Source organism: Monodelphis domestica, chromosome 5 (genome assembly GCF_027887165.1).
Source record: "Monodelphis domestica isolate mMonDom1 chromosome 5, mMonDom1.pri, whole genome shotgun sequence".
NCBI lineage: Eukaryota > Metazoa > Chordata > Mammalia > Didelphimorphia > Didelphidae > Monodelphis > Monodelphis domestica.
In genome coordinates, this window is record NC_077231.1 from 109,142,808 (window position 1) to 109,595,168 (window position 452,361).

Genomic DNA, 452,361 nt, shown 5'->3' on the forward strand with positions numbered 1-452,361 from the left:
AAACTCTAGGCCAGTGGCCTTGAAATGTATTTCTGGCAAAAAAAAAAAATTAGAACTTTAAAAGAATAATTTTTATTAATGCCTTCCATCTCCACAGCAGTCATTTCCAGACAACTTTTCCTCCAAAAAACTGACCCTTACTTGCAAAAAGAGAAAAAGTCAAGCAAAAACAAATAATATGAACATGTCAGAAAAAAAAATCTAAATAACATTTTGTCCCCAAAGTGCCCTGATCTTCCCCTGAGAAGACAGGGATAGTGCTTGACCTTCTGTCTAAAATAATAGGACAGTAGGGGCAACTAGGTGGCCCAAAGAACTAGACCTGGAGATGGAAGGTTGTAGGTTCAAATCCCACTCAGATGCTTCCTAGATATGTGATCCTTGGCAAATCATTTAACCCCAATTGTTTGGCCCTTACCCTAACTGATAATGTATCTAAGATAAAAAGTAAGGGTTAAAAATTTATCTTTTGCTTTCTGTCAAATCACTTGCTTTAAAAAAAAATACACTTTCTCTAAGTATGTAGCTATTCTTACTATATAGATACATTTGTGTCCTAGGGTGAGAAGATGGAGAAGAAAAAGAGAGGACTCTGTAACTGCGCTGGCCTCCTGGCTTCCTCACAAAACCAGATACTCCATCTCTGCTCCAGGCATTTTCTCTGGTTGTCCCAGGTGCTTGGAATAATGCTCCCTCTTCTGGTCTGACTAATGACCTCCCTGGCTTTCTTTAAGTCCCAGCTAAAATCTCACCTTCTACAGGAAGTCTTCCCCAACCCCTCTTTATTCCAGTGCCTTCCCTCCTAATAATTTCCTATTTATCCTGTTTATAGCTCACTTTGGGGTTTTTGTTTGCATTTTGCCTTCTCCTGTTAGAAAAGCTTCTTGAGGTCAGGGACTGTGACTCCCCCCCCCCCCCAATCCTTACTTTTTGTCTTAGAATCAATACTGTGTATTTTTGGTTCCAAGGAAGAGGAGGGGTAAGGGCTAGGCAATGGGGGTCAAGTGACTTACCCAGGGTCACACAGCTAGGAAGTGTCTGAGTCCAGATTTGAACCTGGCTCTCTACCACTGAGCTACCTAATTGCCCCCTCTTTTGCTTCTTTTGTATCCCCCTCACTTAGCATAGTACTAGGCACATAAGTGTTTATTGATTGAATGATTAAGCATTCCCAGTTTGGGGGCTCAGGGCTAGGCTAAAGGTATATTTTTTAAATTCCTATTTTGTACCTTTCCAAACTCATTGAAAGTTCAAGTAAATCTGGTCTAAAAGAAACTCAGATCCAACTGCAGATTATAGAAGCCCCAGTAAGAAAAGAGCTAGAATTAGGTTTGCTCAGGCTGCTGCCTTCAAATACCTCTAGTCTCTGTTCTCTCAGTCTTAAAGCGAGTGCCACAAAGGAGGAGAGGTTTGGGGTAAGAATAGTGCAACCCACACAAGTCTGAACACTAGTCTCATGGGAGTAAATAATTTGCATGCTTAGCAACCCCTCATCTTCTCTCTCACAGGCAGCTAAAAGCACAGATAGCCATTATTTTTAAAAATGTTAGATGCTGAGTTTATACCCCAGAGATAAAAAAAAAAATAAAGTGCAGAAAGTCCTGTTTGTCAAAAAAAAAAATATATATATATATATATATATATATATATATATATTTTTTTTTTTTTTGTGGTGGCAAAAAACTGGAAACTGTGATGTCCCCTCAACTGGGGAATGGCGGAACAAATTGTGGTATATGATAGTGATGGAATATTATTGTGCTATAAGGAATGATGAACTGGAGGAATTCAGAAAGAGCTGGAAGGACCTCCGTGAACTAATGCAGAGTGAACTAAGCAGAACCAGGAGAAGATTGTTCACAGCAACTGCCATATGGTGGGACAATCCAATGTAATGGACTTCTCTACTAGCAGCAATGCAGTGACCCAGGACAATCCAGAGGGACTTCGGAGAAAGAACACTCTCTACATCCAGAGAAAGAACGGTGGGAGCAGAAAAGCAGATGTTTTATGATTTATCATGTGTTTATATGGGTATGTGATTTGGGGTTTTGGTTTTAAAAGATGACTATTACAAAAATGAGTAATATGGAAATAGGATTTGAGTGATAATACATGTCTAACCCAGTGGAATTGCTTGTCAGTTCCAGGAGGGGTAAGAGGAGATGGAGAGAACATGAATCATGGAACCATGGAAAAAATACTTAAAAAAATTTTTTTAAGTTCTACTGTGAAAATCATAACAAAATTTAAAAGGAAAATAAGATAAACAGATATTTGGAATAATTAAAAAATAAAACCTGCAAAGGGAAATTAAAGCTAATTGGTTATCAAAATATACTATAAAGAAATGTGTGTTTTTTTTTTAATTCTTTGGTTCTTAGATCAAAGATTGGTGTTTGACAGGCACACACTAAAAAAACCACTGGAGATGGAACATTTCATAACAACTAAGATAGAGAAGTATGAGGAACCCAAACAAATCTGGAAAAATTTGTTTTGAAGTAATATAAAGAAAAACCAAGAGAATGTACACACTAATAGCATCATGAGGAAAAGTCAATGAATGTGAACAAAGAATCATGAGGGGAAGTTGTAAGGACTAAAAAAATGTAGGATATGTTATGTATTAGAATGAATTCACTTAAAAACAAATAGTTACTAAGCATATTTGATTGTTTCTACTGATGTTAAATGTTATGAAAAAAATCTACCAACACTGGGAATGGAAATTCCTGGGAAAACCATAGTTCTATGGCACAAAAACAAAATTAGTTTGGATCCATCCTCTACATTTAAATCTAACTAATTCAGTAATCTAAATATTTTAAAACATTTTTGAAAATGAAGAAAAAGCAATAAGGTAACAAATCCTCAACCTGAGGAGGAGGACTTTTTTTTTTTTATCATTTAAATAGAAGAAAACATTGGGGTCAAAACTGATGGATTTGATTATACAAAGATAAACGATCTTTGTACAAGATCAGTATCTCTAAAATTGAAAGAAAGAGATTCAGAAAATATTTACAATAAATGTATCAGCTAAATGTCTGACATTCAGAATCTATAAACCATTTACACATATCTTCAAGACTAAGAAGACATCCTTCCCTATGGAATACTGATTTTGTGAGCACCTACTATGTGCCAGGCACATCAGATGCTAAAGCTATGAAGACAAAAATGAAAAGGTCCTTGTCTTTAAGGAGCTTATGCTTTATTGGGGGAAAATTCTGTGTATGTATAAATGTATATGTGTGTGTATATAAAATACATATACAAGTTTAACAAGGGACTATCCAGTGAAATCCCAATCCCTTTGAGCTTGCACAGTACAATCTCCCAGGTGGAACATAAGTAGATTTTCTGTGGCTATTTCCTGCCCCTTAGTAAGTGGTGAAGAATTGGCCACTGATTTGGAACTGAATGTACATACAGAAAGCAGCTGTTCCACCGGGCAACTCCTTCCTTCTCCTGCTGATGGCCAAGAAAAAGTGTCACCAGCCTTCTGTTCTGCTATGTATGGGGAAAGAAGTAGCAATGTTGCTAGCAGCATCCTGCAGCCAGTTGCCTGGCTCCCTTCCTGGGTATTTAATAGATACATGTGAATATGTAGCCTCTGTCTCTTTACCTCTTTGCATTGGTTCTTTATTGCTGTGTGAGTAAAGTTATTACAAACCAGGCTATGACCTTGCACTACAGTGAAAGGACTAGAAAGTAGCGTCCATACCAGAGTTTGCTGGTAGATGAAGCTCAAACACAGCAACGCGAGAAAGCCAACCTAGCGATGACCTGGATCCATAGTCAAGATGCCATTTTTAAGGGAGTAACTTTGTCCACTGGCTGTGCCACATTAGACCTGAATTTGGTAGGGCGAATGAATGCTTTGAAGGAAAAATGCTTTAAGTCTAGGACCAAAATCCCTAGGTATTGGGGAAAGTTTGGCACAAACTGGAGGAGCTGAATTTGAACTCTTATTCTGAACAAATAAATTAGCCCAACTGCTCAGAAATCCCCTTAGAACCTTGTAACGGGGCTCCTTCCTCTGGGGACCTGACTTGTCAGTGGACTGGGACTCTATCCCTATTGGGATAAGGATTTCCACTGTTTATATAGGTTCCACAAGTGCATATAAATGTATAGTTAGAAATTCTTGAATCCCTAAAAACTACATTACCCAAAATTCCTTTCTGTATTACCTAGAATCCTTTTCCCATGCCCATGAGTTTACCTGATTGTGACTTTATGGTCTCTCTCTTCTCTTGCCACCCCAGCTGAGTTAGTTTTATTTTAGTTATTTATTATTAATAAAACTTTAAAAATATAATACTTAATTACTGGATATTAATTTTAATCTTTACATAAAATATATACAAGATCATTTGGGGGTGGGGCCATCAACTGGAGAGATCAAGAAGCCTTCATGTAGGAGGTGCCAGTTGGGCTGAGTTTTGACAAAACAAGACATTCTATAGTCAGAGGCGAGGAGAAAATGCACTCCAGGTATAGAGAAAGTCAATAGAAAGGTGACAAAATGGTTGATAAATGTCATACATGTGTGTGAACAACAGCAAGACCAAATTAAGCTGGATAGAGAGCAATAAACACATAACAAGGCTGTCTCTCACACATATACTCAGAATTAAGGGTCTGATGATTAAAAAAACATTTTTTTTTGCATGTGACAAATTGTTAAAGAAAAAAACCCCAGTACTTTTCAAACCAAATAACTCTAATTACACTGCAATCTGAAACAACCATTCAGCATTAGACCAAAGTAATCTTTTATAATGTTTATTGCCTGTCACCCAGATCTTATTAAAGCCAAGATGAAATTTAGCCAGCCTTTTTGCATTCACAGCGGGTCTTCAGCTTTGCCTTGGGTTTGATTTCCCTTTCCCCATTGCTCCTCCTCCTTTCCATATCCAAGGAGGTAGGGGAGAGATTGCAGCCTTTTTTATTTTCTCCCTTCTCAGATGCTATTCTGCCTACTCTAAATTGGCATTGCTTAGCTTCATCTCCACCCTTCGTCCTACATTACTCACACGGGCCCCCTGTTTGTCACCTGCTCATTGCACTTGGCAATACTCTCCATTTGGAAAGCTTGAATCTATAGAAATGAAATAACCCACAGAGATCCTCCGAATTCAAAATGGAGAGGACAGTTTATGAAGGATGGGATGAAAAGTTTTGATAACATGCTCAGATTTCCTAATAATTAGAGAAATACATTAAGGCTGTTAAGAATGAAATCAAACTTTTTTTGTCTATCAATCAGCAACTTTTAATCAATCAAGAACTTAAAGTACCCTTACCAGTCACTAAGAAGGAGACTTCACAAGTCACTTGCCAGAGTGGGTGACAACTCCAGGGGCCACTTATCACCCCTTGTGCAGTGCTAGGCAAATTGAAAGACTGTAATTGGTTCCTGTAAAGTGGAGAAAGGGACAGGAAGTGATGTGGAAAAAGGACTATTAAAAGTACTGAACTTCCTGTCCAGGGGGACCTTCGACTTGGGCTTGGATCTTCTCTTTGGGACTTCACCTTGGGAGACTCTGCGTCAGTGAGCTGGGTGAGTAGCTATCCTTCCTTTCCAGGCTTCTGGAGAGGTTGGTCCCAGAGAGGCCTTCCTTTCCTGGAGGAGACTGTATTGGTGGAACCCTTGTTTGATGACACTGCCTGGTCCTCTGGCTGAAGATTATCAAACCCTGCTGGGGCTGAGACCCACACAGGAGCAGCATAGGCTAGATAATTCTCTACCTTCTTCTTATATTTTCCCACTTTCACTCTTTCCATCTTTTTGTAAATAAAGCTACTAAAAGTCATTTTGACTTAAGTTATAATATCTTTAAATCAGAGACCACAATATTACTATAGAATTTTCATATTTAGTGTAAAACCTAAATTTTAAATTCTTACAAGGCAAACTTAAGAAGTGTTAAGAATGCTAACAGAAAGGCAAAAAATAGCAACAATAACAAAAAAAGATTAAAGTCACATGTTGGTGGAGTTTGAAGAAGGATGAATTTGTAACATACAAAGCAGACTGGTCAGACATTTTGGAGAGCAATATGACAAAGCAACAAAGCAAAAAAAAATGATCAGAACTGTTCCCAGTGAAAACCAAACAATTCTGCTCTTAGAACTTTATTCTTTATTTATTCTCATGCTCCCCTCCCCAGCCTACACTCACACGAAGTAAAAATGAACCTGTTCCAAAAAAGAAGGAAAGGTGTACCTACTTTAAGTACCTACTATTTACTATAGCTAAGCACTTTTCAGTTCTCTCATTTGATCTTCAAAACAATCCTTAGAGGTAGGATAAAGAGAGCTATTTGTATCAAATTATTGGCATTACCCCAAAAAAGAGAAACAGCCTTTATGTCCAACAATTATCATCATTATGTTGATGCTAGATATAAACTCAGGTTTTCATGATTCCAGGCCCAGCATTCTATCCAATCTACCATCTAGCAATGAAGAATGATGGAATAAATCTGAGCATATTAATTTAATAGAATATTATGGTACCATAAAAATGATGAGTATGAAACATGGGAAAAACCCTATACAGAGGTTATACTGAGTATAATAATTCACTAAATCAGATCATTGTACACCCTGACTACAATTACATATATTTTTTAAGTAAGAAAGAGAAAATTTTCCATATATTTTAGATATGAGACCTCTGAGAAACTGTCACGAATCTCTTTCCCTCTCTGAACAGGGTTACTGTGTGACAGTTAAAATTTAGGGAAGACTGAGGCAGGTAGAAATTAGTTTCTCTCTGCAAGGAGTATTATATTTTTTAGAGGTTTATTAAGGATTAAGGATTAAAGAAAATACAGGATAAGGAAAACGTGCCTAGGCCAGAGGCCTAGACAAGACCTCACCTACATTATGGAAAGAGCCACATCTAATCCAAAACGGAAGTCCAAAAAAAGACCCAAAAACCTTTGCCACCAGCTTAAATCCTTCCTCGATCTCGGCCCACCTCAGAATTCCCGTGAGATTACAAAGCATCTTGGGGAAATGGAGCAAGGGCTTGTGGGGATTGTAGTCCTGTATTCGAGTCTATTTTTTACATTCCGCCATTTGATCCTCTGGGAAGAAGTCCTTCCCCAAAGGATCATAAAAACATAATCAATTTAAAGATTAAAATAATTTGAGGATAAGAAAAAAAACCAAAACCAATAATTGCTTAACGCATTGACAAAAAGCCAGTTAGGGGGCAGTCCCCTTTGGCATGAAAGTATACATACAAATAAATGTTCAATCAACCACACCCAAGGTTCAATTTTGTGCAACTTGTGGTTTGGAGGCTTCTTCATTATGTCTTCTCCAACAGTTAAATTTCTGGGTTCAGAGAGGTAGCATCTTCTTTACCTAAAATACTTCTCAAAAGGAATTTAAACTTTGCAATTTAAATAATGATATTTTTACATTCCCCCCATTAAGAGGGTGATTGACAAATACAGAATCACTTAAGGATGCATGGCTGAGGTATGAGTTATATGAATCAATTGGTAAGAGATATTAAAAGATATCAGGAAAATCAAAAAGAAAAGAAAAAAATGTGTAAAAATTCCAAGTAAAAGAAAAATAAATCTACAACAACCTTCTATCAGGGCCCAATCAAAATGATCTAAGCAATGATGCATTTACCCAGTCAATAGCCAGAACTACAGAAAGGTACCACACTATGAGAGGCAGAAAAGAAAGGGACTAGATTATAGAAGTCAAGTAGGAGCCAAGTTTGGGGATACTCGTCTGTGAGTATCTTCAGAGTGAGTGTGGACACAAGGAAAGCCTATGTCTAGCAATGATAAACACAGTAACCTGGAGTCTTCACACTAGGTTCAAGACCTTTGTATTGGCCTAGAAGTGCATCAATCCATCCTGGATTGGCTTTTCTTTGGCTCTGTGCAATGGCTCTTGTGTGTATATCTTGTCCTGGAATCAGACAGATTATTAAGCAAAGTCCCATAATTTATTTAAATAATTAGTGGCATCATTTTTATAGTCACAAGCTTTTTGGGCATGCATTAGCAAATGTATTTCAAACTTATATTACTGAAAAGTCAAAAAGTTAAAGAAAATCTTAATGCTGGTGACATGTGCTTCAAATATAAAAAAGAGAAAAAAAATAGTATATTGCACATGCAAGAAAAATATAATAATAAAAGAGCTTTAAAATTCAAGAATGTAGCTTATAATCATTGACACTGTCAGCTAAGAAAATATAAAATGCAAGGCTTTCTCACCAAAAATGAGATCCATTTCCTCTTCATGTCTGGCCATGATCTACTGTGAGTGAAGGCATATGAATTGAACAAGGTTAACAATTTTTTCATTTTTAAAAATACAGTAGTACAAATATGTAGGTATCAAAATCCCCAAAATTCTCAATAGCCCAATTAATTACAATAGCAAACACACTTTCACATTTCACATAAGTTGTTGTATGACATTTAAAAGCCTATGAATTGATGGATATTTGTCACAATTTTTACAAACGTAGCAATCTTTCAACCTTGGTATTCAAACATATTTTTAAAAACAAAGTAAAACTCATCAAGAACATAATCAAGAAATCTATATATCATTCTGGTGCAAGTAAAGTAGTCAGCTGAAGAGTATAAATAAAGGGGTGCTCCTTTTTCTTGGAGGCTTTTTAGGGGTACAAATGCCCTGAGATTAACTGCCCAACTTCCATTCACATGTGAGAAGGTTGGGGTTTATAAAATGTATTTCACTTCAGCTACTAGAATGGGCCTTACCTTGTGGTAGGGGCAGGCAAAAATAACCAGATTGTTAAAAAAAAAATTCCCAAAATCATATTTTAAAAACTCTTAAAATCATTTGAGATATTTAGCATATTAAATTTTCCCAAAGGTGGTTATACAATTATAATCAGTCCTGAAGTCCATCTATGTGATAATTTACAAAGTCAAAATAGAAAGGCTGTTTTTTTTTCATATGGGCTTAATTACAATAATATTTATTCAATAGTTATAGGGGAAAAGCAACAGAATTTTAAAACTCAGTACATTCAAAATAAATTCAATCAACCTTCAGTGTAAGAGAATATTGAATCCAGTAATATATGAACTTAAAATCACAAAGTTATATCTTAAACAGAACAATCAGGAAATGCAATAGAAATATAGAGATTTTTTATAAACCATTGGAGTCTGAAATGCCTTAGAATATAGCCTTTAGTCTCTTCAAAGTTCCTTGGGTGTGGTTTTTAAAAAATTATTAATTATCCATTTAAATGCCTATTGTCCGAAGGCAGAGTGGTAAGGGCTAGGCAATGGGGGTTAAGGGATCTGCTCAGGGCCACACAGCTGGGAAGTATCTGAGGCCAGATTTTAACCCAGGACAGCATGTCTGTAGGCCTGGCTATCAGTTCACTGAGCCACCCATTTGCCTCCCCAAAGTTAAAGTTGAATCTTTGGGATGAATCTTTCTTCTGGCACGCAGGTGAAATCAATGAAATTACCAGAACAGCCAAAAGGTATCCTTTTAAACAGCCCATTGCTTAAAAGTCTGTTTGAAAAGTCTGTTTCTTCTCTCTCCCCTGCTATGAAACCCTGTGGTCAATATCCCCATCCACGTAGAGGCTTAGCCTAAGGGAAAATGACCCATTCTCCTTTCCCTCTCGTCTCTCCCCTCTGCCCACGTGGCCAATACTGTTACCAGCTGGTCGCAATGAGTCCTGAGCGATCTGCTCCAAGGATCTGGGTGATGAGCCGGCTGGGGTCATGCTCGTGGGTCTGGGGCTGGGGTGATGAGCTGTCTGGGTTGGAGGCCAGATGGGTGAGAGACAGACTGCCGGGGTGGGTAGGGCCGGAGCTGGAGCACAGACAAGCAGGGCTGGGAGCTCAGGCACCAGGTGAGAGGCCAGGAGCAGAAGCAGGAGCCAGAGAGGGCCGCAGGCAGTAGCTGATCAAGATGGTTTTCTAAAGAGCATCTTGGAGAAATGTGGCTTTAAAAAAATCATTATCTAGGCTAAAAAATTTGAGAAGTTCTCATCCAATCTAGTGGTCACCATCTATAACAGTTAAAATTTAGGGTATACAGGGAGACTGAGGCAGGTAGAAGTTAGTTTCTCCCTGCAAGGAGTATTATATTTTTTAGAGGTTTATTAAGGATTAAGGATTAAAGAAAATACAGGATAAGGAAAACGTGCCTAGGCCAGAGGCCTAGACAAGACCTCACCTACATTATGGAAAGAGCCACATCTAATCCAAAACAGAAGTCCAAAAAAGACCCAAAAACCTTTGCCACCAGCTTAAATCCTTCCTCGATCTCAGCCCACCTCAGAATTCCTGTGAGATTACAAGGCATCTTGGGGAAGTAGAGCTTCCCCAAGTAGAGCAAGGGCTTGTGGGGATTGTAGTCCTGTATTCAAGTCTATTTTTTATAACTGGACTAGATGAGAGAAATAGTTTTGTAGGATTTCAATGGAAAATCTAGAGATAAGGTCCTTTATGCCAAACTGGTTGACAAAATGGAGAGATGTGGGCTAGTTAGGTGGTTTGGGAACTGACTGAATGACCAATATAAGTCAGTAAAAACAAGTCCTAGATCTGGAGCTAGAGACCCCAAGATCAAATCTGGAAAGGCTTGGTAAAGTAGAGTCATCCAAAGACCAGCCTAGCTAAGTCCATAGAGACCCATAACCAAAAGGCTGTCCACAAAGTAATTCATTTTGGCTGGGATTGGCCACAAGGTAACTCTCTCCCAAGGAAGAGCTACATCGACTCATGAAACCATGTTCCAAGGTTGCTCTTCCACTTGTTTAATCTTGGTCAATTCATTTTCTTCAATTGCCTCATTTATAGAATAAGGAGATTTGCAAGATGACCTTTTAGATAGCTCTGAGTATATATTCTGTGACTCAAGTAATAGTCATTCATAGATGGATGTTAAAATAGAGGAAGGTCTCTAATGGGCCTCTGTGTAACTAGTCTCTACACCTTAGGTACTTATGTGCATACATACTGTGTGAAGGAAATTATTGAGGGGATTTTGATCATGAGGCTAGAATGGAAGCTCCGGTGCCCCCTGTAGTCATCAGGAAAAGCCAGCAATAGAGGTAAGGGATCATGAGGCCAGAGGTACACTGGATGTCCCTTGGACTGCCCCTTGAGTGGCCTGGGCAAAGGAGAAAGGGGACAGTGGGCATGAGGTGTGAGAGTCAGTGGGCAGAGTTTGATAAACTGAGGCAAGACCAGATTTTTCCCTTTGGACTTATTAGGGCATAGTGGGAGGACCACATGGCTGCTGCAGAACAGAAAGCAAAATGTCACAAGCTAGATTAGGGTAAAGACTTCTCTAAGTAATCTATCTTCTCTCTCTCTCTCCCTTCCCTTCTGCTGTCTATCAATAATTCATAATAAAATCTTAGAGGTTTTTTTTTTAGAAAAATCCTAATAAAATCATTAAATTTGCAGCCATTCTCACAATTTTAGTCTAAAAGTACTTATGGGTACATATATAACATATTTAGTACGTATATAACAGTATAAATGTACATACATATATGTGTAATGATATTTATACTTAGTGTTACATTTCTATCAGTGATGTGGCTAAAGGTACAAATAGCATGATTATCAAATTTTCCAATGATATGAGGCTTGGAGGGATAGTTAACATATTAATTGTTAGGATCCAAAATGGTCTGGGCAATATGGAACATTAGGCCAAATAAAAGGGAGAAATATAAAATAAAATTGTGTAAAATAAATCTTTACTTTGGTCATATTGCTTAATATATTTTATATTGAAGATACTAGTTCTCTGCCAAAAAGGTCAAAGACAAATATGCTTTACTACCAACTTTCTGAAACCATGATTGGTCACTGAGCAATAGAAATCTTTCAATATTGTTTTATTTCCCATTATTGGATGATGCTATCTTAATAACCATAATAATGGCTCTCATTGGCTAGTTCCCTGTTATAACTCATGTATATATATAAAGTGTTTCCTTCCCAACAACTATTTGTGGGTATTATTATGGGTTAGAGAGGGGAAGTGATTTATAAGATCATAGATTCAAAACTAAGAGTTCATCTAGTCCAATATTCCCATTTGCCCATGATCATAATGAATGTATAACATGATATGTTTAACTGGAAAGATATCTATACCTTGATCCCTTTACCACATGTGAGCATTCCCTGACAAAATTCTCACTGTATGAGTAGACAAGAAGACAAGATCTTTATAGAGCTCTCAAAAACTCTGATTCAAGAGACTCAGGAACACTTGGTGGAAGAGATTCATTGGGTCAATGAAGAGTTTCTCTCTCCCCCTTTATTCTGTCATGGCATTTAGCAATGACTTGCCCAGAAAAAGACACACCATCCAGTAGTTTGAAAGTTCAGTAGTTGGAGGCGTAGTCAAGAGAATAGAGGTACACTCCAGACAGATAAAGAAAAAGTCAGAGAGAGAAGGAGAAGTGGGACCCCTATCAGCAGCGAGGAGAGCTGACAACCAGCTACATAGCCTGTTGGAATTCCCCAATTGTTAATAGTCCTCTCACCAAATCACTATCTATAGACTATCTTTACTAATCTGTAAACTCCTTGAGGGCAGAGTTCATCTTGATTTTTTCCTTTGTATCTCTAGCCCCTAGCACAGTGCTTGTCCCAGGGTAAACACTGAAAAAGGCTTTTTGGTTGACCCAATAGGGGTTCCTTTCAGTCAAGATTCTATAATGATAGCCTATGTAAAGAATTTTGTAAAAGTTCTACTTAATTGTCAGTCAAATGAGATTCAGATCCTTTTCTGAGAGACTGAAGAAGGGAGTATGTTTATGACCATCAAAAGAAAAAAGGTGGGAAATGAGGGGGAAAGTCCACAAAAGGAGAGGCTAATGTCCTTGACTATCTTATTAACTTGGCTACTTCCTGATTTTACCTGGAATTGGTTTCTGGCTTCTTTTCTCAGCCTTGGTTTAAAAGCCTTCACCTTTCCTTTCATTCCCAACCAGGGGCCTCATATGAGAAAGAGTAGTATTGATTTGGGGTCCTGGCAGAAACCATTTCAGGATAATGCTAGAGAAACAATATCATCAGAAATGTTTCTAGGAAGTAATTGTTTCCTCACAGTTTTTTTTTCCTTCCAGCTCTTATTCTGTCTTAGTATCAATTCTTTTTTTAAATTTAATTTAAATTTATTTATTTTTGAATATTTTTCCATTTTTACACAATTCGTTTTCTTTCCCTCCCCTTTTCCCTCCTCCCTCCCAGAGTGGACAAGCAATTCCACTGGATTGTACAAATGTTATCACTGATACCTATTTCCATATTATTCATTTTTGCTGGAGAGTTATTTCTTTAAAGCCAAAACCCCAAATCACATACCCATATATACATGTGATAAGTGATATCATATGTTTTGCTTTTACATTTCTACTCCCATAGTTCTTTCTCTTAGTATCAATTCTAAGTCAGAAGAGCCACAAAATCTAGACAATCAGGGTTAAGTGACTTGCCCAGGGTCACATAGCTAGGAAGTATCTGAAACCAGATTTGAACTTAGCCCTTCCAACTCTATCTACTGTGCTACCTAACTGCCCCTTCCTCACCTTCCATACTGTATCACAGGGCCACAAGAATACCCAGGTTCATATTCACTTCCAAAGATCTGTGATTTCATTTTAAGAAGTTTCTTGAGGCATATATTAGTGAAATGACTTGGGGTGTGTCACAAACTCCAGCAGCTACAGTGCCTCTGCTATTTTTGTTAATAATTACTATTTATTATACTCTATTATTTATTCCGAGTAATGGATTATTTAATAAAATAAATATTGATACATTTATTTTTTAGACTTGTCTATAAACTTGTAAAGCTAAAAGAGATCTGGTTAAACCCCTTCATTTTACAAATGATGAAACTCAGGCTCATGGAGAAGAAATGGATCAGTGCCAAGCTGAGTCCAGGACTCTCAGTTCTCCTGATTCCAGGTCCAAAGCTTTCCCCATTATACTCTACCAGGTAGCAAATGGCACATCTCAAATGATGAAGGATGGAGGCCAAAGGAATCCTGGAGCTGTCCACTGTTAGTAATACCAAGAAGATTGAAGCATGAAGCAGAACAAGGTTTCCTTTCACTCCAGATATGAACAAAACACAAATAAGTTGTTGTTTTTTTATTGCGAGCGACTTTTCTCTCACTCTCCACAGAATATTTCGTTATTACCATCACTAAAAAGAAAGAAAAAATCAGAATCCTTGAATTTATCCTATGCTTTTCTTCTGAGGGGCTCAAAGGCACCTCACAGGCATGCCTGCCAGAGGAGAGTAGGGAAGTGGGTAGAAGAGTACCCTTGGTTTTACAGATGGAGAAAAAGAAACAAAGAAAAGTTAGGGGACTTGAAGAAAAAAGACCTGGGACTGGAAGGAAGGTCTTTCAATTTCCAGGCTCATAATTCTCTCTCCCATATCATGTGACTCCACCTGCCTCGAACCTCATTCACCTGGAGACCCTCAGGGTTCCTAGTCAGCAGGGTCCTCTGGCTGAGGGGGTTGGAGGTTTTGGAGGAAAGTTTTCTCTCAAAACCCAGCAATGGAGGAGAAAAGGGATATGGCCAGACTTTGGGGGAATGACAAAGTTACAAGAACCCACAAGGTGAGTAGATGACAGGGAGTCTTCTCCAGGCAAAATCATAAAATGTGCTGGCTCAGGGGATGGAGAGTCAGGCTTAGAAATGGGAGGTCTGGGGTTTAAATCTGGCCTCAGACAATTCCTAGCTGTGTGACTCTGGGCAAATCACTTAACCCTTATTGCCTAGCTCTTACAGCTCTTCTGACTTGGAATCAAAATATAGTATTGATTCTGAGATGGAAAGGTTTAAAAGAAAAAGTGCTGCTGCCCCAAAATACCTCCTGCCAGGATCTTGGTCCTTTCCCTCTCACAGTCTGAATCTGTATCTCCTTTTGTAGATTCTTGCTCCTATTTCCCATCAGCACTGATTCTTTTTCCTAGATCTTCTCTAGGCTAGGAAGTAGCTAGTTTTCTCAAAAAACTCACCTAATCAAAGGTGTTTGTGGTTAAATAAAATTACTGTGACAAGCTTCTATTCAGCTAATAATTATATTTTAAACTCCAATGGAGGGAAATTCAGACACCGGGAAAGGCCAATCAGTCGTCCCTGTCTGCATGTATTTGGAGATAAGGCGGGAGTTGCCAGGGCTTCTTAAGCCATGCCCTCTGTACAGCATCAGGGTCTTGTAAAGCGGTGTTCTCTAAGATTCCTCTCTTCAGCGTCAGCCATTCTCTCCAGATTTTGCCCTTGCTCCGCGGTGATGTGGGAGGTTAGAGGGTGGGAAAGGGGGCTCCTATCAAGGGGAATCCCTTGTCCTCTGGCTCCCATTCTTAGCTCTAGGACCTCTAGTCTAGATGGATGACCAGAATTTTCTAAATGGCTGCCCGCCCTCCTGCCCTCCAGTCCTTTGTCTAGCTAATACACCCACAACATCAGATTCCTCTTCCTTAAAAGACAGCCTGGATCAAAACTCCTGAGGCAAGATGACTTCCTGGCTGCTTACAGTCAAAATCCTTATCTTTTTCTGAGCTCCAAGGAAAGCGTTTCCTTCTTGTCGCAGGTGCGGCTTATTTCCCAAGGCCCAGAGAAGTCTCCCAGCAAAATAGTCCATTACCCAATCACTGCCCCCCCTTTTCTTTTCGCCAAAAGGGGTTTTCCTTATCACCTGTGAGCAAGCAGGGCTCGACTCCTTTTATTCTGCTGGCAGCCTGGAGCTTCTTCTAGTGCCCAGCGTGTTGCCAAGCTCTCTTTGCCACGCGGCTGAGAAGGCTAGCTCAGAAACCTGCTCCTAGTCCCAAGGGGCCAAGGTTTCCCCCTCCTCTCTCACCCCTGGGGGGCAGCTCATTCACTTCAGGCCATCCAGGTTGAGTAAGGGCGCTCCTAGAGCCTCCTCCTCTTAATTTGCCACTGCCATCAAAAGAGGCTACCCACTTCCAGGTTAAATCCCACGTGCCCAGGCTGAGAGCAGACAGACGCTCCACTGGTGGCCAGGGTTTGGGACAAAGGCTCAGTGGGGGAGAAGTGTCCCCCGAATCACAGGCCCGGGGGCCAGAGAGACCTGAAGGGAGACCAGGAGGAGCTAAGAATCCAGAAATTGAGACCATTCACTTCTTGGAGAGAAGCTGCTACTGAAGCTGGGCTCCACTTCCAAACGTGATACACTTGGAAGTTGGAGGTGGTTTGTTTTCCTACATATTTAATGGTTCTACCTTTTTTACTTTTTATGTGGGAAGGCAGGATGCCGATTTCCTACGGGTAGATTTGTGGTTTGGTTCAACAGTGCCAGAAAACATTTTGGACTTGTGAAAGAAAAGTTCGTTATGGTTCATGACTGTTGATAGTACTAAGACTGTCCCCAAAAGGAGGTTGTTGGGTGGCAGCTGGGTGGCAGCTAAGTGGCTCAGTGGATTGAGAGCCAGGCCCAAAGATGGGAGGTCCTGGGTTCAAATCTTGCCTCAAGACACTTCCTAGCTATGTGACCCTGGGTCAGTCACTTAACCCCCATTGCCTAACCCTTATCACTCTTCTGCCTTAGAACGAATACCCAGTATTGATTCTAAGATGGAAGGTGAGGGTTTTTTGTTTTTGTTTTTTTTTTAAAGGAGGTTGTTGACATCAAGAAACCTCTAAGGACCCTTATATATGAAAATGTTCATAGTAGCATTATTTGTGATCCCCCAAACCTGGAAAAAAGTCCATGCCCAATGATTGGCAAAATGAATGGAAGATCACTGTGCTGGAATGATGAAAATGAAAAATCCAGAGAACCCTGGGAAAGTGAAGCCAGGGGAAGAATGTGGAGACAATAGAATAATTAACATGATAACTGACAAGGTCAACAGAAACCTCACTTTGGGCTTAAGTACAATGGATAATGTTGAAGTGAAGTTCAAGTATAAGTCCTCCCTTTAGGTTAATAACTGGTAAACAATAAAAGGAAAGGGAAATTACATGGACTATTGATTGCAATCTTGCTGGGTAGTTTTGTTTCACTGTTTCCAGAGAAACTTATTTTATATGGAGGAAGGAATAAAAATATATGTGAACTTTTCAAAGAAACAGGTTCTACAATGGGACTAGCTCTGTGACCTTGGGCAAATCATAAACATCTTGGCATCTCCTGTACTTGCAGGGGATCAGGAACCAAAGTTTGACAGGTAACTGAGAGGGAGGGAATAGATAAAGAGAAACACCACTTCCCTTCCAGGGAGCTGTCCCAGAGAAGTTGAAGTTAATCAAGTCCAGAGATGAAAGGTAAGAGGAAATCCCCTTCAATCTATGGTTTCTGTTCTCTTCTTTGTATGATTGTTATCTGTGATCCCCTTGGTACATTGAAGAAAAGATGTCTAATTCTTCTATAAATTATAAGATCTATTTGTTAGTTGATAGATCTGGAATGGTAGATCTATTTCCACCTAAAGTTTCTTCAGGGGTTGAGGCTCAGGTCTAGGGACTAAGTCCCAGAAGACCTTAGGATCTTTGTGGAGTCAAGTTGATGTAATTTCCTGAGACAGAGATACAGCTTTTGAAGGGAAATCTTTGAGGTGGATAGTCTCTTGCCTTCCCCAAAGGGAATAATGAAAGATGGTTAATTTGGGTCTCTTCAGATTAATGAGGGACTTGTAGCTGGATAAGATCAGTGAGATTGGCTCCTTTCCTCAGTTCAGGACAAGAAGAAGTATATTTCCAACTGTTCACCTGCTTTTCTTAGCTGGAGATTCCAGTCCCATCCCCTGCTGGCAGCCAAAGTTCTATTTCCTTCTTGCATGAGATTTCATTGTACAATCCAGTCTTTGCAATATATTGTATCTCTCTCTGGTCCACACTCCCATTCCTCATCTGTAAAATGAGAGGTGTGGACTGCATGATTTCTTTTTTTTTAAACCCTTACCTTCCAACTTGGAGTCAATACTGTGTATTGGCTCCAAGGCAGAAGAGTGGTAAGGGCTAGGCAATGGGGGTCAAGTGACTTGCCCAGGGTCACACAGCTGGGAAGTGTCTGAGGCCAGATTTAAACCTAGGACCTCCCATCTCTAGGCCTAGCTCTCAATCCACTGAGCTACCCAGCTGCCTACTGCATGATTTCTAATAGTCCTGATGCCATATTATTCTATTTTAATGACTAAAAGAAATCCCCTGGGGATTCATTTGGCTCAATTACTGCATCTTCTAAGACAGAAATATCCTTTAGTCATTCACACCTCATTGAAATAATAAGATTTCTCTTTTCTGAATATTTAGGGAATAAGATCAGGGAATGAGAATTTAAGTGTGAAAAGAAGAGAAGCCAGCATTGAACGTTTGGGGAGGTCAGGTAATGATGGGAGAATCTGAGAAAGAAGGCAACATAAAGGTACTGGGAAATTTAGGAAGAGGGACTATAAAGCCCTAAGTGGGGTCAGGGTCAGGTAGCCCCTTATGATGGCCAGTGTATCTCATCATCCACAAGTGTTTTCTGAAATTTCTTTATATGAACATAATCTTTTATCATTCCATATATCGCGTGGCCTTATGAGCCTAAATAAATCTGTTCTTCACCCTTGTCTTGGCTTCCAATCCCTCTAGCTCTTATTTTCCACCCGTAGGCTAACTCTATACTCTACATTCAAGTCCCTTGCCCTCTTGTCCTAGCACCATCATACCTGGCCAAACCCCAATCCTAGATTTTCCCCACCACTCGCCAAATGAAGCTGGAGAAAATAACCAAATTGTACCAACTTGGTCAGTCACAAATTTATGTTACATAATTTCAACTGAGCCATCACTGCAGCAATCCTTTTACAACATATCAATTTGCTATCACACTCATCCCAGTGGCTATTCCAAATCCTTCCTTAAGGATCCCATGGCAGCTATTAGCACAAAGGATAGAATGCTGGAATCAGGAAGACCTGAGTTCAAATTCAGATTCAGACACTAGATCCTGGGCAAGTCACTTAATCTGTTTGCTTCAGTTCCCTCAACTGTAAAATGGGAATAATAAAAGCACCTACTTTGCCAGGATCGGATGAGATAATATTTGTGACAAGCACTTGGCACAGTGCCTGACATGTATTAGATGCTATATAAATGCTTATTCCCTTCCTTTCTCTTCTCCCTCCTCCACCTTCTCAGCTGAGAAATTGAGGCCGTTCACCTAGAGCTGTTTCTCATTCTTTTTCCCTTATCACCTATCATTCAGGCATCTTCTCCCATGACCTTCTTCTTCATCCTTTTCACACAGGAAGAAAAAGGTTCTTCACAGTCACCCTATCTTTATTTATTAAAAAAAAAAATTTTTTTTTGGTTACAATACTCACTTTATTTCCCTCTGTCCCCTCCACCCACCCTTCCCACAGCCAACATGCAATTTCATTGGATATTACTTGTGTTCGTGATCAGAACCTATTTCCATGTTGTTGTTTGCACTAGGATGTTCATTTAGAGCAGCAGTTCTCAACCTCTCAATTTGTAGCAATGAGAATACATAATGCACATCAGGTATTTACATTCCAAATCATAACTGTAGCAAAATTACAGTTTTGAAGTAGCCACCAAAATAATTTTTTATTTTGGGGTCACTGCAACATGAGGAACTGTATCGCGGGGTCACGGCATTAGAAAGGTTGAAAACCACTGATTTAGAGTCTACATCCCCAACCATATCTCCATTGACTCATGTATTCAAGCAGTTGTTTTTCTTTGGTATTTTTACTCCCACAGTGTTTCCTCTGGATGTGGATAGTGTTCTTTCTTGTAGATCCCTCCAAGTTGTTCAGATCACTGCATTGCCACTAATGGAGAAGTCCATTACATTCGATTGTACCACAGTGCATCAGTCTCTGTGTACAACGTTTTCCTGGTTCTGCTCCTCTTACTCTGCATCACTTCCTGGAGGTTGTTCCAGTTCCCATGGAATTCCTCCACTTTATTATTCCTTTGAGCACAATAGTATTCCATCACCAACATATACCACAATTTGTTCAGCCATTCCCCAATTGAAGGGCATCCCCTCATTTTCCAATTTTTTGTCACCACAAAGAGCACAACTATGAATATTTTTGTACATCATATCTTTTTCCTTATTATCTCTTTGGGGTGCAAACCCAGCAGTGCTATCGCTGGATCAAAGGGCAGACAATCTTTTAGCGCCCTTTGGGCATAGTTCCAAATTGCCCTTCAGAATGGTTGGATCAATTCACAACTCCACCAGCAATTCATTAATGTCCCAACTTTGCAACACCCCCTCCAGCATTCATTACTTTCCTTTGCTGTCATGTTAACCAATCTGCTAAGTGTGAGGTGATACCTCAGAGTTGTTTTGATTTGCATTTCTCCGATTATTAGAGATTTAGAGCACTTTTTCATGTGCTTATTAAGTTTTGATTTCTTTAACTGAGAATTGCCTATTCATGTCCCTTGTCCATTTATCAATTGGAGAATGGCTTGATTTTTTGTACAATTAGTTGTTCTTTATAAATTTGAGTAATTAGACCTTTGTCAGAGGTTTTTGTAATGAAGATTGTTTCCCAATTTGTTACTTCCCTTCTAATTTTGGATGCATTAGTTTTGTTTGTACAAAACCTTTTTAATTTGATGTAATCAAAATTATTGATTTTACATTTTGTGTTTTTTCTAGCTCTTGTTTGGTTTTAAAGTCTTTCCTTTCCCAAAGATCTATACTAGTATATTTCTAGTATACAAGTATACTATTCTGTGTTCACCGAATTTGCTTATAGTTTCCTTCTTTATATTCAGGTCATTCACCCAATCCGAGTTTATCTTCGTATAGGGTGTGAGATGTCGATACAAACCTAATCTCTCCCATACTGCCTTCCAATTTTCACAGAAGCTTTTGTTAAATAGTGAATTTTGGTCCCCAAAACTGGTATCTTTGGGTTTATCAGACTGTTCTCCTGAAATCATTTACCCCAAGTCTATTCCACTGGTCCTCCTTTATGTCTCTTAGCCAGTACCAAATTGTTTTGATAACCACTGCTTTATAGTATAGTTTGAGATCTGGGACTGCAAGTCCTCCTTTCTTTGCATTTTTTTTTCCATTATTTCCCTGGATATCCTTGATCCTTTGTTCTTCCAAATGAACTTTGTTATGTTTTTTTTCTAATTCAGTAAAAAAGTTTTTTGGAAGTTTGATGGGTATGGCACTAAATAAGTAAATTAATTTAGGCAGGATTGTCATTTTTATTATGTTAGTTTGTCCTACCCATGAGCAATCAATATTTCTCCAATTGTTTAGATCTAGTTTTAATTGTGTGGAGAGTGTTTTGTAGTTGTGTTGATATAGTTTCTATGTTTGTCTTGGCAGATAGATTCCTAAGTATTTTATATTGTCTCGGGTGACTTAAAATGGAATTTCTCTAATTCTTGCTGCTGAAATATGTTGGAAATATATAGAAATGCTGATGACTTATACAGGTTTATTTTGTATCCTGTGACTTTGCTAAAGTTGTTGATTATTTCAACTAGCTTTTTGGGCATATCCTCCTCACCCTTCTCTCCCTTCCTGACAGCCCCAATCATTCTGACTCTCTTCCATAATGCTTCCTTCAAACATATGTCAAAAATTAGGAACAAAATAAAACCCCCCCCAAAACCCTTGCTTATTACTTCTACTTCCTCTCACTCTCTTCAGAACTCTCAGCAATCTGGCTTTCAACATCATCATTCAAGTGAAAATCTGCTCTCCTCAAAGTTATCTCTTAATTGCCAGATCTAATGGCCTTTGTTTCTCATCCTTCTTGGCTCTTGTAATGTTAGATAACCTTCTTCTGGAAACTTTCTGCTCAAGTTTTTGTGACACTGCTCTCTCCTATCTACCTGAGCAGCCCTTCTAAGACTCCCTCCTTTGCAGGATCTTTGTCCAGGTCACACCCACCAATCATTAATGGCCACCAAGGGTCTGTTCTAGACCCTATTTTCTTCTCCCTTCATATTTTTCATCAACTCCTACAGATTTAATAATTTTTCCTATGCCATGTCATTAGTTGTTCCTTAAGCCTGGAATGTTCTCCCTCCTCAGCTCTTTTCCCTACTTGAAATAATTCCCTACCAGATAGTGAGAACTCTACTTGAATGTGAAAACTCCTTGCTATGGGAGGACCTCTATTCCACCCCCACTTAAGAATGCTTTAGGGCAGAAAATTCCTTGCTAAACAATGAAAGTACTTGAAAACCATACTTATAAAGGAAAGGAGTTCTTTGAGCCATGCCTATTTTTGGAATTGATACAATGGGATGCTAAGTGCCTATAAAGGTGGGGCAACTTGTAAACTACTTAAAAAAGGTGAAAACTTACTCAGAGGTTTTCTCTTAATGAAATTAGTTGACACAGCAGCATTTTTTTCTGACTTACTAAAGAGATTAATCTACTCAGCTGTGAATTAAAAAAGGGCTGTCTTTTGGAAAACATCTACAGTGATTGGTAGATGGAAGAACTTAGGGGAGGTGACATAGGAGATTTTGCCCTTAAAAATAACAGCTCAGAGAAGAGCTGGAGATCATTCTGAAACATTCAGATTGAGGAGGGTGCTGGTGAAAGCAGCTGAGATGATGCTGGCCTGGTGTCACTAGAATCCTTGTTTAGGCAGATCTTGTGGTGAGTGTTAAAAGACTGACTGATTTCTCCCTCTTAAGACTCAGGTCTAGGCCATGTTGGCTTAAGGCCCTTCATACTTATTTCCTTTTTCTCTCTTTTCTTTAATTCCACATTTGTATTAATTAAAATCTCTATAAAACCCAGTTGACTTGGGTATTTGAATAATTGGGAATATTTTCCCTGGCGACCACCTTATATTTGATTTAAAAACCAAGATACTGTAGTGAAACATATTTTCTGCAGTCAAATTTACTCACCCTCTCTTATATCTATCACAATTTTTATCTTCCACCATTTTAACTCACTACAATTTAAGACCTCAACCATTTTAAATCTAACAAGAGCCTTCCCTCAAGATTAACTTCCATTTGCACCGTATACATCTGGAATATGACAAGTATTTGCATTTTGGCTCCCCACCTAGTATGTGAATGCCTTGAAGGAAGAGAATAAGCATTCCAGTTTTTTGAATTCCCAGCATATACCATGGTCCCCAGCATATATTAAATGGACATCAATGCTATTAAAGCACTGTTGTTTAATGTTTGTAGACAATTTTAAGGAGCAGAATATTTGTAGATCACCAAGAATAATCAATTGAGTTTTATTTTGTATCATATTTACTAGTAGGAATGTTGCTTTGCTACATGTAAAGTGTCGGTGAAAAGGTACTGAGACTAGATGCACTAGTGCCCAAGGACCAAACACCAGAAAACATACCGGAGGTAAGAGATAGAAGTAGAACCGTGCATCTCTGCTGACATCTTGGGGTATAGGATAGTAGGGAAGAAGCACAAATTCACCTTCCCAGAAAAGTGGCTTAGATTAAGCTGGGACAGTGCAGGCTTCTGGAAGATCCCTGTCTTCAGGAAGTGTTCCATCAGGCTTTGCTGGGATAAAGACAACTCTTTTTCTGACATTTGGTGATGGGAGACAAATGACAGAACAATGAAGACACCTGAGCCCCAGAAGACACTAGGGAATGATAGCCTAAAAGTTAATGAGACAAAAAGTCCCAAAGGTTAGGGATTTATTTATGGTGCATTTTTACATTTCCCCAAATATGATTTGGCACAAATAAAGCAAGTTTGGCACTTGCCTACTTTTGCTTATCAGTAAGATAAAACTACCTTTATATGGAAGGTAACCACTGAGAGGGCACTCTCAGTATGTTGCCTACTTATGATGCCATCTCTAAATCCATCAGAGGTTGCCATGAAAAACCCATGGACATTGAGGAAGATAATGAATGCTTAGGCCAAGTTACTTCTGAGCTATTGGTAGACAAGGATGCAAGGACAGCAAGAAAATTCTGTGTCTTGAGCCCTGGAGAGAATGGATAGATATGGTTATAAGGGATCCTGCTTTCACAAAATCATTGCTGGGTTGATGTGCTAGGGCAGTGATGGTAGAATCTTTGGGGTGTGAGGGTGTGAGAAATGTCCTCAAGCACCTGTCGAGATGGGGAGGGGAGCAGCCCAGCCCTGCATCCCTCTGACTTTCTAGTAACTCTGGTGAACTCGGTGCTGGTGTATGTGCCCAGAGGACTCTTAAGTGCCCTACCTGGCACATATACCATAGATTTGCCACCACAGCGGTAGGGCAACTGCAAATACCATAGTGGCACTGGTGGTTCATCCATTTCTTGGAAGGAACTGTCATCTTGTTCATGGAGAATACTGGGTCATAAATGAATGGCTCCTACTTTATCATTTGTACTGACAACAATGACAAGTTGGATGGCAAGACTTGTTTGGTGAAAGAAGGCACAACCTCATGAAAGCCAGAGCACTCTGGCTCCAGGAATTGCAAGATTGCCATTACTGAGGAAAAATTTTTATAGACTTATACTACCCCATTGTGTTTGTTACTGGGGAGATGCTTTTAAATCATAAAATCACTGAAGAGATGTGAGGTTACTTGTTTTTCAATGGTATTAACTTAGCATTTATAATCTATCCTTCACACTTTCCCTCACTCCAAATTGAGCCAAACCTGAAAAATAAATCCTCATCACCAACATGCATAGAGCAGCCAAATAAATTCCCACATTGGTCACCCCTAAGTGTATGTCTCTCACTCATCACCTCTAGCAGGAGAATGGCATGTTTCATCTTTGACTCTCTGGATTCAGAGATGTCATTGATTAGAATTCTAGAGTCTTTCAAAGTTGTTTTTTTCTAGAATGTCACTATGTAATTTTGGTCATAATTCTGTTTACCTCAACCCTATTTGCAGTTCACAGAAGTCTTCTGAGTTTTCTCTGAAACTCCTGTCGTTATCTTGCACAATTTTTTCCTATAAGGTGGCATCATTAGGCAGACTTGAGAGTCCTGGATACTTAACTGTCATTTTTGCAAAGCATTGAGAAGGAACTAAAAGTACTTCTCTTGAAATTTAACAGTAATGGCAAAAGTCTCTGATTTAGTGGGTACTGTCATTGACAGATCCTAGACTAGTGAATTCTGAGAGAATGTGAAAAGATAGTCTAAGAGAATTGAACTTCACCCCAGCTGTGGGAACTCCTACAAGCAAATGGTGTTGGCATGTGGTTTCAGTGTTTTGCAGGAATTAAGAGTTCCAGCCACTGGTAAAAGGGTGAGCTCCTACTCAGAGGCTGAAATAGTTGTAGATGCTAATAAATGATATTGCCTGTAACTCTTTCAGTTCATGACAACAGGGGTTTGAGACAGAGAGGAGGGCAAGCTTATGGGAAAAGAGGTCTCTCCTATTTTTATAATCTGGTATGGGGGCTATGAGCCAATTGAGAGACTGCTTATTTTATGAGGAAATGTCAAAATATATACCTTGGTTGCTATTGAATCTTATGAGTTACTAAGGCACAGAGACAGTGGTAGCAAGCTGAAAGGTAAAGATTTAGTGTTGTCCCCAAGAATACCAGAGAAGTATCATTGCCTTCTCTCCAAGACTCATACCTGCACAAGTTTTCACATGGATGGGTTAGCAAGTCAAGTGGGGTACCATGAGAGACTTGATTACACTTGTAAAAGCAGTGGTAGTTGAGATGTTATACAAACCACTTTGGAATCAGAAACACAGGGTTTCAGTCCTGTGATCACGTATGTATCACTGTCTTTCAAGCACTTCTCTATGAAAGGAAGCATGTGCTTTATGTAGGCTGAGGTGATTTTCCATAAAGGGAATGAGGCAGCCATTCTCAGAATCATCCCGGGATTGGATTCCTTGACACCAGAGGTATAAAAGGTCTATCCTATGGGGAATTGGTAGTAGTTTTAATAAAATTCCTATTGCCCTCTGGGAATACTTTTCTCATCCACTGTGGCCAACTACCATGGTAAATGCAAGCTTAAGAACTGTATCTATGCCCTGATATTCAATTGCATTTTTGGTTCAGAAGTATCTCAATACCTTCTAAACATGAGTCTAACTAGACTAGCCCGGATTAGGGGTGGCCCAAAATATTCCCCTTCTACAAAGTGAGCTGGCTTTAGAAATGGCTTCCCCATTCTTCACTGGCTCTCAATAATCTGCCAGATGATGCAGGGAAGATTTGTCATAGTATGAATGGCTAAACCCATTGTCCAAGATGGAAGTAGAGAAAGATATACGGTTATTTCCCAGTAACACTCAAGTGCACACAAACCCAACTCTATTGACTTGTGAAAATTTTTCTGATGACACACGAACCCCATACCGAAACATATACACACCAGAGCCTTGGTATTTTAAGAATGTACTTTATACAAAATAACCAATTCATATGGAAATAAATCTACAGACCTCCAAGGATCAAAAAGCTTTTAAAAAGTTCTTTAAAAAAATTATTCAACACAGTATCGAACTAACTATTGAGGTAAGTGTCGCTCTCAGGGAAAAAGGGAATCAGCAGACCAAGACAAAATATACACAAATATAAAAATAAATAGCATTCCCCTTTTCAGTACTGGCCAGGAAAGTTCACACAGCTTTTGCAGAAGGAGCAAAGAATCCCTGACACTGTGTGCCAAAGGCTGGTTGGTGGATCCTGAACCAGGCTACCAGGAACAGTGTAGAAGGCAGCAGAGTGAGGTAACTGAGCCCAAGCTGGGGGGAAAGAAGAGGTCACTACATGGAGAGAAAGGAGTTCAGCATTTCAATAATTTACTTGATACCCACACCTGTGTTCCCACCCCAATACCTTTCAAAAAACATGCAGGACAATCAGCTTGTTCCCAGTCTTTTTATACACGAGTCAAGAGTCAGTCCATCAGAGCACAACTGTAAAAAGAGATTGGTTAAGTTTCAAACCAAAGAAGGGGAGGAGATGAATAGCCCTTAAATTACAACTTGTTAAATAACATGCAGTGAAAAGGAAAAGCATCATCACGTAGCCTGGTGGCCCGGGACGCTTCGCAACTTAAGTCTGACATGGCTGGAAAACAGCAACAAAGGATTTAAGGACTATTTCCACCCAAGTTACAATGGTGAGTTTTCTAGAGACTGGGGTCAATATTTCCTTTAGGCTGTGAGGCACAGAGAGAGAAACCCAACCTCAATCAGAAAGACTCTGTTCTTTCTTTCCTGGCAGCAAGTCTAAAATCACATTCCTCTTTTTACTGGACAATAATGCCTTGACTAGACCAGTAAAAGTTTAGGTAATAATGAGTTTGAAGAAACTGAAAACGTGAAAGTTGACTTTTAGTCAGTCATAGGACAAACATGGTTCAAAACATATACGTGCTGAGTCTCCTGGTGACTGGAGAACAAGGAAGGCACTGTATCCCAGGATCACATCACAGTGCCGTGGAGCACACGACTCGCTCATATGCTACTGTGGAAGGTAGCTCTCCCACAAGTCTCTGTTGGGAATCTGTGCAAGGAGGGAGAGGCACTGAGCTGAACGCTGGGACAAAAGCCCAAGCTCCACCCCCAGGCTAGAAGGCATTTTTGCAGAGATGGTCAAGCACATTCTCGAATTCTGCTCGCCTCAGAACTGGCAGGGTATTGAAAAGCTGATCTCAGGTGAACTTTCAAACCAGTGTTGCCCCAAGGAGGGAAGCTAGAGTAGTGAATCATTCTTGGATGTCAAGTTCCATATAGGCATCAACACAATTAGGTCTGATCAAGTGTGCCAGATGAGTGCTTACTCCTGGCTTCTGACAGGGATGTATTTTATGTGCTTGGGTAGCACTAGACATACCGAGGGGGGCCCTAGGTAGGCAGGGATTACCATGAGTAATAAATATATACCAGAGGCAAGGTCCACAAAATGGTGGCACCTACTGGTAAGTCATAAAAAGTATCATTAGGTGTTTAAGGCAGCACAAGTACAACCTTCTTTTAATAAAGGAAGCTATTCTCAAACTTAAAACCTTATAGATAAGTCCAGGTATGGACACCACGGCCACAAAACATGGGCTTTAGTACGCTTCACAAAAGTGCAGAGTGAACACAAAAGTCTTCTTCATCTGTGTACTTGGTTTGCTCCGGAAGATGACAATTATCACCAAGAAGCTAGAAGGGTTACTTTACATTTGAAGGGATAGGCGGGAAAAGGTGATATAAAAAGTGCCCATATCTGGCTACTTTTTCTTGAAAAACAAAATGAAAAAAGCACAAAAAGAATCTATGAGATTACCTCCCTGGGTATCAAACTTCATATCTTGAGAAAATTTGTTTTGGTAATTATCTCCAACTCCGACAGGCAAAGAAGGTTTCCAATTCCTTGTGATTTCCAATAATTCACTAGGGTAGGAGGTTGGCTTTATCAAACTATTGAAGGCAGCTGCAAAAGCTTTGAGTTATTTAAGACATTGCATCTGCTTAAGAAACTAAGAGAGAAGTGCTAGAGAAAGCGGAGTTAAGCAAAACAAAGCCTTAATTTTATCTGCAACGAATTCATCATTCAGGGTGGCTTGAATAACATAGATGCTCAGGTTTGAGTGTTTCTGCATTTCAAAGATGGCATTCAGTGATCTCCTAACAGCTCAGGGACTACAGAACGCGATACAAACACCCACCAAACACAACTAAAATATCACAGAGGACACAATTGGGTTATTCACAGACATTTAAGATGAGCCAACAGTGGGGCAGTTTTAACAAATCCTCATGTACTACTGCCCAAGTGTTCACAGTGTAACAATTTTAATACAGTAGTTCAGTTTTCTATTGCTTGTTTCAGATTAGTATGTTTTTCACATTGCAAGAAGAGATTAGGGTATCTCTTTCTTGTATTATTCACAGAATCTGCTGAAAGAGATGAGGGGGAAGGAGAGGACAAGATGCTCATCATGACATTTGAAGAGAGGAACTGCTCAGACGGGAATGAGGAGGGACAGGAAAGATACAGAAATTCCACTTATTATTGCTCAGGATTCTTTTGGCAGAACCAGAGACAAAGAACCCTTAAACAAGCTTTAATAAAACTTTTGCTACATTTCTACACAAATAGGACTCAAAGTGATCTTTGTGTTAAAAGAAACTTGAACATATTTCAAGCTTGATTTATGGAAAAGTCTAACTGTGAGTGCTCCTTGAGATGGCTAAGAACTTGGGATTCTGACTGGCTTATCCAAAGTCAGCCCTTTTCACTTCCTAGATTAAGGTAGTACCACTTAAGCCACTTGACACTAACCCAAGAGCCTTCCAATGTTTTCTGGCTATCAAGTGCATGCTGACTTACTTTTGCTAATATTAGGAATAATGCTGTCTGCTTGCTTACTCTTCCAGTTCAAAATATTGTATCAGTGATGGAGGGCTAAATGAGGACAAAGCTTCCATTTCATTCCAAATGTGTCTAAAACCAAAGATACACACAATCTGGTTGGCAAAAGAAGCATCACCATCAGTAGCTTCAGAGCTTACAACCTTGACTATTCCCCAAGTGTCACTGTCTTTCACCAGCTTTTGTCACAAGAGCTGGTTCCAGATATAAAAAGAACAAAGGAGGCTGCCATAATGAACTGCCACTATTAGTATTTTCATTAGGAGCTGGGAACATTTAGATTTGTGGAAGAGGGTATTGTTTCAAATGTTCTATGGTAGAAGTTATTCTTCTGTTAAAAACAAAAACCACTCCTTCCCCACTGTGATTTCAGTATTTTTTAACTTTATGGAAAGATAGGTTTTAAACATATATTAATTTGGGAGGCAGTGCAGCTATAACAGGCTTCACAACACAAATCCAAAAAATCTAATGCAGTGCACATTCTAGGTTGAAATGATAAAAGTAATTTAATACTGTAATATTGTATCCTACCACTGATATGCTGATAGGCAAAGGATCCCAACACCTTGCTCTTGGTAACTTGGAAATTATGATGTGACCAAGTTTTACAATGATTTGCTTTAGATGATGAATTAAACTAAATATGGAATCACTCCTAAATTCAAACTGTAAGTCTACATCTTCCCTATTCAAAACACACACATTCCTTTCCTTATTGATACTACCATGTACAAACCTGAGTAGTCACTTCCCACAAAATGTGATTAAATGCTCAGCTTTTAATGAAGCTTTCTACATAAATCTTGGGAGGTCCATCACTAAAAGACAATCCAGTTTCCTCTTCTAACGAGTGAAACATTCCAGTGATCCCCATTCCTGATATCTGTTTCCAGCCAACTGAAAGGCCTATCACATAGTGTTTCTTAAAACCTGGATTTGGGCCACCAGAATGAAAAACAGCAGCTAATATGGTGCAAACATGGCTTCCTAGTTGAAGCTTGTCTGCTTTTGGAAAGCATGTGGCCTCTAGTGAATCTAGTAAAGAAAAGAGCTTGGGGATGCTCTCTAGGGCAAATTAGAGGGAAGGCTCTGAAAGCATGGAGGGCTACCCAGAGAATGCCATAACGACAAGTGACATGATGATGTATCTCCCAACCCTTGCAGCTCCTGAAAGTTTTCAGTGTGACATGATTGTAAACAGTAGAGGATCACCCCAGTGCTATGTGCCCACTACGGCTGGGATTCCCACATCCACTTCCCTCCCTTTCCCACTTTATATACAATACATTCACCACCAACAAAAAAATTATTTTAAAAGGCAACAGGTAAATTCTGTAAACTGGACCCAGATCCAAACACATTAATACTACGAGTAAATTACATCTCCCTTCCCCAATATATACCTGAGTTTAGCTGCTCATGAAAATTACAAATCATCCCATTTCACCAGCTCTTCCCCCCTCCCACCCCTGATTTAAAAAATTTCCCTGAATGAGACACAGTCTCAAGTCTTGAAAAACCACTAGTTTCAGGTGTACATGGTTCATCTTTTCCTGTTCAGATCAGCCATGTAGAAGGTCCCTGACCCAAGACCACTGCAAGTTGTGTTCATCATCTAAGAGTTGTGCTCTAGGGATCTTGGGAATGGCAACAGTTGTCCAGTGATAAGAAGCTTCCACTGTGGAAGGGTCAGGGGTAGGAAGGGGAAGAAAAGTGAACAAGGATTGCCAAGCCTCCTTGATTTTCTAAGCCCAAGTCTTCATGTGCAGCTTCCATTTCCTTGGAGGCTCTTTCTTTCTTGAACTAGCTCTGAGGAAAAGAAGAGACAAAATAAGAGGATGCATCTCCCTTCCTTGAGATTATTAGGAAGCTACATTCATACAAGTATGTCAACAACAGGTGTACAAAGACACACAAAAACATCTGGCCATAGCTTTGAGACACTGGAGAGAGTTCCTTCATAAAAGGAAAAACATGCTTGCGACTGAGTATTCAACATCTCAGAGTGAGTTCATATGATAGAGATTTAAATAAACTGATTGTGGAAAACAGAAGTGTATGGATGGTTGTCAGTCATCTCAATATCTCTGATGTCTCAGATATATGCAATGAGGAGACATTGAAAATGGTGGGGTAAGGAAATGGCATGCCAAAATGAACCTCTAAGGAGGAGGTCACTACAAGTCCAAGAGGAAAAGACAATTATTTGAAAGGAAGACAAACAAATTTTTAAACCCCACTATAATTGCTAAGGTAATCAATTATTCATTGATGGAGGCTTTGTTTCGATATGAATTCTCCAATCATGGTAATTCTCATTTATAGAGCACTTTAAGGTTTATAAAAGAACTTCTTTCATGATAATCTTGTGCGATAGGTATTTTTCATCATTGTTACTAACATTTATAGAAATGTTCTGTATATACATTATCTCATTTGATTCTCATGGCCATTCAGGGAGGTAGGTATCACTATTACCTTCATTTTATAGATGAGAAAACTGACTAGGGTCAGGTGACTTAATTATGGTGACAAAACTAGTAAGTTAAACCTAAAAGAAGAGTGCAAACCATTTCACAAGACTTGATGTGAGCTCCTCTTTTCCTTTTAGAAATAATTGCTACTTCTGAAATCTCCCTCTTTTTTTTTTCCCCTCTCCTTTTTTTACAACCAGAAATGGTGAGCTTTCCATCAAGATTCCTATAGGAAATCACTCACTTAAATTTTCCTGTGTTTACCTAAGTTCTGCCAACTAGAAGGGACATTTAAGCATAGAAGAATTGTGAGAAAACAGGTTTTTAAAATATTGTTTTTCCTCCTCATAAGAAGGAATGGGGCTGGGGTGTAGAGAATCTCCCAAATCCTTTCACTTCCTCTAACTCCAAGTTCTCACCTGATCCAGAGGCAGGACTGAGGGCTTTTGTGGGGGAAGTTCTTTTCTTGTCGACGTTGGAGCGGACACCTTTGGAAAGGGGGACTGTGACTGAGCCTGGGTCTGATGCATTTGCATTCTAAAGCCATAACAGGAAAGACCAATAAATACATTAGTAAAATATTGTTTCTTAGAATCAACTACCACATTGAATTTTGGGGATAATTATCTGCATTTCTCATATTACTATATCTTGTTCCAATAGCATGACCTCAAATTCCTACATGGAAATTTCTAAACTGGATTAGCAGTGGAAAGATCTTTGAGAACAGGAATTTTTTTTCCTTTATATTTCTAGAACTTAGCAATACCCAGTACACAAAAAGCATTTCGTGAATGCTTGTCTAATAAATGAAAGAGGAACACTCCCAGTTGTCTCAGTTTTTTAAAATATGCCTAAAAATCTCCGAGGAACTCAATCTGGATGGGGAAGGCTATTCCTATAGAAAACCTTAATATAAACAAAAATTGATATAGTTTCCCTTTTTAAAACATCTTGGCTAATAGTTTTTAAGTTTTCCAGTTAAAATTAAACTGGTGGGGGGTAAAAGATGCTATGGACCTCTGATTCTCTACAGGGAACTCTTGTAAATTTGCCCTGACAGAAGAGAAAAGATAAGGGTTTAAGAGTTAATAAAAGCAAATCTACATCAAGATTCTACTGCTATGGCTGGTCAATCCCCCAATACCAGAACCTTAGGAAATCTTACACCCCATCCCACTGAACTGTCCCATGGTAATGGCTACACTCAATTCAATATGCTCCAACTATGATCTGTTAAGTTCCTTTTAGTAAAATCATCCAGATTTAAAGATCCTTAATGAAGATAATCAGATCCATGTTAAAAACTCAAATCATTCCAACCAGAGAGAAAACAGTAAAGTCAAGACTGAGTTCTAAAGTCAATTCAGCTTAAGTTAAAAAAAAAATCTATTTTGAAGCTTAGCCAAAAAACTCCCAATGCACCTGACCCCTACCTTCCCCAAACAAATAGAGCCCTGTCTTATAATGAATAATTAGTCATTTCCCTCTGCAAAACAAATACATTTGCCATGTCAGATAAACTTTGTGATAAGGTCTATCCATAAGTTCAGTGATTATTACACAATTATTTTCCAAAGGACTAACATGTATGTTTTGATACGAGTTCTTCATTTTTCAAGAAATCAATCCTTACCCTGAAGATCTGTATAAGTCCTGGAAAGGTCCTCCCATTCCACTAATGTTGCCCCTCTGTTCCATCATTATGGCCTGAAAGTGGCCCATGTTCTCTTCCTGGCAGCGGTAGAGGGGGCCCTCTTGGGGGAGGCCATTAGGCTGGGCAGCAGCCGGATGAGATGGGTGAGCAGAAACGGGCGAATAGGCTCTAGGCTGAAAATGACTGGCCGTATGTTGAGACGTGTAAGGAGGCCCTGACTGTAGCATCATGCTGTGGGGTGGAAAAGTAGATGAACTAAAATTCATCCCTGAACTCAGGGCTGGGGAAGGAGATCCATAGAGGAACTCATTAGCGGGCACACAGTTTTGTCGTTTAGTAGCTGCATTGTGGTTGTCCAAGTCGAGAAATTCTTTGGGACTCTCTGGCCTCTCGATGGATTCGTCTGATTTTTCTTCCTTGGGCCCTAGATTCTGCCCATCCGTTGACACCACTTTGGCACCCACTACAGCAATTCGGGTTGGGGAAGCTAGAGTGGCATTGAGGGCCTCACAACCCTGCAGACTGCTTACAGTCCCTTTATCTGAGAAAGGAGGCCTTGGTGGGGGAGCCTGGTGAGCTGGGTGCCCGGGCTGGTTTCCCTGGGGATGGAGAGGCCTTTGCCAGTCAGAATAGCCCTGAGGACACGTGTAATAAGGAGTTCGCTGGTAGTGGTGGAAGGAAGGCTGAGGTGGTGGCTGATAAGAGTATTGGATGCCCTGGTGTGGACGATATCGAGGAAACACAGCGGAGTGGGAGTTGCTAGGCTGAAAATTGCGTGGGGGAAAATGCTGTGGGTGTGATACTGGGGGCTGTTTCCCTCCCATCATAGGACCAAAACCCTGTAGACCTGGATTGATGTGGTAATGTGCAGCTGAATTGGAATATTCTAAGCCAGGCATATACAGCGGGGGAAACTGGTTGACAGCATTGCCCATCAGATTTGCATCGATGTTCCGAGAAGTATTGGAGTTCTGCCCCGTACAAGGTATAGCTGCTTCCTGAAATGTCTTGTTTCGAGGGCACAGTTGCTTTTCTGAGGAACCACCACCCACCAGCCCCTTTTCTTCTGAGCCACAAGGGGATGCTTCTCCAATGATTCCATTTTCCGGGAGGACCCCTCTCTCTGCCATGGTTGTCAGGTCCCTCATACAGCCTTGGGCCGTAGGGCTGGGGTAGCTGCCTTCTGTGGGCCAGGGATTTTTGCCTTTTGTGGCTTTACAGTTTTCCCCAGACTGGGAGGAGTCACTTTTGACAATTGGGACCTCTGTTTCTGGATGCTGTGGTGAACCTTGCCTGATGCAGTCAGCCTGCAGGGGTGGTTTGGAATGAGGTAGCTGGGTGAGGTAAGTCCCCTCTGGAGCACCAAGGCTAGGTGGTTTCTCTTCAAGTCTAGGCTCTGCAACATAAGGGAAAAGAAGATAACAATCATTTGGTAGATGGGCTCCCAGATAGCTTATATTGTCTATAGTTATTTTAAAAGGCATTTCTCTATCTTTTCCTGCTGGACTCTGGCAGTGGGGAACAGAAATGCTGATAATTCATGTGATTCATTGTTTTGATGAGCTTTATTTGGTGATTCTCTGGAGTTCCCTCTATATATCATAACATCTGCAAAGAATGATAACTTTGTTATTCTCATTAGAACAGGCAACAAGGAACAATTGGCACAGACAAAATGGTTTTAAGGTGGACACTATAAAGCCAGGCTAATTTTTATTTAAAGGACATACACATCCCTCTTTCCATGACAGATTATTTTGAGAGATCTCAAAGGAGACCGTGGTGGCAATCCTAGGTTATCTACAATTGCTCTTGACCCTATAGGAATCTGGAAGTAAAATCCAACACTAAGTTTTCAACAAATATTTTAAGACAGGTCTCCCCAAGTTCCTTGGAGGGACTTTACTAGAGACATATCAGGTAGTAGGGAAATTCCTCTGCCAGCAGGAGCCTCAGAAAATGTTAAGAGAATAACACTGAAAGGGGTGGGGGTGGGGTGGGGAGAGGGACCAGGGGACGGGATGGGATGGTGGGGTGGCCAAAAGATCCAGACATAGGGAAGAGAAGAGACAGTGGATTAGCACCACTGGGAAGGATCTCCTGCTTTCTACAGCAAAAAGCATTCTAAGTTGTTTCAGAAGGTAGGGGTTGGATGGGGTGGGTCCAATACGAATTTTCAAATGGTCAGAAAGGACACATCCATAGTTTAATCCCACCTACCATGTGTGCTAAAATGTGCCCAACAGCACATAAGCCTCCTTCTATAAGGAAAACTGCACAGACAAAAAAGAAACTACAGTAGACAGCAAGAGTAATCTAAGAAATAATTTCTTAGGGACATGAGTAATGATCTGTTACATATCTTAGCTACTATAGCTCTCTGAGAAAGAGGAGCAAAAATCCAATCAGCCTTTTATGCTAATCAGAACCTTGGGATTCTAGAGTGGCCTACTGTAACAGCCCTCAGAGAATGCCTAACATCCAGGGAAATTGGTGCCTCCCCCCCATGATTCAGTCTAAAGTTGTTTAAGAGATCTCTAAGTAAGCCATCAAAAACACTTTTCCCTCTCTCCAATTTTATCTCAAATTCCCTTCATATTCTGTTAAGGCTCTGAAAATGTTTAAGTTACTGAAGTAGCTTCAGTCATCACTATTCACTCAAAACAAAAATTGTCACGTAGGGGAAAAAAAAAACCTGTTTGCAAGGTTTTTTTTTTTTTCTTAATTGGCTAATACCAAGTATATCTAAACAGTTTTAATTGCTTCTTGGTAGGTTTCCCTAATTAGAGCTTCATAGAGAATCATCCATCTGGGTCCAAATGGCCCTATAATCATTGGGATATTAGACAAAATTGTCCACATCTTGTTTGCCAACCTAGAATAAATGAAGAAACATGTCAACCCTCTTTCCTCAAACTTCTCAAGTCATGTACCTCCAAATCCCAAAATATAGATCTGGAAGTAAAGAAAATAAATATCGTGCTTCCAATAAATCTGGACCTATCTATTTCTACCCCCAAACCCCATTGCAACCCTCCAAAGGAGGAAGCATCTTTAACACACATCAAAGATGACACATTTCCCATACAAAAGGAAAAACTGTGACATCTTATAAGAGCACCATACTATCATTCAGTATGAACACAGAATTGGATGACCAATAGCATCTACTACCAGTCTCTAGATAACTGGAAAGAATATCCTCTAAGGAATTCCATGGAGACTGGAACAACCTCCAGGAAGTGATGCAGAGCGAAAGGAGCAGAACCAGGAAAACATTATACACAGAGACTGATACATTGTGGTACAATCGAAGGTGATGGACTTCTCCATTAGTATCAATGCAATTTCCCTGAACAATCTGCAGGGATCTAAAAAAAAATACTACCCACAAGCAGAGGATAAACTGTGGGAGTAAAAACACCGATGAAAAACAACTGCTTGACTACAGGGTTGGAGGAGATAAGACTGAGGAGAGACTCTAAATGAACACTATAATGCAAATTCCAACAACAGGGAAATGGGTTCGAGTCAAGAACACATGTGATAACCAATGGAATCATGCGTCAGCTATGGGAGAGGGAAAGGGGGGGGAGGGGAGGAAAAGAAAACGATCTTTGTTTCCAATGAATAATGTATGAAAAAGACCAAATAAAATAATGTTTAAATAAAAAAAAAAGAATATCCTCTAATAAGGCACATTTGGATGCATAAGTCTTTCTAATGGGCTTTCTCCTTCCTCCTTTTTGGAAAGGCTATTAGATTACTAAAAAATAACTCCTTTGGAGAGGGATTTGTTGTAAATGTAGGAATTGAAAGGGCTAGGTAAAATGACTAAGTCTTGTATTTTAAAACTCATCAAAATCATATTGATTCATATACATTCAAAATGCTGCAATACATAGCTCTAACTTAGCAATTCACTCTAAATAGTCATATTAGGTTTAGTATTTTAATTTTTATCATTTCTGTTTCTTTTTGGCTGAAATAGTGCAATAACAATGCAAAAGATTGTACTGGAAGAACAAATAATATCAATAATTTTTTAAATGAAAATTAATCTAATGGCAGTATACAGAGAGAATTAAAAGAGGAAAAAGAAACCTAAAGAATGGAACCAGCTATAGGCTACTGTAATAACCTATACATGAGGTTATTTGATAAGGGTATAGACTGTAGTAGTACTAATATGAAAGGAAAGGGACAAGTTTAAGAAATCTGAAAAGGAAAACTAAAATGGAATATTATCACTAGAAATGGGGAGTCAAGGTTAATGGATTACCATATACTTTTCATATAGCTAAATACAGGTGAATATTAAATTATCAGCATTATTAAAATCTCATAAATTTGAGTATTCCAAAAATCAACAAATTATAAATAATTCTTATAGATTATTTGTGAAGTCTTCTCTCATGATTCTAGAAACTCCAGAGGATTTCAATAGCATTTTCTGTTACCTTCCTTCAAAGGTACTTTGGGAGAAAAGTTTTCTTTACTCTCATGCTGAAAAGCTTTAGAAGGATCAAACCGCTTGAAACCTTTTGCTTCATTAATTTGTTCCTGAAGTTTTTTCCCTACTTGTTTTTCCTTGGTCAGTTTTAAAACTGGAACAGATTCAAGTTACAACCAACATTTAAAACCAAAACGGGAGAACTGTTTAAAGTACTTTTTAAGTACCTTAATGAGCTAACCCCAAGCTACCACAACATGACCCTGACAGTATCTAGTATCCAAGCGGCTCAGCTCCCCTATCTGGGCATTAACAGTACAAATTCATGACTGTTCTACCCATTTTATGCAGTTTGTTACTGCAAACGGCTTTTAAAAAAACTTATTTATATTCCCTTTTGCTAAGTCAGGTAAAGGTTTCATGAATAGCAAGCTGGGAAATAATTAGACAGCACAGAAGAACAATAGCTGGTGGGGAACTACTTCAGTAATAACCATTAATAACCATTAGCAAGACAATTATCTTCAAGGCAAAGGAAATTATTGGGAGTTCATTTGGGGGCAGGCTAGTTGGCTCAGTGAATAGAGTCCCAGCCCTGGAATCAGAAAGACAAATCTGGCCTCAGTTACTTAACCATGTTTGTCTCAGTTTTCTCATCTGTGAAATGAGCTGGAGAAGGAAATGATGAGCCCCTCTAGTATCATTGGCAAGAAAACCCCAAATAATCTAGTGAATGGTCAGATGCAACTGAACAACAGTCCATCTGATTTTAAAGGCAGACCTGAAGATAAGACAACCCAGAAATTAGCTGTCATTCTGATTTTGGAAGATGTTCCTGCAATTCATTCATTCATTCATTCATTCATTCATTCATTCATTCATTCATTCATTCATTCATTCATTCATAAATTAAAGTAAAAATCCTAACTTTTAAGTTCACACTATAATTACCTTGTTTACTGTCAGGTTCCTTTGTTTCATTGATGTTCTGTGAACTCCCATTGTTTTCCAGGGCTGGCTTCGAAGTGGATGCAGTTACTGCTGCTGAATGAGCTACCTGGGGAAAAGGACCAGGTAAGTTCGGTGAAGGAGGCTGTCGAGGGTGGTAAGGCACACCTGGTGGGCAAACACGTGATGAGAGCTGCTGCATGGCAATCATCTCTGGGCTGTCCATCATGGACTCCCCTCCTTGGACTCCCCGGAGAGCTGGGGAGGGTCCCCCAAACAGAGAGCTCTGTGCTGGTGGCTGCTGTAATCTCTGTCCAGTAGATTTACAGGGTGGCCTGATATATCCTGAAGGAGGAACCCCATGAGGTAGGAAGCTTGACTGTTCAGTCCACTGGTTTGGGGGCAGAGATGATCTTATCCCTCGGGGATCCATGATGTGACCAAGAATTCGAGGCTGGAGAGAAGTTCCAGGTCCCCCAGGGGCCTTCTCCTCTGGCCCCAAGGGACCCTGGTTTGCTGTCCCATGGTTCCCATTCCAGACTGAAGAGTGTACTCGATTCAGGTACTTGTATGGTCTATACATGTGACCAGGAGGGGGCACATCGGAATTTTCAGAAAATTCTTGTCTTATTGGAGGCCCATTATGCCTGGGAGGAATAAATCCTGTCTGGAACTGGGCTGGAGGATATATGTTACCATCCTGGCTAGGGCCACTCATCTGGCCAAGTTGTAAAGATCCAGGATGTGGTCCCATGGTAGAGAAATGAGTCAGCCCTCCACACACCTGATTTTCTTCTGGTACACCAAGCCTAGGCCCTCTGTGTTCATTTAGTCCAACTGGAGGCTGTAAGAAGGAAAAGGGTAAGGGAGGAAGTTCAACAGGTTTCCCAGCTCAGCCCAACTTATTCTGCCCATCACAGATCTGATAGGACAAACTTTCCACATAAGAGGGGGAAATTAAACTAAAAGGAAGAATGAGGTTTCATAGCTAATGGGCCCCGGGGGGTGTGGGTGTGGGGAAGGGGGTGGTAAGGATTTGCCATTTAAGTTTTTGAGGTCTTTTACCTGCATAGCAAAGTGCTGGTGCTGCTGAACAGGTTCTCCAGGGTGTGGTTCAGGGACTCTAGGTGACCCGTATAGGTTAACTGGATCTGATCCATGAAGAGGGCCAAATGTTCCTGGCACTGCTGGCCTCTGGAGACCATGGGGGAAGGGGAGTCAGAAATATCAGGTATTAGAAATAAGATGATAGATTTCCTTAGAGATGAAAATACTTTGGAACTGGGGTTTTGAGAGAATATCAAGCATGAGACATCAACAAACAGATGGATGACAAAATGGAGAAAATATAGTATGAAAACTTGCTCAAGACTCTTCCACTTCTTCCATAAATATACTATCTAGAGGAAAACCACAATAATATTTAGGTTACTACTTACCATCTGGCCCAAAAGAGGTGCCTGGTTAGGCATCCCACCAAAATGCAAAGGATGAGAGAAGCCTCGGCCATTGGAAGGACCCACCTCCCTGGGTGGCTGCAGGGTCCTGCTGCTCTGTTCATCAGTAGAGGAGGATGCTCGATGTGGCGGCGGCAGGGGCTTTCCCCCATTTTCCAAAGGCTGCTGTCTCCTGTTGGATCCCTCAGTGTCTCTAGACCGGGTCCAAATGCTGCCTGAACCCCCTCGCCCAGCACGACTCTTCCTCTTTTCCCGCTTCTCATCTTCTCGAATCCAGAACTCATCATCTGTGTCTCCATCTTCACCAGGAAAATGCTTTAGCATTGCCCGATGAAAACACCTCTCTAAGTTGTCAGACATCTTGGTGTACTCTGTAGTTTGGGTAAAACATAGAAAAATTAGGCATGTACCTCAAGGACAGAGCAAAAAGACCTTTGAGTACTTTTTGCCAGAGCAAAGAATTGGAAATAAAAAGACATATCCTTAAATTGGAAAATGCCAATTAACTATGGTGTGTGACTATGCTATAAGACATGGTGAATCCAATGGTTTCAGAAAAATATGGAAAGTCTTATATGAACTTATGCAGAATGAACTGAATAGAAGCAAGAGAAAAAAATTGTATCCTGACCATAATAATAATGGGAGAGGGGAAGCTCTGAATGACCTCAGAATTCTGACCAAGGCAGTGATAAGTCATGACTTCAAAAAAGGATGATGGACTGGATACACAGAATGAGCTGATGTACTTCCCTACATATTTATTACAAGGGATTCCTGCCACACTAGCAGCAGGGGAAGGGAGGTGGGCTAGTTAGTGGGTACTAATACATGTTTAAAAAAAAAACCAAAAACCCACAATAATACATTAAAAAAATGCATGAGACACAAAAGTAATGCAAAGGTGCGCAAATAAGCAACTTTGTTACTATTTGGTTAAACAATGTTATTTACTGAAAAATACACTATGTAACAAATGCATGTCATAATCCCCTTTCCTGTTGATTACTAAATTCAAGACAGAAGGAAAACAGAGTAAGAGGATATTTAAGTAACCACCTGAAAATTCCTGGTAAATTCTGGGATTGCCCCAAGAGTAAGAGATAAGAATTCTCAACTACAATCCAGACAACAGCACCACCAAGTGGTTGATATGCAAACATCCGAGAGTCACCTGTAATTAAATCGACAATGGCAAAGAATGGGAGCTCCAAAGCACAAATTATTTAATGTGGAGATGCCAATGCCAACCTCATTACCTAGAGCTTCTCTGTAGAATATTCCTAAACTTTTTTTGAGGGGACAAAGAGGAAGCTAGAAATGAATGGTTACAGTGTAGACATATCCAAATGGTTGTGTTTGATAATCATTAATCCCATCTACAAACAAAATTATGTGGTATCAAATTCAAATTATAAGCCTGAAGGAAAGGGGCCAAGAAGACCTAAAAGCCCCACCGTTATTTCTTTCTTCTCGCCCCTTCACCATCCATGGTCCCCATGCCTAAGAGGAAGCAGTGTGGGCTGTGGAGACGGAAATGAGGTTATATACAAAATGATCCAACTGGGTTGGATTAGAGGGAAGGCAGAGTTAAGAATGGATCTGGCCAAATGTCCCCATCATTACTTTGGAACTGGGTCTGCCACCTTCCAGCCCAGTGGCTATAGTAATTATTGCTGAAATGAGGTTCTCCTCCAAGGTGGTATTTTAAAATGACATTAGGTATAAATGTTTGGGGGCTAGAATCTCTCATGGCTTCCTAAAGTAATTCTTTAGGAATGAAGTCTCAAACTCAATAACTTCTATGAAGGTAGGAACTATACTGCATGGTGGCATGTTTTACATAACTTTGAAGCACTCAAGAAACCTTGTGTACCCAAGAGAGAAAAACCCTACCCTTCTTACCACTATTTTCCCCATTGTACTTTAGGCAATTTTTGAACATAGTCTTCATGTCATTGACGAACTCTTCCTTGGTACAGTAGAGGCCTCCATTCAGTTTCTTCTCCATGCTTGAGATATCCATGGGGACCTGAAACAAGATACACATCTCATTAATGACAACATATTTTAAAATCTATTTTATTTTTTAATAACAAATTTCCACATACATTTTCTGAAATTATATGATGCAAATTGTCTCCTTCCCCCCATTATCACACAAAAACATATTTCCATATTATCCATTTTTGTAAGTGAATAATCTTATAACACCAAAACAAATAAGCAAGTGAGAAACCATATATTTATTCTAATTCCTACTCCAATGGTTCTTTTTCTTGAGATAGATAGTATTCTGTTTCATAAATCCCTCAGATTTGGCCTGGATCATTGTATTGCTGAAAGTAGCTAAAATCATTCCACAATGTTTCAGTTACTGTGTACAATGTTCTCCTGGTTCTGCTTAGTTCACACTGCATCAGTTCATGTAGGTCTTTCCAGCTCTTTCTGAAATCATCCAGTTTATCATCCCTTTCTTTAATTATAATACATTAAAAAAATCTCTTTTCAGTACCCAAGAAGAATGTAAGCCATATAGTGATTATTTTTGAAGCTTCCTGGAGGGGCAGCTAGGTAGTTTTGTGGAGAGAGAGCCAGACCTGGATTCAAATCTGGATTCTGACATTTCCTAGCTATGTGGCTCTGGATAAGTTAGTTAACCCCTACTGCCTAGCACTAATGACTCTTTTGCTTTAGAACTGATCAATTCTAAGACAGAAGACAAGGGCATAAAAAATAAAGACTACTAGACCAATTAACAATCGAGTAACATTTAAGTATTAACAACAACAGAAGATTGCCTACCTTAATGATCTGATAATAGTTTGGGGCATAAGATTCATCTACAGGTTCCAAGAAGGGCCAAGAATCTTTGTGAGCTTTCACCACATCTAGAACTGATAGCCAGAGAAATTTTTTTAGACTCAGATTTTATCCTCGATAAGACACTTTTCTTTCAAGAATATAAATATTGAGAATAGGTACTGACCTTTGTACATAGCAGTGAAATCATCATCCAGCTCAAAGCTACAAATAATAAAAATTTAAAATTACTAGCAATGCTTTATCTTACTTTTAAGTCCCTCCTACCAGTCATAATTGTGTAGGTGATTACAACAGTAGTTATAAAAATTATAGCAATCCTGAATAATTTATACCAAGTAGATATTCTTTACTCAAACTTAATGTGTATTAATATTTCTAGGTATAGAAATGTAAATACAGCACAATCCCAAAAGTTAATGAAAATGGAATGTTTCTTAATTCATTCATAAGGGGGAAGGGGAGGGAAGATAGAAGATAATTTTTAAGAACCCTCTTTTTGATGGAGGAGTTTTAATTTTTTTAAAATGAAAAGAAAAAAACAAACTTAAGTAGGAAGCAGCATTTAACATCATTGATCTTCGAATCCCAAAACTTGATCAACTTTTTTTTAATTTGAAAAATTTTATTCATTTAGAATATTTTCCCACGGTTACATGATTCATGTTCTCTTTCCCCTCTTTCCACCCCCCTCTCATAGCCAATGAGCAATTCCATGTGTCATTGATCAAGACCTATTTCCATATTATTAATATTTGCACTAGAGTGCCTTAATCAACTTTTATCTCATTGTCTGAAGCAGTATGTAGTTCCCCCTCCTTTGCATTCTGACCGTGTCTCTATCTATAAGTGTGCCATCTTAAGAAGACTGTCCAAAGAGCCAAAAATCTAGAAGAAGCTCTGTGTACACATAGGGCTTTCTCTTGTGTAGAAGGAACGCCAGAGTGTCTTTAGCAAGTGCCCATACATTCTAGCACATCCCGTAACTTGGGTGATTTTATCCCTGTATCGTCATCACTGAGATGCTACAGATAATTCGAAGTTCTACTTGAACATACATGTATAGTATGTACACAACAGGCAAAAGGATATGATGTATATGAAAGGAGATTTGTTGTTATTCTCAATGATACTCACAGATCCTTAGCTTTTCTTTCTTCTCTTGCAGGAGAACTCGGGTCCAAATGGGTGAGTTCTGGGGGAAGCTCTTTCCCTTGGGCCAAAAGCCATGCCCGCTCTTCCCTGAGCTTCCTCCTCTTAGCTCGATCTGAGGGAATAAAGAGCATTATTAATTGCAAGCAATAAAATATAACAGCACATAAGTCTGAGGTCTTTATTAAGTACCTAGCAGTTTTTCTCTTCAGTCATTTTTAATAAAAACACAGGGAGGTAAAAGAAAATCACCAGTTTTGCCAACACTAGTCATTCAGGGTAGATTTGGGATACATTAAATTCTTAACAATTCCATTTCAGTGCCAAAGTGTATGCTTTAAAGAAAGTCACTGGACTATACTCTCTTTGTGGGCAGTGGTGAAGGCAAAACCTTTTGATTATGTTAATATAATTAAAAAGTATGATTTGTATGTGTAACAATTACCTTTATAGTAAAAAAATATCCTGGTACAGATTTTACCTTTAGGTAATCAAACACAATCCAATTTTCCTTTAAGAGGAAGTATGATATAGTGGAAAGACTACTGAACTAGAAATAAAGAAATACAGTTTCCAGATGGTATCTGCCACCAAATAGCTATATGAACTGGAATCCAAGTGAATTTTCTATAAGGTCTTTCCATAATATTCTATAACTATATAGACTTGTTACTTCCCTTAATACAACAACACTATTAAAAAAATACCATTTTTTTATAAAACACAGCTGTTTTTAATAAATGTGAACAAATAAAATCAATGTAATATGCAAATTAAAAAAAGAACGTTTCCTTTGATTTACTCAAAAGTTTTTTGCTTTTTTGGGGGGTTTACCTTGTACCATTTCTATGTTATTTTTCTTCTCTTCTTACTTTCTTCTTTCCTCTTACAATAAATGTTTTAACAGATACACTAAATTTGCTTAGCCACTTTGGAAGTTGGAAACAAATCCAAAGGCTATCCCTACCTTAAAAATAAAGCTATTAATAACTTAGATTGTCATAGGTCTTAGTAGTTGGGTCCCTGGTTAAAAGGACACAATGTTGTAAATTTTATTGCATATTGCTATCGTTGCTCTCCAATATATATTCCCCCCACCCTGATGTTTGATGTGCTTGCTAACTTCCTCTCTCAGAATGTAAGCTTCTCAAGGACAAGGAACACATCAGTTGCTTATATTAGTTCCATAGAATGTTCTTAATAAAATGCTTTCCATCTGGCCATAAGTATATACAGTTCACCTAATTCTAACATGACCCACAAACATTAAGTTTATCTTTTACAGCTATATTTGTATTTGTAATTAAACTGAGTCAAGCAAGATAATGAGTTTTGAGGTAAATATGTACTAAGTGTGACCTACTCCTCTCATTCCTACTAATCTGAAAGTAAATTTGGGAAGATGGAACATAGAAAAGAAAGAAGCAAAGGAAAATGAGAAGTAAATGGCCTCTTTTCCTTCGTGGCAATAATTTTTTCCACCTTTTCTCACTGACAAAACCAGTTACAACTTCACATATTCACAGATGCTTATAATTTCTACACTTGTACCTGAAAATAGGTATTTAGATGCTATAATGCAGTAGACACTTGAACATTTAAGTGAATACCGAACTGAATTCATGAGACCCTAAAAATTTACTGTGTTAGAAGAATATTTCTCAGGGAAGAAAAAAAAAATAGTTTAGAACTGATTCCCATGCTTTATATTAGGTCTTATATACTAGAATGGTGTATAAGCTTCCATACCCAGATATTCATAATATACAAGTGAGGTGGGGAAGTGGTGGTAGCATCAAGCTTGAACATCTATCAACTGCCTGAATCCTCTCCTTTATCTTCTACTCTCCACTGAACTCCATGTCCGGCTGTTGGCATGTCCTTTTTGGAGTACTTGGCATAAAGGCTGATCATGGACCTAGCTAGTACTGAGAACAGAGTGACCACTATAATTGGCATAGGGCGAGGAGGTAAAACCAGTCTCTCTTCATTCATTATCAGGTAGTTACTCTTATATTGACTTGTCTAGACACAATCTGTATTAAGGTGGAGGATATACTGGAGTTATAATGGCCAGACAAGGATTAGACAAGGTCAAGTCCAAGTATCTCTCTTTCCCTAACCTCCCCTAGACCTAAGGCTACTCGTCTAGGTAGGCTTAGTTCCCACAAAGCTGTTTTCCTAATCTCTCAAATGGCAATCCAATTCTGCTTTCAGGAACAAAACCCTTGACCTGGCTTTACATGAACCAAATTCAGCCTTGGGAGAAATGACTCTCTCTCTCTTTTTTTACTTTCTTTGGTTTATGTCTCCATGGAAAATGAGAAGGATACTCAGTCTCCATAAAAGCATATGGACCAACAAAATAATGAATAGGACATGTTTTACTTAATCAGACAAAACACACAAATGAATTGCATGAGCCCCTAAGCCAGTCCAGACAACTTTCCTCTAGTAAACTGAGATCCACCCCCAAATACCTATATGTTGTATATAGTGCCTATAAATTATTATCTGTATTAAAGTTATAAAGAAGCAATGCTCGGGAAGTGATACAATACAAAACATTTTTTTAAAGCCTGAAAGGCAATGTTGTTGGCAACAGAGCATCTGTATTAATAATAATATATACCTGCTAAGTACTGCCTTTATTTTATGATCTCTGTACACAAAGAGTTTATATGGATTTAAAATATAGGTTTATTAGAGTATGAGTATATTAACCATTGTAATAATGTGTGTATATCATAATTTATTGCTAATTTAATAAATCTAATGTATATGCCTCAACTTTTTTTCTTTCTTTCTTGATCACCCAGGTATTTCTCTAAGACGACAACAGTCAAAGGACAGCTAGTTAACTGGTGAAATGGGGACTGAAGCCATAACCAAAGTCGATTAGTATCATTTTTCAAACAAAACTGGCAAAATAGGCAGTCACTATAGGCATAAAAAATTATGTTTGAATTTAAAACAATTTTCTAGTCCAAGTGGTCTCCAAATAAGGAAACTAATGAAGAACCAAACCATAAACATGTGTGTGCATATGCAGGCACATACGGACTGACACTGGCATCCTCATTTAGGTCCAACGGGTCATATATAACAAACAGGATGTGAGAGATCCTGAGGGACTAATGCGAGTTCCAAAACATGGAAGGAAGGGTTGATAGTAACTACTTGTTCATTTTGGGGCAATAAATGTTCGTAAAAGTTGAAATAAGCATTACTTTAATTTTACTGATTTAAAAAATCTTTTTTTTCTCTCATTTAAAAGATCTATTTCATTGTGACTGAATATGCCTCTCTTTTGGAAATAAAAATCTTGGTTTAACTCAACATGTGGAATTGAAGGCCCAGTTTTAAAATTAGATTAAGGAAACAAGTTGTAGATTACATGAGCCAGGTTAGGGATGTTATCTAATTTTAAGTAAATTAAATGTCACAAAATGGACACGTGACTTAGTCACCTGTGAAGAAAGTATAGACTGAAGATAATAGTTGTAACCTCAGCAAAGTTGAGTAAGCAAATGGAATTATCATTTCTGTTCCTAGTATAATCTTTTGTCAGTCATATTATGAAGTATAAACAATGATAACTTAATCAGATCTGACAAGCTGGGCCAAATGGCAATTATCAAGAAGATTATATGAAGTGTGAATTTACATCCACTATTGATGATGAACCTAACCCTTAGGGCATATTGTGCCTTGGGATACTGACTAATGATAAATGAAGCCATTATAAGAAGACAGAAACTAAGCTTTTGTTTGCCACTTATAAGCTTTTATAAAGCCCTCATATGTGCACACTAAAAACTGAAGAGAAATTTCTACTCTATTCAAAAATATTCTAAAGGCATTTTATTGCTTTAAATTCTTTTGTTGAAAATGAAAAAATGCAATACCATTTAATTAATTTTCAAGAACAGATGACTAACAATCTGGATTCAAATCAAACATTTCCTAGCTGTGTGATCCTGGGCAACTTAACACCTATTGCCTAGCCCTTAACTCTCTTCTGTTTTGGAACCAATAAACAGTATTGATTCTAAGATGGGAAGAAAAGGATATTTAAAAAAAAAAAGAATTGGATCTTCAAAGCCACATATAAAAAAGTTAAAACAAGGTTGTTTTTTTACCACCACCCCCAAAAGCATATTCAATCACAAGGAATTTTTAATAAGAGTGAAAGGATTTTTGCTAACATTAAAATAATAGTTAAATGTTTATTTTACTCACATCTCATCCTTGTTTGATTACTATATAATTTTTAAAAACAGATGTTAGGGTAAATGCGCAATAAAAAAACTAACAAGAAATGCATAACTAAAAAAAGTTTAGTTCTATTCAACTGAAACAAGTGGTCAATATGTACGTCCTTCTCTGATGGGCTGCACTAAAAAAGAATGATAAAGAATATCTTGAAACATTTCAGAACTTTTATGCAAAGTAACAGTGCAAGAACTGTCTGCATGGGAAGGGACTTGTATGGGGAGCACACTAGCCAAATGCAAGAAGCAGCAGGAGGGAACACAAATGGACAATGATGAAAGAGCCCTGGAAAGCCCAGAGAGGTGAAGTTCTACAAATCCAAGAGAAGTCTGGTATGGCCCTGGATCAGATAGTAGCCATGCCTGACACTGAATTTACTTGTAGTAATGCAGGAACAACATCTACCTTCTACCGCTTTGACCTTTTCTTCCATTTCCCGCTTCCTTTCCTCTTTGAGCATCTGTTCTTGCTCTTTCTTCTGCACAGCTAAAAGGATCTGGCGCTCCTCCTCCTCCTCCTTGCGTCTCTGCTTCTCTATTCTGCTGAGCACAGGAGTCTCCTGGGAGAAACCAGACAAAGGTAAAATCTTATCATGCTAGAATAACACAGTAGGAGTGTATATATTTAGGAGATGGCACTGCAAAGAGATTAGTTGCAAAATTAAGTGTAAATAAGTTAAATCATTATTTATGCACACATTTCAAGACACATGTAAGCTAAAATGAAATTATGTATAAAAGATAAGTTAGGACATTATCCCAGGTAAAGAAATTAAAGAATCATGGAATTTACGAGCTGGGATATATTAAGATAAAATAAAAACAAAGCAAATGGAAAGACCAGAAGCTATACTTTTACTTTTGGAATATTTTGAGGAACATATGTAGCTCTGTGAAAGATGATTGGATAGATGACTCAGTCACTAGAGAGCATGACTTACTATTTTAGGGTTCCTAGGTTCATAAGATGGAGGAAAAGGAATAAAAAAGGAGTATAAGAGTACACTGGGATTTTCCAAAGTAGCTGCTATTATGTTATAGCCCCTCTGCTTAATTACAGGGAAAAAATGGATAATGATCAAGTCTGAGGCCTACGGAGGAGAAAATCTCTCTCCCCCTTTCTTAAAGATTTGAGGCACTTGGGGTAAAAAACTTGGAATACATTGTCAGGCTTCAGTTGAAGCACTGGCCAAGTTTTATTCCCCTTCTTTTTATTTTTCCTTCTTTGTTGAATGGGATGTCTGTTGGAAAGGTAGGAGAAAAGGATATACTTAGAAATGAAGGTGATATAAAAACAAGAGAAAGCCAAAGAAAAAAGAAAAAAAGAAAAGGAAAACACTAAACACAAAGATGATATGATTTAAACACAGCATTAATCTGGGATGCAGTATATGTTAGACAATCTGAAAAACTGCTTCTGTGGGAACTAAGGGTCTATTTGTTATTTTCAACTCTTTTAATCAAATTTTCTTATAACAGAATTTCTAGGCCATTTATTTCAACTGGGCATGTCCTAGGCTAACTCTACACCACTTGGGCATTTTACATTATAAACTAAGTTATGGACCAACCTCTTTCCTCCCCCAGATCTCAAAGGACTTCTTCAGGGCAGAGAAGACACCAACAGTATTTCTAGATCTGGTTCTCATACCTCCAGCTACTACCTGCTGTAGGCCACAAGGTTGAGAGGAGCACTAATCCTATCACTCTCAATAGGTAAGCATACTTTTACCTTTTATACTTCCACTATCACAGTGATTCTAAAACCATAGTTTGATGTATCTCCACTCAAATGACTTCTCTTATTCCAATCCACTTCAACCAAATCTTCCATCCCAGGCAAACAGTTCCAGATCAAGAAGTGCTGGTAGATTACTTAATAATTGTCTAATCACTGAAGCCTCATGAAATTATTTGTTTACTAAGAAAGAAGACTCCTTGGTCGTTTGAAAGACAGAAGATACTTTTGATTATTCATCCCAGGTGAAATCAAACCTGAAAGTATTGTTCCCTTTTATTATAGATTATTATAATAATATAAATATAAAATAATTATTATAATGAAAAAATTATAATTTTATAATATATAATGATTTTTATCAAAGAAGTTTTAAATTCTCAATCCTGTGGCACTTGATTTTTAAAAAAAGTGTAGACATTTATAATATCTTTGATAAGTGGCCACTATCTTCATGAAGATGTCAAGTGATAGAATAAATTATTAATCCTAAACTAACCTATTTTACTTTTGGAGAGCTCTGACTATTAAGGGAGATTGCCACAGCAAATATTCTTTGAGTATTACTATTTCAAATTAATTTTAATTTATTCTGAATATTTTGGAAAATAACTCAACTATGGGGAAAAAATAATTTGCCACTGTTAAACTGCAAGTGCCATAACTAGACATAATCTAATGTCAAAATTGTTTTCCTTCAAAATGCCACCTTACATGAAATACTGGTGATATGGAGTGAATACAGTGGGAACAATGACAAATAATCAATAGGCCAAAAGCTATATCAATGAAGTTTCCAATTATAATGAAGGAGAAATCTTCTACAAAAGGTGTTCAAACCACCAAGTATTAAGTAAAAACCTGTTAAATACAACTGAAGGTTTGTGGGATACAAGGATGAAAGAGAATCTTTGTCCTATAGAAATGCAAAAGTTTCACAGGTGACAGTAAGGTATAGGAGAAAGTGTTCTGAGGTCAGGGAGATAGTTGTAGGGATGGAACCTGTGATTTCACTGAGATAGCTTGTCCTTGAGATGACAGTCTACCAGGGCACGTAGGTATCTTCTCTGTAATTTATAGCCTCAGAGAACTGCCAAGATGATGAAGGGTAAATACCTAGCCCTCAGATCTTCCAAGTTCTAAGGTCACACTGCTATCCATTGCTCTCTCTCTATGTGGTCAAAAGAAGCAAATTCACTTCCAGTATCAGTTATTATTTCTATGTTGTTTGATGAGTCATTTCATCTAATATAATGAAATTGGGATGATCAAAGGTCCTTAAACTGTAGTGTGAACATGTTAAAAAAAATCATAATTTGATATAATTTTCTTTGTAATCCTTTGCAATGTATTAAAAAACACTATCTGGAGTATGGGTTCATAACATAAAAAATGTTAAGAGCCTATGGAATAAATGAATTTCAAGGTAGCTTCCTCTGTCTCTAACTCCTACAACATAATTAAGGGACACAGAAGAATGTAGTCAGGCAAAGAAAAAATCAAGAAGGTAAAAATTTGAGGAGATAAAGATCACTTTTAGTTGGAAGTCATAGGATCACAGATCTGGAGCTAGAAAGGACGTCAGAGACCATCAAGTCCAACCCCATACTTCCTACATGAGGAAGAAGCCCAGAGAAGGTGACCCAACATTAACGTGTCTGAAGCAGTACTTTAGTCTAGGGCTTCTCAAGTCTATATTCAGTGCTCTAGCCACTACTCCACAATGCTTCATCCCAAAAGCCTTTCTATAGCACCTAAGGTGATCCTAAAATAAACAGATTTTGCTTTCTTTACACCCAAATCCATCTCTACTACTGCAAAAATAATTTTCTTAAAGCAGAGGTCAGACATTATCCTCTAATCAATAATACTAACTGGCTACTTTATGGACAATGGGACAAAATACAAATTCCCTAATTGGCATTTGCAAGTGGGTTCTCACCCTCCTCAAGATTTCTCATTATTACTCTCCTTGTACCCTGGGCCCACAAGTCAAAGCTTACATGTTACTTCCTAAAACTGATTTCCTCATTTCCTTCTTTTCCTCCTTTCAGACTCAAGATTCTACAAGAATCCTTGGGGGTGGTGATGTGGGGGAGAGAGACAAGGGGGCATCTGGGTGGCTCAATGGATTGAGAGCCAGACCTAGAGATGGGAGGTCCTAGGTTCAAATCTGGCCTCAGACACTTCCCAGCTGTGTGACCCAGGGCCAGTCATTTGACCCCCATTGTTACCCTTACCACTCTTCTGCCTTGGAACCAATACATAGTATTGATTCCAAGATGAAAGGTTAAAAAAAAATCCTTTCCTAGAATTCCTTCTTACTTGTTGGTACTAATTTTCTCTTTAAATTAATTTGCATTTGCTATTATCTATAAATATTGCATCTTTCACTAGAATGTAACTACTTGAGAGCAAGGAGTGCTCAACACATCTTGAACATCCAATACATTATAGAAAATTAATTATATTTATTTAGTTTAGCTGTGCTTGGCTTAGGACACCATTTTTGTATGTGTCTCTCATCAGCCTAATTTTCTCTCTATGTAATCTTTTTCTGTTCCTTTTTCTAACAAGAGTGCTGCTACCAAGGAGGACTTTAATAAGGATCTAATCTGAACCACCTGTCTGAAATCCCCTGAAGGACTGGAAGTAGAACCTTCGAATTAATCAGAACCTCCTTTCTTCCACCTCCTGCTATCAGATGCTTTGGCCCCTTCTACTTTTTTTTTTTGCCAACCCACCAGAGACCAAGCTGCCACGACTAACTCCTTGGCAACAGCAATATCCAGCATCTACTGAACTAACAGCCTTCACTGAGAATCCCAGAATCCTATGAGGACTCACATCATAGCTATCTTCCCCATAAGTAGCAATTAAAGAGAGGCCTTGTAGCAGGAGGACTGAGCCTCCTGGGTGACCAGTGCAGGATAGAAAACCTGAACCCAGACTTCTAATCTCTACATGAGGGATTTTATATAGAAAGAGCCTTTCACCTCATTTCTCTTCACTCTAAGAAATGTTCTGAGTAATTTTTGGCATTTCAAATTTTCAACAAATTAGCTCTAATTGAAAACTACAGAGATTCTCACAAGTGTTCCTGGGAAGATCAAATGAGAGTACATTTTGTAAACCTCAACATCTATGTAAATGTGAACTATAGATGAGAAAAGGAAACATTACAGAAAAAATGATTTAAAGGAAATAAGCAAAATTAAATAAGGAAATGGAATTTATGTGTGTGTATACACACAGACACATATAAAACACACACATGCCAATTGTATAAAAAGAAAAAAACTAAGTCAAAAGTTAGTAGAAAAGATTTGGAAAGGAATAGGAGCAAAAGCATTTTTTTGCTTATGAGTTTTACATAAGATTTTATGTTAATCCTAAAATGTTAAAGTTTTGTGTTAGGTTATAGTTTAATATATGCATATAGTAAAAATTGTAGTTTTGCCCATTGTTAGGTTTATAAAACTTATAAAAAATCAACGGCTCATTGCTTTGACACCACAAAGAGCTCCTAAACACTCTCTATAAAGTACATTCCCTGAAGTTTACTGATTAACAAAGAGCAGAGTTGTAGCCTTTTAAGGCAATGTTACTAACGCTGATCATTGTATTTGACCACAGTTTTGATGTTTCTCAGTGTTGACTTTACTTAAATATCATTTTGGGGAATGTATCTATTATTCTGTTTATTCTTTCTTCACTCTAAATCATCTGTACAGATCTTTTCATGCAAAAAAAAATTCTTGAAAAATAATTAATGAATTTATTGCAACAACAAATCCAACTTTAACTCAGTGGGCTAGAGTATGAGAGACTGACTATGCAATGTAAAGAATAAATTGTTACCCTGAGGACTTCACCAAGGGCTGAGTAGAGTGAAAAGAAAGGGACTTGGTTTAAGTGGATGTTCAATCCAGAAGCTGTAGATAAAGACAGAGGATACTATACTAAGGAGGCAAGATTAGCAGGAAAATTTAGTAAGAAGAAAATCTCAATCCCAATGAGTAAAGGTCATTCTATAATTAAAATCTACCAGTGGGAATAAGAGTCTAGCAACATGGATATGAAGTAATTCCTTACAGAATTGCCAATTTTGACATAAAAATAATTGCTTCTCAATTACCTACTTGAGAATAGTAAAAAAAAAAATAAAAGCTCTATTATTTTCACAAATACTTTAAAAAACTGCACATCTCTGTTGAGGTAAAAAACAAGGTTCACAGAATTAGAGAGCTAAAAGGAATTTCGTTAATCTGGTGCAGATCTCTAATTCTAAAGATGAGAAAAATTAAGGTCCAGGGAAATTATAAGTAATCAAGGTGCTTTAGTTAACATGACTTCTCTGTGATCATCTTTCTAATTTTGGACTCTGAAACCAAAGTGAAAATGCAGTAATAAAATTATTTAGTTTAGCTAGCTTATTAGGGGTAGAGACTGGATTAAACTCCTCTCCTGGGCCAGTTTTTTTTTTTTTTTAATGTACTAGGTGACTTCCATTTAGCAAATATTTAGTGAAAGCACTTAAAAAGATGGAAATGATGGAAAAATGTAGGGAATATACACATTCAGTTGGCCTATAACAACTCAACTTGAAAACACCTGAGAAATACTTAGGGAAAATCAACTATTGGCAAACGTAGAAGAGAATGGGAATGAACTCCAAGGACTGAGGTGGGCAAGTCAAAAGAAATAAAGAATATTAGGGAAAGGAAGAATGTACATAGAATACTTGAACACAGTGTTAAATATAGCTTTAAAAAAAAAAAGGAGGCTCATAAGAAATAGTGGAGAAATTAAGTTGAAAAAACTTGGCTGTTAAGATTGAAATTAGAGCACAGATACAGAGAAAACAGGGTGTGGACTAGATAACAAATTAAGAGACTGCATGTAGCCTGAGAGGGCAAAAATAGAATTCAGATTTAGAGTTATCATATGAACACTAAATTTTAATCTGAAGGGCTCCATTATATCTCTTACTTTCACACACTCACCTCATGCTTAAGGGACTTGATAGGTAGGTGATCAGACATACATCTAGGATGTAATTCTGTCTCTGTCCGATGTAAACGCTTTTCCTAAAATTCAGAGTAGAGGAGAAAAGTAAAAAAAAAAGATCAGAAAGCTTTTTTTTTAAATTACTACTACTGGGTAGAGAATTGGTTTGAAACTTTTAAGGCACCAAACCTTCACAACCACTTCGGTCTTCCCCCAGGAAAGAATCCAAAAGTCACAATGACAAGATGATTTAGCACAACTTAAGACTAATGTCCCAAAAGGCAGTTAGGCAGCACTTAACAGGCATCACCTTTGAAGAAACTTGTTTCACCATTTAATCCCATGCTTTGCTTTGTTTTAAATTGGCCGGAAGAAAAAAAGCCAGGTTGTATCAAGATGAAGGGAGTGGCTCTGAAATTGGGGAATTAGGAACAGTTGGGAAACACAGAATTAGGAGACTTCTTCATGGAACCATTAGCAAAACGAGAGAGTAGATACCTAAAGCCTAGAAGAAGATGGAAGAAATGGGGAAAAGGAGAAAGCACTCATATAGTTTTGAGTGCTAATTTAATTTTGATCTAAATCTATTCTGTGGTTTATTAGCTGAAAATGAAACTAATTTATACAACTGGTATATAATTAGAATTAGTTCCCCAGAAACTCTCTCCCAGAATTCCATATTCCTTTTCATGTTACATGCTAATATAGGGAGGATATAAGTTTTGTGGAGCTCTATCCTCACCTCGTTTGTGAAGATGGGGTGAGTCCTAGGCAGGAGAATTTTTCTCATGTGAGTTTACTTTTTGTTAGATAATTAGGTTTGAACTTTTATTTCTTTAGTTTATTTTTTTCTAATTCAAGTGATTACTAATAATTATTATAAAATAGAATACTTGGAGTTACTGGATATTAATTTTAATATTAATCTTATACTGGTTAAGTAAATTTTAAGTAATCCTGACTTACATTTCACACATAGAAATTAGTCTGCTTCTGAATGTACTCTAGATATACTCATTTTGTTTAAGGGCTCCTACCTTTAATTTGGCTCCCAAATAAGTTTCTATTCAAGACCTGGTTAACACAATCTCTATGTTGATCTCTTGAGACTTTACTGGTTCAAGAAAATATGAAGCATCAGAGAGGGCAAGTTAAGAAGGGAGAGAAAGAAGAGTAGGGCCAAGACTTAGTCTAGTGATTACAAACAAGTTATACTAATTTAGTTAATTGGCTAGAACTAAAGGGAAGTTAGTTATTTGGCTAGAGCTTTTCTTTTGAAATGTCAAATATATTCATCTTGCTCAAAACATTTGCATTACTTTATTATTCACTATTTTTTTCTTTAAGATGGTCAATTAAAAGTAGACACACCTTAAAATCACTGGGCTAGAAGAAGATATTGCTAAACAGCCCTTTTCCTAAAGCCTTAAAATTGCATTCTTGCAAAGTGTATGTCCACAAAAGCTATACAAAACTGATTGCAACAGATAGCACCCATCACTTTTCTGATCTATTGCCTTTAAAGAGATGTTAGCCTTCCTTCCAATCATCTATGTACTAAGAAACTCAGAAACAGACATTGACAGATCCATTTCTCATAAATTATTCATCTAAGGACACCTTTGAAAATCCTCCCCAAAGAAACTCTTCTGCACAGCTCTAATGGGAATTCCATTACCTTCTGAATTGTTGAAGGAATTATGAAGAGAATTTTTGCTCATGAGTCATCTTCTACAGAAAAGGTAAGAGCTTCTCTAGAAGAAGCTCTATTACTAGATATAAGCAAAGAGTGGCATTAAAGATATGGGCTAACAGGTAGACAGAGGCTAAGGGCAGCATCGGTGCCCATGCAACATTTAGAGACTAGAGGATCTAACTAAAAGGGCAAGTGGCTCTGGGGGGGAGGATTGATGAGGGGGACAACATAAACACACACAGACCACAATTTCCTATTATAGAAGACATAGTTGGGTTCTCCACCTGGGTTATTGAATGGAATCCCCAAATTGACAAGATCATATAGATTGAATAAATTATTTGGGATATATTGAGATATTCTGCAAAGGTTTCACTTTAGTGTTTTACATTAAATAAACACTGATACTACATGGAAAGGTAGCTCACTGGTATCTGAACAGGGATATCATCTCCTATCTCTTTTCCACTGTTGAAGATCTGTGATTCAATTGGTACTGGAAATAGCTGGTGAGAAAACTCCTTTTATCATGCACATCATCAATTATCATGAAGTCTACCACTTCAGGGTTGCCCTGGATACTGAGAGGTAAGTGACATGGCTATGGTCACACAACTAGTACTGCAAGAGGCAGAACTCAAACCCAGACCTTCTGACGCTGAAGCCAAGTCTCTATCCATAATGCCAGACTGCTTTTCTCTGAGTCTCTGTTATAAACCCTCTGCTAAACACACCATTTATTCTACAGAAAAAGAACTAAACCACAGCAGTGATGGCATTATGCTTTTGGGAAAAGAATTTTGTTTTTAAATGTTAAATTGGATTTTTAGTTTTATTTTAAAAGTATGAGCACATTTGATGGAGATAGCTTTGGTTTCCCATTTATTACTGACTCATGTAGCCTAATATGCACCATAATAAGGAATACCTGGAGATATCTACCAAAGGTGAAGGAATCTTAGAAATGATAATCACAGAATAAAAATGGTCTCCAAGAATCTAATCCTCTAATTCTCATTCCCAGTCCAACAAATCAATCCTTTCCACAGAACTAGAATTAATCTATAGGATAAATCCTATGCTAGGCAGGATATCTGACCTCCAATAAAGGCAAACTCTGTATCTTTATTTTCACACAACTCCAAATATTTTCTACATTAAGCAGAAACTTGCCTTTCTGAATCTTCTACCTATTGCTCCTAGGGTTTCTCATTCTGGGCAAGGTCCTCTTCACTATGAGTCCATATAATTTTACAGATCTCTTATATCATATCCAAAGTCTTTGTCTACAGAGTATATATCTATATCTCCTACTCACTTAAACAAACATCTATCCATAATTTAGAATTTTTTGGGGACCCATTATTCAAGTTAAAAAATTATAAGTTATTGCCTGATGGTTTCGTTTTCCATCTTGTCCATAAAAATATTATGAATGACTTTATCTGATATTTTATACCCTTCAGATAACACTTCATTTATCCTAATAAAATTAAATTGTTATTCTAAATTTTCTGAATTCATTGAAAAGTCATCTGATAGTTGATCTACTCTAGGATTTCCCTAGGACTGGGAATAGATATCAAAAGCTCATTGGTCTTTAATTTCTGCATATCCTTTTGAAATATGACCTGACTGGGCAATGGCCAAGTAAGTACATTAAGATGCAAAAGCTCCACCCACCCCCAGCCTCAAGTTTATGACTTTTAAATTTGTTCTAGACATCCTGCTAGAATAGAAATGTATAGATTGGAAGCATCTATCAGGAGAGGTTCCTTCTCATTTTAACCTTAATTCAGAGCTCCTTGTGGGTTACATCAATTTCATTAGATGGCTCCTTTCCTTTTTCATTGGAACTATTCAAAATTGTCAGAATTTTGTTCTTGAGACCTCCCAATTCTTTAACACATTTCCTTTTTGACTCTCAGGTCATGGAATTATAGCTTTCCTTTTCAAAAACATGTGAAACAATACATATTAATGCATGAGTGTGTTAGATTATGACCAACATTCCTTCCTTCCTTGGGTCACTAATTTTAAGATAATAGTAATTTTCTTCCAGAGTTGTTTCTACTTCATCTGGAAGTACCTTCTTACTAGAACAGAATGGCAACTTACTTTGAAAGATGAAATGCATCACACACTTTAGCAAGTAGGAACTCCAATGGCTGGACACTCCCCCATTCTGTTTAGGAGGAACTGATCCTGTTTTTCTTTCTTGTGGGGCTGCCTCCAGGATACTCAGAAGCAGTTATCACTTTTTCTCCAGTTCTATTATTCTTATCAAAATACTTGCCACCATACTCCTCCTTAATGGTTCCAGATTGCCATACAGATTTACAGCTTCTTGACAGAGTGCTGTTTTGCTGCCATTTCTATAGGATCTATTTTTTTTGATAACATGAATATTTTTTTCAATTCCAATTCAATTTTTTCATTTCAATCTTTCACATTGCACAACTGTAATTCTTTCTAGATCCAAACTTTACTTTTTGTCTCTAGGTAGTTTTCTCCTCCCCATTTCATTTTGAAAGGCTCTGGGATGTAAGCAGAACTCCCTTCAAACAGCACTATCCCCAAACCAAAATAATATGTATTCTGATAAATCCACATTTTATATTCCTTATGATTAATAGAACACTTCTGTTCCCAGACTCATTCTGCTATTATTCATTTTTTCTTCTTTCTATAAGGTATTTTGAATAAAATATTCAGATCAGTTTGGTCCTATGGCAATAGGACATAGCCTTTATAGTTGTCTTTATCACATCAGAGAATTAGTACCTACCACAAATGTACTGACCTTCTGAGCTATCATGTTACAGATCTCCGGCAGGAAGTCTTCACTCAAAAGCTTATAGAGCTGTCGCTCTCTTAGTGATGTCCTCTCTCTGAAGCTTTCTGTTACCTGCTTCCATTCTTCTTCTGTTTGACATAGAAGCCACCAAGTCCCATGCCCTGGGCCCTGGACCCCTAAAACCAAAAAGTTAATTTTACTAATAATGTATCAAATACCTTTTTCCTACTAATAGTTTTACTATTACCATCTATCATGAGGAAAATATATGATGTATGGGGCTCTCCTTCATATATGGGAAGAATTCAAATTCCTAAACTATTCCTCTTTGGTATCTACTCTCCCAAGGTAGAGTGGAAAAAAAAATACTGATGTTCAAAATGAAACAAAAGATTGATGGTGTTCAATCACTACAGCTTACCTTTGAAACACTCAGGAATTCTAGGTTGTGTAACCTACCTGAACATTGTGACACAGAACTATTTTTGTAACATATGGGACTCTTTACAATGCAAGCAGTTTTTACATTAGATGCAATTTTACTACAAGTCTTTTTTTCTTCTACCCAAAGATAAGATAGTCTCAATGTATGTATATGTATATATGTATAAAAATCCAGTATCAATCAACTAATAGTTATTAAATATCCCCTTTGGGGACTAGGGAAACAACAAACCAAACTCACAGGTCCTGCCCTCAGAAACTTCTATTCTACCAAGAAAGATGACATTTAGGTATGTGTATGTATATAGTTTATAATAAAGAATACAAGATAATTTGTTAGGGGAGATACACAGGGAATTAGGAAAAAGTTTGCCTGAGCTGAGATTTGAAGGAAGAGGTGGCAAGGATGAGGAAAAGCACTGCAGGTATTACACAGAGCCATGTGCAAAGACAAGGAGATGGGGAATGTTGTGTGCCATGTTGGAAACACTAAGAAAGCTGGTTTGGCTTAGCCATGGATTACATGAAGGAAGTAGTATATGTTAAGGCTGGAAAAGTGGTAGAGAAAAAAAACTAAAATGAAAAATTCTATGCCTTTCTCTTTCCAAACCCCAGCAAAATTTACCATTTCTTGTCAGTGGTGCTAAAGTTGAGTTTTCTTCTTGTTTTTCACTGAAATACAGGGAAACAAAGAATATTCATTAATTGATTATTCATAAAGCACAGACTTATTCAACTTTCCTACATTAGAAACATAATGACTTTAATCAAAGGACTGGTGTGTGTGTGTGTGTGTGTGTGTGTGTGTGTGTGTGTGTGTGTGTGTGTGTGTGTGTAAAATGTCCCAAATACCATATTAGGGATGCAGTTATAAATATGTTTTTTCCTGTCACATAAGAAAGTTGAAATCTAGGAATGCATACATAATGATGGAAAAGAGGTGTCAATTCAAAAACAAGTTAACAATAGTTTTTCTCTTGGAGGAAGTCATTAACAGGGACCTATTGAGGGTAGGCTGATTTAAGAGAACTATGGATGTCTCCATTATTTGGGATGAGGGTTTCTTCTTCCATTCTTCAAAGCTATGGTTTAACCATGACACTACAACCAAGAAGCCTTTGGTATTTAAACTTTCTGAAGGATCAAAACTACCAGTAGAGGGTGGCATAAACCCGATAAGTATTGGGTGCATTTAGACTCCTTGCCTAACCCTAACTTAGTAAAAGAAAATTTGACTTAACAAGTCTTATCCTTTAAAGATGAAGGATGAGAATTATTGTAATATCATGCATCAAAAAGACCACAGTGTTTGCCACTTCAAAGGGTATACTAGTCTTGGTCTTGAAAAATGAAAAGTTATAAGGGAATATTAATATGGGGATTTTGATTTTGTTTCCTCTAAGGGTAGTTAAAAAAACAATAGTTTCATAAGTCCAAAGAGGTTTTGGGAAGATATGCCTTAATTAATGCAACATACAAGGAAGATGAGAACTGTAAAAATGACCCAAGGAAGGTTCACATACCCAGAGCTTTTTTAACTACTAGCAGTGGGCTACATATATATAAGTAATGACATGAAGTATTATGACATGCTTCTCACTATGGGGAACATCAATTGTTTAATCTTAAGATTCAGGAGTACTGAAACAAAATTCTGACTCTTCTTATTACCAGATATAGATTCTGAAAACATAACTCTCCAATTCCTCAGTAAGGAAATTCACCTAGGTACTTGATCAAAAGAATGTTGGATATCTTTGCTATGCTTACTAGATGACTTATGTAAATGAAGATTTTGAGAAGTGATAAATGCATCTGCAAAAAGAAAAGGAACTCAGAACTTTGTGAAATGCCAATCAACTGAGATGGGGAGACAGCTGGCTGAAAGGGATTCCCTCTCTGGCAGTTGGACCAGAAGGTAGAAGATAGACTCTCTCTCTAGTCATTGCCAGTAGAAACCTGTCAGCATTGCTGTCAATATCTCCCCTTAGGGAAAGATAACGTTGTTTCCTGAATTTGAATATATCTTGAAATCTTCAATCAACAGGATAACAGGAAAATTTAGGGAGACCTATTTTCCTCTCACCCCTCCCCTCTCCCTACCTCCTCTACCCAAAAGAATAAAAGACCTCTTAGTTAAAGGATTTGATTGTGGGATTTGGTCATTAGGGGAAATCTTCAAGCTTACCATCTCTGAGAAGAACATTTCTAAGACAGTTGAAAGGGAACAGGAAGTAGGGGGGGGGGGCGCACCCTCAAGACCCAGTCTTTTCCCTGGCTTGCTTCTTGGTGTTATTGCTCTAACATCTCCCCATTACCATATTTCCCCTAGTATCCATATCTACTACACTTAGGCCAGATATAAAGAAGTGGGTATTGGTATGCATATTACCACTAGGGTTTATGTACTTTAGATACTTCTCCCTGTTGGTCACTAATATTTTCAGAACATGGATAAATCTCTATTTTATATAGAACCAGCCATGCCCTAGAACCTTAAAATATTTCACAAATTAAAATCAAAACCAGCAGGAGTGGGTCACGTGTGACCTACCTTCAATAAACCCTTTCTTGAGAATCAATAAAACTTCATTTGATTTAAAAAAAAAAAAAGGCAAAATTTCAAAATTGGCCAGAATCCTTGATATAATTGTTCTTGTTTTTCCCACAAAAACAAATGCACATATCTGTGGGAAAACATGATAATCAAGGTTTCAGTCTTACCTGATGGATGAAAAAGTACAACCTAGTGTGTGAGAGAACAGTAGGCGGAGGATTTTTCCAGGGTACAGTTTAAAGTCAATATCTGGAACGGGCAGGGAGGGTATTCCTGTTCTGAGGACTGTTTTTAGGTCTAGATGTGTTGCCCATATTACATCATAAACATGGAGACGGCTTTCATCAAGAGAGGGACAAATCTATATGGAGGTTCCTTGATCTTGGACAACACAACTGTTCCCAAATTGCTTTGAATTTACTTTTCTGTGCATAGGCTATTTCCCTCTAGTAGAATGTAAGCCTCTTGAGGGAAAGAATCTTTCAGAAACCACAGACTTGTGGAGCTTGCAAGGACCTAAAAGAATATTTAATCAGGCTCCCTCAATTTTACAGATGAGGGAACTGGCAGGCAGGGAAGTTAGGTCAGAGGAAGAATGAGAATTTAGGTCCTCTGACTGCAAAGTCAATGTTCTTACTAATAATGTTCCATGGCTTTTAATGTTTTGTCTTTGATTCCCACTCAGTGTCTGGTACAAAGTATGAACTTAAGAAATATTTGTTGAATTAAATTGATTGAACATAAATGAAATTGCATTCTCAAAAGATATTGTAGGCAGAAAAAAAAGAGATTAATTTACAATTTCCTCACCAAAGTATGATTATTAGTTGGCCTTCTCTTTCCCCTAGCTGCCTCCAGAGTGGGGAATCCATAGCATTGCTGTGAGTACAATTATGTGATAAGGAATCTACCGGAAAGGAGAAGCTGATACCATGAATTTGTCCACTTCAATATGGACTGGGAAGAATTATACAATATGAAAGGACTAGGCAAAGAAGCAAGAGCCCAAGCTGATTATTTTGACTCAGCCATTAGACTCTGTGGGCTCCTCTAATTCTAAGAACTTGCGATTTTACTACTATAGAAAGTATATTATTATTATTATTATTTTAAATTGCAAATTTTAAATTCCTTTTTTAGAGTAATTTTAGCTTAAGAAACAGGCTACCTCTCCAAATCCAGAAAATGAACTCTTCTTAGAAGGCACCATGAAGATGCCCCCACAAACTACAAGCTACATCAAGAAGACCCAGAATGAACTTTGGGTGTAGTTGATTGAACATTTAATTTGAATGTATATTCATATGCCAAAAGGGGACTGCTCCCTAGCTGGCTTTTTGTCAATGCGCCTAGCAATTATTGGTTTTGTTCTCTTTTTATCATCCTCAAATTATAGCAATTTCAAAGTTGGTATGTTTACAGGACCCACTGGAGAGACTAATCTTCCGTGGGGGGAATGTATGATTGAAAATCTGTTACCCTAAAAAAGAACTACATGTCCCTAAACAATTTGCAGGGATCTAGGAGAAAAAACACTACCTACAAGCAGAGGACAAACGATGGGAGTAAAAACAACTGCTTGACTACAGGGGTTGAGGGGAAATGACTGAGGATAGACTTTAAATGAATACCCCAATGCAAATACCAACAACATGGAAATGGGTTTAGATCAAGAACACATGTGATACCCAGAAGAATCACGCGCTGGCTATGGGGTGGTGGGAGGGGGAAATGATCTTTGTTTCCCATGAATAATGTTTGAAAATGACCTAATAAAATAATATTAAAAAAAAAGAAAGAACTACATATCCCAAGAGCCCACTGACTTCTTTTCATTACATACTTCCTGCAGACAGAGGATAAAGGGCATGGGCTTTGGAGGCTCCCTCTCTCTGATGTAGAATCAACAATGATGGTGGTGAGTGGGCTAAACAGCCATGGGCACAAGGTCTTTATTTTGTATCTTCTTTATTTCTTAATTTCTAATGATCATTAATAAATCTCTTAAAATATAATATTATGATTGAGATTTAATTTTAACTTTTACAAAGACAAACTGTTCTTACTTCAGGGCAATCTCCTCCTGTAATTTCTTCCGTTTTGGGGGTCGTCCTCTTCTTTTTCCTGTTTTTCCAGGCATATTTGGGACACTTTTCTGACCTCCATTTTCCCTGATAAAAGAAATATTTTATAAGCAATAGTATGAGGATTCTTGTCATAAGACTGTAAAAAAAAATGAAACGAATGTGAGAAGGGAAAGAAAGAAATTGTTATCTTTATGGTGGAAAAACAGAATAGAAGAAATTGCCAAGTGGCAAGCTGAGGATTTATGTTACTTGGGCCTTTTAATTGGGCTTAAACAATCTTTATCCTTAGAAGTCTAAAATCAAGAGGCTTCAATGAGCTGCAACAGGGTTGAAGCTTCAGAGTATCTGAATCAAGTCTGATACTGTAAGCCCTTCAGATTAGAGGCAAGAAAAGCTGGCTCAAACTCTCTTGCTGGGTTGGTTCTGGAATCAGATCTATGAGTGGTCACTGGACTTTCAGCTTAGGCAAGAGATCTCCCCTTACCCCAGAAGTCTGAGAACAGAAGAGACAAGACAGGATTCTTAGGATGCTCTAGCGATTTATTTATTTATTTATTTTTGGGAGGCGGCAGCAGGACAGAGTAGACTGCCTCCATCTTCAATGTTCTATTATTAACAAAAAGATCTAATAGTGGGATTCACAAAAGAGACCTTAAATTACATTTAATAAAAAAAAAAAATTCGAATTCCCACAAAAATTAAACTTATCTAAGCACAGGGAACGTGCAGGCAGACAAGAAGGTAATAACTTAAGACTTAAAAGAAACCTCATTTGGATGATGTTATCTTTTAATATCTCAAATTAGAGACAATTAGCTCCAATTATTACTATTTTGATAAATTATTTCAAGCCAGCCCTTTGGTTTTCAGAACTAGTCAAATCACTCATTAGAAGAGAACAAAAGCAACAATAAATAATAGGCATCTATATATTTGTAAAACATTTAAGATACAATATATATCATGAAAGCCTCACAACAAGCTAAGAGATAGATGTTCTTTAGGGGAGCCAGATGATACAGTAGATGAAGCACTGGCCCTGGAGTCAGGAAGACCTGATTTCAAATCTGGTCTTGGATACTTACTAACTTTGAAGCCCTGGGCTAGTCATCTGCCTTGATTTTCTCATCTATAAAAATGGGGATAATAGCCCCATACCTCCCAGGGTTGTTTTGAGAATTGAATGAGATTTTGTATTCATTGTAAAGCTCTTAGCATAGTGCCTGGCAAAGCCATATGTAAATATTAGCTATCATTACCGTTATTTTAAAGATGAGAACACTGAGGTTTAGAGTCGCTGATCACACAGTTATTAAGTTTCAGGGACAGTACTTTAAACCCAGATTTTCCAGGCCCTAGTACAATACCTTTATCTATCATTATGTACTTCTCTTAAGATTATTCTGTGGCTTTATAAAAATATGATTTCAAATTATTAATATAATCAATTTTTATTGGTCAGTCATCAAAATCATAAATTTTTATATGATCACTAATCTCAATCCTGATTTGGGCATCTGTTACATTAGAGCTGTACCCTCATTTTCAGAGACAGAGAAATAAAAGGCAGTCTTTGTCCTTGATGTGCTTACTTGATTGAGGCCAGTTCTCCATTGGATTTTCCCTGGACTGGGTCTTCTTTGTACATCCGAGTTCCATAGAAATACCAATATAATGCACCAGTGCTGTCTTCTCCCAAAGGTTCCACTCGGAGGCTATCTGCATCCAAACCCTTATGGCAAGAAGCACAGGGGGGAAGAGAGAGAGAAAACTAAAGTTACATGCTGTCCAACCAAATTATAAAATACTCAATGGTGAGGAGATAAAAATACTAGGATGTAGCAAAGTAGTATTGCTAATCTAATAACCTGGCTTAGGTTAATTATTTCTCTTTATTTCTTATACCTATGAAAATATTTGCTACCACAGTACAGAATCAGACATTGGGAAAGCTTTGTTTCATACTGCTAATACATCTCCAAGCTTTACCTCAAGTGATGACTTCTATTCCAGCTCTGACCCAGTACAAAAAATAACTTTTCACGGCAGGGTCCAGAACCTGCCTACCACCATTTGAGTCCTCATGGTTCTCAGCAAAGATGGTGATAAATGGCATAATAATTTCTATAAGGTACCACAGAGCAAAGCTAAATGAAATTATACAACATGTAATCATTTCAGAGTAAAGAACATTACCCTTTCCTTTTGTCTTAGTATTAATTCTAAGGGCTAGGCAATTGGGATTAAGTGACTTACCCAGGGTCACACAGTTAGAAAGTATCTGAAGCCAGGTTTGAACCCAGGTCCTTTTGACTTCAGGTCTGACTACTACTCTGCTACCTAGTTGTCCTGATACTGCTTTTAATACAATTTAGTTGCTCTCGTTAAAAATACTGTCGTATATGCATCTCTCAGATGATTGACTCCATTAAAGCAAAACAAATTAACTTCTAAACCCTCATTCCTTTACTCTCTCCTTATTTTATATTCTAACCACAATTTATCTTTATTCCTCCAGGGGCCAGGACTGCCATTTAAACACCTTAAGAAGATCGAAGACATCATCTGCATCAAGTCGGTAGTCACAGAGGCGATGGAGAATCTCCACACGAGTGCGAAGAGGTAGGTCTTGAAAACTGGCTTCTCTCAGGGGGTTGGGCTTCCCTTCCTCAAGTTCCCAGCGGTAGTTGATAATGTCTTCCAGATAGCTGTGGAATGTCTGAGGCCTAATCAGAAAGTCCCAATCACAAAAACATTTTAGTACATGATGAAAATAGAGAAGGGCATTTAGATCAATGGGGAAAGTAGTGGTGGTACAGGGAGTTGGCACTGAAGAAGAAGACACCTCAATTAGGAAGAAAAATGGGATAATAAAAATGTTCTCAATATTGTAATATATAATCACCTGTGTATTTATTTTGTCTGCCTTTAGGGAGGTCAAAGAGCTTTGGATGGACTGCATTGCTTTTCTTTTGGATAAAAGGAAAACTTCCTACATTCCTATGGAATATACAGAAAGGGAATAATATTCTACTCTGTAAGTTGTAAAGCTAAAAAGTGATTTCCCCTAATTCTTGTGGTTAGTGATCAGACATGTTCATATTTTAAGCATCAGAAACCCCTGTAAAGTAATTTGAGTACTGGCTCTTTTTCTTGGAGAATCTAAATCTGGCTAGTCTAAATAAATGAATTTTATTCTATGCTTTACATTAGACTGCTGGCCTAAAGAACAGGGAAAAGTTTCCTTGATTTTCAGTTATATTCAAGAAGCTATAACTTAAGGGGAATTCTCTAGCATAACCTATTTAGTAATTTTTTTCATGAAAAATCATATCCACTGAATACAATTCCAGGAGAGAGGGAGATTCTATTATTATCTCAATTTTGCAGGTGAGTTAACAGAAGCAGAGAGAAGTTACATGACCTGCCCAGGGTCATATCACTTAGTTAAGTGACTAAGCCAGAGTTGAACTCAGCTCTTCTTAAATCCAGTTCTAATGTCAGTCCAGTTAAATGTCAGTAGGTTTATCTAGGATGACATTAATTAACATATGCAAAGTACTTTGCACTCTTATAAATGCTAGCTGCTATTATAAAATCATCACCATCATTCTTCATTATGTCACTCAGATGCTTAACAAAGGTACGATGTGCCAAAAATCATAAAATGGGGATATACAGTATCTACTATCTTATAAACAAAAATTAAAAGTAAAGAAATCATACAAAATAACTAGGAGATGGCAGTGATTTAAGTTTTTATTCCCCCTTTAAACAAAAAAGGAAGAAGTCTTCCAAAAGGTACTTGTGACATTAGGTTATCAATACTAAGTATCATCTAAAAATTACATTATGGCTCCTAAACTGATTTCCGTTGTCCAAGTTATATTGAAGTTCTAATTTATTTCCATCAAAAACTCTATAGATTAGGGGGCAGCTGGGTATCTCAGTGGATTGAGAGCCAGGCCTAGAGATGGGAGGTCATAGGTTCAAATCTGGCCTCAGACACTTCCCAGCTGTGTGACCCTGGGAAAGTCACTTGACCCCCATTGCCTAGCCCTTACCAGTCTTCTGCCTTGGAGCCAATACACAGTATTGACTCCAGGACAGAAGGTAAGGGTTTTATAAAAAAAAAAAACTCTATAGATTAAAAAAAAAACAAAAAACAACTAAGCACAGAAACCCCAGATGTTAAACAAGAGAAGATGTTTTTCTGAGATTCTTGGCATTGGAAAGGAGCTGTGGAGGAAGACAAGAGGAAGATACTATTATTTTATTACAAAGCCTTTTCTTCTCCTGGTCCCCAAATCTTTTTCAAATGAAAGACAATGCTGACTCTGAGATACTGAATCATTCTGGGAGCCCCAGAATGATGTCATGAGGAGAGAGGATGACAGCTTCATTACAGCCAGAAGACTGGCTGATCCGGGAGAGAGAGAAGTCTTATTCAAACATCGAAATGGGAGCGTGCTAAAACACTAGCCAAGAAACATCTGTGTGTATAAACAGTGTTCTTTGTGCTTACAATCTGTCTGAAAGCCTCCTTTTCTCTCCTAGAAGGGTTGGGATTCCTTTTTTCTCTGATATGGTTATTTCAATTAACCCAGTTATGCTCAAAATTTTCTTAAGACCCTCTCATGCCACCTTACTTACAGACATGCCCCTCCCTCTCTTTGAGCTACAAAATGTTTCTGGAGGATCCAGATAAGAGGGAGGCTTGTAAGGTATTTTTTTTTCTGAGAACTCACTATCCTAATCTCCTAATTTAAAGAATTTATATGCTGCAGTATAACAATATAAAGAGGGGGAAAGTCACATCAAGAGATGGAGTGTAAAGAAAAACTTAAATTTCCTTACTTTATCTGAGAGAAGTAAAAGTTAAATGATGGAAATGCTAAATATAGGGAAAGGGTAGGTATTGGAGAAGAGAAAGTAGCTTTATATTCTGGTTGCTTGGAACAGATCAATCAAACCAACAAACCAAAAAAAAGTCTGGCCAACTCTTGCTTAATCCACTTTTGATGGCAGCTGATTACTTTCAAAAATAGTAATGGTGACATTTAAGTGGCAAGCACATTGATATTAGTCCAATTAGTTCTCTGCACAAACTCAGTCCACTTCCCTCTCCTTTCTGGCAAAAGCTCCAGGGCTCCAAAGTTGGCCATTGTTCTAGTCATCTCCCCTCCCCCAGAAGTAGTGGGAAAAGCCTCAGACTATTATCATTCAGTAGTCAAGTAAGTAAGGTAGTTTTGGAAAGACATGGGGAGGTAAATTTGTGGAGCTCCCCTCTCCCTTCCCCCATCCCCTCACTATTCACCTCCTTTCTTCTGCTAATTAAGCATGCTGGATTTAAAAGGGTTAAAAGGGTGATTTAGCTTTGGGAGGTAGCTAGTTCTGGAGTGGTAGTAATATTCCACTTGGTTCTTTTCTTACCAGTTTTCCTCCAATTCTCTGGATTCTTAAGCCCTGGAAGGAAGGTGAGTTGGACAAGCCTAGAGTATGGGTTTTGTACTAAGGATTAAGTTTCTTAGTTCACTGGGAACTCAACATTAAGCTGGTCTCAGGATGATGAATTTTTGACCACAGCAATTCAGAAAGATTCTCCAATCTATTGAGCTGTAGAGTACCCACACAGGCATTATTATGAGACAATTAAAATTATTTTACTCCATAGCTCTTTCTAATAATGGCCATTCATATTTAAAGGTAATAAGGTACTTTATTTATATGTGTACACACACACACACATTTATATATCTATATTCTTATTTGACCCTAACCACAACACTGTGATGTAAGTATAATGGATATTTTCTGTCTTGGAATCGATACTGTGTATTGGTTCTAAGGCAGAAGAGTAGTAAGGGCTAGGCAATGGGGGTTAAGGGACTTGCCCAGGGTCACACAGCTGGGAAGTGTCTGAGGTCAGATTTGAACCTAAGACCTCCCATCTCAAGTATAATGGATATTATCTCTATTTTAAAGATGAAGAAACTGAGGCAAGTTAAGTGACTTGACTAATGCACTCAATTTGTAAGGGTCCAAGGCAGAATTCTAATCCAGTTCTTTCCTGACTCAAAAAGCAATTGTTTCCCCCTATACTTTTTTGCCTTTCAAAGGTCAGGAAACCAGCTTAGAGAATGCAGGAATTCCATTGTAAGGAGATTGGGCTCTGAGGGTCTTCTCAGAAAGGGATAATTGCCTCCCCTCCACAGGCAACAAACCAGGCTGACTGCTATCAGTTCAGCCAAAGCCTTCAGACCACCAAGATATTAAATGACAATGATGGGTGTTCTAGTAAGTCTTCTAAGAGAAAAGGCTTGGATTGAATCCTGTGTTTGGCTTTTAGAGCACTACATAAACCCAGACCCTTACAGTGCTTCCAGTTCTCTTCCATCCTTACTTCCCCAAAGCTACTCTTAAGATCCAGTGACACATATCGCTGCTTTTCCTTGCAGACTGATTTTCTGTCAAAAAACCTACTTCCAGTCTATTCCCCCATTCACCTATCAAAGAGCTCTTCCTAAAGTTGCAGGTCTGATCATGCCACCCTGGGCTCTTCTTTCCCCTATTTAAGAAACTTGAGTGTCTCCTTATAACTAAGATCAAAACATAAAATCCCCTCAATATTAACTATGCAAATCTATTTGATTGATAGGAGCCTCCTTGCTGGTGCTGGGGGCATTTTCATAAGCTAGCTTCAAAATCTGGAATTCTCTCCCCTATATTTCCCTATCTGTTCTATCTTACATCCTTCACATCCCAGCTAAATCTCTGTCTTCAAGAAGCATTTCCTGGTTTCCCTAAATGTGGAATCCTTTCTTTCAGTGATTATATTGCAGTGATCCCCTATATATCTTGTTTATAAATGGTTGTTTACATGTTGTCCGCTCTTTCAGGCTGTGAGCCCCTTGAGGGCAGTACTGTTCCCCCCCCTTTTTTCTTGGTCCTTAGGAAGATAAAAGTAACAAATGGACAAGTACAACTACTTATTGAAAGTGAGATTCAGATAGGCTTTTCACTTTTTGTGGCCATTTGAAAAAAATTATAATATAAAGAGGGTAGAGGTAATTTACAATAGGGAACCTTTTAGATGAAATTTCTGATGCTGGTATCAGTGACTTCAACTGAATGGGTATTTTTGAATGTCTTCTTGGAAAGGTTAAAGAAGAGCAAGAAAACCAATAGATGTATATTTAAGTATACTTAAGGTGGGATGGGAGTGAAACTAACTGGACAAAAAGCAGGCATTTGAATTTTTTTTAAAAGCAATATACATTTCTAATATATATATTTTCTATGGTCTTTTGAATAATCAGATTATATAAAGATGTTAACACCAGCAAATATGAAGACAAGAAATACAAGGCCACGTGAAATATTAAATTTATATTTTCAAATTTAAAGGACCATCTGTGTAAAATATAAAAACACAAAGCACTGATAAGAGGAAACCAAATGAATTATTTTTGAGGGTGAGGGAAGCTAACCAGAAATAAAACTATACCTACATCCTATAAAATAGGAATCTAGGGCTACTAAGGGGAAAATTTCAATATATTTAGGAAGTATTCTGAGGTTCAATCTTACTGGATTCAAATTTGATTCAGTTTTCAGATTAGGTAAACTGATAACCAGGAATTAGGTATGTCCACCAAATACTTATGGCAAACTTGTTGACAATTCAGCCTGAGGGTAGGACCACCCTGATTTCCATCACTGCAATTTATTAACCTGGGCACATCTTAAGAATAAAATGCATTGCTACAGAACAATTTGTTAATGATTTCTGAATTCTTAAGATCACTATATTTTGGATTGAAATGGGCATATAAGTGCTCAAAAGCCTTATCTTTCCAAGAAATAATCCCATAACTGGCTACAAGTAAAACGGCAAGAAGGAAATGTGCAGAACATACTAAGCAGTTTTTCCAGACTAAAAAAAAAAAAATATGGCACAGCAATCCACAGAATCATAGAGGGAAAATCTGGAAGTGGGCACTGGCAGGCAAGGACTATTCCAACTCTCCCACCCCAATTTGGAGTATGAATGAAAGTTCGGTCTTATAAAAGGTAGGTCAGTGAAGCTTGGTCACTGGGAGGGAGACATGTGAGTTCAAGAAGATAGAGGGGGCTACAAGGACAAGTTTAAGATGTAATCTAGGGGCAGCTAGGTGCTTTAGTGGATAAGAGAACCAGGCCTAGAGATAGGAGAACCCATGTTTGAATCTGACTTTAGGCACTTTAAGGGTTAAAAGAAGTTAAAAAGATGAAATCTAGTTGGTTACCTGAGGAGGAATCATTCCTGAGAGCACATGTCATAGGGATGGACAGCTATAGAATTGGGACATGAGGACAGATGGGTTGAAGACAGTGGTTTGTAGGGGGACTAAGAATAGGTTTTGAGCAACAGTAGCAAGGGGTTTAGAATCACTGGGATGTGGAGATGAATGATGGGACAGAAGTATATTAACCATAGAGAAATAAACATAGGAAAGTTATTGTCCACAGGGGTTCTGCCTCAGAGTATACTTATGCATCTATAAGAGGGGGAAAAGCAAAAGGCTTAGATTTTGAGCATCTTGCATCAAGCAGCTCATATGGTGATGATGATGAAGATACATCCCTGTTCAGCTCTTTTCTTTCACCCCTCGCCCTTGGTTAATAATGTCTAAGCCCACAGATGGAATAAAACCTTCCCCTGCCCCAAGTCTGCTAATTGTGGCTGTATCTCAAGTGCTTCATCACAATGCCACTTTAGAACAGTGATTTCTACCGCCCAGATTTCTACTTGCTGTAACAAAAAAAAAAAAGTACTTTCACTGGAAATAATTGCACCCCACCCTAATAACATCAGGTTCACATTAAATAACTTAAATAATTTCATTCTAGAAGCAAAAGTTTAGGTATTTGTAACACTGCTCACTCTTCATTCTCTTACTTGTCTGCTCATTTTCCTTTAGGTCCCTCAAGGCTCTAAACATTTTCCTAATCATTTCCTAAATCATTTTATTTCACATGTATAAGTATTTGTGGAAGCCAGAATTAGTTAGCTGCAAGATAATCTAAGGGCATAAGGTCTGGACCTCTCAATATAAAATTCATAGCTTTATTCTTATAAAGGCTGTTCTAAAAGTTTTAGTCTTAGACTGAATCTTTAGTCTAGTTTTTTCTTAGGCAAAGTCTTAGAATAACTTAAGAATAACCTAACCATGGTTAAGACTAAGACTTTTGGGACACTGGGTATAAAGCTGCAGATGTTTCTGAAAATGGTCATATGAAGTTCCCTCCTTCTATCCAGTCTTTTAAATTAGGAGAATATCATATTGCCACTCACATTTCTACTCATAATTTCTCAAGTTAATTCTCCAGAATCATGTGGAAAGGGACAAAACTTAGGACAATGAGAAAAACAAACCAGCTCTTAAGGTTTAGGATCTAAGTACCAAATGTGTGATTTTTCTTAAATTATCCCTCTGAGGGAGGCTCAGTTGCCCTATATATAAAATATAGATCTGTGATAAATGATCTTTCTAAGTTCTAAAATACTGTGAAATAGAATAGATGAGTATTTGATAGAATTCATTTTTATATTATCATTGTGACTTAATTTCTCCAAAATTTCTACAAAAATAAAGCCTTTTTGGGAAATGTATTGGGTTTTATATGAAAAGTACCATCAAAGAGACTCATTAATAAGAACTGAGGGTTCCACATGTATGAAACTCACAATCCCCCCCCCCCCCCCCCCATAAATGAGGATTATGTAAAGTTCTGTTACACTAAAAGATCAGGCAAGTAAGACATTTTTGAAAGAAAATTCTATTAGGATTGTAGTTAATAAGTACATTGCTTTCTGGGACTGCTGACTTCAACTCAGTTCACATGGCTTCTTGTGCTTTCCTATAGTCATCATTTCTTATAGAGCAGGGACATTCCATTACATTTATGTACAACCATTTCCAATCAATGTTCATTGGATTCTAGTCCTCTGTGCGAAAATGTATTTATTTATTATACCTTTACAAATACTCTTGGCTCATTTGACTCCCATGAGGCATGTGATCGGCTGTTGGCAAGAGCTATTATACATTATTTCAAATTCATATTAGCTGCCAACAATGGATACTATGCCACCTGGGAGTCAATAAAGGTATAAATAAATACAAGTGTGAAGGCTTTTTCTTTTGGGCTACTGACTTTCTGATTTGTTTGGGCAATTATGCAATCTCCTTGTAAAAGTGTAAATTATTCTCCTTCCCCAGAAACACTTAAGTCAAAACAAGATTACTCACGTGATATCCCTCCTCTGATAGCAGCCCTGAAGCAGGCAGGCGATCAAGTCACTGATAAACTCCACATCATCCCTATGAAGGGCAGCTTCTAATTCCTAATGAGAGGGAGAGAGAGAGTGTGTGCAAGATCAAACACAGATGGGGATTTCACAAAATTCCTCCTGGCCTGTCACCAGCAGGAAGCTCCAAGCAGCTTAAAGGTTAGTATAGCAGCAGGAGCTCCTTCTCAGTACCAGTCTGGCCTGGCCCGGCCTGGCCCTACCCTGCCCCCACCCTGCCCCCATAGACACCTCGGCAATCCGAGGGCCAGGAAGCTGTGCTTCCTGGGGGCACATGGTGGGCTCAGGGATCCCAGGACTCATTCCTATTCAATCATAAGGAAAACAGGAAAGAAATGTATCTTTTCCCTTTCAATTTTATCACTTCGAAGAGCTAGAGGAGCTAATGACTGCAGGACTATTTTCGTGACAATCAAGCAAACAAAGAAAAGTAAACATCTGATTAATTACCAAGTGTTCTTTAGTTACTTAGCTGGTCCTCCGCAAAGACCATTGTCTCAAATTTAGAGACTATAGAGAGCTAAGCTCAGTGTGGGGGGGGGGCTATTACAATTATGTAATTAATGAAAAATTACCAGACTGAACAGCAAAGCGATTAACCTTACATCACCTAGAGAAATGACGTAATGTCTGCACTATCAGAAAACGAACTCGAGGTTGTGTCTTCCTAGGTGGTGATCCTCTCAAAGCTCCAAATGCCTACCATGATTAGCGGGGAAGTGCCATTTGGGAAGGAAAATGGCAGCAGACTATTTTATTGGAGAATTCCAGCCCTCCCACCAAAAGAGTGCTACTACTATTCCAGCAGCATGCTCTGAAAGCAGCACCAATTTCTAAACAAATGTGGGTGACTTCGATTTCAGAGGCGAGAAGTGCACTCGTTATGCTGAATACTAACAAGTTCTTCATGAGCCCTTTTAGCCCACAGTTTAATTAAGTCATAACACGAAGCCACAACCCACAGAAGACTCAAACTCTCTATGAATCCGGGTAGCAACTCTCAGTTTCTGAACCCTAAGCACTGGCCGACCTCAATGCCAATTACATAGTCCCTCTCTGTCCTGGTAATTTTGTAAAAGCAGCTGACATTATAGAACATTAAGCTTTTTAATACATGATCCCATTTGAACCTCACAACAATAACGAGGTGGTTACTATCCAAGTCCTCATCCTCATTTTAAATTAAATTGAAATTTCGTTTTGTGGGTGCTTCCCATGGTCACATGAAGTGGAGAAGCAGGGCATTATTATATGCAGGATTTAGAAATGGTCAGGAAATGGAGGGGTGTTCTGGCAAAAGCTCATCTATGGGAGCCCTAAATCTCAGGGGCAAAGTATGAATTCCAGATGGGAGTTCAGGCAACAAATGCGTTTGAAAATGGGACCTTCTTAACACTTGGGATGCAGAGTCAGAGACTGGCCCTTAGGTACCTCCCCTCCTTAGCTTGTCCCCAGGGAAGGCACCAGGAGCCTGCTGGGCTGCTTGGGGAGGGAGAGCTCAGCTGCACTGGCCACTCTAGGGCTCTTTCCTGGACCCTGGGGAAGGAAGAGGCTTAAAAGGTTTCCTACCTTGGCCCTTCTGACTATGGGCTGCAGAGCCTAGCAGCTGGGTCCTTGCTAGGCTTTCTGGCTCTTTCTACACTATGTGGCCTTGCCATTAAGAAAGGCAGTCATGACAGCAGTAGCAGCCCCAGCCACCTGGCAGTTCTATACTTCCTTCAGCTCTCTCCCTTCCAGACCCTTGATCTGTCTGTCTCTGACCCCTTCTTGATCATCTCTTTTGGCCCCTAGATTTATCCCATCTCTTCCTCAGAACAGGACAGATTTTGGAAGCAACGATGTTCTTGGGTTTATCAAACACTAGAGTTTTGGGTTGTATCTCTTTCTTGCTTACCCAATCTGCTCTTTCCATCCACCCATACATCCATGTATGTTTATTTTTAAAGGCTAGTATCAAAGAGTTTTGAAGATAACTGCTTTATCCTATATCTTGAGGTCTGTCGATATTGCACTCTTATTTTTTTCTCAGTATTTTCATTAGTAATCTAGACCTCTTGCACCTTTAGGTTGTTACAATGTTGTCTAGTTATAGCAAGTGTCTCCTGAGTGTGTTTTTAAATAAAATAACACTTACTTTCTGTCTTAGAATTTATACTAAATATTAGTCCCAAGGCAGAGCAAAAAGAGCTAGGAAATTGGGGTTAAATGACTTGTCTAGGATCATTACAGCAACAAGTGTCTTGTGGCCAAATTTGAACCTAGGTCCTCCAGTCTTCAGGGAGGGCTCTCTATCTATCCACTCAGCCACCTAGCTGTCCTGTGGATGAGTTTTTATGTAACCCCGCACCCTCTCCCCAGGATAGGGGTAGTATGAGGAATGGTCAAAATCCCTGGAATTCTTTTTTTCCACCCTGCATATCACAAAAAACCATTTTTTTTCCCTTCAGGGAAAACAACATTCAAATACAAATAAATGAAAGTGAGAATAAAAGCAATTCAACTAAAGGGTGACTTGACTATAACCAACAGTGAATGCAGCTCCAGTTCATTTGATACAATATGTCCAAATGACCAAAGCAGGTGTATAGGCTCAAAATAGGTGTGAGCTGAATGCATCCACAGCTCCTCACATTTGAATGCGAGTTTCTAAACTCAAAGCTAACCAGTTTTTTAAATAGAACTTAAAGCATCTAAGTTATATTTCTCAAAATCACTTAGCCAAGTTCAAGCTGGCCAAAACCAAACAAAAACCCGAATTCTACAAACTTTAAAAGATTGAATTATAAACGAATGTATGAACGGTTATAGATAACTCTTTGTGACAAAAAACACAAAGCGAAAGGTCCAACTCCACAAGATATCATCTATTACACCCCCCCCCACACACACCCCTCATTAGGATTTGACAAGCACTGTTACTAATAGAAAGAAAGGCAAAGGCAGGATGGCTGTGTTTGCTTTTGCAGCTCAATTAGGACAAAACACAAACTATAAGTGTTCATTTTAAAAAGGTCATGATGGGATGCAATCATTGAAAATTGCTTTAATTTGAGAACTATGAATGAAGAACTATATAGTTTAAAATTATAAACAGCTCTGTAAACAACTTTATAAAGAAAGCAATCTATTAAAAGGAAATATCTTTAAACAATATGGGGAAAGACAATAAAAATTCTGTATTACTGCAATGCACTCAGGCTTCCTCACACCAAAGGATGCTTGACCTAAAAGAAGAAATTGCCATTGTAATAAAGATGATGCAGACGTTTTATGCTGAAAATTTCCTCTTGACCCTTATATATTCACTGGCTGCTTTGAAAAAATGGAATATTCTAAGTCAAGTTTCTGTAAGGTCTTCATAGTCACACTCTGGTCCCAAAAGACAAAGTAACATGCATTTATAAAAAATTGGATAACAAATTTTCCCAATTTTTTTGTTTCTTTGGTTTTGCAAATGTCTGCTAGACAAATGAAATAGAAGAATGAATAAGGAAGCCATGTGCTATGGCTAAATATGATATACGTGGACTTACTCCATTTGAAAAAGAATTGTAAGTCTGTAGGTTGAAATAAGCATTTGAACCTGAAAATCTTATGTTTGGCAATACATTTTGAAAAACCATGTGGGGATTGTTTATCTTTGAAAAAGAGAGAAAGAAGGAAATAAACATTTGTTAAGGGCCAGTAGTGTGCCAGGGAATGAGCTAAGTGCTTTACAAATATCTCATTTGATATTCACAACAACCAGGAGAGGCAGATGCTATTATTATCCCCATTTTAGTGTTGGGAGAACCTAGTGTGAGAACAGGTTGGGGTGAGTGAGCCAAACCCTTAGGCTGTAGGTATCTAGGTATGACCTATTTGAAGGGTAGAGGGGATGGTAGGTCCAGAGAAGGTTTTAGGGATGGGGGTGGGGTGTGGATTGGACAAAAGAGGACAGGCAAGAAACTTGGGTTCAAATCCTAATTACTCTGAATAACCGTGTATCCATGGGGGCAATCTCGGAGATTTTCAGTTTCCTCATTTCTAAAATGCTTGCAACTACCTACCTACTTTATATAGTTACTGTGAGATAAATTCTTCATAAACTATGTAATTGTAGTCACAGCATTATAGATTCAAAGCTATCCAACCCACTGGTAAACCAGGAGGGCAATAGGGGGAACAGAGGATCTAGAAATAAGTAAATATTGCAGGCAAGCAACATATCAAAATGGTAACTCCCCAGGGGTTCCCCACACTTCCCTAAGGTTGGCCAGTATCCTGAGACTCTCATCTCAGCCAATAGGCTCAAGCCCAGTCCAATTGTGTTCTCCCAACTTTAGGTCAGATTAGCTTTCCAAAGGAATATTTACTTCAAAACGAAAACAAAAGAAAACATGTAAACACTTCTCCCCAGTACCTGGGAATGGGAGGGACATAATCTCCAAACCCTACATCTCAGTCTAGGGGTTGGGGGATTATATTCACAGTTTAGCTTGGCTCCTAGGTAGCATTATTCCCACCAAGTTCCAAAGTCCCCCGGGGTTTTTGTCTCAGAGTCACTGATTTCTCAGGACTTCTATCTGGGTTGGAGGTAACATACGGCCTGGAATTCAGGGCTCCTAGGTCACCATGACTCAGCCCAGAGCTCTTTCTCCTGGGTTTAAAACTCCTCTCCCTGCACTGTGTTGAAAAAGACAAAGGAAACAAGACCCCCACCCCCAGTCCTTTTCTCCATGCCACAGGGTCAAGGAGCAGGGATAAGGTGGCCCTCAAGGGCTTCAGGGTAAATGAACACTCTAACTAGAGGATAGTCTAGAAAAGAAAGTAAGCTTGTGCCTCTTTCTGGTAACTTTTTAAAAGCAAGCATTTCTGGCTAGGCAGCCAATATAGGTTCCTCCTGAACACAAGCAGAATGTAGGCACCAGGGGCCTTCCAATGGGCACCTCCATCATAGGTGATGTGGGGATGGGCCAACACCCCACTATCATATGAATAACTATTTAGAAATGGCATTGCCAAATTATAATGAAAAGGCATGCATGGGGAGAGAAGTGAGAAAATGTACCTTTTCCCTTCCTTTTGTGGAAGACAGGGTTTTGAAAACTAAGAGTATGCAATAATGCATGTGTTGGTTTCATTGTGGTGAGCAACCCTTTTTTGTAAAAAAAAAAAAAAGTCTGTTATAAGGGATGACTCAATGAATTGGGGGAAGGAGGCAATTTAGAAATGAAATGACAAACTTAAAAAAAAAGAGAATGAAAATTATCTTAAGTGTTTTAATCCTATTCCAGATTAAATTCTCAATCTCTCAAATCTGAAGCCTTCCTTTTAGTTCCTACTTTCTTAATGATGCTGAATGACTCAGTATCATTGAGCACTAAGTTCTCCAAAGAATCAAGATTTCACATAACCACAAGAGAAATGGAAAGACATACAGAGAGTGTAAGCAGGTTGCTGCATATAACTAGAGAGGACTTGTGTGAAATGGTGTAATGAATGAGGGAGCTCTCCAAAGGATAAATAACTCAGGCATAGCTCCAGGGCAGACTGGTAGCACAAAAGGTCAAAGCATCAGAGGGAGTTCTGTAGCATATTGAATAGATCACATGTGGAGGATTTACCCAGAGCTCATCAACCATCACCTGCCCATCAATAAAAGACTTCTTGAAAATGTATTCCTGGACAGCCTTTTCCTAAATTTCCATCCCATGTAGAGAAGACATTAGACTTTATTTCAATGTTGATTTTACTGGTTATACATTCCTTCTTTCACTGATATAACTCCCCTCTCTCATTTCTATAAGTTGGTATTGAACACCCCCCCCCATTCCCCCATGTGGCAGATAAGCTAACCTGGCTGGTCCCTGGAACGTACAATCTATATAGGCTTTCCAAACCCTAAGATCCTTCAGGGTAAGAACCCTGTCTTATAAAACTTTCTATCTCCTCTAATACCTAAAACATACTTGGGAGATTAAAAAAGTTCTTACACTTTATTCTCTATGGGCAACATCAGAGATATTGGGTTACTATGAAGCAAAAACAAGATGCTAAAATAAAGGCCTGGATCATTACTTGAAATTCCTGTAAATTGTAGTAAAAGGGGCAAAATCTAAAGAGGAACTCTTTTTTTTTCCCCAGGACTTTTGAACAACAGGTAATTAATTTGTTAAAGGTTAATTAATTAATTTGTTAAGGTTTTAATTAGTTAATTTGTTAAAGGTTTTAATTAGTGCTAACTTACCCCCAAACTATTGTCTTTGAAAGAACTCAAAGGCTTATTTATCCCAGAGCTCCAAGAATTAGACTGAAGCCATTTCCTTTTCCACATTCACCTCCTTTTGCCTTTCCCTTCTGTTTAAATAAATACTAAACGTGGAGCCTAGAATCTAAAACTTTTTTTCCAAGACAGTCTGAGACAAGGACCTGACAGAAAACAGACCCACCTCAGAAGCCAATCAGCAGAAAAATGGGAAGCCCTGCCAATCCTCTTCTCATGCTATAGATTCATATGGAAGCTGCAGAACAAGGTTTTTTCTCTTTGCTGTTTAGTGTAATAGCTCATTATGGAAGTCTTTAAAAATTATTTTACCTCCACATGACCAAGCACTTCAGTAGTGGCAGGCAATATTATTAAAGCAGGATATCCATTGCACTATGAATAAATGAATGTTAAAATATTTATTAAAGTATGTATATTCTAATGTATAATGTATATTCTAGAAACTGCTAAGAACTGGGGAGATAAATATACAAGCAAGCAATATAGTCCTACCCTCAAGGAGTTTACATTGTACTCCATAAGAAACCAGGGGGCTGCAAAATCTTAAAGTAAAAGGTAGTAAAAATAAAGTAGCTCAATGTTAATTCCTATAATGTGTCACAACTACAAAAAACTTTTTCCTGAACACAAAGAACTTTGTTGGGCACAACCATAAGGTCATCCATTTCCTGTTCCTCCAATTCAGAAGGCAGACATGAAACAAGGTACAATGTCAGAAAGAACATTAAAATCCTATTTTCTTTCCTTATAAAAATAAAAGCTGATAATGAACTAGATTTTCACTGCCGGTATTTCTAAAAAAAGACTTGATGTTTCCTTAAGGAGAGGTAATACAATACACACACACAAAGAACATCACTTAAGTGCACTTTGTTGTTGTTTTTAGGTAGATATAGATGCCCTTTTGCTCAATGTTTGGTCATCCGTTCCACAGAGGCACAGGTACTCAAATGCCAGCTGCTAACCAAGTTAGAATGACCAGAGAATAATGGTTAGGTCTTCAAAAAACACCTCTAGCTTTGAGATCTATAGTAACTTTTAACCTGGTATAAATTAATTTTATCCCAAAGGTAACTAATGCCAGGTTAAGTAGCAGAGTATAAATCAGTGTTAGTGGGTTTAATGGTAGAAGTGAGCAAAACTAGTTATACAATACTCTGAATTGGTTAATACAGTAGGGCTCAGTCTGTCTTTCTGGTTTCACCACTACTCATACCCCATAATTCCCTCTAAGGGATTCATTTCAATGCTTTGAAAAGAAGTATATACTGATGAGGCAATAATTTAAATGCAGTACATTGACTCCTCTCTCAAACACCACTGCTGCTTACTTGTTAGTACTGATCACCCAAAGATTTTAAATCACAGCAAACTGAAAAACTTTGAGGATTTAGTTATTTAAAATGAAAGATCTCCATTTCAGAATAAACATATTTTTAAAAATTTGTAATCAACACATTTTTTCCTATGCCTATAGATAGCTTCAATTTCTTCCGAAAACTGCTTGTTTATATTCTTTGACCATTTATCAATTGGGGAATGGCTCCTTTTAAAAATAAACAATAACATCTGACTCAGTCTTATACTCAGTATATATTTAAGAAATGAAGAATTTGTCAGAGAAATTTGCTATAAAAATGTTTTATTTTACTTCTTTTTCTATGATACCTTTCAGCATAATGTGGTTTCCATGATCATCTTCTTTAATTAGATATATTTTTGCTTTTACTTTGTCTGAGATCATAATCGCTATCCCTGCCTTTTTAACAATTAAGTTGAAATATATTTGATTCTATTCCAGTCCTTTATTTTAACTCAATGTCTTTGTTTCAAATGTATCTATAGTAAACAACATACTGTAGGATTCTAATTTCTAATCTATTCTAACTGCAACTATTTTATAGGTAAGCTAATCCCATTCACATTCAGTTAAAATTATTATGATTCCCTACATCCTATTTTCTTCTGTTCACTCCCCATTTCTCTTTCTCTATACCGTCCATCAAATCTATTTTGCTTGAGACCACTCTGCCTCTCTTACTCCTCATTCTCTTATTTTTCTGGCTCCTTTTAAAGTTTAAGTTTTAAAAAATTCTAATTATACATAAAAATAATTTTTGATAATTGTTATCTGATATTTTGCAATTCAGATTATCTTCCTCCTTCCCTCCCTCCCCTACTTGAGGTAGTAGCCTGACCTAGGTCAGTGATAGCAAACCTTTTAGAAACTGCAGAATGTGCTGGTTGAGTCCAGCTTCTTTCTTACCCAACACAGGGGAGGGAGAAAGTGCTCCCAATGGGCTGCTGGATGGATAGGTGGGTGAATTGAGAAATGTCCTCAGTGAGTGTAGGGGAGTGGCCCAACTGCTCCACTCCCTTCCAGCTCTGTGCCTGTGAGCTGCTCACCTTAACTCCAGTGTGCTCCCATTGGGATGCTGGGCAGAGGGGCGGGAGATGTGAAAAAATGTCATCAGGAACAGTGGAGAGGGGGAAGGAAGCAGCTTCGCCCAGTTCCTCTGCTTTTCTAGTAAAGAACTTGGGGGTAGGAGGAGGTGGAGACTGGACATCACAAGTGTCAAAGATTTACCATCACTAATATAAGTTATAACAGATATTTCATGTAATACACATTTCCATATTCCTTGTGCTATGAAAGAAGATATACCACATATACAAATAAAAAAAATCAAGTGGAAAGTGATCTGCAATTGAACTCCAACAATTCCTTCTTTGGCTATGGATACCATTTTTTCATCGTGGCCCTTGGAGCTATCTTGGAACCTTGTTTTGCTGATAATAGTTTAGTGCTTCACAGTTGATTATCATACAGTATTTCTGTTACTGGTATAAACTGTTTTCAGGGTGTATTTACTTCATTTTGCATCAGTTTATATTATATGCCTTTCCAGGACTTTTTGAACTCATCCTATTTATCAATTCTTATGGTACAATAGTATTCCATTACAACCATATATTATAACTTGTTTATTAAACATTTCTCAATTTTAATCTGGTTCTAGGGCAGTGATGGCAAACATTTAGAGTCAGAGTACCCTGACTGCAATCCGCACACTGCATGAGAGCCACCTCTTTACCCCAGACAAGAGAGGAAGTGTTCATACTGGGATGCTGGGCAGAGGGGTGGGTAATATAAAAAATGTCCGCAGGTGTGGTGGAGAGAGGGAGGGGAGCAGCCCGCTCTGACTTGTGTGGCATAGGTTTGCCAACATGGGTCTATGGGAAATTAGGTGCCAAAGAAAAAAGAACCCCAGCCCCAGAGTCAGGATGATCTGAATTAAAACCAGCCTTATTTAACTAGCTGTATGATCCCAGGCAAGTAACTTAATCTTGGTTTACCCTCAATTTCTTCGATTGTAAAATAAAGATAATAATAGCACCTACCTTCTCCCAAATTGTTGGGAAGATCAAATGAGATAATATTTATAAACAGATTAATAATATAATAGTCCCATTAACAAGAAATTTGCATTGTTGTAGAGGGAATGAGTCAGTTCTCAACTGATCTAAGTAAAGTTGAATGCTTTAGAATTAGGAATTGGCCATGAAACATTGACAAAAACGAGCTTACTTTGTCATGGCATGAAAAAGGTACTTTAGTCAAGTACCCTTGGTTCAGGTAGTTTTGGTTATATGCACTCAAGATGGACACAAACACACTCCCCACCCCCACTCCCACCCCCACCCCCAGAAATCCTTTACTCATCTGAAGACATTGTCACAACTCTAAAAACAAGATGGATTTAAAAAAACAAACAAACTTGTTTTATGGAAATGTTTCATATGGATTTTGTAGTTTTAAGTCTTCTGTGTTTATTTGTTGATTAATTCCTAGATATATAAAATAGGGAATAGACAAACCATAAGACAGAGTACAAAAAGGTTGAAAACATTGTTTTCAAAACAGATATAAACTATCAATAATGATCTGTTTTGGAAAAGTTTTGAAAAATGAGAAAAGGATGGGAACCCATGCCACTTACTCCACACTTTTGGATGGGTTATGGGAATCTAGGATTCCTGATCTAAATTTTCTTTAAAATTATCACAATTTGGGTCCCCCGGTCCCTTTACTCTTTGAACCAGCAATACCATTGGTAGGTGCACATTTTTTGAAAAGTGATTTTAAAATAATTTTTAAAAACATTTTTTTTCGATGGCTACATGATTCATTTTTTCTCCCTTCCCTCTTCTCTCACCTCTCCGAGAGCTGACAAGCAATTGCACTGAGTTATACATATATTATCACTTGATACCTATTTCCAATATTCTTTTTTGTAATAAAGTAATTGTTTAAAACCAAAACCCCAATCATACACCCATATAAACAAATGATAAATTTATATGCTTTTCTCCCGCGTTTCTACTCCCACAATTCTTTCTCTCCGTGTGGACAGTGTTCTTTCTCATAAGTCCCTCAGGGATGTACTGGATCATTGCATTACTATTAGCAGCAAAGTCAATTACATCCACAATGTTTCAGTTTTTGTGTAGGAACGATGTTCTCTTGGTTCTGCTCATTTCACTCTGCATCAGTTCATGGAGGTCTATCCAGTTCATATACAAATCAAGCAGTTCATCATTACTTACAGCACAATAGTATTCTATCATCATCATATACTACAATTTGTTCAGTCATTCCAATTGAGGGACACCCCCTCATTTTTCAATTTTTTTGCCACCACAAAGAGTGCAATTATGAATACTTTTGTACAACCCTTTTTAAATTATCTCTTTGGGGTAAAAACCTAGTAGTGGTATTTCTAGATGAAAGGGCATGTGTTCTTTTAAAGCCCTTTGGGCATAACTCTGAATCCCACATCTTTATAAAGAGGCCCCAAACAGAAAGGTCCCATAAATCTATGAAAATATTCACAGTAATGCTCTTTGTGCTAGAAAAGAATTGGGAAAAGAGTAAGTTTCCACTGTTTGGGGAAATGGCAAAATAAATGATCCTATGTGAATTAATATAATATATTATAATAGTTATTATAAACATTATCATGTCACAAGAATGAACAACTATGAAGAATTCATCAGTAACATAAATCCATAAAAGCAAAAGAAAAACAAACACAGAAACGGGATGACAGTTATGACCAAAGTTTGGCCCAGGACAAGACCTGAGAAAATGCATCTCACCTCTTCTCTATTATTTGAAAAAATAAGAGTAAGATACATTGACTATATTTCAGACACAGTTATTGGTTGAAAAATTTTGCTAAATTTAATTTTTCCTCCTTTTCTATTCCTTATAGCAAAATCTATTTCTGGCTTCTGTGAGAGGAGGTCATGTGAAAAGATAGGACTTGAGTCAAAGAAGGAGATGGAAACTGTGTACATCATTTGGAGGGTTTAAATGAATGTAATCAGAGAGAGAATTTGGAGGAGACATTTGGCAAATTTTAGGAGGCAATGAAGAAAAACTTTTAAAAAATTAGTTTCTCTATCTGGTCTAGATTCTACACTTTCTCATCAAAAATGAAGTAGAATCTGGGGCAATTAGGGAGGATATAAAATGATTAAGAAGACTAAGGGGTAGAATCTTAAGAGGAAAACTGAAAAGCAGGCAACAAGGCATGATAAACAAAAAAGGTAAGTGGAACAATTAGAAGGTTAAGCAAGTTGATAAGAATGAATTGTGGATGGGGCAAAATGGTGAAACAGGAGTTTGGAGAAAGGTTGAAAGAGAGTCAGGTGTGGCTAAGGTTTTGTTGAAACAAAAGAAAGGAATCTGAGTGGAGCTGTCATGTTATTATGGTCAAATTGACTATTATTATTTTTAAACCAGGTACTTAGGATAGAGATCTAAACCCTCAAAGCTGTTCAAATAAACAAGGCTCACAATCTCAACCATTAAGGAAGGTAGAGAAAACTGCATCTGTGTTTTGGTGTTTGTATTTCTTAAACAAGTCAACAAAGATTTATTAAACACCTACCATGTGCTTAAAAGCACTTTGCTAAGTCCTGAAGATGCAACAACAATAAAAAGTTCTTTTTCTCAAGGTACTCAGAGAGAAAACTGTCAAATCACTTATCATTGCTCCAAGTATAGGCTGATCTCCCTAAACAAAAAGGGAAAATGAATAGAAGAGGGAAGAACCAAAGAATAACAGTTAACATTCAAGATTGTAAGGGAGAATGGAAACAGAAACTAGGCGTCCACAGGGGAAAAAGGAGACAGAGAGATCTGACCCTTGTTAGAAGGCTCAAGAATGGAAGAATACCATGCAAAATAAGGAAAGGGATAGGACAGCTGAATGCCTCAAAGAAGTTCTTCTTTGGAGAAAAGAGTTACAGAAACTATCAGATGACAGAGATGACTCAGGAGAAAAGTAGGCACCAGTTGGTGATTCTTTGATGAGTTGGGGCATACTATTGTGAACTTTAGATTACTCTACCCTACCTAGTCTAACAAAATCAGGAATGTCTACACCCATACTTAAGGATTAAGTATTTAGGAGGATGGCCTATGACAAATATGTGCTAGCAAATGACAAATCAGAAACAGCGGACAGACCTCTGTTACAGTTAAAAGAGTGGTTTGTCTTAAACTGTGACTGCGAATATATGGTTTCAACACAGTGTCTTGAGTTAAATCAAAAATAAAGTGGTCGCCATGGGAAAATTCCCAAATATGAAATACCCAAGTCAGATGGGTTTTTATGGAGATTTTAATTAATACAAATTAAGGAATTAATGAAAGGGAGGGAGAGTAAGAGGAAATAATGAGAAAAGGGCTAGACCAGCCTAGGCTTAAGCCTTAAGAGAGAGATCAGTCAGTCTTTAATCCACTAACCACAAGATTTGTCCCAAGCAAGATTCTAGTGTTCAGAGAGACCCACCAGTTCAGCTCCTGAGCTCCACTTCATCTTCCAAGGTTGAATTCTCCCCCTTCAGAGGCCTTCTGGCCTCCTTTTAAAGGGAATTTTCTCCTATGTCACTTCCCCTAAGTTTTCACATCTACCAATCACAGCAGACATTTTCACAGGACTGACCATTCTTAATTCACACCTTCTTTAGTTCTCAACTTCTCTGGGTAGACTAAAACTTCTGAGTAAGTTCACACCTCTTTGCCCCTTGCAAGTTTGCAAGTTGCCTGACCTTTTAGTGATTAATTTGACCTTCATAGGTACTTAGTACCTTTTTGTATTAGATCTAAAAATAGACTTAGCTGAAGGGCTTGGCCTCACCGAGGAAAAGCAATTGCTTGACTACAGGGGTGGAGGGGATATGACTGAGGAGAGACTCTAAATGAACACTCTAATGCAAATATAAACAACACGGAAATGGGTTTGAGTCAAGAACACATGTGATACCCAGTGGAATCATGCGTCGGCTATGGGAGAGGTGGGGAGAAGGGGGAGGGAGGGAAGAAAATGATCTTTGTTTCCAATGAATAATGTTTGGAAATGACCAAATAAAATAATGTTTAAAAAATGACTATGCTTATTTCATTATTAGATACTACAATAATTGCTAACATTTATATTGCACTCAACTGATAGCTAAGTACTGTGCTAAATACTTTACAATTACTATCGCATTTGATGCTCACAATACCCCTGGAAGGTGGGTGCTATCTTCATTTTGTTGTTCCGACTGTTTTCGGTTGTGACTGATTCTTTGTGACCCTATTGAAGCTTTCTTTGCAAAGATACTGAAGTGGTTTGCCCTTTCCTTCTCTAACTTATTTTATAGCTGAGAAAACTTAGGCAAACAGGGTTACATGACTTACCCAATGTCACATAGCTAGTAACAGTTTGAGGCCACATTTGAACTCAGGAAGAGGATTCTTCTTGCCTTCAGGTCTAGCATTTCATCTACTGTGCTACCTCCGTGGCCAAAGAAAGGAAAATAGGTCTGGGTATATATCTCTCATTTAAAAAAAACACGATAGCTCAAAGGGGTAGGAGTTAACACTATTTCAATAAAGTATATTCACATTAGGAAATCTAAGAACCAAATGATAAAAAAAAAATGGGATAAGGCTCAGAGTACTCCAGGAATCTGTGTTGGGCCCTATACCATTAGCAAAGTGATTTGGATAGAAAGTATAAATGGCATCCTCATCAAACTCTCTAAATGACAAAACTGAAAAGAATAACTCATAGAACTGGTGACATGATAAAGAACAGAAAGTCCTTGGAAGGTTAGAGTACTGGACTGAATCTAATAGGATCATATAACAAAGAGGGTGAAGATCAAAGTCTTGTACTTGGGTACCAAATAAGTCAACGTCACAAATGTAAGATGGGGAGGCCTTATTTGATATCAGTTTGTCTGAAAACAAACAACTGAGGATTTCAGGGGAATGCAAGCCTGATGTGAATCAACAGAGTGAAATGGCAAACCAAAAAGCTAATGTGATTTCGGGCTGAATTAAGAGGAGCAAAGCTTCTGGGAATAGGAAGGTTAGTAGTTGTCCAACTGGATACTGTCATCATTAGAGCTCATCTGGAATTTTGTATTCAATCTAGGGGACCACAGTTTAAGAAGGACATTTATGAAGTGGAGAAGAAAACAGAATGGTGAAAGGCTCTATGAGAATCAATTGAAGGAATGAGGGATGGTTAGCCAGGACAAAGCAAGATTGGGGGACCCAACGAAAGGAATTTGTTGTTTCAGTCCAGAGGATAGAACAAGAAACAATATATGAAGATGACAAAGAGATCAATTTAGGAGTGATATCAGGAAAAACTTCTTAACAAATTCAAGTCCAAAAGCAGGATGAGTTGCCTAAAGAGGGTTCCTTTTCTTTCAAAGGTGATAGAAATAATATCAATGAGAATTTTAAAACAAGAAGCTACCCCCCCCCTCATAATTTGGAATAATTTAAGGAAATTTACTAAGTTGCTTAGGCACACGGACTTTGACCACAATTCATTATAGCCCTGGGAATCATGACAAACCAAGATATTATTTTATTGACAGGTTATTGACCCATATATTAAAAGAAAGCTATTCACAGCAGTATTATTAATAGTAAGTTTAAATATTAAATGCTGAACAACAGAAGAATGACAGAATCAATAGTAATAAAGATTACTCTTCCCTAAAAATGATGAAGAAGAGTTAAAAGTCTTCAATGGAATGATCCACTGCAGAATGAAGAAAATTAAAAGAAAAATGTATGCTTAGGATGAGAATCATTATCATTTATACATATAGTGCCTCTACTATGCCAGGCCCTGGACTAAGCAGTTTATAGATATTATCTCATTTGATTTGCTACTCACATTAACACTACAAGACAGTTATTATTATGCCTAGTTTACAGTTGAGGGAACTGAGGCAGAGGATTAAGTGAGTAGTCACACTACTAGTAACTGTCTAAGGCTGGAATTGAACTCAGGTCTTTCTGACTCCAGGCCCAGTGTTGCATCCACTGCAACATCTGGCTCCGCTACCTAAGAATATCAAAAGAGATAACAAGGAAGAGATCCACAGAGCTGCACTTTCTCATTCACTTAGTGTATCAGAACTGCCAGAGTACTGAGAGACTAAATGACTGCTCAGGGGCACAGCCTCAGTCCATATGTGTCAGTGAGAACTGAACCCATGTACAATGGAGAGGTTTAGGTTTAATGACTGAAGAAAATGAAACTAGTAAATCATTCAAAGTCTTGCTTAGCTACAATATAGAAAAACTGAATGTGGCAGCAACAGTGATATCATAGCACTTATCTCAGGTATCAGTACTAGCCTCTAATCCCAAGAGTTTTTATTCCTGTAGAACAGGAAGCTAGGGTCACAAGGTCCCTGAAAGCTTAATTAATAGAGAGGAGGGTGGCTTGAACTTAGCTCTTCCTCCCCCTCCTCTCAAGCCCCAACCCTAGTTCTGAACCAACCCCACCCCTTCTGGACTATCCCAATAGCCTAAACTGGTCTCCAGGACTCAAAAGCTTCTCTTTAGTAGTCAGCACATTCTGACAAATTTCCTAAAGTTAGTATGTTTGGTCCTATCACCTCCCGTAGTCAATAAATTATAATGGTTCTTTCTTACTTCCATGATCAAATATAAAATCTTCTGCTGGGTATAAATGCCCTAACCTGGCTTCTTCCAACCCTGGAAATCTCTTTACACTTTTGCTTCCCGATACAAATCCTACAATCCAGTTTCACTGGCTGTTCCCCCTAACCCCTTGATAGTTATATACTCTTCCTTCCTCACCTCACCCCCACGTTTCCTGGGCTTTCTTCAAGACTCAGTTCAATTCCTACTCTTTGCAAAAGGCTCTCTGGACTGGCCCAATCCCCTCCTCAGTTCTTCCAGCAACTCTCTCTATAGGAATTCGTTGACACTAAATTTTGCCATTCTTTGGAACCCATAGCAGAGTAACTAGCATGTAAATTATTTTAAAATGTGTATTTTTTTACTTATTTCATCTCCATTGGCTGGGGAAGAGGATAGGAGAGAGGGAAAAGGGTTGAAAACAGCCTTTTCCTGTTACCACTCCTTGGATTCTGATTCCCAGATGTTTTTCCCTCCTCTGCTCTTCTCTCAAAAGAAAGTATGTCATTAAATTTTCCCTTCTTCCTATGTCTTTTCTACTCTTTAACATTCCTTCTCTAGAGGACAGGACATCTCAATCTTAACCATGAACACCCTCTAGAGTGCTAGTTGGGCAACACTGAGCTACAAGTTAGGTATTTAGATTAGTGGTCTTCAAACTTTTTTTAATTACAGCATCTTTATCAGTTAAAAATGCTCACCAGCTACAAGGATATTGAATTAATTACATATACTACAGTACAAATAATCACATATGTTATAAAACTTACACAAAACCAAATTTTGAAAGGATGAGATAAAGATTGTTTCTTAAAAAGAAACAAAAAGATCTTACTCTCTTGTAGCAATCTAGGCATATACAGAATGTTTCTTCCTGTGGCTGCAGGCAGCTACACTCTCACTAGAAAGTATTAGTAAGTAAGGTGACAGGATAAACTTCCTTATATTTGAAAATCTCGACTTGGTGATAGTGACTCAAACATCTTGTTCAATGATAAGTTTATAACAAAAACAAAACAAAAAACCACTCGATATTTTTAAAAGATACTTTGCAAAGAAAGGTACAGTATATCCAAATTAAAGTACATTAGAAAAAAACGAAATCAAGATACCAAAATTTCAATCGAATCTGCCTACTTTTCCAAATTCTCTGGTATCAATTATTCTTGAAAATCAGTCAGAAAGTATTGTATTTTAATGTTTACTAAACAAATAATTCTAAAAAACTGACTCTCTTTACTTGGAAGATTTTAAAATGGGCTATAAAATTTTGTTTTCAAGTTTAAGTGTATGTATTTGACAGTTTCCAGAGGTGACATTTAAATCATTTTCAGATATTGAAAAATATCTATTACTCAGTAGCCTCTCCTCTTCTTCTGTAAGTCAGTTTACCTTGTTACTCTTACATGACTAAACTTGTATGACATGTCCTGTAGTGATTATTCACAATTTTAAACTCTCCTCAAATAACAAAGACCATTATCAGTAAGAACACTTAAGAAAACTTGTTCCATGCAGTTGAAATCTGGCAGGCAGCAGCAAAATGGAGTGAGCTTAGTCAATCCCACCTCCTCCAATCAAAGGGGAAAGGAGACTGAGAGACGTGGTATCAATTAAGGCTTGAGTTAGCAGAATAGTGGCTTTAGAATTGATGGGCTTGTCCTAAGATGGACATCTTATTCCCTGGAGTTGAAGCCAGGCAGGCCTGTCTCCCATATGTTTCAAAACACTCTACTAGTGTGACCTCAATGCAATCCCCTTCTGTATCCTTCAAATCGAATTTTCCCAACTGCCTGATAAGCTATCTATATTGCTTCTCATTTATCATTGTTAGATTTATTAAACTCTTGAGTGAGGAATGTTCCAGGGTCACCTATGATCACTGAATTTTTGCAATTCAGTTGATTTTTCCTCTAAGAATCTAAGATGAGGCACCACATATTTAATGATAATCCATATACACTTAATGATAATCACAATTCGGTTCCTCTATAATGAAGAGTCAAAAAGATTGGGATTCAAGTCCACTTCAGACACAAACCTGTCTGTGTGATAGACAATTACCTGACTGTAAGTTCAACATAACGGTAAAAAGTCCCATAAAATAAAAAAATGTTAATGTCATGTCGTTTCCCAAGTCTCAGCAGTTCACCCAAACACACTCATTCTTACTCTGAGAAGCATTAGTGTGAGTCATTACATTATTTTGTTCCAATCATCAGTTCCATCTTAGACTCTCTCCAGAATTTGCCCAGGGTTTGTGCTTGAAACAATACATCATGTCCATATCTGAGAAGTGCTTCTTTTTGTTTCATTAATGCTATTTTAGTTATTAATAATGGTCCCAAAGTACAACAGCAGTGATGCTGGTAGCTCTTATAAACCTAAGAAAAGTCATAAAGTGTCTATGTTCGTATTAGAAATATTTATTAAATAATGGAGTTGCTATTATGTGTGATTTTCAATTTAGGCAAGGATCTTGGAACATATGGGTCAAGTAAAAGGAGGTCCTGCAGTATTGACCATCTTCATTTAGTAGAGGGAATTACTGAATAAGGAATTGCCTACATTCTTAAATTACAAATGCCTCACCACTCACCAAAATATTCCTTTTCCTACTTTACAAGGCTGTTGTGCAGAAATCACTCTAATCTTAAAGCATTATATAAATTTGAAGTCATCACATAAATTTAAAGACTTACTAAACTATAGAAAGACCAATTCTGGGTGTAAAGTTGTAAATTTGTTTTTTAACTAAATATGAGAATTCCAAAGTAATATTGTGGTCACTGATTTTAAAATATTATAGCTTAAGTTAAAATAACTTTTAAATGAATAATGTTTGGAAATGACCAAATAAAAATTAAAAAAAAAAAGAATGCAAGACTGAAACTTAGCTTAAAATTAATTAAAGAGAGAGATTTATTAGTAAAAAAAATAACTTTTAGCAGCTTTATTTACAAAGAGGTGAAAAGAATCAAAGTGGAAAAATTCTACCAATGCAATCTCCTCCAAAGCCAAGGCAGGAATCTCAGCCACTGGTTCCAAATGCCAGGAAGGAATGAATCTAGACTGTGCTAGTCTCTTCTTTTTATGCTCCTTTCCCCCATGTCATTCCCCCTTTCTCACAGAAACCAATGGCAGTCTTTCAATTTGCCTAGCACTGTCCAAGGGGTAAGGGTGGGGGACAGTAGCCTTTGGAGGTAGGAGCTTACTCTAGTAAGTGACTGATGCACTCTCTTACTTAGTGTTAAGTATGGGTACTTTTAAGTTCTTGATTTGATTAGCTAAAAATAGACAAGGGTAGAATTAATCCTATCTTCACAATCCCCATTAGCACTTTATACCCACTGGATAAATGATTATCAAAATCACAGAATTTAGGAGGCAAACATGCAGGACACCTAGTCCAACTAAACCTGAAGCACCCTTCATGATATCCTAGGTAGGTCTAGTACAACTTCCTTCAATTTACAGCTAAGGAAACAGGCCCAGAAAGGTTAAATGACTTGTCCTAGAGGTAGTCAGTGGCAAGGCCAGAACCCCAAACTCAAGTCCAATGACACCAATTTCACGGCTTTTTCCACTGTACCAAGCTGCCTTTTCCTACCCCCACAATATCTCTGGAAAGGAGAGACCCTGTTTTGTTGGTCAAGCCAATCACACCTCTTGGATGAGCAACAAGTCATGTAAAATTCTTCCTATAAATTGTTAAGATCCATTGGCTCTTACAATCTGCATTGCCACTAAGCACTCTGAAAATCAATCTAATGTTTGGGCTTTTCCATCCTACCTGCAGCAACACTCTTGGGATTACTGGTCACTTTCCTTTATCCTTGAGTTGAATTCTCTTACATATGTTGCTTAATGAAAATTTGAATTCCATGATAGCATAGATAGTCATGAGTGTACAGTATTTCTATTCCCAGGATTTAGCACATAATAAACATTTGGTCATTCATTCATTCATTCATTCATTCAGGTCTTCTAGGAAGCTTCAAGTTCTAAATGGGAATAAAGAGTGGGTTCTGAGAACCCAAGGAGGTATTTTATCAAAGCATATCTATTCTGGCTAAAGATTCATGTACCCAAAATTGATCAGTCATTCTCTAATTGTACATAATTTGTTTCTGGCCTTTTTGTATTACAAAAACAGTTTTGGGTAATGGAGAAACTTCTTTCTCTCAAAAGCCTGCTATGATATAAATCCAAATATACAGGGATCAAAAGGTATGCAATATTCTTACATAAATTCCAAACTTTTGGTGGAATAATTCATGCCAATTCAGAGTTCCATTTGAAATATGTTTGCTAGTTTGGAGATGAACATATATCTCATTATTTATCAGCATTTCTTTTGTTAGTAATCTGAAGTGATATTTCATCTCGATGGTCTAATTGAGAATGGATCATAGCATCATAGATTCACAACTGGAAGACATACTAGTACATCTACTCCAAAACTCCATTATTTCATAAGGTCCTAAAGGGTTAAGTGATTTGCCAGGGCCTTACAGGTAAGATGTTTTAGAACCCCTGGAATGTTTTGGGAAAAGCCTTTGATTAAATATATAAATGACATAAAAACATTGGCATGGTCCTTTATTATACAAAGAAGCATTTCTCTAAATATTAGCAATGGAGCAATACTCAAGTTTTCTCAAAAAATTCAAGAGAAAAAGAAGGAATGTCTCTACCAGAAATACTAGCTATAATGTAATAGGAAAAAGAAAACCCTATGGAAATAAAGATGGGTCAAGAGAAGGAAAACGTTAGTTTGCTAATTATACATACTAGGATAGCTTACAAAGAAAATGGAAATGATAGCTTCAACAAAGCAGCAAGATGCAAAATAAATCCAAAAATTCATTAGCATTTTGGTATAGTATTAATAAATGTCAGGCAGGAATCACAGACAACCACTGATGAAATCTACTAAGAACTTAAAATGCAATTTAAACTAAACAATGTTTATAGATATAACCAGAGGTAAATTTAGTGTTTATGAATAGGACAAGTGAATAAACATGAACTACAGATTTCATGTAATAATATGTAACTACATGATAGGCTCATATATGTAGAGATGGAAGAGACTTCATTAGATATCTATTCCAAACTCCTTATTTTACACACCTGAGCAAACAATACAAAGAGATGAGGCTGCTCAGCCTTCTTGAAACTTTTTGGTCCCAAGACCCCTTTAATGCTAAAAAATTATTGAGTGTTCCCTCAAGAGCTTTTATATTATAAATTATCTAACTATACTTGCCTAATTCTTATCTTAAAGAATCCTTGAAATGATCTCAAGAAACAGTTAGAGGTCCTAACTTTGAGACTTGCTGATTCAGTCAAAGGCATTTTGTTTATCTACTGAAAAAAATAATTAGAGAGGTCCTGGGTTTCTATTCCCTGCCCAAAAATACAAGTTGCTGTATGAGCCTGGGCAAATCATTTAACTTTTCAAGTTCTCAGTTTCCTCATCTATAAAATGAAGAGTTTGGAGTGGATGATCTCTTAAGTTCCCCATAATGGTGTTATTATTATATAAATTACAATCTTAGTTCTCCTTATTTCACTCTGGTGTTTCATACAAGTCTTTCAAGGACTCTCTGAAATCATCTTTTTGTTATTCTTTTAGGTGTAAAATTACTACATTATAGGAACATTGTAAAATGGGTTGAAAATGGTCACAGAGCCAGAGATATTAGGATCCAAGTCCCACCTCAAGACACTCATAGGTAACTAGACAAGTGCTGCATTTGATAGAGAACTCTCCCTACATTAATATTCCACAAATTGTTCCACCAGTCATTCCTCAATTGGTAGGTACCCAATTAATTCTTCTCTTTTTTTCCCTCTATTTTAATTCCCCCTTCTTGGACCTTCCCTGGCAAGTGTGTGGAATTATATTTTTCTTTTGTGGTGGGAAGGGGAAAGAGGGGTCAGTGAATATTACTAGACAAAGATAAAGAAATGGTCACTCAATTTTTTTTAAGACAACAGAAGGAATTTCAAAAGGAAACAAGCCAACTTTTAAATACCTTGCTGAACTTCAAAATTAAAAAAGATAATTTTTAAAAAAGATTCAGCTTGAGGGCCTTCTGTTATCTTAAGTCTTTCCTGATCTTCCCAACTCCATATACTAAATGCTTTTCCCTCCAAGGTGACTTTGTACCTTTTCTGTTTTTAATGACTATACACATAGACATTGTCTCCCTATTAAAATATAAATCCTTCACAGGAAGGGAGTGTTTTGCTTTTCTACCACCAGCACCTAGAGCACAATGCTTGGCCACATAGAAGGTACTCAATAAATTTTTGAATGACCACCTTTGAAAATGCAGTTGTGTGGTTTCAAAGTTTTATGAAAGCAGAGATTATTACCTGTTCAGTTACATATTAATAATGGATTTTCACAGATTTTTATTTTGTATTTAGTCCCCAAACTTCCTATTTCACTAAAAATATAAGATGTTGGTACAGCTTCAGGGATTAAGAAATATTTACATGTAAGTATACAATGAAGAGAAACAGGTTATGGGTCCTAGCCTTTATCCCTATCTAACCTAGCAATAAATTATGTGTTCTATCTCTATTCTCCTTCCCTAATAAAAAGGAAAACACACACAGCCCAATGGGCTTTAAAAAAAAAGCTGTATGCAATTGTTCCTAGAAATAGAGAAAAGAGAATCTTAGTACTTAAAAACTGAAGATATAGTAAACATTCAAGACTGGGCTTTCAATTTTTGTTAAGTATTATATTGGTAAATGCATTTTCCTTTCCATTTAAAACGAGAGAGTTCTGATTATGCTGGGGACAAATAGTTTCTCTCTGGTTCTGTGGACAGTCTTTTAAATATCTGTCCTTCATTTTTTTTGACTAGAGTATGGGAATAAGAAAGAGAATAAGTTTATACAATGACTACTACATGTCAGGATCTGTGATAAGTGCTTTACAAAAGTATTATCTCATTTGATCCTCATAATAATCCTGAGAGATAGGTGCTATTATTGTCCTCATTTTACAACTAAGGAAATTGAGACAGAAGTTAAATGACTAGGATCACACATTTAGTAAGTGTCTGAGGTTATATCTGAACTGGGGTCTTTATACTTTAGTATAAAGCTGTTAAAATTACAGAAGGAATAACTATCAGAGCCTTGTAGATAACAGTAAAACTTGTTGTCATTTGAAAACCTAAGTTTATTTCAAAGAAGCTCAATGTTTCTGTTCCCAAAAATATAGGATTAAGTCCAAATAACATTATGTAGTAAAACATATGTACATGGTCTATTGTAATGTAATCAACTTTAAAAACTTTAAAAGTTTCTAATTTATTGTCTCATTTTTATTTTAACCAATGGTATTTGAACATTAAAATCTTGAAACTGTGTGTGTGTGTGTGTGTGTGTGTGTGTGTGTGTGTGTGTGTGTGTGTGTGTGTGTGTGTGTGTGTAGGTAGTTGGGTGGCTCAGTAAATTGAGAGCCAGGCCTGGAGACAGGAGGTCCTAGGTTCAAATCTGACTTCAGACACTTCTTAGATGTGTGACCCTGGATACGTCACTTAATTCCCATTGCCTAGTCCATAAAGCTCTTCTGCCTTGGAACCCATACATAGCATTGATTCTAAGATGGAAGGTAAAAAAAAAATTTTTTTTAAGTGTATCAGAATTTGGCATAAAAGATTTTTTTTAATCAAATCATAAAGTTCTAAAAGTTAAATTCTAATGTAAAGTAAGGATCCTTCTAGCCCTAAATTTCTAGTTCAATAACCTTACTTTGAAGCAAAATTTTCCAAAAGACCCAATTAGGCTACCAAGTATGAGAAAGTAATAGTTTCTCAATAGTGTCTCGAGGGCTGGAAGGAAAATGAATGTAATGAAAGATAAAAAGGCATCAAAACAAATAAAAGGAAAAAAATAGAGTCATTCTCAGAAAATGGGTCTCCCTTCCCTAGGGAAACTTGTTAAATACTAAAGAAGAAAGGGAAGTAACATATGAACTGATGCAGAGGGAAGAAAGCAAAACCAAGAAAGCAAAAATTAACAATGTCTCCAACAGTGTGAATAGAAAGTATATACATGTGCATGCATATGCTCGTGTGCACACACACACACACAAAAATACGAGCAAGCCCAGTCTCGGAGATGAAGCTTATAGAACACTGTCTATACTGCCAGGAATAGTTATTATGCTAGTTAGCTTTGCTGAGCTATTTTTCCCCACCCCCTACTACTTTGTTTTGTTTGTTTGTTTGTTCTGAGACCACTGACCTGGGTAAGGAAGGTGGGGGAGAGGAAGGAATAATATAATTAGAAATAATAATCAGGCAAAGCCACAAATATCATCAAAAAATTTTAGAAGCTAAAAAAAAATACTGACAAGGCCATTTTATATACAAAATTTTCACAACATTTTGTATCACAAGTACAATTATGATTTTTTTAAGTGAAAAAAGCTGAGCTTGCTTAAAAAGACCATAATTTTAGAACAAATATGCCTCCTTTAATCTAAATCCCTAAGATCAGATGAATATTAACTTGACAAAACTGCTATAAAACTTGATATTATAATTTAGATGCCATACTCATTTTGTCAAGTCCTACTTTATTATCAGCTACAATGCCATCCTACTATATTGCCCCCCCAAAATCCTCCTTCCTTTGGAATATATATATATAATTTTCTGTGCTATTATTTCTTAATAGTGTGTCCCTGGTAATCACTTGAATAAACAATCACAAAGATATTAATAGAATAATCTTTTGGACTATAAGATTTTGCTGGTTTTCCAAAGCAGATCTGTCATAATCAAATTTATGATAGGACCTTTCAATTACTTTATACTTTGTAACAGATATTGGCACATACATCGAGATGGTATTTAAAGTGAGTTTCAGCTTATATTCCTTAAAACAACTAAAATTTAAGTTGCCCAAGTGGCTAGAAATTATGTTTTCCATTGTTTTCTGCAACTATTTTATTGAACAACTTAAGATTTGTCCTTTCATGCAAGGGCAACTTCTATGGGTTATTTGGTTTTATTTATAAGAACATCAATACTGATGTAGTTCTAATTCCTTTGGTTAAGATCTCAGATTTAAAGTATCAAAAGTTAAATCAGTGTTTACAGATGGTCTAAATATTGTGGGATTCTGGGAATACCCTGCCCTGCCCTTTTTGGGGGATGGGGGGTTTACTCCACTCCTGTCACTGTGGAAGCAGAAGAAATCCATGCAGAACTGAAGGCCATTTTTTATTTGTGTTTCCTGGGTTGCCATGGCCAAAGAATTCATCACCTAGTGGCCATCCAACTAGTGATGAGCCTCTCCCTCCCTTTAAGTAGTTAGGCTGGTTCACAGATAACAGTCAGTGTCTGTTGCTAGGACTATACTTATAAGCCTTTACAGCTTGGTAGAAACTGCCAGAGCCTTCCCATGGCTGGCATAGTATTCAAGAACCCAGGGTTACTTCCATAACACAATTAAACACGGAAGTAGGTCTTTTATGGAGATAAGCAATCATGCAAATACAATACACTGTAAAGGGTTACTTTAAATGTAAAGTGGGGAAAAATACACATAGTGATTCCTTACTAAAGTTTTAGCAATCAGATTTTATCTACAAGAGAAGCAAGATTTTTAAAAAAGTAGAATGTTCCTCATGGTTTAAGATGGAAATCAATTGGAAATAAGATTCATTTAACAAATTCTCTTTACAGCCTCCATTCCTGAAACATTTTATCAAGTGGAGATGCCTGTATAGGGATATGTAGGGTAATAAATTACATTTGGCCAGTCTAATATTATATTTGAATGGATATGTGTGTGGAACAAAATGCTTCTATCCACCAAGTTCTACCGTATCCCAGACCTGATCACAATCACAATCATTAGAGGACTTAAACATTGGTTGATTACCTGCACTAGAATTGGGGGGGGGGGGGCAGAGAGAGGAAAAAAAGGAGAGAGTAAGGGTGGGGTGGGGGAATGAGTGGGATAGAATTTGTACAAAAGCCTAGGAGACAAGGGATAAAGTATAGAATTTAAGGAAAATGTATTATTTGAGATTACCTGGAATGTACAGGAAATGAAAGGGAATAATATGAATAAGATTGGAAAGATAATTCAGAGATAAGATTCTGGAGGGCTTTAACTGCCAGATATAGGAGTTGGTACTTTATTTCAGTAGAAATAGACCCATTGAGGGTTCTTCAGCAAGAGTGGTATAGACAGATCACTGCTTTAGGAAGATTATTCTGGCATCTATGTGAAGGGTATGGGGGGAGGGGGGAGATTAGAGGTTGTATGACCAAATAGGAAGAGAAATAGTGAGTACCTGCACCTGGATAGTGCCTGAGCATATTGGAGTTTGGGGGTGAGAGATGGGGAACAAGATGGGACGCAATATTATGTTCCACAAGATTGAGAGACTGGTTGTAGGTATCATGGAGTTTTCAAAACTATGTCACGAGGCAATCGGAGCTGTGAGATACCAACTGGACAGGTAAGAAGACATGTTAAGCAGACCACTGCTGATATAAGACTGGAAGTTTAGGATCTGCGTGGAGATAACTAAACCCATAAGAGAAGGAGAAAGGGGGGAGAGAGAGGGGTGGGGGATTTGTTTTAGCACAGAGGAAGGATATAGATGATTAACTATTATCAAAAGAACAATCAGCCAGGATCAAATACTGTTCCCTGTTTTGGCTTTTAAAAGTCTTTCAAAACTGGTCTCTTCCTACTTTTCAGTCTCCTTATGCTTCCTTCCTTCCCTCTTAGTCTGCCATTTCTTTCTCTTAGGACACACTTTACTTCTCATCACAACTTTGTGCCCCAAACTTGGAATACTCTTTCCTCACATCCTCTTCAGTTTCCCAAGTCCACCCCTACTGCTAGTGCCTTTATCTCTACTTGTATGTGCCACTTATTTATAATAATTTATAATTATTTATACACTGTTTCCCCCCCCCATCAGAATATGAATTCCATATGGGCCAGGTCTAGTTTTTAATCTTTCATTGGATTCAAAGCATTCAACACAAGGCTTGACCAATAGAAAGGTCAAACAAATGTTTTTTGACTAGACAGAAGAATCCAGTGACAATGTCATAGATGATGAAAAGGAATGGAAGTATATCTTGAAAGCCTTAGAAGATAAACTCAGCAACAAGCCATTGCCAAATACAGAGCTCATTGTAAAGTTGGCCAACAGATGATATTATAGGTTAGTGACAACATGTGAAATTGCTCTAGTAGGTTGTAGAAGGGTCTTGATGGGCACTGAAGGAGCACATCAGGGAAATCACAGGAATTGATCACCATCAAAGTTCAGCAGGTGTGAAAGTTGACTTAGACAGTCATAAAATCACATGTAACAAACAATATCAAAAATAGACCCCCAGCACAAACTATATCCACAGTTTGGGAAATCCCAAATATTTTCAAGAAAACCTTATGTTTAAATTCTTCAAGGCAAACAGAGACTCCACTTAAATCTAAGGAAGACTGTTTAAGCCCAAAGCACAGCCTCTAGGGCTCATTACCACCCACTCCCTTCCTATGCTCAGTCCCAAACTTACAGTAAAACAAACACAAACAATATTTTAATTTCCAATTCCTTATAAACGAACATTGGGAAATACACATGAAATTTCTTAGTTTTCCCTTTATTATCCAGATAGTTTAGTACATTTTCAGAATTCTTTAAGTATGACAATGCTCATGCTGTATAAGAGTACCATACCAAATGCCCTAAAAACTTTTTCTAACAAAGACCAGATATTATGTCAATTTAGAAAAATGTACTCTCTCTGCATGTATACACATAAATATATTTTCTGCTCCAATTGGAGGGTCAGCATATTGATACACATTCATACAGATAAACAATATGGCTTTGAAAAAGCATCATGAGCTGCAGTCAAGAGTAGTCATCCTAAGAGTTTCTCCTATAGGCTTTCTGCCCTGACTGGTGTTATAACCTTCAGGCTACAATCTCTGCATTTGTTTTCTCCTCTGTAAATGTAAGTGGGGTAAGACTATGCTTTATGGACCCTTCTAGGTCTAATCTGAAATGTTAAAAAACATTAAATTGAAGGAAAAGAAAAAACTCTTGAATTTTATTATTGCAAAATTCAAACTCACTTCTGCAGATGGCAAATACAGTAATAATGGGATGAAGTACAATTCAGCATATGCTAAAATAGATACCACAAAATGAGTCAGAAAAGGGACCTTCATTCTCATTAACCTGATCTGATCTGTGATGATCTGCCACTAGGATGAAGGACAGAATGGAGGGAAGGTAGACAGGGAAGTGGTTAAGAACAGGAAGACATCAGGCAATGAATCAGAATATATCTATTTTCAAAAGCTTCAATTGGTGGATACAAGGAAGTTATTCAGGAAAAAATAATCCCTATACAATTACAAACATGTACGTCTGGGCATATGCTCTTCCAACAAACTGGCAACTAAAATAAAAGGTAGCAGTTGTAGTAGCAACCTTTGGTAGATGAAAGGCGGCCCCTTTAACATTTGCTCCTGGAGTCCAGCAACTCCCAGCAGTTGGCTGGAGACTAAGCTGGACAATCCTGTGGAGCTCCAACAAAGGGACGAAACAAACTCCAGCCCCTGGGGCCCCCCTCCCCGACAACGCGTGAAACAACTTGATAAATGATTGCTCTGTCAGGGGACAAGGAGATGGAGACGTCTGGGAGCACAGGGGGAATGTATCTAATTTAGGAGGCAATTGGGGGAAGGGGAAGATGAGGGAGATTGGGAGAAAACAGTAGTAGACAGACCACCTTAGAAAACATACTACTAGGGAACACTAGGAATAAGCAAAAATTTGACCTCTTTCCAATCCGAGGCCATTAGAATTAAGTGATGAGGGATGCCAACTTTTATCTGAAGCAGTTTCCTCAAGTGATACTTTACTACCAAGTTACTAGACATAATGAGGGGAAAACATTTTAGCTTCCTTCATCAACCCATTCTCTTGCCTCAAGTCCAAGCTTAAAACAACAGTGGTCTCACATTACCTTATTCAATTGGGAAGGCAGGAAATACAAACTCCATTCCCCACCCCCAGCTCAGCCCAATAAGACTTGAATTGAAAGTCACAAAAACAGGAGCCCATATCCTAGCTTAATTCAGGGGAACATTAATTACCCTAAAACAAAAACAAGAGGAGTTCACAGCTGGGGCCCAACACTCCCTCCCCTTCTCCAGTGTGTGAGCCAGCTATTTATACAGCCTCTCTCCTTGCACAGAATTGATATTGGACCCAGAGGACTTCCCCAGTTGGGACTTACAAGACAGCACACTGCTGACAAACTCAGGCCAACATTGCACAGGCATTTTAAGAACTGTTTCCAAATCTGAGAAGTGTCTGAGGGCGGTGGGCTTTTTTTTTTTTAAAGAAAAAAGTCATTCTACAGTCATAATAGAAATTTTGGTCATCATAATAATTAGACCAGTTTAATGAAAGCCAATACCGAATAAACATCTAACCTACAATGTTAGTTTAAGGAACTGATTTGACATTTTTTTCTTGGGGGAGAGGAGGTAGCAGGGGTGCTGAGGAAACATAAAAAGAGGCAGTCCCATTTGATCCCTTCTCTTCATTCCCAGGGCAATCATCCTATGGAAAAGCCCTTATCACCTCTCACCCAGACCACAGCAACAGCTTCGTGATTAGTGCCCCAGCATCCCAGCCTCTCATCTTTCCAATCCAGTCTTCACATGGCTGCCAAGTTGAGAATACTAAAACGAAGGTATAACTATATCAAGCAAAAAGCTTCAGTGGTCTCGCTACTGCTTCTACATACAAGAAAATGCAAACTCCTGTTTTTCACTAAATGACCTTCACATCCTGGTACCAAGTGATCTGTCCAAACTTATTCCACAACCACCACCCCCTTACATTCAGAAGAAACTAGCCTACATAGGTCCCCAAACACAACAAAAAGGTCCCTTCTCTCACCTCCAGGCTGACTCCCTTGTCTTAAATGCCTCTTAGAATCCCTGGCTCCATTCAAACCAAGGATTACAGATCATGAGATCATAGATTTGGAGGTGGAAGAACCCTTATTAGGTCACCTAGCCCAATTCCCTCATTTTACAGATGAAGAAACTGAGACCCAGTGAGGTTAATTATCTTGGCCAAAGTCTCACAGGTATTAAGGAGGTGGAGCACTCCAAATCTAGCGCTCATTCCAAGTAAACAGTATTGCATGATATTGCATGTAAATATTACATCTCTGAGGAAAATGACCCTAGTTTTCCCTCACCTGCCTGCCAGCTAAGTTATTGTTCCCTTTGAGGAACACCTCTAGCTCTTACACAGGTGACTGACAAATCTATTCAAGCTCCTTACAGCTCTGGTTACCAGCACTGACCCACTTTCCCTTCTTTCTTCCTGATTCATATTTGAGGTGTTTCCAGAGAAGAGTTCTTCAGAATACCCTAACTTTTATGTTTACAGTTTCAAAACATACTAAATACATATTAAAAATATAATTCCCCAAAACAAGTTCCCTTCACTTACCCCTATTTGTTAGTGTCCCCTAGAGAAATTAAAATAACTGTATACATTGTGTGTACTTACTTACTTGTGTGCATGCAGTTTTCTTCCAGTAGAATGGAAGGTCCTTGAGAAAATTAATGATATTCATTTATATTTGAATCCCCAGTGCCTACCAGAGTCCAAAACACACAGTAGGTTTTAACAACTACGTATGAATGGAATGATTCATTCATGAAGCATGAGTTTGAATCAAGTATTCCCAAAGTCAAGCTAGAAGTACAATTCATGAGAAGAGCTAAGATGGTGGAAAGAGCTAACAGGAGGAAATTTAACCAGCTCCTCAAACCCATCCCTACCCACCCCATATGCGAGACCAAGTCCTGATGGGGAAAAAAAATCAGTGAGGCATTCCCCAGCCCACGTTGGCATAGGGAAACAGATCTTTAGATGTTCACAAGCACGGGAAAGATGCATACAAAGTAAAACAAAAAACCCTAACAAGCACATTAACTTCATGCAGAGTATGGTAAGAGGTGTCAACTGGAGCCTTGTCCCTTCATTAACCCAGCACTCCAGATTACAAATCCAGGACAAAATGAGGATAGCCCCTGGGCCCAGAGAGAGCTGGGGAGAGAAGAGATCCCAGGTATTGTAACCATAGAGAAGAAAGTTCAGAACCAAGCAGCAGTCAAGTGGTTTAGATCCTAGGAGCAAAGCAGGGTTCCAGCTTCCATGACAGGAACCCCAGACCAAAGGGAGCCTGCAATTCTGCCACGAAATCAGTACAACTTCCCATTTGGTGGACAGTCCTTAGAGTTGGGAATAACAAAATGTTTAATGCTCTTTAAGAAACCAACAGTAAGAGGACTAGCCCAGCCCTTCTTCCAGAACTGTGCAGTCTACTTCTCCATTAAAATAAAATCTGACGTCCTAAATATCCTGAAAGAATAAGTTAAAAAAAAAAAAGAATCCTGAAATAAAAGGGAATTAGGTGAAAGGATACTAAAGGCACAAACCCAGAAGAGATTGGCTCCAACACATTTTAAAGCAAAACCTCAAAGAAAAATGTAACCCAGGGCAAGATTCAACTAAAATTCTAGGAAAAGAAAGTCATCAGAAGAGTTAAAACTATTTTTTATAAATTAAATGAATACTAGAGATAAAAATTGGAAAAGAAATGAGAGCTATAGTAGAATTTAAAAGGGAATTAACAAATTGACATGAGGCACAAATCCTTACCGAAGCAACAAACTCTCTGAAAGTAAATAAGGATCAAATAGAAGCCAATGACTCCACAAGACAATAAGAAATATTTTTTTAAAAGCCAAAAGATTGAAAAAATGAAAGAAAATATAAGGTATTCTACTGCAAAAATAAATGACCTAAAGCACAGATGAAGGAGAATAAAGTTTATCATTGAAAGACCTTTCAAAACCAAAAAGGGCTTAGAGAGTATATTTCAAGAAATCTCAAAACACTGCCTAGTCAGTAAACACTTATTAAGACTAAATGCCAGTCACTGTGTTAAGTGTGGAGGATACCCCCCCCCAAAAAAAGATAGTCCTTCCCCTCAAGAAGCTTACAAACGAGAAGAAAACCCAACAAAGAAGCTAAAAGGGTGAGGGGAATATAGGAAGAATACTATACAGAGAGGCCATGAGGGGCTATGACAGAGAATCCAAAGGAAGGCTGCTGGGAGGGAAATTGGTTGGCTTGAGTGCATTCCAAAAAGGGAATTATAGGGAGGAGCTCTCTACTGAACCCTCCAATCAAAGGGACCACAGGAACAGATGATTCTGATTGTGAATTCCAGAGTTCAAGTGATCTTGCAGGATGAAGAGGTTACTGGATGATGAAGTCTAAATGAATGTAATAGGATGAGACACAAAGAAAGGCTCTCTCAAAGAATGAGAGGGGAAGGTAGCCAAAGCCCAAAATGTAAACATCTAAGAATGTTATAATGAAAATCCAGAACATCCAGGTCAAAGTAATAATTCTGAAAACAGCTAGGAAGAAAGAACTCAAGTAGTGAAGAGCTAATTAGGATGACACATGATTTAGAAGCTACCACTATAAAAGAGAAAAAAAGGTGGGAATATGAAAGTAAAGAAGGCTTAGAGGCAAGAATAATGTATTAAGCAAAATAAGTTTAATTCTACAAGGTAAAATGTAGATTGTTAATTAAATAGAGGATTTCTAATCATTCCTGAAGAAAAAAACTTAAGTGTGCAGAGCTTTTTAAGTTCAAACACAGGCATTCAGAGTTACATAAAAAAAGTAAATACAAACATAGAGCAGTAAGGAACTAAACAAAAATAAGTTGCTTATATTCTAAGGTGGAGAGATAATCCATGTTTCCTCTGAATCCTATCAACACCATAAGTTTTAGAAAGATTCTAATTAAACAAAAGGCCTGGGGGGGGGGGGATAATCACTTCTCTCCTCATAGTTTCAAAATAATTTCATAAATTTAAAAGTCATTACTTCCCCATTGTTGGAAAGTTTGAGTATCATACATTTATACTTACTCACCTCTAATAATTATGCATTTCTCTAATGAATCTATGCCCTTGGTGTCATCATATTTTTTTTCCAACTCCAAAAGTTTTCCCTTCCCTTCTATCCTCCTCTCTATTAGGATTAAAATCCATATAGCTAGGAAATGTCTGAGGTCAAATTTGAACACAGGTCTTTCTGACTCCAGGCCAAGGACTCTATCAACTATACCAACTACTTGGCCTAATAAATTATAAAAATGCCAATTAAAACAGCACTGAAATACCAACTCACACCCTTCAGATTGGTTAAGATGATGAAAAAGGAAAATGACATGCTAGATGGCATGTGGCCAACAGGTACACTAATCCATTGTTAGTGCAGCTGTGAACTAGCCCAAACATTTCTGTAAATCAACTGAGAAGTATGCTACAAAAGCTATTAAACAGTATGTACCCTTTTAAGTTAAAGAGAACTGCCATTAGGGCTATACCCCAAAGAGATCAAAGAAAGAGAAAAAGAAATCATGTACCAAAATAGAGTGACTTTTTTTCTTGTGGTCATCAAGAATTGGAAGTAGAAAAGGATACTTATCAATTGAGTAATGGTTGAACAACTTATGGTATATGAATGGAATGGAATGCTACTGTGCTATAAGAAATGAAAAAGGAACTATTTTCAGAAAAATGTGGGGAAAACTGAACTGATGCAGAAGTGAAGTGAGCCAACACAGGAGAACAATCTGTGTAGTCATAGCAATATTATAAAGATAATCAGCTTCAGTATTTATTAACCCTGATCAACTCAGTGGCCCATTGCACTTCCAAAGAACATGATGAAAAATGCTATCCAGAAAAAGAACTTATGGGCTCAGTGCAAATTAAGGTATATATTTTTTATTTTCTTAAGTGTATGGGATGCATGTTTGTGTGTGCACATGTGCACAATGAATGTGAAGGTTTTGTTTTCCTTGATTATAGATATATATGACTATCTTCTTCACCTTCTCATTGGGTAGGAGATGTGACAGTTTATTTTTCAGATACTGTATTAATTCTTATATCAGAGTCCCTGAGTAGAAGAGTCCCAATTCCAGTATATTAGGGAGAATTGTTGTGTATTCCTGTGTCTGGGATTTGAGTCAAAGATCCAATCCAGTCTGATGCTTTTTGCATTTTCTTTGTTCTTAGGAATCCCAAAGAATGTCTTTCTTTTTAACAGAATTTGGTTAATAAATGAAGGGGACAAAGGTTCTTTTCCAGGGTAGATGAAAACCTTCACCTGGTCACCAGTAGGTGTGGCAAAGGACAGAGGGTTAATTAGTTAGTCACAAACAGTTGGATATAACTAAAACAACTGAACAAAATTACTAATGATTTTGAATATTTTTAATGTGGTTGATAGGTTAGTTTTATCTAAAAACTGACTATCCCTATCATTGGATTATTTATCAGTTGAGGAATGGCTCTTATTTTCACCAATTTGACTCAGTTTCCTACATATTATATATGAGACATTAGAAAAACTTGCTGCAAAGATTTTTTTAAAGATTCTTTTTTCCTTATTTTAGCTGCATTGATTTTGTTTGTGTAAGAAAATCTTTTAATTTATACATACTATTTTATATAATTATAATTTAAGTTATATAATCAAATTTATCCATATTGCTCTTTTTCCCCCATAAACTATCTTTTGTTTGGTCATTAAACTCTTCCTCTGTCAGTAGATTTGACAAATGTTATCTGTCAAGCTCCTCTAATTTGCTTATATTACCCTTTATGTCTAAGTTGTATACCCATTTAAAGCTAATCTTGGTATACAATTTGAGATGTTGATCTCAGTCCAGCTTCTTGCAGACTATTTCCCAGTTTCCCCAGAAGTTTTTGTCATATAGATAGTTCTTTATCCCAAAATGTGGGATCTATGAATTTATCAATCGATGTTTACTGTATTAATTTGTTTATTGTATATCTAATCTGTTTTACTCACCAACCTGTACCAATTACTAAACAGTTCAGATGATTACACATTTATAGTATAGTTTAAGATCTGATATTCCTAAGTGACTTTCTTTCCCATTTATCTTCATTTCTTCCAGATGAATTATTTTTTCTAGCACTATTTTGTGGATTGGTATGACACTGATTAAATAAACATATTTAGGTAGTATCATTTGATTTTATTGGCTCAGCTTACTCATGAGCAATTGGTATTTCTCGAATTATTTAGGTCTATCTTTATTTATGTAAAGTATTTTGTAATTGTAGTCTGGTCCTATCACCCCCCCCCCATTATTTATGGCTTGTTCAATTTCTTTTGTTATCATAGGGGTTATTTAAGTAATCTAATTTCTTTTTCTGTTAATCTGGGTATTTTATATTTTTGCTACTATCCATCCATTTTATTTCGATCATCAATTTTATCTTAATAGAATTTGGCAAAATAGTTCGACAAGAACAACACTGCTATTGAAGACCTACTGAGCAAAAAGAACAAGGCCTTTATGGAGTGGCAAAATAACCCAAAACTCTGCTCCTAAAAAGGACAGATTCAAGTCTCTCCAAGCCATGGCACAGCGTGAGATCAGGAAGATGCAAGACTGATGGTGGGAAAAAAAGGCAGAAGAAATCCAGCGTTTTGCTGATACGAAAAACTACTAACAATTTTTCAGTGCCCTCAAGACTGTCTATGGACCATCAAAACCCACCACCACTCCCTTACTATCCTCTGACAGTGACACTCTCATAAAAGATAAAAAAGGCATCAGCAACAGGTGGAAAGAACACTTCAGTCAGCTTCTCAACCAACCCTCTTCAGTCGACCAAAGCGCCCTTGACCAGATCCCCCAAAACCGCACCATTGAACAACTTGACGTCCCTCCTTCAATAGAGGAAGTCCAAAAAGCCATCAAACAAATGAGTGCAGGCAAGGCACCCGATAAAGACGGGATCCCAACCGAGGTGTACAAGGCCTTAAATGGAAAGGCGTTCCAGGCATTCCACATAGTGCTGACCAGCATATGGGAAGAGGAAGACATGCCCCCAGAACTCAGAGATACCTCCATTGTAGCCCTATACAAGAACAAAGGCTCACGAGCAGCCTGTGACAACTACAGAGGCATCTCACTACTCTCCACTGCTGGAAAGATCCTCGCCCGTGTTATACTCAACAGACTCCTGTCATCTGTTTCAGAGCAGAACCTGCCTGAATCGCAATGTGGCTTCCGACCAGATCGCAGCACCATCAACATGGTCTTCACGGTGAGGCAAATGCAGGAAAAATGCCTTGAGCAGAACCTGAGTCTCTACATTGTCTTCATAGACCTGACAAAGGCGTTCGACACAGTGAACAGGGACGCATTGTGGGTGATCCTCAGCAAGCTCAGTTGCCCAGCAAAATTTGTCAAACTGATCCAGCTCTTTCATGTCGACATGACAGGGGAAGTCCTATCTGGTGGAGAGACTTCTGATTGCTTCAACATCTCCAATGGTGTGAAACAAGGCTTCGTCCTCGCTCCGGTACTATTTAACCTATCCTTCACCCAAGTATTACGACATGCTGTGATGGATCTAGACCTGGACGTCTACATCAAATACTGGCTGGATGGCTCACTATTTGACCTTCGCCGCCTGACTGCAAAAACAAAGACAACAGAGAGACTCATCCTGGAAGCTCTCTTTGCAGATGACTGTGCTCTCATGGCCCACCAAGAAAATCATCTTCAAATCATTGTGGACAGGTTCTCCACCGCAACAAAATTGTTTGGCCTGACTATCAGCCTCAGCAAAACAGAGGTGCTGCTCCAACCTGCACCAGGGAGGCCAACTAACCAGCCGTGCATTATAATCGACGGCACGCAGCTTTCTAATGTCAACACTTTCAAGTACCTGGGCAGCACCATTGCCAACGACGGGTCCCTAGACCAAGAGATTAATGCCAGGATCCAAAAGGCCAGCCAGGCACTCGGGCGGCTGCACTCCCAAGTCCTCCAACACAGAGGTGTAAGCACTGCGACGAAGCTCAAAGTGTATAACACAGTGGTCCTCAGCTCGCTCCTGTACGGTTGTGAGACATGGACTCTGTACCGGAAGCACATGAAGCAGTTGGAGCAATTCCACCAATGCTCTCTCCGGTCAATCATGAGGATCCGATGGCAGGACCGAATCACCAATCAGGAAGTCCTCGACAGAGCCAACTCCACCAGCATCGAAGTCCTGGTCCTCAAAACCCAGCTACGATGGTCTGGACACGTCATCCACATGGACCCACAGCGAATACCAAGACAGGTATTCTATGGTGAACTGTCAGCTGGACTCGGGAAACAAGGCCGGCCAAAGAAAAGATTCAAGGATCAGCTAAAGTCAAACTTGAAGTGGGCTGGCATGACACCAAAGCAACTAGAACTCGCTGCCTCTGACTGAACCCACATTAACCATGCCGCCGCCACCTTTGAAGATGAACGACGTCGACGTCTTGCCGCTGCGCGTGAACGCCGACACCAGGCCACAACCGCACCTCCCTAACAACTGGCTTCCCATGCCCCATGTGCCACAAACTCTATGTCTCAGTCTTTGGACTCCAAAGCCACAGGAGGGTACATCAATAGATGATAATGCACAAAGACAATTGTCATTCTCAGTCACTGAGAGACTACCACTACCTACCATTTGTTTATGTTTAAATTTATCTAGGTCTGAAAGGGGGAAATTGAATTCTCAATATAGTTTTACTATTTCCTTCTTTTAAAAAATTTAAAAAATTGTTTAACCTTACTTCCATCTTAAAAAGCTCTTTTCAGAATTGGGATGTTATACCATTTGGCATCTATATGTTTGGTACTAACATTGATACACTGTCTATAATACCCTTTAGTAAAATGTAGTTTTGCCTGATTATCTCTTTAATTTGGTCTATTTTTGCTTTGTCTAAGACCTTGATTTCTACCTGCTCCTTTTTTAAATTCTGCTGAAGAATAACAGATTCTTCTCCAGCCTTTATTTGAACTGTATGTATATTTTCTTTTTTAAGTGTTTCTTATAAACAACATATTGTTGGAATCTGGTTTTAATCCATTCTGCTATCCTTTCCTGATTTATAAAGGAGTACATCTCATTCACATTCATGATTATTAATTGTGTACTTCCATCCTATTCTTTTATACTTATCCTCTTTTTTGCCCATTTCTCTTATGAGTTGTTTTACTTTTGACCACTGGCTCACCTTACTCTATTCTCTCTCTCTTATTTACCCCCTCTCTTCTTTTAACCCCTTTCTGTTCTATTTCCCCATTGGGTAAGATGAATTTCTGTACCCAAATGTGTATGTTTAATTCTTCCCTTTCTTGAATCATTTCATATAAGAGTGAGGTTCAAGTGTTGATTATTCTCCCTTCCCAATGCCCTCTTCATTATAAAAATTCTCTCTTGCATTCCACATTTATGTGAAGTAATTTTCTTCATTCTTTCTTTCCTTTCCCTTTTCTCCCAGTGCAAGTCTTCCCTTACCCATTCATTCTTCTTTTGAAATCTCCCAACACAAGAGAATCATATCTAATCCTTTTAATTAGACTCCCTTCTTAGAACCCAAGTGATGATAAATTTCTGAGGGATTACATGTATTCTTTCCCCATATGAGAATGTAAACAGTTTAACCTTGTTTTGTCCCTTATGATTTCACCCTCATGTTTATCTCATTGACGTTTCTCTTCAATACTGTGTTTGAAAAACTCATTGAAAAATTCAGTTCTGGTCCTTTTGATGCTTGAAAGACTTCTATTTCATTAAAATCAGTTTTTCCCCATGTAGAATTATACTCAGTTTTACTGGGCATATTATCCTTAGTTATAGTACTAGATAGAACCGTTGCTTTCTCAACTACCACATTCTAAGCCTATTGTTTTTTAATAGAAGACTGCTAAATCAAACAGATATTCTGTCTGGTTTCATGGTATCTGAATTCTTTCTTCATACATGGAATATTTTTCTCCTTGACTGGGGAGGACTGTATTTTGGTTATAATATTCCTGGTATTTTAAGTTTTGGATTTCTCTTAAGAGGCAGTGGATAGAATAATGTTTGGAAATGACCAAATAACAATTAAAAAATTTTAAAATTAAAAAAAAAAAAAGAGGTAGTGGATACTTTCAATTTCTATTCAAATATCTGATTCTAAGATATTTGGGTAGTTTTCCTTTATAATTTCTTGAAATATGTTGTCTAGGATCTTATTTCTTGTGTATGGCTTTCAAATAGACTGGTCATTCTTAAATCATCACGGCTCAATTGATTTTCCAGGTCAGTTGTTCATGGTATAAGTATGAATGGTAAAAGAGGTATAAACCTTTACTGAAGGAAAAATAACTCAATAAAAATTTAAAGTGGCAAATGGAAGCTAATGACTTTAGGAGGCATCAGCTTCCATTTGCCAATGTTGATTTTTAATAAGTTACTTTCTTCATAAACTTTTGAACCTTTCTTTGGCAAAGGTGTTAATTCTCTTTCATAGCTATGCTGCATAGCTCTCATTTCCACATTTTTCATCTAACATTTTTATTTAGTTTTTAAAAATCTTTTTTAAAATACTTATTGGGCTTGAGTCATGATTTGCATTTTTTGTTTGTAGATGTTTTCAAGTCATTCTTCTCTTTTTGTGTCTTGAGTTTCCTTGTCACCATTGTAGCTCTTTATGGGCGAGTTCTTTTTGCTCTTTTTTCCTATCCTACTTCTTGATTATGTTAAGTGTTGGCCTTTGCTCCCATGGGGGGGGGGGGGGGGAATGTGACCTAAGCTTCTGTCTTTGTATATTCTTCTGCTGTTTTTCAGACCTAAAAGTTTTTGGTGCTTTGAAGGTGGTATATAATATAGGGAGAAGTTTGTTCATGTTTCTCTTAGAATGAGCTCTGCAAGTTCCTGACCCAAGTTTGCATCTGTTGGATTATATGTAGTTGGATTTCCATAGAGTTCTGCAGGACTTGATTGATGGTAGTCTACTGGGAAGTTCTGCAGGTTCAGCATGACTAAAGTGCTGGCTCCCCTTTGGTCTTGGTTTCCTGCCCTGGTTATTCCATCTCAGAATTAAGTGCTGCCGCCTTAAAGGTGAGACCTGATTTCCATGTCTATTTTTTGGCTGAGATCCATGCAGTTAAATCTTGGAAATTTGTTCCTTGTTCAGTAGCCAAGCTGCACCTGCCTGCCTGCCCCTTCCTCCTCCCCTCCCAATTTCAAATGGAACCCTGGAACTATGATTTGGAGTTGGGTTATGGGTGACAAAGCTGCCAGTTGGCACCTTTCTGTTCCCAGTGCTGTTTCACGGATTCCTTGGTCCCTTCTAGTCCTGATGTTCAACCCAACATTAGCCTCCTTATTGTTCCTGGGCACTATAATGCTCCTTTCTGGTGTTGCTGATATTACCCAGATGAACCCACATTGCACTTCTAACCAGCTCTTGCCACAATGATCACAGACCTTTCTATCTAGATTCTGAAGCTACTCTGGGCTGGAAAAATAATTGACTTTTCCTTGGCCTTCCTAACCAGAATTTGGTTCTGCATGTTTTCTAGGGTTTCGAAGAGGAGGTGGTGTGTTGGTTGATCCAGGCAGAAATCTAGTTTTTACTCTACTGTCCTAACCTTACCTCCATTTATATATTATTTTAGTGATCTTGAAAGAAGAATGGCAAGAGAGGAAAAGGTATTGTACTAAGGGGGGAGGGGAATAGATTGAAAAGTGAACAAAAATTATTTCACACAATCGGGTTACACAAGATTCTATAAAATCTATTATATATAAATAAGAAAGGGCTAGAGTAGAGGGGCCGACACTTGAACCTCACCCTCATCTGAACTGGTCAAAGGAGGGAAAGGGACACACACACACACACACACACACACACACACATTTCAGTCATCAGGGAGACAGGAAAGGAGAAGAAAGGAGAAATTAGAGAAGAAAGTATGCTAAGGAAAGAATTAGTTCCAATTAAAACAAACTAAAGAAAGTTGCACAAAAATATTTGTAGCTCTTTCTGAGGTTATAATGAGAATGACATGGTGTCCAACAACAAGGGAATAGTTGGACAAGTTAAAGTATATAAATGTGAGGGAATACTACTATGCTGTAGGAAATGGTGAAAGAGATGGGTCTCAGAGAAGCAAGAATATTTTATACAATTGACATTACGATCAAGAAATATTTTTGGAATAATTAGAAACTACGAATCATTCTAACAACCAATCATGACTCCAGAGGACCAACAATGAAACATGAAAGTCACTTATAGATCAGCAAAAGATTCAGAATACTGTATAAAACATGTGGGTATATACACATATATAAATACATGCAGGTGTATATATTTCCTTTTGGTCATAGATAATTTGGAAATGTTTTGCTAAATATTTTTTTTAAATGAATTTTATTTTTCTTTGATTTCTCAGTTGGGGGAAAGACATGATAGAGGTGAATTTTTGCTGATAGAAATAAAATAAAATTTAATTAAATATGATTCATATCTTTTCAAGATCTAACCTTCTGACTGGCTTGTAACTTTGAATTGATTTCTCCTAATCAATATCCTTCCCAAAACATCTAGTCCTTTAGTTGTAAAAGTGTGGTTCTGGACCACTGTGGATCCTTCAGACCCCTTCATAAGATCCTTGAGATCAAAACTGTTTTTATGTTAAGAGATTTTAAATTTCAAAACTATTTCTGAACAAAAGCTCTTTCAGATCTTCACACTCTACCTCCAAACCCTCAGTAACTAATATTCTGATAGATTGAAATTAGAATCTCCCTAGGCTTTTGTTTTTTCATCTGTGAAATGGGAGAGGAGGTATTTGGCATCTAAGGAAAATACCTTCCAGCTAACTATAAATCTATAATTCCATGATCCCATATTGTTATGATCCCATAACAATAGAATATCTCCAATGCATGTATCCAAGGCATCTTTAGGGGTCCCTGGAATCACCACAGGGAGTTAAAAAGTTTAGTTGGATAGTCTGCAAGACTGACTGGCTATACTGTGGGGAATTCCATAACAGGCAAAATGTATTTAGATAAACATTAGGGACTTTGATTGAATTGGAATATGCAGACTTATGTAGAATTGTTAAGCAATGTCAGCCCCACTTTCTCCCCACCAAAAAATTTTTAAAAGGGGTTATAATTCCAGGGGAAACTCAGTAACATCCTCTTTTCCCATTCCTATCTCCTCAATTATACAGTAATTTGAATTAAAAAAAAACAAAACCTTACTTTCTGTCCTAGTAACAACTCTTAAGACAGAAGGGCAAGGGCTAGGCAAATGGGGTTACATGATTTGCCCACAGTCACACAGCTAGGATGTGTCTGAAGCCAAATTTTAACCTGGGTATTCCTGACTCTAGGTGCCACATAGTTGCCCCTGAAACCTGAATAATTTTAATGTACAACTCAACTGCTCTAAGTTTCCTAGAACTGTCCAAGAATTCAAGATTGTGATCTAGGGTATTGTGTCATGGGTATTTATAAAATCAACCAGGTAAAACTTATAAGTCATTCTACAATATTTTCTATGCCAGGCAATGCTCTTTCCAACCCTGACTTTCTATTGTCTTAGTTAATTGTCTTCCAAATCAAACAAAACATTTTCCAAATGGGTATCTTTTCTGCCTGCCATCACTCAGTCTCCATCTTCTACAGTTCTAAATAAACTATCAACAAACTTCCAAATAGTTCATTCTGACCTGCTTATGCCCATTGTACCAAAATCTCCAGGTTAAACTCAAACAGACCACATAAGAAGTTAGTTCTGCGAAATACAAAGCCTCTTGGCTTCTTGGAGAAATCTATTAATGACACATACCTGAAGTCGCCTTTGATTGTGTGTTGTGTGGTGATTCCAACATATAAAACAAAACAAAGAAGGAACTCACAATTTTGATAATTTGGCTTTGAAAAGTTACAAAGATGGAGAAAGAGATCTACTTTCCATTGGAAGAAAGAGTATTCTTTGAAGGTATGTCGAAGACAACAATTGTGAAAGGTTATGAATGGTCCCTTCATCTGGGCAGTCAATCTGCAAATAAGACAGTTCTTGTAAGGAACCTACAAGAAAGCAAACAAGCTGACCTATGTATGAGATTAAGCCTAGAGTAGCAACTTTCAAACTCTTTGGCCTTAGACCTCTTTAAATTTTTAACAAAATTAAAGAGAAAAACAAAAAAAATCAGAACTTTTGTTAATGTGGGCATGTCAATTGATATTTACCATATAAAAATCTTATGATTCATTATGAGAATAATTTTGCCATCACAGGAACTCACAGAGATCATTACTCCCAGAGTGAATTAAGTTATAATTCACTTGAAAACAGGCACTACCTTAACTAATTGTTGTATGATTAATGTTTATTATTCATTACATTATACATATACATTAGTGCAGAGTTTAATGTGTTGGATTTTTCATGCATCTTCATATTCTCTACTTGGTATTCCCTTTGACAACTTAAAATTGATTGTACTTAGTTCTTATTTTGCCTTCTCCCATCTCTGAGACTACAAAAAATACCCCAGAGTACAATGAATGTACTCCCCAAATTTCTATGTTTTGTTAAAAATGTTCCCCTTCCTTCAGGGGATGCCTTCATTAATAATGGAAGTTCTCACTTAAGATGGAAAAGATCAACCCTCCACCTCAAGCATTTTGCTTGGTTCTAGATTTGTACAAGAGGGTTTTTCACCCCTTCTCCTCCAGCCAGATACCAGGAACTGTGTCTTATTTTATCTTTGTACTTTCAGGGCTTTTTATATTTGGTGGGGAATAGGTGGTGACCATCTAGATTTATATTTTTCAGTATGAAGAGGCTCTTTGTGGTAAAAATTCCTTTGACAATTGGAAAAGTCAGCCTGGTAGCTCCTCTGTATGTATAATACTGCCTGAGTAACTGAGGAGTTAATTAATTTGCTCCAAGGTCACAAAGATAATATGTATTGGTGTTAGTACCTGAACCCAAGCAACTGGTGGTGAAGACAAGGGTCGGGAAGCCTTGGATATTTCCTAGTTGTGACCGTGAGCAACGCTTTTTTACTTGTCTTTCACATCATATGTCCTTTGGTCACTGGACTCATCAGAATTCTTTTAATATTTCAAAGTTGAGTTTTTTTCATAATACTGTTCTATACTGTTCTCTCTCTATATATATGTATATATATATATATGTATGTACAAATAATTACAATATGGTGATCTCATAGTTCTGACTCAATTCATTATTCCTCAGTTAATGCTACCTTGAACTCTCTACCTTTCTCTGACTCAGTTTCCTCATCTTTAAAATAATTGGATTAGATTTGGTAGCTTCTAAGATTCCTCCCAGTTCTAAATTTATGATCTTATGATACAGAAGACTAGTCCTCTAAACATTATAATGGGACTTTTTTTTAAGTCCCATTTTTTTAAAGTTTATAAGAACAATACTTAATATCAATTAAACTGATCAAAAGGTTTGCTACCTTCCACTACCAATAATGATATAAGTTGCTGGAGAAACTAGGTCTAATGTCCAAAATACCCAAAATAAACCTAGAAAGAAAAAAATGCTATTTCTTATACATCAATATTTTTTAACTGAGTAAAAGGAATACTAATGAGCTAATGTTGATGATATAATAACAAGAATGATAGCTAGCATTTACATAGTGCTTTAAGGTTTTATAAATATTATATCACTTGATCATCTCACCAAAACCTTGGGAAATAAATACTCTTATTAGCCCTGTTTAATAAATGAGGAAAATGAGGTTGAGTGACTTGCCCAGGATTACACAAAACAGCTAATTAAATGTCTGCAGCTGGAATTGAACTTAAGATTTCATGACTCCAGGTCCACTGGGTAACCTGTGTAACTTCCTAGTTGAATTCAGGTTCAGATTCAGAATGAATCCTTGAAAATCAAGTGGGTATACAATGAACAAATGATGGTCTATAAACAGAATGGACCATTATGCCCTCAGAAGAAAAATAAATTAAAAGGTCTTAAACATTCTCACCAAATGATGAATACAAGAGAACTGATGATGAAGTTACTGACTACCTGACAAAGGGGAGGAGGTATTCTATTTCTGTAATTTATATACTTAAACAAGTATCATAAAATTACTTTTACTTAAGATTGCTTACTACAATTATGATTAGTTTTAAAATTCTCAAAATAATACCCTTCTTCAAGCCTATCCTACTTAAGTTTGGAAAAGTTTACCAGAGAGTCAGAAAAGTAATGAATATTTGTTTCTGGAACACTGATCTTCTGTTCTCTAACACTAAAAGTTTTACTGTAGTTTTGGTCTACACTAAATTGTAGAGTTTGTAATATGAATTATGAATTGAGATTCATAAGGGACAGGCAATTCAAGTTTTATGGAGCTGTATAGAGAACCCAAGATTCTGTCATTAATCAGGGACTAGATTTGAACCAAGATGTTTCAAAATTCTTTAAACTCCATGCCCTCTGAAATATTAATGTTTTAAAACCACATTTCATTTGCACTAGAATTTTCAAAGTATTTCCTTATTATCAGATCATAAACAGAGAGCTATAAGAAACCTTAAGTGGTCTGGTTCAATCTCCTTATTTTATAGAAAAGGAAACCAAATCACGGAAACTTTGCCAGGGCTATCCAGGAAGACAGTGGTAAAAATGGGATTCAAACTGAGGTCATTAGATTCATTCTTTTCACTTAGTTTCTTTCATTCTTCCAGATATACACCTACCACATCAGCCTTGATAACTAACTTGGTACCTAAAATATCTTCACCACTTAAATCCACTACTTGAAGATAAGCTATTTAACTTCAAAAATCCTTTAACAATAGGAGCAAAGAAAGAGGGCAGAGACTATAGCTGGAAGTTCCCTATCCTGAATCTGCAAGGTAACTAGGGTGATAAGCATTTCCTCATCAAGTTAAAGAGAGAAGTAAATGATTTAATGGACAAAAGGGTCCTTTTTTAAAAGAGTTCCCTGCTATCTAACCATTTTAAAAGCAAGTGTTTTTGTTTAGGAAGTAATACTTGGCTGAATAGCCAAATCTGTGGCTCAACATCAAGAAGAAAAGCCAACATTACAGATTCAAATATACCTTTCTTCAAAATTCTGCTTAATAGCATACAGAAATCTGAACAAGGAACAATTACTCTGCTCACTTATTTGGTTTGGGAAACACAAATTAGTCTCAAAAATGACTTTCGATTTCTATCCCAAATGAACTGCTGATATGTAAATTCAATGACATTTTTATAATTTTGCCATTTGAAAAGTAAGTAGTAAGACCCAAGTATGAATATTAACACACTAGCCTCTGGTTTTTCAAGTATGGCTTTAAAAGAGGTCAAAACATACTAATTAACATGTTTTATCTTCCCCTGAAAAAAGGCACAAGAAAACCAGAGAAACTGAGGCTAAGAGTTCTTAGGCATTTCAGCATGAGAACTAATACACTTATGATGCTCTGGTCTCAGTCAACTGCCTTTTGATATTTCACCAGTGTGGTTCCTCACTCCATTGGGACATATCATAGTCCTTCAATACCATCTCAGGAAACTCTTGTCTATGCCCTTATATCAGTCTCTTACAAAGATTACCTTGTGATCTCCTCTAACTATCTTTCTACTGATTGAATTAGCACCAAAGGAACACAGGGAGGTGGAGGCACTTCCATAACATGATACGGCAGAACAGGATAAGACTCATAAAAATTGACCCAAATCCCTGGGAAAACTGGAGGCAGTAAGGCTTAATTAATGTACTTTGGAAAAAATGGATACTTTCACCCCAAACCCCCCCAAAATGAAAGAGAAACTTGGGATTCTGATAGGTATGCTATAAGATAGAGCTAGAGAGAACCATGTGGCATGGTATTTATGATGATGAGTTGAAAATGGGAGGATATTCTGAAATATGACAAAATTTCTTACCATTACTAAGGATAAACCATGTAATAAATTATATGATTTAAGACAAATACACAAGGAAAATTTCAAACTAAAGCTTGATTATAATATAAATGAACTTCAAATAATTGTAGGCTTATAAAGGAGTTTTCTTGCTAATTTAGAAATGATTTAAGTGTTATACAATTATAGATTCAATATTTGAAGGAATGTGAAGAAAATGTATTTAACTCAATTAAATTTCTCTATAATTTCTCAAAGTTTAATAGTTCCCACATTATTTGATATATTTTTAAGCAAACAGGTGGCTCAATGGATTGAGAATCAGACCTAGAAGCAGGAAGTCCTAGTTTCAAATCTGGCCTCAGACACTTCCCAGCTATGTGACCCTGAGTAAGTTAAAACCTTCATTGTTCAGCCTTTACCACTCTTCTAGCTTAGAAACATTACAAAGAATTGTTTCTAAAATGTAAGATATGAATTAAAAAAAAAAAAAAGAAACATTTTAAGGAACATTTTTTTCTTTTTGCTAACTCTTGTAGTTTGATAGCATTTTCTTTTTTTCTTTCTTTTTTTTAAATAAATCATTACCTTCCATCTTAGAATCAATACTGTGTATTCGTTCTAAGGCAGAAGAGTAGTAAGGGCTGGGCAATGGGGGTCAAGTAACTTGCCCAGGGTCACACAGCTGGGAAGTGTCTGAGGACACATTTGAACCCAGAACCTCCCATCTCTAGGCCTGGTTCTCAGTCCAGTCCACTCTGCTACCCAGCTGCCCCCAGCTTGATGGCATTTTCAAGAGAAGCGATAAATGTTTATGTGGAAAATAAGAATTTGACCATTCGGTTCTGAACTGGTTTGGTATCCTCTGGAAAAAGATATGGAATTGTGTAATAAAAGTTCCTAAATTGTTCCTCACTGCTACCCCAGGGATCCCACTAGTGAGACTACATCAAGCAGGTTACTAATGACAAAAACAAAAACACTTAAAACTCTGCTGAGGACCAAAATATTCGTAAGTATCCCAAAATATAGACTCGACTATTGGCTAATGGGTGAATAAAATCTGGTACATGAATGAAATGGAATATTACTGTGCTTTAAGGAATAATGATGAAGAATTTGGAAAAAACACAAAACATATTATAGAAGGGTTAGTCAAGAAAAGAGGTAAAAGAATAATATACTATATACTGCAACTTTAATGTAAAGTCAACTGTGAAAGGCACCAAAATTCTGATCAAGCAATATAAATTAATGGATGTATCTTTCTGTTAACAATCAGGAACAGCAAAAGAATAAAGTAGCATGTGTTGTCAGTCATAATGAACTATGTTAGTTAGGGGATGTATTTTGTTGGGATATTGAGAGCTTCACCTGGAAATAAGTGTTGTGTGAAAATAAAATTATCAGCCATGTTTAAAAAAAAATCAGCTACTTCATGTTCGTGGCACAATGCCAATGGAGATGTGTGACTCTAAAAATAGTGGCATTTTTCATTCTCAAAAGAAGAGCCGAACATGACAATACTGTGTGTGTGTTTCTTTTATGCACAAGTCAGTCAGTTTGACTTTTGTGCCAGTCCTCAAACGGGGAACATAATGTTCTCATGTCAACAGCCAAAGGGATTAGTGGCAGCAACAACCTTTATGTTTTGGATGTTATACTGACTTAGACTTCACTAAAGCATTTGGTTTTGTCAGGCACATTGGTAGATTGGAAATACTTCTCAAGATCAGACATAAAGTGCTTTGCTTAACAGCACCATGTTCTCTTGGAGCCACTAGTAACTATTTTTCAAAACTGTATAACAATTACTACTACTTGATTTTGAAGCAAGATTAGAGTTTAATAACAAAAATCAAAGTAGAGATGGCAATTAATCAAGATCTTCTCTGTGCCAATAATTGTGATCGAAAATGAGAATGAAACACAAAAAACGTTAATACTGATATGACAAGTCAGCATCCCTAAAGGTCTGATATTATGGTGCTATCCAACTAACAGGCACTAAATATTTTTCAGCCTAATGGCTCACTGTCACATCATTATCAATCTGTCATATAATTGGGCAAAAGAGCTCCCAATAATTGCCTTAATTTCGTCTTTGTTAGAGGTGAAATCATCCTTTTCATTTTTGATATTGGTAATTTGATTCTCTTTTTAAAATTAAATTAACCAGTACTTTATCTATTTTATTAGTTTTTTTCATAGAATCACTATAAATGTGAATGTTACCCTTGAAAAGGAAATGAATTAGGTAGCAAAAATCAGAGCTACTATTGGACTAATGACAGTGTTTACACAGTGAAACAGAAATAACTTCAATACATAATCTCCCTGATTCTATTCTCTTTTATCCAATTCACCCTACTTATAGTTGCCAAAAGAATTTCCCCAAGGACTGAGTCTGACCAAGTCATTTCTTATTCAAAAATCTTTTGGCTTCCCATAGTCTCCAGGAAAATAAACAGACTCATCAGCCTGGGATTTAAGGCCTTCCACAATCTGGTTCGCACCTACCTTTTAAACCTTACTTTCAAGTTTATCCTCCAGAGAAATTGGATTAGCAGTTTCCCCTTATTTTCTACCACTCTTCCTAGAATGCCTACATTGAAGTTTCTCATCTCTATCACCTAGAATTTAATATCTTCCTTCACAGCTTAATTCAAATACCTTCCTCTATCTGAAGTCAAGAAAACCTTAATTCAACTCTGATTTCAGACACTAGGCAAGTCATTTAACTTCTGCCTTCTTTTTCTTTATTTGTAAATGTAGATAACAGTAGCAACTACCTCCTAGGGGTGTTGGAAGGTTAAAATGAGATAATATTTGTAAAGTGCTCTGCAAACCTTACAGAGCTATGTAAATGCTAGTTATTATAGTATCATACCAGGAGAACATAAATTGCCTGAGGGCCAAGACTTTTTGGTTTTAACTTTGTATTCCTACCTAGCACAATGCTGTTACTGTCTATGTTTTGAAATAGTCTTTCCCTCTCCAGACAAGGGGGAAATCACTTAACCCTAATGCCCCAGGACTGAGTGAAGAAGTATCCTGTGCATTTAATAAATGTTTGGTTTCAATTTTACTTAAAAGTTAACATAACATGGTGCTTGCCAGGATTCTTTTTTAAAGCTGTGAATGACTAAGGATGGACTGTTGAAGACAGAATAAAGTATTCTGTGTAACAAAATTCACAATGAAATTAACTTGGTGAAAAATGACATATAAAGTTTAATGTTGGTTAGGAATTAGAAATTTTAAACTTTAAAATGTACAAATCAAATTGTCAGGAAAAAGTAGAAAAAGAAAAGAGGAGGAAATGGTTCTGAGGCTCCCATGCACATCTCACTTCTCCCAGGCTATATATCCATGTTTTAGAACTCAGGTGTTCAAAGATGAAAAAATACACCAACTTCAGCTATTAGGCGACTGACTGGGGCAGTGGTTGGGGCAACTGTCAACCATCTGGGATTCAATACCTTGTAATAAGAGACCCAAACCTGCAGCAGCAGAGAAGATTGGACAGAAGAAAGCAGAGCAATGAATGGAGAGGGAACACCTTTCACCTCCTTTAGTACTATGTTGTATGTTTTAAAGGAAGGCTACTGGCTCCAATTATTTCCTTCTACATAGCCAGAAATCTGATCAATGCAAAATTCATTTGAGGTTAATAACCAAGTAACATACATATGAGTAGGCTAGTATTTGTACATTATCAGGAATTATTTTAATCCAATCATATTCTACCTAGTTGAGAGAGTTTTGAATGAAAAGTATGAGGCTAACGTGGTAGATATGAACCCAACTAGGGACATTGAGTGCCTAGGAAGAAGAAAATTAAGGATGAATGGAGAAAAGAGAATGGGGAAAAAAAGATACAGAAAAAGAACCTAAGTGACCAATCAGGTATCTTAAACAAATCATTCATCTAAAATAGCTATCAAAACTAGTCTATAGGGGGCAGCTGGGTGGCTCAGTGGATTGAGAGCCAGGCCCAGTAACAGGAGGTCCTGGGTTCAAATTTGATCTCAGACATTTCCCAGCTGTGTGGACAAGTCACTTAACTCCTATTGCTTAACCCTTACCACTCTTCTGCCTTAGAACCAATACCCAGCATTGATTCTAAGACAGAAAGTAAGGTGAAAGAAACAAACAAGACTAGTCTATACTTGAATTATCATTATTAAGGAGTATGATCAAGTTAGTATCCTTTCTATGTGTAAGAAAACATACAAGCAGTAACCGAAAATGTACAGAAATGAATCTTTCCTGGATCACAGAAATCAGAAACATAACACAATATGGTTAGCTAAAGATCATTAACAGAAAATAATAGTGATCACAGCAGGTTCTGTGTTAATGGCCAACTTTTGACAAATCACAGTTACATAGCTTTGTGGTTCTGGATTTAAAAAATGTTGTTTACACACAGATATACATACATATACATATAAAAATGTTTATAAATACACATATTGTTGCTGACTGAGAACTTACAGAAAAAAAAACTGATTAGTTTATTTAAGCTCCAAGTTACTGGTGAGTCCATCTCTCTCTGAGTTGTGGAAAGGCAGTAGGGAGCCTTTCTAAATTTTAAAACCTTTCTGTGGGAATTTTTTTATAGCCTCTAATCCACAAAGCATGTAGAAGGATAGAAAAATCATGAAATTCCTTTTAATAAGAATACATGAAAAGTGAGACCCATGTCAGGTGAAAGATGAAATGACTAAGGAAACAATGGTTTGATTTTCTGATCATACCTTACAAAAATGTCCAACAAATTGGGACGGATCCCTTTCCTCAGTTGAAGAGGGGTTGACTTTTATACGTTAAAAGCAATTAATCAAATGAGGTCATTTAATTAAAAGGAAAGAATATTAGTAACATTAAATAATCTGATTTCATATTGGAGGAAAGATTAGGAACTTTTCCCCAGGGGCAGGGAGAAAGCAAAGAGGTGAAAATCACTGAATTCAGGGAAAAAAGGTGTTCCTTCCAAATATCTGCAAATAATCAAAGGAACATGAAAACAATAACTGATCAGTATAGAAACAGTTTTCAAATAAGACATATAAGTTGTTTGAGATGTACAATTATGAGAAAACTCACTGCATCAATCTTAGGGTCTGACTGAATTTCTGGTCAGCAGAACCTAAGTCCTTGGATAAGGGTTTCTAAAAGGGAGGTAGAGGGGTGGGTTCAAACACTGCAATATGGTTTTCTCTCAATTCCCACAATTATATAGTTTTTTCATTAGACAGAATTTGGATTAGATTTATAACTGAATAGATAGGGAACTAAGAATTGAGTCACAAAAGATGGAGCCAGGGAAGTTAATTCAATTCACACAATTAACCATCTATTTTCCTAATCTCGATTTGTTCAATTTTCCTCATCATTAAAAAAAGACAATTCTGATTATACAGCATTAAGAAATTTTGAAAAAGCAACCTAAGGTAATAAAAATTGGAAAGGAAGCAGGTAGTAGAAAAAAAAACAATACCACCTTTGCAACAAATTTCTTTGATTAAAGTCCTATCCAAAACATAAATGGATATAAATTGATTAGCATAAGGCCCACACCAATATTGGTCAAATGGTTTTAAACAGGTAATTTTCAGGAAAATATATTAACAAAATCAATAACCTTATAAAAAGCTCCAAATTAATAATAATTAGAGAATTGACAATGCAGTGCTGACAGTGTCGACAAAAAAGGAAAATGACAAATGTTGGCAAGGATACAGAAAAACAGGCACATAGATTTGAAAGAGTTCAAAGCAAAAGGAAAAAATTAAATGCACAAAAATATTTATTAGCAGCACGTTTTGTGGTAGCAAGGAATTGGAAATTGAGAGAATGCCCATCAATTGAGGAATAGCTGAACAAATTGTGGTATATAATTGTAATGGAATACTAAGAGATGAGGTTTCAGAAAAGCCAGTAAAGATATATATGAATTGATGCAAAGTGAAACGAACATAACTAGGAGAACATTGTTTACAGTAATAGAAATATTCTTTGATGATCAACTATGAACAACAGCCATTTCTCTACAATCCAATATCTAAGACAATATTTTAAAGGATTTATGATGAAAAATATCATCACCAGACTGATAGTCTGAATGCAGGCTGAAATATATTATTTGTACTTATTGTTGATGGTTTTTGCAACATGGCTAATATAGAAATATTCTGCATGCTTTAATAATGGATATCACATTTCTTGCCTTCACAATGAGTGGGTAGGAGAAAATTTGGAACCCCCAAATTTTAATGAACATTAAAACTAAATGTTAAAATTTTAAAAGTACACAGTGAAAAGAATATTCAGTAAACAAATAAAAAGATGACATAATGTGCCAGAAAATAGGCATCTAATCCTAAGTAAATTGAGAAAGAAAGAAATAAAAAACAGGAAATGGGAAAATAAGAGAAATCTAAAGCACTGAATTAATAAATGAAATGAAAGTCTGCCCTCCCCCTCCCCCAAAGTGAACCACTAACAGGTTAGAGGAAGTATCCCATATTATGCAGGATTTAGAAAAGGCAGAACACTATCATGAGCTCACTCAGAACTAATTTGTTAAGTAGACATAATAGTAATAATACCTCTAGTATTTATATATGAATTGTTATGAAGCTCTAATGGCATTTGAAGCTTGAAAGCAATATTGCAGTATTATAACTTCAAATTATTTATGGCAGTTTATTGTTTTTTAAGAATTCTGGGCAGCCAGCAAGAATATGGGTTAAAGTGGTGGTGGGCATGGTGCAGCTAGGTGGCTCAGTGGATTGAGACCCAGGTCCAGAGATGGGAGGTTTAGGGTTCAAATCTGACTTCAGACACTTCCTAGCTGTATGACCCTGGACAAGTCACTTAACCCCCATTGCCTAGCCCTTGCCACTCTTCTACCTTGGAACCAAAAGAAAGTATTGATTCTAAGACAGAAAGTAAAGGGTTAAAAAAATAAAAAAGAATATGGGCTAAGGTAACATTTTCTTTTATATATGAAGCAAAAAAGACCATTAAGTTGAGTCAATGTAATAGAAATGGCAATTACCTAAATTAATTTTTTCAATACCTTATCAAACTTTCCAATGTTTTATAGATGCAGAAGGAGAAATATCATTCAAAGAGGAACAAAAGCTCAAACGATTTGGTTTAGAGAAAAAAAGAAGCAAACAAACACACTGTATAGTAGTTGATAAACCCAACGATTCCAGTTATTGGAGAAAGGTTTCATGTAGTCTCAGAAATTAGGTTTAGACTAATACTTCACACCATAAACTATAATAAGGTCCAAATAACTGAGATATAAAGTCACAGAATATACAAATTAGAAGAACATATTTTGTATTCTTAGCTAAGGGAGGAGCTCATGAGTAAATGAGTGATAAGTGATCAAACAGGAAAAAAGGACAATTTTAATTACACAAAATTTAAATATTGGAAGTTTCTCTGATAAAAGCCTCACATAAACACATGGAACTGATTCAGTGATAGAACTGTTAAAGTTGAGAAGAATCAGGTAATACACATATTAATTATTAATTATTCTTATGGGTAGAGGGGGTATAAGAAAAATGCAAAGGTAAAAGAGGCTTGCCAGATAGAGGATTTGTATTTTATCTTGGAGGTGAAAGGGAGCCACAGAAGTTTATTGAGTAAGAGTGATGGTGGAGAGAGCCTCACCTTTAGGAAAATCATGTAGCTAGTAGAATAGGGAGTGAACTGGAGTGGGAAGATTTGTGGCAGGCTGACCAACCAGCAGACTAATCCATAGCCTAGGTATGAAGAAATTAGGGCCTGAACCAGAGTGGAAGCAGTGTTAGGAGACAAGAAAGTATATTTGAGGGGTACTGAAAAGGCAGGCATTGGCAATAGTTTAAGTATGGATGGAGGAGAGATGAGAGATAGAGAGGAATTTAGGATGTGACTTAGAAGCTCTATTCGTGATAGTCCCAAACTGAAAACCAAGGGGGATATTCTTTTATTGGGGAATAGCTAAAGCAAATTATGTATATGAATATAATGGAATATTATTGCTTCACAAGAAATGATGAAATGGATGATTTTAGAAAAAAATAGTAAGGCCACTATGGAGAATGAATTAAACAGAAATAGAACAATTTATATAATTAAAGAAACAATATAGAGAAAAACAATGTTGAAGACTTTGAAAGCTGATCGATACAGACACACCACAAGTTTAAAAAAATAAAGATTGCACAAGTCACTCACATCTAAAAAAATGCAGAAAGGGACATACATTTTCAAATATGGCCTGTATATTAAGGGATTTGTTTTTTGTATTTAATAATTTTGGGAGGGGGATAGAGGAAAGGCTACATTAATAAACAAGAGTTATATAAAAATAAAAATAATTAAGTATTTAAAAGGGAAAATAAGGGCAACAATTTATAAACTATATGATCAGGAAGATTGCCATACTAGAAGAGGAGTTAAACTATAAGTAATATAATACAAGAAAAAGAACAGTGAGAAATGTCAATTTCCAAACTGAGAAGTAATTTAAATTAGTTCTGGGTGGAAGTGAGCAAAAAAGGTTTGTGAAAAGAGGTGGCCCTAAAAATAAGCCCCAAAGAAAAGTTCCAAACTGAACAGAGAAATCTGGAGGAAAGGGGGGCAATAGCATGTGCACAATGACAGCAAATGAAAAGTTGGCACAAAGTAACCAGTTGGGCAGTACCAGAGGATACACTGAAGGAATTTCAGAAGATGAGGCTAAAACTGGAGTACAGTGATTTCCTGGAGAATCTTGCATGTCGGACAAATATTATTATATCACATGTTGTTGTGGTACAGCACCTCTCACAGCATTACCAAGTGGATAATAGAAATGTATAGATATACTTACAGACTGTTGAACTTAGAGGACTTAGAAGGTAGTTGGTTTGCTCATGGTCACATGACAACTGAATAGTGGAACCAAGACTTGAGCCCAATTTTTCTCATTTCATTTCAATATGCCAGAAAGCTAGTCTTGAAAACAAGTCCAAGAGAGCCCAAACAAGATGGTAGGACAGGTATCCCCCACAAAGATGTATTCTACAATAGCACTGCAGATCCTGATCTGGAAATGCTAGACAAAAAGCAAAGCAAATTACTTTTATAGCTCTGTCTTGTGGTTGCTGGAAAAATGGCTTTCCATAGAGCATTCCAGTTTAGGGACTAACAAGGCCTGCCCCATGATTGTATACTGGGAAAGAAGAGATCCCCGATCCACCACAGAAGAACCTGATCTTGTTTCATGAATAACTTAGGTATACTCAAGATTCTTACGCGGAAGAAGCAGGAAACAATTATTTAGAGCCTACTATATACCAGGTGCTATGCTAAGTGTCATGCAAATAATATCTGATTTGATCCTCAGAATGACCCTGAAAAAGGCTTATTATGATCCCACTTTATAGTTGAAGAAATGAAGGAAGACAGAGATTAAGTGAGTTGCCCAGTCACATAGTTAGAAAGCATCTGAGGCAAAAAGGGAAACTGAAAGAGAGTGGAGAGGGAGAAGGTATCCACACTTGGGATTATATTGAAAAAAGCCCAGAGACTGAGGAGAATAATAAAGATATGGTTGGCTACTTTCCGTAAAGTGGCCATTCTGGGAGGAACTGATCAATCAGAACGATAGAGAAAAGCTGAGAGCTGGGAGTAGAGCCTGGAGATAAAATAAAGATATAGCTGGCCTGGATACTTATCATAAAATGGAAAAATCTGATTACAAAGATGCCTGGATATAGGATTGGAGCTAGATTTGGGCTAAGGGCTCCAGCAGGAGGCTTCCTATTGCCTCTAGGATAAATAGAAACCTGTGTTTAGTTTTATAGCCTTAGTCTAGGGAGCCAGCTTTATCAAAATGAACACTGCTCTTGCATTCCCACCATCTCTAATGATCCAAACAAGTGGCCTCCTCTAATTCTTACACATGACACCCCCTCTCTCCCACTCCTGTCTTTGTCCTGGTTATTCCACAGGCCTGGAATGGTCTACACCCTCCTTGTATTCTCCTCATAAAGACCTCTTCTTTAAGTCACCCCTCAAGTATCATCTTCTGCAAGAAGCCTTTCTTGATTTCCAATTACAGAAAAGATCTCCCTCCCAAAATAACCTGTAGATAAACCTACTCTAAATATTCATGTTTATCCACTTTATATTTATGCAGTATATATTGTTTCCCCCTCTAGAATACAAATTCACAAATATAGATTGTTAGACTTTCAGTTCTGGGAGCTAGGATAGTGGAGAGTAAGGAACTATTTGAGCTCACCCAAATCCACCTCCAAACAACCATAAATAATGATTGCTTCATTCTTTGTATTTGTGTCCCTGGCACAGGACAGGGATTAATAAATACATGTTGACTAAAGGTGATTTTCCTTTGGCCCAGATTTGACTATACACGTAATTTCCCTAACAATAAAATTCCACTACCTGCTTTCCCCTAGGATAAAATATAAATTTCTCTGCTTAGCTTTTAAAGCACTTCATCAACCTGGTCCCGACCTATTTTTCTAACCTGTAGTACATTTCTCTGCTTTTGGCATACTTCAGTGCAGCCAAATTAGCCTTCTATCCCTTCCTTATATCTTCTCCTCTATTTTCCTCCTCCATGCCTTTGCCCTTTCTGATAACTAAAGCCTAAAATTGACTGCCCTCTCTCACCTCCTATACCATAGCTCTAGAGTTCCAGCTAAAACAGCTATCTGAATGTAGATCAGACTACCTGGCTCTTACATATCAAATAATAACCAAGAAATACAACAAGAAACAATAATTTCTTCCCCTTCAAAAACTACATAAAAAGTCAGCCAGCAATTACGGGCAACAGAAAAGGAGACTGCCAATAAAACTATCCATCATTGTAAGTAAACCAGCTGGTAGCTCCTACACATGACCAGAGATTGCCCAGAGACTCAAGTAGAGTCTGCAAAGCTCTATATCCAGAGGCAGAAAAACTAAGATATTTGGTATTAAAAACAACTGAACTAGAAAACAGGTCATGGGTAAGTAATTTATGAATTACTGTACTCTGAAAATTGTGATTAAAAAAATCTAGCCACTGTATTTCATAAATGATCACTGGCCAAATCTCTTAGAATCAAAGGGTTGTAAAGGATAATTTTAGTGTTGTGACTTAAAATCTAAATTAATTTGGTCGCCAGGGAAAATCCCAAATAATAAAATACCCAAGTCAGCTGGAAATTATGGTGATTTTAATTAATATATAGAAAAGGAAGGATGAGATGAGGATCATAAGGATGAGAGAGAGAGAGAGAGAGAGAGAGAGAGAGAGAGAGAGAGAGAGAGAGAGAGAGAGAGAGAGAGAGAGAGAGAGAGGGAGAGAGAGAGAGAGAGAGAGAAAAGTTAATTTAAACTGCCCCAGCTCAGGCTGAGCCAGGCAGGAGTTAAAGGCCTTGGCCAAAGGCCTCCCTTGAGAGTCAAAGGAAAGGGAAGTCAGTCTTTATCATTCACCATGAGATCATCTCAAGGAAGCTGTCTGAGGGAGCTCCTCTAGGCTGAGTTCCTGGATCAAACTGCCTGTATGTCTGAATGTCCCCCTTCTGGCCTTTACATCCTCTTTTTAAAGATCGTTTCTCTTGTGTCACCTCTCCTAAATTTTCATGTCTACCAATCACAGCAGATGCTTTTCTCCAGGACTGCCCATTCTTTAGTTCTCACCTTCTCTGGTTAGATCATATATTTTGAGCTACTTCACACTTCTTTGTTAAGTTAACCTTTTGTTAGTTACTTGACCTTTTTGTGATTAATTTAACCTTCATAGTTACTTAACACCTTTTTGTATTAAGGTCTAAAAATAGTCTTAGCTTAAGGTTCTAGCTTCATTATAAGGTGAGAATGAAGTACCTTCATTGTTCAATCAGGAGATTACAACTTTATCTTCCCCTAAAGAATGTCGAAGTAGGGTGGAGTAAAGTACTACAAGACATTCCTGATTCTGTTAAAGAGAGTGTCTTCATTGTTACAATCAGGAGATAGCTAAATCAAATCTTCTAAAGTACAGTCTGAGTTGGGGGAGTAGTTTTAAAATTCACAGGGTAAAGAGAAGACAAAAAGATTCCACCAATCAATCCCATCCAGAAAGGAACCCCAAAAAGAAACATCCTAGGAAATGTCAAAATCCAAAGCTCCTACATTAAGGAAAGGATAATGTGAGCATTCAGAAGTAGTTATGACAAAAATAATTAATTCTCAGTTAGTATCACACAAAAATCTGGCAATTTCTACTCAATATGAGGCATCTTGAAATATAACATTCCAAAAGGTAAACAAGATAGGCTTACAAGCAAAAATAACTTAATGGAATTGAAAACTTTCAAGCATTTCTAATAATAATTTTAAAAAGGGCCCAGAGCTGAGTAGGACTGAAATGTATAAACAAGGGACAAAAGAAACCTAGCAGGGAAAACTTATTTCAGAAATTTGAAGGTTTTTGGGGTTTTTTTTTTGATGATGTGGTATTAACCTAAAGAAGAAGCACAAATGTCTTTTCAGAATCTCAATGTTTTGTTTTTTTTTTTTAAACCCTTACCTTCGTCTTGGAGTCAATACTGTGTATTGGCTCCAAGGCAGAAGAGTGGTAAGGGCTAGGCAATGGGGGTCAAGTGACTTGCACAGGGTCACACAGCTGGGAAGTGTCTGAGGCCAGATTTGAACCTAGGACCTCCCATCTCTAGGCCTGGCTCTCAATCCACTGAGCTACCCAGCTGCCCCCAAGAATCTCAATGTTTTTAAAGGGTATTTAAGGGAGTGGGACCTAAGGATAAATTAATTCTGTTGAGATTCTGAAGGAAAAAAATAAGCAAAAGGAATACATCTATATGGAGGGAAAGGGTGCATCTCTCTCTCTCTCTCTCTCTCTCTCTCTCTCTCTCTCTCTCTCTCTCTCTCTCTCTCTCTCTCTCTCACACACACACACACACACACACACACACACACACTCACACACACTCCACACCATTGATATAGAAATATATCAAATTCAACAGAGAAGCAGTGAGAAGGGAGATTAAGAGGAAGAAACAAGGTAATATTGAAGAAAGGACAACTGCAAGCAGACCAAACTTTCTGGTCCTGAAAAAATAGATGAAAAAAGTTAAGAAAAAGAAAAGAACCAAAATATAGTGCCCTAAGAAATAAAGAAAGAGAATCCTGGGAAGCATGAACAGATGCAGAGTGAAAGGAGCAGAACCAGGAGAACAATTTATATCACTACAAGGAAAAGATAAACAACTTGGAAAGACTATGCTCTTTGAGAGAGAGAGAGAGCAAGAGAGAGAGAGAGAGAAAGTTCAAGCCTTCAAGCCTTCCTCCTTTTTGTAGTTTAGCAAATGACCATTTCAAGATGCAGATATAGACTACATTTTTGGCCCCAGCCACTACATGGACTTCTTTTGATTGACTATGCTCATTTGTTACAAGGTTTGTTATTCATCTCTTGTTTATAGTTGGGGGATTGAAGGAGAGAAGCAAGAATGATGTTTAAAAAGAAAAGCAAGGTACTGAAACATTTTTTAAGATGTGTAGAAGGAAGCGCACAGGTAAGGAGTTTTGAAAATGTATGGAATGTATTTACAACTTTTTTTAAAAGTGCAGTACATGAAACGTGTACTTTCATTTATTCTCTTCTGGTCTATGCATATGGACATACTCCTTTCTGGTGTTCAGACTTAAAAAAAGATGAAGGGATGGTATTTAAAAGAACTTTTTTCTCCTTCATTAAGACTTTCCTAGTGCCCTAACTGCTAGTGCCTTTCATAACTATCATATCTTTAAAAATCCATATCTGTATCAGTTCCAAAGCAGAAGAGTAGTAAGAGCTAGGCAATCAGGGTTAAATGAGGTCAAGACCAGACAGCTAGGAAGAATGTAAGGTCAAATTTGAACCCAGGCCCTCCCATCTCCAGGTCTGGCTCTCTTATCCACTGAGCCTTTCCTCTCTATCTTATACTTATTGTCTTTATATATGTACTTCCTCCCAACCCCACTCTTTGAAAGAGAATTTTTTTTTGTATTTCTATCCTTAGTGCTTGGCACAGTGGTTAAGAAATACTGTATAACAGGTGCTCAGTAAATGAGTCATTAAATATTTATTAGGCACCTACTATGCGCCAGGCTCTGCCCTCAGGAACTCACTATCTAATGGAGGGGACAACAAGCAAACAAAAATGTACAGACAAACTATATAAAAGTCAAATGGGAAATAATTTCCAGAGGGAAGGCACTCAAAGAGGAAAGGCTTCCTGTTGAAGATGGGATTTCAGTGGAGGCTAAATAGAAGCTAGGAAAACCAGTTGGTAGATATGAAGGGGGAGCAAGGTGGAATGCCCCAGCCAGGACTTGTCTGAGGAACAGCAAGGAGGCCAGTGTCCCTGGATGGAAGAGAACATGGGGGGGGGGGAGCATAAGAAGGATGGAAAGGTGGGAGGGGGCTAGGTTATGAAGGACTTGGAACACAAAACAAAGGAGTTTATAAATGATTCTGGAGGTGACAGGGAATTAATTACTAGAGGAGAGGAAGAGAGGGAGGGAGAGAGAGAGAGAGAGGGAGGGAGGGAGGGAGAGAGAGAGGGGGAGAGAGAGAGAGAGAGAGAGAGAGAGAGAGAGAGAGAGAGGGGAGGGTGGAGTAGGTAATGTGGTCAGACTTGTGCATCAGGAAAAGCACCCGATGGCTAAATGAACAAAGGACAGGAGTAGAAGAGAGACTTAAGGTAGGCAGACTCCACCTGTAGGCGGTTGCAATCTTCTAGGTCTGCAGGGATGTGAACTAGCATCAGGAAATTGGCAATATCTGAGGAGGGAAGGAAGCATATTCAAGATATGTTGACAAAGGTGAAAGCTACAGGCTTGGGCAATAGATGAAATATGGGGGTGGGAGATAGTGGAGTTCAGGATGATGCCCAGGTGGCCAGCCTGAAGGACTGGAAGACCGTATTCACCCTTGGCAGGAGGAGGGAAGATTGGCAGGGAGGCAGGGGGAAAAGATAATGAATTCACCTATATAATTTAGGAAATTGATTTTTGACTTTTATTCTGTAAATATGAACAAATGAACTACATATATGTTCTCACTTGCACCAAGAAAACTCTTAAACCATGTTTACAAGTAATATATATATAGCACAAAATGGGTGTCTCTCAGGAGCACATTAAATGAGACCAACATAGAATGTTTAATCAAGAAATATAGTATCCCAGCAAGAAACCAACATTTTGGAATGTTTCTAAGGAACAGCTCAAACTAAAGCTAGGTACATTACTAAACTACAACAACAAAAATGCTGATGTGTTAATAACGATGCATAAGTGAATTAAAAATACTCCAGAAAGTATGAGTAAACAGGCATGGACACTGTCCAGGCACATATAGCAACCTCTCTGGACTGTATCTATTTTTTCTGTCTAGAACAGAAGGGGCAAGGGCTCTTCAATCAAGGTTAACTGACTTGCCCAGAGACACAAAGCTAAGAAGTCAGGAGGCAAACCAGATTTGAACCCAGGTGCTTTCAACTAGAAGCCTGGCACTTTATCCCCCATATACTGAGTTGTTCAGTTGTGTCTGACTGTTCCCTTCAAGGGCTACATAAATGCTAGTTACTGTTATTATTCCACATTTGCCCTGGAGCCCCTGGGCTTTGACTGGTGACTGTCTCACCTATTCAGGCAGGTTTTAGTCATGCTTCACTCTAGTCCCTACTCCTCAGCTATCTTTTCCCCAGCAGCCATGCTTCCTCTTGAATACTTAAAGAGTTCCTGAATGAAAACATCATTTGTAAGTTACAAGAATTTAACATCAATAATCTCTTGAAAGGAAGGCAGTCTTCCAATACTCAAGATTTTTTCTTTGCCAGTTACGTGATAGGGAGTAGGTCTAATCTCCTTATCTTTCTGTGGTCAGGACTAAAAAATCTCCCTTGGCACCAGGAAAAAACTGACTTCATTCATTTCTTCCCCCTTCTAAAAGGCAAAATGGATGAGAAAGTATAGATATAGACAAAGAAAAAGGCTGAGATTCTGACCTCTAATGCTAAGCAGTGTGGTGATGAATAAACTGATGAACCTTTTGAGTTTGTTTATCTGTAAAATGAGGATATCATTATCATCATCATCATCATCATCATCATCATCATCATCATCATCATCATCATCATCATCATCTCTATAGTGTTGCTGTGAGGCTCATATCTGTTAAATAAATGTCAAATATTTTCACTTTCATTGACCTACTTGTTCAACTCTAAGCAGCTGCAATGGTAGAGAGAATAAATGGATCAAAAAGAAGATGGCCTGGGTCTTGGATAAATGTTGATTTCCAGGGTGACATGAGAGCCAAGTAGAGAAAGGAAGTAAATGCATACGCCCTTTTGCAAAAGGAAAAAGCTGATTGACTGTGCTGACCATAGAGACCACAGGAACAAAGATATTCCAGACCCTAGATCACAGCCTTTGTAGAAGTCAATTTATGCAAGGTTCTAACACCTTTTCCTACCTGATTTATAACTCATCTCTATCATCTGACACAAGGCTTTTACTACTATTTGAATTCTATTTGAATACTATTTGAATACATAGAACCTCCTATGTTTTAAGATCTGAAATTCATATATTTGACAGTATAGACTACTTTGGTGGCTTAGTGTTGCACTTGTATCATTTCCCCCCCCCTTTTTTTTTACATTCATTCCTATTAAAAACACTAGAAAGCATAGGAAAAAAAGTAGCTTTCCTTAAAATGATGTGTAATATCTATCTAAAATTATTAACAAGCATTATTTGTAATGGTAATAAGCCAGAAGACTTCCCAATAGCATTAGGGATGAAATAAAGATGCTTCTTATCACTTTTATTCAATATTATATTAGAAATGCTAACTATAATGAGAGGAGAAAAAGAAACTGAAGGAATTAGAATAGGCAATAAGGAATCAAACTCACTCTTTGCAGAGGATGACATACTTAGAATATTCTAGAGAATCAACTAAAAAACTAATCAAAAGTTGCAGAATATTAAAAAACCCACATAAATCATCAGCATTTTAATTTATTACCAACAAAGTCTAGCAGCAAGAGAAAGAAAAGAGAAATTCCATTTAAAATAATTATAGACAATATAAAATACCTGGGGGTGTTCCTGCCAAGACAAACCCAGGTACTATTTGAATACAAAACATTTTTCACACAATCAAATTTAAACAATTAGAAAAACATCAATTGTTTGTGGACAATCTGAGATCACCTTTTGAAAATAAAAATCCTACCTAAATTAATCTACCTATTCTATGCCATACCAATCAAACCACCAAAAAAATTACTTCAGAGCTAGAAAAAATAACAAAATTCATCTGGAAGAATTATGAGGTCAAGATATTAAGATATCAAGAGAACTAATTTAAAAAATGAGGGACTGTATTCTAATCATACCAGATCTCAAACTGTATCATATGAAGGTAATCATCAAAACAAGCTGTTTTAATGAAGAAATAGAGTGGTGGAACAATGGAAAAGAATAGGTATGTAATACAGTAGAAAATGGCCATAGTAATTTAGTGTTTGATAAACTCAAAGATTCAAGTTTATGGGATAAGAACTCACTATTTGACAAAAACTCCTGGGAAAACTGACACATGTGGCAGAAACTAAGGAAAGACCAACATCTTATACCATATACCAAGAAAAGGTACATTACTAGGTACATGATGTAACATAAGGGGTGCTTCCATAAGCAAATTAGAGGAACATGGAATAGTTTACCTTTCAGATCTATGAATAAAGGAAGAATTTATGACCAAAAAAAGAGGTAGAGAACATTGAGATATAAAATGGATAATTTCAATTACATTAAATTTAAGTAGTTTTGCACAAATAAAACCAAAGCAACCAAGATTAGAAGGAAAACACAAAACTGGGGGAAAATTTTTTTACAGTATCTGACAAAGGCCTCATTATTCAAATATAGAGAACTGAGTCAAATTTATAAGAATGAGTCACTTCCCAACTGATAAATGATCAAAGGATACGAACAAGCACCTTTCATAATAAAGAAACCAAAGGTATCTATTACCATATTAAAAAATGTTCCAAATCACTATTAAATTTAAAAAAAGTAAATTAAAACAACTCTGAGTTACCACCTCCACAACTAGCTGATTGACTAATATAACAGAAAAGGAAAATGATAAACATTGGAAGTGATGTGGGAAAAATTGGGACATGAATGCACTGCTGGTGGAGTTCAGAACGGGTCCAACCATTCTTGGAGCTATGCCCAAAAGGCTATCAAACTGTTCATACCCTTTGATCTAGCAATATGACACCACATCTCTATCCCAAAGAGAAAAAAATAAAAAGGAAAAAGGATCTATTTGTAAAAAAATACTTATAGCAACTCTTATCTATGGTGGCAAAGAATTGGAAACTAAGGTGATGCCCACCAATTAGGGAATAGCTGAGCAAGTGTGTGCACTGTTGTGCATAGGAAATGAGAATTTCAGAAAAACCTGGAAAGACCTACATGAACTGATGCAAAGTAGAGTAAGCAGAACCAAGAGGACATTACAAACAGCAACAGTAATAATATTCAATGAACAACTGTGAATGACTTAGCCATTTTCAGCAATACAATCCCAAAGAGTTTATAATAAAAAATGCTATCCACCCTAGAGAAAGAAGTGATGGAATCTGAATGCAGATTGAAGTAGATCATTCTTCACTTTATTTTCTTCATGGTGGCAAAACACTGGAAAATGAGGGAATGCCCTTTGATTGGAGAAACAAATTGTGGTTATCTGTTGGTGATGGAATACTATTGTGCTAAAAGGAATAACAAAGTGGAGGAATTTCATGTGAAACGGAAAGACCTCCAGGAAGTGATGCAGAGTGAAAGGAGTAGAAACCAGGAGAGCATTGTACACAGAGATGGATACACTGTGGGACAATCGAATATAATGGACTTTTCTACAAGCAGCAATGCAATGATCTGGGACAATTCTGAGGGACTTATGAGAAAGAACTGTGGGAATAGAAACACAGAAGAAAAACAACTGCTTGATCACATGGGATGGGGATATGATTGGGGATGAAGATTCTAAATGATCATTCTATTGCAAATATTAATAACATGGAAATAGGTCTTGATCAAAGACACATGTAAAACCCAGTGGAGTTGCTCATTGGCTACAGGAGGAAGGAGGGATGAGGGGAGGGAAAGAATATGAATTATGGAACCATGGGCAAATATTCTTAATTTTTAAAAAGATAATACCTCTCTTTCTGTTCTTCTGTCTCCCCTGGTCATGCCTTCTAATTCTGGGTATCTGCCTTGGACATCTTTCCTCCTTCAATACTGATTCACTGTGTCCCCATTAGCTCTCATCAATTTAATTATCATCTCACTGGTAACAATTTTCAAATCTACATGTCTGGCCTTAACTTCCCTTGCTGACCTCCAGTCTCACATCTCAAATTGGATGTCTTTTTAAATTGTTTTTAAACTCATTATGTCCAAAACGGAATTCATTACCTTTCCTCCTATTCCCCCTCCTACTCCTAGCTTTCCTTCTTTTAAGGAAGTCCCATCTTCCCACTTCCTAGGCTTGTAGCCTAGGTGTTATCCTGACTTCTCTTTCTCATGCCTCTTATTTTTTTTCCTCATATTTCTTTTCTTTTGCTGCTATGGTACTTTTACAACATCTCTTGATGCCTAAAGCACAGCTCATTGAGTCACCTCACCTACTCAAACTCCAGGGGCTCCCTATGCCTGTAGGATTCAATTGAAAATCTTCTGTATGGTGTTCAAAGCCCTTCTTTTACCTTCTAGGATGGACCAAATGAGCTCTTAAGATCACTTACAGACCTAAATCCTATGCTTTTAGGATAGGCAAAGAAAAGCACTCTTTATTTTCTTTGTATTTCTTCTCTTTACTTTCTGTATATACTTACATATTTCCGTCTGTCTCCTTTAGAATGAGTCGCTTACTACTACAGCACTTTCTGGCCATCTGTCACACCATGCAACTTGTGTTATTATCATCTTCATCTCTTCCATCCCCTCCATTTTTCCTCCCCCTATTGAAACCTCGGGTTCTACCTGGGAACAGAAAGCTCAGGTCTCCATTCTACTTCCTGATTGATTATTTCCACTTGTATCTGGAGTTACTATCTTTCCCCACTAGAATTTAAGAGCCTTGATGGCAGGGACTATCTTGTTGGTATTTCTATTCCCAGTACTCAGCAGAGTACCTGGCAACTAATAAGTACATGATAAATTGCATGTCAAAAGGGGAAAATATGAAAGAATCAAATATTTAAGCCAAGTTGCACACAAATTAGTATTACCATTTTTCAAGGTAGTATAGAGACATACAATGTTTAACAACTCAAAAGTAGCCTGGTTCCAGAGAGAATCATACAAATTTAACTGCTCAGAATCTACATTGCAAAATGGAGTTCTACAAAGTTGATCCATCCAGCTTCTTATGACTTACAACAAGGGAATCTGTACTAGTCCAAAGGATACCAATTCATGTCTATACCTGCTACTGACTAGACTATGGTATGGGTAAGAGAAAAAAAACAAACAGGAAAATTAATAAGTTAAGAATAGTAGTCTTTTTGTAATCAGAAGACTTGGGTTCAAATCCTAATTCGAATGCTATGGATCCCTGAGCAAATTACTTTACTTTTCTAAACCTTAATTTCACCATTAAAAAATAAAAAAACTGGGGATGGTGGAACAGATAGGTAGCACAGTGGATAATGTGCCAGGGCTGGAATTGGAAGAACCTGGGTTCAAATCTGTTCTCTTCCTAGCTGTTGTCCCCCTATGCAAGTCAGTTAACCTCAGCTGCCTAACTCCATGTTGTTCTTCTGTTGTAGAAATGAAACTAAGACAGAGGGTAAGAGGTTTTATTATTTTTTTTAATGGGACTAGCCTACACTACCTACTTCACAGGGATGTGAACAAAGTATTTTATCTGCTTTAAAATTCACACATGAACGTGAACTCTATAAAAGAGAAAAAAAAGGTGAGTAGAAAAAGAACTGATGAGCAGGAAAGGAGTAAGAAGGAAAAGGACAGGCAGCGGTAGAGTGTTTTTACTGGTTAACCTAGTAAAATTTAGGGTCCTATGGTGGAATTCTCCCAGGTTAGAAAGGCTGTTTTCACCAGCCAGTTGTTGGACCTAGAAAGGCTTTCCATTTAAGAGCTGCTGATAAAAGAGTGAAATATTACCATCAAATCACAAAACCATCACTTTAAAAGGCAAATGACTAAAAGGGTGTAAGACCTGGATTTTTATTACTATATGGAAACAGATAATTATGTATTTCAGACATAGTACAGGGCAAAGAGGTCTTAGGTTTTCTAGAATCTTTCCTTTTCACCTCATGATTCTAAGTATACTTTTTGACCCAGTAGGGCAACCATTATCAGTAGCATCCACTTCCAAATGAAGCCCACTTTTCATATAGATCGCTACATCACATTCTTGTACTTGGAGGAAGCCCAGATGGATCTCTCATACTGGATTGGACAGCAGGAACTGATGGAGCTGTTCCAAGAAACTGAGCCACCATCTGCAGCCTTCTGTTAATCCTCTCCTTTTCATCTCTCTCCTCCTCCACCCCCATCTTTTTTATTTACCCATTGTACAAGTCACCAAAATCTGCACCACCAAGATGCTACTGTCTCTTCCTTTCCCTAAGATGTCTTGTACTCAGTCTATACACAGGAATACAAAGAGGCTAAAGTGATTAAGAATATGAACTGCTGTCCTCATTCTATCATTCAATCAATCTGCATGTAATACATATGCTTAATCATTGTCTATATTTAGCATTTTGCTATGGGTTACAAAGGTTCTAAGATATAGTCCTTGCCCTCAAGAAGTTTATCATTTACCCAAGCAATCAGAATCTATCACCATAAAATAGGACCAAAAGAAGAATGCCAAAGTCAATATTGTCCCTTTAAGGGAACAGAGATACACATAATATACCTCTGAGGCATGATAAACTATCCATTAGAGAGTGATGGATCCTATTTCTTCTCCTTGATTTAGACTTTCTGATATCTTAGACTTCTCCTACCTTTGATCTTAGGAAGACTTCTGCTTACTGACTCTACTGTAGTAGATCTGGTCAAGAAACCTAAAATACTACTTTTATGTAGTCTCTTAACCAGAGACTAGGGAAGCAGCCCTTGTGGATGTGTGACTTGTCACTTTCTCCTACAGGTGCTACTAAAAATCAGAAAAAGAGCCTTTGCCATCATAGTCCTTAACACTATCAAATGGTTCCACATTAGTAGCCAATATGGTTTTATTACAGGAAATGACATTAAACAAGATGCCTCACCATCCCTTTTGCTACTGTACCCTAAGGAGCATAGAACCTGTGCCTATGACTTGCAGCTGAAACCTCCTCTACATGTTGTCTTCTCCCATTAAGAGTGAGTTTCTTGAGAGCAAGGGCAGTTTTTTCCTCTATCTCCAACGTGGCACATCAAAAGATATGCTTCTTGATCCTGGGCAAGTCACTTAACCCCCACTGCCTAGCCCTTACTTGCTTTGGAACCAATACTTGTATTGATCCTAAGAAATAAGGTAAGGACTTAAAAAAAAAATCTGAAATTACATACCCCAAAAGTCAATAAACTGTTCATATTGTCTGACTCAGCAAATTGGAAATCTGTATTACATAACAGAATTGGTATAACCTTTACCAGATTTTACAGTCTCAGGGAGGTGGATGGGAGGGACAGAATCTGGACATGTATCTGGCATTTTGTCAGATAACAACTGTTAAAAAATTGCTTCTACATGTAATTGAAAAAAGAAGGAATTAGTCAAATTGTTCATAGAAAAATAATAAATGTTGCTTTACCCTAAGAAATGACAAATATGGTCAATTCAGAGAAAGATAATAAGAACTGCATGAAAGGATAGAGAATAAAATGAGCAGAACCAGGAGAACAATTCACACACAGGATGACCACAATAATTATGTAAGTCAACAATTTTAAAAGACTTTAGGATAAAGTCTTGGCAAAGAGATGGTAACCAGAGATGAGTAGTATGTTAGTAGAACATCATGGGTGGAGGGGAAAAAAAATTACTCAAATATTTTTTTTAATTCACAAAAGAAAAGGAATGGTTATATATCATGATTCCAGGGGGCAGATGATGACACACACTAACTACCTTCTGAAAGAGAGGTAATAAACAGTAGAGAAAGAGACACGTTTTTTTTTGGACATAGCTAATGTGTGATTTTGTTGTGTGTGCTTATGTTAGTATTGTTTTATTTTATTTTTTTGCTATTTTTCAATTTTGTGGATAAAGAAAATACCAATTTTTAATTAAAAAAATAAAATAGTATAGAAGGGCACATATGGAGCAATTTTATAGTAACAGATATGCAGATGATTTATATCTAACTATACTAGCTGACTGAAGGGCTAGATAACAATTGAATATTACACTGGAAGTCAGAGATCTGGTCTACAATCTCAGCTAAGTGAGTTATTTTATATTCATTTTATTTTCAGTTTCCTTATGTACAAAATTAAGATACTACCTGCTTTTATCTTGTAAAGGGTATTTACAAAGACAAAATGAACTAAACCGAGAGATTGAGAGTATGTATGTATGTTTGTATGTATGTACATGTCCTGATATGTATGTGTGTATATGTCCTGAAACTTTATTAAAAATTTATTTGAGGGACAACTAGGTAACTCAATGGACACATTGTCAGGTCTGAAGACAAATGAGCCCAGGTCTGGGCTCAAATCTAATATCAGTCATTTCTTAGCTGTCTGACCCTCTGCAAGTCACTTAACCCCAAATACCTAGCCCTGGATGCTCTTCTGCCTAGGAACTGATATTTAGTATCAATTCTGAGACAGAAGATATGGGCTTTTTAAAAAAGGAAACTTATCTGATAAAACTGATACATTTTAAAAAGTAATCAGTTATAAAGATAGGTAACATAATGGCTAGTGTTGGGTCTGCACATTGCTCAATGTGTTAGCTATGTGACATGGCTTAATTTATGTTTGCGTCAACTAAAAAATGGGGTTGGTTTTTGAGAAGTTCAAATGAGACAGCATTTGTAAAGTACTTAGCATAATGCCAGACACACAGTAAATGCTAGTTTACAAATAATAATAATAATAATAATAAATTATTTAAATATTTGGGTATATTCACAAAGGTTTTAATTATTGGGTAGTCAAAAGAAATGTGTTATAATGTGCATTCACCTACAGGTAGACAGCATGAATTCCAAAGGCATTTTCATAGATATTTGAGTATATTAGATCCTGTCAAAGGGTTTAAGTTCAGAAAATTATACTCTCTTCTCTTGGCGTCAATAATGCCTTTACAAAAAGATATCTCAATAGCTCAAGAACTATTTCTAAGGCCACATTCTTTTCCAATGCCATCCAAATCCCAAATTCTGAGTTTTTATAGCCCTCTCCATTTCAAATAAATGCACCTTGGGTACACAGGGCAGTAAAGGGTTAATTCAATTAGTTCTGTGTATGCTCAAAGAATTACAAGCAACTTCATTTAATTATTAAGTAGCCAATTGGGTAATCTCTGTAGCTGATTAGTGCACTAATGAAATAATGTCTTCCAGTTCAAAGCTGTCATTCCAATCAGGAGACAGCCCTTCAATTGGAAGAAAAAGCTGGCAGGATTTCCTGGGGCCCACTCAGAATTCTGAGGGAGGGAAATGAATCTCTTTCATATTTCACCCCTTTTCCATTAAAAAGCAAAAAGTCCTTACTCCCTGATAGACAGGAAACTCTAGTTACATGCATGCCCATCACAGATGCCCTCTTTGACACGATTTGCTCAGCTGCCAAATCTTCCCCGATAGGATTTAGAAGGTCATGGAGGAAATGCCTCCTAAACCAATAGTCTGTGGTCTTGACCAAGACCCCAACTACAATGACCTTGAAAGCAAGATGCTCCTTGGGTAATAGCACTAGGGTTCTGCAAAGACAGGCTACTATAGCTGTCTCTAACAGAAGAAACAAAAAGCAAAGCCATTTGACCAGATTAAGCATTTTATTAGTCCAAGTCCCATTTTGGGGGGGGGGGTTGCCCCTACCCTTTACTTCCCCCTTCTTTTCTTTCACTCCCATGTCACATACGGCTGTTTCCAGCCTGGGAGAAAATAAGTAGGTGGCATCTGTCACAGACAGACAGTGTGGCTCCCTTTTAAACAAGGATTTCAAAATGAAATGACCCATTACAATGAGCACAGCTGCAAGAACTGGGACATTTCCACACACAGCATCATGGAAAGGCAAGATAGGAAGGGAGGGGGGAAAAAAAAGAAAAAGGTGAGAATCTTATACTATCAAAAACCAGTGGCAGGGCTCTGATTTCCTTTATTTGATATTTGTTAATTTACTCTTCATTTCCTATTCTTTCCATGAATGCTTAGTTACCCACTATAAGTACTTTAGATAACACTTTTTAGGCTCTCTTCCTTTAAACATATGTTTACTTTTATAAAGATCAATACAGACTTTCATCCATTGTTCTCCCTTTAAGATAGGCACTAAAAATGAGGGGAGAAGCTCCTATTAACACAAATATTCCTAGGTAGGAGGAACTGGGTTTCCCATCTATAGGAAAGATAGTGTTTGGAGTGGATTTGTGAAGAGTATTTTTTTTAAGTTGAAAATAAAGAGTTGCAGGTATCTATATATATATATGTAAATACAATTAAAATAGGCTTTTTAGAACAGTTGAGCTATGCAATGAATTGTGCCTGAAACTGAAAAAGAATCCATATCCTCAGTTAATCAATTATTATGGAAAACAGGATATGTACACAAAATAACTAAAATACCAAATAAAACATTAAGAGAATTTAGGGGAAGGAGAACTCACTGCCAGTTTAAGAAGGAAGCAAAGGATAACTGGTATTTCTCAAATGATTTGGTTCAGGAACAATAACTTGCCAACATTTCTTGATCACCTATATGGAAATGACTGTGATCCTGTGTAATTGGAATAATCAAGCCTGGCTTTGGAGAAAAGATAAGGAAATGTATCTCTTTCCTAGGAGAGGTAGTGGGCTATGGTTACAGAATAATTATGTTGTAGACTCATTCTGATGGGTCAGCTGCCTTTGCCAAACTTTTTCTTTGTTATAAGGGAAGATGGCTCACTGGGTGGAGTGGATTATCTAGAAATTACTATAATGAAAAAAAAAAGCATCAACAAAGCTTTTTCTTTTTTTAATGCTACATTAAGTACAAGCTTAGTCTGTGCCAAAGTTCACCAGTAACTTTACTAATTCAGAATAAGTGATGAAGGTCAACCTGAAGGTGATTGATTTGGTTTAAATATAGTATAAATCAAAAATGATATAATTGGGGGCAGCTGGGTAGCTCAGTGGATTGAGAGCCAGGCCTAGAGACCAGAGGTCCTAGGTTCAAATCTGACCTCAGACACTTCCCAGCTGTGTGACCCTGGGCAAGTTAATTAACCCCCATTGCTTGGCCCTTACCACTCTTCTGCCTTATTTTATTGTTGGAATCAACATAGTATTGATTTCAAGACAGAAGGTAAGGGTTTAAAAAAATAAAAATAATAATAATAAAATAAAATTTTAAGTGTCATATGTCACAAATAAATGAAAATATAAAAATAGGATGTTAAAAATATAATATTTTAGATTAAGAGATACTAGTATAGTGTAGATTACATTGGGTTGATTTTCAAATCCTAGATTACTACCTATCTATGAATGGCCTTGAGGATCTTTGGGAATCATCTTTCCTCATCTATAAAATCAAGGGATTAAACTAAATTACTTCTATGGTTCCTTCCAACTCTGAAATTTGATCCTAATATGCCCTCATTACAAAGGGGACAGGGAGCAGGAAGGAAAGGAATAATCATTTATGAAGTGCTTACTATGTGCCAGGCACTATGTTAAGTGCTTTGTAAATATTGCCTCATTTGATTGAAGTTATTATATATATGTAGCAGCTAGGTGGCACAATGTATGGAGTGCTAGACTTGGCGAGAGGCTCATCTTCCCGTGTTCGAGTTTGAATCAAGAGTCAGACACAGTGTGACCTTGGGTAAGTCACTTAAGCTTGTTTACTCCAGTTACCTCATTAGTAAAATGAGTTGGAGAGAAAGAAATGGCAAACCACTGCAGTATGCTTGCCCAGAAAACCTAATTGGAGTCATGAAGAGTCAGACACAACTGAAATTGAACAAATTATACATCTAGTTATAGTTACATAAAAATAATGTAGCCTTCCAATGCAATGTCCCTAAACAATCCGCAGGGATCAATGAGAAAAAAACACTACCCACAAACAGAGGACAAACAGTGGGAGTAAAAACAGTGGGAGTTAAAACACTGAGGAAAGGCAACAGCTTGACTATGGGGTGAAGGGGATATGACTGAGTAGAGACTCTAAATGAACACCTTAATGAAAATACCAACAACATGGAAAAGAGTTCAGACTGAGTACACATGTGATACCCAGAGGAATCATGCATTGCCATTGGGAGGGGTGGGGGGAGGGGGGAGAAACAGAAAATGATCTTTGTTTCTAATGAATAATGTTTGAAAATGACCAAATAAAATAATGTTTAAAAGGGAAAAAAAATAACGTAGCCTTCAACATAAATATTCTTAGTACAAATTCTACACAGTACTCTTGTTACAATACTACCGTAGCCTATTCAAGTTCTGTTCCAGTCTGGTTTACATGATCACTTCTCTGATCCCCTAACAAACAATGTAACATTTATTACCACCTCCTCTCTCTTTAGCTAGAATGTTTACAGACAAAACAGATTTAGAGCTAGAAAAATAAAAAATTAATGATCGTTCCTGTATATGGATGCTAGATATTTAATGACAATACTCTTATATGAAATAAATAAGAAATTAAAAATAATCAATTAGGATTTGTTTGCCTTTTTAGTTCTTTTGACAGGTTGGTTTACATTCTTCTTTTCAAGATAATCAGGCCCTACATCCTTTTTACTTTCAACACTTTTGCCTCTTCCCCAAAGCAATACAGTTTATAGTCAGACAAACACATTAATGTACACAATTTTTAAAAATCCTATTTGGTAAAGTCAGTAGAGGTTTCAACCTTGATAAATACTACCTTGAACCAAGGTCTTCCTTGTTTTAAACAGTTTTATTATAATGCTCCAAATTTACTACACATAAATTCTTCCCTCCATTATATTCCTCCCACTCCCACCCCAAACCCTTCCACCAAAACTTTTACCAATTGAAAATCACTATCAATGGCAAGTGAGATGTCCTGAATACCAGAGCATTATCAATTGCCCACAGTAACAAAAGATAAATATACAGATAGTCTCAATTACCAGAAGGAAAATGAGGAATGCACTAGTAGCTGGTCCCAAGGGCAATCTCCAGAGAAGTCATCAATACCTGTACACAAATGGGCCATCAGCTGAGAAGAGTATCAGCCACCAAAAAGGACACAGTGCTCAACTCTAACAACTATATTTCCAAATTTATTATCTTCCAAATTTATTCTCCAAATCTCCAAATCCAACCAGAGCATTGCAAATTCCTGTGAACAAGTCATTGCATTTGGTAAATTTTTCGTTTCACTGAGTTATCAAAATATTTTAAGAATTCAAAGAGAAAAATACCCTGAACCACAGAATTGTGGTGTTGGAATTGTTCGTCTAACCAACACCAATGAACATAGCAATTGTGGTCACCATTCATTCAATTGGTTAACATTTTAATAATTTATTAAACAATTAATTTATTTTATATTGAACAATTATTTTATGGGGCCTGGTATTTTCTTCCCATATTAGAGAAGGCCATTTTCAGATATGCAATTTCACCAGATAAAAGAGAACATGTGCAATAAATAATCTATTATTATTCAAGCTTGAACCTAAAGAATCTCACTTAGAAGACCACTTAGCCAAGGAATAGTCATTTCACAACCTACTCTCTTCCTTGCCTCTTTGAATCTTATTGGGATCCCCCCCTGCCTAACAGAAATTTAATCCAGGCCACTCTTGCAGCTGCCCCAGGAAATATCCTTTCAATAACCCCTCCCAAAAAAAAGTAGAGAAAGCAACTTCAAGCTTTTTAATCCTTTCCAAAGCAGAATGAAGCAAAAACTCCCCCATTAGCTTTAGCCTATTCAACTCCACCAGATAACCCAAAGGAAGCTCCATTAAGCACTGTATCAGCAAGTAGCTTTATAGGTGTTGAAATGTCAGCTATTCCAAAGATGTTTTACCATCTTAACAACAATCTTTTCTTATGGAAGTCCCATAAACATTTAAAAATGCATTTAGCAATCATATGCATCAAGATAAGTATTCAAAATGCAAACACTTCCCTATCATTTACCTTCAATTTCTGAAAGTTAATCACAATAAACTTCTTTGATTAAATTCCTTCTCCCCAAAATGAATCTTTACCATCAAAATTCAAAAATCAAAGAAAAACTTTAAAAAGGGCCTGTCTCATTTACCAACAAAAGGGCATCTTGAAAACTACTTCTCCCTCCTCTTGCTTATCACTTAGGTTAATCACATTAGGTTAATCTAACAGTTCAAACAGCTTATTCATTTTTAAGACATTCCCATTCTAGATTCTGTCATTTTGAGGAAATTACATCCTTTCTATTAATAACAGATATAAGAACAAAGTTTGGAATCTCACTACCCTTAGATCACAAAGCCAGACACTAAGGGAAAGGCTAAAAGTTAGGGCAAAAAAACCCTTCAAGGGGACTGGAATACTATGCAGAAGAGTTCTAAAGGCAAAAAGATGCCATATCATTTCCCAAAATACTGTCCTCATGATAGCTCAGAGTTGGCTAGCCTGCAAAGAGATGATAATTACATGGCTATTCTTGCAGTTTAAGAATAGGAAACTAATCCTCCAAGTGTGCTGAAGCTCCCCTAGAGAGGAACTTCAGTAAGAACAGTTCTAATAAGGGAAGAAACAAAGACAAAGATTTTCAGGATCTTTTGTTATTATGAATCCTGGTGTCCAAAGAATAGCCACATCTAGCTTCCCACAGGCTCCTAAATAACAGTGCAAGATAGCATTCATTCTTCTGGTAATTCTGGTATCTCTTTCACAGCCATTTTCATTAACTTCAGTAGGTGGAGAGATAGAAGCACCAAATTATCTTGTTCTCCCCCCCCCCCCCCCCACATACTCAGCTAAAGGCTCAAGAATCTGAAATAGCTTTCCATTCCCTCCAAAAACACAACCTGTCTATCTTTCCAGACCTTCTGATACTTTACTTCCCCATACATAGTCTACATTACTGCCATGCTCCCTCTACCCAAAAGTCCATATCCCACCTCCATGCATTTGCACAGGCTGACCCCACCTCCCACTCCCATGCCTGAAATGCTCTTTTCCTTTTACAAACTGTTCTTTTGATGCAGTGAAAGGAGCAGAACCAGGAGAACATTATACACAGAAATGGATATACTGTGGCACAATCTTATGTAATGGTCTTCTCTACTGGCAGCAATGCAATGATCCAGGACAATTCTGAGGGACTTATGAGAAAGATGCTATCCACACATCCAGAGAAAGAACTGTGGGAGCAGAAACACAGAAGGAAAACAACTGCTTGATCACATAGGGTGATAGAGATATGATTGGGGATGTAGACTTTAATTGATCACCCTAGTGTGATTATTAATAATATGGATATAGGTTGATCAATGACACAAGTAAAACCTAGTGGAACTGCACATGGGGGGGGGCATTAATCAGGTAACCATGGAAAAATATTCCAAATTAATATAATAAAATCTTTCAATTAAAAACTGTTCTTGCTGTTCAGTCATTCAGTCATGTCTGACTCTCTGGGACAACATGGACTAACTAACTATCCATGGGTTTTCTTGACAAAGATCCTGAAATGTTTGCCATTTCCTTTCTGAGTGTAACTAAGGCAAACAGAAGTTAAGTGACTTGCCCAAGGTCATAGAGCTAGTAAGAGTGATGAAGAACTCAAGTCTTCCTAATCCAAGGCCCACCACATTATCTGCTCTATCTTCCTTCAAGGCTTGCTAAAGAGTCATAGGAAGAGGCCTTTCTTGATGCTCAAGTCAGTGTTACCTTCTCACTCCAATTGCTTAATGGGTGTATACCATCTATTTACTTATCTAGGAACTACTGTATCCGTACAGTATTGTTACTTTATTATATTGTATTATTATAGCATTATGTATCCTTACAGTATACCCTTATAAGGCAGCACTTACTCTTTTATTTCATTTCTCATGGACCCTTTGACAGTGTGGTAAAGCCTATAAAACTCTTCTTGTCATGTTTTTAAATGCACAAAACAAAATACACAAGATTACGAGGAAAGCCAATTATAATGAAATATAGGTATCTATATAATCTTTAAAATACAAAACCCCTGCAACATAGACACAACTGCTCTGGTGACAAAGTTATGCCATATTTGCTAACTATTATGAAAACAAAGTGACTTTATAACACTAAAGATGGAATAAATCAAGATTCTTGGGGATAAAGAACTTAAAATATATTAAATATTGGATATAGTTGGTAATGATACTTATTTTCAGGCAGAGAATAGGAATCTTACCTGAAAACAAACAAAAATTTTTCCCCCGAGATGCCTCTCCTTCACCAGCATATTTTCTTCAAGAATACATGGGGCAAACTGAGTTATCACCTCATACCTATGACATAGGCTATTATGACAGAAAAGATAAATGAGAAATGTTGGAGGGGATGTAGGAAAATTGGGACCATTCTGAGAGCAATTTGAAACTATGCCCAAAAGGTCTATAAAATTGTACATATCCTTTGATTCAGCAATAAAACTACTAGGTCTGTACCCCAAAGAGATTTTTTAAAAAAGGAAAAGGACTTATTTATTCAAAAATATTAATAGTGGCTCTTTTTGTAGTGGCAAAGAATTGGAAATTGAAGGAGTACCGTCAATTGGGAAATAGCTAAATAAGCTGTGCTATATAATTGTAATGAAATACTATTGTGTTATAACAGCATTGGTGAAGGTTTTCAAATTCTCATGTTGAAACTGCAGCTTCAAGCTGCCTGTGAGTACCCCCTACCTTTTACCCCAGAGAGCAGAGGGAGGAAGTGCTGGTTTGGGGTAGCTAGACAGAGGCAAGATATGCAAAAACATCCTCAGGCTCTGGGAAGAGGGAGAAAGGAGCAGCTCCTGGAAGTGCCAGGAATTCGAATACTTCACCAACTTTATGCTATTAAGAATAAGGATAGAAGGGCCTTTCCTAAGAATAATAAACAGCACATATATATAAAACCACCAGCAAGTATCATCTGCAATGGGGATAAACTAGAAACCTTCCCAATAAGATCAGGAGTGAAAAAAGGATGCCCATTATCACCTCTATTATTTAACATTGTACTAGAAACACTAGCAGTAATTATTACAGAATAAAAAGAAATTGAACTTATTAAAATAGGTAATGAGGAGACCAAGCTATCACTCTTTGAAGATGAGGTCTACTTAAAGAATCCTAGAGAATCAACCAAAAAGCTAGTTGAAATAATCAACAACTTTAGCAAAGTAACAGGATACAAAATAAACCCACATAAGTCATCAGCATTTCTATATATTTCCAACACATCTCAGCAGCAAGAGTTAGAAAGAGAAATTCCATTTAAAACCCCCCTAGACAATATAAAATATTTAGGAATCTATCTGCCAAGACAAACACAGGAACTATTTGAACACCAACTATATCTAAATAATTGGAAAACCATTAATTGCTCATGGGTAGGATGAGCTAACATAATAAAAATGACAATCCCACCCAAACTAATTTACTTATTTAGTGCCATACCCATGAAACTATCAAGAAACTTTTTTTACTGAATTAGAAAAAACTATAACAAAGTTCATTTGGAAGAACAAAAAATAAAAAAATCAAGAATATCATGGGAAATATTGAAAAAAAATGTGAAGGAAGGTGGCCTAGCAGTACCAGACCTCAAACTATACTATAAAGCAGTGGTCATCAAAACAATATGGCACTGGTTAAGAGACAGAAGGGAGGATCAGAAGAATAGACTTGGGGTAAGTGACCTCAGCAAGACAGTCTATGATAAACCCAAAGATCCTAGCTTTTGGGACAAAAATCCATTATTTAACAAAAACTGCTAGGAAAATTGGAAGACAGTATGGAAGAGATTAGGTTTAGATCAACATCTAACACCCTACACCAAGATAAACTCAGAATGGGTGAATGACTTGAATATAAAGAATAAACTATAAGTAAATTAGGTGAATACAAAATAGTATACTTGTCAGATCTTTGGGAAAGGAAAGATTTTAAGATCAAGCAAGAGTTAGAAAAATTTAAAAATGTAAAAAATTATTTGATTACATTAAATTGAAGTTTTTGTACAAACAAAACCAATGCAACTAAAATTAGAAGGAAAGCAACAAATTGGGGGGAAAAATCTTCATTACGAAAACCTCTGACAAAGGTCTAATTACTCAAATTTATAGAGCTAAATCAATTGTACAAAAAAATCAAGCCATTCCCCAATTGATAAATGGGCAAGGGGCATGAATAGGCAATTTTCAGTTAAAGAAATCAAAACTATTAATAAGCACATGAAAAATTGTTCTAAATCTCTTATAATCAGAGAAATGCAAATCAAAACAACTCTGAGGTATCACCTCACACCTAGCAGATTGGCTAACATGACAGCAATGGAAAGTAATAAACATTGGAGGAGATGTGGCAAAATTGGGACATTAATTCACTGCTGGTGGAGTTGTGAATTGACCCAACCATTCTGGAGGGCACCCAAAGGGTGCTAAAAGACTGTCTGCCCTTTGATCCAGCCATAGCACTCCTGGGTTTATACCCCAGATAAAAAAAAAAAAAGCAGATAAAAGACTTGTACAAGAATATTCATAGTTGCACTCTTTGTAGTGGCAAAAAATTGGAAAATGAGGAAATGCCCTTTGATTGGGGAAACAAATTGTGGTATCTGTTGGTTATTGAATACAATTGTGCTGAAAGGAATGATGAATTGGAGGAATTCAATGTGAACTGGAATGACCTCCAGGAATTGATGCAGAGTGAAAGGAGCAGAAGCAGGAGAACATTGTACACAGAGACTGATACACTGTGGTACACTTGAATGTAATGTACTTCTCTACTAGCAGCAATGCAATGAGCCAGGACATTTCTGAAGGACTTATGAGAACGAAAGCTAACCACATTTAGAGGGAAATGTGTGGGAACAGAAACACAGAAGAAAAACAACTACTTCATCACAAGTTTCAATGGGGATATGATTGGGGTTATAAACCCTAAAGGATCACCCTAGTGCAAATATCAATAATATGGAAATAAGTATTGACCAAAGACATGTAAAACCCAGTGGAATTGTGCTTTGGATATGGGAGGGTAGATGAGGGAATGGAAGGAACATGATTTTTGTAATCCTAGAAAAATGCTCTAAATTAATCAATAAAATAAAATACCCCCCCAAGAATGATAAGGATTTCAAAACAAACCTGTAAAGACTTACATGAACTGATGTAGAGTGAAGTGAACAAAATCAGGAGAACATTATGCACAGTAATAGCAATACTATAGGATGAACAATTATGAATCACCTAGCTATTTACAGTAATACAACAATCTAAGACAATCCCAAAGGACTCATAATGAAAAATGCTATAGAGAAAGAATTGATGAAGTCTAAATACAAATAGAAGCATATCATTTTCCACTTTATTTTCTTAATTTTTTAAATGTCTTCTACTGCAACATGATGAATATCACAAGTATAAACAATATCAAATTGTTTACCATTTCAGGGAGTGGGGAGGGGAAGGAGAAAGTATAGAACTCAAAATGTTAGAAAATGAATGACAAAAATTATTTTTACAGGTAAGGAAAAAAAAATAAAACATTACTGAAGTTAAAAAAAAAAGGAATACATAGAGCAGCTAGATGGTACCAAAACTGTAGTTAGAAAACCTGAATTCAAATATGGCCTCCAACTCTTACTAGCTGTGTGATCTGATCCTGGAAAAGTTACTTATATCTCTGCTTGCCTCAGATTCCTGTAAAATAGGGATAATAATAGGGGCTAGGTAGGTGGCTCGGTGGATAGAAAGCCAGGCCTGGAGATGAGAGATTCTGGATTTTAAATCTGGCCGCAGACACTTCTTAGATGTGTGACCCTGGGCAAGTAAGTCACCCTTAACTGTCTAGTCCTTACCTCTCTTCTGCCTGGGAACACATCCTTAGTATTGATTCTAAGACAGATGGCAAGGGTTAAATAAGAGAGAGAGAGAATAATTGTATAAATGTTAGTAATTATTATGAGTAGTCTGTAGAGATATTTCAAATTTTACCTAACCGAACCATTCTACCAAAACTTTCTGCAATCCAAAGACATGGCTCCTTGATGTTCCTTGAACAATACACTCAATCTTCAGAGTCTGGAATCTAGATATTTTCCCTGGCTGTTCTCCATGCCTAGAATATTGTCTCTACTTCCTGGTTTTCTCAAGTCTCAGCTAGAATCTCATCTTATATAAGTGTTTCCTAAACCTCCAATAATGCTAGTGCCTTCTCTCTATTGAGTATCTCCAGTTTCTTGTCTGTACAGAGTCAAGTGTGCATGTTGTCTCCCTCATTAGACTGTGATCCTGTGAGGGCAGGGTCTGCCTTTTAACTTTCTATGTATCTATAGTGCCCTTAGCACAGTGTCTGGAACATTGAAGACCTTTAATAAATGTTTACTGATGGACGCCAAGGATACGAATGTCCTTCCTAATCACCAAATCTAAGAGACTTGTCTCAGTGCTCATTCGCGCCTGGTCATATTGCTGAACTTGTCCTTGGACATATTATTGAATTTTAGAGATGGAAGCTTTGGAGATTATATATACAGAGATCCTGAGAAGTTTCTGCCCACTTATATTCAGCTAGTGGTAAGAGCTGAATCCAATTGTCCTGACTTCCATTATGCTGTTCTTTTCATTGGTGCCCTCAAGAGGCTCACCCAGGTCTTTAGTCTCAACCATCGGTCACCTCCACTTTGATGACTCTAAAATACCTATCTTAAAAAACTTTCTGGATGGTAGCCATCTTTACTTCAGTTTAACTTTTTTTAGGGGGCAGCTGTGTGGCTCAGTGGATTGAGATTCTCAGGTCTAGAGATGGGAGGTCCTGGGTTCAAATGTGACCTCAGACACTTCCTAGCTATGTGACCCTGTGCAAGTCACATAACCCCAACTGCCTAACCCTCACCACTCTTCTGCCTTGGAACCAATACACAGTATTCTAGAAGGTATGGGTTTAAAAAATAAAATTAAATTTTAAATACATAAAAAATAAAATATATTTAAGTTTTTAAACCAATTATTCTGAAGTTATCAAAATTAAAAACAAAACAAAACAAATAAGTTCACTGCTGCAAGGTTAAAAACCCCTGCTTTACACTTTCATGTCACTTCTCATCATCTATATGAAGACTCACATCTAGCTTTGTTCTAATCTCTGCCCTAAATTCTTTGTTGTTGTTGAGTCATGTCCAACTCTCTGTGACTCCACTTGGGGTTTTCTTGGTAAAGATCCTAAGGTAGTTTGTCATTTCTTTCAGCTCATTTTACAACTGAGGAAACTGAGATAAACGAGCTTAAGGCTCAGGGTCACACAGCTAGTGAAAGTATCTGTGACCAGACTTGAACTCAGGAAAGTGAATCTTCTGGAATTCAAGGTCCAGTATTCTATCCACTGTGCCACCTAGCTGCCCTAGGCCCAAGAATCCTAAACTCTAGTTGTGCCCTTACCACCTGGCTCCAGCATATCTATGCATATGTGTGGATATATGCAAAGGCTTCCCTTTCCACAAACTATTGTCCAGAAAAACTAGTAACCTTATACCTTGTACACAATATTCTATCTATCTAAAATCCCCATTTGTCTGAATTCCATACCTGGATTAAAAAAAAATTTAAACCCTTATCTTCTGTCTTAGAATCCATACTGGGTATTGGTTCCAAGGCAAAAGAGTGATAAGGGCTAGGTAATGGGGTTAAGTGACTTGCCCAGGGTCACACAGCTAGCAAGTATTTGAGGTTAGATTTGAACCCAGGAATTCCCTTGGCTCTGGGCCTAGCTCTCATTCTACTGAAATACCTAGCTGACCCCGCTCCATTCCTGGATTGACACCGACCCTCATCTCCCACCCCTTCACGTTTTGGAAATTCTGGCTTCTTTCAGGACTTGGATGAAATGCCAACTTCTGCAAGAAGCATCTGTTGATCCCAAGTTGTTCCTCTCCCCCATAATTACCTTGATTAATTTCGGATATGCTTAACTATGTAGATGTAGTCTCCCTTGTAGAAATGCAAAAGAAAAACATATTTATGAGTGATTTGGGAGTCTAGACTTTAAAAATTGCTCTATAGCAAAAATAAATAACATAGAAATAGGTATCAACTGATAACATTTGTACAACCCAGTGGAATTGCTCATAGGCTCTGGGAGGAGGGGAAGGAAAGAAAATGAATCATGGAAACATGGGAAAATATTTTAAAATAAAAGTAAATTAATTTAAAAAAAGATGTAGTCTCCCTTGATAGTATGTAAGAATTTTGAGAGCAGGAACTGTTCATTTTTATTAGAACATTGTAATTATTTAATAAATATAAGTCACAGAAACCCAAAATAAATAGCTAGTATGGAAAATGGGAGAAATGTCAACCAAAGGAATCAGGAAACAATGGTCCCTAAATTGAATCCCTAATATGGTCCCTAAATTAAACCTTAAACGAAGCTGGGGAGCAGGTTCAAGGTGTAGAGAACTCAATGAATGGGGGTCACTTTGTGCAGAGGGGTTGGGACTAAAGTATACAAAGAAGAGTAAGTCTACAAGTGTGATGGGAGTACAGAAGAGAATGTGAGAATGATGTAAGATCTGCCTGGAGACACTGAAGACAGGTTAAGAAGAGCTCCAAATGCCAAACAGTCTTTTATTTTTTTTTTGAAAAGAAATAAGTATTAACTAAAACTTGTCGAATAGAGTAATTGTAACCTGTGCTTTGGAAACATGTTTCACAACTGTCCAAAGAATGGCCTGGAAAAGGAAAGGAATGAAGGCAAAAGAGAATGAATTTGGAGAATACTGCAATAGTAGTGATGTGCTATTGTGTAAAAAAAAAGAAAAGAACCTGATTTGAGAGAGGAAGAGAATAGGTGGGACTTAGAACTGATAGGAGTATGGGAATAATTGAATGAATGAAAATTAAATGAGTTAAGAGTTGACAAGGGATGAGAAGTACCCCCAATAGAAAGGTTAGGCCTTTCTATCGTAGGGAAATACTTAGTTCTGTTTGGGGTTTGAAATGCCTAGGAGACAAGAAAGAAGTGATGTTTAACAGGCAGCTTGAGGTCAGAAGAGATATTGGTGTGATATGTAGATATGAAGGTCATCTGAACAGATGATAGTTGAAACTCTGGGAGCTAATGAGATAACTGAAAAAGAGGAGATGGCTTAGGGCTCAGGGGCTAGGAGTGGCTCAAAGATAATGAACTTGCAAACCAGACAAGTAGGAAGCTAACACTGATAAGTAAACAAGAAGAAAATCCAGACAGCAGTGTCACATGCTACAGAGAAATCAAGAACTAAGAAAGGGTTATTTGGCTTTAACAATTAAGAGATTCCTGGCAACCTCAGAATTTTGGCCAATTAGCAGGGCAGAAATCAGATTGCTATGGAATGATAAGTGAGAGGGTAAGAAAGTGCAGCAATGTAAACAGAGACACATTTTTTTTCTCTAGGAGTCTGACTATAATGGGGAAGAGTTAGAGGATGATATCCTGAAGGTATGATAGGTTGTGGATGGGAGAGACCTGTTTGCTGGTGACAAAGAGCTAGCAGAAAAGGAAAGATCAAAAGGTAAAGTGAAATGAGGAAGCTATAGGAAGAGCCAGAAAAGGTCCATATGGAAGGCACATAAAAAAGAGGAGTGAGTGTGTTGGCAGAAAGAAAAATCACTTCATCCTATTAGACTAAATAATCAATGGGAAAGCAAGAGGGTGGAAGGATAATGCTAAGATTATCTGAAGTATAGAACTGGAAAGGAAAAGCATCTCTGATGGTCTCAATATAAAGAGAATGTAACATGGCCCAGTAAACTCAGAAACCCATACCTAGATTCAAATCTCAAATCCAGCCTCAGACCCTTATCAAGCTATAACCTGAGCTAAGTTCCTTGTCTCTAAAATGAGAGAGGTAAGATTGGATGGCCTTCCAGTCTTAAATCTAGGATGCTATGAGAAATTCTCTAATAAGAGGAGGTGGTGGCATAGGTGGTTTACTTATGAAAAGAAAAGGCTGGACAGCCACAGTGAAAAGTAATATAGAGTAGCAATGTGCCAATGTAAGATAAATTATTGGCATCTGGAAATAATGTATTAGAGAACTTCTATTGAGAGATATTTTATCTTAAAAAAGAAAGAAATTAAGCTTGGTAAATATTTAATATATGGGCTGACAGTAGTAACTTGGGATAATTTCATGAACCCTGGCTTCCATTTTGCACTTGTGAAGCTGATTTTTTTAAGCAGAAAGAATGAATGAAAAAGTATTTAGTTGAGTTATATATGTCAGGTGCAGTGCTAATAAGGTCTTGGGGATGCAAATACAAATATTAATACATTCTCTGCTGTTAAGCAGCATTCTAATAGAACCATTCAAATACATTCTAATTAAGGGAACAGGACATACCAAGGACTAGGAAGTTAGCAAGAAAGTGAGTAAGCTATAGGGCAATAAATCGACTCATTTATAGGTAGAAGGTAAAAGGGGGTGGAATTATTGGCGGTAGTATTGGTATGAGTCTGGGCTAGATATGAAGAATCCTGGCCAGTCAAGAACATATGGACCCTGAGGCAGGGTTCCTTCTTAGAAAGTAAAAGCTGGAGTCTGGATAATGGCTGCAGAGCATTTTTTGTCTCTTAAATTCAACATAAGCCTATCCAGAAACTTGGGGATTCTGATCTTCAACCAATGTGTTATTACCCCATCATCATCCTCTTTCCCTCCATATATATATATACATTCTCATGTTTTGTGTCAACTCAAAGTTTACTAAACATGCCGTCTATCCTTTTAGACAAGCCACTAATAAAAATGTTCAACAGCACAATGCCAACTATAGGTCCTTGTGGCACATTACTGTATACCTCCTTCCAAGTTAATAGTGTTACTTTCTAATTCTACTCTTCCACTAGAGAATTCATATAGGAATCTATTAAAACTATATTATCTAGTCACATCTCCACCTTATTTGTAAAAGGTTTTGCTTTGCTGAAATCTAAGTAAATTATATTGATATAATTCTTTTGCTTTACTTCTCTGGAAACCCATCAAAAAAGAAAAATGAAATTAGCCTGTCAAGACTGGGTCTTGGAAAAGACCAAGCTGACTCTGGGATGACCTCTTCCTTCTCTAATGCTCGCTAACCATTTCTTTATTAAGCTTTTCTAGAATTTTGCCAAAAATTAAAGTAGTTTCCTGACCTAGTTTGTGGACCCTTGTTTTTGAAAATCAGATCAAAATTTGCCCTTCTATAGTACTAGGAGACTTTCCCCCACAATCTTTCAAAAGATCACAGCATGGCAGGAGATAAATTTTTCTAAGCTTGATGACTTGCATTTATTAAGGACATTTGGGTAATGTCTTAGTATTCCTCTACTTATCTTGGCTTTAAATTTATTATTCAGCTTTGTTCTTTCTTTTTTGGTTTTTGTATGTATAAAGAAGTTGAATGGCTGTGTCATTTTCCCATTTTTTTTATCATCATTGCATACACCCAAACCCTAAGAAATAGACCTCTTATTACAATCTCAGGTTTCCATTAATTTTTTGGCTGTCTTGGCACTGTTGATTCATCCACATTAGGATTTACATTGTGAGGTGGCAGGTTGGCTATTGATAAAATATTGAACATTGTCCAGATTCAGGAAGAATTCGAATCCTATCATTAAAAACTTAACTGGAAGCCCAGTAAATCATCTAGAAACTTCTTGACCTTCCATTTCCTCAAATGTAAAATCAGAATTATAAAAGGGCCCACCCACACAGGGTCATTGTGAGAATTAAATTGGATAATGTATATAAAACACTTTGTATACATTAAGATGGCATATAAATGTGAGTTATTATTGCTTTTCCCCATACGATGTTATCTGTTAAAATTTGGCCCATGTTCTTGTTTTTACAGTAGTAGCTAGCTCTCATTTCATTGGGCCGCAGCTTCTACACAGGAAAAAAAGGGCTAATGCATATACTACTACCTCACAGGGTTTCAAAGATAAAATGAGATCAATATATGTAATTAAGTTTATTTTTGACTGAGATGTATATAAATGTAAACTATTGTTACTCTTCCTATTAGGTAGTGTAGTGGATAGAATGTTGTCCTGGAGTCAGGAAGACTTAAGTTAAAACCTGGACTCAGACACTTAACTAGCTGTGTGATCCTGAGGAAGTCACTCAACCTCTGCCTTAGTTTTCTCATTTGTGAAATGGAGATAATAATAGCACCTATCTCCTAGGTTATTGTGAGGATCAAATGAGCTCTTAGCACAGCCCCTGGCATATAGTAAGTGCTATATAACTTTCAGCTATTATTATATTATTCTGTAATTAAATTTAAAACCTCTTGAAAACTAAATACATCAACCTGACTTTGTAATAATAATAATTACTGACACTGATATATACAAACTATTATACAAAGTCCTTGTAAATAGCTGGCATTATCCCCACTTTCCGGAGGAAACTGAGGTTAAGGGACAACAGTAACATCAGTTAAGTGTCAGGGGTCAAAGGTGGTAGTAAAATCCAGGAAAAAAAATAACAATAACAGGTAGCACAGTGTTTTTATATAGTATTTTAATGTTCATAAAACACTGTTGACACATTATATATGTGCTTCTAAGGCAACAGCTAGGTAGTATAATAGGAGTGCAGGGCTTAGAGTCAGCTGGATCTGAATTCAAATCTCACCCTCAATCACTTACTAGTGTGAATTTTAAAACTACTCGACCCTACTCAGACCATACTTTAGAAGATCTGATTTAGCTATTTCCTGATTAGTAACAATGGAGATACTTGATCTAATAGAATCAAGTCTTGGTAACTCTATATTGCTCCCCACTACTTAGTTTAACAAGGTCAGCAATGTCTGTACCATACTCAAGGATTAAGTATCTGATAAAATGGCCTTCAACAGACATGTGCTGAAACAAGTGGACAGACCCCTGGGCTGTCCTAAGTCAAGCTAAGCTATCATTGGTACAGATGAGAAGCAGGAAAGTGACTTAAAACCGTCTATATAGGGCACATCAGTTCCTCTCTTCGGGAACAGAGAGGCGTCTCTGCCTGACATCTTGGCGTGGTGGCAGCTATTTGTCTGGGTTTTGGCGGTGAGTTTGCCCTTGAGCTAATTCAGGTTCAGGCATCTTGGCTGAGACCTCTTGGAGTTCAGGTTGATTCCTTCCTCCTTCACACTCCAAACCCTTACTTTCTAGATCCCCTAATCTTTCCGCCCAGCACAAGCCAGGCAGGAGAAATCCTACACCCTTTTCCTTCTCCCTTATTCTTAAATTTCTTTCCACTATATTAATTAAATCACCATAAATTTCCAGCTGACTTGGGTATTTTTTTATTTGGGATATCCATGGCGACCAAATAATTAATATAGTTTAGGTCACAATGCTAATATTCTTTACACTAGCTGTGGGACCCTGGGAAAGTCACTTAACTTCTGTCTGCTTGTTTGCAAAAATATAAAATGAAGACAAAACGAGCACTTGCCTAACTGGATTGCTATAAGAAACAAATGAGATAATATTTGTAAAGTGCTTAGCACATCCAGGAGGAGCTATTTAAATGCTTATTCCCTTCTACCCCAAATCACTTCAGTCATTTGGTCTTCTCTTTATCCCCAAAGCCATTCTCTATCACAAGACCAAAAATGTTTAGGATCAGAATGGGATAGTAGGGAGAGGATGACTGATTACATTTTGTGATAAGTTTCTTTTATTTTTTCCTCCCTATTTCATTCTTGAAATTTCATATCAAGATCAGTTATTCCAACTATTGATCAACACTGAAAATGATTAAAAAGTACATAGCTGTCTGACCAAGTGCTCTTTAGGATCTGGGAATTAGGAATTTTGTTGATGCTTAGAGGTTTTTGCACAGGAGGGAGTATCTCAATGACTGGCTTCAATGCATAAAGAAAGGAAGGAAGAGAAAAGCATTAAGAGAGGCAAAAATGAAAAGGGATTGAAAAATCAATTCTGCAGCAGACCAAATGTTGTAGGATAGACCAAATTGAAATTCCTTTAACTACAGCAACAGGTGGAATTTTTTTAAAACTACCTTTTCTCATTACAAAAACTGTATGCCTTCAAACAAAGAACTCCAGAACACAAATTACAGAATTGTCCCCCTATCTAAAAGAATCACTACAACAATCTTTCAGGGAGAAAGGATACAATAAGGGGGAGGGGGGAATTTGCCAAGGGAATAGATCTGTTAATTTAACACGATTTCTGTCAGGCAAACCAATTGTCCTCTAGAGCCATTGTTACTGAAACAATGAAGACCCAGGAAAGGGGCACCCATTAAAAGGAACGAACCTAGTGAAAGAATATACTTTGCAGTCAATGAGATTGTTTAACAGGATTCTCTACTGTAAGGAAGAGTTTCTAGGCAGTATTGTTCTCATTCACAGCAGCCATCACTGGGGGGGAGGGACTCAAAGGTTCAACAAAATTCTTGCCAATTTAAGCCTAGGATACAGTTACAGCATTGATTTTTAAATTCTGCTCCTCCATCTCTTCTCCAGCTTTTATTTTTTTAAAAATAAGTCACAGAAGGTTCCAGGGCAGCCCCTTCATCTTATATGAGGATACTGAGTCCCAAAGTCAGGAAACTGTTTGCCTGTGGTTATCCTCTGACTGAAAAACTACTAGAGGGGGTAGGAAAGCTATGCAAAAGATGACCCAGAAAGCAAAAGAGCCATGCAACAGTCATTCATACATTTGATTCTAGGGGAAAGGCATGATAACAATATAGGGATATTAGTCAATCCTCCCACCATGCATCCTGAGTCAGTCGTAATTTCAAAAAAATAAAGAATAATTTTAACAAGACTTTGTGAGTATCTTTTGTCAAACCAAGTGTCTCAATTTTAGAATTAGAAAACATAGTCACCATTCGGTGACCTTACTTGTGAAACACAGTCCTTTAAAGTCTGATTATATAGTTCCAAATATATTCTCTGATGTTCTTAGAACTAGAAAATTACAAAAGGACACAGAATAGCAAGCATTAGGTTGTTTTTTTTGGGGGGGGGGGCAGGTTTAAAGGGAGATGGTCAATCCAATTCAAACCATCTCCAAGGATTTTCATCTCACCTTCAAGAGATTTTAACCACTAAAAACTAGGAAAGGGTAATAAGCTTTAAACAAATAGTTCAAATGGTTATCTCAAGAAACACAAATGAGCAACAGTAGGTGTGACCAGAGATATACACCGCACTCCCTGCACTCAAATATCAGCTCCCAAAATAATTGGTCTCATATAGATTTTTTTTATATTGACAGTCACTTGGTGACTTAACAAATAGGGTGAGGTATTTTCTACCTTTACTCATTCCAGGTTCTGTGCACAGGTCAGCCAATGTCTTTTTCCTTCTATCTCTTCTCACTCCACAAGATAAGCCCAACAATACAATATAGAGAAAGAAGGCTGGAGCCAGGAAGACAAGAGACCCCAAATGTAGTAAATATCATTCATTTTAGGTTCTAGGAAAAAGGAGATAAGGAACATAAGGCACTGTCACTGTAGAAATAAAAACTAAAAGATTAAAAAATGAATCTTGAACCTGACACTTTTGGTGAATCTAGATGGTAAGCACTTCACAAAGCTTTATTATTAAGTTAAAGATTGACATTCCAGCCTAACTTTTTCCTTCTGAATCAACATGAAAATAAAAACCTTTGAACCCCCCCAAAGGATTTTGCCAACTTTCCCTTAAGTACAGATTAAAGAGAAATTTATTACACTGAAGCATCAACAGTATAAAGGGTTAGTGGGAAAAGTAGTATATTTTAAATCCTAACACTTGGAAATATGTAAATTGCTTCAATTATGGAAATGTATGTGTGAATTTGACATCTCTGAAACCCTAAATCCCCCTTGTTACTATGTAGTCCTTGCCAAAAATGTTCCCCAATACACATGAGCCCTCACACTTATGTTCCTCTGAACTTTTGACCTGGTCATAACTAAACCACTCCACAGTCCACTGCTATGCAATGCTTAAGACATTTGTAAAAAGGAGCCCAGATCTTGTCAGGCAATGGCAACTGCTAAAGCCAGCATGGGAGCTGCTGTTCCACCCCTCTTTTCCCATAACAATACACCAAGCCTAGCCTGATGGATGCACTTTTTAATCTGAGTCAGTCAGCCAGCCAGCTTTGCATCTCCTTCACCATCACCCCGACCTTCTACCATTACTGCTCCTCTTAAGGCTTTTCCTGATTTAACTTTGGGGGAAAGGGGGAACAGATTTCTGACATGTACAACTAAAGATAAGACATCTGGAAGAGGCTTCATCATCTTCCTTCAATCCCAGGTAAAGTGTGTCTTTAGGAGGAAAAAACAAACCCACCCTCCACTGTATCACTGGGGGGGGGCACCTAAACCCCCCTTCCTCTACCATACAGGCAGACTTAAAGACATCCCCAAACAATTTACTTCCTAACTATTACTTGGTCCATCTTCTATGTCAAAGTCATCTAGTGCCAAGTCCATTTTGGGGGGCCAAACTCTACCTTAAGTGGGAAAGCAAAAGGTTTCTTTCCTACTTCCTGAAAAAAGAATCCAGGTATTTGAGTAAGAGGTGCATCTCCATAAAGGCAAGGTAGAAAGGAGAACTAGGCTATTCAAAATTCTAGCATCCCAGGAAAGAACAAACTACAGGTCAAAAGACCTAAACTTTACCTGAGTCTATTAACATACCTATAGTAAAAGCAAGAATGAAAGGAACACAAATACTAGGAAATAAAAAAAGCACAGAAAAATTGAGAATATCTCACACCATCAGAACAAAACCCAAAATACTTTTACAAGTGTTGGGAAACAAGGAATATTTTTCCCTTCTGGAGACAAAATCCTGCTTGCTTCAAACTGGCTTTCTTCAGATTACACAAAAAAACTAACCTGTATGCACTAGAGGGAGAAAAGCTAATTTGTACTTGGCAAAAGTTAGTAATTCCTAAAGCAAAAGACTTGCCCTTGAAAATACACACTAAGGAGCCTTGTCAGAATCTAAGTAGTCCTCCAACTCTTTCATTTTGCAGCTAGGGAAAATGAGATCCAAAGAGGAGCTATATCACCTGATAGTGAAGACTAAGTCATGAAATAATGAATAGAATGTAGCACTGGGTCTGAAGTCAGGAAAACTTGAGTTCAAATCCAGATTCAGTTGCTTCCTTGGCATGTGTCTCAGTTCCTCAGCAGTAATAATGAGTAACTAACCTAGAAGAGTGCCTGCCGGTAAGGATCAAATGAAATAATCATTGTAAAGCCCTTGGTATTAGTAAATGCTATATAAGGTTTATTTCCCCTTCATTAAACCAAACTACTTCAGAGGTGAATTTAATTACACTATCAAGATCTGCAAACAAATGAGATTATGCATTCTTGTCCTTCACACCCCCCTTTTTTTTTTAACGAAAAACACCCAACTTCATACTCCAAATACTTTTACAATACTTTCCACTTTAAGAATAATAATATACCCAGGAGGTCCAACTCAGAGCCCCATAAATAGAAGGAGAGTTGTTTTAAAATGCAAGCAAGTTGTATTTTCAGCTCTCACAGACTGCTTTCCAGAAAATTAAGTAAAACCAAATTTAACCTCAGCTGTGAAGTAAGCCAGATGCAAATGTGGGCCTCCAGAGGTGAAAGGGTAGGGCATCACCCCTTTTATCATTGTAAATATGGGCCCCTTGGAAGCTTCACACTGGTTGGTTAAAGACTCTCCTCTTTAAAGATTTTACTATCAAAAGGAAGGGGGAGGGGAATTCCCTTTTGGAGGGAGTTACATCACTGGAGAACATTCTCCCCTTTCAAGATTTCACACTGCATAAGGGATTCCCCCTCCTCAGTAATTCACATCCTGTTCAAGGGCTTTTCCTTTACAGAGAATTATCACATCCTGTTGGATAGTCTTTTGGACTACCTTAGTCCCAATCTTAACTGACATTACATGAATTCAGAGAAACGGACTAATCTTTAAAATAATCAATCCTAATGTTACCAAGTGGAGTTCAATAAAGCTAGCCTGTAGCACATCTCACCGTAACCATACAAACTGAGCTATATAACTTTGCGGAGAAGGCAACTTAAAGCCAGAGAGAAGAAATAAATGGTCAGAAACTCAAACCCTGGTAAATCTCCTGGCTCCCACAGTGCTGGGTTTTAAATGGAAGCCAAGCTATTCAGTATTCAATGGCTAAGTCATAAACCTATAGAAAAGAGGTAGGTGGGACCTTCACATCATCTAGTACCTAGCATGCAGCAACTGAGCAGGGACAAAGTATCTGGAGACCAGAGTCCTGGCCTGGGGTTCCCTATCTTTAGCTGTGAGCACATTTTACTTGAGTTTTTGAGCTTTATTCCACTCCTTCCTCATGTATCCACTTCCACACACACCCCCAAAACCCTTTCATATTTAAACTAAACCACAGTATTAGAAACATTACTTTTTCTTCTTACTTAGTACTTTGGTGAACAATGTGGCCACATGGTAGGGTTTAGGAAACTTATATCCCAAGCCCAATTCCACTAATAACTAGTTATGTATCCTGAGGGCAAATCATTTAACCTCTTTACTTTAGTTTCTAATCTTCAAACTAGAATAATAATGTATGACTATTTTGCTTTGTAGGAGCATTCAAATAATTTCAAGAGCTCTGAATGAATAAACAATTATACAAATACTAAGAACTAAATATTAGTAGGTCCTTGAGGGCATGGAACTCATCATAATGCTTCTCTTATATCTTCTAGAGTGCCTGGCACCCCACTGGGCAAATAATGGGTACTCAATAAATTCTTACTGAATAAAATTCATCACTTATTTTGCTACTTCTACCCTACTATACCTGTTTTCCCCAATAAAAAGCTGACCCCAAAGAATATATAATGGACTACAGTGACTTAAAGAAAATAAAGGCAAACAATAAATTCACCAAATCTGGATTATATGTATCACAATAACAGCATTAATACACATCATTTGCAGTTGGAGTTAATTTGTGAAAGTAGAGATCTATGCACAATAATTTACTACACCATGGTGTGTAAGTTTATTTAATTTGCACACTCATTTTTCTTTTTTTTCTTTATAATCTTGTGTATATATTTGAATAGTCATTCTGGTCAACAGAAGGGTATGTGTATAGAATTAAAGGGAATATAACAGACTTTAAGGCATGCTGTGAGTCAGCAAGAAGCTAAAAAAAGATTTTCTCATCATATATGGGCATATATTATATGTCTTAAATTTTATTAGCCTGGCCATTTACCAGATTAATGGGATTATCTATCGGCTCTTAAATGTGAAATATTGCAAAATGTGTTTAATATAAGAAGGAAAGGATCTTTGACCTTGAGTAGCACCACATACACCAGGGTTTTGAGGTCTTCCTTCACCAAAGCACCCTCCCACCCCCCTGCTAGCCCCCAGTCTCAGAGAATATCACTTCCTGGTGTTGAATGCCATGGTGTCCAACCCTCTGGTCAAAGAACAAGGTCTTTCCCCAAAACAAAAAATGTTTCATAATATTATCTTGTCTCCAGAGCTTCCTCAAAGAGCATCATGTTTAACTTTAGCTCAAATATATATGTATATAAACAGGTGTACTGGAGCTTATTTTGTCCACCTTTCTCTCCCCCCACCAAAAGAAGGAAATCAAGCATCTCCCAAAAGGAAGGAAGAAGTTCCCTGGATTCAAATGCCAACTCTTCTTCCCATAAGCATAAGAATATAGTTAAATGAGGCAATATGCTAAGTACAAGAAACTAAGGCTGCTTTCCTCTATTATGGCACTCTAAGTGTTATAAAGAAATTTGGCTAAAACTTTTAAAGTTTTAGAAACTTTTAAATGATTTGTTTCTAACCAACTCTGACAAAAAGCACAGAAAACACGAAAAATACAAGTACAGTGAATAAGCAATTAAAAGGCATCATGTTTCAGTGAAGACAAACATGGATAATTCTTGAAAATGTTTACTTACTAAGCCTTAAGGATCATGTGCAGCAATTATAGTGTTATAATATATTACTTCCAGTCTAGGATGTATTTCAGATGGCTATATTGTACTCCAGGACACGTAAGAATACAATAACAATCTCAATTAGCCACACTTCGCAGTATCACATTAATTTATTTAACTATAGACATTTTTCTTCATTTACATTGTGTCAACTTGGCTCTCCACCCCTTAAAATCTGACGTCAGCTAATATAAGAAAACCACAGGTCTAGCTAGACAACTGATACATGCTCTATATTTTCCTTGGATATACTTTCAAGCAAAAATCACTGTTTTACTTACTTATTATGAACAAGGTTACAAGTATTCATCTAACATTTCCTCAGTAGAATGAAGTGTTACACATGTAACCTAGATATTACTCCAACCTGATGGGCATTAATCAGAGAGCGGATTCCCGAACATAATCTATTATCTAATCGTAGCAAAGATGGCATTATCACTTAACCTGTGCAACAAAAGCACCTCCCACCACAGCCACCATTTTGAGGAGCAGGATAATTCCCACTACTCATTCCACACTAGAAACCAGGGCAGAGATCATTTTGAAAATTTCTTCACTCAAAAAAAAAAAAATCCCAAACATTATGATCCCATTTTTGTTTTTTCTCAAACATATTTGAAAACTAAACCAATCTAGAATTAGTACAGCAGGAATCTTTCCAAAGTTCCCCTGATAGATTTTCCTTGGGAACTTCACTTTCAAAGTTTGCAAATAAATAGTGTATTAAGTGAGAGAAATGATTATTATTACACCACCTTAGAAATGGATGAGAAACCTCCGGTATACATGTTTTAAATAGCTTAAGCGCTGCAAAACCTAAAAGCCTGTGGCACTGAGCAGTTTGTCTGGACACATGCCTACTCTTTCCTCTCTCCCCACCACTATTTTTTCTCATTTCATTAACTCTGGGAGAAATACAAATTCCCAGAGTAAAAGCTCTGGCATTCAAAATGCTATTGGTGGAATACTAAAAATAAAGTGAATGAAAACACTAAAGCGTGCACAGACACACATTAAAAGACAAGCTGTAAACAGCGAGAAGTCATCTCTGCACCAGCAACAGATTCGAAAACCAAAAATACACACATACACACAGGACAACGTGCTTACAAGAGACGGTAATTATGATTTCTTCTTTAGATTCCAAAGCCGTGGCAAATTATTTGTAATTCACCGTAAAGTAGTCAACAGAGAAACTGACCGGCAAATATCGTTTCCATGAGCTTTGTTCAGGGACAAAAAAGGGAGGGGGGAGGCTGGAGGACGAGAGGAGGGTAATTCAACCTGGCACCCTATCAAACATTTTACATCCCCTTCCAAAGAAGAAGAGTCGGGGGGGTTGCAGAGTAGGGGAGCTTACTCTTTTCTTCTCATCTTGCAGAGTATCTCTCCCACTCCCCCCTCCCATCCCGAAACTAGAACTCTGGATTTGTGTTCTTCCGCACAAAGCTTGGGGCCACAAGCACCTCCAGCCCAGTCTTGCAAGGTCTGTAAACCCCTGGGTGATTAATGGTGGCTCTCCCGGGAAGGAGGAGAGGAACAACCGAGCAGAGCAGAAATAACGGAGGAGCAAACTTTCCCCTCCAAACCCCCCACAGACCCCGAGCAACACCGGCCCCAAGTTAACCCAGCGCCACCCACCACCAAGAGTTACGCGCCTCCGAGAGGGTCTGAAAGCTGCGGCCCCCCCAACACAGATTCTAGGAAAAGGAAACCCTTTGCAACACAACAGACCCCTCCCCCCAAGGAGAAGCCTCAACAGCCCGGGGTCCGAGTTTAATCCCCCCTCCCTCCACCTCGCCCCCTCCCCTGCATCCCCCTCGAGCCAAGCCGAGGCAGCTGGCAGGCTGTTTCAATGGCATTGGGGACAGATCGCGCGCGCGCACACGCGCGTGTGTAGACACACACTCTTAGACATTCACAGGGTCCCAGATTCCCTTTCTAAGGGGAGAACTCCCGGGAAAGCCCTCCCCCACAGAAGTGGAGACCCTCCCTCTTTCTGTGTCCCTTCTCCCAGAAGATTCAGGAGATGAGCCGCCCGAGGGTCAGGGGCCATCCTCCACTCCCCCAACCCCCCACCAAGTCGAGGCGGGCACTCCCGCTCAAGTCCCAGGGCCAGACCCCGCTCCGCTCGCCGTGCGCCCTCCACCCCCGGCCCCGGGTCCCAGGCTCCGCCACCAGGCAGAGTCCCCGCGCGGCACGGCACGACGCTCCCCTCCCCCAAGAGGTTCCCGGGACTCCTACAGTGGGGCGGAGAGGAGGGGGAGCGAATTGCAGCGTCGCGCCCACCCCCACGCCCCCGGCTTCACAGGGACTCACCTCGATCTCGAAGTCGGGCAAGCGGAAGGCGGTGCGAAAGAGGGAGCAGAAGTGCGCTATGGCCGGGACTTCCCACCAGGAGCGCAGCTCGCCCAGCCCCGCCGCGTCCTCGCCCGCGCCCTCCTCCGGGCACATCTCCCGGCCGCCGCGGCGGCGGCTCCTCGCTCCGCGCGTCCCTCGGCGACCCCCACACCGCCTGCTTTCGGGCTTCGGCGGCGGCTTCTCCCAAGGTGGTGGTGGTGGCGGCGGCGTCTGCGGCTGCTGCTGGTGCTGTTGCTGGGGTTGCTCCTCGACTTGGGCATCGGCCGGGGGCGGGCGGCAGGGGCTGGGGGCGGCGGCTCTAAGGTCGGCGCGGCTCGGGCTGCGGCGGCGGCGGCGGCTGCTGCTGTGGCTGGCGGCAGTGGCCCTGGCGTGTACCCATCCCGCGGCTTGGGCTGCTTCTACTGCCGCAGCAGCCGCTGCTGCCCCCAGTTCCATACAATATAATCATTACACCGCTGGGGAAAACAGATGGGGCTGGGGGGAGGAGAGGAGACGGGAGGAGGAGGAGGAGGGAGCCCGAGGGGGAGGACTGAGAGCCTGGGGGAGGGGCCGCACACGAGGAGGGGGCGGGGCTGCCCCTCACCACAACAACAACCTCCGCCCCCCACCCCACCCCCGGCACCAGCCGGGACAGCAGCATTGCGAGAGAAGGGGGAGAAGAGGGGCACTCGGGACCCCAGCGACAGAAAAGAGGCAACTGGGAGGAAAAAATAAAGCCAGGCGATCCACAAACACATACTGTCGTATTCCTCCCAGTATTGGGGGTCAAAGATATAGAGTTTTTAGGAAGGAAAAGCAAGTAGAGTTGTTAGCCCCCCCACTCGACGTTAGTGGTCGCGCCCTTTTAAAGGGCCCTGGGGTGGTACTTTTTGGAGAAGTTATATCCGGAGGCATGCACATGTGGGCACTCAGTTATTATTCATGAAGATGATATTAGGGAGAACAAGTAGGATACCCACCACTCCCTCAATCCCAGAACTATGAATCCTAGAGACAGTAAAGCGGTTACCCAGCACCAGAATTCTGACTATCCTTTCTAGCATTTGTAGGTTCCACCAGTTGCTGCGCTCCAGAAGGCATGCCCCTGAGAGGGTCTGACTAATTTGGAGCTATGTTAGAATGGAGGCCAGCGTGCACTGGCGGGGGGGGGGGGGGGGGGGAAAGAGGCACCAATCAGCGGGCTTTCGGAAAGAGGGAACCCCCCCCTCCACCTCTACCCAGGGAACGGACACATGTGACTGCCCTAGAGAAGCACTGTAATGGAGCACTGCTCCCCCAGAACACCCCTTACTGTGAGAAAGGAGCCTGACGGAGTGTGCACAATAAGGTTTGAGAAAAACTGGGGGAGGGGAAAATTGTAATTTAGGGAGTATCCTTTGGTGCCCGTGTAGATCTCCAAGGCGCTTAAGAGCGCAGATGTATATGTAGCAAAAGGTTTTGAGTTGAGTATTTTACAGATATTAGGTAATTAACTTTTGTTATATACGTATAAAATGGACAAAAGCAGTAATGTGAAAAGGCTGTTAAAATTCTGCAACCATCATTGAAGCGAAATTATTCTTATAAATACCAGAAGTTTTTAAAGATGTGTGTGTTGAGAGATTTGCTCACTGCAAATTATGTTTACAGCTAAGTTTTCCTTTAATTATGGCAGGATGGGACGGAAGGAGATCATAGTGTCAAAGATTCTAGATTTTCGAGCTCCATTCCAAAAAGGGAATCGTTTTCCATTACATGTCCAAAAAGGAGGCTCGTTAAACTTAAAGTCAAATTCTTGAGCAATCCCTGTCCTTATCAAGGAGGTACATACTATGTTTAACTTCGACAATCCCTGATTTGAGAAGCTTATGGTCTAATCAGGTTGATAGGAATGAAAAAAAAATGTCATTATAGTTGAAGGGCAAATTATGGCTTGAGCTCGACAGCTACTTGAATTAAGCACTGACTAAATATTAAGTGTAAAATGTTTAAGCAGTACACCTGATTCCTTCTTTAAAAATACAGTTGAATTTTGTTCTAAAGATTTCTCCCTCATACATGATAATCATGATGTCTTCAAACCTTTTTCCTCTCTTGCAGAAAACCAGACCTAGAGTTTTGAGCCTGCAAATATTTCAAAAGATATATAATTTCAGAAGAAATAAACCCTTTGAGGACAGGAATTCAGGATTTTGGTTTGGTTTGGGAGGCAGGAGGAGGGAGGATTTATTGGGGAAGATTGTATTTCTATTCCCAGGAATCACTAAAGTGGCTTGCACATAATATGTAAAACATTTAAGATAAATATTTGTCCAATTCAACTGAAATACTCCCTTTAAATTCTGTACTTTATTTCCCACTTATAAGTTTCATTTTTTCTTTCAGAACCATCTCTAGGGTTTTTTCCCCCACCAGGATTCTATTTGTTTTCATCAAACCATCACATTTCTGATGATTATGATGATAGTGATAGTGATAATGATGAAATAATGATAATATGAATTTTAATGCCAGGAATCAGGAGACATGGATTATTGTTTTAGACAAGCTTGCTTCTTGGTTTTCTCTAGACCTGTTTCTTTACCTGTAATATGAAGGTTTTTTTTCCTAAGATCTTTTTTAAAAAAACATATCTTAATTGATGTCTTTTTTTTAATATATCACCAAAATTTCCCCCAATGACCCTCCTTTCCCACCTCAGACAGCTATTCCATATAATCATCTCTTTGCAGCCCTGCTTATTTGTAATTTCTATCATTCAATTTTGGGGGGGGTTCTTTCTGTTTACATTGCTATAGTCATTATGTATATGCAGATCTTGCTTTGTTTCTCTGTATCTGTCATCTCTGTTCATTTTAGCCTCCTTCCCAAAATAATTTATAACTGTTTGCTGTAAGGGTTCCAAATCCACTATGATTCCTCAAAAAGTAGATATCTTATAAAGCAATTGTTGTTCTTAATTGACAGGTTGTTTAAGACAGGTTTCTGTTTCTATACAAGTGGCAGCTTTAGCCACTTTGATTCAAGGTGCCTGCAGTGCCCATGGTTGTCATTCAGTCTTGTCCAACTCTTCCTGACTTTGTGGACCAACTGTATGTGGTTTTTCTTGGCAAAGAAACTAGAATGGTTTGCCATTGAATTAAGACAGACAGAGGTTGTGACCTGCCCAGGACCATACAATTAGCATCTCAGGTAAAATTTGAACTCTGGTCTAACTTCAGCCCCAGCACTCTATCTACAGCACCATTTAGCTGTCCCCAGGTGCTATTTATTATCCTTTCATAGGTACAAAAATTCTTCTCTTAGTCATAGTTCTTACACTCATTAGTATTGGCTCTTCCAATGAATCTTGAGATAGATAAGAGAGAATACAACTGTGTGGTGTAATGACTTCTCCACATGTCTTGGGTCTACGACACTTAGAGACATTGGATCTAAAGCAATGTTTATTTTCACACATATATACTGTCATTAAATCTCTTCTTTTCTTCTTCTAATTCTTTCCCAGTTATTGTAACGTCCTACCTGCTTCCCTGTTGAGAATATCTGCCCTAAATATTTTTCACCAGATCATAGATTTAGATCTGGGAAGGACCTTAGGAAGTAGCTAGTCCAGCCTCCTAATTTTACAGATGAAGACACTGAGGCACAGGGTAACAAAATGACTTGCCTAAAATCACACAATTAGTAAGTGGCAGAACCAAGATTCAAATTAAAAGTTCTTTGACTTCAAATCCAGAGTTTACCAAGATGCCTCATCAATCCTCTATTCTTGTTTGAATTAAATTCTTAAAATATTATACTAGGTACAAGGCACTACAAGGACAAGAACAATATAATGCTTGTCCCCAAGGAGCTTAAATTCCTTTGGAGTAGAGGAATGAGCTCCCAGCTTAGATGACTGAGTTTTATGATGGTGGCCTTATCCAAGGTACTCATTGCCTACATCTGGTAATAGTTCCAAAGCTCCAAGAAAATGATATAGTCATTATATAGATTTTGTCTGTGGTCCCCAAATGAGGTAAAAGTGCCCACTGAGGTTGCCTATCCTTATAACCTGCACAAGTAAAACTTGTACAATATTACCAAATTCATATATGGTAAGTGTTTGTTTTATCCCACAAAAAACACCTTAGAAAAAAAATGACTGAAGCCCCTAACTAGGTGACCACATCAAACCTTCAGTTCCTTCCCCCAGCACCCCAATCTAAAGGGAGACAATCTCTGGGTAGTCCTTTGACTTTATAGTAAATCTCTCCCACAGATTAATACTGAGGCCCTCAAAACTAGTAGTTACCATCCTGTGCTTTTAGGCTCTGCCCTCTGGCCCCTGCTCCCCTTCACAAAAATAATATACTTTGAGAAGTATTTTTTATAAAAGTAGCACCCTTTCCCATCCGTTTTATCATAACAAATTAAACATAACATCATTATTGTCTATAACAAATAACAATTGTTTTCTTTTTTTCTCCTAAAAATAAACCATCTTCTTTTTCTAAGGAGCATACTCTTATCAGGAAATTCCCTTCTCTTTTTGATAGGGTACCTGAACTCTTGAACTTGGGGCTACCCATGAGACAACTTCAAAAGTGGCACTCCCTTCCCAAACCAAATGGGCACACACAAGAGTTTCTGTGATAGGCTTCAATAGGAAATTTCTCAGCTTCTCTCTCAGCATCTCTGCCTTCTAAATTCCCTGACTGCCCTCAGGTACTCCAATGGCCCACCTTTAGCAAGAATCCTTCTCAGTCCTCCTTCATCATAGTTACTCTCCCACCCCCCCACCCCCAACCACTTTGTTTGTATGTTTGTATATATTTTATTTTGTTTGTTGCATAGTCTTTCCTGTTATATTGTGAGCTCCTTCAGGGCAGAAATTGTTTTCTGCCTTTCTAATTCTAGTACCTCACACAGAGTCTGGTACATAGTAGGCACATAATAAATACTAATTGACTGCTACCATCTGCAGGGGAAATCTATTCTCCCGACTTTGTCTTTGATGTGTTCAGGAAGAGAAGTAAAAAGGCAAATTTCCCTTTCAGACCACTTGGCCAAGCACTTACAACTTGCCATGTGCTTCTGCAGAGAGACATTTCTTGCTTTTGGAAAGGAGAAATTATCCATGGACACAGGTTCTCTTTGCTCTAAAATGCAAGTCTGCTCAGCTGTACATGGGTCTGTCTTCTCAAACTCCAAAAGAGAGAGGAAGGGAATGAGAGGGTGCCGGGTGATGATGCAATTTAGGCTATTAGTTCACTTAGCAATTCACAAGGCTCAGTCAGCCACACATCTTGAGCTTTCTGTGTCCTGTCATTCAGGTCTAATATTTATAATGCAAAGTCAGAAGGACCCAAAGCCTGGTTCTGCCACTAATTTAGTGGGGGACTGGAACAAATCACAGCTTCTCTGGGACTCAGTTGCTTTTTATGTAAAGTAGAGAGTTTGGATAAGATGATTGTTAAGGCCATTTCCAGCTTTAAAATGATACAGCATCAAATTTTTATTTCTAAAATATTATTTTGATCATTGTTTCAGTAGCCTCTCATTGCCTACAGGATGAAAAGTCTTGACTTTGTGGCCTAGTATTCAAGGACCTCTAAAAAATTTCCCCTAGCCTATTTTTCTAGCCTCATTTCCCACTGCTAATCTACCCAAACCCTTTGTTTCAGCCAGTCTCCTTCCAGGTTTTTTTTTTTTATTTGCAGCTGCCTGGAATGTCTAACTTTCCCCCTTTTCTCCTATTATCTAGGCCCTTAATTCACATCCTAGGTAGCTCCTACAGAAAGCATTTTCAGACTAAGCAGCCTGAAGTGATCTTTCCATTTTCTGAGCTTCTGAATCTATTATTATTATTATTATTATTATTATTATTATTATTATTGAATACTTACCTTATGTCTTGGAATCAATACTAAGTATTGATCCCTAGGTAGAAGAGCAGTTAAGAGGTTAAATGACTTTCCTAACGTCACACAGTTAGAAAGTAGTTAAAGACCATCTTTGAACCCATGACTTCCCATTTCTAGGTCTGGCTCTTTGTCCACTGAGCCACGTAGCTACCCTTAAAACAATTATAATTTGAGAATCCTTTGAAAAATTAATCAGATATTGCTTTGGGGCACTTTTGTTTGTTCTCTTCAACTGGATTTTTGTTTTATCACCTTAACTAGCTTATAAATTCTTGAAGAATAGAGACCAGGCCTTTTTTCTTTTTTTAGACCCTTACTGTTTGTCTTAACCATATTGATTTCCAGGCCCTCTAGGCAAATTGGGAGGCTATGATTGGTTTCCATGAAGTGGAAAAGAGACAGGAAGCGATGTGGAAAAAGGACTATAAAAGGCTAGACCAAGAAGATTCATTCATTCCTTCCTTGGCTCTTCCAAGAGGACTCTTGGTCAGCGTGAGCTCTAGTGAAGACTCTTGGTGGTCTTGGCCTCTTGTGTGCTGAAGGTTCTCTGTAGTTTTTTAGCATCTCCTGGCTCTTCAGATTTCAGCTTCCTGATTAGGACCTTGGATTCTGATGAGTTTCACTTTCAGATTCACATTCATGGTCTGGAGGCACTAGGATTAGGATTTAGGGTATTTATAGCTAAGTGATTTTTTCCTACCTCTTTTCTATATTTCCCAATTTAATATCTCCATTGTGCTATAAATAAAAGCTGCCAACAGTCATTTTGACTTAAGAAGTTAATTTTTAAAAAACCCTTACCTTCCATCTTGGAGTCAATACTGTGTATTGGCTCCAAGGCAGAAGAGTGGTAAGGGCTAGGCAATGGGGGTCAAGTGGCTTGCCCACAGTCACACAGCTGGGAAGTGTCTGAGGCCAGATTTGAACCTATGACCTCACACAGAGCATTCAGTTAGTCACTTTTGTTTATTTGGGTTTTTATTTTAGGATTTGGGCTATAAATATTCTTTTACAAAAATGAACAATATGGAAATATGATTTACATGATAATACATATATAACTCAGATTCCAGTCTCTAGGCCTGACTCTCAATCCACTGAGCCACCCAGCTGTCCCCTAATTATTTTTTTTATAAATGATGACCACAACAATAATTTTTTAATTCTTACCCATTTCAATTATTACACAATGGAGCTTTTGAAAACACTGCCTTTATTACATCATTCTCTTGCTTGGATATTTTCAATAGGTCTCTAGTATATACCAGGTAAACTCAGTAATTAAATTAAATTAAACAAACATTATTGAGAGTTAGCTATGTGTAAGATGCAGCTATGGTTGAAGGAGATTGCAAGAGAAGTAAGATTCTATCACTTTTCTCAAGGAATGGATGATTTAGTTTTTGTCAGGGAGGTTAGATCTGTACTGATATGATATCATATTTGTTGAGTTGAATAGAACTAACTCTAGAGATATAAAATGCTAGGGAATTAACCAAGAAAAAGCCAATTTTGTTTTGAGGGATATAGGCAGGTTCATGGAAGAAGTGATACTCATGATGGGTCTTGGAAGAATTTCAATAGGCAGAGAAGGGAAAGAGTAATGATAGTTCAGTTAAAAATAATAGCATAATAGGATTGGGCAAGATGATTTTTGGGAAACAATGAGTATTCTAATTTGGCTAACTAGCTTCATTACTTAAGGGCTAGGCTACAAAAAGAAAAGACAATCCAAACTCCATAGCCCAGACATGGGCCTGACCCCACTTTTACCCAAGTACTTTCTTTCCCTGGTTTGCTTATCATAATTATATGGACTTCAACAGGGAAAAATGGTTTCTCAGAGGGGCTACTAATAAACTCTCTAATAGTAGTAGGTATATAATATATACATATATATAGTGGGATATACTACAGATATAGATCCTGAGCTATGACCTATCTTATTTATACAGAATCAATCACGATAATACATTTGACTTAAACATAAACATTTATAAATAAATAGTAAGGTAAAAACAGGTATAAATTATAATATTTAATTACTTCTAATAGAAGGCAAGATCAGAAATAACCAAAATATAATAATCCCTTCATAAATTTGGGTTGTATTCTCCTACCAATACATACAGTGTCCATGGGAAACGGTGGGCACACATGGACAGAAACCAAATAAGGAGGCAGATGATTAGTGAAATTCATATGCCTGAGACAACTTGGGATTTTAGATGGCAGGCCTTTATGTCCTTGGTCTCTTTAGAGAACAGCGTGTATCATGTATCACCTGCTGGGCAAAATTGCTTCTCAACTATCTACTCATTTCTGATCCTCACAGCTCTCCTACTAGAAAGAGCTACTTTTTCTGCTTCTGTTGGGTCACTGACAGTGTCAGCCTGTCTTGGCAATCAGCCACTTTTGGAAAGGATGCTGAGAAAGTCTTACACTCCTTTAGGGAAATATTTACGTTATATATATCCCCAAACTTCTTATACTGTGCATAGCTCTTGATCCAGTGAAACTAGTAGGTCTGCACCCATAAAGATCAAAGAAAGAGGAAAAGGATCCATATGTACAAAACTATCTATACTTCTTTATGGTGGCAAAGAATTGGAAGCTGGAGGGGTCCTTATGGATTAAGAAATATTATAGTATATACATGTATATGTGATGAAATACTATTTTTCTATAAAAATGATGAAGATGGTTTCAGAAAAACAGAAAATTTATATAAACTTTCTTCATTTCTCATCTGGCTGTACTAATCTGAGATTTTTCAGACTGACTTCACCATGCCCTCCTCATTGGATACCTTTCCCCCACACACACTTTTCAGCTTCCTTTTATGTGTTGTCTTCCTCTACTAGATTGTAAGCTCAAGGGTAGAATCTGCCTTTTTTCATATTTGTATGCCCAATGCTTCAACACAATGCCTGGCACATAGTTGTTGCTTAATACATGTTTATTGATTAATTACTAATGCAGAGTGAAATGAGCATAAGCAGAACAATTTATACACTAACAGTAAGAAAGGAAGTACAGAAAATCTTTAAAAGGTCTGGGAACTAATCAACACAATAACCAAATAAAAATCCAGAGGATTCAAGATGAAACATGGCACCCACCTCCTGACAGAGGTGATGGATTCAGAGTATAGACTGAGACACATTTTTTTTTTGACATAGCCAATGTGAGAATTTGTTTTGTTTGACTATGTGTGTTTTTAATGGGAGTTTTGTTTTTCTTGTTTTCTCAGATTGGGGATAGGAGTGGGGAAAAGAGAATGGAAGGGAGAAAATGTGGATCTGAAAATAAAATTTAATTTCAAGATATATCACATAATATTTATGTGTGCACACACACATATAAAATCAGCATAACTCAAAACATTTACATAACAACTTTTTCCTTTCCTTTCTCTTAAGGTATAGAAAACAATAAAGGGCAACACAAATATCCCTAAGAGGTTTGTACCACTCTTAGACTCTAGATGGTTCTAGAAGGTAATAAGCCTAAATAGCTCTTCAAATATTAGGGGATAGGGGCTAAGTGGTTCAGCATATAGAGAACCAAGTCTGGAGATAGGAATTCCTGGGTTCAAATCTAGCTTTAGATATTTCTTAACCATGTGACCCTGAACAAATCACTTAACCTCTATTGCCTAGCCCTCTGCCTTAGAACCAATATGGAAGTCTTGATTCCAAGACAGAAGATAAGGGTTTTAAAAAAGAGCCAAGGATCCTGCTTTCCTCAATCAGATTATGGTGGTTTATTTGGATTGGATTATAAAGTTTATTTGACTTCATTCAGCTCTCTCAGCTTCTTTACTTTTCTGTAAACAATCAGCTCCTAGCCCAGTAATGCCTCTGTTTCAATCAGTATAACTCACCAGAGCCTTCCTGAGACTCAGTTCCTATAAATGTCTGTGTCCTGTCCTCTCCAAGCAGCTTTCCCTATTGTTTTCTGTATCTTCTATCCCTGACTCCCTTTGTGCTCCTAATTCTATCTTCTGATCTGATCATCTTGTCATCTCTTTTTTTTTTTAAACCCTTACCTTCTGTCTAGGAACCAATGGAATCAATACTATGTATTGGTTCCAAGATGGTAAGGGCTAGGCAATGGAGGTTAAGTGATTTGTGGAGAGTCACACAGCAGCTGGGAAGTCTCTGAGGCCAGATTTGAACCTAGGAACTCCTGACTCTAGGCCTGGCTCTCAATCCACTGAACCACTCAGCTGCCTCTCCTTTCTTTAAAAAACAAAACAAAACCCCTTACCTTCTGTCTTAGGATGGATTCTAAGTGTCAGTTTCAAGGCAGATCATTAAGGACTCAGCAGTTGGGGTCAAGTGACTTACTCAGGGTAAAACAGCTAAGAAGTTTCTTTCTTAGCTTTCTTAACATATATGCCTCAAATTAGGACTTCCTCATAATATACAGTGACTCATCTCTAACATCATGGAAACAGCTAAGAAGTTTCTTTCTTAGCTTTCTTAACATATATGCCTTCAAATTAGGGCTTCCTCATAATAAACAGTGACTCATCTCTAACATCATGTGAAACTAAAATAAATCCAATTTAGTTAAGTATGAACCCAATAGTTCTTACATAATCATCCAGTAATCTTCAGACAGTTATTTGATTTTATAATTTAGTATTCAAAACTCAGAAAACAACTGCAGTGCATCTCTTTAACCACTCTCTGAACCCAGTTCTCAAGCTACATTCTTAGTGCACAACTTGCTCTATCTCCTCCAGGATAGTTTCATCCATGTGCTTCCTCCCCCACACAATGATTATTAGTGAAATCAAAATCAATGAATCATCCAGATTTAATTACCTTTTAGAAACAAGTATTTACTGTGGTTGTATAGTTGGTACAAAACATTCCCTCCAAAAATCCATGGCATGTTCTTTTGTTGTTGTCATTGAGTCTTTTTAGTTGCAGCCGACTCTGACCCCATTTGGGATTTTCTTGGCAAAGATACTGGAATAGTTTGCAGTTTCCTTCTCCAGTTAATTTTACAGATGAGGAAATGTAGGTAAACAGGGGTAAGTGACTTGTTCAGAACCTCCTGACTCCAAGCTGTGAACTCTGTCCACTGTGCTCCCTAACTGCCTATGACACATTGTACTGCCACAGAGAATTCCAGGGAAAGTAGGCTCAAATTCAGAAAACACATATGGTAAAGTAGGTAATGTAAAGCTTCTGAAAGTTCTTTTGCAGGAATCCTTAAGATGTTCTCCTTAGGTATGGGACAGTTTTTCTGACTGGCTACTTATTGAGTCTTAAATCTGCCTTCCCTCATTGCTTCCAGTCTTTCTTTAGATCCTGATATAAAAACACTGCTATGTTATTAGGACAATCATGAAAAGTCCAAATCATCTGATCTCAACATTCATAAAAATCTTCCTTTGGTCAAGCAGCTGTGGGAAAGAGACCAAGACTCTCAACTCAACTCTCTTTCCTCTCCCCAATAATTCTTTGGCTACAGTATTTTCCTACTAAGCTTCTAGATGATCAAATTCTCCAATTCAAAACTTTGTTGTTATTATTCAGTCATTTTCAGTCACATTTGACTCTTCATTGCCCCATTTGTTTTTGTTTGTTTGTTTGTTTGTTTTGGTGGGGAGCAGGGCAAAGAGGATTAAGTGACTTGCCCTGGTCATAAAGCTGCTAAGTGTCTGAAGCCAGATTTGAATGCAAGAAGATAAATTGTCCTAATTCTAAGTCCATTGCTCTATACCTTGTACCACCTGTCTGCCTATGAATTCCAAACTAGTCCACTGATATATATCCTTAGGATATGGCTTTCCACCAACTGGGAATCAACTTCCTGTCAGAGATGTCTAGGCCTTGTTCACATTTAGTCTATATCTCTGTTAAATTCAATTGGATGTGTTCTTACTTGATAAAACTATCAGGCTCAGGTAGGGTAGGGATTGATTGACTGATTGCATCCATTTAAGTATTGGACCACAGTGCAATTCATCTCTTCTGGCTTCACCCTAGTTAATCTTCTTTTTTCAAAAAGATCCTTTCAGTATATGTATGTGAGGGACAGTTTTCTTTCAGATCCTCAAAACAGTTTATGTCTTGCCTCAATTATTTTATCTGAGAGACTGTTTCTTCTCAAATAAATTTTATACATGTTCCACCCAAAATATTTTTTATTCTCCTTTTAACAACAAAAGTGCCCACATTCCATAATGTGACCCTAACATATTTTTCCAGCTTTCTCCCCTCTACTCTGGTCTAGCCAGAATTGACATGTCTATTCATTCATGACTACTCATCCAGGTGCCATTGTTTGCCCTCTCCTTTTCTTCCTGCCTATCCAGGTCTAACACACACCTCCTTTATGGTCTAGCTCAGATCATACTCACTCATAGTTTTCCCTTACCACTTTATCCTACAGTGATTTCTCACTCTTCTAAACTCTTATAGCCCTCATTTGATTCTTAATCATTGTATCGATTTAGCTTTCCGTGCATATGTTTAATTCTCCCAAATGAATTATATTCTCTTGGTAGGTAGAATCCATGGTGTCTTGTTCTTTTTAATATCCCCCATACAATTTAATAGAGTACTTTATAAGAGAGAGACTAGATCAAATTAGATAATTCATACAAAGACCTTATCTATGTCCATGGATTTTTTTTCCTTCCCAGAAAGAATGTAAGCTCCATGGGGTCAGGGACTCATTTATTATTATTTTTTGTCTTTATATCCCTACCAGCAAACACAGAGGTTGGAACATAGGTGTTTAACAAATATTTATTTAATAAATGCCCTATAAAAGTATTTATTTAAAGCACTATATTAATGTAAGGCACTTTTAGAGGGTAGAGGATTCAAAGAACAAAATGACATAGTCTCTGTCCTCAAGAAACTTATGTTCTATCAGCAGAGTCAACATTGTACACATGTAAGTATATACCTACTGATAATAAGGAGAAAATAGAGTTTCTTGAGTAGGAAAATGACAAAGTCAGACCTGTGCTTTAGGAAAATCACTTTGCTCAGTTGAATAGATAATGGATTGACAGAGGGAAAGAACCATGACAGAAAGAGCAATTAGCATGTTTTTCAAATAGTCTAAAGGGGAAAAATAGTCTAGGGGAGTGGTGATTAATCCCTAGACTTAAAATGATAGTTGTATGAGTAGAAAAGGAATATGCAAAAGATGTAAATGTAAAGTTGACAAACTTGGTAACTAACTGGAAATAAAGGAGAGTGAAGAATCAAGGGTAACTTGGAGGTTGTGAACTTGGGTAACTGAAAAGTTGGTGATGTCCTCATTAGAAATAAGGAAGTTCATAAGGGGATTGTATTTGAGAAGACAGATGAATTCTATTTCAGACCTGTTAAGTTTGAGTTGCCTATGAGATTATCCATTGCAAAATGTTCAACAAGCAGGGCAGGAGCTTAGGAGCAAGACGAGAACTGGATATATTTAGGGGTCATCTAGATACACATAATAATTAAACCAATTAAATTTATGAGATTACTGAAAGAAAAGAAAAGGAGAAGACAGTGGATTTAGCAAAGTAGTCTAAAATGAAGTGGATAAGTGGTAAGAAGAGAGCCAAGAGAGAGCAATGTCAAGAAAATCTAGAGAAGACAGTATCAAGCCATTATTATTACAAAGATAATAAATAGGTGCTTAATAAATGTTTGTTTAGTTGAATGAATGAAACTGTCATCCTTGGATATTCTCATAAAACAGATCTATCCCATTTACATTTCATATTGTAGTTACCAGTTGTACATTTCTATCCACTCCATTCCTCTCACTCTTTGTCCCCCTTTTCCATTTTTTCTCTATCATATCCCTCCTCAGATGTCCAATTTCTTCTGATTAATACCTTTCCAATTCACACCCTTTCCCAAAAACCTTCCCTTATCCTTTCTCCTTGCCCTCTTAATTCCAAATTGGTCCACCTTTCCAAAGGTCCCTTCCTTGTCCCTTACAAATTACTTTTTAATTATTTTTCTATCCACCTTTCCAAAATCTCTTCCTTATCTCCCCATTGTGTTCTCCTACTTCTTTTTTTTTTAACCCTTTCCATTTGATCTTAGAGTCACTTACTGTGTATTGGTTCTCCTCCTTCTTGAAATGAGTTTGATTCTAAAAATTCCTCCCCTATGTTGTTCTTAGAGTTCCTCCCTTACCCCCTCACCTTACCCATTGATATGTACTCCCTTCTAGGTATCCCTCCTTTCCCTCTCTTTACTTATCCCCTTGTCCTCCTTTCTATTAACCCACCCTTCCTTCTCTTATTCCCTCAGGCCCCCAAGAGGACTCCTGGTCCCTTCTTTATCCCACCAACTCCTTTCCCTCCTGTTTCTCTGTACATTAAGAAGATTTTTACCCTTCTAATTGTATATGTTGTGCTCTCTTTGTCCCAGAACTGATGAGAGTAGGGTTCTAATGCTATGAGCCCTGCATCTCCTCTTCACTTTTCCATGGCAGTTTCTCTACTCAGACCTCCTCCATATGAGATAGCCTGTCTACCCTACTACCTCCTGGTCTATTCCACTGCTATTTCAGCTCATTGCATTACATTTACCTTGAGTCTTCCATCCATACCCACCCCTTCAAAATACCCAGGCAATGATGTCATTCTCAGGAGCCATAGCTGATATTTTCCCATTCAGGAATCAAGTGCCTTGACCTTTTGGATTGCTTCTGATTACTCTTTTGTTACCTTTGTGTGTTTCTTAGAGATCAAATTTTCTGTTGAGTTCTGCTTTTTCTCCAGGAATGATTGAAACTCCTTCAGTTCATTAAATGTTCATTTTCCACCTATTATAATTATGTTTAGCTTTGCCTGATTTGTTATTCTTGGTTGTAAGCCCACATTTTTTGTTCTACAAAATGTTGTATTCCATGACCTGCATTCTTTTAAAGTTGCAGCTTCTAGGTCTTGTGTTATTCTGACTAGCTCCTTGTATTTTTTTTTTAAAGCTTACCTTCTGTTTTAGACTCTCCTGGGTCCTGTGAATCTTAAAAATTCTCAGACCCTACTTCATAAGATTTGGTTAAGACCATTCCCCATTTAAACAATGAAGGAACTTAGATCAGGAATGTGAGAACACTAACATTATTCCACCCCTACTTAAGCCTGCTTTAGGGGAAGAAACTCCTTGCTGAACAATGAAAAATACTTAAACCCATACTTATAGTAAGGCAAAAGTTCTTAAGCTGTGCCTATTTTTAGATCTAATACAGAAGGGTGCTACGTACCTATAAAGGTCAGGCAACTTGTGAATTTACAAGGAGCAAAGAGGTGAGAAACTTACTCAAAGGTTTTTCAGGTGTGAACTTAATCAAAAGTTCAAGCCTTCTTAGGTGTGAATTAAGAATGGTCTATCCTTTGGAAAACGTCTACTGTGACTGGTAGATGTGAGAACTTAGGGGAGGTGACATAGGAGAAAATTCCCTTTAAAAGGAGAGGAGAAACTGAGAGCAGGGGACTCTCGATGGAACTCCCTTTGAGGTGGCTCTGTCTCTCTCCGGTCTCTCTCAGGAGAGTCAGCTAGGAAAACTGAATTGGAGGAGGCAGCTGGTGTCTCTCTGAACAGTAGAATCTTTGCTTGGACAAATGTTGTGGTGAGTGGATAAAAGACTGACTGATCTTTCTATAGGGTTTGGGCCTGGGTTGGCCAGGGCCGGCCTGGGCCGGCCTATCTTTTTCTCATTATTTCCTTTCTCTCTCTCTCTCCCTTTCTTTAATTCCTCATTTGTATTAATTAAAATCTCTATAAAACCCAGCTGACTTGGATATATTTAATAATTGGGAATTTTTCCCTGGCGACCACCTTATATTTGATTTAAAACAAGACACTGTCTTGAAACCATATTTTCTGTGGTCACAATTTAAGCCATCCACTCTTTTATCTGCCACAGTTTATGTCTTCCACTATTTTAATTATTACAGTTTATGGCCTCAACTATTAATCATTACAGTCCTCAGACCTCAAAAGTCCCTTCTTTGTTAGCAGCAGGTTTGAGTTCCTGCCCTCAGGGCCTGGTGCCCATAGACTGTAAAAATTAAAATTGAATCTCAATAATAAAAATATTATATTTTAAGGGATTTATTAATGATCATTAGAAATAAAGGAATAAAAGGATACAAATAAAAACCACATGCCCATGGCTGATCAACCAATTCAAAACCCCCACTCTTATTACCACCATGCTGGAGAAATCCAAGTTCAAGAGAGGGAGAGCCAGAATGCCCACTGACTTTATCCTCTATATGTAATGACAGGAAGTCAGTGGGCTCCTGGGAAATGTAGTTCTTTTTTTAGGGTAACAGATTTTCAATTATACCCTCATGAACCCTCAGCTGTTGATGTGGGCCTAATCCTCTGTGGTCCTAGCTCTTGTGGGGAGCCTAGGCCTCAGCAGATATAGTTTCTTCCAGGACCCTCTACCACTGGATTCCAGTGATCACCCAGGATGCAAGCTGCTGTGTGGAGACTGCCTTATTGATTTCACTGCTTTGTTCCTGCCCCTAGGGTCTGCAGCAGTGGGACTAAGGTCAGGGAAATCAGAAACCTTCCTCCCTAGTTATCCCTGGCTTTTCAGTTTCATTCCCTACTCCTGTCTGTTTTTGCCACTTTTAGCATAGGTACTGTGGGGGTTTTCTGGTTGTTTATTGGGGGGGGATGGGTGTAATATTAGGAGGGCAAGGAAGTTTCATACCTTAATTCCACCATCTTCCCATAATGCATCTCCTTCTCCTTTTATCTTAAAAAGCAAAACTGAAATAGAATTTGTCATGTAGAGCAGTAGTTAATAATCCTTTATTTTAAAAAGTTATTCATTTCCTTACCTGTCTCCCTGTGATCAGTAAGTTAACTGTTTCTATTTTAATATAGCTTGTAAGCCTTTCTTATAGGTTTGATATTCCTTATTATTCATTCTTTTCTTTCTTTTTTCTTTCTTTGTTTCTAAATTTCCTTCTTTCTTAATTTCCTAGTGATTTCATTTAATATCCTTTTAAGTAATAGTACAATACCTACACTGCTAGGTGTCATAGGGGATAAAATGGTAACATACATATTTTATTGCTTTCTCATTCACTCACTTTCCTTACCTGACTCTTTCCTCACTTTATATCAGAATCCTTGTTGGTTTCTTCTCATTAAATTTATAATGTGTCAGAAATTAACTGCCCCAATGCTTTCAGAAAAACCCAGAAAGTCTTTCATGAATTGATGAAAAGTGAAATGAACAGAACTAGGATATCATTGTATATAGCAATAACAATATTGCACAATGATCAACTCTGATCAACTTAGTTATTCTTAGATACAATGATCCAAGACAATTCTGAAGGACTCATAATAAAAATGCTATCCACCTCCAGAGAAAGAACTGATGGTGTATGAATGCAGATCATTCTTTTTCTTGTTTGTTCGGTCTGGGTATTCTTTTATAGCATGACTAATATGGAAATATATTTTGCACATGTATAACCTATACCAAATTGCTTGCCTTCACAATGAGCCAGGGGCAGAAGGGAGAGAATTTGGAACTCAGAAATTTAAAAATACCAATGGTAAAAACATTTACATGTAGTTGGAAAAAAATTTTTTTAAAGAAATTAACTGCTACTCTTCACTTAGTACTATTCGAATAGTATTATACAGATGTGTGAGCCCTGTTTGCTAAGTATTTATAGAAGAAACTATGTACTACTCACTGACTTAGGATATGAGGAACTCAAGACATTGAATAAAGAATTATAAGCAATAAACAGATCAGGTAAACTCTTTCTTTTGGAGGTTCCTATTATTGCCATTAGCCAAGGGATTCTTAGCTTTTCTTGTGAGTTATGGGCCACTTTAGCAGTCTGTGAAAGTCTGTCAATAATTTCTCAGAAGGTTTTTCAATGTAGGAAACCAATTATACTAAAATACAGTTATTAGAATTAGGAAAAAAGTTCATAGAGCCCTGGTTAAGAACCCCTGAATTAATCTGTCTTCAGACCCCTGTTTTGAAACATCTCCCATTCAATTGCTACTTGCCATAGAACCTATGGTTTCAACACTCTATTTCCTTTACCTGTCACAGAGAACCAGTTAATCTCTTCTACTACTGTAAAAACAGCTTACATAGTTTACATCTATAAGGAATACTCAGAAGGTTGGGACACTCCCTCCTTGCCCCCATCACATCTACCCATAAGACCAAACCTGATATGATATAAAAGAAGAAAAAAGTGGCAAAAAATGCTCTTAATTTTTCCCCTGTTAAAGCATGGTATGAGGGAGGTAAGTAAAACAACCACAGGAATATTGAGAAGAAATTAGGGTTAGAAACTCCTTAGCTGGCTGTGTCCTGCTCCATGTAACTTTCATTGCCTATACAGAGAGCATTTCCTCAGCTAAATGACCCTCCTAAAGTGCAGACTCGAAAAAGAAACATGATGAAAGCGATATGGCTTTCAACATTTGTGTCCAGGTGTCTGTAGTTTTCCTGTGAGCTCTTTCCTGCCCAATGAAATATAATTCAAAATCATCACATGCATTCATTGTGTGTCAGATTTGAAATCCTTCTGACCCTAACTAAGAAATGCTTCTGGCATTTTGCAAGATCTATCCCTGTGGAGAGAGGCTGCTGCTTGCTCTCTTGCTTCTGTCTGCACTGGCTTAAACCAGCTTCAACAAGGAAAAGGCCTGGGCTTGAGGGAATCTTCAGCCTAACAAATCATTTTTTTTAAATACCAGAGGCTGATACAAAGGAGATGATTACAAATTTCAGCCAACCCAGCATTCAGAACCTAAGGGTGAAAAGGAGGGGTGGGTGAAGGGAGCCCTTTCTACCCTCACCACCTTTTGTTGCCTTCTAAAGAAAACTTGTTCAATTCCTTTCTAAAAACTATATCCAAGAGTCAGTTCTCTTGCTGCCCTGGGTCGTTGAGTCCACATTTATGTTACTCTGTTCCAAAATTCCTTTCTGAATTCCTGCAGTGTCCAGCTCTGGCTAATCTTATTGTCACATTTCTCCTTGTTCTTGACTCTAGGTCAAATAGCTTTGTAGCATCCCAACCCTCAGTGCTATTCAGAATCTGGTGAATCTTAATGAGTTCTTTTCCTAATCTCTTTTTCAAAGGAGCTACACTCTTTAATTTCTCTAACTTGCTTTTAAAATTAATTTAGCTTCCCCGTGTCATTCTTTTCTCTAGCTGTCTCTAATTCTGTTGAGAGGTCAGGTTATTTTCACCAGGAGATGCCCCAAACTACACACAGTGGCTTCTTCCTGCAACTGAATTCAAGTTGTTTCCTTAAATTTATTTCATGCAACACAAATGCTTTTTGATTAGGAAGACATTTCCAACTGCTAGATAATCAGTTTTGACTAACATTCAGACCCAGTAGTCCATGCCTAAAGATCCTGGTGTTAGCTCAGTCATCTTCCACTTCAAAATCTTAGGGTCATAGTGTCATTCCTGGTAGGCCAAACCCCTTTGTTTTACAGATAAGGAAACTGAGGCCCAGTAAAGTTGTGACCAGTAAGGTCACAGTTAACAAGTGTCTAAAGCAGGATTTGATCAGAGGGTTTATTGACTCCAACTTCAGTATGCCTTATATGCTTAGAACATTGAAAGATAGAGTAGAAAAAGGGGGCAGGTAGATTGCACAGTGGATAGAGAGCACCAGGTCTGGGAACTGGGAGGACCTGAGTTCAGATCTGGCCTGAGACACTTCTTAACTGTATAACCTTGGGCAATTCACAAACCCCAACTGTTAAGGCTTTAAAAAAAAAATCCAATAGAAACAGATACTCTCTGACCTTAAACAACTTAGGGAATAAGCTAAGATAAATAATTAGTCATAAAAGACATAAGTAGCACACGAATTAAAATAAGTTAATAATGAACTAGAATAGCCAGAGAAGTCTTCATGGAGGAAGAGCCTGAATGTTGGAAAATAAATTTGGCTAGCTTGATTCAGAGTTTTTACAAATGAAACCATTTTATTAAGTTAAAAACAAGTTTTTGTTTGTTTTTTTAGCCCTTATGAAATTTCTGTCCTAGAATTAACTCTGAGCCAAGGGGCCAAGGGCCAAGGCTGGGCAAGTGGAGTTAAGTGTCTTGCCTGGGGTCACACAGCTAGGAAGTGTCTGAGGTCAAATATGAACCCAGATCTTCCCAACTTCAGTTCTGGTGCTCTGTCTATGCTACCAAGCTTCCCCTAAAAACACTTTGATAAAAAAAAAATTTTGAAACCTTAATGAAACTGATTTTTACTTGGTTTCAATTTTTAAAAATCCTGGATCAGTTAAGAAAAAAACCTTTCATATTTGTAAATAAATTGCCATATAAATGTACAATATTATTATTATGAAATACCCCATATACAGCCCCTGTCTCCCTTACAGATCCTCCTCCCCACCCATGGGAGCATTCATTAGTGGATGTCTTTCTAACCACCAAAGTAATGCCTCCTTCCTTTCCCTGCCCTTTCCAATCGTTCTTCCTTTGTCTTCATTTGCTCTCCTATGGGCTCTTCTCTTTCTGAGACCACAGAAATCACCTTTCCTTATTTGCTAGCCCCTGATGTGACCCTGGCATATCACACACTCCTCTCTATCTTCCTATTACCCTGATCCTTTCATGTACTCTCCTATGTTGTCATGTGGACCCACCAAAAAACAAATGAAATGAAAATACTCATTCAACCATAGGCAGTGTTGCTAGGCTCTTACTGCTTTCTCTGCTGTTATTTTCTTGCTATTGCTGTCCTTGTACCCTCATTTATTCTCTCCTTCTACATTTCTGTTATTTGGTGGTGTTCATGAAACAAATAATCTTTTAAAATATTTCAGATGCCTTTTTATTATTGAACATGGATCTTTTTTTTCTCCTTTTTGTATGATTAAGCCCAGAAGCATAGGTCACTCTGAGCTGCATTTTGATCTCCATTGCTCTTTGACACATTATTTATTCTCTTCTACATTTTCTGATGGGTTCAGAATAGTATTGTGTTATTCAAATTTCCTTGCCTTTGTATTTGAAGGTCATTCTTCTGATCCCTTACAGAAATCATGACTTCTGAAATGATAGCTAAATTTAACCACCATCTTGGAGTTTGAAGTCTTAGGGTTTGTTTGTTTTGTTTCTGGGAACAATCTATGAATTTTTGAACTAGTATTTCATTTTTGATATTCAGAAGTTCCAGGCAATCCTTTTGTATAATTTCTTGCATCATACAGTTCTGGTTTCTGGTGGCATGTGCCCAACATCTAAACAGAATTAAGATGGCACATGTTTGAATGGCATATGATGAAATTCTAGCAAAATAAGGTGACATGTGAATTATATATGAAAAACACACAATGGCATATGAATTACATTATAAGCTTAAAATATATTACACAAGAGTGACACTCTGACAAACCTAGGGTGGCAAGTGAATGGCATATGAATGGCATATGAGTAGAACAGACATGACATTTGACTAGCATGCTATGACATATAAATAATCCAATATTGCATATATAAGGACAAGCTAAAATGACAAGCAAATGAAACACTAATAACATGTAACCAGACTGTAGATGGACCATAACCAGACCTAGAATAATGTGATAATAATAATTTGATCATAGTGAATGTTATGCAAGGACATGTGAGTAAAACCAAAATGTCAGGGGACATTTTGTATATTTGAAATGTATAATTGAAAATCTGTTACCCTAAAAAGGAATTACATTTCCCAGGAGCCCACTGACTTCCTGTCATTCTATACTTCCTATAGATAGGGAATAAATTGAGTGGGTGGTCCTGCTAGGCCTTTTTTTGGCTTAATGTCTACAAGCATGATGGTGGTAAGTGTGGAGGTTTTGAACATGCTAATTAGCCATTGTGAGATTTAAAATGTTTGAGGTCTTAAACTGTAGTGAGTTAAAATGGTGGAAGATATAAATTGTGATAGATATAAGGGAGGGTGAGTAAATTTGACTGCAGAAAATATGTTTCACTATAGTGTCTTGGGTTTTAAATCAAATATAAGGTGGTCACCAGGGAAATATTCCCAATTATTCAAATACCCAAGTCAATTGGGTTTTATAGAGATTTTAATTAACAATACAATGAGTAATCAAAGAAAGAGAGAAAGAAAGGAATAAGTATGAAGGGCCTCAAGCCAGTATGGCCTAGACCTGAGTCTTAAGAGAGAAATCAGTCAGTTTTTTTAACACTCACCACAAGGTCTGACTAAACAAGGATTTCTAGTAACACCAGGCCAGCTCCATCTCAGCTGACTTCACCAGAGAGCCTTCCAGCCAGATACTGTTCCAAAGGGCCTCTCTCCAGAGCCTCCAGAGGAACAGAGTCCCCTTAGAGGAGCTCCAGAGAGACCTCCTTAGAGATTGTCCTCCAAGAGCTTCCCTTCTCCAGAGCCTCTCTCAAGAGATTCTTCCCAAGCGGTCCTCATCAGAGATCCTCCAAAAGGAATTCTCCAAAAGGAATATATATCCTCAAGAGATTCTGCTTTTTCTTATATAGGGGTTTTTCTCCCATGTCATCTCCCCTAAGTCCCTACATCTACCCAATCACTGTAGACGCTTCCAAAGGACTGCCCATCTAAATTCCTGCTAAGTCGACCAATCTCCTCAGTAAGTCTGAATGAGAGAAAACACAGCTGAGTCAACTAATCTCATCAAGATCATTGCCCGACCCTTTTAGGTACCTAGCATCCCATTGTATCAATTCTAAAAACAGGCCTGGCTCAAAGAACTCCTTGCCCCACCATAAGCATGGATCCAAGTACTTTCTTTGTTTAGCAAGGATTTTTTCCCCCTAAAGCAGTCTTAAGTACAGTTGGCGTAGAGGTCCTCCCATTTCTGATCCTGGCGAGTTCTCACATCAAAATGGGGAATGTTTCTCAGTAGGGAATTTGTTCCAATTAAGAATTCCCTGATGGGGAAATTTTTAACATTCACAAGTCTGAGAGATTTCAAGATTTACACCATGGGCATGTGGTTTTTATTTTGTATCCCTTTTATTCCTTTATTTCTAATGATCTTTCATAAATCTCCTAAAATAGAACATTTTTACTATTTGAGATTTAATTTTCACTTTTACAGGACAGACATCAAGGTGACAAGGTGGAAAAAAAATCAAGGTGGCATGAAATAACCCATGCAACTAAAACCAAAATGATAGGTGATTATGTGAATAAAACAGACATGTTAATGGCATGCAGTAACATGTAAACCTGCCAAGGATCACATGCTGGTTACATGGAATGATACGCATGAATTATATGCTAACTGCATTGAATTGCACACAAATGACATGTGACAAAGGCCAAAGATGGCATATGAATGAATGCCATAGAAGCCAAAGGTGCTATGCAAATCAACAGATGAATGACATAGGAACAAAACAAAGCTGCCATGTGGATGTCTTGGTAATGTGAATGACATGTTAATGGCACTAAATGACATGTGAATAATGTGATTAAGACCAGAGGTTATATTGGTTATATGTAAGGAACATATCAATGACATATGAACAACACTCCATAGAAGCCAAAGATGCTATGTGATGGCATGTGAATGATGCATGAACAAAACCAAGATGGCATTGTGATATGCACTGACATGTAAGTGACAAACAATAGGGATCAGCTTATATAAGCAGGTAGCCTCTATCAGTTCTATGAATTTCTATAAGTAATATGCTTGTGCCCATTTTCCATAAGAGATAATAATTCAAGAGCCTGGGCAGGTGCTTAAGCTGCTGATTGGAGTGGATTGACCCAAACTCCTAAACTAGCTAACCACAAATCTTTGGTAAAGGAGCTTGTGGGTGAAAGATACAGGAAATCATACAAGAAGAGACAAGAATTCAGAGCCTTAGCCAGAAAAAAACAATGTTGCTTAGTTATCAATGGGTGGTTTATGACTTAAGTGTTGCTATTGACACATTATCGCTAATTTGCAGCTTATCTGATCAGAATTACTTGTTTAGAGACTTACTTTATTGTATCTCTATGATGTAACTTAAAATGTTTGGTATCAAACTTTTTTTTTATTTAATTTTTTTTTATTAAAACCCTTACCTTCCATCTTGGAGTCAATACTGTGTATTGGCTCCAAGGCAGAAGAGTGGTAAGGGCTAGGCAATGGGGGTCAAGTGACTTGCCCAGGGTCACACAGCTGGGAAGTGTCTGAGTCCAGATTTGAACCTAGGACCTCCCATCTCTAGGCCTGGCTCTCAATCCACTCAGCTCCCCAGCTCCCCAGCTGCCCCTGGTATTTAAACTTTAAAAAAAAATTAATACATGGTTAAATCTATTTCAGGGTATAGCTTGCTTGAAAAATATTGTGTTGTTTCTGGGATGAAATTTATAAGGGGTTCTTGGTCTTAAGAGGTGTAATAATTAAAATGAGTGGGATCCATAAACTGTGGTGATTAAAATAGTGGAAGACTTAAATTGTGATAGATATGAGTGGGTGAGTAAATTGTGACCACAGACAATATGTTTTCACTACAGTTTCTTGTATCAAATCAAATATAAGGTGGTCGTCAGGGAAATATTCCCAATTATGAAATATATCCCAGTTAACTGGGTTTTATAGAAAATTTAATTAATAATATAATGAGGAATCAAAGAAAGAGAGAAAGAATAAGAAAGGTATAAGTATGAAGGGCTTTAAACCAACATGGCCTAGACCTGAGTCTTAAGAGAGAGATCAGTCAGTCCTTAATCACTCACCACAAGATCTGTCCAAGCAAGAATATAGACACCAGTTCAGCCAGCCATCCTTCTCCAGAGAGGGATTCTTCTGACTCTCTTCAAGAGACTTTTTCTTTTCCTTATATAGGGAATTTTTTCCTTTGTCACCTCTCCTAAATTCTTAATTCACATTTTGTTATCACCTTCTTAATTCACATCTTGCTCTCACCTTTTCTGGGTAGACTAAAACTTCTGAGTAATTTACATCAGGAAAGCTCTGAGTAAGTTTTCACCTCTTTGCTCCTTGTAAGTTCACAAGTTGCCTGACCTTTATAGGTACTTAGCATCCCTTTCTGAAAATAGGCATGGCTTAAGTATGGGTTTAAGTACTTTTCATTGTTCTGCAAGGAGTTTTTCTTCCCTAAAGCAGTCCTAAGTGCTGGTGGAGTAGAGGTCCTCCCATTTCTGATCCAAGTAGAGTTCTCACATTTAAATGGGGAATATTCCCAGTAGAGAATTGTTCCAATGGAGAATTCCCCAATGGGTAAATTTTTAACATTCACAAGTCTGAGAAATTTCAAGATTTACAGAGGGAAGACTGAATAAAAATAAGAGCAATTTCTTTTAAATGGTGAAAAATACCACCATCGCAAAAAGAAAATCCTTATTGTTATCAAAGTATTTAAAGAAGCATTTCTTATATTGGAGATAAAGTAGATGATAGCATTTAAAGTTAACAAAATAATTTTACAAATATTGTCTTATTTTATCCTCCCAACAATCATGGGAAGTGCGTGTTATTATTATCCCCATTTTACAGCTGAGGTAGCCAGAAGTTAAATGACTTGCCCATTATCACATAGTCAGTCAAATTCTGAGGCCAGTTGTGAACTCAGGGTTTCCTGACTCCAGGTCCAGTGCTCTACCACTGCTCCACCTAAACAGGGAAGTAGCTAAATAATTCTGGCACATAAATACAATGCAATATTTTTGTGCTGTAAGAAATAATGAATATAGGGTAGCATGGGAAGACATATATGAATTGATACAAAGGGAAGAAAGTAAAATCAGGAAAAATGATATTAATATCAACAACAGTAATTTAAAATAAATGAATAGAATACTATCCACAGCTAGAGAAAAAAAAACTGTTGGAGCAGAAATGCAGAAGAAAACATGATATTTTTATTTGTTTTTATGAGTATATAATGTGGGGTTTTGGTTTTAAAAGATTCTTACAAAAATGAATAATATGGAAATAGGTTGTGAGTGATAATACATGTCTAATGCAGTGGAATTGCTTGTCAACTTTGGGAGGGGGGAAAGAAGAGGGGAGGGAGGTGACATGAATCATGTAAGCATGGAAAAATATTTAAAAAATAAAATAAATGAACAACAAAATAATTGAAATTAAATGTAGCAAAATTATAATGACCAAACTTGACCCCGAGTCAAGAGAGAAATATGAGAGGATATCGCCCTCTACTTTTTTACACTTACATCATATAAATATGTGTGTGTGTGTATATATATAAATATATATACATATATATTTATATATATACATATATGTATATAATTTAATCTCATTAGTTTTTTTTTCTTTTAAATTTCTTTATTATAAGAGATGGTTCTTCTGAGGAGGAATTGGTCAGAATAGTAAAGAACATAATGAGCAAAGAAGGCTTAATAGTATAGATTGAGATGAGTACCAAAGCCAGAAAGAGAAAAATCACATCTGGATTGGACTGAAACTAGGTTTCCTACTGCAGAAAAAGAAATCTCACTTGTGGGCTGACCTGAAGACAGATCCTCTGTGGCAGCAAGAGAAAATCCCTCCCAGGGAGGTGACAGAAGGTGGATCCATTATTACAAGAAAAAAACCCTTATTACAGGTCTAAATTAGGAATCTTTTGTAGAAAAGAAACATGTTCCCTTGTAGAACAAACAGAAGTTTGTGTTAACCAGGTATCAGAATTACTATAGAACTGGTTTGTATTTGATTAGTAGAATGCCCGCTGGATTCTTCCCCCAACTACCACTGAGGGCCAAATGCAGATCTCAGCTTCTTTTTGTATAGCTCCTTTTACATGGTTAAATACAATACAACTTTATTTACAAATGGAAAAACCAATCTTAGCTCACATGCTGTACAAAAAAGGGGGCAGCTGGATTTGACTGGGGACAGCACTTTGCCAACCCTTGCCTTAGAAGATTAGCTTTTGGACTTCTGCAAAGTCTGGAGACTGCCCAGTCTGAAATCACATAACAGGATTGTAAAGAGATACAATTTAGTATTATGGAACAAGGTAGCAATAATATGGTGTGTTAATCCAGCAAAGACAAATTTCAAGGGTTGAATGAGATAGATTGGAACTAGTCTGCAGCCATAAAATAGCATCTAGTCTGCATTGACTTCTGGCAACCTCTACCACATTTCAACAAGCTGATAGAAACAGGATAGAAAATGGAGCACAAGGGTAAAGTGGGGCAAGGAGAACTTGCCTCAGAAAGATATCCTCAAATATGGCTCAGGAAGATGTTCACATGTGTATGGCTCACAGAAGCAAGGGAGCCACATTGCAGATGCTATTCAATAGCAAGAACTCCCAGAAAATCTGGTGAGAGGTGGAACTTACAAGAAAAACTCTTCTCTTTGGAAGAGACCAAGGAATTATGCAAGGATGTTGCTTTTAAGAGATAACTAAAACAGGCAGAGTAACTTTCTGTTATAATTGCTGAGAAGATGTACTATGAAGAGGCTAGATTTACTTCTGAGAATGCAATGTTGGTGCTGCAGAATCTGAGGCTTACAGAACCAGTATTAGGAAGAGACTTGGGAAAGAGTTTGCCCAGGTCATCCCAACTTGGCTCTTAAGAACTGAGCGCTGAGATGATGGTTAAGATTAAGAAAATGAAAACACTGCTTTCTTAAACAGTAGATCTCAAGTTACCATCATATTTTGATCATTCTGTTAGAAACATTCTAGGAAAAATACCTTTATAGCTTATATAATAGGAGACTAGACTATGCCCAGAGTTCCTGGGGCAGCAAGTCTCCCTGTTGAAGAGGCTAGAAGCATGCTTCCAAGAGAATTATGATGATATTTAAAGAAAGTGACTTGGTGAGACTATGGAGCATGTGTAGACATTCTTTACTGGTTCCAGTCATGTAATTATGTGTTAAAGAGTAATCTCTTTGATTGGCTGCAGAGGTATTAAAAAAGGACTGTCAGCTTGGGCCACATTCTGTTTGCCTCATTCAGCAACTCCCAAATTCACAGATTCTAGTGATGGAAGATGCTGTAAGGAGAGGGACCATTGGGTCCTCTTCTCTCTAAAGTCACATATATATGACTCTGGGAAAGGGAACTTATTGCCTTGGGAGTTTGAAAGGTCAAGAGGTTGTCCTGGTATTCCAGCATTTCAGTCCAAGTTCCAAAGCCAGTGCAGTATCATTGGCCTAGAGAATAAGGAGTCACCTTCAGGAGTGACCTGTGGTGTGCCAGCCCAACAATAGTTGGGACAAGGACTCAATTGGCAGAGATGCTGACTTTGGAGATGAACTTGGTGAGACCTATACAAATGCAGGAACCAAGCTACATTTTAGCCTTCTACCTCCAAAAACTCAGGTGGTATAGGTGAGATAATACCCCTGAAGTCTTGAGGGAAAATACATTTTTTGTTATATTGTTGAAGTAAATATACCTTTGTAAAGGCTACTTAGTATACAATGGTTAAATGGAAGTGTAGAGTAAGTAAACTTTAGCCCCTAACAATGAAAAACCCAGCTGATGGGGGCTCAAATTGATGGCAATAGAGAAGAGAAACCACAAAGACTTTATGGTATTGCTACAGGTATATCAGACCTGGCTTTTAGAATGATGGACCCTACAATCCATTGCATGTGGCCCTAAAACAAAAGGGTGAAAGAATGGAGTAGATTCAGTATTAGTTATCAATTTCTCAGAGAAGCCAGAATGCAGACACTTTATGTTGTATTTTTAAAATATGCTAAGCCAGAGAGGGGAAAGGCTTGAGCTATACACTACAAGGCTTAGTTAGTCTCTAGGAAAACCTTCTCTCCTGTACTTGTTGTGCTCTCTCTCTCTCTCTCTCTCTCCCCCTCCCCCTTCTTTCTTTTGTCTCTCTCTTTACTTGCTCTTTCTTTCTCTTCTTTGTCTGTTTCTCTGCCTCTGTCTCTAACTTTCTCTTGTGTCTTTCTACAAAGAGATTTTAAAACTGCTTCAGTTGAAAAAGACTTCACCTTCCAATCCTTATCCCTTGCAGATTCCTTCCTCTCTTCTCATAAAGAAATCCAACTCCCAGAGTCTTTAGTGACTTGGGCCCCTTTGCTATTCAGTCTATCCAATCCTTACCAGAAGGCCCATTGCATTAGTCTTTAAAACAAAACCAAACATAACATAACTCTTCTTGTGGGGTTCAACTGTATTTGTTTTTTATTTTTTCTATTTTCAAGATTTTTCCTTTTAATTTTGTTTTAGGGTCTCTAGTCTTTTTTTTTTATCATGTGCTCTGTTCATTGTCCTTTTCTTTTCCCATTTTGTTAATGAAGCTCTTCTTTGTGTGTCCAGAGAGGGGAACTTCAGGATAAGCTCACAATGAAGTCTAGAGCTATTGGTCCACCAATCCCCTTTCTGTCCTTACCCATTGTGGTCTACACAATAGCATGCTTTGGATCAGAATGCAATCAAAATAAGCTTATCTTTTTTCTAGAGACAATCCTAATAAAAGTACATACAGTAAATAAAGTTTCAAGAGACTAGACAATTCTAGAGGGTACAGAGAGGCCACTTTTCCAAGCAGTTAGGAAACGGAGAAGGGGAGTAGCAAGGGGATGAATTAGATAAATCCTAATAGCAGCAATAGGGAAACAAGCAAAATTCTGTCTAGGCAGATCACTCCTCAAGCAGGTCAATGAACCAGACAGGGCTCCAACTGACCATGCTTATATTCAGTTTCGGGTAATTGTGCCCTTTAATTTCAACTGGCTGCCACTGCCACTGGCACACATTTGTAAACCCTGGGCCCCTCTTCTCCTTGAACAGTTCTAAAGTTCCCCAGCCTTCCCCCACCCCATATTGCTTTTCCCTTCTATGAACTTAGAATTTCTCCTATCTAAGAAAAACTATGATCAGTTACTTTGCCAAAAAGGTGCAACAGTTTTCAGAGATCCTTTGAGCATTGCTTTAGCTTTATTCCCAAATGCCTGGATATATTATTTTCTTATTATAATTGGAGATAACCTGATTGTATTTTATTGTTCTGGGTCCAAGCAAATCCTTTTTGGTAGCCTACAAAAAAAGATTCATGTAGTTGGGCTCTGTTATTCCTTTTTAGAAGAAAGATTGGCAGAGCTAAAAATAGTCCTGGGCCCCAACACATGTTTCCCCCATTAGAGCCACTAATGTCTATCTTGGTGTAGAGGTACATGGCAGCTGCATGTGTTCTCACCCATGTGACCTGAAAGAAGAATCCGTAGACTCCAAGTTTCTAGCACCAGCAATGGAAGGGCAGGGGCAGAGGATTACAGCCTGAAAGGTGTGGTATGTGTGGAGAGGGGTGCAATGTGTAATACTTCTGGGAACCCAGCTTCCTAAATAGAGATGGGGTGATGTCCTAGGCATCCATTGTCAGTCTCAGCCATTGCTGATTAGCAATTCCCTATTGTTGTGAAGCTCATTTATTAAGCACTTGCTATGTCCTCTATTAGATGGTGAGTTAAAAAGTCAAAATGAAAAATATCCTTGCTCCCAAGAGTTCTACAGGTGGAATCAATATGTTCATGTTTGTGGAAGGATATATACTCTGTCAGGTTTAGTCAATTCCCACCTTCAGTGATATGCTAGACTCAGCTTCTCCAGAAGTACAGACTAGATATATACAGAATTTAAAAAAATTAATATTTGCTAGTTTCTTCTAAAAATTAATATTCTTGTATGCACCATTCAATGAACTTTCCCTTGTAACAAAGTAAAAGAATTAAAGCAAATCAATGTTTGACAGCATCCTATACACAAAATCTCCCTCCTCTCCAAGGAAAGAAAATATATATATTTCCTCAACTCTTTTCTCCAATCCTTTTTACTCCTCAAAATGGATCATTATAATTACATAATAAATTTATTTGGTTTTTGTCTTCTTTTCATTTATCTTTTTGTAGTCATTGTATCTAAAATTTTCTTGATTCTGTTTATTTCACTTTGTATCAGTTCATATATATATCTTCTCATGTTTCTCTGAGTTCCTTACATTCATAATTTCTTAATATTCTATTTTCTATTAATATTCTATTATTTTAATATACTGCAATTTATTCAGTCATTTCCTCATCAGTGAGATTCCACTTTGCTTGTAGTGTTTTTGTTACAACCAAAAATGCTGTTGTGAATATTGTGTTTTCTATGTAATCTTTCTTTCTGTTGACCATCTTGAGGTATGTATTTAACAGTGGGATACCTGGGTTTAATCATTACTTTATCCACATTAGTCTTTCTGATGAAATTCAGCATTCAGAGAAGATGTCAACTATCTGACGTGAGTAGCATTTATTTTTTTTAGAGAAAAAGCAATCAATCATTCTACTTAAAGGATCTACATTTACTTAAAACCATGAGTGACTAATTAAAAGTCTATACATTTGCTCCTAAAATAGAAGCATTATGTTACCTCATCACTGCATATGCATCCACCATAACAAAAATGGTACAATTCCCCCTCCTGATATGTCCTTGTGATTTAATAGAGTAGATCTTCAGTGTCCCAATGATAATTAAAGATTTTGTGAGGATTCAGAGAAATTAATTAAAATATTGTAATATTTGATAAACTGAATAATATGGGGATTTTAGGGTCAAGATTTTTTCTTTACAAAATGAAATCCCAGGTCCATCCTGGAGATTGAAATACACCTAATGTGTTTTTGATGGAAATGCCTTCATGACTGAGTTCTATAACTGCTAAGGTCCCATTGACTCTCAGTTTTGAAACACTAATAGATAAAAAAAATCTTCCCATTTTTATAGTCAATGCTATAATTAAAAACTGGAAGACTAGTAAAATCCATTACATTGATGGTGTGCATCTTCTGATATTTACAAGCAGAAAAGAGAAGGGTTGGTTCTCCATGGTAGGAGAACCAGGAAAAAAACCAATGTTATGAAAATCCAGAGAGGAGGAAGAATTTAGGACAGGGTTATCAGTAGTGTCAAATGCATCAGAGAAGTCCAGAAGAATGAGGGCTAAGAAATAATTATCAGATTTGAGAGTTGAGCCATCACTATTAACTTTGGAGAAAACAGTTTCAGGTAAATTAATAAGGTTAGAAGCTAGATTGGAAAGGCTGGAGGACTAAAGGAGAGGAAAGCAAACAGAAACAGCAAAGATGAATAGTTCTTTCAAGAAGTTTGCCTATGAAAGGGAGGAAAGATATAGAATGATAGTTTGAGAGTATGGAAGAACACAGTGAAAGTTTTTTAAGGATGGGGAAAACTTGAATATGTTTGAAATCAATAGGGAATGAAGCAGGAGAGAGAGAGAGAGATCAGTAAAAAGGTATACATGTAGACTACCCATGTGGCCAAAGCAAATAACACTTCCAGCTTTGCAAGCCCCTATGTCTTTTCTCTTAATGGCCTCACATAGTTTCCTGCTGTCTGAAGCATCTGCGCTAAGTGGATCACTCTGATACTAAGCTGTAGTCTTCATTATCTCTTGCCTATGCCTTAGCTAAGATCTTGAAAAAAAGGACAATTTTGCACTTTTGAACTACACAAACAATTATGATATAAATTGTAGGTATCATAACAATGAGAAAAAAGATGATTTCAGAGGGAAAAAAAAGAAGAACCAGGACAATTTATACCAGAACAACACTACTGTAAAGAAAAATAACTCTGAAAGACTTAAGAGCTCTGGTCAAAGCATTTCTCCTGAGGATCTTTGTGAAGCAGGTTACCCATCTATTGATATAAGTGATGGGCATATGTTTCTGGACATGTAAACTATGCCTTTATTTTTCTTCTCTATACTTATTTGTTACATTTGATTTTTAAATGCACAGAAAAAAATAAAAATAAAATGCACAGAAAAGAATAGGAGGACGTTATAAGGGAAGTAATGACAAGGAGTATAGTTTGGAAAGTAATGTGTAGGATTTAACATTCTTTTAAAAAAGCATGAGTTAAGAAATGAATAGTTTCTTATAGAATATTCTGTGTTCTGTTCTATATATGGAAGTACACTCTTTTTGGTGTTCAAAATAAGAATTAAAAAAAAATACACAGGAAAGGACATAGAAGCAGAACTGTAAAAAAAAAAAAGTATAATTGGACTTAAGATTTTTCTCATTAATCAAAATATTTACTTTTGTCACCTCTAAATCAACATTTCCAACAAATATGGCCACAAAGGCCAATCTTTGACTCATCTCTTTGCCTTATCAATTGCTTTTAATCAATTGTCAAGTTCTGATAGCATTTTCTTCAAAAAGTCTCTCATTTTCTCCTTTCCTTTCTATCTCCATTGATAACTGCTATAATTTATATGCTTTTAAGAATATTTATATATTTATTTTTAAATATTTTTCCATGGTTACAGGCTAAGGCTTGGCTTTATTTTATGCCCTCATGATCACACATCTGCTTGGCACACAATTTCATTCTCAACATACATGTTTCCATAGAATATAACAATAGACATGAAGCCTTAGGAGATAGTCAACAAAACATTGTTGCCAAGTGCAGGGTCAGAGTGTAGAATCAACATGACCCAGATATAGGTTGGGGAATTCAGAGCATAGATATGCTGAAGTTTTTATGCCTAGAAAAGAGGGTCCTATCTAAGTGGGTACATAAGAATCCTTAGGTGTTAGTGTAAGTGGGATCTCCTGGTAATATTCTGGGGGGACAGAATGGGACATCTGAATTAACTCTGCAAGCATGTTCTCATCTATTTTTCTTGGGGCTAAGTAAGAATAATAATCTTAGCAATTCTAATAATAAGGAGATGTTAATAAGGAAAGTCACTTAGCGGGGTTTCAGTGGGTGTTTCCATCTTTCCTGGGGGTTTCTTTGCAGTCTCCGATTTCCATGTGTGACTGTGTCAAACAGCATGGTCTTTGATGGCTCCTGGCAGTTGCATGATTCATATTGTCTCCCTCTCCTCTTTTCTCCCCACTCCTAGAGTTGACAAGCAATTTCACTGGATTATATATATATATCACTCACAACTTATTTCCATATTATTCATTTTTGTAATAAAGTAATCTTTCAAAACCCAAACCCCACATCCTATATATCAATATAAATAGGTGATAAATCATGTTTTTCTTTTGCATTTCTACTCCCACAGTCCTTTCTCTGGAGGTGGATGGCATTCTTTCTCATGAGTCCCTCAGGATTGTCCTGGATCATTGCATTACTATTAGTAGCAAAGTCTATTACATTTGACTATCCTACAGTGTTTCAGTTACTATGTACAATGTTCCTCTGGTTCTGCTCATTTCACTCCGCATCAGTTCATGGAGATCTTTCCAGTTCATGTAGAAAGCAAGCAGTTTATCATTCCTTATAGCACAATAGTATTCCATCACCATCATATATCACAATTTGTTCATCCATTACTCAATCAAGGGATATCCCCTCATTTTCCAGTCTTTTGTCACCACCAAGGCTATGAATATTTTTATACAATCATTTTTTATTATCCCTTGGGAGTACAAACCTAGTAGTGTGGTATTGCTGGATCAAAGGGCATGCATTCTTTTAAAACCCTTTGGACATAATTACAAATTTCCTTTGTTACAGACAAAAGAGTGGTTGCCATAAACTGTGACCACGAAAATACATAAATGGCCAAACTGTAAGGTTTTGTTCACACTGGTAAAAATAATTTTTAGTGTCTTGATTTTATGTCAAAAATAAAGTGGTCGCCATGGAAAAATCCCCAAATATTAAATCTACCCAAATCAGCTGGGTTTTATGGAGATTTTAATTAATACAAATTAAGGAAAGAGAGAGAGAAAAAGGAAATAGGGCCTAGGCCAATGGTCTAGGCTCTTTCTCCTTAAGAGAGAAAACTAAGTCAGTCTTTAATCACTCACCACAAGATCCTTCCAAGCAAAACTCTAGTGTTCAGAGAGACCCTCCGGTTTAGCTCAGGAAGCTGAACTAAGTTCAGCCACCAAGAGAGAGCCCAGCCTCCAATTCAGCTTTGGCAAGCTGAACTAACTCAGAGGCCTAAACCCCTTCCTTTTAAAGAAAATTTTCTCCTATGTCACCTCCCCTAAATTTCTACATCTACCAATCGTAGACATTTTCCAAAGGACTGACCATTCTTAATTCACACCTGAGTAGACTAATCTTGTCCTTTGCAAGTTGCCTGATTAATTTGATCTTCATAAGTATTTAGCACCTCTTTGTATTAGATCTAAAAATATACCTAGATTAAGGGTTCTTGCTTCATTTTAAGTATGGGTTGGGGACTTTTCATTATTCAGTCAGGAGTTTACAACTTTATCTTCCCCTAAAGTATGCCTAAGTATGGGTGGGGTAATGCTAGAGTTCCCACATTCCTGACCAAAGTCCCTTCATTATTTTAAAATGGAGAATGGTCCTCACCAAATGTTCTAAGGTAGAGTCTGAGAATTTTTAAGATTCACAAGTCTGAGAAATTTTGAGATTCACACCTTCCAGAATGGTTGGATCAATTCACAACTCTACCAGCAATGAATTAGTGTCCCAATTTTGCCACATCCCCATCAACATCTATTATTTTTCTTTACTGTCATACTGGCCAATCTGCTAGATGTGAGGTGGTACTTCAGAGTTGTTTTGATTTGCATTTCTCTAATCAGGAGTGATTTAGAACACTTTTTCATGTGATTATTGATAGTTTTGATTTCTTCATCTGAAAACTACCTATTCATCTCCCTTGACCATTTGTCAATTGGGGAATGGCTTCATTTCTTGTACATTTGAATTAGTTCCTTATATATTTGGGAAATTATACCTTTGCAGAGAATTTTGTTATAAATTTTCCCTAGTTTGTTGCTTCCCTTTTAATTTTGGTTGCACTGGTTTTGTTTGTACAAAACTTTTAGATATAATATAATAAAAATTATTCATTTTCCATCTTGTAATGTCCTCTATCTCTTAATAGTTCTTAAATTCCTTTCTTTCCCTTATATCTGATAGGTATACTATTCTGTGTTCACCTTATTTATTCATAATTTTACTCAATATTTAAGTCATTTACCCATTTTGAATTTATCTTGGTATAGAGGTATATGCTTTTTAACATTATATCTTGGCTATAGTAATAGCTACCTAACTCTTCCAATCCTAGCTCTCACTATTAGATTAATCTTCCTTAAGTCCTACTTTCATCATGCCATTCTCTTGATCAAATGTCAACCATTTTTCAAACGGTACAACATTTTCTGTATGAAGTCCACAGGGTTTTTTAAGTCCTCTTGAATATGACCCCAGACTATCTTTTTAGATTTATTACCCATCTCTTCCATTTATCTACCCTACAGTCTAGCCAAACTAGACTGGAGTGTTATCCGAATATGCCTTAGTCTTGCCAATCTGCCTAGGTCATTTATTTACTCCTCATGAAATTCCATTCATCTCCTCATATTTATTTATTGGAATTTCCATTTCTCTGAATCTCAGCTCAAATACCATTTCTTTCATGGAGCCTTACTTGATCACCTCAGCCAGAAGAACTTTCTCCCTCCTCTAAAGTCCTATAGATTTTATCCTGTCCATGCCATATCTCTCCTGGTATATTATAAATTCTTTGGGAACAAGGACTGAGTCTTTTTTTATCTTTGCATACCCCAATGTGCTTAGCACATGTAAAGTAAATTGATGAATGAATGGATGAAAATTAATAAGGTAGATTTACATTATTATTTTTCTTAATTTGGCATAGATGCAAAGTGTCATGATAATTTCTATTTGGTAAAGCAAAAGAAAATCCAAGTTTTGAAGGAGAAATTTAGTTTGGACACTATATTGCCTTATATATGAGTGGATGTTAGCAGTTTACTTCATCATCTAAACCAGGAATAACTCTTGAGGGAATAATTCCATTTTCTTGGTCCATTGAATCTGGTAATTAAGGAAGTGGTTGTTTTTTTTTGATGTGGTAATTTTTATGTTAGACACTAAACCCAGATCATCAATTCATTTCATCAAGAGTCAACATATGGAAATGATTATTACCACTCTCAGCTGACCTAGACTTAAATGATTTTTTTCTGTTGCCCACTGCCTTGTGCCTCACACCTATTGGGCATACAAAGAATATTCCAATTAGACAAATGTTTATCATCCACTATCTGCAAAGCACTCTACCAGGCACTGGTGATACAAAGATAAAAAACAATACAGTATTTATCCTCAAGGAGCTAATAGGGAGAAGATGACATGAACAAAAATAAGTATGATATAGGATAGAACAAAATAATGGTAATGGTAAGATTCCCAATTGCCTTCTCTATGTTGTTTGTCATTGTAGATCCTACTCTTTTTTTTCTTTCAGATAATAACTTCAGGAAAGGGACAAGGATTATGAGGCAGCTAGATTCCAATAGGTAAATTAGGACACCTGAAGAAGGTGGATGTGTATCTAGGAACTAGCCCAGATGATAAAACAATTGCCCTTCCCTTTCTTCTTCTTCTCTTTCCTCTTCTTCTTCCCTTTCTCTTTCACTTTCTTTGATGTTTTAAGGTATTGAATGCCTTGCCTGTGAAAATAAATTCACTCTGTAATGGTATGGAACCTCATATTTTATATAGCTTAAGCTCTCAGAATTGACCTTCTGGTTCATTATAGGTAATAATAAGGACACAATAGGTTTAAAAAAATTGTTTAATACCTTGGCCTAGCTCTGATACATATATAAGATGAACATATTGAATAGTAATTACTGAATATTCTTGCCCTGTACTGTCTCTTTTTCTTAGCCATTTTATTGATTTTTGCTACATAGGGAAAGCAGTTAGGAAAATAATTTCTACTATTGGGATCTCAGCTTTTTCTTCTTCTCTAGGTGAGCAATTGAAGGATTCTTTCAGGTCTAGGAGTCTATATGACTCAAGACCAAAGAAAAACGTCTCTTTTATTTAAGTTGAAGTCAGATCGAATTGATAGGATTCATAAACATGAAACTAATGTAATGTTTTAAGGGTTGTGAAAATTATTTTGTGAGTGTCTGCCAGTGCATCTTGAGCCTAAATGATAGTTTTTGGTATTTCAGACCTAGTTGCAACCTTTCCTTCCATTATCTTCATCCTGCCAGAGAGTTATATTTGTATTAGGTAAATTTTTCTCTAGTAATTGTGTCATCTTCATATCACACTATTTTTTTCTGTACTCAGTGGCTAATGAAGGTTCAAACTTAGAGCTAGGGTATTAAATTGACTGAGTTTTCCAGAATTAAATTCAGCTAACATAATGCATTGGCACTACCCACCCAACACATATCGAGTTTTCAATAATAAAGACACAACATAGGAAAGTAAGAGGTTACATTTAGATCTGAAGTACCAGAAACTATTATTTAGGTGGGAGTTTATTGGCAGAGACTCACAAGAGAGTTTTCATAAACCTAAAAATATTAACTTCTTGCCTACAAATCTCATTAATTCAGTTCCATTTCTTTAGCCTAAATAGATATTTCCCTTCAAACTAGAACCACTGGTAGCTAGAAATGAAAGAACAATCTCTGTTCACCAACAGACGAGGAAACAGAGGCCTAGAAAGGTAAGTACTAAAACTGAAACTATCTTAAAAACACAAGAACTACGGGACAGAAGCTTCTATCCACTTTCTCTTTTTCTACATGAACAGCAAGGCTACCAGGAAAAGTAGGCGATGCTACTAAACTCTAATAATAAAATTATCCCATCCTTTCTGATGTAAATGAGCTTCCTAACAAGAAGTCCATTGATTAAAATGTCCAGATTATATTACATTCCTTTCCTAATAGAAGTGGGTAGGATGTGTGTGTATATATATATATATATATATACATACACATATATATGCATTGTTTCCTTTTGGACAGTTACTGTCCCATTTTTGTCTTTGTATTCCTTGTGCCTACCAGTGCTTGGTGTACCATTGTCCCTCACTATATCACAGTTCACTTATCCTGACTTCACTGTATCATGGTTTAGGAAAAAAAATCCAATTCTCTTTCACAGAGGTTTCGCTATATTGCAGGATTTTGTGGATGAATACTGTACTGTACACAATGCAAATTCAGTACATCCCTACCACTTGTGCCAGCTTGCCAACGTGATTGTACATGCACACTATTGGCTGATGGAATAAAAGGCAACCAACCATAGCACTGTGCTCTATTTCCTGGGAGCTCATTGACTCGATGACTGTAGCATCAGTCTATTTGCTCTCCCTCACTGTGCCCATATGCTTAGCATCTCTCCTTGTCCACTTTGCATCAACATCTGATTGCTGTGCATAGTGTTGCTCTGCGGTGTTGTGTTTTTTGTGAAGTTTTTGTAAAAGTTTGAATTTATTTCAAGCCCTATGTCACTCAAACATTCTGTACCTTCAAAGGCTTCTGGCAGTGAACCCAAGAGCCAGAGGAAGATGCTTACCATCAAACAATAATAAATATAATGACACTACTTCACAGATTTTCACCAATCACAGGGGTCTCTGGAACATAACTCCCACAATAGGTGAGGGATCACTGTATATAAGAAACATTTAATGAATAAAAAAAAAGAAGTAGGTAAAATAGTAGATTATCAGATATCTCATTTGTTTTACTTTTCGATTTTGGATCTTTGAAACTGATGCCAATCTGTTATCTAAACATGAAAGAAAAAGAAATAAAGGTAATCAATCATATTCTAAAAATATAATCAATCAGCTATTCTGGAAGGCAACTATGCCCAAAGGGTGCTAAAAGACCGCCTGCCCTTTGATTCAGCCATAGCACTGCTGGGTTTGTACCCTAAAGAGATCATAAGGAAAAAGACTTGTACCAAAATATTCATAGCTGTGCTCTTTGTGGTGGCAAAAAATTGGAAAATGAGGGAATGCCCTCTGATTGGAGAATGGCTGAACAAATTGTGGTATATGTTGGTGATGGAATACTACTGTGCTCAAAGGAATAATGAACTGGAGAAATTCCATGGAGACTGGAACAACCTCCAGAAAGTGATGCAGAGTGAGAGGAGCAGAACCAGAACAATGTACACAGAGACTGATACGCTGTGGTACAATTGAATGTAATGGACTCCTAGCAGCAATGCAATGATCAAGGACAATTTGTAGGGACTTATGAGAAAGAATGATATCTCCAATCAGAGGAAGAACTGTGGGAATAGAAACACAGGAAAAAAAAAAACAACTGCTTGATCACATGGTTTGATGGGGATATGATTGGGGATATGGACTCTAAATGATTACTCTAGTGCAAATATTAATGGTAGAAATGGGTCTTGATCAATGACATGTAAGAACCAGAGGAATTGTGTGTTGGCTACAGGAGGGGGTTTGGAGGAAGGCAGGGAAAGAACATGAATCTCGTAGCCATAGAAAAATATTCTAAATTAAATAAAATTCTCCAAAAAAAAAAAAAGAAAATAAGAATATGATCATGTGGTAAGAATAGAAGAGAGATCAACCTTACAGGTTGAAAGGAATTTAAATTAAGTTGTTGTGTTTCAGAAAGAAAAGGAAAAACCTATCTTCCCCCTCATTCTTCATCTCTCCTATCCTCTAAAAGCAGAATTTAAAGTTTTTCAACCTTTCTGCTATGCATCCATGAGTGAATTTAGGAGAGTGGGCAAGCTGTGCAGATTTGAGCTGAGAGTCAGTCTGAGGATAAGGAACTCTCATTAAACCACACAGATGTAATGAGAAGATTGGATGAGATATAGGTCTACTTCTAATACCCCCTCTCTAAAGAGAGCAATATAGCCAACCTCATGATTACTTCTGCTCCCTTCCAAACTGGAATCCAAGTCTTCCTTGTAAAGGAATAGACAACTTCTGTCTTAAAGTTTTATTAAGACAGAAAATAAGGGTTTAAGGGGAAAAAAAGTGGGAAATATTCCAGAGATATCAATTTATTCTGACAGTTCATGGGGACGAACATTGATAATCCACACATCCTATATATGTGTGCATACATATTCGTGTTATATATGCATATGATGTGTACATGTAATTATACATATATGTGGTTTGGGGTTGAGAGAAGAAGAATCAGTTAGTAACCATTTTTAAAGTGCTTGCTGTGTGGCAGTTATTGAGTTAAGATACAAGGAAAATAATGAAACCAGTCCCTATCCTCAAGAAATTTACATTCTAATGAAGAAGTCAACATTTAAATATCTGTAGTTAGATCACAGAGTGTGGAGGGGAGTAAAGTATAAACCTAGAAAGGTAGGAAGAGGCTAGGCCAGTGATGGCAAACTTATGGCATGGGTAGGAAAGATGGCACACAGAGCATTCTCTGTGAGCATACAGTCACTCTTCCTGCCTCCCCCTAAAGTTCATTACTAGAAAGGCAGAGCTGCTCCCTGCCTCTCTCTACCTTGCCTGACAACATTTTTTTATATCCACTGGCCCCTCTGCCCAGCAGCCCAATGGGAGTGCACAGGGGCTAAGGTGGGCAGCTCACAAGCAGCAGCGCAAGAGAGAGCAGAGAGCTCAGGCCACTCCTCTCCCCTTCTCTATACTTGCTGAGGACATTCTTCACTTCACCCTCCCTCTCCACCCATCAGCTTAGTGGGAGAGCTTTTTTCCTCCCCTGTGTGGGGCAAAGGGTGGGGGCATGGCACTTGGTCTGGGGGTGCAGGTGGGGAAGGGGCCTGACACTTCATCACTAAAAGGTTCACCATCACTAGGCTATGAAGAATTTTAAATGCCAAATGTGATAATTTATATTTGATCCAGGAGGGAATAGAGAGACACTGAAACTCATTTAAAGGCAGGGATGGGAGTAGGATGGAATTACATAATCTTATCTCTGTGTAAAAAATATCATTTTAGCAGCAGAGAAGAGGATTAGAATTGAGGCGAGACCTGAGTTAGGAGACTAGTTTGAAGTCTATCACAATAATCTCTAGGCAAAAAGTGATGAGGGCCTGAATTAGAATAGTGGCTGTGTGGATGGAGAGAAGGGGGCACATATGGGCCATATGAAATACTGTGAAGGTAGAAGCAGCAAGATTTGTCAGTGATTGGACATGTGGAGAAGGTGTGAATGAGGAGTTGAGAATGACACTCAGATTACCCACTTGGATGACTAGGAAGATGGTGAGATTCTGGACAGTAATAGGAAAGATTAGAAGAAGAAAAAGTTTGGGAGGTTAGATGATTAATTCCATTTGGATATATTGAGTTTGAGATGCTAACAGGATATCTAGTTGGAGATATTTTTAAGACAGCTAATGATGTGTGGCTATTTCAGGAAAAAAAAACTAGGGCTGGATAGATGTGGCAAACATCTCTACAAAGATGATAATTGGAAGCCTTGAGAGTTGATTAGGTCACCAAATGAACAGGACAAGGCTTTTGGAGACATCTGTGGTTTAAAAAAAAGGAAAAAATATCATCTGTACAAAAATATAGCTGCTTTTTGTGGTGGCAAAGAATTAGAAATTGAGAGATGCCCATCAAATAGGGAAGGACTGAAAAAATTGTGGTGTATCATGTTGATGGAATACTATTCTGCTATAAGAAATGATGAGAAGGATGGGTATGACATGAATGAAGAAGCAGCAAAGGAGACTGAGGAGAGGTTGGACAGATAGGAGGAGAAGAAGGAGAGCAACATCACAAAAATCTAGAAGAGAAAACCTTCAGGAAGATAAAGTGACCAACAGTGTTAAGTGAATGGAGAAAAAAACAATTAGGATTAATAACTGAGAGCAATTTAAGTTGAATGGTGTGGCCAGAAGTAAGAAAAGAAAGGTGACATCTTTGGACACCGAAGGAATGAGGAGTGAAAGGTCAGGGAGAGAAAAAGAGAAGTCAGGACAGTGGCTGCACTGTTTCATTATAAGGATGGTAGCCAAGTTCACTCACTCTGCACTGAGGCTCTGAGATCAGATATAGTCACTGGTCCCCACCCACTAGTGACCCTGTGATTTAAGACTGAGGAGGAAGCATCAACCCTTTTGAATTTCAGTTTGCTTTGGATCCTAAATTCTAAAACCTAATTAAGAAAAAACCCTGACTCAAGAGTATCTGACTATCTACTGTGCCAAACATCCCATGGAAACTATATGTAGTTACTCTCTTTTCCTGTCAAGGGAAAATACCATGGGAAACTATACAAATGCAAATTGCATATTCTAGAACTCTTGGGTCTAGATCAAACTTATATCTGAGAAGACTTTTAGATTTGTGGGAAAATGTAAGGCTAATAGTTTCTGGGTAGATGGTTTTTAATGCATCATTGTTTACTTTTCTTTAAAAAAAATTTTAAGTTTCCCCAATTACATTCAATGACAATTTCTAACATAAATTGTCTCTCTACACTTCCCCCTCCTTGAGTTGAAAAACTTGATATAGGTTATACATGTGTGATCATGCAAAACACAATTCCAAATTAGTCATGCTGTGAAAGAGAACAGACTAAAAACAAACCAAAAAAAACCCCACCAAACTACTCAAAAAATAAGTTAAAAATAGCATTTTCATCTGCATTCAGATTCCATCAATTCTTTCTCTGGAAGTGGATAACATTTTTTATCACAAATCCTTTGGAATTATCTTAGTTCATTGTATTTCTGAGTTTAGGTAAGTTATTCACAGTTGATCATCCTTATAATATTGTTGTTACTATGTCTAATGATCTCCTGATTCAGCTCTTTGCAGTTCATCACTTTGCATCAGTTCATGTAAACTTTTTCAGGCTCTTCTGAAATTATCCTGCTTATCATTTCTTATAGTATAATAGTATCCCATCACAATCACATGCCACAACTTATTCAGCCACTCCCCAGGTGATGGGCATCCCCTTAATTTCCAATTTTTTGTCACCACATAAAGAGTTGCCTTAAATATCTTTGTACAAATAGAATATTTTTTCCTTTAAAAAATATGATTAGGATACATACTTATATTGCTGGGTCAAAGAGTACACATGGTTTTATAGTTGTTATTTATTTTTCATATGCTTATCAATAATGCTGTGAAATCTATTATGTGTAAGATTTTAGGATATATCCCTGCTGGCATCATTATGTCAAGGTCATATGACTAACTCTTGATCAACTAGACCCAGTTCAAAAGATGGTGAAGTTAGATAATGAGGTAAAACTTTAGATCTAGTTTTGACTCAGTAAATCCATAAATCCATACACTCTTTAACAATAAATTGGTGCCACTCTTAGGAGTGAGGTAGAGCTGAGAGTTTTAGAAGAAAGCTAATTCTATGGGAACTATAGAGAGTATGGCACTCAACAGGAGACATGTGCAAACTATTGGGGTGAGTGTGGAACTTTCCAGTATTAGTTATATACATGCATACATAACACACACAAAATACATGCATGCCTCCATATAAACACATATACACATGAATATATATTTTATATATAGTTATACATATTTATGTGTCATTTAAGTATTGTGTTTTATTAAAGGGCTTTTCTGCCTCTATTGATATAATCATATGGTTGATTATTTTTATCATCAATATCACATATTGTAATAGTTATTACTCTCACAGTGAACTATCCTTGTATTCCTGACATAAATTCTACTTGAACAGAATGAATAAGTGTTGGAACTAGACCCTTGATTTCACTGGTATATAGGAAACTCTTAGATGAAAAAACTCCCTCTCTCAAACCATGCTGGCACCTTCTCTGAAACTGAGAAAAATTTAGTTTCCAAGTACTGAGAATTTAAGTGAGCTGTACATTTTCACACAGGCAGTATACATCAGAGGCAGGTCTTATTTAAATACAGCATTTTCTGGCTCCAAGGTCAGCTTTCCATTTCCATTTCCATTTACTGCCTTTGATCATCATTTTAAAAGTATGTTTTATTTGCCAGTGTTTTATTTAACATTTTCATTTCAATATTCATTGATGATAGGGGTCTACAGTTCTCTTTCTCTATCTCATTTTTCCTTAGTGGGGATCATAACTATATTTATTTCAAAGAAAAAAATTGGATGGACTTCCATGTTTCTCAAATCCTGAGTTGTTCAGGAGGTTCTTAGTCTAGGGATTCCTTGACATTATCAAAGAAGTTCCTCCTCTAGTCTCTGGAGCCTTAGTCCATGAATTTCTCTATTACTCTATTCCATTATTTCCTGATCATTTTTCTGGCCCTAGAATTTTTCACTATTCCATATCATATTAGCTTACCCTCCACAAAAATGAATCCAAAATTACTTTAGCACTTCTTTTTTTTCAGCTCTGGTTAACTTTAGCCCTTCAGAGCTCTCTAGCCCTCCTCAATTATTCTTTTATAGTCCAAATCAAAGGGCATATTACATATATGTATATATAGAAAAATACATATATGCAGATTTATAAATATACATTATATAAAATGTATGTATGCATGTATATGTGTGTTTGTATGTGTGTATGATTAATCAAGATTTGTCTAGATTAAATTCATACTTTTCCAAAGAGCCAATTTAGCCAAGGGATTAAAAACTATTAAAAAGATAATGTATGAATCCTGGACATTGTATAATTATGATTATGTAAAAGAATCCAATATTAAACAAAGAATAATACTGAGGGTCAAAATAATGAACAAAGTCAAACTAACTTATTAAAATTAAATCTCACATCCTTTCTTTTGTGCAGAAGGAGTGGGATGGATGAGGGGAGTTCCTAATCAGATTAAAGAATTCTCCCAGATAACCTAATGAGACTATAGTTCTAGTCAAATTGAAGAGTTTAACAAAGGGATGAAATTATAGGACTGGGCCATCCATTGAAGAAAACTAATGGGACCAGGGGAATTCCTAGTGATTAAATGATTTAAGGACCAGCTATTCTTCTCCCAGGGGCTTATAAAAGAAAACTGGTTGAACTCTCCAGGATCCTCAGCTCTTAAAAACTTGCTTTCCACTATTTCCCTTTCATATTCCAAAGGAAAACAAATAGGGTAGAGATTTTTAAAAAATTATCCCCACCAAGGAGCATTAGTATCTATTTATAGCAGACACAATGCTGAGGTCCTGGTTTCAAATCTGGTCTCAGACACTTCCTAGCTATGTGTCCCTGGGCAAGTCTTTTAATCCCCATTGCCTAGCCTTTACTGATCTTCTGCCTTGGAACTAATATTTAGTGTTGATTCTAAGACAGAAGGTAAGGTTTAAAAAAAATAGAAAAGAAATACATTGCTGTAGGAGATATATGTTTGCCTGCAGCCTGAGAAAACGATTCAAGGATGTTGTTCCAGGATCTCAACCTCTTCTGAATAGGATTTTGAATTCCCTAGGCAGAATGACCCCAGAATCTAGTCTTCCAACAGAAAAGGATTAGTTCCTGGACAGGTGAATACTTTTGAGGGTTGTTTTGTGGGTAATTCCAATCTCAAAGAGTTCCTGAGTTCAAGAATTTCAGTCTTCCAGGGAGAATTCTTTTTGGGGGTTAAGTAACTTGCCCAGGGTCACATAGGTGGGAAGTACCTGAGATCAGACTATAGTAGTAGTCTCTCCGTAACCAAGGATGATGATTGTCTTTGTGCGCTTTCATCTGTGATGTAGATGAGTGTGCACAAAGACACTTGTGCATGAAGATTTAAGTGGAAAAGTCGATGCACAGAGACAGTCCCACTCTCTTGGTGTTGGAAGCCTGGGTCCAGTGGCATGAAAAGTCCTTACACCTGGAGACTTCCTCAGCTGCATTGGATGGCTGTGCTGTCCTTTGTGCTCCAACACGCCCTAAGCACTCCACAGTGCCTTGCTGCATCGCCATCTCAGCCGTTGAACCTTCTTGTTGGTTTCTTCCACCTGTTCCGCCGAAACAGTCTTCACATGCTGGGTGAGCAAAGCCCTGGTTCACCAGGGGTCGATGACCCGATGGCTACCCTCACAAGGTTTAGCTGGCCTGTTGAAGCTGTTGCCCGGGGTGTGGCCCCTGCCGCATGCTAGCAGCTACTGGGAGCCACAAGTGAGAGCTGGGTGTCAGGTGAGGGTCAGAGGCTGGAGAGCTGCCCTAGGAGGGCACAACAAGCCCTCCATACCAAAGATATTACTCCTCCCTGAGCACCCCATACACCCTGGTCAGACTATAAAGAGGTTATACTTGAACTCAGGATCTCCCAACTCTGACTCTGAATCCAATGAGCCATCTAGCTGCCCTCCAGGGAGAATTTTTGATGCATTATTCTCCTTGGAGAAATGAGAGAGCAGTCCACATGATTATTATTCAGTGCCCTCCTTGGAGGGCAGAGCCAGTGAGTTACACAGATGGCATAGGAGTTTGCTTGTTCAGCAAATTCAAAAGCATATTCAAGGTTGTGTGTTTTTAAACCACAGGGTGGTACTACAAGTCTTTTCCAAGAATCAAAGCCAAACTCAATGGTCTAGAGTTGCAGACTCTTTTTACTTCCTTTTTTGAAAATTGGGACAATTGTTATGCAATAGTGGTAAATCCATCTATCTTTGAAAGATCCTTGATAGTGGTTTAGCTCTCTCAATTCTCTCAATTGAGAGTGAGAATCTCTCAATTCCTTCAATATTCTAGGCTATAGTTCTTTTACTCTTCCCTAATTGTTTCTCTATCCCATTCAGAGAAAAAAGGGTTTGAAGGACAAATCTTCATAAATGTCAAGATTATGAGTCACAAACTTTATTTGTAAGTTACTTCCCAGCTTGTCATTTGACAACCCACCACATGATTTATATTTTTCATATCAATTTCCCATACTTAAACTTATTATCTTAATCTTCATGGCAATCCAGAAGTATATTTTTATATTTTCTCATTAATAAACAGACATTTAGCCTATCTCTCAATTAATCAACTAAGCTTAGAGCACCCACCAGTTCATGAAATATTAGTTATCAAACAAATTGTAGAAATATCCTTTTGGAATCATACTACTAATCATAATAGCTAGAATTTATGTAGTACTTTCAAGTTTGCAAAGCACTTTATAAATATTATCTGGTTTTATCCTTACAAGGATCCTGGGATGTAAATAGTATTATTTTCTCTATTTTACAGATGAGGAAACTAAAACTGAGAATAGTTGAATGAACTACCCAGTGTAATACAGCTAGTGTCTAAAGACAAATTTGAACTCAGGTCTTTAGACTCCATATCTAACACTCCATCTACCACAACATCTAAATGCCATAATTACTATCTGTATTGTTGTCTGCCATAGTTACTACTGAGTACAAAGCATACAAAATTGGCATTCCTGAGCAATTTAACATTAAAAGATTTCCTGATCCCTAGGGCTAACCGAGTAGCCTTGAAAATATGCAATAACCTTTATCTAGGGTCTGGGCTCTAGACTTTTCAGTGCAAGTGGAAGTTGGGATAAGGAGCCCCAGAGGCTAGATCTCTAAACCCCTTGTCAGCCTCCACTTTATCTCCTTCCCTCCTTCCGTACTCCAGTACTAGATCTATGTCCAGATCTATGGAGATCATCCTTCCCTTTTCCCAGGCCTTCTTCTTTGTGTAAGTACTTTTGTTCTTATGTTCTTATACTCTGGCATCTTCTTTTGTGGATTATCCAATCATAGCTCCCTTCTCCCCCATCTTAAATCTGAATCTACCTACTATTTCCTTCCCTATGCCTACAAACCTACCCAAGGATCCCTCATCCTTTAAAAGAAATTCTTCAATAGGTTCTGCCATTCCCTCTAACATACTCTATCTCTCTTCCCATTCTTAGGCAAATTGCTAGAAAAAGCTGCCTAAATTTATTGACTTCGTTCCTTCTTTATTTACTCTTTTCCCACTCATTTCTTAGTCCTTCCAATTGGCTTCAGATTTGCAGTAAACTTAAAACTGTTCTCTTCAATATTACCTATGATCTCTTAGTTGCCAAGACTGATGGCCTTTTCTCATTCCTCTTCTTAACTGACCTCTCCAGAGTATCCGATACCATTGATCATCCTCTTCTCAGATGCTTCCTTTTCTCTAGACCCTGTTTTGTCTCTCATTTGTTTCTCTCCCTGTATGACTTCTTTTTCTCAATCTTCTCTGCTGGTTTATCATCCATATCATGCTCTCAAACTATAGATGTCCCCCTAAACTGTCTTCTGGACCTTCTCCTCTTTTCTTTACACTCAAAGAATCATAGAGTTGGAAGGGAGGATTGCTCAGGTGAACAGGTCAGAGGTTGGCAACAGCACCTTGATTATGGAAGCACCAGGAAGGAGGGAAGTCTAGAGCAGTATCCATCTGGAGAAATGTTGGGATAATGGGATGGAAGCCCACTGAAGCACCTTGATTAGGGAAATTATAGGGGTTTAGAACCCTACCATAGCCCTTTCATCTAAGAAGTTCCTGGGGAGATGGAAGCAGCACCCTAACCTGGGAAGCACTAAGGAAAGAAGGGTAAAATACCAAAACACCATGGAAACTCAGGGAGTTGGAAGACTGTGGCAACACTCTGACTACTCATAGTCAACAGCAAAGCTCTGAGAGACACTGAAGCATGAGCCCAGAAGGTCAGAACTAAAAAGGATCTCTCTGCTCCATCAAGGCTAAATTTCTCTCTTTGCAACTTTTATCTATTGCTTCTGGAACCAAACAGGACAGGTCTGATCTCTCTTCCACATGACACTCTTTCATAGATATGGACACCACTATCTTGCTCCCCTTTGAGTCTTCTTATCTTCAGGTAAATATTCCCAGGATCTTCCATTGTTTCTTCTAGGATTTGAACTCAAGGCTCTTGAGTTGCTCTTCACTGGATGCTATCTAGATTGCCAATGTTCTTCTTAACTTGTGATGCCCAGAACTGAACATAATATTCCAGATGAGGCCTTATGAGGGCAGAGTATAGTGGGACCATTACCTTATTTCTGGCAGCTAACCCTGCCTAGTACAGCACAAGATATCATTAACTATTTTGGCTGCTACATCACACTGCTGACTCATATTGATGTTGCAGTCCATGAAAGCTCCTCAATCTTTTTCAGACAAACTTCTTTAACTGTCTTGTGTTTACAAAATACCAAAGTATAAGAATTTAGTAAGTACCTAAGTGTAAGACTATATTTATACCCATTCAGTTCCAATTACGTTTAGTACTCTATACTACCAAGATCCTTTTCTATCCTGTCTATTATCTGGTATGCTTTAGATCTTTCCTGTCTTTGTGTCATCTTCCAGTTTGATGAGCCTACCAGCTAAGTCTTTATTCTAATTTATTGATAAGATGTTAATCAGCACAGAACCAAGCAGAAATCACTTATTCTACTGGATTCCTCTTGCTAAGTTGACATTTAAGAAAACTCTTACCTTCTGTCATAGAATCAATACTGTGTATTGGTTTCAAGGCAAAAGAGTAGTAAGGGCTAGACAATGGCGGTTAAGTGACTTGTCCAGGGCCACACAGCTAGGAAGTATTTGAAGTCAGATTTGAACCCCAAACCCCCCATTTCTTAAGACCTGGCTCTTAAACCACTGTCCCCACCAAGCTGATATTTAAAAAAAAATTTTTTTTAACACTTACCTTCTGACTTAGAATTGATTATTGGTACAGAAGACTGGTAAGGACTAGGCAACTAGGGTTAAGTTACTTGTCCAGGGCCACATAGCTACGAAGTATCAGGCTAGATTTGAACCCAGTTCTATCTCCTTTGCTCTCTATCCACTGAGCTACCTAGTTGTCCCTAAAAGCTCTTTGTCCTTTAGTAGTGCTTTTGAAATTACAAAATGGCATTTTGTACTCTGGATCCTTTTTTTGTTATAATCTAGTATAATGTGCTATTTACAATTTGTGATCTGAAAAATACACAAATAGGATATAGCCAATTTAGTGATATTTGAAAGACTTTTAAAAATTATTTGGGAATATCAACTATTTTCTCAACATAGCCATTTTAAACTATAAAAAGAGCATACATTCATATAAAATCACAACAGATTTAATAGGCATCAATTAAGGGGGGAAAAGCAGATATGAACTCAATTTATCTTTTTCTCCCCAAATATGACCATAAAATTAAATTATAAAAAGTAATGTCTATACTTGAAAAACAATTAACTGTATGCCAACCTTTGTAAATATAGCTAGACAATATTATTGTACTTCATCAATGTATAGTATTCTAAAACATGTCAAGCCTAAAAGCCTGGCTTGATGAGGCTACATATAAATCACATGGTTGGTACCAATAGCTTGCTGTCTTCAATATAGATCTTGTCAACCAGTTGTTCTTGCAAAAATTCTCTTAATGCAAAAGAATTTTCAGAATTGAGGGATAGGGCTATGATCAAAGATGTGGAACTGAGTCCAAATACATATTAAGTGTCATTTCAGTGTCAAGAATTTTAACAAGTTCCTGGATGGAGAAAGTGACCAGATTTCAGCTTTGATCATACAAGTACATCATCAGTTAAAATGATCTCAAAAACACTTGTTATTGATGGTTATTGATCATGTTACTTAGGAAGAAAATCATCATACATGAAAAAAAAAACGTATTTTCTTGATCCCACTGCCAGATGCTTAGAGTCTGCATACCAGAAAAAGAACAAGGATTCTTGACAATTATTAATCCTATTAATGATATGGGTTTGCTGGAAAGATTTATATGAAGTGATGCAAAGTGAATAGAACCTGTAGAACTTAACCGTTCTCAGCAATACAAAGATACAGGACAATTCTGAAGGACTTATGATGAAGAATGCTATCTATTTCCAGAGAAAGAACTGATGGAGTCTGAATGCATATCAAAGCATATTGGTTTTTTTCCCCTATGTTTTTAACATGTATGTTCTTTTAAAATATGACTAATATGGAAATATGCTTTCAATAACTATACATATAATTGCATAAAAGTTCTTACCTTTTTGATGAAGGGGTAGGGAAAGGAGAGAGAGAATTTGGAACTCAAAACTTTAAAAAAGAAATGTTAAAATATATGTGCAATTGAAAAAATATTTTAAAATACATGTTTGAAGACTGTTCTGAAAGATCCTATATGTCAACCAGTATTGAAGAAGGGTAATTCTCTTTTTTATATGGGGATAGCTAGGATAAATATCTAATCTTTGTGTATTATTCAAACACCTACTTGTAACCTCAGAAAGGACAAATCAAGAACTTAATTGGTTTTTAGTGGACCAACTGCTTCTTGAGCCTGAAATCTCATCCCACCCCAATCTCTTCTAAAACACAGGTCTGCTTATCTCACACTTCCACTCAATAAACTCTACTGCTTCTCTCTAGGATAGAATATAAACTTCTCTGGCACACAAAGCACTTTACAACCTGGCTCTTTCCTGTCTTTTCAATCTTCCTGCATATTCCCTTTTGGTCACTCTGATCCAGCTATGCTGGCTTACTTACTGTTTCTCAAACATATCCTTACATCTGTTGTTTCCAAGCCTTTGAACAGGTTGGCTGTTCCTAATGTGTGGAATACACTCTCATATCTCTTATATCTTGTGGAATCATTTTTTCATTTCAACTCTATTCCCTCTATGAAGTCTTTTTGTTTTTGTCTCTACAAAATGACTAAAGTCTTCTCTCCCTAATCATCTGTTATCTCTCTCATTTATTTATCCATCTGTCTATAAACATGTTGTTGTCCCTATTAGAATATAAGATCCTTGAGGGCAGGGATTATTTCACTTTTGTCTTTGCACTTTCCCAGGGCTTACTGGCACAATGCCAATGCTCAATACATTTCCTGGCATTATAAGATACAAATTGTCTCCCTCCTCCCCCCTGGAGATGGTAAGCAATTTGATCTAGGTTATATATGTGTTATCATGCAAAACATACTTTCATAATGGTCATTGTTATAAGTGAATACTCATATAAAACCAAAACCTCAAAACGAAACCATAAATAAACTAAAATGAAAAATTGTATGTTTTGATTCACACCCAAATCCAACAGTTCTTTCTTGGGAGATAGATAGGTAGATAGCATTCTTTGTCATAAATCCTTCAGAATTGTTCCGGATCATTGCATTCTTGCATTATTTCTTACATGATGGTGTTCAGGTCTTTTGATTTCTATTCCTCCATAATTCTTAAAACTATAATATAATTTTGGATATAGAAAATCTTTCAAGGATCTATAATCCTTAAGTTGTCTCTATGAATGTCTGTCTTTGAGATCATTAGGTTTTGTTTGTATGGAGATCATGTTTTCTGTTAGCATTATTGTTTTTTGCTTTTCTTCTTCCAGACTGTCCTTCCCTGTTAAATTTAATTTACAATCAGTTACTGTCTCATTTTTTTCTTTGACGAGATTTGTCACTGTAGATTCAAGTTTTCCTATCCTGTCAATTATTTCTGCTATGCAGGCCATACATTCTGCTTTTATAATTTTTTTTTTCTCTTTTAAACTCTGCTGGATGACTGACTGATCAGTGTTGCCAACCAGTTCATTTGAAAATACCTCCAGACAAAAGAATAGTAACATGAGGGGCGGGATAAATTTAAATTGGAAAATAGCCTTAATACTGAAATGAGAGGCAATGTACTTTTTTCTGCATCATGTTTGTGATGGTCTACAGTGGGTTTAAGATGAAGTCTAAGATGTATATCTAGCAATCATGATTCTCAGACAATACAGACATCTGTATTACAAAAATGCAAAAGTTAGTAGCATTTTGATCACATGATTACATAGCCAATGAAGTGCAATTACAGGATAACCAAGAAGAAGAGTGGGGCTACTTAGGTGCTTTGTAGAGAACACAAATGGTGGTGTGTGCATGTCTCTGATTATCTGTTGGGAATCTGTGCTTAGCAAGAATCTTAAGAGGTCAGAGTTTGACAATCATTGCAAGAGCACCAAAATCATTATATGCCTGATGGCGATAATTTTGAATTGCTATAGAAACACACCTATAATCTTCAAGGATGAACATTCTTGTTGTCACAGAGGAAAATTATATTTGTAAATTATTGTAACATTGGTGATAATCCCCAAGGGGACCACTAGCCAAGTTCTCACAAAATCTGTCTCCTGGCTACTTGTGCTTTCTCACAGGTTGTCTTCCATGTCTGGAAGGTATTTTTTCCTCAATTCTCCCTTTTTTTCTTCAAAAAAGATCAAATACTATCTTTTAGGAAAACTCTTAGTTTCTAATTTCTCCTTCCTCCTTTCCCCATGTCTCGACATATTGTCATGTTTTTATTTTGTTTATATTTTTCCTTGCCCAGTCTTGGGTCCATCATTTCCGTTGCTATCTCCATTGCTGCCTGTACACAGGCCTCTTCCTATTCTCTCTTCCTGAATTTGGACTTCTGCCTCAGAGTTCCAAGGCTTTAATGGGTGAACTTTCACCTATTCTTTATTTTCCTCTTTAAAACCCTCACTTTTAGTCTGAGTAACAACTCTAAGACAGAAGGGCAAGGACTAGGCAAATGGAATTAAATGACTTGCCCAGGATCACTCAGCTAAGAAATATCTGAAGTCAAATTTGAACCTGGGTTCTCTTGACTCCAGACCTGGCTCTCTATCTACTGCCACCTAGATACAACTACTTTCACCTTTTCTTGACCAGTCCCAGGCTTATTTCAAACTACAACTTTCTGGTCATCTCCAAATCATTTCACTACCATTATATCTTTAGACCATTTATCCCCTTCCTACTAGGTCCTCAATGAATATTGACTTCTATTAAGATGAGTGCCTGGCACAAAGGAAGAACTTCAACAATGTTTTTTCATTCATTCATTTTGTATTTACTTATAGCCATTTTAGATTGATATATACATAATTTGTCCCAACTGAAATAAGGTAAGCTCCTTGAAAGCAGGGTCTGTTTTATTTTTGTCTCTGTATCCTTGGCACCTATAAAAAGTACCTGATTTTTTAATATGTAATAAATGTTGATTAGTTGATATAGCAGAATAATAACACATCATGTTTGCTTTGTTTGGGTGATGTGGCATTATATCGTTTAGAAAGTCCTTTCCTTTGTTTCTTTCCTTTCTTCCTTCCCTTCTTTCCTTCCTTCCTTCTTTCCTTCCTTCCTACTTAATAAATGAGGTATTTGGATTGGATGGCTTCTAAAGTCCCTTTAAATTCTAAATCTATAATCCTAAATGCTTTATTCTTTTCTCTAGGGATTTGGGAGACTGAAAAAGATAGTACTGAATCTCCCACTTGGAAATAGTCAGTGTTGTGGGAATTACTTGTTTTATTTAACAGATTTCATATTGGGCTGATCCACTCTGAGTCTAACTTTGCACAAAACAAAGTGTTATTTTTGATGTAAAATAGGATCTCAATTGTCTGCTCCTCCTCAGATAATTACCAGTCTTCTTCACCTTATTGACTAATAGAAGGGATAAAAAGGTATGCTAAGGAAGACCCTGGGGAGATAGCTTTGGAAGTCAGTAGCTGAATGAAGAAAATTGTGAAGGTAGGAGAGGAAGAAAGAAACAAAAGAAACTCTCAAAATGCAGGCTGTGAGAGAGGCCAAAAAAAAAAAATAGAGGACAATAGAAAGAAAAAGAGAGCAGATAGAATGAGCAATAGAATGAAAATAAAGGTTAAGGCTGAAAATTTGCTTTAAATGTGAAAGTCTGGAGAGAACCAGTGTAAAAATACACAAATAAGATCTGAAAAGAGGAATATAATCTTTACTAGAACATTTAGAATGAACTATCAGGCAGAAAAATTTAGAGACTAGCATACCAGAGGGTGAAGAATTTGAGGTGGAGAGGTTTCTCATCTATTAGGCAAATCCTGTAAGGCTCTGCCCATTTTAAATTTACCACAAAATGGGTCTACCAGAATGCATGCTAAAGGTTATGTAGAGGGAGAGACAAAAGGAAGTAGAATCACAATCTTAAATAAATGAGAGAGAGAGAAGGAAGGCTTCATAGAAATTTCTACAAAAATAAAAATGGAGACCAAGGATACTACCAAAGTAGCTCTTTAGAAGGAATGTAGGAACTAGGGGGGGAAAAACCATGATGAAAATGAATGGATGAATGAATGAATAAAAAAAAGTCAAGTCAAGAAACATTTACTATGTGCTGTGCCTGCTGAGTTCTAAGAATACAATCACATAGAAAGGCAATTTTTGTCTTTGTCAACGTGGAATTTAGAAGTCCCCAAACTTGTTGCTTGGAGGAATTTGGTGACCCCCAGTTTATTTAGTTTGGAGGTGGAAACCCTAGCTTTTGACCTTGGGGGGGGGGAGTTTCTCCCTGAGGGAAAGCCATACTTCACCTATCTCAGGCTAACAATAGATCTTGAGTTATAGCTCAGTAGGTAGCCTGTCAGGTTCATGAGCAGAAGGTCCTGAGTTCAATCCTCAAAAGGGGAATGTGATACAGTGGGAGAAGCTTCTAAGGCAAAAAGAGGCATCTGATGGTATTGGAAGTCCCCACTCAGAACTAACTCAAGGTCTATTGTTAGCCTGAGATCAGTGAAGTAGGAACTTTCCCTCAGGGAGAAACTCTCCTGTGACAAGGTCAAAACCTGGGGTTTCTATCTCCCAACTAAATAAACTGGGGATCACCAAATTCCTCCAAGCTCCAAGTTTGGGGACTTCTAGATTCCATGTTGATATCTTCAAGGAGTTTAAAATCTAGAAGAGGGATACTACATATAAAAGATAGCTGTATGAGAGGGAGGGAGAAGACCTGGGAATAGAGAGGTGTTAAAGTCTCACAGAAAAGGTGGCTAGCCTAAGGATTTCCACAAAATCAAAATTTGGGGACAAACTCACCATTGGAAAGAAGAGACCACTGGAGCAGAGGAATTTTCGTGGATGAAAAGGTAGCTGAGGCATGGGGATGAAGTCAGCAGGAAAATAATTAAATTAAATTAATTGATAACTAAAGCATTTACTATATGTGAAGCACTATGCTGAGATACACTGAGCACTGGAGGATACAAAAGAGAAATGAGATAATCTTTGCTCTTAAAGAGCTCAATGTGCTTAATGGAGAAGGCACATATAGAAAATTTCAGCTTCCAGTCATATGGATAGATAAGTCCCATGGTTCTTAGGGTGCATAGACAAAGCAGATGAAAATGCATCTTCTTTAATGTTATTTCCATTGATAAAATTGTATCAATTTCTCATGTTGAACTATTTAACAGTGTCGAGGAATTTTGGGGTGAGAACTTTCTTTTATAAGTTTTTGGTGGTTAGAGCTATAGCATCTCATCTCAATAGAGGTTGCTACTGTTAGGTCTGCCCTTGGAAGCAAGACCAGTGGTCTGTTGAGAAGGAGGTAGGGTAACCACTTGGGCTTACCATGTAGAAGTTAAATTAATGTGTAATACTTCAAGTATTATATTTATAAAGTTTATTATCTGACAAAATAGAACCAGGTGACTAAGTTTTCTACCTGCTCAAAAAAGCCCGCTCCACCAAAGCCACCACAGGAAAGAAAGAGCCTGAGAGATGGAGCTCCACCAAATTTATCTCCTGTCTATGTGAGCATGTAATGACAGGAAGAGAGAAGGGTGCTGGGAATTGTTGGGGATCATAGTTTTTAGGGTAACATTCAAATTACACAGCCATAATGCCCAGTGGTGGCAGCTGTTTAAAGTTGGTGTGAGAAAGATAGATTCCATCTCTCTATTGATTTCTCTCTTCTGTGTTGGTAGCAGGGTTTGAGCAGAGGAAATATTGATGATCTGGGGAGTGGGAGGAAGTGTGCTGCCATTCTTGGGTTCCTGGGCTTGTCCAACTGTGTTGGCCAGCAGTTCATGGTGGTAGTGGTATTCCTTACCACTGCCAAGTGGGCTCTTTTCCCACAGGGATGGCAATATGACAAAATGACAGTGACAACATATCTTTTCTGTGGATCTCAAAGTACTTTTTAAAACACACATTCTGACAGAATCCTCAGAAGATAGGTAATATCAAGGGAGAAATTAAGGGCCATTAATTCAGGTCAGCCACCAAGACAACAGAAGGAGTAGAAATAGATCTCAGAGCTCATACTGTAGAAGTCTCTATTGTTCCCTAGCAATTATGTTCACTTTTGTCCTAAAATGGACATTTAAAAATTGCTGGTAAATGAGGAAAAAAGTAGCTATTAGAATATATCAGGGAAATAAAGCTGTTTCTTAAGAAAGTCTAACAGGTGATACCTTAAGGCTTAAGCTATCACCTATGGCCTTGCCCCTTTCCTCTGTGTGATTCATTCTCCTAGGTTTCTCTGAGCTGCCAAATTATTGCATATGTATGTTCAACAGTTCCCCCACACCCAAAGAAACCCAGATATTTCTTGCTGCCAAATAGAAAAGGAGAGAGAAATAGCATGTGGGTAGACCATAGGAGGGATGGACATAGGAGACTGCATGCAACTTTTAGCCATGTTCTTTTTAAAAAAAAACCCCTTATCTTTTACCTTAGAATCAATACTGTGCATTGGTTCCAAGGCAGAAGAATGGTAAAGGCTAGGCAATGAGAGTCAAGTGACTTGTCCAGGGTCACACAGGTAGGAAGTGTCTGAGGTTAGATTTGAACCCAAGACCTCCTGCCTCTACACCTGACTCTCAATCCATTGAACCACCCAGCTGCCCAGCTGCCCAGCTGCCCCCCTAGGGCAATGTTGAAGAGTTCCTTCTTCTTCTTCCTATCCTCTAAGGAAAGTCCTCCTAGCATAGAGAACCCTACTTTTTTTTTTTTAAACCCTTACCTTCCATCTTGGAGTCAATACTGTGTATTGACTCCAAGGCAGAAGAGTGGTAAGGGCTAGGCAATGGGGGCCAAGTGACTTGCCCAGGGTCACACAGCTGGGAAGTGTCTGAGGCCAGATTTGAACCCAGGACCTCCTGTCTCTAGGGCTGGCTCTCAATCCATTGAGCTACCCAGCTGCCCCCTGAGAACCCTACTTGTGAGACCATGGGAAGAATTTTCAGTCTCTAGATATCCAAGAGGACTACAGTCTAAGTGATTTGGCTGAACCCTTGGGAGTTAGAAAGTGGTAGAGTGGAAAGAGTACTGGGTTTGAAGATAGTGTTTATAAATTCAAATCCTGGCGTTACCATTTATTCTTTATGTAACCTTGAGCAAGTCTCTGAACTTGACAATTCCTTTTTCATCTGCAAAAAAGGGATTTAGACTAGATGACCTCTAAGGCCCATCCAATTGTAAATCTGTGAATCTGTACATCTGATAATTGTGGTTGTTTAGTCATTCAATCATGTCTGACTCTTCATGGGGGGATTCTTCATGACCCCAAGGATTCCAGGTCCTTCTATATTCCACTATCTCTCAAAGTCGGTCCAAGTTCATGTTAATTGTTTCCATCACTGTCTCTCCATCTCAGTCTCTGCTATCTCCTCCTTTTCCCTTCAATCTTTCCCTGCATAAGGGTCTTTTCCAATGAATCCTGTCTTCTCATTATTGAAATAATACAGTATACTGAGGTATATGGGAACCCTCAGTGAAGTAAGGCTGATGGCCTCACCTACTGGGACCAGTGTGCGATCGGGCCTCCAAGCAGTGTTGATAAAAAGGTAAAGGATTTATTAATAATAAAACAAAAGGATTAGGAAGGGAGGATTACACGGTTTCCCTAACTCTAAGAAGTCTCACTCACCTCTCCTACATTTCTCACATGGGACTTTCTTTGTTTTTCTTGAAGCTCTTGAAGCCCTTTCCTGTCTCTGGCTAGTTTCCCCAAGCCCTCACTGTCTATACCTGACTCTAATTAATCCTCCTTTTTGGTTTAACAAGATGAAATAGTTCTCTAAAATGACCAAGAAATGAACTCTTGATGACTGAATTCAACCCAGTTGGGCCAGACCCAGAACTTGGCCTCAGCCCTCACACCAACACTGATTCTTTTTTATTGTTTTTTCTGGTTATACTAGTCCTTTTATTTTTTAAATTTATTGAAAAAATTTATTTAAATAATTAATTTATAATATTTTTCCATGTTTACATGAATCACATTCTTTCCCTCCCCTCCTCCCTCCACCCCTGTAGCCTAAGCCCTATTCCACTGGGTTTTACTGGTGTCATTGATCAAGATCTATTTCCATATTGTTAGTATTTGCACTAGGGTGATTGTTTAGAGTCTACACTCCCAATCATGTCCCCATTGAACCATGTGATCAAGTAGCTGTTTTTCTTTTGTTTCTACTCCCACAGTTCTTCCTCTGGCTGTGGATAGTGTTATTTCTCATAAGTCTCTCAGAATTGTCCTGGATCATTGCATTGCTGCTAGTAGAGAAGTCCATTACATTTGACTGTACCTCAGTGTATCAACCTCTGTGTACAATGTTCTCCTGGTTCTGCTCCTCTTGCTCTGCATCACTTCCTGGAGGTTGTTCCAGTCTCCATGGAATTCCTCCACTTTATTATTCCTTTGAGCACAATAGTATTCTATCACCAACATATACCATAATTTGTTCAGCCATTCCCCAATTGAAGGGCATCCCCTCATTTTCCAATTTTTTGTCACCACAAAGAGTGTGACTATAAATATTTTTGTATAAGTCTTTTCCCTTATTATCTCTTTGGGGTATAAACCCAATAGCCAACACTGATGCTTGATTAGATCAGGACTTGATATTATAAAGATCTTCTTTGATATATATCTTCTAGTGAGGAATGATACTTCCCAGAAGGTCCAAAAGTTTCCCTTCACCCTCACTGTATATTTGATAACAGCAGGATCAACAGAGATTAGCTACCTCCTCTCCTCTTGGCTCTAGGATCAGAAAGCAAAAGTCCCTTCAGTTGGTTGGTGTCCCTTCAAAATCTCTCCAGAATCTAGAATCCTCTGGTCATCAGGTTCCTAGCATGCAGACAAATCAACCTCTGCAAAACCATTTTCCTCTCAGTCATTTTCATCCTAACATTATGTGGCCAAAGTATTTAAGCTTCAGCTTCAGTATTTGACCTTCCAGTGAAGAGTCTGAATTAATCTCTTTAATCATTGACTGATTTGATCTTCTTACTATCCAAGGGACTTTCAGTAGTCTTCTCTAGCACCAACTAGAAGGTATCATAAGGGCTACCTGAATGAAATCCCTCTTTACCACATATTGTGACCCATACATGATTATCCAGACTTTGCTTAAAAATTTCTAGTGGAAGGAAACCACTACCTTTTGGTGAAGTCCATTCTATTTTTGGCCCACTTTAATTATTAGGAAACTTCTCTTTACATAGAGTATAAATTGTCCTCTGGGCAACAACTACTTATTGTTCCTAATTCTGCCAACCGAGTCTAAGCAAGAACAAATCATTTATGTGATATATCTTCAACTTGAAAATAGCTATCATGCATGCCCTAAGTCTTCTCTTCTTGAGGTTAAATATTCCCACTTCCTTCAACCATCTCTCAAACTTCTTTCAACTGGGGCCCTTCAACTTCCTGTTTCTACTCCTCTGGAGCTCTCTAGTTTATCAATACCCTTCCTTGTTTTAGCCTGGGCAAACAACAGAGAGCAGATGTTTGCCCCCAAGCTCCAAAGGGTGGAGGCTGCTATCTCCTATCCTCAAGGAAGCAAAGAGTCTTGTGTAGGTGGCATGGTATCAGCCAGATTCCTCTTAGTGGGTGGAAGAGATGGAAGGCTAGGAAGTTGAACAGGGGAGGGAATATATCTTAAAATGGTACCCCTAGATACTTAAAAGCAAATTTAATAAATTGGAATTGTGACTCATTTTCTTTTTCTCTATCATACATCAGCAATTTTGAAAATCACAACTCCTAAAAGTTGGGAAGGATTTTAGAGGCCATCTATTCCAATCTCCTACCCAAGGCTAGAATCACCTGTGTAATGTTCCTTACAGGTGATCCTTATTCAGCCTCTGAATACTTCCATAAGAAAGGAACTTAGTTACTTTTCAAGATAGTTCATTCCATTATTGAATAACTGAATTGGGAGAAAACTCTTTCTTCAACTGAGTCAAATTCTGTCTCCCTTTTACCCCCACTCATTGGTTCAAGATCTTTTCTCTAGAGCAATAGGAAACAAGCCTAATTTTTTTGAAGTAAGAAATGAGAGACTTGAGAATCAGTGTGATTTATTCTCTTTATCAGCTAGAAAGCTGAGACATAGAGAAGGGAATCTGGAGGAAGTGACAGAACTAGGAAGAGGGAATTTATCAGGGTTACTTGTTCATGAAAATAGATTTGTGATCTGACCAGCCAGAGGAGTGGATGAGGAGCTGGGCATGTACAGGATGCTATTATACCAATCACCTCAAAGGTAATCAACCTTGCTGAAGAGAAGGGTTACTTTATTGGATCATTAAAGGGGGGAAGTGAAATCTTAGCTCCCTAGGGAACCCAAAATTGTAAATGTCCTCGAAGAAAAGACCTTGGTTTGGGCACTGCTGCCCTCTTCTGGATGGAATTGGCCCTTTCCTGCATCAACGATTTAATTTTCTTTTAAGGAGAGGGGAAATTTTTTGACAAAGAAAAAAGAGAAAATACCCGTTTCAAAAAGTTTCGAACAAATCCTGGTGAGGAGGGTTTTTAAAACTTTAATGATCAGAAAAAAATGCCCATTCTTAGGATACCTTGAAACACTGGAAAAAACTCAAGGAGTGGCAACATAAGCCAAAGAGCTAAATGATCACCAGATCTTGAAAGGCATCAAACTTAACATCATATTTTAGAGCCTGAAGGGACCTTAGAGATCATCTTGTCCAATCTCTTCATTTTATAATTGACCTTTATAATAAACTGAGGCATGAGGACATTGATTTCCCTGTTTGTGAGGTTGTATAGACAAAGAATAGATGATCTCACCCCAGCAGACTGGTCCAGTGCCCTTTTTTGTCAGGTCAGAGAATAGTTTCAAGAGTCAGTGTCAAAAAGGTCTTCCTACCACAAACTAGAAGGACATCTCACAGTCCACCTAGCTAATATTTTTTTTCTGGCATAGTATGGCCTTAAACTGAAACAACATGGGCATAAAATAAGTGAGAGCATTCCAGAGTAATACCCTAATGTGTTCTACAAAAGGAAAACAAATTGAGAGTCTGCTGATATGGGATCAAATTGGTGAAGTGTCCACAGATGAACATTTCATTTATTCTCAGTACCAATTAGAAACTCAAAGTACTTTTCAGCAAAGTCTTGACACGGAGCAAATATAACCAAGGAGTTTTAATTCAGTGTGAAGGTCAGGAGCTGGAGGATAAAAGTAGAGCTGATTATCTCTAAGCCATTATCATGTCATGGTAAGAAATAAAATATTCTGAATGGTTACATAGGGTTCAAACTCTTTTCCTTGGTAAAGAGGATGGGTGGTTTGGATTGGGAAACTTGGCTAATTGAGAGGTGCTAGAAGAAAGGATATATACAATCTGTATAAAATTATGCATGCTATTCTAGTAAAAAAGAAATAGAAAAGTTTGATTTGGTTTGTATCAAAGGTGAATGAGCTTAGAGAAGCCATCTCAGGGAGCATTCATCCAAAATATACCTAGACACTTCTGGGGATTCTAAGGACGGAGGTGATTAGTTTCTTGGATCTTGGAGATAATAAACTTCCTTAGCTATTCCCAGCCAAATAGTAACCCTTTGCCAAAAAGTCCTCTTGGTACTTTATTTTATTTATTTATTTATTTTTCCTGACATTAAGCACTTTATTTTTTATTTTTTGAAAAATTTATTTAATTAGTCAATTTAGAACATTATTCCTTGGTTACAAGAATCAGCCAAAGAGGGCCTTAAGGCCTTGGAAAGACAAGGCAGAGAAAGGGGTCAGTCCTTATCACTCACAAGACAGATCTGAAGGAAAGTTGTCTGCGGGGCTCCTCCACACTCAAGTCCAGGATCGAACTGAACTGAACTCTAGCCCTCTCCACAGGAAGTCCCGAGAACTCCCAAGGCTATTCTCTACCTCACTTCCTGCATCTCACATGTGCCAATGATGGCTCATGCTTGATTTAGGACCACCCAGAGGTCTGTCCTTTTTTTTTGTACATCTCTGTTGAAGGCCATTTTCTCAAATAATTAAATCTTGAGTTTGATGCAGCCCTTCCTAATCTTGTTACACTGAGTAGGGTGGAGAATGTGGGTTACTAAGACCTGATTCTGTTATTCCAAGTATCTCTATTGTTATTGATCAGGAAATAGCTAAATCAGATCTTCTAAAGAATGGTCTGATTAGGGTGGAATAGTTTTGAAATTCACAACATGTGTCCTTGATCAGAACCTATTTCCATGTTGTTGATGTTTGCATTAGGATGATCATTTAGAGTCTATATCCCCAATCATATCCCCTCTACCCATGTAGTCAAACAGTTGTTTTTCTTCTGTGTTTCTACTCCCACAGTTTTCCCTCTGAATGTGGATAGTGTTCTTTCTCATAAATCAGGATCACTGCATTGCCACTAATGGAGAAGTCCATTACATTTGATTGTACCACAGTGTATCAGTCTCTATGTACAATGTTCTGGTTTGGTTCTGCTCCTTTCACTCTGCATCAATTCCTGGAGGTCGTTCCAGTTCACATTGAATTCCTCCAATTCATCATTCCTTTCAGCACAATAGTATTCCATCACCAACAGATACTACAGTTTGTTCAGCCATTCCCCAATTGAAGGGCATCCCCTCATTTTCCAATTTTTTGCCACCACAAAGAGCGCAGCTATGAATATTCTTGTACAAGTCTTTTTCCTTATTATCTCTTTGGGGGGCAAACTCAGCAGTGCTATGGATGAATCAAAGGGCAGACAGTCTTTTAGTGCCCTTTGGGCATAGTTCCAAATTGTTCTCCAGAATGGTTGGATCAATTCACAACTCCACCAGCAATGCATTAATGTCCCGACTTTGCCACATCCCCCCCAGCATTCATTACTTTCCTTTGATGTCATGTTAGCCAATCTCCTAGGTGTGAGGTGATACCTCAGAGTTGTTTTGATTTGCTTCTCTCTGATTATAAGAGATTTAGAACACTCTTTCATATACTTATTAATAGTTTTGATTTCTTTAACTGAAAATTGCCTATTCATGTCCCTTGCCATTTATCAATTGGAGAATGGCTTGATTTTTTTGCACAATTGATTTAGCTCTTTATAAATTTGAGTAATTAGACCTTTGTCAGAGGTTTTTGTTATGAAGATTGTTTCCCAATTTGTTGCTTCCCTTCTAATTTTAGTTGCATTGGTTTTGTTTGTAAAAATTTTTTTTTAATTTGATGTAATCAAAATTATTTCTTTTACATTTTGCCAGTACCATATTGTTTTGATGACCACTGCCTTATAGTATAGTTTGAGATCTGGGACTATTCTTGATGCTTTAAAATGACATGATAAACCCCATGTGATCTCTTGGTTGACCCCATCCCCACTCCCTGATAGCTGAAAGTGAGGAGGGGACACCGTATTGCATGATGATCTTGTTTGGCTGCTGCTTTTCAGGTGATAAGATTAGATTTCACTGAGGGGACGAAGAAGACCATTTTCTCTACCTTGACATAATGATGGTATTGAGACCTCCACATGGAACATGGATTGACCTAGCCTAGCCAGAATCTCTGGCTTTCCTTTTCTTCTCTTGTGTATTTCCTTTATCTAGCATTGATCTTGTTAGTATTAGAAGGTCCTAAAAAGGCCTTTGAGATCAGCTGCATTTACCTGAGTGATTTCGGTTACCACAATAGCAACAGGAGTGGGTTAGTGCCAAGGGAACAGTTGGCATTAGAGAGAGACCACGGGAAAAGAGATCCCACTTGGCATTTGATCGGACTGTGCTCAGTGGAGGTGAAATATAAAATAGCTAATTAGCAGTCTTGCAAAAACTGTTTATATCCCAATGAGGTTTGAACATTAGCCTTCCAACTGATTGTTCTAATAGTGATAACTTAGTCATTCTGTAATATACATTATAATTCTTTGATGATTAGCAGTCATAAAATCATAATCATGTGGGAATAAAGCAGTTCCATATTTTACAGTTGAATATCTCTTTACTTTTCCTATCACCTCCACGTTTTGAGGAAACCCTAGACTAGAGCTAAAGGTATTGTTCTGATAGAGGCAACTTTTTTCAAGGAGCTGAGATAGGGTAATAAGTCAACGAATGGGAGAATTGGGTTGCCTCTTTCCTATAAAGACAAATCAAGCTTTTCTAGAGCTGAATTGGGAAAAGTCAGAAGGAAGAAAAGTTGAGAATATGCAGGCTGGTTGCCAGCTCCAGCTTCGGTGACCTCAGCTGGTCAGGTGCTAGCTAGCCACTAGTGTTAGAGGCTTAGAGGAGCTAAGCTAGAGAGTGTGCCCTCAGAGCTCCCTTGCAAACTTCTGGGGACTCCAGGGACATGGTGACTCAGCACTTGGGACTTTTGGCATTGGCAAACTTTCTTGCTGTTTCTGACCATATGGTGTCCTAGTATTGAAAGCACTTGTCATATTAGTATGACACAGAGAACATTGAGTGGTCCCTTGGCCTTACACCATCCTGTAGCAGCAGCAGGGGGATGGGGTGTTATTCCAGTTAAGAGAAAGGCAGCTTCCAGCTGGCTTTCTCTTCCACCCTCCTGGGTGGCATCATGTAACCCTGAGACTTCTAATGAGGATTGTGGGATGGGCTGGCCCTTCTCTATCCTTGCATTATGGCAATTATTTTCATTTGGCCCCTAAAGTAGGAAGGTTTCACTAGGTGAGCTCCTGCCTGAGTGCCTGGCTGTTTCCATTTAGTCCTTTCCTGAATAGATGACAAAGCATTGGTCTCAAGATGTCTATATTCTGGTTGAAGGTGACCTTATGAATCTGAGAGGTCTAGAGATCTTGAAACTATTAGAAAATCGACTGGCAGCAAGAAGAGTTTCTTCATAGTAGATAACCACTGACAGAGGAAGAGACCTAGGCTGGTTTACTAGAAGATCCAAACTTTGAGGAAGACAGTGCAGAACTAAGACTAAATATAAACTGCTTAATCAGCAATCTTACAAATTGCTTACGTTCTGATGTCATTTAAGGATTAGCCTCCTAGCAGATAACAGTAGTTATTAATTAAGATGCTGATCCTGTTTTAAGTCATTTTGTCAATGCCACGAGCATTATAATAATAATAATAATAGTTTAGTATCTATTTTATGTGTGGGAATAAAATATCATACTGCATTTAATTCATATTGTACATTGAATCCTTTTTTTTATTCTCTCTTTTGAGAGAAATAGATATGAATCAGAAAGCTGTTTGAAATAACTGGTTCCCTGGTATCCCAGAGTAGGGGCTTAAATAAACCAAAGAGAAATGTAAGCCTAATCCTCTATTTCACTGGAGTTGAGACTCTTTGTAACTACAGAATAGTCAAAGTGCCTTCCTAGTAAAGAAGGGCCTGCGAGTCCAACTCCTTGGATCCAGCAGCTGATTTTTAAAATATATATTTTTTCCAGATTATACGTTGATATGACTTTTAATAATTTTTTTCTAACATTTTGTGATCCATGTTCTCCCTCCCTCTTTCCTACACTTTTCCCCTCCCCAAGACAGCAAGTAATATGATATAGGTTGTACATGTGTTATTACACAATATATTTCCAGATTTGTCATATTGTGAAAGGAGATGACTTTTATTTACACTAGAGAAAAATACATGGAGGAAATAAAATGATCAGTGATACACTTCAATCTTCATTCAGACTCTAGCCATTCCTTCTATGGTGGTCGATAGCCTTTTTCCTCATGAGTCTCTTGGAGCTATGCTGGATCCTTGCATTTTTCAGAGTAGTTAAGTTATTCATAGTCGATTTTGGTAATTTATTGCTGTTACTGTGTACAGTGGTCCTTTGGTTCTGCTCACTTCACTCTGCAACACTTCACAGAAATCTTTCCAGGTTTTTTTGTGATCATTTTGTTGGCTATTGCTTATGGCACAGTAATATTCCATTATGATCATGTACTACAACTTGTTCAGCCATTCTATTGAAGGACATCCCTTCATTTTCCAGTTCTTCATCACCAAAAAAATTAGGAAAAAAACCTCTTAACTCATGTAAGGGCTCATAGAGCAAATATGCTTGCCTTTGCCTCCTTCTCAGAAGCCATTAGCTGAGGAAGGCCCCTCTTCCTGGTCTGTTGTCTTTCCTTTGGTCTTCTCCCTACCCCCAACCCAAAGCTCCAGGAATTAGAATTGCTGAGAATTCTCCTCTCCAGTCTTCCCCAAAGGATTGTCAAAAGCTAGAGCCTCTCTCAGACAGCCTAATTAAGCTGGTTAATGAGTAGCTAAATAGGAAGAGATAAAAGAATCATGTGGCTTTAATGCTAGGACAGTTTGGTTTGTGTGTGTGTGTGTGTGTGTGTGTGTGTGTGTGTGTGTGTGTGTGTGTGAGGGTGGAATTCTTGCTTGCTGATGGTGCAATATACTACTGGTGATCTCATTAAAGAAATGTTATTCTTCATAAACTCGGGTAGCCAACACTATTTTCTGAAAGTAACTGGTTCTAGGGCAGTAAAGTAAGCTAGCAAGAATAATTTCTTCTAAAGGGCAGGTTGGCTTGAGCACTCGAGAGAGACGACAGGTGGGTTGGTACAGCTTTGGGAATGTAATCAGCTGAACTGGATGCTAGCCCAGAAACTGGGGCTAAAGCCCTCAACTTACAGGGCCAGGATGTCCTTGGTGACCACATGGAATTCCCAAGTGCTGGGTTTTAGATTTCATTTGAATGATATGACTGTTTCCTGCTTAGACTTCTAAGACTAGCTAGATTCTTCCCAATCCTCCTCTTCCAAAGATGCTAAAACCATATTATGGAAAATATTACATTACAGAAGAAAAGTTTGTGGGAAGAGGAGTTCACAGTCCAAAGCTGGGACTCCATATCATTTTGCACTAGATATCAGAGTCAGTATTTTAGAGAATTTTAGTAGTGGATTAAGGCAAATTTTCTAAAATATGAAGCCTCATTCTCAACCTAGCAACTCAAAACTTATCTGTAAAATCACAAGCACAAATTATCTTTCTCTTTCACATTTATCTCTGTGGTTTTCTGATCCAGTTATATTTATTAGCAAATTGGTTGGGGGCATTATGGTATAGTGGAAAGAGCATTGGAATGGTGATAAGTTTACCTGGTTTCTAGTTCTGGTTCTATAGCTTCCTTGGGCTATAACCTCAAGTATGTTATGATGTATGATTTAGACATTTGGAACTTGGTCAGAAGAGCTAAATCTTTCACAGTTCATCATCATTACAATATTCTCTGTGTATAGTTTATAATTTTCTACTGGATCTGCTCACTTCACTTTGCATCAGTTCATTAATTCTTTTCCAGGTTTTTTTGAAACCATCCTCCTCATTTCTTATAGCACAATAGTATTCCATCACAATAATATACTGCAAGTCATTCCTCAACTGTTGTGTATCCCCTTAATTTCCAATTCTTTGCTACCATGAAAGAATCTCCAAAGAGGAAAAGTTGCTGACTAATAGAGATAGAAATGGAGATAGAGGCTGGGAGTCATAGTGGAGAACAAGGAGTATTTCAGTTTCATCTTTTAGTAGATAATAAGGGAGGAACAATTGTATGAAAATGCAGGTGCTGGAAAGGGTTGCCAGAGAAACTGTCATCCATCCAGAATGAGCCAGGTGCCAAGGAGTACAAGGAGTTGGCTAAGCATAAAAGGAAAAATTTTGATATAAAATCAAGTTTGCTAACTATGGAGCAGACATTCCCAAAAGTACAGTGGGGGAACCTAATATATAGATTTACAGTAAGAAGATGGGGATAGAGGTGTAGTGAAGGGGAGAGGAATAAGGGAGTGGGGTGTGAATAATGACTGGCATTTCAGAATCCCTGGAATGGGGTGGGAGTCAATTATTGAGCAATGAGTTTAGTTTGGTTATCAGTATCCCTAGAGGGTCAGCCTCCGGGCAGAGACAGAGACATCACAGGATATTAGGCAACAGTGTGTAGTTGGGAAACTGGAAAGGGTAAAGGAATATCTTCTTCTTCCTCCCCTGAGGCTCAGGAAGGAGACTGGTAGAGGTAGGTGACAGAATGTGATGTCTCTCTTACCCCATGGCCCCTTAGAAGTGATCTAGTTCTTATCAACTGTGAAAACTGGACTACTGTCAACATTGCAATGATGTGGGACGATCCTGAAAGACTTATGATGGGGAATATTATCCATCTCCAGAGAAAGAACTGCTGGAGTCAGATGGATGTGGATCAAAGCATAAGATCTTTCACATCAGACTATTCATGGTTTTATTTTGGAGTTCAGGTTTTGTATGAGTGTGCTCTCACAATGATGACCAATATGGTAGTATATTTTGCATGATAATAAAATAAAATTTAAAAAAGTGATCTAGTTCCAATCATCTTATTTTACAGATGAACCAAGAGAGACCAAGAGAGATGACAGTTACTTATCCAATATTACATGGGAAATGTGGTGACAGAGAAAGAATTTGAACTTGGATTCTGACTCCAAGTTAGGGACTCGACCATTTTACCACAATGCCTCATTATATTTGGAATAATTTCTTTTGGACAGAGCCGTATCCTACACATATCTTCTATACAGCAGGAATTCAATGTTTCTTGATGATGATGATACTGCTCAGTTCTTACCTAACTTTGTAATCGATATTTTTCAGATTTTTTTCCACTTTTCCAAACAGGTCCTGCTTTCATGTTGTATGCTTGTTATCTTAGCTCTCTGGCTAACAGAGGTAATAGGAGAGAGCAGCAACTGAGTTTTGTCTTTTTCTCCTACCTTTCAAATCATTCTCCATTCCCCCTCTCTCCTTTTTCCTCTTAGGTTCTCATAGTTCCATCTAGTCTTCTTGCCTCCAGTTTCTATGAAAAAGAATGGAATCACATAAAAAAAAAAAGCCCTCTTTTCTTAGGGGCAGCTAGGTGGTTCAGTGAATTGAGAGCCAGGTCTAGAGACAGGAGGTCTTGGGTTCAAATTTGACCTCAGACACTTCGTAGCTGGGTGACTCTGGACAAGTCACTTAGCCCCATTGCCTAGCCCTTACCATTCTTCTGCCTTGAAACCAATACACAATATTGATTCTAAGATGGAAGGTCAGGGTCCCCCCCCCCCCCACCTTGTTCTTAATGGGTAGGCAAGCTTGGAATGCAAAGCCCAGGCTACATGTTTTCTCTGCAAAAAAACCCAGCCCATCACACTCAAAATTTCTGGTTCCTGCAGCCAATGGCCAGCCCCCTAGACTTGGAGGGATTGTACCAAGAGGAAGGGGAGATCTGGCAAGAAAATCTCCACTCCAGATCCAGTTTAGCCCCCTGACAAACAGCTGCTAAGTGGCCTCCTCCAAAAGGCTCTTGTCACTTGGTTCCTCTAGCTCCTGAACCAGATGGGTGGGGCCAGGAAGTTCCTTGGAAAGTGTAATCTGTGTTAAAAAAAAAAAAAGAGAAAGAGAAAAGAGAGAAAAAGAAAAGAAAGAAAGAACTCATAATTCCTGAGGACACAATCTGAAACCTGAGACTCTCGACTAGGGAGTCCTTTCACAGAGGGAGGGAGAGAGAGGAAGAAAGAAAGAGACAGAGAAAAAGGGTTAAAGAGAGTCTAAACTCCGTGGTCAGCACAAAGAGCTGAGCACAGCTTGAACCGTGAGTATTCTAGTGTCTCCATGATTATTTACTTGCTTTGTGAGAGCCAAGAGGAAACGGCTGGCTGCCTATTGGGGAGAGCAAATTCAGCTTGAAGGAGGTCTGGCCCCGCCTGGGAATTTGCCTGCTGCAAGCCCCACTTCTTCCAAGTATATCAGTTCACCCCCACCCGCACCCCACCCCACCCCCCAAAGTGAAAAGATTCCCCATCCTGCCTTGCAGCCTTCCGTTTTAGGGCCATTGTGAAGTAGGGGGAAACTTTGTGTTTCATAGGTAAACATATTAAGTGAAAAAAGCAGTCATTCTCTAGAGTTCATCCGTATGATTAGAGAGAAGGAATTGATCAGGGAGACTTGAAAGGGACACTTTTCAGCAGTGAATGCAGACCTTGTTTTGCACAATGGGTTTTTAGTGGTAGTAGTCATAACATTTCTAAAATAATTTACCAAATACTTGTAGAGCGTGCCTTATGGCTAAAACTGTGCAGGGTACTGCAGTGAGAAGTACGATAGAACCAGATGACTCACGCCCCACTCAGGAAGCGTGCAGGTGGGTTGGAAGAGCAAGAATTACATACATGAAACAGTATGACTGTAGAATAAAGCAGTAGCCCTGAGAGGTAGCTTGGATCAATGGATTGAGATGTGGCCTTGGAGTCGGGAGAATGGGTCTGCATTCAAGTCCTTTTTCTGACACAATAGATTTCACGGACTTGGCTGCTTCTTCTATCTCTAATTCTCCAGGCAACCAACATACTCTCTCTCCTCTACCCTACTCGCCCCCTTCTCGCTGTCTCAGTCTAGGTCTCTGTTTCTGTCTCTCTCCCTCCCCCCCTCCCCACTTTGTCTGAAAATACCTTCTGTCTTAGAATCAATATAAGTTCAGAATCAATATAAGGCAGAAGAGTGATAAAGGGTAGGCAATTGAGGTTAAGGGACTTGCCCAGGGTCACACAGCTAGGAAGTGTGAAATCAGATTTAAACCCAAGTCCTCCTGTGGGTAGGTCTGGCTCTCTACTGAGCCACCCAGGAGTTCCTCTTCTTCCCTCACTCTCTAAGGTATTAACATATTGATTTACTGGTGGAAGGAGTTTTCATACTAAGGAATTCCCTATGCTCATGTAGGGAATGCTCAATTGAAAATTATCTAGGACCAAAATGTAGGGTAGGATGCATGAGTGATGAGAAAAATTCAGTTATGGCTAGATGTAGAGGGAAGATTATTGACACATCCCTACTCAGGCCATCTTGTAGGCATCACTCTCCCTTTTCCTGAGGGGGGAACCCCTAAAGGCATCAGACTTTCCCCTGATATACAGTTATCATCTGTTGCTTAATGCTATTCTCTCCAGTAGACTGTAGACCAGTGGTTAGGGGTTACAAGGAATCTGTTAAATAAGCTCATAGGAACAGGGACTATTTAAGCACATTTTTTTTTCTGTGTCTCTGTTGTACAGCACAATGCTTGACATACAGAAGGCAGTTATAAATATTTTTTGATTGATTAAATCCATATGCAAAATTTATACGCAAATCTATTTGAATACATCAGTGGATCTAAGAAATTAGAAAAGCCTGAAGTTAAACAATATTTTAATAATAATAATAGCTAACAATTATGTTGGGCTCACTATATGCCAGGCACTCTGCTAAGCACTTTACAATTATTATCTCATTTGAGCTTCACAGCCATCCTAGGAGGTAGGTGCTATTGCTACATTTTACAGTTGAGGAAACTGAGGCAAACAGAAGTTAAGTTTCTTGCTCAGGATCATACTGTTAGTAAGTGTCTGAGGTCAGACTTGAATGAAAATCTTTCTGACTCCAGGCTCAGTGCTCTATCCAATGAACCACCTAGATACCTAAATTTTTATTTATTTTATTAATATTACAAAACCCTTTTTGTGCTCACTAAAATATTATTAAGCAATTAATCTACAAGCACTTATGAAATGCTTCATAGGTGCTAGGCACTGTGCTAAGTGCTGAGGATGCAATGAAAAATCAATGCTTTCCCTCAAATAGCTTAAATGTTTCAGCAATGTAATTGAATGAGCTAACATTAAAAAAATTCATTTACTAAGCATTTAAAGAGCTAATCTTCCCATCTCTTTATACTCCTGTTGAGTAAATAAAAAAATAAAGCCCTCAATTCATAGCTGTATGGTTGAACAAAACACATTCTCACATTTAGCCATGTCATACATTTTTGTGTTATTGCCATTGTATCAGGAGATAAATAGTATGTTTCATTTTCATTCTTTTGGATTTTTAGCATATCATTAAGTGGATCAGAGTTCAAAAAAAATTTTTTTAAATTATTTTAAAGCTTACCTTTTGTTTTAGTATCCATTTTAAGACAGAAGAGTAGCAAGAACTAGGCAATTGGGGGTAAGTGATTTGATCACATTCCTATAGCTAGGAAGTATCTGAGGACAGATTTGAATCCAAGTCTGATGCTCTATCCACCATGCCACTTACCTGCCTCTTTGAAAGTTGTTTTTCTCTATGATATTATTGTCATCATATAAATTGTTCTCCTAGTTATGCTCAAATTTCCCCTACATAAGTTCATAGAAATTATCCTAGTTTCCTTTGAAATTGTTCACTTCATCATTTATTATGACACAACAATATTCTACTACCTTTGGAATACTATAGTATAGTTAATCACTTCCTAATAGGCATTCGGCCAGTTTCCAATTTTTGGCTACCATGAAAGAGCTGCTGTAATTATTTTTGTACATACAGATTAGCTCTGATATTTTCCTTCTTTTCTACCTCAGAAACTGGTTCTTTCTTATTGGTGATTTTCAGAACAGTAAACAGAATAGATTCAGAATTAAATAGTATTTTCCCACTATTGTTAATCATAATGATTATAATTAGAATGATCATGCTCAGGCTCAGAGAAGAGATGAAAAATATGTTTTTTTCCTCATCAGAGAAGAGATGGGGGACCTGTTGGCAAGAAATATTGTGTATGCTCTTAAGCACAGTGGATATAAATTAATTTTTTAAAAACTTTGGCATAAGAAAAAGCTCATAGATGTAGGAAGGGGAAATATGGATTTAGAAATGAATAGGATGTAGAAACAAAAGAAAAACTATAAGGATGATATTAGAAATTGGGTCTTGTTATATTAGTTTAGACATAAAAAGTAGAGAAGCTGGCTTGAGAAAGAATTGGAGTTTGAAACTGATCTAAGACAGAGTGTCAGTTTCAAATGTTGACAATGTGTGGGGGAGGTTTTAATGGTTTTTCTGTGGCAGTTGGTCTCTGGGAGTGGCAGTTACTCAGAGGAAGTAGTAATTACTCTCTCTAAAGTGCTGGGAAGAGGTGACATCTTTTCTCCCTCTCCTCACTGTCTGAGGTAGAAGGAAAGGAGGGAAAAACCTGAAGGAGCTAAGTGATTTTCCTTTTCCCATTTGGGAAACACTAGTGACTATCTATTGCTGTTACATAAATGGTTTTTATACATGAGAATACCAAAGAAAGACCTGGTCTTTGGTTTGGACTCTGATTCTGCTTAGGCTCAGAGTTCTAACTTGGTTCTTACTGAGGCTCAGTCAGCTAGCCTTTGTTATTTTATAATTTAGAGACAAAGTTAAGAATTATAAGGATAATAGTGTTAGTTTATTGTAGAATAGTGAAAATTTGGGTTGGTCAGATCAGGAAGGATCAGTAGCTTGTGGAAACAAGAGAAGCTGGTCCTTATGGAACCAGGGAGTTTTATTGGGGTAGAGTTAGAATCCCTTAGAGTTAGACTTTTTAAAATCTTTATATTTTCATATAATAGTCTATTTTATATAAATAGTCTATTTTCATATAACAAGGGTCTCCTTAGTGTCCTTGTGCCTGGCCCTGAAGAGAAGTTCACTTATGAGCTTCACTTCACTGATATAAACTGAAGATACTTTGTAATCACAGCAAACATCAAGTCAGTTTATAAATCAATAATCAATTCATTGCCTATTATTTTTATAATTTTCACCTATTATTTTTACAGAAGAAACTTTTAAAAAATTACAAAACAACAGCAAAATCATAGCACCATTGATTTAGAACTAGAATGGGCCTTAGAGGTTTCTCACATCATTTCCTATAACATGCAGCACGCTATTACTGTACGTTCATATGCCTTGGTCTATTTAGCTATTCCTCAATTAATTGTTTGGCATCTATTTTGTTCCCAATACTTAATTTTTACAAAAAAGTGTTGCTGTAATTATTTTGGAGTTTACATGCACCTTTTTCCCATTAATGGTTTCCTTGGGCTATAAGCCTAATAATGTAGTCTGGTTCAAAGGATATGGACATTTTGATAACTTTATTTACCCAATTCCAAATTGCTTTCAAAATGGTTATATCATTTCACAGTTCTAACTAATATGTGCTTATCTTCCCATATCCCCTCCAACATTGCCTCTTACCATTTTTTTGTCATTTTTCCAACTGGCAGGGTATGAAGTGAAACCTGAGTTTTTTATGTTTACATTTCCTTAGCATTAGTGATTTGGAGTATTTTTTAAAGTGGTCATGAATACTTTATAGTTTTTTTATTATTTATTCATATCCTTTGGTCATTTATCTGTTGGGGAATGGATATTAGTTATATACACACATTCATACAGTATATACATATATATATATTTTTAATTAGAAAACAGAACTTATCAGAAAAATTTGATACAAAGATTGTTTCCCCCATTCAACCACTTTCTTTTTTCTTATTCTAGAGACATTGTCAGTGTAGAAGCTTTTCAGTTTTGAGTTATCAAGATTAGCTATTTTTTGGTAATTATTTATCTATTAACTGTACAAGAATACATCTCTTACCTTTGGTAAGATATATGGTCTATTTATCTTCTAATTTTATAAAAGTATGATCTTATGTTAAGGCTGTATGTAATAGGCTAAGCCTGATTTCTACCAGATTGTTCTCCAAATTTTCCAGATTTGATCAAATAGGGAGTTTTTCCCTAAGTAATTTATGTTTTCCACTATCAAACACTGGGTTGAGTTTTGTTTTTGAATCTCCCTTTTCTAGTCTGTCCTATTGATCTGTTGTTCTATTCTTTAACCAGTACCAGATGGTTTTGATGACTGCTGCTTTATAAAATAATTTCAGAACTGGGAATACTTTCCCCCTTCATTCTTCTTTTCATTATTTCCCTTGATATTCTGGATCTTTTGTTTTCAAATTGATTTTGCTAATATTATGTTATCAAGTTCTATAAAACATTCTTTTGGTAATTTGATTGGCCTAACATCAAAAATATAAATATGTGCTGTTCTTTTTGTGGTGCCAAATAATTGGAAATTGAGGGGATATCCCTCCATTAGGGAATGGTTGAACAAATTGTGGTATATGATGACAGTGATGGAATATTATTTTGTTATAAAGAATAATCAACAGAATGATTTCAGAAAGAGCTGGAAAGACCTACAGGAACTGATGCAGAATGAAATAAGTAGAACCAGGAAAACATTGTATACACAGTAACAGCAATACTGTGGAATGATGACATGTGATAGACTTTGCTACTAATAGCAATGCAATGATCCAGAACAATTTTGAGGGACTTATGAAAAAGAATGCTATCCACCTTGAGAGAAAGAACTGTTGGAGTAAGAATGTATATGGAAGCATATGATTTATCACTTTTTTATTTGAGTATATGTTTAGGGTTTTGGTTTATAAGATTATTCACTTACAAAAATGGATAATGTGGAAACATGTTTTGTGTGAAATTAAATGTATAACTCATATTGAATTTCTTGCCAGCTTTAGGAGCAGGGAGGGAAGAAGGGAAGGAGACAATTTGGATTATGTAACTTAGGAAAACTGATATGGAAATTTGTTATAAAAATTAATTAAAAAATTTAAAAAGTATAAATTAGTTTTGGGAGCATTGTAATTCTTATTTTATTGGTATAGTCTAGCCATGAACACTGAATATTCTTCAAGCTATTTAGGTTGGTTTTTAATTCTTCAAGAAATATTTTGTAACTGATACTATATAAGACTTTTGTGTTCTTTGGGAGATCCCAATATATTTTATGTATTTTGTCATTATTACAAATGAGATTTCCTTTTTATTATTGCTTCTTGTGCTTTGTTATTGTCATATAGAAATGCTGTTGACATTTGAGGATTTATTTATTAGCCTTCAACGTTGTTGAAGCTATTTTCTCAATATCTTTGCTGATTTCTTGGGGTTTTCCAAGTAACTGTTATGTCATCAGCAAAGATACTTTTATATCCTCTTTACCTGTCTTTATTTCTTTAATTATTTTCTTTTGCTTATTGTTTTTGCTAGGATTTCCAGGACTATTTAAAATAATGAAAGAGTAAATATACTTTCTTCACTCTTGAATTGATTGGAAAAAATTCAGTGCATCCCTCTTATACATGATGTTCACTTTTGCTTTTATGCTTTTTATGATATATATTTTTTAAAAGGTCCTTTTAATGCTATATTTTATAGGGCTTCTTGTCGTACTTTGTCAAAGGCTATTTTTGGTTTTATTAAGATGCTCAAATGGTTTTGGATATTTGGTTTTTAATATAATTAATTATATTGATTATTTTTGTAATGTTGAACCAGCTTTCCATTCCTGGTATAACTCCCATCTGACCATAATGAATGATTCCTTGGATAAAGCATTGTAATTTGTTTGATAGGATTTTGTTTACAATTTTTGAGTCAATGTTCATGGTCTTTAGCAGTGATGATGAACCTATGGCATGGGTGTTAAAGATGGCATGCAGAATGCTCTCTGTGGGCACTTGACCATCCTCCACCCCACAGAGTTCATTACTGAAAGGAAGAAGGATTTGGGTAGAGTTGCTACCCTCCCCCTCCCCACCATACCTGAAGACATTATTTCACATCACCCTCCCCTCCACACAGCAGCCCAGTGGGAGCACTTCCTCCCTTCCCTGTGTGGGGTAATGTGGGGAGGCAGTATGGCACTCTATCTCTAAAAGGTTCACCATCATTGGCCTATAACTTTCTTTCGCTGTTTTATCATTCCCTGGTTTAGGAATTAGAACTATGTTTGTCTCATAAAAGGATTCTGGTAGAATTCTTTCTTTCTTAGTTCTTGAGAGTATTTTGTGAAATGTGTGTGTTAAGTGTATTCATTCTTTTTTTTTTTTTTGGAAAATTTTATTTAGTCAATTTAGAACATTATTCCTCGGTTACAAGAATCATATTCTTTCTCTCCCTCCCCTTCCCCCGCCCCTTCCTGTAGCCAACATGCAATTCCATTGGGTTTTACATGTGCCCTTGATCAGAACCTATTTCCATGTTTGCACTAGGATGATCATTTAGAGTCTACATCCCCAGTTATATCCCTTCAACCCATGTAATCAAGCAGTTGTTTTTCCTCTGTGTTTCTGCTCCCATGGTTTTTCCTCTGAATGTGGATAGTGTTCTTTCTCATAGATCCCTCGGAGTTGTTCTGGATCACTGCATTGCCACTAATGGAGAAGTCCATTACATTAGATTGTACCACAGTGTATCAGTCTCTATGTACAATGTTCTCCTGGTTCTGCTCCTTTCACTCTGCATCACTTCCTGGAGGTCATTCCAGTCTCCACAGAATTCCTCCACTTTATTATTCCTTTTAGCTCAATAGTATTCCATCACCAACATATACCACAATTTGTTCAGCCATTCCCCAATTGAAGGGCATCCCCTCATTTTCCAAATTTTTGCCACCACAAAGAGCACAGCTATGATGTATTCATTATTCTTGAAAGGTTTACTAGAATTTCCCCATAAATCATTAGGTTCAGGAATTTTTATTTTGTTAGCTCCTTAATAGCTAGATCTATTTCTTTTTCTGAGATAAGGTTATTTAAAATATCTATCCAGTCTTTTGATAGCTTAAGTATTTTAATTTTTTAAAGGTATTACTCTATTCCTTTTGTGTCCTTAGTTTTAGTTGGCATATAACTATATATTATGTATTTATCTCCACATGGAAACATGTCTGGTCATTAGGGATAGGTATGGCAACTTAAGTGATCTTCAGACTCCTACCATGTGGGAGGGACCTTGACTTAATGTAGGTGGAATTTTTATACCTGTAGGTAACCAGGAAGCTTTGTTAAGGAAGGCAGGTAACCACTGAAGTCCTTTGTCATCTTTTAGGGAAAACTAAACCCTGTTGTGGGGCAGGGAAAGGAGGAACCCTGGTGGATATTGGTTCTATCATACCTTGCTTATTCCTACTTTGTCCATTTATGTATGTATAATAGCCAGGTGTATGGGTGGTTGCTTCCCATTGTAATCTCTCACATCTTTTACTCATTCCTGTAGATACCTACCTACTTTCTGGGTTGACTTGCTTACTCTAACCTCCTTTCACACTTACTTGTAAGCTTAGGTTCCAGAAGAGGACCTCCTAATCAAGTTGTCAAACTCTTTCAGGTTCTAGGTGTAACCCTGTTGTGGGAGAATATACTCTTCCTATTTACCAATTTAAATCTTGAGCTCCCATAGATGTTTCTATTTACATAAACCAGTCACTAACATTAGTTGATGCTTTTATATTTTAAAAGGATCTATTTGCTTAGCAAAAGTAAAAGAAATAACATCACAGACATTTGCATACCTTAAAAATGCATCAATAATAAAGATAATACAATCCAAATATAAACTTGAATTATATTATTGTTGTGTTTATTGTTTTCTTGCCTTTTGGCTCTGCATTATTCTTTATCCATTCCTGCTAAGTAGATAGAGCAGCCTGAATGAAGGAAGACCTGAGCTTAAATTTGACCTCAGATACTTAAAAGCCATGTGACTGGAGGAAAGTTACTTAAATAGTTTGCCTCTGTTTCCTTAAAGGTAAAATAGAAATAATAATAGCACCCAACTGGCAGGGTTTTGTGAGGATTATGGAAAAAATTTTGATACCTCTAATTCAATTTAATCAGTATTGCTCAGTTCATGGTGATTTCATGGGGATCAGTGATTGATGTTGGATTAAATCAAGTTAAATTCATAGACATGTTGTTAGATTAAGAGTTATGTAATTGGGAATACAACTAATACAACCTTCTTTGTATTAGTGATATTATTGTAGATGTTTGTTATAGAGAATTACATTACATTAATCCTGGAGCTTGTTATTGTAGCAATAATATCCCTCATCTATGAATCACTAATGCCCAATTTCTATGTGACCTTTCCTTTTGCCCACAAATTCCTTCTCTCCTAGGATAATGCTGACCAAACCCCTGATGTCTGACTTCTCCTGAAAGCCTCAGCTGAGGTAGTAATGATTGATGTACATGTCCCTTAGCCAATTATCAGATCTTCCTCACTTCTGAAGATATCCAATCATGGAACTGTCATCACATTCTATTTTTGATAACTTTCCAAATAGTATAAAGCTCCCCATCCTACTGAGGAGAGGGATCTTTGGCCTGAAGAAGGTCTTACACCCAATTGATTAGGGACCACTACAATCCCTAATAAATTAATTGATCAGTTTTGGAGCTCAATCTCAGTGACTTTTGTTACCGATTGTATATTTTTGGCCCAACTTTTTGTCAGTGCACAGGTAGGAGGTCAAACTATGGTCTTCAAATCCCTTTGCAACCTTCCCTGATGGACCAAATAGGAAGTGCATTCAGGATGATGTTTTTATCACTGGGTCCTGCAAGGAGGATGACCCTGGGAGACTGGATTCCTTTTGACCTTTGAATACAAATTATATGAACATCAGGAAGTCTCTCTAAACTGTGGATGGTGAGTTTCCTTTTATTTATGAAAATTTTTATGGCCTTTTAACTTTTCTTTTGAAAAGAGTCCCTAATCTGGCTGGAAAATGGGACCAGTAATTATTTCCAAGTTAAAATTTGTATTTCTCCATTAGACACTTTTAGGTAGTGTGAAGGGTTAAATTTTGGGGTAGGAATTTGACAAATGCTAGGAGAGCAGTTTGGTAAAACACAAAACATCTGGGAGAAGTTCAGATAGGAAATAAGAAGAACAGTGAGAATATTACTATAATATAGCTATACCTAAAATCCAAATCCTAACTAAAAATTCCAAGAAACCCTAAATCTAACTGCCTTCTTCTGCCTTCCAGAACAGGCCTATCTCAACTACACTACTCCTATCTGAAAATATATTCCCTAACTACCTACCCAAACTAATCAATGAACATTAATCTCCTAAACCCTTCTTAAATCAGTATCTGAATCCAAACTCTCAGAAGTCAATTGTCAGTTCCTCTTGACTGAGAGAGACTGACACAGAACCCTGTTCTCCAGGAAGCCAGAGAAAAGGAGCCCCTAAACTCTCAATGGTGCTCCTTATATATGATCCTTGTCTCCTAGGTAACAGAAACTTTTGCTTTCTGCTAACTCTTACTTAGAAATATTTCTGTTTCTGCCTCTTAAAGAGACAGGGGAGAGATTAAGAAACTCCTTTTAAAAGCATGAAGGCTCTAGAGCAGTCAGGTAAATTTCAGAATTGGAATAATTGATAAACTGATAAAAGTAGCTGCAAGATTTTAAATGTACATAAATGGAATTATTTTCAATTTTTCTTTTCTTCAAGAGTAGGGGGGTGGTGGGAACAATTGGGCTGGTTTTAGTATCACTTCCCATTATTCTTCAGATAAAGCATCTGCTGGCCAACTTGATTTTTAAGAGAACTTCCTTTTTTTTTCTTTGTTAGTTTTACTTTTTCCTTCGGATTTTAAAGCATAAAATAAGGCTTGTAAGTTTTAAGTTTATTTTAAATCATCTAAACTCTATTTTTGAGGGGCTGCTAGGTGGCTCAACAGAGAGCTAGAGCAAGAGATGGGAGGTCCTGGGTTCAAAGTTGGCCTTCCTAGCTGAGTGACTCTAAGGAAGTCATTTGACCCCCATTTTTTAGCCCTTGTGACTCTCTTCTTTCTTAGAACCAATACTTAATATTGATTTTAAGATGGAAGGTAAGAGATTTTTTAAAATACCTATTTTAAAAAAATCTAAACCTATTTTTCAATTGGAAATTAGTTTTTGGATCTCTCTATGTACTATACTTTATCATGTCTCTTAGTCATAGATAGTATTTGAGAAAAGCTGTATGTTTTCACTGAGAGTTCCTATATACTAAAAATTAAGTTCATAAAGCAAAGCAACTCTAACATCTTTCTGAATAGGAGTACAAAAAAAAAAGACAAAAGAGAAACATTTTCATTTCACTAAGAGCAATCCATTAGATAGCCAAGAAAAACTAGTGCCAGTAAAATTGCTCCTTTTAGACAAAGAAGGAGGGCTATTTCTTCTGAAGATGAGAGACCCTATGAAAGATGGAGCAGTATCTTCTCTACCTAGGAAGTACTTGGGAAACCTGAACAGATACTACTATGCCACTAAGATTGAACCCCAGAACAAAAAAGAGTTGAGGGGAAGACTTTAAGATTGAAATCCCAAAATTGAACATTAGACTCAGTGGCTAAATTGGAGGATAACATCAGAAATAAATCCCTGAATGATTGAGTATGAAGAATCATCAGATGTGATAGGGATGTCTTTATTAAAACTTCTCAGTCAATTCAAGTGTGGGGAAATTTCTAGGGACATAGTATACTAAGAGAAATTCTTTTTCAAGAGAGTTTCTGAGGGGAAGCTTGGTGGTTCAGTGGGTAGAGGTCCAGAGATGAGAGATCCTGGGTTCAAATTTGGCCTCAGACATTTCCTAGCTGTGTGACCCTGGACAAGGTACTTAACCACCATTGCCTAGCCTTACCCCTCATCTGCCTTGGAACTGATATTTAGTACTGATTCTAAGACAAGGTAAAGGTTTTAAAAAAGAAAGGAAGGGAAAAAAAAGAGTTCCTGGGAGGAATCCTCCTTGTTGGGGACACCCAGGAGGAGATAATTGGGTGAAGCACAAGTATTCCTCCAGAATCTCTCTCTCAGACAATTTCTTATTGGTAAAAGGGTAAATTTCTTTTTGATCTAGACTTCTTGGGAATGGGGTAAACTTCTCATCCAGTGAGGTTTGGCTAAGAAAAGACACATTGGGTTATGCAGGCTATGGTATGAAACTACTGGGGATTCAGGTGATTTGTTTTAGCCAATATTTGGAACTTTTTAGTTTTAGTCTTGGTTTTTCTGTATGCGTCATCAAATTGATTGTGCATGCTAGGTTTTTAGCCAAAAATTTCAAAAAGAAAGCCCATTCATAAAGAAGAAGGTGAAGATTGAAGGAAAATGTTAACACCAGCAATTTCCTCTTTGGTAAAAAAAGCAGATCAGCTTAACCATTCTGAGTTCTCCTTTTTTTTTTCCACATTAGAGAAACCAAGAATAGCTATATAGAACTCTGGGACATATCTGCTCTTCCTTAAAGGGCCACTTGTTTAAATGTCTGTCTTATCTGTGCCTTGTTATTTGTGTACCCACCTACATCTGGCCTTTTCTTGTGGCCTGATCAAAAGGTCAGGTTGTAAAAAGTAAACTTAAAAAAAGAAATCTGTAAAAAAAATACAGCTCCCCTTTCCCTCACTTTCTGCCTTACTAACAACTCTTAAGACAGAAAGGGCAAGGGCTAGGCAAATGGGGTTAAATGATTTGCCCAGGTTGCACAGCTGGGAAGTTTCTGAGGTTGGATTTGAACTCAGTTCCTCCTGACTCCAGATCTGGCACTCTATCCCTTGTGGCACCTACCTGCCCCTTCAACACTGGCTATGTTGGAGGTTGCCAAAAGGAAAGGCAGATACAAAAATTAGAGGCTAACTTTGTTGGGGCATCTGGGTAGCTCAGTGGATTGGGAGCCAGGCCTAGAGACATATAGATTTTACATATGTAACCATGCAAAACACTTTCCTTTTTTATTAGTCCTTTTGTGGAAGGAAACTCAAATAGAAAAAAAAATTAAGAAAAAGTAAAAAAAATTGCTTTGGTTTGGATTCAGACACGCAGTTCTTTTTCTCTGGAAGCAGATGGCATTTTTTATCATGAGTAGGAGAGTTTTGGATCCTTATATTACTGAGAATAACTGTTATTCATAATTGTCCAGTGTATAGTATTCATGACACTGGATAAAATGTTTTGGTGCTGCTTATTTCACTCTTCAGTTTTTGTAAGTTTTTCCAGGTTTTTAAAGTTTCTCCTACTTCTTGTTTCTTATAGCATAATAGTATTCCATTACGATAATAAAATAATTTACTCAGCCATTCCCCAAGTGATGAGTATCCCCTCACTTTCTAAATCTTTGCCCTCCCCCAAAAGAGCTGGTTTAAATATTTTTGTGCATATAGGTCCTTCCTCTTTTTTTTTTTTTAATCTCTTTGGGATATAAACCTAATAATGGTATTGTTGGGCCAAATGGTATATTCCCTTTGGGCATAGGTCTAACTTGCTCTGTAGAATGATCACATCAGTTCACAATTCCCTCAACAATGCATTCAAGTCTCAACTTTCCCAAATCCCCTTCAAGTTTTGTAATTTTCATTTTCTGTCTTAATAGCCAAACTGATAGATGTGGGCTGGAACTTCAGGATTATTTTAATTTGCATTTCTCTAAATAATAGCGATTTAGAGTTTTTTTTTTTTGCATGACTATAAAGAGCTTTAATTACTTTGCTGAGAACTAACTTCCTTTATCTTTGACCATTTATCATTTGAGGAATGACTTGTGTTCTTATATATTCAACTCATTTCTCTATGTATTTGAGAAATGAGGCCTTTATTAGAGAGACATAAAATTTTTTGTAACATTATAATTACTGTATCTTATTCTGCATCTTATTTCCTCCTGTTTAGTCTCTGCCCTTCACCTCTTCCTCCAATTTGCCCTCTTTTCTATCAGCCCAACCTCCTCTTATCTCCTTTCCCTTCTATTTTCCTCTAAGGTAAGATAGATTTCTATAGCCAATTGATTGTGTATGTTCTTCCCCCATTGAGCCAATTCTGATGGAGAGTAAGAGTAAGGTTCTCTCCAACTCCCCTGTGTTTGCCCCCTCTGTGAATATTCTTTCATGCCTCTTTTAATGTGTGATAATTTCCCTCACTCAATTCCCCCCCCTCAAACCAATATATTCCTCTTTCTCATGCCTTAATTTTATTATATTTTTTATATCATCCTGTCATAGTCAATTTTGTCCTTTCCCTCTATCTATGTTTACTCTTTTTCACTTCCCTAATAATGACAAAGTTCTTTAGTGTTAAAAGAATTATGTAGGGATGTACATAGTTTAATCTTACCGAATGCTTTTTTATTCCTCTTTCCTATTTCTCTTTTCATGATTCTTTTGAGTTATATTTGAGAGTTAAATTTTCTATTTAACTCTGGTCTTTTTATCAGGTGTGCTTTCAAGTCTTCTATTTCATTGAATACCCATTTCCCCCTGAAGGATTATGCTCAGTTTTACTGGGTGATTCTTAGTTGAAGTCCTAGCTCCTTTTCCCTCTGGAGTATCATATTTAAGGCATTCCAATCCTTTAATATAGAAGCTGCTAAATCTTGTGTTATCTTAACTGTGGCTCCACAATATTTGAATTGTTTCTTTTTGACTGCTTGTAATACTTTCTCCTTGACCTGGGAGTTTTGCAATTTGGCTATAATATTCCTGGAAGTTATCCTCTTGGGATCTCTTTCAGGAGGTGATTGATGGAGTCTTTCAATTTCTATTTTGTCCTCTGGTTTAAGGATATTGGGGCAGTTTTCTTTGATGATTTTTTTTTTCAACCCTTACCTTCCATCTTGGAATCAATATTGTGTATTGGTTCCAAGGCAGAAGAGTGGTAAGGGCTAGGCAATGGGGGTTAAGTGATTTGCCCAGGATCACACAGCTGGGAAGTGGCTGAATTCAGATTTGAACCTAGGACCTCCTATCTCTAGGCCTGGCTCTCAATCCAGTGAGCTACCCAGCGACCTGTAAAGGATAATTTTATTGTTGTGACCTAAACTATATTAATTATTTGGTCGCCATGGATATCCCAAATATAAAAAAAAAATACCCAAGTCAGCTGGAAGTTTATGGTGATTTAATTAATATAGTGGAAAGAAATTAAGAAGAAGGAAAGGGTGTAGGATTTCTCTCTCCTGGCTTGTGCCAGGAGGAAGACCAGAGGCTCTAGGAAGGTAAGATTTTGGAGAGTAAAGGAGGAAGGAATCAGCCTGAACTCCAAGAGGACTCAGCCAAGATACCTGAACCTGAATCAGCTCAAGGGCAAACTCACTGCCAAAACCCAGACAAATAGCTGCCACCATGCCAAGATATCAGAACACTTAGCACGCTGCCAGCCAGAGCCGCCTCTCCAGGGAAAGAGGGTGAAGAGAGGAAGTGACATGCCCTATATAGACGGTTTTATGTCACTTTCCTGCATCTCATCTGTACCAATGATAGCTTAGCTTGACTTAGGACAGCCCAGGGGTCTCTCAGCTGTTTCTGCACATGTCTGTTGAAGGCCATCTCCTTAGATACTTAATCCTTGAGTATGGGTGCAGACATTCCTGACCTTGTTAAACCAAGTAGGGTAGAGCAATGTAGAGTTCCCAAGACCTGATTCTGTTAGACCAAGTATCTCCATTGTTAAAAAATCAGGAAATAGCTAAATCAAATCTTCTAAAGTATGGTTTGAGTAGAGTAGAGTAGTTTTATAATTCACAGATCCCCTCTTTGATGATTTCTTGAAAAATGTCTAAGCTCTTTTTTTGATCATGGCTTTCAGATAATCCAGTAATTCTTAGAGTATCTCTCCTGGATTTATTTTCCAGGTCAGTTGCTTTTCCCATAAGATATCTCACATTTTCCTCTATTTTTTTCATTCTTTTGACTTTGATTGTTTCTTGTTGTCCCATGGAGTCATTAGCTTCCACTTGCCTAATTCTAATTTTTAAAGCATAATTTTTTATGAGTAAACTTTTGTACTACTTTTCCATTTGGCCAATTCTATTTTGTAATGAGTGCTTTTCTTCAGTGAATTTGTATACCTCGTTTCCCTATAGGACCAGTTGTATCTTTCAAGAAGTTTTTCTCTTCAGTGTACTTTTGTATATAGCTTTTTCTATTTGACCACTTCTACTTTTTAAGTTCTTTTCTTCATTGGATTCTTTTGCCAATTGGCCTCTTCTGTTTTTTTTTTTAAGTATTACTTTCTTCAATATTTTGTTTGTGCTTCTTTTACCAAGCTATTGACTCTTTCTTCATGATTTTCCTATTTCACTCTCATTTCTTTTCCTAATTTTTTCCTACTTCTCTTTTGATTTTTTAAAATCCTTTTGGAGCTTCTCTATTAATTCTTTTTGGGTTGGAGAGCAATGAATATTTTCTTGGAGGCTTTGGATATAGCAGTATAGAACTTCATTGTCTTCTTAATTTGAGTCTACTCTGTTACCAAAATAACTTTCTATATCTTGTATATATTCCATCTAAAAATTAATATTAAGTATTGGTTCTAAGAAAGAAGAGAGTCATAAGGGCTAAACAATGGGGGTCAAGTGATTTCCTTAGAGTAACTCAGCTAGGAAGGCTAGCTTTGAACCCAGGATCTCCCATCTCTATCTCTAGCTCTCTATTGAGCCACCTAGAAGCCCCTCAAAAATAGAGTTTAGATGATTTAAAAATCAGCTTAAAACTTAAAAGCCTTATTTTATGCTTTAAAATCCTAAGGAAAAAGTAAAGCTAAAAAAGGGGGAAAAAAAGGAAGTTCTCTTAAAAATCATAGAGCATCATAGATTCAGGTTTTTCCTATTATGCCAATAATTTCTTCTGCCTAGGCCATAAATTCTACTTTCATGATTTTTATTTCTCTTGAACCATTTAGAAACACCTTATTGTGGTTCCATGATCTCTTTGGAATCCATAGCGTTCTCTGCTTCATCAGGTATTGCTTAATTTCCTTTATTTTATAATATTTATTCAGAGACATTTGGACATATTTATATGTTCTAAAGGCCTTCATTCCCTTTTATTTTCAATATCCTAAAAGCCTATTTAGCTGCTTGTGCTCAAAGTTTTTAATAGAATTTTCTTTCTCTGGAGATTTTTGATAATTTCAGTCTGTCCCCCCTTATGTTCATCTATTGTTTACCAAAGATTGGACATCAAAGCTTTCTGAACCTCATCCTAAGTTGGAGAATTCATTTTTCACAGGCCTCTGTTCCTACTTTAAGTGACTTCTGGAGGGATCGAACCAGCCTTGGCTAGATCCCAGTCCACTTTCTTTCTGGTCTTGAGAAATCTCCCTTACATGATGGCAGCTTGCACCATTTCCCTCTGTTTGGTACTTCTCCAGCTCAACATTCCTGCAAAAGGGAGAGTCTTCTTGCACTTTCTTAAACCTTCATATCCTCTAAAGGGATGGGGGCAGGTGGATGCAGAGTTGAGTTCTCTTGCTTAATGCCATAGAGTGGAAGGGTAAGGGCAGGGGTTAGGGTGAGGTGCTGGTAGAGACTTTGGCAATTATTGAGACAATCCCCAAACACAAACCTGTGGGTACCATGTGCAGCCCTGCCAGAATGTGGAAACTGGTGAGGAAGGATGTGCTAAGTGAGCTCATTAGGAATTCAAGGCTGCTTCTCTACTATTAAGTCATCAATGGTCATTGCCTTGTTTGAGTTCTATAATATCTTATCTTAATCTGTTGCTCAGTTGTGTCTGACTCTTCTTGACTGACCCTATTTTGCATTTTCTTGGCAGAGATACTGGAGTGATTTGTCATTTCCTTTTCCAGCTCATTTTACAGACAAGGAAATTGAGGCAAACAGGGTTAAATGACTTGCCCAGGGCTACATAGCTAGTGAATGTCTGAAGTAAAATTTGAACTTGGGTCTTTCTGACTCCAGGTCCAGCGCTCTGCCCACTGTGCCACCTAGATGTCTATCTAGACAGCTATAATTGCCTTACTTATTGTGCCTAATTCTTATAGCAGAGAATTTTAAGAGGTTGTGAGGACCAAATATAGTGGCTAGTTCTCTGTCTAGCAAAATAGATCCCTATTGTCTTAAGCCATTTTAAAGACACTGACAGTTCAGGCTATGTGACTATGATAGGCAAAAAAGGAATGCTCATGTGGGCTCTAGTCCTCCAGGCTCCTAAAGCAGCTCCCCAGAGACTTCAACATGGATGTTGCCATCCTTAGGTGGGCTGGAGGGAAAGAACATGATTCATGTAGCCATGGAAAAATATTCTAAATTAATTAATTAAATAAATAAACTTAAATAAAAAATAAATTATTTTTTCCTTTTAAAAATTTATTTATTTTAAAAATATTTTTCTATGTTTCCATGATTCATTTTCTCTCCCTCCCCTCTTCCCTCCCTACCTCCCAGAGCCGATAAGCAATTCCACTGGGTTGTATAAATGTTACTACTTGATACCTATTTCCATATTATTCATTTTTGCTATAGGCCAATCTTTTAAAGCCAAAACCCCAAGTCATATACCCATATATACAAGTGATAAGTCATATGTCTTTCTTTATTGTTTCTTTCTTTCTCTCAATGTGAATAGCATTGTCTCATAAGTCCTTTAGGAGTGTCCTGGCTTGTTGCATTGCTACTAGTAGTAAAGTCCATTACATTGGATAGTTCCACAGTGTTTTACTTTCTGTGTGCAGTGTTCTCTTGGTTCTGCTTATTTCACTATGCATCAGTTCATGGAGGTCTTTCTAGTTCTTATAGAAATCAAGCAGTTCATCATTCTTTATAGCACAATAGTATTCCATCACCATCAGATACCACAATTTGTTCAGCCATTCCCCAATTGAAGGGCATCCCCTCATTTTCCAATTTTTTGCCACCACAAAGAGTGCAGCTATGAAATTTACAAAGATAAATTCTTTTTTTTTTTTGAGTCCAGCACCTTTATTTTACAAACGCAGCAGTAGAGTTAATAAATCACATTCTTTCCACCTCAGTGGAGTCTTTATTAATTTCTCATTTAAAAAATTTTTTAAAATAATATTTTATTTGATCATTTCCAAGCATTATTCATTAAAGACAAAGATCATCTTCTTTTCCTCTCCCCCACCCCCCATAGCCGATGGGTGATTCCACTGGGTATCACATGTGTTCTTGTTTCGAACCCTTTGCCATGTTGTTAGTATTTGCATTAGAGTATTCATTTACAGTCTCTCCTCTGTCATGTCCCCTCAACCGCTGTAGTCAGGCAGTTGCTTTTCCTTGGTGTTTCTACTCCCACAGTTTGTCCTCTGCTTATGGATAGTGTTTTTTCTCCTAGATCCCTGCAGATTGTTCAGGGACATTGCACCGCCACTAATGGAGAAGTCCATTACGTTCGATTATACCACAGTGTATTAGTCTCTGTGTACAATGTTCTCCTGCTTCTGCTCCTCTCACTCTGCATCACTTCCTGGAGGTCGTTCCAGTCTCCACGGAATTCTTCCACTTTATTATTCCTTTTTGCACAATAGTATTCCATCACCAACATATACCACAATTTGTTCATCCATTCCCCAATTGATGGGCATCCCCTCGTTTTCCAATTTTTGGCTACCACAAAGAGTGCAGCTATAAAATTTACAAAGATAAATTCTTAAGTGAGATAGAGTACCAAGTTTTACATTGCAGAACCTGCTATGAAGTCCATGATGCTATTAAAATATTTTTGTTAAAATCTAATTGCTACTGAAGCAAAATAGAAAAAAGTTGAAATTAATAAAAACTCTCTTAACAATAGCAACTATATAGATGCCATTGAAATAATTCCAAACCTGCTAGCTTATTTCCTCCTTGGCCCCCAGATCCCATTTGGTAGCGCTCCTGGGGGAAATTTTTTCCTGCCAGGGCAAAGTCCCATGAGAAACAACTGTGCTTCCTTCTCTTTTCATTTTGGGTGGGACCCAGTGAGTTCCAAGAGGAACTCAGCATGAATAAATTGTCACAGATCCCATATCTTATTACATTATCTTTCCCCAAACCCATCCATTTTCTGAATTTCTAAATTATTGTAGAGGGTACCACCATCTTTCCAGTCTTCTACTAGGTTTACAACCTTCTCATTCTCCTCAATCTACATTTCCAAGCATTTGCCACATTTTGTCTTTTCTACCTCCATGTCACTTGAATTTAATCTGTTTCACTCATGCCCCTATGGCCCTAGTTCATGCCTCATCAGCTATCTCACCTGGACTATTGTAATAGGCTTCTAACTGACCTTCATGAATCAAGTCTCTTTCTTCTCCAATCCATCCCTCTTCCATTCAGCTGCCAAAGCGATTTTCCTAAATGGCAGAACTGATTATTTCACGAATCTACCTCTACAAATTTCCATCTCCCCAATGATCCTAAGATCAAATATTATTTCAGTTTTATCTCATCCTATTGAAATGTTCATTTGTAGGGGGCAGCTACGTGGCTCAATGGAGAGAGCCAGGCAGACACTTCTAGCTATGTAACTCTGGACAAGTCACTTAATCCTCATTGCCCAGCCCTCACTGCTCTTTTGCCTTAGAACCAATACACAGTACTGACTCTAAAACAGAAGGTAAGGGTTTTTAAGAAATATCAGTTTTATCCACATTTTATAAAGTACACATTATTAGTATATTATACATTCATAGCTTATAAGTAAATACATACATATTGGGAGTGCATGCTCAATTTTTTTTTTTAACCGAAATAGGCACATGATCTGAAAACTTTAAATACCACCATAGTAGGCATTTTAGTATAGTGGTTACCAACTGGGGGTACTTGTATCTCAGGGGATATGAGAAGCTTATCAGGGAGTTTGGGGATTTTGGAAAAGAACTATTTTATTCTACTAAAATTAATTATTTTACTTTTGTTTTTATGAACATTTACCTAGTAAATCCTGGAGTTTATTTCTTTTTTCTTATTGAATAGGCAATATGGGAAGATTTACTAAAAGCCAAGGGGTATAAGGCCTGAAGGAATTTGGGAACCTCTGCTTTAGTTACATCTATAAGGCCTACTACTGACTGACACTAGGGACCCATTAAATAACAACAATTGAGAGCTTCTGAATCCCAAACCCAGAGTCTGTTGTGACAACCTTATTTTGAAAAAAAAAAAGACTTAATTATAGGGTGTGTGTGAGAGAGATAAGGAGTGATAGACAAACAGAGAGGCAGAGAGGGAGGGAGAGACAGTCAGAGAGGAAGAGAGAGAGAGAGATTGAGAGACAGAGACATATAGAAAAACAGACAAAGAGACAGACAAGGAGAAGGGGAGAGACAGAGATACAGAGAGAGACAGAGACAGATATGGAGAAACAGAGAAAGAAAGAGACAGACAAGGAGAGAGACAGAGACATGGAGAGACAGACAAGGAGAGGGAAATAGAGACACACACACAGAGAGAGAGAGAGAGAGAGAGAGAGAGAGAGAGAGAGAGAGAGAGAAAGTGAGAGACAAAGAGAAGGAGAGAGAGACAGAGACATGGAGAGACAGACAAAGAGAGGGAAGGAGACAGACACAGAGAGAAACAGACATAGAACGGCAGAGAGAGGCAAAGAGAGAAACAGAAACAGAGACATAGAGAGGCAAAGAGAGAGGCAAAGAGAGAGAGAGAGTCAGAGACAGAAACAGAGAGTGAGAGACAAAGAGAGGGAAAGAGACAGAGACACAGAGAGACAGAGAGCACTCCCCACATGTGCTACTCCCAGGATGCACTTCAGGTGCTGTCACTGTTCAAACTAGTCCCTAGACTCTTGGACTCTTTGACCTCCATTCTAGGACTCTATGTACTCTTTCCATTCAGGGATTACTTCCCTCCCCATTACTGTGTCTGGCACTGGCTCTGTAGCTAGGAACCCTGCTGGGCTACGGCTGGTCTCCTGCACTGTTATACATTAACCCCTTCCAGCCTTCCTGTGCCTGGAGGAGGAAGCTTGGGTCAGTGGAGCTGCCTTAGACTGGGCAGGCTGAAGGCTGAAGTCTATTTTCCTGCGGACCCCAGAGATCACTTTGGGGAGGGCAGCCCGACTGTTTAGTCTGACGTGGATTCAGTGTGAGGGGCATGGAGACCAGACAGCCCCGTAAGCACATTCCTCGTTGCCCACTGGGGGAGGAGCATGGAAGAGCGGAGGAACATTGCGAGAGAGGAGAGAGCTTTCAGCTGCTGCGGCTCCTGGCAAATTTGGCTTGAGGGAGGAATAGAGGGAGAGAGGGAGCCGAAGAAGGGGTGGGACTTGGGGACAGGGGCGGTATCATGGGTGAGGAGGGAGCAGGTGGCTAGTTGTTTTTCTGCTCAGCTGTTTTGTGTCCAGGAGCCCGAGAGAGACAGAAGCAGCTGGGAGGAGAAAAAACAGCCCAGCCAGGGGGCCTTTTGGTCTTTCTGCTTTTGCCACAGGTTCGTAAACCAAAGCAAAACTAGCAGAGAATGATTAATGTAGGTAAAGCCCCGCACTCTACCCAGCAGTGTTCCTTTCTGATGCATATGCTGGTTTGTGCCTATGCAAATACCCTGGCAGTGTTGCCTTCCCACATGCTCGGGTCTGTGCCTAAGCAGATACCCTGTTTGGGCACCCCCTCTGAGTGCATGCTGGCATATGCCTATATAAATACCCTAGAGCATAGCCCGGTACCCTTCCACATATAAAGTGGCAAATCTTTGGGAGGCAAATGAACCACGTCCCTTGCATTAACCTTTTTATCTGCCCAGAGCCGGCCAATAGAAATGAAGGAGGGATCTTGGGAGCTTTCCCTTCGGTGCCCTGGTCCCCAGAGTTCTTCCTTTCATTCCAGCCTAACTTGGATTTATTTTGCTAATAGGCAAAGCCCTGTGTGGCTTCTATCAATCTTCTTCATGCCTCAGTGCTCGTCTTTCAGTTAGTGTCTTTTGTAACTCAAGTTGAGATGCAGCTTAGTGGGCCTTGATGTTTTTTAAATCAGGTTCAGAAAACATCCCGACCGGGCTGCATACATTTATCATCACACAAATATCTGAGAAGCAGTTATATTTAATTACAGCGTAATTTCATTTTGCCCCTTGGCTGTTACTGAATCTTATTTATTCTTGTTTGTTTAAACTAGAACATTTGCTGGAGCTTCTCCAGGCTCTAGAAGTCTATTCTTTTCACCCTCTTTCCCCTGGAAGAGAGTCAGAATTTACAGAGGCTTTCCTCTTTGCTCAGGCATGTGTGTGTGTTCTCTTCTCCCTTTCTGTTTCTCTCTTTTTGTCTGTCTCTGTCTTTGTCCCTATCTCTCTGTTTCCCTGTCTCTCCTACTTCAGTCCAAGAAACACAAAGCCAGGGCTCTCTGTTGACAAAGACTTTCTTTCGCTGGCACTGGGCCTGCTGGTCAGGGACAGTGCAAGTAATGAAAACTCTCTTCCCAGAAATCTAAAGTGCGGGCTTTTGCAGCCTTCCTTCTTCCTGAAGCCAATCCCAGCTTGCTGCTCTCCCATACACTAGTTTTGGAGCAAGTGAAGGTGTGGATCTCAATGAGCCTGGCCCAGTGGAGGAGTAGGACACAGTGGGCTTGAGCCAGCAGAAGTGTAGGAAATAATTATAGGTCCTAATGAACATGGGCCAGTGTAGGTATAGGCCATAATGAGCCTGAGCCAGAGATAAAAGAGAGTTGGGAGATTGCCTTAGTATGTGTGAGATCTTTGGGACGTTGGAAGAAACTGCAATGTGGAATGGAAAAAGCAGATTAGACAGAAGCTTTACTTTTCTTATCTGCAAAAGGAAGTGGTTGAAGTATGTGGTATTTAAGGTCTTTTCCAGGTCTAACATTCTAGAAGATTAGCATTGGCTTTCCAAATTTTAATTTCTTCATTTAAATTGCTCTGGATGGAGGTTTTTATTTTCTTAGAGCTGTAGTGATCCAGTAAAATTGCCACAGCTGAGTTTGGAAACCTAGATGGTTAGTAGGTCCCCTTATGCTATAGTGATGCTGGAGTGAGTATTTGAAACCAACTGTTTAAAAGTCAGTTCTCTTTTGCAAGTTCAGTTGCATTTTCTATATAATAAAGTTAAGGAGGTTTCTTCCAGACTACTACATTTGCCCAGAGACAGGAGCATTGTGAACCACCGTTCAGTAAGTCTTCCCTCTACCTCCTTCCCATGACTTTTCTACCAATTCTTCTATTCATCACTGAACCTTTAGAAGCAGTGTGTTCTGGAAGAAAGAGAGCCAACTTGGAAATCAGAGGACCTGTTTCTGCTATTTACCCCCTATTGTGGTCTTTTTTTTTTAAACCCTTACCTTCTGTCTTGGAGTCAATACTATATATTGGCTCCAAGGCAGAAGCGTGGTAAGGGCTAGGCAATGGGGGTCAAGTGACTTGCCCAGGGTCACACAGCTGGGAAGTGTATGAGGCCAGATTTGAACCTAGGACCTCCCTTCTCTAGGCCTGATTCTCAATCCATTGAGCCACCCAGCTGCCCCCCCTATTGTGGTCTTAAGCCATGTATCTTTACCTATAAAATGAAGGGCTGATTAAAATCCCAAATTTGCTATTGATTGTCTGACTTTGGACAAGTAGTCTAACTTTCTTGAGCCTCAGTTTCCTTAACTGTAAATAAGGGACATGGACTAGGTGATCTCTGATATCTTTTCTAGATCTAAATCTCTAATCCAAAAATAGAAAGGGGCCCTTCTCCCTTTTGATTCTTAATCTCTCTATCTGTCCCAGAGCATTGATATGACCTGAGAGATACAGGAGTAGATGACTATGATTCTTGGTCTTAGATGCTATTACAGTCTTGTTGTGGAGAAAACCACATACAAGGTGAATAGAATATATTGCAAGATATCATCTCTTTCTTAGCATCCAGAGCAAACTTGACCTGAAAGCTGCGATTGGTTTTTAAATAAAAGAAAACTATCTCATAGTCCTGTGGGATTTAGAGCAAGCTGCTGTCAGCCAACCTTGGTCTAGAGCAAACTATATTGTAAGGCATTTTGTATGAATGGCATGTTTTATTATACAGTGGGATTATTGCTAATGCATTCTCTTTTACTGAGATTTTGATGTGCAGACACAGAATTATGCATATGTTATTACAAATGCTTATTAAAATGATAGTATTGTTGCATTTTCTTCCTGTATGTAATATAGTAATGAGGTATATACATATGTATTTAGTTCTGAATATCCCAAAAGCCTTGGTGCATTTAAAAACTTTAGTATCTTCAGACATACAAAGGCTACAAAATTACAAAGATATCATTTGAAAGTTTAGTTGTTTTCATTTCTTTTACACTCAATCTAAATTTTAATAAGATGGAGCACCCTGTCATTAGGCATTATGTGGGTGTGAGAGTTTCTGGACGACACTTTCTCAAACGGGTGGATTAGCAGAGGAGACCCTCTTGCTTGGCCACCTCTGTCATCTGATCTTTTTCCATTAGACTTTTTTTAGTGGGGTCATGTCAAAACTGTCATCTATGTATCAAAACCTCTTTCTTTGGATGATCATTAGGCTAGGATTACAAATGCAATCCTTTCAGTCACCGAACAGCAGCTGACTAGAGTGATGTGTAGTGCGAGATGGTAGATATGTTGAATTTTAATCAGGAGCATCAATATTTTAAAATTGTAGATAACTAATCTTTTAGATGATTTTGTAATTTTGTAGCTTTTATACTTCTGAAGTCATAAAAAACTTAAAACTACACTAAGCCATTTGGGACATCTTAAATTTTGAACCTTAATTTGTCAAATAGAGCTTTGCATTATAATGCAGTTATTATATATAATATTAATGTGTGTTTTATGTTCTATTAATAATTTTCCAGAAATTGAAAAATATTTTGCTGATAGAAATATAGCATCAGTGTCACAAATTCTTCCTACAGAGACTATCTTTATTTTATTTTTTAAATACTTACCTTATATCTTAATATCAGTGCTAAAACAGAAGAGTAGCAAGGGCTAGGCAATAGGGGTAAGTGACTTGCCCAGGATCACATGGCTAAGAAGTGTCTGCAGCCATATTTGAACCTAGGATCTCTCCTCTCTAGGCCTGGCTGAGCCACCTAACTGTACCCTCCCTCCCCCCCAGACTATCTTTAAAAAGTAGTAGAATCTTGAGGGGAGTTACAGTTTAGCTGTTATCTGGAGACCATTAACTATCTTGGCTGGAGAGATTATGTGAGATTCAAAGAGAAGTATAGACTGATGGAGTAAACTTTTCTTTGAGAAATGCTTAAGAGACATTTCCTGAGAAGACTGAGTTGAACTCTTATGCTGTGAAGAAGGTATTCTAAAGAGAATTCTTGAGAATCTTTGACTGCCATCTTGAGAGAGCTGAATGATAGGGCTGCTTTTCCAGAGCTGAGGGGAAATTAGCAATGATAATATATATTTAAATAGGTCTGTTTTACTTATTACTCTTAAACACGGATGTCTGTATAAGCCTATGAGACTGGAGTGGAGAGTTGATATTGAAAGAGATAATGTTTGTCTCAATAAGAATTTTTTATTTTAGGAAAAATTTTCTTCAGTTTAGATAATAAGGTAGGATGAGAATTTATAACTATTTAATGAGAGAAATTCCTATTAATTTCTAAAGAAATATCATAAAATGCTCTTTAATTGCCTTACAGCTCAGGATCAGAATTAGCAAGGAAATGAGCCAGGAGCAAATAGAGAGGGGAGAGGAATTGATTTTATTGTCAACTAGTCTAGTGCACTAACCTCACAGTAGGCTACATGTGAGGTAATGGATAAAACCCTGTTAATCTCAGACAAAAGAGGTTACTGAGTGATGGTGGTATGGGGGGAGGCTAGAAGTGACAACAGAGATCAAAGGGTATTGCAGTTCCCCTCCTTTAAGAGGGTAAATTGGAGTGAGTGGTGTGGTGGTAGTGATATTGAAGTGAAAGAACAACTTTTTTTTTTTTTTAAGGAGACCAGAGAAACTATCGTTAGGAGGAAATTAGGTTTCAATGAGTATGAGATAGAAGGAATGAGAAAAGAACATTTTTGAGACAAAAGCTAGTTTGTTACCTTTGAGACAGACATTCTAGAGAGCACTTTAGAAAAGGTGGGATCCGGAGTGGAACATTGGGGAGAGGGGAGCAGACTAGAGGGGACTGAGAACAGAGATTAGTGGGAGGGGATGGGGAATGGAGTTTCTACAGTGACAGGTGAGAGTTCAGAACCCCTAGGAGGTGGAGAATGATAAGGTGCAAAAATGCTTATTTGGAAATGAATTCAGGCAGATTATCATCCTCAAAGGACCAGGCAATTGGTTTGGAGGGTGAGGCAGACCAGAAAGCAGACTAGCAGTGGAGAGAGAATAGTAAGACTGGGCCATCTTGGGATATAGAAATTCCCTGGTAGAGAGACTCACCAGGTTCTAAGGCAGAAGTACAGTAAGGGCTAGGCAATGGGGGTTAAGTGACTTGCCCAGGATCACACAACTAGGAAGTGTCTGAGGCCAGATTTGAACCCGGGACCTCCCATCTCTAGGCCTGACTCGCTATCCACTTAGCCACCCAGCTGCCCCTTATAAAAACAATTTTAAACATTAACATTTTTTTAAAATTACTAATTCCCTTCTTCCTTCCTATCTTCCCTTCCTCAATCCCTCCCTCATCTTCCTTCTTCCTGAGATGGTAAGTAATATGATATAGACTTTACTTTTTTTATTTATTGTTTCTCATTGTGTACCATTGCATTCATATTATACAATTTGTTATTCTAATCTTTTTGAACAGGATATACTGTATCATAATGAGAAATGGGGGAATTTGGAAGAGAATGGGTTTAGTTCTAGATAGTTTGATTTTGAGCTGTTAGCAGGACATATAGATGGACTGGTTCATCTGGGATTTGGAGATGTAGGACTGGAATTTAGGAAAGAAATTAGGGCTGGATACATAACTTTGAGAATCATTTGTATAGAGGAGATAAATAAATTCAGAGAGGCAGATGAAATCACTGAGAAAGTGTAGAAAGAGAAGAGGGATGCCCAGGCCTAAGAGGATGGGAGATGGATGATGAATCAGTAAATAGGAGGCCAGACAAATGGGAGGGGAAGTAGGAGAAAACAGTGTCCAAGGGATGAGAGAGGACATAGCAAGAGGGGTGTGGTCCACAGTGTCAAAAGGAAGGATCGAGAGAATGGAAACTGAGAAAAGAGCATTTAATTTAGTAATTCAATTGACCAAACATTTATTAAGTATCTGTTTTGTGCAAGGCCTTGAGCTAGAACGAGAGCTACAATGAAAAGCCAAACAGCTCTTTCTCTTAAGGAGCTTCCATTCTATTGTAGGATATACATATATGTAATGTTGAAGTCAACCTGGTGAATCACCAAGCCTCCAGCTGGAATGTCACAGAAATCTAAGCATTTTAAGATGGCATCCTAGGGAAATGGAAGAAGCTGAGTAACCCCCAAGCAGGCAAAGCCCTTGTAGGGTTCTTAGTAAGGGTGAGAACTTGCTGAAGGAACAAGCTTTGATTTTATAGAGCATTTTTCTTATAAAGGGTATCTACAGACATAGTTTGGGACTTCTCAGGATGGCTAGCTGAAGATTGCTTCATTTGCTTATCAGGAGTCTGGTCTGGACACCTTTGGGTTTGGGTTGAGCATATTTAGTTGGGTGTTGTTTGGAACAGGTTCAACTGGTCATATGAGGGCTGCCAAGAGTCTCTGGAATGGAGTCATGGGCCTCTGCTGCTAGACTTAGTAGGGGTGTGGTGCATTCCTACCTTATGTTTTAAGCATCTGTAATTATGTCCATGTTAACAATAGAAATGTAAATATAAGATAATTTGAGGAGGGAGCAGGCATTAACATTTACGTGGAAAGAGTTCAAGAAGATGGTAGCACCTAAACTGATCCTTGAAGGAATCTAGGGATTCTAATAAGTGGAGGTAAAACAAGAACATTTCAGGCAAGAAGGACAGTAATATGTGTAGACAATGACACAGGAGATAGAACATCAAATTTGGGGAATGCACAAGCATATGTGAAACAGAGTATACAAAATAATCTGTTCTTTGTGACCCTGTTGTTTAGGGTTTTCTTGGCAAAGATACTATAGTGATTTGTCCTTTCCTTCTCTGGCTCATTTTATAGATGAGGGACTGAAGCAATGGCTGAGTGACTTGCCCTGGGTTACCCAGCCAGTAAGTGTCTGGGGCTAGATTTGAACTCATAAAATGAGTTTTCCTCATTCCTAGTCCAGTCTTCTATCCACTGTGCCACCCAACTGTCCCCAAATAAGCCTAGAAAAGCAGTTTTGGAAAAATGTGGAAAGTTTCAGATGCTAGGTTGATGAATCTGAGTTTTATCATAGAAGAAATGGGCAGTGACTTGAATATTTTTGAGTAGGAGAGCGACATGGTCTAACCTTTTCCTTAGGGGGATTATTTTAGTAGCTGTGCTGAGGATATATTAGAGAAAAGGGAGGCTGAAGTTGGGAAAACTGACTAGGAGACTGATGCTGTAGTACAAGCTAGAGGGGATGAGAGTTGTAAATAGAATCTTGTGAGATTAGATAGAAGGAAAAAGATAATGTGGAGTGAGAATGAGATATGGAGGGAGAGGGAAGAGTCAAGGATGACTTTAAGGTTTTGAACCTGGGTGACTTGAAGGATGGTGGAGGTCCTCAACAGAATCGAGTTCTGTTGAGAGTGAGAGGTTGATGGGACATCTCAGTGTCATTGCCACCTAGGCAGTTGGTGATACATAATTGGAATCCAAAAGAAAGATCAAACCTAGCTATTACAGATTTGAGAGTCATATTCTTAGACGTGCTTACTAAATCTGTGGAAGTAGGTTAGGTTCGCAAGAGAGAAATTAAATATAGAGAAAGGCAAAGACTCAGAAAAGAGCCTTTTGAGAGACCCATATTTCATGGGAGGGAGACGAATTCAACAAAGACAAAGAATAAATAGCTAGACAAGGAGAAAAGGCTGGAAATAAAAATACATCACAGAAGCTAGGGGAAGAGAAAGTATCCAGGAGGAAAAAGGTTTTGATAGTGCCAGAAGCTGCAGAGGGGTGCAGAGAGAGAGAGAGTATGCCTTAGAGTCAGGAAACTTGGGGTCAGGTTCTGCCACTGACCTATATCAACTGTGTGATGTTGGGCATATTACTTAACCTTTCAGGGGCCTGGACAGCTCTAAATCTGTAAGTTGCAGAATTAGATGCTGCTCTGTAGAGTAAGAAGGGAATTGCGGAGAACCCCTGGGGTGATGGTATGTAGGTTAGTTTATGTGAGCTGATGAACTCATCCCCAGAGAAATTCCTTCCCTATCTGGGCAGAGAGCTGATGGCTGTCCTCCATCCCAGCCTAGATCACTAATGATGAGCTTGAAGGGGTAGCAGATTGTCACAGAGCAGAGATCACTTCAGGAATTAGGATGTAACAGTTGACTAGGAATTTTGATGTTACCTAACTCTTCCCTAGATGATCTCTTCCTCTGAACAGATCTGCAGAGGGAAACCAGTAGCAGTTGCCCCAAGATTTGACGTTACTTGGGGCTAAAGAAAGGCTTCACTCCTAAAGAGCTCCTTCTCCCCAAACCTTCTTCACCTTCTAAGTATTATCTGACTGCGTTTGATTATTAATTCAAAGATGGTTTAATAAACAATTAGCAAGGGATTAATTGGAAAAAGAGGGAAGCAGGAGATCCCTAAGCTAAATGTCCAAACTGGACTTGAGAACCCTGGCTTTGGCTAATATCCAGGAGCAGTCTAGAAGCCAATTCTTCCTTCTCTCTTATGCTATACTATCTTGAATTAATGTCTAAGTAGTAGCTTAAGCCTTTAAGATATGTTGTCACACAGGCAGATGCTTTATCTTCAGTACTGATAAGACAGATTCAGTCCCTACTGTAGCAAGGGAAGGTGCAAAGTAGAGTGCAAAGATTGATTGACAGCCCTATACACTATCGCGTAGCTTTCTCTTCTCTCTTATTTTTTTTTTTGGCCTGGCACACAGTAAATACTTAATGAATGCATGTTGTCTGCCTCCAATTTAGAGGCAATAGAAACTAAGGCCCAAAGAGATTAAGTGATTTGTGCAATTTTATACAGTGAAAAGTGGCAAAACCAAGATTTGAATCCCTGATCTCTAATTCCAAAAAAAGGACCTTTTTCTTTCTTTTTTTTTATAAAACCATCTTAGAATCAAGATCACATATGAGTTCCAGGGCAGAAGAGCAATAAGAGCTAGGCAATGGAGGTTAAATGACTGAAGTGCCCAGGGTCACACAGCTAGGAAGTATCTAAAATCAGATTTGAACCTAGGATCTATCTCTCAATCTTTAGACCTGGCTCTGTATTCACTGAGCCACCTAGTTGCTACCTCTCAGGGACCTTTTTCACAGCGCTGTCCTTAGCATAAGCACAGAAAACAATTTTGCTATTTTCTGATTCTTTGTGACCTCTTTTAGGGCGTCAGAAAGGGCTAAATGAAAATCAAATGCTTACATTCTAATGGAGGCAGCTAGGTGGGTAGAATGCTGGGCATGTAGTCAAAAGAACCTGAATTCAAATCTGGCTTCAGACCACTTACTAGCTGTATGGATCTGGGCAAACTTCTGTTTACTTCAATTTCAGCTCTAAGGTGGGAATAATAACAGCTTGTTTTTAATAAATTTTCAATGTTCTCTTTTAATTTTTTTTTTGGTGTCCTTTCTATTTACATTGTTGTAATCACTGTTTTGTTATTTTCTTAGGTCTTCTCTCTATCCATTCATCAAGTACTTCCATAATTCTCTGATATTTATATTAGTAGTTTCTTATTGCAGAGTAATATTCCACTACATCTAATTTACTTAGTCATTCCCCAAACTGATGAACATAGGATGTATTTTCTACACAAAAAAGGTTTTCCCATAAGTATCTTGGAACTCTCTTTTTGTCAGTGGCTTCCTGGGGTATAGGCCTAGTAGAGGAATCTATGGGCAAAAGGGTTTGGACATTTTAGGTATTTTATTTTCATAACTCCAAATTACATTGCTTCACCAACAATACACTAATATGTCTATCTTTCCAAAGTCCTTCCAACCCAGACAATTCTCAATTTCTATAATCTTTTCTAGTTTTCTGGGTATGAGATAAAATTTTAGGGTTTTAAAATTTGAATTTCTCTTATTATTAGTTATAGAGAGCAATATTTTGTATAATTGTCAATAGTTTGCAATTGTTATTTTGAAAACTTAAGAGAACTTCTTTTGTTTATATGCTTTGATGACTTATTTTTGGGGGAATGACTTTTGAATAAATATATATCTGCTAATTGTAAATATATTGTGGGTACCAAAATCTTCTATGAGAAATCTGATACTAATGTTTTTAATATAATAAGTACCTTTTCCCTTCTAATCCTAGATGCATTAATTTTATCTGTAAAGCAGCCTTTTAGTTTCACATAATCAAAATTATTCAGTTTATCTTTTTGTATTTGCCTCTATCCTTTGACTAACAAAATTATAATAGTTTTATAATATAATATAGTATAATATAATATAGTATCACATAATATTATATTATATAATAGTTGGAGAGCCCTTTCATAACTAGACATTTCTCACAAAAATAGAAACAAAAACAAGTTAAGGGCACAAGTTCAAATTTAGAAAAGGATAGATTTTTGACAATGAGAAAAGAAAGAATTATACCTGGTTCTCAGCTCTGCATTGCAGAAATTGACAATGCAGTAAGATATGTAAAATGGAGCTTTGAACCCCAGACTTCAATTCCCAGAAGTCCTTGGTAATTCCCAGAATTCCCTATAATATCACCCTAAGTCCTCACCTGAGTTCAGAGAACTCAATTTGTATTTAAACTGACTCTCTGCCTACTTTGCCCCTCTCCCTGCTTCCCCTTCTAAGCACACTCATCTCTCAAGATGTAATAAGTGAAATTGAATGGGCTTTTCAGCCCTCCTACACACGTGGTTTTATTATTTTGTATTTTCTTTATTTCTTAATCTTTAATAAACCTCATAAAAATAGAATACTTTTGGCAGAGAAACTAAATTTTAATTGTTACAGATCAGATATAAAACATATAAACTAATGCAAAAAAAATTAAGCACATTCTTTACTCTTAAAAAGACAAAATAAATTATAATCAATTTAAATCAATAAGCAATATTTTATTTTTCTTTTAAATATTTAAAATATTTTATTTTCTCCTATTATAAGTAAAAATTTTTTTTAATTCATAAAAATTTTCTTAGTTCTAAATTCTTTCCCTCCTTCCCACCCTCCCTCTCTCCTCGGAGACTGTAAACAATCATCTAAAACATTTTTCCTTGTTAGTCATTTTGTGGAAGAGATCTCAATTAAAAAAAGAAGGAAAGTGAAGTTTAGTATGTTTTGGCTTCTAGTCAGGCTCCATCAATTCTTTCTTTTAAGGCAGATGATTTTTTTTTATCACGTCTTTGGGATTGTCTTGCATCACTGTATTGTCAAGAACAACTAGGTCATTCACAATTGTTCATAAAAAAATATTGCTGCTACTGTGTATTGTGTTCTTTCTGGTTCTGTTCACTTCACTTTGTATTAGTTCATGTAAGAGGTTTTTCTGAAATCATCCTGCTCATTATTTCTTTTTTTTTTTTTAAACCCTTACCTTCTGTCTTGGAGTCAATACTGTGTATTGGCTCCAAGGCAGAAGAGTAGTAAGGGCTAGGCAATGGGGGTCAAGTGACTTGCCCAGGGTCACACAGCTAGGAAGTGGCCGAGGCCGGATTTGAACCTAGGATCTCCCGTCTCTAGGCCTGGTTCTCAATCCACTGAGCTACCCAGCTGCCCCCCTGCTCATTATTTCTTATACCACAATAGCATTCCTTATAATCATACAGCACAACTTTTTTAGACATTCTCCATTTGATGGACAACCTTTCAATTTCCAATTCTTTGCTACCACAAAAAGAACCACAATCAATATTTTTGGTCAAATAGTTTCTTTTCCCTTTTTTGGATCTCTTTGGGATACAGACCTAGTAGTGGTATTGCTAGATAAAAGGGTATACACAGTTTTAGAGCCCTTTGGGCACAGTTTCAAATTGCTTTCTGGAATGGTTGGATCAGACCACAACTTCACCAGCAGTGCATTAGTGTCCCAATTTTTCTCATACCCCTTCCAACATTTATCATTTTCAATAAGGAACATTTTAAAAAGCATTAAAATTTCATGGAAACTAAATAATATAATCCTAAAGAATTGGTGGGTCAATGAACAAATCACAGAAACAATTTTATGACAGAAAATGACAACTATGAAATAATAGGTCAAAACTTTTGGAATGCAGTCCTTCTAGGACAATTTCTTTTTCCAAGAAATGAGAGAAAGAATAGATCAGTGATTTGGGCATGCAACTGAAAAACTAGAAAAGCAATAAATAACTAAATAACTAAAAATATAAATCCTTAAGATTTAAAAAAGATAAAAAAATTAAAAAACCATTATACTGGAACTTCTAGGTCACATGGCCAACAAGATAGAAGACTAAACATTTTCTCTGACCCATGTAACCTTATATCTTTCTCAAACAGAAGTTATATATCAAAGATAAAATAAATTCAATTCTTTCTATGACCTAAGACAGAATCCAAAATAAAGTTAAAAAAAAATCTGTCCTAGCTTCAAATATGACCTCTGATATTTTCTAGCTCTGTGATCCTGGGCAAGTCTCTTAACTCCAACTGATTTAAAAAAAGAAAATACCCATGAACTGAACTCATTCACCACTCTCACCTCCACTGCCTGTTACAACACCAGCAGCAAGTACAGTAATCACCTAAGGACTAGATAAATAGATTTGCACATAATCTTAATCTGGGCTTGAAATAGATCTAGTGTGGTAGCTCCCCAAACTGCTAGTACCAGTCCAGACAATGGAGGGAGTATTAGAGGACACTGGGGCAAACACTCTGTGTGTGTGTGTGTGTGTGTGTGTGTGTGTGTGTGTGTACATGCTATCGTACTTGTGGCATTTTGCTAAGCTTAAAGGAAAGAGCTCAGGATCCAGCTGGGGCCAATTATATCCCTCTAAAAGTTTCTTGAGATAAAGACCAAGACTGGTGGACCATGAATTATCCATCATGGGAGACTGAGAAGCTTTGAGAACAGCCACAATGGAAATTACCAACAAAAAGGAGGAAGTCAGAAAGTGAGCAATAAGTGTATATGTGGGAAATTCCTGAAATGATCAAGAATCTCAGGCTGAAGAAAACTCAAAGAACCTAGAATATAGATAACACAAACCAAAAGGGACAACATTCACAGCAGAAGGAAACAAAGCTTCCAGATCTAGTAAATGATTTCAGGCATCTATGAATAAAGAGTGCAAACTTAAGAGAACAACCCAACAACTTTATGAGACTGAGGACTCTGTGTAATTTATGGAGAACATGGAATCACAACACATTTTTCTTGCTTGATTAAAAGTGAATTGAGAGTTACAAGAACAAAATTTATGGAGCAAAAATAATCGATGGAATACAAAAACTTGATTTTATGATGTCATCTCATCAAAGAAACAAAAGAGAGAACAATAGTTCAGAATGTAAATACACAGAAATGAAGGACAATCTAAAAGTACTATTATTTTCATAAAACCAACTCAGTTTTATTTATTAATTCAATGGTTTTCTTACATTTAATCTACAAAAATGAGAAGAAACATAACTTATTCTTTTTTAAAAGATTACTGGTATTCTTCTAAACTCTTATCCTCTCTTCTTATGTTATCTTTCTCTTTGATATTTTGTTTTTTAATTCCCTTTTCTTTCCTATTTTTTATCTATTTGTATAATTCTTCCCTTCCACCCATTGATAATCAGTTAGCTTCCCCCTTCCTCTCCTCTGCTTCAACTAGTCTTGTTCATTAAGTTTTCAAAATTTCGTTTTGTTCCCCCTTCCAAAAAGTATTTCTCTCATTCTTTTCATTATCCATCCTCTTTAAAAACAAAACAAAACAAAACAAGCAAACAAAAAACCCTTACCTTCTGTCTTAGTCTCAGACAGAAGAGCAGTAAAGGGTAGATAGTTGGGGTTAAGTGACTTGCCCAGGATCACATAGCTAGGAAGAGTCCAAGGCTAAATTTGAATCCAGGTCCTCCTGACACCAGGCTACTTAGCTGCTCCTATCTTCTCTGTCTACTCTACACCCTCATTCTCTGATTAATGATGCCTATAATTTTCTGATTTCTCTCTTTTCTCTATATTCCTTATGCAATTAAAGCTTGAAAGTTATCCATTCAAGGCATTCCCCTCCAGATATTTTCTGTCACTGTCATGTAGAGCTTGCCCCATATATTCACCTTTTTCATTGCAATGTCAATTATTACAAGTGTTGGAGGATACTGCTCAATGTTAGAGCCTCCCCCAAACATCTTGCTTATGTAGCCAATTCCTGATCTATACCTTCCCCTTATTACCTTTATTTTCTCCATTTGCCTCAAAATCCCCTCCCCAAGTCTATGCTCTCCCACACCTCCAAGTAGTAATTGCCCCAAGAAGTTCGATTTCCTTTCCTGATTTAGGATGAATAGACTTTTTCAGCTCCAAATCCCCCAGATACATTCAGCACAAAGTCCTTATGTCCTCTCACAGAAAATCTTTTTCTCTCCAAAGGAGTATTCATCAGTGGAACTTTCTTTCACCACCAAAGCAATGCCTTGCTCCTTTCCTCAACCTTTATCAGTTCTTACCCCCTCCTCCTCACCCATGCCTTCATAGGCTTTTTTCTCTTCAGACAACTCTGGTCAACTTCATTTCATTGCTAGCCCTCAAATTAACCTAAGCACATCACACTGTCCTCTCCTCTCCTCTCCCTGCTTCCATTTTGTAATATATTCTTCCCCTGCAAAATTGAGTCACCAGTAGGTAGGGTGCCACCAGGTTGTATTCATAATGTTCTAGGCCCAGCTCTTCACTGTTACCTCATTTGACTTCCATCTTCAACCTTGTCTCCTTATGTATGTTAAAAAAGCAGTTTCTTTCTGTTCTCTCTGCCATCTCTCTTTGGCTGTTATGGTCCTTAGCAGTTGCATTTGTTCACCCCTGCTGCATTTCTGTTGCCTGGGGTGTTCAAGAAGCAAGCAACCTCTTCAAGTCTGTTTTTCTTTCTAAGAATGTTTCAAGCTTCACTTAATTATTAAACATTCACCAATTTTTCATATGTGGTACAAAGTAGTTTCGTGTTATTTGATTTTATACCTTTGGTACTTAAATGTGTTTCTCCTGATCACTTACAGAATTTATTTCTAAATTGACTTTTAAAATGTATCCACTATATATCTTGATATTTGAAGCTGTGGGCTTTATTTTTCTGGAGGAAATCTATAAATTATTCCAACTGATATTTCACTATCTTTGTTCAGAAGTTCTGGGCAGTTATATTATTTTTTGCATTATAGTATTCAGTTTTTTATCTTCGCAGGTACTTTTAAGAGACCTATGATTCCTAGATTGTTTCTATATATCCTGTCTCCAAGATCAGTATGATTTTCTTGGACAGTGAGCATATTTTCTGTTAATGTTATTGTTTTTAATTGTTCATGTGTGGGCAGAGCCAATATAAGTAAAATGAAAATTCTACCTAAATTGATCTACTTATTAAATGTTATCCCAATTAAAAAACAAAAAAATATTATTCATTAACAAATTTCATTTAGAAAAACAAAAAGTCATGAATATTAAAGAAATTAATGAATAAAGTGTAAAGGAAGGAAGTCTAGCAGTATTGATTTTAAGACAGAAGGTAAGGGTTAAAAAAAAAAGAAACAAACAATTTGAGTAGAGGAATATTCAATGTCCATGACTAGACTATGCCAATATAATAAAAATGACAATACTACTAAAGTTAATTTATACTTTTAATGCTATGTCATTAACAAAAGACTACTTCATATAACAAAATAATAGCAGAAAAACGAATGATCTAGAATATCAAGGGAAATGATAAAAAAAGTCAGAATGAAGAGAGAATAGTACTTCCAGACCTCAAACTACTTTATAAAGCATTCATCAAAATATTTGGTATTGGTTGAAAAATAGATCAATAGAAGTAACATAAAACATAAAGTATATAATACAATATAACATTATATTATGTAAATGTTATGTTTCTTTATTGATTTCCAACTACACATTGTCAATTAAATGACCTTGCATTTGTTTGTGGAACAAAGCTTTTATTTTACCTGAAATTGCCCAGGATCCTGAAGATTTACTAACATTTCTGTCGTTCTGATATCTTCTCTGGAGTCCATCCTCCAAACTCCCAAACTCCCTGAACACAATTGCAAATATTTTCAGTCTGTTGTCATTTTGCTGGTCCTGTGCAATATTAAAAAGGAATTTACCTATTGATGTCAACTTCCTTTCCTTTGAGACTGTCTATCATGTCAATTGTTAGTGCCCTCCTCAAACTCTGTTGGTTGACTTAACTACTTTATCTTTATTTATATTTATCCTCTCTCTGTTTCTATTATGTTCTTGTTGACTCTTCATTAGGACATATAAACTCTTTGTGAAAAGTGACTCATTCATAATTTTTGTATTCCTAACACCTTGCTCAATGAACAGAACAGAATTGAATAAACATTTATTAATTTCTACTATGTGGCACTGTGCTAAGAACTTTGCAAATATTCTCTCATTTGATCTTTTTTTTTAATTTTAATTTTAATTTTTTTATTTGGCCAATTTCAAACATTATTCGTTGGTTACAAAAATCATTTTCTATTCCTCCCTCCCCTCCCCCTGCCCTTCCTGTGGCCAACACGCAATTCCACTGGGTTTTACGTGTGTCCTTGATCAGAATTTATTTCTATGCTGTTGATGTTTGCACTAGGATGTTCATTTAGGGTCTACATCCCCAATCATGTCCCCTCGACCCATGTGATCAAGCTCATTTGATCTTTTGACTGACACACAGTAGGCCCTTAAGGTTGATCAATTGAGACTATAACAGATCATAGTAACTTTTCTGGATTTTAGCTTACCTTGAGAAACATTTATAATAAATCCCCAATCCAGTTTTGTTCCCCATCTGTCCTTCTACCTTAATCCTTGGAAACAATTTCAGGTCATAAAATTTCCACTGTTGTTTTAATAAGCCAATCTAACACTTACATGGAAACTTCTGGTTTTTTAGTGATTCTGAGTTTTAAAGCTAGTCCTACCTGATATTCACAGTGGATTTACATTTCAATGTCTTCCTGAAAGAAGTTTCCTCTGGATTTTCCTTTGGGTTTGTTAATGCATATCAAAAGCTTTAGCCATCATTATTTCTTTTTCCTTGTAGAAATGCTTGAAAGGGGAAAATACATTTTATAATCTTCAACTATTATTTCTAGTTCAGCTGCTTAGAAGATTTTAGGGTCAATATCTAATTTTCCTTGATTTGTCATAAATTATGCCTGAATTTTTTTTGAAAAAAAAAAGTTAGATTGATGTCTTTTGTTTTTATGCCATGTTAATTTCAGGATATATTCTTCTTCCTTCTTTATGAGTTGAGCCTTCACTTGTACTAAATTTTTTTAAAGAATGCAGCAAAACTTTCAATTCTGGCCTCAGGTATTTCCTAGCTATGGGACCCTGAGTAAGTCACTTAACCCCAATTGCTTAGAACTGATAGTATAAATGCTGAGACAAAAGGTAATGGTTTTACAATAAAGTGTAACAAAACTAACTTAAATTGATCTATTTGACTGCATTTGCAACATTTTGTAACCATAGCTCACCTTCCACTGAAAGGAAGGCTTTTGCTGTTTTCTCTCTTGTTCAGTTGTTTTTCAGTTAAAACTGACTCTTGCTGACTTTATTGAGATTTTACCTGGCATTTCTTTCTTTCTTTTAAACCTTTATTTTCTCTCTTAGAATCAATACTAAGTATCAGTTCCAAGGCAGAAGAATTAGAGTAAGGGCTAGGCAATTGGGTTTAAGTGACTTGGCCAGGCTGTCTAGCTATTAAGTATCTGAGATTACATTTGAACACAAGATCTTTTGCTTCCAGGTCTGACTATCCACTGACCCACCTAGTTGCCTCTTTCTTGGCATTTCTTGTCATTTCCTTCTCCACCTCATTTTACAGATGAGGAAACTAAGGCAAACAGTTAAATGACTTGCCTAGGTCACACAGCTAAGAAGTATCTGAGGTAATATTTGAATTCATGACTATGAATCTTAGCTAATTCTAGGCTCTAACTCAAGTTAGAACCAAAGAATACTTGACAGTCTGACTTTAACCTGGGTTTCCAGGTATATTTCACTTTATTCCCTTGTTTTCTAGCCCAACTGGCTCCTCTGCTGTACCCTCAAATTACCATCCTATCTTTCACATCTACTCTTCTGCATAGGTTGCTCTCACATGCCTAGAATTCACTTCCTTTCTCACCCTGGCCTCAGAATCATTCTTTTTTTTTTTTTAAATAATATTTTATTTGATCATTTCCAAGCATTATTCATTAAAGACAAAGATCATTTTCTTCCCCCCTCCACCCCCCATAGCTGATGCGTGATTCCACTGGGTATCACATGTGTTCTTGATTCGAACCCATTGTCATGTTGTTAGTATTTGCATTAGAGTGTTCCTTTAGAGTCTCTCCTCTGTCATGTCCCCTCAACCGCTGTAGTTGGGCAGTTGCTTTTACTCCGTGTTTCTACTCCCACAGTTTGTCCTCTGCTTATGAATAGTGTTTTTTCTCCTAGATCCCTGCAGATTGTTCAGGGACATCACACCGCCACTAATGGAGAAGTCCATTACGTTCGATTATACCACAGTGTATTAGTCTCTGTGTACAATGTTCTCCTGGTTCTGCTCCTCGCTCTGCATCACTTCCTGGAGGTCGTTCCAGTCTCCATGGAATTCCTCCACTTTATTATTCCTTTTTGCACAATAGTATTCCATCACCAACATATACCACAATTTGCTCAGCCACTCCCCAATTGAAGGGCATCCCCTCGTTTTCCAATTTTTGGCCACCACAAGGAGCGCAGCTATGAATATTCTTGTACAAGTCTTTTTGTCCATTATCTCTTTGGGGTGCAAACCCAGCAGTGCTATGGCTGGATCAAAGGGTAGACATTCTTTTATCGTCCTTTGGGCATAGTTCCAAATTGCCCTCCAGAATGGTTGGATCAGTTCACAACTCCACCAGCAATGAATTAATGTCCCTACTTTGCCACATCCCCTCCAGCATTCATTACTTTCCTTTGCTATCATGTTAGCCAATCGCCTCAGAATCATTCAAGACTCAATTCTTTGGAAGAATTCCATGTGAACTGGAAAGATCTCCAGGAATTGATGCAGAGTGAGAGGAGCAGAACCAGGAGAACAATGTGATACTGATACACTGTGGTTTAATCGAATGTAATGGACTTCTCTACTAGCAGCAATGCCATGACCCAGGACAATTCTGAGGGATTTATGAGAAAGAACACTATCCACATCCAGAGAAAGAACTGTGGGAGCAGAAATGTAGAAGAAAAACATTTGCTTGATCACATGGTTCGATGGGGATATGTTTGGGGATGTTGACTTTAAATGCTCAGTCTATTGCAAATATTAATAATATAGAAATAAGTCTTGATCAGTGATACGTGTAAAACCCAGTGGAATTGCCTGTTGGCTATGGGAGGGAGTGACTCTTTGGCTCTATAGGCAGCTCATCAGTCTTGCAAGCTGAAGGTCCTGAGTTTGATCTTCCTTGGAAGGAGGGTGTGATATACTGGGAAAGGCTTCTGGAGTCAAAGAGTCGCTGGACTTCAGATTGGGTTTAGCTCCCACCTGAACTGGATTGTCTGTTGTTAGCTTGAGACTGGTGAAGTGTAGGACCTTTCCTTGGGGGGGAAACTCTCCTGTGACAAGGTCAAAACCTGGGGTTTCTCCCTCCCAACTAAATAAACTGCAGATTTCTAGACTTCCACGTTGACAATGCCTAAATGAGAAAAAAATTAAATGTAAGTACAGGAGAAATTAAGTTTAGCACAGCTGATCATACTATATACCAAATGGATAGATGACTTAAGTTTAAATGGTAATAACATAAGTAGAGAAGAAAGGAAGGAGATAACTTTGATAACTATGGGTAGAAAAAGTGTGATCAAACAAGGCTTAGAGCAGATCATAAAAGATAAAATGAATAATTCTGATTACATAAAATAGAAAAGCTTTTGCACAAACAAAAACAATGCAGTTAGAATTAGAAGGAAATGAATGAACTGGGAAACAATCTTTTGCACAAAATTTATCTGATAAAGGTCTGATTGTGGAGTAGTACATTTGTCCCCCCATTCTGATAAGCCATTTGTAATTATATAAAAAAAAAGGGACACTAAATTGTATATATCCCTTGACTCAGCAATAATAGAATGAATGAACAACACATTTAAAAAATACACAGGGGGCAATTTGATGGCTCAGTGGAATGAGAGCTAGGATTAGAAATGGACAATCATGGATTCAAAACTGGCCTCAGTCACTTCTTAGCTCTGTGAACTTGGGCAAGTCACTTAATCCCAATTGTCTAGCCTTTACCACTCCTCTGCCTTTGAAGTGATATCAATTCTAAAATAGAAGGTAAATGTTTAAAGAAAAATTCACAGAAGAGACTAAAAGGAAGTTCAGAAGAGGACATAGAGAAATATGACAATTTTTTTAACCATTGTGTTAAATTTAATATATACTTTTAAAAACCCTCTGTAATAATTTAGAATTTCATATGCAAACTTTTTTCTTCTTTGTGTATTGAAATAGTCATGTATGTTTATTTTCATGGGTTCATAACAATTATTTCTTTTATGTCATGTTATTTTATAAACTTAAGTTCGTAAGGAATTTTTAAAAATAGTGGTTAGAGACTCTTTGATTTTTTGGGGGGGAAATTCAGAAATTCAGTGCTTTTTAGATTGTTACTCTAAAGTCTATCTTGTAGTTCTACTAGTCTTTGTTTTAACATCTTACAAGTATTTTGCCAGCTGAGTTATCCTTAGATCTTGTTTTGCTGAATATTCAACCACTCCAGCCATTTTCTCTTCTGGTCTGAGTATTTTATATTCATTTGATTCTGCTTCTTTATTCAAATCCCCTCTCTGGCAATACTATTCACTTTTTATTATTATTTAGATTTGTTCATTTTGCTGATGATAGCTCTTACTAGAGACAGTCATCTCTCTTGTTCTGGAGCCACAAACCCTGATTAAATAAACTCTGCCATTGTCCCTGAATGAAGTGTGTCAGTCTGCTCCATTTGACTCTATTCCCCATTCCCCATAACTGAACTAAAATGCCTCTTTCTGGCCACCCCTCCCCTTTGTGTGTTACTTCTTCCATTAGAATATAATCTTTAGAACTTTGGTATTAAAGAACTTTGTTTTTGTGTTTGTATCCCTAGGGCTACACAGTGTTTGGCACATAGCAAGAGATTACTTTTTCTTATATATTTTCTTGTTTATTCTTATTTATTCATGTCTTATCAAATAGTCATGCTTTAATCCTTATTCCATTGATCTTTCATCATGAGGCAGCTGTTGGCTCAGTGGATAGAATGGTGAACCCAGAATCAAGTAGGTCTTCCTTCAAATTCAGTTTCAGGCAGAAGTTATATGATCCTGAGAAAGTTATGTAACTTCTGTTTGACTCAATTTTCTCAACTTTAAAATGGGGATAAAATGAGAGCAGGGGAGGGGGAGGTTTATGAATTATGTAACCATGGAAAAAATACTCTAAATAAAAGTTAAAAGAGAAAAAGAGAAAAAAGAGAATATCCTGTAACACCAAAACCCTAATCATATCCCCATCACATTATGTGATTGATCACATATTTTTCTAATACATTTCCTTTCCCACAGTTCTTTCTCTGGATGTGGATAGTGTTCTTTCTCTTAAGTTCCTCTGGATTGTCCTGGGTCATTGCATTGCTGCTAGTAGAGAAGTCCATTACATTCGATTGTGCCACAGTGTATCCATCTCTGTGTATGAGGTTCTCCTGGTTCTGTTCCTTTTGCTCTGCATCAGTTCCTAGAGATCATTCCAGATAGTTACAATCTTATTCCCAAAGCTAGCTAATCAGAACATGCAATTTATAAAACCAATTATCCTAATTATTCAAGTGGGACTTAACCAATCAAAACAAGAACTATTTTAGTCCTAGGTATCTATCTGAAATGGGCTTCAGTAGGGAACTTGAAACAACTTTTTTTTTTTTAACAAAAGGCTCCCTGTCTCCATTTTAGTGATTCATTGGGAGGAGACGACCATCTTACTGAACATCATCTCTCACACTATTAAAAGCCCAGATAGTTTAGTTGACAGTCCAGGTAAGGAGCAGCAACCCTTGGGGCTACTGTGCAGAAAAGGACAGCCCTTTTCTATCCCTGATGGAATCATATGGTCATTTGGAGGGCTGCCTCCAAAAGGTCCATTAGCTAGAAAATTTTTTCTGCCACCAGGTGTGAATTTTAAAAAGTCTCCATCTTGGTCTAGCACCCAAAATTGTGCACACCCACCTACACGGGCATGCGCTAGTCAATGACAAATCAGAAATAACTAACTGCCCACCTGGGCTGTCCTAAGCCAAGCTAGAGCCAACCATTGGATTTTGTGAGACACAGGAAGTGAGGTAGGGAACAGCCTCTGGAATTCGCGCACTTCCTGTGGGGAGAGGGAGACGCCAGTTGGTGTTAGGAAGAGTTGGTGTTAGGAGCTTGGAGAGGGAGGACGCCCGCAGACAGCTTTCCTTCAGATTGGTCACGTGAGTTAAGGACTGACTCTTTCCACCTGGGCCTTTGGGCCTAAAACTCCCTCTGCCTTGGTCAGAGGTTGAGTAGCCCCTTTCCCTTTTTCTCTTCTCTCCTTCTCTCCCTATCCTTTTCCCTACTCCCAGTGTGATTAAACCTCCATAAACTTCATTCTGACTTGAGTGTTTCATTTTTAGGAATTTCATAAGTAAATTCCTTGGCGGCCATTGTTTAATATTACATAAATCCTGTAGCCACATTCTTAACCATTACAATATTATAACCTCTCCCATCTCCCCTAAATTTCCTCCATTACACAGGTATGGTATTGCATGTTATTGGTTCTGCTGCTTCAGCAGCCATTTAGGAGACTCTTGGTCAAAGAGTCACACATATTCAGAAACCAGCCCTAAGGTTCCCCTACAATGGTTGACTAGAAGGGTAGCTGAACATGGTATAAAAAGGATGGAAAAGAGTCCTATTAATGTTAATAAATTTTCATTGATATTTTGTTTTTATATCACCTACAATTTCCATTGATAGCCTTTCTTTTTATGACAGTTCTCCAGATTCATAACCTAGAAGTTACCTTCTACTCCCCACCATTTCTCACCCCATCCCCAGCTCCAATCTGTATTCATTCTAAGTCTGCCAAATTCAGCTTTGGGACACCTCTTGAATGTGCCCCTTCTTTCCTCTGATTCTGCTACCACCTGGCATAAGCCTTCTTCACCTCCTTATCACTATCTGATCTATTGCAATAACCTTCTGACAGGTCTGCCAGCTTCCCATCTCTCCCCACCCTAATCCATCCTCTATTCAACCACCAGAATGATTTTCCTAAAGCACAAATTTAACCATGTCACTCCTGCTACTGAATAAACTCTAGTGGCTCCCTATTGCTTTCAAGATCAAATTAACTTACTCCCCTCCAACCCTGCATCCAACCTTTCCATTCTTCTTACACCTTACTCCCACTGTGTAAGTCTTTGATCCAATGATACTGGTCTCTTTGTATTCCACAAACATTTTTTTTTGACTGTCCCCCATGCCTAGAATTATCTCTTCTCATCTCCACTTATTGACTTCCCTGCATTCATTCAAGTCTCAAATCAAATTTTATTTTGCAGGAAGTCCTTCCCAATCCCTCTTAATTCTAGTCCCTTCTCTCTCTTATTTCCCATTTATTCTGTATATAACTTTATTTGTACACATTTTTTTTTGCTTTGTCTCCCCCATTAGATTGTGAACTCCTTGACTAACTGACTAATTACAGAGAATACTTGGAAGAGATTATTTTATACTCTAAAATGTATCAATTTTGGAAATAAATTGATTGAAACTAGATGCCCATAAAGTGAGGGAGAGTTAAAAATATGGTTTATGTACATAATTTAAGAATCAATAATATGGCTACAGAGAAGTATGGGAAGGCTGTTATGAACTGTTACAGAATAAATAGAAGCAAGGAAAAATAATATGAACAGTAACCACATTGATGTAAGATGGACATCCCTGCCACTCACTAATAATAAGCTTGAAGCCTGTCAGTTACCCTCAACCTGCTTTAGCCCATCTACCAAGACAGTTTTACTAGGGGGTGGCCACTGTCTATGCTTTAGCTTCTTAGAGCTACAGGTGAGAGTAGGGTGACAGGTAGCCACCAAATGTAGATGAACAGTAATAAAAAAGGACAAGAAAAATACATTTTTAAAAAAGTATGCTTCAATCTTTCATGCAGACTCTATCAGTTCTGTCTCTGGAGGTGGATAGCATTTTTAATCCTAAGTCCTTTGAAGCGATGCTAGATCATTGTAATGAAGAAAAAAAGCTAATTCATTCACATTATTAAGAGCTATTTTGTCCAATTCACAGCTGATTATCCTTACAATATTTCTTTTACTTTGTTTTTTAAGAACCCTTACCTTCCGTCTTGGAGTCAATACTGTGTATTGGCTCCAAGGCAGAAGAGTGGTAAGGGCTAGGCAATGGGGGTCAAGTGACTTGCCCAGGGTCACACAGCTAGGAAGTGGCTGAGGCCGGATTTGAACCCAGGACCTCCCGTCTCTAGGCCTGGCTCTCAATCCACTGAGCTACCCACCTGCCCCCTTGCTATTACTTTGTAGTGTTGTGATTCTGCACTTTTCATCAGTTCATGTAAATCTTTCCAGAATTTTCTAAAACCATTCTGCTTAGTATTTCTTATACCACAGTAGTATTACATCACAATTGTATACCACAACTTGTTTAGCCATTCCCCAGTTGATGGGCATGCCCTAAAATTTCAAATTCTTTGCTACTTTGAAAAGAGTTGTTAACATTATTTTTGTACATATGTATCCTGTTCCCTTTTTAAAAAAAAAAATCTTTGTGATATAGTAGTATTGCTGGGTCAAAGGTTATTTTTTATGGAATGGTCAATTATACTGATAGATTTCCTAATATTGAAGCAGCTATCTTCCTGGTATGAATCCACCTAGTCATAATATTGATCTTTGTAACATATTATTTTACTCTCCTTGCTAGAATTTAAATATAAACTTTTACATCAATATTCATTAAGGAAATTGATCTATAATTTTCTGGGTTATTTTTTGCTCTTCCTTGTTTAGCACCATATTTGTATTGCAAAAGGAATTTTGCAGGACTCATTCTTTGCCTGTTTTCCCAAATAGTTTATATAGCATTGAAATTAATTGTTCTTTAAATGTTTGGTAGACTCACTTGTGAATCTGTCTGGTTCTGGTGATTTCTTTTTTTTTTAGGGAGTTCATTTATGGCTTGTTCAATTTATTTTCTAACAGAGTTATTTAAATATTTTATTTCTCTTTCTATTAATCTGAGCAATTTATATTTTTGTAAATATTCATCCATTTCCCTTAGATTGTTAGATTTGTTGCCATATAATTGGACAGTGCCAGTAGAGTCCCCGGTAATATTGTTATGGGGTTTAGATGTGTACCCCTGGGGTTCAGGAAGGATACCTTTTGAATGCAAGACTCCAAAACTTGGCTTAAAAACAAAAAGAGAAATTTATTAATTTAGAAAGTAATTTTGAGAATGGCCAGGAGGATAGCAAGGTGGGACAGCAAGATGGGGAGCAGTTCCTGGGAGGACAGCATGAATGGAAAGGCTGTTCCTCCATGGGGACAGCATGGATGGAAAGGCTATTCCCCAGATGACCTCAGTTCTGGGGGTTTTATACTCTTTAGATGCTATATCCTGGTGTGGACTTGACCTAGAGTATTAGTCCCTCAGGCATTTGGTGGGGTGAGGTGGTCATCTGACTGGGGTCTGCCTGGAGGCATAAAGATTCATCTCTTTGTCCATCTTAAATCTAGAGGACTATCAAAGAGGATAAACATCTCAGGACCCTAGGGGAGTCATTGGGTGTTTCTAGGTTAAGAGTCAGAGGATGCAAAGGCAAGGGAGTTTCCCTATAATAGTTCCCTTGGGTTTCTGGGGGTACAGTGCCCATGTCATCTCCACCCTCTCCTAATATGTAAGGGAAAAGGGATGATGGTCTCAGAGTCTTCTATAACTTCTTCAGAGCTGAGAATGGGTGTAAAGTTGTCCCTGCCTAACATTAGGAGAGAGAGGAATTGACTGTAGGCCATGTCCAGAGCTGTCAGGTTGGGATGTTTGCCAATGTTATGGTGGCATCTGGCATCTGGGTTACTCCCATGAGTGCTTTTACCCTAGAAGCAACTAGAGAGATGAACCAGAGAATTATATGTCCAGCTGGCTGGGTGTGCATGGTTTAAAACATAGGAGAAGACCCAAAATTTAAGGAAAGAAATAGTTATGGTCAGGTAGTTAAGAGCTAAAGTAAAAGGGGTTGAAGATAACAGGGAAGGAAAGGCTGTGGGTACAGGGTCTTAGGGACATGCCTTCAGTGAATGCCTGGGTCCTAGGTAGCTGGGAATCTGCTTGGAGATGTGAAGGATGTCCAGCGACTGCTTCCCCTGATCGGCAGACAGGTCACAGGGGGAGAGTCAGCCCCTAAAATAGAAGTGTAGAAACCAGGACTAGGGCAAACACTAGAACACCAGATAGAAACAGAGAATAATACAATACAGTACAATAGCAATTGGCATTACACATTTGCATTTCGGTATCTTAGCCAACAGACTTCTTCAGAAATCATCTTCTGACAGGAATAGATCCCTTTAGGAAATCAGATTCCTGAGTTATTTGCAGAGTTGGTATGTGATGTTTCTGTTAAAGAATATCCTTTTGCAAAGTACACATTAAATATAACCATCTATAAACACTCGAGTAACAATATTTTACAGATGAATTTTTTTACCCCAGATTCTGGTGGAAATTCAGGAGAGGTTTGAGCTATTCCAAGCTCAAGATCCAAACTTCAATTAAAGTTGCAAATACAAGCCATCAATTAATAAACTTCACCTGCTTCTCAAAGTATGTTCCCTAAGAGTTTGAGACTGTTCAATTATTAACCTAATAGGTTGTTTGGGGAAATGGAAACTTTAATTTTCCAATTTGTATTATGTGCTGATTATGGGAATGTCATGAAGGAAGAAGGCCCAGAAGGGAAAATATCTCCACATGTCACAAAGGACATAGTGAGTGGCTTTGTGTACCAAGCAAGGCTGTCATTAGCAGCCTACATGGTCAGGAAAGTCCAGTCCAAGGTGAGCCTTGAGTTGCCTTCTCTAACCATCCTAGGACTTTCTCCTTAGAGCACTTTGTCGCCATTGGATCTCAGAAGCCTTCTTTTTCCTTAAAGGACAAGTCTCACCCCATTACAGCTCAGAGAAATTCTGCTTATCAGCAGACCAGAAACAAATTTCCATACCCTCAAACAAGCTTTTCTGACCATTTGCCCTCTCTAAGGATTCCTTAAAGCCTATGAGTCTACATTATAGCAATTATTCTTACATATTTTGGCAATAATTAATTTATCACAATTTAGTCATAAGACCTGAACAGGAATGTTGAATTCATTAGCTCTATAGTAATATTCAAATCTGGGCTAGATCAAATCCTGACCTTAGGCCTTCTGAAGGAACTAAGTAAGACAAGACCAGTCAGGAATCTCTCTAAGGAATTTTGAGAGAAATTCCAGAATTATTTGTGATTTTCCAAAACTACATGCATCAATTCTAGAAATTATCCCTAAGTTAAAGATCTAATTATGAGAACAGAACATTTATCTGTTCTCTTTCACCTTCTCTCTCTTTATCTCTCTCTCTCTCTTTTCCTTCAAAACCCTCTGCTTAAAAAGCAGAACACAACTTCCATTCTTCCAAACCCAACATTCCTTCTCCACCTTCTCTGACTTGCTTTTACCATCATAAGTCAAACAACCATTCCCTTGATATCACTTCAATTGCTCATCAGTAACCAAAAGAATTCTGATTTAAAGGATCATTGAAATACTGTATCTTTAGCATAGTACTCATCCATTATAAATTTCAGTTCATAGAACAAATTGGTAAACTGAGGTAACTACTGAGTATTGAACAAAATTTATGGTAGAGTCGGGTTTACAATGAGCTTTTGTTTATATCTAAATAATACTTGAAATATATAGTTTAGCAGCAACTCACATAACATTTCAAAATTTTTCATAAAGCATTTAGAAATACAGGATCTATTTTAAATTTAGAGATTTGAAACCTTTTAAGGACTGTAAACCTTAAAGCAAGCCTCTTGACAAGCAGGCTGATTATCTATTTTCAAGACCAAGAAGTTAAATGTAATAATAAAGTTATTCCAACTTTAATACACTGGGATGAAAACCATTGAGAAGAAAACCATTTGATAATTTTAAACAAAACCCCATTTTTTCCCCTTTAAACCTTTTAGGGTAGAAAGGTAGATAAGGATGGAACACAGTCTTCTTGAGGCTATTCTGCTAAAAAACCTATTTTACAAAACCAATCTGTGGCTTTTCTATACAAACTGAAATTTCACCATCTGACAAAATTAAAATTAGGATGTTATTTTCTAAATCCACATATATACATGATCACAATTTTGAAATAAAATACCAATAAATACCTCTAATAGACAGATTTAAGTATTTCTTCCTTCTGGCTAGCAGACAGGGAAAGGAGATTTATCATTCTTATCTCTCCCTGTTTACCTCAAAACAGAAGATAATTAATAGATTGTTCTACAAGTTGAAAAAAAACCTTTAGTTTTAAGAGTGTAAGACATTTAAAGATCCCCAAAATAGGGTTTTCTCATCAGTTGTCTCTTTGTTCAGAATCAACCCTCTACCTCCCTGAAGCAGAGGAGGCAGCAGAGGTCTGATCAGTGAAATGATAACTTCCTGGTTTCCTTTTCCCCATCTCCGCCTGGATTTCTCAGAGGGCCCTTGCCTTAAAATCCAAGTAAAGAGTAGAGTTTGGGGAACTGAGAGCCTAGTGAGGGAATAAATCTAAAAGGTAAGGAGCTTCCATCCATAAAATATGTCCAATTGCCACCTGGTGTTAGAATTTAGGGTGACAAAAAGCCAATTTCCTCATTTTTTTCTCCTTGATGTTGCTCAGCTATTTAACGTGAGAGAAAACAAACAAACAAACAAAAAATGCAACTGGATTTTCTCTCAGGCTCCTTAGGTGGCCATTCAACATTATAAAAAGAAATTAGTTGCTTTTTTCTTTAAGCTGTTTAGTGCCATTTTTTCCAATTTTTAAGTATACACCCCAAAGGGGAATCTTGGGGTTCTGTCTTTCTCTGTCCCATTTAGATGCAGAATGGCCAATTCCACACCGAAGGGTAAAAAACTGTGTGTCCACAGAAGTTGCCTGACCAAAAGCACTCAGTTTTAACACTGAGGCGAATGAGACTCCCCACACACCAGAACGTCTTCCAATATAAGGGGGAGCTGACAGATATACCCCAAACTCCAGGGGGCAGACTGATCTGGGGCCGATGGGAGAGAGATTATGAAAGAGTTCCCACAAAGATATCACCTAAAATATGGGGGATTCAGGAGTCAAAGAAAAGGCTCCTTCCTACCTGAGAAGCTGTGTCCTCATGGATGATCCAGAGTACAGGAATAGCTTTCAGGAGAGCCAAAAATGTTGGGCATCAAAATGTTATGGGGTTTAGATGTGTACCCCTGGGGTTCAGGAAGGATACCTTTTGCAAGAATGCAAGACTCCAAAACTTGGCTTAAAAAAAAAGAGAAATTTATTAATTTAGAAAGTAATTTTGAGAATGGCCAGGAGGATAGCAAGGTGGGACAGCAAGATGGGGAGCAGTTCCTGGGAGGACAGCATGAATGGAAAGGCTGTTCCTCCATGGGGACAGCATGGATGGAAAGGCTGTTCCCCAGATGACCTCAGTTCTGGGGGTTTTATACTCTTTAGATGCTATGTCCTGGTGTGGACTTGACCTAGAGTATTAGTCCCTCAGGCATTTGGTGGAGTGAGGTGGTCATCTGACTGGGGTCTGCCTGGAGGCATAAAGATTCATCTCTTTGTCCATCTTAAATCTAGAGGACTATCAAAGAGGATAAACATCTCAGGACCCTAGGGGAGTCATTGGGTGTTTCTAGGATGCAAAGGCAAGGGAGTTTCCCTGATAATAGTTCACCTGGGTTTCTGGGGGTACAGTGCTCATGTCATTATTACTATCCATAGTCTGAGAACTCAGGACATTGTTACTTCTGTTGCAGCCTCTAAAGCCTACATCTTGCAGCCTATACTACACCAGGATTCACTCTCATTCCAGTGAGACATATTTCTAGGCGATCTTTTTTTTTAAATTCTTACATTTTATCTTAGAATTGATACTAAGTATTGGTTTCAAGGCAGAATGGTGGTAAGAGCTAGGCAGTTGGAGTTAAGTGACTTGCCTAGGGTCACATAGCTGGGAAGTATCTGAGGTCATATTTGAACCCAGGACTTCGTATTTCCAGGCCTGACTCTCTATCCTGGTGACCTTCTAAATTGTCTCAGGCTAGAAAGTTGTTTTACCCCTCTCCAACCTTTTGTTGGTTCTGTCCCTCCAGAATTCACTTTGGGTGTTATTTTTAAGTTGTTTGGAGGGGAATCTGGAAAAGCTTTTGTGAATCCCTCCCTTTCCTCCTACATCTTGGCTCTGCCCTCTCCATAGTTCTTTTAAATTGTTAATCTACTTTTACATTTCTAGGTCTTGGTTGAGAAAATTCAATTCAATTACAAACTCTTTAGCATTTATTGCATATAGAACATTGCCATAGGTAGTAGGAAAATAACCAAGTTTAAATACAGTAGCATGTGAAAGAGACAGCCTTCATCTCCTAGTTTCACTTCATCTTTCTTTTGAAAAAACATTAAATGATATTAAAGTTCCCCCTCCTCCGTTCCATTTGTTCATGCCCCCTTTTTAATCTACGGTCATTTTGTGCCTTAGCAGAGTGTCTGATGAAAGGATTGTGGACTTAGTAGTAACCCCCGTGTCCCTCTTTTAGGGACCTCCTAAGTTTGAAGCCCTGCCATTCAGTTCTCACTTTCTTAGAACAAAAATGCAGCCATTGTGGATTTCCAGAGGACCTTCCCCTCCACTCTTCCCCCCCTCACCCCAAAGATACCTTTGAGGCATCCGTACTTGAAGTGAAACTGGCTGCGTGGGCTGAAGTGAAACTTCCTCAAAGGAAGTGAAATGAGATGGTGGGGTCAGTTGGAGTCTGTCGAGGCAGTCGTCTTGGGGATCAAGCTTGCAGTGTGCATTTTCTGGAGCGTCTTGAGGTAACGGAGGCTCTGTGGCACAGGGTTCTGAGGAGCAGTGGTTTAAGAAGGGCTGGTTAGAGCATGTGAGAGAGTCCTTTTCAGTGGGGCAGTCAGAGACTGTAGCACAACCCCTGCTTCCAGGGATAAGGACTTGCCTAGTCTATGGAGGATAGTCACAGCGGTGCAGACAAGGACTGCTGTTTGCTAGTGTTGGTTTGGGAAGTGTTTCATACTTAAAGTCATTTCCCTCTCCCCCAGCACAGATTATTCTGGAAGTGTAGAGCCGGGTGAAGGCAGGCTGTTTCCCATGGTGTCCTCACATAGCAGCCAGAAAACACTAAGATGCTAGTATCCTGGGCAGAAAGAACTGTGTGGGGACGCCCCTGCATTTCCAGGCTGGGGCTTCAGGGATTGTGGGCATCCCGTGTAATATGGCCACAAGGGGCAGGCATGAGGCATCCAACAGCTAAGGATGCTAAATATTTATTAACGTCATATTTCTGCTCCATGTATCTGTCCCGGTGTTTCCCATTAAAATGTTAGCTCATTGGGAGCAGAAATTATTCCAGCCTTTGTAGTTGCAGCTCCAATGCCTCACCTGTTTTCTGGGATATAGTAAATGCTTAATAAATCTTTGTTGATTTATTGATTGGATAATCCTCTGAGGTAGGCTCTCTTATTAATGGCCTTTCTATAGCTTAGGAAATGGAGGCTGATAGATATTGTGACTTGCTTAGGGCAAGTAAGTGGGCCTAGAACAAGGAGGAATGAAATTAAAATCAGAAAAGCAGATCTGGAACCTGGGGACTCCTGTCTCCTCCCAGCTCTCCTGAAGCCCCTTTGGCAGATACCCAAATGGCTTCTGGAATGATAATCACAAGGGTGAGATTCTGAGCCTGAACCCCTCCTTTCCTCTTTTTATTGTGTCTTTAAAACTTCCATTTCATAAAGGGTTTATTGTTATTTCCATTCATTTTGATTCATCACTGCCCTGAGTGGAAGGCTTATCTACCTGTAGGCTTATTTCATTGTTATTTTAGCCTTGTTCCCTCTCTTTCCCCCACACCCCAGCCAATTACATGCAGGCCTAGGGCTAATATTTCAATACTTCATCATCAACAAACATTTATTTGGTGCTCTAGGGGACTACCACTTAATTAGGCAAAACTAAGAATTTTATTATGACTAACATGCTAATTTAGTATTTAAGGTTTATGATGTGTTTTCTTCACAGCAACTCTGAGTAAGGGGGCAGCTGGGTGGCTAAGTGGATAGAGAGCCAGGCCCAGAGATGGGAGGTCCTGGGTTCAAATATGGCTTCAGACATCTTCATAGCTGTGTGACCCTGGGCAAGTCACTTGACCCCCACTGCCTAGCTCTTACTGTTCCTTTGCCTTGGAACCAATATACAGTATTGATTCTAAGACAGAAGATAAGGATTTTAGGGGGGGGGGGAAGGAAGGAACTAGTATTGTTACCCTAATTTAATGAGTGAGTTGGCTGAATCTCAGAGTTTAAATAACTTGTCTAAGGCTATATAGCTACTAGATAAGACATGGACATGAAAATAAAAATAATATATTGAATAAGTGCTGAAGATCGAGTGTGTTGATATCATTCCTCCTCCATGGTTATATGGAATCTTAAGAATCTTGGGAATATCTAAGATATCTGCAAATGGATTAATGATCTATCAAGCCCAGGAGGGTCCTCCATATGCCAGTACTATTTAGCCACTAATCCTTAGATTTACTTTTGTAAAGGAATATTTGCTTTAAAAGGAAGACATCATTACAAATATAAAGACTTCTGAACATGTTAGGACTTAATCTTTCCTCTCCCACACACCACTTTAGTTTCTGGGGAGCAGAAGAGGATTAGTTTCACAATTTAACACAGAAGTCCAAAACCAGCCTTGGGTTCAAGTCCCAGGTACTTTGGCTTCTCATGGTTTCCATGCTGGGATAGATGCAATCCTGGGAAGAATCCTTGCTGCCAGATCACCATAGCTTGAATGCTTGGGTCTGATGGGGATTATCTCATGTACCTGAAACTGAGACAACACACTCCAGATCTATTTCTTAGAGCTGATTTAGAAGAGAGAGGAAGAGGAAGATATCCCTCCTGCTCCTGGTTCAGTTTATGGCATCCTGCTTTGGGTGAACTGTGATTTTTACTCTCTGGATATAGTAGAAAAGAGTACGTAGGAAAGAGAGAGAGAGACTGCCTCAGTCAAGCAATTTTGAAAGATATAGCCCATTCTGGCTATGTAGCAAATAGAAGGAGACTGCTTTCACCCATGTAGTAGGAGAATGCAAGATGTAGGGTCCCTCCTTGTTAGACAATCTGGGCCTACTCCAAGCCCCACTGTATATAGTATTGATGGATGATTAGGCAGCCTGAACCTCAGAGGGGTAAAATGGTTCACCTAAGATGGGAGCTTTAGAAAAGTAAATGTCTGGGTTTTAGCAAATAAAAGATATAATTGGAAAAACTCTGGTATAGAAGTCAGAAATCCTGAGTTCTGGCTTTGATTTTACCACTTACTATCGTTACAAGGGAATCACTTTAAAAGACTGATATATATTAATTTAAGGTCGCCAAGGAATCAGCTATGTAATTCCTAAATGAAAAACTCAAGTCAGCCGTCAGCCTTTTTTGGAGTTTAATTCAATAGGAGCAAGAAAGGAATTAGAGATATATATATAGAGAGAAAGGGGAGAGAAGGGAATAGGGCTTAAATACCCCTTCTGTTTAGGCTGGGCCAAAAGGCCCAAGCCCTTAGATAGCTGGGGCAAAGAAAAGAGATCAGTCCCTATTACTCACGTGTCCAAAATGGAGAAACAGTCTCAGAGGCCCCCACCTTCAGCTTCCTTCAGAGCAAGCTTCCTTAGAGCCCAGGAACCACACCGACCAAAAACTCCACCCTCTTCTGTCTCCAGACCCTCCTATCTTTAAGGACACCATCCAAGTTGCCTCCCCTCAGTCCTCACATCTACCAATCACTCTTCATCAATTTCCCTGTCAATGGAGGCTCTCGCTTAACCCAGGACCGCCCAGAGGTTTCTGGCTTTTGCACATGTCTGTTGAAGGTCATATTTTTCAAATGATTAAATCTTTACTCCTTTGTTACAGCCCTTTCTAAATCCTGTTAACTTGAGTATGGTAGAGATTGGAATAATTAAATTTTTATCTAGGCTGCAGCCCTTACTCAATCCTATTAGGACTGAATAGGGTGGAGATTTATTCCAAGTATCTCCATTGTATCAATTCTAAAATCAATCAAGACTCAAAGAAATTCCTGTTCTATGCTTAAGCATAGGTCAAAGTCCTTTCCATTGTTCAGCAAAGGGTTTCTGTCCTAAAGTAATCTTAAGAAGGGAAGAGAAAGAACCTCCCATGCCAATGGAGTTCCCATTCCAATAGACTATCAGTAAGAAATTTTCCAAGTATGAAATATCCCAATGGTGAAATTTTCAACAATTATAAGTCTAAGGAATTTTGAGGTTTACACTATTCCACCTTGGGGAAGTCACTTCACTTTTTTGATCCTGTTTCTTTACCTGTAAAATGGGGATTAATTTTATTTGTCTTTCTTCACAAAGTTATCCTAAGTATCAAATGAAATGATTAACAAAACATTTCAAAAAGCTATAAAGTGCTAGGCATTTGTAGCATTATGATTGTAGAGTCCAGTGAATTGGATGACTGTTTTCAAATATCCTCTCTATCTCCTCAGCTGTTCTTTTTTCTTCTTCAATCTAATTTAACTACATTTTTTCCTTTGCTATTTCATTTTTAGTTTATCTAATTTTTTACCTCGAATCACCAGAGTGGTTTCAAATAATTTTGATTTATACATAATGAATATTCATCTGAATCCTTTTTTTTTTAGGTGTCCCCATGTTGCTAACTGGCCAGATTAAGTGGTCAGCCCTGATGCTGGCCATGGTGATCTCTTCTCTCTGCTTAGCCCTTCCCTTAGACAAAGATCGGAAAGCACTCATAAGGAAAGAAGAGATGTTGCAAATTGGGGGGAAGTTGCTGTTAACAAAGCAAGAAGAGCTGGCCAATGAGAAATTAATGGCCCTCAAAAATGCAGAGATTGCACAAGCAATGAAGACAAGTCAATTTCCACCTAGTATGCACTTCTTCCGGGCCAAGAAGCTCATTGAAGAAAGTAAAGTGTTCCATGTCTTAAAGAAGATGCCAAAAGGTAGGGATCTTTATTTAGGGATAGGGTGAACTTATCTAAGCTCCTGAAGAGGTGGGAAGCCCAGTTGTTTAGAGAATCTGAAATCAAAACTATTGTTTTGGAATTCTTTTCTTCTTTACCATTTCTTCTAAATGGAAAAGAATAGGGAGAATGGATGAACTCAGACCATATTTGCAGATTGAAGCATGCCTTCTTTATTTTTCTTGGGTGTGTGTATTTTCTTTTGTAACATGGCTAATATGGAAATGTTTTCCATGACTTTATGTGTATAATTGATATATTGCTTGCCTTCTCAATGGATGGAATGGAGGGAGAGAAATGGAACTCAAAATATTAAAAAACAAATGTTAAAAATTTTTACATGTAATTGGGAAATATTTCATGAAATAAAAAACAAGAAAAAAGAAAAGAATAAGACGCAAGGGGTAGCTATGTCACTAAATTACTCTGTTCCCCATATTCTTATCCATAGATGACATGAAAAAGTCAAAAGATCAGTAATGAATGACACAATGGAAATCCCTGCCTTTGAGTAGACTCCACCAAACAAAGTTGTTGGAACCTCAGAAATATAAAGCTGCAGCTAGGATCTTTCATCCCAGATCAACTTCTAGGACAAAATAGGCTGGGAAAATGTCTGGCCAAACAGGTTTCCAGGAACAGATTAACGCTATTATTCCCTTTTTTACCTCAGGAAAATATCTCCCAAAGGCAAGTGGCTATGTGGAACCATTCTCCAACTGAAGCCCTAAACAAGGACTTCCTTCCCTCCCCCCACCCCCAGTGCCAGTGGACTGCTCCCCACAATCCAAATGTTTATTAAATATATATCATGTGGCTTTACAGAGACACCTCTGTGTGTATATGCTTCTGTTTATGGGTATATAGTTGTTTGTGGGTATTTGATAGGTGCAATTTTAACAATAGACCATCTTCACACCAAGCCTAACACTTTTCCCATTGATAGTAATGTTGATAGAAAAGAAATGTCAAAAGTTGGAGGGAAAGAAGGAAAAGCAAGTTTTTACAGATCACTTCTTAAAGCAGGTCATACCATCACAGACATAGTTAAGAAGCTTAGACAATGAAAGATGCTATCATTTCTCAGCAAAAACAAAATACACTTAAGATGTGCCTAGAGAGAGAAGACAGAACCCAGCTTCCAAAGCTTGACTTCAGCTAGGCTCCTCTCTCATGCACATGGTAAGATCATATCACTCCAAGATCATCTTGAAACATCTCAGTTCAGTGTGCCCAGGCATTTTTGAAGCTAATACCATTCTCCAGGGGCTCAGGGGAGAGATCAACAAGAAAGCTGTTCCTTTCACTAGGCCAATGGTAATGGCCAAAGATGGTGGTGCTTGTTTCTCTCCAGAAAAGCTACCCATTACAGGACAGCTAGGTAGCTCAGTGGATTGAGAGCCAGGCAAGTCACTTAATCCCCATTGCCTGGATCTTACTGCTCTGCTACCTTAGAACCAATAAACAGTATTGATTCTAAGATGGAAGGTGAGGGTTAAAAAAAAAAGAAGAAAAGCTATCCATGTCTAATGATGTAATAGATAATTCTCTGCCACTCTTGTAGTGGAGACTTCCAGAAAGTATAAACAACATCATGTATGTCCTGAGGAGACCACAGCAAATGTGAAAGTCTTCTTTTTATCATTAGATAATTTATCTGGATAGTCAGGCACCTGCCATCCGTTTAGATCTTTGAAATTTCCTGTGAATTTTGCTTAAATTCATGCAATGAGAATTGCTCAATTCTGAGGTTTTGGCCTTTGTAGCAGCAATAACTCATTCCTGCTCCATATGTTTCTTTTGTTCTACAGCAGGTCCCCATCCAATATCTGAGACTTCCTCCAATGTTATGACCATCTCCCTTTGGTCTTAGCTATATTGAGACAATTGGAACTTGTTTTTCTGGATATTTTAGATTTTTTCCTGGGCCTCATGCTCTTTCAATTCCTGGAACATCTCTTTTTCTTTCTTTTTTAGATTTTAAAATTTAAAAATCCTTACCTTTTGTCCTAGAATCAATACTATGTATTGGCTCTAAGACAGAAGAGCATTAAGCTTTAGATAATGGGGGTTAAGTGACTTGCCCAAAGTCACAAAGCTAGAAAATAGTCTGAGGCCAGATTTGAGCCCAGGACCTCCCTTCTCTAAGTCTGGCTCTCTATTTACCTAGCTGCCCCCAATATTTTATTTCCTTTTATTATCCAGTTCCACAAGACCCTGTACATTCTCTTCTTCATCATCTTATTTCCTGAAAAATTTCTTCAAGTACTTCTCTTGTCATAATCCATTTATTCTGTCCATATCACAACTCATTTCCAAGGTACTTCCTTCTCCTCAAGTATTAATTTCTCAACATCTTTTAAGTTTCCATCCAAAAATATCATATTTTCTTCTAGTTTCTTCCTGTAGTCCTCAGCAGCTTCTTTGAAGGGATGGACTTTAGGGATCCATGCTCCTGGGATTGTGAACAAGACATCCTGAGGAAGATCTGGTCATTTCTACAGAAGAGCCTTCTAGGTCTTCTGGTGTATTTCACACTCTCTGGGCAGGAATCTTAAGGAATATTGCTGGAGCAAAGGAAGTAGTGGTCATGGTTCAGTAATCTGGGTTTTCCCAAAACAGGGGAGATGCTCCAAAACTCAACTTGGCCAGTTGTTTGGAAAGAAGTGTGGTCACTGTCATTCCTTTCTGGACTAGATAAAGTAGGCAGAAAAAACAACCAGGACTTTGAGAGATTAGCTAAGTATTAACTAAGTAAAGACCTAGAGTTAAAGTGAGAAATTCCCATTAAGATTTGGATCCAAGGAAACTTGGAGAGATGAGAATGCCTCATTGCATGAGCAACATGATCATCTACTCTCCACTCATGTGAGATATTTCCTATGACCTCTAATTTCTGGTTTCTCCCCATTTGCCTCCCCTCTCAGGAGCTGCTTTACATCTCCATGATTTTGGCATACTAAGCGTTGACTGGTTGGTGAGGAATGTCACCTACAGACCACACTGCTATCTCTGTTTCACTCCACGTGGTAACCTGCAATTCAAATTTGCCGATCCTGCCCCTCCAACCCCAAAGCCAGAGGATTGCTCTGAATGGATTTTGCTAAAAAAGTATCGGGGGCAGCTGCAGAATGTCACTGAGTTTGACAACAGGTGAGTTGTCTAGCATTTAAGGTTTCCAAAGGAAAGTAAACACAAGAGGCATTATAATACTCACTTATAGACATGGAAAGAGGCTCAGACTGTGATCTGAGTTATAGTCCAAAGCTGGTCAGGTGGGAGGTGCCTCAACTTTAGAGCTCTGTGCCTAGTGTTTAGAGAACATGGTAGAGTTGGTATATCTCATTTCAAGTAATTTCCTATGTGGAAATCTGTAACATCAGGCTCTTCTAGTGCATTTAAAACACGATTTGAGAATCAAAATTGAATACTAGTCAGTGGGCTGCAGGTTAAATCCAGTTTGATTTAGGAATAAGATAATTTTCCAGAACATGTTTATAGCATGAAGTGAGTAATCTCTATTTGTTTTGTGGGAGGATTAAAAAGAAATTATCTTTCTTAGGGTACTGATGTTATGGGACAACACATTTTCACAAACCTTCTATGGAACATTATAATGCAACTTTCTTTTAGAGTCAAAATAACTGGAGTAAAATGCCTAAGTTCTAAGAAGGCGTGGAATGAGAAAAAAATAAAGTATAAGACACCAAATTTTCTGGGTGAGAGGGAAACCTCTGCTTCTTTTGAGTCATTCTGAGTCTTTTGGACATTTCTGGGAAATAAGTCCCTAAGAAGGGAAACCCTGAATACCTTCTGGCTCAGCTCTGCCTTTCCCTCACTGGAAAGATAGATTCCTCTGGCCCCATGTGGAAGAGACATAGGTATGGATCTGAAGTCAGACAATGTCATAAGGAAATTCACAAGCCTTCTTACTCAAAGCTTCTCCCTGGGGTGACTCCCTTTTGCTTCATGACAGCTTGCTGAAAAACTTGACACTGGTGGTGGACAACCCTGAGCTAGCATACTCAGATCAAGCCATCATTTGGGCAAGGTTTGAAAACATCTTTATCACTGTTGCTGGGCTTGTCCATTATGCACCAGTGTTTAGAGAGTACTTCGCTAGAGGTCTGCAGGAGTTCTATGAGGACAATGTCCAGTACTTGGAGCTGAGAGCCACACTGTTCCCGGTAAGTCAGCCACCTTCTTAGTTCTTGTTCATCCTTTGTCTGCTCTTTGTACACACTTGGTTCTCAAGTCTTGCTTTAGAGAATCTTCACTGTGCCTTGTTCTGTTTCCTAAACATAAGAACTGGGTGAAGGACTCTTGAATCCAACTTCTAGGTCTTGGGAAACCCCACATCAGGCAAAATTATGAAACAAACGAAACTTTTCTTCATTGTCACTTTCTTCCTTAATGACTTCTTTTCTTCCCTGTTCTTCCAGAGACCCAGTGCCCTGTTCCTTGCTGCCATGAGCCTTTCACTGGGAGGCTGGGCAAGCCTCTTGCTCTAAGAGAACTTTCCTTGTTATTCAAGGGTAGATTTCCACTGTTCTACTCCTCTGGGTCATGGAATGTATTAGGTAACAGCTAGATATTTTGATGAACTAATTTGTATCAACATGTTATGGGGCCCTGATGAGTTAATATGTTATACCTCCCAGGAAACACATTTATATTTTTACATGGGTCTTCAGGAGGATTAGTGTCATAATCCTATTTGTAATCCGATATAGAAGGGTGTGTGTGTGTGTGTGTGTGTGTGTGTGTGTGTGTGTGTGTGTGTGTGTGTGGAGGGAGACATGGAGGTGGGGAAAAGATGGGCATTAAAAAACTAGGCTTCAAGCAGATCCTTCTGAGTGTGGGGAGAGAGAATGTGCATTGATAGAAGATGGTTGCTTTCCCAAGGAGTTTACCAAGGTCTAGGTCAGTCATACTGGGCAGGCTATTGAGCCTAAGGTGCTAAGAGTCTGGAGCTAAAGCTTTGATGACGAGCTGCTGATAATACTACTACCAATAATAAAAATGATTGTTATTATTCTCATTCTTTTCTGTGGAGTTCAGATAGAAACAGTGCTGGGACAAGTTGCTGTCCTGTTTATGTCTGTGTGGACTATTTAACAGGAAGATAAAATAATTGATTTGGGGGGTAATTAAATACAAGTATTAGGATGGAATAGTCCCAGTAGCAAACAAAATGTTAGGGGTGGCCTTGAAGCTGTACTCTGTTCATTCAGGTTTGATACTGGGATGAAATGGGGCACATGTAAGCCATGCCCAGGAAGTTCATCATTGGGGAAACCTCAATAATCCGATCAGTCTTAGTATTCACACCTTATCACTGCCCTCTGCCCCTCCGTTGGGAGAGTGGAGTCATGAATTCTCTAATCTTTGTTTAAGGAGGGAGCTCTGTACAGACTTCTCACTTCCCACTCAGCTACACAATTTTGGGATTTCTCTGACTTCTCTGCCATTCTTTCTCCTCTTTTCTTATCCTTTTCAGCTCCCTTTTGTGTTTTGTCTTCTCCCGGGTGATGGTAAGCTCCTTGGGGTCCCTGACTATCTTTTTCACTTGTTTCCCCAAAGCTTAGCACAATTCCTGACACCTGGTTGGTGCTTAACAAATGTTATTGACTATCGAACAGTTAACAAAAGAAGGTTTCCTTAGCCCTAACATATCAAGGATGCACCACAAGGAAACAATGGCATTTTGGTTCTATAGCTGTCCCTCTCCCCTTTGTATCCATATGGAAATGTGTGTCTGTTCAGTTGGGCCCAGTGTGGTGACTCAGTAGTATTCAGACCTGCACCAAATCAGAAGGGCCCTGACCCCTTGTGGAAGAAGCCTTTTATGCCCCTAGTGACCAGGAAGCCAAATCAGCAAAGCCCAAGGGCATCAGAAGCTGGTGTCAGTGGAGGCAAAATTTGAGCCTTAACTCCTACCTCAATCAAGTCTGGGCTTTGTTACCTCTTCCTAGCTCATTTGGGGAGTGGGATTCATGGAAGACTCAGGTATATAAAGAAATATACCTCATCCTATTCCCACATGATTTTATTTCTTCTGTTTATTTCCATACTTTGAAATTTTCTTGTTTATGAAATAGAGGCAGTTAGGTTCTGCATTTAGGAAGAGTGCTGACTTATATTATGGAATGAAATAAGTTCAAATCTCACTTGGAAACTGTGTTGCCTTGGACAAGTCACTTTATCTCTTTCACCAATGGTTTCTTAAAATGGGGGGAATGACAGCACCTACTTCATAAGGTTGTTGTGAGAATAGATGAGATAATATATGTATATAAAAATGCTTTGCAGTTTAAAACATATACAAATGTTAACTATTATTATTGAGTATTTGATTTGATAATACCTATCAATCAATCAATCAACAAGCATTTTTATGCTGTGCTAGGCACTGTCCTGAGTGCAAAAATCCAAAACAGTCCTTGCCCTCAAGGAACTTACAGTCTAGTGAGAAAGGCTACAGGTATATCATATTGTATATCTCAAGATATGTAGAAAAGATACATACAAAATAGATTCAAGGAAACTTTAGAGGGAAATGCATTTATTCCTGGATAGACTGGAAAAAGCCTTTGGAATCTGGCACGTAGGCTAAATCCTGAAGGAATCCAGAGATCCTAAAAGACAAAGATGAGAAGGGAGAGCATCAGCCAGTGCAAAGGCTGAGTCAGGAATGTGGAAGAGCAGCAAGTGGGCCATTATGGCTAGAGCACATAGAAGGCAGTGATATGTGAGGAAACTGAAAAGTGGGGCAGAGCCAGCTTGGGAAGAGTTTTAAACACTAAAAGGAGAGTGTTAGAGGTCATTGAGAACCACTGGAATTTATTGAATATGAGGGTGGAGACATGGTCAGGCATGTTTTGGGAAAAATCACTTCTGCAACTAAGTGGGAGCAGCTAGATGATTCAGTGGCTACAGTGAGGCCTAGAGATGGGAGGTTTTGAGTGAAAACCTGACCTCAGACATTTCCTAGCTCTATGACCTTGGGCAAGTCACTTAACCCCCATTATCTAGTCCTGACTGCTCTTCTGCCTTAGAACCAATACATAGTATTAATTCTAAGACAGAAGGTAAGAGTTTTGTTTTTTTTTTGTTTTTTTAAAGAAATGAAGTTGGGAAGAGACTTGAAGTCGGGAGGTCAATTAGTAATAAAGCTATTACTAACTTTTGGATTGTGTGGTCTGGTAAAAGGTGGAAAGGAGCCCATTTCACATACTTTTTACCCTGTCAATGATTTAAATGGTGCATCAGATTGAATAGTGACCTCCAAATCCAAAGAGAAACTTCAGTGAACTCCTTCAACCTAGGACTGTACAAAAAATCTATAGATGCTTGAAGAAGAATCTAACCTAAGAAACAGAATGGAACCCTACAGCACTGTCCCCTCCCTCTCCATCTCCCATCTTGGTATTCTGACTGGGCAAGCCTCAAGGAGGGTGGTGGACCCCAGCAATGCCATGATGAAGGGGAATAGAAAAGGCAGCACATATATATCTAGGTAGATATAAAACATACAAACAAAGTAGATGGACCAGGCCATCCCTGCTCAGGGGACCAGAGAAGGCAACATCCTTACTGGAAAATCTAGAGGTGGGATTCAGAAGCCCTAGGAGCAGAGGAGGCAGGATATAGGTACTAGGAAACTGTAGGAGAATAGAAGATTCTTGACTGGAAAGCCAACCACAGAGTGTTGTTGCCCAGAAATACTGAAGTCTACAACTGAACACTGAAGACAGTCACACCAAGGGATGGGGAAGTCAGTAGAAGAATCTCAGAAAGTAATTTCAAGACCAAAAAGGGCTTGAATACTCAATCTAGGAATGTGGGAGAGGGCCAGAGACCTGGCACCAATTCACAGTCTAAAAGAAACCACTGAACACTGTGAAGAAATATTTTGGGTCAAGAATCACCCAAGTTGAAAACCCAGGAGAAGAGAATAACACACCAGCAGTTACAAGCAGAGCCTCAGAAAAGAAAAGAAAATTATTTGACTGCAAAGACCTCAAGAGTACCTAGAAAGTATGAAGGCAAGAGATTATAAACAAAAACTACAGAGGAAAGGGTTAGAAGGAGAATTATTGATTAGAATGGAAGTGGCAAACTTTACTCAAGAACCATAGTCCATGAAAAATTGAATGGACTAAAAGAAATCAATAATTCCATGAGAAAAAAAAAGAAATATTTTTAAAAGATTAAAAAGGAAACTGAGGAAAATAAATGGTATGTAGTAGCAGAAGCAACAGATCTAGAATACAGGTGAAGGAGAAATAATGTAAGCATCACTGGGCTACCTAAAAGTCTAGGCATCATGTTTCAAGAAATTATAAATGAAAACTGTGCTGATATGTTAGTACCAGAAGTCAAAGTGAAAATGGAAAGAATCTACTTATAAGCCTTTTGTAAGATTCCAAAATGAAAACATCCAGGAATGTCATGGCCAATATACAGAGCTTTAAGGTCAAAGAAAAATAAAATGCTGCAAGAATCCAGACAGAGAATGTTCAAGTACTAAGGAGACATAATGAAAATCACACAAGACTTTGAAGGTACCACAATAAAGAAGACATCTTAGAATACAGCATCCCAAAAGGCAAAAGTTAGGCTTATAACCTTGAGTAATTTATCCTACATAGTCCTACAGATGGAAAAATGGAACTTAAATGGAGTAAAAGCCTTCCAAGCATTCTTGATTAAAACATCAGTACTGAGTAGAAGCTCTGGCATGTGAACATAGGAATAAAGAGAAAACTTGGAAGTTTAGTTCATTTGATCACTTGGAATGGGTTTTAGGATAATGAAGTACTTACATTTTAACAGAGGTAGAAGAAATAACTGTCCCTTTAGAACCCTCATCTTTTCAAGGGTCACAAAAGGTCATAAATAAGACAAAGAGTTGGCTTGAGGGAATTTGAATTAAGTGAGGTTTTCATTTCTTACAAGTTCTTTAACTTTTTTCCCTTCAAGTTCTGGTAGATTCTCATTTTTAGCTCTTATTTCATTCAAGCTGGGTTTAGGAATGAAGTTATTTCTTATAATTACCCTGTATTGGTCTACATTAATGTGTTAATCTACATGCTTGGAGCTGACAGTACCATTTACATAGCATAATATCAAGCTCTAGCTGGCCTCTACCTGTTAAGATGTTTCCCGTTTAGTTTTGACATAATAACACATAATGAGAAAATATCTTCAATCCATTTAATGTAAACTAATGATTTGCCCACTTTAGTGATCAGTGTCCTCACTAAAACATTTCTAGCTCCTGGAATATTGGTATTTCTAATTTGTTTTTGTATCTTATGTTTTTGTGATATCAGAACATGAAAGAGCTATGCTTATCTGTGTCAATCTAATCATCACAAGTTTCAAGAAGAGGCAGCTTTTCAACCCTATGGCATTGACATCTCTTATTTTGAGCTGTGTCACACCCATGAAGGCAGCTAACTCAATCAGACATATAGCCATAAGAAGTTCCTGCTCTGTATTATCCTTGCTTGTTGCATCCCCCAACTTTGTCATTGCTCTCCTCTCCTCACATGGATATGGTCTGGGCTTTGACGGAGTTATTATTATTATTATTAGGAGAGGCCAGCCTTGTTGATAGGGAGTCTACCATAGTGTTAGAAATGTCTAAGGTCAAGCCTCAGCCCTTCTGGGAAAATCTTCAAAGTTCTTAGTGCTTTAGCTAAAGCTCTCTAAGATTGTAAGATGCTGAGAAGGTGTCAGTCTACTTTGTTGGAGAGAATCTCATTGAATTTTCTCTATACCAATGAGCTACCCAGCTGCCCCCCATAACAATATTTTTAAAGAAAAAGGAGAGAAAAAATCAGTAAACTGGTCAGTATATCAAAAAAGTATGAGGGGGGAGCTGGGTGGCTCAGTGTATTGAGAGCCAATCCTAGAGATGGGAGGTCCTAAGTTAAAATCTGGCCTTCCTAGCTGTGTGACCCTAGGCAAGTCACTTGACCCTCATTGCCTAGCCTTTACTGCTCTTCTGCCTTAGAACCAATAAGTAGTATTGATTCTAAAACGAAAAAAAGTATGAGAATAATGCAATGGACCAAACCTATGTTGGTGGTATTGAAAAGGGATGGTGTCAGGGTGTCTTTTCATAGTTTATCTTAGGAACTCTGCTTGTTCTTTGAAATTAAAAAAAAAAAACAACCTTGTCCTCTGTCTTAGTATAAGTTCTAAGACAGAAGGCAAAAGGGGTTAAGAGCATTGTCCAAGGTCACATAGTTAGGAAGTGCCTGAAGTCAGATTTGAACCTAAGTCCTCCAGGCCTAGCACTCTAGCCATAGCACTATCTAGCTGCCCCTTATTCCTTGAAATTTTATAGCATTCATATTTGATTTGTGTGTGTGTGTTTCTCTTTATATTGTTGCAGTCATTGTGCATATTTTTCTGGACTCAGCTCATTTCATTCTGCATTAGTGTATGTAGTTCTTTTCATGCATCTCTATATTCATCTTGTAAGGGTTAAATTAGGAATTTTGACAAAATAAGAGAGCAGCTTTTAATAATTTAAGTTTTAATGAGAATAATGTAGAGTTGTAAATTAATATCATCCCTTTAAGCCAGAGAAAAGAAAACTTTTAGCAGCTTTTAATAATTAACAATTTAGTTTAATTAAAAATAGAGATAGTAAAAGAATATAGTAAAGGAGGGAAATATAGGAAAGTGGTAGAGAAAGAAAATTTACTAATGTCTATACTACTTATCCTATAACTACCTATAATTACTACCTAAAACTGCTTATATCTACCTATAACTGCCTATAATTGCTTATAACTGCCACTAATAAATACCATCCCACAAAGTTCCAGCCCAGTCAAAACCAGCCCAATCAGTGTTTAATCCAACCCCAATTAGATCTGTCAACAAAGACCAGCCACTTCCCAAAAAATTCAAGGAAGAAAAAAAAAACCTAATAGTCCAAACCAAAAGCCAAAAATCCAAAAGGCAAAAGACCCTCTAAAGACAAAATCCTACTCAGTAAGCTCAGGCCCGCCTTTATATTCCAGCAGCTAAACACCAACCACCAACTAATCACCAACCCACACCATCAGCAACCAACCCCCAATGACCAACTCATGCCCAGCCCCCAACTTCCCCACAGCTGACAGCCCTAACTGTCAGCAACTGACACCGCCCCCCCCAACTGTCAGCAACTGACAGCCTGACCAACTCAAGCTCAGCCTAGCAGGGAGCTCCCAGCTTCCTACTTCTTGTCACTGTGGGCTGGTTAATCCCTACATATCTCTATGGTAAGAGAACCTCCATGTCCCCCATTAAATTAAAAAGGAATAAAGAATTCCTTTTTATAATCTCATTCATAATTTCTTATAGCACAGTATTATTCCATTACATTCATGTATCCAAATTTGTTTAGCCATTTCTCAATCACAACGGTTATTGCCTTTGCTATCATAAAAAGTGTTGCTATAAATATTTCAAGGTACAATTAGGCCTCAATTAGTGCAAATAACAAATCCCATGAAGTGATCCCATTATCCAAATTTGCACTGTTAGAAGTTATAATCACATGTAAAATATGGAAATTGTTCCAGCCCAATGGGAATGTCCTGAAAAAATTTAAATTTAAGTTTTAAAAATCTTTATTAACACAATAACAAAGGATGAGAAAAATATATTTCTGATTCAGGTTTATGAAATAATAAAGTACTAATAAAAAGCAAAAATTTTAAAATATAAAAATTATTGAATTTTATACCTAAAAAAGCTATACCAATTATGTGATTAAGATATGATTATTGTCATTTTAAAGGATTTTAGGAGGATAGAAGGAACCATCTTTCTCTTGAAATCCTCATACATATCTTGGTAGGTGAAGAGATCTTTATCTACATCTCAAGGAATTTGCATTTTTATATTCTTATATAATGAACCAAGCATTTCCTAAAAATCAGTAATGTTTTAAAAAGTGTCATTGTCATTGCAATATTTTTCAATAGCTGGGCTAAAATAACTTGAAACACAATCTTTGAAAACGCCTTTTAATCACCTATGCTTTCTTATCTGACCACCAAAACCCAGAAGCTACCAATTTGATGCCTTGTAAAAGGTATGAGGATTTTTAAACTGATAAACAATCACCAGTTTGAATTTAGAATTCCCTTCTTCATAACCTCCCCCCCAAAAATGTTAGGCTATGCTTAAAACACTTTAAATTCTGGTTGAGTTTTTTTTATGCCTTAGATTTATTAGCAGCAGTTATAGGCAGTTATAGGTAGATATAAATATAGATGGAAGCTCTGAAAGTTATCTTTTCTCAGAATAAGCCTATTTCATCCACATTAAAAATGTGTTTACCAGGAACAACTAGGTGGTACAATGGATTGAGAGCCAGGCATAGTGGTGAAAGGTCCTGGATTCAAATTTGACCTCAGAAACTTCCTAGCAGTATGACCCTGGGCAAATCACTTGCCCTCCACTGCCTAGCCCTCACTACTCTTCTGACTTGGAAACAATGTACAGTATCAATTCTAAGACAGGGAAGGTAAGGGTTTTAAAAAAAATTGATTAGTGTGTCAACTTTCTTGGAATTTTCCTTCCAGTATATCAGGCTGTTTAGCTGCTACACCCTCATCTGCATTGACTTCTGATGCAATTGAACTCAATTTTTAAAGCAATCTAACCAATCAAGGCTGATAATAATAGTCTTTCTTATCCACTTCATTTTCTCTTTCTTTCCTTGCCTTAAACTTGAAGCTTTTCTCTGAACAGTTGTTCCACTAAGAGGAATACATTTTTTATTGCAAAATTCATATAGATAAGACACTGTTTCTATCACTGTAACATGGTATTTTCTTGTAGTTGTTTGTAATCCATAAAAAACTGATGTGACTTTTCCCCTTTTATTTTACTTGTGTGTTTTATAATATTCCATATTGTAGATTTACCTTTCCCCCCATTTTAGAATTATTATGTCCTTGAGTTTGTGGTTTAATCACAATAAATTTTTGCTGTGATATAATAACAAGCCTTTTCTTTTTGTATTGGCAGTGTTTCCATCTGTAGTATTCTTGTTTTTGTCCATTCTGCTCACTTAATTTTTCACCAGATCATCTAAATCTTCACAAAATTTTTTTTTCTGAAACCACCCCCTTTATCATTTCTCTTAAGCACAATAGTGTTCCATCACAATCACATAATACAACCTGTTCAGCCCATTCTCCACTTGATGGACATCCCCTCAATTTCTGTTTCTTTGCCACCACAAAAAGGGCTACTATAAATATTTTTGTATAGATAGGTCCTTTTCTTTGATCTCTTTTTAATAAAAACCCAGAAACAATATTGCTGGGTCAAAAAGCAGTTTGATATGCCCTTTGGACATTTTTCCAGATTGGTTAGATTTTGCTCTAGACTGGTTGTATCAATTCACAACTCCACCAACAGTGCATTAGTGTCCCAGTTTTTCCATGTCCCTCCAATATTTGTTAATTTTCCTTTTCTATTCTATTAGCTAATCTGATAGATGTGAAGTGGTTCCTCAGAGTTGTTTTAATTTGCTTTACTGCAATCAATAGTGATTTAGAACATTTTTTACATGACTGAAGATAGCTTTGATTTCTTCTGTAAACTGCCTTTTCACATCCTTTTCAAATGTGGCTTATAAATAACATTGTTCAATTTTTCTTTCTAATTCATTTTTCTGGCTCTTTCACTTTATGAATGAGTTTATCCCAATGATATTTACAGTAATTATTGTTAATTGTTTCCTTTCATCCCTTTCTCATACTTCTTCCTTCTGTTTTGTTTTTTGCTCCCCTCCTCCACTACCTTTTATAAAGAAGAAAGTAGTGAAAGAATAGTGGTGTTTAGCACCAGGAATTTAGATTTGGTGCTGTCTGATTCAGCTCCTTTGTCCCCACTCCCTTTTCCTGGTCCTTTCCTTGTCCCCAATACAGGTTGTTATTCTTTCTTTTCTTTTACCACCTTCCCCCACACTTTGAAATTCACCTTCCTTAGACTTTGTTTTGCTTATGCTTCATCCCTTCCCCTAAAGGGCCTTCTTTTTTATTTCTTCCAAATTTTGATGGCTTAGAATGACAAAGCTTTGCATTCCCCTTTGCCTTAGTTGTTCCCCTTGCAAGCTTTAGCCTGCAATAAGGACTGAAATTCAGTCCTTGCTCCAATCCTGGTATCATACCATATAGCTACTGCTCATATCTGAATTTGTTCTTTGCATGATATTCAGACTAGGGCTTGTAACCACTCTTCACCCTCCTCACTCCTCCTCAGTCTGCCCAAAATCTGTGACCCCACATTTTTTTCTGCAATGCAGGTAGTGTAAGGATTATTATAACCTAATTAACTGATAGGGAGCCCGAGGCTTAGAGAACTTAAGTGATTTGTCCAAAAGACCCACATAGCCAGTAAGTGTCAAAGCAAAAGATTTGAACTCAGCTCTCTGAATTCATGTTCTTGGCTCTTTGTACCATAACCCACTCCCATCTATTTTTATCATCATTCTGCTATAATTCATGCTCCTGCATTGCTGGTTGAGGGCTGCTTTTTAGCTCTTAGAATCTTGGTGGGTTTTATGGGGTTCAAGATGCAATTCCTTTATAGCAATAGTTAGCTAAAGTAATTAGCATTTATATAGCTTTGTAAGGTTTGAAAAAAACCACTTTGCATCTATGTTAATGTACTTGATCCTTAAAACAACCTCTGGAGTAGGTACTTTTCTTAAATCTCTTTTACTGAGGGAATTTAGGTCAAGAAAAGTTAAGAGATGTGTGTGTGTGTGTGTGTGTGTATGTGTGTGTGTGTGTGTGTGTGTGTGTGTGTTTCTGATTAGGATTTGAACTTGGGCCTTTCTGACTCCAAGTCCCCTCTATCACCTGTATCACATAGTTATCTGTTTATAAGAAGACCCTGTGAAAGGCAGCCAAAGCACTGAGAGCACCAGTAGACAAGGAAACAGTCTTAAATGCATTCTTTTCTAACTCCCATAATCCTATGATCAGTTTAGGGAAGACTTCTTGGAGAAGATGCCCTTGGAACAGATTGAACACAAAGCTCTATCTTGGAGAGTAACCAGGAGAAGTTTCTTTGAGACTCATTGTAAATAGGGATCTTGATTCCTTTAAATTCCTTCTATCAGGTAATGGGTCAGCAGTAGATAAAGGTTGATAAAAAGGAGATAAAATAGATAAAGCATGAGATTAAGACCTGGAAAGCTCTAGTATATTTTATCTCCCACTCATAGATCAAGCCATAGGTTACTCTTTTAATAGGAGGACTAAGTGCTGTGGTGCTTTTCCCATAGGCATAGAAATTAATGTGAAATGCCAACCTTTGTACTGCAACGGAGAAAACAATGGGACTGAAGAGAAAGGACTGTCCCTCCCCTGGGCTTCTACTGCTCTGGAAGAGAGAGGAAAGCTCAGGCTCTCTCTCATCCTGAGAACAAAAGTCTCCTTGGCTGAAAGAGGTATTAGTGGCAACTGCCAATAATGCCTAGCTTGTTGAAAAACTGAATGGTATCCTGGATTTGTAATTATAATAATGTTACTTATCATCATCATCATTTTAACAAATTGTACTTTAAGGTTAACACTATTTCCCCCCCACAATAAAAAGTAAGAAAAATGATGGAGGGGCAACTGGGTAGCATAATGGATAGTATATCAGACCTGGAGTTGGGAGGACCTAGATTCAAATGTGACCTCAGTCACTTCCTAGCTGTGTGACCCCAGGTAAGTTATTTAACCCAGATTACCTAGATCTTGCAGCTCTTCTCTCTTAGAAATGATACTAAGATGAAAGCAAGGGTTTTGTTTTTTTTAAAGAAAGTAATGGAAAAATCAAAATCTGGATAAATAAAATTATTAAGATTTTAAAGACTAGGAACTTAAGAGAGAGACAAGATGATTTTTATGGTCACGTAGAAAAGAAAGAATGTGTATCCACATTTGAACCTGGACCTCCTGATTCTTGGTCTAATGTTCTTTCACTGCTGTGAGTCAATTTACTGAAATAGAGGGGAGCCCGTAGGCATTCTGGTGAAGTAGAAATCAATCCACAAGCTTTATTGCACTTACTAGGTATCAGGTGATACAAAGAAAATCAGGGATCCAAAGAAAAAGCTTTAAGGAAAATCTCTTTGGCAATTGCATGGAGGGTAGATTAGAAAGGTTGTCAGTTACTTACTTTTCACAAAGGCTCCACAGTGTTTCCTTTGTCCACCAGAGGGTGCTCAGCGAATAACCACCTAGTCAGCTCTCCATAACTGTTTGATATAGGCACTAAAGATGAAAATGGAATCAAACTCAGAGCTAGTGGATTGGTTCCTCTTTCCCAGTTTACTTCCCATTGCCTTCATAAGCTATGATCACAGAGTTTATTGTAAATTAGATAAAGTGAAAGGACACTAGCTCAAACACAATTCCAACTGTTTCTGGGCTCTATTCTCTTGCCCTTCCAGATCTTTGGATGTGACCAGGGACATCCAAGACATACACACACCTAAGACTTAAATTATGGGAAAGGTATAAGTGGAAGGACTTCCATTTCCTAGATCAAACTCTTAGACTAAAAAAGAAATTAACTTTCTCAGCCAAATAGTTCAACAAGATTCATACTTTCTGATAGTCTTAATAACTCTCAGTCTTTTCTCATCATGACTGAGATAATTTCATTGCTTCAGGCTTGGAAGCTATCTTCATGTTGTGCTTTCTGGCTGGCACTGGTCATGGTATCTGTGCTCTCTCTGTGAGGTTCCCAGTTATTCAAGGTTCTCCTGCCTCCCTCTTAGAAGTTAAGATCACCAGGGCAGAAGAAAGAAGGGGAAGCTCAGTGCCACAATGTACAGATAATTTCCCTTTATCTTATATGATTTCTGCCTCTTGCAAATAAGAAGTCATTGATGCTCTTGGATGAAAGGAGGAAGAATAGCTACCTTCTCTACCAGTAATATTCAGAAACTACTTTGCCAATCTGTTTTTTTTTTTTTAATCTAAACTAACTCCCTGAGGCTGGGGGAAACCATTAATTCAAAGAGACAAAAGCACAAAGCAAATTCGCTTAGATTCAAGGGAAAAAAACAACTAAACCTTTTGTTGCCTGGGAGAGGCCCAGACTCAGTTGTTCCTACACACACCAGGGACATATATGTGTGGTGAACAATGATTCTGCCCCACTTGCATCAAATACATTGCTGGCAACATCTTGGGGTCCATTTCCATAAACATGAACTGCACTATGCTGACAACAACCAGAGTTCTGGTAGTGAATTTGAGTCAAGAATGGAACCAATTCTCCAGATATAGGAAAAAGAGCTGGTTTTAGTTTTTCTATTAGTATGTCTCTTTCTTTAGGGTATCATTTCTTATCCATCCCTCTTTATTGCTCTACTCTCTCCCTCGCTTAAAAAAATTATTTTGGACTTAAGAAATATCAAATAAAAAAAGCATTTCCATATACATAGTAGAACAAAGAAAGAGAAGAGTACATGAAACTGAAAATATCTATTATGTAAAGCTAGTTTTTCTTTTTAGGTATGTAATAAATTTAACTTATAACTTTCAGAATGTCTTCTTTGTGATTCCTTTGAGCTTTCCGTCTGTTTTCTTTTCTATACTTTAAAAATGTCTCAGTAAACATCTTTTCTCCCCCTGCCCTTTTTTTTGGCAGCCCTATCCTGCCTGCTACTCCATGAAAAAGTACACATGAGATCTTTATACCCTTATGACAAATGTGCATAGTCAAGCAAAAATCCTCACAATTACCATATTCAAAACTATTTGTCTTATTCTGCATCTTGAGTCCATCACCTTCTTTGTAAGAAGGTGGATAGAAAGTTTTATCATTGGTCCTCTGGCATAATGGTTGGTCATTGTGTTTATTATAGCTCTTAGATCTTTCAAAGTTGTTTGTCCTTACAGTGTTATTGCATCACTTGTTTTCCTGCTTATGCTCTTAGTCTGCATCAGTTGATACATCTTTCTATGATTATCTGAAACTCTCTCTTTCAACATGGATTATAACTTAATGTTCCATTACACTGATGCCCAATATTTTGCTAAGTAATCCCTAATTGATGGGAACCTTTGTAGTTTTTCAGTTCTTTGCTATTACAAAAAGGATTACTATATATGCTTTTCACTTTGTGGTCCTTTTTCTTTTATCTTTTTGTGACATAATCCTAATAGCTAGGTAAAAAATTTAGTTAATAATTTTTTGACATCATTCCAAATTGCTTTCCAGGATGGTGGTACCAATTCACAACTCCATTGATAGTGTATATTACCTTTTGTGCCAGAATCAATACAAAGTATTGGTTCTAAGACAGAAGAGCAGTAAGGGTTAGGCAATTACGGTTAAGTGACTTGCCCAGGGTCCCATAGCTAGGAAGGGTATGAGGTAAAATTTGAACTCAAGACCTCATCTCCAGGTCCAGTATTATATCTACTGAGTCATCTAGCTATTACCACTAATAATATATTAAGGTGCCTGTTTTATTTTAGTCCTTCTAAGAGCTGTCATTTTCCACTTTTTTCTTTGTCATTTTTGCCAATTTGATGGGTGTGAGAAGTAACTTCAGAAGTGCTTTAATTCATATTTCTCTAATTTTTATTGATTTGGGGCATTTTTAAAAATTTGGTTATTGATAGATTGAACTTTTTCCTTTGAAAATTACCTATTCATATCCTTTGACCACTATCTATTATCTTTTCCACAGCTGTGGAGGAAGTTCTATAATTTATCCTAACATTGATCTGAACACTGAAAACTAGGCATTGGGCATTTCAAATGGGAGAACAGAGACCTGCTTTGGAAAGGGAGATGGGTTCATAGCAGGCATAAGAAGCCATAGAGAAAGAATTTGCTCCATTCTGCTCCTGTTCCTTTCCCTGAAGGTTTGGTTGGGATAATCTTTTGTTGCAACCAAGATTATCTCCTTCACTGAGATCCTTTTGGGGTCATGCTTTCCTCTTTTCTCTCCACTACTCTGAGGTTTATGAACTGAATGGGAAAACACATGACAAAGAGTGGTCATTGAAGACTTATCAAGAAGTAGCCCAGAAGTTTGCCAAAGACCATCCTGACTTCATTGGAGCCAGAATCATTTATAGCTATCACAGGTAAGGGAAGATTGGTTTCTGGGCTTTGATGTGGGTGGGGAGTCAAGACCTCAGTGAGAAAGAAGACTAAGGTTAGAAAATGAATGGACACAAGATAGTAATGTGGTTTGAAAAGGTGACTATGTGTGCAATAAGTGACTTCTGGCTGAACATTTTGTTCCCAGTTTTATAATCAAAGTGAAATTAATTGAGGTGTTTTCCTGGATAATTTTGGGCACAACTCTACTTTTACCTGCATGACTCAGATCACAAGAAAGCTGCTTTTAACCTTATCTGGAAAATCTGCTTCATTTTTCATTCAAATATATTACAGAAACTTTGAATGTGCGATTATGAAATTGAGTCCTGAACAAAGCACTTAATGCCATGTGCCTGGTAGGGATGGTGTGCACCATGGGCATAATCTTATGTGAAGAAGAGAGACTTTGTCTATACCTCCTTCAAGAAAACACAGAAAGCATGTTTTCTTTTTTTCATCTTGTCTTCTCCAAATGTTGGGTTCTCTCTTTTGTGTTGAAGAGAAGCCAGTTGAAGATCTGGTGACCCTGAGATACTCCTTTCCTGCCCTCCACCCCTAGCCATAATAGAGAAGAACCTATCTATCAATGAAAACCAAGTATTATTACTTATTGTTGTTGCTAACAGCAGAAGTGGTGGTGTTGTTACTAGAATAACATCATCACATTTAATTGGGCTTTCAGGAGTAAGTGGTATTCTCTGTAGCCTTCTTAATCTCTCTTCTTGTCACAGATGATAGAATATATTTCTTTTCACTTTGATAGGTTGATTGATCTTAAATGTACTGATACCTGGAAAGCCAGCCTGCTAATGAGCCCAAAATGGTGATTTTCTGGTGGGACTTCTCTGACTTTTTACCAGTTGAATGCTTCCTCTCGGAAGTCCAATCTCAGCAACATCTAGAGATTGTGCTAGGCAAACATTCACAGACCCCTTTAGGGTTCTGGCAGGCAAGATTAAGGGTAGGAGATAGGTAAAAAGAGAGAGACTTAATCTGGTGAACTGTGAAAGAAGAGGCTTCATGGGGAGCCAGTAGTCTGAACTAGGACCTACACTCCCACTAGAAAGACCCATTCTCATCTTGGTGCCTTAATTATGTTCTTACTGACCATAATTTGGGCAGCCTATACCATTTTTTTCTGGTGAGCACAGTATGAAATAGAGCTTTTAGAATTTTCTACCTTGTACATAGTAGCTACTTTCCAAATGACTGAGTCAGAGATTTAAACTCTTAGTTGATTGCAATAATGTAGTCTGAGTCTTTTGTGGAATTCTCCTTTTGCCCTGTGAGTAGTTAGTTGTACATGGAAGCTTGGAACTCCCATCCCTGGGAACCAGAATCTACAAGCTGTCCACAAATATTTTCTTTCATATCCTAGTTCTCTTCCCATGATTTCTCCACCCTTGCCATTTTGTAGAATGCTGGAAAATTGTTGGAAGAGGACAGTGTACTTCATCCAAACAATTGGATGGAACTGTGGTCTGAACAAATTTGAATGTGATCAGTTAAAAATCAGTGCCTACTCTAGACAATGTACTGTCCTGGATACTACGGCTACAAAACACATTAAAAAAAGGAAAATCTGTATCTACCCTCAAGTAACTTACAGTCAAATAGGGCAATGCCATGTACAAAAATAAGTACAGTACAAGGTAAGCAAAGGAGAGATTCAGACAAAAATTCAGGAAAATGTGAAAATACTTTCAGCTGGAAATATCAGAGAAGACTTCCTGCAGGAGATAGTATCTGAGCTGAGCATTTAAGGAAGACAATTTCAACCAGTAGAGGTGAGAAGGGAAAAAATTTCAGGTGTGGGAAATAGTCTGAGTGAATCAAAGATATAAGAGAGATCAGGACAAGATTAGAGAACAGCTAATAGTCCAGCTTAATTGGAACAGAATATGTATGAAGGGGAATATTGTGAAATAAGGTTGAAATCATATCTCAATTGTTTCAGTCCCATCTGACTCTTCATGGGTCCATTAGGGGGACATTAAATTAAAAAAGAAATTTCCCACAGATACAGAGCCTAAAGATACGTGAAAGAAGTTTGCCTCACCATAGTTCCAAAGATGGTGGATCCCTTTGGAACCAATTGGTGATGAATTTTGAAGAAACTATTCTATTACTTATGGGTTGGAAAAATAGTAGTGCTTCTGGGCATGGGAGGCAGAGAGTGATAAGAATATGTTGGAAATAGGAAGCTAGCCCCAGAAACAAGAGGTAATCACTTAGAGAAATACTCAACCCATTAACACAATAACCAGTGATTTTCCCCCCTTTTTTTCCTAAGGAGGAAAAATGTGACTTACATTGCTGAATCAGTACAGGCTGCTATGAAGCTCAGAGTCAAATTCCCAGAGACCATGGCAGGATTTGATCTGGTATTTGATCTTTTACTACCTACAACATATGGGGTGGCCATGTGGAGGCTGGAACAGGTGTTAGCATAGGAATGAAACATAGACTGAATAATCTATTCTTCATGAAGGGAATATCTTGGAAATGGTGAAAAATCATTTGAGAAAAAAAGGATAGAAAGGGACTGGATGGGCACAGAGGAAGCTTAAAAAGAAAGTTCCCAGAATAGGAAGGAATAGGATGGCTTGGCCATATCTTCCTTTATTTCTCTTTTCCCTTCATCTTCCCCCTGGAAATGGTCTTCAGTCCTCTGGCACCTAAGATAATCATTAACCCCATAAAGAAAGAGAGCAGGAATTATTCTAAAAAAAATTGTGAAATGGATGAATTTTTTCCTTCAGTGCCTAGTTTCCCCTCCTAACTCCCATTCTCTAGGAGTTTGCCTTATCCAAATTATTGTTCTCTCCTTCCTCTGCCCACCCCTGCCATCTTTCTGAGATCTCAGTACCAGGATTTCAGTGTAAAAGCTAGATAATCTGACAAAAGATTCTAACCTGCTAATCTGCTAAAGACAGACCTGATTTCCTCCTTGATAAGAAGCACATTTTAGGTGTAAGCTGGCTGGGAAGCCAGAAAGATCTAGGTTCACATCTCACCTCTGACAAATAGTATTTGAGACCCTGAGCAATTGAATGTTCTAGGCAACTTTCTAAGATTATAAATTACAGAGAGAGAAGGTGCTAACTGGCATTGGTGAAAGGTGTTCCTTAGGAAATCAGTATTTCCTTATGCCAGTGAAATCACCAGTACAGTCTTTATCCCTCTGTTTTCTGGTAATAAAGCTCCATTCAGTCTTCATCACCTAGACTAGATAGAATGGGAGTACAGGGGAGCTATTTTTATTCTGCTTTTCATCCAGACTTTGGGATTTCACTCAAATCACATCTCTTAGCCCTTTATCCGTAGAACTAGCCCTGGGGAGAGGAATGGATAGAAAAGAATAAGCCTTGAATATTTTTTTGGGGGGGATTGTTAAAAAGTTTTGGGATAGCATTGGGATGGTATCTTAGCATAGCATAAAGGAAAGAGTGTTGGAAGTCAACAAGACTTGGGTTCAAGTCCCAGCTTTGACATTTAGTAGTTGTGTTACCATAGGCCTCAAAACATCAATTTTTTCTTCTATAAAAAGGAATAATGATACTTATAAACATTTTGCTTCTGTATGCTTTCGAGCTGTTATTATTTCCCTCTTCACACCTCATACCCTGGGTCTTATAGATCCATCCAATGTCAGAAATAGAAAAGACATTTTGATTTATTTATTTAGTTTAATTCCTTCATTTTATAGTGGATGGATATGAATTCCAGGGAGATGATGTCATACCTAAGATTTACACAGCTGGTTACTGACAGAGCTGAGACTAGACTTCGGTCTCTTGACTCACAGCCTAGTGCTCTCTTCCCAGACCTATTGGTGACTCTCTCCAGGATCTAACAGTAGTGGTGGCTGAGTATATGGAAGAGTGGTAATGAAAAGGCACAGGACTCCTCAGCAAAATTAAGATGTATGGGAGGCAAATGCCTTAGTGTCGCTTCTTTTCTCTTCCATAGGTGGGTCAAGAGGACAAGGGGCATTCTTTGTGGGAGCTGAAGGAGGCCTTGATCCTCCCAACCACTCAAGGTTTTGACTTGCCTTACTTCTTCCATGCTGGGGAGACAGGTGAGCTGCAGTATCCTTGGGAGCCATAAGACACATGACCTACTCGGTGTCAACTCCCCTCCCCTTCCCTTCCCTTCCCTTCCCTTCCCTTCCCTTCCCTTCCCTTCCCTTCCCTTCCCTTCCCTTCCCCTCCCCTCCCCTCCCCTCCATTCCCCTCCCCTCCCCTCCCCTCCCCTCCCCTCCCCTTCCCTTCCCTTCCCTTCCCTTCCCATGTTAGAATCAATATTGTGTATTGGTTCCAAGGAAAAAGAGTGGTAAGGGCTAGGCAATGGGGGTTAATGACACACACAGCTAGGAAATGTCTGAGGCCAAATTTGAACCCAGTTCCTCTTGACTCCTAACTTTCTATCTACTGAGCCACTTAGCTGCCTCTGAATTTAATGCTTTTTTTTCATCAAGCCATACATTTCCTATGCTTTATTGTATACTCACTGGAATTACCTCCACCTCTACTGTGATGTGGCTTTCAATAGCCTCCATGTATTCAATCTGATTAGATTCAATTGAATTCGGTTCACATGCATCGAGCTCTTCTTTTTGGGGAGATTCAGAACAAACTAATCATAGTCTTTTTTTTCTCAAGAAGCATATAATATAGCTAGGTAAAGAAGATTTAAATACATGCAACAAAGAATAATACAACATGTTACTAAATAAGTAGTCAAATTCTGTAGTGGCAGTGTGATATAGAATGTGTGGGAGGATATTCCTGAGTACCCTTCTGGGCAGGGTGCTTTTTTAAAAAAATAATGATAATAATAATAACAAAAGACCACGTGGTGTGGTGGGCAGAGGATTGGGCTTGGAGTTAGAAAGACCTAGGTTCAGATCTTGAAATCAACACAAATTGTGTAAGCATGTGCAGTTCATTTAGCTCTCAGAGGCTCCAAATAATTCTGTAAGACTGTACAATATAGATTAAGTTACTGATCTAGACCGGTGAAGGGAATAGTTCCCACTCACAGAATTCCCTAGAGCAATGAAATCATAGGTCCAGACCAATAATATAATCATCTTATATTTACATAGCACTATTGTACTTTCTTCATCACAACCTGTCAAGTAAGTTGTGTTCCATGAAATTGATTCCATCTATTTGTAAGATCTTTATTCTTAATTTCCAGATTGGCAAGGCACTTCCATAGATGAGAACGTTTTGGATGCTCTAATACTGAATACCACCAGGATTGGCCATGGATTTGCTCTGAGCAGACACCCAGTAGCCAAAAATATCTCTTTGAATAGGGATATCCCTATAGAAGTGTGTCCCATCTCTAACCAGGTATGATTTCCAGGGTCTGTATATGGGTTTAACTGTAGGCTAGATCCCATCAGGAAATTCATGTAAGGTTCCTTCTAGTCTTGTATGAGTGAGTGCTCAATGCAGGAGAGCTCTGTTTATTACCAGGGCCCCTGTTTCTGCTCTGACTTACTTAAATGCCCATTTCTACCTATCCTCTCTTGTTAGCAGAGATGTGTAGAAATTATCTGGGCTTATTGCATAAAGACTCTGGTAGTGAAAACTGACCTCAGAACCATGGTCAGCAACTGTGAGGCTGAGCAAAAGGATCGAGGTTAAGGCTCAAACAGTGGGAGACCCAGAATTAAGAAAGTTAGCTGGGAAAAGGAGAGTTCAACATAATAATAAAATCAAATGTTGGATACACTCAAAAGGGATTCATCTATCATCCTTCATTTTACATGGGAGGACATGGAGATCTAGAAATATTAAACTCATGGTGAAATAGCTAGTAAGTGTCAGAGAGAAGCCTCAAATCCAGGTCTCTTGTCCAGTGCTCTTTTTATTATGTAACATTCGGTTTATTAAAAGAATTTTAAAATTCAGAACCTAACAAGCAGCAAATAAAGGGAGTAGTTCCATATACACTATAGAACAGAAGAGGATTACAAATGAAATTGTGAATCTCTAATATGTAAAGCTTACTTTTCTCGTAAAGCATATAATAAATTCATAATCTAACTTTTAAAGTTGTCTTGCTTATCTGAGATTCTTTCTGTCCTTCCATTCTCTTCTAAAATTTCCATTTATTTATTTAGACCATTTTTCTTCTGAACCTCCCTTTCTGTAACCTCATTATCTCTTGTGAATTTAATTACCATCTCTATGCAGATTAGCTCTCTGTATGTGTGTTTACATATATTCTAATAATTAAAATGGTTGAGGTATATAAACTGTAGTGAGTTAAAATAGTGGAAGAATTAAATTGTTGTAGATATAAGAGTGGATGAGTAAGTTGTGACCACAAAGATATGTTTTCACTACAGTGTCTTGTTTTAAATCAAATATAAGGTGGTTGCCAGGGAAATATTCCCAATTATTCAAATATAGCCAAGTCAGCTGGGTTTTATAGAGATTTTAATTAATACAAATGAGGAATTAAAGTAAAGGAGAGAAAGAGAGAAAAAGGGGAATAATGAGAAAAGGGATAAGCTGGCCCTGGCCAGTCCTGGCCAACCCAGGCCTAAGCCCTAAGAGAAAAGATCAGTCAGTCCTTAATCTTAATCACTCACCACAAGATCTTCCCCTAGGGCAGACTTAAGTAGGTGAAATAGAGTTCTCACATTTCTGATCTAAGTAGAGTTCTCTGCCCAAATGGGGAATGGTCTTAATCCAATTTTATGAAGTAGGGTCTGGGAATTTTTAAGGTTCACAATCCCCCCTGATGATCATTGGGAGACTAGTCTCCCCATTGATCATTTAACATAATCATCTTGTAGTTCTAAATGCACTTCTAACTATAGATATACACAATATTCAATTTTCTAAGAGGAAATTGGAGTAGTAAGGGAGAAAATAGAAAGAAAGAAAGAAAAACCAATGTTTTGCTAGACACATTGACAGAAAGCCAAATTAGGGGCAGTCCCTTTTGGCATAAATGTATACATTTACAATAAATGTTCAATTAAAGTTCAGTTCAATCAACCATATCCAAAGTTCATTCTTGATCTTCTTGATGTAGTATAGGTTTTTTTGGCATCTTTCTGCAACGATTCATTCTCTGGATTTAGGAGTTATCAAGCTTTTTTCTTAAAGATCTTTTCTCGAACAAAATCAAAATCTTGGATTTTTATGTAAAAATACAATCTCAAACAAAAAAATTCAAAAATTCTTGAATTTTAAATTAAAATACAATCCGCCCCCTCAATCTGAATGTTTCAGAATGTCCCTTGAGCTCCTATTTGAGCTCCTATTTAAAGGGCATTTTCTCCTATGTCACCTCCCCTAAGTTCTTCCATCTACCAATCACAGTAGACGTTTTCCAAAGGACAGACCATTCTTAATCCACACCTAAGAAGGTGTAAATTTTTGAGTAATTCACACCAGGAAAGTTCTGAGTAAGTTTCTCAGCTCTTTGTTCCTTGTAAATTCACAAGTTGTTTGACCTTTATAGGTACTTATCTTAAGAACTTTTTGCCTTATTATAAGTATGGGTTTAAGTACTTTTCATTGTTCAGAAAAGAGTTTACAACTTTATCTTCCCCTAGGGCAGACTTAAGTAGGTGAAGTAGAGTTCTCACATTTCTGATCTAAGTAGAGTTCTCTTCCCAAATGGGGAATGGTCTTAATCTAATCTTATGAAGTAGGGTCTGGGAATTTTTAAGGTTCACAATATGCATACACACATCCATACATATGTGTAAACATACATATATATGTACATTTGTATGTACTATATAAGTATATATACTGAACAGAATATCCAATACAGGTGTGTATATATCTATATCTAGGCTTAGTCTCTCCCTAATGTCAATCCTGCATCACCAACTACCTATTATACATTTCCAAATGGAAGTCCCACTGATATCTAAATCTGAAACTTTTCCCTCCAAGTGTTCCCAGATTTGCATCTTTAGCTTCTTATACTCCCTCATACTAATAACTAATCAGTTTTCAAATCTTGCCATTTCTACCTCCACAACATTTCTTGAATGGGACATCTTACTTCACATTGTCACTGCCCTAGTGCTAGCCTAGAGTGCTAGCCCTTATCCCCTCTCACCTAGGTTATTACAACAGCCTCATGTTTGATCTCTTTGCCTTGTTTCTCATTACTTTAGCCTATCATCCTCACTGATTCCAAAATCATTTTCCTTGGACTCAGATTTGACTGTTTGACCCAGTCACCTCCAAAGGCTTCCTAGTATCATTAGAGTAAAATATGAACTGCTATGTTTAGCTATTGAAGCCTTTCCCATTACGTCTCCAACTCATTTGTATAGCCTCACTGGACATTATTCCTCCTCCCATGCTCCCTGATTTAGATAAACTGGCTTTTCCCTGCTCCTCACACATGCCAACTGTGTCTACCATTTTTTTGCCTTTGTGACTCCAGTGACTTCCTTTTACTTCCAGGAGCAAATGTAAAATGATTTGTTTGACATTTAAAGACTTTTTCTCAAGCTGGACTTTTCCAGTCTTAGTATTTTTCCCCCAACATCCTATGATCTAGTGACACTGACTATCTCACTGTTCTTCGGACAATACATTCCATCCTCCATCTTCCCATGCCTTTTAAAAAATTTTATTTATTTGTTTGTTACATTGAAATACACAGTTAACTCTCTTCCTTCTCCTCTCCTCCCACTAAAGAAAGCATCATTTGACAAAAAGATCTCTCTCTCTCTCTCTCTCTCTCTCTCTCTCTCTCTATATATATATATATATATATATATATATATATATATATATATATATATGGTATATATATATAGTATATAGTATATATACATATATATGTATATGTTCTACATATTTAAAACTATGTCTTACTTATTTCAATTTTGTAAATGTACCTCAGAGGGGCAGTACTGTTCCCCAGCAGAACAGAGTTCCCCAGGTAAGGTTGGGGAAAAATAATAAGAGGAAATACAAAAGTTGAAGTTAGAGGGACCTTGCCTCTAGGTAAGGATGAAGGGAAAGATAAGAATCAAAGACAGAGATGCAGTGTGAGGTCAGAAGGGTCTCACTGCTGGTGGTGAATGAGTATAATTTAATGTATAGTGGCTACATCTTTTAAAGGTACAAACCGCAGAAAGTAAAAACAATCATCTGTGAGAAAAATCCATGGGAAAATGTAACAAAAATGTTAAAAAGGGCACCTGGGGTAAGATAATGGTTCCAGGAATTGTGGTAAGATAATGGTTCTAAGAATTGGGGATAAGGCACCTGGGATAAGATAATGATTCCAAGCACCATCCAGGTTCATGGAACAGTCAGCAACAACATGTCTTGTTATGAGAAACCAAAAGAAGGTGAAGGAGAGGGTACTTGGACTTGTTCTCAGACAGACCCTGAGTTATCTACATCTTGATGAGGGCATTCAGATCTTTATCTAAGATGGACTCTGAGTTTATTAACCTCTGATACAGTTTATCAGTTTTTTCTCTGGAGGTGGACATACACAAATCATTCTTCAAACAATATTTCTGTAGTGAAACAATGTTCTCTTGGTTCTGCTCATTTTGCTCTTCATAATTTCATGTGGGTCTTTCCATATATTTCCAAAATTAACCTGCTTGTCATTTCTCATGGTATGATAGTATTCCATCCTAATCATATGCCACAACTTGTTTAGCCATTTCCTCAGATTCTGGTTCTTTGCCACCACAAAAAGAGCTGCCATAAATATTTTAGAATATTTTAGGTTCTTTTCTTTTTTCCCTGAATTAAGTCCAATAGTGGTATTGTTGGGTCAAAAGGCATATACAGACTTTTCATGGATTACCTTTCATACTTGGGATTCTTTCTCTCTTAACCTCCACTGCCTGGATTCAGTTGCTTCTTTTAAGAGTTAATTTAAATCCCACCTTCCACAGAAAGTCTTTCTTCCTCTCCTTTCCACTGCTAGTGCCTTCCCTCTGAGATTACTTTCCATTTGCACTCTTGTATTACCAGTATTTGCAATATCTTCCATATTAAAATGTGTTGTCCCTGCAAGCAGGAACAGTGTTTCTTATTATTTCCATGGCTTAGCACAATTCTGGTATGCAGTAAACAATTAATGCCTGTTGACTGACTGGCCTGACAAGCCTTTAATGGACTAACTTCTTACATCTTGCCTTGTAGAGTACTTTTCTTTTTTTAAGATGTAATTCAAATACCACTTTTTGCATTAATCTTTCCTGTTTCCTTCAAAGCTAGTGCTTTCCCTCCCAAACTACCTTATATTTAATTTCTTTCTATTTGTTTATATTATACACACATGCATATATATGTGTCATTTCCTCTATTAGAATGTAAGCTCTTATGAATATTGTTTCCTTCTTTGTACTTGGATCTCTAGAGTCTAGTTTAGTACACAGTTATTGTTTAATAAATATTTATTGATTGATTTTCCTATTCCTCAGTCAAATCTGTCCCTAAATACTAGCCTGGCATCAAGAATAATGATCAAAGTTGGAAAGGAATTGTGTATGATTTCCAGGGTCTTATCTCCCTTATATTTCTTTTTTGTGAATTGTAGTATACTTTTTTGCCTTCCTCTTTTTCCCCTGGCAGGTCCTGCAGTTGGTGTCTGACCTAAGGAACCACCCAGCAGCTTCTCTAATGTCCAGTGGGCACCCGATGGTGATTAGTTCTGATGACCCCTCCATCTTTGGAGCCAAGGGCTTGTCTTATGATTTTTATGAAGTTTTCATGGGCATAGCAGGAGTGAAGGCTGACCTGAGGATTCTCAAACAGCTGACATTGAATTCAATCAAGTGAGTGATCCTGGCTCTATGCTATCTCTTCCTCTCTGAAAAGTGCCATTGAGCACAGTCCTGGGGCTTAATCTAAGAACATTCTCACCTCTTTTCCCTCTTTTGAACCGAACACAGCCCACCCCCAGTTTGGTCGCTACAGTATAGTAGAGCCTTTTCTCAAGGCTAATACAGTCTTTATTCCTGCAGGTATAGTTCTTTGTCAGCGGACAAAAAGCAAACCACTAAGGAAATCTGGCAAAAGAAATGGGATAAGTTTGTGCATGATCTGGCAGAGGGGAAGAAGCTATGAAGTAATTTACATCTATCGAAAATTTTCCTGATGCCAAAGCTGCCGGAACTGAGCCTTCTTGGACAAATACCTCACATAGCTATATCCTGCCTCATGTCCTGATCTTTGGAAGAGAAAAGCAATAAGCTGGCCCTGTTACCTCTCGGCAAATCAACAAATCTGCACAATTCTTCCGAGCCCTGGGGCATGTGACCCATCTAGTCAAACAGTGAGAACTTCCTTAGAACTCTCTGGCAAACTCTTGTTTGTGTGCCCATTACCTTGAATCCTGGCTGGCAGTCAGCCTTTTCTCCTTTTGTTAATGCCCATTTGGTGGGTTTTGCCAGATTAGCACCCAAACTACTAGAAGCAACAGATAGTGTAGTAAAACTGGCATTGGACTGGAAAGTAGGAAACTTACTTTTGAATCTTGCCCCTGACAGTTAGTTGGGCAGCCATGAAAAATTCACTTCACCTTGCTTAATGTTTGTTTTTTTCAGATATAAGATGGAGATAATAGAATTTAAGCTACCTACCTCACAGGGCTATGTAAATGGGAGCTATTATTATACTTAGTAGAAGTGTTCAAGCAGAGCCTAGGCACCATCAGGTATCAGGGAAGTTATTCCTGCTCTGAGTGGAAGGTTTGATTAGATGATGTAGCTCCAATTCAGGGATCTGATCACTCTTTGATTGATAGCTCCCACCAATGTCCAAAGCAGTGCCTTTTGTCCCAAATTAATTAATAATAATTCTAGGGGGCAGCTAGATGGCTCAGTGGATTGACAGCCAGTCCTACAAACAAGTCCTGGGCTCAAATCTGGACTAGCTGTGTGACCTTGGGCAAGCCACTTAACCCCCAAAGCCTAGCCTATTACTATTACTATTACCATTCTGCCTTGCAACTAAAACATAGTTTTGATTCTAAGACAGATGGTAAGGGTTTTAAAAAATGGTGAAAAGTGGGATTGTTTTAGTGGGACACAGAGAATTGTCAATAGCAGGAAATGGGGACCAGCACTATAGTCTGGACCTAAGTAGGATTGCTAATCTGGTAAAATGAGATAGCTGATCTTGGCAGAGTTGTAAACTAGGCCAACAATTCTGAGAAATGATTTAGAACTATGCCCAAAGGTCTTATATAAATGCCAAGTATACTCTTTGACTTGGCAATACTACTGTTTTTATACCCTGAAGAGGTAAAATAAAAAGGACTCATCTATACACAAAAATATTGTAGCTCTTTTTGTGGTGGCACTGAATAGGAAATTGAGGGGATACTCATCAATTAGGGAATGGCTGAACAAGTTGTGCCATATGATTGTGCCATTTTGATGAAGAGAGTAGTTTCAGAAAAGAACATGGCAAGACCTATACTAACTGATGCAAAGTGAAGTGAGAGGAATGAGGAGATCATTGCATTCGGTAACAACAACCTTGTAATGATGATCAACTATGAAAGAATTGGCTACTTTGATCAATGATGATGACAATTCCAACTGTCATCAATACTCTGATCCAAGACAATTCCAAAGAACTCATGATGAAAAAATGCTGTCCACTGCCACAAAGAAAGAACTTGGAGTGCAAATTTAAGTATAATTTTCTAGCTTTCTTTATTATTTTATTATTTCTATTTTTTGTGATGTGGCTAATGTGGAAAATATTTTGCATGAAAAAAAAGAAGATAGTTTTTTTGACTCAGAGGCTACTACTTCCTGGTTCTCAGGAGGTTTCATTGGTAATTAGTTTAAGTGGAAAAATCCTAGGCATAAAGTTGGGCACGGTCAGTGCCACAAAAGGAAACTTTCTGGGGTTTCCTTCATGTGGTAATCAGCTGGAGAGGAACAAAAAGAGCACTAGACATAGCTATTTGCTCTTTCACTTCTGACTAAAATTTTTTGCTAGGGTTACAGTAGATAATACTAATTTCATTTGTTTTACTCACAGTCAATAAAACATTTATCAAGTGTCTTCTATGTGCTAGGTTCCAGGAAGATAATGAAAGGTAAGAGACAGATCTTCAGGAGCTCACAGTTTAAATGGGGGAATGGTGGTTCTGTCATTTCAGTCATGTCTGACTTTTTGTAACCCCATCAGGAGTTTTCTTGGCAGAGTTCCTAGAGTGGTTTGTCACTTCCTTCTCCAGCTCATTTTACAGAAGAGGAAACTGAAGCAATTAGGGTTACATGACTTGCCCAGGATCATGTAGCTAGTAAGTGTCTGATTCCAGATCTGAACTCAGGAAGATGAGTCTTTCTGACTCCAGGTCTCGTACTCTAGCCAGTCACTGCCGGTGACAGACTAGAACAGATGAAGGAAAGTTGAAAAGAGAGGAAAGGCCATAGGGGTAGGGAAGGTATGATGAAGTTCAGAGGAGGGCAGCCAAGGAGGAAATCATGAGATGATTGCCCTGTGTACATCCCTAAATAAAGGCTCTGCTCCAGGGGCAAGAAGTCTCCAGGAAGCACTCCCTCTGTACCTTTGGGGAGGCAAGTTAACAGATGTATTAATTTAAAAAAGAGAATATTTTAATCCAATCTATAAAGAAACACTTTATAATGGGAATCAGGTGAATATTTTCTAAATATTTTCATGAATTGACATTTACTCATATTTACCTAGTCAGATGTGGGTGGGAGACAATTGGAATCCATTCTAATGAACCTATGGCACAGTTCCTGGCATATAGTAAGTGCTTAATAATTTTTTTATTCACATTATCTTCATATTGTACATATATATGCAGGCTAGCACCACCTCTTTCTAAATGTGGATCCCTGAAGACAATTAGCCAAATTCAAGATAATGTCTGGGTCAGCATGGATTCAAATCAAATCAAAGCATATGAATTTCTACTGAGTTTTTATCAGACTAAATCAGATTACATATTAACATATTAAATGCAAAAGACAATAATTAAATCAGTATAGAAATATTCAAACTGATCTATGATCTCATCAACTTGACAGTTCCTTCCAGTGAAATCCATCCATGCCAGCCCATCCTACAGAGCTCTCACACATAGCATCCTGTGAGTTCATCACATGAGTCCACCCAATCCTTGATTTCTCCTGACATCTTGAGAGTACTACTGGCAAACTCTGGCCCATCCACCTGTCATTTTCATTCTCATCACACAACCAATCCATCATCACTTGATGTTGTACAATTTTGTTGACATCCTTTAACAATAATAATTGCTAGCACTTACATACAGAGCTTTAATGTTTATAAAGAAGTTTACAAATATTATTTCAGTTTATTCTCTTGACAACCCTGGGAGGTAGGTGCTATTTTCATCCCCATTTTACAGAGGAGGAAACTGAGGTCAAGTGACTTGTCCAGGGGCACATGGCTAGTGTCTGAGATGCGATCTGATCCCTCCCAGCATTGTCTGCTAGACCACTTTTACACCTGCTCTTCAGAGTGCATTTGTTTAGTTGTATGTTTGGTTATGTTGCAACCTGCTCACACCTGCCAGGCACCTTTCCTTTGGCCATGATGACATTCATCTGGTTATACTGTGGTGTTCCAAATCTTGCTGCCATTTAGCAACCTCAACAAAGTCTTTGCATGGAAAAGACGGGCTTTGCTTGAGGCATTAGAAGCGCTTTGTAATTTCCCCAAAGCCATCCGGCCCACTTTTGTCCTCCTTTCCACTTCCTTTGTCCATCCTATCAGCTGTCCCAGATCCACAAACTGCTGGACCAGCTCTCTACGGCTCTATTCAGATGCAGGTTGAAATCCGGGCAATCGAAATGGTAAATAAGGAGGCCACTCCCTGGGCATCCATCACAGAGAATGCCCCAGGACATGCCTCACAGTTGGAGAGGAACACTGAGCTGGGACAGGCCCCCCTCCCCGTGAAATATACTGCTCGGGCTCTAAAAGCAGCTGCTCCCTGCCTCCCCCGACCCGACGCGGCTGAAGGGACGTGCCGGGCTTCTCCCTCTGCTACACTGCCACCTGCCGTTTCTCTGATGAACTGCTGCTGCCATCCGGCAGCCCTTCCCCTGGTTCGCGAGTTCTCTTCCCCAGCTGGTCTGTGAGATCCTCCACAGCCCCAGGGATACTTCGGCTGTTTGCTGAGCCTCGGCACAACCCCGCAACCAGCAAAGCCAGACTGGTCAGATCGGCTCTTCCGCCGGCGCTTGCTTTAACCTCTGCGTCTCCATGGCCACTCGCTATACAGCCGTTGAATGGATTGAGAATGGGGAAGCAAAAGCAGTTGATGGGGGTAAATAAATGTTTTCTGACTTCCTTGTATGACTCAGCCTTCTATCCAGACAGCAGGGATATCTGGGTGTGATCCACGGGATCAGAGTGAAATGAGAAGAACTAGGGGGACAATTCATACAGTAAGAACATTAAAAAGAATTACTTTGGGGCTAACTAGGTGATTCAGTGGATGGAGAGCCAGGCTTAGAGATGGGAGGTCATGAGTTCAAATATGGCCTCAGACATTTCCCAGCTGTGTGACCCTGGGCAAGTCACTTAACCCCCATTGCCTAGCCCTTACCACTCTTCTGCCTTGGAGTCAATACTGTGTATTGGCTCCAAGACGGAAGAAAAGGGTTTTTCTTTTCTTTTCTTTTCTTTTCTTTTCTTTTCTTTTCTTTTCTTTTCTTTTCTTTTCCTTTCCTTTCCTTTCCTTTCCTTTCCTTTCTTTTCTTTTCTTTTCTTTTCTTTTCTTTTCTTTTCTTTTCTTTTCTTTTCTTTTCTTTTCTTTTCTTTTCTTTTCTTTTCTTTTCTTTTCTTTTCTTTCCTTTCCTTTTCTTTTCTTTCTTTCATTTTTTTTTACTTTGAAAGATTTTAAGAACCTTGTTCAATGCAATATTATGATAAACCACGAGTCCAAAGAACTGATGATGAAACATGTTGTCTACTTCCTGATATTGCAGAAATAGCCTGAAAATGCAAAATGAAATCCAAGTTTTTGGTACATATCTCTTTTAAAAGACTTTATTTTTTTATTCCCCAAGGTAGGCCTTTCTTTCTGAATGAGTTTTCTTTTCCTTCCTTTCATATGATTACCTAGGTCAAAGCTTCTTTTCTTGGCTGCCACTACATAATAGGTGTTAAATCTCCCAAGTAGACTGTAAACTCCTAAAGGACAGGGACTGATTATTTACTAAAAGTATATTGACTAGAGACGTGCAGATTATCTTGGAACTTCACTTAGTAAGGCAGGAGGGGACAGGGTGAGGCTAAGACCTATGTCTTGTATTCCTACTACTATTCCCAAATAACCATTATTCCTACATCTATTTATTTTAATGATGGATATCTCCAAAATAATGTATCTCTCCCATGTGTCCTCTCACAGAGGAAGCAAGTACTTAGGAAGCAAGGCTAGAATCTAGATGTTCCTTATTCTGAGTCTAACACCCTTAGAGAAATGCATGATGGATGGGGATAAACAGGTGAAAAATTGTGTGAGCAGATTTATTCTAGGAACAGTAGAATGGAAATCTGCCAGACAAGCCGATGGTCAGTACGAATTCTTGGAGTTTGAATTCCACCAATTAAAAGACCAACAAAATTTTCAAGACGCTAAGGAAAAACTTCTTACTGTTATGGTGGTAAGGATATCATAGTTTGGCCATAACAGATAAATATTTTTAGATTTAAAGGAACCTTCAGATTAAAACTTAGATTAAAAGGTCTTCTAATCCAACTCCTTCATTTTAAAAAGGAAGAAATTGAGTAATAGAGTGATTTAAGAGTTTTGGCCACATTCACATCGGTAGGAAGTAGCACAGCTATCATTTACATTTCCAAATTGAGAACCAGACAAGGAGAAATATCAGTTACTATCACTACTCTCCCTTTGGAAAAGTATAGACACTCTGGACAATAGCCATTTCTATCACCACCATATAGATGGTCTTAGGATGGGATACTGCCACACAGAGCACCTTCGCAGAACAACCCTCCAAAGATCAGTCTAGACCAGCTGAGCCTGACTCCCTTCAGACCTGCCCCCAAAGACTTCTCTCCTTTTGAATATCAGGAAACTGGACCCAAGAGAGATTGTAACTTGCTCAACACAGTGGCAGAGAGAGCCAAGAGAGTACCTACATTACCTTTTGGTTTAGTGAATTCTGCTTTACACTATACTGTGTTCCTATGTGTCTAAGGCAAAATTTGTAGGTGGCTGCATAGCAGGTCGGTGTGGGCAGAGTTATTCCACTCACTGGCCATAGAATTCAACTCAGGACACCCAGAATAACTCTGAGGTCTCTCCTGCACATCTTTGACTGAAAACCCCTGATTCTTCTGGGAACAACAATTTTCCTCCAGTTCCAGAATTTCTGGCTCAGGTTGATCCTGGGGCTTTCTTTCATGACTCACATTTATTTAAAATTGACCTCATCCTTGGAAACAGCATCAACTTTCCACCTTTATCAAAGTTAGATTGAACAGTAGGACTTGAACACAGAACTCCTGTTGGACTTTGAGTGGTTATGGGTATGCCCACAGATTGTATTATGGCCAGGCAAAGCCATTCAGATAGACAGACCTCTTCCTTCTCTCTCTTACCTCTCTCCTCTCTATACCCTTAATTCTGGCCTTCAGAATTTTGCTAGAGAGTTTAAGAGTCTTGTGTTAGTGGACCCCCGCTAGCCCATCTCTCCCTCCTCATTCCCCATGCTCTCCTTTTAGAATAAAAGAAAGAAAAGAAAAATATGGAAAAGAAATGGTGATTAGTAAGCAGAGGGAGACAGTGGATAAAGCCAGAAGCCTGAGCTTGTCTCTAATGTACTGATAGGTGGCTGTATGGGATGTGCTGCTGCCACCTGGTGCTACAAAGGGGATGTAAACCCTCAGGTCCCACAGGGTGAGAGAAAGTTGATTTTTTAGTCAATTCCTTGATCCTAAGGCTTGTAGAAGCTGACGCTTCTCTCTCATGTTCAGAGATGTGAAGAAATATGGGGAATGGAAAGAATGACTTAAACTATGTCACAGGGAAAAAAAAACCTCACTAACTGATAAGAGAAGGTCCATGAAAGTCCATCTTCCCCTCAGGTTCAGAGGAGGTCTGTACAATGAGACACTGATGGCATGATATCATGGAAAGGGAACCGAGAGGAAGTCAGAAGACCTTGGCTCTTAAGCTCTTAAAGTCTCTTTGGCTTTGTCGTGGAATGAGACCCAACACATTCAGAGATTTCAAGGGCCAACATAAGGAATAAAAGTTCTAACAATTATAGTTGTCCAAAAATGCTCTGGCCACTTTGAGAGCTGATAATCAACTTATTTGTACATGATGCTTTGTAGTTGATGAAATGTTTTCCTCATAATCCTATGGGATAGGTAATGCCAGTATTATTTCCTCATTTGGCAGACAAGGAAACTGAGATCTGGAAAACTAAACAAGGTCATATGTTTAGTAACTTGTAGAACAAAGACTAAAACCTTAGTCTTCTAACTCAAAGTCTATTGCATTTTTCACCAGGTAATCATTGCAGGTCTTTGATGAAAGGTTTGGTAATCAACCCCAAAAGAAAAGCATTTCTTTTTCTTTATTAAAATAAATTAAAATTAAATTTATTCCCCCCTGCAGAGCATTTCTCAAGCACTTAACTACATACCAAGCATTGTGCTAAGTATTAAACATACCAAGACAAAAATACGTTAGTCTCTGCCCTTAAGAACCTTCTAGTCTAATGGTGGAGGCAGTATGTATATACAGAACATATATAAAATGGAGATTCTGGCAGCTAATAGAGGGAATCAGAAAAAGTACAATTGCTAAATTGACTAAATAAATTAATTCAAATTGGAAAAAAAAATAAAAAGTATAATTGCCTCCCATGGATTTATAAGAGAGAATTCCTACTTTGGTGGGAGCTAGACTAAGTGACTTCTGACTTCCTTTCCAATTTGTATGGTAGATAGAATACCAGAGAGAAGTATTTGGAAGACCTGGCTCTGCCATTTATTCCCTGCCTGACTTGGGATAAATCCTTTGGCTACTCTGGATCCCAGCTCCTCATGGATTAAAAAAGGGGGGGTTGGCCAAATTATCTTCTGAGATCTATTCTATCTCTAAATCTAGGATTCTATGAACTCTAAAATTCACCTTCTACACATCAAAGCAGATGGTTGTCCATCTCATTCATTAAGAGCTTCAAGAATAGATGTTTGTGATAGGCTATTCTGGTGTTTTCTCGTCTTGTGCACACTTGCCCAAAAGACGACTTTACTGAGAACTTGCATGAGGTAAGAATTCACATGGAGGTCAGAGGAAGCCATATAAGGACACTTTTAAGATATTTCTGAAGAATTTTAGTATTGATCGTGAGCCATGGGAAATGGACTGGCCAGCATGGCATGCCTGAATCAAAGAAGGTAGTGTACTCCATGAAGACAACAGAATCACAGAAGCACAGAGGAAGCTGCCCAAATCCAGAACCACATCTGCCCTAAATAGTCTTTTTGTTTTTACATATTATATAGTTATATTCATAGAATGAATCCTCCTCCAAGTCATGGCCAAACGATGGGAACAGATTTTTTTTTAATTTGGTCAATTTCGAACATTATTCCCTGGTTACAAAAATTATTTTCTATTCCTCCCTCCCCTTCCCTCCCCTCCCGTAGCCAACGCACAATTCCGCTGGGAATTACATGTGTCTTTGATCAGAATCCATTTGGCCCTAAGTATTCTAACAGATCATGTGTGCCCATCCTGGGTAGTGCCTTCCAAACTTGGATTGGACTGATCACTGTACTCTGACCGCAACATTGTGATGTCACAGGTCTTCTTTGTCAATGAAGGATGAATAACAACCCATTCTATTGACAGAATAGTCCTTCCTTAAGTTTAACTTCAGTTTCTCTTGCTGCAACTTAATATGACTTTATCTAGTTCTACAATCTGTCTAGGGAGTTACTTTGTGTCCTTTTAAGTATTACTTCCTTTTTGTACTTAAAAAATATGACCTTGTCAGGAAAAAAACCATATGATTTATCACTGGTATATATAGGTTTGGGGTTTAGGTTTTAAAAGGTTACTCTATTACAAAAATGAATAATGTGTGAAGGAAATTTATCCTTCCCCCTTTCTAGGGTCACACAGGTGACACCATCTCCTGTCAACTTACCTGAATACCTGGCGTGAGCCTAAACTTGACTGGAACATGAGGATTCTGTGAAGGAAATCACTGAGTGGATTTTATTTTCCAGCAGAAATTAATTTTATTGACTATGTTAGGGGGGAAGTTGCTACATCTACTCTTACGCGATTTTAGTTTTGACCAGTAGAACCAAAACCTCCCGATCCACGTTCAGTGTCATCTAAGCCTTGGACTTCTTCAAGTTCTGGATAAAAAACCCATTCACAAATCAGCTGTGCAATCCGGTCACCCTTTTTTACTTCAAAGGTTTCTTTGCCAAAATTAAATAGCACTACACCAACATTTCCTCCGTAATCTTCATCTATGACACCAGCTCCTACATCTATGAAGTGTTTTGTAGCCAAGGCAGAATGTGGAGCAACTCGACCATAACAGCCAGGAGGAAGAGGAATCTGAATATCAGTTTTCACAAGGGCTTTCTCCATGGCTGGTATTGTATAATCATAGGCACTGTACAAGACATAGCCAGCAGCCCAGGGCCGACTCCTTAGAAGGGACAGTGGCATGCTCAGAGAGGCAGGTGAAGCAAAGGCACATGTAAGTCTCCTTCTCTTGCTGTGCAGTAAGAAAGGAAGGAAGGAAGGAAAGATAGAAAGAAGGAAGGAAGAATAGAAGGACAGAAGGAAAGAAGGAAGAATAGAAGGAAAGAAGGAAGAATAGAAGGAAAGAAGGAAGGAAGGAAAGAAGAAAAGAGAGAAAGAAAGAGAATGAGAGAAAGAAACAAAGGAAGGAAGGAAGGAAGGAAGGAAGGAAGGAAGGAAGAAGAAAGAAAGAAAGAAAGAAAGAAAGAAAGAAAGAAAGAAAGAAAGAAAGAAAGAAAGAAAGAAAGAAAGAAAGAAAGAAAGAAAGAAAGAAAGAAAGAAAGAAAGGAAGGAAGGAAGGAAGAAAGAAAATTACCTTGTAACATAGACCATTACAGTAGCTTTAGAGAAGTATAGGATTCTAGAGCTGGAAGGAGGCTCAGAAATCATTGAATCCAACCTGTTAACTTTATAAATGAGAAAACTGAAACACAGAGACATGAAATGCACTGGATCCTACTGATAGCAATATCAAAACTGAACTGAGACCCATGTCTCTTGACTCTCAGTTCTTGTCATAATACCAAATCAACTTTTTTTTTTTTTAAATCCTTACCTTCAGTCTTAGAGTCAATACTGTGTGTTGGCTTCAAGGCAGAAGAGCAGTAAAGACTGGGGAATGAGGGGTAAGTGACTTGCCCAAGGTCACATAGCTGGGAAGTGCCTGAGGCCAGATTTGGGACCTCCCATCTCTAGGCCTGGCTCTCAATCCACTGAGCTACCCAGCCATCCTCCAAATAAACTTTAACTAATCTTTCTGCCTCCAGTTTCTCCTCTTTCCCAACCATCTTGTGCTTATCAGATGAAAACAACTCCAATAGTCTTTCCCTTCTCCTAAAGAGTCAGTAAGAGAGGCGATATGGTGTAATGGCTAGCATGACACCTGGACCCACAAAAAGCTAGGTTCAAATTCTGCCTCTGATACTTTCTAGTTGTGTAACTCAGTTATTTAATTTCTCCGAGACTTTTTTCTTAAATGGACAATGGGGACAATAACACCTACAAGTAGATCCCCATGGTATTGTTGGGAGGTTCAAATGGAATAATGTACATAAAGTGCTTTGCTATTTTTAATGTGCTACAATAATGTCAATGATGATTATTTTAGCATTCTTCTGTGATATTATAGCCGTAGATTTGTAGGTCTAGAATTGGGGGAGACCTTAGTGGGGACTAATCGAACCCCTTCATTTTATATATGAGGAAAATAAGGCATGGAGAAATTAAGTCATTTGCCCACAATTCTAAAGATGGTGGGAGTGTGGAGCCAAGGTGGCTGAATAGAGGAAGCTTTACAGCCATGTGCCCCCCAAATTCCCCTCCAAATAACTTTAAAACAAGACCTGAATTCTAGAGCTGCACGGCCAAAAGAAAGTTGAGGCGCAACATTTTTACTGTCTCAGACAATTTAAGAGGTTGGAAGGTGGGATCTATGAGAATGGGATGGGGACTGGCCCAGAGCACCCACTGGCCAACACCAGCTTTGGGCCCTGGAAGAAGCTATGGCAGCACCTGCAGCTTCAGAAACTGTAAGGGACTTGGACGACTGGTCAGAGAGAGTTAGAGGGGGTCACATATTAGCCCTGTGCTAGCACCATTCTGGGCGTTGTTTGGTGGCTCCATTGCCCATTACCCAGTTCCAGGCACATTTGGGGCAGAGGACAGTGCTCGTTCTTGTAGCTATAAGGGAGCAGGAACCTTTCTCGGGTAAGGACCTAAGCTCTCACTAGAATAGTGTGGAAAGTTAATATTAATCCATACCCTTTTTTGGCACCTCAGAACAACTTTTTTGTTGTTAAAGGATAAGAAAAGGTTGGATTTTAAGACCAAAGCTACAAAATTGTTTCTTCCTCCTTGCTGAAGTAGGAATATAGATAAGTTATTGGTTTATTTATAAATTAATTATTGGTTGTTATTTGTATATTTATAATATATCAATATACTATCAACATACAATAATTAATATAATAATTGATACATATTTTATGTAAATATTTATAAATAGTATTATTTATACATTTGGGGGGCAGTGAAGCAACTAAATAAGATAAACAGAATGAGGGAGAGAAAAGTGGACAGCCACTACTGGCATCCAGAAGACTCCCTTCTTGCTGGATTGAGGTTGGAGTCCTCCAAACAAAGAGGTTTGGGAAAGGGATGTCAAGAAGAAACTAACTTGGAGTAGGGGGAGGAAGTGGAGCTCTTTCCTTGGAATCTCAGACTGAGGTAGTGTGTGGGCTGGTTTATGATGGGGAGGCAACTAAGGAAGAGACCAGACACATATTTCTTTCTCTGGCCCACTTTTTTATTATTTAACAAATATAAATTAAGGTACATTCAACAGAGACTTTTCATCCTAACAGCAGTGACTGAACTTCTCCCATTACCTTGGAAGCACCAAAAACTTACCAACCCCTAGAACTAGCTGTGAAAATAGCAGTGCAAAAAAGCCTGGAACTTAGAACAGTGCCCAACCTCTAACCTCTGGGTAAAAGCTGGGAAAATGGGCCAACAACAAAAATATCAAAAATGAAAATAGCTACAAGGAAATCAAAGAAAAATGTAGATTGGATCTACGTCTGAAAAGAAGTCCTAGAAAAGCTAAAGAAAGAACCCTCAAATATTTTAAAACTCAAGAGTGGTAGAGGAAAAATTGGTGAAAGAATGAAAGCAATGTAAGAAATTTATGAAATTATGAAAATTATGAATTAACATCTTGGTAAAAGAAATGCAAAACATCAAAGCCAGTACTTAAACACTTCCTCTCACTCTCAATTCCATGTTTTTTCTACTGCTTAGTTTCAAGTTCTTTTGCCAGGCATTCAAGACATTCTATTTTTTCCTGGGTTATATATATATATATATATATATATATATATATATATATATATATATATATATATATATATATATATATATATATATATAAAATCATGCAAAACATATTTCCATATTGTTCATTTTTGTAAGTAAATAATCTTACAAAACCAAAGCCCCCAAATATATACCCAAATAAACAAGTGATAAATTATATGTTTTCATCTGCATTCCTACTATGATGGTTCTTTCTCTGGAGGTAGACAGTATTCTTTTTCATAAGTCCCTCAGAATTGTCCTGGATCATTGTTTGCTGTTAGTAACCATGTCTATCACATTCAAGACTTTCTAGAATTCAGCAGATATCATTCTCTTGGTTCTACTCTTTTTTAAAACTCTGCATCCTTTCAAACAGATTTTCCCATTTCTACGAATTCATAGTAGTCTTTGCTTAGACATTGCTTACTACAAAATAATATTCCATAGTTTTTGCAGGCATTGTCTAGACAATGGTCACTCACTTAATTTCCAGTTCTTTTCTATTATAAATATTAATGCTGTAATTATTTCGGTAAATACTGGACTAGATCTCAAATTCATAACTGTGTAACACAAAAGGGAGGCCTCATCATTTAATTAGAAGCTAGGAAACAATCCTCCAGGTTTTAGGTGTTTGCCTGGGGAAATAAGTGATTCAGCTTATCCCTGCACACAAAGGCTATTTATACCTATTCCATACAATCTCTGCCACACTCAGAGCCCAGACTTCACTATTGACAATAACCTAAATTTCACTGCCAAAGACTGAAGCAATTTTCCAGAGAATTCAGCCAAATGCACAGTTGGACTCTGAATAATCCCTGGTCAGTTCATTCATTCATTCATTCATTCATTCATTCACTCAATAAATATCTATTGATTGTCTACTATGTGGGAGGCACTGTTACTAGTCACAAATAAAACATGGACCTTGATCTCAAAGAACATTAATACTGTTGATTCTTGAAGAAGGACTACCACCAGCTAATTACTCAATTTTCTTCTGGGTCCTGAGGTAACCTTAGTGGGGAATACTCTCACCCTTAGCTCTTGAGCCCTTACTAGTATGCTTCCATTTACACAAACCATGCCGTTCATGATCATGACACACTTAAATCTCAAACATTACTTAGCCATAAGGCAAATGAAATAATAATAACATTACAGATACTCATAAATTAAAGTAAGTGTATGGATAATAAAATGAATTATAATCAGGGATATGCGGGGGCCAGCCTGCACCTCTTCTCAAGAGCCAATTGTTAAATTTTCAGTGTAAACATTTACACTTCAGAAATTGGCAAACACTATAGTTTGTGTTATGAGTTATTGTTTTAATTGTCTAGATTTAAGATAGTGATGAAGTAAATGTTAATAATGAAGATCAAATTTGTCCTGGGCACAGTCTCTTATCTCCTTTACCGTTCAGTGGCTTAAATCAGAGCCTGCTGGCACTCAGTGATTTACTGTTTACTTAAAAGGTCACTCACAAAATTGTTTCTATGACTTAAAAAATAATAATACTTTAATAGTGTAAAATTGAGATTTGAACTCTGGACTTCAATCCCCACAAGTCCTTGCTCCACTTCCCCAAAATGCTTTGTAACCTCATGGAATTCTGAGGTGGGCAAGATCGAGAAGGTATTTAAGCTGATTACAAAGGCTTTTGAGTCTCTTTTGGACTTCTGTTTTGGAGCAGATGTGGCTCTTTCCATAATGTAGGTGAGGTCTTGTCTAGGCCTCTGGCCTAGGCATGTTTTCCTTATCCTGTATTTTCTTTAATCCTTAATCCTTAATAAATCTCTAAAAAAATATAATACTCCTTGCAGAGAGAAACTAATTTCTACCTGCCTCAGTCTCCCCTAAATTTTAACTTCTTTCCAAAGAATTATAGGAAAGATTTAAAGTTATATTGTGAGGGATCTCAACTACAGAGGAAGAATAAATGTGATATAAGAACAAATGAAAAGCTGTCCAAAATAGAATGGTCTCTCCTAAATGCCTTCATGGGATGAAACCAATATGGTAGGTAATGGTAGGTACCCTAGCCAGAATTCTGAGGACTCAGCATCCTGTGTGATCTTGTGCTAGGAACTCAACCAGTCTTGGTCCAAATTTCCTTTTCTGTAACATGATAGCATTGGTTGAGATGCCTTCTAACTTTTTTTTTCATCTCCAGATCTGTGATCCTATGTACTGCACATCAGTAAAAGATAGGTGATCACTTGTCAAGGCATTGTTGGACTTTCAAAGTCACTTTAAATGTAGAGATTCTGAGAGGAGACTATTATATAAAAGGCACAGTGGATAGATTGCTAGCCTTAGAGTCAGAAGACCTGAGCTCAAATCCAGACTCAGAGAACTTACTATGTGACCATGGGTAAGTCACTTTAACTTCTGTCTGCCTCAGTTTCCTCCTCTGTAAAATGGATCAAGTAAGGCAATATTTTCAAAGCACTTAACATGGCATTTGGAATGTAGTATATGCTTAATAAATGCTCATTCCCTTCCATCTCTCCTCTTATAAAAAAAGAAACTTTAAGCTTCTTGTACTCATTCTCTCTTTAACTAGGGTTAGTTCTAGTAGGGAGAAAGCCTGATATATGGGATAGAGGACTCAACTAGTTGAATTTCTTGGTGGATTTACCTAACTTCTCGGTGCCCTAAGGCCACACTGAAGGTCTAGAAGTTATGAGTTGTAATTTACATTTATTAATTTACTAAAAGGTTTATTAATAAAGGTATTTTCCCCCTTTACCAAATAGTCAAACTAATTTGGCATTAATTTGCCAAAAGGTTTAATAAAGATGTACTAGGGTTGCTACTATGTAGTTTCAAGAAAAGTTCTCCATAATGATAAAATCACTGGACTGGATAAAATGAACCTCCATAGGATCCCCCTCTTACCCCTCACACACCATGTGATCTGTGACACTTGCCTCATTGGCTTTTACCCGACTCAAGGCATTTTCATTGGTTCTCTTCCAAGCCTGGAATGTTCTTTCTTCTCATCTTATCTTCTACATTAAGTCTTTCTCTATTTTCCCTTACTTCAGCTGTCTTCCAGTTTGCTGATTATTTCCAATTTATCTTGTATACACAGCTTGTCCATTCATAGCTGTTTGCATGTTGTTTCCCATTAGAATGTGAGCCCTGAGAGATCAGAAACTCTTTTGCCTTTGTCATCCTAGTGCTTTGCACAAAGCTTGGCACAGAGTAGACACTTAATAAAAGTGTATGTTTGTTTTCATTGTATGTTTTTCAACAGGGGGAACAAAACTTTGAAAAGATGAACAAGTAGTAGTGAAGAGATAGGGAAATAACTCTTTATTAGGGAAAAAAAAAACCCAAACCAAAAAAAGAAAAAACTGGATTCAAATCCCATCATTGCCATTTTCTAGGTATATGATTTTTTGGGGGGCAAGGCAGCTAGGTGGAACTGGAATTGGAGTTAGGAAGGCTTGAGAAATTTATTGTTGGTGTGACCCAACCTGACATATATTCTAGAATAGCAATGATAAACTTGTATTGATTGATAGGACAATAGTATTTAGCTTCCAGAGTCATTATGTGTCTCAAATAAGATAGCATACAGAAAGCACTGTGCAAACCTTAAGGTGCTATATAAATACTTCTAGTTATTTATTTCCCCTTTGAATTCGTTTTCTCTTCCCCAAAATGAGAGGATTGGGAGTTGGATTTGACCCCTAAAATCTCTACCAGCTTTAAGGGGAATGCAGTCTAGCAAGCCGGGTCATTGAATTTCCTTTCATTCATTGGCGAGCTCAGGCAGGGACCACGTGCTTACGTGGTCCAATCGGGCCCACAATTAAGCCTCATCCGGTAAATGACCTCTATGCCTTTCCAGCTTTGCTGGGAAGACAGAGGACAAAAAGAAAAGGGTTAGATGAAAGAACTACTACTCCCGAGAAGCTTTGCGGCATTTGCTCCGCCCCAGTGGAGGGAATAGGCCCCTGATTGGCTAAGAGGAGGGACCGAGAAGGGCCCGGGCAGGGCGAGCGCGGGCCTGTTGGCTGCACGTGCTGGCAGCGGCAGGATCAGATGGGTTTGCACAACTGTTTCACGGCGGTCCGAGCCGCTCCGGGTCGCTGGCTTCGGCATCGTGCCCTCTGCAGGGGATGGGAGCTTCAGGGCAGCCCCGGAAGGAGCTACGCAGCCGGCCTCGCGCAGGTGAGAGCACGCAGGGATACGGAAGGCCAGGATGGGGAAGAAGCCGCGTAGATCGAGGGGGCGGGGAGGGAGGAGCTGATCTCTGCAGTTCCCGTGGCCTTAGATCTGGCCCCCAAGCTTGTAAGCCGTGACTGGCTCCACCTCCGATTCCAGGCACTGCCACGCCTTCCTTCGTTCCTCCCGCCTCCTGGCGAAACCTCTGAAGCTCTCTGTAAGATCCTCACTTTCCCTGCGGGGTTTATAGAACCCCTTCCTTACCTACTTCCCCGCTTCTCCACCGAGCTTTCCAAATCCAAACCGTTTCCTTTTCCTTCCACCTGCTTTTCCTCCCTTTCCTCACAGTTTGCACTTTTTGCTTCGAATTTTGACTCTTTTTTTTTTTGAAACTCAAGTGACTTAGGAAATGAGTTTCAAGTGATTGACCCTTTAAGCTCCTTTAGAGGAAAAATTCTCCTTTCCTTCACCACCCCCAAGCCCCCGAAAAAAAAAAGTGCCATGGAAGTATTCCGCTGCTTAGTTTAGAGATTGAGCAGCAGCATAAGCAGCAACAGGAAAGGATGGGAAGGTGGGTTGGCATGAGAGATTGGAGATATTTAAGCCAGGGTCAAAGGAGGTAAGTTGGAGATAGAAAAGGTAAGGCTTGAATTTGTACTTGCTTATGTCTCAACATTGTATACCTTATGTGTTTCTGGCCCTCTCAAACTTCGAGCCCCTCTTTGTGATTAGACCCCCTAGTAGAATGGCAGCTGGAAAGTCCAGTTGCCTCATTTAACAGGAAACTGAGCTACACCAAGGTGGAATTGACCCAAGGTCTGTCAGAGAGTCGTGGGGGAAGGCAGAATTTCGGGTTTGACGTCAGGTCTTTTAAACTCTATTGCCTTAAAAATAAACAAATAAAAAAATAACTTGATATTTTTTGTTTTGACATCACCCCACAGAGTGCTTAATCCAAAACAATCTATTCGTAGTTAACTGTAGGTTCACTTTGATAGTGTGCTGCTAACATTGCCTGCTGTGTTTGGTTTGTGTTGCTTCTCAATGTTGACTTTATACTGTTGTAATTCATATGTAGAATGCTTTTATTTTTCGTTGTGCTTTCTTCACAATTCATTTCATAACAAGTCTTATGATTCTCTGAATTATTAATATTTGTCACTTCTTACAGCATAGTAATTTATGTAAATATGCCACAGTAAATTTAGCTTTTTTCTGGTTGACAGGGAATATAATATTTTGGGTATTTGTATACATGGGAATTTTGTCAATTATATTTTCAGGCAAAAATCCCAGGTAGTAGAAATCCCTGTATCAGATTGTTTTAATTTAGTGCTTAAATTGTGTTTAAATTTAGAGGAGCAGCTAGGTAGCACAATGAGTGCCAGACCTGGAGGACCTTGCCTCAAATCTGGCCTTAGATACTTACTAGCTGTGTGACCCTAAGTAAATCACTTAACCCCAATTACCTAGCTCTTACTGCTCTTTTCTCTTGGAATTGATACACTTAGTATTGACTTTAAGACAGAAGTAAGAGTTTTAAAAAATGAGTAACTTTTTCCCACAATTTCCAAATATTTTCTAAATTAGTTGAATCAATCCAAAATTTCACCACCAGTTTCAGTACATTTTTTTCTACAGCTCTTTCAACAGTGACTTTTCATGCCCTTTATTATTTTTGCTAACTTGATAGGTGTGAGGAGATAACTCAAGGTTGTTTAATTTGCATTTCTCATCATTAGTGATCTTGAACTTTATAATGTGGTTATTTGTAGTTAAATATTTATAGTTAAGTAATTCTATTAAGTTAACTATTCATATAGCTTGACTATCTTTTGAGGAATGACTTAAATTTTTTTTTTTTTATTAAACCTTACCTTCTGTCATAGAATCAACACTATGTATTAATTCTAAGGCAGAAGAATGGTAAGGGCTAGGCAAAGGGGGTTAAGTGACTTGCCCAAGGTTACAGAGCTAGGAAGTGTCTGAGGCTAGATTTGAATCCAGGACCACCCCTCTTTGGGCCTGGTGCCCCCCCTACCACACCCCAGTGACTTTTATTATTATAATTGTTTCAGTTTTTTATATATTTTGGGTTATCAAATATTAAGGGATGCTTAATGCAAAGATTATCCTTGAAAAGATTTTCTTAACAATTTGTTTTTTCCTGTGATTCTACACTTATGTTATTTATGCAAAAGCTTTTAGACTGTTAAATTTTCTCTCCCACTCAGTTCACTTTATTCTTATTTTTGCATATATTTTCTACATGCTTATTTATATATACAGGCTTTTCTCTATGGTTTTTTTTTATCTGTCCCCATATGCAGATAACCTCCTTGCTGCATACAACACAATATTTGTTCTCTTTTCTGAAGGAAACCCCCCTCCCCCATTCTATCAGTTATTGTGTTATCTCTCTCCTCCCTTTCATAGTCTATCTCTTTCAAAACAAATCTCTATATATTGCTTTCACTTTCTCTCTTTCCAGGCTTCTTAATCCTTTGCACTGTGGCTTCAGCCCTCATATCTTAAATGAAACTGCTCTTTTCAGTGCTACAAGTAATCTCTTAAGGGCCCAAACTGGTGGCCTTTCTCAATTCTCATTCTTATTGACTTTGCTGTAAGAACTTTTAACCATCCTATTCTTCTGATACTCTTCCTTCTCTGCTTTTTTGGGACATTGTGCTTTATTTTTCTACTTTTCTGGCCTTTTCAGCTTCCTCTTTTATCATTATTATAAAGTTTTTAAAAAATCAATTACATGCTTGTCACCCTCCTTTGCTCTCTTTCTTCATTCATATCACAATCTGTAACTATGGATGTTACTGTTTCAAAACCTTTTATACTCTTTATGAACTTTTATTAGCTTCTGTAGTTTTAATTGTCATCTGTTTGCAAATTACTCTTAACTCCACATACCTAGACCTAGTCTTTCTCCAACTGCCTGCTGGATAGTTCAGACTACATGTCCTGAGGGCATACCAACTTCAGCTTGTCCAAAACTGAACTATTTCCCTCCCTAAAACCTACTTTCTTCCAGACTTTCTTATTTTATGGAACATACTGCCATCTAGTCACCTGGGCTCTCCACTTCACCTTTATCCTTGAATCTTTACTTTCACTTACCCAGCATATCTGATCAGTTGCCATGCTTTCTTTCTACCTTCACAATATCTCTCACATCTTTCCCCTTCTTGGTTCACATGATCATTAACCTACAGTGGACCCTGATCCCATCTTGCTTGGATTAACAACCTTGTAATTAGTCTTTGTCTCAAGTTGGTCTTCTTTCCATTTCACCAAAAGATGGTGTTCTTAGAAAACTCTAGAGAAAAGTGTTTGAAATAACTATTAATTTCAGTGAATTTGTAGAATATTAGATATGTCAATATAAATTACCAGTATTTGTACATGTGACCAACAAAGCCCATCATGAATAGCTAGAAAGAGAAATTCTATTCAAAATAACTACAGAAGCTTAAAAATATTTAGAAGTGTATTTACCAAGAATCACCCAGGTAGGAATCTAACTATAAAATATTCTTTGCAGAAATAGAAATAAAGTTTATAAAAAAGAAAAAAAATAACCAATCAGTGGAATAGTCTGTGTGCACAACATACAAACACATTAACATAGTATTTGATAAACCCAAAGACCCCACTTAATAAGGAAAGGATTAACTTTTTGGGGAAAAAATATGATGGGAAAACTGGATAGTGGTCTGGCAGAATTAAGTTTAGACCAATATCTCACACTAGACATAAACTCCAAACAGATAAATGGCAGCTATAAAAGGTCATATTATAAACAAATTAGAGCAACAAGGAAGGAATTACCTGTTACATCTATGGATATGGCAAAGGCCAGTGACTAAATAAGTGATAAGAAAAATACATAGCAAAAAATGGACAATTTTGATTATGTAAAATTAAAAATTTTTTTGCCAAAAAAAAAATCTAAGAGTAAAAAATGAGAAGGGAAACAACTGAGGGGGGAAAAAACTTTGCAAGAAGTTTCTCTGATAAATTTATATTTGATCATCTTATTTATTATTGAGAATATAATATAACAGTATATCAAAGATATACTGTTAATCCTCTTTATTTGTGGGGGTTACATTCCTAGAAAAAGCATGAAAATGAAAATAGGGGTTTAAGTTTTTCCTGTGATGATCAAAAACTAATTTTCCCCTAGTGTTTGCTGAAAGTATACTTTTCTGCATATAACAATAACATTAATTGTGATACTATGCATTTTTCTTACAAAATAACCATGAAATAACTCATAACTTACGCAAAATAAAATTGATTACATTTAAAATATTTTTTTCTTGATAGCACTATTCCTCAGAATTGTGACCTTTTGTGCTAGTATCTCAATAAAAAAGAATTGGTTTCAGACAATATTTACTTTTTATAAGATATGAAATCTACATTATCATATTGTACAACAAATACAAATTTTAAAACTAAAATCTTTTTAAAGCTGAATCTTACCTTTCACTCTCATAAGGTGGAATGATATTTTGCCAATGTGTCATAAGGTGGAATGATATATATTTTGCCAATGTAAGCTCTCTACCTTGACAGTCCTCTGAAATCCAAGGGAGAGATTGCTGAGGCTTTAGTTGCTGTTCTCAGAAAATATCACCGTGGAGCCCAAAGTACTTGCACTATGCTTTTGAGGGGCATGATTGTAACACAATATTTTATTTTAAAGGCAAACAATGAAAATTGCAATGAATTCACAAAGAACTCTTTATAATAATAGGATGAACCAGACCAACCTGCATTGCACCTCATTTTGTTCTCAACTGCACATAGCTTCAAATATGGGTGGTTCCACTGTGAAAGTGAATATAAAATTGCTAATAAAATCATTTCAGTGCTTGACATTATAGTTAAATGTGCAATGTTGGGTTTTGACTGTATATGTGAGGAACAGATAGAAACTTGTAAGACTTAAGAGCAATTCCTCAAACTGCATATTTTTTGAGAGCCAGGCCTAGAGGCTGGAGGTCCTGGGTTGGAATCTGCCCTCAGGCACTTGCTGGCCGTATGGCCCTGAGAGGGTTGCTTAAACCCTGTTGCTTAACCAATACCAATCTGCCTTCCAACAATAGGTATCTAAATGGATAAAAACCCAAGGAACTTTAAAGCGACTGGAGGTTATAGTTTTAAGGCATTTCAGACTCCAATGAAAATCTCTGTATTCTTTGCATTTTACTGTTTGCTTTGTTTATGGTTTAACTTTGTGATTTTAAGTTCATATATTATTGCATTCAATACTATCCTGTTATACTGTTCATTTTAATGTACTGCGTTTTAACTACTGTTATATTCTGTTGCTTTTCCCCTATAACTATACTGAACAAACAAACATTGAGTAAGCCCATATTAAAAACAGATTTTCTATTTTTGACTTTGTAAATTGTCACATAGAGGATAGATGGACTTCATCAGAACTGGTTACAATTGTATAACAACCTTTGGAAAATTTAATTTGCTAAATATCTCAATTGATTTTAAGGGTTTTCTAAACATGATTTTTAGAATTTTTTTTAACAATCTCTGATCATTTTTGCCTGCCCCTAACATGAAGTGTAAGGCCCATTCTAGTAGCTGAAGTGAAATACAATTATAACCCCCAACCTTTCCCGCATTTCTAAAAATGTGAATGGAAGTTGGGCAGTTAATCCCAGGGCATTTGTACCCCTAGAAGTCTCCAAAAAAGGAGCACCCCTCATTTATAACTTTTCAGCTCACTACTTAACTTCCACCAGAATGATATCTAGATTTCTTTTTTTTTTTTTAAACCCTTACCTTCCGTCTTGGAGTCAATACTGTGTATTGGCTCCAAGGCAGAAGAGTGGTAAGGGCTAGGCAATGGGGGCCAAGTGACTTGCCCAGGGTCACACAGCTGGGAAGTGTCTGAGGCCAGATTTGAACCTAGGACCTCCCGTCTCTAGGCCTGGCTCTCAATCCACTGAGCTACCCAGCTGCTCCCGATATCTAGATTTCTTGATGATGTTCTAAACCCAAAATAAGTTTTACTTTGTTTAAAAATATGTTTACCAAGATCGAAAGATTTGCTGTGTCTGTAAAAACTTGTGACAAGTATCCATTTTCTTTAAATGCCATACAGCAATTTGTGTAAAAATTATAGTCTGTTTTTTTTTTTTGGTAATTAACTGGGCTATTGAGAATTTTGGGGATATTGATACCACATATTTGTACTACTGTTCTTTAAAAATGGAAAATGTTACCTTGTAAAATTCATTTGCTTGTACTCACAGTGGATCATGGCCAGATATGAAGAGGAAATGGATCTCATTTTTGGTGAGAAAGCTTTGTATTCTATATTTTCTTAGCTGACACAGTGTGTCAATGATTATAAGCTATATTTTTGAATTTTTAAAAACTTTTATTATATTTTTCTTGCACGTGCAATATACTATTTCAGGTTTTTAAAATTTTTTCTCTCCTTTTTTATATTTGAAGCACATGCCACCAGCATTAAGATTTTCTTCAACTTTTTGATTTAGCAGTAATATAAGTTTAAAATACATTTGCTATAATGTCAGTGCATGCCCCAAAAGCTAGAGACTATAAAAATGATGCCACTAATTGTTTAAAAACATTATGGGACTCTGCTTAATAATTCTGTCTGATTCCAGCAGGACAAGATATACACAACAGCCATAGCATAGGGCCAAAGATAAACCAGTCCAGGATGGATTGATGTACTTCCAAGCCAATGTAAAGGTCTTGAACCTAGTGTGAAGACTTGAGGTTGCTATGTTTAACATTTGATACGACATAGGCCTTCCTTATGTATCCACACTCTTTGTGAAAATACTTATAGACAAGTATCCTAAACCTTGGCTCCTACCTGGCTCCTATAATCTAGTCCCTTTTCTGTCTTTCATAGAGGGGTAAATTTCTGTAGTCCTGGCTACTGACTGGGTAAATGCATCATTGCTTTTAGATCATTTTAATTGAGCCCTGATTCAAGGACCTGTTATAGATTTATTTTTCCTTTACTTGGAATTTTTACACATAAGACTTTGATAGTCTATATTTTCATCCAGAAATTTTCTTTTTATTTGGATTTTCTAATGTCTTTTTAATTTCTCTTGCCAATTGATTCATATACCTCATAACTCAGCCATGCATCCCTAAGTGATCCCTTTGTTTTTCAATCACCCTCAAGATGGGGAAATGTAAAAAATATTATTTTAAATTGCAAAGTTTAAATTCCTTTTAAGAAAAATTTTAGGTAAAGAAAGATGCTACCTCTCTGAATCCAGAAACTGAACTGTTGGAGAAGACACCATGAAGATGCCTCTAGACCATAAGCTGTACAAGATCAAGAATGAACTTTGGGTGTGGTTGATTGAACATTTATTTGTATGTATACTTTCATGCCAAAGGGGACTTCCCCCTAACTGGCTTTTTGTCAATGCGTCCAGCAATTATTGGTTTTCTTTTGTTTCCTCTTATCCTCAAATTATTGTAATCTTTAAATTGATTGTTTTCATGATCTTTTGGGGAAGTTCTTTCCAAACGATCATACGGAGAAATGTAAAAATGGGGATTTGAACCCCAGACTTCAATCCCCAGAAGTCCTTGCTAGCTCCTAGAATTCTCTCTAATCTCCCTGAGTGTGAGATCACAAATTATTATTTAAAGGAGCTCTCTGCCTACTGGGCGCTCTTCCTACTTCCACTTCTGAACACACGCAGCTCTCGACCTAGCAGGCAAGATGTGAGTGATTGTGAATGGGCTCTCTGGGCCTAGACTCGTGCTTTCTTATTTTGTGTTTTCTTTATTTCTTAATCTTAAATAAACCTCTAAAAATATAATACTTCTAGCAGAGCAAAACTAATTTTTATATGCCACAGTTTGGCAATTTTATTCTTAACACTATACCACTATTAGATCTATATCCAAAGTGAATCAAGGAAAAAAAGGGTCTCTAGATCTATTTTTTACATAAATATCAATGAAGTTGGAAGAATATTGAGGACAGATTGATTTTTAAAATTGTTTAATAGTTGAAAAAATTAAAGAGAAAATTAAAAAAAGGAGAAAGGAAAGAAGGGAATTAAAGCTTCTGAAGATGATTTCTTTTCCTCCAAAAAATGATGATATGAATTTGTAAGTATTATAAGTCTTAAATATTCTGGTGGTAGGAGTCATTGACTCTGCTGAGAGGTATTGAGGCAGTCATTGTTTGACATGACATTAAAAATAGAGAAATCTGCTATCTTCCCTGGGAATATTTTGAGAATGTGATGGAGAACCTCTTAAGACTTGTCAAATTTGATAACTACACCTCCCTCTTGATGGAGTCAACTTATAGAGCCAGAAACAATTCTGATAGTCTTTATAAGAAGACTGCACAACAAACTGAAGACTTTAGGACCATAGGTGGTGTTTTTAGTGTTACCACTAGGCAAGCACTTCTGAAGAAAAAGGAGGATTTAAAAAGTGAGAAGTGAAGGTAGTATCTGAAAGTAAGAATTTCTGGACCATGGCTTAGAACAGTGGTGTCACACTCATGTAAATGGATCCCTGTGTGGCATATTGATTTAGAAAACTGCAAATTAACATTATCTCTGTTGTGTTGTCAATTTTTATTTCCCAATTACATTTTGATCTCTTCAGGCTGCAGCCCATGTGAGTTTGACACCCACATCCCTGGCTTACAATACTGGAAGAATCAATTCTTGTAAAAGGGTAGAATGCAAATGAAAAAAGCAGTTAACTGTCTTGGGAGTGTTCAAGTAATCTGGTCCTGATGAAGTACATCCTAGAGTATTGAAAGAATTGGTAGATGTAATTTATTAGCTACTGCTAATGATTTTTTAAAGATTGTAGAGGCTGAGAGATGTGGCATAGGACTGCAGAGTAGATATTCTGTAGATTTTTGAAAAAGAAAAGAGAATATAGTATGTGTAGACCAGTGAGCTTGCCTTTGATTTTTGGCAAAATTTTAGAATGTTAACAAAGGAATGGTTAGTGGATTTCTAGAAGAGGAAGTGATTATAACATAGAATAAGCGTTGGCTTGGGTCATAACCAAGAACAGATCACAGTGGATTCACCTAATATCTTTTTTCTTTTTTTTAAACAGGATTCTGTATATGTAATTTGCCCCACATTTTAGCAAAGCATTTGATTCATATAGTGCATAAAATGGAAAGATGTGGACTGAAACACAATTTGGATTTGAAACTTGATGGATAATGAGATGCCAAAAAGTTATTTAAAGATTCAAAGTCATTTTGGAAAGAGATTTCTAGTAGAATGTTTGTTGGCTTTTGGCCCTGTGCTGAAATTTTTATCAGTGACCTGGTTTATAAAGGAAGAGATGCTGTGCTCAAAAATTTGAAGAGAACTGAGAATAGGTAACATATGGGAGAAAAAAAGTCAGAATCTCTGCAAAATCCAACAGTAAAGAACTTTGGCTGGAATCCAAGAAGATGAAATTTATTAGAGAAAAGTATGATAAATTTCACTTTGTAAATATTAGTTCCTGTCTGAAATGTGAGTCAGTTGATGATCAAATACTCTAGTTTAGAAATAGTGGTTCTAAAGTAAAGAGAGGGACAATGAGATAACCTAGTACCCTTCCTTTATTTATTCATTATTATTTATTATTCCTCATACCTTCTTGTTTCTTGGGTAGCTACAGGGCTTTCCTTTTAGGGCTTACATTTAATAAGCCAAATATGAGGATTTATTGCTTTCAGCACTAACATTGACTGGATCATTTCTTTTTCTTTCAAAGCCTTAGAAATGGACTCTCACACTCCCCTGAACTGTATATCCATTCTTTTTCTTGAACTTCCGTCCTGCATTGCCAACTATATGCTTCATAATCTTGGCCTAGATTTTCCATCAGTGTTGTATTTCAAACAGGATATGTGCAAAATGGAACTTATCATCTTAGTCTAACTTAGTAACAGTATGACAAGTTACTTCATCTTCCTAAAAGAGCGTGTTATATTTCTTAAGCTTCTGAAATTGCTTTTGGCTCTAATTCTAAATCCTGTGAAACTCAGAAAAATAAAATTTCAAATATATTATTGCCACAAATTCAAACTTCAGTCAGAAAGACAAACTAGAACAGTGGATCTCTTCAAAATGAAAATATGTCCTAAGAGCTGGTGAAGACATAGTACCACAAAGAAATTAACCCACAGCAGGGACAATAAATAGGTATTTTTTGAAAAATACAAATGAATATTGTTAGAATCTGTTTTGCTAACTGCAAAAACCTCTTGCCTTAAGGTTGCAAATTGCAGTTTTTAGCCCTCACTAGTTTGTGACTATTTCATTATATAGTAGGAAGTCCATCACAAAAAATTAAGCAGGGGAATAAACAGAATTTTCTTTTCACATGGGAGAGTAGAGAGAGTGGGTAGATTTAGGAGAAAGAATTTAGAATTGAGGCAGGGTAGAGAATAAGTAAATTATGTGAAGCAACAGCATGTAGTGAAAGGGGCTTTGGACTGGGAGTCAGGAGACCTGGGTTCCAGTTGTCCTTTTGCCACTAATTTGCTGTATGGCCTTAGGTGCTCTTATCTCACAACAGCTCTGTAAGATAAGTACTCTAAGTAGGATTGTTTTGGTTTTACAGGAGAAGAGACTAAGGCCAAGAGAGGTTAAGGGACTATTGTAGCCACACAGATGTGTTGAAACTGGGATTCAAAGCCCAGCCTCTTGACTCACAATTTGAGAATCCAGAGGACCAGTGGTCATTTAGTCCAACCTATACCTGAAAGGAATCTTCAGTCTATCATATCTCACAAGTGGCCATTCACATGGCCTAGTCCTATCTGCTGAAGGTTTCCAAGAACAGGGAACCATCACTTCTCTTGGTAGCCTATTCTGCTTCTGGACTGCTTTAATCATTAGAAAGTCTTCCCTGATATTGAGCTTTAATTTGTCTCTTTGAAATGTCCACCCTTTGTACCTGGTTCTATCCTTTGAGGCCAAAGAGAATGTCTTATTCCTTTTCCAGTGTGACAGTTCTTCAAATATCCCCAATGTTTATGCTAAATGTTCCCAGTACTTTCAACCATTCATCATATTCTGTGGACTCAAAGCTCCTTAGCATCCTGGTTGCCCTCCGTATGGAGTCTGACCAGGGCACAGATTACCTCTTTATTCTTGGAAGCCATGCCTCTCTCTTGCAACCCAAGGTCACATTGCCTCTTAAATTTCTATATTACACTGCTAATTTCTGTTGGGTATATAGTCCACTGGCCTTCCTCCCAAACTCTCATCTCTTTCAGACACACTGCTGAATAACCATGGCTCCTCTATCTTGTACTGGCGAAATTAAATTTTTTGTACTTAAGTGTAAGACTTTCTATTTATTTCGATTGATTTTCAGCTTATTACAATACTCTACTCTGTTGAGATATTTTTGGATTCTGTTATCCAGGGTGTTAATTGCTTTGTGTCATCTGTATATTTTTGATGAGCTTATTGATACCATTGTGCAAGTCTTTAATGGAAGCCTTCAATAGCATTGGATTAAGCACACAACTTGGGATACTTCACTTTGAAGATATCCTGCCATGTTGACATTGAACCATTAACTACTATTCTTTGAATCTGGTCCAACTAGCTCTGAATCCACCCAGGTTTTTATTATCTAATCTGCACTTCTCCACAAGAACAGTATTAGATACTGTCTCAGAATCTTTGCTAATATCTAGGTATCTATTCTCATCATTTCCTTCATCTACTAGTTTAGTAATAACTCTGTAAAAAAAATTAAATATCTAACATTAAGATTTGCTGCTGTACCCAAGGGGGTAGGGACACTTACCCACAAATGCCTTTATACTAGGAGACTCCTCTGCTTTTGACTTGTACATGTCCTGGACTGACTGAGTTCAGACCTGAGGGAGCTTAAGACAGTTTTTTTCCCTTTAATCTTTTTTTGTGTCATAGATCTCTTTGGCAATTGAGTAAAAACCTATAGGCCTTTCTCAGGATAAAAAAAAATACGTAAAAATGCAAAGGAAACCATTTATAGTGATACACAGTTATTAAAATGTTTAAAAAGAAGTTCATGGACTTCAGGTTAAATTACCATGTCCTAGAAGACAAGTCAGACTCCTTTTGTCTTGCTACATTTCCTACCATGGTGCCCCAGGATTAATTGACAATTAAGTTGTTGGGACATGGGTCTTCCTGTGGGGAAGGGAGAGAAGAAGTAAAAAAGTAAGCAGTACACATGTAAATCAGATATGGGATAGATAATTATTTTCTTGACACAGAAGAAATACTAAAGAGCACATAATATTCCTGGCTTTCATTGACAGAAACAGACTTGAACCAAGTCATAGTATTCTTTGCCAGAAGGTTGACACTTAGAACCATCTAAATGTATATAAAATGTTAGACTGCTGTGATTAGGCCTTTTACATTTTATCTTAGTTCTTCATATGTCTCCCTTAAAGCTCATGTTTTCTGACAAATCAGGCCAGTAGCTGAGCTCCTGTTAGTGGAATTCTTTCTGGGGTTCCCTCAGGTCTGAACTCAATCCAGGTCACATGTACAAGTCAAAAGTAGAGACGTCTCTTGCTTCTAATAGCAATGCAATGATCCAGGACAATTTTGAGGGATTTAGGAAGAAGAATGCTATCCACATCTAAAGAAAGAAAGTGGAAGTAGAAACACAGGAGAAAACGTGATTTATCACTTGCTTATATGGGTACGTGATTTGGATTTTGGTTTTAAAAGATTATTACAAAAATGAAGAATATGAAAATAGGTTGTGGGTGATAATACATGTATAACCCAGTGAAATTGCTTGTCAGCTCCAGGAGGGGGAGAGGAAAAGAAGGGAGGGAGAGAACATGAATTATTAAAAAAAAATAAAATTATATTTAAAAAAGTAGAGGTGTCCTCATGAAAAGGCATTTGTGTGTAGTGTCCCAGTCCCCTTGGGCATAGCAGCAATTCTTAATGTTGGATATTTAATTTTTTTGCAGGGTTACTAAACTATGAGATGAGGGGAATGGTGAGGTTACAGTCTCCCTAGATGTTGAACTCATAAAGTAACCTCAAAGCCTAGAAACATTCATCTTGAGAATGATGATAGATCGCTTGCTTAGGGAGGGAAATACAAAATGAAAAGGTAGTCAGAGACCCACGAGCGAACTTGTTTAGTGAAAATCCCCTACCCTACCTGTCATGCAGGAGCAGACAACTTGTTGTCCTTCATTCTTGACATCAGTATGTTGAGGTCACTATACTACGTGCCCAACTGTGACTGATCAGACTGGAATGAGCTTAGAAGGCTCTACCAGAGGTCAGGCACAAATAGCTGGAATGGGGATATCTCTAAGTTTGCTTATCTTATGTTTCTTTTGAACTATTGCAACTCTGCTTTGTACCTTTGATGAAAGCATGCCATGCAGGACAGTTCTGTGCTCATGTCCCACAAAGGATACCAGAGTTTTTCCATTGACCTTGAGTGCCCTTGTATTACTTTTTCTGATCATTGTCTGAGCTCTTGCCTTGCGGGAGTTCATAAAATAGTCTTTTAGGCAAATGTACATTTGTCATTTGAACAATGTGACCAGACCATCAGCATTGCACAGTTCAGCTTGAGAAAGGACCTCAGTGTCCTTTACCTTACCTTGCTAGGGGATCTTCAGAATTTTCCCAAGACAATTTAAATGGAAATGATTCATTTCCTATTATGGCACTGATGTCACAAGCACATATCAGTGAGGTCAGCACAATGGCACTGGACCTTTGGCTTGGCAGGCAGCCTGATACCTCCTTTCACTCTTCCCTTTGGAACCTCCCAAACCCTGAGTAGCTCTGGCAGTGCATGCATCAACCTTTTCATCTATGTGGACATTCCTGGAAAGTATACCCTGGTCAGAGAAAAGAGCATCACTCCTTGTCCTCCCTCTTTGTGGGAAGTATAGTAAAAGAAAGAGCTTCATGTAAGTTAGTTTTCATGGGAGAGTCAAAAGAAGAATTAACTTGAAGCTGTCTCTTTTTAATTGATGCATCATCCCGCTCTTCTGCCACTGTCATAAGACAGAGATGAAACCAAGAGACCCCATCCAGGGTTTGGTGACAGAAATAAGTACAGAAATAAATGAGAAAGCTAGGATGGGAAGGTGGAAGAGATTATTAAAGGCTTTGAACACTAGGCAAAGTTTGTTGAGTGAGCTGACCATATCTGTGTATAATGATTAATCTGGGAGTAATATACAGGAAGAAATGAGCATATAGTCTTTTAGCTGTTTCTCACCAGAGTCCCAGAAAGAAGGATTGGGGAGCCACCATTCAAAGACTGGACTTACTTAACAGACTGGCACACAAGAAAAATCTTCTGACTTCCGACACTACCAAACTGGGAGTCTATTTGGCCATTTTTGGAGTTTGAGGTCTCTTTGCCAGTGCTCTCCAGGCAAAAGGATTTCTAAGTGACAAAGGCAGGGAGGGAGAGAATTCCAGATAGGAGGGACAAATTGTGGAAAAGCATGTAGAAAAGGAATAGAATCCTGCTTTCAGAGACTGGCTAGTAAGACAGTTTGGTTTGAACACATGAAGGAGTTAAATAAAATGTGTCTGGAAAGGTAGAGATTGTACAAGGCTTTAAAAATAGAAGGTGGAATAGTTTTAATCTTTTATTTTTAAATTTTATTTATTTTTAAAAATTTTCCCATGGTTACATGATTCATACTCTTCCCCTCTCCTTTTCCTTCCCCCCTTCCAGAGCCAACAAGCCATTCCACTGGGTTATACATATATTATGACTCAATACCGATTTCCATAACATTTATTTTTATAATAGAGTAATCTTTAAAAAACCCCACATCCTATATCTATATAAACAAGTGATAAATTGTATGTTTTCCTTCTGTATTTCTACTCCCACAGTTCTTTCTCATAAGTCCCTCAGAATTATCCTGGATTATTGCATTGCTGCTAGTAGCAAAGTCAATTACATTTGATCATTCCATAGTGTTTTACTTTCTGTGTACAATGTTCTCCTGGTTCTGCTCATTTTACTCCACACCAATTCATGGAGGTCTTTTCAGTTCATATAGAAATCAAGCAGTTTTGTAAGTAAGTATTCCTTACAACATAATATTCCATCACCATCATATACCATTTTGTTCAGCCATTCCCGAATTGAGGGACAATCCTTCATTTTCCAATTTTTTGCCCCCACAAAGAGCATGGCTATGAATATTTTTGTACAGACATTTTCCATTATTATCTCTTTGGGATACAAACCCATTAGTGGTATTGCTGGATCAAAGGACATGCATTCTTTTAAAGCCCTTAGTTCCAAATTGCCTTCCAGAATGGTTGAATCAGCTCACAACTCTACCAGCAATGCATTAGTGTCCTCTCAATTTTGCCATATTCCCTCCAACATTTATTTTCCTTTACTGTCATATTGACCAGTCTGCTAGGTATGAGGTAGTACCTCAGCATTGTTTTAATTTGCATTTCTCCAATCAAGAGGGATTTAGAACACTTCTTCATGATTATTGATAGCTTTGATTTCTTCATCTGAAAACTGCCTATTCATATCCCTTGACCACTTGTCAATTAGGGAATGGCTTGATTTCTTATAAATATGACTTCCTTATATATTTGAGAAATTAGACCTTTGTCAGAGATTTCTGTTATAAATATTTTCCCCAGTTTGTTGCTTCCCTTCTAATTTTGGTTGCATTGGTTTTGTTGGTACAAAAATTCTTTAATATAATAAAAATTATTCATTTTACATCTTGTAATGTTCTCTTTCTCTTGCTTGGCCTTAAATTCTTTTCTTACCCATAGATCTGACAGGTATACTGTTCTATGTTCAAGAAGTTTTCATCTTTAAGGTAATAGTCATTGAAGGCTTTAGAATAGGAGAATGGCAAGATCAGACCTAAGCATAAGGAAGATTATTTTGACAATCTTGTGGAGATTGGATTGGAGCAAGGGGGGACTTGAAGCAGGAAGACCAGTGAAGAAACTGTTATAACAGTCTAACCAAGAAATGAGAGCCTGAATTAGAGTTTTGACAGTGTGAGTAGTGAGGAGGAAAAGAATATTGGACTTAATAGAACTTCGCATTTAATTGTATTTGGGGTTGGGGAGTGAGAGAAAAGGAAGGGTTTAGATTGACTGAAGAATTTATAAACCTAGTGACTTGGAAGATGGTGATATTCTTAAAAGGATAGGAAAATTTGGGGGCAGCTGGGTAGCTCAGTGGATTGAGTGTCAGGCCTAGAGACGGGAGGTCCTAGGTTCAAGTCTGGCCTCAGACACTTCCCAGCTGTGTGACCCTGGGCAAGTCACTTGACCCCATTGCCTAGCCCTTACCACTCTTTCTGCCTTGGAGCCAATACACAGTATTGACTCCAAGACAGAAGGTAAGGGTTTTAAAAAAAAAAAAGAGTAGGAAAGATTGAAGAAGTAGGTTTAGTTAGGAAAATGAGAAATTATTGTCTGGAAGTGTTGAATTTGCTCTTGGTTATTCCAAGCAGAGATGTTTGCCTTGTACTCCTGTGTATTTTTTGTGCATTTTAAATCATTATTCTGGTAAGGGCTCTTTGAGACTGCCAAAGACTGCCATGATGGAGAAAAGATTTAAGAACTGCTCTAAGGAGTAGCTTGGTAGCGTAATATGGATAGAGAGCCAGGCCTGGAGCCAGGAGGTCCTGGGTTCAAATATGGCCTCAGAAACCTCCTAGCTGTTTACCCTGGACAAGTCCCTTAACCCTAATTGTCCAGCCATTCTGCCTTAGAATTGATACTTAGTGTAAAGGTTTAAAAAAAAAAAGTTGCTCTAAAGAGAGTTGTTCTAGAACTAGTCACATCTTGGAGTTTGTTAATGGACCTTTTATATGATTAGATCCGTGATCAAGGTGAATCACTTTGGCAGATATATGATGAGTTGGAAGAGATGTAATAGTAGACACAGTACTTGAAATAGGCAGATCAATTAGGTTATTGCAGTAGTCAGTATTTGTTATGCAATATTAATATCTACACACATACATATATATGTTGATTTCATATATAATAATGAACTTATTTCCCTTGATAGACTAAACTCTTTGAAAATGGGGATTGTTTAATTTTTTATCCTAATATCTCCGTCACCCAGCACATGGCAGGCATTTTAATAAGTACTTTTTGATTGACTGCAAGGGGATGGAAGTGAGAAGAGAATATCAGACATAGTTTTTTGATAAAAAATCATACACAAGTAAAAGGTTTGCTGCACGGTGAAGGTCTGATTGTGGCTGGGCAAGGTGAATTTATAGTAGAATGATTTGGTGAGTTTGTATGATTTTTGTATTCAGCTGGTTTGGAGTGGGAGCAGAAAAAGCTGAGGGGAGGGCTTGATCCAGGGCTGTAAATTGGTAAGGTATGAATAGCAGTAGAACAAGGGGGAAGAAGCGCATTCATAGGTGGAGAACAATTGAACTGGGTATCCCTGAGAAGAAATAAGGGCCAGCTCCAAGAAGGGTTTGGGGCAGGAGTGTGCTGCAGCAGCCAGCTCAGACTCTCCAGAGCCAGTTGTTAAGTTTTCAGGATGAATACCTCCACCTCAGAAATCAACAAATGCTACAAGTCAAGGCTTGATTATCATTTTGTTGATTGGCTAGCCTTAAAGTGATAGAGAAAATGTTAATAATGCAGATTAAATTTACATACTTTTTTTTCCTAACCTTTTGAATGGAGGTCATGGTGAGGTTGTAATGGTGAGAATGATTTAGGAATGAGGGAAGGGGAGAGATGGAAGGATGAGAGTTCTGTTTAGACTAAGGAATTTCATAGTTCAAGGTCTTGGAGATGGAATAGTTTCAGGTGATATCGAGGTTTCAGGTGTAACTCTTCTTCTGAGAACCCGAGATAAAGAAAAGATAGTCATAAGGAGATTGTGGAGTTGAACTGAAAGACCAGGATATTTGAGGGCTTAGATATGTATATTAAAGTCTCCAAATATGAGAACAGGAGCAAGGGATAAGACCAAGAAAAGAAGGTGTTTGGTACAATTGCTTCAGGGCTTTGGACTGGGTGATATAGATGAAATAAAATGAAATTCAGAAAAGGAGATGTTGCTAGAAGAATGCTAGATAAATTGCAATTTAGATTTCAGATATTTATAATCTAGTAGAGTAGAACCATGTTATTATACCTTCATTTTCATGAACTCTTTAAAGATCTACCCTGATTTGGAACTATGCCCAAAGGATGCTAAAAAACTGTCTACCCTTTGATCCAGCCATAGCACTGCTGGGTTTATAACCCAAAGAGATCAAAAGGAAAAAGACCTATACAAGAATATTCATAGCTGAGCTCTTTGTGGTGGCAAAGAATTGGAAAATGAGGGGATACCCTTCAATTGGGGAATGGCTGAACAAATTGTGGCATATGTTGGTGATGGAATACTATTGAGCTCAAAGAAACAATGAACTGGAGGGATTCCATGTGAACTGGAATGACCTCCAGGAATTGATGAAGAGTGAGAGGAGCAGAACCAGGAGAACATTGTACACAGAGACTGATACACTGAGGTACAATCAAATGTAATGGACTTCTATTACTAGCAGCAATGAAATGACCCAGGACAATTCTGAGGGACTTATGAGAAAGATGCTCTCCACATCCAGAGAAAGAACTGTGGGAGCAGAAACACAGAAGAAAAACAACTGCTTGATTACATGGGTCGATGGGGATATGACTGGGGATGTAGACTAAATGATCATCTCAGTGCAAACATCAACAACATGGAAATAGGTTCTGATCAAGGACACATGTAAAACCCAGTAGAAGTGTGTGTTGACTACAGGAGCGGGTAAGGGGAGGGGAGGGAAGGAACATGATTCTTGTAACCAGGGGAAAATGTCCAAAATTGACTAATTAAATAAAATTTAAAAAAATGAATAAAGAGCAAACACAAGGGTAATTTAAAAAAAAAGTGAAGATCTGCCCTGTAAACTGAGAATTTGTGAGAATGATATAGCAGATTGAATACTAGGCTTAGAACACTTGGTCCTCCCCTCCTTTTCTTTAATAACCATAAATAAATCAATAAAAAGTTTTGATGCCTCAGTTTCCTTATCTGTCATGAGAATAATAATCCTTATATACCTTATAAGTTTGTTGTGAGAAAAGTACTTTATACCACATGAAGCAGTATAAAAATGTCACCTCTTATTAGCTTGTTGAACCTTTTTCTCTTATAACTTGAATTTCCTTTTCCTTTCTCCCTTCATCCTCTTGATGCAGTGGTAATTCCCCTCTCCTGCCCTCTCTGTGCAGACCTCTCCAACATTTGGATTCCTCTTTGACATTGATGGTGTGTTTATCCGTGGCCACAAAGTGATCCCTGCTGCCTTGGAAGCTGCTCGAAAGCTGGTTGACTCACATGGGCATTTCAGAATGCCAGTTGTCTTTGTCACTAATGCTGGAAATTGTGCACCACATGTAAAAGCTCAGGAATTATCAGACCTCCTGGGTCTGCAGGTAAGATGAGAATTGTGGAAGGATGCAGCTTTCAGGTTCTAGTCTTTCTGGCCTTTTCAAAGGCATTACCTATAATTTGACCATTTAATTTGACCGTCTCTATTGTTTGACATCCTTTTAATATGAGGTTTTCTAAGATTTTGACCCTTTGTATTAAGCCTTTTTTTAGGGCATCCCAGAGTGCCTCACTTTCTTTATGTTCCTTATACTCTCCAGTTTATCCAGTAAGTCTTTTGAAGGCAAAGACTGTGTGTTCAAATTTCTAGTACAAATTATGAAATGACTAGTTTGTTGAAAAATGTACTAGTATTCCTAATTTTTTTGAATATTTCTTTAGTCACCTTGGAAAACTTTTTATTTATTTTAATATAAATATCCTGTTTAGAATATTTGTGGAATACTCTTGTATTGCTTTTAGAACTGTTCGCACTTTCTTCAGAATATCCTCAGTGATGACAGATCCTTTGAGGGTGAATTTGATTTTTAGAAATAGCTAAAAGTCATTAGGAATTAGTTCTCATGAATAAGCTGGGTAAAGTTAATAGTATCATAGGATTGAGATTTGGAAGGGACCTTAGAGGCCTTCTAGTCCAGTTCCTTCATTTTATAGATGAAGAAATTCAATTGCAAAGTTTAAGTGACTGCTAAGCATCACAGTGGATGTAATGAACTGATCAGGCATTCATACCCAGGGCTTGACTCCAAGTTCAAGTTATGATCTTTTTCTTTTTCTTTTTAAAAAGACTCTTCTTTTTATTCCTTGGAAAATGGATTCTAAATGACATTCCAAAAAAGGATTATAGACCCATGGTGAATGCTTTGAACAATAACACTGACCTAATTGCAAAGCAATGTGGTGATTGAATTTGAAGAGGACATGGGTTTAAATCTCAATTCTAACAATTACGTATGTGTGTGTCCTTGGACCAAGTCACTTAATTTCTCTTAGTTTCTTTTTCCTCATTTGTAAAAGCAATAGGTTGGACTATATGATCTCTAAGGTAACTCTCCCAACTCAAAATATGATTCTTAAGACTTTTTTCTGGTTTTCTATATATGATCCTTCTTTATGCCATTATAAAATCCAGACTTATTACTTTATAATTATACCATGTAAGTTTTTAAGAACTTTTGAAAATAATGTATCTGTGAATCTAAGGGTTAAAAAACTAATTTCCTTTTTTTAAAAAAAGGTGAATTTTCATAAAAAGGATGTACACACATACGACTCTGAATTTGAAATGGGGTTATTAAGAAATCCCTGGGTCTCTCAATCAGAAGGACAATTTGGAAGATGACTTCCTGTTTCTTTTGTTTTGTGCAAGAAATGAATTGGAAAGCTTCCTGTCTATCCCTTCAGAGTGGCCTCAGGAGAGTATCAGGCACCTAGTTGAGTTTTTGCTGAGCTATTTTAATAATTTTTTTTTTATATATCAGAGGAGATAAAGTTTAAAGGACTATACCTACCCCTCTGCTTCCGTCCCTACTTACTCTCTTATTATTCTTACTCTTCCCTCAATCCTCGTTTCTCTCTGCAGGTTGACCCAGAACAAGTAATACTTTCCAGCAGTCCCTTGAAGTTCTTCTCAAAGTTCCATAATAAGCGAATGCTGGTGTCGGGGCAGGGGCCTATGGTGGACAATGCCCGGAAGTATCCTTCTGGTATTCTTCAAGGTTGGAAATCATATTAGAACCTCTGAGCAAAGGCCAAATATGGAGACTGGAAAGATGTCAAGTACCGAATGGAATTGAAAGAGTGGCAGAGAAGGTGATAGAAAGTGGAAAGCTGACCTTGGTGTGGTAGAGCTTTCCCTGCCTTGGTGTTTTTCTAGCCTTCTTTCTTGAACTATCTCAGTCAGCCTCAAGTAGTCACTTGGTTCTGTGGAAGAGCATACATGAAATGCTTATTCTTACAAAATACTAGGCAATCAAGGCTTAAAGTGACACCTTTCCTTTATTTCCTCATTGATGTATCAGAATTCACAAACTATAAGGTAGAGACCTAAAGTGATACTTTCCTTTTATTATACCCATCTAGTTTCACTTGGGCTTTACTCCCATTTTTGAGGTTGGGATAGGGAAAGAGAAAGAATTGCTAATGGGGATTAGTGTATAAGGGGACATGATAAATCATGGGCTATGGCCATGGATGAAGGTAGAACAAGAGAGGCAAAGAAGAGAATGAATTGATACTGCTAGCAAACAGAATAGAGTTTGGATGAAATTAAATTCGCCTGTAGTCTCTTGTGAACTCCATTAGGATTTTGTTCCTGAAGCTGATGACTGTGCTACTTTCATTTCTTGTGTAGTAGCATAAATCTCTGAAGTATAAATGATTTGGCAGCACCAGTGCTACATGAGGCTCTGGTAGGAGCAATTGCTTAAGCCCTTAATCTCTCATGAAGCTTATGCAAGCACTGAGATGGAATGTAGCTGGTAGGACCCATTGTCCCAAACCCTGCTTGTAAATTCCTGCTTTTTTGACCTTTATATCCCCAGTCCTGTTGGAATATAACTTCATCTTCATTTCTCTCACTCAGTGTTTCTATCTAGCCGACTGCTACCCATCCATTAAAACTTAGCCCATCTTCATTGTAAAGCCTTCTCTGGCTCCCTGCACCCAGAATGTTCTTTCTCTCCAGTAATGTAAGTTTCTGTAATGTCAGAGGCATTTCCACTCATTTGGCACAAATAGAATCGTATTTAGAATGGTAAGAGACTTTAGAGAAAGTCCAATCGCCCTATTTTGCAGATAAACTAAAGCCTATAAAGGAGAGATACTTGCCCAAAGCAAGTCACAGAGGCAGGAGTTGAACCCTTGTCCTCTGACATGGGTTTTGTTGGAGCTTTTATGCTCCCCATACATTTTAGTTCTTCAACTAGATTATACTCCCTCCCCCCAGTATTAAGCATAGTGCTTCATGTAGAGTTGATGCTCAAAAAATATTTTTTGATTTGGCTTTTTTAATTCAACCTTTATAATAATAGTGGTAAACTAACATTAATGAAATGCCTTACTGTTTATAAAGCTCTTCACTACAACCTTGTAGATCATTGAATTATGTATTTAGAGCTAAAAAAAAAATATTATCTACCCCCTGCTTCCAGATCCTCCTTATTTACTCTCTTATATTTTGCTTACTCTTCCTCTTCTCATTTCTGCAGATTGAACCATATCAAGTAATGCTTCCTGAGAGCCCCTTTCTGAGAACTAAAGAAGTCAGTGACTTGTCTAAGGTCACAGATTGGTAAAGCTGGGGTTTGAACCAAGATCCTTTGGCTCCAGCTTCAGTGCTCTTTCCACTGTACCACAGTAAGAGAGGTAGTTCAAGTGTTATTCTTAGTTTGTAGATGAGGAAACAGAGACTCAGTGTTCTAAACTACTCTGAAATGAATTTCAGAGAAGATTTAGCCTACATTGAGAGAGTTCTCTATCCCCATGGTTTTTTATAATATGGTAATGAGTACAGGATTGGGCTTAAATTCTGTCATTCTCTAGAACCCAATTACCCAATGTTCATCCCTTTCTCCTTTCTTCCAACAGTCTTCCATCCATTGTTCGCCTTATAGCCCTTTCCACTAGGAGGGTATAAGTCTCTATACCCATGAAATCATGGGTCCAGGACCTATTCCTTTTTCTCTATTTTATATTAACTTACCATTGTTCACTTAGTAGGATGTAAATTCATGAGGGCAGGGACTTAAATTTTTTTGTATGATACCTGGCATACAGTAGGCATTTAATAACCAAACGTTAATTGAATTGAAGCATCAGACCTACTCTTGATTCTGACTCCTTTCTTGGTGTTCTTCCCACCATGCTTTACAGCTTTTTTAGGCAGACTCCATAGGAGCACAACCTCCTGACTCCTGCTCACTAGTTCCTTCCCCAGCTGCCAAAGTCTCCTTCCTCCTGCCTGTCTTAGTGTTCTGTGGATAGCCCCTGGCTGGGGGGATGAGCCCCACTGACATATATTCTGTGAGCAGTTTCTTTGATTAATTTTTTTGGAATCAGATTTTTCGCTCTTGAGGCTATTGTGGTAGGAAGGGATTCTTACCACTGCTGTGTTAAATACTATTCACTGATCAACAGTGTTTTCTTTGGCAGCACAATCAGCTCATAATTATAGACATTGTGACTTTTCTGTATCTTAAGTCTTTCTTCTGTTGCCACCCAGCTTCCTAGTTGAGACTGTGGCCTTGGTGTTGTAAAGACATTCCAAAGACAAACCCAAATTAAAAAAGAAATCTATATGTCTATTGTTTTAAGAGAGACAGCATGAATATAGGGCCAGACATGGTATGAGGGAGACCTAGGTTCAAATTATTCTTCTGGCATATATTAGTTGTTTGATCATGAGTAAGTCCCTTAATCTTTTGGTGCCCCAGTCACCTTTTTAACATTTTAAGTTACTAGAATTGGTGGTGGGATGGAAGAATTTTTCTGCCCACAGATTTCTCTATACTAATGAAATCTTAGGTGAGATTCCTTCCTTCTCCCCCAAAAAAACTTGTTCCAGACTGTTTACACTCTTTTTCCCCTGGTGATATAAATAATAGAATCTGATGTAGTGTCATGGCCAAAGATTTTTGCTCAAACAGCTTGCTTAATATGGCACTTTTTGTAATTTGGGGAGGAGAAGCAATGGGTAAAGTCTTTGCTCCTCTTGTTCTGAGTACTGACCTGACTTGAAACATGGCCTTCCTGATGAGGTGGCAGCAAAATCTGTGTGACTTATTTTGCTTCCTTAATTTCGTGGTCCAGCTTGGGCTTCCAGAATGTGGTTACTATTGAGGAGTTGAGATCTGCATTTCCTGTACTTGACATGGTTGATCTTGAACGACGGCCAAAGACTATGGTAACGTACTGGAGTCTGGAGTCTGTCATCCTCTAGAACCCAATATTCTGGGATTCTCTCCCTTCTCCTTCCTTCTAACAGTATCTTCCATCCATAATTATTAACTTTACAGCCCTACCCCCTAGGATTTTTGATAGTTATTCTTGGTCTGTGTGGCCGTGCTATGTGACTCCTCATGTTTCTAGGAACTCTACTAATGGTTTTATATTTTATTATGTTCAACATTGGCTCAATTGTTCCATTGCATGTGCCAGTGCTACAGTCTCCTTCCGTCCCTTCCAAAAACTAACATTCTTATGACTTGAACCAGTCAGCTTTTTAGGCCACTAAAGCAGTAAGGTATCCCTGAATATCTTTAATGAACAGCTTCTGCCTGCCAAACTCAAAACAAATGGTGGCGTAGCCTCTTCATAAAGTACCAGTGGATCCCCCAGAGTTCCTTGAGGACTTTTCCAGTGTCAACTAATCCACACCTTCAGCTCCCTTCCTAAGTTTCTTGCTCCAAGATAAACTCATTTCCTATAATTCTTTATTCATTATAGGAAAATTACTTCATGTACTCTAAAGTGCCCTTCAGTCTTTGATTTTAAAAACCAGATAACCCTGATTCTTATTTCTCCTATTTATTAAGCCTCTCTAATCCTTTGTATTTTCTTTTGTTGTTTTCTGTTTTTGGCTGGGCTGAGCTGCTCCCTTCTCAAACCCACAGTTTGGTGTGAGGTTTCAGTAAGCAGTGGAATATGATTCAGTCATACTGACAGCTTCTGTTATTTCTCTTCTGACAGCCTCCCTTGACATCTGACTTCCCCCCCATAGAAGGTAAGTGAAGTTTACTGAGTTGATGGGATGTCTGTCTGCCCTTGACTCTTTTAACTTTGTAAAATAGCTTAAGGGTGTTAGAAATATCTTCCCTTACTCCAGTGAAGGACTTAACTTTTCCAAAACAATTGTATCTGAGCTTAGAGATGATACGGCCTCAGCCCTTCATTTTCCAAAAGAAGAACTAGGCCTAGAGCAGTTTCATCAGTGTGCTGATTTTTCTGTTAGTCGATGGCAAAGCCAAGTACAGAATCTAGGTTTCTTTATTCCTAGGCAAGTATTTTTTTTTAATCTCTTACCTTCCATCTTAGAGTCAATACTGAGTATTGGTTCTAAGGCAGAAGAGTGGTAAGGGCTAGGCAATGGGAGTTAAGTGACTTGCCCAGGGTCACACAGCTAGGAATGTCTGGTGCCACATTTGAACCCAGAATCTCCCATTTTTGGGCCTGGCTCTCAATCTTTTGAGCCTCCTAGCTGCCCCTGCAAGTATTCTTTTAATGACTTCATGCTGTTTTCCTTGTAACATGAGGGAAGTATGGTAGGAAAGGGAATGCTGTGGCAGAGAGGAACAAAACTGAAACTTCCTTGTGCCACAGTGGCACAAGTGAAAATAAGAACCTTAGAGAAGCTCCCTCTTTGGCTCTAAGGTTTAATTCAGCTTGAGTAAATGACTGCAAGGTAGATTGTGGGTGCGGTGCCGATGGCATAATAATTTAACTGGAACTGAGGAATCCTCATTTGAGTGTCACTAATTCAGCCTCATTGCAGCCTGCTGAAGAGAGGAAATGGTAAGTTTCCTCTTGGAATGGCAAATGGCAAAGCCCTCACCTTTATGTGCGTTTTAATTGTTTAAAGGGGTACTTCTCTTCGGAGAGCCAGTCCGCTGGGAGACAAATCTCCAGCTCATCATGGATGTCCTTCTCAGCAATGGGAACCCTGGCACCGGGCTGGCAGTAGCCCCCTATCCTCATCTCCCTGTCCTTGCTAGCAACATGGATCTCCTTTGGATGGCTGAAGCCAAGATGCCCAGGTGAAGAAGCCCTGACCTTAGCCTCTGCCTTGGTCCTGATCACCTTTAGCCACTGTCTTCTACATGCCTTCTACATGTTATTCAGATACTGTGAGAATTTAGTTCCTGAGCTAAGAAGGATATCTATTATTCTTATAATCTGAGATCCTTGGAGAAGCTTTCACACATCCCTTTGCATAAGTCTGTCAGTTAACAAATATTTATTGAGTGCATACTCAATAAATGAGCAAGACATTGTGTGTTTGATGCCAAAGAAGATACAAAAACGTAGCACAGTCTTTGCTTTATTTATTTTTAAATTTTAATTAATTAATTTTTATTTATTTATATATATTTTTTCACAGACCTTGCTTTAAAGGAATGTATAGAGTAGACTGATCACATAGAAACACACCTCTAAATATACACACAAAGCTCATCTATATCCAGAGGAGGTGCAAGAATCTGAAGAGTTGAAACATCAGTAATTCAGACCACTTCCCTTCCTCTACCTTTCCCCAAATGTTATGTATAATTGGATTTGGGGTGGGGGGTGGGGTCACACAGTGATGATGGTAGGGATAGGGATTGTATGTCTTCATTGGTATTTGGAATTACTAGGTTAGGGAATGTCTTCCAGTGTTGCAGTATGTGACCTCCTCTACAACTTGTCTTAGAGAGATGACGGGGGCACAGAGAAATTAAATGACTTGTTCAGTTATATAGCAAGTATATGTTAGAAGCAGGATTTGAACCTAAGTTTCTTGGTTCTGAAGCTCATTCTCTATCTGTTATACTAGATGAGTTTCCATAACACAGATACTTTTTTCATTTTAGTCTTGTTTTATTCTAAGAGATCAGGCTGGAAAGAATCAGAATTAATTCTGCTGACTCTTAAAATGATAGGAATGAAGCCAAGAGGCACCAAGTTCCAGTGTCATAGTAAATTGTAAGGTCAAGTCAGAACCTTGTTCTCCAAACTCTTAGGTCAGTATTCTTTTTTTGTCAAATAATGGTACATCTTCCAGTGTTTTATAGACATCATCAGATTATCTTCTCAAATGAAACACGTTTATCTCAGCAGCAGACACTGTAATCCTTGCCTGAATTTCTACCACTCTTTGTCCTTCCTCTGGAATTGTTAAGTAGGGAGTTTGTGGTTCTTATATTCTTCTGCTCTTGACACCAATTTCCAGTAAACTGCTCAACTCTTATATACTTTATCCCCTGAGTCAGCCAAATATCCCCTGTAAGCAGGACCAAGGCTCTGACATTTTTGGGTTAATGAATAGGAGTCAGGCATTTTCTGAATGCTAAAGAATCTAACATTCAGGAGCCTGTTTTTGTTTTTTTTTTCTTTTAGGTACTTTGCCTGCAATTAGGATAAGATATCACTGCTTATGTAGGTTGTAAGTCACAGCAAGGTTTGAGCTTTATTCTGAAATTCTATGATCTATAATATCAGCCTTGAGAATTTTCTATACCTTTTAACAAAATGAAGAATGCATCTCTTCATATAGCTTTATACCAGAACAAAAGATGTATTTAAAAAATTTTTTTACATCACTCTAATTTCTAATATATCCTTCCTATGTCTTCTCCATGAAAGGGCATCCCATATAATAGCGAATTTTTTTAAGAAGAGCAAAATAAAAGCATTTCTGTAAAACTTACCAACATATCAGTTGAATCTGACAGTAATTCCCCACCATAGTCCTGCAATCTCCTTTGTGAAAGAAGGGTACCATTCTTAGATGTTAAAGTTATTTAAATGGATTCATGACAAGGATCTTTAAATGAAAGTTTAGAAAGGACCATTGGTGCTTAACCTCAGTTGGTGAAGAAATTTCTGATGGGATTGAAGTGACAATTTCATCAAGAGGAAGGAACTGGTTGAAGGTGAGCTGATGGATTATCTTCTTGGCTAGGTTTGGCCATGGCACCTTTCTTCTCTGCCTGGAGAGCATCTACCGAAAAGTGACGGGCAAGGAATTGAAATATGCAGGTCTGATGGGGAAGCCCACCCTCACTACTTACCAGTATGCGGAAGTTCTGATCAGGAAGCAGGCAGAGAGACGGGCTTGGGCCCCTATCCGCAAACTCTATGCCATTGGGTAATGCCTCGTACCTTTTCCTCTAAACTTCTGACCTTCTGGACCCTTTCCCATCTCTTCCCCCTGCTAGCCTTCCTATCTCCCTCCATATACACTCAGAGCCTCCCCTGTTCTCCCTCTCTATTCCCTTCTAACCTTCCATCTTTTGGCTATCTTTTGGTTAATTTTCTGTTAACATTGATTTGCTCTTTTTCTCTTCTGGCTGCTTTTGACCAGTGATAATCCAGTGAGTGATATCTATGGTGCCAACCTGTACAACCGCTACCTGCAGAAGAATGGGAAGGGTCAAGTACAGGAGTCTTATGAAGTCATCGAGGAAAAGCAAGGACCACCGACTGCAGAGAGATGCTTGTCCATCCTAGTACGTAGTGGGGTATATAGCCCCTCTCGGGGACAGACAGACACTCCGTTCCATGGACACCGAGACTTTGTTCTTGATCCCAGCCTGTTAGAAGCTTCCCATGTGGTGGATGACATAGATAAGGCACTACAACTGATTTTCTGTGAGGAGGGCTGGGACCAAGTATAGGAGCTGTGGAAGCTGAGAAAGGATAAGTAGGGTGGCCAAGGGGAAGAAGAAAATGGGTCCAGGGATTGGCAACTGTAGATGGCTGGGGAGACCAGGATGTCATAGACCATTCTCAGGGCCCAGTTACCCAACAACCACTCCTCCACTTTGGACCCCACAGAAATAATGATGATATTGACTGCAAGGAAGAGACTTGACTTTTAGTCCTCTCAGGTACAGGCCATAGGAAAATAGGTTAGGCAGCATCCTTAGTGGGAAATCAGTATTTCTAGTTCTGGTACTAACTGACAATATATTATCATGACTGGTCCTTTCACCTTCTGTGCCTCATTTTCATCACAAATTAAATGGGACTAGATGTCTCTACAAAAGAAGGAAGTGAAAAGTGATGGTTTGTAGAAGGACTTTTGCCCTCATCAAAGGATGCTGTTGCATGTGTCTAAAGCAGAACTAATATTCAGAGAATGCTTTTTAGTATATTTTGAATGGTGTCTAGGGGTCCTTGCACTGATTTTTAAAAATTAAAAATACTGAAATGATAATAAATTTCCATTATACTATCTAGTAAGAGATTCTCTTTCTGGATGATGTAGCAAAAACTTATTTGGGAGTAAGTTGTTAGGGAACTCAGGGGAAAGATTTTTGTGATATTTTCCTCTCCAGATAATACTGTGACAATTTTCCAAAGAAGAATGTGTGTTTGTGTGTATGCACGCATGTGTGTGCAGGCACTTGGGTGCATATGAGCCTTTATATGACTTCTTTGCTCTCTTGCAATGATTATTATGTGTTATTAAATCTCTGTGTTATAGTCTCTGTGTTATAATGAATTATCAGAATTACTTTAGTGTCTATTTGGATCATTTATGTCCTCCAGACTAGGGGTATTTTCAGTCCATTCCTTTCTAGTTGTCCTAAAATAAAAGACCCCTTCCCATAATAGATGTAGGCATAAAATATAGATATTTTCCTTTTAGTGTTACCCTCCACAAAGGCATAATTCCTAATTCGACTGGCTCAGAGAGTCTCATAAAATGCAATTTCCCCCTTATTATTAGTCTTCCCTGCAAAGGTATGAGCCTTAATTCTCTTTGCCGAAAGTCTGATCTCTCTTTTTATGATTCATCTTTAGGGCCCCAGAATCCTTCCTTAAATTATTCCTTTAGACCTCACATTTTTTCTTTTAAAAAAAAATTAACTTGATTTATTTGTTTGTTGGTTACATTAAAATGCCTAAGTAACTTCCTCTTGCCCTTTCCCTCATCAGAGAAGGCATCATTTGTAAAAATTAAATTAATATATAATAACTTCAAATATTATATTTTATAAGATTTATTAATAATCACTAGAAGTAAAGGAATAAAAAGGTAACAAAATAAAACCATGTGCCCAAACTAATCTACCTGTTCAAAAATCCTGTGTTCACAGCTGCCCTCACAGGAAGAGAAGAGGCCTAGACACAACTCCCCCTAATTTATTTCCTGTCTACATTAGCATGTAAAGACAGGACGTCAGTGGGCTCCTGGGGAATGTAGTTCAAAGGTACAAGATTTCCAATTACACACATTTGACAAAAAGATATATGTATATATATATATAAAATGATGCCTTTCTTATTTCTGTTAAATCAGTTTTTTCTCTGAAGTTAGACATGCACGTGTCATTGAAGAATTATGCCCAAAGAGTTATAGGATCTTACATATTTTCTTAGAGAGGGCCCTGACCTTGTATAATTCATCAACTAGCATTTCATGATCAGATAATAACAATAATAATAGTAATATTTGTATGGTGCTTTGTACTTTTCAAAGCATATTCATATACAATATCTTGTTGGAATTCCACAACATCCTTACAGAATAATAACTGGTAATGTTAACTTCATTTTCATAGATAAAGAAAAACATGGTATAGGTAAGTGACTTGCTCAAGATCTTACTGTGGTAGAATCGGAACTAGACTATGAGTTCTCTTTCCTCTCTGTGGATAGCTTTCTGTTCTAGAGTAAAAGTTTCCAGTCTACTTCTGGCCCAGATTCCTGTGTGCACTTAGCGTCAGTAAGGAGGATCCTAAGGGATGCCATAATACTGGACCAAGTGAGTAAAGATGATCAATATTTCGATCATCCTTTCATTAAATCTGTGTTTGAATCTGTATCCTATGTATAATGCACTGTACTACCCAGCCTTGGCCCTTATGAAGCTTAAAGACTAGTAAGGGAAATTCTTTGTATACAGTATAATATATAATCTAATATATGGCACAATGGATAGAAAGTAAGCCTTTGGAGCCAGGAAAACAGGTTCAAGTCTCATCTCAGACACTTACTGGCTGTGTTTGACCTGAGCCACTCATTTAAACTCCTAAGACTAATTCAAAGAGATGGTGCTAAGCTACATTGGTAGAGGAATTTTTTTTCAAAAAGGAGTTACTTGTACCATTGAAATCACCTGTCCAGTTCCTATCCTATGGAGAAGAGTAAGAGAGATATAAAGTACTATATTCAGAAGGAAAGGTTTTGACTGGGAAGAACGGTGAAGAATTCTTGGAAGAGGTAGAAATTGATGCCAGCTAGCTATGTGACCCAGAGTGAGTCACTTAACTCTGATTGCCTAGCCCCTTGTCACTCTTCTGTCTTAGAATTGATACTAAGACAGAGGGTAAGGATTTTTTTTTTTTAAGAAGTTAATGTAAATCTTGAAGAGTGGATAGTAATTGAACAGATAGAGTTTGGGGATGTTGTAAAACCAATCCTGAGAAGAAAACCAAAGGGATTAGGAATATAATCATATCCCCCCCCCCCCCACACACATTTGAATTAGTTTATTTAGTCAATTTAGAACATTATTCCTTGGTTACAATAATTGCATTGTTTCCCTACCTCCCCTGCATCCACCCTTCCCACAGCCAATGAGCAATTTCATTGGGTATTACTTGAGTCCTTGATCAGAACCTATTTCCATGTTGTTCTTTGCACTAGGATGTTCATTTAGAGTCTACATCCTCTACCATATCTCTTCAACCCATGTATTCAAGCAGTTGTTTTTCTTTGGTGTTTTTATTCCCACAGTGTTTCCTCTGGATATGGATAGTGGTTTTCCTCGTAGATCCTTCCAGGTTGTTTGGGGTCACTGCATTGCCACTAATGGAGAAGTCCTTTACATTAGATTGTACCTCAGTGTATCAGTCTCTGTGTACAATGTTTCCATGGGTCCACTCCTTTCACTCTGCATCAATTCCTGGAGGTTGTTCCAGTCCCCATGGAATGCCTCCACTTTATTATTCCTTTGAGCACAATAGTATTCCATCACCAACATATACCACAATTTGTTCAGCCATTCCCCAATTGAAGGGCATCCCCTCATTTTCCAATTTTTGGCCACCACAAAGAGCGCAGCTATGAATATTCTTGTACAAGTCTTTTTCCTTATTATCTCTTTGGGGTACAAACCCAGCAGTGCTATGGCTGAATATAATCATATCTTGAATGCCTAATAACGGTAGATTTAAGCTTAGAATTTTTCAAGGCTTATGAAACTCTTTCCTCTCATCAAACTCTTGTTATCCATTTAGGCATAGTCCTGACTTGTCTTCCACCTCCAGATGAAATTTTCCTTTTCAGTGACAAAAGGGGAGGATCTCTTATCTCCCACTTGCTTTTCTTTTTAAAATGGGAAGCAAGAATCACAATGAACTAGATTCATTTGCTGAACCCTGAAATGAAATATTCATATTTCTTCCCAAACTAACGTTATTTAAACCAATCTGAGTCAAAATATATAGAATTTGGAGGGCAGCTGGTTAGCTCAGTGGATTGAGAGCCAGGCCTAGAGACAGGAGGTCCTAGGTTCAAATCTGGCCTCAGACACTTCCCAGCTGTGTGACCCTGGGCAAGTCACTTGACCCCCATTGCCTAGCCCTTACCACTCTTCTGCCTTGGAGCCAATACACAGTATTGACTCCAAGACGGAAGGTAAGGGTTTAAAAAAAAAAAAAAATATATATATATATATACACACACACATATATATATAATTTGGTCTGCATATTTTCTAAAATTATTGAACTGGAACTTCCGTTTTCCTTGACATACTAATATTTTTTTTGGACCAGGTATTTTTAAAAAGTCATTTCCTGGTGATCAGAATAGCCAGATTTGATTTTGGGAGGGAACCATTACTGTCCTAGAATAACCTTTTCTTTTTTTTTTTAGTAGAAGCATCCCGTGGCATTCATGACTGCCTTCTGGTGTATATGCAGCCAACATGAAGGGGGGATCAACCACATTGGTTGTTGGGTTTCCTTGGAGAGCTGGTGTTGTCATAGCAACTAGATACTGCCTTGGGACTAAAATGTTAAAATAGCTCTAATTGTTTTTTAAAAGCCTGCTCTATCACTCCCCCAGTGCCATGTGACTGCTGTTGTCACAGGGACTAGAGTAGGCATCAGCTCCCCCACACCTAGAGATCTAGGTAACTACTTCTCAGTGGAGGGGTGTTAAGTCATGATGTAAGCTGCCAGGGAGCTGGAAGAGCTCTAGCTTAATTTCCCTAGTTCTTTGGCTCAAAGGTTTAAAAGCCTTTTCTTTTCCTTTTGGAGGGCTATATAAGAAAACTTTATTTTGAGGCTTTTCCTCTCACTGCCTATAACTTTTTCATTTATAGACTTGCTTGGAGGGGTCGTAAGAGTTTATCCTGGTCTCTTTTCCTCTTTGTACCCCAAACCCTTCCTCCTCATCTAAAATTTCCAAATGGCCTTCTGATTTTCAGCCACCTTTGCTACTAACTTGGTTCAGCTTCTAGTAACTAGGAGCACCACTGGAGGGCTCTGGGACTAGTCCTAAATTGGGATGGATCTTTATGAAGGCAGTTTGGTATGATTTGACTTACTTGGCTCAAACTGTCTAGCATCATTCTCACTTCTTAAAAGCTTTCTTAGAGAGCATAATTAGATGAAAGCAAAATGTTGGCTGTGTGAGAATTGGTCTGGGTGAGCAGTGTCAAATTAAGAATTTAGCAGGGATTAATTTATAGGTTTATTCCAAATTTACATATTGCCATATGCCTGAAATCCGACCTTTGAAGGACTTGGACACAGGATATCAAATTTTGATGGAGGAAGAAAGAAAGAAATAGATCTCTGTTTACCTGATAGGAACCATGATAGGGAGCCCTAGATGTTCAAGGGAGAACTATAAGTGTGCAGGAAAAAACGAGGAGGCCAAAGGATAAGTAGGTGATTAAAGGAGGATCAGGAAAACAATGAAAACATCCTTGTATTGTGAAGAATGGCCCTTGGAAGGATGGGGACAACTATTGCTGAACATCAACTTTTCTCCAGAGCCGCCTTTTCCTTTTGCTCTCCCATCAACACCAGTTAATCCTAATACCTGAGGATAAACTGAGAAAACTTGATCCTTGTTCCCTGTCTTTCTCATTGGGGAATGTCTAGAGGAGGACAGCCAGAATGGTGAAGGACTCCAAGAGCATGGCACAGGGATTGACTGAGGAACTGGGGATGGTTAACTTGGAAAAGAGAGTATTTGGTGGTGGGGGTACAACATGAGGACTCTTGAGTTATTTGAAGGGTTGTCTTGAGGAGGGATTATGCTTGTTCTGCTTGTCCCCAGAAGGAAGAACTAAAAGCAATGAGTTTTAAGTTGAGGCAAGTTTTAGACTTGTGTGTGTCTGTATGTGTGCACGCGTGCCTCCTTATTTAAGATCCTTGAGCAGAAGCTGGATGACTCCTTTTGGATTACGTCTGGGAGAGTCTTTAAGATCCCTTCCATCTCTGGGGTTCTGTGCTGGTGAGAGCTTCTGCCTTAATTCTCCTGAACTGTAAAGCCCTTGACTGCTAGAACTATGCTTTATCTATCACCTCTGTTAACTGGATTTTGACTCCTGACATAATCTAGAGTATAATTTTTGTTATTGGTGGAAAACCATTTGTATTCATTTCTTTTATATTTCCCAGAAAGGACCTTGAACACGTGCTTGGGCTAATAAGAATATAGGTCATGTTTTTACTTAATCTAACAAAATGGCCTTGCTTCTGAGCCCCGTAGACAGTCTAGATGGCTCTCCAACCCTTCCCACAGGGAGCCATCCAGTCCTATGTAGCTCATGGTTGCCAGTCAGTTCATCAATCCTCCCTGCTAGGCCCCATGTGATATAAGGGGAAAGAATCCTGTCTCTTAGAGGTTTAACTGAGGCTTCCATTTCCCTTTATCCCATATGACTTGAAAAGGGTAAAATCTGGGCTTTTGTCCCCCACATTGGCTCTGCACTCCTTAGCTCCTCAGGGAATATTCCTAGTCCAGCAATCTCTTTCCATTCCAGTTTCCTTGCTTCTTTGAGACTTTTGTCTCCATTGTTTTTTTTTTTCTTGTTGAAGCTGTCTCTTTTGCCTGTTTCATGCATTGAGGCCCTGTCTGTACAGGGGGTGGCAGCCAGAATGCCTATCACTGACACCACCCTTGGGCTCACCAGCACTGTGTCAAGGTCTGCTTGATTTGCTCTGTCTCCTGTTTCTATTGCCATTAAAAAAAAAAAGATAGTTTACTTTCCCAATTATCTGTAATAACAATTTTCAGCATATATTTTCTGAAATTATAAGATCCAAATTGTCTTCTTCCCCTCTCCCCAAGATTGTAAGCAATTTGATCTGGGTTATACATGTGTTATCACGCAAAACATACTTCTATATTAGTCATTGTTGTAAGAGGATACTCGGATAAAATTAAAACCCCTAAATAAAAACTTAAATAAACTAATATGAAAAATCATATACTTTGATCTGCATTCTGTCTCCTACAGTTCTTTCTCTGGAAGTGGATAGCATTCTTTGTTGTAAATCCTTCAGAATTGTTCCGGGTCACTGCATTGCTATGAGCAGCTAAGGCTTTCACAGTTGATCAGTGAACAATATTGCAGTTACTGTGTATATTGTTCTCCTGGTTCTGCTTATTTCACTGCACCAATTCATGTAGGTCTTTACAGCTTTTTCTGAAATCATTCTGTTCATCATTCCTTACAGCACAGGACTTTCCATCACCATCATACACCACAATTTGTTCAGCCATTTCCCAATGGATAAACATCCCCTCGATTTTCAGTTTTTTGCTATCACAGAAAGAGCTGCTCTATTTTTGTACTAATAGGCCCTTTCCCCCTTTTTATGATCTCTGGGATACAGACCTAGTAGTGGTGTTAAGAATCAAAGGATATGCAGAGTTTCATAGCCCTTTGGGGCATAGTTCTAAATTGCCTTCCAGATTGGTTAGATCAGTACACAACTCCATCAACAGTGAATTAAGATCCCAAATTTGCCACCACCCCTCCAACATTTATCACTTTCCTTTACTGTAATATTGGTCAGTTTGATAGATTTGAGTTCTGTCATGTTAGCATCTTTGGGGGTTGCTGCTTGGTGCATATGGTTCCCTCTAGGGACTGTTTGAGTGCACAGGTCTCTCTCCAGGTTCCATTGCAGTCTCTTCTTCCTAGAGACCAGATGTTCCTGCCTACTCATGAGCATATCCCTTCTTACCTGTAAGGGCTCCTAGAGGTGACCTTGTCTCCAAGGAGAAGAAGCTTCCCTGTATGTCCTTTACATGTGCAATCCACCACTCCCTAGCCCAGCAGAGTGCCCTGCACCCAGTAGGTACTTGGTAGATATTCATTAAGTTGAGTTGAAAAGATGCATTTGAGTGGATTTACTTACAAATTAAGGAAAGAAGCATAAGGAAGAGGATAGAACTTGGAGTCACAGGACCTGAATTTGTATCCTGATTGATAATGAAAACCTTTGTAATTTTGGTCTATCTCTTCAGCATGTTCATCTTTAATGTGTGTGTGTGGTCTTTGTGTGAACTCTTACTAGTGGTGTCAGATTCAAATAGAAACATCCCTGGGGGCCACATGTTGACTTAGAAAACCACAAAATGACATTATAGCTCTTATATATTTATTTTGTTGAATATTTCCCAGTTAAATTTTAATCTGGTTTGGGTGGCACTGGGTAGTCTTGCTGCCTGCTTGCCTGAGTTGGACACTTTTGGACTAGATAATCTTTGAACTTCCTCTTAGCTTGATGATTCTGGATCCCCATAGACTGGGTTTTATTCTTGGGACCTGACCTTATAGGGTCAAGTTGCTCATGCCCTGACCTAGATTTTTTCAGGAAAATCTTAAAGTTTTTGTCTGGCTTGTGTCTAGGGTTTATCCTTTGTGGGAAGATGTCCTCCATCAAAAATACTCTTAGGTTTGGGATATGGGACAGTCTTTTATTTTGTCTACCACAGAAAATGCATAAGATGCAAAGGATTCTTAGGTATTTGTGAACAAATACAGGATGCAAAACACTTGAAAATAGCCCATTACACTCATTATACTTCCTTGCAAAGTAGAGACTTTTTATGTAACTGTATAAACATTTCCCATTCACTTTGGGCCACACAGAAGCATTGACAAATTATCCTTACCCCTCCAAGGGTAATCCTTCAGTTCCAGTGCCAGCCATCCAGAAGTAGAAGACAAGAGCTTCTCTGCCTACATGTTTCCTAGGCCATCTTCAACATGCTTTTTGCTCAACCTAGTGGGGCTTCCAGGACCATCTCCAGCTCAGGACTGCCCTCTGGCCAAAATCTCTTCCACTTCCTGCCTGCTAGGTCTTTTTCCAAGATAAGGCACCCTTGCCTCTTGATTAGGCTTACCTCCACCTGCTTCTCTCGCCTTCTGAGATGTCACCCCTTTAGGTCTCACAGGTCACAAAATCACCATTTTCTAAGAGGTTGAGCCTTAAGGGAAGACCTTGAACATTAGCATGATGCTATGTCTCCCTTGGTGAATTTCTTTAATTCCTGATGTTCTCTAGACTTAATGCTAAGCATTTTCCGTCTGCCAATATACAAAATGTTTCCGGTCCTCCCCATTCCATTCTCTCAAGCCCATCTATCTCAACCCCCTCCTCTCCATTCATCCTCAGAATGTCCCATTTCATATCTCACTGCCTTTTCCATTGTGCCCTCTGCAATGTCTGCTCCATAATGAACATGATTCCTTTCAACTTAAACTGTTTTCCTGCTTTCCCCCTTCCATCTTCTAGGTTTCAATAAGACATGACTCCCAACCAAAGCACCTTCCATTCCAGTCTATCTTCCTGACTCTTCACAGTGGGAGAATCTGAATCCTCTTTGCACAACCGTGCCATTTCCAGACCCTCCCTTTACCATTTTCAATAGCCTGTCCTTTAAGGGTTCATATAATCCAAATTTATCATCCATATCTTTCCTTCTCATTGACTTCAAAACCTTGTTCTCCATTTTTCTCTTCTTTCTGTCTTCTGTCCTTATAGTAGGAGACTTCATCAAACATATTGATACCCTTTCAAATACCTTAACTGTTCAGTTCCTCAATCTAATAAATTCCCATGACTCACTTCTCTGTTCGTTAGCTACACTCTGAGATGGTCACAACTTTGACATTGTATCATCCACAAATTTTATACTTCATTTTCATGAACTGAGGAAATCCTTTATTTGATCAAAATCGTTTTGTCATTTTATTTTTTGCTGTGTATTACAACCCCCTGAACCTTATTAAATACAATAAAAATTATTTTCAATAAGAGGCCATGGAAAAAGGATTAAGACTATATAATAATTCTAAAGAACAAATCATAGGAGCAAAAGATAGTTCTGTTAAAGCTAATGGAAATAATGGGACAACATACCAAAATTTTGAGGATCCAGCTAAAGCAGACCTTAAGAGAAATTTTATAACTAAATTTTATCTTTGTGCTTTTTATTTTTTAATTTAAAATTTTTTTCCATGGTTACATGATTCTTGTTTCCCTCCTGCCTTCCCTCTCCCCTCCTGGAGTTGACAAGCAATTTCACTGGGTTAGGCATATATTATCAATCAAATCCTATTTCCATATTATTCATTTTTGTAATAGTCATCTTTTAAAAGCAAAACTCCTAATCATATATCCATATTAATAAGTGATAAATCGTATGTTTTCTTATGAATTTCTACTCCCACAGTTCTTCCTCTAGATGTGGATAGTGTTCTTTCTCATATAAGTTCCTCTGGATTGTCCTGAGTCATTGCATTGCTGCTAGTAGAAAAGTCCATTACATTTGATTATGCCACCGTGTATTGTCTCTGTATACAATGTTCTCCTGGTTCTGCTTTTCTTTCACTCTGCATCAATTCCTGGAGATCTTTCTAGTTCACATAGAAATTTTCCAGATCATCAGTCCTTTCAGCACAATAGTATTTGATCACCATTAGATACCACAATTTGTTCAGCCATTCCCCATTTGAAGAGCATCCCCTCATTTTTCAATTTTTTATCACTATAATGAATGCAGCTATAAATATTTTTGTACAAACATTTTTCCTCATTATCTCTTTGGGATATAAACCCAGCAGTGTTATATCTGGATCAAAGGGCAGGCAGTATTTTAGCACCCGTTGGGCATAATTCTAAATTGCCCTCCAGAATGGTTGGATCAATTCACAACTCCACCAGCAGTGTATTAGAAGAATTTATGAATAAATGGGATAGCATTATGTAAAGTGGATAATATTAAATATATTACATCAAGGTTTTGTACAAATAAAATTAATGTAGCCAAGATTAGAAGGAAAGTAGGAAAGTTGGGACTTTTTAAAAAATAGACATTTCTTGAATAGAGCTCTCATCTCTCAAATATATTGAAAATAAGAGCCATTCCCCAATTGGCAAGTGGCCAAAAGATATGAAGTTTTTGGATAAAGAAATCAAAGCTACATGTAAGTATATGAAAAAATACTCTAAATCATCATTAATTAGAGAAATGCACATCAAAACAATCATACTTCACACCTATCAAATTGGCTAACATGATATAAGGGCAAATGACATGTTGGAGTGGATATGGAAAATAAGGACACTAATACATTGTTGATGGAACTGTGAACAGATCCAACCATTTTGGGGAACAATCTAGAATTATGCTCAGAGTTAAAAAAACTATACCTTTTGACCCAGCAATACCACTATTAGGTTTATTTCCTAAGGTGATCAGGAGAAAAGGTAAAGAATCTGTGTTCTAAAATATTTATAGCAGCTCTCTTTGTGGTGGCAAAGAAATGGAAATTGAAGCTATTCCTATCTATTGGGGAATGGCTACACAAGTTGAGGCATATGGTTGTGATGGGACTACTGTTCTGTAAGAAATGAGCAGATAAATTTATAAAACAAAACAAAACAAAACATGGAAAACCCTACATAAAATTATAAAGAGGGAAAAGAGCAGAACCCAGGGAATATCGAACAGTAAAAGAAATATTATTTGAAGAATGATGTGTGTGTCCATCTCCAGAGAAAGAACAGATAAATAGAATTATTATACATATATCTTTTTGTTAGATGCTGTTCTCTCTAATGGGAGAGGGGAGAGAAGGAGAAGAATTACCTGGGTATTTTAATGTAACAAATGATTAAAAAAAAGAGGAAATGGGAATGAATATTTAGAAAAGAAGGAGGGAATTACCTGAGTATTTTAATGTAGCAAACACAAATTTAAATAAATTTAAAAAAAGAAATGCTAAACCTTACATCGCCCAGAAAATAAAAAAAAATTTTTTTAATCCAATAAAACACCAAAAATCCTTCTGAAACTCAAGGAAGACATAAAGTTTAAGGCAAAACAACAGATAAGCCATTAGCTAATTTGATTAAAAAAAAGAAAATTAACATCAAAAATAAAAAAATTCATGACAAATGAAAAATTAATGGAAAATATTGTTATTTTTACCAAATTATATGCCAATAAAAATATACAACCTAAATTAAATAGATACAACAGTAATTCCTGTGAAAAACAGATAAATTAATAAAAGTAGTATCTGAAATCAAAGACCGGAATTAAATATAATTGTAATAAACTAGGGACCTGTTCAGTATGATTGAGGTAGAACAAGGATGTCCATTATTTCCACTTCTTTCTTATATAATTTAAGAAATGCTACCTATAATAAGACAAGAAAAAAGAAATTTAGGGAGGAAGCATAAGAATGGGGTGACAAAATGGTTCACTCTTTATAGATGACTTAATGTTTTATTTAGCCCTAGAATCAACTAAAAATTAAATGAAGTAATAACTTCAGCAAAGTTTCAGGACGTAAAATAAATCCACACAAAACTCTAGCATTTCTGTATATTAACCACAAAACTTAGCCAAAAGAGATAGAGAAATTGAAGTTAACAAGTCAGTAAGCATGCATTAAATATAAAAGGTAGAAACAATTGCTTTCCTCAAGGAGTTCACATTCTAATGGGGTAGGCAACATACAAGTAACTATGTCCTAGCATTATCTAGACACTTTTAATGGGTGGTGATCTAAAAGGGAAGACATTAGTATAGAAGAGAACTGGATTATAGAAGTTTAGCTGAGACTTGAAGAAAGACCAGAAAGTTAGGAAGAGGAGGTGAGGAGAAAGAGCATCCCAGGCATGGGGAAAACACTATTCATTGTATAGTCTTCTGGTCACCTGGATGATAGAATACATTATGAGGGCTAACATAAGAAGTCTGGATGTATAAGAAAGGGTCAGCTTATAAAGGACTTTAAAAGCCAGAGTGTTATATATTTCATCCTGGAGAAAGTGGAACTACTGGAGTTTATTGAATTGAGAGAGGAGGAGAGTAATATAAAACTATGCTTTAAGATTATTTGGTAGCTAAGTGGAGAATAGATGAATGGGAAGAGATTTTTATTTTTATTAACTTTCTTTTTTTCCATTTGAATTAATTTAGTCAATTTAGAACATTATTCCTTGGTTACAATAATCACATTATTTCCCTCCCTCCCCTCCACCCACCCTTCCCACAGCAAAGGAGCAATTTCATTGGGTATTACTTGTGTCCTTGATCAGAACCTATTTCCATGTTATTGATGTTTACATTAGGATGTTCATTTAGAGTCTACATCCCCAATCATATCCCCTTGAGCCATGTAGTCAAGCAGTTGTTTTTCTTCTGTGTTTCTACTCCCACAGTTTTTCCTCTGGATGTGGATAGTGTTCTTTCTCATAGATCCCTCTGGGTTGTTCTGGATCACTGCATTGCCACTAATGGAGAAGTCCATTGCATTCGATTGTACCACAGTGTATCAGTCTCTGTGTACAATGTTTCCCTGGGTCCACTCCTTTCACTCTGCATCAATTCCTGAAGGTTGTTCCAGTTCCCATGGAATTCCTCCACTTTATTATTCCTTTGAGCATAATAATATTCCATCACCAACATATACCACAATTTGTTTAGCCATTCCCCAATTGAAGGGCATCTTCTCATTTTCCAATGTTTTGCTACCACAAAGAGTACAGCTATGAATATTCTTGTACATGTATTTTTCCTTATTATCTCTTTGGGGTACAAACCCAGCAGTGCTATGGCTGGATCAAAGGGCAGGCAGTCTTTTAGCGCCCTTTGAGCATAGGGAAGAGATTTTTTAAAAAACACCTTATTCATTGCCATGCCAATACATTTGCCAAAGGATTCTTTTGCAGATCCAAAAAACAAAAACAAAAAACCCAACTAAATCCATCTACAGAAACAAAAGGTCAAGAATCTCAAGGAAAATAATGGGTATAGAATGGTTAGGGGAGAAAAGAACAGCATAAAAAGTCAATGGATCTAATCAATGGAACAGATTAAGTGTATAAGTAGAAATCTAGTCTAGTCTAGTAGTAGGCTCTCGGTAACGGAGGATGACTATTGTCTTTGTGTGTTTTTGTGCACAAAGACACTTGTGCACAAAGATTTAAGTGGAAAAGTCGATGCACAGAGACAGTCCCACTCTCTCGGCGTTGGAAGCCTGGGTCCAGTGGCACGAAGTTGTTACATCTGGAGACTTCCTCAGGGGCATTGGATGGCTGTGTTGTCTTTTGTGCTCCAACATGCCCTAAGCACTCCTTGCACAGCCTTGCTGCGTCGCCCTCTCAGCCGTTGAACCTTCTTATTGGTTTCTTCCGTCTGTTCAGCCGAAGCAGTCTTCACATGCTGGGTGAGCAAAGCCCTAGTTCACCAGGGGTCCACGAGGACCCGATGGCTACCCTCACAAGGTTTAGCCGGCCTGTCGAAGCTGTTGTAGAAAATAAGTAGAAATAAGCAGTAGCTAAATGTTCATTTATGTTAATAAAAACAAACAAAACTTCATTTACCACTTGAAAAACCAGAAAGGAGTTTGGAAGATTTGGCAGGAACAAAGTGTAGACCTACATCTCACACCATATAGTAGATAAGTTCCAAATGGGTATGTGGACAAATGATGAAATAATAAACAAATTAGAGGAGCAAGGAACAAATTACCTTTAAGATCTTTGGACAGAGAAGAAGTTTATGGTGAAATGAATAGAGGAAATCAAATAAGATAAACATTTTTGCTTATATAAAGTTAAAAGTTTTCACACAAAGTGTAGCTAAAATTTAAAGGGAAATGGGTAGCTGGGAAAAATATTTATAGCAAGTTTCCCTGATAAAGTTCTCATTTCCAGATTAAGAAACAATTTTAATATATATATATATATATACATACATATACATACTATATACATCTAGATATATAACATACATACAAATATCCATATATGATATATATTATTAACATATAACAATGAACCTTTCATCAATTGATAGTTAATGGATATAAACAGTCATTTTTCTAGGGAAGAAATCTAGGCTATCAATAGCCATATGAAAAAGTGCCCCAAATCACTAATAATCAGAGAAATCTAAATGAAAGTAACTCAGAAGTCGCATTTCACATCCATCAGATTGGGAAATTGACAAAAATATAAAATGACAGATGTTGGAGAGGCTGCAGGAAAACAGGCACATTAATACACTGTTGATGGAGCTGTCCAGGAATTGGTCCAGTCATTCTGGAAAGCAATTTGGAACTATGCCCAAAAAGTTATTAAACTGTGCATACCCAGAAATCTGAGTCTTAGGCTTTTATTCCCAAGGAGATTAAAGAGGAAAAGGACCCATATGTGTAAAAAATATTTATAGAAGTTCTTTTTGTGGTGGCAAAGAACTAGAAACTCAAACCAATTTTTGTATAGCTAAATAAAAATTATGTTGCATTAATATAATAGAGGAGCTAGGTTAATTAGCTTAGTAGTTAAAGCATCAGGCCTGGAGTGAGGAAGACCTGAATTAAAATGTGACTTTAGACATTGACCACGTGACCTTGGTCAAAGCACTTGACCCTGTTTGCCTCATTTTCTTTATTTGGAAAATGAGCTGGAGAAGGAAATGACAAACCACTCCAGTATCTTTGCCAAGAAAACCCTAACAGTGGGAGGTGGAGTCAAGATGGCAGCTTAGAAGCAGCAAAAGTTCAGACCTCTGAAAACCCTTCCTTACCGATCACAAACTGAATGCTCCTAGGGGACTGAAATTCAAACTTAACAACAGGACAGAGGTGGGGAACCCTCCTTCTAGACTCAATTCAAAAGGTATGCCCCCCCCAAAGCCGGAATCTGAGAACACTTGGGTCTAAGGGGAAGGCAGAAGGAAGGTCCCAGGGCCCCTCCCCCCCAACCCAGAGCGCGGAGCCCCCAGCGGCAGTGGGAACCTTTGGGCAGACAAAGGTGCTGGTCTGGAGAGTGTACCTTGAGGGCAAACTGGGCCAGGCTCAGAGCATCCAACAGGCGGCAGGGAAGCAGCTAGAGAGAGACTGAAGAGCCTGCAGCCCTGTGGCTGGGTCCCTCCATCTGGCTCCAGTCTCAATGGAGATTTTTGCCTTGGGGTACATCCAGACCAACCTAGTTGAACCTAATCCCATCAGGAGTCCTCAGAGCTCAGGGAGGACAGGAACCCCCCTTCACCCCCCCCCAAAGTTCAGGGCCTCCGGCAAGGACAGGAACCTATGGGTGGGCAAAGGCACTGATGTACCTTGCAGACAGTGCTGACCCAGGTTCAGAGCATGGAATGCAGGCAGTGGAGAAGCAGATGGAGAATTGGAGAGGGCCTGGGAGGCTGAGACCTTCCATTTGGCTCCAGCCTTCCAGGAGTCTTTGGCCTCAGAGCACATACAGCCCAACCCAGTTGAACTTAATCTGATCAAAAGCCTCTAGAGGACAGGGAAGCCAACATTCCTCCCTCAGAGACTGTACCAAGAGATCTGACAAAGCTCCAAGGGGGGAGACTGACAGCCTCCAAACCAAAAATAATGAGAGGAGCAAGAGCACAGACAAATACGGAAAGCAAAGAAGGGGGTAAACTGGAGTAAACAACAGAAAAAGAAGAAAGAAATACAATAGACAGCTTCTGTACAGGTAACAAGCAAAGAGCGAATGACACAGAGGGGGAGGGATCAGCAAAGGAAAAATCAGAAATCCCAGCGAATTGGATACAGGCTTTGGAAGAACTCAAAATGCAATTCAAAAGACAATTAAGAGAGGCTGAAGACAATTGGGAAAAGAACTTAAAAAACTAAGATAAATCATCTGGAAACAGAAAATAGTGTCTTGAAAGCCAAAATCAACCAGCTGGAAAATGAGGCAAAGGAGATGAAAGATGAGAAAAAGGAGATGAAAGACGAGGTAAAGAGAATGAAAGATGACCTCCAAAGAAAATCAGACCAGAAGGAAAAGGATGACCAAAAAGTCAGGGATGAAATCCAGTCTTTAAGAACCAGAATGCAACAACTAGAATTAAGTGACCTGAAGGCAGCAAGACACTATAAAACAAAACCAAAAGAATAAAAAAATTGAGGAAAATATGAAGCATCTCACTCAAAACAGAGGATTTAGAAAATTGTTCAAGGAGAGACAATTTAAGAATCATTGGTCTACCAAAGACCATGACAAAAGAAAAAGCCTGGACATCATACTACAGGAAATTATTAAAGAAAACTGCCCCAATATCCTAGAACAAGAGGGAAAAGTGGAGATTGAAAGAATCCACAGATCACCTCCTGTACTCAATCTCCAACTGACAACACCCAGGAAGGTTATAGCAAAATTCAAGAACTATCAGACCAAAGAAAAAATATTACAAGCTGCCAAAAAGAAGTCATTCAGATACCATGGAACTACAATGAGGATAACGCAGGATCTGGCTGCATCCATACTAAAAAAATGAAAGGCATGGAATGTGATATTCCAGAAAGCAAGGGAACTGGGTGAACAACCAAGAATCAACTACCCAGCAAAACTGACTATATTCCTAAAGGGGAAAGTATGGTCATTCAACAAAATAGAAGAATTCCAAGAATTCATAAAGAAAAGACCAGACCTGAACAGAAAATTTGATATCCAAGCACAGAGCCTCAATAAGTTAAAATGATATGTATCCCTATAAGAAAAGAGGTCATTGGTAACTCTTAAAAACTGCTGTTATTACCTGGGCAGCAAAAGGAAGTACACTTAGAGGGAACAGTGACAAACTATAGAATGAAAGGACAAGACATAAATAGGTATATAGATATATGCATGCATAAATACATATACATGTGTATGTATATATATATATATATATAAAACAAGAGCTAAAAATAGGTTAATATTAAAAGAAATGGGAAAAGAAACAAATGGGGGTAAATTTATATGTCACAAAGAAGCTCATGGTGGGAGGGGGGGAGAACATCAATACACTGGAAGGGTAAAGAAGTAGGAGATAGGAAATACTCAACTCTTATGTGCTTTGAAATTAAAGAGGGAAGAACAATCCAATCCATTGGGGCAGAGAATAGATTTGTGCCCTAAAGGGGAGTAGAAGGGTAACAAATGGACTGGTGGGGAGGGAAGCAGAACAAGGGAGGGGGGTGGGGGTTAATTTTAGAAAGACTACAGGGAAAATAAGGGGGGTGAATGAGAAGGGAGGGGGGTAGAAAGGGAAGTAAAATATGGGTGGGAACTAGGGGGACTGATTAAAAATGAGCCTTGTTGTAACGAAGGAAATAGTGAAAAAAGAAAAGGCAAGAACAGGAGTAGAAATCAAAATGCTGGGTAATACACAGCTAGTAATCATAACTCTGAATGTGAATGGAATGAACTCACCCATAAAACACAAGCGAATAGCAGAGTGTATTAGAATCCAAAACCCTACCATATGCTGGCTACAAGAAACACACATGAAGAAGGTAAATACGCATAGGGTGAAAGTAAGAGGATGGAGCCAAATCTATTGGGCATCAACTGATAAAAAGAAGGCAGGAGTTGCAATCATGATATCTGACAAAGCCAAAGTAATAATAAATCTAGTTAAAAGAGATAGGGAAGGTAATTACATCCGGATACAAGGCAGTATAGACAATGAAGAAATATCTGTACTCAACATGTATGCACCAAATGGCATAGCATCCAAATTTCTAAAGGAGAAACTAGAGGAGCTCAAGGATGAAATAGATAGAAAAACTATACTAGTGGGAGACCTGAACCTTCCTCTATCTGAACTAGATAAACCAAAAAATAAATAAGAAAGAGGTAAGAGAGTGAATGAAATCTTAGAAAAATTAGAGTTAGTAGACATGTGGAGAAAAATAAATAGGGACAAAAAGGAATATACCTTCTTTTCTGCAGCACATGGTACATTCACAAAAATTGACCATGTATTAGGGCATAAAAACATTGCAAACAAGTGCAAAAGAGCAGAAATAATAAATGTAACTTTCTCAGATCACAATGCAATGAAAATAATAATTAGTAAGGGAACATGGAGAGGTAAATCAAAAATTAATTGGAAATTAAACAATACGTTAGTTAAAGATCAAATTGTAGAAACAATAACTTCATTGAAGAAAATTACAATGATGAGACATCCTTTCAAACCCTATGGGATGCAGCCAAAGCAGTACTCAGGGGGAAATTTATATCCTTGAGTTCATATATTAACAAATTAAGAAGGGCAGAGGTCAATGAATTGGGCATGCAAATCAAAAAATTAGAAAGCAAACAAATTAAAAATCCTCAGATGAAGAATAAATTAGCAATCCTAAAACTCAAAGGAGAGATTAATAAAATTGAAAGTCAAAGAACTATTGATTTAATAAATAAGACTAGAAGCTGGTACTTTGAGAAAACAAATAAAATAGACAAAGTACCAGTCAGTCTAATTAAAAAAAGGAAAGAAATAAACCAAATTGACAATATCCAAGATGAAAAGGGAGACCTCACCTCTAATGAAGAGGAAATTAAGGCAATCATTAAAAACTACTATGCCCAATTATATGGCAACAAATATGGCAATCTAGGTGGTATGGATGAATACTTACAAAAATATAAATTGCCTAGACTAAAAGAGGAAGAAATAAAAAATAAATTGAATAAGCCATCAAAGAACTTCCTAAGAAAAAATCCCCAGGTCCAGATGGATTCACAAATGAATTATATCAAACATTCAAAGAACAACTAATCCCAATATTAAACTATTTGACAGAATAAGCCAAGAAGGAGTTCTACCAAATTCATTCTACGACACAAACATGGTACTGATCCCAAAGGCAGGCAGGTCAAAAACAGAGAAAGAAAACTATAGACCAATCTCCATAATAAATATAGAAGCAAAAATCTTAAATAGGATACTAGCAAAAAGACTCCAGCAAGTCATCACAAGGGTCATCCACTATGACCAGGCAGGATTCATACCAGGAATGCAAGCATGGTTCAATATTAGGAAAATCATCCACATAATTGACCATATTAATAAGCAAACTGACAAAAATCACATGATTATCTCAATAGATGCAGAAAAAGCCTTTGATAAAATACAACACCCATTCCTATTGAAAACACTAGAAAGTATAGGAATAGAAGGGCCTTTTCTAAAAACAATAAACAGTATATATATCTAAAACCATCAGCAAACATCATCTGCAATGGGGATAAACTAGAAGCCTTCCCAATAAGATCAGGAGTAAAAGAAGGATACCCATTATCACCTCTATTATTTAACATTGTACTAGAAACACTAGCAGTAGCAATTAGAGAAGAAAAAGAAATTGAAGGTATTAAAATTGGCAACGAGGAGACCAAGCTATCACTCTTTGTGGATGATTTTATGGTTTACTTAAAGAATCCTAGGGAATCAACCAAAAAGCTAATCGAAATAATCAACAACTTTAGCAAAGTTGCAGGATACGAAATAAACCCTCATAAGTCATCAGCAGTTCTATATATCTCTAACCCATTTCAGCAGCAAGAATTAGAAAGAGAAATACCATTTAAAATCACCCTAGACAATATAAAATACTTAGGAATCTATTTGCTGAGACAAACACAGGAACTTCATGAACACAACTACAAAACACTCTCCACACAGTTAAAACTAGATCTAAACAATTGGAAAAACATTGATTGCTCATGGGTGGGACAAGCTAACATAATAAAAATGACAATCCTACCCAAATTAATTTACTTATTTAGTGCCATACCCAGTGAACTACCAAAAAACTTCTTTACTGAATTAGAAAAAACCATAACTAAGTTCATTTGGAAGAACAAAAGATCAAGGATATCCAGGGAAATCATGAAAAAAAATTCAAAGAAAGGAGGACTTGCAGTCCCAGATCTCAAACTATACTATAAAGCAGTGGTTATCAAAACAATTTGGTACTGGCTAAGAGACAGACAGGAGGATCAGTGGAATAGACTTGGTGTAAATGATCTCAGCAAGACAGTTTATGACAAACCCAAAGACCCCAGCTTTTGGGACAAAAATCCATTATTTGATAAAAACTGCTTGGAAAATTGGAAGACAGTGTGGGAGAGATTAGGTTTGGATCAACACCTCACACCCCACACCAAGATAAATTCAGAATGGGTGAATGACTTGAACATAAAGAAGGAAACTATAAGTAAATTAGGTGAACACAGAATAGTATACATGTCAGACCTTTGGGAGGGGAAAGACTTTAAAACCAAGCAAGACATAGAAAGAATCACAAAATGTAAAATAAATAATTTCGACTACATCAAATTAAAAAGCTTTTGTACAAACAAAACCAATGTAACTAAAACCAGAAGGAAAACAACAAATTGGGAAAAAATCTTCATAAAAACCTCTGACAAAGGTTTAATTACTCAAATTTACAAAGAGCTAAATCAATTGTACAAAAAAACAAGCCATTCTCCAATTGATAAATGGGCAAGGGACATGGATAGGCAGTTCTCAGCCAAAGAAATCAAAACTATTAATAAGCACATGAAAAAGTGTTCTACATCTCTTATAATCAGAGAGATGCAAATCAAAACAACTCTGAGGTATCACCTCACACCTAGCAGATTGGCTAACAAGACAACAAAGGAAAGTAATGAATACTGGAGGGGATGTGGCAAAGTAGGGGCATTAATTCATTGCAGGTGGGGTTGTGAATTGATCCAACCATTCTGGAGGGCAATTTGGAACTATGCCCAAAGGGTGATAAAAGACTGTCTTCCCTTTGATCCAGCCATAGCACTGCTGGGCTTGTACCCCAAAGAGATAATAAGGAAAAAGACTTGTACAAGGATATTCATAGCTGCACTCTTTGTGGTGGCCAAAAATTGGAAAATGAGGGGATGCCCTTCAATTGGGGAATGGCTGAACAAATTGTGGCATATGTTGGTGATGGAATACTATTGTGCTCAAAGGAATAATAAAGTGGAGGAATTCCATGGAGACTGGAACAACCTCCAGGAAGTGATGCAGAGCGAAAGGAGCAAAACCAGGAAAACATTGGACACAGAGACTGATACACTGTGGTACATTTGAATGTAATGGACTTTTCCATTAGTGTCAATGCAATATCCCTGAACAATCTGCAGGGATCTAGGAGAAAAAACACTACCCACAAGCAGAGGACAAACAGTGGGAGTAAAAACACCGAGGAAAAGCAATTGCATGACTACAGGGGTTGAGGGGATATGATTGAGGAGAGACTCTAAATGAACACCTTATGCAAATACCAAAAACATGGAAATGGGTTCGAATCAAGGACATGTGATACCCAGTGGAATCGCAGGTAGGCTATGGGAGGGGTGGTGGGAGGTGGGGAGGAAAAGAAAATGATCTTTGTTTCCAATGAACAGTGTTTGAAAATGACCAAATAAAATAATGTTTAAAAGGAAAAAAAAAAAGAAAACCTTAACAGTAGCCACAAAGAATAGCATGATGGAAAAATCTGAACAACAATGAATATTATAGAATAGTATTTTGTTGTAATAAATTTTGAAAGGTACAGTTTCAGAGAAACTTAGAAAGTCTTGATTAGAAAGACTATGAACTGATACAGACTGAAATAAACAGAACCAGGAGAACAATGTATATAGTAACAATAATATTGTAAAAACAAAAACATTTAAAAGCTCTAATTAATGCAGTGACCCAGAGTGATTATTGACCCAGGGTTCAAAATGAGGCTTTTTAAAAAAACATAACCAATATGGAAATCTGCTTTGCTTCTCTATGAATGTAATTCATAAAGGTTTTGTTTATACAGGTCTTTTCACTGGGGCAGATTAGAGGGAGAAGAAAGGGAGTGAAAAGGTATTTTTTTCATTGAAAAATTTTAATTAAAAAATCACAAACCAATTTCCTCTGTATTTATTAAACTGCTTAATATGCTTAAACATGCGCACACACACACACACACACACACACACACACAAAATCCTGCCATCCCCATTAGCTATTATCTTATCATCTCTCCTTCATGGCTGAATTCTTTTATTTATTTATTTTTTTGGACTTTCAGTAGTTTTTATTTACAAAATAGGTGGAGAGAGTGAAAGTTGAGAAATAAAAAAAAAAGAGGGTAGAGAAGATATTTAGCCTGTCACACTAAATATTGCTCTGGTGCTCAACTCAGCCCAGTATGACTTGTTAACTCTCGACTAGAATTAATATCTCTCCAGAAGTCAGGAAATGAAAGCCAGCTATTCACTCATCCAAGTTCCCTCCAAGAGGCAATTTGAGCTGAAGACGACTACCTGTCGAAGATGACCTGTTGAGGACAATTCCTGAAGCCCACCTCTAGCCCCATGGGCTTTTATAGTGACTTCTTGTCCCTTCCCCTTTTCACAGGGGCCAATCACCACTTTCAAATTGTCTAGCACCACTCAGGGGGGCAGCATCTTTCTGGATCCACTTCTCATCTTCTGCAGGTGTAGACTCTTATCAAAAGGACTAAATTCCCAGGGGCAGCTGGGTGGCTCAGTGGATTGAGAGCCAGACATAGAGATGGGAGGTCCTAGGTTCAAATCTGGCCTCAGGCACTTCCTAGCTATGTGAACATGGGCAAGTCACTTGACCCTCATTACCTAGTCCTTACCATTCTTCTGCCTTGGAACCAATACACAGTATTGATTCCAAGAAGGATGGTAATGGTATAAAAGAAAGGGACTGAATTCCTTTAGAAATCCATCTTTGGGGGCAGCTGGGTGGCTCAGTGGATTGAGAGTCAGGCCTAAACACGGGAGGTCCTAGGTTCAAATCTGGCCTCAGACACCAGGTGTGTGACCCTGGGCAAGTCACTTGACCCCCATTGCCTAGCCCTTACTCTTTTGCATTGGAGCCAATACACAGTATTGACTCCAATACGGAAGTATTGGTTCTTAAAGGTAAGGGTTCTTAAAAAAAAATCCATCTTCAATTGATGACTTTTGTCTCTTCTAAACCCTCTGCAGTCTGGCCTCTGATGGTTAGGATGAAATAATAGAACTAGTCTTATATATAAGTTACAAAAATTCAGCTATTCAAATAATGATAAAGAATTATGGGTAGACAATCCTACTTGTGAAAAAAATCTGATAGGGCAGCCACAATAGCAAATATCAGGTAGCATTAATAGAAATAGTATCCACAATGAAGGACAGGGTAGTCCTCTTATAAGACACCTAAAGTGTATGTTTAATTTTGGGAAACATTTTATTTTTTAGAATTATTATTTATTTTTCATTTCTTTTAAAATATGAATTCCAGATTCCCTCCCTTCCTCTGCCTCTCTCCCTTACCCACGGAGAAGGCAAATAATATGATATCAATTATACATGTGAAATTATGCAAAATATAGTCCCATATAATATAGTCATAAAAAAGCAAGAAAATTATACTTCAATTTGCACCCAGAGTTCATCAGTTCTCTTTTTGGAGATGGATAGTATTTTTTTCATTATGAGCCCTTTGGAGTTTTCTTGGATCATTGTATTGATCAGACCAGCTAAGACTTTTCATGGTTAAATATCATTATAACATTGCTATTACTGTGAATAGTGATTTGATTTATCTCACTTCATTTTTTTCTGAAACTACCCCCCCTTGTCATTTTTAAACCTTTAAATGGCACTTTTATTGCATATGTTAATAATAGAATGTTAGAAAAGGGATAATTTTGCCATATTTGTTACATGCAAATTTAACAATGGAATAGTATCTGAACATGCAGGAGATAAATAGTGCAAATGTGAACAAACATCAGTGAATTTAATATCTAATACAGATACATATATGTACATTTCCTAGCTATCTCACCCCCTCTTTCCCCTCCTTGTAGCACAGGAGCTGCCATTTGACAAAAAGACATATTTGTATAAGTTACAACTTTTGTGTTTATCAATTATTTCTCTGGAGATGGACATTCAGAAGTTATTCTTCAGATATTAATTCTGTAGCTGTATATAATGTTCTCTTGGCTCTACTCATTTCATTCTTTGTTATTTCATGTAAATCTTTCCAAGTCAAAAAAATTAACCTATTTGGGACAGCTAGGTGGCTAGTATAAAACCTTTCCATATAAGTCATTTTGTGAAAGAGAACTTCAACAAACAAAAGAAAAGTGAAGAAAGAATGTGAAATGCAGAATGTCTTAGTCTGCATTCAGATTCTATCAATTCTTTCTCTGGAAGTGTGGATCGCATTTTTCATCATGAGCCCTTGAGGATTTTCTTGGATCACTGTATTGCTATAGAATAGCTAAGTCATTCATAAATGTTCATCATATAATATTGCTGTTGCTGTACAGTGTTCTGGTTCTGCTCACTCTACTTTGTATCATTTCATGTAGGTTTTTCTTAAATCATCCTTCTCATTTCTTATAGCACTGTAGTATTCCATTACAATCATGTATCACAACTTGTTTAGCCATTCCCCAATTGATGTTGTCAACTTTTGTATTCATCCTGATGCCTGCTCTTTGTTGCAAATACAGTCCCAAGAGACAAAGTTCCATGTATAAAAAAATCAATTTATTAACTAGGCCAGCAATAATCAGCAAATTGATGGTCAGTGATCTTTTTTAGTGACCAAAGACAGTAAGGGGCCATCACAAGCTAGCATAAATCTAGGTCTTTCTCCCCTGGGAGCTCCCCTCACAAGACAAAAGCAGCTCTAATTGGTGAATGGTAAATGGGGAGGTGGGCTGAGAGCTCTCCACTCCTCTGATCATTCCATTGTTTGGGGGTACATGGAGTCATCTGAAGAATGAGGCCTGTGCCATGAGATTCATCCCCCTCTAGCAATCTAGGCAAGGAAAACCATCAACTTGGTTAAATTTCTCCTTCATGAGGTAAGTTGCCTCAAACCATAATGAGAGGAGCACTCCTGGGTTGTGTGGTGACCCTAAACTGCAGGTCTTCTTTTTTGATCAAAGACCCTTGTTGTTACTTTGGTAGGCCTCTTTATTTCAGGTTGACATTTCAGGGGTCGGTGAGTAGGATTTGAAGATCCCTGCCTGGTTGGTCACTGTTTTCTACCTTGAGCACCTAGTACCAGCAAAGGACCCCTTTGTGTCTAGTCCAGATTTGACTCAGCAGCTTGACCTAGTTCCCTTACTTCTTCACTTCTCATACCAGCTAGATTTCAATTTACCTGATGAAGAATTTCACAGAAGTGAGATTATTGACAGAAAAATGTATAGTAAATAGTATTTCCGTTCAAACTAGTCTTCCTTTTTTCTATTTTGTTAAAAACTTGAAAAAAATTGACACTTATTAGTAATAACAATATCTGTCAGTCTTTTAGCTGTAATAGTCACTTTTTGTGGCCCGGCTATATAAGTGGTCTCATTTGTTGTTTTCTGGAATCTTTGTTGGCCATGTTGGAGAAACAAATTTCTTATTTCCAATATCAATACTTTGCCATAGAGCATCTCAGGCGTTCCATTCTTTTGAGGAAAAAGGAGGAGAAAAAAGAAAATAAGAAGCCACCCCCCCCAAATTGAGTCTGCAATGAAAATCAGCCACACTTCCCCAGATCTATCCACCAAGATGCAGAATGTTTTGAAAGTATATCTCATTAAACATGAACATGTCCAAAGAAACAACCAAGCCCACATCTTCATCCCAGAAAGCACAGATTTGGGTGAAATCATATTTTCCCTTTGTTATTTACCTATAGCTGGGTATATGATATTAATAGCAATCAACGGCAGAAATTCCAAGGGAGTGGATAACACAGATTCATCAGATCTGTATGTAAAAGTGTCATTGATGTGTGAGGGTCAAAGATGAAAAAACAAACAAACCAGAAGATGATCACTGAGAAAGATCATTAAACAGAAGAGTAGAAGCACTGAAAACTCAAACTTCTCTGAGAATCCTCTCCAATCAACCTTAATATAATGCTTCAAAACAAGTACTGGAACGACAGAACCAACAAGGGGAAGGAGTACGGCAACTTCCTGCAGAAAACAACTTGGAAGGTCAGCAGAGAAGGCCTTCGCTAGGGTGAGAGGTGTAAAAATTAAAATAAAAATAATAAAAATTATATTGTATGAGGTTTATTAAAGATCATTAGAAATCAGGAATAAAAAGGGTACAAAATAAAAAACATGTGCCCATGGCTGGTTAGCCAATTTTAGCCATCCCCACCTTACTGCTGATTCTACATCCTGCAAGAAGAGAGCGAGTAGGAGGTGTTCCTGCCAGTTAAATACCAATTGTGATCTTGCCAACATGGAGACACAGGAGAGATTATAGGAAATTCTGGGAAATACCAAGGACTTCTGGGGAATGAAGTATAGGGTTCAAAATCTCCATTTATACATTCTCCCCTGAGACATGTGGAAGACTGGTCTCTACCAGTGGGTCATGTAAACATACCAGCTATGAAATTACAATAATTTGATCATAAGAGGAAAAAAAAAACAAAACCAATAATTGCTAGGCACATTGAAAAAAGTCAGTTAGGTGGCAGTCCCCTTTGGCATAAGAGTATACATACAAAACAAATTCATTCAACCCCACACAGTTCAAATCACCACATCCCAAAGTTCACTCTGGAACTTCTGGTGTAGTGTGTGTTCTGTGGAGACATCTTCCTGTTATCTTCTCCAAACAGTTCACTTTCTGGAATATCATGTTTCTTAACCTAAAATTACTCTTAAAAGGAATTTAAACTTTGCATTTTAAAATAATAATTATACATACCCCCCCACCCCCGAAGAGGGTAATTGAAAAATACAGGGATCACTTAGGAATGCATGGCTGAGTTATGAGGTGTATGAATCAATTGGTAAGAGAAATTTAAAAAAAATCCAAAAAAATCAAGATAAAAGAGAAAATAATTTGTGGATGAAATATAGACTATCAAAGTCTTATGTGTAAAAATTCTAAGTAAAGGAAAACTAAACCTATAATAGGTCTTTGAATCAGGGCCCAATTAAAGTGATTTAAGCAAGTATGCATTTACCCATTCAGTAGTCAGGACTATAGAAAGTTTGCCACATCATAAAAGATAGAAAAGTAGATTATAGGAGTCAGGTAAGAGCCAAATTTGAGATATTTGATAGAATGTGGGACAAGGAAGACCTGCCTTTAACACATGTTAAATAGCTGCAACCTTGAACCCCAAACAGGTTCAAGTCCTCTTGTCTTGGCTCAAAATTTTCATCAATCCCATTGGGATTTGTTGGTCTCTTTGACCTTGTCCTCAATTGGCACTATGCAGTTGAACTCTTTTTGTATTCTCTTGTCCTGGAATCAGAAAGAATTGTTAAGCAAAGTCCCACACATTTTTTAAAGCAATCAATGGCACCATTTTTATAGTATAAAGCTTTTTGGGCATGCATTAATATTAGAACAAATGTATTTAAGACTTATATTATTGCAAAATTAAAAAATTAAAAATCTTCTCAATACTGTTGACATGTGCTTCAAATACAAAAAGGAGAGAAAAAACCTCATATATACTATATTGCACATGCAAGGAAAAACAATAATAAAAAAGTTTAAAAAATAAAAAATATGTAGCTTAAAATCAATGACACACTGTGTCAGCCAAGTGTGAGTACAAATAATTTTTCACAAAGTAACAGTTTTTTATAAAGAACAATAGTACAACATGTAATGTACATTCAAAAAGTATTGAAATCCCCAAAGTAAATAGCCCATTTAAAGACAATAGCAAACAAAGCCACTATCATATTTTTCATGAGTCTGCTGTATGACATTTAAAGAAATGGACACTTGTCACAAGTTTTTCAGGTGTAGCAATGTTGTAGCCTTGGCTGAGATATATTTTTTTTATTCTATTACTGCCATCATTACAAAAATGTGGTGGGAGTCCAGAAAAACCCAAACCACTCTACTGTTGATGTTGTGTCTAAAAATGTCACCAAGAATCTAGAGATCATTTTGGTGCAAGGGCAAAGTGAGCTGAGGAGTTACAAATCAGGTATGCCCCCCTTTTGGGTGCCATATAGGGGTACCATGCCCTGGGATCAACTTCCCAGCTCCTTTGGTATGAGACTGTTATGTCCCATCAGGAGGTGGGGATTATTATTGTACTTCACTTCAGTTACTAAAATGGACCTTACCTCCTGTTAGAGGCAGGCAAAATGATCAGTTGTTGGAAAAAAATCTAAAATTCATGTTTGAAGACCCCTTAAAATCAATTTGAGGTATTTATCTCATTAAATTTACCAAAGGTTGTTATACAATGTAACCAGTTTTGATGAAGTTCTTCCATCCTCTATGTGACAATTTACAAAGCCAAAATAGAAAAAAACCCTCTTTATATGGGCTTATTCAATAATATTTGTTAAGTATAGTTATGGGGAAAGGTAACAGAATATAACAGTAGTTAAAACCCAGTACATTAAAATGATTCAGTGTAACAGAATAGTATTGAATACATTAATATAGGAACTTAAAACCACAAAGTTAAATCTTAAACAAAACAATCAGCAAAATACAATAAAATACAGAGACTTTTATAAAACATTGGAGTCTGAAAAGTCTTAAAATATAACCTCCAGGCTCTTTAAAGTTTTTTTTTTATCCATTGAAATTACTTTTGTCAGTATTGTGATATCTACCATAGTGAGGGAGAACATGGGATTTAGGAATCTCAAACTGGGCAGGCTCAAGTGGCAAAGAGTTGCAGGGAGATGAATTCTCCCCTGAATCTCAGGTAAGATAAGTAGAAGGATCAGTGCACTCATGAAAAAAACATCTTAAAGCTGGAAGCTGTTTGAAATAGGCAATGCATTGCTCTCTCATAGAATACACCATGCATGTAATCAACTTCCTGTTTGGAAAAGTCTCATCCTTCTTCTTATCCCCCCTCCCCAGGTGCCCTTCCACGTGGAAGCTAATTGTTGCCTATGGCAAGAACACCCCAGTTTTTACCAGTTGTTTGTGATTCTGAAGACACAGTGGCAGCTACCAGCAGCCTGGGCCCTGGGACTGGGCCTGCGGTTGGATGAGCAATCTGGGTCATAGACTGGAGATCAGGAGTAGAGTTTCTTGGGCCTGAAGCTGGGGCCAGGGCCAGGACCGGATGAGTGATCTGGGTTGAGAAGGTCAGGAGTAGATGGCTGGAGGCAGGAGTGGGCAGCAATAGGAGGAATAAGAGTAAAAGCAAGCTGCTGGAATTTAGCAGCAGGAGCGAGCTGAATCAGGAGAAGTGGCTTTGTGAAGGTGGGTGGGTGAAAAGACTTGGCAGGAGAAATGTGGCTAAAAAAAGTATCTAGGCTATCTTAAAAAATTTGAGAGTAATTCTTGTCCCTTCTGGTAGGCAAAAACTGTAAAAATTAAATTGTATCTTTAGGAATAAAATATTATATTTTATGAGGTTTATTAAGGATCATTTGAAATCAAGGAATAAAGAGGATACAAAATAAAAACCACGTGCCTATGGCTGGTTAGCCATTTTCAAATTTTCCCTGCCTTACCACCATTACTATTAATACTGCATCATGCAAGAAGAGAGAGCATGGGAGTTGTTACTGCCAGTTAAATACCAATAAAGTGATCTCACCAATGTGGAGACACAGGAGAGATTATAGGGAATTCTAGGAAATACCAAAGACTTCTGGGGATTGAAGTCTAAGGTTCAAAATTTCCATTATACAGAGGGAAGTACAGCAGTCAGCAAAGCCACACCAAGGAGTATTGTTGTGCAAGTGAACAAGGCCCCCCAAATCCCTGCCTACTGCTCCGGCCAAGCCAAATTTGAGACTGTGAGATCTGGCCTAAGCCAATGGCTGAACACCCCATGTATAACCCTAGTAGTTCTAAGCCCTAGCACAAACCTGTAGTGAAGCCTCAAGTCCTAGCTCAAGGCAGTCCATCGTGTACCTACTTGATGCAGCCACAGAGTGAGGTTCTAAGCCCTTGCCTAAGCCTACAGTGAAGTCTCAAGCCTCAGTCCAAGGCAGTCAGCAGTGTACCTGGCCTGTGTAAGACCAAAGTTAGACCGTGAGCCTCAGGTTGCTAACAGTGCTCGGAGCCATGCATGCCATCAGCAGTCCCTGGAGGAGACTGAATCATCAATGGGAGGTGGCTTTCAGAGCTCCCAGCACACAGGTCATCATACCATATTAGAAGAACTGAAACTTGCAGAAACCCAGAACTAGAGCTGAGGGTAGCAGCAAGAAAAAATTGAAATTTAACAGAGTCCTCCCATCTACCCTTAGAACAGAGCCCACCTTTAGGATATGAGTAAAAGTTAAAAAAAATCTTGGGGAAAAATGAGCAAACATTTAAAAAAATACCTAACTATAGAAAATTATTATGGTGACAAAGAAGAGCAAGGGACAGATTCAGAAAGGGACAATGAAATCAAAGCAGCTCTATGCAAAACTTTAAAGAAAAATGAGAATTAGTCTAAGGCTCTGAAAGAGCTCAAAAAGCAATTTAAAAAACAAAATAAGAGGCAAAAGAAAAAGGGAAAGAGAAATGAAAGTAACATAAGAAGAAAATAAGCTTAAAAAGCAGTACTGGCCAAATAGAGGAAAAAGCACAAAATCCTAATGAAGAAAAGAGATTCTAAAAAAGTAGAATTTGCCAAATGAGAAAAGGAGTTTCAAAAGCTCAAGGAAAAATGTAATTTCTTTCTTATTTTAATTTTAAAAATATTTTTCCATGTTTACATATTTCATTTTCTTTTCCTCCCTTTCCCCCTCTCCCATCCTGGATCCAATAAGCCCTTCTACTGGGTTATAAAAATGTTATCACTTATACCTATTTTCATATTTATTTTTGTAATAGAGCAATCTTTTAAAACCAAACCCCCAAATCATATATCCATATAAATAAATGGAGTCATTTGTTTTTCTTCTGTGTTTCTACTTCCTTCTACTTTCTACTTCCACTGTTCTTTCTCTCGATGTTCTTTTTCATTCTTTTTCATAAGTCTCTTGGGATTTTCTGGTATTAGCAAAGTTCATTATATTGTATTGTTCCACAATGTTTCACTTTCTGTTTATAATGTTCTCTTGGTTCTGCTCCAGTTCCTATAGAAATTCTCCACTTCATCATTCCTTATAACACAATAGTATTCCATCACCATCATATATCACAATTTGTTCAGCCATTCCCCAATTGAGGGACCCCTACCCAATTTTCCAATTTTTTACCACCATAAAGAGCATGGCAATGAATATTTTTGTACAAACATTTTTCATTATTATCTCTTTAGGGTATAAACCCAGTAGTGGTATTGCTGGACAAAAGGGTATGCATTCTTTTAAAGTCCTTTGGGCATAGTTTCAAATTTCCTTCCAGAATGGTTGGATCAGCTCACAACTCCACCAACAATGCATTAGAGTCCCAGTTTTGCCACAACCCCATCAACATTAATTATTTCCCTTAATGTCATATTGGCCAATATACTAGGTGTGAGGTAATACCTCAGCATTGTTTTGATTTGCAAAAATATATATAAATTCTTAAAGATTAGAATTGGGCAAATAGAAGCTAATGACTTTATGAGACATCAAGAAGCAATAAAACAAAATCAAAAGAATGAAAAAAATAGAAGAAAATATGAACTATCTCATTGATTAAACAACTGACTTGGAAAATAGAGCCAGGAGAGACAATGTAAGAATTATTGGACTATCTAAAAGTCATGATTAAAAAAACAAACAAAAAACCTAGATGTCATATTACAAGAAATTATCAAAGAAAACTTCCCTGATATTCTTGAACAAGAGGGTAAAATACAAATGAAAAGAATCCCCCAATCACCTCCTGAAATAAATTCCCAAATTACAACTTCTGGGAATATTATAGCAAAATTCAAGGGTTTCCAACTCAAGGAAAAAATACTACAAGCAGCCAAAAAGAAACAATTCAAATATCATAGAGCCACAATTAGGATTATATAGGACTTAGTAACATTCTACACTAAAGGATCAGTAGACTTGGAATATGATATTCTGGAAGGCAAAGGAACTAAGTGTACAACTAAGAATCATTTACCCATTAGCAAAGTTGCAGGATACAAAATAAACCCACATAAGTCATCAGATTTTCTATATGTCTCCAACACAGCTCAGCAGCAAAAACTAGAAAGAGAAATCCCATTCAAAATCACCTTAGACAAAATAAAATACCTAGGAATCTATCTCCCGAGACAAACACAGGAACTATATGAACACAACTAAAACTAGACTTGAGCAATTGGAAAAACATTAACTGCTCATGGATAGGATGAGCCAGTATAATAAAAATGACCATCCTACCCAAACTTATTTATCTATTTAGTGCCATACCCATGGAACTCTCAAAAATTTTCTTTACTGATTTAGAAAAAACCATAACAAAGTTCATTTGGAATAACAAAAAATTAAGGATATCCAGGGAAATAATGAAAAAAAACCACAAATGACGGGGGCCTTGCAGTCCCAGACCTCAAACTATATTACAAAGCAGCAGTCATCAAAACAATTTGGTACTGGCTAAGAGACAGAAAGGAGAATCAGTGGAATAGACTGGGGCAAGCGACCTCAGCAAGACAGTCTATGATAAACCCAAAGATCCCAGCTTTTGGGACAAAAATCCACTATTCGATAAAAACTGCTGGGAAAATTGGAAGACAGTGTGGGAGAGATTAGGAATTGACCAACACCTCACACCCTACACCAAGATAAATTCAAAATGGGTGAATGACTTAAACATAAAGAAGGAAACCATAAGTAAATTGGGTAAACACAGAATAGTATACATGTTAGACCTTTGGGAGGGGAAAGACTTTAAAACCAAGCAAGACAGAAAGAATCACAAAATGTAAAATAAATAATTTCGACTACATCAAATTAAAAAGCTTTTGTACAAACAAAACCAATGTAACTAAAAGCAGAAGGAAAACAACAAATTGGGAAAAAATCTTCATAAAAACCTCTGACAAAGGTTTAATTACTCAAATTTATAAAGAGCTAAATCAATTGTACAAAAAAACAAGCCATTCTCCAATTGATAAATGGGCAAGGAACATGGATAGGCAGTTCTCAGCCAAAGAAATCAAAACTATTAATAAGCACATGAAGAAGTGTTCTAAATCTCTTATAATGAGAGAGATGCAAATCAAAACAACTCTGAAGTATCACCTCACACCTAGCAGATTGGCTAACATGATAGCAAAGGAAAGTAATGAATGCTGGAGGGGATGTGGCAAAGTAGGGACATTAATTCATTGCTGGTGGAGTTGTGAACTGATCTAACCATTCTGGAGGGCAATTTGGAACTATGCCCAAAGAGCGCTAAAAGAATGTCGACCATTTCATCCAGTCATAGCACTGCTGGGTCTGTACCCCAAAGAGATAATAAGGAAAAAGACTTGTACAAGAATATTCATAGCTGCGCTCTTTGTGGTGGCCAAAAATTGGAAAACAAGGGGATGCCCATCAATTGGGGAATGGTTGAACAAATTGTGGTATATGTTGGTGATGGAATACTATTGTGCAAAAAGAAATAATAAAGTGGAGGAGTTCCATGGAAACTGGAACAACCTCCAGGAAGTGATGCAGAGTGAGAGGAGCAGAACCAGGAGAACATTGTACACAGAGACTAATACACTGTGGTATAATCGAACGTAATGGACTTCTCCATTAGTGGCGGTGTAATGTCCCTGAACAATCTGCAGGGATCTAGGAGAAAAAACACTATTCATAAGCAGAGGACAAACTGTGGGAGTAGAAACACTGAGGAAAAGCAACTGCCTGACTACAGCGGTTGAGGGGACATGACAGAGGAGAGACTCTAAATGAACAGTCTAATGCAAATATTAACAACATGGCAATGGGTTCGAATCAAGAACACATGTGATATCCAGTGGAATTATGCGTTGGCTACGGGGGGTGGGGGAGAGGAAAAGAAAATGATCTTTGTCTTTAATGAATAATGCATGGAAATGATCAAATAAAATATTATTAAAAAAAAAGATTCATTTACCCAGCAAAATTAAGTATATTCTTTTAGGAGGAAAATGGTAGTTTAATAGTCTAGAAAATTTCCAAGTATTCCTAAAAAAAGACCAGACCTGAACTGAAAATTTGATGTAAAAAAAAAAAACAGGCTTCAAGAGAAGTATAAAAAGGGATAAAGTATAAAAAATATAAAAAGAAAGACAATTTAAGGGAGTCAATAAGATCTAATTGTTTATATTCCTATATGGAAAGATGATATTTGTAACTTATATTTTTATCATTATCAGAGCAGTTAGAAAGAGTATACATAAACAGAGGGTGTGGGAACAAGCTGATTAAGAAGACATGACATGCAAAACATAAATCAAGGGGTGAAAGAGGACTTCCCTGAGAGAAAAGGGAAGAGAGAGGTAGAATGAGATAAATTATCTCACCTAAAGGAGCATAAAAAACTATTAGTGGAGAGGAGAATGAGAGTGGAGCAGGCATGCTTAAAACTTTCTCATCAGAATTGGCTCAGAAACGGAAAAACAACCATAATTTTTTGGGTATAGAGTGCTATCTTACTATAGAGAAGTAGGAAGGGAGTAAGACAGGTGTGCAGAGTAATAGAATGGAGGGGAAAATGAGGAGGTGATTAAAAGCAAAGCACTTGTGAAGAGGGATAGAGAGAGCAGAATGACAAGGGGGAAATAAGACTGAGGAGAATACACAAATGGTAATCATAACTGAATATGAATGGGATCAACTCACCCATCAAACAGAAGTAGATAGCAGAGTGGATTAAAAACCAGAATCCTATGATATGTTGCTTATAATAAACACATTTGAAGGGGCAGCTGAGTAGCTCAGTGGACTGAGAGTCAGGCCCAGAAATGGGAGGTCCTGGGTTCAAATCTGACCTTAGAAGCTTCCTAGCTGTGTGACCTTGGGCAAGTCACTTAACCCTCATTGTCTACCCCTCACCACTCTTCTGCCTTGGAGCCAATACCCAGTATTGATTCTAAGATGGAAGGTAAGGGTTAAAAAAAAAAGGAAACACATTTGAGGCAAGGAGACATACACAGTACAGGTAAGGGATTGGAGCAGAATCTATTGTGCTTCAGCTAAAGAAAAAAAGCAATCATGATCTTAGACAATGCTGAAGCAAAATGGGTGTAAGTAAAAGACATAAGGAAGGAAATTAGGTCTTGATAAAAGGTACTGTAGACAATGAAGTAATATCAATACTAAACATATATGCACCAAATGGTATAGTCTCCACATTTTAAAAGGAGAAATGAAATGATCTATAGGAGGAAATAGAAAGAAAAAAATAAAGAGAGAACCTCAACCTTACCCTCTTAGAAATATATAAATATAATCAAAAAATAAGAAAGAAGTCAAATGAAATTTTAGAAAGCTAAAGTTAATAGACCCCTGGAGAAAATTAAATGAGGATAAAAAGGGATATACCTGTACAAAAACTGACCATGTAATAGGGTAAAAGTTCACAACCAAATGTAGAAAAGCAGAAATAATAAATGCATGATTTTTAGATCATAATGAAATAAAAATTATAAGTAAGAGTCTATGGATAGACAAATAAAAAATCAATTGGAAACTAAAGAATCTAATTCTAAAAAGTGGTGGGTCAAAGAATAAGTTATAGAAAAATAATTTCATTATAGAGAATGCCAATGAGGAGACAACACATTAAAATTTATGGGATACAGCTAAAGCACTACTTAGGGGAAAATTTGTTTCTTTGAATACTTAAATCAATAAAATAGAGAAAAAGCAGATCAATGAATTGAGCATGCAACTAAAAAAACTAGAAAAAGAATAAGTTAAAATCCCCAATTAAAGATTAAATTATAAATCCTAAAAAACAAAAGAGCAATTAATAAAATTGAAACTAAGTGAACTATTGGACTAATAAATAATAGTAGGAATTGGTTTAAAAAAACAAAATAGAGCATTGATTAATTTGTTTTTAAAAAAGGGAAGAAAAAATTAAATAACCAGTGTCAAAAATGAAAAGGGAGAATTTACCTTGAATAAAGAGAAAATTAAAGCAATCATTAAGAATTATTTTGTCCAATTATATGACAATAAATTTGACTCTTTGGGTGCAATGGATGAATATTTACAAAAAAATAAATTACTCAGACTAATGAAAGAGGAAATAGAATGCTTAAATTATCCCATCTCAGAAAAAGAAATTGAGCAAGCCATCAAAGAACTCTCCAAGGCCAAACAGATTCACAAGTGAATTCTATCAAATAAAGAACAATTAATCCCAATACTATATAAATTATTTGGGAAAATAGGCAAAGAGTGAGTCCTACCAAATTTCTTTTATGCCACAAACATGGAGCTTATATCTAAGCTAAGAAGAGCAAAAACAGAGAAAGAAAATTATTGACCAATTTCCTTAATGAATATTATTACAAAAAATTTTTTTAAATGCTAGCAAAGAAATGACAGCAATATATCACAATAATCATTCACTATGACAAGGTGGAATTTATAGCAGAAATGCAAGGCTGGTTTAATATTAGGAAAACTATCAGCATAACTGACCATAATAATAATCAAACTAACAGAAATCACATGATTATCTCAATAGATGCAGAAAAAGCCTTTGACAAAATTCAGCACTCCTTCCTATTAAAAACACTAGAATGCATGGGAATAAATGGGCCTTTCCTCAAAATGATAAGTAGTATTTAAGACCATTAGCAAATATCATCTACAATGGGGAAAATTTAGACACTTACCCATAAAGATCAGGGATGAAGCAAGGGTGCCCATTGTCACCTTTATTTAATATTGTATAGACATGCTAGCTTTAACAATAAGAGAAGAAAAAGAAATTGAAAGATTTAAGGTAGGCAATGAGGAAACTAAACTATCACTCTTTGCAGTTGATATGATGGTATACTTAGAGAATTCTAGAGAATCAACTGAAAAACTAGTTAAAATAATTAATAGCATTAGCAAAGTTGCAGGATCCAAAATGAGCCTACACAAGTCATCAGCATTTCTATATATTACCAACAAAGTCCAACAGCAAGAGATAGGAAGAGTAATTCCATTTAAAATAACTTTCAACAATATAAAATACCTGGGAATCTTCTTGCCAAGGCAAAAACAGGAATTATGTGAACACAATTACAAAACAGTTTTCACACAAAGAAAGTCAAATCTAAGCAATTTGGAAAAATTAATTGCTCATGTTAGGCTGAGCTAATATAATAAAAATGAAATTCTACCTAAATTTATTTATTCAGTGCCATATCAAACTACCAAAAATTATTTTATAGAACTAGAAAAAATAAAATTCATATGGATGTATAAAAGATCAAGAATATTAAGGGAATTAATGGAAAAATGTGAAGGAAAGTTGCCTAGAAATACCAGATCCCAAACTGTAATAAAAATCAGTAATTATTAAAACAATCAGTTACTAGCCTAAGAAATAGAATGGTGTTTCAATAGAATGGATTAGATACACAATATACAAGGTTAAATTACCTTAGCAATATAGTGTTTGATAAACCCAAAGATTCAAGCTTTTGGGATAAGAACTCACTATTTGACAAAAACTGCTGGGAAAACTAGAAAAAACAGTATGGCATAAACTAGGTATAGACCAATATTTCACACCCTATACCAAGATAAGATGAAAGTGCATATATGATTTAGACATAAAAGGTGATTGCCATAAGTAAGTCAGGGGAACATAGAATAGTTTACCTGTCAGATCTATGGAGAAGGGAAGAATTTATGAAAAAGTAAGAGATACAGAACATTTCAAGATAGAACATGAATAATTTTGACTTTATTAAATGTAAAAGATTTTATCCAAACAAAACCAATGTTACAAAAATTAGAAGGGGAACAACAAACTAGGAAAAAATTTTATAACAAATTTCTCTGATAAAAATCTCATTTCTCAAATATGTAGGGAAATAAATCAAATTTATAAGAATACAAACCATTCTCCAACTGACTCATGGTCAAAGGATATGAACAATTTTCAGATGAAGAAATCAAAGCTATCAATAATCATATAAAAATGTTCTAAATTATTCTTCATGAGAGAAATGCAATTAAAACAACTCTATATGTCATATGAGAGTAAATAAAAGTGAGAAATGTTGGAGGGGATGTGGCAAAATTGAGACACAAATGCATTGTTGTTGGAGTTGTGAATTAATCCAACCATTCTGGAAGGTAATTAGAAACTATTCCCAAAGGGTTATAAAACTGCACTCTTTGATCCTGTAATACCTCTATGGGATCTATATCCCAAAGAGATTAAAAAAACAAGGGGGAAGGACTTGTACAAAAATATTTATAGCAACCTTTTTTGTGGTGGCAAAGAATTGGAGATGGAGGGGACATCTATCAATTGGGAAACGGCTGAACAAAATTGTGGTATATGGTGATGGAATATTATTGTTCTATAAGAAATGATAAACAAGTTGATTTCAGAAAAAAACCCAGAAAGATTTACATGAACTGATGTAGAGTGAAATAAGCAGCACCAATAGAACACTGTACACAGGAACAGCAATATTGTGGAATGATCAACTAGGAAAGACAACTATTCTCAGCAATACAATGATCCAAGAAAATTCTGAAGGGCTTATGAAAAAGAATGCTATCCACCTCCAGAGAAAGAATTGTTGGAGGTAGAATGCAGATCAAAGCACATTATTTTTTCACTTTAGTTTATTTAGTTTTTATTTTGGGATTTGAGTTTTATATGAGTATTCTCCTTATAACAATGGAGTAATAGGAGAGGCCTGGTTGCTGAAAGTCTTGGACTTGATCATTGGAATAAAATGCCAATTCACAGAAAACAAATTACTTCATTGGCACCCATTGCTAGAACTGGAGGGGTCACTAGTTTTGATATTCAAGGATACTATTTATCTTCCAAAAAAACCACTTTCCACACTTCAGGATATCTGAAGTATCTTCAGGATAAAGTTAACATTGTCAGTATCCAGGAGCATATCTTCATAAAATCCACAAAAAGAGATGATTTGGCTGCCTCATCTGAATTATAAACACAGTTCTGTATTAATGTTTCTATTTTGTCATTTTTTTTTGTCAGAACAAAAATTGTCACAATGCTATATGTGCCCTTTTATTTCCTATGAGTGTGTAAACAATGGTGACTTTTAATCAGGTAATAAGCTCTGGAATTATGTAAAAACCTTTAATAAGGGAGACAAGGACACCTGAGTTGATTTCAGTAGTTGGGACTAGCCCAAGCTACTTTATGATTAACAGAAAAGGCCTAGACTTTAGAATGTGATGACATTCCTTGCTAATTGGAAAGGCTTCTTTTGAGTTAGGTTAAGAGGTTGCAGGAGGGGAGGATTTCAATAGAAAGGGAATATTATAGATTAATATTAAGAATCAAATAATATAGCATTAAAATTAATTTCCCTAACTTCATTTACATTTTCTATAATCTTTTCAGATTCTGTGCCTCCCTATCAATTTCTCTAGAGAATTCTCCTTTTCCCACCTAATTTCTTATACTTTGTATCTTTAGGATTTCATTCTTTTTTTTTTAACCCTTATCTTCTGTCTTGGAGTAAATACTGCGTATTGGCTCCAAGGCAGAAGAATGGTAAGGGCTAGACAATGGGGGTCAAGTGACTTGCCCAGGGTCACATAGCTGGGAAGTGTCTGAGGCCAAATTTGAACCCAGGACCTCCCATCTCTAGGCCTGGCTCTCTATCCACTGAGACACCCAGTTGCCCCCTAGGATTTCATTCTTGAACATTTCTCATCCTCTTGGGGCTAACTATCCCAATAAAATTATTCCATGTGCTCCTATCTATTTTTTTATTCTCTGAACTCTTTGAAATTCACTTTCCCCAAATCCAGAAAGCTTATCAGATTATGCCCAACTTTCTTTTCCTTCCTTATAAAAATTTTTCTAGGAGAGTGCTCATTTTCTACTAAGGAAAGTCATTTTCACACTAAGGCTAAATCAACATTAATTAAGTGCTCACTGTACTAGTCATTGTGCTAAACTATTAGTGAGAATTTTATCTAGAAGAGTTTCTTGTTGATTCCTCAAACTCTTGAAGGATGAGTTATCATTGTTAGCCCTTTTGCTTTTGACAGAAAGAGGGAAAATTCCAACAGATATCTGAAGAATTGAAGTTTCCTATCACTGTTATATCATGTCCCTTTGCTAGTGTTTTTATATCTAGAAGTTCTTATCTATTTCCCAATGGCCTGTAGTACAATCCACTTACACATATCATACATAATGTAAAATAATGCAAAAATTTCTGCTTTCCAAACTGATTGAGATTTTAAAAAGATTTTTACTTATTCCTTACCTCCCCCATCACCATCTCTCCCCTCAGTTCCCCTAAATACGTTTGTTAATACCTTTACAAGCTTTAATCGTAACTACTTGACCACACTCAACTTCCTTTCCTTTGCTCTAATCACATACTACAGCTACACATTACTCCCCTTCCTTGTGCCTAATAACCTCATGTTTCATCAATTTGTTTTATTCAACAATTATTTGTTTTTTCCAATTTCCTTTAATTGCCTTATTTAGTTGGCCAACTACCTACTCCTTTTCCTTTTCCTTGATGCCTTCTCCTCAGATAATTTCTCCTTACTTTTGTTCCTTCTTCTGCCATCTTCTCTCACAAAAGCCAGAAATAGAATCAGGACCTAAAAGTTTCTATCATTCAAAATTTCCTCAGTTTTTTCCAAATTTCTCAAAAAATTTTCTTTCTAAACTTCATATCATGCCTTTACAAGTTTAAATTCCTCTAAGTGTTCTTCATACTTTCTTATTCTGTTCAAGTCTTTCTTCTCTGGTTCCTTCTACAACCTTCTCTCATAGAAGCTTAGAAGTTGAAAGATCTAGTGGCTAATCTTACTCTTTTCTAATTTTTGCATTCCCCATACAGTGTAAGTTCTTTTCAGGATGGGGGACTCCTTCATATTTGTGCATTTCCACAGCTTGACATAGTACCGTAAAAGAATTTGCTCTCTTGAATTGAATTCTTTCCTCTCCTTTCTCAATAGCCATGCTCTTTCTACACATCCAAAGGCATGATGTGAGTCAGGGTAGACATTGAGAACTATAGAGGCTATTCATATATAGCTTCTCAAACTTCCTGCTGGGTAGCCAAAAAGATCTACCTTTCTGGCTTTCTTTCAGAGGCAGAGCCAAAAACTTTTATCTACAGTCTAAGAGTAGGCTGATCTTCTTATAATAGGTGAAGAGGTCAGCTGGGTGGCTCAGTGGATTGATACTGCAGCAGATGAGAGTGCTGACTGGGAGTCAGGAGAATCTGAGTTTGATCCTCAACCACTCACAACAGTATGGCCCTGGGTGAGTCACAACTTCTGTCTCAGTTTCCTCAATTGTAAAGGGATCATAGTATCTACTTCACAATCATGGAAAGGATGAGATAATATGTGTAAAATACTTAGCACATAGGGGATACTTAAACCCCTTCCCATCCTCCTTTCCTACTGTGGGATTCAGCAGATTTGCTAAGGACCTTGAGTCCAGTTCCTATCTTCCACTGTTGTATTTCATCCTTTTCCTTCCCCAAGACAAATCCAGTAAACCAGGTTTAGGATCCTCTCCCTTCCCGATGTTCTTTTCCTTCCTCATTGAATCCAGTCCTGGTTTCCTTGCCGCCTGTCATCTTTCTTCTTCTCTTCCTCCTCTTCTCCCTCCCTTCCTGGGCTCTCTCTTTGCTAACACCCCCTCCACCGTCACCCCCGCCCATCACCGTCTGTCTCCTCAGTTCCCACTCTCTCCCACTCTGCTCAGCTTGCCAGTCCAGCAGCTCTACTTTCGCTCTCTTAGCCACCTGGTCCAGTAGCAAGACCTAGCAGCTGAGGAGGAGGAATAGAAGCGATTGCCAGGAATTCCCACGCCGCCTCGCCGCCCCTGGGGGTTGGCGGGGAAGGAGCAGCTGGGGAGCCCCCCAGAAGCACTTCTGAAGACAATGCACTCAGCGCTCTGCAACCACAGTCCAGTCTCCTCTTCCTCCGGCTCCTTCCCGCCGCCCCCCGCTGCCTCTCAGCTGCAGCCGTTCTTCCTCCGGGGGGGCTCCTACCGCAGCTGCCGGAGGGGCTCAAAGGATAGCAGCACCAGCACCAGCACCAGCACCAGCACCAGCAGGGGAGGAGGAAGGAACCGAGGCAGGGGAGGCAGTGGCTTCGGCGGCTCCCCGAGCAGCAGCACGGGAGCGGAGCGGGAAGACGAAGACGAAGAGAGCATCAGTATTAGCAAACCTCTGGTGCCCGCCTCTGCTTCTGGCCCCCTGGAACCCCCTTCTCAGGCAGGCGCTCAGCTGATCCGTCACGCCGCCTTTTCCTCCTACTCTTCCTCAAAGTCCACCTCCAGCTCCTCTAGTAGTATGACCGCAGTGGATTTCGCTGGTGGGGGTGGAGTGGGACCAATTGGAGGGCCGGGGGGCCGTTCATCCGGGGGCCCCAGTGGGCCCAGTGGTGGCAGCGGCTCCTCCTGCTGCTCCTGCTGCTGCTGTTGCTGTGGCCACTCCGCTAGGCCCCCTCACCGCGGTCGGCGAGGCTGCTGTGCCCCAACTTCTGAGTGCAAATGGGGCTACCAGGCACTGTCCGTGGTGCTGCTGCTGGCTCAAGGTGGGCTACTAGACTTGTATCTCATCACTGTCACCGATCTGTACTGGTGCTCCTGGATCGCCACCGATCTGGTGGTCGTGGTTGGCTGGGCCATTTTTTTCGCGAAGAACAGCCGGGGCCGTAGAGGATCAAGTGCCGGCAGCTCACACAACCACTACCAGCACCATCACCACTCAGCACCCCCACCTCTTCACCTGCCTGCTTCCTCAGGCGCAGCGGTGGGAGCCGGGGCTGGAGGCAAAGTCCGGGGCCGCGGTGGTGGGGGCGGCCTGGGAGATGGTTTGGACTCTGTGGGGTCCGGGGGAGAATTCGCTTTTGCTTATTTGGCCTGGCTGATCTACTCCATTGCCTTCACACCTAAGGTGATTTTGATACTTGGCACGTCCATCCTGGACCTCATCGAACTACGAGCGCCTTTCGGTACCACTGGCTTTCGTCTCACTATGGCGCTGTCTGCGCCCCTGCTCTATGGTTTGGTACGGGCCATTAGCGAGGCAGGTGCCCCTTTCGGAACGGCAGGACCCCTGCTCTTGCAACCTCAGCAGCACCGTGCCGCTGGCTGTTTCCTGGGCACATGCCTAGACTTACTGGACAGCTTCACCCTGGTGGAGCTGATGCTAGAAGGCCGGGTGCCTCTGCCTTCCCACCTGCGCTACCTGCTTATTTCTGTCTACTTCCTGACCCTCACTTCTCCAGTGCTCTGGCTCTATGAACTCAATACCGCCGTCCCAACCAGTGCCCCTTCCTGGGGGTCCGGGGCTGGGGGATGTAGCAGGCTCTTGCGATTGTTGGCTGGCTGCTTGGTGGATGTGCCCCTGTTGGCCCTGCGCTGCCTTCTGGTGGTGAGCTACCAGCAACCACTCTCTGTCTTCATGCTCAAGAACCTCTTTTTTCTTGGTTGCCGGGGATTGGAGGCCCTAGAGGGCTGTTGGAGCCAAGGGAGTCTGGGTTCCCCCAACAGGCTCCGGGGAGGTTACGGAGTCCCTCCCCCAGCTCCGCCCCCATCGCCGCCACCACCCACCCCACAGGGAGGTACTCAGTTGGGTCACTGCATCCCAGAGAATGACTCGGGACCCCATGGCTATGTCAATACCCTGGTTGTTTCCTCCCAGAATTAAGGAAGGAGAAGAATGTTCTCTTCTATTTCCCTCATACCTTGACTTATACTTCCTACTTCCCACCCATGTTTCCACATGTCTTTTCTATGTTTCCTTTTAGATCTGGATCAGGTAATTCGTTAGGAAGGGGTGAGGGCTGTACAAGGAGGAGTCCCACCACCATTTTATTGTTCTCCTGTAAGAGTTATTTTCTGGGGTGAAGAGCAGTAGATGGTGAGGAAATCAGTTTTTTTAAAAAATAGATTGCAAATTCATCTTTTCTTTTCCAGAATCAAGCCTTCCAAGGAACAGCAAACAAGCTGAAGATCTACTTCCCATTCTTGCTCCTCATCTTCCCTATATCCACCAATAGACCTGATTTCCCACACAAACCATGTACATGGACAGTCATTGTAGGAGAAGACATAGGAAGGGGAGGATAGTGGAGGGAAACTGAGTCTTGGCCAATTTAATCCCTGGTCTTGATCTCAGAAATATTATTACTCCTTGTATAAGGCCCTACATACTGTGGTTGGTGATAACCTATGCCCAAGCTGTGATATTGGATCCAACCACTTTGCTCTCTTGTCTTTGATGAACTTTTTGCAAATAGAGACAAACTTGTATAGAACAAGGAGCACTGGCCTTGGAGTCAGATAACCTGAATTAGAATTCTGTCTCTGCCATAAACTTTCTGTAATAACTTGGGCAATCTACTTAACCTTTCAGGCCTGTTTTCTCACTTGTAAAATGAAAGGTTGGACTAGGTGATCTCAAAGGTCCCTTCCAGCTCTTGATTTTTATGAGTGATGGCTGTAGTATGTGATAGTGAGTGAATGTGTGTATGTGTGTGTACTATTTGTCACTTACCAGGTGACCCTTTCCAGTTGGTAAGAGACTTAAAAAGATATAAGCTTTGCTCACTTCCCTTCCCCAACTGCCCAACTTTCCACTCTTACTTGAACATGATATCTTAGAGAACACTGGATCTGGAATCAAATGTGCTGGGTTAATATCCTGGTTTTGCTAATAACTACCTTTGTGACCTTAGGCAAATCATTCTGCCTTTCCAGACCTCAGTTTCCTAATCTATAAATGAAGGGACTTGAATAGAGTGGAAAGAATGCTGGCTTTGGAGGCAAAGGATCTGGGCTCAGCTCCCAGCTCTACTACTTACTACCTGGGTGATCTTGGGCAAGTCATTTAAAACTCTCTGAGCCTCAGTTTTCTCATCTGTAAAATGAGGGGGTTGGATTTAGATAGCCTCTAAGGTACCTTCCAGCTCTAAATTTATAATTCTATGATCCCTAACTTCCCTTCCAATTTCAAATCCTATGATCCTATGAACTCATGGCTATGCATCCCTGAGTGAGTTGAGCCCCTGGGAACTATCCAGATGTTTTCAGGCAGGGTAAATGTTTGCTCCTATCCCTTCCCAGTCCTGCTCTCCTCTAAAGCTCTGGATGTGTTTTTTTTTTTAACATTTCAAGGACCAAACCACCCTTTCTTGGGTGAGTAAGAATTACTACCTCTGTGTTTTGAACCTTTGTTATATTGTGCACTGAAGTGGCTTGCAAACACACATAAAAAGGAGAAAGTTGAATTTAATTTTGTCTCTAGATCCTGATGATTTGGTACCAGTGATAACAGGATCCATGGAGGATTAGCCACCAGTCCTACTATACCTCTCTTTGACACCAGAACTCACCAATGTATTTATGCCAGGTTGTCTTGGCTTCTTGGAGTTGGATATTTGAGGTAGAATTGGTTTTCCTAAGGAGAGGAGAGGGGGAAACTGCTCTCTTATCAATATCCCTTCCAGGAGTGTTTAGTGGACCAGAAAATGTTATGTTGCTTGGGTCAAGATTAGAATGAATTCAAGAGAAAAGAGTTGGGGAAATGAGAGTGGATAGGTTGGGACAAGGGTGGATAACAATACTGTCAATATTTCTCTGAGCCACTTTTTCTTGGTTTTCTACCTGTGGGAATTGATGAAGGAAGGGGCTTGTTACAACCAGGGCTTACCTTGATTGGTGAGTTTTATGGGCTTGTCACATTTGATATTTTGCAGGATGGGAGTTTTTGCTTTGTCTTTGGTGGGTGGAGATTGGAGATTATAGGGAGCAACACTAGGGAAAGACTCCCTGTCTTCCAGCCACTAGACGTCAATGAAATGGAATAGGAAAGAAAATTGAGATCCTTCCCCTTTTTGATTTATAATGGGGAGACTCATTAAAGCCCTGGTCCATTCTCTGGAAAGGTGCCCTGGTATAAGAAAGTACCTAGGATGGGTGGCCATGGGTACAAACATAGAACACCCAATACACATTCACAACAAGTACTTCTGAGGGTGGAGTAGGTAGGAACTAAGTGTCCTAGCACAAGGTATATTGCCATGAGAGGCTTATAATGACTTCTGCCTATCAGGTTTTTCCTAAACACTTCCTTTCTACCTCCCCTCTCATTCATATGGAGAGGAAAACAGGAGCTAAGTATCACTAGCTCAAAGAAATGGTGCCAATGGGTCTGGTTTTGTAGGAATCATCCACTGAAATATTCCTAGCACAAAGGGCTATATATACATATGTGTATATATATATATATACATATATATATATGCAGAGTTTCTAAACCCACTGAAATTTGATAGACTACATGACTAGGATATGACAGAGGGAATTTGAAAGGATGAGAGTTCTGCCATTCTCTTCCTACTTGATCTCCTTACATTTCCTGTCACTGACTCTAATATAAGGCTATTGAATTTAGGAACTACAAGTTATTTTCTTCTTTTGCATTTCTAACTCCTCTTAAGGACTAGGGACTTTGGTCCCAGAGTTACCACAGAAAGCACAAAATGTATTTCCCAATTCTCCTTTATCTCTTCACACCTTTCTCCCTTCTACTTTGTTTGTTTTCTGATCCATAAAGGCATTGTGAAAGGATAATTGAGTTGGAGCCATGGTCAGCTTCTGAACTGATTTCTATTCCCATCTCTTTTCTATCATTTGGACAATCTTGGTGCTGTGAGTGATTGTGACTATAAAACTTTTGGAATACTATTGACTTTTCTGGTGTGATGTTAGAATGGATGTGAAGGAACTGCCACCTTTCTGGGCATGACCACCTCTCTGGGTACATGTCCTGGTTACTGCAATCCTTTTCTTCCCTTTGTGGGATGCTCAAGAAGTTTCATTTAAGTATGATGAATCTGAGGTTATCTGTCCTTGGCTTCTAATTACAACAGTGTTACCAGCTGATTCAGGGATGCCACTAGGACATCAGGGGAAGTTGAGAAGTCCAAAATCTTCCAGATCCTTTGAAACTTACTGAGTCCTCCTCTAGCTAAAAGGGTTCCTATTGCTGAAAGGGGACCAAGGCATCTCCTTCTCCCCACCCCACCTCCAACAAAGCTAATTTCTCCTCAATGATATCATGGAAAGCCACACTTACTCCAATTTCTGGAAAACCTTTCATTCCAGAAAATTTGAGGCTTCTAAGATCTAGGGGGAGTAATAGAAGGCTAGAGTAGCTACTTGGAACAGACTTCTTGTCTAGCACCATATTAATTTCATCAAATAATTTCAAGGTTTTCTCCCACTTAATCCAATAATCATGAGTGTTTGGGCAACAATCTTTATTACCTCTATCTAGTGGGGGTGGGGGTGAGTAAATCAGTCTCTCCACCCTTACACAGTAAAGACTTTCCTTCACCTTCCTCCTTCCAGATAAATAGGCCTGGGCATTTTGTGCAAGCAAATCATTTAGCCAAGCTTACCAGATGGGCTGGTCCTAAACATTTGATTATTAGACTTACACATTCCAGTTTTTTTACACTCTTAGGGACTTGGAGTGTGTGTACTCACTACAAATTCAGAATAGTCACTCATGACAAGAGTATTCCTATGACAGATGTTAATAGGGGCTAATAACAATATAGCTGTTTACCTACATCCTAGGAGTATTCGTATTTCTGTAAAAACAATATCAGAGATATATTTCTTGTATTTCTGGTAAGATTATTGGGATTTTTCTCCAAAGTACTTGACAACACTTGCAACTACTGAACCTCACATCTAGTTAAGCAAGAAAAAATACATTAAAATAAGAAACTACTAGATAGGGGGCTTGTTCCCATATCTTTGTTCTAGAGCCTCTCCTCACAGGTATGAAGTTCCTAGATCTGTAGGGCATATCCTATTGCTTGACCCTGAATATAATTTTCTATAGCTTCAGGTTTTTGAAAAAAAACGACTATTTCCAATAGGGTACACAGAGATATTTCCTTTCATTCTTCTGATTAAGTTTTAGCTGACAACTTATTCCACCCCCAGACAAGACTGGTCCGGCCTGAATAATCAATCAATCAATAAAACATTTATTAAGTGTATATTATGTGCCAGGTCACATGGATAGTAAAGTAAAACGGTAACTCAAAGGAAGAAAATGAAGAAAGGGGGATCTTCAGTCCTGAGGGCTTCCCAAAACAAGATAGATAGATGTAGGCATGGATGATGGAAATGGAATAGTAAAGGATACTAGGCAGAATGATCCAGAAGGTAGTACCATCATTGATTGAACTGGAGAGTCAGAAGAAGAAGAAGCAAGTTTTCAGTTTTGGATGGTGAGTTTAGTTTTGGGCATGTTGAATTTGAGATGCCAAATGGAAATACCAAGGATACAGTTGGAAATAAGTTTTTGAAGTTCAGAATAGAGACTGGAACCATAACAGCTAATATTAATTAATAGCACTTACCTCCCAACAGTGTTGATAATATAATGAGAGAATGTTTGTAAAGCACTTTGCAAATCTGAAAGCACTATATAAGTTCTATCAATTATTATTCCAAGTGGTATTTATGTTAGAGCTTTGGACATGGAAACAAGAAGACCTATGCTTAAATCCAGCCTCAGACACTTACTGGTTGTATAACTCTGGGTAATTCACTTAACCCCAAACCATTTTCCTCAACTTTAAAATGAGAATAATAATAGCATCTACTTCTGAGGGATGTTGTGAAGATCAAATGAAATTATATTTGTAAAATGTTTTGTAAAAGTTAATGTAGCACAGGAATTCCAGCAATTAATTGTTAACATTGTTATGACACTTTAAAGTTTGCAAAGCACTTCACATATAAGATGTCATTTGACCATTGATCATGAAGCAGGCAGCATCTTCATGGAGATGTGACAGAAGAGTAGTAGTAAGAGACAAAGATAAAGAACCAGGAGAGTAAAGTGTTATGAAAAAAGTTTCAAAATTCTCTTTAAGAATTGCCCCCAAACATTAGCAGCTCTTAAGTGTCTTCTTTTCCATCCTTGACATTCAAAATATTTCTTCTTCAAGTTCAAGTCTTTGGGGCAGCTGGGTAGCACAGTGGATAGAGCCCCAAACCTGGAGTCAGGAGGAGATGGATTTAAATCTGACCTCAGATACTTCCTAATTGTATGACCCTGGGCAAGTCACTTAACCTCAACTGATTAGCCCTAGCTGCTCTTCTGTCTTAGAATTGATGCTGACAGAAGATAAGGCTTAAAAAAAAAGTTCAAGTCTTGCCTTTTGTTTCTTCTCTACTAAATTCATACAAAGTCAATCATGGTGGAGGAAAAAGGCTGAAGAATTAAAGAACCCACAACATTTGTTAAATAAATGAACTATGCAATGCTCTGTGCTGTTTTTAAGACTGTGGGGTGGGGGCAGAAATAATGATACAAAAATGAATAAGAGACAGTCCTTGTCACCTAGGAGCTTATAGCTTAGTAAATAAACATCTAATAAAGTTATGAAAGTACAGGAGGAGAGAGAGAAAACATTATGGGAATCTCTACAAGAGATTGCTTCTGGCTAGAAGGACCAGGGAGTTCTTTAGGGGAGAGGTGGCATTTGAAAGCTGAGCCTTGAAAAAAATTGGACTGGTAATCTGTGTGTGTATAGATGAGGTATGGAGTCAAGTTTGGTTTTAAGAAAAGATACATGAAAAGGAGTGATGATAAGGAATAGATTGCCTTGCTTCTTTCACTACTAAAGGATGGAGAAGGATAGAGGAGGGCAGGACAACCAGAAACGAATGAGGCAAAAGCCATCTACTACAAAAGGCTTAGTTTAAAAGGTCAAAATTTTGACAAAAATGTCTAGATCACTTTCACTCAAAAACACCTAAGTTGTAAATTCTTGCTATAAAGAATAATAGTTTGAACATGGATATATGGACAAAAACAAATCAGTGATGAAGGCTTTCAAGTTCCAGTCCACTGAAATCCATAGAGGGAAAGGATCAGAATTATTCACTTATTCAGCAAGGATAATGTACTGGTTATTGAAGAAACAAATACAAATAGCAGACTATTTCTGTGCTTAAGAAGTTTATATCCTAACTTGAGGTAACAGCAGGATATCTGCAAAATATAGTGATTAGGAAAGGGACACTAACAACTGGAGGAATTAGGGAATGCCTCTATAAGAATATAGTGCTTAAGGAGCAGCTAGATGACTCAGTGGATAGAAAGATACACCTAGAGATGGGAGATTCTGGATTCAAATGTGACCTCAGGTACTTCCTGGTTGTTAACCCTTATTGCTCTTCTTCCTTGGAACAGAAGGTAAAGGGTAAAAAAAAAGAACACAGTACTTGAGTCTTTTTCTTTTTTAAACCCTTATTTTCTGTTTTGGAATCAACACTGTGTATTGGTTCCAAAGCAGAAGAATGGTAAGAGCTAGGCAATGAGGGTTCAGTGACTTGCTCAGGGTCATACAATTAGGAAGCATCTGAGATCAGATTTGGAACCTAGAACCACTCATCTCTAGGGCTGGCTTCAATCCACTGAGTACCTAGCTGCCTCTTGAGTTGAGTCTTGAAAAGAGTTCCAAGAAGTGGAAATAAGGAAGAACCGCCATCCTAAAGGTACAGAAATGGAAAATGAAATCTTGTATACAGAGACCCCACAGTTTGGCTCAAATATGGAGTATATGAGTGGGGAATAATGTGGTTTAAAAGATAAGCTGAAGCCAGGTTGTGAAGGACTTTATATACCAAATTGAGGAATTTGTTTTTTATACTAAGGACAATGTGGAGGTAAAGAAGGTCTTTAAGCAAGAGGGTACTATGGCCATATCTGTGCTCTAGGAATATCAATTTAGCAGTTTTATTGAAGATAGATTGGAGAAGAGTAACTGTATTCATGGAGACCAGTTAGGAAACTATTGTCATAGTCTAGGTAGAGTGAATGAGGTCTTGGACTAGAGTGGATTAAAGAGAAGAGTGTAGATGCAAGACAGTTGAAGAGGTGGAATTGAAAAAACTTGGCAACTGATTGAATGGAAAAATGTTTGTAAAAGAGATTTAAGATTTTAGGATGATGCCTGGGTTTTAGCTTGAGCGATCAAAAGAATGATGGTGTCCTCAACAAATATATAGAAGTTAGGAAGGGGAGAGCCAGCTTAGGGCAAAAGAGAATGAGTTCTAGTTTGGACACTGAGTTTGAGATGCCTTATGAGATATACAGGTGGCCATGTCCAGCAGGCAGTTGAAAATGTAGACCAGGAGCTATGGAAAGAGATGAAGGCAGGATAGTGGTAGTAGTTGTTGGCCATCATATTCGAAGAGGACCAAAATGACATCACTATGTCAGGATCAATGAGTCTGTGTCTGTGTCTGTCTGATGCTGGTCAGACCAATAAATAGGAGCCTGGAAGGCTCTACCACAGGTCATGAAGAAATAGCAGTATGAACATTTGGCTAGGGATGTCTTTAAATTTACACACCTATGTTTCAACAAAAACCAAATTCCAATTCTGCTTTGCTCATAGAGCACAGCACCTTCTTGGATGTGGAAATGCCATGCTGGATGATCCTATACCAGTGTCTCCCATTTCCTCAGAAAGATCTTGAGAGTGTCCTCTTACCTATTGCTTCTTCTGACCCCCGTGTGAGTTGGATATATAGGTTTGGGAATGATCTGCTTTATAATGATAGTTAAATACCTGGGAGCTGATGGGAATATGAAGAGAAAGAAGGTAGGGAGAAGAAGAGAGAGTTCATAATAGAGCCCTGGGACTCTACCTAGGGAGAGGGGGTTGTACATGGAGGATGAGCCTCCAAAGGATCCAAAGAAGGAACAGGTAGGTAAGAGAACCATGACAGAGCACTGACTCAAAAACCCAGGGAGAAGAAGGAATAATGAAGATTTTCAACAGTGTCAAATGCTACAGAAAAGTTGGGGAATTTGAAGACTAAGAAAAAGATGTTTAGATTTAGATCATCAGTGGCCTTAGAAAGAGCAGTTTCATTTGACTAGTGGGAAGATGGAAACCAGATTGCAAGGGGGTGAGATGTGAGAGGGAGGCGAGAAAGTACAGGCAACAAGTGAAGGCAGTCTTTCTAGGCATCTGGCTGTGAAAAGGTTATAGGATAACTTTAAGAGAAAGAACAAAGTACATTTAAAGGCTCTTAGGAGAGCAGATCAGAGTCCTGAAAGCTCCCAGGGAATCTTTATCGAATTCTAACCTTTACTCCCTTCTACTCCTTTCTCTTCCCTTCTCATCACCTCTAACCATGCAGCATGATAGAGTGGAAAAAACCCAGGAGACATGAGTTCCAGGACCAGCTCCATCACTTAGCTAGCAGAGTGACTGACTTTGGGCAAAGTCCCTTCATCTTTGGGCTTCCGTTTCTTCATTTATAAAATGAGGGGGTTAGATGATGACAAGAACTCTAAGCTTCCTCCCAGCTCTCATCTTCCTCTGATACCAAGTGTGATCATGAAAAAGAGATGGCAGCTGGAGCCTGGGAGATAGAAGGAAGTTGCAATCTCACTAGCATCCATCACAAAATTTTTTTTTCTTTTAAAAATATAACTAGATTCTGTTCTGAAAATAAAAATTTGAGACTTGTGACATGCTTGCAGTGTGGCTTGTTTTTTTTTTTTAAAGAATTTTCCTCTTCTTGTTTTCACATGAAGTTCTTAAATGCCACTGTGATAGTTATCATTGCTTTATGCTTTTGAATTTTCAAGGCTAACCCTTACATAGTAAACAAATTTGAGGTATTTTGCCTGCAATTAGAATGATGTGTCTAAAGGTAAGCAGTGGTACCCAGGTTTTAGCCTTGTGATCTGAACAGAGTTCTGATTATACTGAATAACTGAGAGACTTAAACACAAAAGACATTTTTCCATCATCATAATAGGCTTTATTTTTTATTTTAAACCTTTGCCTTCTGTCTTTAGAATTTATACTAGGTATTAGTTCCAAGGCAGAACAGTAAGGGCTAGGCAACTTGTTGCTAGGAAGTGTCTGGAGCCACATTTGAACCCAAGACCTCCTGTCTCTAGGCCTGGTTCTCAATCCATTGAACTACCTAGATGCCCCATAATAGGCTTTAAATTCCTTTCTTTCTATCCTTGGCTAACAAGAGAGGTTGAGACTCGAGAAATTATTTGCTGCATATTCTGCCCATCTCTCTAGGCTGAAATTTTAGTTGTGGAAAGTGTGAAGCCTCCTTAAGTTATCTTGGAATAAAAGGGTACAACAAGCTGTCAATATTTTTAGGCTTTCAATAAATCCAAATTCCAGTACTTTTAGAGTGGAGACACCCACACCAATTCAAACACTACTCTTTTATTTGATGAGATGGCCATGAACTAGTGTTCGCTGGTAAAGACCAGAGAAAGCAAGCTACAATTAGTTTGATAAACTATTGATTTTCATGCTTTCTTCTATTGAGTCTATAGGGTAATTGCTGAAAAACAAGGATTGATTTAATAAAAAACCCTTCTCTTCCATCTTAGAATCAATACTGTGTAAGAAAAAATGCTCAAGTAGGAAGCTCTGCAGGATATTAGGGTTCTTCCTCCCATCTCACCTTAGGCATGGAAGGAGAGATCTCTGAGCATTCTGGACCATGTGGACTGAGGTAGTTGTTTTCCTTAAAATAGATTGAAATTGCCCTGGAGCATTGAACGACTCAGAAGACATTGAGATTGGCTTTCTGGTTGCCCAAATACCACAAGGCTCTGAGAACTTACAGCTGAGGTTTGAGTAGCACAGAAAGAATTTTGCCATAGTTTCTCATTGGATTTCTTGCTTGTTATTTGATCTGGAGCAAATTTAGCTTTTTTCTTCTTTTTTTTCTGGAGTAATTTTGAGTGGAGCCATCTGCCTCTATTCAGGCAGGTTGGAAGTTTATTTTTTGACTTAAAATTTTTTAAACTTAATCATCCTCCTTTAACAAAGAGCTCAAAACGCATTTGGATAGTATCCTAAATAGAGCCGAAAAAATTGGGTTTGGGAACAAACCTGCACCTGAACTTCATCATATGGTTCAAACAGCTTAATCTCATTTGATTTAAAAGGGGGGAAATGGCCAAAAAAGCCTTGTGACCATGACGAGAAATGGAACCTGGAGAGTTTGCTTCCTTCTTTATCCCCTGAACACACTGGTACATAATGAATGCTCTTTGATGATGAATTGATGTTTTAAGAAATACTCTTGTCAAGACCTAGACCCAATGCCAAAAAATGAGCTTCAATGACTGGGAAGGAATGTGTGCTGGAGAAGCAGACACCATTCTGGGGTAAATCACAGAGTCAGTTTGAGTTTTATTTGTAATTTGTAAATTTATATTTATTTTCTATCAAGGTACACACAAGTAAATGTACAAGTATACAAAAGACTCATAAAATATTTGTGATTTGGCCAAAGGTAGAGGCTATGGAATGTCTTGGGTCAAAGAACTCGAAGGAAAAATTTCAGTAGCACCCTTCACTCTTAGCTAGAACTGTGGATTGAGGAAATAGTCTATGTCTGAAAGAATTTTCAGGACTGTTTGACATTTAGATGGAAAGCTGTGTGGGTGGTGGAGGTGGTGATAAATAAAGAGGTGGCCTAAAATAAGGGAGAATAAGAAATAAACAGAACACAATTATTCTTCCAGCCCCAAAAGTGTATCAGCATTATGACTCTCACAGTGGAGAAGTTTGCTGAATTGCATCAATATAGAAACATATACCAATATATGCTCCTTGAGAAGATGGGAAATTTGCATGAAACTTGTTGTCAGTCTGAGATTTTGGCAAGAAGCCAATGTCCAAAAAAAAAAAAAAAGAGAGAGAGAAGCCACTGTTTCTGAGTTCACGTGAAGAGCGATGTGGCCAAAGTGAAGCCACTGGACTTAGGAGCACTGCATTTGGACTTTACCTTGTTCTTCTTGTTGCCACATAATTGAGGAGAACAAAACTGAGATGATGGAGGAGCTGCACATCAGGAAATCTGTTTTCATAATTAACTTTGCTTTGAATGGCCCACATGATTATACTGCCACAGAAATTCAACCAGGAGTCTATACATGATTTGGCATCATTTCCCTAAATATGCATGTAAGAGAGCAAAGATATGGTTCCGTCCTGATTCAGTTGAGATAATCAAAGGGTTTAGTCAGATTATGAAGTTTTAATGTGGTAACAAAAGGGGTTAAACTTATTGCAAAATGGCAGCCATAGCTGGTGCTCCTCTTTATGAAGAACAAATTCCTTACTTTGATGGAATTACAGGGGGCATCCTCATTAAATGGGCAAAATATTTGGACGTACATTTTGCAGGCTTTAAATAACCAAGTCCATGAGAAAGTTAATTAGTTTGTCCTATCAGCAGAGGAAGAGCTCTGACTCTGGGAAGAAAATGCTTTTGAGGAGGAGGAAGAAAGAGGAAAAAGAAAAAAAGAGGGGAAAAAAGGAGCGAAAAATCCACCTAGCACAGATTCTATACCCAAGTGGAGCAGCAAGAAGACCCTATGAACAGAGAAAGGATAGCCAGACTCTGCCATAGCAGGAGGTGTGGTTTGCCTTTGCTACATGGATATTCTTGCTCATATGTTTCACTACCATTGTGCTCTTAAGATTGAGTCCACTCTTCCTGTGTACTGTGGAAGAATACACCTTAGGTTTATGGAAGAAATGTCTGTATCTACAATTTTACTATGTCTCATTGTTGCAAAGAGTTAATTAATTAGGTCTGCTGAATGACTATTAATGGGAAGCACATTGGTAGAGGTTCTTGAGCTATAGTATTAGCAATGCAGATTCTATAACCAAAGGTAAGAACCATCCTCTGGTGACCTGACTTTTATGGGGGACTGAAAGTGGGCAGCAGTAGTGATAGTTCAGTAATCTAGCTCTTGATTTCCTCAACTCCCCCCCCCCCCATGAAGGTTCAAATAGATTATCTAATGTTCTCTGAATTTAAGAACCTAGTCCATTCTAAGAGGTCAGTGCAAGAATGGAGCCTCTAAGTGCCATTCTGGTTTGAAAGGAAAGCAGTATCAAATAGGTAGGGTAGTGGTTAGAGTAGGGTTTGTAGATAGGAAGAATCATTTTCCTGAATTCAAATCTGGCCTCAGACACTTACTATATCACCCTGGGCAAGTCACTTAACTGCCTTAGTTACTCATCTGTAAATTGTGCTGGAGAAGAAAATGGCGCACCACTCTTGTATCTTTACCAAGAAAACCTCAGATGAAGTCATAAAGAGTTGGACACAACTCAAATGACTGAATAACAATAAAATATCAAATACAATTTGAACATTAGTCCATATGATGGCTTTTCCCCAGAAAGTTCTCCTTATTAAGTTAACACATCTGTCCGGTTTTATACTGTCAAACACTCATCAATTCTCATGCCTGTAGTTCTTAGGTTGTGGAACTTTTAAGAGGTTAAAAGATTTTAAGTCCCTAAATGGGAGTCCAGATCTCAATTTATCTCAGGGAGCTGCAAACTAAGGGGTCCTTTCTTACTGCAATTCAGAAAAGCAAGGAGCTCTCTTCCATCACCTGATTGTTTTGTATTTACATGAATGTCGGAGATAGAAGTGAAGGGTTCCTCCCCATGCAGGCAATAGTTCATCACTGAGAAGTAATTGATACCTCATTTGGGAAAGGGTTACACATATCTACAAGGGGGTAGTCTTAGGAGGAACATGCTTACATCTAGAAAAGAGGAAAAGTTGATTCCAGAGATTCTTATCTTTAAAATCAAGATAGTTGAATTATAGGTAGGCATTCTCTTTTCTTTCTCTTTTTGATGACCCAAACCCATAACACACTTAATAGGATGCCTGAAATTCTGCAGATAATCTCCTTTCATCTAGGCAGTCCCAGTTTAGAGTTCTGTTGTATCTCCTGGAATAATAGTTGCTGTTGAAGGCTCTTCAGATTCTCCAAAACATTGGGAGAAAGAAATTCTGTAGATTTTTCTCCATCCTGCTCTTCTTTCTCTTCATCCTCTTCCTCTCCCTCCTTTTCTACAAACCCATCAGGAGGCTGTGGGGAGCTCCTGGAAATATAACCCTGATCAGACTCCACTGACTGCCTCTGTTCTTCCTCATAGGGAGTATAAGGGTTATTGGAGACCAGCTGCTGTCTTTCCCATTCTTCCTCACTTGGGACATTAAGGCTCTGTTGAAGGAGGGAGTACATTAAGCCCTCTAGCTGTTCTCTTACTGGAGCTGGGAGATAGTCAGATGATGGCACTGGAGTGCTTGAGAGAGGGGAAGCTTCAGAGTCTACTGGGAGGAAAAATACATTGTTCCTATGGGGAACATTGGCTTCCAACAGTGGGACACATTCCATGTCCTCTTCACCTACCACTGCCTGCTGACTGATTTTACCATCACCATTCCCACATGAGATGGGCTCCACTACAGAGGTCAGTAGGGCTTTTTCTATGGGGATTACTGTTTGGTGGGTGAGAGTAGCCTCTTGGGACAGAAACTGAGCATCCAGTCTGGAGATCCCTTTTTCTTCCTCATTGATGAGGAGATCCACCACCATATGGTCCCCAGTAGAAGGCTCCTGTATCAGAGGCATTTGTTTTATTATTCCCCCTCCTGGTGGTAATAATGACTCTTCAAACATCAATCCACTCAACAATGATAAATCATCTTCATCTTCCAAACAGCTATTTTCCTGTTCGAACCAGTTGGGGCACTTGACCTGCCATTCCCGGAATTTCTGCACTGCTTCCTTGAGCTGCCAGCCACTGGGACTCTGGAGGTAGTTTTCAGCAGTGATCTCCCTGACCCTGTGTACACGGCCTGGCTCAAACATTTCTAGCTCCTGGATCCGGAAATAAACCTCCTCAAACTTCTCCATCAATGGATATTTAGAGGTGATGTTGAATAGGTCAGGGATATCAGCCTCGTCACTGATGCCATCAAAGTAGCAGACAATGTACATACCAAAGCAGGCTGGTTTCTTGAAGTCTGGAAGAATCACATTCATGGCGGCTGTGAACAGGTCCCCAGCAGGTTTCCACCTGTCATACCGGAGCTGAACAGCAGGCTCTTCCCAGCCAAGGATTGCCTGCCACTTGGCTCTGGTACCTCGGGAACACAGGATGAGGATTTTCGAATTGCTTTCCTCCATTTCTTGCTTCTGTCGGCTCACCCAAGCCATGACTCCCACCTCTGAGATCAGTTTCTCCTCTAGCAGGTCCAGGGCCACTTCAGTGCCACAGACAGTGATGAGGAACTGGGCAAACTTGACAACTACATCCACATAGAGGGGGTGATCAGCTGAGTAAATGATCCAGACTTTCCGGGGCTTCAAGTGTGGAGGAGTCTGAGTGTCCAGGGGTGGAATATCTGAAAGAAACAAGAAAATCCCACCCCCACCGACAGTTTAAATTGACATCCTTTCTATGCTGGCACCATTGGCTGAAACATTGAGTCCAAACTCATGAGCCAGTCTGCCTACCAAGATGATCAAATACTTATTGAGGCTTTGTACTATGTTGCAACAAGGGAGCTCATTTATTCTGAAGGCATCCTCAGCCTAAGCACAGGGGTCCTTGACTTATATTTGTAGTCAGAATAATTGATGCTAATGAAAAACAAATGCACTAAAGTGCTAAGGCAGAAGCCTGGCCACAGTCACTCCTTTACTCAAAAACCTTTGGTGGGTCTAAAGTATAATTTGGAATCTTAAAAAAAGTTCCTCAATATGGCAATTCAAGCTCTCTACAATCTGCCTCCAACTTTCCTTTTAAGCCTTACTTCATATTATTCCCCTTTCTATACTCTGTGCTGTAGCCAAATATGACCAACTGTTGTTCCCTGAACCAAATGTTGCATCTCTCGCCTCTCAGGATTCCTACAAGTGAGTTTGCATGCTTTAATTACATGCCACTTCTTGGAATCCTTACCTTGGTTCAAGGATCGGCTTAGGAACCATTTCCTTCCCCAAGCTTTCTTTGATTACTATTATTATTGCAGCTCTTTCTTCCTTCAAATGACTTTGCATTATGTTTATTTGTCTACATGTTCTATCAGTCTCAGTGAAATAGCTCCAAAATGGCAGGTTTTGTTTGTCTTCGTATTCTTTAATGCACAGCACAGTGTCTCCTCCCGTGTAATAAGTATCTGGTAAATGTTGATTTGAATTGAATTGAATTCTACCAACTCAGATTCTGTGAAAACAGAATCTTTCCTCCTTGCTTTCTCTCTCTGCTAATTCTTCTTCCGCCTTGATGCCTAGGACAGCCACTGTTCCTGAAATCCCACTGTGGACTCTTGAGGGTTTTTATGAGGAATGAGTTCTTTTGTTGAAGGGACCTTGGAGTGATCTATGATAGAGGATCAGCTAATATACCCCAAGTGTAACCAAAACTAGCCTCAACATTGCTTTTAACCCCCCCCCAAAAAAAAAAACCCTCCAACCCAAAGCAGAGGCCAAAAGCCAATCAAATAAACAACAAAAAAGAGGTACTTGCCAGGTTTTCTGGTGTCATTTTCAGAAGGAAACACTAAAAAGGAAATAATAAATTAGTGTAACAAAATACAGTTGTCTTAGGCTAGAACTGTTCTCGTAGGAGGGAAATAGGGACACAGCATGGAAAAAATGGGGAGGAGAGAATTGCAGTCCTCAGTCCCCTTCTCTCACCCCAGTCCCAAATGTATGAAATCTGAGAGAGGAAAAGAATCACTGGTTACCAAAGGGAAGCCTGGCACAATTTCTCTAGGGGGGAAGAGGTGGGGCAGGGGGCCACCTTGGGAGCCAGACTTTGATCCAGGACAACGAGATAAATGAATGTTGAGTCCTAATCTGGGACCAGCTTCAGATTCAGCCAAATTCCCTTATAGACACGCTCTTCCCATTCCACATGTGATTAGATTGCGCACTTCAGGGGATGTATCTTCCCCACAAGCATCAGTGTGAAAAGCTTAAGTCTTGTACAGATAAGTGTTTGCAAGCAGGCCTTGCTGAGTTCTTTCTTGATATTTCTTCTTTATATTTTTTAAGAAGAGGGAGGGAAAGAACTCACAGTGATGCAATTTGCTTTAAAAACAAAACAAAACAAAAAGTCATTCTTGCTAATATGCATGTCTCCTAGGAAAGGACATGGAATTACCCATGGGTATTAAGTCACAAAAAAATCAAAGTAAATATTGAAGACATCCATTTCACTCTCCCCCCTTTTAGCCTGTCTTTCCCCAGAGCTGTCAACAGTGGGTGAAAGAGACAGACTAGTGTTCTCTTTCTTATCACCCAAATGAGGAAATGGTCAAAATTCTTGTAAGAAAGTTAAACAGAGAACTAAAGGATATAGTTAACATACAAACTAGATCATCAAGACTTAATTCTATTATCAATAATTCCTCTGATAATTTCCTTCTTTTTTTCCTTTTTGAAAGGGAAATTATGGCCTGCACAAGGAAATTGCTGTAAAAAAAATGGTGTTTTCAGGGTGACTGGTCAGGGAACATGAGGCTGGTCAGGGAACTTGGAATCAAACTCTCCCGAACCTCAGGCTCAGTATGTAATTTGCTTAGAGTTATGTGTAATTCTAACCAAGGAACACAGACATTGGTCCTCAGCTTTAATGACAGTGATTACAATCTCCAACATTTCATTTGTGGCTAACTGACCTGCTACTCCACAGGAACTCCCTCCCAGTAGAGACTTGGGGGTGGGGAAGAATTCATTTGTGGTCAGTGCCTATGGGCAGGAGACCCAGAGGAAGAGGAGGTCTCCCTCTGATTGGGAGTTCAAGGCTCTGGTTGAAGGGTGACCTGAACTTAGCTTCAAAAAGGGGGCTTGGCCCTGGGGCATAAGAAAGAAGGAAAAGGGGGAAAACAATAGATGAAAGACAGATGAAAGGAGATCCAAAGCTATAAGCAGGGACTTTTTGATGCTTCAGCCATGCTGCTCCTTACCAGACTTTCTCTGAGTCATGCAAATGGTCAGGAGTATCACAGAGCCTACCAGCAGGATACAGATGCCAGTGATAAACCAATAAACCCACAGTGGCACACCATCTATGGCAAAAGGAAACCAATGAGAGATGAAGGAAGGACTTTATCTAACAGCCCTGGTGGTCCAGCTTCCTGATCTTTTAGAGTCACTCCTCCCCAGATCAATCAATCAATCAATCAATCAATCAATCAGTCACTGTAGATGATTCACACTGCTGTGTGCCAATAACTCCCCATTCCAATAATTTCCTAGCATTTTGCACGAGTAAGTTTGGTATAGTGGAAAGAACATTGAACTTGAAGTCAGGAGATCTGGTTTCTAGTACCAGCTCTAATATTTACTCTCTCTGGGACCATGTCACCTCCCCTAGTCTCAGTTTCCCTGTCTCTAAAATGGAAGTGACGATAACTGTATCATCTCAGAGGTGTGATGAAAGTGCTTTGTAAAACCTTAAAATGTTACCCGCAAAAGTGGGCTTTTATTATATTAAATCTATAAGCTCTATAAAGGCAGGGACCAGTGGTGCAAGAATTTCAGGTCACATCTAAAGTCTCCGGACTTAATAAATACCGATTGCATTGAGTTTTGCAAGTGAGAAAGCTGATTTAGAAAGGGAAATGGGTAGCAGAGTTTTTTCAAATAATTTTTAGGGACCTCCTGTAACCCCAGAGCCATTTTTCTTACCCTGGTTCCTGAACCCACAAGTACTCGGTAAAGCCTGAGCTGTACACTCTCCTACTGTCTCAGACCCCAAAGATGGCCCATTCGTGTCCCAGCGCAGAACCCTAGGATAAGGCTTGGGCTTGCTTACCTGGAGGGCAGACTGCAAAGTGAATAAAAGACAAAAGGAAAAAGAAAGTTATATGCCACCCGGAGTACAGAGGGTGAATTTGCCCAAGCTCTTGCCCCTCTCCCGCCCACTCCCCCAGCAATGGCTCAGGGAGGAAGGGGCTAGTCTTACTTGGAGTCAGTGATGGGGGCACTGGGCAAGGGATGGACTGGGTGTGTCTGAGGCAGTCGTTCCGACAACTCTTGAAGAATGGCTGGATCTAGGGGTATAGAGAAGCGAGGGAGAAGAAAGTTAGTCTGGGGTGCCTGGGCCAAGCTAGCCACTTCGTAAATGCCAGTTGACCTACTGTCTGCTGTTGGCTCTGCTGAAACAGGAAACTATTTTTTAAACATTATTTTATTTGATCATTTCCAAACATTATTCATTGGAAACAAAGATCATTTTCTTTTCTTCCCTCCCCCCCCCCCCCCCCCCCCCCGTCTTTCCCTCTCCCATAGCCAATGCACGATTCCACTGGGTATCACATGTGTTCTTGATTCGAACCCATTTCCATATTGTTGGTATTTGCATTAGAGTGTTCATTTAGAGTCTCTCCTCAGTCATATCCCCTCCACCCCTGTAGTCAAGTAGTTGCTTTTCATCAGTGTTTTTACTCCCACAGTTTATCCTCTGCTTGTGGATGGTGTTTTTTACATCCCTGCAGATTGTTCAGGGACACTGCATTGACACTAATGGAGAAGTCCATTACCTTCGACTGTACCACAGTGTATCAGTCAACAGGAGACTATTTAAGGAGTGTCTAGAGAGCATAAAAGTTAAAATTAAATCTCAATAATAAAAATATTGTATTTGAAGAGATTTATTAAATTATCATTAGAAATCAAGGAATAAAGAAGATATAAAATAAAGACCACATGCCCATGGCTGATTAGCCAGTTTAAACACCCTCCTTACCACCACTAAGGTCGGAACAGGAAGTAAAGAGGTGGGATTTTCCATATCTCTGCCTAATATCTCCTATCTATAGGAAGTATGTAATGACAGGAAGTCAGTGGGCTCCTGGGAAATGTAATTCTTTTTTTTTAGGGTAACATTTTCAATTATACAAGAAGATGTTGGTGGTAAGAGAGTTTCTTTTAGTTTAGGAAAAAAAATACATATGCAATACATTTTACTGTCTAATCCATACAAGTATTCAAACACATGGACAAGACCAGCACAAAGACAGTACAAGCAACCTCCCTGCAAAAATAATAGAAAATCCCAAAATGATTAAGGAAAAAGAACAAAAAAAAATGCAGGTGACCCCGCATGACTGTCACACATGTGCCTCAAACAAATGGAACCAATATTCTCTGTTGATTTAGCATGGAGATTTTTGTCATTATCATTAATAATATTCATAGAATTAATTATTAATTAAAATATTAATTATATTATTATATTTATTTGCAATACATCATTAATTATATTTATTATAACACTATATTCCTATATTAAATGTACTGTAGAGTTTCCAAGTAACTCATATCAAGATCTCCCAGCAAACAGAAGAGGATTTCTCTGCCATATTTTCTACCCCAAATCAACTGAAGCCCAAGGCAGGGCAATGTGGTAGATTACTTTGGGGGGGAAACAAAGAAGGAGTACTGAAAAAATTGTAGAGTCACTTATTTGCAAAGAAACTATCTTCTCTACTTGGGGAGAGAACAATTGTACATTTTCAGAGTTTCTTTTTTTTCTTTTTTCTTTTTTAAAATTAAAATCCTTACCTTTCATCTTGGAGTCAATACTGTGTACTGGCTCCAAGGCAGAAGAGTGGTAAGGGCTAGGCAATGGGGGTGAAGTGACTTGCCCAGGGTCACACAGCTATGAAGTGTCTGAGGCCGGATTTGAACCTCAGACCTCTGGTCTCTAGGCCTGGCTCTCAATCCACTGAGTTACTCAGCTGCCTCCTTCAAAGTTCCTTTTGTTTGGTGGGTGTATCTTTATTGCTTGATCCCCTCAACAGAAGGGGTCCAAAGACATCCACTGCTGTCTCTGACAGGGCCATTCCCTGGACTCTGGGTCTTACCTGCACACTGTACTGGCAGCAGGCATTCACATTTTGCAGGAGGAAAGTGACATTTGTTCGATGGTGGAAATCTTCTTCTCTGGACTGGGAAGAGAAGGGTAGAAGAGAAGACAACAGAGAGAAAAGGTAGGGTAGGGTAGGGAAGGGTGTAGGGAAAAAAGGAAAGACAGCCATCAATGGGAATTTAGGGGCTGGGAATGAGATGACAGGTACGTAGAACCAGAATGATTTACTTTAGAGATTAAGGAAACTCAGTCTCAGTGGGATGGAATAATTTCTCTAGTCATAGAAAGGTAGTGAAATGACCACTGGACTTGGAAGTCAGGAAACCTGAGTTCAAATCCTACCTCGGGTATTTATTAGCTGTTTGACCTTGGGCAAAGTTGGTGCTAAGAGCAGCTAGGTGGAGCAGTGAATAGAGTTTCAGGCCTAGAGTCAGGAAGACTCATTTTAAGTTCAAATCTAGCCTCAGAAAGTAACCAGCTGTCTGAGCCTGAGCAAGTGACTTAACCCTTTTTGCCTCAGTTCCTCATCTGTAAAATAAGATGGAGAAGGAAATGGCAAAGCCCTTCAGTATCCTTGCCAAGAAAACCCCAAAATGGGGCCACAAAGAGTTGGACATGACTGAAGTGCCTGAATAATAACACAATATGGGTTGTCTGTTTTCTTATCTGTAAAATGGGGATAATAATACTAGCCTTGGAATGGCTATCAAATGGAATAATGCATTCATTCATTTTATCATCTTAAAGTAGTTTTTAAACATTAATAACAAGTGGAAGACCAAGGGTCTCCTCGCCCTGACTCCAGCATACTTTGCACTGAGGTTGCCCAAGGGAGATATCAGGGGGTAGTTTGTGTGGGGCTGGTATCAAAGGAGAAGCTGGAACAACTAGGGAGCATAATGGATCATGGAGTCAGGAGGATCTGGGTTCAAAGGGACACTTCCTAGCTTTGTGGCCCTGGGCAAGTCTCTTAACCCCAGTTGTCTTTCCCTTGCTACTCTTCTGTCTTAGAATTGATACTGAGATGGAATGTAAGAGTTTCAAATAAAAAAAGGAGGAGGAAGTTACCTGGTTAATGTACTGAACCTCTTCATAACAGCTGTTGGTCTCTGTGTTTGGAAAACCATTCACGAGGATCTTATAAAAGGTTGATTCATTCCACAGATTAAAACTCACCACCAGGGAGTTATTCTTCAGCCTTTCAACAAGGATGTCAGGCTCCCACAAGCTTCCTGGAGGAAGTGTAGAAAGACAGTTCATTGCTGCATTTGTAGATTGTGTTTAACCGTTTCCCTTTGTAGTAAGGGAGGATTTTACAAGGGGTGATGGGCAGATTTCTGCTGGGGGCCATCAGTCCATGATGCCTTGACAGAGTCACATGTGGTAGCTGGGGAGACCACAGAGTGGTCCTTGGCGAGATGTGACTGCCCACTCTATCCCCTTTACATGACTTCTTTCATCAATGCCCCTTACCTATGAATTGACATGATTATTATTCCCCCTAGTCTCAAAAGAAATAATGCAAGAGCAAAACATCTGCATCCTAATTCTCCAAAACATCACCAAAAGATCAGACCCTCAAACCCAATCCCAAAAGACTATTGTGGGTTAACTTTTATTTAGGTGCATAATTCCCAGTGAAACCACAGCTACAGGACAAGCCCAAAACTTTCTCATGAAGCCAGCACACAAATCAATCAGAGAGGCCCATTCAATATGTACAGGTACATTACAGGGACACTAAGCTTCAATATACCTCAGTGACTCAATTACACAAATCAGTAACTCAAACTCCCTAGTAAGCCACCTGTGGCGAAATCATTTATCTTGTATTGTCTGTAATCACAATACAAAAATATAGAATGTTAATCAAGTGATTTGTTAAAAGTTAATGTATCACTTTTCTAATTATCTCTCTTTGATTTTGTATACCTGCAAGCCTAGAATATGGATATAAAAATAAATCCCAGGCCTGGGAATGTCAGAGCAGCTCGGAGATGCAAAGCAGTGCCATGGCCGCTTCCATTTGTTATTTATTTTATGCTATTTATTTTGACTGATCGTTCGCCACCTGCCGGGAACCCTGGAGTCGCAAGTGGGGCTGGACCCTGACTGCTGCAGCAGTGTTAAAGACAAAAGAAACCAATAAAACTTAGAAGAATTAAACAGATCAGGGAGGAAGCTGAGGGGGAAGATCGTTAGGAACCTTTTTGGGGGCTGGATACGACCTCCTCCATTCCTTACCCCCATCCCAAACTTAAACCTCAACAACCCTGGAAAGGGAAGATGGCTGCAATTACCTGAGCTCATGCAGGGGGTAGTCACTTTCATTCTGGGGTCCCTGCAGTCTGCAGGCGAAGAAGAAAAGAAAGTCTGTTAGGTGTCCGGCTGAAGGCAGACTTTTTCAGGTTCCAAACCTTGGGAGTGGCAATGTATTTCTTTCCAGGAAAAACTGCTTGGGAACTCCAAGGTAATAAGTGTCTATTTAGTGATGAATCCCTCAAAATTCTTTGGGATTAAAAAGTTCCTCTTAGAATAAAAGTCCTAGTTGTGTGCTCAGTTCTAGCCTGTGGGCAAGCCCAGGGTAAGGGCACCCTTTACAGGGTGAGTCCAGAAGGTCTTGGACTAACCTAGCCTATTGTCATTCATTAGACTCTTTGGGTTCAAAGTCATTTTTCTTGAGGACATTTCAGGCCTGACCTTTTTCAGGCCTTGCCTTCTAGATTGCCTTTGCTTACTATTAGTCAAATGGGAAAGTCTTTGGTTTCTTGGTAGAAATCTACTTATTTCTCTAGTCTTCATTTCTTTCTCTACCTCAGCCTCCACATCACCTTGAAGTTTTCTCTTTGGCTTGGGAAATGTTACATCAGTACCCTTCCTCGTACCATGGATGGGGTTGAGAATAAGAAGAACTCCAGAAAAGAGAGGGATCAACACTTCAGTAACAAACATTGAGCACCTTCTATGTGCCAGTCCACAGGACTATGGATAGGCATAAGACATGGTCCCTGAGCCCTCAGGGAGCTAAAAAACCTAGCTGAAGAAGTAAGTTGTGCATCTAAAACAGGGATATTACAATAACTGGCATACACTAAGTAGAAAACAAATGGTGCCAACAATAAGTGGCATAAGGAATAAGGAATCCAGAAGGAGAGCACAGCAAAGAGTGGAGTAATCAAGGAAGGCACCACATAGGAAGTAGGAGATGAATTAATTCTTAAATAGAGGACTTTAGTACATGAAAAGCAGGAATTCCATACAGGGGGCACAGTAGAAGCAAAAAGCAGTGAGGCAAGAAATTAATTTGGAGATGGCTGGGACAAAATTATGAGTGTATGAGAGAGAACTGGAGTAGTGGGGAGACAGAGGGGAGGGGAAGAGAGAGAGAGGGAGAGGGAGAGATGGAGAGAGACAGAGGAAGGGAGAGGGAGAGAGGGAGAGAGATGGAGGAGAGAGGGAAAGAGAGGGAGGGAGGGAGGGAGAGGTAGAAGAAGAGGGAGGGAGGAGAGAGGAAGAGGGAGAAAGGGAGAGGGGGAGAGAGAAAGAGAGAGAGAGAGAGAGAGAGAGAGAGAGAGAGAGAGAGAGAGAGAGAGAGAGAGAGAGAGAGCAGACAGAATCAGAGCCAGAGAGAGACAGACAGACAGACAGACAGACAGAGAGACAGAGATAGAGAGAGACAGAGAGAGACAGAGGGAGGGAGGGAGAGGGAGAGGGAAAAAGTGAGAGGAGAAAGAGGGAGAGGGAGAAGGAGACATTTAAAGTAAGGCTGGCTAAATTTTGGACCTAGGCAGCATTTGTCATTAACCAGTTATACAAACTAGACCAATCAATTCACTTCTCTTGATCTGTGTTTCCTTCCTCAGTGACATGAGGCTGATGAACTAGATAGATGCTCCCTTAGGTTTCTCCCCGCTCTAATTCCATAATTCTAGAAGGTGTCAGTTTTGGATGGATTGGAGGTGGGAGCAGTGGCTAGAGACTAGTTATAAAGCTGTTGAATTTGTCCAGACATGAGAGATTATTGAAGTCAGAGGATGTAAGTTTGAAATTTGTCCTCAATTATTTATTACCTAGTGATCCTATGGTCTCATGGTACGGATGGACATAGGTAGAGGGTAGCAGGGCTTAGGGGAAAGAATGATGGAATTGGGAGAGACATGGGTTCAAATCCTGACTCTGACACTTACAACCTGTGTGATGACCTCTTACCTCTCTGAACCTCAGTTTCCTCATCTGAAAAGTGTTGATAATAATACCTGTAGAGCCTTCCTCACAGAAGAACCAGGAGAACATTGTACACAGCAACAGCAATATTGTAATGAAGATCAATTGTGAAAGACATAGCTCCTCTAACCAAGACAATGATCCAAGAAAATTCCAAAGGACCCATGATGAACCATGCTATCCATCTATAGAGGGAGAACTGAGGAACTCTGAGAGTAGACAGAAGCCTATTTTTTTACATTCTTTATTTTTTTGTGTGTGTTTTCTTTTGCAATGTGGCCAACATGGAGACATACATAACTTCATGTGCGTATATTTGATATCATATTGCTTGCTTTCTCAAGGGGCAAGGGGTGGGGTGGGAGAGAGGTCAGACTTTGGAACTCAAAATTTTAAAAAGTGAATGTTAAACAGTTTTTTACATGTAACTGGGAAATATTTAACAAAATTAAAAAAAATATATTAAGAGGGAAAAAAGAACCTACCTCACAGCTGTGATTATGGATAGGATTTGGAACTGGAGGTCATCTAATTTGACCCTTTCTGCAAACCTTAAAGTGCTCTAATCCAAATCTGCAATTATTATGATTAAGGAAGAGCAGTTTATTCAAGACATGCTGACACTGGGTGATTGTTGTGATGGCTTCCCTGGGTCAGCTTTGTCTCCTAAAAGGAAAGAGGGATTTCTGCATCTGGACAACTCTCCTGGAAGCCCTCCTGCCCAATGCTGGTTTCTCAACAAGTAAGAAAGGGGTTCAGCTTGCCCTGACAGGGATGAGGTTTCCAGTGTGCAAGCAATCCAACCTCTTTGACATTTGTTTCCTTCTTTGGGGAGATGGAGCTTGATAATCAATAGTAGTGGCTGTCTGGGTCTTCCTGAGTAGAGGAGCTAAAGTCTGAACAACTTGCAAATTCTTCTCAAGAGCTTAAAAGTTGAGTGAGGAAAGGTGTATTGGAACAGGAGGATCTCTTACCAGGCACCCGGAAAGGCAAAGACTCATGGTTTGGATCTCTATTGGGTTTTGGCTTGGGCAGGTGTTGTACTGTTATCTCATATTCTTGGCCAGGCTCCACCACAAAGTTATCGAAGGCAAAATGCCACTGAAAAAGAGAGTAAAGAAAAATAGGGGTGTGGATGCTGCGGCCAAATTCTCTTCTTCATCCATGAAAAAACACACACTACCCCCCGCCCCAAGTGATCTCCCCTTCCAAGTCCTAGCAAGATAATTATTTATTTTTTCTTTGCTTCAGTCTTGCTCTGGCAGCAGAGGTTGTTTGTGAGGAAGGAATTCCAAGAGCCATGAGGTAGAGTAGAATTTGAGGCAAGAGATGAAATAACTCCTCCCATCACTTCTAACTCCAAAACAATCATGCAATTATTGCAATGGAAAGCCTTGAAGAAATAATAGATGGGGAGATGCTAGGGCTATAAGTAAGATACCTCTGGCCTCTTAGAGAGGGGGCCAGGCCTGGGAACTTTTTGAGAGTTTAGTAGGGTTGGAAATATAGGAGGTCACACAAATTCCTCTTGGGGTTCAGGAATCTTCAAAGTTCCTTCTTAAGTATTCTTGCAGGTTATAGGAGGTGACTTCACTCTCAATCCTGGGACCTTGGAGGTCCCTGCTATTTATCTTTTATTTTTAAAACCCTCACCTTCTCTCTTAGAACCAGTACTGTGTATTGGTTCCAAGGCAGAAGAGCAGAAAGGGCTAAGCAATGGGAACTAAAAGTGACTTGTCCAGGGTCACACAGCTGGGAAGTATCTGAGGCCACATTTGAACCCAGGACCTCCTGTCTCTGGGCCTGGCTCTCAATCCACTGGGCCACCTAGCCATCCCCACTGCCATTTATCTAAGCAGCAATACCAGAGATCTCACTATCAGTAAAGCAGTGCAATCTAAGGAACCAGGGCTGATTGGGGAACATCAGGTTTGTTTCTCTTTTTTGGTCCTGACATGGGGGTATTAGAAAAGTCTTTTAAACTCCTCCAAAAGGAAAGTGGGGAGCTATCCTGCCTTAGCCCCCTGGAATCATAGGAATTCACTCATTAAGAACTACATAGTCTTATAATTAGCTGCTTGCTTCAAAGTAACCAAGTTATAGTTACAGTTTTTTGAGCAGCCAACTCAATGGTGCCATGTTCAAATGTCTGTGACTCCATCGTGAGCCAAGCACTGCTGGAGCTCTGAGCCCCCAGTTTAATCAGAAATGAGAATAAGAATGGGAAGAGATTGAGCAGATTCTCGTAACATGCTATCCTCTCAGTATGGCTATAGTAGAGAGAAGCATGAGAAGCACACAATGTCAGCAGGTGAGGGACATTCTCTAGAACTCTGTATTCTCTAGAATCCTAGAAGAGCTTTTAGGACCTTTGCTTTGGATGTGTAGAAAGATGGGGGAAGGAATCCATACTGGTGTCCACTTCTGTATTTTCCTAAATTTTGTCCTAGCTTCATCTGGTAGCATTGGTCCAGTGATAGGGCTTACCTTTCAGTTGCATGTGAAGGCTCCAGCCCAGGTCTTGCTGACCAGCTTCTTGGACCACCAGGTCCTTTTTGGAACCAATTCAGAAGACTCAGCTTCAGGGTTTTCACACTTTGTTACAGTCTAAATATTCATTGATCACCAAATTTCAAAGAAACTAGACCGACTCCTATATCTATGACATCATGAGCCAAGAGGCAGCCAGGAGGCACAGTGGATAAAGTATTGGTCCTGGCATTAGTTCAAATCCTGCCTTTACTAATTGTGCAACCTGGGCAAGTCGATTAACTCCTGGATGCCTCAGTTTCCTTAATTGTGTGAACTTGGAAATTACTCCACCCTAATTAGACATACTTTAGGGGAAGATAAAGTTGTAAACTCCTGATTGAACAATGAAGGTACTTGAAAATAGGGATAATAAGAGTACTTTCCTCCCAGGGATGTTATGAAGATCAAATGAGATATTTCTTTAAAAGTGTTCAGCATAGTATTTGGTATATAAGAGACATTTAAGTATACCTTTTTTCTTTCTTCTAAGTCCTTGATCCTGCTTGTCTCCCCAGGTTGAGTGTCTGCCATTTCTGATTCCTGATTATCTTCCCCTCTTTGTTTGCTGCTCCTGAAACTAAATGCTTAATGCCAGTATCCTTCTCTTTCCCTTTCTCTTTTCCTTCCAATCCACTTGCCACACAGTCCAAGCCACAAAAGTGAGTTTTACAGAGTTTATTTACAAGGAAAAAGAAAACATGCAAATTCAAGGTCATTTTACACATGTGGTAAAGAAAATCACCCATCTCCAGCCCGGGATGTACTTAAACTTTCCAAGCTACTCAGTTCAACTGTAGTTTCTCAGTTCTAGCTTGACTTGTCATCTTCTCTAGGCCAGAAGTGTTAGCTCCCTTGTGCTCCACCTCCACATAATAATAATAATAGTTAATACGTGTATAGTGCTTGGTATTTGCAAAGTACCTAATATTTGCAACCTTGACTTCAAACCTGGAAAGAACATTTCTATATTTTCTCATTTGGTACTCACAACAATCCTGTGAGGCAATTCCCATTATTTTCATTTATAGATGAGGAAACTGAAGCTGAGGGAGGTTAAGTAATTTGGCAGGATTAGAACCTAGTTCTTCCTGTTTACAAGACCAAAACTCTGGCCACTCTGCTATGATGCCTTTCAAAGAGGATTGATTTGGGCTTGGGTCGCCTAGGTGTTCTGGCTCAAGGTCATACATCCAATTTATAGCCTGGCTTACTTTTAGTCAATCAAGAAACAGGCTTTGGGTGTCCCACCCACATTCCTACATAAATTATTTTGGTAGTCCTCTTTCCTGTGTTTAATATGCCTTGGGGGATGAAGGAGCAACCCCTCAAATTAGTTTTCCCCATCATCTCAAAAACAAGTACGAACCCCACTCTGAAAACACACAGAGACAAATCTTTTGGTCACAAGATACGCAAGGAAAATGCAATCCTAAATTCTTACCCTACTCAAATCTGGGCGCACTTGATGCTGAAGTTGGTTTAGAAATTTAAATTCAACGCACAGTTGCTCATTGGTGCTCATCTGTAGCACTGACAGCTCAGCGCCCCTCAGAAACAGGATGCTGCCTGCCAAAGAAAAGGAGAAAGATTGATTTCAACAAACCAACCATCTTTTCTGCTGTCTCACTGCACCTCCCCCAGCCCTCACCCTGCCTTCCCAATGTCTGCTCAATGTTATGAGAATCCTGTCTGTCTTACTTAACTCTGAATTTCCGGCTTAAGTAACATTTTAGCTCACACTTGGGCTTCCACCCCTCCTGCCTTCTAAAACCTCATTCCCTGGAGAGTAACAAAAGAAGCAAACCATAATTTATTGAAGCTCTTTGGACCTCCCAGGGCAGGGGCATGAGCAGCTAAGTCCAGGCTTTCCTTAGCAAGAAGTGGATGCTTTTACTTCTAAGTCAGTGGCTAGTGGGAGATACTGAGCTCTGTCTTTCCTTAAATTGGGAGACAGACCGTGATGCATGTCTTTAGACCCTA

At 38.1% G+C, this 452,361-nt stretch overlaps 5 protein-coding genes, 1 long non-coding RNA gene and 1 pseudogene across 16 annotated transcripts in view; 3 read left to right on the forward strand and 4 right to left on the reverse strand.

Moving 5' to 3' along the window:
- Window positions 1-26,371: 26,371 nt before the first annotated feature.
- On the reverse strand, window positions 26,372-174,988 carry LOC100021731 (chromatin remodeling regulator CECR2). Of its 2 annotated transcripts, XR_472726.3 has the most exons (20): window positions 174,382-174,988; window positions 75,222-75,316; window positions 67,469-67,652; window positions 66,519-66,658; window positions 64,906-65,010; window positions 60,908-60,954; window positions 59,845-60,014; window positions 55,342-55,425; window positions 49,004-49,157; window positions 44,309-44,438; window positions 43,338-43,375; window positions 43,154-43,245; window positions 42,254-42,380; window positions 40,331-40,719; window positions 39,957-40,085; window positions 38,895-39,735; window positions 33,470-34,886; window positions 32,253-32,370; window positions 26,828-31,168; window positions 26,372-26,733 (listed from the first exon to the last, which is right to left on the reverse strand). XR_472726.3 is itself a non-coding variant. In XM_007503841.3 (19 exons), the coding sequence occupies exons 1-19, from the start codon at window positions 174,856-174,858 to the stop codon at window positions 31,163-31,165; spliced, it is 4,743 nt and encodes a 1,580-aa protein (XP_007503903.1). In that variant the 5' UTR covers window positions 174,859-174,988; the 3' UTR covers window positions 26,372-31,162. The 2 variants fall into 2 exon arrangements, 1 of the variants encoding a protein (XP_007503903.1); XM_007503841.3 differs by having other exon boundaries at window positions 26,372-31,168.
- LOC107650106 (uncharacterized) lies at window positions 36,172-38,888 on the reverse strand. The gene is made up of 2 exons (XR_001624885.2): window positions 37,951-38,888; window positions 36,172-36,365 (listed from the first exon to the last, which is right to left on the reverse strand). It is a non-coding gene; the product is annotated as an uncharacterized LOC107650106 (long non-coding RNA).
- Window positions 174,989-175,616: 628 nt separating the features above from the next.
- ADA2 (adenosine deaminase 2) lies at window positions 175,617-337,747 on the forward strand. 6 transcript variants are annotated; one of them, XM_007503840.3, is made up of 10 exons: window positions 175,617-175,750; window positions 302,910-303,230; window positions 306,179-306,404; window positions 307,228-307,438; window positions 322,260-322,387; window positions 324,700-324,790; window positions 326,379-326,487; window positions 327,612-327,769; window positions 333,011-333,213; window positions 333,403-337,747. In XM_007503840.3, exons 2-10 carry the CDS (start codon window positions 302,918-302,920, stop codon window positions 333,503-333,505), a joined length of 1,542 nt encoding a protein of 513 aa, XP_007503902.1. In that variant the 5' UTR covers window positions 175,617-175,750; window positions 302,910-302,917; the 3' UTR covers window positions 333,506-337,747. The 6 variants fall into 6 exon arrangements, with proteins under 6 accessions (XP_007503902.1, XP_007503900.1, XP_056655059.1 ...); XM_007503838.3 differs by lacking the exon at window positions 175,617-175,750 and adding an exon at window positions 239,915-245,696; XM_056799081.1 differs by lacking the exon at window positions 175,617-175,750 and adding an exon at window positions 267,139-267,686.
- Window positions 337,748-342,740: 4,993 nt separating this feature from the next.
- LOC100021611 (deoxyuridine 5'-triphosphate nucleotidohydrolase, mitochondrial-like) lies at window positions 342,741-343,167 on the reverse strand (annotated as a pseudogene).
- Window positions 343,168-350,045: 6,878 nt separating this feature from the next.
- On the forward strand, window positions 350,046-379,959 carry HDHD5 (haloacid dehalogenase like hydrolase domain containing 5). Of its 5 annotated transcripts, none has more exons than XM_007503835.3 (8): window positions 350,046-350,258; window positions 369,584-369,787; window positions 371,326-371,438; window positions 374,553-374,646; window positions 375,432-375,465; window positions 376,321-376,495; window positions 378,403-378,588; window positions 378,805-379,959. In XM_007503835.3, the coding sequence occupies exons 1-8, from the start codon at window positions 350,130-350,132 to the stop codon at window positions 379,115-379,117; spliced, it is 1,248 nt and encodes a 415-aa protein (XP_007503897.1). In that variant the 5' UTR covers window positions 350,046-350,129; the 3' UTR covers window positions 379,118-379,959. The 5 variants fall into 5 exon arrangements, with proteins under 5 accessions (XP_007503897.1, XP_016281469.1, XP_056655061.1 ...); XM_016425983.2 differs by having other exon boundaries at window positions 350,120-350,258; window positions 369,551-369,787; XM_056799083.1 differs by lacking the exon at window positions 350,046-350,258 and adding an exon at window positions 350,348-350,469.
- A 40,777-nt stretch (window positions 379,960-420,736) lies between these two features.
- On the forward strand, window positions 420,737-432,402 carry TMEM121B (transmembrane protein 121B). Its single transcript, XM_056799085.1, has one exon. It carries the CDS (start codon window positions 421,752-421,754, stop codon window positions 423,525-423,527), a length of 1,776 nt encoding a protein of 591 aa, XP_056655063.1. The 5' UTR covers window positions 420,737-421,751; the 3' UTR covers window positions 423,528-432,402.
- Window positions 432,403-434,086: 1,684 nt separating this feature from the next.
- IL17RA (interleukin 17 receptor A) overlaps window positions 434,087-452,361 on the reverse strand; it is a 34,132-nt gene continuing 15,857 nt past the window's right edge. Inside the window, exons 4-13 of the mRNA XM_056799087.1 lie at window positions 451,823-451,947; window positions 448,824-448,950; window positions 445,926-445,973; window positions 444,694-444,857; window positions 443,621-443,704; window positions 441,687-441,805; window positions 441,082-441,086; window positions 440,717-440,818; window positions 439,273-439,305; window positions 434,087-438,145 (exon numbers count right to left, since the gene is read on the reverse strand). Coding sequence (XP_056655065.1) covers window positions 436,644-438,145; window positions 439,273-439,305; window positions 440,717-440,818; window positions 441,082-441,086; window positions 441,687-441,805; window positions 443,621-443,704; window positions 444,694-444,857; window positions 445,926-445,973; window positions 448,824-448,950; window positions 451,823-451,947 — 2,309 coding nt within the window. The 3' untranslated portion in view covers window positions 434,087-436,643. The remainder of the gene's footprint in view (window positions 438,146-439,272; window positions 439,306-440,716; window positions 440,819-441,081; window positions 441,087-441,686; window positions 441,806-443,620; window positions 443,705-444,693; window positions 444,858-445,925; window positions 445,974-448,823; window positions 448,951-451,822; window positions 451,948-452,361) is intronic.

Bases quoted from the DNA above. Each gene is read 5' to 3' on its own strand.
- LOC100021731 (XM_007503841.3), bottom strand. From the start codon at position 174,858: ATGGAACTGGGGGCAGCAGCGGCTGCTGCGGCAGTAGAAGCAGCCCAA. The intron at 66,659-67,468 runs GTGTTTAAATGG...TCTTGCCATAAG, and splicing joins ATGTCTTCGATCTTCTTAAG to GGTTTGGATGCAGATAGCCT. The intron at 60,955-64,905 runs GTAAGAACAGTT...CCTGTATTTCAG, and splicing joins CAGGAGGAGATTGCCCTGAA to TGAAAAACAAGAAGAAAACT.
- ADA2 (XM_056799081.1), top strand. The intron at 303,231-306,178 runs GTAGGGATCTTT...CTCCCCTCTCAG, and splicing joins CTTAAAGAAGATGCCAAAAG to GAGCTGCTTTACATCTCCAT. The intron at 322,388-324,699 runs GTAAGGGAAGAT...TTTTTTCCTAAG, and splicing joins ATCATTTATAGCTATCACAG to GAGGAAAAATGTGACTTACA.
- HDHD5 (XM_007503835.3), top strand. From the start codon at position 350,130: ATGGGTTTGCACAACTGTTTCACGGCGGTCCGAGCCGCTCCGGGTCGC. The intron at 369,788-371,325 runs GTAAGATGAGAA...TTCTCTCTGCAG, and splicing joins CAGACCTCCTGGGTCTGCAG to GTTGACCCAGAACAAGTAAT. The intron at 378,589-378,804 runs GTAATGCCTCGT...GCTTTTGACCAG, and splicing joins CGCAAACTCTATGCCATTGG to TGATAATCCAGTGAGTGATA.
- TMEM121B (XM_056799085.1), top strand. From the start codon at position 421,752: ATGCACTCAGCGCTCTGCAACCACAGTCCAGTCTCCTCTTCCTCCGGC.